This window comes from Sciurus vulgaris (genome assembly GCF_902686455.1).
Source record: "Sciurus vulgaris genome assembly, chromosome: 5".
Lineage (NCBI taxonomy): Eukaryota > Metazoa > Chordata > Mammalia > Rodentia > Sciuridae > Sciurus > Sciurus vulgaris.
The window spans coordinates 107,350,592-107,926,197 of record NC_136465.1 but is presented as its reverse complement, the minus strand read 5'-3'; the positions used below and the strand labels follow the sequence as shown (position 1 = coordinate 107,926,197).

The following is a 575,606-nucleotide window of genomic DNA, read 5'->3' as shown; positions in this document are numbered from 1 at the left end:
CATTTACCTGGGAAGGAATGGTGGCAGTGTAGTGAAGTTTCCATGGCAGCAAGAGGGACTGGGTAAAGAGTCACAGGGGTAACAGGTGCCCTTTCTTGGGAGGAGAGAGTTCTTCTTCCACAGACTTGGACTTGTGTAGAACAGGGCAGGTACCAGGCCCTTTATAGGGAGAGGGTGAGAAGAAGAGTCTCTCTGCTTGTGGTTTCTGAGTGAAGCATGAAGCTGAGAGTGAAGGGTAAAGGCTGAGGAAGGGTATGGTGGGGTGGACATTAGAAGACAAAGAGGAGAAAATGAGGGTGGGAAACTGAGTCCCTTAGAAAAACAGAGTAAGATTTCTGGGTTTTATTTGTGGACTATGATACAAATTTAAAGTTAAAAAAGTATATAATATATATATACACATTTATATATATGATTATATATACATTTATATATGTGTATATATATATATGATCATATATATATGTGATAAATGTATATAAGTGTATATATATATATATATATATATATGATTTTCCTCTACCAATGTTCAGATACCAGTAAATCTTTGAGGAAGGCAGATTAACAGTTGCAGTTTTGCTGGGAGAATAGTACAGAAGGATAAAGAGAAAGGGAGCTGGGGGATCTTTGGAAAGAGTGTCACCATAACTGTGGATTGTGGGATGTAGTGCAGACAAGGAAAGAGGTGATGCAGGTAGGGGCCATTGTTAGAAAGGAGAGCGGTCAATGCAGTGGGAGTCCTGGAGAAAGGAAAGGGTTTTAGCTATGTGAATACATGAACAAGTGATCTGGAAGATAAAAAGTGCAATGTATTAAATTAATATTTCATTTTTATTTTGAGACAGGGTCTTGCTAAGTTGCCCAAACTGGGCCTGAACCTTTACTCCTCCTGCCTCAGTCTCTCACATAACTGGGATTATACATGTGTGTCTCAATGCTTATCTTGAAATTAGGATTTTAAAAGTAATGCAGCGTTTAGTGTTGTTGGAGTGTAGAATGGGTGGCTAATATGGCAGAGAAGAAGGTCTTTGATGATACAGAGGTCACAGAACTGGGAGACTTCCCATTCTTTTATAATGAAGTTTAAATTATCTACTAGAGCCTATTCAGATCTTTATAAATCGTCTACACTTAATTCCTAATACAACTTCATCATTCACCACCATCTCCTCAGCACATCTTGCTCTTCATACTGTCTCAACTGCCTTCAGGTTTTGGGCAATGTTTTAAAATTCTGTGCAGAACTTCTGACACCTCTGGCTTCCTTGCACCCAACCTCAGTAGAGGTCTTGTAGATATCCAGGGGAGGAGAATTTCAGGCAGAGTAAATAACTAGTGCAAAGACTAAGAGGGAAGATGGTAAACAGATGCAGGTGTTGGTCAGCAGGAGTGTGTGTGGTATACTCAGTACAAAAGACGGCAGGGAACCGCAGGGGTGTGAGTAACAAGGAGTGTGGCAAGAGATGAGGTCAGATAATAAGGGAGTAGGTCTTTGGATTTTACTCTGAGAAATGGAGAACAGAGATGTGACGTGGTGTGTTTACAATTTTAAAAGGTCACTGAGGCTCTTGTGTTTAGAATAGACTAAAAAGGTAAGGTCAAAAAGGAAGAAGACCAGTTAAGAGGAAAGTACAATGATCCACAGCGAAGATAACCATGACTTCAACCATGGTAGTGACAGTGGAAGCATAGAGAAAAGGATGAATTCTGAATGTATTTTAAAGATAGAGCCATGCCGATTTCCTGACAGGATCATGGTGGTATGAAACAGAGGTGGTATGAGACGGGGATTCAAGGATGATTCCAAGGTTTTGCCTGGTTTAATTAGAGGGACACGTTAATTGGGACAGAGAAATTTGTGGGTGAGTTTTCACAGGAGTGATAGAAATTTAAGTCTTAAGTCTACTCTTTTCCTTCCCTCCCTCCCTTCCTTCCTTCCTTCCTTCCTTCCTTCCTTCCTTCCTTCCTTCCTTCCTTCCTTCCTTCCTTCCTTCCTTCCTTCCTTCCTTCCCTCCCTCCCTCCCTCCCTTCCTTCCTTCCTTCCTTCCTTCTTTCCTTTCTTTCCCTGAGGATCAAATCCAGAGTCTCATGCATGCTAAGCAAGCATTCTACCACTGAGTTGCATCCCCAGTCCAGAGGATTTAGACATGTTGGATTTGTGATGTCACTAAGCTATTCAAGTGAAGGTGTTGAGCCCGTAATTGTATTTAAACTTGGACTTCAGGAGAGGATCCTGGGCTGGAGATAGACTTTTGGAAGTCATTAGCATGAGTATGACATTTAAGTCCTGAGACTAGATGAAGTTGCCAAGGGAATGGATATGGGAAGAGAAGAGAATAGGATCAGTGACAGAGACCTGATTCTCTCCAATGTTAAGAGGTCCAAGAAGAAACAATAAACCAGTGAGAGACTGAGAAAAATCAGCTTTGGAAATGAGAGGAAATTCAAGGTTGGTGTACCAGAAACCAATGAAGAAAATGAATAAAGAAGAAGAGAGTGATCAACTGGGTCAATGTTTACAATCATATAGCAAGATGGGAACTCAGAAATAACTATCAGATCTAGCAATGTATAGAACTTGACAAGAATAGTTTCAGTGGATTTGTGGTTATGAAAGTTCAACTATACTAGATTTGAGAGTATAAGAATGGAGATGTTGGCAGACAGCATGTAGTTTTACTAGAAAACTTGTTAAGCCAAGGGGAGCAGAGAAAAAAGTTTTAAAGACATACATATGTTGGAATATACTTAGTAGTATTGCAAAATCCACACTTATTAATTTGGAGTTGATTTGATCCAGGTACTGAGACAGTTATGACAAAATCTCATTGTAATAGAGGATTTGTTAAGTTGCTTGTATAGTTCTGTCAAATGTTTGTTCACATATTTTGAAGTTACTTTATTAGCTTTATGTAAATTTAGATTTATTTTTTATTTCCAGTGGGTGAAGCCTTTTGTCACCACAAAAAAAAACTCTTTAACTTTGGTGATGCTATTATGCTTAAAGTCCCCTTACTGCATAACTTTTCTCTTGGGTAATATTTCATACTTGTGCTTTTAACTTTTTTATGTTATTATATTTTAGGATGTCACTTGTAAACAGTATGTAGCTGAACTGTTTTGTTTAATCAAATCTGGCAATTACTGTCCTGTATTTGTCATAATTCCTGATGTATTTTGGGTTATTTCTTATGTGTTGTGTAGTTATCTGTATGGTGTGAAATTTTTTCCTTTTTTTTCTACTTGCTTACACTTCTTTAACATCCTGGAAATGTTTGGGTCAATGTCCAGTCTTATGAGCCCTGCCTCTCTAAGGAAGAAACTAGAAGACTTGCTTCCCTAGTTTTCATTATGCAACTGGGATGAAGCAATGTTACCTGGACTTTCCTAATTATTTTCAGGCCTGCAAGACATCTGTTGCTCCAGTTTCTGCAGAAGGAGTGAAAATAATCCGTTTTGTTTCTGAGGATGAAGACATAAGAATCTGACTTCAAGATGGCTGCAGGTGCATGATAACTTCTTTGCATGCTTATGAAGATGCATGGTGTCTTCTTCACATCAGACCATTCTGGTGGATCTGTCAAAAGAATAGGAGCTTTGTTTATTCTGGGTCTCTTATTCTTCCAAATGAATTTCATGATTGTTTTCTCTATTTCTATGAAGTACGTCATTGGGATTTTAATAGGAATTGCATTGAATCTTTACAGCACTTTTAGTAGCATGGCCATTTTGACAATATAAATTCTGCCTATCAAAGAACATGGGAGATCTTTCCACGTTCTAAGGTTTTCTTTAATTTCTTTTTTTTTCTTTAATTTCTTTCTTTAGTGTTCTGTAGTTTTCATTGCAGAGGTTTTTCACCACTTTTCTTAGATTTATTACCAAGTTTTTTTTTTTTTTTTTTTTTTTTTTGAGGCTATTGTGAATGGAGTAGTTTTCCTAATTTCTCTTTCAGAGGATTCATCATTTATGAATAAATACATTAGATTTATGCATGTTGACTTTATATCCTGATATTTTGCTGAATTCATTTATTAATTCTAGAAGTTTTCTGGTGGAGTTTTTTGGATCCTCTAAATATAGAATCATGTCATCTGCAAATAGTGATAGTTTGAGTTCTTCTTTTCCTATTTGTATCTCTTTAATTTCTTTGATTTGTCTAATTGCTGTGGCTAATGTTTCAAGGATGAGGTTGAATGGAAGTAGTGAAAGAAAGCATCCCTGCCCTGTTCCAGTTTTTAGATGGAATACTTTCAGTTCTTTGCCATTCAAAATGATGTTGGCCATGAGCTTAGCATAAATAGCCTTTACAATTTTGAGATATGTTCCTACTATCCCTATTTTTTCTAGTGTTTTGAGCATGAAGTGGTGCTGTATTTCATCAAATGTTTTTCTGCATCTTTTGAAATGATCATATGATTCTTAACTTTAAGTTTATGTGATTCATTACATTTATTGATTTCCAGATGTTGAACCAACCTTTCATTCCTGGCATGAACCCCACTTGATCATGGTGCACTATCTTTTTAATATGTTTTTGTATGCGATTTGCTAAAATTTTGTTGAGGATTTTTGCTTAGATGTTCGTTAAGGATATTGGTCTGAAATTTTCTTTCCTTGATTTGTCTCTGTCTGGTTTAGGTATCAGGGTAATACTGATACCACCGTTTACCAGTGACGAGTTCTGCTCCCTCTAATGTTGAAGTTTGAACACTAAAGAAGCACGTCAAGGCAAGCATATTAAGCAGGTTTTATTTAAAAGTAATAATACAGACTTCTCCCGGCAGGAAGAAGGGGGCCATGGCTGATGTTCTAAAGTCCCAAGAAGTGAGTGCACTCTATATCTTTTATAGGTTAAAGTCTCTTTTGTTCTCCAGTTCTCTCCCCCCTTATCTGCCTTCCTGCATAAGTGACTAGGCCTGGTTTTGCATAAAGTGAGAAGCCATGGGCAGGGGGAGGGCCAAGGTGATTCAGCCAGGAAAGGGCCCAGGGGGCATTAATTAGCAGCTCCATGCTTGCAGTCCTTGATAAAGGCAGGTAAATTTGGTAATCAATAGGCTCTGGAGATCCTTGACATTCCCTTCTTCCAGGAACAATCTCCAACTTCCAGAGGCAGATGGCTTCATGGCTTCATTTACTAGATTTGACGGGATCCCCTATTTCTACAATAACTACCTGTCCTTAATCCTGGCTTCAATATTGGTTTCATAGAATGAGTTTGGGAGGGTTCCCTCCTCTTCTATTTCATGGAATACTTTGAGAAGTATTGGAATGAGCTCTTCTTTAAAGGTTTTAGAACTTGGCTGAGAACCCAACTGGTCCTGGACTTTTCTTTGTTGGTAGGCTTTTGATGACCTCTTCTATTTCATTAATTGAAATTGGTCTATTTAAATTGTGTATGTCTTCCTCGTTCAGTTTAGGCAATTCATATGTCTCTAGAAACTTGTTGATGTCTTCGAGATTTTCTGATTTGTTGGAGTATAGATTTTCAAAGTAGCTTCTAATTATGTTTTGTATTTCAATCGTGTCTGTTGTGATATTTCCTTTTTCATTCCGAATTTTAGTGATTTGGGTTTTCTCTTGTCTTCTTTTTGTTAGTGTGGCTAAGGGTTTATCAATTTTGTTTATTTTTTTGAAGAACCAACTATTTATTTTGTCAATTTTTTGTATTGTTTCTTTTGTTTCAATTTCGTTGATTTCAGCTCTGAGTTTAACTATTTCCTGTCTTCTACTACTTTCGGTGTTGGTCTGTTCTTCTTTTTCTAGGGCTTTGAGCTGTAGTGTTAGGTCGTTTATTTGTTGAGTTTTACCTCTTTTATTGAATGCGCTCCATGAAATAAATTTCCCTCTAAGTACTGCTTTCATAGTGTCCCAGAGATTTTGATATGATGTTTCTTGGTTCTCATTTACCTCTAAGAATTTTTAAATTTCCTTTCTAATATCTTCTGTTATCCATTCATCATATAATAGCATATTGTTTAATCTCCAGGTGTTGGAGTAGTTTCTGTTTTTTACTCTTTCATTTATTTCTAATTTCAGTCCATTATGATCTGACAGAATACAAGGTAGTATCTCTATCTTCTTGTATTTGCTAACATTAGCTTTGTGGCATAATATTTGGTCTATTTTAGAGAAGGATCCATGTGCTGCTGAGAAGAAAGTGTATTCGCTCTTGGTTGGATGGTATATTCTATAAATGTCTGTTAAGTCTAAATTATTGATTGTGTTATTGAGATCTATGGTTTCTTTGTTCAATTTTTGTTTTGAAGATCTGTCCAGTGGTGAGAGAGGTGTGTTAAAATCACCTAGTATTATTGTGTTATGGTCTATTTGGTTTCTGAAATTGAGAAGGATTTGTTTGACATACATGGATGAGCCACTGTTTGGGCATAGATGTTTATAATTGTTATGTCTTGTTGATTTATGCTTCCCTTAAGCAGTATGAAATGTCCTTCTTTATCCCTTCTGACTAACTTTGGCTTGAAGTCCACATTATGTGAAATGTGGATGGATACCCCAGCTTTTTTGCTGAGTCCATGTGCATGGTATGTTTTTCCCCATCCTTTCACCTTTAGTCTATGGGTATCTTTTTCTATGAGGTGAGTCTCTTGCAGGCAACATATTGTTGGATCTTTCTTTTTAATCCAATTTGCCAGTCTATGTCTTTTGATTGATGAGTTCAGGCCATTAACATTCAAGGTTATTATTGAGATATGATTTGTATTCCCGGTTTTGGCTCATTTTTTAAAATTTAATTAATTTATTTTTTTGACACAACTTGGTTCCTCCTTTACTTGACATTTCCTTTAGGATAATTCCTCCCTTTGCTGATTTGCTTCTTTGTTTTTCATCTCTTCCTCAAGGAATATTTTGCTGAGAATATTCTGTAATGACGGCTTTCTTTTTGTAAATTCTTTTAGCTTTTGTTTATCATCGAAGGATATTATTTCATTGTCAAATTTGAAGGTAAGTTTTGCTGGGTATAAGATTCTTGGTTGGCATCCATTTTCTTTCAGGGCTTGATATATGTTGTTCCAGGCCCTCTAGCTTTTAGGGTCTGGATTGAAAAATCTGCTGATATGCGTATTGGTTTCCCCCTGAATGTAATTTGGTTCTTTTCTCTCATAGCCTTTAAAATTCTGTCTTTATTTTGTATGTTAGGTATTTTCATTATAATGTGCCTTGGTGTGGGTCTGTTGTAATTTTGTATATTTGGAGTCCTATAAGCCTCTTGTACTTGGTTTTCCATTTCATTCTTCATATTTGGGAAATTTTCTGATATTATTTCATTGACTAGATTGTTCATTCCTTTGGTTTGTTTCTCTAAGCCTTCCTCAATCTCAATAATTCTTAAATTTGGCCTTTTCATAATATCCCATAGTTCTGGAGATTCTGTTCATGATTTCTTACCATCTTTTCTGTTTGGTCAACTTTGTTTTCAAGGTTAAATATTTTGTCTTCAATATCTGAGGTTCTGTCTTCCAGGTGTGCTATCCTATTGGTTATGCTTTCTGTGGAGTTCTTAATTTGGTTTATTGTTTCCTTCATTTCAAGGATTTCTGTTTGTTTTTTTTCACTATCTCTAACTCTTCATTGAAATGATCTTTTGATTCCTGTACTTGCTCTTTTAACTGTTGATTGGTGCGATCATTCAATGCCTGCATTTGCTCTTTCATCTCTTCCTTCAATGCCTGCATTTGCTCTTTCATCTCATCGTTTGCTTCCCTGATCATTTTAATTATGTACATTCTGAACTCCCTTTCTGTCATTTCTTCTGCCATGCTGTCATTGGATTTTATTGATGTAACATCTAGATTTCTTTGGGGCATTTTCTTCCCTATGTTTCCCTATGTTCCCTAAATATGTTTTCTCATATTGTTCAGGTATCAGTGGACCGCTGAGATATTGCAGGTTTCCTCTATTGACTTATAATGTCCCTGAAGATTTCTAGTATATCCCCTCTTAGCCTTCAGTAGCCTGAAGTCTTGGAGGAAGTTGATAATGCGGTGTTCCACTGAAATCTGCCTCTCTAGGGGTGGTGGCCTTCAGGTGGGGTATATTCCCTGCTAGTGGGCAGAGGTGCCTCCACTTGTTGACCAATGGTCATCCAAAGGGGAACTAGGCTGTGGGCTGAGGCAAGGCCTCTTTGGGCCTGTGTCTCTGGTTTTACCGTCCTTGTGGGAAAACCTCAACCTGCAGGGAAGACTCACCCCGTGGGGAGGTCTCACTGGTCAGTTCCCTTCCTAGAGGTTCTCCTCAATTCACAACTACCACCTGGGCTGGGCAGCCTTCCTCTGCAACATTCCCAGGGGCCCGGAACTACCTCCTGGGCCTGGGTGCCTCGCCCTTCGCAGTTGAGTCTCCTTAGGCTCCCCCTCCTCAGAGAAGCTACCCGCAGTCCTGGAACCTTCACTTTACCCCTCAGCTTGTCTCTGTGCGGCTCTTCCACCATGAAGCTGCCTAGGTCCTGGGACCCTGCTCTGCACCTAATCACCTGGCTATGTGGCCTCCCCTCTGAGCAGCCACCTGGAGCCCCGTACAGTAGTCCCAGTCCCAGCGACCTGCCTCACGCTTCTTCCTCAGGGCAGCTGCCCGGTGTTCCATGCGGTCACTCGAGTCCAAGTGACCTGCTGCACACCTCCTCCTCCTCCAGGCAGCCACCCAGAGTTCTGGTGCGGTCGCTATGAGTCCAAGCGACTCACTGTGCACCTCCTCCTCCTGAAAGCCGCCCGTAACCCTGGTGCAGTCCCTCCAATTCCATTCCACTTGCCATGCTTCTCCTCCTCCTTTGGGCAGCCCCCCGAGTGTTCAGGAGCAGTCGCTCTGAGTCCAAACAACTCACCACGCACCTCCTCCTCTGGGCAGCCACCTGGAGCCCCTGGGTTGCTTCAAGTCCAAGCGCTGTGCTGAGCGGCCTCCTCTCCAATGCTCCCAGTTGTCCGAGTTCACTGCTCCAGCGGGGGAAGGGGTGTCTCATTGGGCAACTCTACTTCACAAATTACCTGCGTTCCGGGACTACCACCCCATCTGGGATGCTTCCCCAATGGGAGAGACTCACCGGGCGGCTTTGAGTTGGTCCCAAGTCTCTCAATATCTCCTCTTCTTGAATCCTGAGTCCTGGAGCAACATGAAATGCAGCCACCCTCTAGTCCGCCATCTTGAAAACTTCCGGCTTCTTGTATTTCATTGCTTGAAATTGATCTGTTTAAATTGTGTGTGTCCTCCTGATTTGGGAAGATCACATATCTCTAGAAATTTATCACTTTTTTCAAAATTTCCTATTTTGTTTGAGTATAGATTTTCAAAATATCTTCTCATAGTAGACAAAGATGCCAAAAACATACAATGGAGAAAAGATAGCCTCTTCAAAAAATGGTGCTGGAAAAACTGGAAATCCATATGCACTAAAATGAAATTAAACCCCTATTTCTCACGCTACACAAAACTCATCCGAAAATGGATAAATGATCTAGGAATTAGACCAGAGACCCTGCAACAACTAGAAGAAAAAGAAGGCTTCATCATGTTGGCTTAGGACTCTCAGAGCTCAAGAAATGAAAGAAGAATCAATAAACGGAATGGACTCAAACTAAAAAACTTTTTCTCAGCAAAGGAAACAATAATGTGAAAAGAGAACCTACAGAGGGGGAGAAAATCTTTTCTACACACACTTCAGACAGAGCATTAATCTCCAAAATTTATAAAGAACTTACAAAACTTTACACCAAAAATACTAAGAACCCAGTTAATAAATGGGCCAAGGAACTGGGCAACCACTTCACAGAAGATATATAAGCAATCAAGAAATACATGAGAAAGTGTTCAACGTCTCTAGTAATTAGAGAAATGCAAATCAAAACCACTCTAAGATTTTATTTTACTAAATCAGAATGGCTATTATCAAGAACGCAAGCAATAATAAGTGTTGGTGAGGATGCGGGGGGAAAAAGGCACACTTATTCATTGCTGGTGGAGTTGCAAATTGGTGTAATCACTCTGGTAAGCAGTATGGAGATAACTTAGAAAACTTGGGGTGAATCCACCATTTGATCCAGTTATTCCACTCCTAGGTTTATACCCAAAGGACTTAAAATCAGCATACTACAGTAACACAGTCACATCAATGTTTATAGCAGCTCAATTCACAATAACTTGATTGTGGAACCAATGTAAATGCCTTTCAATAGATGAATGGATAAAGAAACTGTGGTATATATCCACAATGGAATACTTTTCAATCATAAAGAAGAATACAATTATGGCACTTGCAGGTAAATGGGTGAAGTTGAAGAATATCATGCTAAGTGAAATAAGCCAATCCAAAAAAAAACAAAGGCTGAATGTTTTCCCTGATAAGTGGATGATGATATATAACAGGGAGAGGCAGTAAGGGAAGAATGGAGGCATGTTGGATTGTGTTGAATTGAGGGGTGGGGGTAAGGAAAGATAATGAAATGAGAGAAACATCATTATCCTATGTACATGTATGATTTCACAAATGGTGTGACTCTACATTGTGTACAACCAGAAAAATGAAAACTTGTGTACAATGAATTTTAAAAAATTAAATTAAATTAAAAAAGAAAACTTCATCATATATTTAGATATTAATCATTTGCCAGAGTAATAAAAAGCCAAAAATTTAAAAAAAGGAATAGGAGCTATCTGAAATCCTTGATACTGCTAACTGTTCCCCGAAATTCATGTTCTCCTCTGGCTTCTGGGGATGCAACTAGGCAGCATTTTCTTGTCAGCCTTGCAGTTTGTATGCCACGAGACTGAGTTCTACCCAGGGGAACGTGTGTCGTTTCCCAGTTGATCTACCAACACCTCCTACACATGCTTCTCTGTGTGCTTCCTTCTGACAGAATGGATAGTAATACTCTTGGCAATCTTGAAAGTCCCATTTTACAGATTCTAGTATCTCTGCCAGTCTGGGTTCTTGAATGAAGGACTGTGGAAAAGACTACTTTTCCCCCTCCCTCTTTAGGGATTTAAGATGTTCAGATTGGCTTATTTGGTCCTTTCATCTGGGCAGGGCCCTAGAATATTTACTTTTGAAATTTTCCAGATGATTGTGATTCTTTCACAGGAACAGTCCAACATTTGGTAGCCACAGATCTACATAAGGGCAGGAGTAAAAAAGAAAGATCTAAGACTGGTAAGTTCCATTTATATAAATAAAAATGAGAAAAACCAGTAAAGCTTCCAGTTAACATTTTACAAAGAGGTGAGAAAATATAGACTAGTTAGAAAATTGTGAGATGTTTATAAGAGTATAACTTAATATCTCTCCTCATTAAGTTCTTTAAACACTTAGATTGAAAAACACATTTATCTTTCTGTGGAGCAGGCAAGAAAGTTGTGTGGTGCTTGGTAGAAGAAGGGTGCTGGAGAGTCCATATCCCACTTCAGAATTAGATTTGAAAAAGAACATCAGATAAAGTGGGTGTTGGTAGCAGTTTTAGGGAGAGAAGTTTTATTGTTCATCAGAAAGATGAGAGCATGGCAGCTACCAAGGGAGATGATAATATCCATCTTACACAGCTTCTGGAATAACTTATCTGCACATGGGACCAAACCTGCACCGAGCACAGATGGAATCTTCTACCAGAGAATCCAAGTTAATGGCATAGAATGGGCTCACAGGACTCTGTTCTCCCTAGGGTGAATCTATGAAGCTATAGGTTTAGAGTAAGTAGAGAGAATCAAAACTTTGGGAAGAACAATGACCTTGTTCCTATGAATCTTTTAATTAAGAATAAATACTCACATATGCCATGGGTTTCAAAATTCACTTAACCAAATAGTACTTTGATTTGATGAGTCAGGCTCTGAGTTGAATAATGGGGAATCAAACCAAGATGAACAAAATAGGAACCCTAACTTCAACCAATGTTGGAGGTTTATAAGGCTTCTCCTCCTCCTCCTTCTTCTTCTTCCTCTTTCTTGTCTGGGAATTGATCCCAAAGGCACTTCACCACTGAGCTGCATCCTGTGTCCTTTTTATTTTTTATTTTGAGATGGAATCACTTAATTGCTAAGGCTGTTTTATGAACTTGAGATCCTCCTACCTCAGCCTCTGGAGTTCTGGGATTACAGGTGTGCCCCGTTGTGCCAGACGCTTCTTTAAACATTGTCCTGAGACTTTCTGAAGCCATATGGCAACTGGAGGATCTGAGACAAAGAAACTGAACTTTAGAGGATACGCTTCTCAAGATGAAAGGTGAGGATGGGAGGAACCCATCTCTCTTCCTGATGTGAGAGTACTAGTAATACATTTCATTTTAGGTAAAACCTAGGCAAATCCCCAAAAGCCAGATTGGTACACTTATCTCTGGATCCCAGTAGATAGATAATTAGTTCTCTTGTTTATATTCAGAAGCAGTTACTCTTGACCTGTGTGGAAATCTGATAAAAAATCTGGATGTTCTTTCTAGATCAGTAGTTCTCTAGGGACATTTGTAATGTTTGGAGACATTTTTGATAGTCATAATTGGGGCTGTATTGGAACATGTGTTCTTTTCTGTATGAGAGATGCAGAAGAGGACACATGCCCTGGTCTGACTAATTACGGCATCCAAGTCCCCTGGTCCTAGTGCTTAGTTCAGAAGAGTTGTTCTTGGTAATGGCTCATAATGGCTTCTACTGGGTAGAGGCTGAGGATGATGCTAAATATTCTTTTACTGGACAACATCCACTCCAAACAAGGAATTACCTGCCCCCAAAGTTTCAGTAGTGCTAAGGTTAAGAAATGCTCCTGTAGATAAAGGCATGTCTGCAAGACACCTAAAACTTTGAATGCAGTTTCAGGGAATTTACAGACTTTTTGAGGCCTGTTAATAGACCCACTCTGAGTCAGTTGGTCCCAGTTCAAGACTCTCCACTGACAAGCTGTATCTAGTCTTAGAAAGATTTCTTTTAGTCTTATTTCAAACAACAAATTAAATTTTAGAAGAGTACCAAAAATGTGTTTAATGGTTTAGTTTCTTTGAAACAAAGCACACATCTTTAAAACAACTTTCCACTTTATTTTCAAATCAATGTATATTTTAAGCCAACCATGAGAACAGATGCTTTTCATTCATGTACTAATACATCAAGATGTTATTTTGAATGGGTCATTTGATGTCAGCAAAGTTGGATAAGCTTCTTTTTTAGTAAGTCTCAAAAGGGTTATTTAATTTTTAATGGTAGGAGGTTGTATTTTTCCATTAGGAAATTTACTAACACGGATTCAAGCCATGTTCATATGCACAGTCCATCAAGATTTGGTGAAAACATGTAAGCTGGTCCTTATTTTATCATGCTTATTCAATATGCAAATGCTTGAGGGATGACTTAAGTGATGGTTAAATGGATCTTTGGTCTATTAAATTGCTAATAAAGCAAAATTGTAACTGGTGCCTCATTAAAGCAGTTTTAAATTCCAGGATATGTTGTAAAGTTCTTAGGTGAACAAGTGTGCTAATAATATTCATAAAAATCTCACTAATTTGGAATTTATAAAACTTTCTTCTGTGGTCTGGGGACTCATTAAGGAACTGATGATATCAGTGCTGTGTATATGTTAAAAGACACATTTTATTGATCACTCAATATGTGCTCCGACTTCAGAAATGTTTTATTAAATGCATACTATTTTCTATTTATTGTTCTGAGGTTGAAAAGAAGACAGCTTTAAGACAAATGCACTCCAATTCATTGAGCAATCTTTGTATTTTACTGCCATTGAACAATAAATATCAATCCTTATGCTTTTAACTTTGCTTTGCATGTGTTTTTGATTGAACATGATGGTGTGTAATTGGCATCCCCCCCCCCCTTTTTTTTTTCCTTGCGATGCTGGGGATAGAAGCCAGAGCTTCACCCATGCTATACAGGTGCTCTACCACTGAGCTACACCCCTAGCCCTTTATATTTTGAGACAGGGTTGTACTAGATTGCGTAGGCTGATCTTGGACTTGTTGTCTTCCTTCTGCTGACTCCCCAATAGTTTAGGCTACAAACATGCACCACCATGCCCAGCTATTTGTACCCTGTTTCCCCCTTCTAATTAGGGATCTTATACCCTAGAGATTATAATTATGATTGGCATCAAAATGTTCATTAATGACTATATTTACCACTTAAGAAGTGAAAATAGAGTACTGAGGCAATTGTTTGGGTTTTTAATCCATTCAGCCATTCATTCAACAAGTACTTCAAGTGTGTTCAACAAGTTCTAGGTTATGAACCAGGAATTTGGGATGAGAAGAAATGAATTAATCATAGAGATCCAAGATGGCAGACTAAAGGGAGGACTGCATTCCTTGTCACTCTGTAACTTGGGTTTCAAGCAGAGGAAAATCTGTTTCTCTGTGAGGCAGTCTTTGCTGCTCATCAATTCTCTGCTGCTCATGCCATTTGTCCACCTTGATCTCCCAAAGTCTGCCAGCATATCAATTACTTTTTGAGTGCTGATCACTCACTGACTGCCACCTATCATCTGCCATTTGCCCATTTGCCTGCCTCTTGCCTGTCCGTTGTCTGCCTTTCACCTACTCATCACCCACTGCCCAAGGCCCACCTGCCATTCTTCTGCCAGTAGCCTGCAGACTGCCCACAGGCCACCAGTGGATCACCAGCTGCCTGCTGTTTCCTGGAAGTCCATTGTCAAGGTACCCACAGGTTTTGATACACATGGCTGCCACCATTTTGGGACAATAGCTAGGACCTAAAGGACCCCTGGCCCAACCAACCACATCCCACACAGACTTGGCACCCATGCCCCACACTGCAGCTCCCCATCTGCCAACACATTTGGAAGACAGAGCAGCCATCTTAGATTTATCCTCGAAGTGGTAGCTCTCATCTTTAGGTGGGGCAAATTCCATTCTGAGATGCCTGCTGGAAATTGGAAGCTCATTGTCAGGTACCTCTCATGCATCAGGCTACTGAAGACTGAGAGGTTTGAATAGTATATGACTGTTATAGTACAGAGTTTTTTCCTCTCCTTTTTGAAAATTTTTAAGTTTTTATTTCTTTATTTTTCTTGCTCTCTATTTTCCTTTTGTTTATCTGTTTCCTCAGAGTCCCTTTCTCCCTTTTCTCATGATAAAAAACAACTTCTTTTGATTACACTTTCACTCTTCCTATGATCTAGAACTTCTATAAACACTTTTCTTATCCCATTAGCAGTATATCCAACACCCCTCCCCATCCTCTTTGTCTTCCATTAGAAACTGAAGACCTCATTGAAAATCCATTTGTTATACTGTAGATAATAATAAAACTCTGAAAGAACAAGGTTGCCAACCAAGAATCTTATACCCAGCAAAACGAACCTTCAGATTTGAAGACAAAATAAAATCCTTCTATGACAAACAAAAGTTAATAGAATTTACACATAGAAAACCTGCACTACAGAACATTCTCAGCAAAATATTCCATGAGGAGGAAATGAAAAACAACAATGTAGGTCAACAAAGGGAGGAACAACCTTAAAGGAAAAGTCAATCAAAGGAGAAACCAAGTCAAATTAAAAACCAAAAATAAACTCAAATGACTGTGAATACAAATCATATCTCAATAATAACTGCAAATATTAATGGCCTAAACTCATCAATCAAAAGACTTAGACTGGCAGATTGGATTAAAAAGAAAGACCCAAAAATATGCTGCCTGCAAGAGACTCATCTCATAGGAAAGGATATTCACAGACTAAACATAAAAGGATGAGAAAAAACCTACCATGCACATGGACTCAGTAAAAAAGCAGGGATTTCCATCCTCATATCAGATAAAGTGGACTTCAAGCCAAAGTTAGTCAGAAGGGATAAAGAAGGTCATTTCATACTGCTTAAGGAACTATAAATCAGGAAGACATAACAATCATAAATATTTATGCCCCAAACAATGATACATCCATGTACATCAAACAAATCCTTCTCAATTCCAGGAATGAAATAGAACACAACACAATAATTCTAGGTGACTTTAACACACTGTTGTCACCACTGGATAGATCTTCCAAACAAAAACTAAACCAAGAAACCATAGAACTCAATAAAACAATCAATAGCTTAGACTTAACACACATATATAGAATATGCCATCCATCAATAAATGAATGCATTTTCTTCTCAGCACAATATGAATCCTTCTCTAAAATAGACCATATGTTATGCCAGAAAGCAGCCCTTAGTAAATACAAAAAAAGAGAAACTACCTTGTATTCTATCAGATCATAATGGAATGAATTATAAATCAATGACAAAATAAAAACTACCCCAACACCTGGAGACTAAATAATATGCTATTGAATGAAGCATGGATAACAGAAAACATCAGGGAGGAGACTAAAAATTCTTAGAGGTAAATGAGAATGACAATACAACATATCAAATTCTCTGGGACACTATGAATGCAGTACTATGAGGAAAATTCATTGCATGGAGCACATTCAAGAAAAGAATAAAAAGTCAACAACTAATTGACCTAACATTACATCTCAATACTCTAGAAAAAAGAAGAACAGAACAACACCAAAAATAGTAGAAGAGAGGAAATAATTAACATCAGAGCTGAAATCAATGAAATTGAAACAAAAGAATTCAAAAAATTGACAAAACAAAAAGTTGGTTCTTTGAAAAAGAAAACAAAATTGATAAACCTTTAGCCACACTAACAAAAAGAAGGAGAAAACTCAAATTACTAAAATTCATGATGAAAATGGAACTATCATAGTAGACACCATTGAAATATATAGCACAATTAGAAGCTACTTTGAAAATCTATACTGCAACAAAATAGAAAATCTTGAAGATGTTGGCAAATTTCTAGAGACATATGATCTTCCCAAACTGAACCAGGAGGACATACACATTTTAAACAGATCAATTTCAAGCAATGACATACAAGATGCCATCAAGAGCCTACCAACCAAGAAAAGCCCAGGACCAGAAAGATTCTCAACTGAGTTCTACAAGACCTTCAAAGAAGAACTAACACCAATACTCCTCAAAGTATTTCATGAAATAGAAAAGGAGGGAACCCTTTCAAACTCATTCTATGAAACTAGTATCACTCTGATACCAAAAGTAGATAAAGACACATCATGGAATGAAAACTTTAGACTGATATCTCTCATGAATATAGACCCAAAAATCCTTAACAAAATTCTGGCAAATGGCATACAAAAACATATTAAGAAGATAGTGCACCACGATCAAGTGGAGTTCATCCAAGGGATGGAGGTTGGCTCAATATCTGGAAATTAATAAATGTAATCCATCACATCAATAGACTTAAGATTAAGAATCATGTGATTATTTGAATAGATGCAGAGAAATCTTCTGACAAAATTCAATAGCCCTTTATTTTCAAAACATTAGAAAAATAGGGATAGTAGGAACATACATCAACATTGTAAAGGCTATCTATGCTAAGCCCACAGCCAACACCATTTTTAATGGAGAAAACTGAAAACATTCCCTTTAGAAACTGAAACAAGACAGGAATGACCTCTTTTACTACTTCTTTTCAACATCATGCAATGATGCAATTAGACAGATCAAAGAAATTAAAGGAATATGAATAGGAAAAGAAGAACACAAGCTCACACTATTTGCTGATGACATGATTCTATGTTTACAGAATCCAAAAAGCTCCACCAGAAAACTTCCACACCTAATAAGTGAACTCAGCAAAATATCAGAATATAAAATCAACAAAAATCTAATGAGTTTTTATTCATAAGCAACGAAGCATCTGAAAGGGAAATGAGGAAAACAACTCCATTCACAATAGCCTCAGGGGAAAAAAAAATGATATACTTGGGAATCAATCTAAGAAAAGAGGTGAAAGACCTCTACAATGAAAACTACAGAACACTAAAGAAATAAAAAAAAAAAAAAAAAAACTTAGAATATGGAAAGATCTCCCATGTTCTTGGGTAGGCAGAATTCATATTGTCAAAATGGTCATGCTGCAAAAAGCGCTATACAGATTCAATGCAATTCCAATTAAAATCCCAATGACTTTCCTCATAGAAATAGAGAAAGCAATCATGAAATTCATCAGGAAGAACAAAAGACCCAGAATAGCCAAAGCAATCCTGGGCAGGAAGGTGTCACAATACCAGACTTTAAACTCTACTACAGAGCAATAGTAACAAAAATGGCACAGTATTGGCACCAAAATAGACAGGTAGACCAATGGTACAGGACAGAAGACACGGAGACATACCCACATACGTACAATTTTCTCACACTAGACAAAGATGCCAAAAACATACACTGGAGAAAAGATAACATCTTCAACAAATGGTGCTGGCAAAACTGGATATCCATTTGCACTAAAATGAAATTAAACCCCTATCAATCACTCTGCACGAAACTCAACTCAAATTATATCAAGGATCTAGGAATTAGGCCTCAAACCCTTCACCAAATAAAAGAAAAACTAGGACCGAATCTCCATCACGTTGGCTTAGGACCACACTTCCTTAATAAGACCTCCATAGCCCAAGAAATAAAAGCAAGAATCAATAAATGGGAGGGATTCAAACTAAAAAGTTTTTCTCAGCAAAGGAAACAATCAATAATGTGAAAAGGGAGCCTACAGAGTGGAAGAAAATCTTTTCCACACACAGTTCAGACAGAGCACTAACCTCCAAAGCTTATAAAGAACAAAATCTTTACACCCAAAATACAAAGAACCCAATCAATAAATGGGTTAAGGAACTGGGCAGCCACTTCACAGAAGAAGGTATACAGATGATCAACAAATATATGAAAAAGAACTCATCATCTCTAGTAATTAGAAAAATGTAAATTAAAACCAACCTAATATTTCATCTTACTCCAATTAGAATGGCTATTATGAAGAACATAAGCAATAATAAATGTTGGTGTGGATGTGGGGAAAAAGGCACACTCATACATTGCTGGTGGAGTTGGTGCAACCACTCTGGAAAGCAGTATGGAGATTCCTCAAAAAACTTGGAATGGACCTACCAGTTATCCCACCCCTTGGTTTATATTCAAAGGACTTGAAGTCAGCATACTACAGTGATGTAGCTACATCAATGTTTGTAGTTGCTCAATTCACAATAGCTAGATTGTGGAACCAACCTAGATGACCTTCAATTGAAGAATGGATACAGAATCTATGGTATATATACACAATCTGTGGTATATATACACAATGGAATATTACTCAGTCATAAAGAAGAATAAAATTATGGCATTTGCTGGTAAATGAATGGTGTTAGAGAACATCATGCTAAATAAAATAAATCAAGCCCAAAAAACCAAAGGCCGAATATTTTCTCTGATAAGTTAATGATGATACATATGGGGGAGGGGTGACAGGGGGCAAGAAAAGAATGGAGGAACTTTGGATGGTGTAGAGGAAAATGGGGCAGAAGGGATTTGGGCAGAGGAAAGATAATAGACTGAGACAACAGTATTATCTTATGTACATGTATGATTATATGAATGGCATGAATCTATATTGTGTACAACCATAGAAATGAAAAGTTGTACCCCATTTGTGTACAATGAATCAAAATACAGTCTGTAAAAATAAAAAAAGAAATTATATATATGCATATATATGTAAAACTTATAAATTAATTTTAAAAAAGAATGAATCAAAGAGAATTAATCAAAGAGAATCCTCAATGAGTCAACAATTTGGGGTAGAAGATAAGGCTGACCACTTCTTACACATACCTATTGAGCTTTTTATTATGTTACAGGCACATTTCTGGGCTCTGGGGATCCATCAGTAGGAAGAAAGAAAGTACTGGAAGATTTGACAAGGGAATAATGGGAAGAAGGTTATTTCTGCACAGGAAACATATGAGCACTAGTAGTAATGACAGATTTTTCACTTGTTGAGTATCTACTGTGTTCCAGATACTGTGATAGGCTAATTTAATTATCCAATATCCACTGAAGTAGGTATTACATTTTAATTTCACATCTCCCAGGTGCAGGGACACATGCCCCAGATCTGACTAATTAGAGCATCCCAGTTCCTGGTCCTAGTATTAGGTTCACAAAGAGTTTTCTCATAATTGTCTGCCAGAACTAATGGGGAAGCTTCTTTCTTTTGGAAAGGTTATTAAGATAACATGGTATGGGTGTTGCAGGATGCAACTATTCTTTGTGTCCAAAAGAGCTAATTGTCCAAGAAAGGAAGAGTGAGAGCCATTTATGAGACACAGATTCTGCTCTTCCCAAAGCTTGAAACTCATGAATTTTTTATTTACTTAAGCTAATAAAGTCTCTATTTTGCTCAAGTTGGTTTAAGATGGGGTTTTCTCACTGGACAATGAAAGACTCCTAATAGAATTGATCGGGACACTAATTTTCATTATTCACTGTGCTTTGGTCACAAAATACTGTTATAGAGCCCAAGACTTTTAAAAAATTCAAACAACTAGAAAAACATAGACAAAAATGTGAGAATACATGATATTCATAAGGCTTGGATAATTATCTTAGTTATTTCATATTTCAACCACCACAAACATTTCCCAGTGATGCAGAATATGGTAGAATTTTTGCTTTTAAATGGAAGGCTGCACCCATGTTTACAGCAGTGCAATTCACCTTAGCATGTTTTAGAACCAGCATAGGTGTCCATCAGCGGCCCAATGGATAAAGAAAATGTGCTATAAATACACAATAAAGTTTTACTTTACTCAGCCATAAAATGAATGAATTATGTCATTTGTATGAAAATAGATGGAATTTGAGAACACCATGCTAAGTGAAATAAACCAGACTTAAAAAGTCATAAGTCAGATGTTCTCTTTCACATGTGGAAGCTGGAAAGATGCGTAAATCAGCTTTTCCTTGCTATGACCAAAGCACTTGATGAGAACAATTTAGAGAAAGAAAAGTTTATTTTTAGCTTACAGTTTCAGAGGGTTATTCCATGGTCAGCTGACACCATTGCTCTGAGTCCAAGACAAGACAGAACATTATGCAATAAGCTCATGACAGAAAAAAGCAGCTCAGCTCATGGCAGATGGGAAGCTGAGAAAGTGAGAGAGGAGCCAGGGACAATAGGTGGCCTAAAATCACACCCCAGTTACTTACTTCCTCTAGCCATTCCCTGACTGCCTATGGTTGCCACCAGTAGTTCATTCAAATTAGAAATCCATCAAGTTGATTAATGCACTCATGAGATTACAGTTCTCAGAATCGAACAATTTCACCTCTGAACATTCCTGAATTGCCTAAGATATGAGCTTTTAGGGGAGGCATTAAAGGTCCCAACCATAATAAGAGAAAAAGGGGAGGAAAAGTGATCTCATGGAAATAGAAGGGAGACCAGTAAAGCAGAGGAAAGGGCCAGGGGGAGGGAGGAGGGAGGAGAAAAGGGAGGTGCTGAGGAATGAAATTGAAAAATTATGTTATGTGCATGTATATTATAACAAATCCCACTATTATGTCTAATTATAATGCATCAATAAGACATTTCTAAAAATAAATAAAATGGTGGTATTTGGTGTTTGAGGGTACTATATAATACTTTCCAAGGGACATTCATCATGCCAGCTATATTAGAAGCTTGATGGAGATAGTAGAAACTAGTTTTATTAGAAACAGTTTAGTGTTCAGGTCTTGAATCATGGAACATAATTTCTTTCAAGGTGGAGAGGCAAATAATAGCTAATGAGTCAGAAAGCCTGTGGAGAAACTTCAGAAATCATAGAATCAAAGTAATGGTAATTACAGAGACGGGCACAAAATCTGGTGAGGAATAAGACTGGGGGCTGTATTGATAAATTGATGGGGTACTGAATCAATAAATTGATGACACCGAAATGAAGTAACAGATGGAGACAGCACTGGGAGTTGGGTCATGTTTGCATAAAATTATTGCCCTCTGAGAGAGAAAACTCAAATTACTAAAATTTGTGATGAAAAAGGAAATATCACGACAGACACCACTGAGATACAGAACATAATGAGAAGCTACTTTGAAAATCTGTATTCCAACAAAATAGAAACTACTGAAGACATTGACAAATTTCTAGAGACATATGCTCCTCCCAAACTGAACCAGGAGGACATACACAATTTAAACAGATCAATATCAAGCAATGAAATAGAAGAAGCCATTAAAAATCTACCATCCAAGAAAAGCCCAGGACCAGACAGATTCTCAGCCGAGTTCTACAAGACCTTCAAAGAAGAACTCATTCCAATACTTCTCAAAGTATTCCAGGAAATAGAAAAGGAGGGTACCCTACCGAACTCATTCTATAAAGCTAATATCACCCTCATACCCAAACCAGGAAAAGACACATCAAGGAAAGAAAATTTTAGACCAATATCCTTGATAAATATAGATGCAAAGATCCTTAACAAAATATTGGCAAACCATATCCAAAAACATATTAAGAAAATCATGCACCACGATCAAGTGGGGTTCAACCCTGAAATGCAAGGATAGTTTAACATCCATAAATCAATAAACATAATCCATCATGTCAATAGACCTAAGGATAAGAATCATATGGTTATTTCAATTGACACAGAAAAAGCATGTGACAAAATGCAACACCCCTTCATGCTGAAAACACTAGAAAAAATAGGGATAGTAGGAACATACCTGAACATTGTAAAGGCTATTTATGCTAAGCCCATGGCCAACATCATTCTTAATGGAGAAAAACTGAAAGCATTCCCTTTAAAAACCGGAACAAGACAGGGATGTCCTCTTTCACTACTTCTATTCAACATTGTCCTCGAAACTCTAGCCAGAGCAATTAGGCGGACTAACGAAATTAAAGGGATACGAATAGGAAAAGAGGAACTTGTCACTATTTGCGGATGACATGATTCTATATTTAGAGGATCCAAAAACCTCCTCCAGAAAACTTCTAGATCTCATCAATGAATTCAGCAAGATAGCAGGCTATAAAATCAACACGCATAAATCTAAAGCATTTTTATACGCAAGCAACGAAACAGCTGAAAGGGAAATGAGGAAAACAACCTCATTTTCAATAGCCTCAAAAAAAAAAATACTTGAGAATCAATCTAACAAAAGAGGTAAAAGATCTCTACAATGAAAACTTCAAAACTTTGAAGAAAGAAATTGAGGAAGACCTTAGAAAATGGAAAGATCTCCCATGTTCTTGGATAGGCAGAATTAATATTATCAAAATGGCCATACTACCAAAAGTGCTATACAGATTCAATGCAATTCCAATTAAAATCCCAATGATGTACTTTACAGAAATAGAGCAAGCAATCATGAAATTCATCTGGAAGAACAAGAAACCCAGAATAGCTCAAGCAATCCAATCCTTAGCAGGAAGAATGAAACAGGGGGTGTCACAATACCAGAACTTCAAATATACTACACAGCAATAGTAACAAAAACAGCATGGTATTGGTAACAAAATAGGAAGATCAATGGTACAGAATAGAGGACAGGACACAAACCCAAATAAATATAATTTTCTCATACTAGACAAAGGGGCCAAAAATATGCAATGGAGAAAAGATAGCCTCTTCAACAAATGGTGCTGGGAAAACAGGAAATCCATATGCAACAGAATGAAACTAAAACCCTATCTCTCACCCTGCACAAAACTCAACTCAAAATGGATCAAGGACCTCGGAATCAGACGAGAGACCCTGCATCTTACAGAAGAAAAAGTAGGTCCAGATCTTGAACATGTCGGCTTAGGATCAGACTTCCTTAACAGGACTCCCATAACACAAGAAATAAAAGCAAGAATCAATAACTGGGATAGATTCAAACTAAAAAGCTTTCTCTCAGCAAAGGAAACTATCAGCAATGTGAAGAGAGAGCCTACAGAGTGGGAGAAAATCTTTGCCACTCGTACTTCAGATATGGCACTCATTTCCAGAATCTATAAAGAACTCAAAAAACTCTACACCAAGAATACAAATAATCCAATCAACAAATGGGCTAAGAAAATGAACAGACACTTCACAGAAGAAGATGTACAAGCAATCAACAGATATATGAAAAAATGTTCGACATCTCTAGTAATAAGGGAAATGCAAATCAAAATTACCCTAAGATTCCATCTCACCCCAATTAGAATGGCAATTATCAAGACTATAAGCAACAATAGGTGTTGGTGAGGATGTGGGGAAAAAGGTACACTTATACATTGCTGGTGGGATTGCAAATTAGTGCAGCCACTCTGGAAAGCAGTGTGGAGATTCCTTAGAAAACTTGGAATGGACCCACCATTTGACCCAGCTATCCTACTCCTTGGCCTATACCCAAAGGACTTAAAATCAGAATACTACAGAGATACAGCTACATCAATGTTTGTAGCTGCTCAATTCACAATAGCCAGACTGTGGAACCCACCTAGATGTCCTTCAATTGATGAATGGATAAAGAAACTGTGAGATATATATATATATATACACAAAATGGAATATTATTCAACCATAAAGAATGATAAAATTATGGCATTTGCAGGCAAATGGATAAAATTAGAGAATATCATGCTAAGTGAGATGAGCCAATCTCAAAAAAAACAAAGGACGAATGATCTCACTGATAAGTGGGTGATGACACGTAATGGTGGGTGAGAGGGGGCAAGAATGGAGGAAGGAGGGACTGTATAGAGGGAAAAGAGGGGTGGGAGGGGTGGGGGGGAAGGGAAAAATAACAGAATGAATCAAACATCATTACCCTATGTAAATGTATGATTACGCAAATGGTATGCTGTTATTCCATGTGCAAACAGAAACAACATGTATCCCATTTGTCTACAATAAAAATAAATTAAAATAAAAAAATTATTGCCTTCTGATATGCACAGAATAATAAGCATTGGGTAAAACATGTTTGTTAATTTTCATTTGTGTGTTTGATTTCATGCCTGTTATACTTGTGTGCTAAAAAAAAAGTACTTAGAGAACTGTTGCTATACAGGTCCAAGGAATTAAACAAAATGTATGAGGATCTTCATAGGAGTGAACAATCTCTACAAGGAGGCTGAAGAATGTTTCCATGTAGTCAGAGAGCAAGTCTTTGTAGCTTGGTAGCCAGTGGAATGTACTTTCACCTTCCTGGAAAAAGAGCAACAGTTTACTCCACTTGATAGCTAAGTAGTTGGCAACATTCACTTAGTACTAATTATGTGCATCCTAGTTTGTTTCTCTCTTTTATTCCACCCCCCAACCCATGCCAATGATGAATTATTTTTCTTAAAATAATCATGATGCTATTACATTATTGAGTCTTCATTGGCAGTGGACACTTTGTTAGAAGTTTACATGTTTTCTGATCCCCACATTAACCCTGAAAAATTGATATTATTGTAAAAGTTTTATAGATGAGACATCCAAAGTTTAAACATATTAAGAAAGTTCTCCTAAATTCCATGACTATAAAATTGCAGAGCCTGAATTTAAAATAGGACTGTTTGACTCCAAAGTTCATGATTTCGTTTTGTTACCCCCTGCATAAAATTTTGATAACATTCCCTTGATTTAAGATAAATGAAATTCATACAAAATATAACAAACTTCCTAGATAAGGTACTCAAGACTTATAATCTGATTCCACTTTTCTTCCTTAACAGAAATATTTTACTGGTATGCTCAGTTTTGAAGATAGAACCTACTCGTTCCTGTTGTATGCTTAAAAGACTTTAAAAGCTTTCTCCATCTCTGCTTCAAATTCGATAGAACTATTAGCAACCTTTCTCTGAGAACTGCCTTCTCACAACATTTATTTCACATTTTAATTCTAGACTCTCTATCTTTTGCCACCCCATCACCTAACAATATTGGCTATTATCATGGTTTTTTCAGATACCTCAGAGTTTGGGTTACAGGTAGGAGTTTTCAGTGAGGGTGTTAAATAAAAGACCTGATATTCCATTTCTACATTCAGCCAGATAATCCAGGATCTAAGATTGTCCATTACCTATAGTTTAATTTTTTAAAATATAATTTGACAGTTTTGTTGAAGATGATTGACATGTATACAGTAGAATACACAAATTTAAATTGTGTAAGTTTTGCATTTTATACACCTATGAAAATGGAACCATAATTAATGAAAATATTTCACTCTCAAAAGTTTCTTCATTCCAGAGAGGAAGATGGTGGGCTAGAGGAAGGTGCGCATCCCAGCAGCACCTCAACGCTGGCCTTAAAGGCAGGACGATGGCTTCTCAGTAAGGTGGGTAACTGGAGGATCTCACTGAAACTTAATACTGAACTGTAAAAAAGAGAAATCCATAGGGTTACAAAAGTCATAAATGCAAATCTGAGAAATGATTCGTTAGAGAAGCACCAGCTTGGGTGCCAGGGTGGCTGCCAGCAGCTGTAGGGAAGGGGAGGGGCAGCACAGACAAACAGAACTGCATGGCCTGCAGATAAACAAGTTAAAAAATAAAGAATTGACTTGGGGTAACCTGTGGATTACAGAGGAAAGCTGAATTTAAGAGTCACAGAGACAGTAGGGAAAGCAAATCCAAAAATAACTCCCACAGGAGGGGAAGCGTTCTGGGCAGGGAAAACCACTGCGAAGCGTTCTTCCCTGGTCCCCACTGCTAACGAAAGCACACGCGCTCGCTACCAGGGAAGGCCGCCACCCACTGCAATAGCATTGCCGGAGAAAGTGACCGCTTTCCACAGTGGTTCTGAAGCACACACTTGTGTGGCCCTCACCACCCCACCACACTCCCACTACCTGCAACCCTCTTGCAGCCTGGAGACAGGAGATGGGGAACCCTGCAGCTAACCAAAATTTTCTAGAAGGCACATGAACAGAGAGACTGAAGTAGGCACAAAGAAAAGTTTCCCTGGACGGGTCAGGCTCCGGATCCCAAGCGAGAAATCTCCCACTGTTGCTGGTGATTCAGCATCTGCACTCCAGGGCAGACACCCGGTATATCATATTCATAGTGGTAAGAGGGAAACCTGTAGAGGTTTGGTCCCTACGTCCTAAAAGGGGATTTTACCAGAGACACTACAGTTCCAGATATCCTTCGGAGACAGACATCCCCTCTCCAAAGAGTGTGGGTTGAGCAATTCTCAAACACATACCTACAGAGTTCGAAAGTTTTATCTAGACTAAACCCTAAAGTTTTATCTAGACAATTGCTGGAATCTTCAAATTAGAACTCTGTAACACCCCCACCACAGAAGCACACCATCTGTCAACTCCCCATTGTGCTACCCCACTGTATACTGGGAGACTGGAACCTGAGATCCACTACAACCAGCAGTGCTTCCTACTCACAAGGGCTGGAAGCTAAGAGAGGAACCCAAAGGTGCACGGAGGTGTTGCACTTAATAATTCCCAATCCTCAACCCAAGGGTTACAAAGCCCAAAACAAATTTTGATCACCTCATGGATATAAGTCCTTTATTTCTCAGCAAGAGTTTTTATTTTTTATTCTTTATTTTTTCCCTCATTTCTTTTTTCTATCCTTTATACTTATATTTTTAATTATTTTTATTCTTTTTTTTTAAATTTAGCTATTTAAAAATTTTTTTTCAAATGTCACTTCATCATATTGTATTGCTCTTTACTTGTTTTCCAGTACATATAATTTTGTGTGTATAGGGGGTATACATACATAGTGAGTACATGTAGTGTATGAACTATGTGAATAGATTTTAAAAAAGTATACTCATATCATTTTAATATAATTTTACTTTGACATTAATTGCTTCCTTCTGAACCTGTTTATTATTTAGCCAGTTTTGTCTCAAATGGGGTTCAATTATGTGTGGTTTTGACCTGGTTTGATCTTACAATTGTTGGTTTGTCCATACCTCTGCTCTTGTCCCTCTTATGTTCCCTTTATCACTCTCTTCCCCCATAAACAACCAAATTGTTCTATTCCACATTTTGTCTTTCTTTTTTTATTACTTCCTATAAATCTTTTATTCCTTCTTCTTCACAGCCAACCTCTTCTAATTACCACCTGCCTCTCCTTTGATCATTTTTTTTAAATATTGCAAACTTTTACTTTCCCACCCTACTTTCTCTGTGCTTAAGAAATTGTAATTCTGCTAAATAATAGAATTATATAGTTTATGTAATTTATACCCCATTCATGTTGTGGTGGTTATTAATACAGTGAATGAAATAATAGACGCCTGATGTGGAATACCTGATGTAGTCCACAGTTGTATATTGCTGGTGCTGCTGTTAAATGCTGACCACACCATTTCTATATATGTGACAATTATTATTATAGATGTCAAAGTAGACAATGGAAATTATGTCAAAACTGGACATCTGTGGCTGATTTTAGTGCAACTCCTGGCTCCTCCCTCCAAGAGGGGTTGGAAAGAGATTGGCACATTTCAAGACCACGGAGTACAGATCCTGCTGTCAAGAAATACTCACAAATCACTGTAAAAAGTTAAAAGCTAAATAATAATAATAATAATAATAATAATAAAAGAAATACTCACAAATCAGCTAAGCAACAGTGAATCTTGCCCACACATGATCTAGACACACATGAGCCTAAATATTACTTCATATCTTTGAATTATGGAGACAAACACTCCAAACCAAAAACCAGACCCAAGGAAAAACAACTAGAGGGGAACTTTGGGTCCAACCCCTCAACATCTACTACTATTTCAAAAATAGAAATACATCCTAGAATAAAAAAGAACTAGAAATGTAAGGATGCACATATAAAAGAGGAAGAGGAATCCATCTCAATTGATGCACAGTTCAGGACATCCAAAAAACAGGAGGAAACAGGGAAATAAATCTTCCCCTCAAATTCAAAATCCCCCAACAAAGGATCACACAGATATGAAAGAGGATGAAATTCCAGGGGAAAATTATAAAAAAAAAAAACAAAAACTAATCATTAAAATGTTCAATGGACTAAAAGAAGATCTAAGGGATGAATTAAGAGAGCAAATACAGGAGATGAAAAAGCGATTCAATGAAGAAATAGAAATATTAAAAAGAAACCAATGAGAACTCCTGAAAATGAAAGACACATTTAATGGAATTAAGAATTCACTTGAAAGTATCACCAACAGATTAGCTTGCATAGAAAATAAAACTTCAGTTCTTGAAGACAGAACCTCAGGCCTTGAAGACAGGATCAGTGAATTTGAGTGCACAGAATGCAATAAAGGCAAAAAAAAAAAAAAAAAAAAAAAAAAGAACATGAGCAGAATGTACAAAAACTCTGGGGCAACATCAAGAGACCAAACTTGAAAATCACTGGGATAGAAGAGAACATGGAGATAACAAGCTAAAGACATTAAGAACATTATCAATGAGATAGCAACAAAAAAATTTTCCCCATATCAGAAAGAGATATCCACATATAGGTGGGGTACAAGACTCCATATAGACCTAACCAGAGAAGTTTTCCAAGACACATCATAATCAAACAAGGAGAGAATATTATCAAAAACTGCAAGAAAGAAATAACAGGTCACATTTAGAGGCAAACCAATAAGGCTTACATCTGATTTCTAAACTCAAACACTAAAAGTAAGAAGGGCCTGGCATGAAATATTTCTAGCTCTAAAAGTAAACAATTTTACTTTATAAAGGTATAGCTTTGTTATACACAGCAAAGCTTTTCTTCATATTCGATAAGGAAATAAAACTTCCTGTGACAAAGTAAACTAAAAGAATTCACAACCAAGCTAGCACTACAACAGATTCTCAAAGATAAACTGCAAACAGAGGAAGGAAAAAAAAAAAAAAAACACAAAAAACAAAGTTCCCAAATAGATGAAGTTCAATCAGAGACTAATCATTTAAACAAGAATCAAGACAGAGTTAAATATAACAAAAAAACAAGATGGCGGTAAATCACAAATGCATACCTATAATAACACAATTTAAAAGACAGATTAGCAGAATGGATCAAAAAACAAAATCTAACTACATAATGTCTGCAAGAGATTCATCCCACAGGTAAAGACATTCACAGAATTGTTTTTCACAGAACTAGAAAAAGAAGTCCTTTCATTCATTTGAAAGAATAAGAGACCCAGAATAGACAAAGAAATGTTGAATAAGAAGAGTGTTGAAGGAGGCATCACAATACCCAATCTCAAATTATAATACAGAGCCGTAGTAACAAAAATGGCATGGTATTGGCATCAAAATACATGAAGTCTAAAGGAACAGAATGGAAGATCAGAACAGAATGGAAGTCATATGATATTGAACAAAGGATTCAAAAGTATATGTTGGAGAAAAGATAGCCTTTCAAACAAACAGTGCTAGGAAAACTGGGTATCTATGTGTAGAAAAATGAAATTAGATTCCTATATTTTACCTTGCACAAAAGTCATATCAAAATGGATTAAAGTCTTAGGAATTAGACCAGAACCATTCCACCTGCTAGAAGAAAACAGGACCAAAACTCCATCATGGAGGTGCAGGCACTGACTTCCTCAACAAGACCTCTAATGCTCAAAAAATAAAACCAAGAATCGACACATGGGATACCATCAAATTAAATCTCCTACACAGCAAAGAAAATCACTAAGGGAGTGAAGAGAGAGCTTTCAAAATGAGAGAAAATCTTTGCCAGCTACTCCTCTGACAGGTGGTTAATATCTAGACTATGTAAAGAACTTAAAAAATTTCATTCCAAAAATACTCCACATAACTCAATCAATAATAGACAAAAGAACTAAACAGAAATTTATCAAAAAAGAAACACAGGGGGATCTAAGATGGCGGACTAGATGGTGACTGCATCTCCTAGCGCTCCAGAACTCAGGATTCTAGAAAGGGAGGTATTGAGACTCGGACCAACATAGAGCCGCATGGTGAGTCTCTCCCACCGGGTGAAGCTCGGCCCGGGCGGCAGGCCCGGACAGGGGCAGCTTCTCGGAGCAGGGCAGGGCAGCAAGAGTCTTCCCCAAGCAGTCCTGCTCCCTCCGGTGGCAGGCTTGATCCACAGCCAGCAGCTCAGAGCAGGCCTACCCAGTGAGAGCTTTCCCGCACAGAGCCGACCTCAAGCCCCAGACCCAGCGGAGGGCCCCGGCCCACAGGCGGCTTCTGGGACCCAAGCAGCCTGGCTCCCTCAGGTGGGGCAGGCCCTGTCTATAGCCAGCTTCTAGGAGCAGGACCGCCCAGTGAGAGGATTTCCACACAGAACCAGACCCCAGCCCTGGACCCAGTAGCGGGCTAGGGGAAACTTTCTTTGGAAGCACTGCATTATCAAGTTCCTCCAAGACTTCAGGCTACTGAAGGCTGGGAGGTGATATACTGGAAATCTACAGGGACACTATAAGCCAATAGAGGAAATCTGCAATATTTCAGAGTCCCACTGATATCTGACCAATATGAAAAAACAATGGAAAAAAATGTCCCAAACAAACCTAGGTACTATATCAATAAAACTCAATGACAGCACAGCAGAAAGATATGTCAGAAAGGGAGTTCAGAATGTACATAATTAAAACAATCAGGGAAACAAATGAGGAGATAAAAGAGCAAATGCAGGCATTAAATGATCGCACCAATCAACAGTTAAAAGAGCAAATATGGGAAGCAAGAGATCATTTCAATAAAGAGTTAGAGATACTGAAAAAAAAAAAAAGAAATCCTTGAAATGAAGGAAACAATAAACCAAGTTAAAAACTCTATAGAAAGCATAATCAATAACAGAGAACACCTGAAAGACAGAAACTAAGACATTGAAGACAAAATGTTTAATCTTGAAAACTAAGTTGACCAAACAGAAAAGATGGTAAAAAATCATGAACAGAATCTACAAGAATTATGGGATATCATGAAAAGACAAAATTTAAGAATTATTGGGATTGAGGAAGGCTTAGAGAGACAAACCAAAGGAATAAACAATCTAGTCAATGAAATAATATCAGAAAATTTCCCAAATCTGACGAATGAAATGGAAAATCAGGTACAAGAGGCTTATAGGACTCCAAATATACAAAATTACAACAGACCCACATCAAGGCACATTATTACGAAAATACCTAACATACAAAATAAGACAGAATTTTAAAGGCTGTGAGAGAAAAGAATCAAATTACATTCAGGGGGAAACCAATATCAGCAGATTTTTCAATCCAGACCCTAAAAGCTAGAAGGGCCTGGAACAATATTTATCAAGCCCTGAAAGAAAATGGATGCCAACCAAGAATCTTATACCCAGCAAAACTTACTTTCAGATTTGATGACAAAATAAAATCCTTCCATGATAAACAAAAGCTAAAAGAATTTACAAAAAGAAAGCCAGCATTACAGAACATTCTCAGCAAAATAATCCATGAGGAAGAGATGAAAAACAATGATGCAAATCAGCAATGAGAGGAACTAGCCTAAAGGAATAGTCAAATAAAGGAGAAACCAAATCATGTAAAAAAAAAAAAAAATGAGCCAAATGACCGGGAATACAAATCATATCTCAATAATAACCCTGAATGTTAATGGCCTGAACTCATCAATCAAAAGACATAGACTGGCAGATTGGATTAAAAAGAAAAATCCAACAATATGCTGCCTGCAAGAGACTCATCTCATAGAAAGAGATACCCACAGACTAAAGGTGAAAGGATGGGAAAAACATACCATGCACATGGACACAGCAAAAAAGCTGGAGTATCCATCCTCATTTCAGATAATGTGGACTTCAAGTCAAAACTAGTCAGGAGGGATAAAGAAGGACATTACATACTGCTTAAGGGAAGCATAAATCAGCAAGACATAACAATCATAAATATCTATGCCCTGAGCATTGGCTCATCCATGTATGTCAGACAAGTCCTTCTTAATTACAGAAATCAAATAGACCACAACACAATACTTCGAGGCGATTTTAACACACCTCTCTCACCACTGGATAGATCTTCCAAACAAAAATTGAATAAAGAAACCATAGGTCTCAATAACACAATCAACAATTTAGACTTAAGGCACATACACAGAATATACCATCCAACAAAGAACGAATACACTTTCTTCTCAGCAGCACATGGAACCTTCTCTAAAATAGACCATGTTTTATGCCACAAACCTAGTGTTAGCAAATACAAGAAGATAGAGATACTACCTTGTACTCTATCAGATCATAATGGATTGAAATTAGAAATAAATGACAGAATAAAAAACAGAAACTTCTCCAATACCTGGAGGTTAAATAATACTCTATTATATGATGAATGGATAACAGAAGACGTCAAGAGCGAAATAAAAAAAATTCTTAGAGGTAAATGAGAACAAAGAAACATCATATCAAAATCTCTGGGACACTATGAAAGCAGTACTTAGAGGAAGATTTATTTCATGGGGTGCATTCAACAAAAGAAGTAGAAATCAACAAATAAACGACTTAACACTACAGCTCGCTTGTATTCTTGATAATTGGCATTCTGACTAAAGGGAGATGAAATCTAATAGTATTTTTTATTTGCATTTCTCTCATTGCTAGAGTTGTTGCATATTTTTTCATGTATTTGTTGATCAATTGTGTATCTTCTGTGCAGTGTCTGTTTAGTTCCTTAGCCCATTTATTGATTAGGTTATTTAGTTTTTTGATGTTAAGTTTTTTGAGTTCTTTATATATCCTGGAGATTAGTGCTCTGTCTGATGTACATGTGGTAAAGATTTTCTCCCATGCTGTAGTCTCTCTCTTCATGTTCTTGATTATTTCCTTTGCTGAGAGAAAGCTTTTTAATTTGAGAGTCCATCCCACTCATTGATTCTTGATTTTATTTCTTGCACTTTAGAAGTCTTGTTATGGAAGTCAGGTCCTAAGCTGACACGATGAAGATTTGGGCCTACTTTTTCTTCTATTTGGCATAGGGTCTCTGGTATAATTCCTAGGTTCTCACTTTGAGTTGAGTTTTGTGAAGGGGGAAAGATAGGGGTTTAATTTCATTTTCATACATATGAATTTCCAGTTTTCCCAGCACCATTTGTTGAATAGGCTACCTTTTCTCCAATGTATGTTTTTGGTACCTTTGTCTAATATGAAATAACTAGATAGGTGGGTTTGTCTCTGTGTCTTCTATTCTGTACCATTGGTCTACATGTCTATTTTGGTGCCAATACCATGCCAGTTTTTTGTTTTGTTTTGTTTTGCTTCACCTCTTTTTTTTTTTTTAACTATTGCTCTGTAGTATAGCTTAAGGTGTGATATTGTGATGCTTTTGCTTCACTCTTGTTTCTAAGGATTACTTTGGCTATTCTGGGTATCTTATTTTTCCAAACAAATTTCACGATTGCTTTTTATAGTTCTATGAGAAATGTCATTGGGATTTTAATTGAAATTGCATTAAATCTGTATAACACTTTTGGTAGTATGGCCATTTCGACAATATTAATTCTGCCTACCCAAGAACAGTTCTTTCTTTAGTGTTCTGAAGTTTTCCTTGTAGAGGTCTTACACCTCTTTTGTGAGATTGAGTAATCATGTTTTATAAGCCCTGGTTTGCTGCTATATCCAGCTCTTTTTAAATTTCCTGTGTTTTCTTAAAATTACCACTCATTAGTGGAGATAGTCTGACTGTATGTCTATTTCTTACAACTTGATACAACTTGGAAATTGGTCCCAAAGTAGATCTAACCAGAATCAAATTGATAATGAAGACAATAGATGAGCACATTCTCCATGGAACCAGGTTACCGCAATTTTAAGAAGATTAAGGAATGTGAGTGGGAAGTCACCTCCTCAAAAACGTTAAGCATGCGGACAGAACTTTAAGGATTTGAAAGACCTTAAACAATCTTATCAGCCAGCTTAAATTATTTGACGTTTATAGGATACTCTCTGCAGCAACACATTCTTTACAAGTGCACATGAAACATTACCCAGATAGACCATACTCTATTCTTTAAAACAGTTCTCAAAAACTGAAAAAGATTCAAGTCATATAAGATAGTTCTCTGACCATACTTGAATTAAATTAGAAAAAAAAAAAGCAATAAAAATCTCTGGAAAATCCACAACTATTTGGAAATAAATAACATTTTTCAATAACCCATCAGTGAAAGAAAAATGCAAAGGGAAATTGTATTTTAAATTGAATGAAATGAAAACATAGCCTATCTAAATTCATCATATGCTATAAAATAAATAGTGAAAAGGAAGTTGATTTCTTATATTAGAAAAGAAAGGTCTCAAGTCAATGAACTCAGTTTCCACCTAAAGAAATCAAGAAAAAAATACGCATAGTAAACCCCAAGTACATAGAATGGAGCAAATAGTGAAGACTCAAACAGATGTTTTAAAAATAAAATATAAAATGGAAAACTAGAATATTTTGAAAAAATTAAAAAACTTCCCTACAAAGATCAATACAATTCATACATTTCTAGTCACATCAATCAAGATAAGAGAGAGAAGACACAAATGGCCAATATTAGGAATGAAAGAGGTGACACCAGTGCAGATTATAAGGACAATAAAGAAATATGAGCAATATCATTCTAATAAATTTAAAAACTAGATTAAATAGATTCATTTATTTAATGACAAGTACTTGGGTACACACACACACACACACACACCAAAAAAAAAAAAAAAAAAAAAAAAAAAAAAAACCAAATAGCCCTATATTTATTAAAGCATTTGAATTGATAACTTAAAAACTTTCCCACTGAGAGAATTTGGGAGAGTCACAAATAGATTCACTGGTGAAGTCTACCAAATATTTAAAGAACTAATAACTTTCTACACAAACTTCCAAAAAATTGAAGGGTAGGTAATTTTTGCTACATTATTGCAGAAAGCACTAACATAGAAAACAACTGACCAATATTTCTCATTCACAAAGATGCATGCATTCAAAAAAATGTAGCAAATTAAATCCATCAATATATTTAAAAGATGCATCATGGCCAAATAAGATTTATCCCTATAATGTAAGTTAGGTTTAATATTATTTGAAAATCAAATCAATTGATGTAACTCAGCATATTAAAAACTCAAAAAAATTATGTCAACAAATGCATGGAAAGCATTGCCAGAAACAAATATTCATTGCTGATTCCAAAGTTTCAGCCAAGTAAGAATAGAAAGAGATTGCCTCAAGCTAATGAAAAGCATCTCTGAAAAAATACAGCTAACATTACATTTAATGGAGCAAGACTAAATGCTTTCTTCATAAGATTAGGAACCAGATAAAGATGTTCCCCCAGAGCACTTCTGTTCAACATTGATTGTACTTAAGATTTTACCTTGTGTAACATAGCAAGGGGGAAAAAAGCAGACACTGGAAAGAAAGAAGTAAAACTGCCTTTATTTGAAGAAGACATGACCATCTATACACAAAATTCAGTGGCTCTATAAAAATCTATTAGAACTAGTCAGTTATGTAAGTTTTTGGCATGCAAAATCAATATTCTCATAATAGATCATACTTACATATGCTAGCATCAGAAATTGAAGTTAAAATACTTTTTTTTTGTTTAGCTTTTAATTTTTTACAGACTGCATTTTGATTTATTGTACACAAATGGGGTACATAATTTCGTTTCTATGGTTGTACACAATGTAGATTCATACCATTTGTGTAATCATACATGTACATAGGGTAATGATGTCTGTCTCATTCCACCATTTTTCATACCCCTCCCTCTCATTTTCTTCTACATAGTCTAAAGTTCCCCCATTAAATACTATTTTAATAATATCCATAAATACTAAATACTTAGGGAAAATCTGGTGAGATACATGAAAGATCTATATACTGAAGACTGAAAAACATTATTGAGATTAATGAAATAACACCTCAATTAATGGGAAGATAGACCCCCATTCATGGTCAAAAGACGTAAATTCAACCCAAATTGACTTTTAGATTCCATGCAATTTCAATTAAAATACCAACAGGTTTTTTAGAAATTGACAAGCTGATTCTAAACTCATATAGAAAAGCAAAGGACCTAGAATGGAAAAATATTTCTGGAATATAAAGTTAAAAGGTAAACTCTAAATAATTTGAAGACTCATAAAACTAGAAAAATCAAGAGAATGTGTAATAGATAGAAAAGTAGACCAATGGAAAATAATAAAATCCAGAAATAGACACACACATATACACAACTTAATCTTTACAAGCTTGCAAAAACAATCAAAAGGAGAAAGGATAGTGTTTTCAATAAATTGTATTTGAACAATTGGAAATCCACACACAAAAAATAAAATGGGAGATAAATTAGACTCCATCAAAACAAAAATTTTTGCTCCTTAAAAGACATTGTTAAAACAATGAAAAGATAAACCAAATATTGGGAGAAAATAATTGGAATGCACATATCTTGTGCTTATCATGTGTCCTGGAGTTTTAGACTTGAGTGTGAGTCTAACTCCCTTGTTAAAAACAGTGTATTCCATGGTTTAGTTTTGCTCCACATGCCTACAGTTCCTCCAGTGACTTGACGGGCAGAGGTGGTTGATTAAGGGCAGTATTTATGTGTCTGGAACTAGTTCTAAGACCATCAACCTCCCCCAGTGTAAGTATCTAGTGATACCCTATTTTGATGCAATTTACAGTGGCAAGTCAGTTTATGGAAATCCCCCATATGTAAGTATAATTTAGAATATTACTTCTGTCAGAAGTGTTTTCTCAACATTGGAATATACACCTAATATCATTTATTAGCTTTATTTATTTATTTATTTATTATCATTTATTTATTTATTTATTATCATTTATTTATTTATTTATTAGCTAATATCATTTATTAGCTTTCTTTGCAACAGAAGACAAGATATTCTAAATTAGAATAACTTCAAAGTTTCTGTGAATTGGGAACAAAAGGAAATTTTGTCTCTGATGATTGAGGGACTTAAGGTCTGAACCTCTCCTCACCTCATAAATGAAGTATATAGATAGTTACAATTCAAGGGATACTAAAACAAAGATACTTATATCCCCTTAAATCCAAATATGTTTATGTACATGCACCTTACATATGCTTTTACATACATATTTGCAAATAAGTTTCTATATATCTATATAAACTCATAGAATTATGATCATACTATATAATACCTTTTTAAAAATAAGAATTCTAAGTTTGAGATACAGTCATCAATAGTGTGGCACTTTCTGGACTTTGGTTTCTTTTATATAAATGCATCGTGGATTAAATGCCCTTGGAGATTAATTCCAATTCCAGCTGTAAAATTCTGCAATTCTAGTGAACTCAGGGGCGTACAAAGTAAATGGGATATGGTCCCTTCCTAAAGATGATTTCACTGAAATCAGGGTGCCAGCAAGGTAGAAATAGCTTACATTTTCATAGGGTAAACTGTTTCTTAATTAATTCATAGTGTGGTCAATTCCAACTAAGGATTTTAACACTTCAATTCTTCAAAACTGTCCTTCATTCTTTCAAACATCATTTCCTTCATAATTTTTTTCATACAACCCAAGGTTGGACTAATGTCTTCATAAATACACTTTCAGATTTTATGCATATCTTTTTTACACATGTACAATACTTTATTGAAATATTTTCACATTTCCCTTTTTATTGGTTCTTTTTAGTTGTACATGACAGTAGAATCCATTTTGATATAATTATACAGGTGTGGGATATGTCTTATTCTGATTAGGATCCCAATCTTGTGGATGTACATGATAGTAAGACTCACTGTGGTATATTTACATATGTACATAGGAAAGATATGTCAGATCATTGCACTGTCTTTCCTTTTCCTATCCCCTCTCCTTTCCCTTAATTTCCCTTTGCCTAATCCACTGAACTTCTATTCTTCCCCTGCCCCCTTATTGTGGGCTAACAGATAGGATGTTAATTTCCAGGATATATAAAGAACACAAAAAATGTAACACCAAAAAATTTGAATAACCCCCATATTTCTCTTACACATGAAATGCTAAGTTCTTTGAGGGTAGGGACCATGTGCTATTTATCTTTGTATTATTCCCAGGGCATACCATATTCTCTGGCACATAAAAAGTCCTTAATATGTGCTTATTGGTTTAAATTATAAAGAAAATTTGGTATATATACACAATGGAATATTATTTGGCCTTAAAGAAGAATGAAATTATGGCATTTGCAGGTAAATGGGTGGAGCTGGAGACCCGTGCTAAGCAAAGTAAACCAAACCCCCCCCCCCAAAAAAAAAAAAAAGGCTGAATGTTTTCTCTGATAAGCAAATACTGATCCACATTGGGGGGATATAGGGAAGAATGCAGGAACTTTGGATTGGGCAGAGGGGAATGAAGGAGTACAGGGGCAGGAAGAATGGTAGAATGAGGTAGATGTTATTACCCTGTATACATGCATCATTACACTACTGGTGTGACTCTGTACCATGTACAGCCAGAGGAATGAGAAGTTCTGCTCTGTTTGTGTACAATGTGTCAAAATGCATTCTACTGTCATGTATAACTAATTAGAACAAATAAAAATAAGCAGATAAGTAGAATTGGAAGACTCCACTTTCTGGTGAGGGAGGACTCCCTATTAAGTGAAAGATGATGGATTTTCAAGTCAATAAAGTAAAATTAATTATATAGAGAGGTTAATTAACTACCTTTTAAAAGGAGGTTTCAGATAACAGTAGTGAACTGAATCCAATGTGACTGGCTGGCTTATCTATCTATAGGACCATTCTCAGGAAAACTACCTTTTTTTGGCAAAAAAGTGGTTGCAGCCAGCCTTTTATATTTTAAAAAAATGCACTTTTCTTTGTTGCATGTGATTCTAACACTTTGGCTTTAGATGATAAATCCAGGGATCAATGCCTGACCTGGAGTCAAATAGATAGTGCATAAAGCACCTGTATATTAATTAACTGCTCAGTGGATGTTCAATCAGATCTTTCTTCTTAGGGAAGTCAATGAAAGTATGCAATATTTTATCTCAACCTATTACTTGAGTTCTAACCCTTCTTTTCTTGAAGTTACTCCATCCTTACTAGATGCAGAAAAGATTAAAGAAGCTGTTCACCAAATGTGAGACCTAAGTTTCCAAGACTTGCACAAAGAACCTTTTTTTTTTCTTTTTCTGCTTTGAAAGATTAGGTCTGGAAAGGGGAAGAATGGAAGAGGAATCAAGGTGATGACTGGGAGAAAAGAGGAACACAGGACAGAGTGAATTTCTCCAATGAACAGGAAAAGAAAGCTTGCTCGAGGAGTGGAGAGTAAAGTGGAGGAGACTCCAGTCATGCTGCCCTTGAATATGGACCACTCAAGGTTCAAGAATCTTGGGCACTTGTTAGCCTTGCAGAACTTGGGGGCTCATACTTCTTGCATGTGTTTGGGGCACATTATGATGGAACTGAAGCAAGCAGTTGGGAATTTCCCCAAGAGCTGGGACAATGGTGGACCCATTGTCATGTTACAGAATTGGTGACATTGCAGGGATGCTAGAAGAGAGATGGAGTGTGAATAAGTTCAGCTAATGTAAGATGACTCAAACTTATGTTTCATTGGCCAAGGCATGTCATAAGGTCACATGTATCTGCAAACAGGCCCAGAGGGCATCCCGTTAGGGCCCCTGGAGTATAACTTGAAACATTCTGTGGGCAGCACCAATGATGACTGGAGATATGAAAAGGGAATTTAGATGAAATAGGCTTTCTCTGCTTTTAAATCAACAGGATATTATCATCTTGAGTACTTATTTACAAATGTACACCATCTATGCTGCAGTTTGGAGATCTTTTTGTCAGTCATTATTGTCCTTGAAATAGTACTTGTATTAGGATGATATTTTCAAGGAAATTTATGACTAAACCTCCTCAAATGACATACCATTCCAAAGGGACCAAGGAACCTTTGCAGAAAAACCATTAACATGTGGTCATGGTCTACTTTCTTAGTACAGAGACATGTATGATTGATTTTAAGTTAGTACTTGATGTTCTTTAGGTTTGGAAACCTCAGTACAGTAGCTACCACCATGAGATGTGGTCAGAAAGAAACACATATTCAAAGGAAATATGGTTAAGCAAACTTTTCTTCCTAACCAATCTAACCAAGCACTTAGTAAGTTACATCTTGACACATGGTTAGGTCACTCTAGATTTAAGCAGGTAATTGATAGAAATATCACATATTTAAACATTTTGAAAAATGTTCCTATAATGAAAAGATCTATAGAAATTATTATAAATTCATATATATCAGAGGAAACTAGCTTTCATAATATTTTGAAGTCACACACTAAAGTAGGAGTTCAGTAATGATTCCAAGAATTCCAGTGTAGGGAGAAAAAGAAGTTTTTTTTTTTTTTTTTTGTCATTTCCATTGTTTGAAGTACTTAATGATAAAGATCTGAAATTATGTGTCCCTATCTCTAAAATGAATTGATCATTAAGAGAAATTATGATTTAAGTATCAAAGATTTATGCCTTGACATCTTACATTTTTAGCAGACCTTCTGTATTTTCATTTCTCTTTCCTGAGTGTGCCAGATGTTGTCTGGATGTGTAAGCCACACTGGCATCATAATGTTTTCTAGTAAAAAATTCTTGGCACAACCTCAGTCCTTTCTTGTGCAGGAGAGCTGTAGGGAGAAAATAACAGAAGTGAATTTCTACAGTATATAATTCTTCAAGATTTTCTGCTTAATGATTTTTATACAAATTTTCCCCTCCCACCTCATTCTTACAAAGATTACTTTTAAAAAAAGTCATTTTTAAAATAACTTTAATCCTTGTAACAGGCCACAAGAATATTATGGTTAAACATTTCAAAGCTCTTCCATTAATGCAGGAAACTATTAGGGCGCTTTGAACATTTGCTGCTTAGTTTCCTAATTATTTCAGCTTGAAATTTTAACGGAGGTTTACTTCTGCTTTGAAAGTTCACACAAATGTTAAAGAACATGAGTTGCCTCAAGATTTATAAAAGCCAGTGATGGTGCTGGATATTTTTATATGGTTTTCAAGAACTTTCCATGTTGATGATAATTTAGCAAGTGAATATTTGTTAGTGTGTAAATCCATTTACGCTTTAAAAGTTTTTTGATACAGGTTTGAAAGGACTCACTGCTTGTCTAAGATGATGATAATTTAACTTCTTATTTTGAAAAATGTTGAAGTTGATAGAAGTAATATCTGTATAACATCAAGTAGGTGCATCGTTTGTTACTTTTCCTTTCTTACACATCAGATATATTTTATATATGTATTCAGAATTACTTGAAGATAAGTTGCAAGCACCATGCTACCACTTTCCTTGGCATTTCAGCATCTCTCAAGAACCAGGACTTTTCTATGTTGATACAATAATATTATTTAATGTAGAGTCAATATCCAAATTCCCTCAATTGTCTCAATAATGTTCCTTACATCATGTTTTTAAAAGATCAGGGTGCAATCAATGAAATGATGTATATAAAGGGACATAGTAAACAATTAATAAATCCTTATAAAAGATAAGCTATTAATAAATCATAAATCACCATGCAGACTTCTTATCATTGCTAGTCTGAAATACCTAGTCTTCAGCCTGAACTTTGGTGAGCTCCACATAGCTGCTTGACCTCTGCCCACTGCTTGACTCCCACTATTTCCATCTATTCTCTCTCTCTCTCTTTCTGTCTCTCTCTCTCTCTCTCCTTGACACATAGCAAGAACTCTGTATAGGTAGAATTAGTGAGTAAATGCATTGATTTTTCACCCTCGTTTATTTACTCTTGTTGCCCAAAATGGGCTTTTGCCTTTTTGGTCTCTAAGAAATCATTAACAGATCCAAACTACAGTCAAGTGGTGTTGCACAGTCCTATGCTATATACTTAAGGGAATGACAAGGTTCATCAGATGCAAATCCTTCCCTTTCTACTCTTCATGAGATCACAGTCTGGTGATGGGGTACATTCCCAAATGTAATGCAACGACAAAAGTGATATGCTATGAGACAGATACAGAGAAAGTGCTGAGAAAGTTAAGGAGAGGAAAATAGTATTTTGTGCTGGTGGTGGTCCTTGAAATATTAAGCTTTGGAACTGGTTTAGACACTGAACAGGGTCGTTGGGAATGAATCTTCCACATGCTACCCAGAAGACCCATCAGGATGAATAAAAGAACAGAGGGGGAACACAAGTGGCTTAATTCACTTGGAACAGATTTCATGACGTGGGCAATGGAACAAGCAAATGGAAAGGCTGACTGGGGGCCTCTCCTGCTTGACTGTGCCTAGTGGCTTTAACCCTAACTGTCCATAAAGGTAGGGAAGTAATGGAGGAAGCGAGGGCAGGAGAGAGGGAGGCAAAACTAAATAGTTATTGAATTGAACTAAATGAATAAAATTCCCCTTTATTTCAAACCAAATCTGTGTAGTTAAATTTGCTTCCATTCTTTTATACCACTTACTATGATGAACTATACCTCTGTAAAGCACCTTATGTGCTTGGTGTGAAAAAATGTAAACAAGGCTCTCACAAGCCAACAAATTAAATTATTTTCCTGCTTACATTTCTCATAAAATGATTGGTTATAAACACAGATATGCAGGCAATATACATTTGTTTTGATCTTTTAGAAAATACAACTTGCCCCTCTTGTATCTGTTATCAGAAGGTAGATAAAAAGGCCTGAAGGACAGAACATTAACTATTCATAAATTTAATGGTTACTCATTTCAAAGAGTTCAACTTTAGCGTGGGAAATGATACATTTAAAATATAAAGTGGATACAGTAGCCTCAAGGCATAACATGTAAAAAGTGTTGAAGGAATATGCAAAAAAAAAAAAAATTACTGTGGGTTAAATCTAAAAAATTGCATACATAGGTTAATTCTTACCCAAATCAATCTGTCATGGTAATACTGTGGGAATGTTATGTAGCTACATTTTTTTTAGATGGGGGGGTCTCACTGTGTTGCCCAGGTTGCCCTTGAATGCAGGGCTGCAGAGATCTTGCCTCAGCCTCTCTAGTAGTTGGGACTATAAAGTGTGCACAACACCCAGCTGTATATATACTGTCTTAGTCAGTTTTTCATTTCTGTTACAAATACCTGAGAAAAACAATTTAAAAGAGGAAAGATTTATTTCAATTCATGGTTTCAGAGGTTTCAGTCCATGGTCAGCTGACTCCATTGCTTTGAGGTGGAGTATCGCTGCTGGAAGAGTGTGACAGAAGAAAGCTGCGCTGCCTCGACTGGTGGGGGTGGTAAGGTGGGGGAGGAAGCAGCTGGGGACAAGAAATATCCTTTGAGGGTCCTCCCCTGTGACCTACATCCTCCAACCTTGCCCCACTGCCTGTAGTTTCCATCACTGTCCAGTAGTTCATTCAGTTATCAATAGATTAGTCTACTGGTTCAGAGTCTCATGATCCAATAATTTCCCAAAAGCACCACCTCTGAACAGTGCTGTATTGGAGACCAAGCCTTCAACACATGAGTTTTTTGGGGAATATCCAGATCCAAACCATGAAATGTTACCAATTATCGAGTGCCTATATTGTGCTAGGAATTGAAAATACATATTTATTCTTTACAGTGACCCTTTAATAGCTCCATTTCCAAGACAAGTAAGCAGAAGTGGATAAGAATAACCTACCATGGTCCTATGACTAGTAAATAAATAAGCAGGGATTTCAGGTAGGCTCTGCCAGGTTTGCATTTATTCCGGCAACTTGCACTGTGCTTTTGGAATCTTTCATCCCCACAGAGCTTCCCATCCTGAGGCATCTAGTATTCTAAGCTGGAGTGTTCCAAGTATTCTCAATTGCAAAGGTCTCAGCAGAATACACGCCAGGTGCATTCTGATTTCTGTTCTTTGTTCCTTTGTTAGAGTTGTCAATCTTATCCCCAAATGGTTTTATTTCTGTTTTTATTTCCCAGTTTCAGAGGTTTTATGATCTGTTTGGTGACCTGCTGAGATAATCCAGATAGCATTTTATTTGTAAGGAGGTTGAGAAACTTTTTGGAACTGTCTGAACCAGTGTGCCTACTTGAAAAGTTTGAAATACATAAGAGAGAGAATTCCATTTCTCCTGTGAGAAAAGAATTCCTAAAGGGGAAAACAATAGTAATTTCTTATATCACAGGAGAGAGAAGATATACAGAAAATAGCCTAGTGACTGTTCCTTAAATCACTGTTATGAATCACCAGTTACTTTTATTGCTCGTTGATATTACTCATTGACTCAGTCTCTGGACCTGTGTCTGGGCCTCTGTACTTAGTGTTCTCACAGCCAATATGCTTTTCTCCTCTGCCAAAACTGTGAGCACTTGGAACTATGGAAACCAAGTTCAAGGAAACTCACTATTGGTCTTTGTCTTATTGAATAATAAACTGCTATGAAACCAATAAAACAAAGCATTGTGTATAACTGTGTACTGAATGCCTTGTATTATTTTTATTTTAAAAAATTGGCATCATGTTTTATTACAAATGGGAGTTTTGTGCAGAGAACTTTTAGGATATAAATATTTTTTCAATATTTTGAAAAACAACCTATTTTTTCCTTTCATTTTGTTTTTAAGTAAAAACAAAATACATACTTGTGGTGAAATCATTTGACATATATATATGCAGAAGAGAGAAAATAAAAATGGCACAATCTTACTAGGGAAACAAAACCGATTGCTTTAGCCAGCTTTTGTGTTACTGTGACCAAATACCCACAAGAACAACTTAGAAGGGGGAAAGTTTGTTTGGGGCTCATGGTTTCAGAGCTCTCAGTTTGCAGATGGTCGATTCCATTGCTCTGGGCCCAAAGTGAGGCAGCATATCCTGGGGGAAGGACCCAGTGGAGGAAAGCTGCTCAGCGCATGGTGAGGTCAGGAAGCAGGGAGAGAGTTGGCGGAGGAGGAAGGACCACAGAGAAGATACTCACCTCTTCCAGTGACCCATCTCTTCCAGTCACTGTCCAGTCAGTCTATTCAAACAAGGATGAACTAATTAGGTTGCAGCTCTCAAAATGTAATCATTTCACCTCAAAACATTCCTGAATTAATGGGAACTTTTGGGGGACAACATATTCAAACTATGACACTGATGTTAATTTCTTGGTGTATTTTTACAATCTAATCCCTTTTGGTGGTTCTTTTACATGTAGTTAATATACTACATGTATATGTATACATATAAATGTATATAAAAGACAGTTTTCATCCAGTTTTGTACTTTTATTTTTCTTTTTTTGGTACTAGAGATTTTACCCAGGGGCACTTTACCACTGAGCCACAACTCCAGTTCTTTTTATTTTTTTATTTTGACATAGGGTCTTACTAAGTTTCCGAGGCTCTTCCTAAGATGATGAGGATGGCCTGGAACTTATGAACCTCCTGCCTTAGCCTCCCAGTTGCTGAGATTACAGGATTACACCACTGTTTCCAGTTTGTACATATATTTTTATAGTTGTTATAAGGACAGGTAGAAATGAAAAATAAGAAGCACAATCCTTCCTGTTGGAAATAAGGGAGGAGAATTCTCTCCACTCCATTTTTTTAGAGCATATACTATACAACAGTTTTAAGTACTTTCTCCTCTCTTTTAAAGGTATATAAACCCTTTTGGAAACTAGATAGAGCTCTTGTTAACTTTGTGACCCAGGAATGCCTCTCTCAAAGACCTTGGAGTTATCTCTTTGAATGCAGGCACCCAGGGAGATCATGCCCCACAATCCCCTGTGGGAGGGGACGAGCTTAACTTGAGTGTGCGTGTTGCTCCAAGTTGCAAAAGTTCTAACCTCTTGTTAGAAAGATATGAGAGGTTTCTTTTTCCTCAGAACAAAGGCAATTAGCTAATGCAGATGGTCACTTCAATTACCAGGTAAATTCAGGGCCAATTTTATGGGATAGATGATATTGTCAAATTCTCTTATTTGAAGATTATTGCATTCCTAAAAAAAAAAAATAATAATGCACGTAATGGGATATGTCTGTTTAGTTATGTAATATGGTAACATTTTGTTCTGTTTTGATAACACCTTAGCAGATTACCTTTGATGCACATCACATTCTGGATTAACACTTATTTAATAAGAGTTTTCTTTCTCTACTATATTGGTGGAGAAAATTTCTGTTGGGGGAGAAGTTTAGTTTTTAAAATATTTCCCCAAGATTGTACATATATATATCCATGGTGTATATACATCAAACATAATAAAATAGGATACTCTCAAGTCTTAGATGAAAGATAATCTGAACAGGGATTTGGTAAATATTTTTCTTATATTTCACATTAATATTTTCTAATTAACAAATACTCAGATTATTCATTTTTAAAGATACCTAAAATAATTATTTGCATTCCTTGACATAAAATAATAGTTATTTCACACATTTCAAGGACTGTCTCTTGATTGACCTGACATTGTTTCTTAGAAACAGAATATAGTTCAAACCAGCTTAAATACCGATTAATTTTTCCATATGAAATAAAGAAAATTAATTGGTTTCACTAGATTAAAGAAGTTCGTTCTAACATCTTTCTGTATGTGCACATGCATGCATTCCCTACTGTACTAATATAACAAGCACTTAGCTGGTACACACCTGTAATCCCTGTGACTTGGGAGACTGAGGTAGGAGCATTGCAAGTTCAAGGCCAGCCTGAGTAACTTAGCAAGATCCTGTCTCAAAATAAAGATAAAAGAACTGAGAATGTGACCCCTTGTGTTCAATTCTTGATACAAAAAAATTTGCCTATGAAATAAAAAAGTCATAGAAAATGTCTAATTGAATGTAAATGTCATCAACATATAGCTATCTTATTTTTGTCCATTTGCAGAATATTGCATTCAAGGTCATTGTCATGCTTGTTGATGTTTTAGACTCAGTGTTATTTAATATTGCATTGTCACATTTTTTCTGATGTTTTAAACTAGGGTGGAAAGGGACAAATGTCAGTGACTGTTTTTTCTTTAAACAGGGTTTATAATTTCTATTTCACTAATATCCCTTACAAATTCTCTGGATGTCTTACTGTGGGGTTAATTGACACATGTCACAATTTCACTTAAGTTTAGCATATTCTAACTCTTTAGATCAGGTGACTTCAAGTTACTCATGTAGGTCACTATTGTACTCTGATGGTCTAGGAGGCTGGTGATTGGGAAACTGTCTTGCTTCTGTCTTTCCAATGTTACTTTTTCATCTTATTTCTGCATTTTAAAAATTATTTTGTGAAGAAAGAGTATTTCACAGGCTGCGACAGCAGTAGGTACTAAAAGTCAGAAGTCTGGTACTTTTTCATTTAAGTATAAAAATGTCAAATGCACATTTACTAAATTTGGACAATACCACAAACAGAAAGTAGAACATAGAAAATAGTCACACATTGTCTCATCTAGAAAAACACTAATACTATATATGTGTTCTCTGAAGTCCTCCACCATGTCCATAAATAACACCGAACTCTGCATTACTGAAGGCATTTAGAACACTTAATTTTATATCTTCTGAAACTTGGTATTTGAAAAATTTGCAATCATGTATTTTCTAAAACATTGTTGATTTAACAAACACAATTCAGTTATTTTGGACAAGAGATGTTAGTTCATTGCTTGACCTAAGAATAAAGTAATTTCACAGGTATTGGTATTTCAGGCCCCACAGCAATTTAAAGTAGGTGCTGAATATTACCCTTAGAGTTTAGTTATTGCTACTTCATTGAACTGGCAATAATAATGTTGATTAGATTTGAGAAAAGAAGTAAAAAATTGAGTTGAATAAAAAGATCAAGTTAAATAATGTGGACTATTAGCTCCTAAACTCCTTTTAAATCTCCTTCTTGTCTATTTTATGTTTTTTTTTTTTTTTTTTTTTTTTCTTTCTGTGTTTCCTTCTGTCCCTCTGTTGGTAGTGAAGAACACAAACACTCTATCTTGCTTCAAGGAGGCAAGTGCCATCATTAAGTCTTTAAATTTTTTTTTTTTTTTCCTGAGATGGAGAGTATTTAAGGACTAACAGTCATGAAATCTAACACTTGGATTTGTACAATTGGCTTTTCTAAGTAGTTTGGAATCTTGCTTATGCTGATAGATAGACATGTTGTGAAATGAGCCTGAACTGATTTGGAGATGAACCCAGGGATGCAGCCTCTACTGAACACAGCGATATCCCTGTACTGGACCCCTATGCAGAGTAACCATATACTGAAGAGGACACACGGGCCTTGGACTCAGGATAATCCAAATTCTGCTTACTCTTTGATAAGGTATTTAGACCTTATCAAAGGTCTCACCTATGCCTCACCTTACTTATTTGTAAAATGAGGGGAGGCATACACACTTACTTAGGAGGCCCTCCCAGGAGACCAGTTTTCAATTGATGCTGCGGGTTTCTCTTTCATCCCTCAGTCTGCCACATACTCTCCGTGGCACAGCTTCTAATGCTATGGTCTCCAAAGCCTAAGAAATCCACCCTGATGACCAATTACCCAGTGATTTATTTATTCGTACATTGATCTGGTTGATATATGATAGGAGGCTAAAAGGTGATGCCTGAGCTCTGGAATTCCCAACTCACAAAGAAGCAGCATATCACCTCATTATGTCTCTTTCCATGTGATGTGGCATGATTGATCTCTGCCTGATCTTTCTAAGCAGCAGCCCAACCCAGAAGTTTGTCTTTGTCATGAGTGCCAAGATGTCTATATTTTATTGCCCTTTGTCTTACAGTTTATCAATGGAAGAATACTAAAAATAAGGCACATAGATTTGATTTTCCATCTGAAAATATCAACTCCTACAAGTCAGTGGCTGACATGCAAAGGTCACCATTGAAATATTTTTATTAGACATCTGAATCCTGCAACACCATTTACTAGTTTGGGAACTTGGGAAAGTAATTTAAACTAGATTAGACTCAGTTTCCCTCTGAAGGAGGTGTGAGGAGTTAAATACAACCCAGTTTCTTCCTGTATACATCCCCGACTCTATTAAGGGAAAATTCTCTGTTAACATGCTAATACTTTTGATTTGCTAGTTCCAAAGTTCTAACTAGGCATCATGTTTTAGAGCTAATGAATTTCTCAGAGCCATTTATTAGGAGGCAATGTTACATAGTGGTTAAGAGCATCAGGCTTTATCTCTATACATATTACCTATTTAATTACTTCTTTCCATTCCATGGCTACTCTCATGTTTACTACTGCCATAATCTCCAACTAATCTGTTCTCACCTTTTCCTGAGTCTTTCCATTATCTAGGCTTCATAGGAGCCAGAGCAGTTTAAAAAGTTAATAAAAAAGAGGCCAATATGGTAATTTTAATGATCATTTATTTTTCTGATAGTTCAATTTTTTTGACAAAGCCGATTCCCCCCTAATATTTCTTCTTTTATTGTCACTCATATTCAAGCAGATGATAGTTTTGTATTCTCTGGCTCAGAGAAGGGATATAGCAGGAAGGAAAGAAAAATTCTTACAAGTGTGATTTTCAAAAGTTCATTATTATAAAGGAAATTGTTCTAGTTGCCACAAACAACAAGAAAGAGAGTGAAGAAGCATAAGGCAGAGAAGGGATTTCTCTCCCTTTTAGAAATAAATATCTGGGCTAGGAAGGGTATATACCAGGAAGACCTATTAAGATCAGAGATCTCAGTGTATCCTGTCTCCCATTTTACATGCCATAACCCTAGCCTTATGAATAAGATGGAATAGTTAATGTGTACTAATTAAGATTTTCTTTCAATATAAAGGCCACTCCATGATGTTAACCTGTAGAGATATTTCAAACATTCCAGCCAACTCTTTTGTCTCAAGGTGATGGGAATGGGGAGACACAGTAGACCCGAGTACAGCTGCAGACTCAAGGGATAACCAGGAGCCTTAACACCTTTCCAACACCTGTTTAACACAGATTTTGATCACTATTCTTGGCATTTTTGTGTAAAAGATGGATTTTGTTCAATGCCCCTACCAGGAAATTCTATAAGCCCTTAAACGAGTACATTTAGGTTATAACCTGCTATCAGGTCTCCTCTTGGCTATTGAGAGCTCTAATTCTTTTTAATACTCAAAATAATCCCATTCCTTTCACTCTTGCCTTCTGTTGTTGTCTGTGGATTTCATTTGAATTTGTGAGACAAGAACCCAGAAAGAAGTTGGCAGTGAGCTGCTAGGGTCTGCCATTAAGAGCTGCAACCTGCCACCCAAGAGTAGTGGAGAAGAATTGGACTTCGCTGGCTTCGACCTTTGGAGCTGATGCTGGCAGGCATGTCCTGCCATGATTATCTGCTAACACTGAAAGGGGCTATCTCAGCTGCAGAGGCCTGCAACTTATGCATACCCTGCTCACCAGCAGAAGCAGAGAAACTAGTTTCATCTCAAACTCTGATTTCACTTATACCTCAAAGAAACAAGATGTTCACCAATCCAGGTAGCTATTCTTGTGTCCTAGCCTAGTACACAATGGTCAAAAGTTGCTATTTCCTTATGCATGGCATAAAATTAGCAGACTCCCTATACTGGTAGGGCTCATGTAGACAGGAATAAGGAGAATGACATGGCAGAAATTTCCTTTAGGGATAACTCTGGGAAAGGGAAAATGAGGATGGTGATGATTGAAACAGTCAAGATTCATTGAAATTAATTTCTCATATCTGAGGAAAGGAGTTGAGTCTTTTTCTACTTTTTTATTATAATAATTCTCCATAATTTTTTTTAACTAGTAACAAGAATATTGAGAGTTACCGTGTGTAAGTATTGTAACAAGGACTTTAAGTACATTCTCTCATTTAATCCTCACAAAAACCCTAAAAGGTAGACATTACCACCATCTCCACCTTATATACCTAGAGACGTTAGGACACTTGACCTTCTTATGAGATCATAGATTTCCAGGGCAGAGATCAGAATACAACTTTGCATCCTCCCTGATATATAGGAACATTCAATCAATTATGACAAGAAGATGATTTTTTTTTTTAAAGAATCATGTAAACCCACTAATTCTTGGTAGGAAAAGGCAACAAAGTTTAAAGATCATTGATCTTTAGGTCCAGCTGTCTGAGTCTTGGGACAAAAGGAGGATGGGGGTGATCAGTTGTGTGGGGGCAGGGAACCCATATATGTTGAGCTGAAGAAACAGTTGCAGAAAGTTTGTTCAGACCCAGGATCTTTATCTACAAAGCAATGCTACATATTTTGGTAATCTCTGTGAGGTCATAGAAGCCATCACTCAGAAAAGAAAGCTGTGCTTGCTAAATCCAGGTCTGAATGGCAACTGGTAGTCCCAGGAACTTGGTGAGAGGCAGGACTTAGTCTCTCATATCACTGATAAGAATGCAGAGGCTCAGAGAGACTAGACTGGTCACAGTGCTGGGAGTGGCATACCAGCTCAGCACACCTGTTTTTTGAAACATGCTTCCTGCCTCCTTTCCTCTTGCTATGATCCCTTCCTTGACTGCAAACTAAGTGGAGGCTAGTAACCTGAACAGGAGATGCCAGACTCTTGAGGTGGCTGAGCTTACTCCATTCTCTTTTACTCAGTGGGGCTGCTCTGCCCCAGGCAGGCAGAGTACTAATCCTGGACAGTCATAGGTCTCAGCTATTTATGGCAGGTTGAATAAATGGACATTTCTTGAGTTTGGAGGAGCCTTGTGCCTTGTTCCCTCTGTATGAATGTTGACATCTAGCTGTTGGAGTTTCTTTAAAAAATTTTTTTTTCTTATCTCCAAACCCCCTTATTGTGGGTTAGCCACCACATATCAGAGAAAACATTCAACCTTTGGGTTTTTTTGGAAGTAGCTTATTTCACTATGCAGGATATTCTCCAGATCCATCCATTTATCAGCAAATGTCATAAAAGTCATTCTTCTTGATGGCTGAGTAAAACTCTGTTGTGTGCATATGCCACATTTTCTTGATCCATTTTTATATTGATGACATCTGGGTTGATTCCATAATTTGTCTATTGTAAATTGTGCTGCTATAAACACTGAGGTGGCTGTGTCACTGTAGTATGTTGATTTAAAACCCTTTGGATATATACTGAGGAATATATCCAATAGCTGGGTCAAATGGTGGTTCCATCCTAGTTTTTGAGGAATCCCCATACTGCTTTCCAACGTGTTTTCACCAATTTGTGGTCTCACCAACAATGTATGAGTGTACCCTTTTCCAAACACATCCTTGCCACCTGGAGACTAAATAATACACTTTTGAATAATGAATGGATAGCAGAAGAAATCAGGGGAAAAATAAAAAAAAAATACTTAGAGGTAAATGAGAATAGTGATACAACATATCAAAATCTCTGGGACACAATAAAGGTGGTTCTAAGAGGAAAGTTCATAGCATTGAGCTCATATATTAAAAGAATAGAAAGATACCAAATAAATCATCTAACATTACATCTCAAGGTCCTAGAGAAAGAAGAACAAACCAACACCAAAATCAGAAGATAGGAGTTGTGTTTCTACTCAAGCAAATCATATTATTTTCTCTTTTCTTTTAATTCCAATACTTAATCCACAGATGCCCACTAAAACCCTTTCTTTTAGCTATTTCTCTTTCCCTCCTCATTTGCATAATTAAAAAAAATAATTTTAAGTGTATGATTTGATGAGCACCAATAAATATATACACCAGGGGAACACTAGCATAATTAAGATATAGCACATATCCTTTATTCCAAAATATTCCCTTATGCCCCTTCCCAATGAACTTCCACTTCTTACTCCTGACTCCAAGCAACTACTTGACTGTTTGCTATTTATGTAGAGTTTCATATTGCTTCATCCCATCTTTTGTGTCTGATTTCCTTGACTCATCTATATGAAATTTCAGGACTCACTCATGTTATTGAATGTATTAGGAATTTTCTTTTATTGCTGAGCAGTAAGTTATTGAATGCTACAATTTGTTTATCTGTTCATCTTTTAATGACACCCAGGTAGTTTCCAACTTGGGCCATTTAAGAATGATGTTGTTATAAACATCTATATATAAAATTTTGCCTAGATAAATGTTTCCATACTTCTTTATTAAACCCTTGGGAGTGGGTTTTGTTGAATCATATCTGAAGCATGCATTCAACTTTATAGGAAACTGAAAAATTATTTTCCAAATGAACATGAATCTGTGATAGTGTTAGGTCTGAGGCTAGAATGGATCTTCCCATTCTGTTTCTCCTATAGTGAAAGTTAAATCTGATTTATCTCCTAGACCCAGATGGAGAAGCCATACTTTACATTTCCACCAGGAAGGCATAAGAATCTTAGTTGCTCCATTTGCAACACTAGGACTTTGAACAAGTTATTGAATCCTGTAAGTATTCTTTTTGTCTTCTGTAAAATGGGGGTAATCACAACAGCCCTATCAGGCATATATGCATTTGCATATATGAATATAAATAATAATATGCTCAATTGAAAATTTGAGACAATAGGATAAAACTGATTTTGCATACTGAAGTGAAGGGCCGCATTAAATGCAGATTTTGAAAGCATCCAAACAAAACCCAGCTTTTATCTCTCCTTTTTCCAGAGATAGGGTTACCAACTGTCCCACCTTGCCTGGGATTGAGGGATTTGCTGGGATATAAGAGTTTCATTGCTAAAACTGGGAGAGTCCTGGACAAACTGGGAAGGTTCATTATCCTATTAACAACATAAAGGGTAGAAAGAGTGAAAACAGAGTATTTGTTAAAAGGTTTCCTCGAAGAGAAATTCTATCCGGTTGGTTGTTGTTTCACTACTTCCCTTTTGAAGAGGCTGGTTAGGGGTTTTAGCACATTTATCTCAAGCCTAGAAAGCAAGGCTTAGTAGGACTATTCCAAGACAGCTTGAGCTGTCTTCTGAACTTTGGGAGACAAAGGAACTGGGGTCTGATTGCTATCCAAGAGATCCTGAGTAGAGCAGAGGCCACCATGAGCTACTTTGTGGGAGAGTGAGCACTGGTTGCTATGTCTTGGGAGTATGTGCACTCCTCTCCAGCTGTGGATTAGATGTGTGGGTGTTTCTGCAGGCTAGATATGGTTCACAGAGTAGAAAGCCACTGAAATGTCTAGAGTCATTTGAAGTCCAAGTGCATTTCCAGGATGGGACTGCATGGAGCACAGCAAAGCCAGGGACTACAAGGAAAGGGGTCAGAGAAAGGAGGTATTTCCCCCTTTACTGAAGCTATAGCCTGAGGGGTATGGCTGAGGACATTCTGATGATATTATTTGAACCTTCAATAGCATCCATAAGTAGCAGAGTCATTTATAAATATTTGTCTTGTGCAGAAAAGTGAAACCATCTCACATCAGATATGTTCAAAAATACAGATTTCTATCTTTAATTCCCTGTAGTGATGGAATATTACTCAGCCATAAAGAATGATAAAATTATGGCATTTGCAGGCAAATGGATGAAATTGGAGAATATCATGCTAAGTGAGATAAGCCAATCTCAAAAAGCCAAAGGACGAATGATATCGCTGATAAGTGGAGGATGACACATAATGCGGGGGAGGGAAGGGTTAGTGTTAGGGTTAGAGTTAGGGTTAGGGAGGGGGGCAAGTATGGAGGAAGGAAGGACTGTATAGAGGGTAAAGAGGGGTGGGGGGAAGGGAAAAAATAACAGAATGAATCAAACAACATTACTCTATGTAAATTTATGATTACACAAATGGTATGCCTTTATGCCATGTACAAACAGAGAAACAACATGTATCCCATTTGTTTACAATAAAAAAAAAAATTCCCTGTGGTGGGAAAGTATAGGGCTGAACTGAGCAAGAGGCAGGTAGTCCTATGAAGGGACCAGCATGAAAAGGGACCATCACCAAAGAGAGTATTGGGAGGTAGGGAAATAAAACTAGGACTCACACATGGAAGGAAGGTACTGCCAGAGAAGGCACAAAGACAGTAAAATAAACTTGACTTGCTCCTTCTTTTACCCTCTTATTTAATGAATTGATTATTCAATACTTACTGGGCCTTCTCACAGTGACATGAACTATGTTGGGTGCTGAGAACACAGCACTGAAACTAGAGAGTTCATAATTCAATGTAATGTATGTAAAATTAGAATCCAGTATACTGCATTCACAAACCTGAAAGACTATTTCATTTCTTCCATTTACGTATGAAGTGAATCAGGATTTATGTTTATAAGACAAACCAACCATTCCCCAAGGACATGAATCTGTGATAGTGTTAGGTCTGAGGCTAGAATGGATCTTCCCATTCTGTTTCTCCTATAGTGAAAGTTCAACTGATTTATCTCCTAGACCCAGATGGAAAAGCCATACTGTTAGTTTAGTTTAGCTATGGAATGTTTCCCAAAGGCTCAGATGTTGAAGGCTTGATCCCACAATGCAACAATTTCTAGGGCTGGGACTTTTGGGAAGTGATGGGATCGTGAGAGTGTTAACTTCATCAATGGATTAATCCACTGATGCATTCATAATTTGAATGGACTATTCGTAGGTGATAGAAACTGTAGGAAATGAGGTTTAGTTGGAGAAAGTGATCTTTGGAGGCATGCCCTGTGAAGCATATCTTGTTTTCTACCCTTTCCTCCCTGCTCCCTCTCTGTTTCTTGGCTGCCAAGAGTGAGCAGTTTTCTGTCATACCCTTCTGTCACAATGTTCTGTCTTGCCTCAGGCCCAAATTACTGAAGGTAGCCAATCATGGACTGAAACCTCTGAAACCATGAGCCAATTTTTTCATTCTCTAATTTGTTTTTCTCAGCTATTTTATCACAGTGACTCAAAGCTAACTAATATAGACACATTGTGCTATTCTATTTACTTAAGGCTAAGGTAAGGTATTTGACACATCAACCCAATTTCAATTCATAATAAGTTCATATTTAAGGTCCTATATATTTATATTTTTGGCTAAGGTTATCATAACTTTTTTTCTGCACAGTTTTTTTTTCTGCACATTTGCCACCAAATAAGGAATACATAAAAATTTGGTGTTTTGATATCAACATAAATGAAGTGATAATCTGCTTTAAATGTGTGACAGAAAAGGTGGGTGACCTGCAGCAAGAAAGCTGATTAAATAGACCTAAGGAAGAAGGGCCCAGAAAGTGAAGCCAAACTAAAGGTAGACCTGAAGAGCTTATTTCTTAAAAACTGTAGCTTTAAAATCATATGAGAGGGGATGCTTATTATTTTCTCATAGCTGCAGTAATAATTTTCACAAACTTGGTGGCTTAAAACAAGACAAAATTACTATCTCAAAGTTCTGATAAGTCTTTCTGGGCTAAAAGCAAGATATCAGTGTGCCTGTGCTCCTTTCTGGAGTCCCTTGTAGAGAAAAAATTGCCTTGCCTATTCCAGCCTCCTGAGGTAATCTATATTCCTTGACTTGTGGTTCCCTTCATCTATCTTCAAAGCTCTCAAAGACAAGTCTAGCTTTTACATTGCCATCTCATTGGTTTTTTGATAACAACTTTTTGTAAGACCCATGTGATTACATTGAAGCCACTGGATAACCCAGAAAAATCTCCCCATTTCAAACCTAAGCCTTAATAATATCTGCAAATTCTCCTTTTTTATGTAATGCAACATAATCACAGCCTGTGGAGATTAGTGGGGACTAGAAGCTATGTTCTGAATATTGGTCCCCTTACCTCCACAATTCAGATGTTAAAATCCCAAAGTGGGCATCCAAGAGGTGATTGTCATGAGAACTCCACCCTCCTGAGTGAGATTAGTACCCTTTAGAACGACTTGTCCTTTTCTCTTATTGGTACATGTAGAGATGCCACGTATGAGGAGCAGGCTCTTACAGACACAGAATTTGTTGGTGCCTTGATTTTGGACTTCTCAGCCTTCTGAACTATGAGCAATAAGTGTATGCTGTTTATAAATTACCCAATTTCTAAGGTATTTGTTATAGGAGCCCAAATGGATAGAGATAGTCATCTTTGGGAAGCCGTTGTTCTGCTTACTATAGGATGACAACATTTATGTTCAGGGTGTTTGCTAAAATTAAATGAGAAGAACTTAATGGAAGTTGTGACCCTTGAGAGACTGTAAGGAAATTTGGTTGAAATGGAAAATCCTGAGTTAAAAGGAAGCACAGACTACCCAGGAGACTTTGGGAAAGTGATGACATCACCCATCCTTCACAATGGAAATGTAATATTGCTAATATTAACTAACAATTATTAAATGTTTGCTATGTGTTCAGCCTGTTCCAAGTGAATTGTCTGATTTAATATTCATAATGATTTTTGAGGTATGCACAATTGTTACATTTCACACTTGATAAATCAGGGTCAGAGAGTTTAAGTAACTGTCTCATCACACAATTAGCAAGGGAAGAGCAGGGACTCAAACCCAAAGACTCAAGGATGTATGCTTTAAAGCTTGAATTCTCAACTTTTAGAAACTTTTCTTCTATATTTTGAAACTGTCATTAAAAACATAGTCCTTTACAGAGGTGACTTTTTTTTTTTTCAATGTCCTTTGAAATCCAGAAGAACTAGTGATTTATGTCACTATTGATAGAACCAGTCACTTGGAGTCATCACATGACCATATTTTCAAACTAGTCATTAAAAAATAGGGATTGTACATTAATTAGAATGTAATAAGCTCATTTCTCCATCTAGAAACCTAAATGTTTAAAAGATGAGTCTACTGTAATTTCAGAAAAAAATTGTCTACTGAGTGTTACTGGATGCATGCCATCAATTCTTCAAGAAATGGAAAGAAGGCAAAAAATGTGGAAAGTAATCTAGCTTGTTAAGGTTTGAGTCTGCATGATTAAAGTAAAATTTTACTAATTTTTTCTGTGCCGAAATAAAAACCCAATACTTTTATTTTTGCAAAAAGTTGTTAAAACTAAGAACATTGATACAGAAAAACTGAGACATTTAGTTATTAGACACTTGACCTTTCATAAAAGGAAATATGCAAATACACAATTTAATTTTGTTTTGATTAATTTCCAAGTCCCTCACTGGTTCACCCTTAATAAGTGCACTTGGTATCTGACCTCTTCTCACTATCCTGTCAGTGTCATTCTGATCCAAACCACCTTTATCTCTCCTTGCATTGCTAAAATAACTCCTGGCTTGTTTCCAGCTTCTACCTCTTACCCACTGAGTCTGCTCACAGCAGCTAGGTCACCCATTTAAAATTAAGTCAGGTCATGACTCCCCTTCTTAAAGCCCTGAAACGTTCTCCCGAAACTCATGTCTCATCTTTTTCAAGTGTGAATTATAGGCTCCCTCTCTGAGCTCATCACTTTCCCCCTTTTCTCCACACTCACGGAGTTCCAGCACTCATGCTTCCCCAGACCACACCAAGCCCACTTTAAGATCAGAATTTTCAATGCATTTATTTCCTGCTATGTGTAGTGCCTATAACAGTGCCTGAAACATGGTAGGTGCTCAAAAAATATCAGTTACATAAAGGAACGTTATTTCTTCTGAAAACAAAACTAATGTTTATTGTAAAGTATGGAAAAAACACAGAAAGATATAAACAAAGAACATGCATTCCCCAAAGAGATAGCTATTGTTAGCATTTTATTAGATTCTTCCAGGTTTTCTCAAGAATATACATTTTCTTTTTGTGAAATGAAGATTATTCTTTATATAAAGTTTACATGCAGTTTTAAAATACAATATTATATTATATGAAAATGCATGCTTTTTAGTTTAATATTTTCCAGGCAAGTTGTAAAATTTGGGGACCAAAACTGTATCTCAGTGGCAGGATGCTTGCCTACCTGCCTTAGGACCTGGTTTTCATCCCAGTACCACGAAAACAAACAACCAAAAAAGTTATAAAATTTTTAGTTCTGTTATGTGTTTCCCAGTCATTTGTGTGATTAATAAGTTGATCATATGAAGAAGTGTTATCATTTCACATAAAATGATATAATTGTATGTGCTCATTTATGTCTAAAGAGTATGTGATTGACATCATTTTAAGAATTTTAACATTAAAATAGAAATTCCATTCATAGAGTATTAAATTCTAAAAGTATTAAAAAAAGAAATCTGTGGTGGCTGACATAACTTCCTGAAGAAATAGTTTTCCAAACTAAGCTTACCATGCTGGCATGTCAATATTTCAGTTTGTTCTAGGACACTTGAAAATTGCTTTATATCCAGTCCAGAGGATATTGAAATAGCAACATGCTTTTGGTTACCTAGAAAAATGTATGTCATTAAAATACTCTTTATATTCAACCCTGGGAACATATCCCATGCATAATGTATTCATAAAAAGTTCATTTTATTTACAGCTTGTCACATAATATGGCGTAAGGAAGCACAGTTCTGATATACTTCAATTGAATTATGCTTTTCTTTTTGACATAGTGGGGAAATATATTTGTAAAAATGAATAAACACACCTTGAACTGCCTAATTTTTTGAGACGGAGTCAGAGACAAACACATTAACATTATTCCGTTATTAAAACATCTATGGCAATAGAGGTTTTGGACGTTTAATAGCTGTTTGTTTTCTAAATTGGGTGCTTGAAATACTTTATACCAAAACTTCATGACAATGATTTTAGAAAGCAGCAAAGTCCTAGAAAAAATATTGTTAAGAGTTGCAGTTTTATAATATGGGTATGGAAAAAAAAAAACTCGTTGCCTTTTCTAGCAGTCTTTTGATGTTTAATGCAAAGTAATATGGGAATTAATTTTCATAATTGACAAGTGTGGCACATTTTCTGTTATTGTAGATTGGATGGAGACATTGTTTTGTGGGACAGAAAGTACCAGTATTGCATTTGTACATTTTTTCATAGGAATATTAGATAAAAATCAAGTCAACCACATTAATTTTTCCTTCTCAACTAATTGTTAATTTCTCAATCAGTAAGAATAGTAAGCTAGAATGTTGCAACTGGAGAGTAAATGAGAAGTACTCTATAACTTTTCAATATGAATATAGTATTCAGCCTGTCACAACACACTTTTGGTAAAGTCTAAATTCTAGTGTAATGTCTGAATGAACCATTTAGTGTTCCTTGCAATTTGGGGGCCACAGATTTATTTCTGTGCCACTTCCTCCAATGTTGCAATATGGAAATCTGTGCCCTTCGTCATAACAGGTTTTGGGGGAGAAAATGAATGGATAAGTGGAAATCTATCATTGATACAGGGGGAACATACCAAAACATAAACGAAACTGAAGCAAAACAATCACAAAAACACCAAACCAAATGCAAACCTTCAAGTACATACTATGTCACAAAGAGACAAAAGCTATATCATATTAGTTAAAATTTTTACATGAGTTAACTTCTTAATTAAAGGATGAGAAACTCTTTTAATAGTCAATAGTCATTTCTGTATGTTTTAATGAAAATATTAATTATAAAAAACAACTAATGGAATTAATTGATTCTATCTCTATAGTCATTTCTCTGTTAAGAATCTGACTTTTAGTGCAGTGACTCCAGACAATAATTCTAGATCTCATTCTTTTTATATATAAAAAAGAATCAATAACTAACTGGTCTTTTGAGAGCTTTCAAGATATGAAGGTGGGATATTTGTCAGCAAGGGCTGGGGAAAATTAACTCTAATGAGATCCAAAGTTTAAAACCTAAACTGAGAATGTAACAGTTTTATTATGGGCCAAAGCCAGTATTCAAGGAACTAATTCAAAGACAGTGGGAAAGGAGAACCTTCTGGATGAGCATCAAGGCGGATTAAAATCATTACACAGGGAGCTGGATGTGATTGACAGGATGTTTAACAGGTGGATCCTGAGGAGGGTAGACTAAACCCTCCAGCAATACCAGGGAAAGAAACTGGAACGGGTTAGTTGGGTAGATTACTCCCTGCAATATTATTGCCTCTGCTCCCCACTCTGCTGATTCTGGCAACTTCAATCTAGGAAAAAGCTCTTGGCATCTTGGAGAACCAAAGAAGCCAGATATGCAAAAGGAAGTTCCATTTAGAATATTGGCTATACTTGTTAGGGGTTTAGGTAGGAAGGCTACAGACTAAAGTTCTTCAGAACAATTAAAAATCTATGCCTATAATACAAAACAAAGCAGGTTTGGAAGCAGTAGACTTTTCTGGGGCATCTTGTGTCTCACTACATCTAGCTCTTGGTCTGGGTAGATCTTGACAGAGATCCCAGATTTTATTAAAGGTAGCTGGAGATAGCACTGAGTGATACCACTTAGAGACTCAGTGATTGAAACTGTATTAGGTTAGATGAAAATAACAAAACCAAGTATAAAACTTCCTTTTATTTGAATACATTCTAATTTTGAAGCACCTCCAGATCCTAAGTACTTTGTAATTTCCAGATAAGAAAACTGAAATTTAGAGGGATTAAATAGAGTTAGTTTTCTGTATCTGCAGGTTTCACATTCAGGGATTCAACCAACCAGGGATTGAAAATATTTGAAAAAAAAAAATTGTGTCTGTATTGAACATGTATAGACATACTTTCTTGTTGTTATTCCCTAACAATACAACAATTCTTACATGGCATTTTATATCGTATTAGGTAATACTATTAACCTAGAGATGGTTTAGAATATATCATCTCATGCTAATAAATGACAACATTGGAATCTGAATACTAGTTTATTTGGCCTTAAGCCTGTATATTAACCATTATTTTCTTGTTCTGACATACAAATTTTCATCATACTTCTTTGGATATGTGTGAAATGCTAGAAATGCATGTAGAAGGTCACCTACTACTAAGCACACCAGACGTCAGTGACCCAGATAGCCTCACCATCTAGCTCCAAATACCTGAGATTCATTCCCTACATTCAAAAGTTATTTCCCTTAGCCTCAGAGCTCATGGGCGTTCAAGTACTTTTCGTCACATCACCTAACCGGTTCCTTCCTACCGCCCCCAGAAGGCATCCTGTAGCAAAGAGCCTCTTGAGCCCTCTAGTGGTCGTTAGGAGGCTCCACCCTTCCCTAGCGGATCTCCGTTTCCAGGAACATTCTCCAAGCCCCGCAGATGTTGCCCAGGGAAGCAAGGCGGTGTGACACCACCTAGAGTCGCCCTCATGGCTTCCCTTTAGGTGCTACTGGGGCATGTCCACTAACACTGCCCCAGCTCAAGATGACTTCTCCAGCCTGCCAAGTGTACACTTTTGGATGCTACGGGGTAGATTCTGTCACAAAATTTCAGGAAGAGTCAAATACAGGTATCTAGAGGATGTGGCAGCAAGTTCAAAATTTATTTTTGTTTGGTCCTCAAAATGCACAGGGTGGCTTATATAAATTGACTCCCAGAAGCAGCTTTGGATATCTTATATTTCCCCAAGGTAAATATTTAAATAACTCTAGTCACAATCCTAGGTTACATGGGGTAGTATATTTATGATTCTCTGAGATGTTGTTGATTATGTTTATAAGATATATTTAAATAACACTGGGATGCTTTACATAGTCTAATATAGGAATACTATCAGTATTTACATGAGTTTAATATAATCACGATGACATATTAATCATTTCCTTGTTACTAATTTAACTTAACAACTAGATTCTTCTTCTTATTATTTTTTGTACCAGCAATTGAACCCAGTAGTGCTTAACCACTGAGCCACATCCCCAGCCCTTTTTTAAATTTTGAGATCTGATCTCACCTATAGCCTTATTAAATTGTGGAATCTGTCCTCAGACTTGTGATCCTCCTGCCTCAGCCTCACAAGTTTCTGGGATTACAGGCATGTGCTACAATGTCCAACTTATTCTTACTATTTTTAAAACATGAACAAGTCTGTATTTAAATATGCATATATTTTAAGATGTATATTTTGGTTATTAAGCACACATACCAAGTATATATTTATTTCATTGTCTCCTGGAGTTTACTGATATTATTTATTATTGTACTTAATATAAACCAATATATTTTGAAAACATTGCTGTTGTTTTTAAATAATTGCAATGGAAAGACTTTATCAGTATAGCTTCTTAGAAAATGATATAGATTTTAGTAAAATAGGAAATAACATTTTCTTTAGGCATATCTGTTAAACACCACTATTATCCACTTAATTATTATAAACAAATTGAAGCAAATTTGATATGTTGAGAAAATATTCACAGGGTAATGCAGTACTGTGTTAAGTGCTGTATAATAGAGAAATGGAATTATGACATGATTCTTATCCTCAAAGTTCAGGAGAGAAGTTAAGGAAAAGACCTAAATAAAAATTTAAAAGGACATAACAGTGAAATCCCATCATCTCAGCAAAGCACAGGCAAACTAATGTCTCAAAAGACAGAAAAGTTGCAATTCAAATAGTATTGACAACACTGTCCATCATTTCTTTCAATAATTGCCTGGAGTAACCATGACAGGGCAGACATGAATCTGTGATTACCTGGGCTTATCACTGTTCTGGGGACCTCTCAAATGCAAGCATATCACTGAGCTGAGTGTGATTCTAATTTTAAAGATATGCATATATGCATTTTTCATATAAAATGGACCCTAAAAGCAAGCCAACTACTTCATCTGGTACTCAACCAAAGAAAACGGGAATCTGTTCCAATGCTGGAGAAAAAACTGGCTGTGATGAACCACCTCATGGTCTCCAGTGGAATGCCTATCGAAGGACATTTCCAAGGTAATTTTGATGATTCATGATTTTCTCGTTTCTGAGTTTAGAATCCAGTTATCTTGACTGTGTTGTAAGTTAAGTATCAACAGGGAAATATAAGCATCCTGGAGGGGTTTGGGTGCCAGGTTAGGTAGTTTGACTTTATTTTGCTATCCAATAAAAGATAGCTAAAAGTTTCTGAATAAAGGATGTCATAAAAACTGGATATTGAAAGATTAATTTGGCAATAATGTTCTGAATGGACTGAACTATGGAAAAACTAGAGGCAATTAAGGAATCATTGATTGCAGAGGTGAATAAGAGGCAATGATTATCAGACCTAGGCTGGAGGTAGAAAAAGTCAACCTTTCTCACTGACTAGGGTGGATTCAAAACAGAGTTTTAAGTTTGGATGACCATGAAATTGGTGGCATCTTTAGCCAGATTTAGGGAAGTTAAGAGAACAATTAGTTTGAGGACTGAAAATGAGTGTGACTTTTGATTGATTATGAAGTCAATGTAGGACACACAGATGGAGATGTTCAGCAATGGATTAAAACTGCAGGTAAGAATTCTATCAACATTTGGCTTGAAGGTACATTCTGTTTAGGAATAGCCCTTGAAAGCATGAGAATAAATAGCATGAGTAATGGAAATCAATCTTGTAGAAAGAAGGGAGAAGTTCAAATGTAAATTTTTGAGGATTGACCTTTGATACCTTATTAACTTTTCTTCTTCTAGACTTCAAAAAACAATAGAAAATAATGAACTAATTTTAGAGGCAGAAGGAAGAAAAAAATAGTAGGAGAAGGAAAGAAACATTATTTTAAAAGGAACAAGAGTGAGAGATTTTCACAGAAAAGGGATAGCCAAGTATTTTAAATGTTGCTAAAATTTCAAGGCAGCCTGGAAACTGAGTTAAGGGAAATGGGAGTTGCAACCTGAAATCATGATGTGTAGTTTATTGAAGGATTTTTTCCTGATCTGTAAGCTAGCATAGGACTAATAATTGTATGAAAATCAGCTCATATGTAGTTACATAGTTTATTCTGTACATGCTCAAAATAATAAAAGTTTTGGAAACTGGGATTTTTCTCAAAAATGACTATCCAGTCATTCAGCCTAAGAGTGTGAGCCAAAGTCTGATTGTAAGACAAAGAGTAAATTGGACTTGAGAAATATAGACTTTGCTTTTGAGAAGTTTAGTGGTGACAGCAAGGACAGAGAATTTGTGGTTAAAATGTAGGAAAGGCTTGAAAGACAGTTTGAACCAGCAGCAACTTCAGAATTATTTTATAGTTAATCTATTGTGTATTCTTTCAGTCTTTTTTGCATATGTTATTTCGAGGTCACTTAATATGTCCCAAATTTTGTATATGTAGTTTTTTAAAAATGGAAATGAACATTTAGCATTTGCTGCATATGAAAGTGGAAATACACAGAAACTACATTTAGTGCATAATCTGAGTGAAGGGTTCATGCAAGAGTTCACCAAGAAGATGTTTTTTATGATTCTGTAAATACTTCTAAAGTATCTTTATGGTTTCTCCTGTCTATGAAAAACTATGATTCTCCATACTCTAGGCCCTGAACTCTTGGAAATAGTGGAGTGGGAAATGGGGACACTTCTGTGGAAGAGATTTCTCATTATAGGGTGATGCTGCAGTACCCGTCTTTTCCTGAGCAAGACTGGGACTTTTCAGGCACTTAAAATATCTCTTGACCATAGAGAATTAGCAATAGCTTTAGAGCAAATTACCTATAAGGTGATCATTACCTTTAAGGAATCAAAGTAACCCAAAATGGGAGGAAAATTTTCTTGGAACTATTTGCCTCAGGTCCATCAGACAACGTAAGCAAAGCATTTCATTTTGAGATGAGAAATTACAAAGATAGTAATTGTAACTACCACATGATAAGTTTTAAAATTAAAGCCTCATAATATCAATATCACATAGGACCTGGAAATAAACTGGCATCATCTTTTATTATTTCATCCAGAAAATATCTCATTTATCCTCTTCTCTCAAAAATCCCTTCCTTGTTCATGGAGGCCTAGGTTGTAGCATACCAGGAAAGTTCTTGGTAAACTGGGCAGAGTTGGAACCCTTATTTGGAGCATACTCATCCTTCTATCCTGCAATAATTAATCCTTGCCAATTTTTTCATTTTGTTGAAGATTTTAACATCAGGCTTACTTCTTTCTTTTTATAGCTGCCCCTGTACAGGTATATAATCCACCTACCCCTTATTTTCAGTTCCTTGGCCTTTTCCATTTCAATCTTCTTTTTTACCCTGTCTTGACCTTAGCTGCCAATTCTCATAATCAAATCAGACTTTGCTATTATGTACCATAATAAGTGTACCATCCTCAAAATATCAATTTCTGACACCTTGTCTCCAGTATGTCAACACTACTCTTTTCAGCTGTCACCACATTTTTCAGCCACTCTGGGACTTCCAATCCATTGACTATCACCATTTTTAGTGCCTACCACCCTTAGTTCCTGTTTTCACTTCCCTTCATCTTAGATTCCATTGTCCAATTACTTGCAAATAACTCTAGCTTTCTAGCCTGACTCTGTTACACTCAAATGGCAGAACACCAACACTGGTTAATCGCAATGATTTACATAAATGTAGTATAGTTTAGTGATTAAGAGTGTAGTCTCTGGGCCCACAATCCTTGAACCCTGTGTCCAACATTTACGAACTTTATGAAAGACCTTGGTAAAGGTAGGTTTCTTAATAGTTCTGTACTTCACTTTTCACATGTATGTATCTCGTGGAGTTGTTATGTGCTTGAAAGTATTGATAAAAGTGAAGTCTTAAGAACAGTGCTTGACACGTAATAATTTCCCAAGCCTTCAGCTGATGGTTGGAGAAAAAACATTTAATTAAGTTGACTGATTTCTTTTTGTAATGTTCATGATTGTCCTTCTCAACTGGAGAAATGCCTGAAATTCAATTGACTATAGTTACCATTTTCTTATTGATTTATTTTTTCTTTCACAGAGATTTCTATGTCACATCTTTTTCTTTCTTCTCAAATTTCCAAATCCTGCTCCCTGGTCCTCATTCTCAGTTGATGAGAATCATATCTTTGCTGAGAAAACAGGGACAATGTTGTTTGGTGGGAGATGGTGCCATTTTCCAACCAGCTTCTCACAACTGTATCCTTCTATTACAATGGGAGTGTCTCTGTCCCAAATTTAATCCTTTTACTTGTGCAGTGGGTTCAACTTCTTTTTACTTTATCAATGACTTTGCTGACATAATTATCTTTTCCTGTCTTGTATCATTATTACATGTTTCTTTTCCTCTTTGCCACAGTGTGCTAAAAATTAAACAGGGTAGAAGAGAGACTTCCCTTTTTTCTAAGCCTCCTATAGTATCACTTTTTTTTTTTTTAAAGATTTGAATTTAGAGGATTTGGAGACCACATTTTTGTCAACTGATCTTTTTTAAAATATTTTTTTAGATGTTGATTGAACTTTATTTTATTCATTTATTTATATGTGGTGCTGAGAATCAAACCCACTGCCTCACACATGCTAGGTAAGTGCTCTACCACTGAGCCACAACCCCAGCCCTAGTATCACTTTATTTAACATCTTTTGCCATAAACCTTAATGTTTCCATAGTCAACTCTCATTCTCAAGACAAATCCAATCAGACTTTCATCTCGATTGGATTCTTCTCTGGATCTTTAAATATTGACTCTGTGTGTGTGTGTGTGTGTGTGTGTGTGTGTGTGTGTGTGTGTATGCTTTGCTGGGAATTGAACCCAGGCCTTTCACATGCTAGGCAAGTGTTCTATCACTGAGTCGGATCCCCAGTCCTAAATATTGACTTTTAAATAATGACATCCTCCAGAGTCAGACTTGGCATTCTTGGGCTTGCTGAAGTGATTGGAGTGACTGAATCCAGAAGAAATTAATTTCATAGGTTTATAAGAGGCCATTAGAACTATGTTGCAAAGGGATAGCATAGTTTGTAGGAATGAGAAAAATAAATAATTTATGATCATTTTATACTGAATTCTACTTAATGTTAGATAATTTAATGGAAGCAGTTTTACTGTAATAAATTGAGTTCCATGAATGTTTTCTGGTCACTGGCCTTGGAAAGAGGAGGGGCAATCCAAAAGTGAAGTCAATGAGTTCATGATGACATGGTCCTGAAATTAGTCAGTTTATCCTAATTTAACTAGTGGAAAATCAAGAACAAAATCAGTACTAGAAGTAGAACCCAAATTCTTGATGTTTTCAGGTCTTTGATTAAGTTATTTGCTTTCCATATTGAAATACAGTAAAGAAAAATGAAAAAAAGGGATAGGGGATAGGAATATTAAAGACAGTGGAATGATTCTGACACAACTTTCCTATACATGCAAGAATATATCACAGTGAATCTCCACATCATGCGCAATCCACAGGACTGAGATTCCAATTAAAATAAGATATACTCCATGTTTGTATGAATATGTCAAAATATACTCTACTGTCTGTATATCTAAAAAAATAAATAAAAAGGCTATTCAAGTACAAAATTGCTGGAAAGGGTGATAAGATAGCAACACAAAAATACAGTTTTCCTTAGTATTTTCAGTTTAACTATGTGAGAGCTGCTGAAGAATCTCTTATTGCCATTTCAACAAGATCTCAGATTTTTTTCTCCCATTACTAGAATTTTTATATTGGTGAAGTTAGGTTTTCTTTTTGGAAACTGATTTATGATGAAGAATGAACTGAATATAATTACAATTTATTATTAAGAACCAAAAGCTGACACTTTCTGCAAACTCATGATTTAAAAGTATCATCATAATAAAATTGTTTAACTATCCTAGCAGTTTTCTATCACGTAACACCAACAAGAACTAAGCACAGTTTGTCTATGTAGATTTGAGTTTTGATGAATATTATAAAAGAAGACTGAATGTGGAGTTTATATCAAACCACTCTAAAATAAATAATAGTGATAATAATGATAGCTACTTTCTATCAGTAACTACTTATGATCAACTAATTATATCTTTTATATATTTTATTCCTTGTAATTATTTTTGAGATAGTGTTATCATCCTTCACAGGGAGAAACTGAGATTCAGGAAAGTTTGGCAAATTTTTTTCATAGGAATCACTAGCATGCTCACAATCCTTTTACTTTCAAAGGGAAAGGTTAAGGAAATAATGAAATGCTGAATACTATGCCTGAAACTTTTGTGTGATCATATTGTTTAATCAAAAACAGGAGTTAAGATATTGAGGGTAATATAAACTTCATGCTTAGTACTTTGTATCACATGAATATAAATATGAATGGCATTTTAAATTAGAGAGATTTGCAATGTGTTATAATGACTTCCTCGTTTCAGCAAAGCATTTTATATGCGATGCTTAAATTCTTGACCCTACAAAGAACTAAAAGAATTATTTCACATCCAGCTTTTTCCTCTTATTTAATGACTGGTAAGGCATTTCTTCTTTACAAACCAGTTTAAGAAACTGTTGATCTTCAACTAAAAAATAGTTACTGGGAATTAGGTCCTTAATCTGTACGCATATGGCAAAATCATATTGAAACCTCTATTTCAGCATCCAAGAAGACAAGTGTAGGATGTTTTGATTGTTTTATTTAGCAGTGGTTTCTTTAGAATTCTTAATGTCAATTTGTTTGTTAAAAGTTGGCAAATGATTACTTCTTTTGGCAGTCAAGCATATTGATGTAAATATATCAAGATGAGTGCTTACATATGGTCCCCAAAATCCACCCAAAAGACAAAAGTAAAAATTATGTTTTTGACTCTTTTGTCTAGTATGAGGTAGCTGTATTTTTGTGAGTTTTTCTCTGTATCTTCCATTCTGTATTCCATTCTGCCTGTCTATTTTGTTGCCAATACCATGCCGTTTTTAGTTGCTATTGCTCTGTAGTGTAGTTTAAGGTCTGGTATTATACAATGGAGAAAAGATAGCCTGTTCAACAAATAGTGCTGGGAAAACTGGAAATCCATATGCAGTAAAATGAAATTAAACCTGTATCTCTCACCCTGCACAAAGCTCATCTCAAAATGGATCAAGGACCTAGGAATTAGGCCAGAGACCCTGCACCAAATAGAAGGAAACATAGGCCCAAATCTTCATCATGTTGGCTTAGGATCAGACTTCTTTAACAAGACTCCCAAGGCACAAGAAATCAAAGCAAGAATCAATAAATGGGATGGACTCAAACTAAAAAGCTTTTTCTCAGCAAAGCATACAATCAATGGGAGAAGAGAGCCTACAGAGTGGGAGAAAATCTTTTCCACACACACTTCAGATAGAGCACTAATCTCCAAAATTTATAAAGAATTTACAAAACTTTACACAAAAAATACAAAGAACCCAATCAATAAATGGACCAAGGAACTAGACAGACACTTCACAGAAGAAGATATACAGGCAATTAATGAATATATGAAAGTGTTCAACATCTCTAGTAATTAGAGAAATGCAAGTTAAAACACTCTAAGATTTCATCTTACTCCAATTAGAATGGCTTTTATCAAGAACACAAACAATAATAGATGTTGGTGTGGATGTGGGGGAAAAAGACACACTTACATTGCTGGTGGAGTTGCAAATTGGTGCAGCCACTCCGGAAAGCAGTGAGGAGATTCCTCAGAACACTTGGAATGGACCCACCTTTTGACCCAGGTATCCTACTCCTCAGTTTATATCCAAAGAACTTAAAACTAGCATACTACAGTAACACAGCCACATCAATGTTTATAGCAGCTCAATTCACAATAGCTAGATTGTGGAACCAACCTAGGTGCCCTTCAACAGATGAATGGGTAAATAAACTGTTGTATATATACACAATGGAATATTATTCAGTCATAAAGAAGAATAATATTATGGCATTTGCAGATAAATGGATGGAATTGGAGAATATCATGCTAAGTGAAATAAGTCAACCCCAAAAACCAAAGGCTGAATATTTTCCCTGATAAGTAGATGATGATACATAATGGGGGTAGGGGGCTGGGGGCTAAGAGAACAATGGAGGAACTTTAGATTATGTACAGGGAAATGAGAGGGAGAAGGGGGCAGGGGTATGAAAGATGGTGGAATGAGACAGACATCATTACCCTATGTACACATATGATTACATGAATGATATGAATCTACATCATGCACAACCACAGAAATGAAAAGTTGTACCTCATTTGTGTACAATGAATCAAAATGCAGTCTGTAAAACTAAAAAAAAATAAATAAATAAAAAAATAAAAAGTAAAAATTAGTCAAATACAATGGAAATTGGATTTCAAATTGTTTTTTGTTAATGATTTATAACAAGATTTCCTTTCATACATGATAAATCTTTTGTAATCAGCTGTTAGCCTTTTAGATAAAAAATAACATCTGTGCAGAAGGGTGAGTGGGACCTAAGAGTTTCAAGAAGACAAGGGTAAAGAGGAGGGAATTGAGAACAAACGTATCATACTGGAGGATTTACATCATCTTGGTAATTATTACTTTTTCTTGGTTTATATTTTTTAGTTCTTTGTCATGTAAGCAATCTGCTTCTTTTTGTAAAGAAAGAACGTTTTAGAAAATAATCACTCCAAATCCCCATCCCCAGACAAAAACATAGATGTAAGATAGATTCAACTTTTATTTTATTTACTGACCTTGCTTGGTCAGAAGATGGAGTTATAAAGTTAGTTTCAGGACTGGAGACATCAGAACCAGAGGTTGATAAATGACAACTTTGGAAATTGGTAGCGCTTGTGTTCCATGCTGGTCTGGGCACCTTAAGGAAGGGCCTGTGGTTCTTAACTCAGGAGGTTATCACTTTGGCCAAACAAAAATACTACTATAAAGTATAATTAATTCAATTCAACAAATGTGTCGTGTAGCTATGAAAGAATGAGTAAGATGGTCTTGATTTTCAAAGAGATCATAGTCCTTTAGGAGAAACAGGTAAATAATTATTAATAATGATACATAGGAAGCTAATTCCTTATTAGATTATGAACAAAATGCTAACGGAGCACAGATGGAAGAGAAAATGTTTAATTCTACACAATGGTTATTATGCACTCCAATTTTTATTTCAATTTTTATGAGATACACACAGTAATATGAAAAGTACTTCCAAAAGTATCTTAGAGTATAGGGTCATACAAGATTTCACCATTTGTATCCATTCACAGATTTGGAAGAATGAGAGAAAAATATTCTTTCTATTCTCTCATCCCTCAAAGGTCTGTCCTGCAGATACCATGAACTCACAGACTAATCTAGGGGCATCCCTGGCTTCTCTGAGATTTCTTACAGTTCAGCGTTTCTTTGGGCACTTCTTGGGTTTTAAAGAGTCTTTGGAGTTATATAATATATTCTATCTCTATCTATCTATCTATCTATCTATCTATCTATCTATCTATCTATCTATCTATCTATCTAAAATCTATTTTATTCTTAAGCTACCAAGTATTTGGCATATTGTAGCCTCTCAGTAAGTTGTATTTAGTTGAACTGAGAAGTTCCACTTCTTCTAAATGCTCTACTGATCTCACCTATTTAAATTTGTTTCTCCCCACACTTCCTTGACCTATTCTCTTCTTTCTGATTGTGGATTTTAAAGGATGTGCATCCTTAATGAGCTTTTCAGGAACTTTAACCATGTTAAGGGTTTCCTTTCAATTTTAAAAGAATGATGGAAGAGCCAAGACCTTCATCTTGATTCCTCTCCTATTCCTCATGCTTGCATAGATTCTTTCTTTGGTTCCAAGGCAACCTCAAATAAAGATACTATCCTTGTATTTTTCTTTATATATAAAAGATGTAAATCACTTAACCTCTGTATTATACACTGTATTATATATGCTACTGCTGTATGGTGATAGTTCCATTCACCATTTGATAGATGTTCCAGACTAAAGTATTTTAGAGTAATGGATCACTAAATGAAGCTAGAATTGATGGCCAAGAAATTCAATCATTGTCTTTTCTAATGGAATCAAAGTATTTCACTAATTAGATCTTTCATTCCACAAGATGGCGCTGTAGTTCTTCTGATTATTTGGAATCTGGCAGCCCAGGGTTGTACTTTACTTTTAAAAGTATCTCCTTTCCCCCCTTTCTTTATATACAAAAGGGACATAAAAGAAAGAATGTAAGAAGTCTGTCTTTTCACTATGGGCCATATTTAGTGCATAATAGGCATAGAATTGTTTATACAGGAATTAGTACACAACAAAAAATATACAGAAATGAGATTATTTTTGTACTACTTTTTATTTGAATAATTGTTTATTAAGAGAAATAAACATTTCAAACATGGTTTAAGTTAAAAATTATTTAGGAGTCATTTATGAATGGTCTAGTATTGTAGTTTTGGTGTTCAAAATGAGCAAATCACCGATTGGTTTTTGAAGTCTATAACAAGATTGTAATAATGATTGTTGTAGTAATTTCCATAACTCTCACCTAGGCCTCAGTTCATTATTTTTTCAAATTGAGTTCTCACTGGCTTCTCAGGTTGTACTTGAACTCAACATCTTCCTGCTTCATTCTTCCAAGTACCTGAGACTACAAATATGTGTCCTGGTGCCAGTGTCTCAGTTCATTTCTTATCATAGTCCAGTAAAGCCAGAGTTACTTATGTCTATCTGATCTCACAACAAAGTCTTCAGAATGTTTAGTGGTAAAAAGAAAAGCACAATTCCTTTAGTTATATGTAGAAAAACATATTTAATATAGGACTGACTTTTAAAACTAAATATTTTAATGTTTCATTGTTTCCTCACTTTTGTTCTAAATATTTTTAGTTTCATTATTCAAGTTTTAATATTTAAATATTTTAGTTTCATTTTTATTGTTTCCAAATAAATTTGATTAAATCAATTTGTAGTAATGATTTTGAACCTTTTAATGTTCAAAAAACAGTTTCAATATAATCTATCAAAGAGAATAAAATTTAATTATTACTTTCTTATGATCTACTAAATCTGAAAAATAATTTAAAAACACTTTGCTTAAAATATGTCCAGAAGACTTGGTTTTCAAATTTAGGAGTGAATTATATTTTTTTCCATTTTTTATTGGTGCATTATAATTGTACATATTGATGTGTTTTGTTGTTACATATCCACATGTGCACTCAATAAAACATTACAATATGAACAATATCATTCCTCAGCACTTCCCCCTCCCTCTCTGTCTTCTACCCCTTAGGCCTTGGAGTGAATTCTTTTTGAGATTCACTTTAACTATACTGGGTTCATTTAATGAAAATTATACATTGACCCAAAATACTAAAGATTTTAATTATTGTTCTCATGTAGTCCCTTATTAGTTAGACATTTAGTAAATAAGAAAGTCCAAGCAACAAGAGAAAACGAATAAATTAGTGTGTGTTAGTCTTAATTATATCTAATTACATTGAGTTTGTAATGCATTCACATTTATAAAATCACTTAAGTTATCAATGTCTGAGACAACAGTTTATGTTTATGACTTGCACATTTGTAAGGAGTGAATTAGTTAATGTGCTAATTAGAAAACTCTTGCAAAAGAGAAGACAGGTTGTGGTTCACTTTTATTCTTTTCTATTTGAATCTTATAGTGGTGAGTGGGTGGAAAAGTCATGGTTTAGTTTAAAACATTTGAATGCACATTAGCAGACATGTTCACACTTTTAGTTGGTGCTTGAAATATTTAATCCATTTACACTCTCATTACCCCTACTACTAATTACATTTTTGAAGGCCTACTATGTGCCAGGTATTTAAGTCATACAATAATGTTATGGAGCTGGTACCATTACTCTGCTTTCACAAATGAAGACACTGAGGCTTAGGGAAGTGAGATAATTTACTAAAGGTCAGGCAACTGGTGAGTGGAAGCTGGATCTGAAGGCCAATTCCTGTTATTCCAGAACCTTTTTTTAAACCTTTCACCTATATTGTGTGTATCACTGCCATGTCTGGTAACTTTTAATAAAATCTATCAATTTATTATGGAATTATGTGTTTTTAATATTAGGAATAACTTAGGCTTTTGAATTTTGATGTCTACTTAAAGCACAGGAAGGACCTTTGCAAAGGGGATTTGTTAAGTTATCATGATTTAGACAGCAACCAGGTCATTTCAAGGGCTTACTAGATATTCATGGGAAAAAATGGGAGTATGGCATTTGAGAAGATGTAAGTTCTTGTTTTATTTCCTTCTTTTCCTTCTTCTCTTATTCTAATTTCCCCATCTCAGTTTTTCAGTGCAAGCATATAAGCTAATGCAAACTCTTTTAAAGTATTTTAAAAATACTCGAAATCCACCAAACTTATTACTGTGCAACACACTTAGTCAAAAGATGAAATCTATTCCAAAATGCTGTTAAATTCTTAAAATAAAAGAGATTTTATTTTTTTTATACTCACTTATATTTCAACTGAAGGACTTTATGTGCTCTTTATTAGGGAAGATTTTCTGCATAGTCTTGTTTAAGCATCTAAAAATTATTAAAAGAATCACAATTGTGAATTTCTTTAAAAAGTGGGTAGTTAATCCTGGTGATGTAGGTTTGGATGAAGTGAAGTTTATCATAAAGTAATCAAATTCTTAAGGCTTATTTCAACCCCAAATGCATCCCAATTCTAAGATTTTTGACTTCCAGAATGATGCCAGAAAGATACACTGGGCTATGCTTGAAATTGCACAAAGCATGGTTTCAGGTATAAAATGGAACAGCAATAGAACCTGGTAATAGAAGTTTTTGTGAATTGGGTGGGTTGATTGGATCACTGTTTCCTTCATTCATTCATCCATTTTTCCAACTGCCATTTGATGGTTACATAGTACTTGTAGCATATTTAATTCAGTATCTATCAATTCCTTTGTTATAGGCACTTTGTACTACCAAGTCTTAACTTATTCATAAAATTAAATGATCAATTCAAGTATTTGCCTCCATATATGATTATGTATTTTACAATACTGCTGACTGAACCGTTTTGGGATTCAGTCCTTGTTTTTTATGGTCAGCTAATTTTGAGCAAGTGATAATCTGTCAATTGATAAAGAATTGGTGAGATTTAGGTTGAGTGACAGAGTTGATCTAATTGCTTGGTGATTAAAGAATCTGATTTTTTTTAGACATAATCACATATTTAGTAAATGAAGTGCTTTGATACATCCACATAGTCGTCTAGTAGAGTGGTTATAGTAATCATAGTAATAACTTTTATAATACTAATTCTAATAAAGTTAGTAAATTTTGCTCTATTGGTGGGAAGCAACTGTCCTGTTAGTGCTTTAAATATTCAACTGAAGTTCTGATTTAGCAACTTCATTTTTAGAAATGCAATAAAAACATGTTATCTCAGGAAACTCACTATTTTCTCTGTTCCTTAGTTCCTTCCTATGTAAGACAAAGAAGCTACAGTTGAAGGGCTCTAAGTTCATGATTGACACCAAAGTTTTATAATTTTAGGATCTGTGTTTCCCCTATTTTAGGAATTTGAAGAATTCATCATTTAGTAATTATTCATCAAGCATCAACCTTGTGCTAGACACTAATTTGCATGCTTGTAGGTCTAGCTATAAATTGGATTAAGGTCCTTCTTCATGTAGTTTACAACCTAATGAGAAAAGATGGATACTAAACTAGATTTTTAGATAGTAACAAGTTTCCTACAGGATGGTGAAGGAAGGCTACTCTGCTGTGTCAATATCAAGGGTAAGAATATTCTAGAGACTGGGAAAAGCTAAAGCAAAGATCTTGCTTTGGATAGAACTTGTCATTTTCAAGGGACACAGAGGCAGTGAATGGGGAAGTAGTCTGAGGTGAAGATGGAATTGAATGCTTTTGAGTTGGTGTTGGGTAAAACCTTAGTAAGGTGTGAGGATTTTATTCCATTTGCAATGGAAATCTAAGAGAGTCTTAAGTATTTACCTAATTATCCTGTTACATAAATGTATAACCTCGAATTGTGGATCCTAAGGCCTACTTAGCCAAATATTGGTGGTATGCTATTACTTTGTCTTTGAAACTCATTTGTAAAATTACTTCATTAAAATAAGAATATCTTTCCTGTTCATAAGTTAAAATTTGCAATTTTTCCAAAGTTCACATTGAGAATTGAGAAACAAATATGTTAAACTCTAAGAGGAGAAGAAAAAGGTATTTGTATTCTATTTAGAAATTCAGCATTCACAAACCCTTTTTATTCAGTAAGATTTCTGGAAGAGTGGGAACCAAATTTCTATTTTGTGATAAGGAGTTATGGGTTTATGATTTCCCCTTAGTATGCTTGATATCATGAATTAAGGAAGAGCACAGATAGACTCATCAGAGAAATGATGATTTTTATATTACTCTGGGGTAAAGGAATATTCTAAATATGACCTCATATGGTGATAAAGAGAAGGAAAGCTTGGAACCGAAGTATACTGATATTCTTTTATAAGATCTTTAGTATGTAATAAGGTATGCCAGTACCCTTTGAAAGATAATTGGGAAGTTGATTAATGTCCATTAAAGTGAAGCTAACTTACAGCAGGGTAAAATGTGTGTATGGTGATAGACAATGTCTAGCTTCACAGAGATTTCCCTCCAAAATATGAAAATCTTTTATTGTATATAAATGGTGGTCTACTGGTTTGAACTAAAGTAAGATTAAGTCATATAGTTTACTATATTAGTATGTATTTGGGGGGATGTTATTTAATGTATTTGAACTTCTGTTTCCTCAGCTATGAAAAGAGATATGAACCAAGTGAATTCTGAAGACTTTTGTTTCAAATTTTCTCTAATTCTATATGATTAACACAAATAATTTTATTTGTAAATAATAAGAAAAATGGAAGAGAGAGAGAGAGTATAACTTAGGATCAATTGTTGAATTAGGGATCCTGGAAGGGACAAAATAAGTAAATTTTAAGAAGCAAGACTCTTCAAAGATTGGTTGGTTAGAAATAAACTTTTGTTTTGCCATAATATAGAGGCATCTTAAAATTTGCAGTTCTTCCTCTGTATTGAGTATTGGATTTCATAAACATTTTCTTAATGTTGGCTATTTCAAAGTCAGTTTCTGGAAAGAAAACTGTATGTGTTATTGCCTCCTGTGTGTGTTTTCACACTCCTGTGACCTGAAGTTAGTTCTGTGAATTAGTCATGGCATTAAGTCATTGCTGTTTCTTGCCTCTCTTTCAGTTTCAAAAATCCAAAAGCAAATCAGAAAAATGAAAGGCCAGTTCAAAGACAATGAGGGTTCAATCTTGTGACAGTAACTTTTGTGGATTGTATGTAGCTATTTATATAATAACCTTGAATATTATGAAGCAAGTTGGGTTCTTGTATGGGGATTATTTATCTAAAGCTTACTTGGAGTTGAAAAATGTCCCGTGATTTAATTGCTCTAAGTTTGTCATTGATAGATACGTCTAAGACATTAAATTTAGTAATCCTCATTAAGTTAAATTTAGGATCTCAAAAAATTCAGAAGATTTGGTGTTTTTCAGTGTGTGTTTGATAACAACTAGGCAATGGATAAGTTAAAGTCAGGAAAATAAAAATTAAAAAACTGCCTAGATTGTAATGAAATTAAGGTTATACCCAAGTATTTTAGTTTCTCAAGACACAGTACAAGACTGTTTTCTCTCCTCCCTAAATACTTTCTTCAGTGCCAGGGGTTTCAATTACCACCTGTGGGTCTAAGTTTCCTTGCATCCATGTTTCTAAACCAGGAGTCTCTGCCAAGATTCGGACTGTTTAGTTCCTGCAGGTGGTGTCTCAATGAACTCTTAACTCAACATGGTTAAAACATGGTTACCCATCCCCCACACCTGATTCCCTTCCAATTTCTCATCAGAAGAAAGGATCACCCAACAGCATTAACCAGAGGCCTTGTCCCTATCTTCAGTTTTCCACTGCAATCTGTCACAATCACAATCTTCTGTTCTTTAAATTTTTTCTTTTTTTAGCCACAACCTTTGAGTTTGTCCATTTCTTCCTAGCTCCTTCTCTCCTCTGAGCCACTCTCACCTCTCATCTAGACTGCTGCCATAGCCACTAACTTATGCCTTCATATTTACTCTTGCCTGTTTCCAATATTTATTCAAGAACCAAAAAGAACTTATTAAAAGGCAAATATGATCATTACCTCTCCTTTTGAAAACTCTGCAAAGATTTCTCATTATCCACTAGAATAAGGTGCAAACATTAATGCAGTCCAAGCCCAGTAAGATCCAGCCCCTACCTTCTTTCCCAGATTCACCTTGATGTAGCCTCCCCTTCACTCTGTGGACACCATCCACTTGACATATGGGCTTCTTAAATATGCCTTTTTTCCCTATATAGGACCTTCATAGTACTATTTTCTTTGCTTAAAATATTCTTCCATGTCTACTCTTTTAGCCCCTAGTGATCAGTTAACTCCTATTCATTACTCTGCTGAAACATCATTCTCCATTTTGATCTTTTAGTAAAGGTCACATCTCCTTAGTCAATGCTGTCTCATCACCCTGTACCCTTTCTTTTTTCATTCATTCACTGAATAGCTGCAGTTTAGAAGTCTACATGCTATGCACTCTTCTAAAAGCTGGGGATGGAATGAGAGATAAACCACATCATAGAACAAAATAGAATAATTACAGATGGGAACAAATATTATAAATATACTATTGTGTTAGAGAATGATTTGAGAGAGTTACTTGAGTTAGGATGTTTGTAATTGCAATTAAATAATGATGATATTTTTGTCTTCTCTGTAAAAATGTAAGCTCCCAAGAACAGGAACTTTGTTGTGCTTGCTCACACAGTACCCAAGCAAGTTCTAGTATGCAGCAGCTAGCCAACTCAGTATTACCAAATGAATGAATTGGGCAACTGTATTAGTTTCTGAGAGCTGCTGTAACAAAGGACAACAAACCAGGTGCCTTAAAACAATATAAATTTATTATATCGTGGTTTTGGAGGGTAGAAATCTGAAGTAAAGGTGTCAGCAGTGCCATTCATCCTATGAAGTCTCTGGAAAGACTCCTTTCTGACCTTCTTCTCTACATTATGGTGTTTGCTGGCAATCCTTGACTTTCCTTGATTTGCAACTACGTGATTCCTTCATTGTCACTTGACCTTCTTCTCTGTATGTTGGTCTCCTCTCTCTGTGTCTGAATATTCCTTTAAACAAAATAATAAGGATATCAGTCATGTGATACCACCCTAATCTAGTATGACCTCATCTTAAAGTGGTTACATCTGCAAAGAACTTATTTCCAAATAAGATCAGATATGGAGTAGGGGTGTGTATTGTGGTTTGATTCTTAAATGTCCCTCAAAAGCTCAAGTACTGAAAGCTTGGTCCCCAAGTGATGGCACTAGTGATGGCACTAGGAAGTGGACCCTAGTTGGAGGAAGTAGGTCACTGGGTGTATGCCTTTGAAGTCTATATTTTGTCAACAGTTCCTGGATTTCTCTCTCTGCTTCCTGGCTGTTATAAAGTGAGCAGCTTAGCTCTGTCTTGGCCATGATGTTCTGCCTCATGATGGGTCCAGTATAAACAGAGCCAAGAAACCAAAAACAAACTTCTGAAACTATGAACCAAAAAAATTCTTTCCTCCTTTAAGTTGGTTTTTTCTGGTATTTTGTCAGAGCGATGAAAAGTTGACTGACAGGATGTTTTGTTAGGACTTTATTATATTTTTGGGGGACACATTTAAAAACTCAACTCATATGCATACTTCTCTCAGTAAAAGGAAATCTAAAAAGTTCATATTAAAAATTTATACAGTTGAGGTTATAGCTCAGTGGTAGATTGCTTGCCTAACACAAGTGAGGCACTGGGTTTCATCCTCAGCACCACATATAAATAAATAAAACAAAGGTATTGGGTCTACCCAGAAATAAAAACAAATTAAAAATGTGTGTAGTGTGCTTTTTTAAATGATTTATTTTTAGGTAAACTGTATATAAAGTTGGGTATGTATGATGCATTGTTTTGATTTGTTTTAGACTATTTGGTTGAGCTTAATATGATCAATATCCATACCATTCTAAAGTATCATATGATATGAACCAGATTTATCTCATGTTCTCTATTCCTCTAACATATGAGAGCTTGCTTCTTCATATATTAAAAATAAATGAATGTGGAAGGATATTCATGACACTCACATCATAAAAATTCACCCTGACATTTTTGCAAAGACTGTGTGTGGGATGTTGACATATTTTTGTTAAAAAATGACAGTTTTAGTGCAAGTTGTTCTCATTGTGACCAAGGAGAATGAGCAAACAAAAGGGGAAGAATAAGTTACAGTACTATTCACATGTGACATGAACCTGCCAAGCAACAGAATAGCAGAAGTACTCTCTGAAAAGGTGGAAAAGTCCTTTTGTGTCTGATGTGTGGGGTGGGGTAGGAGGTTATTAATATTTTCTGCTTCATGCTCTTTGTTTTAGAAAAGTCATTCTTGATTTTTTCCATCATATGCCATCTTGTATCCTTTGAACTCTGTTAGCACATTTTCCCATTTTCATAAATGATCCTTATATTGTATTTATTGCTTGTATGGTTCCAAGTGTTTGCATGTACTGACTCAATTAGTCTTTGTAATATCCCATTCCTATTGCACAGTTGAGGGGCGGAGTCACAGGGATGTTACATAACTTGTAAGCTGGCCACAATTCAACCCCCCCAATCTAATTGTGAGTTCATGCTCTTCTTCATCATGCTGTGCTGCCTGAGATAATGAGTTTTAAACTTGTTTCCTACCTCTGCCAAACTGTAAGCTTCTGAGAACTTGGCCACCGTGTCCTTACATTTGTATATCCCATAAAACCAATGTTTATAAATGAATGGACATTAGATCATGGTTTCACATTGCTATCCAGTGTTTAGGTCTCTGACTTCTATTTCATGATTTGAATAAAAAGATGTTTATATAAAAAAATAGAATCCTGAATAGATATAAATAACAGAGGGAAACTGACAAATGTCAATTTGGGCACTAGAAATCTCCCTCCTGAAGTCCCCAACTGTGAATTATAATTTGCACTTAGGCCGGGTTCTCAAAAATGTTGTCACTAAGAGTAACTTAAAGTGTTAACTCCTTCAATAACATTTGTCTTTTCACAGGAATTAATTTATCATTTCAGCTATCAGTCAATAAATGGGGGAGATATTTGAGCAGTGAGCTATACCTGAGTTGCAGAATTATGTTCATTTTTATGTAAAATATGTCATTTAATAGCCCTATTGGTAACTTTTCCACTTGTTTGCACTCTATGTATAAATATAAGATTAATTAAAAGCAAATAGCTTTAATCTTCAATTTAAAATCTGGTGATCCTGAAATAAAGTTGGCATGTTGGTATTCATTTGCTTGTAGGAAATTCTGCTACATAAGAATTGAAATTTAATTTTACCTTTTTATTATGTGATATGTGCATCACAAGCCTGTGGGCAATAGAAGAGATTTAATAACGCTAAAAATAAATAAAATGGGAATGTTAATAAACCTTGTAGCTTATTAAACATTTGGATTCACTGTGTATATATCTATTAATTTTAGATGAGACTACATTAGAAAACCTTTGTTACATGAAGGTTGTAATTAAGTGAATAATATATTCAAATTTAATACAAAACATCTTACACATCTTTTTACTGGCAATTCTTTACTGGAAAATTTTAAGGGACTAAGAAGACCTAAAAAGTAATGATTAAATATGCAAATATAACAATTTACAGTACTTTCTAAAGAATTAAAATTGAAAAGATATGTCTAAATGTATTCTCTTCTCACATCTTATTATCTTCTTAATCTACTTTAACATTTGTGATTTTACCATTTTATTAAGAAAATGTACTTGTCTCTTAATCTTCTTCATTATTCTGCTTCATTTCTATATTTAAAAATTCTGTTAGATTTTTGTTTCCTCATTCTATTAAAATATATTGTATAATTTCAAATTATTCTTTTTTCTTTGTGTGTGACTATTCCTCTTTCTTTTAAAATGCTCTCTAGTTTCTAACCATAAAATCCATGTGTAATGACTTTATTTCTTTATTTTGAGAATCAGATTTCTTGTGTGGCCATTAAATATCCATGAAAATAAACACCAGCTTATAAATGTATGACTATGGAAAAAGTGAACCCTCATTTTCTGAGTTTTCTAGGCCTGCCATGGCAAGGGACCACAAACAGGAGTCTTAAAACACATAAATATATCATCCCATAGTTTGGAGTCTAAAAATCTGAGATCAAAGTGCTGGCAGAATTGGTCTTTTAAAGGCTGTAAAGAAGAATCTGTTCCAGGCCTCTTCCCTGGCTTCTGGATATTTGCAGACAATCTTTGGTGTTGGTTAGGAAGTACTTCACCTGATTTCTGTTTTCTTGTTCACACTGTATTCTCCCTGTGCTCATGTTTCTGTGTCCAGGTTTCCCCCCTTTTAAAGGATATATTCATATTGAATTAGTTCTCACTCTAATGACCATGTCTTAACTTGATCATCTGCAGACTGGATTTTCATATAAGGTCATGGTTACACGTAATTGGGGTTAGGACTTAACAACTCTTGAGGGACACTATTCAACCCATAACAATGCAGTTACATTCAATATATAGTTATTGTGTATCCATGTAATTTTGTATTACATTACCATTATTTTATGTTAATATTAAAAGCAATAGTTTATTTATACTGCATATTTAATATATGCTGGACACTAATATAATGTAAATGTAGTATAATGTAAATTCATTATGTCATTGAATTTCCACAATATTCTTTTTTTTTTTAATATCAGCCCCACTTTATTTTTCCTTGTGTGTGTACCACTACATCTCTGTACATCAATGTTCTTGCCGAATTCCCACTCAAACTTTTTCAGGTAAGCAAGGGTACAATATTCCTATCTGTTATACTATGCTGTAAGTGAAGTGGAATATTTAAGAAAACATCTCAGAGCATTTTTTTTTTCTGTTTTTTTTTGTCTTTTTTTCCCCCCCACCCCTCCCACCCGTCTTTTCTCTCTATACAGTACTTCCTTCCTCCATACTTGCCCCCCTGCCTAACCCTAACACTAACCCTTCCCTCCCCCCCATTATGTGTCATCATCCACTTATTAGCGATATCATTTGTCCTTTGGCTTTTTGAGATTGGCTTATCTCACTTAGCATGATATTCTCCAATTTCATCCATTTGCCTGCAAATGCCATCATTTTATCATTCTTTATGGCTGAGTAATATTCCATTGTATAAATATACCACAGTTTCTTTATCCACTCATCAATTGAAGGGCATCTAGGTTGGTTCCACAGTCTGGCTATTGTGAATTGAGCAGCTATGAACATTGATGTGGCTGTATCTCTGTAGTATGCTGATTTTAAGTCCTTTGGGTATAGTCCAAGGAGTGGGATAGCTGGGTCAAATGGTGGTTCTATTCCAAGTTTTCTAAGGAATCTCCACACTGCTTTCCAGAGTGGCTGCACTAATTTGCAGCCCTACCAGCAATGTATGAGTGTACCTTTCTCCCCACATCCTCGCCAACACCTGTTGTTGCTTGTATTCTTGATAATCACCATTCTGATTGGGGTGAGATGGAATCTTCGGTGGTTTTGATTTGCATTTCTCTTATTACTAGAGATGTTGAACATTTTTCCATATGTTTGTTGATTGCTTGTAGATCTTCTTCTGTGAAGTGTCTATTCATTTCCTTAGCCCATTTGTCGACTGGATTATTTCTATTCTTGGAGTAGAGTTTTTTTGAGTTCTTTATAGATTCTGGAGATTAGTGCTCTATCTGAAGTATGATTGGCAAAGATATTCTCCCACGCTGTAGGCTCTTTCTTCACATTGCTGATAGTTTCCTTTGCTGAGAGAAAGCTTTTTAGTTTGAATCTATCCCAGTTATTGATTCTTGCTTTTATTTCTTGTGCTATGGGAGTCCTGTTAAGGAAGTCTGGTCCTAAGCCAACATGTTGAAGATCTGGACCTACTTTTTCTTCTATAATCTGCAGGGTCTCTGGTCTGATTCTGAGGTCCTTAATCCATTTTGAGTTTAGTTTCGTGCATGGTGAGAGATATGGGTTTAGTTTCATTCTGTTGCATATGGATTTCCAGTTCTCCCAGCACCATTTGTTGAAGAGGCTATCTTTTCTCCAATGCATATTTTTGGCACCATTGTCTAGTATGAGAAAATTGTATTTATTTGGGTTTGTGTCCGTGCAGTCTATTCTGTACCATTGATCTACCTTTCTATTTTGGTACCAATACCATGCCGTTTTTTCGTATCCCTTTAATTTCTTTGGTTTGTCTAATAGCTCTGGCTAGAGTCTCAAGAACGATGTTGAATAGAAGTGGTGAAAGAGGGCATCCCTGCTTGTTCCAGTTTTTAGGGGGAATGCTTTCAGTTTTTCACCATTTAGAATGATATTAGCCATGGGCTTAGCATAAATGGCCTTTACAATGTTAAGGAATGTTCCCACTATCCCTATTTTTTCTAGTGTTTTGAGCATGAAGGGGTGCTGTATTTTATCAAATGCTTTTTCTGCATCTATTGAAATAATCATGTGATTCTTGACTGTAAGTCTATTAATATGGTGAATTATGTTTATTGATTTCCTGATGTTGAACCAACCTTGCATTCCTGGGATGAAACCCACTTGATCATGGTGCACTATCTTTTTAATATGTTTTTGTATGCGATTTGCTAAAATTTTGTTGAGAATTTTTGCGTCGATGTTCATTAAGGATATTGGTCTGAAATTTTCTTTCCTTGATGAGTCTCTGTCTGGTTTAGGTATCAGTGTGATATTGGCTTCATAGAATGAGTTTGGGAGGGTTCCCTCCTCTTCTATTTTATGGAATACTTTGAGAAGTATTGGAATGAGCTCTTCTTTAAAGGTTTTGTAGAACTCTGCTGAGAACCCATCTGGTCCCGGACTTTTCTTTGTTGGTAGGCTTTTGATGACTTCTTCTATTTCATTACTTGAAATTGGTCTATTTAAATTGTGTATGTCCTCCTCGTTCAGTTTAGGCAATTCATATGTCTCTAGAAACCTGTTGATGTCTTCGAAATTTTCTATTTTGTTGGAGTATAGATTTTCAAAATAACTTCTAATTATGTTTTGTATTTCAATCCTGTCTGTTGTGATATTTCCTTGTTCACTCCAAATTTTAGTGATTTGGGTTTTCTCTCGTCTTCTCTTTGTTAGTGTGGCTAAAGGTTTATCAATTTTGTTTATTTTTTCGAAGAACCAACTATTTATTTTGTCAATTTTTTGTATTGTTTCTTTTGTTTCAATTTCATTGATTTCAGCTCTGAGTTTAACTATTTCCTGTCTTCTACTACTTTTGGTGCTGTTCTGTTCTTCTTTTTCTAGGGCTTTGAGCTGTAGTGTTAGGTCGTTTATTTGTTGAGTTTTACTTCTTTTATTAAATGCGCTCCATGAAATAAATTTCCCTCTAAGTACTGCTTTCATAGTGTCCCAGAGATTTTGATATGATGTTTCTTTTTTCTCATTTACCTCTAAGAATTTTTTAATTTCCTTCCTAATATTTTCTGTCATCCATTCATCATATAATAGCATATTGTTTAATCTCCAGATGTTGGAATAGTTTCTGTGTTTTACTCTTTCATTCATTTCTAACTTCAATCCATTATGATCTGATAGAATACATGGTAGTGTCTCTATCTTCTTATATTTGCTAACATTAGCTTTGTGGCATAATATATGGTCTATTTTAGAGAAGGATCCATGTGCTGTTGAGAAGAAAGTGTATTCGCTCTTGGTTGGATGGTATATTCTATAAATGTCCGTTAAGTCTAAATTATTGATTGTGTTACTGAGATCTATGGTTTCTTTGTTCAATTTTTGTCTGGAAGATCTGTCCAGTGGTGAGAGAGGCATGTTAAAATCACCTAGTATTATTGTGTTATGGTCTATTTGGTTTCTGAAATTGAGAAGGATTTGTTTGACATACATGGATGAGCCACTGTTTGGGGCATAGATGTTTATGATTGTTATATCTTGCTGATTTATGCTTCCCTTAAGCAGTATGAAATGACCTTCTTTATCCCTTCTGACTAACTTTGGCTTGAAGTCCACATTATCTGAAAGGAGGATGGATACTCCAGCTTTTTTGCTGAGTTCATGTGCATGGTATGTTTTTCCCCATCCTTTCACCTTTAGTCTATGGGTATCTTTTTCTATGAGGTGAGTCTCTTGCAGGCAACATATTGTTGGATCTTTCTTTTTAATCCAATCTGCCAGTCTATGTCTTTTGATTGATGAGTTCAGGCCATTAACATTCAGGGTTATTATTGAGATATGATTTGGTTTCCCAGTCATTTGGTTCATTTTTTAAATTTTGCTTATTTGTTTGACACAACTTGGCTCCTCCTTTATTTGACAATTCCTTTAGGTTAATTCCTCTCTTTGCTGATTTGCTTCTTTGTTTTTCATCTCTTCCTCATGGAATATTTTGCTGAGAATGTTCTGTAATGCTGGCTTTCTTTTTGTAAATTCTTTTAGCTTTTGTTTATCATGGAAGGATTTTATTTCATCGTCAAATTTGAAGGTAAGTTTTGCTGGGTATAAGATTCTTGGTTGGCATCCATTTTCTTTCAGGGCTTGATATGTGTTGTTCCAGGCCCTTCTAGCTTTTAGGGTCTGGACTGAAAAATCTGCTTATATCTGTATTGGTTTCCCCCTGAATGTAATTTGGTTCTTTTCTCTCACAGCCTTTAAAATTCTGTCTTTATTTTGTATGTTAGGTATTTTCATTATAATGTGCCTTGGTGTGGGTCTGTTGTAATTCTGTGTATTTGGAGTCCTATAAGCCTCTTGAACTTGATTTTCCATTTCATTCTTCTGATTTGGGAAATTTTCTGATATTATTTCGTTGAATAGATTGTTCATTCCTTTGATTTGTTTCTCTAGGCCTTCCTCAATCCCAATAATTCTTAAATTTGGCCTTTTCATGATATCCCATAGTTCTTGTAGATTCTGTTCATGATTTCTTACCATCTTCTCTGTTTGTTTAACTTTGTTTTCAAGGTTAAATATTTTGTCTTCAATGTCTGAGGTTCTGTCTTCCAGGTGTTCTATCCTACTGGATATGCTTTCTATGGAGTTCTTAATTTGGTTTATTGTTTCCTTCATGTCAGAAATTTCTGTTTGTTTTTTTTTTCAATATGTCTAACTCTTTATTGAAATGATCTTTTGCTTCCTGTATTTGCTCTTTTAACTGTCGATTGGTGTGATCATGCAATGCCTGCATTTGCTCTTTCATCTCATCGTTTGCTTCCCTGATCATTTTAATTATGTACCTTCTGAACTCCTTTTCTGTCATTTCTTCTGCCATGCTGTCATTGGGTTTTATTGATGTAACATCTAGATTTGTTTGCAGCATTTTCTTTCCTGTTTTCTCATATTGTTCAGGTATCAGTGGACCGCTGAGATATTGCAGATTTCCTCTATTGACTTACAATGTCCCTGAAGATTTCTATATATATCCCCTCTTAGCCTTCAGTAGGCTGAAGTCTTGGAGGAAGTTGATAGTGCGGTGCTCCACAAGGAAGCTGCCTCTCTAGGAGTGGTGGCCTTCAGGTGGGGTATATTCCCTGCTAGTGGGCAGAGGTGCCTCTACTTGTTGACCAATGGTCATCCAAAGGGGAACTAGGCTGCGGGCTGAGGCAAGGCCTGTTTGGGCCTGAGTCTCTGGTTTTACCGTCCTTGTAGGGAAACCTCACCCAGCAGGGAAGACTCACCCAGTGGGGAGGTCTTGCTGGTCAGTTCCCTCCTAGAGGTTCCCCTCAATTTACAGCTACCACCTGGGCTGGGCTGCCTTCCTCTGCAAAGTTCCCAGGAGCCTGGCCCTATCTCCTGGGCCTGGGAGCCTCACCCTTCGCAGATGAATCTCCTTAGGCTGCCCCTCCTCAGAGAATCTGCCCGCAGTCCTGGAACCTTCGCTCTGCCCTACGCCTGTCTCTGTGGGGCTCTTCCACCCAGAAGCCTCCTAGATCCTGGGACCCTGTTCTGCACCTAATCGCCTGGCTGCGTGGCCCCTCCTCTGAGCAGCCACCTGTGGCCCCGAACAATCGCTCTGAGTCCCAGAGACCCGCCACACGCCTCTTCCTCCCGACAGACGCCCAGTATTCCGGTGCATTCACTAGGAATCCAAGCAACTCACTGCGTGCCTCCTCCTCCCACCAACCACCCGTAGCCCGGGGTAATCAATCACTCCGAGTCTAAGTGACCCGCCCTGTTCCTCCTCCTCCTCCAGGTATCCCCCTGGTTGTTCAGGAGCGGTCGCTCTGAGTGGCTCTGAATCCACGTGACCCGCTGCACGCGTCCTCTGGGCAACCGCCCGGAGCTCTGGTGCGGCCACTCGAGACCAAGCGACCCACCACACTTCTACTCCAGGCAGCCCCCCTGTGTTCAGGAGCGGTCACTTTAAGTCCAAACAACTCACCACTCGCCTTCTCCTCTGAGCAGCCGCCTGGAGCTCTAATGCAGTCACCGCGAGTCCAAACGACCCGCCGCGCTCCTCCTCCTCCTCCTCCTCCTCTCCGGGCAGGCCCCGGTGTTCAGAAGTGGTCTGAGTCCAAACAGCTCACCGCGCCGCTTCTCCTCTGGCAACCGCCTGCAGCTCTGGTGCAGTCACTCCGAATCCAAGCAGTCGCGCTTCTCCTCCTCCTCCTCAGGGCAGGCCCCGGTGTTCTGAGTCCACACCGCTCTCCTCGCCGCTCCTCCCCTGGGCAGCCACCAGAGCCCCAGTGGTTGCTCTGAGTCCCAGCGCTGTGCTGAGCGGCCTCCTCTACGACGCTCCCAGTTGTCCGAGTTCACTGCTCCAGCGGGGGGAGGGCCACAATATTCTTGAGATACAATTATTTTCTCCTTTTTTTTTTTTGGCCACAAAAATGAACGTGGCTGTATCTTCTTCAGCAACATGGGTGGAACTAGTGGACATTATGTCAAGTGAAATATGTCAGAACCAGAAAGACAGATACCATGTATTCTCTCTTGTATATGAATGCTTAGCCAGTCTGAGTGTACAGTAGTGATTACTAGAGCGTGGGAAGGGCAGTGGGCAGGAGAGATAGAAGGAGAATGGGTAATGGATACCTATATGGTCGTAAGAGTTTCTACATTGGAAAACAGGGACTGCATGCAGGGGGGAAAGAATCAATGGATGACTTAGGTAGTATCTGTCAAAGGAGGGGTATGGTTAATCTCTTCTGCTACCACTTTACAAAGGATAATTAAAAGGCTTCCTCTGTAAATTAAAAATAGACAATGTATGTAGTCTGAGAAAATGATTAGTGAGCAATGATGGAAGAGTGAGGCTTTATGATGTCTTTGGATATGAATTGGTTAATGTACTTTGCCTGTGCAAATATGGAAAGAGAAATACTAAAGTTCTAAGGTTTTTCAGATTGATAAGAGAATCTATGCACATTCATGCCTGAGAATATAAATATGCCAAGTTAACAAAAGACTAGTGAGGTCACTATTGCAACTCAAATATTAATACAAATTGTAATTCATTAATATATACTGCAGTAGAAATATTTATGACTTTATGAAACTTTCTAAAATATACTTTGCAAGCTTTGAAGTTAATACAAACTTCAGATTGGATGGGTTATATTCTAGATGAATAAAGAGAAACTCATTAGCAAAACAATTTGATAATAATGGAGTCCTTTTTTCTTTCTTCTAAATGCCAGGGCGACATAATAGAATGGATCTGTACCTTAGGGTAAAAGCAGGATATAGCGAAATTGATTGTAAATATTATGTTTTTCATTAAATTTCTATCACTACCACCACCCTAGAGGTAGTATCCTTTGATGCTTTCTGCCTGAATACATTTTTTCTTTTTTTATATATTTTTTATTTGTTCTTATTAGTTATACGTGAGAATGTATTTTGACATGTTATATAAATATGAAGTATAACTTCCATTTTTCTGGTTTTACATTGGTTGGGTAATCATATATGCACATGGGATAGTAATGTCCAATTCATTCTACTGTCTTTCCTATTCCTGTCCGCACTTCTTTTCCTTCATTCCCCTTTGTCTAATCCAAAGTTTACATTTTACTGTGGCATATACTTTGTAAGTCATACCTTGAAATAAATTTGGCACAGTTGGAGGTGTTTGGGGTACAGTGACCAGGCAAGCCCTTTCAAAATCCTTTTCATGAGGAAAGGACTTAAAACATTCAAACAAAAAAAAAAGTGATGTTTAAGAGTTTTGGTTTTTTGTTTTGTTTTGTTTTGTTGTACCGGGATGTGAACGCAGGAGCTTTTTCACTAAGCTACATGCCCAGTGCTCCCCTTTCTTAAAACTTTTTTTTTTTTTTTTATTGTAAACAAATGGGATACATGTTGTTTCTCTGTTTGTACATGGCGTAAAGGCATACCATTTGTGTAATCATAAATTTACATAGAGCTATGTTGTTTGATTCATTCTGTTATTTTTTTCCCTTCCCCCCACCCCTCCCACCCCTCTTTACCCTCTATACAGTAGTTCCTTCCTCCATACTTGCCCCCCTCCCTAACCCTAACTCTAACCCTTCCCTCCCTCCCATTATGTGTCAACCTCCACTTATTAGCGATATCATTCGTCCTTTGGCTTTTTGAGATTGGCTTATCTCACTTAGCATGATATTCTCCAATTTCATCCATTTGCCTGCAAATGTCATAATTTTATCATTCTTTATGGCTGAGTAATATTCCATAGTATATATATACCACATTTTCTTTATCCACTCATCAATTGAAGGGCATCTAGGTTGGTTCCACAGTCTGGCTATTGTGAATTGAGCAGCTATGAACATTGATGTGGCTGTATTTCTGTAGTATGCAGATTTTAAGTCCTTTGGGTATAGGCCAAGGAGTGGGATAGCTGGGTCAAATGGTGGTTCCATTCCAAGTTTTCTAAGGAATCTCCACACTGCTTTCCAGAGTGGCTGCACTAATTTGCAGTCCCACCAGCAGTGTATGAGTGTACCTTTCTCCCCACATCCTCGCCAACACCTGTTGTTGCTCGTATTCTTGATAATCGCCATTCTAATTGGGGTGAGATGGAATCTTAGGGTGGTTTTGATTTGCATTTCTCTTATTACTAGAGATGTTGAACATTTTTCCATATGTTTGTTGATTGCTTGTAGATCTTCTTCTGTGAAGTGTCTATTCATTTCCTTAGCCCATTTGTTGACTGGACTGTTTGAATTCTTGGAGTAGAGTTTTTTGAGTTCTTTATAGATTCTGGAGATTAGTGCTCTATCTGAAGTATGATTGGCAAAGATATTCTCCCACTCTGTAGGCTCTTTCTTCGCATTGCTGATAGTTTCCTTTGCTGAGAGAAAGCTTTTTAGTTTGAATCTATCCCAGTGGTTGATTCTAGCTTTTATTTCTTGTGCTATGGGAGTCCTGTTAAGGAAGTCTGGTCCTAGACCAACAAGGTGAAGATTTGGACCTACTTTTTCTTCTATAATCTGCAGGGTCTCTGGTCTGATTCCGAGGTCCTTAATCCATTTTGAGTTTAGTTTCGTGCATGGTGAGAGATATGGGTTTAGTTTCATTCTGTTGCATATGGATTTCCAATTCTCCCAGCACCATTTGTTGAAGAGGCTATCTTTTCTCCATTGCATATTTTTGGCCCCTTTGTCTAGTATGAGAAAATTGTATTTATTTGGGTTTGTGTCCGTGTCCTCTATTCTGTACCATTGATCTACCTTTCTATTTTGGTACCAATACCATGCCGTTTTTGTTACTATTGCTTTGTAGTAGAGTTGAAGATCTGGTATTGCAATACCCCCTGTTTCACTCTTCCTGCTAAGGATTGCTTTAGCTATTCTGGGTTTCTTATTCTTCCAGATGAATTTCATAATTGCCTGCTCTATTTCTGTAAGGTACGTCATTGGGATTTTAATTGGAATTGCATTGAATTTGTATAGCACTTTAGGTAGTATGGCCATTTTGACAATATTAATTCTTCCTATCCAAGAACATGGAAGATCTTTCCATCTTCTAAGGTGTTCTTTAATTTCTTTCTTTAGTGTTGTATAGTTCTCATTGTAGAGGTCTTTCACCTCTTTTGTGAGATTGATTCCCAAGTATTTTATTTTTTTCGAGGCTATTGTGAATGGGGTAGTTTTCCTAATTTCTCTTTCTGAAGATTCATCACTTATGTATAAAAATGCGTTGGATTTATGAGCATTGATCTTGTAACCTGCTACTTTACTGAAATCACTTATGAGTTCTAAGAGTTTTCTGGTGGGATTTCCAGGTTCCTCTAAATATATAATCATGTCATCAGCGAACAGGGATAGTTTGAGTTCTTCTTTTCCAATTCGTATCCCTTTAATTTCTTTGGTTTGTCTAATTGCTCTGGCCAGAGTCTCAAGAACGATGTTGAATAGAAGTGGTGAAAGAGGGCATTCCTGCCTTGTTCCAGTTTTTAGGGGGAATGCTTTCAGTTTTTCACCATTTAGAATGCTATTAGCCATGGGCTTAGCATAAATGGCCTTTACAATATTAAGGAATGTTCCCACTATCCCTATTTTTTCTAGTGTTTTGAGCATGAAGGGGTGCTGTATTTTATCAAATGCTTTTTCTGCATCTATTGAAATAATCATGTGATTCTTGACTGTAAGTCTATTAATATGGTGAATTACGTTTATTGATTTCCTGATGTTGAACCAACCTTGCATCCCTGGGATGAAACCCACTTGATCATGGTGCACTATCTTTTTAATATGTTTTTGTATGCGATTTGCTAAAATTTTGTTGAGAATTTTTGCGTCGATGTTCATTAAGGATATTGGTGTGAAATTTTCTTTCCTTGATGAGTCTCTGTCTGGTTTAGGTATCAGTGTGATATTGGCTTCATAGAATGAGTTTGGGAGGGTTCCCTCCTCTTCTATTTTATGGAATACTTTGAGAAGTATTGGAATGAGCTCTTCCTTAAAGGTTTTGTAGAACTCGGCTGAGAACCCATCTGGTCCCGGACTTTTCTTTGTTGGTAGGCTTTTGATGACTTCTTCTATTTCAGTACTTGAAATTGGTCTATTTAAATTGTTTATGTCCTCCTCATTCAGTTTAGGCAATTCATATGTCTCTAGAAACCTGTTGATGTCTTCGAAATTTTCTATTTTGTTGGAGTATAGATTTTCAAAATAGCTTCTAATTATGTTTTGTATTTCCATCCTGTCTGTTGTGATATTTCCTTGTTCATTCCGAATTTTAGTGATTTGGGTTTTCTCTCGTCTCCTCTTTGTTAGTGTGGCTAAAGGTTTATCAATTTTGTTTATTTTTTCGAAGAACCAACTATTTATTTTGTCAATTTTTTGTATTGTTTCTTTTGTTTCAATTTCATTGATTTCAGCTCTGAGTTTAACTATTTCCTGTCTTCTACTACTTTTGGTGCTGTTCTGTTCTTCTTTTTCTAGGGCTTTGAGCTGTAGTGTTAGGTTGTTTATTTGTTGAGTTTTACTTCTTTTATTAAATGCGCTCCATGAAATAAATTTCCCTCTAAGTACTGCTTTCATAGTGTCCCAGAGATTTTGATATGATGTTTCTTTTTTCTCATTTACCTCTAAGAATTTTTTAATTTCCTTCCTAATATCTTCTGTTATCCATTCATCATATAATAGCATATTGTTTAATCTCCAGATGTTGGAATAGTTTCTGTGTTTTACTCTTTCATTTATTTCTAACTTCAATCCATTATGATCTGATAGAATACATGCTAGTGTCTCTATCTTCTTGTATTTGCTAACATTAGCTTTGTGGCATAATATATGGTCTATTTTAGAGAAGGATCCATGTGCTGCTGAGAAGAAAGTGTATTCACTCTTGGTTGGATGGAATATTCTATAAATGTCCGTTAAGTCTAAATTATTGATTGTGTTGTTGAGATCTATGGTTTCTTTGCTCAATTTTTGTCTGGAAGATCTGTCCAGTGGTGAGAGCGGCGTGTTAAAATCACCTAGTATTATTGTGTTGTGGTCTATTTGGTTTCTGAAATTGAGAAGGATTTGTTTGACATACATAGATGAGCCACTGTTTGGGGCATAGATGTTTATGATTGTTATATCTTGCTGATTTATGCTTCCCTTAAGCAGTATGAAATGACCTTCTTTATCCCTTCTGACTAACTTTGGCTTGAAGTCCACATTATCGGAAATGAGGATGGATACTCCAGCTTTTTTGCTGAGTCCATGTGCATGGTATGTTTTTCCCCATCCTTTCACCTTTAATCTATGGGTATCTTTTTCTATGAGGTGAGTCTCTTGCAGGCAACATATTGTTGGATCTTTCTTTTTAATCCAATCTGCCAGTCTATGTCTTTTGATTGATGAATTCAGGCCATTAACATTCAGGGTTATTATAGAGAAATGATTTGGTTTCCCGGTCATTTGGTTCATTTTTAAAATTTTGTTTATTTATTTGTTTGACACAACTTGTTTCCTCCTTTATTTGACAATTCCTTTAGGATAATTCCTCCCTTTGCTGATTTGCTTCTTTGTTTTTCATCTCTTCCTCATGGAATATTTTGTTGAGAATGTTCTGTAATGCTGGCTTTCTTTTTGTAAATTCTTTTAGCTTTTGTTTATCATGGAAGGATTTTATTTCATCGTCAAATTTGAAGGTAAGTTTTGCTGGGTATAAGATTCTTGGTTGGCATCCATTTTCTTTCAGTGCTTGAAAAATGTTGTTCCAGGACCTTCTAGCTTTTAGGGTCTGGATTGAAAAATCTACTGATATGCGTATTGGTTTCCCCCTGAATGTAATTTGGTTCTTTTCTCTCACAGCCTTTAAAATTCTGTCTTTATTTTGTATGTTAGGTATTTTCATTATAATGTGCCTTGGTGTGGGTCTGTTGTAATTTTGTGTATTTGGAGTCCTGTAAGCCTCTTGAACTTGATTTTCCATTTCATTCTTCAGATTTGGGAAATTTTCTGATATTATTTCATTGAATAGGTTGTTCATTCCTTTGGCTTGTTTCTCTAGGCCTTCCTCAATCCCAATAATTCTTAAATTTGGCCTTTTCATGATATCCCATAGTTCTTGTAGATTCTGTTCATGATTTCTTACCATCTTCTCTGTTTGTTCAGCTTTGTTTTCAAGGTTAAATATTTTGTCTTCAATGTCTGAGGTTCTGTCTTCCAGGTGTTCTATCCTATTGGATATGCTTTCTATGGAGTTCTTAATTTGGTTTATTGTTTCCTTCATGTCAAGGATTTCTGTTTGGTTTTTTTTCAATATCTCTAACTCTTTATTGAAATGATCTTTTGCTTCCTGTATTTGCTCTTTTAACTGTCGATTGGTGCGATCAATCAATGCTTGCATTTGCTCTTTCATCTCATCATTCAATGCTTGCATTTGCTCTTTCATCTCCTCGTTTGCTTCTCTGATCATTTTAATTATGTACATTCTGAACTCCTTTTCTGTCATTTCTTCTGCCATGCTGTCATTGGGTTTTATTGATGTAACATCTAGATTTGTTTGCAGCATTTTCTTTCCTTGTTTTCTCATGTTGTTCAGATATCAGTGGACCGCTGAGATGTTGCAGATTTCCTCTGCTGATTTACAATGACCCTGAAGATTTCTATATATATCCCCTCTTAGCCTTCAGTAGGCTGAAGTCTTGGAGGAGGTTGATAATGCGGTGCTCCACAAGGAAGCTGCCTCTCTAAGAGTGGTGGCCTCCAGGTGGGGTATATTCCCTGCTAGTGGGCAGAGGTGCCTCCACTTGTTGACCAATGGTCATCCAAAGGGGACCTAGGCTGTGGGCTGAGGCAAGGCCTGTTTGGGCCTAAGTCTCTGTTTTTACCGTCCTTGTGGGAAACCTCACCCAGCAGGGAAGACTCACCCGGTGGGGAGGTCTCGCTGGTCATTTTCCTCCTAGAGGTTCCCCTCAATTTACAGCTACTGCCTGGGCTGGGCTGCCTTCCTCTGCAAAGTTTCCAGGGGCCCGGCCCTACCTCCTGGGCCTGGGAGCCTCACCCTTTGCAGATGAATCTCCTTAGCCTGCCCCTCCTCAGAGAATTTGCCCATAGGCCTGGAACCTTCGCTCCGCCCTAAGCCTGTCTCTGTGCGGCTCTTCCACCCAGAAGCCTCCTAGATCCTGGGACCCTGTTCTGCACCTAATCGCCTGGCTGCGTGGCCCCTCCTCTGAGCAGCCACCTGTGGCCCCGAACAATCGCTCTGAGTCCCAGAGACCCGCCACAAGCCTCTTCCTCCAGACAGCCGCCCAGTATGCCGGTGCGGTCACTAGGAGTCCAAGAAACTCACTTCGTGCCTCCTCCTCCCACCAACCACCCGTAGCCCGGGGCAATCAATCACTCCGAGTCGAAGTGACCCTGCCCGTTCCTCCTCCTTCTCCAGCTAACCCCCCGGGTGTTCAGGAGCAGTCCCTCTGAGTGGCTCTGAATCCACGTGACCCGCTGCACGGGTCCTCTGGGCAACCGCCCGGAGCTCTGGTGTGGTCCCTCAAGACCAAGCGTCCCACCACGCTTCTCCTCCAGGCAGCCCCCCTGTGTTCAGGAGCTGTTACTTTAAGTCCAAACAACTCACCACTCGCCTTCTCCTCTGAGCAGCCGCCTGGAGCGCTAATGCAGTCACTGCGAGTCCAAAGGACCCGCCGCGCTCCTTCTCCTCCTTCTCCTACTCCTCCGGGCAGGCCCCGAATCCAAGCGGCCGCTCCTCTTCCTCCTTGTCCTCAGGGCAGGCCCCGGTGTTCAGAAGCGTCGTTCTGATTCCAAACAGCTCGCCGCGGGGCTTCTCCTCTGGCAACCGCCTGCAGCTCTGGCGCAGTCTCTCCGAATCCAAGTGGCCACGCTCCTCTCCTCCTCCTCAGGGCAGGCCCCGGTGTCCTGAGTCCACACAGTTCTCCCCGCCTCTCCTCCCCCGGGCAGCCGCCGGAGCCCCAGTGGCTGCTCCGAGTCCCAGCGCTGTGCCGAGCGGCCTCCTCTATGGCGCTCCAGCGGGGGGAGGGGCGTCTCGCCGGCAGTTCTACTTCACAAAGTTTCCTGCGTTCCGGGACCCCCGTCCCATCCGGGATGCCCCCCCAGGGGGTGAGAGTCACCCGGCTACTTTGAGTTGGTTCCAAGCGTCTCAATATCTCCTCTCTTGAATCCTGAGTTCTGGAGCAACACGTAATGCAGCCACCCTCTAGGCCGCCATCTTCGGGCTCCTTCCTTAAAACTTTTGAAACAGTTCTCCCTAAGTTGCCCACAATGGCTTCTAACTTGTGATCCTTCTGCCTCACACTCCTGAATTGCTGGAATTACAGGTGGTGCCACATTAGTCTTCTGCTGCCAACAAAATGGCCTCAAGTTTAGTGACTAAAATAATTTACATTATCTCTTTGTGACTCAGGAGTCTGTGTACAACTTAACTGGGATATTCTGCCCAGGGTCTTACAGGTTGTATTTACAGTTTCATCTAGAGATTTTCAGAGAAGAGCTGTTTCCAAATCATTCAGGATGCTGGCTCATTTTATTTCTTTTCCTTTGTGGCTGAGAGCTGTTTTTTTTTTCCTGACTTGACCAGAAGCTACCTTCGGGTCCTTGAAGCCACCTGTAATTCCTAGTTACTTGCCATCCACAGTTACTTTCCAAGGGACTTCTATAACATGACCTTTTTGTTGCCGCCTGCAGCAACAATCCCGCGGTAATTTGTCAGAGGTGGACTGGAACTGAACTACTTCTATTATCTTTATCTGGGCTACTTCCTAGCTTGTTTGCTTGTTCGCTAGTTTATAGAGGAAGAAAGGCTTTGCTTACTTTTAGTTTTAGAGGAAGAGAGGCTTTGAGAGGAAGAAAGACTTTGCTTAGAGGAAGAGAGACTTTGCTTAGAGGAAAAGAGACTTTGCTTAATTTTAGAGGTGCTACTCTTTCAGAGAGGCTACGCTTATCAAAGGTCTACTGCTTCTTAAAGGTGGGTCACTTCTTGGAGGTGCACTGTGCGGCATGCGGCCTATGTCCTACAACCTGCGACTCGCGATCTAGAGGTGTGTTCTTAGTTCCCCGTCCTGCGATCTGCGACCTAGAGTTGTCTACTTAGTCCTGCGTTCTGTGATCTGCGATCTGCAACCCGCGATCTCCTCCCAGGTGAAGAGAATGTCTTAAATACCCTAAGGCAGCCAATCAGTTTAGGATTAAGTAGCACGGTTGGAGCATGCGCTACGGTACCAATCAAGAAAAAAATGAGGAATATCTGTTGACCACTAGCACAAAGGAGACATTAACTAATCAGGCAAAAGAAGATCACACCATGTTAACACTAACTGTGCGCCACCTCTTGGCTCAATGCCAGCCGCCATCCTAGGGCTACCCAAACATGTCTCTGCACCTCTTACTCTTACTTCTATAACATTACCATTTACTCTTCAACCCCACAGAAGAATCTCTCATACTGGGAGTCTTGGGCTTCTGTGAGGGCTCAGTTGCTCTTTTAAGATGTTTGCCTGATTAAGTCAGGCCCACCTAGGATCACCTTTGTTATGCTTAGCAATTTGAAATCAACTAATTTGGATCTTACTTGCTTTTGCAAAGTCACTTCGTTTTTAATCACATTCTAATGGTTAGAAGCAAATCACTGGCCCCACATAATGGAGGCTTCTTGTCTCAAGGGAAGGGGATTGTATTGGAAATGAACATCAAGGGGTGGGAATCATGGAGCCACTCCAGAGTCTGCCCAACACATTTACCTTTTGAAGGTTTGGGAGGACATGATATCACTTGCTGGCCAAGTGGAATGTTGTTGCCTTTTAATGGGTTATTTTTATCCTCCTTTTATAATTGTGGAAACTAAGACTCAAGACAGATTGATACCTTACTGAGATCCCTCACTTAGGAAGTAGGTGGGCCAGGTCTCTCTGAATTCAAATCTTGTACTTTCTCTGTATTATAAAGTTGCTTGTTCTTTTGTATAATCATCAATGGAGATTAGTGTGTAAAAGTTTTTTAGAGAGATGGATCCTCTGATATTTTCTATAGCAGTGACTATACCATGGTGTGTACTGAGCCCAGTTTAGTGTGATGTCTCTTAATCCTGGTGCATATTAGAATCACTTGGAGATCTTTAAAAATACACTAATTCTCACTGATGTGCCAATCAGATAACAAAGTGGTTTCTATGGGGTAGGATAGTCATGATGGTGTTTTTATTTTCTTGTCAGTAACTATCTTGGGTAAATCGTTCAGTTTCAGTAGCAATAAGAATTGAATAAATAATGGATCAGAGGAATGTTTGAAGGTGAAATGGGACATTTTGGAGAATGATGGATTCTCTGTCAATCCACATGTCTCTAGCTGCTTGAAGGAAAGGTTAGAGGAACTTTGAGAATGAAAACTTGGTTGGACTAGAGGACCTTTAACATGTCTTCTGACTTTTAGTCTGTGATTCTGTGGTACTGGTATTCAATCAATGTTAAATATGACTTATAATAGTTTGACTTGAAGGTTTTCAAATTTTGTTATTTTCTCAACTTTCAGACACTCTACAAATCTCTTCCAGGAAAAATCATTCTGCTGAGTTAAGGAAGGTGGGATTTATGGTTATAATTCTGAGTGCAATGAGGACTGCAAGGGAGGTGTGCTGGAGTAATAAAGGTCCTAGATATTTTATTGCAAAGGAGACTAAGAAAAATTCACAGCGATGACCTATTTAATATTGGTTTCTACCATATTCCAGAAATTCTCTTGCTTCCTCTACTACTACCTCATTTGTCATAATTTTCTTTTAAAAAATGCAGACCCAGTGTGAGTGATTAATACCAACTTATTTTTAGTTTTGTCAGATCCTGAGCCCAGTTTGTTTGCCTTGCTTACTGCTTCTACTTACTGTTTAGGCTGATTTTATACGTTCAGCTTTCTTGCCTTTATACTTTTTCTTATTTGATTCCCCTTGTCTATTTCCTTTACAAAAATTTTAAATTCGTTCTCACCTTCTTTATAACTTCAAACCTGCAGTTATTTGCAGTTTTCATAGAACTAAGGTTGGCCTGTTGATTGCATATCATTTGCTGAGTCAGCACCCTCTAATACATGTCATTTGTTAAATTATGTAGACTTTTCCAATACTTTAGCTTTGATTTAAACATACTTGAAATATATAATGTAGATTTTAGAAATTTAAATATAGTAAGTGGCGAAATATGACATTTTGGAAAGTGATGGCTGTGAATATGCTTTAAAGGTGTTTGAAGAAGCTTTCAGATTACTCTGAAGCTAGGTATTGTCCAACCCAGCTGTGTTTTCATTATGATGAAACAAATTGTAGCAATTGATTAGCAGTGTCATTTAAGAAGTACAATGGGTGACAACTTCATACATACAATTAACACAAATTACTAAGTAGTGGTGGTGGTTATTTTATAATACTTTCCCCACTTTCACATCTGTTCTGCAGATAGCTGAGTCTTTGAGAAGATTGTTCTGCATTCTAATGGCTGATTCTCAGTAAAGTGTTGTCTGACCTTGGGCTCTGCATTTATTATTTTCTTTGAAGATGCTTCAGAATAAGTTTTAAATTATTGGAGAGAGAATTGTAATCTCCATTTACTTCCAAGTATATTACTTTCAATTCCCACATGTCCTGCCAGTCACCAGTACAATCAAATGGTCACAGAAGATGAAGAATAGAGATGGGAATTCATTAGGAAAAACACCTTGCTTGTGTTTCAGTTCCTTATTAGTGTTCTGTAGTGGTTGTTCAGATCAGATGGTGAACAGAAGGATGAGAAGTCTCTCATGTTCTTCATTTACTAAGAAGAGAAGATAACCTTGAATATGAAACAAAGCAAAATGCAATTAGAAGTAAATAAAAAATTATTGATTCAGACTTCTGAAATTAGTTGCATATTGAATCTTTTAATACCTTCATTTTTGTAAATTTTGCTAGTTTAAAGTTTATGAAAATGAATTATTTTATCACTGTACTTTTTCATCGACTTTTTCATCGAAATGCGATTATTTTTATCATTGTGCTTTTCCAACAAATATTGTGAGACTAAGTTTGGAACATTTTGATTTTACTGAATCTAGTCTCTTTTTTTTAAAGCCATCTTCTTTGGTAATTGATAAAATTATATCTCCCATCCAGGACCCTCCAAATTCCAGAGTGTATAACTAATAGTATGCTCAAAATTTTCACTTTTGTTTAATATTCATAAATATTTATTGAGTAACTAGTATGTACTAAGCACTGGTATGGGCTCTGGGAATACATCCAGCAAGAAAAGAGAAAAATTCCTCCTGCAGATTTCCTTTTACTGAGGAAGTAGGATGGAATAAATAAGGAATATTAGATGATATTAAATACTGTGTAGAAAAAATTCTGAGAAGGGTTGTAGGAAATATGTGAATGGGGTACTTTGAAATTTTGAAAGAGGGGTGTTAGGGAAAATATTGACATGTTGACATTAGAGCAAAGTACCGAGGAGGTGAGGGAGTAAGTCATGTGAACACTTGCAGAAATGACTGCTCTGCCTAGAGCATTCTTGGCAGAAAGAGGAGCAAGTGTAAAGACTTGAGTGCTTGTTCTGGAAACAGAAAGGAGGCCACAGAAACTTAAATGGAATCATGGATGAAGAGTGAGACCAGAGGGGTAACATCGACCTGCTCATGGGACACTTGGCAAGGACTTCAGCTTTTACTTCAGTTAAGATGGAGAATTGCTGAGGGTTTAGAGCAGAGGAATGACAGGACCTGAATTATATTTTAAAGGGATCACTAATTTTAAGCATACACTGAAGGAAAGGAGGACAGTAGCAGGGAGATCAATTAAGATGGTGGCTTGGCCTTATGTGGTTGTGGATAGAGGTGTTAAGTGGCCAGATTCTAGATGCATATTGAGGAGTAGCAGACAGGACATTCTCAGTGATTGAATGTGGGATGCGAGAGAAATGACTGCAAGCTTTTTGGCATGAATAATCAGAAGGATCCATCTAGCATTTACTGAAATGAGGAATATGCTTTTATTCAATCTGGAAGGGGTAAAAACCTTTTATTATTATAGAATATCTGTAAGATTTCTTTCCTATTTTTTTTTTTTTTTCAATTTTTGCACCAGGGATTGAACTCAGGGACACTTGACCACTGAGCCACATCCCCAGCCCTATTTTGTATTTCATTTAGAGACGGGGTCTCACTGAATTGCTTAGCCAAACTGCTTTTGCAGAGGTTGGCTTTGAACTCGAGATCCTCCTGCCTTAGCCTCTGGAGCCACAGGGATTCCAGGCTTGTGCCACTGTACCTTGCAAGTTTTTTTTTTTTTTTTTTTTTTTTTTTTTTTTTTTTTGCGGTGCTGAGGATAGAACCCATGGCCTTGTGCTTGCATTCTGTACTGACTGAGCTATATTCCCAGCCCTTGATTTCTCGTTTTTAATCCTCAAAATATGAGTTCTTAAATTCTCTCAAATCATTTTAATTTTAAGATAACTCTGAATGCTATTTACAACAATTCTTTGAAGAAGGTACAGTGACTTGAATTTTCAAAGAGCTGTGATTTCAATGTGAATCATATTGTTTTTGTTTAAAATATATTCATGTTCATAAATTTTGTAGTATATTAAGATGTTTGAAATTTCTTTGGCAAATTCACAACAATTTCTAATTTGAAACAATGTTGAATACTACCTTGACCTCCAAATTATTTCTGGTTATTTGAGAGAAAAACAGAGTTAATATACTCTACTGTTTTTATAACCCTAGTTTGAAGTCTGAATTTTTAAATAACAATTATTTTTCCTAAATACAAAACTAAGACTTATCTGTGGTGGTTTAAATGTCTGTGCCTTCCAAAACGTGTATGTTTAATGGCCATTGTAATAGTATTAAGATGTAAGCCTAAGGGGAGGTGTCTCAGATCCTGAGAGCTCCACTCATGAATGGATTTATGCTATTACCATGAGATTGGGTTTGTAACCACAGGAGAGATACAGTTCGCTCTTCTGTATGCACTCTGGCACATGTGGTGCCCTCTGCCATGTTATGCAGCAAGAAGGTCCTCACTAGATGTGGCCCCTGGATCTCGGACTACCCAGCATTCACAACTGTAAAAATGAAATCTCTGCTCCATATAATTCACCTAGCCCTTGGTATTCTGTTATATAAGCAGAAAATTAACTAAGACAGAAAATTGGTACCAAGAGTGTTATTGTTTCTGTGACGAATTTCTTGAAAATGTGCAAGTAGCTCTGGCATAGGGAAATGGGTAGAAGCTGGAAGAATTTGGGAGACCAGGCCTACATTTCTGTGAATATAGTGTTAACGGTGATTCTGGTGAGAACTCAGAAGAAGAAAAGACTAGGGAAAGTCTGGAACTTTTAAGAGATTACTTAAATGGTCACCATTGGAATTTTGCTAGAAATATGGATAATGGATAATAAAGGCCGTTCAGATGAGATCTCAGATGGAAAGGAAGACAAAGTTACTGGAAACTGGAATAAAGTTCACCTTATAATGCAGTTACACATAATTTGTATTATGTCCATGACCTAGGCTTTTTGGAAGATGGTTCTTTTTTTTTTTTTTTAATAAGTTGCTGAGGGTCTCACTAAGTTGCCCAGTCTGGCCTCAAACTTGTGTTTTTCCTGCTTCAGCCTCCTGAGTCAGTAGGACTACAGGGATGTGCCACCACACCCAGCAAAAGATGTAATTTAATAGTGAGAAATTAGAATATCTGAGCAGCAAAACATTCTGGCTGTGGTGTGGCTGCTTTTAACTGCTTATAGTGAAATGAATGAGCAAAGAGATGACTTAAAGATGGAATTTATAATTAAAAGAGAAGCAGAGAAGAAAGATTTGGAAGACTCTTTGGCCATCTAAGGAATCAAAAAGCATGTATGGGAGTGAATACTAACGGTGCGGCCAAATAACTGTTGGCTGAAGAGATATGCATGGATAGAAGGAAACTAGGCTCTACTAATGAAGACAATGGGAGAAAGACCCCAAAGGGATTTCAGTGTATCTGAGGCCTGCCTCTCCTATTGTAGATCCAGAGCTCTAGGAGGGCAGAATGATTTCAGGGGACTGGACTAGGGTACCCTCCACTAGCTCAAAGCCATCATGTTATGACTTTTGCTCTTGACTTCCCAGCACCCCTAACTGTGAAAAATATATTTCCTTATAAATTACCCAGTCTAATTTATTCTGCCTTAACAACAGAAAGTGGACAGAGACAGTATCCAGAGTGGAAAATTTGAAACTCAGAAAAAGTATAAAGCAGAATTTAGAAACCAACTTTATTCCTTCATCCTACTGTTATATTTTTAGATCCTAAAATTTTCAATCAAGTGTGTGGAGAAAATAATGAGAGCTAGGAGACCATGTCTCACCACCTAGGGTAAAGATGGATGTTTCAGTAAAGCATTCTACTTAAGGAAAGATCCCAAATGCCCTTGTGTTATCTCATTTTCACCAATATCTAAAGAGGCTACTGATTTATTGCAAAAATTTCCCGGAGTAAGTGTGCAATAAACTACTTTGGAAAAGGAAATATAAGCATTACAGATGTAATGATTAGTGATTCTGGCCCTTTCATTTAAATCATTCTCTAACTTTAAAGTGTACTGAAAATTTGATTGTATTTATAGCATAACATTTTGGTGAAGTCATTCAGGGAATCTAACCTCTTTCCATGATTTTTAAAAAATTTTTTAATCTTCACAGACCTCAGAGTTTTCTTTTGGATATTTTTACATTTATTATTTAATTTGCTATCTTTATAAATTAGTGATCCAAAAAGAGTGCTAAACCGTGTGCGGTGGCACATGCCTGTAATCTCAGTGGCTCCGGAGGCTGAGGCAGGAGGATCACAAATTAAAACCAGCTTCAGGAAAAAGCGAGGTGCAAAGCAACTCAGTGAGACCCTGTCTCTAAGTAAAATACAAAAATTGGGTGGGGGTTATGGCTCAGTGATTGAGTGCCCCTGAGTTCAATCCCCAGTATCCCCACCCAAAAAAACAAAAACAAAACAAAACAAAACAACAACAACAAAAATCCCAAAACAAAAAGAGTCCTTGACATTAGATAGATTTGCGTTGAGTGATCCTGGCCAAATATATTCTTTGACTAGATTTTGAAGATGTTGTCGTAACAGAAGAAAACGCTTTTATACTCTACATATAATTTCATGTTAACCTTCATTAGAAAACTATTCTGTGGTTTCTGAGAATGTTATGACCAGATTCTGCACTGTGTTCAGTGATCTGGCAACTCTGACAGGTGTTCTACCAACCCCAGAGGGTGATTATTACTCTGGGTCATCTTGTTAAATTTGAGAGGCATCAGAGCTTGTTTTTTTATTGTTTGTTCTATTCAGTTATACATGACAGAAGAATGCATTTTGATTAATTGTACACAAAGGGAGGACAACTTTTCATTTCTCTGGTTGTACACAATGTAGAGGGAAATGAGGGGAGGGGAAGGACCAGGGTATAGAAAAGATGGTGGAATGAAGCAGTGCTTCTTTTTAACATTCTGACTTCATCAGCATTGTATAGATGAGTCTTTTTAAGAAAACATGTCAATAATACAGTTTTTTTTTTCCCCAAACAAGAGCAAAGGGCACTTTAGAGTTTCTCTTTTTTAAATTGCTTGTTTCCTTTTTTGTTTGTTTTTGCAATGCTGGGGATTGAACCCAAAGCCTTGGGTTTGTGAGGCAAGCACTGTACCAACTGAGCTATATCCCCAGCCCCTAATTTGTTCCTTTTTGATTCAGTCACTCCTCTGCTTAAAAACCTTCAATGGTTTCCTACTGTTTTAAAATAAAGCCCAGGATCTCTGTAGCTTTCAAAGTATGGAGCCACCCTTGGCTGCCCATCCTTATTTGCTGTTTTCTTCACCTTATGTCTAAACTAGACTTTCATTTGTTACACAGGGAGTGAACTTTTGCTTCTGTTGTGCCATCCATCTGAAATATTCCTCATTTGCCCTTTAAAATTATTTATTTTAAAACTTCCTATTTTTATCCTCTGAAAACTCCTCTGGTCTTTATTAATCTATTATCTTTGTTGTCTGTGTTCTTCTATTACTTGGATAATATTTTTCTTATAGAATCAATTACATATTGCTTTGCCAATAAATATCTTATGTATTCATATATCTCTCCTTGGCCAGCCTGTACCGTTTTTAGAAGCATAGACCTTTAGAAATAAAAACCATTGTAGCTTTCATCACTCTTGTACACACCTTTAACTAAAATTCTAAAATTATGTTAATTTATGTCACTTATTAATAAAAGGTCACTTAACTAAGAGTTAAAAATGTTAGAAATTTCCTCAGTTTATTTAAGGAAGCCTATAAAGCTAACCTCAGCTAGATATTTTGAACTAAAAAATGCATTTTCTTCTCTTTTTAAACTTCGCTGTGTATTTCATATTAGCTTACACTAGCATATATATTTAGTAACCATCAAGAATTGCTGAGTTGGATTATTTTTGTGAAATAGTAAAACTTTTAGCTTTTAATAAATGACATCTTCTTGCTTTCTAATTTATTGAACCAGAGATCTATACTAATAGTTCCTCTTCCTATCTTTCTGAATGGTCACTATTTAAACTACTTTGACCCAAAAGGAAATCATAAGTTCTTTTGTGTTTATTTTTCTTCCTTCCTAAAACACTAAATGTTTTATTTTTTCTACTCTAAATAATTAGACTATTGCACTTTATAAGACTTAAATAATGAAAAAAATTTGAATTTATAATGCATATAATTATGACTTATCAATTGATGAATTGAGAGTTTATTAGTGTAGACATGTTAGGTGATAATGTAAGCTGGTTGTTTACTCCATCTCTGTTTTTGTTGATAATATGATGCCACTAAAGAAAAATTGAAGAATTTCTTTCAACTATGGATCTTAAAGTGGAAGAATGTGTCTTGTGGTGGTGGTGGTATCAAATGAAAGGGGGAGACATGATATATGATTTCATAATTTAAATTACAGAAAATAAATATCAGAAAAGATCTTATTGCATTATATGTATGTATATCTTAATCTCCTTGGGTATGTTTATTAAAGGAACATAGATTTAAAAGTAGGTTTTGGGCCTTCTAATTCAGCTCCATGGGATGGTCACATTCTCATGACCGTGATTTGTGTTTATAATGCAGACTTAGATCAAAGTGATTTTTTTCATTTATCTAAAAAATTTCGTATTTAATCATCAGTATGGATACTACTCTATTATATAAATAGATGCAGAAAAAGAAAAAAATGATTTTAAGAAAGACTAAGATAAATATAATCTTGGTTGCAAATTAGGATTTCCTTTTGCATTTCAACAGTTTCTCTTTGTTCCTTTTAACTGAACTAATGGGTCTCATAGTACCCTTTGACCCAAGTTATCATTCACTCACCCCAATAAGTGCTCTTCCAGTACTACAGCAAGAAATCAAACTTGTTCTCTAAATCAAAATGGTCTCTAAATACCATGGGAAAGGCTGCAGGGGAAGACTTCCTTCCTCCATAGGGTTGCTTTCTGCATTCTCTACTTCTTGTTCTCTACTGGCCAGCTCCAGCCAATCAAATGGAAGAACAAAATGTGAGAATAAATGTCACCCTTTTCCTGTTACCTACTTTGTGATTCATACTTTTGATACATATGTCTACTGCTCATTATATCTTTCAGCTTCCTTTAATTTTTTAACCAGGATTTTGTATCTGCTGTCATAGCTTCTATCTGAGGTTCCAGCTAGAATTTTTTTTTGGTAAAGTGATTAAAACTTCTCTTCTTTATTCTCCCTCCTCACAATGTCTTTGAGTGTTATAAAAACAAGTAGTATCAGTAATTGAAAATCCAGTAGGCAATTTAGTCACTTTCCCCTTCTCCATCATGCTACAATGCTATTTTATAAACCAGAATGTAATTGAGCTCAAATTTTTAAAAATTGAAGCTTTTTGTATAAAGATGAACTGAAACATTTATTTTACCTGTGATCACTACATGGCTTTAAATGAATAGGATTTATAAATTATGATATAATTACTTTTCATCACATTACCCATTTTAAAGATTGCACACACAGTTGAAGACTTTAAATGTCAAATCTGAAGTTCTGCAGAAGTGGCAGTAATGCAAATACTAATGGTAATAAATCTGGTCCAAATAAATATATTCCCTTAGACTACTGTGAAATTATGTTATATAGTTAAGATAAACTGCCAATAATGTGTAATTAACAAATCCAGAAATCAGTATCTTCTTTATTACATTAGATAGAATAGAATTTATCTCTATGCTTCAGAAAATTGTGAATAAAAATAGTCTATAAGATGTGAAAAAATATTTACCTATTTAGTCAGATTTAGAAGATGTCTTAAAATAGAAAAATCTGATATAGTTTTTTTGCAGTTATTTATACTGATTAAAGGCAGAACTCTAAATTTGAACACTGAGAAATATGAAAAGACATTCCAAATCACAGAGTGTTTTATCATCTGAAGGCACAGCATTTGGGAACTCATATCATGAAAAGACTGACAAATTATGAGTCCATTCTTTGATTGAGAAGCCAAAAGAATGGATCAGTAAATATGCAGGACCTGGTGGTTTAGATGACACTTTTTTTTCCTGCCTGTTTCTATTCTATATGTTTTTATTCTTGTTCTGATAGTGACAGCACAGTTTTCTATTTTCTCATTAGCTTAGTTCTCTATCTTGTTTCCAGAACAAAGCACAACATCCTTCCTTAATGTAGCTTCTCACTAAGAGATTGTTGAAAAAAATACATGAATAAGAACAAAGATACTCAATTGGAGAGTATCCAGAAAAGATAAAATTTTATAGGATATTAAGTGTTTTGTGAAATAACTCAAAATGATCTCTCGTGACTTTTTTTAATCTATCCCACATCTCTGTCTTCATTTCCTTCACCCTTAAAGAGTTCGTTTTACTGCCATTTGTTCTAATATCCAACCCTCACACCATATAGGATCCTTTCTTTTTGCCCTTTGCTACTCCCCTAACCTCTGATGCCCTGTCTCACCTTACTGACTCCTTGTGGCTATGAAAATAGACATAAGCCATGATCAACCATTATATTAGTAAATGTACATTGAAATTACAGTTGGTGCTATTGTCTGAATGTGTCCCTCTCTAAGTTAATATTCTGAAATCTAATCCTCAGTATGGGAATATTAAGAGGAAGAGTCTTTAGAAACTGATAGATCCTGAGGACAGAACCCTCAGGAATGAGATTAGTTCCCTTATGCTAGAAACTCAAGGAAGCTTATTAACCTCTTTTATCCCATGAGAATATTGATAGAAGGTGCCATTTATAAGGAGAGAGTGAGCCCTCACCAGATATCAAGTCCTACAGTCCTTTGATCCTCCAGAACTGGGAACAATATAAATCTGTTTATAAAATTACTCAGTCTTATGTTGTTTTAGTGACCTAAAAAGACTAAAACACTGAATTAGGCAGGAAGCTAGATTCTCGTACCTCAAAGGTGAAAAAAAAAATACCACTTAAGGAAGATACAGTCTAGGTAGAGAAAAGATAGACAAGTAAACAACTTTGTAACAATGTCTGAGATGTGCTACAATATAGGTGGACAAAGAGTGCTGTAGATTTGAAGACTACAGTAGAGAGAGGGAGCATCCAGCTGGTGCTCTGTGTGTATATGTGCCCACATGTGTTTGTGTGTTAATTTGTGTGAGGGATGTAATAACCATGTGAGTCTTGAAGGATGAATGGAAGCTCATCAAGAGAGGACTGGGGTGAGAGTGGAAGACTATTCTAGGTAGAGTAAGTGGCACAATACAGAAAAATTAGCAGCTTTTATACTGCTGATCCAACTTGGCTTCCTTCTTCATTTATTTCTACTGTTCTCCCATTCTCTCTCACTCCACTTTTCCTTTACTCCTTTTCTTTTTCTTCCTTCCAAAGGCTTCAGATCTAAATAATTTTTAAAAGGAGACTAGTAACCGGTGTGACTCTGTACCATGTACAGCTGGAGGAGTGAGAAGTTGTACTCCATTTGTGTACAGTGTGTTAAAATGCATTCTCCCGTCATGTATAACTAATTAGAACAAAATTAAAAAATAAAAGAAAAAAGAAAAAAATTTAAAAAAGAAAAAGGAGACTAGTATTATCAAAGAGAAGAGTCATTTTCACTTTTTGCTACCCAATGAGTCTTAAAATGTTATTTTACATTTTTCACTAAAGATATGAGACTTTTATTGTGGCTGATACTGTAAAGAGTCAGTTCAGTGAATACTGACAACTTTGATGTTCCTGGAATTGGTAATTTGATGATAAACAAATGTAGAGAAGGATTCTGTCATTATTGTAGTTACATTCTTGAAGAGAATACAGATATTAAGCAAATAGTTATAAGGACAAGTTCTAATAAGAAAATATAGGGCCTGAAGAAGGAGAGAACATGGTGTATTTATATGTGACCAGAGAAAAAAGAGGAAGGAGGGAATGGCATGTGATGAGTCTGAAAAGCTGGGTAAGGGATGGATTCTGTAGAGTCTTGCAGACCAACGTTACTCAAAGTGTGACACCAGTTTAAAAACTCTGTATAATGAATTCATGTGAGAGAAATGAGCAAGTATTTTGAAATTCTTAGGACATTTTGATATTACCACAATTTTAAGCATGTGATCATTGGCAGCAACTGTGGTAGGAGTATCAGCTAATGGTGCAACTACAATTATAGGAAAACATTGTGGAATAATACCCAGAGTAAGAAGCTTGTGTCAGAGTGTCATTTAAAGAAACTATTTCCTTCACTGAGAATGTTTTGTTCTGAGAAAAAAGGCAGCTGAATTAAATAGTGTGCTTAGTGACATAGTAAAAACCATGTTATGTAAAGGCTAATATGTTAAATTTTACAGTATTCTCTTGTTATGTGATGATATGGATGATATAAAAACTGATCATAAGCAATTTATGCATACTGAATTATGATGGTTATAGACAAAATGTTCTGCTGGCAATGTTTGAACTACAAAACAACCTATGTTGGTCTACATTTCATTGTTATAACAAAATATCTGAGGCTGGATAATGTATTAAGAAGCAAGGTTTATCTTGCTCACAGTTTTTGGAGGCTGAAAGTCTAAGATTGAGTGGCCTCACTTGTAAGACTTCTGGAGAGGGCCTCATAGTGAATGGCATCATGGTGGGAGCACATGTGAGAGGGATGACATGGCAAGATAAGAAATCAAAGACAGTTTCAGGGTTCAGGCTCACTCTTTCATAACAACTTGCTCTCATGTGAACTAAATGGGTCCCAGGAGAACTGTCTTAATCCTGTCCAAGTGCAGTGCCCCCAGTGACCTAATTACCTTGCACTAAGTTACACCTCTTAAAGGCCCACTGCCTCTCAACACTGCCACCTTGAGGGTTTTGCTTCCAACATATGAACCCTTGGCACTCAAATCATATGCAAACAATAACAGAAATTCTCAGTCTTTATAGAAAACATAAAATCAGTTTCATCCCTCTTGTTTAAAACTATAAACTGTATAGCATAGGTTTATTTATAAATCTGACATCTTTGATGCTTTCAATGATCTTAATATCTTGATACAAGGAAGGGATGCACAATATTTTTCAATAATAGGTAAAACTGAAGGATAATATTGAGAGTTGGAAGCTTGAAAAAACAATGCCTGAAGAGTGTTAATTATAACAAATTTAACAAATTTATTGTTGAGGTCCTTGATGATCTTGATATTGCATATCTGTGAGACATATCCAAAGTGTTTGGAATTTTTCTTTCCATCTAAATAGATACACACATGAAAAAAAATAGTGGATCCATCATCCCTTTCAATTCTTGAAAGATTATCTGTAGGATAAGTTATTGTAATTATTTACTGATAAAGAATTAAAGAAGGATTTTGAATATACAGCATCACTTATCCTACTTTAAATAGAAATAAAAAATAAATAAATATCCTGAGTTTACTGTTATTTCTTTGTTTCCATTCCAGTCAATTTACTTTTGTGAGACTGATTTCTGTATTATAAATGTTAATAAAACAGGACATAGGTGTATGTTATTCACTGAGAGTAGCATTGTCATCATTCCAACCTGAATAACTTCAAAAGCAGAAACCAAGCTCAATAGTTGATATACATGATGTTCATTCAAAGTGTGTGTAAATGCAATTTAATATTGGGAATTGCTATTTCCTTTATAACTTTCTGTTTTTATGATAGTGAATGAGAAAAGTTATGAGCATAATCAGGAGTTCTCCATTTTATTCTCCTAAAGGCACACATTTGATAAACATTGTATATTATTTCTCTAATTTTCTTATTGTTTGTTCTGATTAGATTTATTGCAATGTAATTTCAGGTCAGTTGAATTTGTATGTCTTTTTTCATTTATTTTTTCTAAAAACTTATACTTTACAAACAAAAATATAACATTTTCTAATCTATTGATTTATAATGGAAGAGATTTTAAAAGCATTAGTTTGTCTCTACAGATAGTTTGAGAAGCACATTTGAGGCCAAGTTTAGGATTTTGGACACTGTCCTAAGGACAGGAAGACTTTTCAGTGATATCTCCTATTCTCATTTAGGATGCTGGGTGGTCATTCACAGTTAGGAGGCTTTAGGGACCCCAGCTGTCATGCTTATTCCTGGGAACAACTAACCTCAAATCCTTTACACTATTTTAAGACCATATGATTGCCTACTCTGCTATGATGTGTAATAGGAAAACCATGAAATTTTTCTATATCATCTCTGAGCAGTAAAGAGTTATCAGTCTATTCCAAAAGTACTTTAATTGCAATAAATAATGTTAATAATTATTGTTTAAGTGAGAGCTGACCATTGATGCTTAATTTTTATTGTGACTATTTGATTTTGTATTATTACTAAATATGTGAAAGATTAATTTGGCTATGTTTTACTTAAAGTAATAGAATATTAGAGCTGAAAAGATTTGATGTTTTCAACTTAATCTCTGATAGAGAAAATTGAGGCTCAGAGGGGTTTGACAGAAGTGATTCACAGGTTCTGTCTTGGAATCAGACATTGTAGTATGCTGCAACAGACCAAGTAACACCTGGGGTAACCAGAAGCAAAAAGAGTCAAGTAAGAATCCTCCTCTAAAGGCTTCAGAGGGAGCATGGCCATGACAATACCTTGATTTCAGATTTCTAACTTCTTGAACTGTAAGAAAATAATTTCTGTTGTTTAAGTCACTCACTTTTTGGTTATTTGTCATGGCAGCCCTAGGAAAATAATACATGGATGGATAGCATATTGTGAATAACAATTTCTTTGATGTGTGAATTTCCAGATGAGTTTAAATAACATCCTCTCTGGATATTGATGCTTTAAAAATAGTTTGGGTCTGAGAATCACATTGTTACAATACATGCAAAGCTCAATTGTGTAACTTACTACTGTTGGTGTTGTTTTGGTTTCATCAGTAATAGTTTGAAAATAATAATAGTATTTGCATTAGAGGGCTATTTGTAATGATTGATTAACTGAAATAATTCACAAAGCCTTTTAAATACAGTTTCTGGAAACTAATAGGTGCTTCATATGTGTTAGATATTATTATAATTATATTGATGATAGAGGCCTGGTGGTAGTGAGGAAGATAATCCTTTGACCTGTCCAATTGGAGACTGGAAAAATTATAAGTAGAATCCTGGATACTGTCAATCTGATGATGTTTTTACCTCTATTCTAGTCTTTCCAGTAAACTCTTACTCATGTGCCTTCACAGATTCATCTTCATACACAGATTCCTTTTTCAAATACTCAAATCTTGAAAAAGATGTAAGGAAAACTTCCTCCTGACTCTGCCTTTATTTTCTCAACTTTGTGGCAGTCTTACAGCTTTGCTAGATGTCTCACCCTGTGATGAACAATCTCCCAGGAAACCCAGGCATTGTGCATATATTGTTAGAATGGGCTTGTTCCATTACTGAGATGTATTTGAAAGCAAATTTCAGTCTTGAAATTATAGTGTAGTTTACTGATGTATTTGATAAATGTATCTATCTAATTAGTAAAACATACTCTTCTGAGATCCTCTCAAGGCAGGGAATGGAACCATATTCTATGCATTGTATAAGAAAAAAGAGAGAGAGGAAATTGCATTTCAGTGTGATTAAAGAAATATGTATTCATTAATCTCTGACTGTCTGCATGACATTATATTGGGCCCTTAATCTTATGAATAGAAAAGGCATAAGCTCTCTTGTTAGAGAACTTTCAGTCTAGTGGGAAAAGTGAGAAAAAGTTTTTTTTCTATATAGAATCATAACCCAAAGGAGGTAAAAGATTAGTCATAGAAATAAAAAGAAAACATTTAAAGAAAAAAACGTGTAACCTCTTTAAAAAGTAAGAATGAACAAAAAATCAACGATAAAAGAATAACAACAACAATAATATAAAAGACCTTCCTATGAGCCTGAGCTCCCATAGTGGCCGTGACCAAGGCAAGAGCAGAGGACCCTTTATAGGACTATCCTGCAGGAGAACTAGAAGAACAACACCTTTTGTAGGGAGTGGAGGGCACACTGCATATGGATCTGCCAGAAATGAGGGCATGAAAATTTTAGCATGACTTCCTCCCATGGTTTTAATTTCCATCTCTGGGCTAGCCCCAAGCCTCTCTTCTTGGTGCCAGTCTATTTGACATTGTTATATGGATATTTGGCAGGTCCATCAAACTCAGAAAACTGTGACCATATTGGCAGAGCACAGGGAACAAGTTTGGTGTCCTCTGAGTGAGGAACACCCCAGAAGGGGCAAATGACCAAAGTATAAGGAAAAAGTTGGACACCAGTAGCATACCCTAGTCTGGAGGGTTAAATATGGGAATGATGTTTTCTCCACTTCTGCCTTGATGAAATATATGCATGCTTGGAGGCAGTGATATGGAGGGGGAGAAATATGAACTTAAGTTAAACTGGAAGTAAGCTGAGAAGACAGAGAAGTGATTGAATAAGCCTGAGAATCACTAGATTAAAATTTCTAGCAACTTTAAAAAGAGGTAACTATAGTGGAGTGGTTTTGAGGATCAACTCTGTAGTCATACCACCTGTGTTTGAATCCTATTCCTGTCACTATCAGCTGTAAGACTCTGGGGAAGATATTTAACCTCTCTTACCTCACTCTCCTCATCTTTATTTAAAGAATGTGTATCTGGTGAAACAATCATGAGAATTAAAGAGTTAAGGCTCTTTGATCGTCTGACACATAATAAATACTCAATGAAACATAGAGAACAAAGTCACACTTTTACCCACTAGAGTTTTGACAATTAAAATAGCATATGCTCTACCGAAGGAAACTGGAAAATTGTAGTCAAACCAAAGGGAAAAAAAAATAAATTGATGTGTGGATAAATGGAGCAGAAAAGCAAAAGTTTGAAAAATGTACCTATAATGTTTGTGAAATAGTTGTCAGTCACATTGATATAATTTGCTGTGGGAAAGGGAGGGAACCAAAGGAAATGAAAAGAATGTGTTTATCCTAAGTTGGAGGTATTTTGAGGAACATTTTTGTGTACAATCAATAAGAACCTGAAATACTGAGATAAATAACAAGTGAAAATAAGTTGTCAATTTATTTTCATTGTTGAAAAATTGTTACAGAACTGCTGCAAATATTACACAGGAGGTTTTGCTCAGAAACTTAGACCTCCATCAAAAATCATTTGTTGAACCCATTTTGAATGTAGAGTAGTGATTTAGAGATGAAAGAAGCAAGCTTTTGCCATATCTTAGCAACTAGATAGAATGTTGTGAAGAAGTTAAAACAGATACTTCACACACCCTGGAGGATGCCCTCTTGATCAATAGCACACAAACTTTCACTGTAGTAAATTCTAAATAACAATAGCTACCACTTTTGAATGCCTTCTACATGCCATATACATATTAGGTGCATTTATATACATTATTCTTGCATTCAGCCAGTGTGTCTAATGTACATGTGTAATGTATAAAGCAGTGAACAAAATCATCAAAAATGGAGCTTATATCCTAGAATAGGGGGATACAGACATATATATGTATATATATACATATATATGCACACATATATAATAAAATATATAAATAAGTAATGAGTAAAATATATAATGAGTAAAATATATAATAAGTATGAGGAAAGCAGATAGGGAGTGCTAGGTATATGACTCCAATTTCAATTTTAAGTAGTCATTTGAGAAGGCTTCACTGAAAAGGTGACATTTGGAAAAAAGTGAAGGAACAAGCCACCTGGCTGTGATGTGCAAAGTTCCTGGGGCAGAAGTGTGATGAATGTTTCAAGGAACAGCAGAGTGCGTAGGAGAAACAGTGAAATCTTTGGTCAGGGAGGTGTCCATGGGGCCTAAGTAACTCTTCATGTAGGTGGTCAGGGAAGTCTGTTGGGGTGGTGCATCATTTCTTTTGAAGATCTAGTAGTTATATTTTTTAATGAGTCTATGACCCTTCAGAAGGGCTCTTTGATCTAAGTGGTGCCAGAACCTTGTTTGAGATTTTGTAATTTGAAACATGAAGCACCATAATCACCACATATAATTGGACCTCCACAAATACCTGTTGAAATAATGAATAAATTAGGAAAACAGGTATGAAGAACTAACCTTGAATTAGTTGCACTATGATTTTGGACAGACTGCTTGATTTGTCTGAGACTTAGTTTGCAAACTGAGAATTTTTCACATTTCTATTATATGATTATGAAAAATGACCATTATTCCCATAAATTTCTTCCTTTACATCATGAATCCCAAGAGTCAGCTTGCATAGGAAAAGGATAAGGATGACTTGGACACCCCAGTACTACTCCCCCACTTGTCTACCTGCTCATTCAGCAGCTCTGTCTACCTTTTCAGATTCTTAGTTCTAGGCTTTGGTCAAGATAGTTAAGCTAGAGATAGAGGTGGCTCTGGCAGTGTGACAAACTCTTAGGGCACTTCTTCTGTCAGAGGATTGGATGATATGTGTGAACGGACACTTTGGCAGAGATAATGCTGAATCTGGGTCCCTTCCAGCCTTTTAAGGTACTAACATAAACTTATCTTGTTCCCAAGCCATGAATTTGGGAAACCTGGCCTGGGCTTTTCATCTAGCAACTGCATATTCATCAAAATGAAGATTCTAATGACAGTAGTTAAGCACTAGCAAGAATTCTATGATGAGTCAGAAAGGATTTTGAATTATTGTGTCTTTAGGCCTGAACTAAATACATTTTCTTTAAGGCGAGGGCAACATATAGCCTTAGAAAAGAAATTCTTTTTGGTGATAGCAGAGAGAATCAAATAAAAACCTTTCTTTGAAAATGGAATTGTTCATCACTTTTCTAGTTACCATTTCTGGAGTGTTTATAGGATGAAGGGAGAAATCTCACATAAGCAAAACTGATTTCTGGGTATCACTAAGAATACTCTTGTCTTTAGCCCTTCAGAGGTGGGCTACTTGTTTCCTAATGTTAGGCAAAACCCTATCTTTTAGTAGAAAATCTAAAACAAGGCCAGAAGCCAGCAGACCAGCTGGGTCCATGTGGATGCTTCATTCTATTCAGATGAACATTAAGTACTGAAATGTACTCGCAAAAGCAGCCAATGCTCACTATGTTTGACTGTTGGCAGTTAAAAATAAGGGCTGCATGGTGGGATAAGCTTTTGAACCGATGACTCACAGCTCTTGGAGACTGATACATTTGATAAGCCAGTTAGTTCTATGCTCAGAATGCTATATATGTATTTTTAACCAGCAGTGCACTAGCTAATTGTGCTGTTTAGTTAACATTATTCACATTTCTAGTTCTCTTTCCTGTGCCTATTCCTGTGGACCAACTTTACCATGATTTTACTTTGTGATAACTGAATCACAAAGGGGAGTGATAGAAGTAGGTCAGTACTGATGTGGCATGGTTGGATGTGATAACAGCAGAAAGAACAAGCATTCATATACTGCATGGCAATACAGACGACCCCCAGCAGCCCTGAGATAGATAGGCATTAATGATCATGCTATCCTGATAACAGGTGCAGGGAGATTGTGTCTGGCCCTGGAAAGAGAGGACAAGGAACTTGACCTGAAAGATCCTAATCAAGTTCCAAGCTTGTTTCTTTTTGTCATGATGCCTCTAGATGTTTGAAGAAATACTTTTTTTTTTTTTTTTTTTTTTAGAAAGAGAGAGAGCTTTAGTTGACTCATGTGAATAGTTTGAGGTGTGTGGTGAATTCAAAGAATGTTGACTGAAACCTAATCTCCTCCCACATTCTCCAGCTAGGCATCTTTTTTACTTTCTATTGTCAACAAATGAGAGTGTGCTTTGGGAGGAAAGCCATCTTTGCTTCACAAATTTTCTTCTCCTATTTACCATTTTGGTCTATATTATATTTAATCATTCTGCTTCTTTAATCTTTTTTTCTCTTATAGTTTTTCTTCTCACTGTTTTATTTCTTTGATCTCCTTTGATCTATTTGTGCATTCTTTCTAATTCTATTCCAAAATCATTCTGTTATTAGATGTGGTCCCCAAAGTCTTAAAGTGTCAGGCCCCTTTGAACCACATGTGGAGTAAGGGAAATGTCAGAGTGTGTGGTTGGTGAAATAAGCCAGAGCCATTTTGTCTTGTACCCTGAAATAGAAACTGAGATACTCTGATTATTTTACATATACTGAGGGGAATACACACACACGCGCGTGCACACACACACACACACACACACATCAGAATCACACTATAGCCATCCCAGATTTTGTGAAGGGTAACAGCATGTGAGAGAAGCATGATGTTCCATGTATTAGTAGTTAGTTGCTTTTCAATGCTGGGTAGTATTCCAGGGTATGAATTTACTATACTTTGTTTATTCATATATGAGTTGGTGGATATTTGGGCTGTTTCTAGTATTTGGTCAAAATGAATAAAATTGCTGTAAACACTCAGCAATGGGCATATGTGAGGAAATATATTTTCATTTATTTAGGGTAAATATGTAGGAGTGAGCATGTTATTGTATAAGGAGCTTCCAGGCAGTTTTCCAAAAGTCTTGTATCTTTTGATTCCCACTAGCAAAGAATGAACTCTTTGGTCACATTACATCTTGTCAGCACTTGGAATTGTCAGCCTTTGTTTTTAGCCACTCTAATAAAGTATATATCATACTGTGATTTTAATTTGGATTTCCCAAGTAACTACTGATGTTGAAACTTTTTCATGTACTTTTTTTGTTTGCCATCTGTACATCATTTTTGGTAAAGAGTATATTTAAGTACCTTGCCTGGTATTTTTAGTTGTAATTTTTTGGATTCACTGAATTAAAATAGCTTTTTATATAATCTGAATAGAATTTCTGTATTAGATATATTTTGGCAAATATTTTTTCTTATTCTGTAGTTTGACTTTTAATGACAATGATATTTTCAAAAAACTGTAAGGTTTAAGCCAGGCATGGTGGCTTATACTGCTTCATAATCACACTAAGTGGACTTGTCTCATACCACACTGTGTTGATAAGAGTTGCTTTGTAATGTTGTTCTGAAGTCAGTGCAAATCCTCCATTTTTTTTCCAAACATATTTTTGAATTTTCTGTTTGCTTTTATTTTACATATAGATTTTATAAACAGTTTATCAATTGCTACAAAAGAGCTTCCTAGAATTTTGATTGGGATTGTCTTAAATCTTTAAGATGATATGAAGATAAGTGATCCCTTAGTAATATTAAATCTTATCTGTGAGCATGGTAGATCTTTTCATTGATTTATGTCTTCTAAATTCCACTTAGCAATGTTCTGTAGTTTTCAGTGTAAAATCTGGCTATATTTTGTTAGATTTTCCCACATGTATTTTATTTTATTTTTTAAAAATAAATGTTCCTTTTTTTTTTTTTTTTTTTCAGTACTGGAGATTGAACCTGGGGCCTCACCCATACAAGTGCTTTACCCTCAACCCTTTTTATTTTATTTTGAGACAGTGTCTCAATAAGTTGCCAAGACTGCCCTTGAATTTGCAATCCTCCTGCCTCAGCCTCCCTAGTTCCTGAGAGTATAGGCATGCTCCACTGCACCCAGCATTATTTTGTGTTTTTAATGCTATTGTGAATAATATTTTTAACTTTTTAATTTTCAATTATTCACTGCTTGTATATAAAAGTATGATTGGTTGATTTAAGTTCATATTGTATTCTGCAGCCTTTCAAACTGACTTACTAAGTCTGACAACTTTTTCATAGATGCTTTGGGAATCTTTAAATGAGATAACCATATCCTCTAGGGAAAACTTTATTTCTTCCTAATGTGAATGAATTTTATTTCTTTTACTTGCCTGACTTTCAATACAATGTTGTCTTGTTAGAATAGCTGTAGGATCTTTTTAGTTGTGCATATTAAATTGAAGAAATTCCCTTCTATTTTTACTCTGGAGCAAGTTATTTAATTATGACTAGCTGTTGAATTTTATCAAATGCTTTTCTTGCATCATTTGATATGATCACTATCTTCCATAAATTATAAATATGGTAGATTGTGTTGATTAATTTTAAATTGTTTAATCAACTTTGCCCCTACTTGGTTGGGGTTTATTATTCCTTTTACACATTGCCATATATAATTTACCAATATTTTGTTGAGATGTGTGTGTGTGTGTGTGTGTGTGTGTTCCCAGGAGTGTGTTTCAGACATTTTTGTTGTTGGTTTTGTTTTTGTATTGTCTTTGTCCAGTTTTGACATAAGAGTTGGGAACTATTCCCTTTTACTTTCTGGAAGAATTGTGTATAAATGATGTTATTTCTTCTTTGAATATTTGGCAGACTTTGGCCTTGAAACTACATGGAAGTGGATTTTTGTTGATTATGAGAAAGGAATGTGGGAGTTTTCAAATATAATTGTGAATTTGTCTATTTATTCCTTTAGTTTTCTCACTATTTCTCTAGGCAAATGTTTCATATATTTTGATACTTTGTTGTTAGGTTCATTCATATGTAGGATTGTTATGTCTTTGTGAATTTATTCTTTTATTGTTATATAATGTACCTCTTTAGTCCTGATAATTTTCTTTGCTCCAAAGTTTACTTTTTCTGATAACTATATAGCAACTCCAATTTTCTTTTAATTTATATTTGCATAGGATGTATTTTATTCTTCACCTTATTATGTTTTCTTTTTAACAACACATAGTTGGATTTTGTTTTTGAAATCTGTTCTGACAATCTCCTTTTCATTGTTGTGTTTAGATCACTTGCATTGAGTACAGTTATTAACATTCTTGGATTTTGGTGTGTCATTTTCTTTTGTCTTTAGTCCATCCTTTTTTCTGCCCCTCTTCTAACACTTTTTTTCTTTTTTCAAGTTATTTGGGAATAACTCACCTTACATAGCAAAGGATGTTTGGAAATATGATGAGAATTAAGGGCCTTCAGAAACAATGATTATACACTGAATTATCAAGTGGCCCCAATATAATCATATAAATCCTTAACAGCGGGGATTTCCAAACTGTAGTCAGAGAACCAGTGTGTACCATGAGAAGGATTTAGTCTACTGCTGCCAGCTTTGAAAATAGAGGGGCAATGAGACAAGGAATGCAGACACCTGCTAGAAGTTGAAAAAGGCATGGGAATGAATCTCCTCTAAAACTTTCAGAATGGAGTAAAGCCTTTCAACACTTGGATTTTAGCTTGGGGCGTCTGGTGGAATTGCAAGATTATAAATTTGTATTGTTTTTAAGCCACTAAATTTGTGGTAATTTGTTATAGCAGGAACAGAAAAGCTAATACAATCATTAAAACTAATACAACCATCTTCCTGTCTCCAGTACCTCTTTTTCTAGCATGTAGAGATTTTCTCTCCTTATCAATTATTTATGAATGAAATATATTGGACATTTTATTTAGTTTTGATTTATGTTTATGGTAAGAGGGGATCCCTTCAAAGTCAGTGGAATTAACCACTTTGAATGAACTTCTCACTTTGTGGTTAATATTTTAGTTTTCTATGCATAAATGACAAAATGCCATGAATTTAGTGGATTAAAACAACACACAAATTTATTATCTTACATTTCTGATTCAAAAGTATAAAATGAGTCTCGCTGGCCTAAAATCAAGATATTGACACTACTGTATTTTTCTGTGGAGTTTCTAGGGGAGATCCTTTGTTTATTTTCATTCTTTTTGCCCTTTCCAAGTTTTAGAAGTTTCTCAAATTCTGTAACTTGTAGCCTGTCTATATTCTTCCATCTTCACTTGCAGCAATAGCAAGTCAAATTCTTCTGGTATTATATTACTTCGATCTCCTCTTCTGCCTCCCTCTTCCAACATCCTTGTGATTATATTTGGTATACCAAAATAATCCAGAAGAATCTCATTATTTTTAGGTCTTGAGATCAGCAATCTTAATTTCCTTTGTAACTTGGAATCCCCTTTGCCATGTAAGTCAGCATCCACAGGTTCCAGGGATTAGAACATGGAAAATTTTTGCAGGGGGATAGGTAGGGGTGTTTTGCCTGCCACAGTGCTTGTAAGCAAAAAATTTTAACATTGTCTAAAATGAGTTTCAGTGTATATTGATACAATAAGAAGACAATCACAGCCTAAAGAGGTGAGGATACACTATATATTGGTAATGTTACTATATTCCACTTGAAATGGTAACATACAACTCTAGGTAGAGAGCAAAAAGTTAAAGTCAGCATATTGTATTCTCTAGGATATGAATTTTAAAAACTGCAAAAGAAGACATAGTCAAAAGACATACAGATAAAGTTTGTTACAGCAGCAACAACTGTAATTAAATGGACAAAATGAAATCCTGAAAATACTGTCATCTTGTGGGTAGAGATTAGGAATACTACCAATCATTCTATAAATCACAAAACAGTCAAAAACATGTCAGTAGCTCTAAGGTTGAGAATCCCTGCCCTAAATAATATTGTGACTCACCTTTATTATAGATTTCCAAATTTTACCCTTTGATTTTATTAAAGCAAGTTTCTGCCCCTGTCTGTACTCCTATTTTAATAATTTCCATAATATTTAATTAGGTCAGATAGTTGAAGTAGCAGGTTCAGCTGGAATAATTTGGGGTAGATAATATCACTCTTCTGGAGGAAGTGTAAGTGTGCAAGGGGTAGTGGAGACAAGTCATCAACTTTTAGCATGTCATAAGTGAGAGTCAAAGAATTTGGAGAATATTGCTGATTTTATGATTTGATTGAGTACAACTAAGTTAGGAGAACTTCTACATGTAATTATGTGTATATACATATATTTATATTCTCTCATTTTCTCTTCCAATAACATTTTAAATAATGGCATTATTGTAACTTTTGCAGGTATGTATTACAGTGTCACATTTTGTATGTACTTCCATAGAATAGTTTTTAATTCCTTGAAGAATTATTTCCTTTGAATTAGTTAATATAATTAAATTAACTTTATTTGGTGTAGTTTTAAAAATTTGGGAAGTTTTATAACAATCAACTTCATCACATATAAGTACTGGAATATTTCTCAAAGTTTACAAAATTATAATTAAGTGGATTATTTTTCATAAGCAGAGAGTACTAACAATTAATTTGGGAAAAAACCTCTCAAATTATGATTTCTTTCTCTTAAAACATCCAAGACCAGAGCTAAAAAGTCCCACCCTCACTACACTGTTATACTGTGTGTAAATATAATATACTGTATGTAAATATATATACATGTACATACACATATAGAGAATGTATATTAAGCATATTATAAACATTTGTCATAATATCCTGCCCTGTAGGAACCTCAGATTACTCAGTAAGCATTTTAAAACAAGCTGTGTCAGAACCAGTTGGAGAAGTCAGAATTCATGTGTTTGAATGGAAGATTAAGAAACACAACCTGCCCTTGTTCTGATTAACATTCGAATCCTTTTGAAATCGTTAACTTTTCCGAAGTGGAAAAGTTACATTTCCTAAAAAAGTACATTTCCTAAAAATGTACCTCAAAGTTTTAGGTCTTTGTTGAAAAGTATTATGTGCCATTGACTCTGAATGTACTTTTTGCCTGCTGAGAAGTAGAGCACGATTGACCTCACTTTTATGGTCCAGAGGATGCATGGTGAAGGTTGGGTAGAGCCTGCTTGAGTGTAGTCGATAATGTGGTGTTTCTTCTCTCTCTTCTTTCTCACCCGGACTCTTTTTTTTTTTTTTTTTTTTTCCCCTTCCTTCCTCCCTTCCTTCCTCCCTTCCTCCCTCCCTCCCTCCCTTCCTTCCTTCCTCCCTCCCTCCCTCCCTTCCTTCCTCCCTCCCTCCCTCCCTCCCTTCCTTCCTTCCTTCCTTCCTATCTACCGATCGTCAGTTTATCCATTCACTACCTACCTAGCTATCATCTGTCCACTGTTTCCGGACCGCATTAGGCATCCTGGTTCGGTCGCCTGGACTCCTGCCAACTGTGTGCTTGGTGAACTAGAGTCTAAGGCTCTCCACTTTGGCTTTGGCAGGGGGCGCGCGAGGTCCCGGAGCTGTCCAGCAGCTCCTAAGTTTTTCTCCGACTCTGCAAGCCTCGGAAGCTCTTCAGCGCCCCGCCCCAGACTGGGAACATCTCCAGTAGGGCTCCCAGGATGTCCCAGGCTCGCCACCCGTCTGCACCAGTCTCGCGCCTTCCTCTGAGTTCATTAAGCTCTGGTGGCTTTCTCCCTGCGCCCGGTGCTGCTCCCGAGCCCTGTGCACGAGTGTACTCTGGCTTCACCCCTTTGCCTTAAGAGTGCCTCTCGTTCTAGCCTAGCCTCCAGCAGCTGGGTGGTCCTTTCTCTCTCTGTCTTTCGAGACGCGCCCGAAATCAAGGGGTGAGAGCAAAGGCCACCCATCAACTTAGCACCTTGATTTTAGATCTTTCAATCCCGAAAGGAGATTGGCGTTGACTGTCACAGAGAGAGAGAGAGAGAGAGAGAGAGAGAGAGAGAGAGAGAGAGAGAGAGAGAGAGAGAGAGAGAGAGAGAGAGAGAGAGAGAGAGAGAGAGAGAGAGAGAGAAAGAGAAAGAGAGAGAGAGAGAAAGGAGGGCGGAGGCTGCAGTGGCTCAGGGGCTCGCCAGACCCGGCTTGCAACCCGGGAGCCCAGGCGGGAGAGGGATACTGAGCTGCGGCCTCGCCCTGGCAGCCCCTCCTTCCTCCTCCTCTCCCCGCCTCCGGGCCCGCCCCTCCCTCCCGGAGGAGCAGTCTCTCCTCCGCGCGTCTCCCGAAGCTCTCTCCATTGTCTCTGCCTTTACAACAGGTTCGGGCGGCGGGGAAGACGGGCGGGTGCGGGGCCGCCCCAGCCCCGGCTTTCTTGGGGCTGCCTTCCTTCCTCAGGGTGTGCACGTCTTCGGCTGTATTTATTCTGCTCGGGAGCTAATTCCCTGGCGTAGCAGGTCCTGGGCGAGCCCAACCCCTCCCTCCGGACCCCCTCCCAGCCCGCGCCGCCGCCTGGGCTCTGCGTGTGGGAATGATGAGCGCATTGGAGGCTCTAAGTTCTTCACGCGTCTCCGGGGGCCACCCTTTTCTTTCTTAGGCAACCAAATCGTGTTAATCCTACTAATCAGTAAATCCGAGGCAGCCGGAGGAGAGGCACACGCTATTTTCTCGCTTGATTCCAAGAACCTCTTCGATTTTTATTTTTATTTTTAAAGAGGGAGACGATGGACTGAGCAGATCCACACCATGGAGTCTCGGGTCTTACTGAGAACATTCTGTTTGATCTTCGGTCTCGGGGCAGGTGAGTGGTCAAAGAGCCGGTGCGGGGAAAGGGATGGCTCCCGCCACGGGAATGCCTCTTTTTTCCTGGACCCGAAGTAGGTCTGGAGTGGGAAGCTTGGAGTGGGGGGGGCGGGTTTGGATTTAGAATTTTGTGTGTGTGTGTGTGTGTGTGTGTGTGTGTGTGCTTGCCTTGGAGACAGCGAGGCGGGTCACGCCCCTGGTCAGGTTTGAGGGCTAAGGGGGAACTTCCTACAGAGAGGGGCTTAAAGTAGGTCATGGAAATGGGACTGGGTGCCCCGCTATTTAAAGCTTGGCTGCTGATCTCAGGTAAGGCTCTTGTTGGTGGAGGAGGGAGTCGCCTCTTGTCATCACTTCCCAATATTGTCGTGAAGACGCGGTTCTTTGCTGCCCTGGAGTAAGAGGCTTGCATTTTAATGGAGCTTTTTCTTTCTTTCCTCCTCCTACCCACTCCACCAGTTTGGGGGCTTGGGATAGACCCCTCCCTGCAGATCGACGTCTTAACAGAGTTAGAACTTGGAGAGTCCACAGCTGGAGTGCGCCAGGTCCCGGGGCTGCATAATGGGACGAAAGCCTTTCTCTTTCAAGGTATGATCCTGTGCAGTAAGTCCTCAGTGTGGTTTCAGTTGCGATAGCCTTGGGAGGAGTTGGCCTGGCCTCTCCTAACTTTGTGTTTCTTCATGGATGACAGTATCTGAGCTGAGGGTTGAGTGTAAGACACATTACCCGATCTCTTTTCAAGTGGCTTGGGTTTTCTCCACTCCTGCACCCTCCTCCTCACTTTGTACTCTTGCCAGTCTAATGGAGAGTCCCTTAATTACAGATCCGAAACCCCGATGGCAGATGGTTGATTTTGGAGTCTGGGGAACAATGAATTATAACACAAACGCTTCATTTGGGTGAAATTGATTTAGATAGGAAACAAGATAGCTTAATCTTAGTTAAGACATTGATCTCTGAAAGTTTCAGGTATGGTGGTACCTTACTGGGAAGCATTTCTTTGTGTGGGTAGTTTCCCGGAAAAATGTACACCTTTTATTAGTATTTTTTTCTACTGTATATCACAAGTACACTATAATTGAGGCAAGATTCATTATGGAAAGATCATCGTTCCTCCTTCTCCACCAATGACAAGAGAAAGGGAATAATATTCTCTTAAAATATTTTGAAAATATTTCAAGTAAACAATCTTAATGTCCTCTACTGCCATTAATTGTATGCTTAGGATTTTAAAACTTTTTGAAGTCAATGGACATTGGCTATGCACAAATGATTACTTTTCAAATTATATTTAAATATGTGGTACAATCACAATCCAGTGCAATAAGCCTTTAATTTTAATTTAGTAAAGTTTTTGAAAATTACTTGGTTTGTGGAAAGATGCTGTAATCTGAGCTTCTAAAAGGTACTAAATATATACAGAAAGACTAGAGTTACACAGGGTGAAGAATAGATGCAGGCAAAAAAGAAATGGAGTATGATTCAACATATCTGATGGAGTAAGGTATCTTTCCCCATGCCACCTAGGTTTTTCTTTGGCCATTTTGGGACCATGTCTTCATTAGAAGTGCAGCTCATAATTACTAAGGGGTTGAATGTGCAAAATACATCCACTCCAGCAGATCTTCCACCAAGAAATTGCAACCACATAAACTTGAGTGTTTCTCTAGTGGTGTCATTGCCTGTTATAACCAGTATGTGTCACCATGGACATTAACACCAAAGCTCACAGTTGAGAAAGGAGGAAATTGACATGTGTTGCATTTATTTAAAAGAAGTTTTGCTCTTACTGGAAATTAAAGTGTAATTTTCATTTTAAAAACTGTCATTTTGATTTTATTTTTAAATTAGTGTTTTTATTGTGACAGATATTTAAGATAATATCTTATATCCTTAAAGACCTTGTTTTGTTTGGAGGGTGGGGCTTAGATATTGAATCTTTTAAAAACAATACACTAATAAAGGAAGTAAGCCACAGCTATCAGCAAAATTGTGGAGTTTAATAAACATGTTATCAAGGCTAAGCTTTTGTTTTTTGTTGTGTATTGTTTTATCTCTGATTTTCAGTTTCTGTGAAATGGAAAACAAGTTATTTCATGACTGCCAATTCCAGTAACTGGAAAACTTTACAGAATCTAAAGCTTCTAATAAAAAAATGATATTGAAGTGCTCTTAATATTTCCAAGTGCCTTTAAATTTTATTAGTGTTCTTCCTGGCTCCATATGAAGACTGCCTGAACTGTCACATATAGGAACCCTCAGGATTGTACATTTTATATGAGACAATTGGAAAACTAGATATTAGACAGTTTCTTAGAAAAAGTCTAAGGAACTAATATTTTTTCCTGGTTAATTTCTTTTTAAAAAATGAATGTTTACCACTTATTTTTATTAAATTGCCAACTTCTTTAAGGTAGCCATTATGTTCCAAATAGCAAGGCACATAAAATATGTTTTCTTTGAATCATTCTCAGTAACTAGATATCTATGTACATTGATGATTTGGTTATTTTTGTTTCATAATTGATGCCAAGTCCAATATTTAGACAGAGTAAATGCCTTAGAAATATAGTTTATGAAATTTGAAGATGTGATTTCATTTCCTGCCAAATTATGAACTTTATTTCATGTAGCCAATCATTCAGTAATGCTGTATTCTCAGTAGGCATATATTACTGATATATTGATTATGCTTTAGTGATTTCTCTTTTTCTAAAATTGGGATTCCAAAATTGACAACAAGTGAACCTTTGACTCTGCATGTAGTTCTGCATTGCCTTATAAAGGTAATGCTTTTAGGATGTGGAAGGTTTTGTTAAGAAGTCGGTTCTGAGTCTTGCTGCTTCATTGTATTCTATGGGCTTAGAGAAACAAAAGCATTGGGACTCTGGAGATTTTATAGATCCATTTATAGTGAATTGAAGGTGCTGCAGATATTTTATATGGTGTGTAAAATGTCACAGCAGGAATAGTAACAAATTACAAAATCTGTGAGATGCTTTTAGATTTCATGAATCTATCATACAAGTTTCTTTGTGCTATTAGATGTGTTCTAAATAGACAGAAGAGATTTTAAATTGTCAGATTTCTCCTGCAATAATAAAACTATCTTCTCTTAGCTTTAAAATAAATAAATAAATTTCTCTCTCTCTCTCTCTCTCTATATATATATATTTGTCCAGTGATTTTTTTACTTATTTAATATTAATTTTTCCTTTTGGCTAGTTTATTTTTGTCTTTAGTGATTTTTGAGATGCAATTCAGTACTTTTTGAAACTATAAATAATCTTTGTAAATTAGTATGAAGCATGAATATATTATTAACACTTTATTATATGTTTATAATCACATGGGAATATATTTCAAAGTCATACCTTTTTATTGTAATAGCAATAATGGTATCACTAAAATGGTTTTATTGTTGCTGAAATTTAATTTATGGCTGCTTTATAAATTTAGGTACTAAGATGCTAAATTAGATCATCACTTACTAAATGTGGCTTTCAGTTGGTCCCTATTACATTAGATTTCCTAAGAAAAAAGTGTCCAGGCAGTAGTATAGAATTACTTTAGAATCTTCTAGTGACTTCAAGCTTTAGTCTTTCTCATAGCCACAAAAATACACTTATTATTATTTAAAAAAAAAAGAAGAGTGAATTCTGACAGTGAGGAAAAGCTGTGAATGGTTATAGAGAGTCCTGAAATCTTAAGGACTAGTGCAGTTATACATAGAATTTTGCCTACCTTGTTTTAAAGTCTAGGAAGTATTTTCCAAGTTAATGATCATAGCAATGTTCTTTTCTCTGTGTACATAAGAAATCAGGGATGAGAGTGCACAGAAGCAAAGTTTTAGGCCTTTTTAGAAAAGTTAGCATGATTTTTAGATCTTTGATTTTTTAACAATTCATCTGTCCAGGTTCCAAATATAGATAGTTTTATCTGTTGGCTTAAGAAAATTTCTTCTGAAGTGTTCATAGATTTTATAATCTCACTAATCCCCCCAAAGTAGATAAAATCAAAGTATATTTTTTCCTGAGCTGATAATTTCAAAATGTTTAGTAATTATTTTTAAAGGACTTTAAGATTTAAAAAGAAAAAAAACTGTTCACAAATCTAATCTTGGAAATAGAATGAAATAAGGACATTGTCTTAGTAGACCAAGGTAACTGCATTAAGGAAAGCAAGGCGTCAATGAGTACTTGTATGATAGTTAATGGGCCTGTCTAAACTTAGGGATGCTGGTTATTGATGCCCCAGTGAAGTAGAATAACACAGTAATTAAGAAATGAACTTAGAAACCAAATAGACTAGTTACATTACTATGGTGAAGGCCCTTTATTTTTCTGAGCTTCAGTATCCTTGATTATAAAATGATCAATGTTATGAAGATTAAACAAGTTACGTTCATTCATCCAAACGAATCATTCCTATGTGTTACTAGGTGTATGGTAAAGAAGTAGAACTTTCCTTTGTCATCATAGTGCCTTAAAAACAGCCATTAAATAATTACACAGATAACTTAATCACAATTGAGATAAACTATATGAAAAACTGTGGGTGTAATGGGAATCTGTATTCTAGTTTGGGGAATCAAAAGGTCAGGAAAATTGTCTTTGAGGAAGAGTCATTTATGATGATAGCTGAAGGATACATAAGAGGAATCTCGAGAAGAAAGGCTGAAGGAATTCAGGGAGGAAAAATAACACAGGCAAGGGGAGTGGTATGAACAAAGGTCCTGAGCCTAGAATGAGCATGGTGCATTGAGTAAACAGAAGAAGTCGAGAGGAGTGGAGACACAGGGGTTCTAATATGAAATGAAGCAAATAAGTATAGTAAGGACCAGGTTACATTGTAGATCACACTAATATAACAGAATTGAAAAGCTATCATTATATAAACATGTATTGGTAGGCAGAATAATAGACCCCTAAAGATGTTCATGTTCTAGTTCTTGGAACTGAGAATTTTATGTATATTATATGATAAGGTTGCTAATCTGCTGGTCAGAGAATAAGGAGCTGTCAGGGATTATCTGGGTGGGCCCTATGTAATCACAAATCCTTTAAATATGTAAGAGGCAGGTAGAAGAGTCAGTATCAGGATTCTTTGATCACAGTCAGTATCAGAGTTCTGTGATGTGAGAAAGACTAGACCAGCAGTTGCTAGCTTTCATGATGGAAGAGGTCCCAGAATCAAGAAATCTACGAAGTCTTTAGAAGCTGGAAAAATCAAAAAAGTTTTATCCCTTAGAGTCTTCAGAAAGAACACAGCATTGTTGACACCTAGATTTTTGTCCAGTTAGGCTAATTTTAGATTTCTGCCCTTCAGAATTGTGATGTAGTAAATTTATATTGATTGAAGTGATTAAGTTTGTTGTGATTGGTTTTTAGCAGCAATTGGAAACTAATATATGTTTTGATATATGGAAGTGGGGTGCTCTGTAAGAAATACCTAAAAGTGTGGAAGTAGCTTTGGAGTTGGCAATAAGCAGATAGAATTTTGAGAACATACTAGAGAAGGTCTTAATTGCTCTGAATATGATTTTAATTGAAATATGGATGTTGCTGACTATTAGGGAGGATTCAGAAGAAAGTGAAGAGCATGGTAGAGAATCTAAATCTCCTGAAACAAAGTCATCATGAACAGACAGTTGGTAGAAATATAAACATTAAAGACACTTCCAAAGAGGACTCAGATGGAAATGAGAAACTTGTTATTATAAACTAGAGGAAACAGTATCCTTGTTTGTGTTGTGGTAGGAAACTTAACTGAATTGTGTCCTTCCATTATGTGGAAAACAACACTTTTAACCAGTGAACTTGGATATTAAGCTGTAGTGATTTGTAAGAAAAATGTTGAAAGTGCACTCTGGCTTTTCTTGCTTCTTATAGTAAAATATGAAATGAAAGAGAGAGTTTGGGGAGAATTGTTTAGCAAAAAAGTCCAGAACTTGATATTTGAGAAATCCTCTGCCCATCTATATTATAAAAAGAAAAAATTTAAATAGGAGATTCACTGTTCAGGAATGGCTGTTCTAGAGAGAAAACCAACAGTATGGCTGGAAAATCTTTTGGTAGTGTCTCAGAAATATAAAAGGTCATATTGCAGTTAGGGCTCTTTGAAGGACATACAATTCATGGATCCCCTTAATTATTTCAGCAGAGGTCAGGAGTTTTTTTTAAAAACATTTCTTTTTATTTTACCTTTTTTTTTCCCACTCTTACTTTGCAGTACTAGGATAGAACTCAGAGGTGGTCTCCCACTAAGCTACATACCAAGTCTTTTTTTGTTTGTTTTGAGGTAGGGTCTTGCTAAATTGCTCTGGTTGGTTTCAAACTTGTGATCCTCCTCCCTTGACCTCCTGAGTTGCTGGAATCACAGGTGTGATCCACTACACCTAGCTGGAGAAATGGAATTATTCAGGAAATATCTGTGGAGTTATCTTTTTATCTGAGGAATATCTATTTCTCCCACTATGGCTGAATCTCCATGATATATAAAATGGGAGACCTATAAGGTTCTTAAGAACACTGTACCAGGAAAAATGCTGCTGCTGGTTTTGCCTGAGTCAGAGGATAAAATTAAAGAAGGTCATGAGATCCTAAAATTTCTAAAAGCAAGAAACAGACTGATAAACCTACTTCGTTGTGAAGTTGGGTCACCTTTCATGAAAAAAAGGTTTAATCAAAGGTTAGAACTGAGATGCCAGCAGATAGAGTTAAGAATCATAAAGGATTATTCTCAAAACTTGATACCATGTGGTTTTCCTGGCTGGATTACAACATTGCTTATGTCTGGTGACCAGCCTCTTTTTACTTCTATTATTGTGCCTAAGAATGCGTTATGCCTGGAGCCTCATTCATACCTGATTTAGGTAAGATTTAAGACTTTTATTATTCTTAATCTATTTTTTTAATGACAAATATAAGTTGTAACATTTGTCAGGTACAATGTGTTTTCACTATGTACATTGTGGAATATCCAAATAAAGCTGATCAACATGTTCATTTCATCACATCTTTGCAAATTTTTGATGAGGACACTTAAAATTTAGTGTCTTAGAGATTTTTGAAAGTACAATACATTGTTTTTAAAATATTTTTTGTTGGAGCATTATAAGTTTATATAATGGTAGATAGAATTCATTATTTTGTATACATACATACAGTATAACAATGTAATTTGGCCAATATTATTCCCCAGTATTCCCTCTTTCCCTCCCCTTCTTTCTCTCCCTGGTCTCTTTTCCTCTACTCTGTTGATCTCCCTTTGATTTTCATGAGCTCTATCCCTACTTTTATTTTCCTCTCTAGAATTACAGTTACCATATAGTGCAGAAGACTTTTTGAACTTATTTCTCCATCTAACTGAAACTTTATATCCTTTCACCAACATCTCCTTGACGATCTTCTCCTGCACTCAGCTCCTGGTAACTACTGTTCTTCTCTCTACTTGTATGAGTTCCTTTTCAGATTCCACATATAGGTTAGATCATGTGGTATTTGTGTTTCTGTGCCTGTCTTATTTCACTTACGCTAATGGCTTCAGGTCTATCTATGTCATCCCCAGTGACAGAATTTTCTTCCTTAATGTGAGTCAGTATTCCCTTGTGTATATATACACCACGTTTTATTTATTAATTCATCTGTGGATGGATACTTAGGTTGATTCTTTATTTTGGCCATTGTAAATAATTCTGCAATGAAGGAAGGACTCCATATATCTCTTTGACATACTAATTTAATTTCCTTTGAATTTATACCCAGAAGTGGGATTACTGGATCATATGGTAATTCTGTTTTTAACTTTTTGTTTGTACTTCCCACACTGTTTTCAATAATGTAAAGGATGAGCCAATTTATATTCCTACTAGCAGTATGCACAGGTTTCCTTTTCTGCACATCCATGGCAATGTTTGTTATTTTTCCTTTTTTTTTGATAAGATTTATTCTATTCTAAAAGGTTTAGGTGATATCTCATTGTGGATTTAATTGGGATTTTAATGATAATTAGTGATGGTAAACATTTTTTTTCATATTCCTGCTAGCCTATTGTAAATGTTCTTTTGAAAAATGTATATTTAGCTGTGTTTTTAAAAATTGGTTTACTTGTTTAATTGCTATTAAGTTGTTTAGTTTCTTATGTATTTTGGATATTAACCCCTTGTCAAGTGTATGGTTTGCAAATATTTTCTTTTAATTAGTAGAATATTTTTTCACTTGTTGCTTCTTTTGCTACGCAGAAGCATTTTAGTTTACTATAATCCTTATCTGTTTTTGCTTTTGTTGTATTTGGTATGATATTCAAACTATTGTTGTCCAGAAAAACACCCTTGAGGTTTTCCCCCTTCTTTTTTTAGTAGTTTTATGGTTTTGGGTCTTACATTGAAGTCTGTAATCCATTTTGAGATTGTTTGTGTATATGGTTTGAGGTAAGGGTATAATTGCTCTGACTAGAACTTTTAACAGTTCTGTTTCAATTAGGATTGGCAAGCTTGGGCATCTTTTTCTTGTTCCTGCTTTTAGATGAAAAGCTTTCAACTTTTTTTTAACATTGAGTATAATGTTAGCAGTAGTTTAATCATACATGCGCTATATTGTGTTGAAATACATTTCTTCTAAGTTGTTGGTTTTCAGCATTAAAGATGCCTTTTTTGGTTTATAGATATGATCATATGGTATTTGTCCTTAATTACTTTAATTTGGTGTTATACATTTATAGATTTTTGTATGTGGAACCATTTTTGCATCCTTGGCATAATTCCTACTTGATCATGGTAAATAAATGATCCTTTTACTGTTGTTGAATTTGATTTGCTGGTATTTTGTTGAGGATTTTTGAATCTTAATTCATCAGTTTATTGGCTTATAATATCTTTATAGTATTGTTGTCTGCTTTTGATATCATGGTAATTCTGACCTCATGAAGTAAGTTTGAGAATATTGTACATTTTTTGGAAGAGTTTGAAAAATATTGGTGTTAGTTATACTTTAAATTCTGGTAGAATTCAAAAGTGAAGCCATCAGTTCATAGGCTTTTCTTTGACAGGAAGCTATTTATGATTAAATCTTCTTACTTTTTACTGGTCTGATCATATTTTCTGTTTCTTCATGATTTAGTTTTGATAGGTTTATGTGTCTAGGAACTTATCCATTTCTTATGGGTTATTCAGTTTGTTGGCATATAATTGTTCATAGTAGCCTCATAATCTTTTGCATTTTTGTGGGAGAAGATTTAATGTCTCTTTAATTTCTGATTTTATTTCTTTGAGTCTTCTCTCTTATTTGCTTATTCTAATTAAAGTTATATCAATTTTGTTTAACTTTACCAAAAATCAACTCAGTTTGTTTTATCTTTTTTATCAATTTTTATTCTCTCTTTTCTATCATTTTTTAATTCTCTTGTTTATTTCTGCTCTGATCTTTATTATTTCATTCCTTCTACTAACTATAGGCTTAGTTTGTTGTTTTCTCTGTTGTATTGATGTGTAACATTAGGATGTTTGTTTGAAATCTTTCTTCTTTTTATTGTAGGCATTTATTCCCATAAATTTCCATTTTTAAAACTTTTCACTGCATCTCAAAAGTTTTGGCATGTTGCATATGTATACTCATTTATCACAAGATATTTTAAAATTTCCTCTTAATTTCTTCCTTGACCAATTGGTTGCTTGTGATCATGTTGTTCAATTTCCATATTTTGAATTCACTGATTTTTTTTCCTCTCATTCATTTCAAGATTCATATCTGCCCTAGTTTGGTTGCTAAAACAAAATACCTTACACTGAATTATTTATAAATAATTGAGGTTTCGTCATCACAGTTCTGCTGTCTAGGAAACTAAAATCAGGACACTAGCAGAATCTGTGTCTGGTGACAGCTGTTTCTCATAGGTGGTGTCTTTTAATGTATTCTCATATGACAGGAGGACAAAAGGGTCTTGGGTGCTCCATTTGGCTTCTTTTATAAGAGCATTAGTTTCATTCATGAAGGTGGAACACTTATTACTTAATTACTTTTCCAAGGGCTACACCACAATACCATCACATTTGGTATTAGGTCCCAAGATATGAATTTTTGAGGGACATATATATTTAAACCATAGCAATACCATGATTGTTGGAAAAGATATTTGATTTCAGTCTTTGTAAATCTGTTGAATCATTTTTTTAGACTAACAAATGATCTGTTCTGGAGTGTGTTCCATGAGTGCTTGATAAAGTGTATTTTTCTGTTATTGGATAGAATGTTTTATACATATCTATTAGGTCTATTTAATCTTAAGTGTAGTTTAAGTCCAATGTTTCCTAATTGATTTTCTGTCTCGATGATATGTGCATTGCTGAAAGTGGGTTATTGGAGTTCCATACCATTATTGGTTTATAGTTTATTTCTCCTTTCACATCTATTAATATTTGCTTTATATATTTAGTTACTCTGGTTTGGATGCATTTATATTTACAATTGTTAGATACACTTGATGAATTAAGTCCATAGTTTATATGACAGTTTTTCTTTTTACAGGTTTTACATTGAAGTCTAAGTATACCTACTTCAGCTTTTTTGTTTTGTTTTTCATTTGCATAGAATATCTTTTCCCATCCCTTCACTTTCATCCTCCACGTGTCTTAAAGGTGAAGTGAGTCTCTTCTAGGCAGCATATAGTTGATTCTTTTCTTTATAGGAAACCCATTTAGCAACACTTGTCTGTTGATTGGAGAATTTTATCCATTTAGAGTCAAAGTAATTATTGCTAGATAAGGACTTACCACTGTTATTTTGTCAATTCCATTTTGGTTTTGTAGATTCTTACTTCCTTTTTCTCTGGCAGTTTTCCTTTGTTATTAGATGATTTTCTCTGGTGATATGCTTTGACTCCTTACTTTTTATCCTTTGTGTCTTTGTTAGATTTTTTTCCTTTGTGGTTACAATGAGACTGACACAAAACATCTTGTATAATAACATGCTGTTTTAAACTGATAACAAGTTAAATTTGATCATACAAAAAAAAAAAAAAACCTCTGCACTTTACCTTACCTACACACATTTTATGTTCCCAATGTCAATGTTTACATATTTTTATATGTGTATTTGTTAACAAATAATTGTAACTTTTATCATTTAATACTGTGTTCTTTTATCTTTCATATTTAAGATAAAAGTGATTTACACAACACTGTTACAGTATGACTATTGCAAATTTGATTTTGTACTTATTTTTACCAGTAAGTATTATACTATTACATTTTCATGTTACTCCTTTTTGTCCTTGTCATTTAACTTGACAAACTCCTTTTACCCTTTGTTTTAAGACATGTCTAGTGTTGATTGACTTTCTCAGCTTTTGTTTGCCTAGAAAAATCTTTCTTCTACTTTATTTTTATAGAACATTTTTGCCAATTACAGTGTTCTTGGTTGGTAGGTTTTTTTGCTCCAGAATTTTGTATTATTCCATTTTCTGCTGACCTTTAAGATTTCTTCTGAGAAATTTTTTGTTAGCCTTTTTGGAACTTCTTTACATGGGATTTTTTTTTCTTCCTGCTTTTAGGATCCTCTTTTGTTTTTGAATTTTGACAGCTCGATGATATTTTGTGCCAGTATTGTTAGTATTGAATATGTTTGGAGAACTTTGACTTTTCTGTACCTTGTATATTTGTATATTTTTCTAGATTTGGAAAGTTTTCTGCTATTATTTCTTCAAGATTTCTACCTTCTTTTTTTTTTCTTAAACTCTCATAATTTTGAAATTTGCTGTTTTGATGTCAATTGTCCTGTAAATCCCACAGTTTCTTTATTCCTTTTCATTCTCTTTCCCCTCTGATTGTGTATTGTCACATAACTTGTCTTGAAGTTCATCTAGTCTTTCACTGTTTGATCAGTTCTGCTGATATTGCTATCATGTTTTTCATTTCTTTCACTGTATTTTTCAGCTCTATAATTTCTATTTGAGTTTCAAAGAATAATTCCAGTTACCTCATTAAATTTATCATATTGGTTTTGTTTTCCCCTAATTTTATTGTATTATTTCCAGTATCTTCTTAAAGCTTGCTGACTTCTTCAAGGCATTTATTTTTTAATTATTTGATATGCAGGTCATTCATTTTCATTTCTTTGGGGCCAACTAGTAGGACATTATTGTGTTCTTTTGATAGTGCGGTGTCTCTGGTTTTTCATGTTTCTTGTTGCCTTGTATTAATGTCTCTACATTTGAAAAAGTAGAAACTTTTTCTAGTCTTTGTAGCCTGGCTTTGTCTGGGAAAGCCCTTCATCAGTCATTGTATCCAGAGATTCTCTGCAGGGCTATCTATTGTGTTCTGTAGGTGGGCTCATTGCTGAAGTTCTTGGGCATGCTTTCTTAGCAGTGTTGGTGCTTTCTTAGCAGGTGATCAGAACTGTTGCCTGGATTCAGTGGTATGGATCTATTGATTGAATCTGTGTATCAGGTCTGGAGCCTATATTCATGGGGGACTGATCTGTACCCTGAGTCCACAGGGATTGACCGGTGCTGATATTGGCCTGTAACCTCTATTTTCTGGGATGAATCTAGTGAGTAGGACTGTTGGGGATAGCTTGGTGTTGAGGTAGGCTTGAAGTCTGGGACTGTGGGGCCCTGACTGGTACTGGGACTGGCCTAGAGCCTGGCCTGACTGTGGGGTGGCCTGCAACCTGAGACAGTGAAGGCCAGCCTCATGTTGGGGCTACTCTGATACTTAGTGTAGTTGGAGTTTTCCTGGAAGTGGGTGAGTTTAAAGACAGAGTCTTCACATTAGTCCTGAGCCTTGGTCTGCATGATCTGATATGGCACTAGAGTGGTCTCTAAGCTCTGTCTGGGGGTACTGTCTTGGAACCTGGGGCCATGGAGGCCTGCCTAACGGTGTACTTCACTGGGGAAAGTCTATTTTGGAGGTCTGATACAAAGACTGGTGTTGACTTCTCTTTTCTTCTCCCAAGTACAGAGCATGTCTCCCCAAGCTATGCTGCCTGTGGTTTGGGGAGGGATGACATGGATAATATAAAACTTTCCTTTCTCCCCTCTTCAATCTGTCTTTTCTTACTTCTGTACTATATCCAGGTGCTGTAATATCACATCTGGTTTCCTTAGCTCTTGTTATGGTATTTTTATGTGTGGATAGTTGTTCAAATTGATGTTTGTCACAGAGGATGATCCCCTAAAAGTCCTACTTTGCCAAGATATTGTCAATGTCTTGTTTATAAGGCTTTTGAATTGATAAAGATTTAGATGAGATTTTGTGGGTATTTTGGGTTGGCATGAATGTATTTGTATGTCAGATGGATGTGACTCTTTGGTGATCAGGGAATAGACTGTGGTAGGCTGAATGATAATCTTCCAAATGTCTACATATGAATCCCCAGAACCTATGAATGTGTTATGATACATGGAAAAGAGGAATTTAATTTGGAGATGTAATTAAGATTGTTAAGCTAGTCAGCTATCTTTAAGATAAGGAGATTATCCTGGATTATCTGTTCATCCCCATGCAATCAAAAGGGTTTTTAAAAGGTGGTATAGAAAGATATTTGAGCTAGTGTCAGTGTGATACATTGTGAGATTCAACTGACCATAGCTGTCTTTGAGGCTAGAGGACAGACATAGGCCATAGTCTGTAGAAGCTATAAAAAGGAAGAAAGTAAGTTTCCCCTTAGAGCCTGCAAAAGGAACACAGCCTTGCTATACCTTGATTTTAGTTTAGCCATTTTGAACTTCTAACCTCTAAGTCTGTGAGATAATATGTCTTGATATAACCATTAAGTGTATGGTAATTTGTTATAACAGCAAGAGGAAACTAAGATATCTCTTGAACATTAGCATTCATTTAATTTTAATTCAATTAATTTTCTTTTGAGCCCTCACCAAACTCCAAACTATGAATAAAAATGTGTTTATGGGGTGATTGGAAAATTGATCTTGACAGTAAAAATGTCTTAGTCATTTGGTTTTAAAATAGTGTTTTATGGTAAATGTTTTCTTTAAAGGATTCTCCCCATCATTTAACTGTGAGCTAATTCTCAGAAAAAATAATAAAATAAGGTGTCAGGTTTTCAGGTATAGTCTTAAAAAAAAAAAAAACAAACAAAGCATGCTTTCTCCTCAAAAGGTTAATAGAGAGAGTAAAATTAGGAAGCATGAATCTTTTGGCAATAGAATGGACTGAATGTAGCATGCTCTTTGACACTCACTGAGTATAGGAGCTACATTTATTGACAAGGGCAAGCATAACCAGTCTCCTATGAAAAAGTGCCAGGGATATCTGAGGGTTTTTAAGTAAATTTGATTTGAGTAAAATACTGGAGTCATCTTGGAAAGACTCTGGCCAGTCAATGGCTTAGGATAACATGGTTAAATCTTACCCCAAGAAACAAAAGTAAGAACAGTTTTCTTTTGGCTTTTTCTGAATATCCTTTTCCTGCTGGTTTCAAGACCCATTCTTTCAGGCACCTACTCTTTCTCCTGTTTAAGTAAAATAGATTAGAGATGGTGCTGTTGGGAAAGAAATGTGTGGAATACAGCTTCCATCTCTTTCATTTGACCTTATGCCAGGAACTGAGCAATTAAATATGTACTTTCTGATCTGTTCTTGATGGCATCTCTGCTGATGGCCTTCATTCTGGGGAAGAAATGAGGAACCAAGACAACCAAGTATCTGTTTCTACAAAGGAAAGATGCAGAATGACAACAAATTGCTACTTCAGAAGGTCACATTCAACGTATTTAGACAAAGGGAAGAAATGATGGATGTAATTATGAGTTCATGCTGATGTGCAGTAGTATTTAGGAGCATGGGCTCTGGAAGTAGCTAATTTGGGCTCTAGTCTTGGCTCCTTCATTAACTACTTATGTGGACTTGATCTGGGTACTTATCCCTGCTTCTTAGGATTGAGATGTATGTTAAAGGAATAAAACCATGCCTGACACTAAGCATTCAATAAATGTTAACTGTTATTTTTATTTTTTAGTTCACTCAGCAGCAGGTCTTACTCTGGTGGATTTTTGGGGTCTCCTAGGTGGAAGTTCTAGGTTTTGTGGAGGACTAAGGAAAGAAGACTTTTCATATGATAAGGTGGAGAACAGATGAAGGTAATCCAGGCTAGGGTAAAACTGGCCCTGAAGTGTTTACTGTTTTCTTTCTGCTGTTTTTTCTTATAGGAGAAAAGAAGATATGGAGATTTGAGTAGAGGGGATGAGAACAGATGGGAAATTAGTATAGGAATGAGTATATTCTGCTTTGTTGAACCACTAGAAGCATAGAAATAACCAACAGAAGGTTCACGGTGTAGCTCCTTTCTATAGTTACACCAACATACAATACTTTTCAAGCATAATCAAAGTTTAGTTGAGGTTTTCTCCTATTTTCCTATTGAGAACATAAGTTTCCTAGAGAAAGAATTATTCCCTATATTTCAATTTCCATTAACAAGTCTGTGCTAATTTTCTATCCTGGATTGTTCTTGTTTTGTTTCTGTTGAACTTGTACCACTCAGGTAAGTTGTCACTTTGGCTGCACATCATTCTTTTGGGGGATTTATTGTTCCTTTTTCTGTACTCTTTCAACATCTTCTGTTAAAATAAGCACCACATTGTGTCATAGCTAGTTTTTTAAAATGTAAAAAATACCAATACTTCCCTTTTACTTCCTCACCTTTCTGGTCCAAGCTGCCACCTTCTCTCATCTGGATTACTGTGATAGCTATATAAGTGGTATCTCTGCTTACATTCTTAGTCCCCTGAAGTCTATTCTCAACGTAGTTGTTAAGAGTGATCCTTTTTGTTACTATTGCTCTGTAGTATAGTTTAATATCTGGTATTGTGATACCTCCTGTTTCCCTTTTTCTACTCAGGATTGTTTTGCCTATTTGAGTTCTCTTATTCTTCCAGATGAAGTTCATGATTGGTTTCTCTATTTCTATGAGGAATATCATTGAGATTTTAATTGGAATTGCATTGATCTGTATAGTGCCTTTGGTAGAATGGCCATTTTGACAGTGTTAATTCTGCCTATCCAAGAACATGGGAGATGTTTCCATTTTCTAAGGTCTTCTTCAATTTCTTTCTTTAATGTTCTGTAATTTTCATTGTAGAGGTCTTTCACCTCTTTTGTTAGATTAATTCCCAAGTGTTTTATTTTTTTTTTGAGGCTATTGTGAATGGAGTGGTTTTCCTAATTTCTCTTTCAGAGGATTCATCACTTATGAATAGAAATGCATTAGATTTATACATATTGATTTTATATCCTGCTACTTTGCCGAATTCATTTATTAGTTCTAGAAGTTTTCTAGTAGAGATTTTTGGATCTATACTACAGAGCAGTAGTAACAAAAATGGCTTAGCACTGGCACCAAAATAGACAGACAGACCAATGGTACAGAATAGAAGACACAGAGACAAAACCACATAAATACAGTCACCTCATACTAGACAAAGGAGCCAAAAACATACTAGCCTATTCAACAAATGGTGCTGGGAAAACTGGAAATCCATATGCAGTAAAATGAAATTAAACCTGCATCTCTCACCCTGCACAAAACTCAACTCAAAATGGATCAAGGACATAGGAATTAGACCAGAGACCCTACACCTAATAGAAGACAAAGTAGGCCCGAATCTTCATCATGTTGGCTTAGGATCAGACTTCCTCAACAAGACTCCCAAAGCATAAGAAATCAAAGCAAGAATCAGTAAATGGAATGAACTCAAACTAAAAAGCTTTTTCTCGGCAAAGCATACAATGAACGTGAAGAGAGAGCCTACAGAGTGGAAGAAAATCTTTTCCACACACACTTCAGGTACAACACTTATCTCCAAAATTTATAAAGAACTTACAAAACTTTACAACAAAAATACAAAGAACCCAATCAATAAATGGGCCAAAGAATTGGACAGACACTTTACAGAAGAAGACATATAGGCAATTAATAAACATATGAAAAAGTGTTCAGCATCTCTAGTAATTAGAGAAATGCAAATTGAAATAGCTCTTACTCCAATTAGAATGGCTGTTATCAAGAACACAAACACTAGTAGATGTTGGCATGGATGTGGGGAAAAAGGCACACTTTTACATTACTGGGGGAGTTGAAAATTGATGCAGCCACTCTGGAAAGCAGTGTGGAGAATCCTCAGAAAACTTGGAATGGATCCACCTTTGACCCAGTTCTCTGACTCCTGGGTTTATACCCAAAGGACTTAAAATCAGCATGCTACAATAACACAGCCACATCAATGTTTATAGCAGCTCAGTTCACAATAGCTACATTGTGAAACCAACCTAGATGCCCTTCAACAGATGAATGGATAAAGAAACTCTGGTATATATACACAATGGAATATTATTCAGCCACAAAGAAAAATAATATTATGGCATTTGCAGATAAATGGATGGAATTGGAGAATATCATGCTAAATGAGATAAGCCAATCCCAAAAAACCAAAGGCCGAATGTTTTCCCTGATAAGTGGAGAATGACATATAATCGGGGTGGGGGTGTGGGTAGAGAGAGAAGAATGGGGAAACTTCGGATTATGTAGAAGGAAATGAGAGGGAGGCGGGTATGAAAAATGGTGGAATGAGACAGACATCATTACCCTATGTACATGTATGATTACACGAATGGTATGAATCTACATTGTGTACAACCATAGAAATGAAATGATGTACCCCATTTGTGTACAATGAATCAAAATGCAGTCTGTAAAAAATTAAAAAATAAATAATTAAAAAAAGAGTGATCCTTTTAAAACATTTTTTTAAAACATTAGAAAATCTCTGCTCTTATGGAACTTATTTTCTAGTTAGAAAGACAGAAAATACATATACATAGTACATATCTTTTCACTGCTTAGCCCCATACCTTTAGTGGTTCCCCATTTTGCTCACAATAAAAGATACAATTTTTAGATCTATGGAGTCCTACATGAACACTCTCAACCCCACCTCATTGCTTTTCTGATTTGGTTGCTTATCTCTCGTTGATTTGCTTCAGCTCCACTGGCCTTTTGCTTTTCCTCAAATAGACCAGGTAATTTTCTGCTGTAGGACCTTTGCACTGACTGTTCACTCTGCCTGGAATGCTCTTTCTCCACATATCTGTATGTTTGCCCCTTGCCTTCTTTAAATGCTTTTTCAGTTATCAATTTTTAATGAGGATTTCTATGATTATTATTGTGGTTTGAATTTGAGATATCTCCCTTTTATAGTTTGAATATGAATTGTCCCCCAAAAAATCTTATATTAATGCAGGAATATTTGAAGGAAATAATTGGATTGTAGGAGTTGTAACCTAATCAGTTCATGCTAGATTGAATGGACTGACTGATAACTGTAGGCAGGTGGAGCATGGATAGAAAAAATGGGTCACCAGCAGGGTAGTCCCTAGAAAGATGCTTCTTTCCTGAAGTCCCTTGTCTCTTTCCCACTCTTTTGCTGCTTTCTGACCCCACCATGAGTTGAGCAGTTTTCCTTTGCTGGGCCCTTGCCCAATGATGTGTTGCCTCACCTTGGGGACAAAGCAATGGAGTTCACTCTCTATGGACTGAGACTTCTGAAACTGTGAATCTCAAATTTCTGTCCTCTAAGTTGTTATTTTCAGGTGTTTTGTTCACAGTGATACAAAAACTGACTAAAACAGAAATTGGTTCTAGGAGTGAGGCCATTCCTATGACTAATCTGATTGTGGTTCAGAAGTTTTTGGAGCTGGATTGCAGGAGGAAGTTTGAAAAGTTTAGAGATGAAAGCTGGAAAAGCTTTAGAATATTGGAAGGGGAACTTAATGGGCAATTCTGGTGGGAGCTCAGAAGACCATAAAGGCAATAGGAATGTGGACTGTGCTCATGAGGTTTCAAAGGGAAATGAGGACTCTACTGGGAACTGGACTAGAAATCCCTCTTGTTATATTCTGGCAAAGAACTTGGTGACGTTTTGCCCATGGTGTGAGATTTTGTATGAGGCTGAATTTAAAAGTGATGAACTAATTAATCCGTTGGAAAAAATTTCAAGGCAGCACAGCGTTCAGTCAGTGGCATAGATATTGCTGGCAGATTTTAGCTAAGTTTACTGTGAGGAATGCGAGTAGAAAACAGAAAAAGCTCATGTGTTAGTTAATGCAGGAATGTTCAAAGGTGAAATACTTAGATTTTGAGGACTGTAACTTAATCAGTGAATTATCCATGTGATGAATTAATAATTTAATTTGAATGGATTACTGGTGGTAAACCGTAGGCAGGTGGGACATGGTTGGAAGAATTAGTTATTGGGTGTACCCTTGCCAGTTATGTTTTGCCCCTACCTCCTGGCTCTCTCTCCTGCTGCTTCCTGGATGCCATGAGCAAAGCACCTTTCCCCCACCTTGCCTTTCTTCCATGATGTTCTGCTTTCCTCAGGCCCAGAGGGATGGAATCGGTCAACAGTAGACTGAACCTCTAAAACCATGAGCCCAAAATAAACTTTTCCTCCTCTATGTTGGTCTTGTCAGGCTTTTTGGTCCTAGTGGAAAAAACAAAACAAAACAAAACAAAAAACTGACTAACATACTCACCAATTGAAATCTCAACTTGTCTTCTCCATAAATATTCTTGACACCCCTTACTCTCATCTCTTAGTTTCTCTAACATTTATCATCTAACATACTGTATCATTCTCTCATTTACCATTTGAATTGTTTACTGTCTGTCTCTCCTTGTAGAAAGCAAGCTTCATAAGGGCAGTGATTTTTTTGGGGGACGGTGCTGGGGATTGAACTCAGGGGCACTTGACCACTGAGCCACATCCCCAGAAGGGCAATGATTTTTGAGTATTTTATTCACTCATATGTATACCAAATGTCTTGTATGTATTAAAAACCCCATAAATATATGATAGATGAATATACTGACTAAATTGTTACCTTCTTGTTCTTTGTGGTGGTCTCCTACCCTACCATATGGTACTCTTAATGTGTTCAGTAAGCCTCCAGTGAATAAATACTTGTGGAATCAAATTTAGTTCATTTATTCATGGCAAATCTTATTTTTTTTTTCTGGTGGCATTATTATGTTATATATATATATATATATATTTATCTGTAAAAAAGGTTGAATAGCCCTTCTTTTAAATCAAAATACTTTCTTTTCTAGTCATAGAAAAGGTAAGAGAGTTGAAAAACATGTAAAAAGATTAGTTTTGCTTAACCTAGTGCTCTGAATTACTATAAGAATTCTCTTTCCTAGCCCACAATGAGTTATACAGCTTTTTGAAGAACCTGGACATCCCAAATTCTTCTTAATTATGACAGTTTAAAATTTTAGTTTGAAAAGTTGTGAATTCAAAGTTTAGCAAAGACACTAATTCATATATAAGTACTGAGAAACATTTCAAAGACAGATAAGGATTAATTTGTATTATTTATGCTGTGGTACTTCTCCATTATTGCAAATAAGCCAAACAGACTGGAGCAAATCCAGAGAAGAGCAACTGGGGAGCTGAAAGGTTTAGAAACCATGCCAGATGAGGAATGGTTGAAAGAGCTTGGAAATTTAGTCTGGAGAATAAAAGACAGTGATGTGGCAATTTCTTTTAGTTTTTGGAAGGACAGTCATGTGTAAGAGGACTGAGATTGAGTTTGTGTTGGTGTAACAATAGTGATTCCCAAATGTCAACTTAATGTGGTTTATTGACTGCCATATTAAAAAGACTCCCTTGCCCTCCTAAACCTATTGAACCTGAACTTGGATGAATCCCAGGAATCTATATTTTGAAAATGTTTCCTGAGATTCTGTTTGTTCATATTTGTGAACTACTATTCCAAACTGAGCTATCCAATATGGTGGCCTCTGATCACAGGTGGCTATTGAGTAGTTGATATATGCCTAGTATAAATTGAGATCCAATGTAAGTATAAAATTACAGGGTGAATTCTAAAGACTTAGTAAAAAAAACTATAAAATAACACTAATACTTTTATATTGATTATATGTTGAAATACTGTTTTGGATATAGTGTGTCAAAAATATGTTGTTAAAATATAAATATCTTTCTTTTTACTTTTTAATATAACTGCTAGAAATTTAAAATATTTATATGACTCACTTTTATGGCTCTCTTACTTTTACCAGCACTGTTGTAAGTGGCAAAAGTAGGATTTATAAAGTCAGAAAGTGTCAGATTTTGAGTCAATTTGACAAAAATGCTTCTCACAAAGTCCCCCCAAGTCTGGTGGCTTGTTTTAAGGAATATCTATTCATCCATCCAGCCAGCATATTTCCAATATACTCAAGAAGAGGTTAGGTGAACAGGGGGAAATATTGAAATGGATAAATATGAATGGGAGTTAGAATAAATGATTTCTACGGTCACTTGATTTTCAACCAAAAGATTTTTTTCTCGTCTTTTTAAATTAACTGTTCTTTTTATTGTCCTCTCTGATGTCTAGAACATCCTATTCTTCCATCTATCTTACAGTCCTTAACACTGTCAAAGCAATACTTTCTCAAAAGCCTTTTGAATTGTTCTAGCACTCTGAAGTTTGCTACTTAGAGATAACCTTTTACCAGTGTGCTATGTACTACATATCTGTTTTGTAAATAATCATTTGTAATGGTAGTGATCTACTTTATTTCTTCTATGCACTGATGTTTTAGTGTTTAATCTATTTTGCTTATCTATTTAAATTGAGAATCCCCTAGGCAAGCACTGTGTCTAATTCTGTGTTCATACATTCTAAAACATTGTACTGATGGACCATTAAATGTTACAGAAAAAGTGCCAAATAGATTAATTATTTCAGAGTGGAACAAAATCTATATTTTTAGAACTTATTTAAATTTCCAGCAGTAATTGGTAGCTGACTATCCTCACCATGAATTGTGTTTGTTGACATGTACTTGTAACTGAGCAGAGTTCTTCCTGGGGAATGACAGATTGTTAAAAAGAAAACTAAAAAGGCATATAAAAATGTTTGCTCTAGGCTACCTAAGAGATGCTGCACTTGTAGTAACTGAACGCTGAACCTGGTTGTTTCCTGCAATCTTGTCGACTTTCTTTGAAGGAGGATATGTCATTTGATGATATATTCTTACTATATTTCATCAAATTACTAATTGTATTATAAATACAGATTTATTTAAAGTGAGTACTTTAGAGAGGCAACTTATTTTATGATACTATCCTTCATATGTTTGTTATTCCTTGTGAGACTGATTTTCAAAAGTTCCAGTGTACTGTATTAGTATTATTGCTGTTAATACTTTCTATTCCCTAATGTTCAGAGTGAACTTATATAGAATACTTAATAGATAATTTAATTTAGGCAACTTAGAAAATCATCATGACTCTAGGTTTTATGTTTTTGGAGGGCTGGGGAGAGGGGAGATAGCTCAGTTTAGGTAGAGTGCTTGCCTCACAAGCGCAAGGCACTGAGTTCGATCCCCAGTACGGCAAAAAAAAAAAAAAAAAAAAAGAAGGTTTTTTGTTTTTGCCTTTCAAAGTAAAATAGGAAAAGAAGCATTCCCCAAATAAAGGGAAGAAATGTTTTAAAATGCTTCAAGGGGGAAGGACCATTGAGTCCAAATTTGAATCCAAAAACTTTGGATTTGCGTTTGCTGTGAGTTTAATACACTTAGTGTTTGACTGTTATTCTGAAGAAAATACATAGATGACTTTACTAAATTCCTTGAATTTAAAATTCAAGGATTAGAAACTAGGACTCATTTTAACTGGACTTTTAACATCCCTAAATCAAATTTGAGTTGTTCTGACTCAATCCTTCCGAAAGTTCATCATTAATTTTTTGATTAAATTTTAACCCTGAAGATATAGGACACTATTTCAGCATACATTTTATAAGACCTACTAATGTTATGGGTTAAAAGTAAGAGTGATTTGAAGTTGAAATGAAGTGAATATAAGAATTTGACTTGGGATATGAAGTTGGAGCATAATTTGTGAATTTTGGAAATTCACAAAAAAAAATGAGGACTTTAAAGGGAAAGAAAGAGAATAGAATAGATATGTTTTTATTACCACTCACCTTGAAGACACTAAGACTCTGACATAGAAGTCAATTTTTGAAGAGTTGCTACAAAATTTTTATTATCCTTATCATAGATGCCTCTCCACAACAGCAAAGCATCTCATAGAGCCTTTTTATCCCTTTGCTGCCATGGTTTCAATTTTTAATAATTAGGTTGCATTTCCAATGACAGTAGTGTAATTTAAACTGTTCTTTGATAACATACTTTCAAATTACAACATGTTTCAAAGACTAATGGAAAAGAATGGGTGTTCACTCTGTGAATCCTTGACCAGGCAGAAAACTGTTGAGTGGGGAGAACTCACCTACTTAATGGATGATTACTTTTTGGTTATTTTGGTCAGTAAAGTAGTGAATTCTGAGGGTGGTGTTGGGATAAGGGCAGTTAGCTTGTAGATTGTAAGACTCAGTCCTATTTCAAAGATGTTCTGTGATTGGTGTTAATTACACAGATATCAGACAAGCAAGAGAAGGGCTTAAAAAATACTTTCTTAGTTGCCTTAAGAAGAAACTAGAAGGAATATTTAAACTGTAACCATCTGTGTAATGAAATTTTTCTCACATGAGAAAAACATGAATAGAGATACAAATGCATGCTACCTCATTTTAGGCTCTCTGGAAATTATAATATAGCTGCTCAAAAATATATGTTACTGGAAAATTTTCTTTTCCACACTATCTTAATAGAAGAGGTAGGTAAGGAAAAATAATTTTTTTTTAAAAACTGTATTTTCAAATATGAATCAATAGAAAGAAATCTTATTATTATTAAATTGAAATCAAGAATTCCAGCAAAAGATTCTTTGTTCTAAAAAAAGAATAAATCAAATGTTCTGTTGATATTGACAGTGAGTACATTTATATTTTAGTGGGTTAAATAACAGGATTCATTCAAAATAAATTGGAAATAAAAACAAGGGATATGGGAGGTGTGAAGTAAGTTTTCTAAGTTCTTTCTGCAGACACATTTATTTATAACTATAGAAGGTAGAATGAAATGTGCTTATAAACAAAAGATCAAATGTTTTTAAATGACAAAATCTGTTCTTGTGGCATTGTAGGTACTTAGGGAAGAACAAGTTATGGCATAAGATTTCATAAAACAGATTCAGCTGTCAGTATGTGATGAATGAATAGAGCTGGACACTGCTGGCTCTGGAACCAAGTCTCTGTGTTACAGATGCCTGCCAATCCTGGAAAAAATAGGTCATTTTGTGCATGGCACATCATTCCTCTATAGGATGAATGGGATTTATAAGTGTTAGTCAGTTAGCCATTCAGTTAGTTAGTTAGCCATTCTTCCCTTTTCAGATAGACCTGCTAAGCATTTTTGCAGTTTGATTTGAAGCTCTCATGTTGGGAGCTATAGTTTAATTCTATCTTTAGCTCTAGCTGTATATACACAAATTACTGGCAAGAAGTGAAAATAACAACGTGGCCTTGTGCAGGATGTATCTATATCACTATTTTTCACACTGCCATGTATATTTTGCAGTGACTCTGAGAAAGTCCAGTTTCATGAATGTACATAATTCAGTGAGCCCTACTCAATAGCTTTGTTTGTATGCTTCTGATATTAACATTTTATAGAATAAAAATTACTATTACTGTTTGTATTGATTCCCTCATTGATAAATGAAATTTCAACTCTAATTGAATGTAATTTTCATATATTAAACTATAACAAATAATCTTTAAGTAACAATTTGTTAACAAAACCATTAATCTGTTGTGGTTTTACAACAAATCAAAATATTTTCAATATATTATTTTTTAAATTTATTTTTATTGTAAACAAATGGGAGATACATCTTGTTTCTCTGTTTGTACATGAAGTAGAGGTATACCATTTGTGTAAACATACATTTAACTAGGATAATAGGTTTTGATTCATTCTGTTATTTTTTTCCCTCAACCCCACCCCTCCCACCCCTCTTTTCCCTCTATAGAGTCCCTCCTTCCTCCATTCTTGCCCCCCTCCTACCCCCCACATTATGTGTCTTTATCCACTTATCAGTGAGATCATTCATCCTTTGGGTTTTTAGGATTGGCTATTCTCATTTAGCATGATATTCTCCAGTTTCATCCATTTGCCTGCAAATGCCATAGTTTTATTATTCTTTATTCTTTATGGCTGAGTAATATTCCATTATATACATATATATATATATATATATAATGGAATATATATATATATATATATATATATATATATATATCACAGTTTCTTTATCCATTCATCAATTGAAGGGCATCTAGGTTGGTTTCACAATCTGGCTATTGTGAATTGAGCAGCTATGAACATTGATGTGGCTGCATCTCTGTAGTATGCTGATTTTAAGTCCTTTGGGTATAGGCCAAGGAGTGGGATAGCTGGGTCAAATGGTGGTTCCATTCCAAGTTTTCTAAGGAATCTCCACACTGCTTTTCAGAGTGGCTACAATAATTTGCAACCCCACCAGCAATGTATGAGTGTACCTTTTTCCCCACACCCTTGCCAACACCTATTGTTGCTTATATTCTTGATAATTGCCATTCAAATTGGGGTGAGATGGAATCTTAGGGTAGTTTTGATTTGCATTTCTTTTATTACTAGAGATGTCGAACATTTTTTCATATATCTGTTGATTGCTTGTAGATCTTCTTCTGTGAAGTGTCTGTTCATTTCCTTAGACCTTTTGTTGATTGGGTTATTTGTATTCTTGGTGTAGAGTTTTTTGAGTTCTTTATATATTCTGGAGATTAGTGCTCTATCTGAAGTATGAGTGGCAAAGATTTTCTTCCACTCTGTAGGCTCTCTCTTCACGTTGCTGATAGTTTCCTTTGCTGAGAGAAAGCTTTTTAGTTTGAATCTATCCCAGTTATTGGTTCTTGCTTTTATTTCTTGTGCTTTGGGAGTCCTGTTAAGGAAGTCTGATCCTAAGCTGACATGTTGAAGATTTGGACCTACATTTTCTACTAATAGATGCAGCGTTTATGGCCTGATTCCAAGGCCCTTGATCCATTTTGAGTTGAGTTTTGTGCAGATGAGAGATAGGGGTTTAGTTTCATTTTGCTGCATATGGATTTCCAGTTTTCCCAGCACCATTTGTGGGAGAGGCTATCTTTTCTCCATTGCATGTTTTTGGCACCTTCGTCTAGTATGAGAAAACTGTATTTATTTGCGTTTGTCTCTGTGTCCTCTTTTCTGTACCATTGAACTACCTGTCTATTTTGGTGCCCGTACCCTGCCGTTTTTGTTACTATTGCTTTGTAGTAGAGTTGAAGTTCTGGTATTGCAATACCCACTGCTTCACTCTTCCTGCTAAGGATTGCTTTAGCTATTCTGGGTTTCTTATTCTTCCAGATGAATTTCATGATTGCTTGCTCTATTTCTGTGAATTACATCATTGAAATTTTAATCGGAATTGCATTGAATCTGTATAACACTTTTGGTAGTATGACCATTTTGACAATATTAATTCTGCCTATCCAAGAACATGGGAGATCTTTCCATCTTCTAAGGTTTTCTTTAATTTCTTTCTTTAGTGTTCTGTAGTTCTCATTGTAGAGGTCTTTCACCTCTTTTGTTATATTGATTCCCAAATATTTAATTTTTTTCGAGGCTTGTGAATGGGGTAGATTTCCTAACTTCTCTCTGAGGATTCATCACTTAAGTATAAAAATGCATTAGATTTATGAGCATTGATCTTATATCCTGCTACTTTACTGAATTCACTTATGAGTTCTAAAACTTTTCTGGTGGAATTTCCCAGTTCCTCTAAATATATAATCATGTCATCAGCAAATAGGGATAGTTTGAGTTCTTCTTTTCCTAGTTGTATCCATTTATTTTCCTTGGTCTGTCTAATTGCTCTGGGTGGAGTTTCACAGATGAAGTTGAATAGAAGTAGTGAAAGAGGGTATCCCTGCCTTGTTCCAGTTTTTAGGGGGAATGCTTTCAGTTTTTCACCATTTGGAATGATATTGGCCATGGGCTTAGCATAGATGGCCTTTACAATGTTAAGGAATGTTCCCACTATCCCTGTTTTTTCTAGTGTTTTGAGCATGAAGAGATGCCGTATTTTATCAAATGCTTTCTGTGCATCTATTGAAATAACCGTGTAATTCTTGACTTTAAGTATGTTGATATGATTAATTACATTTATTGATTTCCAAATGTTGAACCAACTTTGCATCCCTGGGATAAAACCCACTTGATCTTGGAGCACTGTTTTTTTAATATATTTTTGTATGCAATTTGCTAAGATTTTGTTGAGAATTTTTGTATCAATGTTCATTAAGGATATTGTCTGAAGTTTTCTTTCCTCGATGTGTCTCTGTCTGGTTTAGGTATCAGGGTGATACTGGTTTCATAGAATGAGTTTGGGAGGGTTCCATCCTCTTCTATTTCATGGAATAGTTTGAGGACAATTGGAATGAGCTCTTCTTTAATGGTTTTGTAGAACTCGACTGAGAACCCATCTGGTCCTGGACTTTTCTTTGTTGGTAGACTTTTGATGACTTCTTCTATTTCATTAGTTGAAATTCATGTATTTAAATTGTGTATGTCCTCCTGGTTCAGTTTAGTTAATTCATATGTCTCTAGAAATTTGTTGATGTCTTCGAGATTTTCTATTTTGTTGGAGTATAGATTTTCAAAATAGCCTCTAATCATGTTTTGTATTTCACTCGTGTCTGTCATGATGTTTCCTTGTTCATTCCAAATTTTAGTAAGGGTTTATCAATTTTGTTTATTTTTTCAAAGAACCAACTATTTATTTTGTCAATTTTTTTGGTTATTTCTTTTGTTTCAATTTCGTTGATTTCAGCTCTGATTTTAATATTTCCTGTCTTCTACCACTTTTGGTGTTGCTCTGTTCTTCTTTTTCTAGGGCTTTGAGTGTAGTGTTAGGTCACTTATTTGCTGATTTTTTCTTTTTTTTTTGAATGCGCTCCGTGAAATAAATTTTCCTGTAAGTACTGCTTTCATAGTGTCCCATAGATTTTAATATGATGTATTTTTGTTCTAATTTACCTCTAAGATTTTTTTAAATTTCCCTCCTCATATCTTCTGTTATCCATTCATCATACAATATGTATTATTTAATCTCCAGGTGTTGGAGTAGTTTCTGTTTTTTACTCTGGCATTTATTTCTAATTTCAATCCATTATGATCTGATGGAATACAAGGTAGTATCTCTATCTTCTTGTATTTGCTAACAGTAGCTTTGTGGCATAAAATATGGTCTATTTTAGAGGATCCATGTGCTGCAGAGAAGAAAGTGTATTCACTCTTGGTTGGATGGTATATTCTATATATGTCCCTTAAGTCTAAATTATTGATTGTGTTATTGAGATCTATGGTTTCTTTTTTCAATTTTTGTTTGGACAATCTGTTCAGTGGTGAGAGAGGTGTGTTAAAATAAACTAGAATTAATGTGTTGTGGTGTATTTGATTTCTGGAATTGAGAAGGGTTTGTTTGGCATATATGGATGAGACAATGTTTAGGGCATAAATATTTATGATTGTTATGTCTTGCTGATTTATGCTTCCCTTAAGCAGTATGAAATGTCCTTCTTTATCCCTCTGACTACCTTTTGCTTGAAGTCCACATTATCTAATATGAGGATGGATACTCCGGCTTTTTTGCTGAGTCCATGTGCATGGTATGTTTTTTCCGATCCTTTCACCTTTAGTCTGTGGGTATCTCTTTCTATGAGATGAGTGTCTTGCAGGCAGCATATTGTTGTATCTTTCTTTTTAATCCCATCTGCCAGTCTATGTTTTTTGATTGATGAGTTCAGGCCATTAACATTCAGGGTTATTATTGAGATATTATTTGTATTCCCGGTCATTTGGCTTATTTTTTTTTTTCGACACAACTTGGTTTCTCCTTTATTTGGCTGTTCCTTTAGGGTAGTTCCTCTCTTTGCTGATTTACATTGTTTTTTTTCATCTCTTCCTCATGGAATATTTTGCTGAGAATGTTCTGTAGTGCTGGCTTTCTTTTTGTAAATTCTTTTAGCTTTTGTTTATCATGGAAGGATTTTATTTTGTTGTCCAATCTGAAGGTAAGTTTTGCTGGGTATAAGATTCTTGGTTGGCATCCATTTTCTTTCAGGGCTTGAAAAATGTTGTTCCAGGCCCTTCTAGCTTTTAGGGTATGGATTGAAAACTCTGCTGATATCCGTGAAGGTTTTCCCCTGAATGTAATTTCATTATTTTTCTTGCAGCCCTTAAAATTCTGTCTTTATTTTGTATGTTTGACATTTTCATAATACTGTTCCTTGGTGTGGGTCTATTGTAATTTTGTATATTTGGAGTCCTATAAGTCTCTTGTATTTGATTTTCTATTTCATTATTCAGGTTTTGGAAATTTGCTGATATTATTTCATTGAATAGAATGTTCATTCCTTTGGTTTATTTCTCTGTGCCTTCCTTAATCCCAATAATTCTTGAATTTTGTCTTTTCATGATATCCCATAATTCTTGTAGATTCTGTTCATGATTTCTTACCATCTTTTCTGTTTGGTTAACTTTGTTTTCAAGGTTAAATATTTTGTCTTCAGTGTCTGAGGTTCTGTCTTCCAGGTGTTCTATCCTATTGATTATGCTATCTATGAAGTTTTTAATTTGGTTTATTGTTTCCTTCATTTCAAGAATTTCTGTCTGGTTTTTTTCTTCAGTATCTCCTACTCTTTATTGAAATGATCTTTTGCTTCCTACATTTGCTCTTTTAACTGTTGAGTGGTGTGATCATTCACAGCCTGCATTTGCTCTTTCATCTCATCGTTTGCTTCTCTGATCATTTTACTTGTGTACATTCTGAACTCCCTTTCAGACATTTCTTCTGCCATGCTGCCATTGGATTTTATTGCTGTAGTATCTAGGATTGTTTGGGACATATTCTTCCCTTGTTTTCTCATATTGCTCAGGTATCTATTCTTCTAGTAGTGCAACTCTGAGATATTGCAGAATCCTCTATTGATTACTATTGTCCCTATAGATTTCCAGTAACTCACCTCCTAGCCTTCAGTAGCCTGAAGTCTTGGAGGAACTTGATAATGCAGTGCTCCACAAGGAAGCTGCCCCTCTAGGGGTGATGGCCTTCAGGTGGGGTTTATTCCCTGTGAGTGGGCAGAGGTGCCTCCACTTGTTGACTGATGTTCAGCCAAAGGGGGACTAGACTACAGACTTGGGCACGTCTGGTCTGGGTGTGTGTCTCTGGTTCTACTGCCCTGGTGGGAAAGCCTAACCCAGTGGGGAAGACTCACCCCATGGGGAAGTTTCACTGGGCAGCTCTCCTACAAGAAGTTCCCTTTGGTTTAGAACTACCGTCTGGACTGGGCAGCCCTCCTCTGTGACGTTCCCAGGGGTCTGGACCTACCGTCTGGGCCAGGGAGCCTCACCCTGCACCGAAGTCTCTTGCTGTGTGGCCCTCCTCCACGAATCTGCCTGTGGTCTGGTCCTGCCGCGTGGGCCTGGGACCCTCACTCTGCATCAAAGCCTCTCACTGTGCAGCCTTCCTCTGCAGTGCTTCTGGTTGACTGGATTCATGGCTCCAGTGGGGGAGTCTCCCTGGGCCACTCTACTCCACAAGGTTCCCTGCATTTTGGGACTACTGCCCCATCCGGGGAGCCCGCCCAGTGGGTGAGACTCACCTGGTGGCTCTGAGTTGGTCCCGAGTCTCTCATTACCTCCTCTTCTTGACTCCTGGGTCTTGTCAAAGGTCCTCTAGTCTCCTGTAGGTGTCTCAGAAAGGGAGCTGCCCTTCCATTGATTATGGCTATGCCCTCAGGAATAATTCAAAATGCCTGCACCAGCCTATAAAGAAGCTGGGGAGTCTCAGGGAGGGTATGCTGAGTCAGCATGGAGGCAATTGCAGTGTCCCTCAGCAGTAGGGGGGGCAGGCAGGCAGGCTCAGCAATGGCATCTGACTTTGGTGTGGGGGTCAGGCAGGGTCGCTCAGTGAAGGTGTCCAACCTCGGTGTGGGGTTGGGTGGGCTGGCTCACCATTCAGCTCTCTCCATGATGGCGACCGACCAGATGTTGGGATCAGGCGGGCTGGCTCGTGTGCTGGCTTGCTCTGCGAAGCAGGTGGGCTGACTAGCCTGCTTAGTTCTGAGATGGCAAACAACCTCGGTGTGGTGGTCGGGCAGGGTTCTCAATATACTTCTTATGATAACTTTTTAAAAATAATTACCAAAAAATACATGGAATAGACATCCTTGACACTTCCATCTCTAACACTATCCCATTTATAGGAATTTCATTTCTACTTAATTCATTTACATATGGTTGGAATTTTTTGTAAGTTTGCATTACTTTTATTATCTTTAAAAATAACAATTAAAAAATCTTTTTCAGGACTACTAAATTAGTAGTTCCCTTATAATTATCATTAATCCTGTAAATTACTTCTCTGCTTTTTATTTTTATCTATTTTTGTTAAAGCCTAATTAATATGTAATTTAATGAACAATTCAGGAGTACTTATTTTGGTGAGCTTTGATAATTGTATATAATCAGGTCACCACCTCCAAGCTAAGATCCAGAGCATTACCATTACCCCCAGAGAATTCCCTGTTCCCCTTTGCAGTCAGTTTTCCACCCCATTTCCCACAACTACTTTCTGATTTCTCACAGGATACAGTAGTTTTTTCTGTTTGGATTTTACATAAGTAAAATCAAGTAGTATGTATTCTTTTGTGTCTGACTTTTTTCACTTAACAAAATGTCTTTTTATCCATGTTACATGTATCATTAATACTTTTCTTTTCATTACTAATATTACTTTCTTGTATGACTATACCATAAATTGATAATTCACTTTTCTACTGATAAACATTGAGTTATTTCTAGTGGTTGGCATAGTCTGCCATAAATATTCTGAATGTCTCTTTTGGATATATGCTTTTTTTCTCCTTGCATAAATGCCCAGGGAGGAACTTCTTGGAAGATGTTTATTTAACTTTGTAAGAAACTATTAAACAGTTCTCCAAAGTAGTTTATAATTTTATATTAATAAAGAAATGTTAGAGAGTTCCAAGTGCTCTGAATCTTCATGAACATTTGTTTCTTGAAGTTTTTTTGCTTTTATCCAATTTAGTCGTTGCGAAGTGCTATCTCATTTTGGATTTAATTTGCATTTCCCTGATGTCTTATACTATACTCACTGACTGTCATATATTTTCTGTTTGTGAAATGTCTGTGCAGTTGTCCTGAATGTGTGTTTTTCATATTTTTATGTTGATATATAGTTGTTTTTAAGCATATTCAGCTACAAATAATTTGTTGGATACCTGTTTTGTGAATATTTTGCCCAAGTGGAACTTGTCCCATCATTTTCTTTTCTTGGTTTTTTTTTTGTTTGTTTGTTTGTTTTTGTTTTTATACCAGGGATTGAACCCAGGGGCACTTAATCACTGAATCACATCCCCAACCTTCTTTTGTTTTTTTATCAGAGACAAACAAGGTCTTGCTGAATTGCTTAGGGTCTTGCTAAGTTGGTGAGGCTGACTTTGAACTGGTGATCCTCTGAGTCAGCCTCATGAGCTGCTGGTATTACAGGCTTGTGCCATGGCACCTGACTCCAATCATTTTCTTAATAGAATCTTTTGATAAGCAGGTATATTTAGTTTTGATGAGGTGTCCACTTTATCATTTTGTTTTCATTCATGGTTTGTGTATTTTGTGTTGTCCAAGAAATTTGGTATCCTATTACTTACACAAAACTTGTAACTTGAAAGTTCTTTTTTTTCCCAATCATGCTAATACAACAAAAAGAAACAGACCTAAATAATTTTAATTTTGAAGTGGTCTGACCTCATATTTTTGCTTACATAGTCTAGGCAAATAAAAAAATGGGTTCACTGAACCTGAATGAGTTATAAGAAGTAGTGAGATCATTGGGTAAGTGCAAAGTTCAGGCTTAACTTGGAACCATTTTCATTAAAATGTACTTGTATGAAGATGGATGACACAGTTGGGGTTTATTGGCTTGTGATCTCTGCCTTAAGAAATTGGTGGACTGTGTTCTTAGTAAATGATATTTGTCCAGTGACCACTGCTTAAAGTATGAGTTCTTTGTGGATGGAAAATAATGACCAGTCTATTGATTAAAACAGAACAAAAATCCAGTTTGTTAGATAGTGTTTCCTTTCCTGCTTTTTTCTAAAATAATGATGGATCATGAGGAGAAGGGTTATGGCTTTGGTGACCTTATACCTGAAGGAAAGTTTGGAGACTTTTGGGAGGAGTGTCTTATGGCTTTTACATGGTGTTGGGGGAAGATGAGGGCCAATGTCCTATGTCTTTTTCCTGCTGCTTTATGCTTGTCCTCCTGTTACTACCTGTTCTGATGTTTGAGGCCCAGGTATATGGCTGCTGTCACTTGTACATTGGCCTGTTGTTCACTTGGTCAGAACTCAGTTGTATCTCCTGGATGACTGCCATGTCCTGGTTCCTGTTGTGTTCTGAAACCTTTTGTCATCTGGTTTTAATCCTGTTTGAGCCTGGTCTGACTGACTAGCTCCTCTGTATCACTCTTTATAATGCCATCTCATTGCTTCTCTGATGCCCTTTCTGGCAAGGTGTCCATCCCGACCTTGGGAAGGATAAATTTCAGAACATTCCTTCTCTGTAACCAGCTGTACTTCTGAGTTTACCTTGATGTAGTCATGCCCATAGTTGATGCATTGCAGCCCCCAAAGCCATCATTTACTTGAGTTCAAACAGGGAGTGAGCATGAGTCTTTCTCTGCCCCATTGTTTAAAAGCCCAAGAGAGGAAGATCTTTTCTCTTTGCTCCTCTTTATTTTCTTCTCAACTCATCCAGTTTTGCAAGGAGTGGGATTTTTAGAAACTATTATTATTTTATCTTCTTGCTTCTGTCTTGTGCCTTCTCATTCATGGAAAGGGTATATTTAATACACTACTAAGGAAATCTTTGAGTCACATTCAACATGCCTAGCCCTTGACATATGCAAGGAAGGAATTGTGAAATTTATAAAATCTTCTGTAGAGATAGTAGCTGGCTTGCAAGGCTATAGTCTTTCTGCAAAATCCTATTTTTGAATTATAGAAGTTGAATATTACCTAGGCTTTTTTTTCCTTTACATTCTTCTGTACTGGGCCAAAATCTTCCTCCCAGGCAGAAGGATGCTTAAGCTAGCTGAGGTGAGTGCATTCAGAAAGGCACATTCATTATTTATAAAATATTATCCCTGTTACACATAAGAAAATAGAAATAAATCCACTGTGTTAAATCTACTGTATTAGTCTCCATGGAGTTAAACAGTGAATTGTAATAGGCTATGTGATCATAATACTTAAGGAACCTTTGCCTTAATTTGGAAGATAGGATTAATATATGTAAAACACACACATAAGTAATAAAATAATCTAATATGCCTAATTCATAAAGAAAGAGAATTCAAATATTTAGTTTTTAACCCTCATTGCATCCATATTGCACTGATGTTCTTAGCATAGGGTGAGTTACTGCCCTGCCAATGGTAATAATGGTGATGGTGGTGACTATATGAGCTGGGAGCCCATTATTGTAGTCCTTTGTCCTGATCTGTTAGCCCCGGAGCTATCAGAAGCATAGAATGTTATATAATACTCTAAGCTCTGGTATCAGGCATTGTATAATATGGGAGAAAACTTTGCCTGGCAATAAGCAGCTGCTCTAGCACTTCCATAAGATATTCTTGCATTAAAAAGGCATTCTCAAAAGACCTATGGCTGACACTGACTTTAGAACATTGTTTATGAAGTGTCAGATGCCATGGTATATAGATGAATGTTTTTTAATTCTGGATGGTGTTATAATTTAAAAAATCCAAGTAATATTTGTTTGTATCATTTATATGGAGCTTAAATGGAAATTGAAAGATTATTTGAACAATGTAAAAAATTGTGAGTTATAAATATATACTTGCATAATGAAACACAGATGCCACTGGTCTTGGAAAAACTAGAAAAAATGTTTTAGGATTTATTTTGTTTTGATTGTTTTAAATGAGTTCCATTGCTTACAATAAGATATCATAAAGCTTTAGCATATTGGCTTAGGGGAAAATATGGAAGAAAAATTAGAAATTTTTTTCACCTGGAACCTAGACTACTACACTGTTGCAGCAACTTAAAAATGCCGTGGATTGCAGTAGCAATAATATTGACATGACAAATGATAATGGTTCCAGAGGAGTTGTGCTGATCAATATTGCTAGTGATCCATAAACTGAGAACTCTCTTAGCAGGTTTTGATATGATTGGACCACAGTGGCACTAAAGAAGCCATTCCCATCTGCAGTGTCAAGAGTCTTCATAAAAACAGAATGTCCATGTTGATGCTGACACCATAAACTTCCAGGCAATGCTGGAATTTTTCCTTAATGCAAATACATTGTTAACTACGATGGCTTCAAAGGAACTTTTGCGGTCTTTGGAGGTCAATAATCTCTAAATACATCCTTGCATAATGAACCACAGATGCTATAAGAGCACTTTTGCAGACATCTGGCCTTTAAGTTGTCCCTTAGATGGACTTAAACCGTGTACATGGTCAAGTAACTTGAAGGGATCTACTCCAATCATTAGTCCATATGGTTATTAGTGCTCATGGTGTGAATGTTCCAAGTCCCTTTCATTATATTAGCATTTTTATAAGTTCAGAATAATAATAATTCTGCCTTAATATGGAGCTCAAGTAATTTTCTAATCTAAGATCTTGAGTTTTAAAAGCTTTCAGGATTAAACTCTGACATAGAGACTAACCAAATGAGTCAGAGAAGTACATGTTGGCTTAAAGATTTTCCCCAGAAGTGGAGGCAAATTGAATTATCCTGCTTTAAGCTCTTTAGGGTGGTAACTTTTATATGACGGGAGAGGAGGCAAGATAATGAAATGGGTGGATCTTTAGTTTTTGCCTTAAGGCTGTGTGTGTGTGTGAGAGAGAGAGAGAGAGAGAGAGAGAGAGAGAGAGAGAGAGAGAGAGAGAAAGAAGAAGAAGAAGGAGGAGGAGGAGGAGGAGGAGGAGAAAGAGGAGGGGAGAGAGAGGGGAGAGAGAGAGAGAGAGAGATAGAGATAGAGAGAGAAGAAGGAGGAGGAGGAAAGGAGAGGGGGGAGAGAGAGAGAGAGAGAGAGAGAGAGAGAGAGAGAGAGAGAGAGAGAGAGCGCACGAGTGAGTGCGTGAGCACGCATACAAGTATTTATGAAGACTCTTTGGCTCACAAAGTTCCAAATCTTAATCTTTAGCTTTGGGTCATTTCCTTCACTTTAGAACACTGAGTTTCCATTAAATTTAAAATGTAGGGTTTCCTTTAGGAATTTCTTCTGCCCTCAGCTCTTTATCTAAATCAGAGCTGTCCCATAGAATGAGGTGATGGATATCCAGTACAACATAGTAACCATTAGCCACGTGTTCAGCATTTGAAATATGGTGAGTGTGAATATGGAGCTGAATTTAAAATTTTTATTTAATTTTAATGATTTGGCCTTATGTGGCCAGTGTACTGATTTAGCCATGGAATACTGCACTATATATCACACTGAACTGTTGTGAACAGCAGAACTCTAAATGCTGTCTGCCATTCCCGTCCCTCCTCCATGTGCTTAGTGAACTTTTGGTCAGATATTATAATACTTGAAAAAGAGGAGCCTCAGTTAAAGGTTCCTATCTTTTTATATATGTGCTTGTTTGTTATGGGGAAAGTTTCATTTGACCTGTATAAAAATAAATTAGTAATGATGGCTTTTTAGAATAAAATTTGGAGCTTGTATTTTTTAATCACAATTTTCCTTAAGTTATGAAGTGGTTGATGACTGAATTTTTCTAGTTTACAAAGGAACATGGCTTACCCCAGATTAAGAAAACTTTACTGGAACTTTGAGACTTTCATTATTTCCATTTTTGAGTAGAAAATATCAAGGATTAAGAGGATAAATATTCAATAAGTGACAAGTTTACCTGGAAGGTTATAGATTTTCAGAATTTATATAGTATAATAGCTACTAATTGTAATCGTAAAAAGTAGATACCTTTTATGTCCATTGTACACAATGATAAACTCTTCTAGGGTGTTATTCTTCACTAACGTAAAGAAAGGAAAAAGAGGTTTGCTGTGCTCAGATCTTTAGAAATGAATACTGCCTAATACATTTGTGACTTATTTAAGATTTTGAACTGTATTTCAAAATTGAGTGGATTTATATTTATGTTTATCTTTAAAAATATTAATTTGTTTACCGAGAAATGTGCAAACACTACATGCACAACTCAAACCTGTGTATGCTATATCTTCTCACTCTAGGATCTCGCAGTATTTCCTGTATACAATTTTCAAGCATCCTTATGACTTTTCCAGGTGATCCTTGCCAATACTCCTTCCCTACTCTCCATCTTTGAGGAAAACTTATTTCTTTAACAGTAGCTTAGTTTTGTCTGTTGGAGGAATGGAATCATATAGTGCATCATTTTTTTCGTGTGCCTAGATTTCTTTGTTCCCCCATATTTTTGTAGTTTATCCATATTGAGATATATTTGAACTTTGTCCTTTTTTGTTGCTGGGTAATATGCTATTGTATAAACTTAACATGATTTATTTTTTCTTTCTTTTGTTGCTACATGGTTGCGTGTTTCCCTTTGGGGGTTATTGTGAACATTCCTGTATGAGTTTTTTGGGGACACATGCTTTCATTTTTCTTGGTGAATACCTAAGCATGAGATTGCTGGCTCCTAGGCTAGTTGTACATTTAGCTTAGTAAGAAGGCACCAAACTCTTTTCCTAAGTGGTTATACTATTTTATATTCCTACCTGCAATGTCAGAGATCCAGTTGTTCCATGTTTCCCCCTTACATTTAGTGTGGTAAGGTTCTTTATTTTTAGGGTTTCCAATGAAACTTTTGATGTAGCTGCTCTGACTTTAACTTGTATTCCTCTAATGACAAATAATATGCTTTTTGATGTGCTTATTTTCCATTTCTTTAAGAAGTTACTGATCAGTTCTAATTAGTTTTTCTTTGCTATTGTTGAGTTTTAAGAGTTCTTTACGTATGCTCCTTACAAATTCCTGAAATTTTTTTCTTGCATTTATAACTTTCTGATATTTATTTCCTTAATGAAGTTTTTTGTTGTTGTTGATAAGCAGACATTTTAGTTTCCTAGGACTGAAGTAGCAAATTACATATACTTAATAGTGTAAACCAGCAGAAATTTATTATCTCACAGTTCTGAAGTTCAGAAGTCTGAAATCAAGGTGTTGGTAAGGCTCCCCTGAATTCTTCCTTGCCGCTTTGTAGCTTTTGATCATTCTTGGCAATCACTCTTTGACCATCCCTGCTCTTAACTCCATCATTCCAATTTCTACTTCCATTCTTGTTTGATGAACAGAAACTTTTCATTTTGATGAAAACTAAGTTATCTATTTTTATCTTGTAGCTGATTCTTTTTATACTTTATCTGATAAATATTTATTTATTCCAAGTTCTCAAAGATATTCTTCCATGCCTTCTTCTAGATAGTTTATATATTTTACCTTTTATATTGAGGTCTATAATGCATTTTAAATTTATTTCTGTTTGTATAGTGTGAGACGGAAATCAAGGGTGATTTTTTAATATAGATATCCAGTTTTCCACCATTATTTATTGAGGACATCATTTTTGAATTTCTTTGACTCTATTGTCAAAATCTGTTAAGCATATAAATATACCTCTGTTCTGAGACTCTCTGAGCTGTTCCAATACCTCACTGCCCTAATTCCTGTGGATTTAGAGTAAATGTTGAAGCCAGGTAGTATGGTTCCTCCAACTAACCAGCCTCCCGACTTCCCTCCCTCCTTTTCTTCCTTCCCAAGCTGGGATTTGGTTACTGTAGGCCTTCTGCATTTTATTGAATTTTGTTATCGTCTTTTAGATTTATTTTCTGACAGGCAATTACTTTATCGGAAGGTTATCATTATTCTGTTCAGGCTTGATTTTACAATTTGCTCAGGTGGCTGGAAAAGCTAGAGTATCTTCATTCCTGACATGAGGTCTTTCTGGGATCGAGATCTCTGAGGGTTCAAAGAGTTTGCTTCATTTTGGATGGTCATAGTTCAGAGTCTTCCAGTGCTGCAAGATTTCTGGAATCTCTATTCCGCTAGGAGTTATTTACTGCCAGTTGATTAGAGTCTTGCCTCATGTGCACACAACTCTCATTGGCCAAATTTGGGAAATTCATGGAATGCTTTGGGGACTCTGTGGCAGAGCTCTTCCTTTCTTTGGTCATTGTCCAATAAAGAATGCTGCTCTGTCTTTGAGCTCCAGGCATTTTCCTGTACCTCAGTTTGCAAGATTCCCCTAGGCAGAAAGCCAGAGTTCATTTAAGAATCACAGCTGTGCTGTCTGTTGTCAAATGCCTAAAAATAGTTACTTTCTGTATTTTGCAAAGTGTTATTATTTGATATGATGGAAAGTCAGTCTGATAACATTACTGAAATTTGACTGGGACAGAAAATCTGGACTTTCCTTTTGGAAGAAAAATGTAAATAGGATTACAGTCAATTAGATTCTTGATGGTATCAGATGTTTAAGGATTTGATCTATAGAAAGTTGAGACAAAGTATATGGTATAAAATAAGGAATGTGAAAAAGACCACAGGGTGCATTTTAAGAAGTTCAATTACTTCTGGTAATCAGGATATTGCAGCAATTTTGAAATGTCATACTATATAGCCTGCCAATTTCTGTTCTCTTCCATCCACTGTGCTTTCAGCTAATAGATTTCTGAGGCATTGCCCAGTGCATGAGTGTGCATTGGTCTATTGAGTTTTAAACTGTTGAATTTTAATAAAATTATTATGGCTTTCCCCCAACTGGTCATTATACTATCAAAGAACACAGTTTTTAGAATATTAAAAATATCGAGTTTGGGGGACTGCTTGCCATACTGTTCTGGGAATCGTTAAATTCAGTTACATAAACAACTGCCATAGAAAAACATCTTCAGCATTTTAAAAGTTCTGTCTTTTCTCCATGTATTTGACCTATTCCTATCTTAGAAAAATGGGAAAGAAGATGAATTGCTGCATGTTCTTTAGCACTTTTGACTTACTCATAGCACACTTCATTTTAGGCTAGAGGTCTGTTAATAAATGGTTGCATTTTCTGTTGGTCAGGGAATGTGTTTGATTCATTGCTTACTTAGGATTTATTAAGAACCATTATGGTATGTATTATGACATTTCAAAAGAAGAAAAGAGCCATGCTTAGGAAAATATGAGCCAATTTCAAAGCAGTAGATATATGCAGGTTGTATCTACTCTGGGCCAGTTTGGATTTTGACTTTCTAGTTATAAAGCAACATTTACTACTTTAAAAAGGGTCATTATATGGAATGTCTGGGATGGCATACTTAGTATTTCTAAATCAAGTGTATTGTATAAACCTTATTTAATGGTAAAAATTTATTGTTGATACCCATTACGTACCTAAATTATGTGTACCATATTGTTCTTTACCTTCCTATTACCACAGTATAGATTACTTGGGATAATAACATAATACTTGTAAATTAAAAGAAAATTTACAATTTTAGGATAAGAAGACTGTCAATAGATTTTAAAAATATTAGTTTAATACATTGGATAATATTTTCTTGATAAGGTTTTGTTTATTTATTTATTTTTTCATTTATTTATATGTGGTGCTGAGGATTGAACCCAGGGCCTCATACATGCCAGGCAAGCGCTCTACCACTGAGCCACAACCCCAGCTCCACATTGGATAATGTTTTGCTGGAACACAAATTGCTGTTTACAGCATATTTGATGCCTACCATGCTGGCTTTTTTGAACATAATTTATGTACTGCTGGATGACTCAGAGATGCCATTTCTAATACTACAAAACTTTTCTTCTTAAAATATTCAGTGATGTGACTTGCCCATCTCTTGGCCTAAAACAATCACTTATATGTATTATTTACATGTATCTTTTCATATTTTTCTGTTACAATTAAAATACTACTTCTGGGGTCAATGAAATGATAAACAGGAGAGGCAGGTGGTAGAATTTTATGACAGTTCTCCATTAGGAAGAAGGTGATTTTCCAAATGTTTGAGAATATATTAATACTGATATTTTAAAAATTGCTATCTTAATAAGTTATAGAATGGTATAATTCTTTTAGCTGAACTTCAGACTCTTGGGAATGTATTTATGCATGTACAATTTAATAAACAGTCTTGTAGATTGGAATTAAAGAAGCAAAGATTGGAGGCATGGAGACCAGGAGAGTATTGTAATTGGCCAGAAGTGGTGTTGAGAGTTTGAACTAGAGTGGAAGTCGTGGGAATGGAAAAGAGAATCCATGGGTGGTGACTGATCGCTAGCCTCAACATTCCAGAAATATTTTACTCATCATTCAGTCGTTTTCTCATTTTGTGCATTTACCACTGGAGAGATGATCTAAAGGTGTCTAAAAATCTAATTTCTATCATTTACCATTTCCGCAAGGGATTATTGAATGAGATTAAAAATATAATCTTACTTCATGATGAGATCCTGGAAAATGGAGGATATTATTCATCTATTCACATTAATTGAGTTTTAAATTACTCCAGCAATTGGACTAATTTGGGGTAGATAAGTATTGTCCTAAGTACTGTCCTCAAGGAACTCAGATTAGATGAGACTGCAGTAAAATCAAGTAAATGCCCTGCAATACAGTGCCATAATTTTGTAGTGGAGGCAGGTCCCAGTGAATTGACCTTATGGAATGAATCTTCAACTCAACTAACTCTAATGGGGTCTTCAGGACTACCTTTTCAATTAAGCACAGTGCTTTATTGAGTTGGAATTTGGAAAGCATTTAAATGCTAGTTTGACAGACCAATGAAGTAAAGAAGGACATTTCAGTCACAGGCACAGCATTTGCAGAGGTGGGGTGTTCAAAAGATCTTGGCACATTTGAAGGCTTGTAAGGTGGTGTGGTATGGATAGAATGCAGCAGGCATGTGAGAAAGTGGTCCAGGATGAAGTTGAAAGGACATCAAGAATTAGACAACACTAAATTCTGAGAATTAGAATGGAAACCTGACCTTAGGCATCTGCCTTGGAAGTGTGTGCCATTGGCCATGGCAAAAACTGAGAAATGTCTGAGTGTCTGGTTAAGCAACACAACCAAGCCCAACTGCTAGAAAAACAATCCAAAACTCTTCTCAGATGTCAGGGAAATTGTGTTTGGGGTGTGAAAAGCAAAATTTTAAGGTATTTTTAGTAATGTCATTTTGAAAACTTTTCATGGTGATTGGAGCCTTGAAAGCCAACTTGGGGGAATGGTAGTGCCCAAGTAAAAACTTTGCTGAGTAAGTTGTGCTAGAAGTTGAAAAACATTCTGATAGAGGGCAGAACTTAGGTTATTATACATACGTATTTCAGATTATTATTTCTGCATAAAACTCAAAACATCATCATGTACATCCACATAAATGGGGGCCTAACTAGAATATGATATGTTCCATGCTTGTATAATTATATCAAATGGATTCTATTGCCATATATAACTAAAAGAACCAATTAAAAAAAAAACAACCCAAGGACCCATTTTGAAAAACATTTTGGTGATACTATTCTTTGGATAGCACAGTTTTCCTGGTTTCACATGTTAATGCTTATGTTCTTAATATTAATGAAAAGAAATATTATAGCTGCTTAAAACATTGATCTGGATCATTGTTACAACTATTTTTTTCATGAGGGCCGTTGCATATAATTTATATTATATGGGTCAATTTTGGGTCTTCTAATATAGTTTTGTTTTTCTTTACTGCCATTGTTGTAAGCAATACAGAAACACAAATTTAGACAGACTTTTTTCAATAATGACCATAATGTATTAATTTTTAAAAAAATTTTGTTTCGGGTTACCAGGGTTACCAAAGAGATGTGTAAAATATTCTGCAGAAGAATAATTAGTACAGTGGTAGAGAATAGTCCTTCACAGATGGTATAAAGAAATGAGGAAAATTTTACAAAGAACATAATGAGAACAGGAAATTGTATAATATAAATTCACTCGTGTGGCACAGATTGAAGTATGCGTGGGGAGATGTGGGAGATGCACAAAATTAAAACCCCCTCATCACACTCTGTAAATTGCCATCTTGCAGTCGTCAGGTCCTCCTCCTTCTCAGATGTTGAAGTTATGTTCCCAGATCGGCGGAAGAAAATTTCTTAGTTCAACATATTCCCACTTAGTTGATGAGCTAATTTACAATTATGGTTATTAAAAGCTGATGATATGCATGTTGAAATGACTGTTCATATTCATATGTATTAAAAAAGTTTTCTATTCTTCCTGTGATCTTTCTGTCACTCATAGCATGTAATAAATACATAAGTATTGTAGTTCTGTTAGAATAACTATAGACATATCCATTACCTGACATCAGTAGTTGGCTATTTATTTATATCCACACAGTAATAACATATCAATTCAAACTGGATGTGTTGATGTACACTCTAATCTCAGTGATTTAAGGAAGTCAGCCTAGGCAACTTAAGGAGACCCTGTCTGAAAATAAAAAATAAAAAAGGGGTAAGGATACTGCTCAGTGGGAGAACACCCCTGAGTTTAAGCCTTACCAAAACCAAAACCAAAACAAAACAAAATAAGAAAGCTAAAAAAACCCCAGACTATCCAAATACAGATTATCAAAATGTGTGTGTGTGTGTATACTTGCATAAGTGCCTGTGTGTGATATATTAATTGAATATTGTTATGCTCCAGGCACTGTCCTAAGTGTTTTATTTACATTAGTCTTGAAAATGATCCAATGTACCTTTATTATTCTCATTTTGTAGATGGGAACAAAGGCAACCAAGTAACAAAGAGATTAAATAACTTGCTTAAGGTAGAAAATGATAGAAATGGCATAGAAATTAAATATATGCTGACTGTGTTGTATACACACTTATTAAAAAGTGCTTATTAACAGTACAATAACTATAGAAGACAATATTGTATATATATGCTATAAGGAAGGAATTTCAATATCTTTTCCATAATGAAATAATCATATTTTGTGGAACTACATGTTTATCTTGACTTCAACATTATACAATGTATACATGTATTGAAACGTCACTATGGCACCTCATAAATATGTAAGAATTTTATGTTTGAGTTAAAATAAAGATAAAAGAGTGATTATTCAAAATGTAGATACTTTATACAGTAAGGATTGATACTTACAGCATGTATACCATCTAAGTGATTCATATTGCCATAATTTACAAAAACCATTTTTCACCACTGTTACACATGAGTGGTATTACCGATTTTCTCAATATAGTCAATAACATATGCTTTTACTGACCTTTTAAGGTATTCTCTGCTGCCATAATTTCAGGCATACTTTTTGTGCTTTGGGGAGTGGCATGATAACAAATTCTGGTACTATATATTTTAGTAGAGTTCATTACTTCTAATAAAGAATATTTTCACATTGCATCATCTAAATACTAAAGCAAAGATTTAAAATGGAACTCCTTGGACTTCAGTTTCTAGAGAAATTTGAAAGGTGAGAGAGGTAAGCTCTATGGATTGTAGTTTGCTCGTGTTCTTATAAAGACTCAGGCTTCTCAGCATTACAATCAAGCAGCCCCTCACACAGGTTTTTCAAAGGCCATTTTACCCATAGAACTTGCATCTTTAGAAAGCTGTATTCCAGTGATTTTTATTTCTACTTTAGGTTGATTTTAGAATATTATAATGCAACTCGCACAATCTAAGTCCTTAATGCTGCATAGAAATCAGAAATGATTTAATGTGGACAATTTAATCCATTTTTCATTTTTGTAAGGAGCATTATTGCTGTTACCAAAAAAGGGACAGAGAAGTCAGGGCCTTAGCAATCAGGAAATCAAAATGTAGTTCTGAGAACTGCAAAAATATTTGGAAAATTATGTCACTTATGAACCAACTTGTTAAGGAAAAAACTGTTCTTCTACAATGTTTGGTTTCAAAGGTAGCTATCTACATGCACAGCTATGATGATAAATAATGAGATGATATGGAAGGCACTCAGCATGGGTCATAGTAAGCAACTGCTAAATGCTGTCACACACTCATCTGGCAGCTGGAGTATAGAGGTGAAGAACACAGTGTCTGGAGTGGATGTCAGAACTCAAATCCTGGTATGCCTATCAGCTGGAAAGCTTAAGAATTAGTTCTCAATCAGTGGCAGTTTTGTTGCCCAGGGAACATTTGGCAATATCTAGAGACATTTTAATTGTCACCTTTAGGAGTGGTGTCCTCCTGAAGGCCAGGGTACTGTTAAACATCACGTAATAGGTAGAGTAGTCTCCCTCTCAAAGTGTTATCTGATCCAAAATGTGAGTAGTGCTAAGGTTGAGGAATTTTGACCTATAAGAAGTAACCAGATCTCTATATAAAATAAAGATAATAATAGCACCTATTTAGCTAATACAAAGACAGCATGTAGAAAGTGCATCATGTGGTAAGAGCTTAGTAAATGGAAACCCTTGTTACTTATTCAACAACTACTTATAGAACTCTTACTGTGTGCCAGGCACTACCCTAGACATCAGGTATTCACTAGAAACAAAATAGGCCTGGATCCTGTCCTTGAAGAGCTTAGTTTTTATGACTTCAGAATTTGTTGCAAAGGTACCCTCTGCTTTGTAGGAATAACAGCATCTTTCACTGTTACACACCCTCATGTTCTATATACCTCCCTCCCTTCTAAGTATAATGATTCTTCTTCATTTTTTCAAACCTTTCTTCTAAACCTTGAAGAATCCACTGATATTTCATAAGAACAATGTTAGTGCTGACTTTACTAACATACTCATCCATACCTCAGGGTCACAAACCCCTCACCCTCACACATGTGCTGATACAGCTGGTGTCTTTGAGAATACTTTGGAGAGTTCTCTTACATGCTTGCTCTAACTGAAGAACCACCTCTATTCCAGGACTTCCTTTCTTCCCCCACTGGCTGTGGATATCCTAGTTTTTCTTGATTATTTCTGGGTCCCTGAGTTTCTTCTATAATCTTTTCCCCTTATTCCTTCAAAACTGTCAGGAGCATCTCAGGTTGCTGCTCTTGCTCCTATATCCTAATGTGGCCTGTATTTCTTTTGCAGGTTCTTTCGAGGGGAGACATTTTCAGGGGTTCTAAGTGGGAAGTTTCCATTTATAGCTGGAAACCAAGCTATAAATGGTGGACTGTCTGCAGTTTTAGGCTTGGGTAACCAAGGCACTGAGTGCCAAACATTCCCAATTCCTGAACCAGTTCTGATCAGGACAGGGAACACATTGGGACTTCACCCCACTAGTGTGGGGATAGAACTAATTGTAATTCATTGTGCTAATGACTGGTGTCTGGTGTTCCTAAGAAAAGCCCTGTGTTTCTGCATTCTGACTTAGTCATAGCTCTCCCTTATGCTCCACTCTGTTTGCCCAGTTCATATGACTGGGCTTCTGTTTTGATTTCCTCTTAGCTCTGCATTTCTATGAGTAACACAGTATCTCTGAAAAGCATGATCCCAAAACTATGATCTGTTCCTAACCACCTGTTTATACTTTTCCACTACCCCACTCCCTCACTCCCACAATCCCTTATGTTCTGGCAATGTGAAATACCGGTAGCTTCATGGGTATGTCATCTCATTTCCTTACATATACTATTTCCTCTTCCTGGATTTCCCAATTTGATGTTGGGCTGCTGGCTTCCTTCTTCAGTATTTAGCCTGTAGCTTTTTCAGTTATCTTATACTGTCTTCCAGGTTTCTCCACTGCACACCAAGGGGCCCAGTTTTGTGGAGTTCAGCCTACTGGATTCATCCAACAGAATCTGTTCGATTTAAATCAGTCACATCAAGCCTTAATTCAGAGACATAAATGTGGTATTATGGTAAAATACCCATTTTATCTTCCAAACACTGGAAAGAAAAGAATTTTGTACAAGTGAAATGAACCAAAGAGGAAAACTTGTGACTTAGAATAGGGTTCAGATAGGAAATGCTGGGAAGGGAGAAAGCAGCTTGTTTTAAACTCCATTCAGATGTTAAAGTTTCAAAAGAATTTTCAGTTAACAACTTTTCCTAGCCTGGAGTAGAGAGATGAACCTGGTAATTAGTGTGGGTTATATCTCCCAGGACCTCTCCATAAACTTTTGTGCAGGATGAACTGTTTGTTTTTTAGGTTATAGATCCTTGTTAGAGCTGTATAGTGAGCCAGGGTGTTTCACCTTGCTTCAGTGGAGAATTAAGAGGAATGGAAGTGACTTACCCTTATATAGCTAAGGTGGGCATGTTGTTCATTTTATCTTCCAAACCTTGGGAATAAAAATTTCCAAGTTCAGTTCTATTTAACAAATATTTATTGAACTCTTCTCTCTATCCTGGGCTTTAGTGACTGGTAGTTTTTGTGGTAAAAGAGAAGTTTAATATAGAGTTCTTGCCTTAAAGGAGGTTAAAATTGGTCTGAGGATGTAAGACTGTCCTCTAAAGCAATTAGATAAGAAACAGAAAGATATAAGGCAGAACAAAGTGCTAGACTAAAAAATAATGAAAATGTACAGGAAATCATCAGAGATGTGGACTGTCCTAAAAAGAGAGAACTGTCAATGAAAATGAAATGGAAATGTTAAATTCTGATTGCAGTATAATTTCAGGATTATTTTGATGCCCAGTTCTCTGTTTGAAAGTGTCTAAAATATAGAAAAGAAATTATCTTTATGGTTATTTCAAAGAACACCCAACTTTTTGCCTGAATTTAAAAGAAAAATTGTATCTGATACAGCAAAAACAGCAAAGGCAGAAAAATTTGTCAAGTATTCTGATTGTTCTGTGTAGGTCAACTCACAATTACCCTAGCACTGAGAGTGAACCTGAGAGAAGAAAAGTCTAGTGTTTACACTGGGCTCTGGAAGATGTTTCTGATCATTTAAATAGAAATTAATTTCTTTGATATTCTGGAAATTTATAATGTTTATAAGAAAATAATCAAGTGACACTATAGTCATTTGAGAGGAATGTTTGAACGTGACATTAATTTAGGCCCTCTTTTGTTCTTCTAGAAATATGCTCATCTTAGAAAGCTAAGTTTTTTTCATTAATATAGGATCGTCACATAAATCATCAGTTTATATCTTCTAAGGAAAAGGACAGAGTCTTTCAACCTTAATCGATACGAATATAAAACATTATTATAAGATTTTTTTTGTGTTCTAGTTTAGTATATTGGGTTTATCATCTACTTGTGTTTTAAACAATATTAAAGTAGGTGGCAGTGCCAAGAAATTTTGAGGGCAGAATAAATATATAACCTTTGCTTGGTTATTTGGACAAACTATAATCTATGTTATGAAAAAGCATAGAAGTAGGTGGCAAAGTCATCAATGAATAAGAAAGTAATTCACACATCATTTTCTGCATGCAGAACATTGTACAAAAAGGGAGAATAATAAAATTGATCTCTGTGGTTGGAAAACTTGTCACATGATTAGGGAAGACAGAGTATATTCTCAAATATGCATATCAACATTACTGATGGAAATAACATATTGTTTATCTTCTTACTTATTTGCTTATACAGTATCTAGTAATTTCTCTAACTGAACCTCTTATCACATGTTTTGATTTTCCTTCCTAGATATAAGCATAACTAAGTAAATACATAAAATATTTCTCTTTATCTAGGGAAAATATTTGTCTACATATATTGCATCCTGAGGGCAGTAAACTCTGGCACCATGGGCCAAATTTGGGGTGTATTTATCTAAAAAAGAAAGAAAAAAAGAATATGTAGCAGAGATGTGTATAGCCTGCAAGGTTTAAAATATTTACTATTTGGCCTTATACAGAAAAAGATTGCTGATCCTTGTTTTAAAGAATGACACCCCAGGGGAACATCTTTAGTGAGTCATAGGAAAGGTGGGGAGATGTATTGCTTAGGGAATGGGCTAAGTTCCTGTCACAGAGACCCAAAATGAAGTGCTCAAATGAAAAAGAAGTTTTACTTCTCTCTCACATAATAATTTGGAGGCAGGCATTTAGTTCAAGGCTAATGGGAAACTCTGCAACCTGAGTTATTCTAAGACCCAGTTTTTGTCTGTCTTCTCCATAATACTGTTATCCTTGTTGAAGAAGTTGACTCATTCTCATCATATTCCTAAGGGAAAGGAAGAGTGGAAGGCAATGAGTTTTCTTTCTAATCAAGAAAGCATGGTCATAGCACCTATTACTTTTGTTCATATCTTCTTGGTCATGAATGAAGACACCTGGTCATTTAAGCTGTAGAGGACACTGGGCAAAGGATACTGGTTGCTTCCCCTGTGCCCACATAAAAGTAGAGTATTATTGCAAAAATAGGAAGCTATTACCATGGGAGAACAACTAGCAGTCTGTGACAGTGAGATTACTGATCTTAATTGCAAAATTCTCAATATGATTGTGATCATTGTGTAGTATATATTTGTTCAATTAGCTAAAGTTAATAGAAAATTCGGCTAGGATCCTTAGTCTAGGATGACACTTAAGCTGAAATCTCTTTTTGAAATGGGACAGACACAAGCATGCTGGGCTCAGATATGAGGCTTCTGGGAATGGAAAAATCATCGCTGGTGATTATATAGCTTCTAGCAAGGTGAAGTTCAGAATTTAGACAATGAGTAAATTTTCTGTGTTTTCTGCAGGCGTAGGCATTTAAATAGTGAATTTCATTTAGGAAAACTGAGTGATGGGAAAACATCAAGAAGTTGGTATGATAGGACTATGGGTAGCATGTGGAATTGAGAGGGAGTTGGGTGAGGCATCCAATCTTGTGAATGGGGTCAAACCCAGCAGTCCCCACAGTTCAATCTGGCAGGCATCATTTGAGAGATTTAGCATTCTGACACTTTTAAGAAAGATTTATCCATTCCTAAAGGGCAGCAAAGAAAGAGATTTGGCAAGATCCTGACACAGTGTTAAATCTTTAACCAAGCAGATGGATGTGCAGGACAGAGTGTAGAAGTTCAGGCTGAAAAACTGAAGCAGAAGCTCAGCTTCATAGACTGGGCCAATGTGGTGAGGCTGGGACCCAATTTATTTTAGTTCCAGAGATCTTTTTTATTGAATCTCTGAGCAGCAAACATTAATTCTAACCCCCACCTCTCATTTTCTGGCACCATGATCTTAACTGGCTAGGAAACCAAAGGGAGGCAAATGTTGGCCCTGGGGAAACAAGGACAGAAACTAATGAGGGCTAGTATCTGAAACTCTGCATTTAGAGGTTGATTGCAATGTGCTCCTTGTCTTTCGGTACTTTATAATGCTCACAGAAAAATAATCATAGTAGAAAAGTGAAACTCAATTTTGGTAGGGTGATTAATCATGATAACTGATATTTTCATATATTGTTATTCTGAATAATTTGATTATTATAATTAAAGAAGAATAAAAGCAGAACAAACTCTCGAATTGATGTCTCAGGACAAATTGGCCTATTAGGAGGAAGATAAAATTTGGTATTTCAGCATTTCACCTCTGCATTATTGATGAAGCACTAGATACTACCCCTTTGACTGTTCAGCAAAGTTTGTTAGAACCTGCTTGTGCAGTCTGTGGTTTCACAATCCATAACCTTCACATTTTATGGATATAAAACTATGTATAGATCATATTCATTATTCCTATGTATTAATAGGTACCAATAAAATGTTAAAGGCAAATAATGGAAATCCTGCTTTGATCCTGTTATATTTTTTCTTCTTTTTATACTAGTTATTCTATGAGAGACACATCAAAACAGTTGCATGTGTATAGATAAAAAGATAACCAGCTTTTTGAAAGGACTTTTTTATTCACTCTTAGAAACTGTAGGAATATTTGATCAGATCTCAAAGAAAATAAAGAAATTACTTACAATTCAGTTTCACTTAGAAAAATTAGTTTAAGTATATTTCTCTTTTACATTTATAATTAATTCTCTTAATAGATGAACACTTTACAAACAGTAATATATGTATATTTTGGATATAGCTAGATACATTATATGGCTCTTTAAAAAGTGATCTAATTAATGAATTTATAAACTTTAATATTAAGGTGGATAATTTGTTAAAACTTTACCATGCATACCAGTAGCTATTGTCAGTATATGAAGGTGCAGTTGAGCCTTTTCATGTACTTTTAAGGGCAAGATCAGTGAAAACTCAAGTGGTTCTTTTGTTCTTTTAAGGAATTCAAGCATTTCAATTATTCAAGGTTTCAATGGCTTTAGTCAGTGATGTTTTGGAAATTATGAGAGCCATGAATTTAATTTTCCTTATGTTTTTAAACAAAATATGATTCATGATATAAACTGACAAATTGTGGGCATTAAGTTTGGGTTTAATTTGATAAAATCTTTTAGATTGGTTTCATTAAAAATTTAGCAAATTACCAAATCTTAAATCAGCTACATATGTTTGAATGATGTTGTTGAGACCACTGTTTCCAGGTAGAGGAAGGATGGACAGGGAACATAAATAATGTATTAAAATTCTGGATATCATCATCATCATCATCATCATCATCATCATCAATCATCATTATCTCTTATTTGCTTAATGTATGTGCATATTTGATCTTATTCTTGAGGAGTATTGTAATTGGAAGAAGAAATGATAGAAGTAGGCTGTTTTGGCTGATTTACTCTCAATTTTGCTTATCAAAACAGCTGGTAATATCACTGATGAGATTTTGAGGAACGGCTTTCCACTAGCCAAAAGCATTAATCTGATTATAAACCCAAGTGCCAATTTTAATTTTAATGCATAATGAGAATTGTAACAGTGAACTAAGCCAGAATACTCATGGTGGTAGATCAGTATTCCTCTTTCTGAAGGAATAGCATGGAAGTCACATTTTTATGAAAAGCTTATTTGTTGGTAAGGAGTCTAAAGAAATAAAATGGAATAATCTTAATAACTTATATCTGTTACATATAAAATTTTAAACTTTAATTCTATGGTGCAAATTATAAAGCTATTTTATTTTTTATAACCCCCTTGTAGCCTGATTATATTTTGTTCTGTTTTATTTATGAAAATTTCAACATGGGAGTCAAATGATTTGATTATAGTCAACCAGTTAGTTGCTGGATGCAGGAGTAGAAAGTGAAATTTGTTTTTGTTTTATTGGTTGGTTAATGCTTGTGCTTCTGATTTCTGATTATATTACTCTATATATGTTCTTATGTGTCTAGATAGTCACAACATTAAACTCATAATACATTTTTTAAATTACACATGGAGATACATGTTTATTTCACATCAAAACAAATTATAGTTAGTTTCATATTTAAAAAAACTTTTGAGGTTTCTGTGGGATTTAATAGGATTAAGAAAATACAACAGGAATGTCTGGGTCAGCTTTCTTAAAGATATGATACCTTATACTGTCTTAGCCTAGTCATGGAAAGAGCAATCAATTTCTGAAGGGTGAGGTTGTGGTATCATTAGATGTGAGTTGGTGTCATAAAAAAGTTGCAAATTGCTCATATGTTGTTCCCAATAACTTTTTTAAGAATAATTATTTGAAAATAGTATTTTTAAAAAGTTTTTTGTTTTTTGGGGTTTTTTTGACAGTTTTTTTGACATTATTCATTTTGATAGACCATATATAAATGGAGTGTAATCTCTCATTTTTCTGATTATACATGTTGTAGGATCATATTGGTCATGCAGTAGTATACATACATGAGGTAATGATGTTTGTTTCATACATTCCTACCTCCATACCCCTTCCCCTTCCCTTCACTTCCCTCTGTCTAATATAAAGTAACTCAGTTCTTCCATATCCACCCCCACCCCCTTATTGTAAATTAGTATCCACATGTCAGAGAAAATATTTGGCCTTTGGTTTTCTGGGTCTGGCTTATTTCATTTAGCATCATATTCTCTAACTCTATCCATTTACCAGCAAATGCCAGAATTTCATTCTGGCTGAGTAATATTCCATTTCTGTGTGTGTATATATGTATACATATATATATATATATATACATATATATATATATATATGATTTTCTTTATTCATTCATCTGTTGAAGGGCATCTAGGTTACTCCCATATTTTAGCTATGGTGATTTGAGCTGCTATAAATAAGGTATCTCATACTAGACAAAGGTACCAAAAACATTCACTGGAGAAAAGATAGCATATTCAACAAATGGTGCCAGGAAAAATGGAAAGCCACATTTAACAAAATGAATTAAACCTTTATCTCTCACCCTGCACAAAACTCAGCTCATGGTGGATCAAAGACTTAAGCACTAAAACAGAGACCCTGTGATTACTGGAAGAAAAAGTAGGCCCAGATCTTCACCATTTCAGCCTAAAATCTGACTTCCTTAACAAGACCCCTAAAGCACAAGAAGTTAAATCAAGAATCAGTAAATAGGATGGACTCAAACTGAAAAGCTTCTTCTTAGCAAAACAATCAATAATGTGAAGAGAGAGCCTACAGACTGGGAGAAAATCTTTACCACATGCACCTCAGATAAAGCATTAATCTCTAGAATATATAAAGAACTCAAAAAACTTAACACCAAAAAAAAAAAAAAAAACCCAATCAATAAATTAACTAAGGAACTGAACAGATATTTCACACACACAAAAAAATGCAATCAACAAATATATGAAAAAATGTTTAGCATCTCTAGCAATTAGAGAAATGCAAATCAAAACTAAGATTTCATCTTACTCCAATCAGAATGGCAAGTATCAAGAATAGAAACAACAATAAATGTTGGCGAGGACATGGGGAAAATGTACACTTATACATTGCTGGTAGGAATGCAAAATGGTGCAACCTTATAGAAAGCAGTATGGAGATTCCCCCATAAAGAAAACTTGGAATAGAACCACCACTTGACCCAGTTATCTCACTCTTTGGTTTATACCCAAGGGACTTAAAATCAAAAAAGCTTTTTGTTTTAAACTTGTAGTTCACATCTCAGTAGATTAGAGTATATAGCTGAAAGATTATATGATAGGAATAATCCTGTGGATTTGAAAGCCTAATTAATCAAAAGATCAAAATAAATTTATTTTTACAATATGCTTTTATGAAAAGTTAGTTTAAAAATTAATTTAAAATAAAAAGTTTACTCTCTGGAATATGGATCACTGTAGTGCTGTAGGACTTTTATAAAAATAGGAAACCATTCATCTGGGTTAGGTTCTTGATGCTTTCCCTTGGATTTGGTGTATTTATTTCTATATACTGCCAGAATTGCTTTTGGTATTTCCCAATATAGTAGATTCATAGAAATGAGCTGTGATAGGAACCAGTTATGGTGATGATACCCAAAAGCCTTGGCTTCTCTGTGCATTTTCTTCCAGTCTACAATTTCTTTTATAATGGAGCCAATAATTCATTTAATAAAAGTTTTTATAAGATTTAAATGAGATTGTTCATGTTTAAAGACTTTACAAACTTTATACATAATGTTGATCAAATTTTAATGGCTTTTAGAATTGTTACTATTAATTTTCCTTGAAAGTTTGCACTATAAATGCATGGACATATTGAAGGGAAAGTAAGAGTAATGGACAGAAACTATAATAATAGTACTAATTTCATGTGTTTCTAAACAGAATTTTGTAGGTAAAAACATTTTGTAGTTAAAGATTGAAAAAATATAGAATGGTAATTTGGTGAGTTTTGGAACAATTTAAGTCAAATGTTCTATATCTGAGATTAGATAGACTTTATAATTGAATTTACATATGGTATTTTCATTAGTTCACTTATGTAGGGAAGTATCTATTCAAGCCTTTACACAGTGCAGTGCATGGAAATTCATTTGATTCTTGATGGCAATTGTAGTGATACTTCTTGTTATGATTTGGATATGAGGTATCCCCCAAAAGCTCACATGTGAGACAGTGCCTGAAAGTTCAGAGGAGAAATGATTAGGTTGTGAGAGTCTTAACCCAATCAGTGATTTAATCTCCTGAAAGGAATTAACTAAGTGCTAACCAAAATGGTAGGGTATGGCTGGAGGAGGAGGGAATTGGGGCATGACTTTGGGTATATATTTGTATTTGGCAAGCAGAGTCACTCTCTGCTTCCTGATAACCATGATGTCAACTGCTTCCCTCCACCACCCTCTCCCACCATGATGTCCAGTCTTACCTCGAGCCCTGAGGAATGAAGCTGGCCTGCTATGGACTAAGACTTCTGAAATTGTGAGCCCTCACATAAACTTTTCCTCCTTTAAAATTGTTCTGATCAGATCTTTTAGTCACAGTAGTGAAAAAAGCTGACTAAAACACTTCTCAACTGCAAAATAAGAAAATAATACTTTAATTTTTGTTATTAGAAGTTGGACAAATCCCTTCTCCTTACCTTTTTTTAAATTATTGACATACTTAAAATACTTAAAGACTTCTACATGCTAATAATGAACTATCTGAAAGAGAAATTAAAATAATCTGATTGACAGTAGCCACAAAAATACTTAGGTACTAACTTAACCAAAGAAGTGAATGACTATACAGTGAAAACTAAAAAACATTGCTGAAAGAAATTGAAGAAGACAGAAATAAATGGAAGATATCTTTATTTATATATTAAAGAATTAATATTGTTAAAATGTTCATACTATCCCAAGTAATATACAGATTCAATGCAATCCTTATCAAAATTCCATTGACATTTTTCACAAAGATAGAAAAAAATTCTAAAAATTTATAAGAAACACAAAAAGCTCCATATAGTCAAACCATCTTGAGCGAAAGAAACAAGGCAGAGGTTTCGCACTACTTGACTTCAATGCAGAGCTATAATAATCAATCAACATAGTATTTGCATAAAGCAGACACATAGATCAATGGAACAGAATAGAAAGCCAAGAAATAAATCCACCCACTTCTAGTCAACAAATGTGCCAAAAACATACTAGGGAAAGGATAGTCTCTTCAATAAATGGTGTTGGGAGAACACATGCAGAAGAATAAAATCAAATCCTTACCTTCTACCATATACAAAAATTTAATTCAAAATGATTAAAAACTTAAATGTAATACTTGAAAGTGTACAACTACTAAAAGAAAACTTGGAGAAAAATATTTTTGATGTTGGTTTGGGCCACAGTTTTTTGAATTTGACTCTAAAGGCACAAACAACAAATGCAAAATAGACAGATGGGATTATATCAAACACTTAAGTTTCTGCACAGAAAAAAAAAAACAATCAACAATGTGAAAATATAGTCTACAGAATGGAATAAATGTTTGTAAGCCATACATTTGATAAGAGTTTAGCATATAAAATGTATAAGAATTTATGCAACTCAATAGTTAGAAAGCAAATAACCCAATTAAAAAATGGGCAAAGGCCTGGAAAATATTTCTTAAAAAAATGGCACAAATTGTCAGCAAGTATATGAAAATATACTAGCATCACTAGTCATTGAGGAAATGAAATTAAAACCACAATGAGACATCACTTCATACCTGTCAGAATGACTGTTATCAAAAAGACAAATGATAACAAGTATCTATGAGGATATAGATAAAAGGGAACCCCTTACACTGTTGCTGAGAATGTAAATTGGTACCATCATTATGGAAAACACTATGGAACTTTTTAATAAAATTAAAAGTAGAATCACCACCTCTCTAGCAATCTCAGCTCTTGGTATAAATCTAAAGGAGATTAAATCAGTAGCCTGTAGTGAAATGTGTATCCCCATGTTCATTGCAGCATTGCCCACAGTAACCAAACTATGACAAGAGCCTAAATGTCTGCCAGTGGATGAGTGGATAAAGAAAATATGGTATGTACCAACAATGGAATGCTATTTAACCTTAAACAAAAGAAAAAAATGCAATCATTTGCAACAACATGGAAAAATCTAACAGTGCTGAGTGAAATAAGCCAGACATAGAGAGACAAATACTGTATTATCTCACTTACATATAGCATTTAGGTTCAGATAGTTGAACTCAGAAGTAGATAGTAGAATGGTAGTTTCCATCAGCTAGAGAATGTAGGAAATGGGGAAATATTGGTCAAAGTAACCAACTTTCATTTATACAGGATTAATGAATTCTGTATATTTTATGTACAGAATGATGAGTATAGTTATTAGGACTATAGTGCATATTTGAAATTTGTTGAGAACAAATCTTAAGTTTCCCGGCCATGAAGAAAAAAAATGACAATTATATTAGGTGATAGATATGTTACCTGGATTGTGATAATCCTTTCACAATATGTATGTATGTCAAAGCATCATGTTGCATACTATACATACACACACACGTATATATAATTTATATTTGTCAGTTATACCTCATTAAAAAGAGCTATTTGTAATAAGAAAGCAAAACAAAACATTGAAACAGCACAATAGAAAGAGAAATAATACATAACAAACTCTAATCTCACTCTGTATTTCAGCAAACACCTATATTTGTGTACATAGCTGCATTAATTATCCTTTATTTTAGAAATAAGTCAGCTTCTCTCTCTCTCTCTCCAGATATATATATATATATATCTCAAAGAAGGGAAAAGGCGATTGTCAGGGGCTAGGTAGGGAAAATAGGGGTGGCTAATCAGTCAGCACACAATTTCATTTAACAAGATAAAAAATATGTAGAACCCAGTCAGTGTACAGTATTGTGCCTATGAATAATGCTGCTAAATTGCACACATGAAAATCTGTAAAGATAGCCAGGTATGTATGCATAGGAGACTGAGATATATATATTTGCTGAGAACAAAAAAAATGACAATTATATTATATATATATATAGGGAATAAAGAATACACATTCAAATCCCTAGAAATTGTTACTGCATCAACATGTAAACTCATCATTCCATCCCAGTAATTCCATGACTAAAAACAAGTATTTTGTTGTTATTGCTTCTGAGCTGCTTCATTATTTATTAATCATTGCTTTGAAAATGCTACTAGTCATTTTATTAGTGATTTTTTTTAGGCTCTGCACACAATAGAAATAAAAAACTTTGAATAAATTTTGTATTTAAATTCAATCAGTTCTCCAGCTAAAAAGATTCAAAGCAGCATGGGCATGTTGACAGGTTTTCAGAGCTTGGTATAGCCTTTCAAGACTCCTTTTCTTAATTTATTTTTTCCTTAGTAGTCAATTCATGTGAAATTTGTCTGACATGCTTTGAAAAGAATTTCATTTTACATTGATCTTTGTCCCAAAAAGAATGAACATTCATAGTCTTCTAGAAGTAGAGTGATGGACAAGATTGTGCATGAAACCAAGTGCCAATCAACAGGTGGATGGATAAAGAAAATGTGGTGTATCTACACAATGAGGTTTTACTCAGCTATAAAAAGGAGTGATGATATGGCATCTTCTGGTAGATGAATTAAACTGGATAACTTCATGCTGAATGAAATAAGCTAGACTCAGAAATTCAAGGGTTGAATGTTTTCTCTCATATGTGAATACTAGAGCAAAATCAAGATTAAAAGTGGTGGAGATCCCATGAAAATAGAAGAGAGTTTAGTGGAGTAGAGTAAGGGGATTATGGGGGAGAAAGGAGGAACAGGAAAAGGGAAGAACTGTGTAATGAAATTGACCACATTATTATGCTATGTAAATATATGAATACACCACAGTGAATTTCACCTTTGTGTATATGTATAAAGCACCAATTAAAAAAATAAACAAGTAGAAGGAAGACCAGTAGAGTAGACGAAGGGGAATAGTGGAAGGGAGGAATGGAGGAAATAATGAAGTACTGGGGACATAAAACAAAACAAAATAAAGCAAAACAAAAAGACATCTTCCAGATGTCTCTACTGTCTCTGTTACAGTATAGCACCTCTTAGTATGCTCTAGACTGTGGGTTCAATCTCAGCATTACAGAAAAGAAACAAACCTGGAAACATCCCAAATATACCATCAATAAGTAAATGAATAAAAAATGAATCAAAAGTAAAATAGGAAAATGGGATATTATTAAATAACAGAAAGGAATGAGTTCTTGGTACATACAGAAAAAAAGAGATAATTTGAATGCTAAAATTCTTTATTGTCAGTCTCAAAACTGATTTTTTGTCTGAGTTCGGGATGCTTATAATGAAAGTCAATTCAGAAAATCACCAGAAAGATGTTATATGACTTGGTAGTTTTAGTGGTTTTAGTCTCATGCAAGGGTGAGATAAGTATAAAATGCTAATAGCAAACTCATAGTGTTTCACTACATGCCTAAAGCAACTAATAAGGTTGGTAATTTTTGGAAACTTGTTCTTCTGGCTTCTAAATTTGTTTTTGGAATCACTATACTTTATTTTCATGTATTTTATTAGTGACAGGAGGCCTTGTTAGAAAAAAATTGAAGACATTTCTGAATAAAATTTTTAATCTGAAACTTTAAGGTCAACAAAATAAAAATAATTCTTATATGTTGGTTTCTATGACTTTGATTTTCTGATCAGTACCAAAATTGCATTTTGTAGTAATGATCACAGGAACTCAGATGTCTCTCTTAACATTACATAATCCATGAGATGAAAATAGAAGACAGGAATTCTAATTTTACAAATTGGGAAACAGAAATGCAAATGTGTAAAGTGACCTTTCTTAAAAATCACTACTAAGTGAGTTACTTAAGGAACTAAAAATGCTAACTTATATAACTACCTTTTTTCAGTAGGTACTCTTATTTGAATCTGTTTGTGACAGTAAAGCATCAATAAAGATGCCATGTGCAGGAGGCACTACAGTTTAGTGGAAAGAATATTGATCCAAAAATTGTTATTCTATTATAATTTCCTTAGTGTATTTGGATGGACACAGGATTGTTTCATAACTTTCAGTTCATTGAAAATGGAAACAGTGATTGTTGCTGCTGTCATGTTTCCAGAGCTTTGTGAGAACAAAGTGGAATGTGGGTTCAAAGGTGAAAAATATATTATTGTGCAGTTTTGAAAGATAAAAGTTGTATATTATTATATGTGCAGCATCATATATGTGTATCACATATGTATGTGTACATGTATACACACATGTGAATACATACATGTCTCTGTGTGTGTGTAGCTTATATATGATATCCCTGCTGTACCACTGATCTAGTGTTTTTATGGGTCCATCCTTTTATTCTCCTCTTGCTTTCATGATTCCTATGATTTACTAAGGCACCCTCATGACTTTAGATACCACATTATAATAACTTCTAAATCTAGATTTCCAATTTCAACGTTTGGTAAGATCAAATTCTGAAGTGCCAGCTTCCTACTGGACACTTCCAGGAGCATGTCCTGCAACACTTGATAATTATCACTTCTGAAACTGAGTGGGTACCATAATGCTCTTATTGCATTTAGTTTCATTCAGTCTGTCAGCCTAGAAACATTGGATTTAATTGTATTCACTTGTCTCCCTTTGCTTTACCTTTTGCATGTGGTTTATTAGTGACCAAATTCTTTAGGTTCTACTTTCCAAATAGCCCCTGAACCTTACACCTCCTGTCTATTCTAATGCCTCTCACAGAGCTCTGAGATTCCTATCAAGTTCTTCTTGGACTCAGACATAATGGATTTTTGAAAACATGTTTGGAAGGGGAAAAGAAATTTAAATATTTTTAGAGTATTGTAAGGATTGGTGGCAGATGGTGTTCTATGGATGAAGAACTGATTCTTATTGTGAAATCATGACTTCTACTTCCCGTAGGTGCTTTCTTTGTCACATCCAGGAAACTTAAAAATTTTCACCTGTGTATCCTGGGCACCTCGGGGCTTGTGGGTCAGGTGAGGAGAGCATACTGAGGCCATGATGTGTGTCAGGTCGGTTTTTTTCTCTCTCCCATTGCTTTCCATCCTGCCTATTACTCCAACACAGTTGGAAGCTCATGCAAGCCTTAGTTTTTAAACACCTATGTAATGAACTTGGCCAATTGGGATTGAAGAAAATATACATTATCTTTCTTATCACTACAGTATGAGTTGAACAGGGATTCTGGTGTCTCGTCTCCTTTCTGTAAGTCACTCTACTTCATAAGCAGCAACAGAAGAGGAAGTAAATGGGTTGGGTGGAGTGGTTGGATTGGTTAAGTGATTCTCTCTTGAATTGTGACCTGGTATGGAGTAAGCTTCAAGAATAAGCTAGTTGCAGGACTCATAGGACCTCACTACCACCCTGATGGGTCAATGATGGGTCTACTCTGCACATTGCTTCAGCATTTTCTAAAGCATCTCAGTGCAAAGCATCTCTGTTATGTTGGTGCTCACTTGACTCTTCTTTCCCATCCACATGCCTGACAAGCAATTCAAGGACCAGTGGCTCCATGTCACTGTAAACAATCAAAGTAAAAAATATCAACTTGATTGGGGAAAGGTAGTTTACAGATGCCAAAATAATTTTTTTAAGATACGTGAAATAAAACATAAATGTCCATGATCACCCAAATTAGATAATTTCTGAAACTGGGTAACATAATGCCCTTACTGTATTTACTTTTATTTAGTCCCTCAAGCTAAAAAATTTAGATTCAATTGAATCTCTCTTCCTCACTCTAACCCCTTGCTTTTTAGAAAAACCTTCCTCAAGTGTCTTCTGTGTTTCCATTCCTTGTCTTTCTTCAAATAACCTTCCATGTGGCCACCAGAGAAATTTTTTCAAAATGTAGATTGATCAGTATTTGTCTTATTTGCATCCCCATCTATCATCCTGCTTTGCAAGAAAAAGGATGCTGCTCAAATTCTACCTTCCTGAAAAGAGGAGAAGCATATTAAATATTTATAATTTAATTTTAAATTACTTTTATCTATCAAATTAAACTGAAACAATGAAAGTTGTGAATGATTCACTTCTATATACATTTGAGTGGAATAAAAATTAACATTAGGTGAATCATTCTAACAGAATTATATTTTGGATGATCCTTGAGTAGGTGTTGTATGGAATCCTTTTAGGAGCTATTGTATGGAATCCCTTCTACAACTTTTCTTAATCCTTTTGGAGCCTGGGGAGAAACTAATTTATGACAGAAATTTTAGATTATTGCTATGCTTTTGAGTTGTGACTATTGAGTGTAATTGTGGAAGTTTAAAAGAAAAGCTACTTTTTCCTAAAAGTGTGTGTGTATATTTTTTCCCCAGTAGTGGGAATTCAACTGAAGGGTGCCCTGACACTGAACTACATCCTCAGTTCTTTTTATTTTCTTTTGAGTCAGGATTTTGGTAAGTTGTCTAGGCTGGCCTTGAACTTGTTATTCTCTTCTCAGCCTCCTGAGTAGCTAGGAATATAGCTGTGCACCACTGCACCTGGCATTTCCTAAAACTTTGAACAAAAAGCCCTGGGTCTAGCTTTATTGCTTGGATTAGGTACCTATTCCTGGGCCAATTTATTGTGGAGAAGGATAGATATTGCTTTGATTGGCTAGAATGTGTCATATGACTGAATATAGCACAGAGGAGTCATGAGTTCAGGTAGGGAGGGATTATTTCTCAATGGCAAATTAAAGTTTTTTGTTTTCCCAGAGGGAAATTTGTGAATGGTGATGGCATTGCAGGCATCCATTATATTAGTCTACAGACTCCTGCCTCATCCCATCCAGCTTTCCTTTTCAGCCTTATCAGCAATGGCTATTCTTCACCCATTCCAGCTATGTCATGACTGCTCATACCTCTGTGCTTTTTCATAAGCTATTCTCAGGACTGGAATGCTTTTCCTTCCTTTCTCTACCTGGTAATCCTCTGATCAAATTCCATCTATTTATTAGTCTTCCCTACAGAGGCTGTTGGCTACTTTTTCCAAGTCAGTGATGTGTCACTTCGGTTTTACCTGTATGACAGCATTTCTTTCATTATATTGGATTATTTGTTCCTTCCTCTGTTTTATGGGTATCTCAAGGGCTTCTTCATGCTTGTGTATTCCTGGTGATGGACATGGACCAGGTGATTGCATTTTTATTCATGAATTTGTGGACTTAAAAATTAGGAAACTGTGAATTTATCTTATAGTGTCTATTTCAGCAAGATTTTTGACCCTCAACCAGGTTTCTGATGCACTATATCCAGGGAATGTTGGAAACATGTGGGAATACCTAGAGTGGTTGCAGTGACCAAGGGTAGGGAGCCACAGGCATTCTTTGAGCAGGAATGCTGGATGTTCTGCAGTACATAGGAGATGGGTGGGATACAACTAAATGTATAGGACTCCAAATGCTACTTCTTCTATTGAGAGCTACTTACCTGGCTGAAGCGTAGAAGAGAATAATTTTTTCACAACACAATTTCTGATTCTCATTGATCTTTCATACATACACTGTAAATAGTAGAATATTGTACTTAAAACTAGTGGGGTTTTTTGAATAGTAGAGTTTTCCTGTCCACCAAATTCATTTCTATAACTATCTGCTTCATCCACATCTTCTGGGTCCTGAGGTTGGAGTGTAAGACTAAGCTGTGTAAAATGGCAGAGTAAAAGTTTGCCCTTTTCCAGGCAAGCCTTCCTTGGCTATAATTTCTCTGAGCCCAAGGAGAAGGGGATGGGAATTAAGTTCTATGTAATTCTTTCAACAAATATGGTGAGATAATTCAATCTTAATGCTTCATTCACTGCACAGAAGGCTGAGAGTGACTAATTTCACTGATCTTTTGACAAATATATTTATAGCAAACCTCTGGCTAAAGACACCAGTGTGTAAAGTGGCACATAGACTTAAATCCAGTTTTCTCTTAGGAGGTGTCAGAAAAGCTAAATGGTTCTAGCATGGTCGTTTAGGTTCTATTCTAGGAAGTTCATGCTCTTGCTCTTTGTTGATAGATGTGGCTCTGGGATCTAAGATAAAGGAAATGTAGAAGGAGAAACGTTGGAAGCACACTTCTTCAAATAAGACTATTTGATTCTTTGCCTCAAAGATGACATTTTTGAAGAAAGAGTCCTAAAAAAAAGTTCAATATTTCTTGTCATTTTACTCTGCTCTGTTTTTATATAGCATAAAGTCTTATTGAAAGAATTTGTAGAGACTTTAAAATTTGGGATTTATCAGTTATTGACAAAGGTTTTTTTTTTTTGAAAGATATTGCATGTAAAAAGTACTTTATAAAACCAAATTCTAGTCTATTCCTACTATATGTTTATTTATTTATTTTTAGATACTCCCAGAAGCATAAAAGCATCCACTGCTACTGCTGAGCAATTTTTTCAAAAGCTGAGAAATAAGCATGAATTTACTGTTTTGGTGACCCTGAAACAGACCCACTTAAATTCAGGAGTTATTCTCTCAATTCACCACTTGGATCACAGGTAAGTGTGGCTGCTGTGGTTTTCCATGTTTTTATTTATGGTTTAATGAACATGTTAAAGAGAACTAAACAAAAGCCAGCTAAAATATGTACTTGATGGGTTTGAAACAGAGTGATTTTACTACCTTATGTAAAATCACAGACAGAATTGATATCTGCCTAAAAACAGAGGGAGCCACTGCTTTTCAGGGTGCTAAGAGCACACACAAGTCACTTTTCCTAAAACAAATTTGTTAATTCCTAAATTATTCAAGATATTCCTCAGTGTTTCAGTCAAATATCCTTCTTAATTCATTAATCATTACCCACAAAAATACCATATTCTCTCTCTTTGGGATATTGGTTAGGTTTAGAGTTCAATAGTCTTATAGATTTAGTCACTGACAGACAACTTTTTTTTTCTACATAGACTGCAGCAGTTACAGCTGTATTCCTGGACATATGGTTAATAAAAATGTCATCTAATATCATCTACTGGCTCTCCTATGTAGAAGCATCATTAGGTGGGAATAAAAGGGTGTGGGATAAGAAGGAAAAAGAAATTCATTCATGACACTTGGCATACATATAAGTACACACACACACACACACACACACACACACAAATACCAAATAGCTTTTAAAAACACTTCCTTTCTTTTGAATGAATGACCACAGTTCTGACAATGAAATTTTCTCTGTTTGTATTTTGAATACCTTCTCTACCCCTTACTATCTGTGGACCTTGGAAAAGTCACATAAACTGTGTCTCAAATTTTCTCTTCTATGAAACTGGAATAATAGTAATATCTGACTTCATAGGTTGTTGTGAAGAATAAAGAGTCTATATTAAATGGCTTTAATAATCTTATGCAGATATCAGCAGAAACCTTTATATTTGGTTTTCCTTATCAGAAATGAGGCAACCTGGAACTTTGAAAATCTTTGTTAAATACTAAAAGGAAAACACAAGTAAATATATGAGAAGAACAAAATAGAGCAAATCTCACTTCCTTTAGCTGCAAAGGATAACTTTCCTCACTTTTCACTTTACTTTCTTTCCTCCAGTTTCTATTCTATGTTAGAGGGGAATATGTCATACTAATACTAATACTAATCTGGTAACTGGCTTGGGAACTTCATGGGTGAGTGAGAAAGGGAGATGTTCCATTTCTAAGGGGTGATAGGACTTTCCCCTTGGTGAATTCCTGGTCCTAGGCCTCATCTTCAGGTGCTTGATACCAAGGGAGATCTGTGCTTATAGTACTGGGCCTCTGCCCAAGTCAGTAGGTCTTTTGGGTAACACAAGTTATGTATAATAAAGGAACACTGTTTGTTTGCAGAGCAACCTGACTTATTGTTGCATACCTCTACTGATTAGGAATATATCCTTTTTATTTGGATGCTAGATTTTTCTTCCTTGTAATTTTCTGTCACTGCCTTGTTTGTAGAGACGTGGAACTCAACCAGTATTTTTCCAGATGACATTACTTACATACATGATGGCCACTGCCACTTCCCTTCTGATCCCTTCTTTCTCTATACAGACGAGATCCGTATACTCCATCTGCTCCAGTGGGTCTGTTGCCCCAGTCTGTACAAGTCCCATATGGTTAATGTTTTTATTGGTTCCCAGAGTTGAACACATTAACTGCACACATGTCTGATCGGCACGGACCTCATCTAATCTGCAAAGTTTCTATCTAATATTTATCAAAATAGTTTGAAATTTTTCTTAGAAACTTAGTCATTTTAAAAATATGGGCTAGGGAATACCTGACATTCATCAGAAGACTTGCTGTTCAGGAGATCTTTTCTTACTCTTCCTTTGAAGTAGATTTGTTAATGTTATATGTCTTTATATTGACTTATTTTAATTGAAAATATAATAGTTTTCTTAAGTATTATAGCAACATAGTGCTACTATGGAAAATTTATAGAAGAACTTGAGAAACTATAACAATTTATGTTACAAAAAAGAGACTTGCTGGGCGAGACTTCCCCACTGGGGAGGTAGGGTCAGAGAGCTGGGCCCAGACAAACCAGGCCCAGGCCCACAGTCTAGTGCCCCTGTGGTTGACCATCTGTCAACACGTGGAGATGCCTCTGCCCACTAGCAGAGAATATACCTCACTTGGAGGACACTATCCCTAGAAGAGCAGCATTGTTTTTGTGTCACAGCATTATCAAGTTCCTCCAAGACTTCAGGCTACTGAAGACTAGGAGATGAGTTATCGGAAACCTGAAGGGACACTATAAATCTATAGGAGGGAAACTGCAATATGTCAGATTTGCACCCCTAGAGGGGAAGATACATGAGTAATATGAAAAAAACAAGGGAAGAAAGTATCCCAAACAAACCTAGATGCTACATCAAAAAAATCCAATGACAGCATGGCAGAAGAAATGTCTGAAAGGGAGTTCAGAATGTACATAATTAAACTGATCAGAGAAGCAAACAATGAGATAAGAGAGCAAATGCAGGCATTGAATGATCACATTGATGAGTTAAAAGAGCAAATGTGGGAAGCAAAGGATCATTTCAATAAAGAGATAGGGATTCTGAAAAAAAAAAAAATTCTTGAAGGAAACAATAAACCAAATTAAAAACTCCATAGAAAGCATAACTAATAGAAAACCCGGAAGACAGAACCTCAGACATTGAAGACAAAATATTTAATCTTGAAAATAAAGTTGACCAAACAGAAAGGATGGTAAGAAATCTTGAACAGAATCTACAAGAATTATGGGATACCGTGAAAAGACTAAATTTAAGAATTACTGGGATTGAGGAAGGCACAGAGAAATAAACCAAAGGAATGAACAATCTATTCAATGAAATAATATCAGAAAATTTCCCAAAACTGAAGAATGAAATGGAAAATCAAATACAAGAGGCTTATTGGACACCAAATGTACAAAATTACAACAGACCCACATCAAGGTACATTATAAAACACCTACCATACAAAATAAAGACAGAATTTTAAAGACTGAGAGAGAAAAAAATCAAATTACATTCAGGGGGAAACCCATAGGATATCAGCACATTTTTCAACCCAGACCCTAAAAGCTAGCAGGGCCTGGAACAGCATTTCTCAAACTCTGAAAGAAAATGGATGCCAACCAAGAATCTTAAACCCCTTCAGACTTGACAACAAAATAAAATCATTCCATGCAAACAAAAGCTAAAAGAATTTACAAATAGAAAGTTGGCACTAGAGAATATTCTTAGCAAAATATTCCATGAGGAAGAAATGAAAAACAAAGATGTAAATCAGCAAAGGGAGGAACTGCCCTAAAGGAATAGCCAAATAAAGAAGAAACCAAGTCAAGTTAAAAACCAAAAATAAACCAAAATGACCGGAAATACAAATCATATCTCAATAATAACCCTGAATGTTAGTGGCCTGAACTCATCAATCAAAAGACATAGACTGGCAGATTGGATTAAAAAGAAAGAGCCAACAATAAGCTGCCTTTAAGAGACTCATCTCATAGAAAATGACATCCACAGACTAGAGGTGAAAGGATGGGAAAAAAACATAACCATGCAGATGGACCCAGTAAGAAAGCAGAGGTCTCCATCCTCATCAGATGAAGTGGATTCAAGCCAAAGTTAGTCAGAGGGGATAAAGAAGGACATTTCATACTGCTTATGGGAAGCATAAATCAGCAAGACGTAACAATCATAAATATTTATGCCCCAAACAATGTTTCATCCATGTACTCAAACAAATCCTTCTCAATTCCAGGAACCAAATAGACCACAACACAGTAATACTAGGTGACTTTAACACACCTATGTCACCACTGGACAGATCTTCCAAACAAAAATTGAACAAAGAGACCATAAATCTTAATAACACAATTGATAATTTAGACTTAATGGACATATATAGAATATACCATCCAACAAAGAGTGAATACACTTTCTTCTCAGCAGCACATGAATCCTTCTCTAAAATAGACCATATTTTATGCCACAAAGCTACTGTTAGCAAATACAAGAAGATAGAGATAATACCTTGTATTCTATCAGATCATAATGGATTGAAATTAGAAATAAATGACAGAATAAAAAACAGAAACTTCTCCAATACCTGGAGATTAAATAATATGCTATTATATGATGAATGGATAACAGAAGACATCAGGAGGGAAACAAAACAATTCTTAGAAGTAAACAACAACAAAGAGAGATCATATCAAACTCTCTGGGACACTATGAAAGCAGTACTTAGAGGAAGATTTATTTCATGGAGCACATTCAACAAAAGAAGTAAAAATCAACAAATAAATGACTTAACACTATAGCTCAAAGCCCTAGAAAAAGAACAGATCAACACCAAAATTAGTAGAAGACAGGAAACAGTTAAAATCAGAGCTGAAATCAATGAAATTGAAACAAAAGAAACAATAAAACAAATGACAAAATAACAAGTTGTTTCTTTGAAAAAATAAACAGAATTGATAAACCCTTAGCCACACTAACAAAGAGAAGGAGAGAGAAAACTCTAATTACTAAAATTTGGGATGAAACAGGAAATATCATGACAGACAGGAGTGAAATACAAAACATAATTAGAAGCTATTTTGAAAATCTATACTCCAACAAAATAGAAAATCTCGAAGATTTCAACAGGTTTCTAGAGACATATGATCCACTCAAACTGAATCAGGAGGACATGCATAATATAAATAGATCAATTTCAAGCTATGAAACAGAAGAAATCATCAAAAGCCTACCAACAAAATCAAGTCCAGGACCAGATGGATTCTCCGCCGATTTCTACAAGACCTTCAAAGGAGAGTTCATTCCAATACTCCTCAAAGTATTCAATGAAATAGAGGAGGAGGGAACCCTTCCAAAACTCATTCTATAAAGCTGATATCACCCTGATACCAAAACCAGACAGAGACACATCGATGAAAAAAAATTTCAGATCATTATCCCTAATGAACATAGATGCAAAAATTCTTCACAAAATTTTAGCAAATCACATACAAAAACATTAAAAAGATAGTGCCCCATGTTCAAGTGAGTTTTATCCCAGGGATGCAAGGTTGTTTCAACATCTGGAAATCAATAAATGTAATTCACCATATCAACACACTTAAAGTTAAGAATCACATGATTATTTCAATAGATCCAGAAAAAGCACTTGATAAAATACAGCACCACTTCATGCTCAAAACTCTAGAAAAAATAGGGATACTAGGAACATTCCTTAACATTGTGAAGGCTATCTATGCTATGCCCATGGCCAGTATTATTCTAAATGGAGAAAAACTGAAAGCATTCCTCCTAAAAACTGAAATAAGACAGGGATGCCCTCTTTCACCACTTTTATTCAACATTGTACTTGAAACTCTATCCACAGCAATTAGACAGACCAAAGAAATTAAAGGGATACGAATAGGAAAAAAAGAACTCAAACTATCCCTACATGGCGATGACTTGATTCAATATTTAGAGGAACTGGGAAATTCCACCAGAAAACTTCTAGAAGTCATAAATTCAGTAAAGTAGTAGGATATAAAATCAATGCTCCTAAATCCAAAGCATTTTTATTCATTAATTATGAATTTAGGAAAACTACCCCATTCAAAATAGCTTCAAAAAAGTCAAATACTTGGAAATCAATCTAACAAAAGAGGTGAACGACCTCTACAATGAGAACTACAGAAAACTAAAGAAAGAAATTTAAGAAAACCTTAGAAGATGGAAAGATCTCCCATATTCTTGGACAGGCAGAATTAATATTGTCAAAATGGCCATACTACCTAAAGTGCTATACAGATTCAATGCAATTCCAAATAAAATCCCAATGATGTACCTCATAGAAATAGAGCAAGCAATCATAAAATTCGTTTGGAAAAATAAGACCCAGAATAGCTAAAGCAATCCTTAGCAGGAAGAGTGAAGCAGGGGGTATAGCAATACCAGAACTTCAACTACTCAACAGAGTAGTAGTAACAAAAACGGCATGGTATTGGCACAGAAATACACAGATAGATTTTTCTTTTTTTGTTTTTAGAAATCAAGAAATTCTTTTTATTACTTTAAAATTTTTATTGGTTCTTTTGAGTTATACATGATAATAGAATTAATTTTTATATAATTATACAAGCATGGAATATATGTTATTCTAATTATTACCCCATTCTTAGGGATATAAACAAATGTAGGATTAACCGTGGAATTTTTTTTATTTAGCTTTTAGTTTTTTACAGACTGCATTTTGATTCATTGTACAGAAATGGGGTACACAATTTTGTTTCTATGGTTGTACACAATGCGGATTCATACCATTCATGTAATTATACATGTATGTAGGGCAATGATGTCTGTCTCATTCCACCATTTTTCATACCCCCTCCCTCTCATTTTCTTCTACATATTCTAAAGTTCCTGCATTATTCTCTCATTCCCCACCCCCATCCCCATTATATATCATTCTTCACTTATCAGGGAAAATATTCAGCCTTTGATTTTTTGGGTTTAGCTTATTTCACTTAGCATGATATTCTCCTATTCCATCCATTAATTTGCAAATGCCATAATATTATTCTTCTTTATGGCTGATTAATATTCCATTGTGTATATATACCAGAGTTTCATTATCTGTTCATCTGTTGAAGGGCATCTAGGTTGGTTCCACAATCTAGCTATTGTGAACTGAGCTGCTATAAACATTGATGCGGCTATGTTACTGTAGTTTGCTGATTTTAGGTCCTTTGGGTATAAACTGAGGAGTGGGATAACTGGGTCAAAAGGTGGATCCATTCCAAGTGTCTTAGGATTCTCCATACTGCTTTCCAGAGTGGCTGCCCCAATTTTCAACTCCCCCAGCAATGTAAAAGTGTGCCTTTTTCCCCACATCCATGCCGACATCCATTATTGATTGTGTTCTTGATAACAGCCATTCTAATTGGAGTAAGATGAAATCTTAGAACTGTTTTAATTTCCGTTTCTCTAATTGCTAGAGATTTTGAACACTTTTTCATATATTTATTAATTGCCTGTATGTCTTCTTATATAAAGTGTCCAGGTCCTTGACCCATTTATTGATTGGGTTCTTTGTATTTTTGTTGTAAAGTTTTGTAAGTTCTTTATAAATTTTGGAGATAAATGCTCTATCTGAAATGTGTGTGGAAAAGATTTTCTCCCACTCTGTAGGCTCTCTTTTCACATTCTTGATTGTATGCTTTGCTGAGAAGAAGTTATTTAGTTTGAGTCCATCCCATTTATTGTTTCTTGCTTTGATTTCTTGTGTGGGAGTCTTATTGAGGAAGTCTGATCATAAGCCAACATGATGAAGATTTGGGCCTACTTTGTCTTCTATTAGGTGCAGGGTCTCTGGTCTAATTCCTATGTCCTTAATCCATTTTGAGGTGAGTTTTGTGCAGGGTAAGAGGTAGAGGTTTAATTTCATTTTACTGCATATGGATTTCCTGTTTTTCCAGCACCATTTGTTGAACAGGCTATCTTTTCTCCATTGTATGTTTTTGGCTCCTTTGTCTAGTATGAGGTGACTGTATTTATGTGTTTTTATCTCCGTGTCTTCTAGTCTGTACCATTGGTCTGCCTGTCTATTTTGGTGCCAATACCATGCTGTTTTTGTTACAATTGCTCTGTAGTATAGTTTATTGTCTGGTATTGTGATACCTCCTGTTTCACTTTTCCCATTCAGGATTGTTTTGGCTATTCGAGGTCTCTTGTTCTTCCAGATGAAGTTCATAATTGCTTTCTCTATTTCTATGAGGAATGTCATTGAGATTTTAATTGGAATTGCATTGAATCTGTATAGTGCCTTTGGTAGAATGGCCATTTTGTCAATGTTAATTCTGCCTATCCAAGAACTTGGGAGATTTCCATCTTCTAAGGTTTTCTTCAATTTCTTTCTTTAATGTTCTGTAGCTTTCATTGTAGAGGTCTTTCACTTCTTTTGTTGGATTAATTCCCAAGTATTTTATTTTGTTTGATGCTACCGTGAATGGAGTGGTTTTCCTAATTTCTCTTTCAGAGGATTCATCACTTATGAATAGAAATGCATTAGACTTACGTGTATTGATTTTATATCCTGTTACTTTGCTGAATTCATTTATTAGTTCTAGAAGTTTCTAGTGGAGTTTTTTGGATCTTCTAAATATAGGATCATGTCATCAGCAAATAGTGACAGCTATAGTTCTTCTTTTCCTATTTGTATCCCTTTAATTTCTTTGGTCTGTCTAATTGCTCTAGCAAGTGTTTCAAGGATGATGTTGAATAGAAGTGGTGAAAGAGGGCATCCCTGTCTTGTTCCAGTTTTTAGAGGAAATGCTTTCAGTTTTTCTCCATTAAGAATGATGTTGGCTGTGGGCTAAGCATAGATAGCCTTTACAATGTTGAGATATGTTCCTACTATTCCTATTTTTTCTAGTGTTTTAAGCATGAAGGGGTGCCGTATTTTATCAAATGCTTTCTTAGCATCTATTGAAATGATCATATGATTCTTTACTTTAAGTCTATTGATGTGGTGAATTACATTTATTCATTTCTGGATGTTGAACCAACCTTGCATCCCTGGGATAAACCCCACTTGATCTTGGTGCACTATCTTTTTAATATGCGATTTTTGTATGCTATTTGCCAGTATTTTGTTAAAGGATTTTTGCATCTATGTTCATCAGGGATATTGGTCTAAAGTTTTCTTTCTTTGATGTGTCTTTGTCTGGTTTTGGTATAAGAGTGATACTAGCCTCACAGAATGAATTTGGAAGGGTTCCCTCCTTTTCTATTTCTCAAAATACTTTGAGGAGTATTGGTATCAGTACTTCTTTAAAGGTCTTGTAGAATTCAGCTGACAATCCATCTGGTCCTAGGCTTTTATCTTGGTTGGTAGGCTTTTGATGACTTCTTCTATTTCAGTGCTTGAAATTGATCTGTTTAGATCCTGATTCAGTTTGGGAGGATCATATGTCTCTAAAAATTTGTCAATGTCTTTGATATTTTCTATTTTGTTGAAGTATAGATTTTCAAAGTAACTTCTAATTATGTTATGTATTTCAATGGTGTCTGTCATGATCTTTCCATTTTCATCATGAATTCTAGTAATTTGAGTTTTTTCTCTCCTTTTCTTTGTTAGTGTGGCTAGGGGTTTATCAATTTTGTTTACTTTTTCAAAGAACCAACTTTTTGTTTTGTCAATTTTTTGAATTGTTCTCTTGTTTCAATTTCATTGATTTCAGCTCTGATTTTAATTATTTCCTGTCTTCTACTATTTTTGGTGTTGATCTGTTCTTCTTTTTCTAAGGCTTTGAGGTGTAATGTTAGGTCATTTAGTTGTTGGACTTTTTATCTTTTTAATGTATGAGGTCAATGCAATGAACTTTACTCCAGGTACAGCTTTCATAGTGTCCTAGAGGTTTTGATATGTTGTGTTATTGTTCTCATTTAGTTCTAAGATTATTTTTAATTTCTTCCGTGATGTCTTCTGTTATCATTTCATCATTCAGTAGCATATTATTTAGTCTCCAGGTATATGAGTAGTTTTTGTTTGTTATTTTATCATTCATTTCTAATTGCATTCCATTATGGTCTGATAGGATACCGGGTAGGATCTCTATTTTTTTGTATTTACTAATGGCTTTTTTGTGGCATAGCATATGGTCTATTTTGGAGAAGGATCCATGAGCTGCTGAGAAGAAAGTATATTTGTTCGATGATGGATGAAATGCTCTGAAATATCCATTAAGTCTATATCATTGATTGTATTATTTAGTTCTATAGTTTCTTTGTTCAGTTTTAGTTTGGAGGATCTATCCAGGGGTGAGAGTGGTGTGTTTTAAGTCCCCCACTATTAATGTGTTTTGGTATATTTGATTCTTAAAATTGAGAAGGGTTTGTTTGATATACGTAGATACTCCATTGTTTGGGGCATAAATATTTAAAAGTTTTATATCTTGCTGTTTTATGCTTCCCTTAAGCAGTATGAAATGTCCTTCTTTATCCCTTCTGACTAACTTAGATTTGAAGTCCACTTTATCTGAAATAAGGATGGAGATCCCTGCTTTTTTACTGGGTCCATGTTCATGGTATATTTTTCCCATCCTTTCACCTTAATCTGTGGATGTCTTTTTCTGTGAGATGGGTCTCTTGAAGGCAGCATATTGTTGGGTCTTTCTTTTTTATCCAATCTGCTAGTCTATGTCTTTTGATTATTGAATTTAGGCCATTGACATTCAAGGTAATTATTGAGATATGATTTGTATTCCTGCTCATGTTGGCTTATTTTTGTTTTTTTTACTTGTCCTTTGATTGGCTTTTCCTTTAGGTAGTTCCTCCCTTTGCTGACATGTATTGTTGTTTTTCACTTCCTCCTCCAGAAATATTTTGCTGAGAATGTTTGTAGAGCAGTCTTTCTATTTGTAAATTCTTTTAACTTTTGTTTATCATGGAAAGATTTTATTTCATTGTCAAATCTGAAGGTTAGTTTTGCTGGGTATAGTATTCTTGGTTGGCATCTGTGTTCTTTCAGAGCTTGAAATATATCATTCCAGGCCCTTCTAGCTTTTAGAGTCTGGGCTGAGAAATCTGTTGATGTCCATATTGGTTTCTCCTTATATGTAATCTGACGCTTTTCTCTAGCAGCCTCTAAAATCCTATCTTAATTTTGAATGTATGGTATTTTCATTATAATGTGTCTTGGTGTGGATCTGTTGTAGTTTTGTGCACCTGGTGTTCTGTATGCGTCTTGTATTTGATTTTGCATTTCATTTTCAGGTTTGGGAAATTTTCTGATATTATTTCATTGAACAGGTTGTTCATGCCTTTGGTTTGTTTCTCTATGCCTTCCTCAATCCCAATAATTCTTAGATTTAGTCTTTTCATGATATCCCATAATTCTTGGAGGTTCCATTCATGACTTCTTAACGTCTTCTCTGTTTGTTAAGTTTTATTTTCAAGATTGAATATTTTGTCTTCATTGTCTGAGATTTTGTCTTCCATGAGGTCTATTCTATTGATGATGCTTTCTGTTGAGTTTTTAATTTGGTTTATCATTTCTTTCATTTCAAGTATTTCTATTTGTTTTTTTTTTTTCCAGAATCTCAATCTCTTTATTGAAGTGTTCTTTTGCTTCTTGCGTTTTCTTTTTTAACTGTCTACAGGAATGGTCTTGCATTGCCTGCATTTACTCTCTTATCTCGTCTTTTGCTTCTCATATCATTTTAATCATGCATATTCTAAACTCTTTTTCTGTCATTTCTACTACCATGCTGTCATTGGAGTGTATCACAATAGCATCTTGGTTTGTTAGGGACACTTTATTCCCCTGTTTTTTCATATTGTTTCTGTATATTCCCCTCTAGCAGTGAAGATCAGAGATACTGAAGTTTGCCCCTGCAGGCTTATTATGACCCTGCAGTTTTCCACTACCTCTCCTTTGAAGGGGAGATCAATACCAGTAGCACTCAATACAGAGAAAATGCAGCCCTGAACCAGATAGCCCCTATAAAGACTTTAACATTTTAAAAATAAAGAGAATCAGTTCAATTACTATTTACAATATTTCTAGTTGTGAACAAGAGGATGGGGAAAGGGTGTAGGATATAAGTGAGTAAATAGGGGTACCTATCGAAGAGCCTCCAGTCTCCTGTAGGTGTCTCAGGAAGGGAGCTGCCCTTCCAATGATGATTGCCACGCCCTCAGGAATAATTCACAGTGCCTGCACCAACCGCCAAAGGAGCTGGCGAGCCCCAGCAAGGATGCACTGAGTCAGCACAGAGGCAGGTGCAGTGTCCCTCAGCAGTAGGGAGGCAGGCGGGCAGGCAGGCTCAGGGCTGAACCTACTTCAGTGTGAGGGGCGGGCTCAGTGATGTCCAACCTCGGTGTGGGGGTCGGGCTCAGGGACAGATAGATTAATGGTACAGAAGAGAGGACACAGAGAAAAACCCCAATAAATACAGTTTTCTCATACTAGACAAAGATGCCAAAAACATGCAATGGAAAAAAGACAGCCTGTTCAACAAATGGTGCTGGGTAACTAGAAATCCATATGCAGCAGAATGAAATTAAACCCCTATCTCTCACTCTGCACAAAACTCAACTCAGAATGGATCAAGGACCTTGGAATCAGACTAGAGACCCTGCACCTTATAGAAGACAAAGTAGGTCCAAATCTTCAATATGTCGGCTTAGGATCAGACTTCCTTAACAGGACTCCCAAAGCACAAGAAAAAAAGCAGGAATCAATAACTGGGATAGATTCAAAGTAAAAGCTTTTTCTCAGCAAAAGAAACTGTCAGAATGTGAAGAGAAAGCCTACAGAGTGGGAGAAAATCTTTGCCACTCATACTTCAGATAGAGCACTAATCTCCAGAATCTATAAAGAACTCAAAAACACTACACCAAGAATACAAACAACCCAATCAACAAATGGGCTAAGGAAATGAACAGACACTTCACAGAAGATCTACAAGCAATCAACAGACATGAGAAAAAATGTTCAACATCTCTAGTAATAAGAGAAATGCAAATCAAAACTACACTAAGATTCCATCTCACCCCAGTTAAAATGGCGATTATCAGGAATACAAGCAACAATAGGTGTTGGAGAGGATGTGGGGAAAAAGTTACACTCATACATTGCTGGTGGGGCTGCAAATTAGTGCAGCCACTCTGGAAAGCAGTGTGGAGATTCCTTAGAAAACTTGGAATGGAACCACCATTGGACCCAGCTATCCCACTCCTTGGCCTAGACCCAAAGGACTTAAAATCAGCATACTACAGTAATGCAGCTACATCAATGTTCATAGCTGCTCAATTCACAATAGCCAGATTGTGGAATCAACCTAGATTTCCTTCAATTGATGAATGGATAAAGAAACTGGTGTATATATACATAATGGAATATTACTCAGCCACAAAGAATAATAAAATTATGGCATTTGCAGGTGAATGGATGAAGTTGGAGAATATCAAGCTACGTTTGATAAGCCAATCCATAAAATCCAAAGGCATAATGATATTTCTGAGGAGTGGATGATGATACATAAAGAGGGGTGGGAGAAAGGCAAGAATGGAGGAAGGATGGATTGTATAGAGGAAAAAGAGGGGTAGGAGGGTTGGGGGATAGGAAAAATAAATGAATGAGACAATCACCATTACCCGATGTACATGTATGATTACACAAATGGTATGAGTCTACTTCATGTACAGAGAAACAAGTTGTACCCCATTTGTTTACAATGATCAAAATAAATAAAGTATTAAAAAGAGACTAACAATGAAATTCTGTGTAATTTGATCCTTTTTTCTGAGTGTAGACATGTCATATTTGTTTAATATCTTAGTCATGAATATTTAATTCATTTTCTTTTTAACTACAACAAATACTATGATGATAAGTGTAATTTTATATAAATCTTTGTGATTAGCTTTTATATTTGCTAAGTATAATTTAAAATTTAATCTATACTTTTTTGTTTTCCTTTTCATCTTACCTTTGTATCATCTACAAATTTGATAAAATTTATCTAAAAAATACCACATTCGGGATACAGTATGTTTTTTCATTATATAAAAATTATTTAATATTATGAAGTACTTTAGTTTACTTTAGAAATGTTTTGTTTATGAATTATATTTATAAGTAATAGTGAGATCATTATTAAATATTCTGTACATGAACTTAACATAATTTGGTCAGTTTCTTTTCCTACTATATTCCCTGTCCCTTTCCTTCTCCCTCCCCCCGATCTCTACTCTTTACTATACTGGTTTCCTATTTTTATATTACCCCTCCCTTTTTTTTTTCTCTGTATCTTTCACACATAAGAGAAAAACATGTGACTCTTGACTTTCTGAGGCTGTCTTATCTCACTTAACATGGTACTCTCCTGTTCCATTCACTTTCCTGAAAATGACATAATTTCATTCTTCTCTAGGTTAAATAAAACTGTGTTGTGTATGTATATCACGTTTTCTTTACCCATTTATCTCTTGAAAGACATATAGTTGATTTCATAACTTTTCTATTATGAATTGCACTGTTAAAAACATGAGCATGAATGTATCACTATAGATTGCTTTTCAGTTCTTTTGGATAAATACAGAGGAGTGGTATGGCTGGGTCATAAGATGATTCCATTCTTAGTATTTTGAGGAATGTCTGTAATAATTTCCATAGTTGTACTAATTTACAATCTTACAGTGTGTAAGTGTTCTTTTTTTCCCAGCATCCTTGCCAGTGTTTATCATCATGTGTATTCTTGATTGACATCTTTTATTGGAATAGGAGGAAATATCAATGTAGTTTTGTTTTGTGTTTCCCTGATGGCTACAGATGATGAACATTTTTTCAAAACAACAAATATGTTTGTCATTTCTTTTTATTCCTTTAAGAAATATCCATTTAGTTCCTTTCCACTTACTGATTAGGTTATTTATTTTTTGGTGTTAAGTTTTTTGAGTTATATATATTACAGAGTTTGATCCTCTGTCAGAAAAGTAGCTAGCAAAGATTTTCTCCCTTTTCATAGGCTCTCTTCATCTCTCCCTTTGCTGTGCAAAGGAAACCTTCCATTTATTATTATTTATTCTGAACTTCAGGAGTCACATCAAGGAAACCCTTTGCTTACATGTGGGAGCGTTGACCCTATGTTTTCTTCTAGCAGTTGCAGATTTTCTGGTATCATTTGTAGGTATTTGATCCATTTTAAATTGTTCAGGGTGATATTGGGAATCTGGTTTCTTCAACACATGAATATCAAGTTTTCCCAGCACTATTTGTTAAAAGGCTGTCTTTTTCCCAACATGTTTTTGGTGACTTGGTCGAGGATTAGGTTACTGTATGTGTGGGTTTAACTCTGTGTCTACCATTCTGTTGCACTATTCTACATGTCAATTTTTATATCAGTACCATCTGTATTTGCTACTATAGCTCTATAGTATTTTTGAAATTGGGTATTGTGATGTTTCCAGACTTGATCTCTTTGTTCAAAAATGCTTTGGCTATTGTGGGTCTTTTGTTCTTTTGCATGAATTTTAGGACTGTTTTTTTTCTAGTTTAAAGAAAATATCATGGATATTTTCATAGGGATTGCATTAAATCTTTGTAACACTTTTGATAATTTGGCCAGTTTAACAGTATTAATACTGCCCATCTAGTAATGGAAGGACTTTCCATCTTCTAATTTTTTTCTTCAATTTCTTTCTTTAGTGTTCCTTAATTTTCATTATAGAGGTTTTTCACCTCCTTGATTATATTTATTCCTAGGGTTTTTTTTGAGGTAATTGTGAATGGAATTGTTTTCCTGATTTTTTTCACTAGATTCATTATTCATGTATAGAAAAGCTACTTTGATTTTTATATGCTGATTTTGTATCTTACTACTTTGCTGAATTTGTTTATTAGCTCTTCTAATCTTCTGGTAGAGCTTTTTGCATCTTGTAAGTATAGGATGATATCATCTGTGAACAGTGATAATTTGACATCTTTTTTTCCTATTTATATCCCTTTATTTCCTTCTCATGCTTACTTGCTTATTTAAAATTTCAATTAATATATTGAATAGAAGTGGTGAGAGTGGACCCTTAATTTGCTCCTGATTTCAGAGGGAATGCTTTCAGTTTCCCCCATTCAGTATAATATTGATTTTAGGTTTGTAGTAGATAGCCTTTATGATGGAGAGGTAAATTCTGACTATTCCTACATTCTGCATTATTTTTATTGTGAATGGATGTTGAGTTTTGTCAAAGACTTTTACTATATTAAGATGATTATGTTATTTTTGTCCTTGTTTCTATCTATGTGGTGAATTTCATTTATTGATTTGCATATGTTGAATGATCTTTGCACCCTTGGAATGAAACTAACTTGCTCATGTCATACAATATTCTTAATGTATTTCTGAAAATGATTTTCTAAAGTTTTATTGAGGACATTTTCATAAGTTCATCAAGGACATTGGGCTATTGTTTCTTTTCTTGATGTTTCCTAATCTGGTTTTGGTATCATGGTGATATTGACTTCATAAAACGAATTTAAATGTGTCTCCTCTCCTTTCTATTTTATGAAATAATTTGAGAAACACTGACATCCATTGTTCTTCAAAGGTATGGTAGAATTCAGTTTAGCATATATCTAGTCATGAACTTTTCTTTGTTGGAAGAAGTTTTTTTTTTGTTTATTTGTTTTTGTTTTGTTACTACTTCAGTCTCATTGCTTGTTCTTTGTCTTTTTTTATTTTTCTATACACCTAGAATTTCAGCCGTTTCCAACTTTTTGGGATGTAAGTTTTCCAAACAGTCCCTAATGATCCTCTGGATATCAGTGATGTATGCAGGGATATCTCAGTTTACTTTTCTACTTTTATTAATTTGAACCTTCTCTCTCTCTCTTCTGGTTAGTTTGACTAAGGATGTGTCATTCTTGTTTATCTTTTTAATGAGCCAATTCTTTGTTACATTAAATTTTTTATTCATTCTGTTATTTTTCATTCTCCCTAACCCTCCCACCCCTCTTTTTCCTCTATACAATCCATCTGTCCTCCATTCTTGCCTCTCTCCCACCCCTCATTATGTATCATCATCCACTCCTCAGAAATATCATTATGCCTTTGGATTTTGGGGATTGGCTTATCTCACTTAGCATGATATTCTCCAACTTCATCCATTCACCAGCAAATGCCATAATTTTATTATTCTTTGTGGCTGAGTAATATTCCATTATGTATATATACCACAGTTTCTTTATCCATTTATCAATTGAAGGACATCTAGGTTGATTCCACAATCTGGCTATTGTGAATTGAGCAGCTATGAACATTGATGTAGCTGCATTACTGTAGTATGCTGATTTTAAGTCCTTTGGGTCTAGGCCAAGGAGTGGGATAGCTGGGTCCAATGGTGGTTCCATTCCAAGTTTTCTAAGGAATCTCCACACTGCTTTCCAGAGTGGCTGCACTAATTTGCAGCCCCACCAGCAATGTATGAGTGTAACTTTTTCCCCACATCCTCTCCAACACCTATTGTTGCTTGTATTCCTGATAATCGCCATTTTAACTGGGGTGAGATGAAATCTTAGGGTAGTTTTGATTTGCATTTCTCTTATTACTAGAGATGTTGAACATTTTTTCATATATCTGTTGATTGCTTGTACATCTTCTTCTGTGAAGTGTCTGTTCATTTCCTTAGCCCATTTGTTGATTGGGTTGTTTGTATTCTTGGTGTAGTGTTTTTGAGTTCTTTATAGATTCTGGAGATTAGTGCTCTATCTGAAGTATGAGTGGCAAAGATTTTCTCCCACTCTGTAGGCTCTCTCTTCACATTACTGATAGTTTCCTTTGCTGAGAGAAAGGTTTTTAGTTTGAATCTATCCCAGTTACTCATTCTTGCTTTTATTTCTTGTGCTTTGGGAGTCCTGTTAAGGAAGTCTGATCCTAAGCCGACATATTGAAGATTTGGACCTACTTTGTCTTCTATAAGGTGCAGGGTCTCTAGTCTGATTCCAAGGTCCTTGATCCATTCTGAGTTGAGTTTTGTGCAGAGTGAGAGATAGGGGTTTAATTTCATTCTGCTGCATATGGATTTCTAGTTACCCAGCACCATTTGTTGAACAGGCTGTCTTTTTTCCATTGCATGTTTTTGGCACCTTTGTCTAGTATGAAAAAACTGTATTTATTTGGGTTTGTTTCTGTGTCCTCTCTTCTGTACCATTGATCTTCCTGTCTATTTTGGTGCCAATACCATGCCGTTTTTGTTATTATTGCTTTGAAGTATAGTTGAAGTTCTGGTATTGTGATACCCCCAGCTTCACTCTTCCTGCTAAGGATTGCTTTAGCTCTTCTGGGTTTCTTATTCTTCCAGATGAATTTCATGATTGCTTGCTCTATTTCTATGAGGTACATCATTGGAATTTTAATTGGAATTGCATTGAATCTGTATAGCACTTTTGGTAGTATGGCCATTTTGACAATATTAATTTTGCCTATCCAAGAACATGGGAGATCTTTCCATCTTCTAAGGTTTTCTTTAATTTCTTTCTTTAGTTTTCTGTAGTTCTTATTGTAGAGGTTTTTCACCTCTTTTGTTAGATTGATTCCTAAATATTTTATTTTTTTCGAGGCTATTTTGAATGGGGTAGTTTTCCTAAATTTTCTTTCTGAGGTTTCATCACTTATAAATAAAAATGCATTGGATTTATGAGCATTGATTTTATATCCTTCTACTTTACTTAATTCATTTATGAATTCTACAAGTTTTTGGTAAATTTTCCAGTTCCTCTAAATATATAATCATGTCATCAGCAAATAGGGAGATTTTGAGTTCTTCTTTTCCTATTCATATCCTTTAATTTCTTTGGTCTGTCTAATTGCTGTGGCTAGAGTTTCAAGGACAATTTTGAATAGAAATGGTGAAAGAGGGCATCCCTGCCTTATTCCAGTTTTTAGGGGGAATGCTTTCAGTTTTTCCCCATTTAGAATGATATTGACCATGGGCTTATCATAGATAGCCTTTACAATGTTAAGGAATGTTTCTACTATCCCTATTTTTTCTAGAGTTTTGAGCATGAAGGGGTTCTGTATTTTACATAATGCTTTTTCTGCATCTAGTGAAATAATCATGTGATTCTTGACTTTAAGTCTGTTGATATAGTGAATTACATTTAAATTACATTTATTGATTTCTGGATGTTGACCAAACCTTGCATCCCTGGGATAAAATAGAAGAGGAGAGAATCTTTTTGTATTTTTAAAAATTCTCTACTTCATTAATTCTGGCCCTTATCTTATTTCCTTACTTCTATTGGCATTGGAATTGACTTGTTTTTGTTTTTTTAGATACTCAAGATGCATCCTTATATTGTTAATATAGGTTTTTATTTTTTTTTTAATATAGGCACTCCTCTTAGAACCACTTTCATAATGTTCCATAGATTATGGTATGTTTATCTTTATTCTTGTTTGATTTTAAGAATTTTTAAATTTCTCCACTGATTTCTTCTATTATTCCTTCAAAACCATATTGTTTAACCTCTATGCTTTTATGTAGTTTTTCCTGTTTTGTTTCTAATTTAATTCCTTTATTATCTGATATGATGCTTGAAATTACATTAATTTTTTTTTTTTTTATTGGTTGAGGCTTATTTTGTGACCTAAAGTATGGTCAACTTTGGGAAAAGTTCCATGAACAGCTGAGAAGAAAATGAATTAATCTCTTGTTGGATGAATATTCTATAGATTTTTTTAGATCCACTTGATTTATAGTTTTTTTAAGATCTCGTCTAATGACCTCCCTACTTATTAGAGGTATGTTGAAATCACACAGTATTATTGTATTTGAGCATTTATGTTAAGTAGTGCTTGTTTTATATTATTATGTGAACTGACATTGAAGCTAAACATTTACTATCATTATATCTTCTTGATGAATTGTACTCTTTCCATTATAAAATGACCTTCTTCATCTATTCTGATTAATTTTGATATGAAGTTTATTTTTTCAGAATTGAGAGTAGCAACTACTGCTTGCTTTTGAGCTCCATTTTTATGGAATATTATTTTCCATCCTTCACTTTGATACTGTTGATATCTTTACCTGAGAGTTATATCTGTTGTAGATCACATATATTTGGTTCTTGTTTTTCTTTCACGACTGGATTTTATGATTTCTTTAAAAATCAGATATTAGACTTATTGATTTACCTCTAAATGTAGCCTGAAATTAATCTCTTGTGATTTTTGAAATTTTGTATTTATTCTGTATGTTTGTCATTTTAATTATGATGTATCATGGAGAGGTTCTTTTAAAATGTTTTTATTAGTGCTGTATAGTTTACACATAATAGTGGTTCATCTTGAGATATTCAAATATGAATGAAATATAATCTTTTCCATTTCAATCCCCAGTACTTGCACTCTCACTTTCTCCCTTCCTTCCCCTATTTCCCTTTCTCTATTCTATTTGTTTTCCTTTTATTTGTTTATTGTGTTTTAATTGGTGCTTTATAAATGTACATAAAGATGGAATTCATTGTGGTATATTCATACACATGCATACCTTAATTTGGTCAATTTCATTCTGCAGAGAAGTTCTATTTGGGGTTCTGAATTTCTCTTGTATGTCTATTTTATTCCCAAGGTTTGGAAAATTTTCTGCTTTTATTTCCCTAAAAAGGTTATCAATACTATTAACAGGTATTTTTATTCCCTTTTCAATTCAAGTAATTCTTAAGTTTGGTCTCAGTGTTATCTCAGGATTCTTGTATATTATGATCATGGTTTCTTCTTATTTTCTTTCTTTATGGCCAACTAAGTGCTCAAATTCATATAATTTGTCTTTGCAGGCTTAAACTTTCTTCTGCATGATCTAATCTATTGTTCAACTTTCAATTGAATTTTTTGTTTTAGCCATTCAGTCTTTAATTTCCAGGATTTCTATTTAATTATCTCTCAGAATCTCTTTACTGAAATGTTTTTTTCACATCCATTATACATATTTTTTTTAGTTCATTCTTTAAATCTTTTAGTTCATTGATTATTGTAACAGTAAGCTCTTTGGCTTCTTTGTTTGGGATTTCATCCATTTCAATATCTGTGTATTCAGTTTTTGGATGGTCATAAACTTTTGGTTTCACTGATGTTGGGTTTCTTTGTTTCTAAGGTCGTGTATTTGTGCATCTGTTGAGATGGGTTCCTTTTTCTCTTTTATGTCGGAGTCCTTTTGTGAGTAGCTATCTTTTTATAATAAACATTTGATCATCACATTTGATCAGCATAAATGGTCAACCACTACTACCACGTTGAGAGGAGAGAGTAACTGCTAGTAACAATAGTAATATAAGAGCAAATCATACATCAACATATGGGGAAGTGAGAAAAATATAGGTCAGGTGAAAAGTTTAAGCTTCAATGATAGTATACTAAATTGTATTTGAAAAAGGGATAAAAAATTAAGAAAAATAGAATACAGGAAAATAAAAATAAGGGAAAAAAGGAATTGGGAGGGAAGAAGTCAGATGATAAAGTGACAGAAATAAGGATAATGGTGAGGAGAAGGGAATGGACATGAGAGAGAAGAAAAGAGTTATCAAGAGAGATTACAATTAATTGACAAATTATATAAAATTAGATAAAACTGAAAAAAACAGAAAATGTGTGGGGACACTAGGAATCAGCTTACATTAAGTATAAAGCAAAAATTGTCATATAGAGATTTGGCTTTCTTTTGGGTAAGGTTTTTAAAATGAAGATCCTCCAGGGTTTTAATTTTAGAATTTCCCAGCCATGAGGAAGTTTGTGTGACATAATTTGCGTGCTGTTTGTCCTTAACTCTGACCCAAACCAGCAAACTTACTAGGGAGTCTGTATACCAAGCTCAGCCCACTCCTTATCTTGAGGCATCTGTTGGGGGAGCATTGTGTGATTCAGAGCTGACTTCACCCTCACAGTGGTTTTGCTGTTGTGACCAGGGGTGTGAGTATTCCTCTGGCAGGACTGTTGGCCAGCCCTCTCACCTGCACTGACCGTAGACCAATGAGGGATCTGGGTTGTGTTGTACCCCTTCTTTCTGAGAGCTTTAGTCTGTGTGCTGGAGTTGGGGGAGGTGTGAGGGACATGTCAGCTTATTCTGAAGACCTGTGAGTGAGGAAAGTAATTCAGGCCCAGAGGAAGGTGGTTGCAGGGTCACCACTTTCCACCCAGCTCTGGTCCAATCCACTTCCACCATCTTCTGTCAACCATGCTCCTTATCCATTTGTCAGATAATCAATTCCTTTCCTTTCCCTTCCCTTCTCTTCCCTTCCTTTTCTTCATTTCTCCCTCCTTCCCTCCTTTCTCTCCTTCCTTCCTTCCTCTCCTTCCTTCCTTCCTTCCTTCCTTCCTTCCTTCCTTCCTTCCTTCCTTCCTTCCTTCCTTCCTTCCTTCCTTCCTTCCTTCCTTCCTTCCTTCCTTCCTCTCTCTCTCTTTTAGACAGGGATTGAACCTAGGAGTGTTTACCAGTTAACCACATCCCCAGCCCTTTTTATTTTTTATTTTTTGAGACAGGGTCTCACTAACTTCCTTAGGGTCTTGCTAAGTTGCTGAGGCTGGCCTCAAACTTGTAATCCTCTTCTGGAGTCACTGGGATTATAGCTGTGTGCCACCATGCCTGGCTCCAGACTACCAATTTCAAATGAAAGCACCATTTATTGTTCTTCACTCCAAAGACTGATAGGTTAGCAGCCATGGGTTCTGTGCTCAGAATGACTCATAGCATGGAGTATGGGCACCGGTTGATCCAGTGAAAAGTAAAAAATTAGGTGACTGCTTTGTCTTGGGTATTCAAAAAGCAAGTATTCTATGTTTAAGATATAAATGAAAAAAAAAAAAATAGAAAGCAGCATATGAAAAGGCAAACTGCAGGAATTTCTAGTCTCCCTCCAGGATGTCCAAACAAAGAGAGTCCTTTTAAGCGATTGTTGCTTCCCTGCTTTCATTATCTCCGCTGGAGGGGGCCAGGACTTTTTCCAGTGCTGGCTCAGCTTGCTATATCTGAGCTTAGTTCCTGTTCACTTTACTAATTTGTTGGACAATTGTGCCTGTTTATCTTAAACTCAGTGGGAGAATTTTTGGGGGCTACTTGGAAGCGTGCATCCCTCTTCCTCACTACTGAGCCTCACTGAACCGCTTCACTCCTGGCATCTATTCCTTTGATTAATTCTCTTTCTATCCTTGAAACCTATAGTTTTAGTTTTTACCTGATTGCTAGCTCTCTCAGTTGTCTACCAGCATTTTCCCACAGTCTTCATACCTCCATATGCTGCTGCAGAACTGTTGTCTTAATTCTATCCTGGTGAGCTGCTCTAGTATTATGGGTTCCACTGATCTGACATTTCTCCCTCCCTCCTTCATTTACTTAGTAAGCTAAAAATAATAATAAGGCTTACTATGTGCCTGGCGCTGGACCTACATTAGTTCATTTTATCATCCATATTCTGTAGTGGTGAAAAGTGCAGACTGGAGACAGACCATGTGTGTTTCAGTCATAGCTCTACCACTTATTGGTTTTTTAATGTTATGCAAATTACTCCATTCTTCTGTACCTCAGCTTCCTGTTTTGTAAATCTATATAAAGTGCTTGACAGTACTAGTGAAAAAAAATCCACAGAAGTTCCATAATTGCAGAAGGTGAGTTCTTGTTCTTATTTTATAGAAGCAAAAAATAAGCCTCAATGATGTTATTAAAAGTTCCATAAGAGTACGTGGTCATGGAATTTAAACTCAGCTTATATGTTTACTGAGCCAGCCTGCCTCACCTTTGTGCTTTGCATCTCTCAGGGTATATGGGAGATTGCTAGACTAGGTTCTTTCTGCTCATTTCCCCTTTGACCCCACAATATCACCTAGCTAGTTAATGATAGAGTTAGGACTTAAACCCACTGCATCTGCTTCTTGATTCTAATGTTTCTACCTGTTTACTGTGACATCTACTAACCCACTATCACTTGACAGATATTGTCTTATGGTTTGTATTTTTCTTCTTCCTATTATTACTGTTAAAGTTATCTTTCTTCCTTAGTTATCTTTTTTTATTCTCACTCATATCTTTAGTTTCATCATTTAGTGTAAGTTTATTTTATTTTTTCTTGCTTTCACAAAAAGTTTAATGTGGTTTATAGAGATATCTGTGGAATGACAAGATAAAATAAAAGGAAGCATGCACATCAGGGCAGAGGAAAAAATATAGAAACCCAGTTAAAAGATCACGTGAATGCTGCTATTCTTGGTGTGACTGAAAGCTCAGTCCTTGTCCCTGATGCCAGTTCATGCCAATTTAATATTGAGGACAAGGTTTTGAGAAAAAGGAAAAAGAAGGGTTATTGCTTTGTTAGCAAAGGAGAAGCACAGCAGACTCCTGACCCAGGAGCTTTGCTTCTACCCATCAGCGAAAATAGAGGGCGTTAAAGAAGTTCTTCAAAGGCCTACATTCCAGATGTGCTCTGACCAGAATTCCTAGGTGCTGCCCAGAAAATGTACTGAAGTTTACTTGTTAATTTGGGAGATAGTCACTTCCTAGATCTTCTGATGGCATCTCGTTCCTGTGCAGCACAGGTAATTCAAGGTAATCTTGTCTGCCACCCCACCACAGGGAGGGGGAGAGGGAGAAGAGGAAAAGAAAAACATGTCCCTTTTAAAATAAGCAGCAAGAGCTATATTCAAAAGGTGATGTGGACCACTATTACATTGGTACTGAGACCAGAGTCATATTTCTCCTATGGCCTTTTATCACAAAAGGTAGTCGAGTGTTCTTGGAAAAAAAATGTTCAGAGGGCTTCATTTCAGCTGGTAGCATCATTCCACAAATCACTTCAGAAAAAGCAAATCTACAGTGATGCCAATATACGCAGTCTGGTGTGAAGGTAGTGCACCACTTGGAGGCTCTGACTTGTTACATTAATGTGTGGGATGTCCTGTGCAACCAAGTTTTCCTGATCAATATGCCAGTAGCCTCTTCTATATGAAGGCTTGGATATTCCATATAAATTGCTCTTCTCCATGTAATCTGATCACTTCTTACTTTGGAAGTGATATGTGCAGGTTCAACTCTCCATGAGTACCTTTTTAGTTCATAATTGTAAGAGCTGTTCTATATGCCATGTCAAAGAATACTCATTATCCTAATTTTGGAGGGAAGTGGGGTGGAATGACAGTGGGGTCAAGTTACACTGCTTGTTCTAAGCTCATGTTCTTGACAACTTGGTAAAAAATTCCAGAGCAAAATCCGTGATTTGAGGCTCTGTCGGTTAGAACACACAGTGTCTGCAAGAGAACAAACACTAAGTAAACACTGATATTATTATTGGAGAGGTGTGAGGTTGTTTCTCTCCTCTTCTACCAGTTTCTACTCTTATCCCCACTTGGGCTAACTGCAGGGAGCCCTGCCTCCGGTTTAGCCTGATCTCAAGCCTAAGTAAGCAGGGAGAAGGTAAGAAGCCATAGAGACTATGGAAAATTCCGCTTCAGCACTTGTAGTGGTGGAGTAAAGTGATGTTGTTCAGTGGGAGTATACATATCAGGCACAGTGGCCAGTCTGTTCATCATCTGTGTGTTACCCTTTTCTTTTTTTCCTGCTTGTCCAAGTCCTGCTCATATTTTAAAACTCTGCACATATCTCCATGAAGCTACTACCAGCTTTTCAAGTTGTTTATTCATTTCTTCTTCTGTTAGCATCCAATGAATTTTTAAAAGTTGTGTCCCTCCTTCTGGTATTCTAACATCTTTTTATTTTCTTTATTGTAAACAAATGGGATACATGTTGTTTCTCTGTTTGTACATGGCGTAAAGGCATACCATTTGTGCAATCATAAATTTACATAATGTTGTTTGATTCATTCTGTTATTTTTTCCCTTCCCCTCACCCCTCCCATCCCTCTTTACCCTCTATACAGTAGTTCCTTCCTCCATACTTGCCCCCCTCCCTAACCCTAACTCTAACCCTAACACTAACCCTTCCCTCCCCCCCATTATGTGTCATCCTCTACTTATCAGCGATATCATTCGTCCTTTGGCTTTTTGAGATTGGCTTATCTCACTTAGCATTATATTCTCCAATTTCATCCATTTGCCTGCAAATGCCATAATTTTATTATTCTTTATGGCTGAGTAATATTCCATTGTATATATATATATACCACAGTTTCTTTATCCACTCATCAATTGAAGGGCATCTAGGTTGGTTCCACAGTCTGGCTATTGTGAATTGAGCAGCTATGAACATTGATGTGGATGTATCTCTGTAGTATGCTGATTTTAAGTCCTTTGGGTATAGGCCAAGGAGTGAGATAGCTGGGTCAAATGAAGGATCCATTCCAAGTTTTCTAAGGAATCTCCACACTGCTTTCCAGAGTGGCTGCACTAATTTGCAGCCCCACCAGCAATGTATGAGTCTACCTTTCTCCCCACATCCTCGCCAACACCTGTTGTGGCTCATATTCTTGATAATCGCCATTCTAATTGGGGTGAGATGGAATCTTAGGGTGGTTTTGATTTGCATTTCTCTTATTACTAGAGATGTTGAACATTTTTCCATATGTTTGTTGATTGCTTGTAGATCTTCTTCTGTGAAGTGTCTATTCATTTCCTTAGCCCATTTGTCGACTGGATTATTTGAATTCTTGGAGTAGAGTTTTTTGACTTCTTTATAGATTCTGGAGATTAGTGCTCTATCTGAAGTATGATTGGCAAAGTTATTCTCCCACTCTGTAGGCTCTTTCTTCACATTGCTGATAGTTTCCTTTGCTGAGAGAAAGCTTTTTAGTTTGAATCTATCCCAGTTATTGATTCTTGCTTTTATTTCTTGTGCTATGGGAGTCCTGTTAAGGAAGTCTGGTCCTAAGCCGACATGTTGAAGATCTGGACCTACTTTTTCTTCTATAATCTGCAGGGTCTCTGGTCTGATTCCGAGGTCCTTAATCCATTTTGAGTTTAGTTTCGTGCATGGTGAGAGATATGGGTTTAGTTTCATTCTGTTGCATATGGATTTCCAGTTCTCCCAGCACCATTTGTTGAAGAGGCTATCTTTTCTCCATTGCATATTTTTGGCCCCTTTGTCTAGTATGAGAAAATTGTATTTATTTGGGTTTGTGTCCGTGTCATCTATTCTGTACCATTGATCTACCTTTCTATTTTGGTACCAATACCATGCCGTTTTTGTTACTATTGCTTTGTAGTAGAGTTGAAGATCTGGTATTGCAATACCCCCTGTTTCACTCTTCTGGCTAAGGATTGCTTTAGCTATTCTGGGTTTCTTATTCTTCCAGATGAATTTCATAATTGCTTGCTCTATTTCTGTAAGGTACATCATTGGGATTTTAATTGGAATTGCATTGAATTTGTATAGCACTTTAGGTAGTATGGCCATTTTGACAATATTAATTCTTCCTATCAAAGATCATGGAAGATCTTTCCATCTTCTAAGGTGTTCTTTAATTTCTTTCTTTAGTGTTGTATAGTTCTCATTGTAGAGGTCTTTCACCTCTTTTGTGAGATTGATTCCCAAGTATTTTATTTTTTTCGAGGCTATTGTGAATGGGGTAGTTTTCCTAATTTCTCTTTCTGAAGATTCATCACTTATGTATAAAAATGCATTGGATTTATGGGCATTGATCTTGTAACCTGCTACTTTACTGAATTCACTTATGAGTTCTAAGAGTTTTCTGGTGGAATTTCCAGGTTCCTCTAAATATATAATCATGTCATCAGCGAACAGGGATAGTTTGAGTTCTTCTTTTCCAATTCGTATCCCTTTAATTTCTTTGGTTTGTCTAATTGCTCTGGCCAGAGTCTCAAGAACGATGTTGAATAGAAGTGGTGAAAGAGGGCATCCCTGCCTTGTTCCAGTTTTTAGGGGGAATGCTTTCAGTTTTTCACCATTTAGAATGATATTAGCCATGGGCTTAGCATAAATGGCCTTTACAATGTTAAGGAATGTTCCCACTATCCCTATTTTTTCTAGTGTTTTGAGCATGAAGGGGTGCTGTATTTTATCAAATGCTTTTTCTGCATCTATTGAAATAATCATGTGATTCTTGACTTTAAGTCTATTAATATGGTGAATTACGTTTATTGATTTCCTGATGTTGAACCAACCTTGCATCCCTGGGATGAAACCCACTTGATCATGGTGCACTATCTTTTTAATATATTTTTGTATGCGATTTGCTAAAATTTTGTTGAGAATTTTTGCGTCAATGTTCATTAAGGATATTGGTCTGAAATTTTCTTTCCTTGATGAGTCTCTGTCTGGTTTAGGTATCAGTGTGATATTGGCTTCATAGAATGAGTTTGGGAGGGTTCCCTCCTATTCTATTTTATGGAATACTTTGAGAGGTATTGGAATGAGCTCTTCTTTAAAGGTTTTGTAGAACTCGGCTGAGAACCCATCTGGTCCCGGACTTTTCTTTGTTGGTAGGCTTTTGATGACTTCTTCTATTTCAGTACTTGAAATTGGTCTATTTAAATTATTTATGTCCTCCTCGTTCAGTTTAGGCAATTCATATGTCTCTAGAAACCTGTTGATGTCTTCGAAATTTTCTATTTTGTTGGAGTATAGATTTTCAAAATAGCTTCTAATTATCTTTTGTATTTCAATCCTGTCTGTTGTGATATTTCCTTGTTCCTTCTGAATTTTAGTGATTTGGGTATTCTCTAGTCTTCTCTTAGTGTGGCTAAAGGTTTATCAATTTTGTTTATTTTTTTGAAGAACCAACCATTTATTTTGTCAATTTTTTGTATTGTTTCTTTTGTTTCAATTTCATTGATTTCAGCTCTGAGTTTAACTATTTCCTGTCTTCTACTACTTTTGGTGCTCTTCTGTTCTTTTTCTAGGGCTTTGAGCTGTAGTGTTAGGTCGTTTATTTTTTGAGTTTTACTTCTTTTATTAAATGCGCTCCATGAAATAAATTTCCCTCTAAGTACTGCTTTCATAGTGTCCCAGAGATTTTGATATGATGTTTCTTTGTTCTCATTTACCTCTAAGAATTTTTTAATTTCCTTCCTAATATCTTCTGTTATCCATTCATCATATAATAGCATATTGTTTAATCTCCAGATGTTGGAATAGTTTCTGTGTTTTACTCTTTCATTCATTTCTAACTTCAATCCATTATGATCTGATAGAATACATGGTAGTGTCACTATCTTCTTGTATTTGCTAACATTAGCTTTGTGGCATAATATATGGTCTATTTTAGAGAAGGATCCATGTGCAGCTGAGAAGAAAGTGTATTCACTCTTGGTTGGATGGTATATTCTATAAATGTCCGTTAAGTGTAAATTATTGATTGTGTTATTGAGATCTATGGTTTCTGTTCAATTTTTGTCTAGAAGTTCTGTCCAGTAGTGAGAGAGGCGTGTTAAAATCACCTAGTATTATTGTGTTATGGTCTATTTGGTTTCTGAAATTGAGAAGGATTTGTTTGACATACATGGATGAGCCATTGTTTGGGGCATAGATGTTTATGATTGTTATATCTTGCTGATTTATGCTTCCCTTAAGCAGTATGAAATGACCTTCTTTATCCCTTCTGACTGACTTTGGCTTGAAGTCCACATTATCGGAAATGAGGATCGATACTCCAGCTTTTTTGCTGAGTCCATGTGCATGGTATGTTTTTCCCCATCCTTTCACCTTTGTCTATGGGTATCTTTTTCTATGAGGTGAGTCTCTTGTAGGCAACATATTGTTGGGTCTTTCTTTTTAATCCAATCTGCCAGTCTATGTCTTTTGATTGATGAATTCAGGCCATTAACATTCAGGGTTATTATAGAGAAATGATTTGGTTTCCTGGTCATTTGGTTCATTTTTAAAATTTTATTTATTTATTTGTTTGACACAACTTGTTTCCTCCTTTATTTGACAATTCCTTTAGGATAATTCCTCCCTTTGCTGATTTGCTTCTTTTTTTCTCATCTCTTCCTCATGGAATATTTTGCTGAGAATGTTCTGTAATGCTGGCTTTCTTTTTATAAATTCTTTTAGCTTTTGTTTATCATGGAAGGATTTTATTTCATCGTCAAATTTGAAGGTAAGTTTTGCTGGGTATAAGATTCTTGGTTGGCATCCATTTTCTTTCAGGGCTTGATATGTGTTGTTCCAGGCCCTTCTAGCTTTTAGGGTCTGGACTGAAAAATCTGCTTATATCTGTATTGGTTTCCCCCTGAATGTAATTTGGTTCTTTTCTCTCACAGCCTTTAAAATTCTGTCTTTATTTTGTATGTTAGGTATTTTCATTATAATGTGCCTTGGTGTGGGTCTGTTGTAATTTTGTGTATTTGGAGTCCTATAAGCCTCTTGAACTTGATTTTCCATTTCATTCTTCAGATTTGGGAAATTTTCTGATATTATTTCATTGAATAAATTGTTCATTCCTTTGGCTTGTTTCTCTAGGCCTTCCTCAATCCCAATAATTCTTAAATTTGGCCTTTTCATGATATCCCATAGTTCTTGTAGATTCTGTTCATGATTTCTTACCATCTTCTCTGTTTGTTCAACTTTGTTTTCAAGGTTAAATATTTTGTCTTCAACGTCTATACATATGCATTACTTACACTTGAGAAATTAAGTTATCATTTACTCCTTTTGATCACATTATAATAAATATTTACTGAGATATATTAAGATTTGAATTATAATTTTTTTTAACCATTCCGAGGTTTAAAACTTAAAAAACACAACAGGACATCGAGAAAAATTCTACTTCCGTCCTTGTTGCCTGCCATCCAGTGTTTATCCTTTGGGACAAATCATTATTATTATTGAAGATATTTTGAAAATAAGAAAATTATAAAAAGAAAAATAAAGCTTCCTAATCAGTGATGTGTTAGAGGTACTCACATACTAGCTTACAAGAGTTGAAACATTGTGAGTTGGTTGACATTAATTTGAAAGAGTGAAAATAGACCATGTTATGGAAATCAACAAAATATGAAAATTGTAAATGCTACAAAGCAGAGCTTTAAAATATATAGTATTTCTAAATGAGCTTTCATTATTTTCATATTTCTCTTCTATAATATTTCCTATATCAGTGAGTAAATGAACCAGTGTCTTAGGATTACTTCTCTGGAGAAAAGATAGCTAATTATTAAAAATTTGCCTGCACACCACTGCCTGTAATCCTGAAATCTAGAAATAACTACCAATATTAGCACTCTGAGATATAGCTTCCAATCCTTTTCTTAGGTGAACTTGTTTGGGTAAAATTTTATATAATTGACAACAGATTTTTTTAATTAATTAATTAATTTATTTTTCCATTTGCATATTCATATATTTAAATAGAGTAATGATGTTTGATTCATTCCATTATTTTTTTAATTCCCCCCACCCCTCCCACCGCTCTTTTTCCTCTATACAGTCCCTCCTTCCTCCATTCTTGTCCCCCTTTCAACCTCCATTAAGTGTCATCATCCGCTTATCAGTGAGATCATTACTCTTTTGGATTTTTGAGATTGGCTTATCTCACTTAACATGATATTCTCCAATTTCATGCATTTGCCTGCTATGCCATAATTTTATTATTCTTTATAGCTGAGTAATATTCCATTGTATATATATACCACAGTTTCTTTATCCATTCATCAATTGAAGGGCATCTAGGTTGGTTCCATAGTCTGGCTATTGTGAATTGAGCCGCTATGAACATTGATGTGGCTGTATCTCTGTAGTGTGCTGATTTTAAGTCCTTTGGGTATAGGCCGAGGAGTGGGATAGCTGGGTCAAATGGTAGGTCCATTCCAAGTTTTCTAAGGAATCTCCACACTGCTTTCCAGAGTGGCTGCATTAATTTGCAGTCCCACCAGCAATGTATGAGTATACCTTTTTGCGCACATCCTCTCCAACACCTATTGTTGCTTGTATTCTTGATAATCGCCATTTTAATTGGGGTGAGGTGGAATCTTAGTGTAGTTTTGATTTGCATTTCTCTTATTACTAAAGATGTTGAACATTTTTTCATATATCTGTTGATTGCTTGTATATCTTCTTCTGTGAAGTATCTGTTCATTTCCTTAGCCCTTTTGTTGATTGGGTTATTCGTATTCTTGGTGTAGAGTTATTTGAGTTCTTTATATATTCTGGAAATTAGTGCTCTATCTGAAGTATGAATGGCAAAGATTTTCTCCCACGCTGTAGGCTCTCTCTTCACATTGCTGATAGTTTCCTTTGCTGAGAGAAAGGTTTTTAGTTTGAATCTATCCCAGTTATTGATTCTTGCTTTTATTTCTTGTGCTATGAGAGTCCTGTTAAGGAAGTCTGATCCTAAGCCAACAAGGTGAAGATTTGGACCTACTTTTTCTTCTATAATCTGCAGGGTCTCTGGTCTGATTTCAAGGTCCTTGATCCATTTTGAGTTGAGTTTTGTGCAGGGTGAAAGATAGGGGTTTAGTTTCATTCTGTTGCATATGGATTTCCAGTTTTCCCAGCACCATTTGTTGAAGAGGCTATCTTTTCTCCATTGTATATTTTTGGCACCTTTGTCTAGTATGAGAAAATTGTATTTATTTGGGTTTGTGTCCATTTTGTCTATTCTGTACCATTGATCTACCTTTCTATTTTGGTGCCAATACCATGCTGTTTTTGTTACTATTGCTTTGTAGTATAGTTGAAGTTCTGGTATTGCAATACTCCATTTCATTCTTCCTGCTAAGGATTGCTTTAGCTATTCTGGGATTTTATTCTTCCAGATGAATTTCATGATTGCTTGCTCTATTTCTGTGTGGTACATCATTGGGATTTTAATTGGAATTGCATTAAACCTGTATAGCACTTTTGGTAGTATGGCCATTTTGACAATATTAATTCTGCCTATCAAAGAACATGGGAGATCTTTCCATCTTCTAAGGTCTTCCTTAATTTCTTTCTTCAGTGTTCTGTAGTTTTCATTGTAGAGATCTTTTACCTCTTTGGTTAGATTGATACACAAGTATTTTATTTTATTTTATTTTTTTGAGGCTATTGCATATGGAGTTGTTTTCCTCATTTCCCTTTCAGCTGTTTCATCGCTTGCGTATAAAAATGCTGTAGATTTATGCGTGTTGATTTTATAGCCTACTATTTTGCTGAATTCATTGATGAGGTCTAGAAGTTTTCTGGAGGAGGTTTTTGGATCCTCTAAATATAGAATCATGTCATCCGCACATAGTGACAGCTTAAGTTCCTCTTTTCCTATTCGTATCCATTTAATTTCTTTAGTCTGCCTAATTGCTCTGGCTAGAGTTTCAAGGACATTGTTGAATAGGAGTGGTGAAAGAGGACATCCCTGTCTTGTTCCCGTTTTTAAAGGGAATGATTTCAATTTTTCTCCATTAAGAATAATGTTGGCCATGGGCTTAGCATAAATAGCCTTTACAATGTTCAGGTATGTTCCTACTATCCCTATTTTTTCTAGTGTTTTCAGCATGAAGGGTTGTTGTATATTTTCAAATGCTTTTTCTGCGTCAGTTGAAATAACCATGATTCTTGTCTTTAAGTCTATTGATATGATGGATTACGTTTATTGATTTACGAATGTTGAACCATACTTGCATTCGAGGAATGAACCCCACTTGTCCATGGTGCACAATTTTTTAAATATGTTTTTGGATACGGTTTGCCATTATTTTGTTAAGGATCTTTGCATCTATATTCATCAAGGATATTGGTCTAAAATTTTCTTTCGTTGATGTGTCTTTTCCTGGTTTGGGTATGAGGGTGATATTAGCTTCATAGAATGAGTTCGGTAGGCTACCCTCTTTTTCTATTTCCTGGAATACTGTGAGAAGTATTGGAATGAGTTCTTCTTTGAAGGTCTTGTAGAACTCGGCTGAGAATCCGTCTGGTTCTTGGCTTTTCTAGGATGGTAGATTTTTAATGGCTTCTTCTATTTCATTGCTTGATATTGATCTGTTTAAATTGTGTATGTCCTCCTGGTTCAGTTTGGGAGGAGCATATGTCTCTAGAAATTTGTCAATGTCTTCGGTACTTTCTATTTTGTTGGAATACAGATTTTCAAAATAGCTTCTCATTATGTTCTGTATCTCAGTGGTGTCTGTTGTGATATTTCCTTTTGCATCATGTATTTTAGTAATTTGAGTCTTCTCTCTCCTTCTCTTTGTTAATGTGGCTAAGGGTTTATCTATTTTGTTTACTTTCTCAAAGATCCGACTTTTTGTTTTGTCAATTTTTTGAATAGTTTCTTTTGTTTCAATTTCATTGATTTCAGCTCTGATTTTAATTATTTCCTGTCTTCTACTACTTTTGCTGTTATTCTGTTCTTCTTTTTCTAGGGCTTTGAGCTGTAATGTTAGGTCATTTTATTCTTTACTGGAATGCGCTCCATGCAATGAATTTTCCTCTTAGTACAGCTTTCATAGTGTCCCAGAGATTTTGATATGTTGTATCATCATTCTCATTGAACTCTTAAGAATTTTTTAATCTCCTCCCTGACATTTTTTTGTTATCCATATTTCATTCAATAGCATATTATTTATTTCTACTCTCAGTCCATTATGATCTGATAGAACACAAGGCACTATCTCTATTTTTTTGCATTTCCTAAGGGCTGCTTTGTGGCATAACATAAGGTCTATTTTTGAGAAGGTTCCATGTGCTGCTGAGAAGAAAGTGTATCCGCTTGTTGATGGATGGAATATTCTATATTTGACTATTAAGTCTAGGTTATTGATTGTGTTATTGAGTTCTATGGTTTCTTTGGTTGTATTTTGTTTGGAAGATCTATATAGTGGTGACAGTGGTGCATTAAAGTGGTCCAGAATTATTGTGTTTTGGTCTATGTGATTCTTGAAATTGAGAAGGATTTGTTTGATGTACAAGGATGCACCATTTTTTGGGGCATAAATTTACTATCGTTACTTCTTCCTGATTTATGGTTCCCTTAAGCAGTATGAAATGTCCTTCTTTATCCCTTCTGACTAACTTTGGCTTGAAGTCCACTTTATCTGATATAAGGATGGCACCCCCCGCTTTTTTAGTGAGTCCATGTGCGTGGTAGGTTTTTTCCGATCCTTTCACCTTTAGTCTGTGGATGTCTTTTCTATGAGATGAGTCTCTTGCAGGCAGCATATTGTTGGGTCTTTCTTGTTAATCCATTCTGCCAGTCTATGTCTTTTGATTGATGAGTTTAGGCCATTAACGTTCAGGGTTATTATTGAGAAATGATTTGTATTCCCAGTCATTTGGCTTATTTTTGGTTTTTAAGTTGGCTTGGTTTCTCCTTTGAGTGGTTTTTCTCTAAGGTAGTTCCTCCCTTTGCTGACCTCCATTGTTGTTTTTCATTTCCTCCTCATGGAATATTTTGTTGAGAACATTCTTCAGTGCAGGCTTTCTATTTGTAAATTCTTTTAACTTTTGTTTATCATGAAAGGATTTTATTTCATCTTGAAATCTGAAAGTTAGTTTTGCTGGGTATAGGATTCTTGGTTGGCAACCATGTTCTTTCAGAGCTTGAAATATGTTGGTCCAGGCCCTTCTAGCTTTAAGAGTCTGGGTTGAGAAGTCGGCTGCTATCCGTATTGGTGTCCCCCTATATGTAATCTGATGCTTTTCTCTCGCGGCCTTCAAAATCCTATCTTTATTTTGAATGTTAGGCATTTTCATTATAATGTGCCTTGGTGTGGACCTGTTGTGATTCTGTGCATTTGGTGTTCTGTAATCCTCTTGTATTTGGTTTTCCATTTCATTCTTCAGGTTTGGGAAATTTTCTGATATTATTTCATTGAATAGGTTGTTCATTCCTTTGGTTTGTATCTCTGTGCCTTCCTCAATCCCAATAATCTTTTTTTGATGTCCCATAGTTCTTAGAGATTCTGTTCATGATTTCTTACCATATTCTCTGTTTGGGCGACTTTATTTTCAAGATTAAATATTTTGTCTTCATTGTCTGAGGTGCTGTGTTCCAAGTGGTCTAATCTGTTGATGATGCTTTCCATTGAGTTTTTTATTTGGTTTATTGTCTCCTTCATTTCAAGGATTTCCTTTTGGTTTTTTCTGAGAATCTCTATGTCTTTGTTGAAATGATCTTTTGCTTCCTGCAGGTGTTCTTTCAGCTTATTGGTATTATCATTCATTGCCTGCATTTGCTCTCTTATTGCATCCTTTGCTTCGCGAATCATCTTAATCATGTATAATCTGAAGTCCTTTTCTGACATTTCTTCTAACATACTGTCATTGGATTCTATTAATATAGAATCTAGGTTTTTTTGGATCATTTTCTTCCCTTGTTTTTTCATGTTGTTCATGTATCTTCCCCTCTAGCAGTGCAGATCTAGGGTATTGCAGATTTCCCCCTATAGGCTTATAGTGGCCCTATAGGTTTCCAAAACCCTTTCTTTAAGGGGAGATCAATATTAGCAGTGCCCAAATCAGACACTATGGAATCCTAGACCAAATAGCCCCTATGGGGACAATAACAAAATTGTCATAATAAACAAAATGTGTTCAAATGTTATCTTCGGTAAAACAAACAGGTTTATAATATTGACTGCAGTTTCTAATGAAGGACAAAGAGGATGCAGAGGGATGAAGAATATGGCTGTTAATGGGATAATAAAAGAATATACAGAAGTTCTAGGAAATAGAAAGGGTGAGAGTGTAATCAAAAGAAATCGGATGTTACCATGTAAATAAAGGAGAAAGCGACTCTGAGGGACCAGGTAAACAGAAGGAAAAGAAAGCAAGAAACGTAAAGAAATGAAAACTTAATTTTTTTTTTAAAAAGGAGAAAAAAGAAAATCTACTGTTTAACAGTCATATACTAATGAAACCTCCCAGTGTTCAGTAGCCTGATGTATGAGAGGTACCTGACAATGAGCTTCAAGCCTCCAGCAGGCGTCTCAAGATGGGATTGGCCCCACCCGAAGATCGGAGCTACACCTTCCAGGATTATCCAAGATGGCTGCTCTAGCTTCCAAATGTGTTGGCAAATGGGGAGTTGCAGCTCAGGGGTGAATGTGGTCAGCTGGAGATCCTGGAGACAGGATGCAGTTGGTCCAGCAGTGGTCCTGGAGGTCGGATGTGTTTGGTGTGGTTGTGGGATCCAGGAGGCTGGGTGCAATCAGTTGGTCTGGGTTCCCAATGTTAGGGCACAGTCAGATGGTCTGGGGGTCCTGGCGGCAGGGAGCAGTCAGCTGATGTGAGGGCCCCAGAGGCAGGGAGTGATCTGTCGGTCTGAGGGATTCTGGAGACAGGACTCAGTCAGTCCGGCCAGGGGTCCTACAGGGCCTGGCTATTGTCTCAAAATGGCAGCAGCCACGTGTAATCAAAGCTGCAGGTACTGTAACAGTGAACTTCCAGGCAGCAGCAGGCAGCTGGTTCTCCACTGGCGGTCTGCGATCAACCTGCTGGCAGCTGTTGGACAATCGGGAGGTGAACCTCGAGCATTGGGTGATGGATAGGTGTAAGGCAGGCGATGGACAGGTGAGAGGCAGGCAAATGGCGGATGTTAGACGCCTGACAGTGAGCAATCTGCTCTCAAAAAAGCGTCGATATGCTGGCAGATTGCAGGTGATCACAGCAGACAAATGGGGTAAAGAGAAGGGGATTGATAAGCAGCAAAAACTGCCTCACCGAGAAACAGATATCCTCTGCTTGAATCCGGCATTGTGGAGCGACAAGGAACGCAGCCTCCCTCTAGACCACCATCTTGGATCACCCTCGACAACAGATTTTTGTTAGATTTTAAGATTTTGTCTGTCGAGGATGTGCATTAGGTGATCGATCCAAGATGGCGGACTAGAGGGTGACTGCATTTCCAGTCGCTCCAAACCCAGGATTCAAGAAGGGGAGGCATTGAGAGACTCGGACTAAAATAGAACCACGGGGTGAGTCTCCCCCACCCAGTAAAGCTCAGCTGGGCGGCAGGCCCGGATTCAAGCGGCTTATTAGAGTAGGACAGGGCAGATAGAGTCTCCCCTAGGCAGCTCTGAGCACTCTGGCAGTTGGTTCCTCCCACAGGGCCAGATTCTCCAGCGTCGCGGAGCAGGCCCCCCAGTGAGAGCCTTTCTGCACAGAAGCAGCGTGGCCAGCTCCGGCCCGCCCCGCTGCCTGCTCCGGCCCACCCGCAGGTTGCTTCAGTGACCAGCACAGGACGTCAGGGACTTCCCCAAGCAGCCCAGCCCCCTCCGGCGGGAAGCAACTTTCTAGGCTAGATTCTCGGGGCAGATCTCCCAGTAAGAGCCTTTTGACGCAGAGCCAGCCACAAATCCCCAAACCAGGGGAGACCACCAACCCGCAAGCAGCTTCTGGGACCTGGGCTGGGCAGCCAGAGACCTCTCCAGGCAGCCTTGCCCCCCTCCAACTGCAGGCTTTTTCCACGGGACGATCCAAGATGGTGGACTAGAGGGTGACTGCATCTCCAGCCGCTCCAGAACCCAGGATTCAAGAAGGGAGGCATTGAGAGACTCGGACTAAAATAGAACCACGGGGTGAGTCTCCCCCACCCAGTGAAGCTCAGCTGGGCAGCAGCCCAGGATTCGGGCGGCATATTAGAGTAGGACAGGGCAGATAGAGTTTCCCCCAGGCAGCTCTGAGCACTCTGGTGGTGGGCTCCTCCCACAGGGCCAGATTCTCCAGCCTTATGGAGCAGGCCTCCCAGTGAGAGCCTTTCTGCACAGAAACAGCGCGGGGCCAGCTCCGGCCCACCCCACTGCCAGCTCTGGCCCGCCCCGCAGGTTGCTTCAGAGACCAGCACAGGGCAGCCAGGGATTTCCCCAAGCAGCCCAGCCCCCTTTGGCTTGAAGTGTCTTTCTAGGCTAGCTTCTCAGGGCAGACCGCCCAGTGAGACCCTGTCTACACAGAGCCAGCTACAAGTCCCCAAGCCAGTGGAGACCTCTGACCTGCAAGCAGACTCTCGGACCAGGGCTGGGCAGCAAAAGACCTCTCCAGGTCTCTCTCCCTGGAACCAATAGCGGGCTAGAGGCAGCGTTCTTCAGAAGCACTACATTATCAAGTTAATCCAAGACTTAAGGCTACTGAAGGCTGGTAGGTGATACACTGGAAATCTACAGGGACACTATAAGCCAATAGAGGAAATCTACAATATCACAGAGTCCCACTGACATCTGACCAATATGAGAAAACAAGGGAAGAAAATGTCCAAAACAAACCTAGATACTATATCAACAAAACCCAATGACAGCACAGCAGACGAAATGTCAGAAAGGGAGTTCAGAATGTACATAATTAAAACAATCAGGGAAGCAAACGAGGAGATGAAAGAACAAATGCAGGCATTAAATGATCGCACCAATCAACAGTTAAAAGAGCAAATACGGGAAGCAAAAGAGCATTTCAATAAAGAGTTAGAGATACTGAAAAAAAAAACAAACAGAAATCCTTGAAATGAAGGAAACAATGAACCAAGTTGAAAACTCCATAGAAAGCATAACCAATAGGATAGATCACCTCGAAGACAGAACCTCAGATATTGAAGACAAAATATTTAATCTTGAAAACAAGGTTAACCAAACAGAAAAGATGGTAAGAAATCATGAACAGAATCTGCAAGAATTATGGGATACCATGAAGAGGCCAAATTTAAGAATTATTGGGATTGAGGAAGGCTTAGAGAAACAAACCAAAGGAATGAACAATCTATTCAATGAAATAATATCAGAAAATTTCCCAAATCTCAAGAATGAAATGGAAATCCAAGTACAAGAGGCTTATAGGACTCCAAATATGCAAAATTACAACAGACCTATACCAAGGCACATTATTATGAAAATACCTAACATACAAAATAAAGACAGAATTTTAAAGGCCACGAGAGAAAAGAATCAAATTACATTCAGGGGGAAACCAATAAGAATATCAGCAGATTTTTCAATCCAGACCCTAAAAGCAGAAAGGGCCTGGAACAACATTTACCAAGCCCTGAAAGAAAATGGATGCCAACCAAGAATTTTATACCCAGCAAAACTTACTTTCAGATTTGACGATGAAATAAGATCCTTCCATGATAAACAAAGCCAAAGGAATTTACAAAAAGAAAGCCGGCATTACAGAACATTCTCAGCAAAATATTCCATGAGGAAGAGATGAAAAACAAAAATGTAAATCAGCAATGGGAGGATCTAGCCTAAAAGAATAGGCAAATAAAGGAGAAACCAAATCATGTCAAAAAACAAAAATGAGTCCAATGACTAGGAATACAAATCATATGACAATAATAACCCTGAATGTTAATGGCCTGAACTCATCAATCAAAAGACATAGACTGGCAGATTGGATTAAAAAGAAAAATCCAACAGTATGCTGCCTGCAAGAGACTCATCTCATAGAAAGAGATACCCATAGAATAAAGGTGAAAGGATGGGGGAAAACATACCATGCACACGGACACAGCAAAAAAAGCTGGAGTATCCATCCTCATTTCAGATAATGTGGACTTCAAGCCAAAACTAGTCAGAAGGGATAAAGAAGGACATTACATACTGCTTAAGGGAAGCATAAATCAGCAAGACATAGCAATCATAAATATCTATGCCCTGAACATTGGCTCATCCATGTACGTCAAACAAATCCTTGTCAATTCCAGAAATCAAATAGACCACAACACAATAATACTAGGTGATTTTAACACACCTCTCTCACCGCTGGATAGATGGTCCAAACAAAATTGAATAAAGAAACCATAGATCTCAATAACACAATCAACAATTTAGACTTAACTGACTTATATAGAATATACCATCCAACAAAGAACGGATACACTTTCTTCTCAGGAGCCCATGGATCCTTCTCTATGCCACGAAGCTACTGTTAACAAATACATGAAGATAGAGATACTACCCTGTACTCTATCAGATCATAATGGATTGAAATTAGAAATAAATGACAGAATAAAAAACAGAAACTTCTCCAATACCTGGAGGTTAAATAATACACTATTATATGACGAATGGATAACAGAAGATGTCAAGAGGGAAATAAAAAAAAAATCTTAGAGGTAAATGAAGACAAAGAAACATCATATCAAAATCTTTGGGACACTATGAAAGCAGTACTTAGAAGAAGATGTATTTCATGGGGCGCATTCAACAAAAGAAATAGAAATCAACAAATAAATGACTTAACATTACAGCTCAAAGTCCTAGAAAAAGAAGAGCAGACCAACACCAAAAGTAGTAGAAGACAGGAAATAGTTAAAATCAGAGCCGAAATCAACGAAATTGAAACAAAAGAAACAATTGGAAAAATTAACAAAATAAATAGTTGGTTCTTTGAAAAAATAAACAAAATTGATAAACCCTTAGCCACACTACCAAAGAGAAAGAGGGAGAAAACTCAAATTACTAAAATTCGGAATGAACAAGGAAATATCACAACAGACATGAGTGAAATACAAAACATAATTAGAAGCTATTTTGAAAATCTATACTCCAACAAAACAGAAACCCTCGAAGACATCAACAAGTTTCTAGAGACATATGAATTACCTAAACTGAACGAGGAGGATATACACAACTTAAATAAATCAATTTCAAGCAATGAAATAGAAGAGGTCATCAAAAGCCTACCAACAAAGAAAAGTCCGGGACCAGATGGGTTCTCAGCCGAGTTCTACAAAACCTTTAAAGAAGAGCTCATTCCAATACCTCTCAAAGTATTTCATAAAATAGAATAGGAGAGAACTCTCCCAAACTCATTTTATGAAGCCAATATCACCCTGATACCTAAACCAGACAGAGACACATCGAGGAAAGAAAATTTCAGACCAATATCCTTAATGAACATCGATGCAAAAATTCTCAACAAAATTTTAGCAAATCGCATCCAAAAATATATTAAAAAGATAGTGCACCACGATCAAGGGGGTTTTATCCCAGGGATGCAAGGTTGGTTCAACATCTGGAAATCAATAAATGTCATTCACAATATCAACAGACTAAAAGTTAAGAATCACATGATTATTTTAATAGATGCAGAAAAAGCATTCGATAAATTACAGCATCCCTTCATGCTCAAAACAGTAGAAAAAATTGTGGTAGTGGCCTTAACATTGTGAAGGCCATCTGCGCTAAGCCCATTGCCAATATCATTCTAAATGGTAAAAAAAACTGAACGCATTCCCCCTAAAAACTGGAACAAGGCAGGGATGCCTTCTTTCACCACTTCTATTCAACTTTGTTCTTGAGACTCTAGCCAGAGCAATTAGACAAACCAAAGAAATTAAAGGGATACGAATTGGAAAAGAAGAACTCAAACTATCCCTGTTCGCTGATGACATGATTATATATTTAGAGGAACCTGGAAATTCCACCAGAAAATTCTTAGAACTCATAAGTGAATTCAGTAAAGTAGCAGGTCACAAGATCAATGCTCATAAAACCAATGCATTTTTATACATAAGTGATGAATCTTCAGAAAGAGAAATTAGGAAAACTACCCCATTCACAATAGCATCAGAAAAAATAAAATAAAATACTTGGGAATCATTCTCACAAAAGAGGTGAAAGACCTCTACAATGAGAACTACAGAACACTAAAGAAAGAAATTAAAGAAAACCTTAGAAGATGGAAAGATCTCCCATGTTTTTGGATAGGCCGAATTAATATTGTCAAAATGGCCATACTACCAAAAGTGCTATACAAATTCAATGCAATTCCAATTAAAATCCCAATGATGTACCTTACAGAAATAGAGCAAGCAATTATGAAATTCATCTGGAAGAATTAGAAACCCAGAATAGCTAAAGCAATCCTCAGTAGAAAGAGCGAAGGAGGGGGTATCACAATACCAGATCTTCAACTCTATTACAAAGCAATAGTAACAAAAATGTCATGGTATTGGTACCAAAATAGACAGGTAGATCAATGGTACAGAATAGAGGACATGGACACAAACCCAAATAAATACAATTTTCTCATACTAGACAAAGGTGCCAAAAATATGCAATGGAGAAAAGATAGCCTCTTCAACAAATGGTGCTGGGAAAACTGGAAATCCATATGCAACAGAATGAAACTAAACCCCTATCTCACCCTGCACAAAACTCAACTCAAAATGGATCAAGGACCTCGGAATCAGACCAGAGACCCTGCAGATTATGGAAGAAAAAGTAGGTCCAGACCTTCAACTTGTTGGCTTAGGATCAGACTTCCTTAACAGGACTCCCATAGCACAAGAAATAAAAGCAAGAATCAATAACTGGGATAGATTCAAACTAAAAAGCTTTCTCTCAGCAAAGGAAACTATCAATAATGTGAAGAGAGAGCCTACAGAGTGGGAGAATATCTTTGCCACTCATACTTCAGATAGAGTACTAATATCCAGAATCTATAAAGAACTCAAAAAACTCTACACCAAGAATGCAAATAATCCAGTCAATAAATGGGCTAAGGAAATGAATAGACACTTCACAGAAGAAGATGTACAAGCAATCAACAGATATGTGAAAAAATGTTCAACATCCCTAGTAATAAGAGAAATGCAAATCAAAATTACCCTAAGATTTCATCTCATCCCAATTAGAATGTCGATTATCAAGAACACAAGCAACAATAGGTGTTGGAGAGGATGTGGGGAAAAAGGTACACTCATACATTGCTGGTGGGGTTGCAAATTAGTGTAGCCACTCTGAAAAGCAGTATGGAGATTCCTCAGAAAGCTTGGAACCACCTTTTGACCCAGCTATCCCACTCCTTGGCCTATACCCAAAGGACTTAAAATCAGCATACTACAGAGATACAGCCATATCAATGTTCATAGCTGCTGAATTCACCACAGCCAGAGTGTGGAACCAACCTAGATGGCCTTCAGTTGATGAATGGATATAGAAACTGTGGCATATATATATAATGGAATATTAGTCTGCCATGAAGAACGATTAAAATTATGGCATTTGCAGGCAAATGGATGAAATTGTAGGTATCATGCTAAGTGAGATAAGCCAATCTCAAAAATCTAAAGGACGAATGATCTTGCTGATAAACAGATGAGGACATATATTGAGGAGTAGGAGGGGTTAGCGTTAGGGCTAGGGTTAGGTTTAGGGTTAGGGATAAGGAGGGTGGTAATAATGGAGGAAGGAAGGACTGTATAGAGGGAAAGAGGGGTGGGAAGGGTCGGGGGAAGGGAAAAAATAACAGAATGAATCAAACAACATTGCCCTATGTAAATTTATGATTTTTAATAAAAAAATGGAAAAAAAAAGAAAAATAGAATTCCCATCTGAGGACTAGTCTTGTTTGCATTTTTTTCAAAAGCTAATTCACGTTTGATAAAAGCTATTGTTTTGGGGGCTGGGGTTGTGGCCCAGTGCAAAGCGCTAGCCTAACACGTGTGAGGCACTGGATTTCATCCTCAGAACCACATAAAAACAAATAAATAAGGATATTGTGTCCATCTACAACTAAAAAATACATATTTTTAAATGCTATTGTTTTGGGGGGGAAGGAAAAAAAATAACAGAATGAATCAAACAACATTACCCTATGTAAATTTATGATTACACAAATGGTATGCCTTGACTCCATGTACAAACAGAGAAACAGCATGTATCCCATTTATTACAATAAAAAATATTTTTAAACATTATGGAATACTGCAAAAGAAGCTATTGTTTTAATGGAAATGTTTATTTCTGAGTAAGAAGAGTATGTTTCTAAAATAAATAATAATTTGTTGAGAGTTGGGGTTGTGGTTCAGTGACAGAGTGATTGCCTATCATGTTTGAGGCACTGAGTTTGATCCTCGGTGCCCCATTAAAATTGAATAAACAAAATAAAGGCATTGTGTTCATCTACAAAAAAAAAAAAAAAGATGTGCATTAAATTTGTAAATTTCATTATATTTATCCTGTTTGCATACCCAGTTAGGTGCTAAGTAAATATATGATGGATGAGAAAATGAGTGAAAGATGAGAGAAAGATCATAATTGTACCAGGCATCATAAAGAGCACCACACAGTTTTCATCAGTGTAGACAAAAGGATCTAGAGTGTTCAGATTGCTATAATGATGCAGTGTGCCAAATCTATCCTGAAATGTCATTAGCTCCAGCATGAGGAATTCACTAACTGGCAGCCACTGCCTTGATACAGGTATAAGTCAAGTTCTTAGAAAATAATGACACCTGTAATGAGCTATACAGCAATATCTCAGCCACTGTGTTAAAGCTGGAAACCTAATCACACAACTTTGTTGGTTTGGACACATGAGACTAATAGGCATACTCTGGATTCCAGGGTATCTGACGTGAGCTAAGAGCAAGACAGAATCAGGGAGTGTAGACTATCACAGAATCTCAAAATTGAAAGAGGGCATAACTCAAACTTTGGCATTGAAATACAGCTTCAAATAAAGTGGCATAATTATAAAACTACTGAGGACCTCATAAGCATGCCACGCCCGGTGTGCTATGAGCAAAGGCTCATTTGGCCTCCAATCTGAGATGCTAGTTTCAAATAATGTTTTACAAGTAGAGGTGTTATTAAAAAAGTAAATCACAAACTCTGAGGGAGAACAGTGTAAGAAGGCTATCATTTCTTCAGTCCTTTTGATATATGTTTAACCATCATTATCATTACCTAAAAAAAAAGAGACAGTATCATATAGCACTTGTCTGAAAGATCTAGACCCTCAGGCCACTCAAAGTTCTTCTGCTGTTACACTTCTCTGACTACTGTGTTTTGAAAGAGAAAGAAGAGAAAATAGGGAAATAATTTTAAGATACTCATTCACTTATCCATTCATAGAGCAAACATAAAAGAAGATAAATATAAGAAAAATATTCAATGAAAAAAGCAAAAGTATATTTATTAGTAAAAATAAGTGAAAAATTTCTCCCTAATTTCAAGGACCTCTTTCAATTAGTTCTCTCTGGGTTGTTCTTAGAATTTTCCCAATATCTATGCATTATTTATGCTTCTAACTTTGAAATCTTTGCAAATAGCATGCATGGAAATAATTTGTGGCAATAGCTTTGCAGATAAATATAAAACTTATAATTTGCCATCGTCTTCTGTATTAATACACTTCAGGTGAAATAAATGAGATTTTTTTGTACACTGTCTTAATTATTGATACATTCTGGGTAAGTAAGAATATCATCATTGTGTATGAGGTTGATAAACTATGTCTTCATATTTGCGAGTGCTTGTCATGTATTAAACCATTTTTCTTTCTTGACATTAGTAAGTAAAAATTAAACTTGCTGGCAATATTTACTTGGCTTAATGGTTCTGAACTAAAAGATGACTTTGTTTATTATGGGTGAAATTAGCAGACTGACATAAAAGCTACTGTACTCTTTACTTTGGGGTTGTACTTTAATAAATAACATTAAAGATAATAGGATTTATAAGTCGAATATTCAAACTCTAAATTCTACATAATTATAAAAACTTTACTTAGACTTTTCCTCTTAAAGTGTATGTATGTCTTTATTTGTCTCTAACAAAATTGCATCTCTAATGTATATTTTAAAGCCTCTCTTATTATTAGGAAAGTTACCATATGTATTCTAATGTGGTTAAGCATACATACATCATTACCAAGCAGGCATGGGGAAGTGCTGCTCATCGAAGAGACTGAATTAAAGTTAAGACTCAGTAAACAAATGTGATTTGTTATATTTTTTATATGTACCAAATTTGTATGTAGTGGAATCAATGGAAAGAAATCCATATTTTGACACAGAGGGGTTATCTCCTGGAGAAAAAGGTTCCCTCTCTTTCATGTTGAAGAAGGGAGCCATTCCCTTTTCTTCCTCCCTGCCTTTCACTCTTTCTGAAGGGACCAAGAAGGAATCAATTGATTGCTTCTACTGCATCTCACAGACTAACCTACCCAGATCCACTCCTATCACACATTTCATGTACTTACCTCCCTGAACAGGGGTGCAGAGAATCAGGTTTGGTTCCACACCACTGTCCTATTTTGACCATGTGCAGTTGTCAGGTTCCACATATCTTAGATCATAATAAGACACTTCAACTTTATCCTTCTTGCAGCTCCTTCATGTCTGTTCTCACTGCAGGTAACAGAGTGCTAGTGTCCTAGCAGTCGTGTAGGCAGCTGTTGTTAAGGAAGAAGCCCCCCATATTTTAGGAAATGAACTTGGTGTCCCTGCTGGAATATTTTTTGCTTCTCATTTTCATGTTGCCGTGCCATTTCTTTATAGACGATTGTTAATGTGAATTGTTCATTATAAATAATTGACTCACTTGGCTCTGAATGATTAGTCCATTACTTTTTTCTTTTTGACAGCTTTAACAGTTATTTCTAATGATCTAGGACATTTTATAAATACTTTTTCTTCACTTGGGAATGGAAATTTTGAGGCTGTTATGTTTTCTTTTTTTTTTTTTTTTTTAACATTGTTAAGGTCTTGCAACTTTACTATTTGCCCCTTTTACCTTATTGATTTATTTAAGCTCCATTTAGTAAAGATATTAACTCATTGTAATCTGTATTTTTCATTTTCTTTAAAATGTCTGTGATGTTTTATGGTATTTTAAATTTTTTATTGGATGACTATACTTATATACAATAGGGGGATTCATTGTTGCCTATTTGTACACAATATAATGATGCAACTTAGTTATTTTCATTCCACAATACTTTCCCTTACCTTATCGGTTGTGCTACTTATGATGAGACCTTTATTTTTGTGTTATGTTTTCTAATTTTTAAAAGACTTTTAAGTTACCATGTTTTTAGAAAAAATGTATTTTATCAAAAGTAACATATTCCATAATACTAATTTGTTTTCTCTTTTGTGTCTGTGACAAACTTGGAGTGTTTGGATGCAATCAATCTCAGAATATAATAACAAAATTTTCAATGTATTGTCAAAGTTTCATTCTTTTATTAATCTGTTTTATGCTTTGACATTTCAGTAATCTCTTCCAAGATGAATAATGAATAATTGTTGTACTGTACTTTAATTCTTTGGTATTAAAATACTTTTCCTTTTTAGTCTTCTGATATAAAATTTAACCTTCTCAAATATTCTTTAGGCCCTTGATAACTGGCTTAAAATGATTTTAAAAGGGCTCATTAAAAAGTTTTAATAAACTTTCTACAGTTTATCATCAAGAAAATACTATTCAGCTTATGTTTAACTAATTTTCTTTATTTGATGAAATGTGTACCTTTTAAAAAGTCTAGGTGTCATATTATTTATTTTGAAGTCTTTCTTTATAATGGGGTTCATGTTATCTCCATTGCTTAACAAATCTTATTTCCTTTCATGTGTACATTTGGATGCCATTGATTTTGGAGAAGAGTTTTTTTTTTTTTTTCGTGGTTGAAACTAGGTATTAATTTATATCATAAAGCTGAATAAAAGCCATTCATATTTTGCCTGTCTTTTCAGTGACTTCATTCATTGAGCATTTTGAAAGATGATGATTGGCATACTGTCATCTTTCCTTTATACTTTAGTCTCTGGTTATTTAAAACTCTTGGTGTTGTAAAACTTATGTTTGATTTTGGTTTGGAGCATTCTTGAAAATATTGAATGGCCTTTAGGATACATGGATGACTGAATATTTTACCTTCAACCCATTTAATTTGGCTGTTAAAATGCCCTGAACACACAAAAAGGGAAGTAAGATGTGTTTTGAGTTAACTACAAGGAATAATTTACTTTGCAAATGACTTTACAGAAAAGTTGAAAGTAACGGGCCTAACTTTTTGGTATTTCCATAATAGCTAGAATTTAAGGTCATGTGCTTTTATTTCCTTTAGTTAAGTGATGTCCTATACCCATTTCAGTTGGCAGCTCTTGAAGTAATACACTCACTAAGAGCAAAAAGTCTCCTCAGTGGGTGGCTCATGAATCCTGTTTTTCCTTCTTTCTTGACCCTTGTTTACATTGAATGGTAGGAGAGACACCATGACCCCTGAAGCATGTCAGAAAACAGATGCTGCAATGTTGACAGCTTACTCTGTCCCTCGTGGCTGATTCCTTTCTTTCAAACACAGTGTTCGTGACACTTCTGGCTATCCTGCATCCATCAGTGCATTTCTTTTATTGTGTGCCCCATAGTTTCAGAATGTTACCTATAAAGCTGCTAAAAATTCCTACACAGGACAAGCTTTATTAGACTAAGGATTTCTATTGATTTTTAGGACCTTAGGAAAGCAAATTGCTAACTTAAGAGGAAAGTTTGAAACCAGATAAAATGCTGCATAGAATCTTAGGGCATTGGAGGTCTTGATCACTCCAGGTGGATGTATACCTAAAGCATCACAGATCATTTTTCAGGTGAAGGTGAAGATGAAAAGCTACCATTTTTGGAATATCATTTTCTAACTAAAAAAAAAAAAAAATTGTTCTGTGAGAGTGAAATTGCATGCACACCTTAGTAGGCCTGTAAAACCACTTAGATATGTGAAAATTGAAGAGAACTTTGGTATATTCTCTCAGGAACACACATACACTTACAATCTCAATGCACCCCAAACTATAAAAATATTGAATTTATTTGAGGCTGATCCTTAAGAGATCACCAAATTTTTACCTTTTAACTTTAGGAAGAACTGCTTTAAACTCCTCTAACAACTAAAACTACATCCAGAAAAAGGTGTTTTATTTTATTATTTATTTATTTTTTCACAAAATTGAAAATTGATTTTAGTAACCAAATTAAGAAATTAAAAATTACATATTAACTCTATTTTAGAATAAAATTAAGTACATAGTATCTTGTATATTACATGAATGTGTAATTTAGTGATTCTTCAATGAGCATGTTATTCCTGTGTGGGTTATGAATCTACCAATATATCTTTCTATATTTCTAGGTCTTTTCATATCATGGTGGATGGATATATTAACTCATAAGGGTGGATGGGTATATTAACTCATATTGAACTCATAAGGTTCAATATGTTTGAACATTCCTTGAGCACTAAAACATATCACAGATGTACAGATCACTGTACTTCCTCTCTGTAGAGAAGTTGAATAACATTTGTATTTACTGGGAAAAAAAGTTTCTATTTTGTGCTAGTCTTTTCAAATAACTCTTGAGTAGGAGTTCCATCCTTAAACATAAACACTTATACACACATACGTGCGCGCGCACGCGCACACACACACACACACACACACACACACACACACACATATTTATTATTTTTTGGTCCCAGGGATTAAGCCCAGGGACACTTAACCACTGAGCCACATCTCCAGCCCTTTTTGTTTTAAAATCTTATTTTGATGTGGGGGTCTCATTAAGTTGCTTAGGGCCTAGCTAAACTGCTGAGGCTGGCCTCAAATTTACAATCCTCCTGTCTCAGACTCTTGAGTCACTGGGATTACAGGCACGTACGTACTTGTACAGTACCATACTCAGCTAATGTTTACATTTTAATAATTAAATGCTTCTAATTTTCTTCTCTACTACTTGGGTGGATGGTATAATCAAGGTTATACATTTTTTTTCCTTTCACATATCATTAACATTTCTTGAGTTGGAGCAGGGACTAGAGGCACAGAATAATTTGGGAGTTGCCATCAGGACTGGGGTCCAATGAATCCAATCTCCAAATTGCCATGAGTTTTCAGGAAGGGGATTTCAGGAAGCGGAATCTTACTAATCACTGAGCCACATCCTCAACCCTTTTTATTTTTATTTTTATTTTTTATTTTGAGACAGAATCTTACCAAGTTTCTTAGGGCCTCAGTACATTGCTGAGTTGGCCTCAGCCTCCAGAGTTCTTAGAATATATTATAGGCATGATCCACCACACCTAGCTCATTATTCTATTTTTTAAAAATTCATGAGCTAACACTGCACAGTTTTAGTTACTGTGATTGCATAATAATTTTAGATGTGGTAGTTTAGTTTCTTCAAATTTTATTATTCTTCAGGATTATCTTTGATATATTTTCCACATATTGTTGTACTTTTAGAATCAAATTGAATTTTGATTGAGATTACATTAAATCTGTACATAAATTTGGAGGATGAATTACATATTTAATGAGCAATTATTAAATTATTCTCATTGTCTAATAAGATTTTTTGTACAGTTATTGCATAATTTCTGTCAAACTTACTCTTGGAAAGGTGATGTTTGATATTATTATAGTTGGCATACTTTAAAATTTCATTCTCTATTTGTTAGTGGTACAAAAAAGCTGAGTTTTTCACATTGATTCTTTGACCAGCAAACTTGTTAATCTTATTCATTAATTCTAACAGTTTATTTGTAGATTTTATTCCATGCACACAGTCATATTATCTACCAATAAACCATGATATTTCTTTGTTTCCAATTCTTATACTTTTAAAGTTCTATTGTACTAGGCCCTCTATTTCAAGGTAGAATGGAAATTTGCTTGCTAACATTGATATTTTCACAATCTCAAGGGAAAGCTTTTGATATTCCACTATCAAGTATGATAAGTAAGTATCATAGTTATCATTATTTCTGTTTGGTTTTATGCACATTTTTAATACTTTGAAGAACAAACTTCAAATAAATTTCTCAGTATTTACAAAATTATGATTGGATAGTTAATTCAAATATTTTCTGCAATAACTAAAATGATCATTTAGTTTTACTCCTTTATTTTTTTCATTTGGTGAGTTATGCTGAATGAATTTCAAATGAAAAACTTAATTGTCTACAATAAATCCCACTTGGTTATATTTTTATCTATCACTAGATTGCATCTGATAATGTTTGATTAGATCATTTTTTACAATTTTTTTATTTTTACAGACTGCATTTTGATTCACTGTACACAAATGGGGTACAACTTTTTGTTTCTATGGTTGTACATGATGTAGATTCATACCATTCATGTAATCATACATGTACATAGGGTAATGATGTCTGTTTCTTTCCACTACTTTTCCTACCCCCACCCTCTCCACCTCTCATTTCCCTCTACACAATCTGAAGTTCCTCCATTCTTCCTTTACTATTTTTTCCTTAAGTTTTTAAGAGAATATGTGAATTTATCCGAGACCAGGGTAATGTTTATGAGAATATTTTAATTATACATTCAAACTTTAAAATACCTGTTTATTTTTTACTCATGTTTGTCAGTTTTTCAAAGAATTGTGTACTTTTTAAAGAATGTGAATTATTCAGATTTTTTCTATTTATTTCTGTGTAGTTCTCCAGGAATTGCTTATTTAAAAAATGTTTCAAATTTGAGAGTTTTTTTTTTCTTTTGTCCCTTTATACTGACTTAGTTACATAAACAAGGTAACAGCATAAAAACTGGCACATAAAAATAATAGCATATATCAGCTATTTTTTAATTTTTTCAGTTGAGATATACATGGCAGTACAGTATATTTTGATATATTATACATACATGGAGTATAATTTATTCTAATCAGGATCCCATTCTTGTGGTTGTACATCATGTGGAGTTTCACTGCTTGTGTATTCACATATGAACATAGGAAATTTAATGTCTGATTCATTCTACTGTCTTTCCTATTTCCATTTCCCCTCCCTTCCCTTCATTCCCCTTTGTCTAATCCAATGAATTTCTATTCGTCCCTTCCCTGCCCTCCCTTGTTATGGGTTAGCATCCACGTGTCAGAGAGAACATTTGGCCTTTGGATTTTGGGGATTGGTTTATTACACATAGCATGATATTCTCCAGTTCCATACATTTAGCAGCAAATGCCATAATTTCAATCTTCTTTATTGCTGTGTAATATTCCATTGTGTATATATAGCACATTTTTTTTTTTATCCATTCATCTGTTGAAGGGCACCTAGGTTGGTTCCATAGCTTGGTTGTTGTGAATTGAGCTGCTATAAATATTGATATGGCTGTATCACTGTAGTATTCTGATTTAAAACCCTATGGGTATATACTGAGGAGTGGTTCCATTCCAAGTTTTTTACGGACTCTCCATACTTCTTTCCAGAGTGGTTTCACCAAATTGCAGTCACACCAGTAGTGTTTCAACCTTTTCCCCAATATCTTCCCCAACATTTATTGTTATTTGTATTATTTATAATTGCCATTCTTATCTGACTGGAGAGAGATGGAATTTCAGTGTAGTTTTAATTTGCATTTCCCTAGTTGCTAGAGATGTTGAACATGTATTCATATATTTTTTGACCATGCATATTTCTTCTGTGAAATGCCTGTTCAGTGCCTTTGCCAATTTATTGATTGAGTTATTTGTGGTTTTTTTTTTTTTTTTTTTTGGTGTTAAGTTTTTAGAGTCCTTTGTATATCCTGGAGATTGATGCTCTGTCTGAGGTACAGATGGTAAAAAGATTTTCTCCCATTCTCTAGGCTCTCTGTTTACATTCTTGATTATTTACTTTGCTGTGAAGAAGCTTTTTATTTTGATATCTTCTATTTATTGATTCTACATTTTACTACTTTCACTTTAGAAGTCATATTAAGAAAGTTGATTCCTGAAGCAACATGTTGGAGAGTGTGCCGACCTTTTCTTCTAGTAGGCACAGGGTCTGTGGCCTACTGTCTTGGTCCTTGATCAACCTTGAGTTGAGTTTTGTGCAGGGTGAGAGATAGGGGTTCACTTTCATTCTACTACATATGAATTTCCTGTTTTCTAGCACCATTTGTTGAACAGGCTATCTTTTCTCTGATGTATGTTCATGGCTCCTTTATCTAGTATGAGATAACTGTATTTATGTGGGTATGTCTCTGAGTCTTTCTTTCTGGTTCCATTGGTCTTCATGTCCATTTCTGTGCCAATACCATGCCATTTTTGTTAGTATAACTTGGTAGTATAGTTTAAGGTCTGGTATTGTGATTCCCTCTGCATTGCTTTTTTTTTTTTTTTTGCTAAGGATTGCTTTGGCTATTTTGGGCCCTTATTTTTCCAAATGAATTTTATGATTGCTTTTTATATTTCTATGAAGAACCTCCTTGGAGTTTTAATAGGAATTGCTTTAAATATGTATAGCACATTTGGTAGTATGGCCATTTTGACAGTATTTATACTCAGAGAACATGGTAGAGTTTTTCATCTTCTAAGGTTTACTTCAATTTCTTTCTTTAATGTACTATAGTTTTCATTGTACAGGCCTTTTACCTCTTTTGTTAGGTTGATTCCCAAGTATTTTATTTTATATATATTTGAGGCTATTGTGAATGGAAGCGTTTTCCTGATTCTTCTTTCACCTGACTTGTCTTTGGTGTATAGGAAAGCAATTTATTTATGGGTGTTAATTTTATATCCTGCTGCTTCATTAAATTTTGTTTATGAGTTCAAGAAGCTTTCTGGTGGAGTTTTGAGTTCTTTTTTTCCTATTCCTATTCCTTTAATTTCTTTCTTTTGTTTAATTACTCTGGCTAGGTTTTCAAGGACTATGTTGAATAGGAGTGGTGGAAAGAGGCCATCACTGTCTTGTTCTAGTTTTTAGAGGAAATGCTTTCAAGTTTCCTCCATTGAGAATGATGTTGGCCTTAGGTTTAGCATCTATAGCTTTTACAATGTTGAGGTATATGCCTACTATCTCTAGTTTTTCTAGTGTTTTGAGCATGAATGAGTACCTTATTTTGTCAAGTGCTTTTTCTTCATCTATCAAGATCATCATGAGATTCTTGTCTTTAAGTATTTTGATATGATGAATTATGTCTATTGATTTCTGTATATTAAACCTGCTTGCATCCCTGGAATGAACCCCACTTGATCATGGTCACTCTTTTTAATATGTTTTTATAATGCAATTTGACAGTATCTTGTTAAGGATTTTTGCATCTATGTTCTTCATGGATTTGGTATGAAGTTTTCTTGATGTGTTTTTATCTGGTTTTCATATCAGGGTGATACTAGCTCATAGAATGAGTTTGGAATGGTTCACTTCTTTTCTATTGGAATAATTTGAAGAGTTTTGTTGTAAATTCTTCTTGGTAAGCTTTTGATGGCATCTTCAAATTCATTGCTTGAAATTGATCTGTTTAAATTTCCTGTGTCCTCCTGATTCAATTTGAGTAGGTCATATGTCTCTAGGAATTTGTATATGTCTTCATGATTTTCTATTTCATTGGAATATAGATTTTCAAAGGTGTTTCTGATTATCGTCTGAATATCAGTAGTGTCCATGGTGATATTGCCTTTTTTATCATGAATGTCAGTAATTTGAATTTTCTTTGTTTTTGTTCATTAGTTTGGCTAACTTTTTATTAATTTTATTTATTTTTTTTCAAAGAACCAACTTTTTGTTTCCTCAATTTTTTGAAGTGTCTTTTTTTTTGTTTCAATTTCATTAATTTTGGCTCTGATTTTAATTATTTCCTGTCTTCTACTGCTTTTGGTGTTGTTCTTCTTTTTCTAGGGCTTTGAGATTTAATGTTAGGTCATTTATTTGTTGATTTTCTATTCTTTTAGTGAATGAGCTCAATGCAATGAACTTTCCTCTTAGAACTGCTTTCATAGCATCCCAGAGATTTTGATATGTTGTGTCGCTATTCTCATTTAGCTCTAAGTATTTTTATTTCATCCCTGATTTCTTCAGCAATCCATTGGTCATTTAATAGAATATTATTTAGTTTCCAGATGTTAGAGTGGCTTCTGCTTTTATTTTATTGTTGATTTCTAATTTCATTCCATTACAATCAGATAAAATGGCAAGGTATTATCTCTATTATTTTTTATTTTCTAAGAGTTGCTGTGTGGCCTAAGATATGGTCTATTTTAGAGAAGGATCCATGTGCTGCTGAGAAGAAAGTATATATATTCATCAATAGATAAAATAATCTATACATATCTGTTAAGTCTAAATTATTATGTTTTTTTATTTCTGTAGCTTCTTTATTTAGTTTTTGTTTGGAAGATCCATTGAGTGGTAAGAGGTGTGTTAAATTAACCCAATATTACTGTGTCGAGAGCTATCTGATTCTTGAAATTTTGTAGGGTTTGTTTCATGTATGTAGATGCTCTATTGTTTGGGTCATAAATATTAAAAATTGTTATGTCTTGTTGATGTATATTTCTCTCGAGCAATATGAAATGGCCTTCTTTGTCTCTTCTGCTTAATTTTGACCTGAAGTCCAGTTTATCTGATATGAGAATGGAAACCCCTGCTTCTTTCACAAGATCCATGTGAATTTTATGTTCTTTCCATCCTTTTACCTTCAGTCTGTGGATGTCTTTGCCTCTGAGGTGAGTCTCTTGGAGACAGCATATTGTTGGGTCTTGTTTTTTAATACAATCTTCCTGTCTATGTCTTTTGATTGATGGTTTAGTTCATTTACATTCAATGCTATTATTGAGAAATGATTTTTATTACCTGTCCTTTTGATTTATTACTTATTTTTAATTTGAATGAGTTTCTCCTTTGATTGAATATTCTATTGTAGTTCCTCCCTTTGCTGGTTTTCAATTTTATTTTTCTTTTCTTCTTGGTGAAATATTTTATTGAGTATGTTTTGTAGTAGAGGCTTTCTAGTTGTTAATTTTTTAACTTTTGTTTATCATGGAAGGTTTTTATTTCATCTTCAATTCCGAGTTGTAATTTTGCAGGGTATAGTATTCTAGGTTGGGAATTATTTTCTTTTAGAGCTTGGTATATATTATTTCAACACCCCCTAGCTTTAACCGTCTGGGTTGAAAAAAAAATCAGCTGAGATTCAGAGTGGTTTCCCTCCTACTGTGACTGGCCATTTTTCTCTGACGATCTTTAGAATAATATCATTATTCTGTATGTTGGGCATTTTATTAATAATGTGCCTTGGTGTGGGTCTGTTGTAATTTTGTATATTTGGAGTCCTGTCTGCCTCCTGTGTTTGATTTTTCATTTCATTCTTAAAGTTGGGAAAGTCAGATATTATTTCATTGAACATATTGTCCTTTCCTTTGGTTTGTGTCTTCCAGCTTTCACCTAGCTCAATAATTCTTAAGTTTGGTCTTTTCATTTTATCCCATATTTCTTGGAAGTTCTGTTCATGGTACCTTTACATCTCTTCTCCATGGTCACCTTTATTTTCACAATTATGTATTTTGTCTTCATTGCCTGAAATTCTCTTCCAAGTGGTCTATTTTGTCTTTATTGACTAAAATTCTCTTTTCCAAGCAGTCTAGTCTGCTGATGATGCTTTCCAATGAATTTTTAATTTGGTTTAGTGATTCTTTTATTTTGAGGATTTCTCCTGTTTTTTTTTTTTTTTTATAACAGAATCTCTCTCTCTTTATTGTAACGATCTTATGTTTCCTGTATTTTCTCCTTTAAATCATTCTTTGCCTCACAGATAAATTTAACTATGAACTTTCTAAACTCCTTCTCTGAATTTTCTTCCAATGTGGTGTTGATGCGTTCTGTTATTGAAGTACTTTTGTTTGGGGTGGTTTGTTCCCATGTTGTTTCTGTCTACCAATGAATGTGACAGTTGGTTTTGTGGCAGTGGAGTTACAACCCTATGGATTCATAGTGTCCCTGAAAGTTTCCCATACTTCAGTTTAGGGGGAGACAGATAATAACAACAACCAATGCAAACAGTTTACAGCATTAAACCAACCAAATAATTCTTGCTATGAAATCTACAATGTTGATAGTCACAAGAATCAGAAATCATATGATCATTTACTGCCCATGATAAAATCAATAAGTTTATAACAGGGTTTACAATTTCAAGTGTTGAACAGGATAGAACAGAAATGATGTAGGATGATTATGAGGGAGGAAGTGAGAAAACAGAAGTAATAAATTAAAGGAAGAGTGAAGAAGAGATCAATAGAGATTAGCTATTAGCACAGGAAAGTAAAGAGTCAAGACAAACAAGTAAGAGAAAAAAAGGTCTAAAATAATAATTTAAAAGTAAAAAAAGAAATAAAAGAGTATAAGAACAAAATCAATACTAATCAAACATCTTAGTCCTTGAAATATTGAGCCATAAAAATAAATGCCTTCAAACAATATTAGAAATGAGAAAAAATAAACAGATATTAATTGTATAACTATACATTAGTGTTCATTATGAGGAAAGAGAGAGATGGGGGCTAGAAAAGAGTTTGTAGATTCAAGAGCTGACTAGGGCAAATGCAGAGGTGATGTAACATGGGTTTGTGAGTGGGAAGAAAAAATAGAAGGAAAAGAATTAATGGAATTGTGAAAGAAAAAACAATAGAGTTTGTTAGCAAGAAGAAAGAGAGAAGTAGAAACAAATGAAAACAGAGTTTTGAGACAGACAACAGATAATCAGTCCAAAATACACTAATCAAAACCCTACCCCTTGGTCTGGGTTTGTAGCTCCGTGGTAAAGTGCTTACCTTGTACATGTGAGGTACTGGGTTCAATCCCCAGCACCACGTATGAATAAACAAATCAGCAAGAATATTGTGTCCATCTATGACTAAAAAACATTTTTAAAAAACCAAACCCTACCCCTCAAAAAAGAGAGAATGGAAAAATAGCTACCTTTAAGAAATGTTAAAAATGAAAAGAGCAGAAATAAATATGTATATGTACAAATGTATAAATGTCCATCATGTATCAATGAATACACATTCGAAAAATAAAACAAAATAAAGAAAAAATAACAGATTAGTCAATGAGAGTATATTCCCCCTGTCTTAGCCAAACTGTCTTTGTTTCTCAGTTTCCCTTCTCAGAAGAATGGTGTGAGGTGCTGTGGAGAATACTTCTGGCTTCTGATTCTGGGTATATTTTCCACTGAGTTCTATGAGCTGAGTTTCTACAAGTGAAGCTCCCAGGGGCAGGAGTTTGGTCTGGTAATGACCCAGGTGTTTATTGCATGAGGAGTTTTTGGGTGTCAATGAATCTACAATGCACTTGTAGGACTGTACCCCACTATTGTCCCCAGGGCACCATTTGTGGCAACAGGGAGTTGGTTTTGTTGCTTTGCTGTTTGGGGATACTGCTCTTTCTGCCCTCTCAAGGACTGTTTCTGAGCACTGACCTTAGTCACTTTGTCCGTTTGGATTCTCCCTGCCACTGGCCCTGTACTTCTGGGTTCAAGGGCATGGGGGATTGTGGCTTCCTCTGATCTATATTGCCCCCAGGCAAAATGGTCTCCATGCCAGAAATTCCATATGCCAGAGATTATCCTGGTCTGCTAGGCTCAATTTAGATCCTGAGGTTAGCATCTGCCGGATTCATGTATTGGAATCAGCCCCGAACTCACATATATAAATTCTCAGTCTGAGTTCACACTGTTGTCACATGAAGGTATTAAAATGTCTCCAGTTTGGGCTCCCCATGCATGTCAGGCAGACTGACTTTCCTGCACCACTTTAATGAGCTGAATAGCCTCTGGGTCAGCCCAGGGCAGGCTGTCCCTCCCATCCTGGGATTCCCTAAGCCAAGAGTTTCCTAGCACTTTTCCGTCTTTTCTGACCTTGTGCATTAATTTTGTCCCCTCTTGCCAGGAGCTCAGCTCCAATTCTGTTCTTTAGCCTTGTGTGATGTACCCCAGATTTCCCAGTCTTCAAGGCTCTCTGTCCAATTTTGAGATCAGTGGAGTGGTTTTGTTTTGTTTTGTTTTTCTTCACTCACCTCCTAGAGAAGTATTTTTCTCCCTATTTGAGTCCCAAGTCACAGAACTGTGAGAAAAGCCACTTCCCTCTATCTGCCATCTTGTCTCTGCCTTGAGAGATTTCTAATAATATTGTCTTTTTTCAATACCTATGGAATCTGTAGTGCTGTCCCCTTTTAAATTACATTTTTTTCAAGATTTTGAAAAGAAACAAAATAGAATGAGAACACATAAACAATCAATACCAGGGTTCCTTTTAGAAGGTTTGACTTTCTGGTGAAAAGACAATATGCACAGATAAGGTTAAAATATGTTAATATAAAAATCTAGATTTCAACTCCTTACAAGGGCCACATCTAAAAAAGAGGATTTTAATAAAGTAAAAGAAGAAAATAAAGAAAATTCAAGTAAAAAGAAAATATGATTTGCAATGTTTACATCAAAAATAATTCCAGATAAAATTCATTGAATTGGAACTATGGTTACTATGCCTTAATAACAATTTTGTTCTCTAAAAATGGCAAAAGCAATATGGGACCAAAATCTAAATCAAAAGTGGTTAAGACATAAGGAGAAATTGGGTAAGGTAGAATTATGGTTGGAGATTTAACAAAACTCTCAGTCCTTAATAATTCTACTAGAAAGTTATGAATATACATATAGGATTATGATAAAACAATTGATGTTGCTTAATAGCTATATATGTAAATTAGAAATATAAAATGTACATTCTAAATAATAGTCAATAATATTTACAAAAGTGTTAATGTACTAGTACATAAACACACACACACATCCCTCAAAAGATTTTGCAAAGTACTTTTATAGAGTTTATATTCAACTTTAATACAATAAAATAAAATGTTACTAGGAAACAATTTACAAATAAAATCAAGTGATAAAACTAAAACAATTCTTATGACAATGATTATGAGAATATTATATATAAAGTTCAACAAGGTGCTACTAAAACTATATTTATTCTTTAATAATAAATAATGAAGACACAAGATAAACATATTAACCTCTATATTCAAGATTGGAAGTAAAAAATAAAATAAGATGATTATTTTAAAAGTATTAATAAAGAAACAAATTAAAACACGATTTAAATAACAGAACTAAGAGCTGTTTCCTTGGAAAAGCCAATTCAATAAAAAATACTGATTAAGACAAGGAGTAACCAGATTTTAAATCTTAACTTAGGGACACAAGAAATACGAAGAAAAAAAAAAGGTAGTATGACACCTCTTAAAGAACATCTCTCTACTAATAGATTAAAAATATATCAAAGTAGATAAAATGCCTGATATAGGAGTAAAAAAAAGATTTTGAAAAATCTCAGTTAGATTCAAGAAAATACAGATGAAAAGTTAAATAAAATTAAGAAGACAATGCTAGATATGAATGAGAAATTTAGCGGAGATAGAGATTTTGGTAAAGAACTAATAAGAATTCTTGGAAATGAAGAGCTCAGAAGTCAGATAAAAATTTTAATTGAAAGTCTCGACACAAGACTTGATCAAATGGAAGAAAGAATATCAGAGCTCAAAGACAGATCTTTAGAAATACCACCTCTGACAAAAAGGAAAAGAAAAATGAAAAAGAGAAAGAATGAAAAGAGTATCCCAGATTTTTGGGACGCTATTAAAAGATCAAATGTCTGCATCACTGGCATATCTAAAATGGACAAAACAAAGTTTAAGTACAATATAAAACTTACTCAGTGAAAAAGCAGCCCCAAACTTATCTAATATTGGGAACAAAATTGTCATTCAGGTATAGAGGGTTTATAAAACCCAAACAGATATGACCTGAAAAGATCCTCACCATGTTTTAGTCAGCTTTTTAATTGCTAACTAGACCTGACAAAAACAATTTTAGAGGTGGAAAATTTTATTTGGGGTCTCATGGTTTCAGAGGTCTCAGTTCATAGATGACCAACTTCATTGCTTTGGACCTGAGATGAGGTCAAACATCTTGGTGGAATGGTGTGTTGGAGAAAGGCAGCTCAGGACATGGAATCAGGAAGCAGAGAGAGTGAGACTTTTTGCACCAGGCACAAAATATACACCCAAAAGACACCCCTGCCCAATGACCCACCTCCTTCATAATCCAATCATTTCACCTCTAAACCCTTTTGCATTGTTTCACTGATGAATTTTCACAGGACATCTCATACCTAAACTATACCACCACAACATGATAGTCAAACTATCAAAAATATAGGACAAAGAAAGAGTTTGGAAATCTGCAAGAAAAAAGCCCCAAGTCACATTTACAGGCCATAGTATTAGAATAACAACAGATTTCTTAGAAGAAACTCTACAAGTCAAGAGGCATGGAAACAATATATTTCAAGTCCTGAAAGAAAATAACTATCAACCAAGATTACTATGCCCAGCAAGGCTATCTTTAAAAACAGACACGTAAACCAATGAAATAGAACAGATAGTGACAAACTTTCATGCCTCAGTTATCTGAATCTTGACAAAGGTGCTAAAACCTATGTTAGAGAAAAGACAGCCTCTTTAAGAAATGGTTCTGAGAAAACTAGATATCCATATATAGAGCAACAGTGGTATATCACTCTTATACCTGTACAAAAGTCAACTCAAAATGGATTAAAGACTTAAGTATAAGATCAGAAACTTTACATCTTTTAGAAGAAAACTTGGGGTGACACTTCAACGTATAGGTTCAGACAAAGACTTCCTGAGTAGGACTGCTGTTGCTCAGGCAATAAGAGCAAGAATCAATAAATGGGATACCATTAAATTAAGAAGCATCTGTACAGCAAAGGAAACATAATGAAGAGACAGTCTACTGAAATGGGAGGTAATTTTGTCACCTACTCTTCCAACAGAAGATTAATATCCATAATATATAAAACTAAAATAGTCCCTCAGATAACCCAGTCAATAAATGGGCAAATGAACTGAACAGACACTCCTCAAAAGAAAATATATCAATGGCCAAAAATTATAGGAAAAAATGTTCAATATCTTTAGTCATTAGGAAAATGGAAATCAAAACTACATTGAGATTCCATCTCACTTCACTGATCATGGCAGTGAAGAACACAAATAACAAATGTTGGTGAGGATACAGAGTAAAAGGAACTCTTATATAATATTAGTAGGAATATAAAGTGGTATAGCCATAATGGAAATCAGTATAGAGGTTCCTCAAAATGCTAAAAATAGTACTACCATATGACTCAATTATACCCATTCCTTGGTATTTATCCAAAAGAATTAAAGTTAGAATACTTTAGAGAGATATGCATATCCATGTTTACTGTTACATGATACTTATGTTTTACCACAAACAAAAATAAACTCAGAATGGATTGTAGACTTAAATGTAAGACCTCAAGCTATGACACCACTAGAAGAAAATATAGAAGAAAAGCTGCATTATATTGATCTGATCAATAATATTTTGGAGAACAGCTTAAAAGCACATGAAACAGAATTAAGAATAGGAAAATGGGGTTAAATAAAACTAATAAAATCAGCAGAGTGAAGAAAACAATCATCATAGTGAAGAGACAACCTACAGAAAGGTAGAAGATATTTTTGAACTATACATCTGACAGACGGTTAATATAAAATATATAAGTATCCTAAACAACTCAATAGCAAGACAATAAATAACTTGAATTTAAAATGGACAAAAGACCTGAATGACATTTCATAAAAGACATACAAATGTCCCAGAATTATATAAAAGTACCTATCACCACTAAGCATCAAGAAAACACATATCAAAACCATAGGAACACTCATATACTCTTGGGATTGTAAATTAGCACAACCACTATAGAATCAGTATAGAGATACCTCAGAACCCTAAGAATGGAACTACTATATAACCCAGCTATACCACTCCTTGGTATCTATCCTAGAGAATTTAAGACAGCATGCTATAGCAATATATGCCTACTGATGTTTATAGTTGCACAGTTCACAATAGCCAAGTTATGAAACCAGTCTAGGTGTCTTTCAACAGATGAATGGATAAAAAAAGTGTGATATGTATGCACAATGGAATTTTATTCTGCCATAAAAAGAAAATTATGTAACTTTGCAAGAAAATGGGTGGAGCTTGAGAGCATTTTGTTAAGCAAAATTAGACTCTAAGGGTCAATGGTTGTATGTTTTCTGTAATATGTGTAAGCTTGAGAGAAAAAAAGGAAAGGAGATGAATAGCATTTCAAAAAAATAGGAGGGAAACTAAGAGAGTAACCACAGGGGACCAGGAAGAGGGAGGAGGGGAAGGAAATGGGAGGTACTGAGGAATGAAATTGACCAAATTATATTGTTATATTGTGTGCATGTATAAATATGTAACAGTGAATTCCACTATTATGTATAATTGTAATGCACTAATAAAGTAAAGTGAAAAAAAGAAAGTCAAAGGGAAACTCTTTGGGTATAGGAATGGTATTAGCAGGAGGAATGGGGGTAGGGGAAATATTGGAAAATGAAGCAGATCAAATTTTTATGTACTTATGAATATGCGACAGTAAAATGCATTATTCTGCATAATAATTTGAATCTTTAAAATATATAAAAAGTAAATCAAAGGAGAAATAAAGACTTTCCAAGATAAGCAAAAACTAAGGGAATTCCTTATCACCAGATAACCCTTATGAAAGATGCTTAAGGTAGTCCTACACCTAGTATTGGAAGAAAGGCTATAAATTCCACTATAAAAGTAGATACAAAAATGAGAAATAGAATAGAATTAAGCATTGTCAATGTGTTATCAATATATCATCAAAGCAAAAAAGAACCAATGAGAGATGAAGAAATGAGCAATGAATATCCAAATCAACTGGAAGAAAATCAACAAAATGACAGGCATAAGTCCAATACCTTTTGTTTTATGGTTTGGATATGAGGTGTTCCCCCGGAAGCCCATGTGTGAGACAATGCAAGAAGGTTCAGAGGAGAAAAGATTGGGTTGTGAGAATATTAACCTAATCAGTGAATTAATCCCTAATGGGATTAACTGAGTGGTAACTGGAGGCAGATGGGATGTGACTGGAGGAAGTGGTTAATTGCTATATATTTTGTATCTGGAAAGTGGAGTCTTTCTGCTCCCTGATCAAAATGTGAGCTGTTTCCCTCAGCCACACTCTTCTATCATGATGTAAGCCTCACCTGAAGCCAGGAGGAATGGAGCTGGCCTTCAATGGACTAAGATCTCTGAAACTGAGCCCTCAAATAAACTTTTCCTCCTTTAAAATTGTTCTGGTTGGATCTTTTAGTCACACCAGTGAAATTGCTGATTAAAATAACTTTCAGTAATAATTCTGAATACAAATGGTCTTAATTTTCCAATTGAAAGTTGCAGATTGGGTGAATGATTTAAGAAAGAAGATCCAACAATATTCTATCTATAAGAAACTCATGTTACTAGTAAAAACACACAAAGACTGAAAGTGAATGGATATAAAATGGCATTCCAAGCAAATGGAATCTAAAAGCAAATAGGAGATGCCTGACATATATCTGACGAAACAGAAGTTAGGACAAAAACAGAAGAGACAAATATAAAGATCACTATATAAAGATCACTATATAAAGGTCACTATATAAAGATCAAGGGATCAGTTCATCAAGAAGATATAACAATTATAAAGCTATTTGCATGTATTGTCAGAGCACCCAATTTTATAAAACAAAGACTTGTAGCCTGAGAGAGACTGACATCAATATAATAATATTTGGGATTTAAGTACCCTGCTCTATCAATGGATAGATAATGCAGAAGAAACAAACAACAAAGAAACATCAGAGTTAAATGACAGTATAATTCAAAATGCCTTAGCAGACATTAAGAGCATTTCATTTGCAAGCTGAAGAATACACATTTTTCATCAGTACCTGGAACTTTCTTTAGTGTAGACCACATATTGTCCCAAACAACAAGTCTTAAAAAATTAAAAAAAAAGAAATGATATCTTATATGTTTTCTAATCACAAAATGGAAAGAAACTAGAAAGCAACAGCTGGAGAAACTTTAGAAATTATACAAATACATGGAGTTTGAGCAACAAATTTTTTTGAACAAATGGTGAGTCACTGAGGAATTCGGGGGAGAAATTTAAATTTTACTTGAAACAAATGAAAATGGAAATACAGCTTACCAAAATCTGTGGAATAAAACAAAAGCAGTACTAAGAAGGAAGTATATAGCACTGAGTGCCTACATAATTTAAATAGAAAGAGTTTATTTAAATAACATATTGATACATCTTGAGGTCTTAGATAAGCAGGAATAAACCAAACTCAAAATTAGTAGAGGAAATAAATAATAAAGATCAAAGCAGAAGCAAATGAAATAAAATCTAATAGAATAATACTTGGGAGCAACAAAGACAGAGTTGCTTCTTAGAAAAGATAAAGAAAACTTACAAACTCTACACTAACAAAGAGAGAGAAAAGATCCAAATAAAATAAAATTTTTGATGTAAAAAGGATACTTTATAATCAATACAGTAGCAATTCAAAGGACTATTAGGAATTATTTTGAAAAACATATATATGCTCAACAAACAAGAAAATATAAAAGAAATGGTTAAATTTCTGGATGCATGCAACCTACCAATATTGAACCAAGAGGATATAAAAAAATAGAGAAATAAAAGTGATACAATGGCATCAATAAGAAAAAATTCCCAAGCAAAGAAGTGCCCAGGACCAGATGGCTTCACTGCTGAATTCTACTAAACTTTTAAAGAAGAATTAATACCAGGTCTTCTCAAACTATCATGTAGAATTGAGAGGGAAACTTTCCAAACTCATTTTGTGAGGCCAGCACTACCCTGTTATCAAAACCTGACAAGCTGACAAGTAGACACACACACACACACACACACACACACACACACACACGCACATACTATCCATGATGAACCCTGGTGCAAAAATTCTCAAAAAAATACTAGCAAACCAAATTCAACAACACATCAAAAGATCATATACATGATAAAGTTGATATCATTCCAGAGATGCAAGGATTGTCCAACATACACAAATCAATTAAGGTCTTCATAATGTAAAAATAATGAAAAATAAAAATCACATGATTTTAATTGAAAAAAATCACTTGATAAATTTCAACATTTTGTGATAAAATTCTTCAAGTAGATATAAAAGGATCATACCTCAATCTAATAAAGGCATATGACAAACCCATAGTTAACACGTCAGGAGCAAGATGAAGGTGTCTTGTCTCGGCATCTTATTCATTATGTTACTGGAAATTTTGGCCAAGGCAATCAGGTAAGGGAAAGAAATAAAAGGCTTACCAATAGGAAAGGATGAAGTCAAATTATTCCTATATGCATATGATATGATTCTATACATGGAAAACCCTAAGGACTTTACCAAAAGACTATTAGAACTGGCAAATCAATTAAAGGATACAAAATTAACATACAAAAATCGTTAATTTTCCTATATACTAAAAATGAATTTATTGTGAAAGAAATCATGAAAGCAATCCTATTTACAATAAACAAACACACACATGCTTATGCATGCACATGAAACACTAACTGAAGAAGCGAAAGATCTCTACAGTGAAAATTATAAAACACTGAAGAAATTGAAAAAGACACCTAGAGGTGGAAGGACTCCACATTTATGGATTTGAACAATTAATGTAGTTACAGTGTCCATATTACCTAAATTAATTTACAGATTCAGTGAAATCTACACCACAATGCCAATTTCATTCTTCATAGAGCTAGAAAAACCAATCTTAAAATTACTGTGGAATTATAAAGACCCTTAAATAGTGAAAGCAAAAAAGAGCAATGCTGGAGGAATCACACTAGCTGTTTCCAAACATAACACAGAACATAGTAACCCAAACAGCATGGCATTGGCATAAAAAACAGACACACAGACCAATGGAACAGAGTACAAAACCCAGAATAAATACTGTATTAAACCTTACAGCCATTTTCAGCAATGGTATCCAAAACATACATTGGAGAAAGGACAGCCTCTTTAATAAATGATACTGGAGTAAACTGAATATTCACATGCAGAAGATTGTAACTTGAATCTTATCTTTTACCTTATACAGAAATCATCAACCCCCAAAAGAATGAAGAACCTTAGTGTAAAATCTGAAACACTAGAGGAAGACATAGGGAATGCTATTGGTACAGTGATTTTATGCATAGAGAATTTGTATGTGTGTGTGTGTGCGTGTGCACGTGTGTGAACGTGTGTATACAGAAAAGCAGTGATACCCATCATGAATTAAATGTGTGGGTAAATCAGTCATCAGTTGTACTGTTGGTGTACAGTGACTTTAGCAATCAGTTTGGCAGCAAAATCTCCTACATTGGTATACAACCTATTATCTGGTGATTCTAGCACCTTTTCACTGTCCCTTACCCACATACTTTTTTTACGCACATCTTTTGTCCTTTTCCAGTTTAAATTGTAGTCCATCTTTAGTATCTCTCTCACATAGAGATGGTCATCTTTCTTATTTTCTCTTATTTTAGCCCTTGCTTGGCAAAACCAAAACCCTGTTAACTTCATCTTCCTGCCTCAGTTGTACTCTTGTATCTGAACTTGGCTGTGGAAGAACACAACTAGGCTGTCTGATCTCATCCTAAAGGCATCATTACTGATTTCAAATATATTCCAATGCTGGCATATTTCTTAGACCCTTTACTCTAGCATTTTGCTAAATAACAGTTTTATTATACTTTGACACCTCCATGTCTAAAACCTTCACCCTCATCCTCACTTAGCAGATGTCCTTGTGTCCTAAAAATCAATCAGAAGAGAGCTTCCAAAGCGCCCCCCCCCATTACTCATACCGCCATCTGCTGGTTCTTTGCTGATGTTTTTTCTTCTTTAAGTTTTGTGTCCATGATCTTCACAAAGGCCAGTCACACAGCTGTGTATTAAATTCTACTCCCTTGAAGGATACTGCTTTAGGAATTCACATCTCCTCTTGCCTTATTTCTTTTCCATTCTCTGTTGGATCTTTTTAAGCAACCAAATAGAGTATGCTATTTATGATCTCAAAGATACCAAAAAACCTTCCATTGACCTCACTTACCCATTCAGTTATTGTACTTCTTTGTTTTTCTTTAGCTGTCTCCAATTTCCTTCTTCTTACTATTTATTGAACCCACTCCAAAGAGGCTTTGCTCTCTCTATTTCACTAAAAATTACCTTGTCAAAGCCACCACTTATGTCCATGTTGGTCAATCTGTTCTTCAATTGAGTGTTCATCCTGTTGAACTTTGTGCACCATTCCACCAGGTTGATTACTCCCTCCTTCCAAACATTTTCATCATCTGGCATTCACAACACACACTCTTCTGGTATTATCCCTCAGACCTCCAACTGGTTCCTTCTCACTTTTCTGATATCTGAATATAGGACTAAGGCTTGTCGAACATACCTCTTCACTATATCCATTGTCTCAGTGATCTCATTCTGTCAATTAGCTATAAATTACATATCTTTGAAACAGCAACTTCCTAATTTTTCTCTAGTCTTGACCATTGCCCTTAGACTCCAAGTGAACACATTGAGGGACCCACCTGTGTCTTTGGATGTATGATTGAACTGTGCACATCAGAAACTAAGCTCATCATTCTCTTTCTCAGACTTCCTCTGATTCTTCAAACTTGAGTCTTTCCCATCTCAGTAACTGGCAACTACTTTCTTGCAGTTGCTTAGGTTAAATACCTTGAAGTTTTTCTTCGATTCCTGTTATTTTTCACCTGCACATTAATCCTCCTCCTCCCAAATATTTATTGCTCTCTCTTTGAAACATCTCCAGAATTTGACTACCTTCCTTGGTCAAAGCAACCCCTAGAAATAACTTCCTAATTCATTTTCTTGTAACTCCTCATGCTTCCTAAAGTATAGTTTTGACATGGCAACCAACTTGATCATCTAGAACTCCAAGAACCATCTTGTGTCCTTCTACATCCAGTCATCAACAGTCATCCTAATTAGACTACATACCCCTTCATGACCTGCCTCCCTGCTTCTGCTACCTTTCTGCCTTAACTTCCTACTATCTTGCCCCTTGCCCATTCCTTCATAGACACATAGGCTTAATTGATACTCCTGGAAATTGTGAGGCAGGCTACTGCCCCAGGATCATTGTTCTCCTTCAGGTGACTAGCTGTCAGTTTCTCGACAAGGCTTTCCCTGATGTCTATGTTAAATATCACCTGTACTCCTTATTCTGCTTCCCTACTTTGTTTTTATAGATATTTTATCACCACATAACCTACTTATTTCATAAATTTTACTTATTTATTTTAAAATAACTAAATAAGGGTTGGCATTTTTTTCTCTGTAGTTTACATCTATATTCCTAGCACCTAGAATGCAGCCTTGAACAAAGTACAATAAAAAATTATTGAATGAATAAATTGGTGAATGAACATAGAAAAGTTCATGAAATGTATATGGCATGTGAAATAGCAATTTCATTTCTAATAATTTAGAAAGAATTATAAAGATTTAAAAAGATATTTAAAAGGTATTGAAGCATTTTTGTGAAGAATGAAAAACTAATAACAGTGATAGGAAATTGGTATTAAATTATGATACAATTACACTGTGAAATACTACATGTATATTTAAAAAGGATGTGACTGACTTTTATTGACAAGAAAAGACAATGTAAAGTACAAATTATGTCAAAGGATATATAGAGAATATTTTAATATTGATCATCTTTTTGCTAGCAAAACCATTAGAAATCATAATTTTCTTCCTCATGCTATTGTATATTTTCTAAGGATTTGTCTATTTATAACCTAATATATACATACATAACACACCCAAACCCAAACACATACACACACAAATATGACTAAGCTGTCAAGTCTTTGCAACAAGCCATGTAGCTTCCCTCCTTCTGCTTTTTTCCAATAAGGCAGGGATACTTAGCTTGGAGTCCATCAATGGATTTGTGAAACTGTGAACCCCTTTATAGTTTGTATGTCAAATTTTATGCACACTTGAAAATGTGAGTTTTCAGATCATCCAAAAAGTCTATATTCTCTAGTGGGTCTTCCCCAATCTTACAATCATATGGTTTTGTCTTCATCCTTGATAAAAAGGGGAATACTTGTCTTCCTTGAACATGTCACTTCTTTGAACCCTTTTTCTCCATGTATCTTTATAATTTCTATCTGCTTGGTCTCAGTTACAAGTGAGTTGAGATAATGAGTGGGCCTAACATTAAGTAGGTATTACTTTTTATACAACAGCTATTTTAACTCCTCAATTTTCATGGATATCCCTGTGCTATGGAGTATTTCACTTATTATTAGTGCCTTATGATATCTATTCTTTCTCAATCCTTCCATAAAACTTTTCTCAAATTGATATTCTAAAAATACACACAATGCCAGATAATTTCCTTTATTTCCAGGATCATAGCTCAAAGTGATGTTTCATAGAACTTCATTGTGTCTTGCTAGCCTCATCATTAATAGTAATAAATTACCTTCATTTTATGAGTGACCGTTTTTCCTGTTATTTTATTTTAACTCAGTTATGTAGGGTAATATGATGGAAAGGTTGTTATTCAGGCCATCATGTTGAATGCCAGGGCTTCAATCATGAATTAATTCTACTTGCTACTGATCTTTTCCCTTGGTGATATAATTTTGGCTCTTAGCTATATTATTCATGAAGAAGCTTTGTTATCCTCACTGATCTGGCTATATTCCTCTTCTTGCAGCAACATTTTATAGTGGTGTTCTTATTAGTTTTGAAATGCCTAAACCTACTAATGTGTTTATCATTGAGGATCTCTAAACTTCAGTGTAGTTTGGCTTGTTCAATGCCATATTCTCAGTACCTGTACTAAAGATGTGCTAGAAGAACTGAACTAATAAATCATTGTTTAAAAACTCCTCTTCCTGTATGCTTTAATAAGAGAGATCATTTTCCTTCATAAAAGTGGAATGGTTTGCCTCAGAAAGTTGTGAATTGTTAGTCACTGGATATAATCAGATGAACTGGATGACTACTTTGACAGGCATGTCATCAATAACAGTTAAGCATCATTATTTGGTAAGATTTTATTACTAAAATACTTTCTGCTCCTGAAATGCATGCTTGTTTAAAGTAAGATCCAGTATAAAATTGCTAATGTTTAAATGGAATACATAATTATGTCACTGGAAATTTAAATCATAATAATGACACGTATGGAGTGCTTGCCATTTCCTAGGAACTATACGAAGGTAAGGACTTACATCTCTTATTTCATTTAATTCTTACAACAATCATATAAGGTTGGAACTCTTGCCCACCCTATTTGACAGCAAAGGAAAGTGTGGCTTAGGAAGAATTTTAATTTGCCCATTATTACAGTAAACTGTAGAGACAGAATTAAGAGACTGTTGCTTCTTAAACTTCTGCATTATATTGTGTTGCTGATGATCAAATAGCATTGAAAACAAGTTAACACAAATAGCATCAGTATTGTTTTAATAAGGGGTACCAAAAAGTGTATGTTTTTCTTTATGTTCTCCCATGTTCTGTAGTATCTGAAGAAATAACTGGAATAGACAAGATGAAATATTTACCTATAACAAATGAAAATGTGTTATGACCACAATAATTTTGGTCCTCTACTGGAATTCACTTTTTATATTTTGATGGTTATGTTATCAATGACTGGTGCTGTCAACTGGTTTCTTTGTGAGTGTATTAATCTGTTTTTGCCTCTAACTTCTGCCACCTGGTTTCTGTATTCTTCCATTTAAAAATGTATTCAAATTGCTTTTTATTTTCAAAATCAGCTTTAAGAAACTTTATAAATGATGTTTTATTGGAACTATTGACATAATAAGAATGTTGCTATTTATTGAGTGCATTCTGTTTTGGGCATTTTGCTTTAAATGGAGTATTATTTTGAATTCTCATTATATAGATAAGGCAACAGAGGCAGTGAGAGGCCATATACTCTACCCAGGTCATAGGCAGTAGTAAGAGGCTAAGCAGTGTTTTATTTTTAAACATAACTGCAATAATTTAGTAAAGCTGCTTTATCATCATTATAAAATAGAGTGGTGATTCTTTTCTTTTTTCTTTTTACAATGATTCAATCACAGTGGAAATGTACAAAACATACAGATCAGCATATACAACAATTTCATCTTCATATAATCAGCAACAGAGACTGCTCAATGAGACATACTGTCCTTGAATCCCTCTACATTTCCACCCTGGTCTGACAGGTAAACAGAAATAGTGTCATCAGGCTCATTCCCTCACTAGAGGAGCGAAGGTGTTAGCCTTTTGCACCTAATACCTTAGCATTCAAATACCGTGAGGAGGTATTTGTTGCTGAATTTCTAGCTCCTGCTAGTCTATGAGCAGGGTTTTCAATTCCAAGGCCTGTACATGTTAACTACTTTGTAGCTGTGCTTTCTGTGAGCTACACTAATGATATATTTGGCACTAAAAGTAGATGTGGATTTTCTTTGGGTAACTAATTTACAACTGGGTGGTACCTTAATGTACTGAGATGATCTGATCATTTTTCTATTAGGGTTTAATTTAAGGCAGTGGAAAATTTCTCATTTCATGTTGTGTGCAACCTTTTTGTCAAATGAGATGTGACCTTATTTTTATCCTTTAATCTTGAGTTATGAAGGAGGTTGTTAAGATGAATGATGTCCTGCCACTGTTGCCTATTTCTCTGAAGCCTAATCTTAAATTAGTTTATATTTCTGCCAAATGCAAAGGATATTTGAATAACAAGGGCATAAATTATAACAAAGGGTGAACTTTATTTCTGATTCTACCTACCTCTCAAAATTATGAATAACAAATCAGGGAGACATGATATGTTCAAGTGTAATAAATTATCTCCTTGGGATTTAAAATGCAGTTTTTAATTTAAGGTAGTTTATGCTTATTAAAGGTAAAAGAGAAAATAAAGGATCATAGAGAGAAGGTTGGAAATTACTCATGGCTCTATCACTCAAACAATGCCTTTAGAAATGTTGGTACATTTTGTTCCAACTATATATATATATTCCCCATGATCACAATTTTAATGTATCATTTAGGTCTCTGAAAGGTTATAAGGTGATTTTTGAAGTTGCTGGGTTGGAGGGCAATTTACAGAACAGATGGGTGGCTGGGGTAAAAGAATTTGGAACAAAAATATCACCAAAAGTTGCCCTTGTGGCCAGCAATCAGGAAGCAAGATGCATAGTTCTTGCTTCTTCACAAAGTTTCCTCGGATGCTGCTGCCACTACAAAAAGAAATACTCCTGTCCCTTCCTTCCTAGCTGTGCTCTGTCAATGTTTGGAGTCTCAGGAAAGAGTATGCATTGTAGGGGTATATCATGGGCTTGCCCCTTGCTGTACCACAGGAAGGAAGAGGGAGGACTTGATCTCTTTCTTTTTGAAATGAATATGATAGCTAATGTTCGCTATCCTTACCAAATGTTTGTTTCTGCTGAGTATTCTTAATTTAAAACTCAATCAAATCCTCACTAAATTTCTGAGAAAATTATTAGTATCTGTTTTATAGTGTGGTAACAACATCACCATTACCAAGAAGGGTACCTGGATGTGAACCCAGCCATCTGACTTTTGAGTTTGGATATTTAGGCTCTCTGTCATGCTAAGCCTTGGTATAGTGGCAGGAAGATTGGAGAGCAAGAGTGTTCTCCTGAGAATCCATACAGTGAGGAAAAGTGAATATTCTGACATTTTTCTTGATCAAAATGTGTCCTATGTTCATTATATATACTTTTAAACTTCTAATTATGTAGTAATCGTATTTCCATGTAGATTTGTGTATTCATATGGTCTTGTATGTCTTTGTAGAGACTGGTTTCAAAAACATTCTATTTCAAAAATTTCTTAATCAATTTTGAATTGACTCTTTTGAACTATCTTCCAGTCTATTAATGAAAGCTATTATTTATCAAGTACTAACCATATGCTAGGCACATTTCTAAATGTTTTAGACCATTTATTTTTCTCGATACAATTTTTTCTGTATTACATTTCTATTTCATTAAAAAACAGTGATGCTACTAATGAAAATACAACTTTTGATAAAATACTTATCTTCTTAAAGGAGTTGTTCTTGTTAGCAGGGCATAGTATTTTCCTCATTGTTCTTAAGTTACCATTGTTATCAGGTTTAGGAATTCATTATAAATGTCATTTCTAATAGTATCTAGAGGGGGATAGCAACAATAGGATTCTTACCTTAGTATGTTAAGAATTACAAGAATGTAGCAATAGGGTGGTGTGTTTGAGGATATAATTTTTTAAAAGAACTAATGCTTCTCTATCATTATAGAACTTTCTAGTTGAATTGATAAGAATACTTATTATTAAATAATAAGACAAAATGTACTCATAAAAATTTTCTCAGAAATGTTTACCATCACTAATTATCAGGGAAATGCAAATCACAACTTCAGTGAGGTATCATCTCACCACAATTAGAGTAGTTCTTTTCTTTTTTTCTTTTTGATGCTAGAATACATGTATTCATTTTGATAGAACATACATAAATGGAGTGTAATCCCTCATTTTTCTGATTATACATGTTGTAGGATCACATGGGTCATGCAGTCATATATGTACCTGATGTAATAATATCTGTTTCACTCTACTATCATTCCTGGTCTCATACCATTTTCCCTCCCTTCACTCCCTTTTACTTAATATAAAGTAACTCTATTCTTCCCTATCCCCCATATTGGGAATTAGCATCTGCATATTAGAGAAAACATTCAACCTTTGGTTTTTTGGTTTTGGCCTTCTTAGCATGATATTGCCTAACTCTGTCCATTTATTAGCAAATGACAGAATTTTATTCCTCTTTAAAGCTGACTAATATTCCATTGTGTGACATAACACACAATGTTATGTCAATTGAATATAAAATTTTAAAAATGTTCTTTGGTGGTAGCTGTTGGATAAAATCCAAACAATTTGGTGTTTTATTTATTCTTTATAATTTATGGATATGATTTAAATTTTTGATTACTTAGTTTATCTTTTTCTTTGTATCTTAAAAAAGAATTTTACTGTATACCTGCACATGAATATATACACATTAATAGGTGTATGTATATGAACTTTTACTATGTATATATAAGCATATAGATATATATATATATATATATCTCACATTTTCTTTATCCATTCATCTTCTGAAAGGCATCTAGGTTGGTTCCATATTTTAGCTATGGTGAATTGAACTGCTATAAACATTGATGTGGCTGTGTTACTGTAGTATGCTGATTTTAAGTCCTTTGAGTATAAACCAAAGAATGGGAAAACTGGGTCAAATGGTGGTTCTATTCCAAGCTTTCTGAGGAATCTCCATACTGCTTTCCAGAGTGGCTGCACTAATTTGCAGCCCCACCAGCAATGTATGAGTGTACCTTTTTCCCCACATCCTCGCCAACACCTATTGTTGCTTGTGTTCTTGATAATAGCCATTCTGATTGGAGCGAGATGAAATCTTAGACTAGTTTTGATTTGCATTTCTCTAATTTCTAGAGATGTTGAACATTTTTTCATATGGAATGGCTATTTTCAAAAAAGAAAATAAGGAATGCTGAGGAAGATGTGGAGAAAGGGGAACTCATGCAACCTTGGTAAGAATGCAAATTAGTATAGCTGTTATGGAAAACAGAATGGAAGTACCTCAAAAAACAAAGATTAACAACCATATGATCCAGTGATATTACTGTTGGCTAAATATCCAAAGAAAGGAAATCAGTATGTCTTCACTCTGTGTTTACTGAAGTATTATTCACAATAGTCAAGGTATAAAATCAACCTGAGTTTGCATTGATGGATGAATGGATATATATCTACAATGGAATATTATTGATCCATAAAAAGAACAAAATTCTATCATTTGTACCAACGTTGATGAATGTGGAGGATGTTACATCAAGTGAAATAAGGCCAAGCACAGAAAGACAAGTATTGTTTGATCTTTCTCAAATATGGAACCTAAAAAATTGATATACTAGAAGTAAAAAGTAGAATAGTGGTTACCAGAGGCTGGGTGTTGGGAAGGGAAGAGGGAGAGACATTGGTTAACAGGTAGAAAATTATGGTTAGATAGGAAGAATAAATTCTAGCCTTTGCAGGGTGACTATAGTTATTAACAATTCAATGTTTATTTTAAAAGCATTAGAAGAGAGGATTTTGAATATTCTCACACAAAGAAATGATAAATATTTGAAATGATGGATATGCTAACTATTCAGATTTATTACACATGGCATGCATGGATTGAATTACCATATTGTATCCCATAAATATGTACAGTTATGTCAATTGAATATAAAATTTTAAAAATGTTCTATGGTTGGTAACTTGGATAAAATCCAAACAACTTGGTGTTTTATTTATTCTTTATAATTTATGGATATGATTTAATTTTTGATTACTTATTCTTTTTCTTTATATCTTAACAAAGAATTTTACTGTATACCTGCACATGAATATATACACATTAATAGGTGTATGTATATGAACTTTTACTATGTATATATAAGCATATGGCTAGGTACATATACATATATGTGTGATGCTTTCTTATATCATTTCCCTTTGTTTGTACTTCCCTGAAGTATTACTGTTAATATTTTGGCATTATTCATCTTGAATTTTTTTTTCTCCAAATAGACAGGTGTGCACAAGGTTTTTCCAAACAAAATGGGGTTATATAGAGCTTTTTTGTTTACTTACTAGTACATTGTGATATTGTTTCATTTCAAAATCTTGTTATTTTGTAGAGCAATATACTATTACAGAATACAGATGCATAATAGTTCCGTTAAGAATGAATAATTGGTATTTTCTGTTTTTAAATAATTTAAAAATATTTTTAAAATTTTTATTTTAACCAAAAGCCCAAAGTTCTTTCTGATGTGTGGATGCTAACACACAATAAAAGGGGGTGGGGAGAATAGACATTCATTTTATTAGATAAAGAGGAATGAAGGGAAGGAATGGGGATTGGAATGGGAAAGACAGTAGTATGGATTGGACATAACTTTCCTATGTTCATGAATACATGACCAGTGAAACTCCACATCATGTAAAACCACACCTAATTAGAATAAGTTTTGCTCCATGTATGTATAATATGACAGAATACACTCGACACTCATATATATCTAAAAAGAACAAATAAAAAAATTTTTATTTTAAAATAGTTCCTAGTTATTTCCTCTGGATTTCAGGAATATTTGAGAATTCTCAGAAAACTTGGAATGGTCCCATATTTTGACCCAGTTATCCCACGCCTGGGTTTATACCCAAAGGATTTAAATTTAGCATACTACATTAATGCAGTCACATCAATGTTTATAGCAGCTCAATTCACAATAGCTAGGTTGTGGTAACAACCAAGATGCCCTTCAACAGATGAGTGGATAAAGAAACTGTGGTATATATACACAATGGAATATTATTCAGCCATAAAGAATAATAATATAGCATTTGCAGATAAATGAATGGAATTGGAAGAATAACATGCTAAGTGAAATAAGCCAATCCCAAAAAACCAAAGGCTAAATATTTTCCCTGATAAGTGGGTGATGATTTATAATGGGGGGGGTGCAAAATGAGAGAAAAATGAAAGAACTTTAGATTACATAGAGGGAAAAGAGAGGGAGTGAGGGATAAGAAAAATGGTGGAATGATACAGACATCATTACCTTATGTACATGTATGATTACACGAATGATATGAATCTGCATCATGCACAACCATAGAAATGAAAAGATGTACCCCATTTGTGTACAATGAATCAAAATGCAGTCTGTAAAAATAAAATAATAATAACAAAAAAATAGTTCCTAGTTATTTCCTCTGGATTTCCGAAATATCTGTATTGATATTTCTAAGTTTGTTTTTTCAGGTCTTCTCTCTTATTTCTTTTGGTTAGTTTGGCTAAAGGTTTATCAATCTTGTTTATCTTTTCAGAGAACCAAATCTTTGTTACATTGATATTTGTATTTTTTTATTCTCAAATTGTTGGCTCTGATTTTAATTTCCTGTCTTCTACGTCTCTTATTGATTTTGCAGTTAGTTCTTGCTTTTCTAGGGCCTTGAAGTATAACACTAGATTATTTATTTGGAATCTTTCTGTTATTTATTTTTATGTAGCTATTCAATTCAAGCTTTCCTTTTAGAATTGCTTTCATCATTCCTTGAGATTTTGATATGTTGCATCTTTGTTCTCATTTGTTTTTAAGATTTTTTTTTATTTCTCCCCTGATTTTGTCTATGACCCATTCCTTATTCAAGCTATTTAGTCAATTTCCATGGTATTACAATGGTTTCTATTTTTTAACTTGTTATCAGTTTCTAATTTCATTCCATTATGATTTGATAGGATGCAAGGAATTATCTGGACTTCCTTTTCTTTCTCTCTTTTTTTCATATTTACTAAGACTTGCTTTGTATCCTAAAATATAGTATATTTTGGAAAAAATTTCCATATGCAGTTAAGAGAAAGCACAGTTTTTTTGATGAATGAAATATTCTGTAGATGTCTATTAGATCCATTTGATTAATTATATATTTTTTTAGTTCTGAAGAAACTTTGCTTAGTTTATGTCTAGATGACCTATCTATTGGTGAAAGAGGTATGTTGAAATCACTCAATATTATTGTTTTGGGGTCTGAGTCTTTGTATAAAGTAAAGTTTAAGTAAGTAGGTGACTGACATTTGGGGAATAAATATATTCAATCATTATATCTTATTGAATGATTACCTTAACCAATATTGATTGATCTTCTTTGTCACATTTGATTTTTTTTTTGCTTAAAATCTGCACTTTTTAAAGTTTTATTTCAGATTTTAAATAAATCCTCCATGAGCATCTTCTGAATATATCATTTCTTATTTGTGCTATTTTTATAGTAGGGTAGATTTTTAGATTTGGAAGTGCTAGTTTAAAAACTATACACATTTAATATTGGATACTTTTCCAAACTACCTTTCAAGATGCTTCTGTTGGTTGATGAACAAATCATGAATCATAGTGTTGTTTCACCACATTTTATTCATAATGGACCTTATTATTCTTTTAATTTTCGCTAATCTAATTGGCAAATCCATTAAGTTACTTTTTCTTACTGACTTACAGGTATACTTCATGTATTGTGAACATCAGCATGTAATATATTAAATATTTCATCGTGTCCTATAGAATGCCACTTGCTGTCTAATTTTATTTAAACTATTTTTTTCCATTGAGAAAACTTTATTTTTTATATAGTTAAAATGTAATTAAACTGTTTTACTTTGTGGCTTCTGTTTTATTCCAATGTCTTCTTTCTTTCAATTATGCCTTATTTCCTTCTTCTACAGATTATTCCCAGCAGCATACACACATGCATAGTATTTCTCAACAATAAATTTAAAGAAAAATCTCCCTTTACTACATGTCTGTTAGAATCTACTTTCCTATTGCTCCCAAAGTGTCTGTTCATTTTCTCTTTGCCCATTCTCTCTTGCACCTATTCAATCAGACTTTTCATCTAATAAGTATTCCCAAATAGCATTAGGACCATCAGATACCCATCCACAGGTTGTCTTCATCTTACTTGACCTGTTAGTGACATTTGGCGCAGAGGATCATTCCCTTTTCTTGAGGCATGCTCTTCATCACTAAACCTTTGGGATTCCCATCTCATTTTTCTCTCCTCTAATCTCACTGACCAAATTTACTGATTTCCTTTGCTGATTACTCCTCAAAATGGTGAGTGTCCTTCTTCTATTCATGTTAATTCCCTGGCAATCCCTATGTCTTCATGGCTATCAATATGATCTATGTGCCTGTGACTCTCACATTGCTTTGTCCATGATCATCCTCTTCATTTCACATTTACAAATTTAGCTCTCCCCACCCATATATCCTCTTCAGTGTTATTAGGAACACATACTATAAACACAATATGAGTTTATTGTAGTTTTAAAAATTTTTATTTTTTAATTTAAATTAAATTTATTTTTAACATATAAAAACACAGAATTGCCCATATTAATGGGAGTCCTTTTGGTATTTCAGTACATGTACACATTATGTAATGTTTAATTCAGGCTAAACATGTCTGTTGCTTCAAATACTTACCATTTCTTTTTGATGAAATCTTTCCAAATTTTCTTCCTGTTTTTCAAAATGTATAGTACATTATTGTTATCTATAATCACCTCACTGTGCAGAAGCACACCAGAAGACCTTGCTTCTTTCTAACTCTAACTTAGTACTCATTGAGCAAACTTTTTCCTCTCCACTACTTTCCCCAGCCTTCGGTACCCATCATTCTGTTCTGAACTTTTATGAGATCAACTTTTCTGTATTCCATATATGAGTGAGATAATTTTTTAATTATATGTTTAAAATTTTTACAGACTGCATTTTGATTCATTGTACAAGAATGGGGCACATCTTTTCATTTCTATGGTTGTGCATGATGTACATTCATACCATTCATGTAATCATACATGTACATAGGGTAATGATATCTGTCTCATTCCATCATTTTTCATACCTCCGCCCCCTCCTCTTTCTCATTTCTCTCTATGTAATCTAAAGGTCCTCCATTCTTCCCTCTCCCCTACTTCCCTCTCCCTCATTATATATCATCATCCACTAATCAGGGAAAACATTCAGCCTTTGGTTCTTTGGGATTGGCTTATTTCACTTAGCATGATATTCTCCAGTTTCATCCATTTATCTGCAAATGCCATAATATTCTTCTTCTTTATGACTGAATAATATTCCATATATAATATATAATAATTACACAATATATATTCTATATATATAATAATATATTATATATATCTCACAGTTTCTTTATCCATTCATCTGTTGAAGGGCTTCTAGGTTGGTTCCACAATCTTGCAGTACTTTTCTTTTTGTGTTTGACTTTTTTAACTGGTTCCATTTATATTGTTGCATATGACCGAATTTCATTCTTTATTATGGATGACTAGTATTCTGTTCTGTGTATTTACCATATTTTCTGTTTGTCAGTTGATGGACACTTTGTATTTATTTCTGGGCTGCTGTGACTACTGTTGCTATGAACATGGGAGTCTGTTCCACATATTGATTTCATTTCCTTTGGAGATATACATATACATACATAAATGAACATACACACACACATCTAGTGGAGATTTCTGGATTATATGACAGTTCTATTTTTTAATTATCTGAAGCACCTTCATACTGTTTTCCATAATGCTGTACTAATCGTACTCATTTCCATACCTGTGCAAGAATTCCTTTTTCTCTACTTGTTGATTTCATTTTTCTTAAACTTGTTCCTCCCCCAGTGTCCATATCAATATATGGTACTTCTTATTTTTCACTTGTTCATGTTTAACATATTGAAGTAAAAAATCCAGTCTCCGCCAAATTGTTTTTTTGTCAACACTGCACCATCAGCAAATTCTGACAGCTCAATTTTCCATATATATGTAAAATAGAAACTTTCTACAGTATCTACCACAACTACCCCTAAGACACCACTCCTATGGATTATTACAGTAGCTCCAAAGTAACTTTCCTGCTTTAGTCCCCTTCCCAACCCTTATTTAGTCATTCTTTCTTATTGCTGAACAGTATTCCTTGTACTATTATATCACAGTTTGTTCAGCCATTCACCCTTTGAAAAACTTCTGGATTGTTTATAGTTTCTTTATCCTTTGGTTAGAGAGAGAAGTTTTTTGATAAGGATTCTTTTGGTCTGCATTTTTTAGTATTTCCAGAACGTGGGCTTCTTCGTCTGCAAGTCTGAATAAATTGGGCAAAAAAAAAAAAAAAAAAAAAAAAAAAAAAAAAAAAAAAAAAAAAAAGCAAACCCAGTGAACTCACTACCATATTGTTTTTGGGCTTGAGGTCCCTAACTGGTTTTCTCTGTTTTCTCCATCTTTATTCTCTTCTTTTTTTTTCCTGCTCTGTCTTAACAATTATATATATATATATTTATGGGGTATCATGTGATGTTTCAGTACATATGCACATTGTGTAGTGTTTTAAACTCTTATACTTGTTTTATATATACTGTCTAGTTGTACTTAATGGGAGGAATGGGACATCAGTCTATTCTGAATAGAGGTCACCTGAGTCATTTCTGAACTTAATTTTTAATGCATCTCTTTTGGCTCTTCTCTCTGCAGGTATCTGGAACTAGAAAGCAGTGGCCATCGGAATGAAGTTAGACTGCATTACCGCTCAGGCAGTCATCGTCCTCACACAGAAGTGTTTCCTTACATTTTGGCTGATGACAAGTGGCATAAGCTCTCCTTAGCCATCAGTGCCTCCCATTTGATTTTACACATTGACTGTAATAAGTAAGTGAAATGTTCTCACTTCAGAAAATGGAAGATTCTAAGAAATGACTCTCCATTTATATTCCTCTCTGATTTTTCTTTTTGCAGAATTTATGAAAGAGTGGTGGAAAAGCCCTCTACAGACTTGCCTGTAGGCACAACATTTTGGTTGGGACAGAGAAATAATGCACATGGATACTTCAAGGTATCATTTGGCTAGAGTTTGAGCATAAACTGTAAAAGTTTTCTAATGAGTTTGGACAAGTTTGTTTCACTTTTTATGATGTGGAACAAAAATAAGAAAGGCGTACTTTTAATTTGTATCTATTTCTATTTTCCATTCTTTTTCCTTTTCCACTGGTCTTTTATTTAACTGGCAAAATGTCTCTTCAGTGAATTTGGTCCTTAATCCTTAAAGAGATGATCATAATTGGGACAGTTAACATGTTATTTTTAAAATTAAGCATTAAAAGCAATAAAAATCTAAAATGTTGACATACAGATCACTGAAGTATAACCTTTGGTGATACTTTTACAGGGATGTTAATAATAAACAATTTGAAGCTTTTTAAAAAATATTCATTATTTCTGGTCCCCTCAAACTCCAGAAAGTAAGAATACATATATGTGCACAAATGTGCCCTAATAGAAAGCAGTCATAAGTTATATCTTTTTTTAAATGTGTACTTAGAACCACTTCACAGAATTTTATGATTGGAGAGGATCAAACGATTTAATTTTTAAATTTTAAGGATGGAGAAATAAAGACCAGAGACTGCTTGGCTCCAAGCCTACAGTGCAGCCATTTTCTCCGAGTGACTGTGACAGTGCCTGCATGCAGCAGTGGCTTAATGACTGTTTGTTAAAGAATGATAGGTGATGTGTACAACTCACGGATTTTATGGTAGAGGTATCAGTAAGTTTAAAATTGTGTTCTGAGAAAAGCATATAGTTTTACAAAGGTAATTTGTTTTAAAACTTATTTAAACATTATTGCCTGGAATCCAGGTGCTTTGAATGCAGTATTCAAACTTATCCATAGCCTTGCTAGTGTTAATGCATGGTCTTTTCTTATATACATATGCATAAACCTGTTCAGAGAGGTTAAGTGAGTTGCCCAAACCCAGGCAGCTAGTAAGTGGCACGTGGAAAATTGATTCCATGCTTACAATTCCTAAAAATCAATGCTCTTGTCCCATGTAGGGAGTGGAAGATGCATGCTGTGTGTTCCAAATTTCTCCTCAATTGAATTATGAAAGTCTTTTCCAGGGAGCCCAGATGTGACTTTACAGTCCTTACACGTCAATTATGTGTACAACTCTGTGGGTAATCGTCTGTATTATAGTCAGTGAATGGTATCCATTAGAATTGTACAGTACATAACCTAAGTAACTATATGTGTAGCTTTTTGTAACATTGCTGCTTTTAAGTGATAGAAGTTTGTGCAGGAGTTGACTCCTTAATTCAAACTCAAACAAACAACAAATCCAGTCATTGCCACACAGTATACCAAAATGTTTATCATTCCTAGTGACACCTGTTATTAATCAGATTACCCATGTGAAAGATAAACACATGATAAATCTCTATAGGTACATCCAGAATTGCCTTCATAACATGTTGGAACTTTTACCCATGCTATTAGACATTTTGCCTGTCTTTTTCAAAGGAATAAAGGGAAATATCAATTAAAGGGAAAAAAAGTTGATGAAGGAAGGGAGGGGGTGGTGGATGAAAGGGACAGCTGGAGTGTGTCTGATGAGATCATTTCTGAGTTACCATTGGCCTTTGCTTTAAGAGCTCAGCAAGCTGGAAACTAATTATACCTTAATGACTAAGGATGCATGTAAATTTTTCCTATAAACATGTGATGAAGCCTTCTGTGTAAAACGGGTCATTTCTAGCTGGCATTTAAAAAAAAAAATTCATGCTAAACTTTCTGCTCTTAGGATTCACCAGTAAGTCTTGCTGCAGCTGTTTAATAAATCTATTGTCCTTTTTGAATTAAGAAATTAGTTTTAAAATATCCCACTAAAAAAGAAGAAATGCTCAAATGAGCATTGCTTTCAAGATTCAGTTTTTCTATTTTTTTCATTTTGATGATTAAAGTTAATTCAAAATTGATAACAATTTCAGGGGTGCTAAAGCTGGAAGTGGTTTTTAGGTTAATTTTTAAAGGTCATTTTCAAACCCTACTTCGGTGGCTAACTAAAAATAACTTCTCCTAACAACCTATTGCCACTTAATTATATCTTGACATTTAATCTTAAGGCTTTAAAAATATTATCAGTAAGAGGCTACATGGGTAATAATCTGTTTTGCCTGATGAGTTTCTTCCCCTTGGTATAAAGTAGAAGGAATATATTAAAAAAGACTCTTTACTCAGGGATTTTGGTGAGTCTGTTCTTTAATGTTTTCTTCATGAACTTGGCTGTTGAGCATAATTTGGGCAAACGAAAACAATATTTCTTTTTCTTTATTTTTCACACACAGGGCATAATGCAAGATGTGCAATTACTAGTCATGCCCCAAGGATTTATTGCTCAGTGCCCAGATCTTAATCGCAGTAAGTATTTGTCCTTCTACTGTGTGATGTGATAAAAAGTGTGCTTCTTGCTTAATTTTGTCTAGAATGTCAGTTTGAAATTGGAGTTCACATCTAATGGATGTCAGCATAGACTTAATCAGATTGAGCCCCCTATAAATACAATTTGACCAACGTTGTGTTTGTAATTCCAGCCTGTCCAACTTGCAATGACTTCCATGGACTTGTGCAGAAAATCATGGAGCTGCAGGATATTCTAGCCAAAACATCAGCCAAGGTAAAAGCTTCTTAAAAATATAGTGAGGGAACTAAGAAATCCTTGAGGTTTCAAATAGTTCCTTTTATAACCATTGATTTTCTCCTTTGAGATATTCCTTATACCACACTATTTGGAAGTACTGAATCTAAATCCTTGCTCAAGGAAAAGGCTTATAAATATTCAGATCCCAGCCATCTGTATAACAAATGATTCAGTAAATCAGGAATAAAGCAGATTACCTTTTATCCATTGCTTATCACACATCAAGATTTATTTTTAGTTTAAGTTTTCATTATTAGTTATTACTATTTAGCTTTTTGTTATAAGCCAGAGGAAGCAAGACAATGTAAAGAATATGTATAGTATAATTTTATCAAGGAAATGGTTTCACAAATGCTTTCTACCACTATGTTGCAGTAGTAGGTTTATTCACTAATGTCTTAAGTATATATCAGGTTTTCTGACAATTTCACCAGATTTTTAAATTTTGCGCAGTAGTTATAAATTACCTGAAAGTTGTATTGTACAGTGACTTGTTATTTATATAACTCCTAAATTTACTTTTTCACTTGAGTAAACTATTAATGAAGCAACATTTAAAAAAATAGAAAATGTTTTTCTGCATTGAGTGATGCATATTGAATTAGCCATCGATTTGTGTTTCATAAATTGTACTTTTTGTTTTAAAGTCAAGGAACAAATTTTTCACAAAAAGTAAAGAAAGCCCCTTCCTTTTAAAAGAAAGACTTGATTTTTTTAATAACTAAGTGTTTGATGTGCACAGCTATCATTATTGCTGTATACTTAAAAAAATTAGATGCCTGCTGGAATGTTTTGCATTTCTGCATTGCTGGGTTGGTGAACAATGTGAACCCTTCCTTTGTGTCACAGCTGTCTCGAGCTGAACAGAGAATGAATAGACTGGATCAATGCTATTGTGAGAGGACTTGCACCATGAAGGGAACCACCTACCGAGAATTCGAGTCCTGGACAGACGGTTGTAAAAACTGCACATGCCTGGTATGGCTTCTATTTGTGTTCAGAGGACAGGAACTCAGATGTTCCCACTTCTTTAAAAATTTATTAAAACAATGTAATCATGAAAATTTCAAGACCCATTTCCTCAAGACACAACACTAAAGTGCCAGAAAACCTGGTCACATCTAAGGAGCCTTGTGTTACATTATTAAAAACACTTTCTAGTCTGTAAAGATGATTGTGGTTTAGGAATGCTATAAAGTTTAAGTTTATTGGTACACACATGAAGTTAGCAATTTAAATTAGCATAGTAAGGTGATTCTTAAAGGATTCTCCTATATTCCTCATTAGCATTTCCATGGATTTTGACCCTCTTTGTTTTATTAATGCATTTTAGTAAAACTAAATTATATATAACATTAAATATCATGTTCAAATTGAGCAATGTAAACAAATTATGGAGTTTAAAAAATAAGATTATCTTAAATAGTTTACTAATACAGTGGAATACAAACTATAGGGTTTAAATGAACATGATTTTTGTCTAATTGCTCACTAATAAAATAGACTTTTAATGTATTATTTCATAACAGTATATTCATTTTCAAAGAAAAGTTCAAAATGAGCTTGGTTTTGAACTTTTAAATTCCACATTGAACTCATCTGATAAAAAGTAATCTTTCTGGAGAGAAGTCAGAGATCCATATTAATTAACCATTAAATTTCCCCATGGTCATCTCGTTTATTCAAAAGCAGACTGTCATACAAATAAAAACATAGTTCAGAAATAACTGTGTGTAAGAGAAAAAGAGAGAAAGAGAGAGAAAAGAGAGGGCTTTTATTCAGTAACATAACATGTTCCTGCCAAAATTATAACACTTTATAAATACAGTATAACCTTATCAGTCTTGTAAATGGGGACCAAAAAATATAATTGAGTAAAATCTAAATCTAGGCTGTGTTATGGTGAAGTCAATAAAATGACTAGGAAAGCCTAAGTAGCCAACCACCTGGGACCTCTGGATGACCTTAAGGAATCAAATTCCTTGTGGGCCTGTTTGCAGTTTGGGGCATCCTGTGGTGATTGTCAGCACGAGCTTGCTTTGTGGGGGCAGCCTGTCCAATCTTACATATCCATTAGAGATTCTGATTCTTGAAACTGGGACTTCCAGGATGGTAGCAGCTATTCCAGAAATTGCCTGGTTTGTTGATGTTCATTTGGTGAGTAATCTAGGAATAATTAGGTGCTCCAGCCCTACTCCGAGGTTGCTATTCCCCTTGTTGGGGTGTGCCCTTCCATGTACCTGTGTTCTTATCCACTTCTATACAGAAGATGAGGACTATAGTTTATTTAAGATCAGTTGCTTGACAAAAGATTGGGAACAATCACCAAATATGTTATGACTTAACTTGTATTGCTATGGGTCACTGTATTAGGGATGCTACTGTATAATAGCTAAAGGAAATAAAGATATTTATGTAAAGAGTTTGAAGCTTTAGAAATGGATCAAAAAGACCTTGGAGACTATTAAATTCCTTCCTGGAAATTCTTTAAATATTGTTTGCTTTTCAGAATGGAACCATCCAGTGTGAAACTTTGATCTGCCCAGTTCCTGAATGCCCAATTAAATCAGCTCCTGCGTATGTGGATGGCAAATGCTGTAAGGAATGCAAATGTGAGCATACATTTTATGATGAATACTTTCTCTAGAAAAAATAAAACTTTGTATTAATAAATGTTTAACCCACTGGTTAATCTGAGCAAGCTAAGTAGCTTTTGGAAATGATGGAATATTTATATATTTTGGTTGATTTGTTCTTTTCCATTTTGAAATGCTATTCTCTTTTCTAGCAGGATATTGTTTTCCTTGGAAGAATCTACTCTGTATAGTGATGGTGACAGGAAAGATGTGTGAGAACCTTATTGGAAGGCATTTGACCTATTGCATTGCTTAATATAAGTACCTCCAATATAGATAAAGAGTAGTTCACATTCAGCCACAATAACCAAGGAAATCCATGATATAATTGACCTTCAACATCAGGAGATATACTGCTACATTAGCCCAAATAACAGAAGTCCACATTATTGTAGAATCATCCAGTGGGTACGGGCATGGCCCCAATTCAGAAAAAAATGTCTCACACAGTGTCTGAGGCAGCTTTTCTACATTTTAGCACACATTGTATGAGCTCCGTTCTATAGCTATCCTCAAAGGAGTGCTAGGTCATTCATTAGTAAGAAAAATCAGTCCATCCATATTACTTATAATTTTTTTTTATTGTAAACAATGGGATACATGTTGTTTTTCTGTTTGTACATGGAGTAAGGCATACCATTTGTGTAATCATAAATTTACATAGGGTAATGTTGTTTGATTCATTCTGTTATTTTTTCCCTTTCCCCCACCCCTCCCACCCCTCTTTTCCCTCTATACAGTCCTTCCTTCCTCCATTCTTGCCCCCCTCCCTAACCGTAACTCTAACCCTAACACTGACCCCTCCCACTCTCCATTATGTGTCATCATCCACTTATCAGCAAGATCATTTGTCCTTTGGTTTTTGGAGATTGGCTTATCTCACTTAACATGATATTCTCCAATTTCATCTATTTGCCTGCAAATGCCATAATTTTATCATTCTTTATGGCTGAGTAATATTCCATTGTATATATACCACAGTTTCTTTATCCATTCATCAATTGAAGGGCATCTAGGTTGGTTCCACAATCTGGCTATAGTGAATTGAGCAGCTATGAACATTGATGTGGCTGTATCTCTGTAGTATGCTGATTTTAAGTCCTTTGGGTATAGTCCAAGGAGTGGGATAGCTGGGTCAAATGGTGGTTCTATTCCAAGTTTTCTAAGGAATCTCCACACTGCTTTCCAGAGTGGCTGCACTAATTTGCAGCCCCACCAGCAATGTATGAGTGTACCTTTCTCCCCACATCCTCGCCAACACCTGATGTTGCTTGTATTCTTGATAATCGCTATTCTAATTATGGTGAGATGGAATCTTAGGGTGGTTTTGATTTGCATTTCTCTTATTATTAGAGATGTTGAACATTTTTTCATATGTTTGTTGATTTTTTGTAGATCTTCTTCTGTGAAGTGTCTGTTCATTTCCTTAGCCCATTTGTTGATTGGGTTATTTGTATTCTTGGTGTAGAGTTTTTTGAGTTCTTTATAGATTCTGGAGATTAGTGCTCTATCTGAAGTATGAGTGGCAAAGATTTTCTCCCACTCTGTAGGCTCTTTCTTCGCATTGCTGATAGTTCCCTTTGCTGAGAGAAAGCTTTTTAGTTTGAATCTATCCCAGTTATTAATTCTTGCTTTTATTTCTTGTGCTATGGGAGTCCTGTTAAGGAAGTCTGATCCTAAGCCGACATGTTGAAGATCTGGACCTACTTTTTCTTCTATAAGATGCAGGGTCTCTGGTCTGATTCTGAGGTCCTTAATCCATTCTGAGTTGAGTTTCATGCACAGTGAGAGATATGGGTTAGTTTCATTCTGTTGCATATGGATTTCCAATTCTTCCAGCACCATTTGTTGAAGAGACTGTCTTTTCTCCATTGCATGTTTTTGGCACCTTTGTCTAGTATGAGAAAATTGTATTTATTTGGGTGTGTCCATGTCCTCTATTCTGTACCATTGATCTACCTTTCTATTTTGGTACCAATACCATGCCGTTTTTTTTACTATTGCTTTGTAGTAGAGTTGAAGATCTGGTATTGTGATACCCCCTGCTTCACTCTTTCTGCTAAAGATTGCTTTAGCTATTCTGGGTTTCTTATTCTTCCAGATGAATTTCATAATTGCTTGCTCTATTTCTGTAAGGTACGTCGTTGGTATTTTAATTGGAATTGCATTGAATCTGTATAGCACTTTTGGTAGTATGGCCATTTTGACAATATTAGTTCTGCCTATCCAAGAACATGGAAGATCTTTCCATCTTCCAATAATCTCTTTAATTTCTTTCTTTAGTGTTGTATAGTTCTCATTGTAGAGGTCTTTTACCTCTTTTGTGAGATTGATTCCCAAGTATTTTATTTTTTTCAAGGCTATTGTGAATGGGATAGTTTTCCTAATTATTCTTTCCAAAGATTCATCACTTATGTATAAAAATGCATCATGTTACTTATAATTTTAAACATCTTTTCCTTTATCCTTGTTAAAAGAATTTCTCATTTTACTATTTGTTTTTTGTAATGGAGAAACATGTATGAACACTGAGTTATTATAAAGTTTGTAGAGTATATAAAGTTGTTTAAGTCCAAGTGTATTCAAATGTATGCATTTAAGGTAGTAGGAGAAAGGGAAGGATGGGGGGCAAAAAGAGAAATGTGATGGAGAAAGAGGGAGAGGGAATTACTAGTGACTTTTACTGGGGTTTTATGTGTACCTCACTCCTTTACCTTTGTCGTATCTTACTTTTGGCTACACAGTGAGCCTGTGCTGCTGTTGGTGAGACTGACATTATCAGAGAAAAATCAGGAAGTTGCTTTGTAGTCCATTGATTTCATTCCCTCAGGGGCTCATTTATTTTTAATTTTATTAGGCTTTACATTAAAGCCAGTTCATTTCATGAGAGTGTAGAAGCCTAGTCAAGTAGATTTGAAGGAACTAAGAGGGATTGAATACAATTGTTTTAACACATGTCACTAACTAATTTCCTTGGTGAGAAGTAAATTGAGTTTTCCTTGGACATCTCTTAATAACTAGAAGCTGTGGTGATGTTCTGTGATTTTCTTTGTGTAGCTATTTGAAGCTAGGAGGAAGGCAGATTAAATATAGGGCTTCCTAATTATAAAACAACAATAACTGGAATCATACTTTCTATTCAACTTTTATCCTTTCCTCCCATATTCTATGTTCTTATCAGTGAACAGGACAGATTTGCATTAAGCAAGGTCAATTTATTAGATATAGGCTGATTGAAATAAAGGCTATTGTGATGGGTACATTAGTAAGAAGTGGTGAATTTCAGTTTTGATATTACCAGTTGTCTCTGTAACCAACCATAAGCTGCCTTATTAAATCACACTAATTCTTGAAATCTTCCCAACAAGTATGTAAGCACAATGAAATGGTAAAATATTGTGAGATTCATTAATGCATACTGTTTCTGTCAGACTTTGGTCCTAATGATGGAGAACTGACTATTTTCCTCATATCTAAACTAGTGAAAAATGAAATTAATCCGTGCACAAGTCACAGCATTCTTGGGGAAAAAAAAAAAAGCCAAACAATTAAGTTGACTCTCTCATTTTATGTGGCTAAAAAGTCACAAGGATGAAGTGACTTTGTCTTTCTGGTAATATCTGATGATATCAGATAAATGCCATGGGATATAGAGGGCTTATATCTATATTTGTTTGTTATTTAAAAGATTTGAACTTCTAGTTTTAATGAATTCTGCATTTTACTAAAGCTAGCAAGACAATACCATAAACAGGCATAGATTTTTTCCTCCTAAGGGAAATAAATATTTAGTTCATATGGATATCGTTAAAGATTATTTAGGAAGACGTCTCAACAAGGCACAATTTTAAAACAAGTCACTAAGAATATTTTAGAAAATGTGCTTCTGGAAAGTTTCATATTAGACATATACTACTGAAAATGAGTTTAACAATCATCTGACTTTTTTAGAAAGTACAGATTTCTATATATGTTCTTACAGTGGGAGAAACAAAAATAGTTACACATATCAGTAATTTTTTAATGTATGTATGTGTATGTTATCTTACTGAAACATGAGGAGAAAGTCTCATCTACTTATGTTAATTTTAACAATACTACTTTATAAATTATGAGAACTTAATTTTATTGGAGTATACATTAATTTCCAAGGTTTTTACTCTTTGAAACACATAAGCCCTCCTAGACCTCTGCACCTACCCTATCTTTGAGATGCTTTTGATCAATTTCCTTAAAAAAAAAAGTTCTAGTTATATATGACAGTAGAATGCACTTTGACACATTCTACCTAAATGCAGTATTACTTCTCATTCTCCTGGTTGTACATGATGTAGATTCACACTGGTTATGTAGTCAGATATGCACATAGGGTAATAATGTCTGATTTATTCTACTATCCTCACCCCCATACTCCTTCCCCTCCCTTCACTCCCTTCTCCCCAATCCAAATAACTCTGTTTTTCCCCCTAGCCACTCCACCCCCCATTGTGAATTAGCATCCACATATCAGAGAAAACGTTCAGCCTTTGATTTTTTGGGACAGGCTTATTTCACTGAGCATATTCTCCAGCTCCATTTGTTTACTGGCAAATGCCATCATTTCATTCTTCTTTGAGGCTGAGTAATATTCCAGTGTGTGTGTGTGTGTGTGTGTGTGTGTGTGTACACAATTTAAATGTGGTATGGATATATATATTTTCTTTATACGAAAACGGCCGCTTCTTTGCCCGGCTGCTCCAAGCGGCTCCGTAGCCACTTCTCTTATGGCCCAACCAGCGGGACGAAAGACACGTGCACTTCAGAGGTTCATGAAGCAGCTTCCCGTTTATTCAGATAACACACCCTCAATATATAAGCAGTCTCATGCATAAGCAATTGTAACCAGATATGTCCATCCAATCCTGTTAAAGGTCAAGTGATCACTCGCTCGGAGCGTACATGTAAAGTATATCTGTCCGCCCTAGGTGGCTGAACTGATTATCATACAGCCAATTGTAAATGCTTCCTGCCTTTCTCCAGGCATAATCAGGAGGCCGTTTGCTCTCTGCCAGTCACCATCTTTAGATGCACGTGGCGTAACCCTGGGCCCCAGGTTTCGCCGGCCACACTTTATCCATTCACCTATTGAAGGACACCTAGGTTGGTTCCATAGTAAACAGGTATTGTGAGTTGAGCTGCTATAAACATTGATGTAGTCCCATCATTGTGGTATGTTAATTTTAAGTTCTTTGGGTACATACTGAGGAGTGGGATAACTAGGTCAATGGTGGTTCCATTCCAAGTTTTCTGAGGAATCTCCATATTGCTTTCCATAGTAGTTGCATCAATTTGCAACCCCACCAGCAATGTATGAGTGTATTTTTTCCCCCACATCCTCACCAACACATATTATTGCTTGTATTCTTGATAATTGCCATTCTGACTAGAGTGAGATGAAATCTTAGAGTGATTTTGATTTGCATTTCTCTACTTGCTAGAGATGTTGAAATTTTATATATTTATTGCTTTGTATATCTTCCTCTGTGAAGTATCTGTTCAGTTCCTTAGCCCATTTATTGATTGGGTTATTTGTTTTTTTGGTGTTAAGTTTTTTGAGTTCTTTATGTTTCCTGGAGATTAATGATATATCTGAGGTACATGTGGTAAAGATTTTGTCCCATTCCAATTGCCTTTTTAGTGACATAAAAATCAATAGAATATATTCTTCAGTGCAAACTGTTAAAGGAGATAAATCATTTATCATTCCCGAAGTTCTTCCTAACTGCTCAATGTTACTTTGCCAAGATTGAAATGAATAAAACCATGCAGTAGCCAGTCACTATTTGGTGTTCTCAATTTAATGCTTTCAGTCTTGATTCATTAGAGTTGTTTGCACTATTCTGAGCATTCCTGTTTGGTAACCCACTGCCTTTTTTTTTTTTTTTTTTTAACTCAGTAACTTCAGCTCCAACCCTTTATCTGAATATAAACAGTGATGAATAGCAATAAGGTGATTGTTCTGGGAATGAAGTCAGAGAGAAGCAAGCCTTCCTTTTTGAATATACATGAGGAAAATTGTGGGAGGAATTGCTTAACTTTTCTTGCCTCTACCATTGAGCTACTGTGGTGGAGTTAAATCGGTTAACATTCAAAGTCAGGAATGCAAATGCCAGATCATTAAGGTAATGGTAATCACAAATATAATGAAGTCATTCTCACTTTTTCAGCTTAGAAGGCGCATTCTTTGTCCCTCATTTTATCTGTACATATCAAATAAGGGCCAAAGAATGTTGCCTCCATCTTCCTAACAAGAATATTGCATTATTTGTCCAGAATACATGATTAGTTAGTGGTCCCAGAGAAATTCCACTGGACAGTGCTGTGCTTTGTAGGTCTACTTCCATTTTAAAAATTATCGACTATAATTAATCCAAGTGATTCACTTTTATCAACTGGTTAAACTTGCTAGAGGTGTTCCAGAGTTCTAGTTGAGGGGGGACAGAATTGTAAAGTAAGCAGAGTTTGCTTTTGTCATTCATCTTCTCCACTTTCAGGCACCATCTTCATGTCCTTTAACTCAATATCAGGCTCCCAAATAACAAATAGCAAGATTTAGTAGCAAATTCAAGATAGCCCTAGACAACGTAATGAATCAATATGTCAGGTGACATTAACTCTGAATGAGGTAGAAATAATTATAGTATATAAAATCTTGACTCTTTAAAAAATAAAGAATTTCAGAATATAATTGACTAAGTTCTAGGACACAGAAAGTTTCTGAAAGTCACAGAAATTGGAAAACATTTGAAAGTATCAGTACTTTACTTATTTTCTTTCAGTGGATTGTATATTCAAGCTTGTACAAAAAAGGTAGTTCAGGAAGTTAGGGCATCAGAATTAATTCTGACTGATGCTAGAACGTCTTTTACAGAAGAGACTATGTTTAAAAATAAGAAGGCAGCAAATTTCCTCTCCATTACTTGAGGAATATTAAGTATGGAAATGTGAATGTAATCCTCAAAATTGGTTGGTGCTTGCTTAGTAGCAGTAGTACATAGTGTTTTCTCAGAGGCTAGTTTTATATGAATAAATTAAAATTATTTTTCTTTTGATTGAGCAACATCAGAGTTTCAGTACATTATATAGACTATATTTTAATATGCTTTGTGCTGATTAGACATCAGATTATATTAATTAAAAAGTTCTTGTTTAGATAAAATAGACTTACTATAATGTGTTTGCATATTGAGTAATTAGGTCTGTGGGTTACAAGTCCAATATTCTGAGTATGAATTCTGGCTCTACAAATTATTTGCTGTGTATTTTGATCAAATCACTTGACTTCTCATAGTCTCAGTTTCCTCATCTGTAATGTGGAGGAGCAATTATATTTGCTACTTGAGTTTGTATGAGGTTAAAATGATTAAAACAATGTTAGCTACTATTATTATTTATATTAAAAGAATAATTCATATCTTATTGATTAAAAATACAAAGTAGCTAAATGATCTCCTTGGAGCATATATCTTATAGCTTCCTGGGACCTCAAGATATTTAAGATATCTTTGAAAGAACCATTTGCTTCTGGGGAGATAAAATTTCATTATTTCCATTTTACAGAGGAATAGTGTAGCCAAATAAAGGGATGTTACTAAGATCATATGTAATATGAGGTAATTTTTTTCTTCTTGAATTGTGTTCTGATATATGGTACTACTTTCCCCAAACCATTATCTTCCTCAATATTTTGGGTATATCTTGATCCAGATTAACACATGGAACTAATTTATGTACTGTTTTTTGTGTCTGGTTTCTTTCACTCAGAATCATGTTTTTCAAATTCATTCATATTTTTGATGCAGATCATGTTTATAGATGCAGATCTATCACATTATTTTTGTTGTAGATACAGATGACTAATATTTGTTACTGCATATATATTATTTAGGGTAAGGTTACACATTTCAGTCACTTGTTGAAGGACAATTAAGTGGTTTCTGGATTTTGACCACATGAATAGTACATCTGTATATAATTTTATATAGTTTGGGGTCTAATATATGCATGTATTTCTGATGCGTATATACCTAACAGTGGAATTGTTAGGTTATAGGTTAAAGCTGTCTTACTCTGAGACAAAACCTGATTGCCAAACAGTTCTCCAAAATATAGTTTATTGTCTCACCAACAACATAAAGAATGTTCAAAGTTGTTCCACATGCTCATTCACACTTGAAATTTTTAATTTTAGCCCTTTTGATAAACAATGACGTTGGTACATGGTATTGCATGGTAGTTTAAATTTGTATTCCCCAATGACCAATTAAGATGAACACCTTTTCATGTACAGTCATGGGACATGTTCTGAGAAATGCATCATGAGGTGATTTTGTCTTTGTTTGAATGTTAGAGTGTATACTCAGACAGATCTAGATGATGTAGCCTACTTTATGTCTAGGCCATGTGGCATATAAATATGATATAGCTTATTCCTGGAGCCAAGGTGAACAGAACAACACAAGATTCAATCAAGTACATGAGAAAATCATGCAATCAAGAGATGGGGTAGTCATCAGATATATGAGGCTGCTGCTGTATAATACAATATACTGTTTTACAAAAACCTTTCTAATGTATATAAATAAGAAGTTCACTCTAAAATGGTGTTAGAAGCATAGTGTAGTGAATACACAAACCAGTAACATAGTCATTATCAAGTATTAGGCACTTGTACATGATTATGTGTGTTTCACTTTTATATCATGGGCAATATAGTAGGTTTGTTTACATCAGCATCACCACAAATATATAAGTAACACATTATATTATTATGTTATCATAATTGCATTGTCAGTAAGTGATGGGAACTTTTCAGCTCCCTTATACAAGGATCACCATCATATATGTGGTCTATCATTGACCTAAATTTATGTAGCACATGGCTGTATTTATAGACTGCTTTCATTAATTTTCAGTAACAGAAAATAAATGATTTTATTTTTTCAAAGAGAAATTTTCTTGCTTTTAAAAAGAGGTGATAATTTGGAAGTTTAATTCTTTTATTTGTACATATATGTGGATGTTTCTGCCAGATAAAATAAATAGTAATCTGGGGGGGATTAAAAGACTGCCATTCAAAAATTTGTAGATTTTTAACAAGGGCATTATAACCTTATAAAACTGATTTGTGGAGGCCTTTGAACATGTATTCATGACTTTTAAACAAAAATCAATGGTATATAATTCATCAAGAATATATAATTTACCAAGAATCTCCTTATTCTTCAAAAAGGAGGGAAACACAATTTAATGATTTATTTAGGTTATATTTAAAAAGGAAATAATTTTGGAGCAAAATAACCAAAAAACATAGCTGTCTCTGTAGTAATGCTGGAAGCCTAGGAAGTATTCATGTTGTGTTGAGCTTCTCATGTATGAATACAATTACAAATTAGTTGGCATTATAGAGACACAAGGGACCCTGCAACCAGAATGCCAATACTTGGAGAGGGGAATTACACAATAATGAAAAAGGTAGAAATAGTAATAAAGAAGTATGTTTTCTAACATACTAGATGTAGTATTTTTAGAATATTTCTTGAAAATTCATTGTTATTAAAGATTATTATGTCATAAGAAACAATTGAGTGAATTGAAAGGTAATGGTAATTACGTGTACAGAGTTGTCTGGCGTTAGCCTTTTCTCACTAAAAGCAGCATAATTTAGTATTTAAAATAATATGTAATAACTCATAGAATTAGGACACTTTTCTAATTCTATAAATAAGTGTTAAAAAGTGGGCCAGTTCATTTGTGTATTACCTTGTTAAGATAATGAACCTACGATAGGGAGTACTTTACTAAAAACAAATAGCTAAGTTTTATTAAAGAGAGATTTCATCAAGATAATCCTGTGGTTTCCCAAATACTTCCATTAATTTTGTGCTGATATTTTTTAATAAACTCTTCAAAAAAATTTGGCATACTGCTACCTTTTATATATAACACAAACTGATAAATGCCAGATCAGTGGAAAAATACTCAACTGGCAATATATTAATAAATAAGAATAATTATAATGAACATTATAATCTTCAGATCAATTACTATGAGGAACCACATTATACATTGCAATGATCTTTAGAAAAATATAAATCTAACGTTAATTAGTCAGCTTAAAGCTGAGCTGGGATGCCAGGAAAAGTTAGTATAGAATCACAGGGTGATGATCATGTCACAGTGACTTAGCTGCTCTGTTTTTTATATCAGTTCTGAATACTAAAAGCTGTTTAACTCTATTGTTCTTTCTTACTAATACTGGCATAGTATTTTAACATTTAAATTAAAAAGAATGCTTGCATATAATTCACTTTCAAACCATGCACATAGATGTAAATAAGATAGAAGAGTCTCCTTTATTCTCCCTCCCTCAGACTTCTAGACCTTTATTGCATCCTTTGTCATATGACTGGGCAGGCTTTTTATGTGTTTTAATGATCTCATGCCTTTCCTGGTTTTTCACTTTTATTATTTATATATGTATATATTTGTATCAATGAAAATCACTTTATATTATTCCATTGTATAGTTTATAATTTTATTTCTTGTCTCTCAAGGAATATTTGGTTGCTTCCAATTTGTTTTATTTTCCTCATGAGAAGTAATACTTTAGGATGTCACTCATACATAATCTTCAAGGACCTTTATACAGTTTTGTCTATAGGGTGAATTGCTAAGTGTGAAGTTGCTGGGTCAAAGCCTATGACACTTTAAATGTTGCCAGTTCTTTCCAAATTACTCCACTAGGGTCCCAGATGTTTTTTAATCTTTAGTGAGGGAGCGCTAGGTGGCAGTGCTGAGGGAAACCTGAGAACAATACTTTTGTCTGTTTCACTGAATCTTTAGAAAGGGAATTAGAAGGACTTTTTCTTCTTTTCCAAGCAACCTTGACAAGATAATGCCGATTCATGGGAAATCCTGTAATGAAAGATAGTCCATGAAAGCCTAAAGATTCTTCTTTTACCACAAACATTGTCGTCTGGTGTGCTCATGGGAAATTATTGTTCAAATTAATTGCTGTTCCGCATCTTTGGAAAATTCCGTAGATGGCATAAGAATTTGTTGAATTCATGTTTTTTGAAATGAAAGTAGTTTTCCAGAAGATGTAGCATCGAATACTACTCCGTGATTCTGAGGCATTGTGCTGTGCCTATTTAATCATGTTTTATTTTAATAGGAAGCACTCAGCTTCTAGTTCTTCACTCTGAATTATAATTTCTCTTCATTATTAAAATCCTTGAATAAATGTATTTTGGGGACTTTATTATTTTTCATGCCCCATTACATTTTCTCAAAAGAACTTCTCTGCCCATATAATGACATTGCTTAAATGGCTTAAAACTCTTCAGAAGAAAGCTTTATGCAAATCTGTCTGTAATAATAATTAAGTCAAACTGCCTAGCACAGTTCTAGAGAACTAAAAACGGGATTCTTTAGGTGATCAGAGGGTTAGTCCTTTTTCGTAGTGTAAGATTTTGAAACAAGTGTGAGGGTTTTAGATTTGTACCAAACCAGAGTGATAATCTAGACATCATTCATATGAGACTCAATTTAAGATGGAAGAAAAACACTTAGGTAAAATGCAGCTTCTTATCTGCAGTGTTTTTAGGTAATTGTTTTAAAAATGAACTTATTTTCTTCTCAAAAGCAATTGCACAAAATGGCATTTTGAAATCAGAATAGGGAAAGTAAGATATGTGCAATTTAAAGAATTTTAGAAGTTGATTTTGGCAATTATGTGGAAAGCAGAAACTTAGGAAGACCAACTACATAATAAAATGGACATCAAAGTTCCCTTTGGAGAATCAGGTGACAGCAGCCCCCATCCTCAACTAACAGTGCAGCTGCCCTGGACTCTCCACTGGATATCTTAAAGACTATATGTGGTCTTTGTCTTTCTGTGCATATTATAGATCTTATAAAATTACTATAGATTTAGAATGAAATGAGGAAAGCATAATGATATAGTAGTAGTTCAACATAAGGAAGGGACAGAAAAAAATTCTCTTTTTCAGTTTAGAGATGGTTGCAGTGAGGTACAATTTGGACACATTTCTTTTTATGTGAAAGTTGGTCCCAACTCCTAAGTGTTTAACCATTAAAAATGCATATGAAAGAACATGAAATTACTTTGAAAAGTTGTTACTTGGAGTTGATTGTGTTAAGAATGGAGCTGCATCCATTTCAAAAGTGTTAAGTTGGTAAAATTTCTTTTCATCAGAATGGCTGATGCAGTCCCACTTCAAGGTCACATTATATGTTCCACCCATGTTATATATATTTATAGGTAGATTTTGCTCCTAAATGGCATCAGCTTCTGTCCACATCCTCTTTACCTCAGTTGCTTTAATGTCTCTATTAGGAACCTCACTATGTGGTCTCTGAAGTGTGGGCAGATATAGGACTACACTAGGTTTTAGGATTTGAGGCTCATACCTTGGGGGTTTTAGTTGTTTTATACTTTAGTTACATTACAGGTATATAATAATTTTAGGTTTGCCTTCGTAATGGCCCTCACTTATAAATATTCTTTCGAGTGATTAAGAAATATTTTATGAACACCATGCAACAAACTCAGGAACTCAGGAAGGGGAATTTTAAGTCCATATAGCACGATAAATAATATACAGATATACTATTTATGACTTTAACTGTTGGCAAGTGACATCAGTGATCCATGACACATACATTGGTAATTTTGCTGAGACCTGAATTTTTATCAGACAAGATATAAAGTCTGTATGCAGAAACACATTATTTAACTTAGTGATTCTCAAATTTTAATGGGAATGTGAATCACCTAGGGATCTTGTTAAAATCAAAATTCTCATTCAGTGCTTCTGGGGTGGAGCCCAGGAGTTTGCATTTCTAACCAGCTCCCAGGTGATGCCAATACTGCTGGTTCATGTAATGCACTTTGATTAGCTAAAACTTAGCTAGTGTGTGTGCTTTCTGACCATCTGTAATCTCAAGGTAGCTTTTCCCCTGCTTTCTTTTTAGCTTCAAACCTGCAGTAATGTTTTAGGATATATATCTTAGGATATATGCTTTGAACTGACATTTTAAAATTTTTAATTGTTTTAATTAGTTATGCATGACAGTAGAATGCACTGATACATCATATATAATGGTTTCTTCTGATTATACATGATGTAGAATCCCACAGGTCATATAGTTATATATGTACATGGGGTAATAATGTCTGATTCATTCTGCTATTCTTCCTACCCCCATACCCCCTTCCCTCCCTTTACTTCCCTCTACCTAAACTAAAGTAGCTCTATTCTTCCCTAGGCCCTCCCCACGTTGTGAATTAGCATCCCCAGATCAGAGAAAACATTCGACTTTTGGTTTTTGGGAATTGGCTTATTTCACTTACCATTTACTGGCAAATGCCATCATTTCATTCTTCTTTAAGGCTAAGTAATAATCCGTCATATATATATATATATATATATATGTTTTATATATTTGTTTTATTCATTCATCTGTTGAAGGGCACCTAGGATGGTTCCATAGTTTAGCTATTATAAATTGAGCTGTTATAAATATTGATGTGGTTGCATTATTTTCTGAGTATGAGAACTTAACATGAATTATCCCTCTTGCCTCAATAATAGCTCCCAAATTATTTTTGGAAAAACTGAAGCTAACTTTCTTTGCTCAAGATTACCTAGCTAGTAAAATGGTAGCACCACAATTTAAACATATGAGGTGTTTCTTGTATACTAACTCATATGATATATAACATATTTCATTAGTGAAAACAGAATATCTGTTGGAATGGAGAAACAAAGGTTTGAGATGTTTTGAAGGCTGCAAGGGTAGTATGGTCTGAACATGTTGTGTCCCTCTGAAACTCAGGTTGGAGTTTAATCCCCACTGTGAAATATTAAGAGGTTAGAAACTGAATTCCATAATGTTGTTTAGAGGTGAGGCCTTTGGAATGTGATTAGGATTACATAAGGTCATTAAGGTGGAGCCCCCAGGGTTGAATACTACTAGCTTTATAAGAGAGACTAGAAGACATATGTGTGCTCTCTGACTCTTCTCTTGTGATATTCTGTGCCATCGTTGGACTGTGCATCAAAAAGGCCATAACTGGTGTGGGACACAGACCTGTAATCCCAGAGGCTTGAAAGGCTGAGGCAGGGGGATCACAAGGGCAAGGCAAGGTCAGCCTCAGCAATTTAGTCAGGCCCTAAGCAAAAAAAAAAAAAAAAAAAAGGATTGGGGGTGTTGCTCAGTGGTTAAGCACCTCTGAGTTCAGTCTCTAGTAACTAAATAAATAAAGAAGAAGAAGGCATAACCAGATGTGGTCCCTTGACTTTGGACTTTCAGAACTGTGAACCCAAACCTCTTTTTTGTTAAAACTCACCCACTCTGTGGTATTATTAGAAACAGAAAACAAATTAATACAAGTACTTAGGAAATATAACTTCATAATACTCATTTCTACATGATGTATATGAAAGGATAGAAAAATCAAATGTAGACCCCACGGTATTCATTATTAAAATGAAGTACTTATGTCTATTATAGGAAGTACAGCTTTTCATTAATTTGTAGTTCTTCATGTATGGAAATAGAAACTAATTCTGCTAGTTCAGGAAAATAATTTTCAAAGGAAATGTCCTCTGGCTGGATTCTGTTTGTTTTTGGTAATGAAAGGACAAGGAAAACAGACTAAATTAAAAATTAAAAGTGTTAAAATAAAATGTTCAGCTCTACATGGATTATTAATAGGAATCTTGGAAAATCAGTGATCATGAATTCATCTTTGGTTCCAAAATCATTTAACTTTTTTTGTTTGTATTTTTTATTAGGTGATATTTCTTTCTAAATACTTACAGAATAATGTTACATTGTCCGATTTTTCTGGACATTTATTGGCTTACTATTCTTGCATAGAATAAATAATTTTAATTTGTTGGTTGGTTCTGCAAGACAGATCGTGCTGTTTCATTATTAAATTAAACTATTATCATCCACCTTGTAACTATTAGTGCCCTATATACATTGAGATTTTGTGTTTTTATCATAGGCCTTGTAAGAATAAAATTAATTAAATTGAACCAGTATGAGGAAACTAGATAACAATGAGTTTTCCACAAGCTAAAGTTCCCTTGTTTCTTTTCCAAAAAATTCTTGCATTCATTCATGCTCCTAGAATGGTGCTCTGTGTCCTTCATAGTCTTGGGGTCATTTTAGAGATAGTTATCAAGGAACAGTTAGGGAGCCTGCTCAAATGTACCTTGTGATGCTAAAGCAGTGTGGGCAGATGGTCCTGGGTAGTCAATTGATTTTTATTCAGTCTATTCAGGTCTTTTAAACTGGTTTCAGGCCTTCATAGTTTATTGTGGAATCATTTGTAAGAAAAATGAACCATGAGCCTTCTTTTTTTTTCCCCCTGAGTTCTCATTGTTAGCTTTGGGAAGCTAATTCTTCATTATGCTTGAATGAAGAGGAAAAACTGCAATGGGCACCACATTCTTTTCACAGTATTTCATGAGTATGCATCAGATTTTTAAACCAATAAAAAAACTGAACTTTTCTTATTACAAAATTAGGACATCTCAGAGTAGTAATAAGAATTTCTCATTTATATTTATGCTGCAGTGCAATTCTGTGTTTCTCAGGCCCTCATTCTCAGTAAGGTCACTTTTATTTGTTGGTTGGGAAGAACAGAGGGAGTGGGCTAGTATAGAACAAGATGGACATTGTACTTGTTCACTGATTTATTTAATCTATTAATTTTCTTTTAGACCACAGATCCTAAAAGCTTAGGGACTTAGAGCCGGGGGAGACAATCCATAGAATGTGAAGTGGGATGTTAAGAATTGGATTAACTGTCTTGACTAAGGTTTCCATATGCCCAGGAATGAATTTAGGAGTTGGGGGAGAGCTTGGACTCATTCTAGAAATAAGTGTTGAATGATAAAAGTAAAATCGAGTGTCTTACCATTGTGTCTCTTGTCTATAATTTTCTTTCATTTGAAAAATAGCTACTAAGCATTTCTTATGAATTGGGCTCCATTAGCTACTGAGAATACAGTGGTAATCAAAGCAAAGAGTTTTGGCATGTTATTGACACATTATTCTTTTTTTCTTTTTTCATTTTTACTTATTTGTGTTTTTCATTTTTTTGTTCTTTTTAGATGTACATGATATTACAATGTATTTTGACATATTATACACATGTGGAGTATAGCTTTTTCTAATTAGGATCCCTTTCCTGTGTTTGAGCATGATGTGAAGTTTCACTGGTCGTGTATTCATACATGAACACAGGAAAGTTATATATATCCATTCTATTGTCTCCTATTACCATCCCCTGTCCCATCCCTTCTTTCCCCTTTGTCTAATTTAATGAACTACCATTCCCATCACCTCCCTTCTTGTGTATTAGCATCCACATATCAGAGAGAACATTCTGCCTTTGGTTTTTTGGGGTTGGCTTATTTTACTTTGCATGATAGTCTCTAGCTCCATCCATTTACAGCAAATGCCATCATTTCATTCTTCTTTATGGCTGAGTAATATCCCATTGTGCATATATACCATATTTTCTTTATCCATTCGTCTGTTAAAGGGCATCTAGATTGGTTCCAGAGCTTAGCTATTGTGAATTGAACTGCTATAAACATTGATGTGTCTGCATCACTGAAGTATGCTGATTTTAAATACTTTTGGTATATGCCTAGGAGTGGGATAACTGGTGTTTTACCTGGTATTATATAACTAGTGTTATATCACTCCTAGGCATATACTCAAAGGAATGGTGTTTCCATTCCAGATTTTTGAGTAATCTCTATACTGCTTTCCAGAGTAGTTGCACCAATTTGTAGTCCCACCAACAATGTATGAGTGTCCCTTTTCCCCACATCCTTGCCAACATTTATTATTACTTATATTCTTGATATTTGCTGTTCTGCTGGAGTGAGTTGCGGTGTAGTTTTTTTTTTTTTTTCTTTGTATCAGAGATTGAATCCAGGGACACTTAACCACTGAGCCATGTTCTCAGCCCTTTTTAATATTTTATTTAGAGACAGGGTCTCACTGAGTTGCTTAGGGCATCTCTAAGTTGCTGAGGCTGGCTTTGAACTTGTAATCCTCTTGCCTCAGTCTCATCAGCTGCTGAGATCACTGGTGTACACCACTACACCTGGCTTCAGTGTGGTTTTAATTTGCATTTTTCTAATTGCTAGAGATGTGGAACATTTCTTTTTTCTTTTGTTGATGATTTGTACTTTTCCTTTGTTTAAGTGCCAGTTCAGTTCCTTTGCCCATTATTGAACGGGTTATTTGTCTTTTTGGTGTTACATTTTTTGAGTTCTTTATATATCCTAGAGATTAATGTCCTATCTGAGGTGAAGGTGGCAAAGATTCTGTCGTGTTCTATACATTCTTTCTTCACATTCTTGATTATTTCCTTTGCTGTGAAGAAGTTTTTCAGTTTGATCCATTTATTGATTCTTGATTTTACTTCTTACACTTTAACAGTAGCATTGAGGAAGTTGGTTCCTGATCCAACATGATGGAGGGTTGGGCTTACTTTTTCTTCTAGTAGGTGCAGGGTCTCTGGTCTAATGCCTAGGTCCTTGATCCACTTTGAGTTGAGTTTTTGCAGAGTGAAACTTAAGGGTTCAATTTCAATCTACTGCATATGGTTTTCCTTTTTTTCTCAGCACCAATAGACATAAAGACAAGTACCACATGATTATCTCAATAGAGGTTAAAAAAAAGCATTTGACAAAATTCAGCATCCATTCATGCTCAAAACATTAGAAAAACTAGGGATAATAGGAACATACCTCAACATTGTAAAAGCTGTCTGTGCTAAACCCAAGGACACCATCATTGTAAATGGAGAAAATTTGAAAGCATTACCTGTAAAAACCAGAAAAGGACAGGCCCTCTTTCACCACTTCTATTGAGCATAGACCCTGAAACCCTAGCCAGAGCAATTAGACCAAAGAAAGCAATTAAAGGCATCTGAAGGAAAAGAAGAACTCAAACTATCCTTATTTGCCAATAACATGATTCTATATTTAGAAAACCAAAAACTCCACCAAAAGCTTCTCAAACTCATAAACGAATTCAGCAAAGTAGCAGGTTATAAAATTAACACCCATAAATTTCTTTTCTATACACCATAGACAAGTCAGGTGAAAAAAGAATCAGGAAAACTATCACATTCACCATAGCCTCAAATATCTATAAAATAAAATACTTGGGAATCAATCTAAAAAAAGAGGTGAAAGACCTCTACAATAAAAACTATAGAACACTAAAGAAAGAAACTGAAGAAGACCTTAGAAAATGGAAAGTTCTCTCATGTTCTCAGAGAGACAGAATTAATATTGTCAAAATGGCCATACTAACCAAATGTACTATACATATTTAATGCAATTCCTATTAAAATTCCAATGAGGTTCTTCATAGAAATATAAAAAAGCAGTCATAAAATTCATTTTGGAAAAATAAGAGTCCCAGAATAGGCAAAACAATCCTTAGAATAGTGATGCAGGATTCATCATAATACCAAATCTTAAACTATGTTTCTGAACTATAGTAACAAAAATGGCATGGTATTGTCACAAAAACAGACATGAAGTCCAGTGGAACAGAGTAGAAGACACAGAGACATACCCACATAAATACCATTATCTCGTACTAGACGAAAGTGCCATCAACATACAATAGAGAAAAAAAAAAGACAGCCTTTTCTTTAAACTTTTGATAGAACTAGGCTGAAAATACATCTTATTGGGGGTTTTCTTTTATGGAAGACTTTTACTTGCTCTTAAATCTCATTGCTTGATATTGGTCTATGTTTTCTATTGCCTCATAGTTCAATTTTCATAGTTTTTATGTGTTTAGAAATTTGTGAATATCTTCTAACATATCTGGTTTATCAGAGTATAAATTTTCAAGAATACTTTCTAATGATCCACTTTTGGGAGTATCTGTGTTGATATTTCCTTTTTCACTTCTAATTTTATTAATTTTGGTCTTCTTTCTCTTCCTTTTGGTTAGCTGGGTTATGGTTTATCAGTCCTCTTTATCTCCTCAAAGAACTAACACTGGCTGCATTTATCATTGTATGGTTTTATTATTCTCAATTTTCTTAATTGTGGCTCTAATTGTAATTAATTCATGTGTTCTACTGATTTTGGAATTAGTTTCTTCTGACTTTTCTGTGGCCTCGACACATAACATTAGATTATTTATTTGATTTTTATATGTAGGTACTCATTTGTATAAGTTTTCCTCTTAGAACTACCTACCCTCATAGTTTCCAGACATTTCAATTTGTTGAATTGCTATTCTCATTTGTATCTGAGAATTTTTTTTATTTCTTTCCTGATCTCTTTTATAACCCTTTCCTCATGCAAAACTTACTATTCAATCTCCACATATTAAAATATTTTCTGTTTTTTATCTTGTTATTGAGTTCTAATTTCATATCATTAAGATCTGGTGATATGCAAGGAATTATCTCTCTTTTGTATTTACTAAGACTTACTTTGTGTTCTAAAATATGATCTATTTTAGAGAAGGTTCCCTGTGCAGCTGAGAATAATGCAAATTTGATTGTTGATGGGTGAAATATTCTCTAGTTGTTTGTTAGTACATTTGATTAATAGGTTGTTCATCTGAATAGTCTTTACTTAGTTTATATCTGCATGACCTATCTATTGATGGGAGAGGTGTATTGAAATCACCCAGTATATTGTATTGGGGTCTATTTGATTATTCAAATATTATTATATAAATATATTTGAGTAGAGTTTATGTATGTAGGTGCACTGATGTTTGGGGGCATAAATATTTACAATCATTCTATCTTGTTACTGGGTGATTTCCTTAATCATTATGAAATGACCTTTATTCCTTCTGATGTAGTTTGAAATCTACTTTGTTTGATATGAGAGTAGTTTTTCCTGCTTGCTATTGGTCTCATTTTGCATGAAATGTCTTTTTCTATCCTTTCATCTTCAACCTGTGGATGTCTTTGCCTGTGAGTCTCTTGTAAACAACATATGCTTAGATCTTGTTTATTAATTCATTTGGCCAATCTATGTCTTTGGAGGATTTAGATTATTTATTTTCAGAATTACAGAGAGATGATTTTTATTTCCTGCCATTTTGATTTATTTCTAATATTTAATTCAGACTTGATTCTCCTTGAGTATTCTTCTAGTGATATTTATTCATATGCTGGCTCTGATATTTAATTTTAATTTCTTTTGTGTGAAATATTTCATTTGGTATGTTTTGTAGTGCTGACTTAGTGTTTATGAATTCTTTCAGGTTCTGCTTATCATGGAAGGTTTTTATTTCATCTCAGTTCTGCTTCATTTAGCAATCATGCTTGGCACCTGTTATCCTTCAGAGTTTGGTATTTATTATTATAGCTTCTCCTGGACTAAGAAATCAGTAGAAATTCTAATTGACTTACCTCTAAATGTGATCTGCCATATTTTTTCTTGCAGCTTCTTCATTTATATCATTGTTCTGCATATTAGCCTTTTTCATTATGTGTCTTAGGATCCTTTTTGATATTTCCTATTTAGGATTTTTTTTCCATTAAGTAAAAATTATTTTTATTGTTTTTATTTTTTCTTAATCCCTCTTATATTTGGATTTCCATCTTGTTCCTGAAGGTTGGAATTTTTTCTGATATTATTTCATTGAAAAGTTTGCACATTCCTTTATCTTGTATTTTGGTGCCTTCTGGTCATGATCTTTTCATGTCTTTTTCTTTACTGTCAAATTTATTTTCAAGGTTGTTTGTTTTTGTGACCTGAGAATCTGTTTTCTATATGGTCCATTGTTTCAACTAAATTTTTAATTTGAATTATTTATTCCTTCATTTCTAGTATTTCTATTTGATTCTTTTTCAAAATCACTTTCTCTTATTGAAATGATCTTTTACTTCCTGTATTTTCTTAGCTGATTCCTTACATCTTATTTTAGTTCATTGAACATTTCGACTACAAACTTTCTATATTTTTTTTATCAGATATTTCCTGCACTCTGTGATCAGTTGTTGAAACATTTTGGGTTGTTTGGGGTGGCTTGTTTTGAAGCATTTTCACATTATTTCTATGCCTTTCCATCTGCTGGGATGGTAATCTCATCTACTTTTTTTGCAAGGGACTACTTAGCGAGCTTGTTTTATTTAAGTGCCTCAAGGTGGGTGAATACCCAAGTTTCGATACTCCCACTCAGGTGTACTCTCTACTATGTCTCGTATTCGCACTGCTTTGAGAGAAAATACTAAATCCTATTAACTGCAATCATTTCAGAGCAGTGAGATGTACTAATAAACCTTAGGGGGAGCATGGGGAATCTTATTGAAAACGTTCCCCACTCTTTTTGTAATCCACATGTAAAATCGTAGTAATGATCTTGAACAGGTTGAAAAATTGGTTATTAAAGAGTAAAATTACTATTACATTAGGAGTTGAAAAGGGGAGGAGAGCAATAAGTGGAAAGACAAAAGAAAAAAAAAGAAAGAAAAGAGAAAAAAATACACACCAAGATAGAAGAACAAATGGGGGCTGTTGAAGTAGGAGTAGACAATGCAAAAGAAAAAAGAGAAATTAAGAGAAACAAGTATAAAACTTAGCTAGGAAAGCAAATACAGAATGACTCCAGTCAATTCTTTAAAACATCAGAAGAAATATAATCAATTGAATTGAGGTCTACAGTATAAAATAATAAACATGTATCAATTCAATATGAAAAGCAATATCTATAAGATTAAAAACAACAGTAGAGCTATTTATGCTATTCAGTGCCAAAGTGTGGAGATTTCTTGCTGAGTCTTGCTGATTTGGATTTCATCAGAATTTGGGGGCTTTAGAAGATACCCACCACTCTAATCTTTACTTCTAAGTTTCCCTGGGTGTAGAGGTAGTGATTGCACCAACTCACCTCTGATACAATTCTTGGAGTCTCCTCCAATCTTTGGTATATACTTGTACCTACTAGTTTTCTGGTGGGCTGGAGGAGATGGTCTCTATTTATTCATGACTTAGCAGCCAGTTTACTTCCTGTTAGGGGGGCAGGGTTTTTTGTGCCCTTCTGAAGAAAAGCTCCATGTATTTAGCATTGTCCAATCCAGTGTGGGCTCCCCTAAGTGTATTTCATAGTATGTAGGGCATAGCAGTATAAGTTACAGGTATTGTAGTTTGGTTGATGTAGCACTGGGTGGCCTGTGGGAGAGGTAGGACTGTTACCTCCACCCTTTGTGGAGTGCATATGTGAGTGGGCTTGTGTCTGGGTATGCTGGGCAGTGCTGGTGTATGTAGGATGTACATCTGTAAGCCACTTGACTTTTGTGTATGTGTGAGGTTTTCTGATGACTGCTTGTGTTTATCCTCACGAAATGCCTTCTGTGGGTCTGTGCATTTGAGTGAGAATTGAGTTGAGTGGCAACTCTGAGACTCACAGATGTGGATTCCTCCTAGAGCTGCTGGGACACAGGAGCTACTTCCCTGGTTTCTATGATTTTCTCTCTAGCCAATGCTTATTAGTTAGACCAGAGGGTCAAGTGTGAGTGTTTGGATGGTGCTTCTAGCTACTTCTGTTGGGTTTAGGGTTTAGGACTGTTGATGACTTCTATGGAATGCTGAGTGCTAGCTCCCCTCTGCTGGGACTTCTTTGTAGTGGCCCTGTCTAAGGGCTGGGTAGCTATCTGCAACTGTGGATCCTGGAAATACAGGCTCTCTGTGGGCAGTCTGTGGCACAGAAGTCTCCACCCTAGGTGCTGCTGATGGCCAGGATTTTACCCATCCGCATGACTGAGGTAGGGTGTCAGTTGGCCTGCCTTCTTCTGAGCTACTGCAGCTGGTGACTGTGAATCACTGAACACCTGTTCCCCTCTGCTAGGGCTTCTTTGTAGGGACCCTATGTAAGCTCTTGGTGGTCATCTGCAACCGTGGGGCCTGTGGGTGCAGGTTCTGTGTGGCAGTGAGAAACTGTATTGATTTAATTTCTTGAGAGCCTAACTAGCCATGGACGCTACAAAATGACTGCCCTGCCCAGCACAGCTTTCTGCCCACAGTTTGGACTGTACTATCTGATTTTTTTCATTATCTTTGTTGTTCCTGTCTCATTTTAACTTGGTCTGCTTTTCTTTCCAACTATTGTTAAGGAAGTACGCTTATGGGATTTTTCTTACTCTCTTTTTACCCATCTCCTTGAATCCACCCTATTCAGGGTTCAGGGTCAAGGAATTCTTTCCTCGTTTTTTTGTTCTTATAACCAAATTTCAGTTCCATCCAAGTCTCAAGCTGACCAATAGTGAGTTTTAGAGTGCTTATTCTGTCGCCCACCTCTCTGGTCAGTTGTTCTTTCACCGCTCTGTCTCTGGGCTGTAGAGACAAAGTCTAGAATTGCTACCTCGCATCCCTCTGCCATTTTATGTGACTCATGAACTAGTTTCTGTAACTCTAGATGGATAACACTTTGAAAGAGGGAAATTTGGCCTAGAAATTTCATGTCAAAGGAATAGCATGAAATCAAAATTTATTCATTAGGACTTTTTATTCATTAGGAATAAATCTAAAAGAAATATTCATTAGGAATAAATTAGATACAGATACTATACTAATGACATTTAAATCCCTCAACCTGGGACGGAAAACTGCCAACAAGCAAGCCTTTGTAATACTAGATAGCTTATATTTACTGAATATTTGAATATACCAGCTCTTGTATCAACCCCTTTATATATACTTTCCATATATATTATATTATTCAATCCCTAAAACAGTCCGAGAAGTAAAAATTATTACCATTTCTGAGGAAACAGTGTGAACATTTTAAGTAGTGTATGCAAGGTCAGCACAGGCAAGTTTCAGTCATTATTCGTAGTGCATTTTGCCAACCTATTCACTGTTTCCTAAATTGCTTTATAGTTTATCTACTCTGTGTTTTGTTTTGGTGCTCTTTGAACTACACTGACAATATCACAAATAATAAAAGCACAGAAGGAAAAGATATTAGGTAGAAAACAGTATCTATCCCACTGTCCATTCATCCATTCATTGTACAAATAGTATTGTGCCTCTGTGTTCCACGCAGCAGTCCAAGGACAGGGGACAAGGTAGGGAATAAAAGTGATAGAAATCTTCTAAGTCTCTGCCCTGAGTAGTTTCTGTCTGTAGGGGAGACAGCAATAAACACTAATTAAATTATAATCCTGTCAAGTTGAAAGTAGCATTAAGGAAAAGAATCAGAGAAGGATGTGGAGGTAACATTTGAAGTGAGATCTGAACTAAGTAACAGAACCATCCATATGTCTGTTTGGGGGACAGTGAATGCAAAGGCTCTAGAGAAAGCATGTGCTTGATTCCAAGTGCAGTATATACTGCAAGAAGTTTAGGGCAGCTGGTTGGTCAGACAGAGAGATCTGGTAAAAGGTGACATGGGAAAGGAGCTATGATAAGGATTTAGGAGTTTATTCTCAGCCCGTTTACAGTGCTTTAGAAGATAATACACTCTGGCTGTGGCTGTGAGTGTGGTGCTGCTCTGGCAGTTCATGACTTGGTGTACTCAGTGCCTGAGTACCGTTTGAAGAAGTCAGTGTGGCCAACATTTTCAGCTGAGGTACATGTGAGCTTGATGATACTATGGAGAGAAGAGATTTTTTTTTTTTTTTTCCTAGAGAAAAGCATTCAGTTTGAAGGTAAGAAGTTGGAGAACACATATATTTTTGGAAAGGGAAGGAAAAGTTGAGATAGAGATATGGCAGGGAAACTAAATGCTGAATCCTGGACCGTGTCTTTGGGTTTTTCCAAGACTTTCAGAATTGAAATGTTACATTTGTTTAAAAGCAAAAGCTGTAGCAAGGTGGTAACTGCAGTTTGATCTGAATTGAGCTCTAGTTTCCATTACATGAGCATTTGGTGAACCTTGTCTCATCTTTATGCTTATCTTGATTTCATTGTTTCTTGTGTATTTGTTCTGAACTTAAATGAGATATTGTAAGTCAACCATAATGCTGGAGCAAAATAAGTCTTAAATGGTGCTATTGTGATAATAAGTACTGCTTTTTATATAATGCATATGGGAGAACTTTATGAGTTTGAGAATTAGGCATGAGATATTTGCTATTGATAAAAATGAATTTTTAGGAGTTTTGTATTATTTTCTAACTGTGGTAACTCTTGGGCTAAATTTCATAATTTAAGACAATTCTTTAGTGGTCAGTGGTTTATAGAAATGTATGTAAAGCAGAATGGTATATAAACTTTTTCAAAAAAGAGTTCAAATTGAAGCTTTAGATAAGGTACTGATCAAAGTTCAGAAAAATCAATTTTTGTAGTTTCGTACCAAAATTACAAGTTTATATATTTCAGATTTTGGTGGACTCATTATTTTTACTTCAAATTTCAGGAAATTAAGAAAGAACTATTTAAGTAAATTAAGTAATAATGTTTTATATTGTTTATAATTTTAGAATTATAAACTCAAAAGGAGACAGGAAAAATATGAAATGTTTTCTTGCTATTCATACATATAGATACTTAATCTAATTATCAGTTCATGCTTTTGTGTTTTGCAATTTGCTTCCTGAGAATTAAGTTGATATGAAATATGTGCACAAATTGTATAGCTCAATAGTTGATTGTAATGATTATTTTAATAAGGAAGATAAAGTATGCTTCAAATTTCTGATGAAATGTATGTGAAATTTATGTGAAATATCTACAGGCTCAGATGTTTTCAGCTTCTGCTGTCATTCCCTTGAAGCCATCAGGATCTCTATCTAAAACAGAATATAAAAAATAAAATATAATTGAGTGGAATGAATCTCAATTAGTCCTTTAATGACTTTACAGAAAAAAAAAATGACTTGTCTCAAGCCCAAACAATATCTATTAATATGTCTCCTATTTCTTCCTTTCCCCTTTCACTTACTCATTAATTATATTTTAGCTTCTATTAGCCTGTCTCTCATCCCTTAATGACCCCAATTTTCTGATTGGTCTTCTTTGACTTACACAGTAGCATGCTTAAGCATTCAGTGAATTCTTTGTAAAATTCTGTAGTCATTTACTCTTTTCTGGGAGTCTCTTTTTGGAGCTGTGTTCTGCTTTCTAATATTTGGACTAAAGTTCGTTGCCAAATCCTGTTATTTTTCCCTTGTCGATAGTTGTTTAGGGAGAACCCAAATTCCTTCCTAAATATTGTCTACTCTTTTATAATTGTTATAATTGTATTTTGATATTGAATCACTTTTAGGGATGTGGAATCTCAATTAAGTTAACTGACTTAACTGCATTAATAATCTGTTATCTTCCTTTTTGCATTTAAAATGTTTTAGTGGCTTGCTCTCAAGTCAACCCTCTCTGAATGTGTGTGGTGTATTCAAGCCTGGTTGTATAGAAACATAATAGATGTAGGTTTGCCTGAAAGCTTTGGTTAGCCCTGTAGTCTTTGGCTATATGGCACCTAGTGGGTGGCACTTGAGAAAAGAATGATTCCTTTACAGTGACCAATGGTCACCTCAGTCTAGTGAAATTTTTCGTAATGTCATTTTCTGATTATTCTGTCTTCTGTTAATGCAGTTTAGCCTTGGTAATCTACTCATCTTTATAGAATAAACTGTCTTTAAGAGTTGCTGGATGTTGCTTGTTTTATGCAGTATGAAATATGAAAGCATACAAGCTTAAAAAACCCCTAGAACTTCTTGATTCCTATCAGTGAATCCTTCAGCATTAATGTATTAGGATATAGCTAAAATAGCTACCTTCTTATAAAAGTCTTAAAATAATTTGTCCTAACATGTAATAAAAATTTTTCCTTTCTTATCTATAGATATTGCTAGGTAATTATGGGCTTCTCAGAACACCATTGACTTTAGAGACCGTAAATATATTTCCCCTTTTAATTTGACCTTTAACAGTGTGTATGTTAACTGTATTTTATTTTTTAAAAATGTAAAAGGAAAACACAACCTCTGCTAGGTGACTTTACCTTTAAAAAATGAACCAACCTCCTGTATAGAGAGGACTTTCCTGAACTGCACGTTGCACAGAGCTTGATATATATGTTCTCTGAAGATTCATATGTTCTCCATCTGTCTGTGTATGCCTGGGTTTTGTACTCTCAGTAATTTATCATTCTTTTCTCCCTTCCATTTTCTGGTCTTTATGGTTAACATAGTTCCTTTATCCCCTTTTGCAGTGCTAATCTTGTTGCTTAAGAACATTTTTTACCATTTCTGTGCCTTGTACACTCACCTGTTGAGTGGTTTGATGTGGTAGGCAAGAGAGTGTTCTTGCATAGTGGTCATGTCTTTTTTTTTTTTTTTTTTTTGGCACTATTTACCCTCCTCCATATTCTATTTGGATGATGGCATTGCCTCTCCTTGTCTCAGGTCACAGTGTGCTGTTGATTTAAGAATGCCCTCCTTACACCCCTCGTCTTTCCTGCTTTGATGGGTACTCATCTTATTATTTGTGTTAGCTAAGCATAATGGCATCTTGAAAGTACATATAATAATCTCCAAATGACAGAGATTCTTACTTTCTCTTCTGAGGAGGTGAAGCAGTAGTTTCATCCATGGGAGATAGAAATGGTGAAAGAAATAGCATGTATGAACAAGAAGAGGTGTCATCTGACACTTGCTTTAGCACTGCAGTACTTTTTGATGTGTGCTTTATATATGTTCAGGCTGAGAAAAGTCAGGAAGAAAGCAAAATGGCAAAAGTATATCCAAATTGAATCAGAAAAAAATAGTAGGGCAATTTATATTCTTTTTCTGTATATAAGTACACTTCAGAAAAATAAGGAAATATAGAGGGAAATGGTGATAACATTGAAAAATATTGAATGTGTGTGGTAAATAATTTTTAAAGGAGCCGACAACACATTATTTATTTTCTCACCAGTATAGTAGCTCCTTCTGAGTAGAATTCCCCAGGGAAATGTTTTGCTATTTGCCTTTAGTTAAACCTGTTGGGAGAAATTGAACTGAAGGTATAAGCAGCTTTAAGAGGGTCATTACCTGCCAATCTTTGATTCAAACCCTTGTTTGTAGTAACAAAATATCAGATGTAGTTCTTTTGGAGTCATCTTTTTGTTGAATGAAATGATTTCATCATGCAAGGGTAATGTAGCTTGAGTAATATTAATTTAATGTCAATATCTCTGTCCTTATTTGAACCATTTTGCCTTTTATTGCTTCTAAATTATTTATGAGTATGTGAAAATTTACCATAATACAATTCCCCAAAAGAGTAGTAATATTAACTTTAATTGTTGTTTTGGTCTCTTCCTCTGTCTTTGCTAGTCTTTAATATTCCCACTTTGGCATTTGATTTTATAGCTGAATACTTAATTTGGAATGTTGATCTTAAATTCTGACTGTTTTAATTTGGTAGATGGATAGGCCTTTCCAGTGCTTTTATACTGTCCAAGTTTGAAGAATTTGGTCTGTGTAAGCCAAAGCTGCCTGGCAGTTTCCAATCTTATTCAGCAAGCAAAGTATGCTTGATTTAACTAAGGTGCCATGGAAACAAAGCATCTCTCAGCACTCAGTCTTTTATATGATTCCCTTTTAAGCAACATTATAGATCTATTAGTGATAAAAATGCCAACACTGATTCATTTAGGTTTGGTTCTTTTGCATGAGTAATAATTAGTGTTTTTTTTTTTTTATATGACTATCATTTTTTTTAATTTTTAATTTTAATTAAAAATCATAAATTTACATAGGGCAATGTTGTTTGATTCATTTTGTTATTTTTTTCCCTTCCCCCCTCCCACCCCTCTTTTCCCTCTATACATTCCATTCTTCCTCATTCTTACCACCCTCCTTATCCCTAACCCTAAACCTAACCCTAACCCTAACAATAACCCCTCCTACCCCCCACCCCCGTATGTCCTCATCCGCTTATCAGCGAGATCATTCGTCCTTTAGTTTTTTGAGATTGGCTTATCTCACTTAGCATGATACCCTCCAATTTCATCCATTTGCCTGCAAATGACATAATTTTGTCATTCCTCATGGCGGAGTAATATTCCATTGTATATATATGCCACAGTTTCTTTATCCATTCATCAACTGAAGGGCATCTGGGTTGGTTCCACAATCTGGCTATAGTGAATTGAGCAGCTATGAACATTGATGTGGCTGTGTCTCTGTAGTATGCTGATTTTAAGTCCTTTGGGTATAGGCCAAGGAGTGGGATAGCTGGGTCAAATGGTGGTTCCATTCCAAACTTTCTGAGGAATCTCCAAACTGCTTTACAGAGTGGCTGCACTAGTTTGCAACCCCACCACCAATGTATGAGTGTACCTTTTTCCCCACATCCTCGCCAACACCTATTGTTGCTTATGTTCTTGATAATCACCATTCTAATTGGGGTGAGATGAAATCTTAGGGTAGTTTTGATTTGCATTTCTCTTATTACTAGAGATGTTGAACATTTTTTCATATATCTGTTGATTGCTTGTACATCTTCTTCTGTGAAGTGTCTGTTCATTTCCTTAGCCCATTTGTTGATTGGATTATTTGTATTCTTGGTGTAGAGTTTTTTGAGTTCTTTATAGATTCGGGATATTAGCGCTCTATCTGAAGTATGATTGGCAAAGATATTCTCCCACTCTGTAGGCTCTCTCTTCACATTACTGATTGTTTCCTTTGCTGAGAGAAAGCTTTTTAGTTTGAATCTATCCCAGTTGTTGATTCTTGCTTTTATTTCTTGGGCTATGGGAGTCCTGTTAAGGAAGTCTGCTCCTAAGCCAACAAGTTGAAGGTTTGGGCCTACTTTTTCTTCTATAAGATGCAGGGTCTCTGGTCTGATTCCGAGTTCCTTGATCCATTGTGAGTTGAGTTTTGTGCAGGGTGAGAGATAAGGGTTTAATTTCATTCTGTTGCATATGGTTTTTACAGTTTTCCCAGCACCATTTGTTGAAGAGGCTATCTTTTCTCCATTGCATATTTTTGGCCCCTTTGTGTAGTATGAGAAAATTGTATTTATTTGGGTTTGTGTCCGTGTCCTCTATTCTGTACCATTGATCTACCTGTCTATTTTGGTACCAATACCATGCTGTTTTTGTTACTATTGCTTTGTAGTAGAGTTGAAAATCTGGTATTGCGATACCACCTGCTTCGCTCTTTCTACTGAGGATTGCTTTAGCTATTCTGGGTTTCTTATTCTTCCAGATGAATTTCATAATTGCTTGCTCTATTTCTGTAAGGTACATCATTGGTATTTTAATTGGAATTGCATTGAATCTATATAGCACTTTTGGTAGTATGGCCATTTTGACAATATTAATTCTTCCTATCCATGAACATGGAAGATCTTTCCATCTTCTAAGGTGTTCTTTAATTTCTTTCTTTAGTGTTCTGTAGTTCTCATTGTAGAGGTCTTTCACCTCTCTTGTGAGATTGATTCCCAAGTATTTTATTTTTTTTGATGCTATTGTGAATGGGGTAGTTTTCCTAATTTCTCTTTCTGAAGATTCATCACTTATGTATACAAATGCATTGGATTTATGAGCATTGATCTTGTAACCTGCTACTTTACTGAATTCACTTATGAGTTCTAAGAGTTTTCTGGTGGAATTTCCAGGTTCCTCTAAATATATAATCATGTCATCAGTGAACAGGGATTGTTTGAGTTCCTCTTTTCCAATTCGTATCCCTTTAATTTCTTTGGTTTGTCTAATTGCTCTGGCTAGAGTCTCAAGAACAATGTTGAATAGAAATGGTGAAAGAGGGCATCCATGCCTTGTTCCAGTTTTTAGGGGGAATGCTTTCAGTTTTTCACCATTTAGAATGATATTGGCTATGGGCTTCGCATAGATAGCCTTTACAATGTTAAGGAATGTTCCCACTATCCCTGTTTTTTCTAGAGTTTTGAGCATGAATTGATGCTGAAATTTATCAAATGCTTTTTCTGCATCTATTGAAATAATCATGTGATTCTTTAATTTTGTTGATATGGGGAATTACATTTATTGATTTCCGGATGTTGAACCAACATTGCATCCCTGGGATAAAACACACTTGATCGTGATGCACTATCTTTTTAATATATTTTTGTATGCGATTTGCTAAAATTTTGTTGAGAATTTTTGCGTCGATGTTCATTAAGGATATTGGTCTGAAATTTTCTTTCCTCGATGTATCTCTGTCTGGTTTAGGTATCAGGGTGATATTGGCTTCATAGAATGAGTTTGGGAGGGTTACCTCCTCTTCTATTTTATGGAATACTTTGAGAAGTATTGGAATGAGCTCTTCTTTAAAGGTTTTGTAGAACTCGGCTGAGAACCCATCTGGTCCCGGACTTTTCTTTGTTGGTAGGCTTTTGATGACCTCTTCTATTTCATTGCTTGAAATTGATTTATTTAAGTTGTGTATGTCTTCCTCGTTCAGTTTAAGGAATTCATATGTCTCTAGAAACTTGTTGATGTCTTCGAGGTTTTCTGTTTTGTTGGAGTATAGATTTTCAAAATAGCTTCTAATTATGTTTTGTATTTCACTCGTGTCTGTTGTGATATTTCCTTGTTCATCCCAAATTTTAGTAATTTGAGTTTTCTCCCTTTTTCTCTTTGTTAGCGTGGCTAAGGGTTTATCAATTTTGTTTATTTTTTCAAAGAACCAACTATTTATTTTGTTAATTTTTCCGATTGTTTCTTTTGTTTCAATTTCGTTGATTTCAGCTCTGATTTTAACTATTTCCTGTCTTCTACTACTTTTGGTGTTGGACTCCAAATATGCAAAATTACAACAGACCTATACCAAGGCACATTATTATGAAAATACCTAACATTCAAAATAAAGACAGAATTTTAAAGGCCGCGAGAGAAAAGAATCAGATTACATTCACTGGGAAACCAATAAGAATATCAGCAGATTTTTCAGTCCAGACCCTAAAAGCTAGAAGGGCCTGGAACAACATTTACCAAGCCCTGAAAGAAAATGGATGCCAACCAATAATTTTATACCCAGCAAAACTTACTTTCAGATTTGATGATGAGATAAAATCCTTCCACGATAAAGAAAAGCTAAAGGAATTTACTAAAAGAAAGCCGGCATTACAGAACATTCTCAGCAAAATATTCCATGAGGAAGAGATGAAAAACAACGATGTAAATCAGCAATGGGAGGAACTAGCCTAAAGGAATAGCCAAATAAAGGAGAAACCAAATCATGTCAAAAAACAAAAATGAGTCCAATGAATGGGAATACAAATCATATCACAATAATAACTGTGAATGTTAATGGCCTGAACTCATCAATCAAAAGACATAGACTGGCAGATTGGATTAAAAAGAAAAATCCAACAATATGCTGCCTGCAAGAGACCCATCTCATAGAAAGAGATACCCATAGACTGAAGGTGAAAGGATGGGAAAAAACATACCATGCACACGGACACAGCAAAAAAGCTGGAGTATCCATCCTCATTTCAGATAATGTGGGCTTTAAGCCAAAACTAGTCAGAAGGGATAAAGAAGGACATTACATACTGCTTAAGGGAAGCATAAATCAGCAAGACATAACAATCATAAATATCTATGCCCCGAACATTGGCTCATCCATGTACGTCAAACAAATCCTTCTCAAATCCAGAAATCAAATAGACCACAACACAATAATACTAGGCGATTTTAACACACCTCTCTCACCGCTGGATAGATCGTCCAAACAAAAATTGAATAAAGAAACCATAGATCTCAATAACACAATCAACAATTTAGACTTAACCGACTTATATAGAATATACCATCCAACAAAGAACGAATACACTTTTTTCTCAGCAGCACATGGATCCTTCTCTAAAATAGACCATGTTTTATGCCACAAAGCTACTGTTAGCAAATACAAGAAGATAGAGATACTACCTTGTACTCTATCAGATCATAATGGACTGAAACTAGAAATAAATGACAGAATAAAAAACAGAAACTTCTCCAATACTTGGAGATTAAATAACACACTATTATATGATGAATGGATAACAGAAGACATCAGGAGGGAAATTAAAAAATTCTTAGAAGTAAATGAGAACAAAGACACATCATATCAAAATCTCTGGGACACTATGAAAGCAGTACTGAGAGGAAGATTTATTTCATGGGGCGCATTCAACAAAAGAAGTAGAAATCAACAAATAAACGACTTAACACTACAGCTCAAAGCCCATAATTAGTGTTTTATTTTATTTTTTATTGGTTCTTTTTAGTTATACATGACAGTAGAATTTATTTTGACATAATTATAAAAGCATGGAATCTTTCTTGTTCTAACTTAGTCCCCAGTACCTCTACTTCCCCTTCCTTCCCCCATATTTAGTGTTTTAAGTATTCAAGAATTCATAATAGAGTTTGTTGAATACATTTTATGGGATCTTTAATTTTTAACCTCTATTCTCAGCAAATTTCAAGTAGTAGACCTTGTTTTTAAACCATCGTCATTGCTTACAATATATCTCAAAAAACTTATTCATTTTTTAACTGAAAGTTTGTAGGCTTTGACCTACATTCTCCCACTTCTCCCCTTCCTCCTGACCAAAGTTCTTGATAAACACTCTTCTACTGTCTGAGTTTGATGCTTTGACTCCACATACAAGTGAGATCATGTAGTAATTCTGTCTCTGGCTTATTTCACTTAACATATTGTCCTCCAGGTATGACCATGTTGTTTCAAATGACAGAATTTCTATCTTTTTAAAGGCTGGATAATATTTCATCATGTGTGTGTGTGTGTGTGTGTGTGTGTGTGTCCATATGTAATCTTATTTTCTTTATCCATTCACCTATTGATAGACACTCAGATTATTTTCATATCTTGGCTGTCATGAATAATGCTTCAATAAACATGGGAGTGCAGGTATCTTTGAGATGCTGGTTTCATTTTTAAAATACATATCCAGACATAGTATTGCAAGATCCTATGTTCTGAAATCACTTTGAACAAATTGAACAAACCTTCAAGTTCCAGGTACTTGGTTGGATGCTGTGATATGAGCACAATAATAGTCCTTCTTCTTAATAAGTTTACAGTGTACAAAGGACAGTAGATTACAGTGTAATGTCCTGGGTCCTATGTTAGAGATACATTAAAAAATGCTGTATATTCACAGAGCAGAGGAAACCTTCGTTCATTTGTGAGAATCAGGGAGGGCTTCTCAAAGGAGTCATATTAGAATACATTGAGCTTAATTTGTCTACTATATAATCATAACTTGACTAGTACTAACTGGTTCCTATGACTTCATCATTGACATAACAGTGCATCTGTAATTTTATCTTGTTAATTTGTTGTTGGTCATGTATTTCTTTGTAGCTATTCTTCTGTCGTTTTTGTTCTTATTTTAATTAAATTTGAGGTCCTTGAGAGCAAGAATTCGCTCTTGGTTGGATACATAAAGAAGGAGTATAGAAATGCAGAGGAACACTTAAGTTAATAATTAAATGACAATACAGAATTAATGAAGATCAAAATTCATGTATAATAGCCAGCAAAAGAGAGGAACCATGATTTTCTGTAGGCCAGTATTCCTTTATTGGGGGCAGAGGGTTGATCACAATTGTTATGCCGCCAGGCAACAATACTCTAAGGGCTGGACTTATGTGTTTATCACAGAGCAACAGGAAATATGTGCCAAAATTAATCATAGGAAAAGAAGTGATTTGAAATTAAAATAAAAGTAACAATATCCTTAGGGACATCTTGCATGAAAAACTGAAAAAAGGATATGCGAGTAGTGGTCAAATATAGAATCTGTCTGTTAAAGGGGCTAATTTTATTAATAAAAGAAAAAACAGGTGTTTCGTTATTGTAATAAATCATTGTCAGCTAAATGTGTGCTGGTTGACACTCTTAGTCCTACTAATTACAGTGACCAGCACTGCTGTATTCTCAGCAGTGTACCAAGAAAATGGATATTTTAGCAGCTACACAGGGGGAAAATAAAGGACTCAAAAATTAGGCATTTTATGTTAAACTGAAAACATTACTCTGAATGTTTAAAAAAGTTGAGGTATCTATTTCAATTTTTCATGTGTAATTTTTACAGAAGAGATAAAGTACTATTATAGATATTTTGATGAAAGTTATGTTGGGCATGATGGCTCATACCTGGAATCCTAGCAATCAGGAAGCTGAGTGTTATGGTTTGGATGTGAGGTGTCCCCCAAGAACTCACATGTGAGACAATGCAAGAGGGTTCAGAGGAGAAATGATTGGGATGTGAGAGTCTTAACCCAATCAGTAGATTAATCCCCTAAGGGATGAACTGAGCAGTTACTGAAGCAGTAGAGTGTGGCTGGAGGAGGTGGGAATTGGGGGTGTAGCTTTGGGGTATATATTTGTATCTGGCAAGTGGAAACAATTCTCTTTGCTTTCTGATCAACATGTGATCCCCTTTCCTCTGCCACACTCTTCTGCCATGATGTTCAGCCTCGCTTTAAGCCCCAAGTAATGGAACCACTGTCTATGGATTGAGACCTCTGAAACCGCGAAGCCTCAAATAAACTTTTCCTCCCCTAAAATTGTTCTGGTCATGTCCTTTAGTCACAGCACTGAAAAAAGCTGACTAGATTACTGAGGCAGGAGGATCTTGAGTTCAAGGCCAGTCTCAGCAACATAGTGAGGTAGTAAGTAATTTAAAGAGACCATGTCTCAAAATTAAAAAAAAAAAAAAAAAAAAAGAGCATTGCATATGTAGCTGAGTGGTTAAGCACCCCTCAGACCCTGGTAACCACCCCCCACCAAATAATTATTTTCCTTGATACTGTGGGTTGAGCCTAGGGTCCCTTAACCACTGAGCCACGTATGTCTTCAGCCCTTCTTTATTGTTTATTTTGAGACGGTCTCACTAAGTTGCTTAGGGCCTTGCTGAGTTGGTGAAGCTGGCATTGAACCTTCTGCCTTAGCCTCCCAAGCCTTGGGGATTACAGGGAGGGATTACAGGCATGTACCACCTTTTCAGGCATTATGTTTTTCTGTGATTAATTATAGCATTATAAAGAAAATGTTGGTAAATCTGGTCAATGGATAAGTAGATATGAAAATATTTATATTTTGACAGTTACTTAAAACATTAGTTTATAAAATAAATTAGGAAATCCTCATTAGTTTTAATAAAAATTAAATTTATGCTTACAGTTATGTTTGAAGGCAGTATTACAGTATGTAAAATTTTTCTTTCCATGTTATTAAGGGGACTAGGTGTAGATCAGACATTTCCTGATTCTCAAACTTAAATTTTTATATAAAATCATTATTTTCAAATATCTAATATTATATAATATTAATAGAATAGTTAATTTATTTTAACGTAAAATGACAATCTTGGCTGATTTTCAATAGTAGACATTTAGGAGTAACTATTCTGGTCTTTTTCAGTATATTGTTGAATTTTTCAGACACGAATGTTAGCAAAATGTGACAATAAAGACAGTATGAGATTCTGATATTTACTCATGATAACCTGTCATTTTTTTTTAATTAAACACATGTGATCTGGTATATGCCTGATACTGTTCACTTTTAATATCCTTGTATTGTCTGAGGGACAATCAGGGTATTGTTCTTAGAGTTATTGACTAAACTTAGTTTTTTATTAGTTAAGGATATCAAGTAAGGATGTGGGGAAAAAGGTACACTCATATATTGCTGGTGGGAATGCAAATTGGTGCAAGCACTATGGAAAGCAATATGGGCATCCCTCAGAAAGCTTGAAATGGAACTATCATTTGACCCAGTTATCCCACTCTTCGGTTTATACCCAAAGGACTTAAAATCAGCTATTACAGTGATACAACCACAACATTGTTTATAGGAGCTCAACTCAAAATAGCTAAACTATGAATCAACCTAGGTGCCCTTCAAAAAAATGAATGGATAAAGAAAATATGGTATGTATACTCAATGGAATATTACTCAGCCTTAATGAAGAATTAAATTATGGCATTTGCTGGTAAATGAATGGAACTGGAGAATATATGCTGAGAGAAATAAGCCAATCCCAAAGAACTTAAGGCCAAATGTTTTCTCTGATATGTGGATGCTAATTCACAATAAGTGGGGGAAATGCTAGGGAAGAATAGAGTTACTTTAGTTTAGGTAGAGCATTGTGAAGGCAGGAGAAGTGTTATGGGGGTAGGAAGGATAGTAGAATGAAACAGATAATATTAACTCATGTACATATATGACTGCATGCTCAATGTGATCCTACAAAATGTACAATCAGAAAAGTGAGAAATTATACTGAAGTTTTGTATGTTTTATCAAAATGCATAAATGCACTCTACTGTTATGTATAACAAATTAGAACAAACAAAAAATTAATTAAACAAATAGGTACTATACATAGGGGAAAATGAAATTCAGAAAAGATAATCTCAGAGAAATAAAAGGATAAAGAGAGTTAAAGAAAAAGCAGAAAATAAGGTACTAGACAAAAATTAGATATATCAGTTGTCACTTTGATTATAAATGGTTCAATTTAAACATAAATATTTTGAAAATGACTTAATAAAACTCAGTTCTGTTAACAAGTATTAATCTAAAATATAATACAGGAAGATTGAGCATGAAAGAACAATAAAATATTGACCATGCAAATTAAAATTAGTCCTGAAAAATATCAAAATAAACTGTAAAATCATTTGACAAAATACAGCACTCCTTCATGTTCAAAACACTAGAAAAACTAGGGATAGTAGAAACATACCTCAACATTGTAAAAAACTATATATGCTAAACCCAAGGTCAACCTCATTCTAAATAGAGAAAAATTGAAAGCATTCCATGTAAGAACTGGAACAAGACAAGGATGTTCTCTTTAACCACTTTTATTCAACATTGTCCTTAAAACTCTAACCAGAGCAATTAGACAGAGATAAGAATAGGAAAAGAAGAACTCAAACTTACTATTTGCTGACAACATGGTTCTGTATTTAGGAGATCCAAAAAATTCTGCCAAAAAACTTCTAGAGCTAATAAATGAATTCAGCAATGTATCACGATATAAAGTTAATACCCATATCCAGTTTTCTCAGCACCATTTGTTGAAGAGACTGCCCTCTTCATCATGTATTTTACACAATGGCAAAGTCATTTGACCATAGACATGCAATTTTATTTCTGAGTTCTCTATTCTGTTCCATTGGTTGAGATGAGTCTTTTTTATATGCCAATATCATACTGTTTCATAAGCTGTAGTTCTATAATATAAGTGGTGAGGTGTGAGGCCTCTAGCTTTGTGCTTCTTTCTCAAGATTATATTGGCAACTTGAGATTTTATTGTGGTTCTTGTCAATTTCATTTTTTCCTTTTCTTAAAGAGATATTGGTATTTTTATAGGGATTGCAATGAATTTGTAGACTGCTTTGGATAGTATGGATCTTAGAACATTCTGTAAATAATGAATGTTATTTATTTATTTATTTATTGTCTTCTTTAATTGTTTTTAGTGGTGTTTTATAGAGTTTGGTGTCTTTTGCCTCATTGGTCAACTTTCTACCTGAGTACTTTATTCTTTTTTTTTAATTGTAAACAAATGGGGTACAACTTGTTTTTCTGTTTGTACATGAAGTAGAGGCATACCTTTTGTGTAATCATACATTTACATAGGGTATTGTTGTTTGATTCATTCTGTTATTTTTCCCTTCCCCCACCCCTCACACCCCTCTTTTCCCTCTATACAGTACCTCCTTCCTCCATTCTTGCCTCCCTCCCAGCCCGCATTATATATCATCATCCATTTATCAGTGAGATCATTCCTCCTTTGGTTTTTTTGAGATTGGTTTATCTCACTTAGCTTGGTATTATCCAAATTCATCCATTTGCCTGCAAATGGCATAATTTTATTATTCCATTGTGTATATATATATATATATTTATATATATTAAATTGTGTATATATATAAATTCCACATATATATTCCATTGTGTATATATACATACATATATATTCCATTGTGTGTGTGTGTATATATATATATTATATATTATTATATATTATAATATATAATATAATATAATATATATATATATAATCTCACAGTTTCCTTATCCATTCATCATTTGAAGGACATCTAGGATATATATATATATATATATATATATATATAATCTCACAGTTTCCTTATCCATTCATCATTTGAAGGACATCTAGGTTGGTTTCACAATCTGGCTATTGTGAATTGAGCAGCTACAAACATTGATGTGGCTGCATCTCTGTAGTATGCTGATTTTAAATCCTTTGGGTATAGTTCAAGGAGTGGGATAGCTGGGTCCAATGGTGGTTCCATTTCAAGTTTTCTAAGAAATCTCTACACTGCTTTCCAGAGTGGCTGCACTAATTTTCAACCCCACCAACAATGTATGAGTGTACTTTTCCCCCACATCCTTGCCAACACCTATTGTTGCTTGTATTCTTGATAATCTCCATTCTAATTGGGATGAGATGAAATCTTAGGGTAGTTTTGATTTCCATTTCTCTTATTACTAGAGATGTTGAACATTTTTTCATATGCCTGTTGATTTCTTGTAGATCTTCTTCTGTGAAGTGTCTGTTCATTTCCTTAGCCCGTTGGTTGATTGGGTTATTTGTATTCCTGGTGTAGTTTTTTGAGTTCTTTATATATTCTGGAAATTAGTGCTCTATCTGATGTATGAGTGGCCAAGATATTCTCCCACTCTGTAGGCTCTCTCTTCACATTGCTGATAGTTTCCTTTGCTGAGAGAAAGCTTTTAGTTTGAATCTATCCCAGTTCTTGATTCTTGCTTTTATTTTTTGTGCTATGGAAGTCCTGTTAAGCACGCCTGATTCTAAGCTGACATGTTGAAGATTTGGACCTACATTTTCTTCTTTAAGGTGCTGGTTCTCTAATCTGATTCCAAGTTCCTTGATCCATTCTGATATGAGTTTTATGCAGAGTGAGAGGTACGGGTTAATTTCATTCTGCTGCATATGAATTTCCAGTTTTCCCAGCACCATTTGTTGAAGAGATGAATTTGTATAGCACTTTTGGTAGTATGGCCATTTTGACAATATTAGTTTTGCCTATCCAAGAACATGGGAGATCTTTCTATCTTCTAAGGTTTTCTTTAATTTCTTTTTTAGTGTTCTGTAGTTCTCATTGTAGAGGTCTTTCACCTCTTTTGTTAGATTGATTCCAAAGTATTTTATTTTTTTCAAGGCTATTGTGAATGGGGTAGTTTTCCTAACTTCTCTTTCTGAGGACACATCACTTATGTATAAAAATGCATTGAATTTATGAGCATTGATTTTATATCCTGCTGCTTTATTGAATTCATTTATGAGTTCTAGAAGTTTTTGATGGAATTTCCCAGCTCCTCTAAATATAGAATCATGTCATTAGCATATAGGGATAGTTTGAGTTCTTTTCCTATTAGTATCCCTTTAATTTCTTTTATTTGTCTAATTGCTCTGGCTAGAGTTTCAAGGAAATGTTGAATAGAAGTGGTGAAAGAGGGCATCCGTGCCTTGTTCCAGTTTTTAGGGGGAATGCTTTCAGTTTTTCACCATTTAGAATGATATTGGCTATGGGCTTAGCATAGATAGCCTTTACAATGTTAAGGAATGTTCCCACTATCCCTGTTTTTTCTAGAGTTTTGAGCGTGAATTGATGCTGAAATTTATCAAATGCTTTTTCTGCATCTATTGAAATAATCATGTGATTCTTTAATTTTGTTGATATGGGGAATTACATTTATTGATTTCCGGATGTTGAACCAACCTTGCATCCCTGGGATAAAACCCACTTGATCGTGGTGCACTATCTTTTTAATACATTTTTGTATGTGATTTGCTAAAATTTTGTTGAGAATTTTTGGGGCAATGTTCATTAAGGATATTGGTCTGAAATTTTCTTTTCTCAATGTGTCTGTATCTGGTTTAGGTATCTGGGTGATATTGGCTTCATAGAATGAGTTTGGAAGGGTTCCCTCCTCTTCTATTGCATGGAATACTTTGAGAAGTATTGGAATGAGCTCTGCTTTAAAGGTTTTGTAGAACTCACCTGAGAACCCATCTGGTTCTGGACTTTTCTTTGTTGGTTGGCGTTTGATGACTTCTATTTCATTAGTTGAAATTGATCTATTTAAATTGTGTATGTCCTAGTGGTTCAGTTTAGGTAATTCATATGTCTCTAGAAACCTGTTGATGTCTTCAAGATTTTCTGTTTTGTTGGAGTATAGATTTTCAAAATAGCTTCTAATTATGCTTTGTATTTCACTCATGTCTGTTGTGATATTTCCTTGTTCATTCCAAATTTTAGTTATTTGAGTTTTCTTTCTTCTTCTCTTTGTTAGTGTGGCTGTGTGTTTATCAATTCTATTTATGTTTTCAAAGAACCAACTATTTATTTTGTCAATAACTTCGATTGTTTCTTTTGTTTAAATTTCATTGATTTCAGCTCTGATTTTAACTATTTCCTGTCTTCTACTACTTTTGGTGTTGCTCAGTTCTTCTTTTTCTAGGGCTTTGAGCTATAGTGTTAGGTCATTTATTTGTTGATTTTTTTTTCTTCTTTTGTTGAATGTGCTCCATGAAATAAATTTTCCTCTAAGTACTACTTTCAAGGTGTCCCAGAGATTTTGATATGATGTGCCTTTGTTGTCGTTTACTTCTAAGAATTTTTTTTTATTTCCCCCCTGATGTCTTCTGTTATCCATTCATCATTCAATAGCATATTATTTAGTCTCCAGGTGTTGGAGTAGTTTCTGTTTTTTATTCTGTCATTTATTTCTAATTTCAATATATGTGATCTGATAGAATACAAGGTAGTATCTCTATCTTCTTGTATTTCCTAACAGTAGCTTTGTGGCATAAAATATGGTCTATTTTAGAGAAGGATCCATGTGCTGCTGAGAAGAAAGCATATCTGCTCTTTGTTGGATGGTATATTCTATATATGTCCATTAAGTCAAAATTATTGATTGTGTTATTGAGATCTATGGTTTCTTTATTCAATTTTTGTTTGGAAGATCTGTCCAGTGGTGAGAAAGATGTGTTAAAATCACCTAGTATTATTATGTTGTGGTATATTTGATTTCTGGAATTGAGAAGGAGTTGTTTGACGTACATGGATGATCCACTGTTTGGGGCATAGATATTTATGATTGTTATGTCTTGCTGATTTATTCTTCCCTTAAGCAGTATGAAATGTCCTTCTTCATCCCTTCTAACTTTGACTTGAAGTTCACATTATCTGAAATGAGGATGGATACTCCAGCTTTTTTGCTGAGTCCATGTGCATGGTATGTTTTTTCCCATCCTTTCACCTTTAGTCTGTGGGTATCTCTTTCTATGAGATGGGTCTCTTGCAGGCAGCATATTGTTGGATCTTTCTTTTTAGTCCATTCTGCCAGTCTATATCTTTTGATTGATGAGTTCAGGCCACTAACATTCAGGGTGTTTATTGAGGTATGATTTGTATTCCCAGTCATTTGGCTCTGTTGTTTTTTGGCATGACTTGGTTTCTCCTTTATTTGGCTATTCCTTTAGGGTAGTTCCTCCCTTTGCTGATTTACATCATTGTTTTTCATCTCTTCCTCATGGAATATTTTGCTGAGAATGTTCTGTAATGCTGACTTTCTTTTTGAAAATTCTTTTAGCTTTTGTTTATCATGGTTGGATTTTATTTCACCATCCAATCTGAAGGTAAGTTTTGCTGGGTATAAGATTCTTGGTTGGCATCCATTTTCTTTCAGAGCTTGAAAAATGTTGTTCTAGGCCCTTCTAGCTTTTAGTGTCTGGGTTGAAAAATCTGTTGATATCCATGTTGGTTTTCCCCTGAATGTAATTTGATTCTTTTCTCTCGCGGCCTTTAAAATTCTGTCTTTATTCTGTATGTTAGGTATTTTCATTATAATTTGCCTTGGTGTGGGTCTGTTTTAGTTTTGTATATTTGGTGTCCAATAAGCCTCTTGTACTTGATTTTCCATTTCATTTTTCAGATTTGGGAAATTGTCTGATATTATTTCATTGAATAGATTATTCATTCCTTTGGTTTATTTCTCTGTGCCTTCCTCAATCCCAATAATTCTAAATTTGTTCTTTTCATGATATCCCATAATTCTTGTAGATTCTGTTCATGATTTCTTACCACCTTCTTTGTTTGGTCAACTTTGTTTTCCAGATTAAATATTTTGTCTTCAATGTCTGAGGTTCTGTCTTCCAGGTGTCCTATCCTACTGGTTATGCTTTCTATGGAGTTTTTAATTTGGCTTGTTTCCTTCAAGAATTTCTGTTCGGATTTTTTTTTGCAATCTCTCTCTTTATTGAAATGATCCTTTGTTTCCTACATTTGCTCTTTTAACTGTTAATTTGTGTGGTCATTCAATGCCTGCATTTGCTCTTTCATCTCATCATTTTCTTCCCTAACCATTTTAATTATGTACATTCTGAACTCCCTTTCTGACATTTCTTCTGCCATGCTGTCATTGGATTTTATTGATGTAGCATCTAGGTGTGTTTGGAACATTTTCTTCCCTTGTTTTCTCATATTGGTCAGGTATCTATCCCTCTAGTAGTGAAACTTTGAGATATTGCAGCTTTCCTCTGTTGACTTATAGATTTCCAGTAACTGTAGATTTCCAATAACTCACCTCCTAGCCTTCAGTAGCCTGAAGTCTTGGAGGAACTTGATAATGTGGTGCTCCACTGGGAAGCTGCCCCTCTACGGGTGGTGGCCTTCACGTGGGCCACTCTGGTAATGGGCAGAGGTACCTCCACTTTTTGACCGATGTTCAGCCAAAGGGGGACTAGACTGCGAGCTGGGGCATGGCTGGTCTGGTCCTGTGTCTCTGGTCTACCGCTGCCCTGGTGGGAATGCCTCACGGGGGCGGGGGTGTGTGGGGGGACTCACCTGGTGGGGAAGTCTCTCTGTACTACTCTCCTCCATGAAGTTCCCTGGGTCCAGAACTACCACCTAGGCTGGGCAGCCCTACTCTGCAATGTTCCCAGGGGTCCAGACCTACTTCCTGGGCTGGGGAGCCTGGCATTGGGAGGGATTCTCTTGCTGAGTGGCCCTCTTCTTCAGTGTTCCCTGGGGACCCGATCTGCTGCCTGGGATAGGGAGCCTTGCCTTGTGCTGAAGTCTCTCGCTGGGTGGCCCTCCTCTACAATGCTCCCGGTTGTCTGGTTCACCACTCCAGTGGGGAAGTCTCACTGGGCCACAAAGTTCCCTGCATTCTGGGACTACTGCCCCGTCCAGGGAGCCCATCCAGGGAGCCCGCCCAGTGAGAGAGACTCAGCCAGTGGCTCTGAGTTGGTCCCAAATCTCTCAATATTTCCTCTTCTTGAATCCTGAGTCCTGGAGTGACATGAAACACAATCTCCCTCTAGTCCGCCTCTTGAAAACCCCTTCTTTTATTCTTGATATTACTGTAAATTTTACTTTCTTTATTATGTTTCACAATGTTTCTTGTATAAAAACAGCTGATTTTTGTATGTTTATTATGTGTCCTGTAACTCAGCTATATTTGTGTATGAATTTTAACAGGTATTTTGTGGAATCCTTAGGGTCTCTGTATGTAGGTTAATGATATCTACTAACAAAGGTAATTTTATCTATTCCTTTTTTATTTGGATGCCTTTTATTTCTTTTTTCTTACCAAATTCCTCTAATTAGGATTTCTAGTACTGAGCTGGAGAGAACTGTTAAAATTCTGCAGTGAAGTCATTGTCCTGGGATTTTTACTGGAGATTTTTAATAAATGAATCAATATCCTTATCAGTTGTACATCTGCTTGCTTTGTGTGTGTGGGGGGGGTTGTATCAGGGAGTAAACCCTGGTCTTGCACATGCTCGGCAAGTGCTCTTCCAGTGATAACATCCCCAAACCATTTTGAAACTTTATTTTGAGAAGTGGGAGGAATCATTAAATTGCACAAGCCAGTTTGGAACTTGGGGTTTTCTTGCCTTGCCTTCAGAATAGTTGGGATTATAGGTGTAGAGCACCATGCCAGGCTTCCATTCATACTTTTAAATTTTTCATGACTCCATCTTGACAAGTTGTACATTTCTAGAACATGTTCATTTTTTTTAGGTTATCCAGTTTGTTTGCATATAAGTGTTCATAGTAGTCTCTTGTGACCTATTTTATTTCTGTGATACTGGTTATAATATGTCCACTTTCATTTCTGGTTTTATTTTAATTCTCTCTTTCCAAAGGCTCATCGGTTTTCCTGATTGTTCTTTCAAAAAAATCAGCTCTGACTTTTATGGATTCTTTTCTATGAAGGTTTTTTAATCATATTTTTTCAATTCTAATCTTTATTATTTTCTTCCTTCTGCTAATTTTGAAATTAAATTTTCCATTTTCGAGTTCCTTGAAATGGAAAATTATATTTTTTAAGGTAGTTCTTTTTTCTCTCCATTTCTTTCTTCTTTCCATCCCTTCTTGCTTTCTTTCTTTCATTTCTTGTGGTACTTGCTATTTTTAAACTTCTCATGAGCAATGCTCTTGCTGCATCTGATAACCTTTATTATGTTATATTTTCTCTTTCATTAGTCTCAAGAAGTGGGGAGAGTGGCACTCTTGCCTTTTTTCCTGATCCTAGGGGAAAAGCTTTGTGTTTTTCACTATTGAATATGAATTCTACCAAATATTTAAAGTGTAATTTATACCAGTCCTTCCCATGTTCTTCCAAATATGTTTTTAAGAAAGTGGAACACTTCCAAATTCAATTTGTGAGACCAATATTAATTATACTGTTATCAAAGTCAGACAAAGACATCACAGATTAATGTGATGACATTAATCTGTTATCAAGTCAGACAAAGACATTACAGGACACTATCTCCGATAAATATATATACAAAAATCCTCAACAAAACAATAGCAACATAAATTCAACAACATATTGAAAGGATTATAAGCTATAACAAAGTATTTTCCCTGGGATGCAACAGTAGCTCACCATATGAAAATTAATCACTGTGATAGATTACATCCACAAAACTAAGGATAGAAATCTTGATTATTTCAATATATATGGATAAATCATCAACAAAATTTAACATCTTTTAATGACAAGAAACACCCAATATACTAGGAACAGAAAGTTCTGTACCATTGGTTTTTGTATCTGTTCTGTGAATACCATGCTGTTTTTGTTACTATGACTCTGTAGTATAGTTTAAGGCCTGGTATTGTGATGCCTCCTGCTTCACTTTTCTTTCTAAGGATTGCTTTGGCTATTCTGGGTCTCTTATTTTTTCAAATGATTTTTATGATTGATTTTTCTATTTGTATGTAGGATGTGATTGGGATTAGTGTCAGGATATTTTTTGTTTTCCTCTTTCTCTTTTTCTCTTTCTTCCTTCCCTCTTTCTTTCCTTCCTTCCTTCCTTCCTTGCTTGCTTCTCTCCTCTCCTGTATTCAACCAAAAGATTCACATATGCTAGGCACATGCTCTACCACTGACCTATGTCCATCACCCTCAAGATATTTTCTAATTTCCTTTTTGATTTCTTCTTTGATTCAGTTTACTCAAGAGTTTGTTAATATTCATAAAACAGGATTTTCCAGTTTTTCTACTGCTACTGACTTCTAGTTGTGGTTGGAGAATATATTGCAATCTTTTAAAATTTCTTAAGATGTGTTTTGTCATCTACCATGATCTATCTTGGAGAATGTTCATTGTGTACTTAAGAAGAATATATATTCTGCAATTGTTATGTATAATGTTCTGTATTTGTCTATTATTAGGTTTAGAGTATTCTTCAAGTCCACTCTTTCTGTACTGATTTATTGACTGAATGTTCCATATGTTATTGAAAATGGTATATTGATATCTCTTACTGTTGTTTTGCCACCATCTATTTTTCCCTTTAGTTCTGTCAATGTTTGCTTTTTATATTTAAGTGCCCACTGTTAGGGGTATACATACATATATACATATATATATGTATATATGTATATATGTGTGTGTGTGTGTATACATACACACATATATACAAACACACACATTTATATATATCACCCTCTTCACTTGTGATTACCATTTACATTGAATATCTTTTACCTTCACTTTTCTTTCAACCTATTTGTGTCTTTAAATCTAAGATAAGTCTCTTGTTTAGAGCATGTAGTTGGATAATTTTTGTTTTTTCAATCCATTCATCTATTCATTATCTTTTGATTTGGGAGTTTAATTCATTGACATTTAAAGCAGTTACTATAGCTGTCAAAATTTTTACTTAAAGAGAAAAGTCACTTGAAAAGAAGAAAAAGTGATGCATTTCAGCAAATATTTTGTTCCAAAGAACAAATGCAGGTGTATTTAATGACACTTAATATTTAGTGCTACAACTTATACATAGATTTCTGTTTCTATCTCCTCTCTGTGTTTTTTCTCTGCCACCTTCTTTCTGACTTTCCTTTCATCTTTCCTTCTCCCTCTCCATCTCTCACCTCTTCTCCATTTCTACCTACTTCCATTAGTTTTATTACTATTTTGGAGTTATAAACATAAATAAATCATTTAAAAGTTGAGAAACCTTTGGAATGTTAGTACCATCTGGTGAATTTCTGGGGTTATCTGGGATTGAGATTCATACTAAAAGATCTCTAAATTGATTGTTGGATTAGTTTATTTCAGTGATCTTTAACATTGGTTGAACATTAGAATAACTCAGATGCTCTTAAGAGCTACTGGTACCTGTCCAGTACTGGTACTGAGCCTGTCCCCTTGAGATTCTAATATAATCAATCTGGGTTTCATACATTAGTGCTTTCAACCATTTCCATATGTGCAGGTTTATGTTAAAGTTAATAATACTGATATATAACCTTTCTACTTAAGGTATGATCAGTGAAACAGTCACATCAGTATCAACTGCAGCTAGTTAAACATGCAGAATCTCAGATTCTGTTCTAGATCTACTACATCAATATCTGCTTTTAAATGAGATCTCTAAGTGATTTGAGGAACACTCATCTATAGTTTCCACTGGCTCTGTTAAAAAATAAGTATTATCTGAGCTTGAGGCTAAGCTTGGCATTTATGTTCCTATGACATGATTTCATGCTAACCGGGGGCAGGGGTTTGTTTCCAATCCTGCTTATGTCAGTTGTATTTATGTTATAATTGTAACATTATTATACTCTTATAAATATATACATAATATGTAAACCAATGAAATATGAATGGGAAAGGAAATATTTTTTTAAAAAAATGCAGTTGAATTATTTGGGAAAAAATGGATAAACTCACATTGCTTTAAATAACTTAGTCTTATATTATGTAATAAAAGTATAAAATATTATGGGATCAAACAGGATTACAAATATCTCTCTTCAGATTTCTGGGGAAGTATGTATCTTGCTCCACTTAAGAAATCAAGACAAAACAAAAACTTGTACTAGAAATTTTATGCTAGGTTTCACATATGCTAGGCAAATGCTGTACCACTGACCTGTATCCATAACTCTTAAGATGTTTCCTAATTTCCTTTATGATTCTTCATTGACTTGGTTTACTCAAGAGTTTTATAAGCTTCATTTATACATTCAAGACTACAATGAAACACGATTAAAACTGAATACTACAGAAAGGTATTTCATATATAGTTAATCAAATTGACCCAACAGTATGGGAAACCTGAACAAATACAAGTAACAAGTTCGAAATAGTAAAAAAAGTTTCCCAACAAAGAAGATCTGAGTCAGATGGCTTCACTGTTGAATTCTAGCAATCTTAAAACGGAGCAAGCACCATTACTTCTCAAACTATTCCAAAAACTTGAAAAGTGGAAAAATCATTCCAAGCTTGTTTTACAAGACCACTTTTCTAAGACGGTTCTTCTATATTGTCATAATTGTTTATGACTGTACACATTTTTTCCCATACTAGGCTGGATGCTTCTTGAAGGCAGGGAACATGACTCCTACTACAGAGACTGGGGACAGGAAGTTCTCAATAAACATTTTTCATTTCTATGTGTGGCTAGTCTTGCTGCATATCTTTATGAAATTTCTTTGCTTCTCTTGTTTCTCATTTTGTTGCTTTCTGATTTTCTTTATCCTGCTCCATCTCAAGTCTACTTTGAATTCTTCTGTCCCTGGCTGCTGGCTGTGCTATTTCCGCCTCATGGTACTGTCCCTTTTGCTTGTCTTGTTCTACACATATCTTTCTCCCTTTATTTAAACTTGTGTTTCTTCTCTTCCCTTGACTCATGTTGTTTGCATAATGGAAGAGCTTTTTAATATACCTCTCAGGAAACTGCTCTGAAAAATGTCCTCCTTACGGATTTATCCCCCCAGTGGTTTCCCTCTTCTTGTTTTGCCTGCACACCAGAGGCTGTTCTGAAACAGCACAGTCACATTTTCAGGATATTTATGCATGATCTCTTAATTGAGTACTAATGTGTGTTTATAGCAAAAAGTATCATGCTTTACAATTCACAAAGCATTTTACATTCAGCATCTTCACTTTAACATCAAAGCAACATGTGGCTAGAAGTTGCCAGTTTTGGAAAAAAATGTTTCACAAAGTTAAACCAAAAATTAGTTCTTGTTTTGACGGAATTCACTGGGTTTTTAGTGGTAAGAAAAGATACACAGAAGGACTGTCAGATGGATTCTAGTCTTGGCTTTGAAACTGACAATGTGTAAACTTTTCCTTATTATATTATATATTATATTTTCTTTAGAAAGTGATAATGAAACCTATCACCTCATGTGTGTTTATCTTCTGTCACTTTAGTAGTATTTAGGTACTGACACAAATACTGTATTTTCCTCACAATCTTTACCTTCACTCATTACATTTATTTTTCTTATCCTCAGGGAACTAAATGAATTGATCATATATTTTTAAGACTCCATTCTTTGATATATGAGCCAGGATCAAGAATAAGACTAGTGGGAGAAAGGTAGCTAAATCAAAGGAATTTCAGAATATATTTTAGGTTGCAATTATAAGACATAAAATCAAGTTAGAATCAACAGCACTGAATCCCTCCTGCCAGTAGTAAACTTATTCTCTTTGTGTTGATATTCTCTAAATATTTAATTTTTGTTTTCCCAGTGTATAGGCCCTTTAACTCAAAGGCTGATCTGGACTGGATATTTGAATTTTTCCTCTTGTTCTATTCAGAAATTTATTTTTTTCCTCCTTTGCCTCTTAACTTCTCACTACTGCTAGATTTATGATATTTCCTGGCCTGTTCTTTTCTTGGAAGAATAGACTACTGGCCTAAATTAAAGCCCCCTAGGAAAATCACTCTTTGGTTCTCTAGAAGCCCAAGGACATTATATATATATATATATATATATATATATATTATATATATATATATAAAATATATGTTTATGTATACATATATATATAAAGGGAGAGTTGTACAACTACACTTGCGATCTCATTTCCTGACCTCTAATATTAGTTTTGCAAACAACTAAATTACCAAACAATTAATGAGATTTAGTTGAAGGAAGCAATCATGTATATTTAATGAATTTGTGAATTATTTAAGCACTCTGAACTTCTGTTCATTTTAAATAGTGTTCGCTCACAAAAATTGGTGCTACTGAGAGGAAGAAAGGAAAACATTTTGTCATCAAGTTGTCCAAGCAGACTTCCTTTGAGCATGTTAACTTGTACTATTTATATTAATAAGCTACTACTATGACACTAACCAGCTGTTTTCTTATTCTTAGACAAACCTGCTCCTGTTTCAGATGTTTTGATCATTTGATAGAAAGGACAGAATCTTTCTGAGAGATCTAATCTGTAGAACCTTTATCATAAGATGCAAAATCCAGAGTTGGGGTTGTGACTGAGTGGTAGAGGGCTTGCCTAGCATGCATGAGGCCCTGGGTTCCATCCTCAGCACCACATAAAAATAAAATCAAGGTATCGTATTCACCTACAACTAAAACAAAAATTTTTTTAAAAAAATGCAAAATCCAAAGATGTGGCTAGATGTAAAGGGAAAAGTGAGGTTTAAAGAGGATGTGTTAACTTATTTTAATTTTTCATCAAACAGGAATCTGAATGAGAATTTAACAAAAATAACTGAAAAATCCTTGAGAATTTATTATGCAGGGCCAATGCTGGGTGCTGAATCATTAAAAAGATAAACAAGACACTGGACCTGTCTCAGGGAAGTTAAAAAATACATACATCTAGCTAAAGAAAGCATGTTCAGTGTTGTAATAGAGATTTACGTATTACAGAGGAGAGAGATTAATTTGTATGAGTTAGTTCTCAAGACTTTTATTACAGCCATATTGTTAAACACTGACTCCAAATGAATCCAGATTACAAAGAATAAATTCTGGGTTAGATGAATGCAGCATAGCTGATCAGAGTCCTTTAAGAATATTTCAACACTGGGATTTTTTGTTTGAATTTCAGTCTCATGCCTGCATGTATTGTACATTCATTTTTAAAAAAAAAACTATACCCAAATACAAATGTACATAATTATAGTTAATGAGATATTTTCTTGTCCAAAGACTTCCATTTACATATCACCTACAAATAGCTATCATGTATGCTCAAAATAAAAAAAAAAAACTGCTCTTATACATGGAATTCGAAAGAACCCTTTCAAAGTCAATGAAGATTTCAAAAAACATCATATAAAACTCTGACCTTAACAGACAACTTAATTAATCCAAAGATCACTGACACTTGGTGTTTTCAAAAAGAATTTTAAAGAAACTGTAAGTCTTACTGAAGTGATTTGCTGGTTTTCTTTTCAGTACCCATAATTTTTAATTATGTGTTGACTCATTTTTAAAGGTGTTGATACCCATTGGGAAATTTAAAGTAGACGCATATATTTTTGATCTACTAATAAAAAGGAAAGACTGAATGTGGATTGAGTGATGAAAAGTTTAGAAGTGAATATATGCCTTTTTGCTTATATATTCTAAAATATTTTCAGATGATTATGGATAATTCTTTCTATATGGGTCTACAGAAGTTGACCCATTTAAATGTCAGAGGAAGTTGTTACTGTTAGCTCTTACAGTAATCCCGTAAATCAGGATTTTAATGTATAGTTTAGAATTTTCAGTTGTACTTGTTTCTTTCACTTATCTTCATTGTAGGATGCAAAATCCAAAGATGAGGCCAGATGTAAAAGGAAAAGTGAAGTTTAAAGAGGATTTGTTATCTTATTTTAATTTTTCATCAAACAGGAATCTGGGTGAGAATTTACCAAAAACAACTGAACAAACCTTGAGAGTTTGAGATTATTTTTTTAAATTTCAGTTGTCAGAATCTGTGTTTCTCAATCTGTTATAAATTACTTTTCACTTTTTAACACATAACTTTCAAATTTGTATCCACACCATCTCCTGTCTTCCAATTTGCTTTTAATTATATTTTTAAACTATTTAAAAATTGCTATTTGTTTTTAAAATGGGGGAAAATAAAGTGAAAATAATTCATATTAGTTGTTTCTGCTGATACTAATATAATTATGGTATTAGTAACTATGCAATTTTCAGTGCTTAACATAGCTTTGGAAAGACACACCAATTACTATATTATTCTATTAAATTTCCCCAAATCCTTATGAATGCTTGAACAGGCTGTGCACTGGAAAGTTTTGGGTGACATAATTCACATAAACCATGATGCAAATAGTATCCCATGGAGTTATGCAACAACAACATCTATCAGTCATAGTAAATAAGCATTTGACGCTGGTTAAAAGTAACAACTGAAGAGTTGTGTAGTGTTGTGGATTAATCTGATTTTATAGAAGTCTAGCTCATTAGTCACCAAAGTAAAAAGCCTATATGAATGGATTAATACATCTCCCTTGAAACTTCGTACCTTAAAATATATAATAAAGCTTCTCTCCATACAATAAAATAGAAGTAACTTAGTCAATCAATTGCTCTACATAGGTTTTTGAAAATATAACCAAATTGATAAAATTCTGTTTTAAGCTGGCAAATAGTTTGAGGCATAGGAATCCAGATTAGGTCACAGGAACTTAATGTTATGTATACACACACTTGTCCACTTATGGACACACAACAAAATTAGGAAATTATGAACATATGAATATAATTACAGAAGAACTCAATACAGTAAAAATGATTATTCCTTCCCTGTTTTGTTGAAGAAGTGACTTCTTTTACTTACGCTTTACTGGAAAAGTAAGCAGGCAAAAATTTTTTCAATTGGGGAATTCTAGAGATGGTTCCACAGTTATTATGATAGCCACAGTGATCGTTCTTTTCTCTAAGACTTTGACTCTGATACCTGCATGGGCAGTCCTTGGTTGAAATCAGGACATAGAATTTGTCAGCTTTCCCTTCTATGTTTAGACACTTGATCTTCCAGGACATTCCCTAATTTTACCCAGTGAATGCCTGTGAGCCTTATTTCGATAAGCATCCTGGGTTTTTCCTTGAAGTAAACTTACATTTTAATCTCTCTCTCTCTCTCTCTCTCTCTCTCTCTCTCTCTCTCTCTCTCTCTCTCTCTCTTTCTCTCTCTCTCTCTCCAAATCTTGTTTGTTCTGTGTTCCACTCTCTTATGGACCTTCTCAGCAATGTATTCTTATAAAGGAGACCCATTAACAGCCTATAGTGAGTTATTTTTCCTGCGGGCACCATGATCTCAATTTCATTCTCTCTCCTGTTTTGTGCTCCAGGAGCCTGATTTCTGCAGACTGCATCTCTCTGGTTTCCTTGACAGGTAGGAGGTTTGGTGTAGGTTTTGCCAATGGGAGACACTGGCAAGAAATTGAAAGACAGGAGAGAGAGGGGCACCCATCTTTCTTCCTGTTCTCTGTGCCAGTTTGTATCTCTGCCAGTAGCTGTGCTGTCATGATTGCAGCTTTCTCTAGGCAGCCTCTCCTGCATAATTGTGGCTCACCTTGGGCTCTAGTAAAACCAATTCTTCCTCCTGTTCCTTAGTCCTAGGGTGCTGACAACTTCCTGTTGTTACCAGAGTTGGGGTCCTTGACCAGCCCTTGTTTGTTTCCATAACCTTGATCCAACTGTTCCCAGAAGTTCACCACAGATTTTCCTTTGCTTCTCTGTAACCTATGAATTCTTTAATAGAATTTCAGTTTAGCTCTTTTGTAGTTAGTTGTTAGTGAGTCTGCCCTATTAAATAGTGAGGTTGCGAATATGTCTCATTCATTTTATAACCTCAGTACCTAGCAGAGTATCTGGCATGTAGATGGAGTTCAGTCCATATTTATTAAATGTATGAATAGAGTAATATGACTATTGCTCTCTCATTTTTCTTTTTGAAAAGTCCCACAGTCATTCTAATGGTATTTTCATTATTCCTTGCAGTACTTTCAGGACTCATTACAGCTTTTCTGTTTCTCTTCACATTTTCCCCCATAGAGCCTAGGAAAACATATTTTACTGTCATTACTGAATATTCCATGTAAACCTTAGAATTATGGAGAATCACAACAACTGATCAAAGAAAGAAATGAGACAAAATATACTCACTTTGGGTTTACCTAAACTGGGTTCACCACTTATGAACATTGTTTGAAAGGGAATGAAATTCATGATCTCATTCATTTTTGTGCTTTCTCCCTCTCTGTCAAGCTCCATTTGGTGCCTATTGTCTCATGAGTTGCATATTTTGAATTAAGAGTTTAGAACAGAAGTTCCATCTGTTCTGAATGAATATTAAATTATCATAGGCTTTGTATAAGGAGAATTTACCCTTGTGTTTTGTATGTGTTTTCTTTCCCCTTTGAGTAAGAAAGACTTAGAGCATCAGTTTTCGTCTTCGTGGTTATCAAGTCATTTAATAGGCTTAGAAACCTTTGAATGGCAGGTGCTGACTAGACATAAGAAAGACTTTATTTATTTTCATTATCTTATAAAATGCAGTATTATTAAGTATAATTAAACGTGGAATGTCAGAACTTGATATTTTGAGTTTACTGGGTTTCATGAGAAAAAAAGAGCACATTCTAAATTACATATTGAAGAGATATACTTTGCAATCAATTGAGGTCATTAAGTAAATGCACATATTATTTTAATTCATAATATGATAGATAGTATGCAACTGACATATCTATAGTTTCCTTTTGAATATTCATGAGTGAACAAATTTCAGTCAGCCTTTAAGTAATATAATTTAGGCAAGTAAGTTATATTCTTTTCCAGCAAGCTCCAAAAAATTTAAAATCAGGTGGCTGGTAGATATGTATTTTGTAGTCAAATTTGTTAATAATAAGCTGAATAAGGAAATCAGTTGAGAGATGACTCTTTAAAATATATGCATGGTTTCCATTATTTTAATGTGTAGCTTTAAATAATCAGTTATTCTTTCAGTGAAGATGAAAGTTGGGTTGTATTGTGGATATTAGTATTTGTACATTAATATATTTATACTAATAAAAATGTTTCTACATTGCCAATTATTATTGGTAGGTTGATGCTTTTAAAGAAAAATGCGTAATATAAATTCCAAAGAGTGAAAGAATTATTTCTTAATATAAATTCCAAAGAGTGAAAGAATTATTTCTATTTACATAATAAAATTAAATGGAAATGCACATATTTACTTTGTGAAATCTGTATGGTTAAAATAAAAGTTGAATTTAGTGAATATGGAGAATGAAGAGTCAAAATCTATTTGCATCAGATGATGACTTCCACTGAAGTAATTAATTATTTTGGGTTGATCACATAATCACTTTTTTGAAGTAGCTATCTTGGGATGGATCTAGATGTTATGGGGAACTGAAACATCTACAATTTTGGGTGCCCTTCAAATAATATAAAATTCTAAAAGTGAAAGTTAGTTTTGAATCTTAGAAGGGGCCTAAGGCAGAGAAAGATCTTGAAGGTTAGGTTTCATTAGTTTCAAGTTAAACCTTTCCTCGGTTTAAGTGAATTGACATGGGAATTGTGAAATACTCACTTCAAAATAACCAGTTTCTGTTGGCTAAATAATAGTTTTCATGAATTGTACATATTTTGAAAGTTTAAGAAAGAAATTGTTTGATGTGTTATGCACTTTAGGTAAAACATGTTTTTCCACTGATACTGTGTTTTAAATATCTATATCTTTGGGATATAAGCAAGGCAGGTCCAGATTTAAGTTATCTCAGCATCCTCATGTGAACTCATATTTACACATAAATAATAATAAATTATAAAACATAAAGCTTGCATGTACTTACTGCAATTAAAATAACTTCTAATTTTCTATTTTTAAAGTCCAAAAGTGTATATAAAAAAAAGATCCTTTTTCATATTGTGTTGCCAGTGATTTGTTGCCATACTAAGTGCTATCTAATATGTGGTAAGTGGGGCTTTATCTCTCAGGCAAATAATGGGCTGTAAGCCTGATTTTTGACACTTCTTTTTCAGAATTTTATTCTAACTTGCCATCACTTCTTTTTTGTACCTTATTTTACTCTCTCAACTTAATTAGCAAGATTCTAATTGATGTTTACATATACCTTATGGTAGACTGAACTTAGGTTTGTAATCATTCAGATACCTAGAAAAGGTGTAAGAACACATGAAATACTGTTGCAAAATGATTTGAGTACCTCTAAGCCATTTTTCCTAATAAAACATCAATATATGTATTTTTTATTTCAAAGCGATATGCCAATTTCAAGGAAGAACCTACTTTGAAGGAGAGCGAAATACGGTCTATTCCTCTTCTGGAGTGTGTGTTCTCTATGAGTGTAAGGTAAGGAGATCCATTAGTCTTTCAGAATTTTTACATAATTTTTACATAATTTAAAATTATGTAAATACAGTAAGCATTTCTTTAAAAGCTCACCCTTGTAATACCATGGGTTAGTCAACTTCTTATTACTGTGACCAACATGTCTGACAAGAGCAGCTTAGAGGAGGAAAGACTTATTTTGGATTATGATTTCAGAGGATTCAGTTCATTTTTGGTCAGCTCCTTTTCTTTGGGTATGAGGTGAGGCAGAACATCATGGCAAGATGGTATGGCAAGGGAAAGCCACTCAACTTATGACAGCTGGGAAGCAGAAAGAGAGTGGCGGGGGTACTGGGGATAAGATAGACCTTTCCTGGGCATGTCCCCAGAGACCTACTTCTTCTAACTGGGTCCATTTAGCTGTCAGTGGATTAATCCACTGATGAAATCAGACCCCTTATGATCCAGTCATTACTTAAAAGCCCTAACTCTGAACCTTGCTTCATCCAGTACCATGATTCAACACATGATCTTTAGGGGAACATTCAAACCATAGTATACCATTTTTAAATTATACTGCAAAAAGAAAATTCAAAATGTCATATATACTTCTTTTCTTTTCCTTTCTGGTACCAGGGATTGAACCCAGAGGTGCTTACTGGGTGAAGCCACATTCCAAACTCTTTTTATTTTTTGCTTAGTGTCTTGCTAATTTTCTGAGGCTGGCTTTGAACTTGTTATCCTCCTGCCTCAGCCTCCTGAGTCACTTGGATTACAGGTGTGTACCACCACACCTGGCAATTATATTTCAAATAAAGTCATTTCCATCATCTTTTTTAAAGATATAGATTAATAGTTATAAAGTATTCTTCACAATAAATTAAAATACTGTTCTGCCAAATTCAATTTAAGTCCTTATTTTCTGTTGTGAAAACAATGTAGTTTGCTGTCTTTTGTGATTTTCACTCAGGCAAGAAATTTGACTCAGTTCAATTAAAAACAAAATAAGAAATTACCTAAAAAAATTTAACTGTTAAAAGGACATGTAATTGATATTGATGTTAATGTCCTGACAAGAGTAGTTCAAATTATGTCAAGGGGAATTTTCTTACAATATTATTTATTATGGCTTCTTGAAATACATTTTTGAAGCCAATGTATTTCTTTTGAACTTTGCTCTTTGACTTACTATTTGAAAGCTAAATATATAAAATGAACCTTTCTAATATAATGCTGCCAGTGATTTGTTGCAGCCCTAGGTGTGAGCTATCATGTATCAGGCAAGTAATTGGCTACGAGTCTGCTTTGTGCCAATGCTTTTTCAGAGTCTTATTCGGATTTAATATTGCCTATTTTTCATATTTGCTTTTTATAAACTACACTGTTATATTTCTTGACCAAAGTATATATTTCAAGTCATATTTTATCAGAAGTAAATCTATATATGAAGTATCTGCTTTAGATTTACATCACATTCAACCTTTCATTTTTCTTTTTAAATACTTCTTGTACCTGGATTTAGGGGATGGTTTAGTATGTGGAGATTATGTAGGGAATAAAATAAATTATTTTCTCTTCTGACAATACCAATATACTGTGATCACCTTTATGATTATGAAGAGTTGGGGAAAGGAAAATCCTAAAAATTTTGGCAAACCTGAAAGAAGATCCACTTTATGCATCTTAATTTGAAAATCCTTTGAGATAGGCAAGGAAGAGATGTGAAGAAGCAGAACTGTGACAGATTTCATTTTTAGAACATGAAAGCTAGGGTTTCTTCATGTCCATTATAAAGTACTAAAGCCGCTTCTTTTGGTTTTAAATTGGCTTTCCTATGATGTTGGTTACATCTAAAGATAACAGAACTGAAGCATAGGAACATTAAAATAAATTACTGAACCTGTATTTCAAGACGGAATTTTCTCTATCAGCATCTCTACACCAGTGCTGTTTCAAGTGGAGTGAGTCCATCTCACTATAGATATAAGGATTGGAAGACTTAGCGTAAGATCTAGTAACTCCAAAATGAGAAAGGGAATTAGAGAAAAAGTTATTTCAAGGAGGTAGAAAACTTGTCAGCTGCTTTTTAATGATAATCTCTGACTTTGAAACATCAGCTCTAAATTTAATAATCTTGAGAGCACTTGAAATTTCCCTGTTTATTGTGAGTATAAATCTTTTCATTTGACCAGAATGTGTTGTAAACAGTAATAATTATGGTGTCGAAATTTACTGGGATAGTTGCTTATTTGATTTTAAATATGCTATAAAATTATTTGATTTTAAACTAGTTTAGAGGTCCATATATAGGCAACATTGCAGGTGTTGTGTTAGTTAGCTTTTCATTGCTATGACCCAAAAACCTGAGAACAACTTAAAGTAGAGAAAGTTTATTTTGACTCATAGTTTTAGGGGCTCAGTCTGTGGTTGGCACATTGTTCTGGGCCCCAACTGAGTAGAACATCATGGTGGAAGGGCATGGCAGAGAAAAACAACCCAGAACATGGCAACCAGGAAGAAAAGGGTGGGGGAGAGATAAAAATAGAGGGGGACGGGATTAGGGGCTGAAGGAAGAACAGCTTTTCCAGGGCAGTCCCCAGTGCTCCACCTTCTCTAGCCATGCCCCAACTGCTTACAGATTAGATGGGATAACTAGGATACCTCATTAGGTTACAGCTATCATAGTTTAATCATCTTACCTCTGAATATTCCTGCATTAACAGGAACTTTGGAGCTCCTCATATCCAAATGATAACAGGTGTTCAATAAATATTAAATGAATGTTATCTTTTATTTGTTCAAACAAAAGCACTATTTCCTCCTTTCAGAACACTGTGCTGTTCAATAGAAATATGATGCAAATCACAAATACAATTTTTATTGATGCAAATTTTCTATATTTAACTCATATATCTAAAACATTATCACTGCAATGTGAAATCAATATAAAATTATGAATGAAATATTTTACATTGCTTTGTCATATTCCATCTTCAAAAATCTTGTCTGTGTTTTACAATTACAGTGTTCAAGACCCTCATATAGCTTGTGGCAATTGATTGGTGGCACAGCTCTATCAGATCATCATAAGCTTTTGACATTCTTGACTGAATTCTTGACATTAAAGATTTTCATTGTTTTTTCCCCTCCCTTCACTCCCTCTCAGCTCCTGTATTTACAATTTCAGATAATTGACAGATCTCTCATGCTTCCATTTTCTGGGCTGTCAATTCCAGTCCCTATTTGTTCTTTTATTATCAGTTTTGTGACCTCGAAAATATGTAATAGGGATGATTTTAATAGTAATGCAGAACAACATTGTGGTTTATGATTACCAGAATCCTTTTTACTGTCAAAGCAAACACTGAGTAGAATTCGACTCCAGGGTATATACATGTCTTCTTCTGCCTTCTTAATAACAGATTAGGATTTGGATTAGGATTAGGATTGCATAAATAAGCCAGGAAAGGCAGATATTGAAATGCATACTTCTTCCATGAATGAATACTTATAGAAATGGTATCTAAAAGTTGAATCTATTGAGCAGTAGTTAAAATGGAAGGCTTCAAGTTCTGAGAGTTGGTTTATTGCTTCTATAATGGTAAGCATAATGTAACTTTTAATGACCCTTGTTCTTAAGAGTTTGGCAATTGACAGTTTAGAAATCAATGTTTGTTTTTAGGGCAGGGCTATTACACGTGGTCAGAAAAGTGGTTTCTATTTTGATTTCTCCTTGAGAAGGATTTAATTTGTTTTGTTATCTAGAACTATGATTTTATGTCAGTGTATTCATTCATTCAAGAAAAAATTTTGAGTGCCAACAATGGGCCAGAAAATGTACTAGAAATTCATTTATGAGAAACATTAATTCCTGCCTTCATTTTCCTTATAGTTTTGTGGAAGAGCTCTGACATTCCTTACTGGAATCATCTGTGACAATCTCTGTGTAACAGAACTTTATAAGAAAACTGAAATGACTGTGTTTAAGAAGCTCAGTTTTATTTAATTTTTTTTTCGAAGTAAGCTACTGATATGACTCAAATTGTATCTTAGCCACAGTTGTTATCAGATTTGCAAATGTGTTGTAAAACCAACAAAATATTTCAGGAATATCCTAGGTGTTTGGCAAATTATATTCTTGGTTGCAGTATGCTGAGCTATGATTCCTAGAACTGCTTGTTCATTCTGAAGGCTTACCAGTTGATATGTAATATTATTTCTGAAGTGGACCCATGACCTGTGTAGAAGTTCTCAGGATGAAAATTTCACCAGCATGTTAAAAGATGCTAGATCTGTGAACTTCTTAGTTAAGTATTAGTTATGAAATTCAAGGTATTTCTTTTCTGTTGTCTAATAGGACCAGACCATGAAACTTGTTGAAAGTTCAGGCTGTCCAGCTTTGGATTGTCCAGAGTCACATCAGATTACCTTGTCTCACAGCTGCTGCAAAGTTTGTAAAGGTGGGACTTTTTTTTTTTTTTAAATAAAGTATGACATGCAATAACATAGAACTTGAAAACATTATGTTAAGTTACATAAGTCAGGGACACAAAGACAAATGTCACATGTTTGCACTTACATGGGGAAGCTAAAAAGTTGATCTCAAAGAATTAGAGAATAGAATGGTGGTTATCAGAGTCCAGGAAGTATCTGAAGGAGGTCAGAAGGGAGAGAGGATGGTTAATGGGTGCAGGAGTACAGTTGGATTGGAGGAACAAATTCTAATGTTTTATAGCACAGTAGTATAACAATGGTTGACATCAATGAATTGAATATTTCAAAATAGCTATAGAGGATTTTGGATGTTCCCAGCATAAATAAATGATTTATGTGTGAGGTAATAGATAAATTCCAGTTTTTCTGACATGATTATTTTAGTCAACTTTTTCACCACTGTGACTGAAAGACCTGACAAGAACAATTCTAGTAGAGAAAAAGTATTTGGGAGTGCACAGTTTCAGAGGTCTCAATTCATAGACAGCAGACTCTATTTCTAAGGGCTCATGGTGAGGCAGAACATTATGGTGGAAGAATGTGGTGGAGAAAAGCTACTCACATGAGTATCAGGAGGCAGAGACAGACTACACTCTACAGATACAAAATATATAACCCAAAGACACACCTCCAATGCCCCACCGACAACAGCCACACTCTATCCACCTTTAGTTACCATTCAGTTAATCCTGTCAGGGTATTAATTCACTGATTGGTTTAAGGCTGTCATAACCCAATCATTTCTCCTCTGAACCTTCTTGCATTGTCTCACACATGCGCACTTGGGGGACACCTCACCTCCAATGATCATTACACATTGTATCTATCTGCTGAAATGTCACACTGTACCCCATGAATGTGTACAATTATTATGCATCAGTTAAAAATTTAAAAAAAATTTAAAATATATGTATGATAGTCATCATAGGAAGCTAGTACAATTGATATGAAATAGAAATTTTTATAAAGAAATTATTACCAAAATCTAAATGCTTTCTACAGATACACAGTAGGTAGTCATGGCATACTAGCTGAAGTGAATTAAAATCAGGATGTTCCCAGGCATTTCTGCTGTGTCTATACCTGTCTGAAGCTCTAAATTCCTAAATCTGTGTGTACTTGGTCTGAATTAACACAACCCACGTGTTGAAATTTATACAGCAATGTTGAATTAGTTATCTTATTGACAGTTATTATTGCCTGACAACTAGTTTTTTTCCATTGTTTGTTTTTGGATTTTCATTTCTGTTCACTTTGTTTCTGTAATTGACCTCAAATACTTTCCATATGACAGTTTCAATTTGAGTCTGCACTTGAAGGCTTTCAAACTACAGAGAAGACAGAGACCATCAACAGATATACTTTGCTGGTTGTGCTGCCTCTGAGATGACAGGTCTAGAACCTATAAGTAGAAGGGACATAGAGTTATAGTCCAAAAGAATACCAAAATTCAAAGCTATTAAGAAATGGAATGAGTTGATTCAGGAGGCGGGGAGTTCCCTTCACTAATGGTTCTTAAACTTAACACCTTATTATAGATTCAAATAGTGAACTAAGGACTAATTGCATGAAAACTCTTTAAAATCCCTGCCAATCATGAAATTATATGCATCTCCCTGTATTGTGTTGAAATTATATATTTGTGACTATCTCCTATAGTAGACTATGCACTCTGGGGGCAGCTGGGTCATTATATTGATTTCCACATCTTAATACCTTGTATGACACCTAGGATGTAGTTGGTGCTCATGATAGAAGCAGTTCAAACTGCAAACTGCATTCTCCAAATAAACGACTAGGACTTGTTTGAATAATGACTTTTATGCAGATACAAAGTACAGCTTCATTAGAAAAAAGTAAAACCAAGAAATTTTATAATACTTAAAATATTTTGTTTCTTTTTAACCTAATCTATTAATAGTAGACATAAAATCCCCACTCCCATTTTTAGCAGTGTGGTACATTTTATTTTTGTTTTATTTTGTTTTTTTTAAAACTCCTTTTCCATTCATTCAATGAAGAATTTTAAATTACTATTCTGCATTAGGCTCTTTGAGAATTACAAAGTGATTTAAGACTTGGTTTTCTCTTTAGGAAGTTTCTAGGATAGCTCTTAGGAACTAAGGAACACTTCCAAAAAGAGTAACTGTCAAGTAGAAATATAATGAGGGTCATTAGAGTTTTCATGCTCATAATGTCTGATCCAGTGCCTTGCACAGAGCTTTGTAGAATTTGATATGAATCAAGAATGCTCATTTCAGACATTTGATATAGGACTTCCAATTTGCAACTTGACTAGAGTTTCTTGTGACCAAAAGTAAGCTATAGCAGTGATTCTCAAATTTGTATATGTATACAGATAACTTAGAAATCTTATTAATATAAAGATCCTGATTCAGTAAGTCTGGGCTCAGATCTGAGAATCTGCAGTTCTGATATGGTGTCCTGTGATGCAGATGCTAATGTTAAGCAGAACATCCCTTTGAGTGCTTATCTATTGCATAACAAACTGCCCCTAAAATCAGTGGTTTAAAACAGCAACTATTTTATTAATGGATCTCAATATTGTGGGTCAGCAATTCAAACAGGACTTGAGTTGGTTCTGCTGCTTCATTTGATGTTAACTGGGGTCACTCCATGCTGTTTACTTGGAAACTGGGCAGAGCTGGGAGGTTCAAGGTAGTCTGTATGCTTGGCATCTTGGTAATATCTGGGATGCTGGACATAGCCAGAACTGCTTCATTCTATACATGCTCTCAGAAATTTTCCCTAGGTTCTCTCTAGTAGGATAGTAGTTAGAATTCTTAAATGGTGGCTTGGGACTTCTGAAGATGATAAAGTCTAGAACTGGCACATACTCCATTGTTGAAAGCAGCCATGAGCCAGCCCAGATTCAAAAAGAGGTTAAATAAACTCCACCTTAAATAGAGTTTGGTAAAAAATTGAGAAGTGTCTGGGTCCCAACAGAGATTAGATACATGAATAGCATTGAAGTTAGCCAAGGTTGGGTAGGGCAAGATTTGATTAAGAAACTAAGATAGGGCCTTTGAGCTGTCAAGAGAAGCCCTTTGAACATCCATTTCCTTTTTAAAAGAGTCCTAATATATTACAAAAGAAAATTAAGAATGGAAAAACTAGCTATAAAAATTGTTTTATATTTCTTTGCAGTTTTAAAAATTAGTGTTTACATGGTACACTTGAAAACAGAATGACAAAACATACTGTAACTTATGTCTCTACAGTCAGAGGTTCTAAAATAATTGATATGAGAAGGGACCTTGGTATCACATCTTTAAAAATTCCATGATAAATTATTTTTCTCCAGCCAAGATTGTGAACCCTTGCCTTAGATAATACTCAAATGAAAATTGAACAAGTTGGTCCTTCCTGATATATTTAATACCATTTGTAAAAGAGATTGCATCTCTTTCTGTCTTCAAATATGCAGAATACATAAATGAGTTCTTCTGGCATCTGATGACTTTCAAACTAAAAAGAGTCCAGTTCTTAAATCTTAAATTTTGAGTCAACTTCTACACATATGTTGTGACTAATTCATTCTTAATAAAATTTGTCTCCAGTTTCTATGCCTGTCTGCCTAATGATAAAGATGCTGTGTTCATATCTAAAACAGTAAGTTGTTCAACAATAGTTAGAATATTCTCTGAGGGCAGAACATGAGATGAAAGTGTTGACTTTCCCACCAGAAGTTTGGTCCGTGGTCAGAAACCAAGCTGTGCACTGAAATAAGGCTCCAAATTGCTAGGCACTAAGCTGAATCCCACCAAGACTGTTTTCTAGGTACCCTGCAGCTGGCTCTCCTCTCCTGTAACAAGTCAGAAGAAATGAGGCCAGGAAGTTTCTTCACTTTTTTCATATTTGAGAGCCCTTTCAAGGAAGCTTATAACAAATTACATAACAGATATTCAGTGATACTGAGAGGACTCTTAGAATCAGAAATAATATACATGGCTTTATATCTATATTCCTTCCCTTTCATTTTCTTCTTCCTTGGCACCCCCATTCTCTAATTTTAGGACTAAGTCCTATTCACTGCATGTCTCACTTTAATTTAGTATTTACTTCAATATACCTCATAATTATAAGAGAGCATGGACATGGAGAAGGCTGAGTTGGTATACATTGTTCTCCTTCATTTCTGCATAATCCAGTTTTCCAATTATTCAGTTATCACCTTCATCATTCTTGATATCTGTGTATTAATAATAACATGATTTCTAAGAAGATTTTTAGTTTCATTATTAAGCAATGGTATCTTGAAATAAGGCAGTTATTTGCTAGATTTATATATTTATAGATATATATATTTGCTAGATTTATATATTTATATATTATTTATATGTGGATTAAAAGAAACTCATTGCTATGAATACTTCCTTTTCATGTTCATCATGTACATGAGCTACACTTTGGAAAACACTAGGATAATCCATTATCTTGCAAACAACATGTAAATATATTAGTATTCTTTTATGAGTGAGTGATAGAACACACAATTCTATTGACTAAGTCAAAAATAAATAAATAAATGAATGGAATATATGGGCCCTAATAAGCAGAGGGTAAATTGACCTCAGGTGCAACTTGATTTTGAAAACAAATTCTGCCCCTTTGTCTAGATGCATGTCTGTTTGTCTCCTTTGTGTTGACTGATTTCAGAATGTATGTGTTCCCAAGTAGATCCCTGACATTTTTTTTTTTTTTTTTTTTTTTTTTGCGGTACTGGGGATCGAACTCAGGGCCTTGTGCTTGCGAGGCAAGTACTCTACCAGCTGAGCTATCTCCCCAGCCTAGATCCCTGACATTCTTGTTCTGATGTTATGATACTCAGATACATGGAAGAAAAGTCTAATATCCTCATGAGTTGGATAAAAGTGCAAGAGCCAAGTTTCAATGGTTTTCATTAGCTTGAACTAAACAAATTATTGTATCTAAGTCAATGAAATGCACTGATTGATGTAGCTTTATAATTAATGTAGCTTAAAATGGGTAGAGTCCATTTTCTAGTACCTGGGTTGACATAGGGTTGAGTGGTTCATTCAAGTATTACTAGGTTTCTTTCCCTTCCCAGCACAAACTTAAGGAATAGATGCCTATCGACAAAACCAATAAATACTCACCATGAAATTATTGTAATTTCTTTCTCCTGATAATCTGTTACTGTTATGCATTCCATCATATTTTTTGTACAACGTTTATTTCTCCCGTTATGTAGAAATGTAAGTTAATATTTGTTAGAAAAGTCTGTATTTAATAAAAGAAAACAGAACTTTATGTAAAGCTTACAAAGGGAATAAAGAATTTGGTATCCTTGAGTTTAAAATCTAAAAGAAGAAATTTTAAAAAGGCTAGATTGTGCTGGATATGTGGTCCATTCATCTGTCTATAGAAGATATTTGAATTTTCTTCTGTGACATGAATCTTGACATATTTGGTTTTAGCTTATTAGTATTACTCTAATAGCTTTAGTTATTAATAAATACTACACTATTATGCTTATATAGATGATCTCATTAGAACCTGACATTTTTATAAGGTAGATATTATTCTAATTTTACAGGTGAAAAAAAACTGAAGCCTTAGAAGGGTTAATTAACTTACATAGCTAGTAATTTACACAGACAGTTTAAGAAGCAGAGTTTGGATTTGAACTCCAGTTTGCCAACTCCAAAAGCAAAGCACATATGAATTAAGATGCAACAAGGAAGACAATAGACTATGTCTTATCAAACTGTACTCTGATTTTTGGAAGGTTTTCCCTGTAGAAACAACCTCCTTCAATTGATTCTAAATTTCCACCCATGAGTAGTAGTTAGCCTTTTGACCCTGACATTTTTTATCTAAATGGTAAAATATCTAGTGCATTCAATTAACTTCATTGATGAAAGAATAAATCAGAATATGTTTGAATGAAATATTTAGTTTTCAAGTCTTTGAGTTAATAAAATCTATCTAACTCTGAGCTAAAACAGTGAAAGTAAAATCACATTGTCACCTTGCAGTTGGGAAATTCTTTTCAGCAATTAATCACTGCATTGTGTATGTATGCATGTTGTCTGAAGCTGAGATAAGATATCTCAACATTACTGAGGCAGGGATGAAAATGGATTGTAATAGATGTGGCATATCAGATGGCATAGATAATATCAGGTGTATTTTTTTTTTTTAATAGTAGATTCCTTAGAATTCCACTCCTATCCCAGCTATCCCACTCCTTGGCCTATACCCAAAGGACTCAAAATCAGCATACTACAGTGATGCAGCCATATCAATGTTCATAGCTGCTTAATTCACAATAGCTAGATTGTGGAACCAACCTAGATGCTCTTCAATTGATGAATGGATAAAGAAACTGAAGTATATATACACAATGGAACATTACTCAGTCATAAAGGAGAATGAAATTATGGCATTTGCAGGCCAATGGATGAAGTTGGAGAATATCAAGCTAAATGAGATAAGCCAATTCCCAAAACCAAAGGATGAATGATCTCTCTGACAAGCAAATGATGATACATAATGGGGGATGGGAGGGAGGCAAGAATGGAGGAAGGATGGATTGTATAGAGGAAAGCGGGATGGAAGGGGTGGGGAAGGAAAAATAACAGATTGAGACAAACATCATTTTCCTATGTACATGTATGATTACACAAATGGTATGACTCTACTTCATGTACAACCAGAGAAATAAGTTTTACCTCATTTATGTATAATCAATCAAAATAAATAATTTTAAAAAATAGTAGAAGACAGATGTCAGAAAAATGAAAAATTGATAGTTGTGAAAAAGTATGAACCTAAGAAAGAAAGATAAAAATGCAACAGAAATGATATACAGATCTCTAAAGTTGTTTCAAATGTTATAAGTAGAATAGAACAGAATTTTAGCACTCTGTTAGAACTTGATCTATTGTGTTTTCAAAATTAACTTTATTTTAATTTAGAATAAATATGAAGTGACTTTTTTAAGCTTTTAAATTTTAGTTTGGTGATGTGCTGAGCTGTTGGGATAGATAGTGAAGAGGGCTTTTTATCTGAAATTGTTTTCACTCAGGCTTTGTACAAAGACAATGGAATACGTTTTTAAGAAATATAGTCTCAATTTAGCTATTAAAAAAAGGAAATACAAAGACTCTAGGACAAGCTATTTTTATCTTTTCCTCTTCTTAAGAATTTTACTCCTAATATTCAGCCTGAATCCTGAGAATTTAGATTATGAAGAATCTTGTCAAGACATGTTGCCAAGTGATTTTAGTAGTATTTTACTATATGTCATGGTTGATTTCATGGGGGATATATATTTTAATTCTAGAAGAATATTCAAAATGTATAGCCAGTCAATTAGAATGGACATCAATTTCATCACAAATAAGATGGACCCATTTAGAACCTCCATCTTCATGATTTTCTCAAGTAAAAGTTTTTTTTTCTTGTTATGCATATATGAGTTTATTCTAAGCTACATGAAACATACTATTCTCATCCTCTTTTATACATGGGCTGAAGTAATAATCCATTACACAATGAAAACTAGGAAGATAACTTATGCATTAGGCAATTTAAAATTTTGTTGAATGATGTATAATCATGTAATTTCCATTAAATATGAGTTCTAGTGTTCAAGCTTTTCATTTCAGCCTCTTAGTGTTCTTTGAACAAGGGATTCAGACAGGAGAAAGAAATCCTGAGAAATTGCACATGATTGGTGTCACTGTTTATAAAAGTTCCATTTTTCTTTTCTCTTATAAAGACTCTAGGATCTTTGAAATTTCTGCAATTCATAAAATTTTTCTTCATTTTTGGGCAACCATACTTTACCTTGCAGATAGCCAGAGGAAATTAGATTAAAGTGATGCAATTTTCATTTTTAACACATTATGGAATTTTTAAAAAAGATGCTAAGCTGTCTGTTTCATTACTCACATATACAGTGAGCACATTTCATCTGACTTGTTCAGTATTACCCATAGGTCATACTATTTCCTCATTGTGCTAACATCTTTATTATAATGTTTTTCATTGCAGACTGAAAGAATAATTCTTTGGTTCAGATATATGGAGAGCTATAATTAGATATTAGAGACTAGATAGCATTTATAAAGTCAATAAACAAGAAATATATGGAATTAGCTAGAGTAATAAATAATTGGTCAATCATAAAGAAGAGTTTTTTGGCACTTATAGCATGTGATCCTCTGATAAACTTTGATAAAGATTAATTTTTAAAAGGTAGTTGAGGGAAAATAATTTAAAGAAAATATTAAGTAGATGAGGACTATTTGTTTTATTATAGTTTTATTTATTTTAATGGATTTTTTTTCTTACAGGTTATGACTTTTGTTCTGAGAGGCACAACTGCATGGAGAATTCTGTCTGCAGAAATCTGAATGACAGGGCCGTGTGCAGCTGTCGAGATGGTTTTAGGGCTCTTCGAGAGGACAATGCCTACTGTGAAGGTAATCCTTATAATGATGTGTAGCTCAGCTGTATAAATTTCCTAGGATTACTGCATGCAAAATTTATTAATTTCCCAGGTTGTCAAGTTGATGGGCCCATTAAAAGTAGTGAATTTAATTTGAAGCATATTAATCAGCTAAAAATAATTATCTTTCAAATTAAAGTTTTTCAGCTATCTGCTATATGTCAGACTAATAAGTTAATATTGCTGGTTTCTTGAATTAGAATAATATTTCCACTGTGAAATAGCCTTATTTTTTTCATAATTAGATATTCAGATAGCTCACATATTGACATGATTACTGTGGCTTGCAGTTAGAATTGTAGTCAGATTTTTCCAGACAATGTTGTGTAACAAAGGCAATCAATTAACAGGAAGATAAAATGCCTACTGCTATTTTTTTTGCTTCCATAAATTATCTCAGTGATTTTATTCATGCTCTGTGCTATTTAGTAAATAGCTCTGATGTAGTAAATCATTTCCTAGTTATTTAAAAATTTTAACTAATATCCAAGATAGTTTATTCTCGCATGGAAACAGTATGGAGTGAATAGGCTTGTGGTTTTTATTGTTGCAGAAGATCCACATAGTGCCTGAGATGTAGTCATTTATCACTTCCTAGAGGCATAGATTTAAATCATTCCTATTAATTTTGTGACTGGCCACTGGGTCCTGCAAGTACGAACACTATTTGGAGGTATTTGGGGGTGTTTTGGAGGATTTGTAGGGATCTAGACTTACCTCTTCCAAATACTAAGCATGTACTATAGTTCCTTGGAGATAGTGAATTTCAGTAAACATGCAACCTCTGTTTACCTACAGGAAGATTTGTTGCCCCTTGGGAGACTAAGTTCTATTGTTTCCTGACTGGAATAGATTTTCCTCTGCCTTATAAATTGCTATTCATTTTTAAAATTGACCTTTACTTCAGAGTGTTTGTTTAGTGAATTTTGATGTTGTCCTAAAGGGATCATTCCATTTTTACTGAAAGGAGGACACATAACTTTCTCCCCGCATTTATGATGCAGATTCATTTAAAATTCCTCATTTTAAAAGATTTTTGCATAAGAAATGAACTTTGCATCATGATTTTTATTCTTACATAACTTAGAGGTGAACTTGCTAAAATAATGTACTTTCATTATATTTGAGATCTCATATATAATAAGTTTCATTGTTATTATTAATGTTTTTATGAAAACCACATCATACATATTCAAATAAATGCTTTTGAATCTTAATTTCATGGTCATTATTTTTATTGTGAAGTGCTTCTTTTGTTGTTACTATTGGATATGTTCACTTATATAACACATATTTAGTGAGGATCTACTGTGTACCAAGCAGTTTTCTAGGTGCAGGACAGTAACTGGTGAACAAGACTAATAAGTTCCTGTATATAGTCTCAGCAACTAAGGAGGCTGATGTAGGAGGATCATAAATTCAAGGCCAGCCTCAGCAAGTTAGCAAGACTCTCTCAAAATAAAAGGACTGGGGGTTATATCTCAGTTGTAAAGCACCCCTGGATTCAATATCCAGGACCAAATAATAATAATAATAATAATTGTTATTATCATTATTATTATTCATCCAAGTGTTCAGGAGGTTTGCATTCTAGGGGAGAAACAGATAAGAGGGTAACCATAGGAATACAGAAGATAATTGCAGGTAGTGAAAACTAACAGGAAAAAATGAAATAAGATGGTGCACTACTTTGTACATTGTGATTAATTTAGATTGAGCAGTCAGCTTTTGGGGAGGGAGATCAAGTGAGGGTGGTGGTTAATCTGAGACTTGATGATAAGGAAGAAGTCATAGAAGATTCTGGGACAAACCATTCCAACCCAAAGGAATAGCAGGTGTAAAGGCCCTGTGTGGGAACAGTCTTAGGATGTTCTGGGAACTAAAAGGGCAATGTGATAGAGACGTTAACTTACAAGATTCAGATGGAGAATTAGGTTGAGGCCAAGCTGGTAAGGGAGGCTTTTAAGAATTTCAGAGTTTTGTTTCAAGTAGAGGAGTGACTTGCTTGTACTTGTCTGGGAATGGGTACCTTTGGCTGTGGTATGGTAAATGAACTATAGGGTTGGGTGTTTGGGGGAGAACAAGAGTATAAACCAGAGAGGCAAGTTGGAAGGCTATATAAAGGAATAGTGCAGGCAAAGATGGTGGTATGGAATTAGGAAAGTGATAGAGAAGGAGAAGAGGAGAGGCATATTTATGGTATGTTTTGAAAGTGGAAATCAACTTACTTGCAGATAATATATACTTGTGGAGAATTGAGGAGATCAAGGGGATCCAAGGTGGGGAGTGTGAGCAATATATGACTGATTTTGCCATTTATTGAAACAGAAAGTTTTTTAAAAGACTTAGTTACTCAGTTTTTATATGCAAGTTTATTTATAGATACATTGAAAGCTGTTTTCCAATTTGAATGTATCATACTGAAAAATATTTCCAGCTTTATGCTCATTATTATTTGTCATGTAAATATATTTAAATAGTCTTCAAAACTTTAGAAAGTGATCGAAGGACTTATTGGATTATTATAGAACTTTTGAATTTTTATATATAAGAACTTCTAATATTAGTGTTTTGTGTTTTTCATACCACATTACACAGGTTTTACAGTATTCCTATGAAATTTAGTTACTCTTTTTACCCTACAATTGTTGCTAACCTTGAGGATGTTTTGTCTTCTTAGAAGTTATACCTTTTTAAAGTACTTATGCAATGTTATATACCACTTATTAGCCTTCCTCCATATAGAGCTCTGGTCCTATAAAAATTTAGACTTCTTATCAGACATGAAAAATAAGCAAGTGACAGTTTGTAAGTAACATAAATTTTCTTAGCTAAATCTATTGGGATGCTTTAATGACACAGCTGTAATTGAGACTTGATTTTTACTATGGTTTGGTTGATCAGGGTTGTACAGCATTGATAAATGCTGGAGTTCATTTATTTGTTTGATAAATATTTATTGAGTACCTACTTTGTACAAAGCTAATGCTAGGGGTAAAGTAGTAAATGGAGATGGACATGATTGATATTCTCTCAGGTCATAAAAATAGATAATAAACTGATCATTAAATTAAAGAATATTTAATTGCAAATGTGGCAAGTACCTGGAAAGAGATATATGTTAACAGGGGGTCTGATTTGGGTAGGTTGTAGGGATAGGGAAATTTTTGCTTCAGAAAAGAGCTTAATTCTGAAATCTGAATGATAGATAAGAATCATCTAGGCTTAGAAGAAAGAATAGGAAAGAAGGGACTCTCCAAGGCATAGAAATAAGCATGCCTAAAGAATTCTCGGTAGAAAGAGTAGATTCTGATAACTGAAGGAAGGCCAGTAACTAAAGGCAGAGAGAAAGGGAGAGGTGCTTGATGAGACCTAAGATGGAAAGCAAGGCTTTGAAGGTCACACTAAATATTGAAGCTTTCATAATAAGAATAAGGGGAAGCTAAAGAAAGGTTTTAAGTGGAGCAATATCATGATCATGTGTATGTTTTAAATAGATCACTTTAACTCTAGGATATGTGTGGGTAAGACAGGATGCAAGAAAACTAGTGCATGATAGACAGTGGTGAGTTACCTTAAAAATAGATGTGGAGTTGTGGATACATTTGAGAGCATTCGTGAGGTAAAACTAGCCAGCTCCAATGTTTTAACCACTCCTAGTAGAGAATGAGGGAACTTTGGAGGTGGATTCCCTAGTTCTAGCCTAAAAAATAGGCAAATATTGATGCTGTTCACTTAAGGAATAGACTGGATGAAAAAATGTTGGTATCGGAAGTTTTTAAATCTGAAGCCATCCCACTTATCAATTCTTGGTTTTTTGTCTTGAGCTTTAGGAATCTCATTGAGGAAGTCGATGCCTGTGCTGATATGTTGGAGTGTTGAACCTATGTTTTCTTCTAGCATTTTCTGGTCTAATTCCTAGGTCTTTGATCCATGTTGAGTTGATTTTTGTGCAGGGTGAGAAACAAGAATCTAGTTTCATTCTTCTACCTGTGGGTATCTAATTTTCCCAGCATCATTTGTTAAAAAGGATATATTTTCTCTGACATATTTCTTTGGCACCTTTGCCAAGGATCAGATGACTGTGTCTATGTTTTTTGACCCTGTGTCTTCTATTTTATTCCATAGTCTTCATGCCTGTTTTTATGTAAGTACCATGATAGTCAACTTTTCAGTTAATATGACTAGAATACCCCACAAGAACCAATTAGAGGCGGAAAAGTTTATTTTATCTAACCATTTCAAAGGGTCAGTCCATGGTCAATCAATTCCATGTCACTAGGGCTGAGATGAGACTGACTAGAGTGTGCAGTGTATTGAAACTGCTCAGATCACAGTTACCAGAAAGAAGAGAGAGGAGAAATGACTGCAGAAAAGATGTAGTATTTTTTACTATTCTGGGTCTTTTATTCTTTCATATTTTTTAGGATTTTTTTTTTCTATTTTGGTGAAGAATCATATTGGTAATTTGAAGGGAATCATATTGAATCCTTAGTTTGCTTTTGGTGACATGGCCATTTCAACAATATTAATTCTGCCTATCCAAGAACAAGGGAAGTCTCTCTATCTTCTAAGGTCTTCAGTGTTCCTTGCAGAGATCTTCCACCTCCCTGAATAGATTTAGTCTGAATTATTTTATGTCATTTTTGAGACTATTGTGCATGGAATTATTTTTCCTAATTTCTTTTTCAGCAGATTCAGTATTGAAATTTAGAAGAGCTACTGAGTTTTCTATATTAATCTTGTATTGTGCTACTTTTTGGATTGGTTCCACAGCTCTAGAAGTCTTATGGTGGAGTTTTTGTGGGTCTTATAAGTATAGGATCATGTTGTCAGCAAGCACAAATAATTTGACTTCTTCTTTTCCTATTTGTATCCTTTTACTTTCTTTCTCTTGCCAGATTGCTCTGGCTAGAGTCTCAAGAAGTATATTGAATAGAAGTAGTCAGGATGGATATCTTATCTTATTCCTGATTTTGAGGAAATATTTTCCACTTTTCTCCATTCAGTATGATGTTGGCTTTGGGGTTTTTGTATATATCCCTTAAAATGTTGAAATAAGTTCATTATATCCCTACATAAATGGATGTTGGATTTTGTCAAAAGTGTTTTCTCCATCTATTGAGTTGATCATGTGATTTTTGTCCTTACTTCTACTTTATTGATGAATTACATTTATTGATTTATATATGTTGAACCATCCTTGCATTCCTGGAATGATACCAACTTGATCGTAGAATCTTAATGTGTTTTTAAATGTGGATGGCTAAGTGAAATAAGCCAACCCCAAAAAACCAAAGGCCAAATATTTTCCCTGATAAGTGGATGATGATAAAAAGTGGGGGTGCATGGGTGGGGATGAGAGAATAATGGAGGAAATTTAGATTACATAGAGGGAAATGAGAGGGAGGAGGGGGTGGGGGTATAAAGGATGGTGGAATGAGACAGACATCATTACCCTATGTACATGTATGATTACACAAATGGTATGAATCTACATGGTGCACAATCATAGAAACAAAAGCAATAATAAAAGAAATAAATTTTAAAAATAAATAAAATTAAAAATTAAAATTAAAAAAAAGTGGATGGCTAAGCTTTTATTAATGATTTTTGTGTTTATGTTCATCAGAGCTTTTAGTCTGTAGTTTTCTTTCCTTGATGTGTCTTTGTCTGGTTTTGGTGTCAGGATGATACTGGCTTCATAGAATGAATTGGGAGTTTTCCTTCACTTTCTATTTCATCGACCAATTTGAAGAAGGCTGACATTAGTTCCTCTTTAACGGTCTTGTAGATCTAACCTGAGAATCTATTTGGTCCAGGTTTTTTATCTGTCAGGAGACTTTATGTTACTGATTCAGTCTTGTTGCTTGATATCAGACTATTTAGGTTTTCTGTATGTTTTTGGTTCAACATGAGTAGGTCATGTGTCAATATCTTCTAGACTCTCCAATTGATCAGCATATAAGTTTTCCCAGTAATTCCTAATGATCTTCGGGTTTTCAGATATATTTGTGGGAATACCTCCTTTTTCTTCTCTAATTTTGTTGATTTTGGTTGAGTGTGAAAAGATAACCTAGAAATAGGAGAAAATATTTCCAGCTATTCTTCCAATAGGGGATTATCTCGACTATATAAAGAAGTCAAAAAGCAACACCAAAAGAAAACAGAAACAAATCAATAAATCAGCAGATGATCTAAACAGACATTATTCAAAATAAAAAATACCAATGGTCAACAAATATATGCTAAAAAGCTTCACCAGTCTTAGCAATCAGAGAAATGGAAATCACAACTACACTGAGATTTCACCTCACTCAAATTTAAATGGCAATTAAAAACATTAAGAACAATAATTGCTGGCAAGAATGTCAGGGGAAAGGTGTACTCATAAAATTTTGCTAGGGATGCAAATTATTATAACCACTATGGAAAGTAATATGGAGATTCCTTAAAAGACTAGAAATGGAACCACCATATGAACCAGCTATCCCACTCCTTGGGGTTTATCCAGAAGAACTAAAATTAGTCTGCTGTAGTGATACATGCATACCAATGTTTATAGCAGGACAACTCCCAGTAGCCAACTTGTGCAATCAACTCAGGTGCCTATCAACAGATGACAGAATAAATAAAAGATGGTATATATACACAATTAAGTTTTACTCTGCCATAAAGAAGAATGGAATCATGGCAATTGCTGGTAAATGAGTGGAACTAGAGAACATCCTGGTAAGTGAAATAAGCCAGAAATAAGTCAAGCATCAAATGTTTTCTCTCAAATACAGAAGCTAAGAGAAATAAGGAATTAAAAAAGCAGATCTCATGAAAATAGAAAGGATATCATGCATTAGAGAAAGGGGAATGAGGGGGAGGAAAAAGGAATGGGAATGGGGAGGAAATGCAGAATGAAATTGACCAAATCATGTCTATGTGCATGCATACATATATCAAAATTAATTCCAATTTTAAGTGTAATTATAATGCACCAATTAATAAAACTATAAATGAAGGAAGTAGAGTAGAGCAAGGGGTTTAGGGGAGGGAGAAGTGAGGTAAAAAGGAAGTGCTGGAGATTTATTGGAGCAGATTATGTTATATGCATATATGACTATGTTAAAATGAACCCCACTATTATGTATAACTAAAATGCACTTAAAATATAAAAATAGATTCTGGAGATTCGGGCTCTATCTGAAGTATGAGTGGCAAAGATTTTCTCCCACTCTGTAGGCTCTCACATTGCTGATACTTTCCTTTGCTGAGAGAAAGCTTTTTAGTTTGAATCTATCCCAGTTATTGATTCTTGCTTTTATTTCTTGTGCTGTGGGAGTCCTGTTGAGGAAGTCTGATCCTGGGCCAACATGTTGAAGATTTGGACCTACTTTTTCTTCTATAAGATAAAGGGTGTCTGGTCTGATTCCGAGGTCCTTGATCCATTTTGAGTTGAGTTTTGTGCAGGGTGAGAGATAGAGGTTTAGTTTCATTCTGTTGCATATGGATTTCCAGTTTTCCCAGCACCATTTGTTGAAGAGGCTATCTTTTCTCCATTGCATATTTTTGGCCCCTTTGTCTAGTATGAGAAAATTGTATTTATTTGGGTTTGTGTCCGTGTCCTCTATTCTGTACCATTGATCTACCTGTCTGTTTTGGTGCCAACACCATGCTGTTTTTGTTACTATTGCTTTGAATTATAGTTGAAGATCTGGTATTGCGATACCCCCTGCTTCGCTCTTTCTGCTAAGGATTGCTTTAGCTATTCTGGGTTTCTTATTCTTTCAGGTGAATTTCATGATTGCTTGTTCTATTTCTGTAAGGTAAGTCATTGGGATTTTAATTGGAATTGCATTGAATCTGTATAGCACTTTTGGTAGTATGGCCATTTTGACAATATGAATTCTTCCTATCCAAGAACATGGGAGATCTTTCCATCTTCTAAGGTTTTCTTTAATTTCTTTCTTTAGTGTTCTGTAGTTCTCATTATAGAGGTTTGTCACCTCTTTTGTTAGATTAATTTCCAAGTTTTTTATTTTTTTCAAGGCTATTGTGAATGGGGTAGTTTTCCTAAACTCTACACCAATAATACAAATAATCCAGTCAACAAATGGGCTAAGGAAATGAACAGACACTTCACAGAAGAATATCTACAAGCAATCAACAGACATATGAAAAAATGTTCAACTTCTCTAGTATTAAGAGAAATGCAAATCAAAACTACCATAAGATTCCATCTCACCCCAATTAGAATGGCGATTATCAAGAATACAAGCAACAATAGGTGTTGGTGAGGATGTGGGGGAAAAGATACACTCATAAATTGCTGTTGGGGTTGCAAATTAGTGCAGCCACTCTGGAAAGCAGTGTGGAGATTCCTCAGAAAGCTTGGATTGGAACCACCATTTGACCCAGCTATCCCACTCCTTGGCCTATACCCAAAGGACTTAGAATCAGCATATTACAAAGATGCAGCCACATCAATATTCATAGCTGCTCAATTCACAATAGCCAGATTTTGGAACCAACCTAGATGCCCTTCAACTGATGAATGGATAAAGAAACTGTGGTATATTTATACAATGGAATATTACTCAGCCATAAAGAATAACAAAATTATGGCATTGCAGGCAAATGGATGAAATTGGAGAATATCATGCTAAGTGAGATAAGCCAATCTCAAAAATCCAAAGGAAGAATGATCTTGCTGATAAGTGGATGATGACACATAATGGAGGGGGAGGGGGAAAGAATAGAGGAAGGAGGGACTGTATAGAGGGGAAAGAGGGTTGGAAGAGGTGGCGGGGAAGGGAAAAATAACAGAATGAATCAAACAACATTACCCTATGTAAATGTATGATTACACACATACATGTACAAATAGAGAACATGTATCCCATTTGTTTACAATAAAAATAAATTTTAAAAAACATAAAATAATATGAACCATATTGGGTTTATAGTGCATATGAGACATTTAATGAAATATACATTGAATATATGTGGCATTGAGATAAGTTTAAATTGAAATTAAAATTTGAGATTCTTTGGTATGTAAATGTGCCTTAAAAAGTTATTATGTGTTGAAAGTTTGGTCCCCAATTGATGATGCTATTGGCATGTGGTAGAAACTTTAAGTTATGGGGTCTTGTTGGAGGGAGTCCACATTCCTTGAAGAGCATATCTGTCCCAGTTCCTTCCTCTTTTTCTGTCTCTGCTTCCTGTCCACCATAAGGTGAGCCACTTTATGCCACTAAATGCTCCTCACTATGGTGTTCTACCTCACCATCTGCCCAGAAACAATGGAGCCAGATGATTTTGAACTGAAATTTCTCAAACCATAAGCCTGAAGAAATCTTTCTTCATCTATGTTGATCTCAGGCAATTTTTCACAACTGAAAGCTTACTAACACAAAGAATTAGAGATAACCTAATTCAGTTTTGAGCAACATATAAACATTTTGCACAAAAAAAGAATCAGAGACAGATAGCAATGTTATAAAAGAAATGTATGAAGAAAAAGAGGAGAAACTGCCATAGAAACCCAAGAAAAGAGAATATCAAGAAAAAAAAAGTACTGTGCTTATCTTGGTCCAGTTTTTTTTACTATAAAAATAATCCCCCGAGAACAGGTAATTTATAAAGAATAGAAATTTATTTGGCTTGTGTTTCTGAGGACTGAGAATTCCAAGAGTATGGCACTGAGATCTGCTCAGTATCTGGTAAATGCCCTTACAGTTCATTTACTTTTCTTATAAAACCACTAATACATCACCCTCATAATCTCATCTAACCCCATTACCTTCCAAAGACTCCACCTCCAAATATCATTAACATGAATTTTGGCACTAAATTTTAAACACGAGAACTTTGGGGGGACATCTTCAATCCATATCAGCTTCTGAGAAATCAAAAAACACAAAAACAGAAAGATGCCCTTTGCATTGATCTCACAACTGACAATGAAGGCATCAGCAGTGCTGAGTTTGATACAAAATCTACAGATGACAATGAGGATATTAGCAACTGCAGTTGCTGATACAAAGTTGATTACAAAAGCCAGTTTGCAGTGCACTGAAGATGGTATGGGAGGAAGTGCATCTGAAGAAGAGAGAGAAGTACTTTCAGATGTTCAACTATGAAGGGAAGGGGAGCAAGCAGTGGCTTAAAGAGAAGTGGAGTCACAGCAAGGTTTTTCACTTTTATCTCCCTTTTTCTTTTTAATTTATATTTCTTCCTTCATCTGCCCAGTTCTTCAGTCACATGGATAATAACTTCTTGTTCTTGAATGAGTTTTGCAGTTCTCAAATATTTGTAAACACCATTTATTATTAGGATGTTATTATTGCATGGCTTGTCCAGCTTTTAGATATGAAATGTCTAAAATATTTGAAAATATTGACCTACCTTAGTGAACAGGTTAACCACATTGCTTTCTTTGAAATTATATATTCATCTCCATCCATTCTGTGTCTCTCATGTAATTTCTTACTTTTTAAAAAAATTCTTTACCTTTCATTTTGTCTCTTATCAGTACATGTAATATATGAAAGTTGTAAAAAATTAGTTGGACACGTATTCAGAGTGACCTTTTGCTACATGTCTTTAAACTGAAAATTGTGGACGCTTTTGATGTTCTGATTCTATCTTCTTTCTTTGTCTCCCACTATTCAATATTTTGTTAAGAGTTATCTTGGCATTCTATCTTAGTGTATTTAGAAGTCATTGGTTTCTTAATTTCTTTCTTCAGTAGGTAGTAGTTTCTTGAAATTACAGCCCTGTGAGTGCATTATAATGAAGAATTTCTGATTCTTTAAACTCCTAAAATCACTGATGGTTTTGCTCTCAAAGTCTTTATTAATTACACTAAGAATAGGAAGGTTATTTTACATAAATAAATCATTTATATAATTGCATGTCACACATACCTACAAAAATTGGTAATTGATGCCTTATTAATAAATTTTAAAGTAAGTTTGACACATTTTCTCAAATTAACAAAAATGTGAGAAAGAGTTTGGTATAGTGTGAATCATTCTACCCCAGTAATTCCTCATTGATAAAACTGTTTCTCTTAGATTCATTCAATCTCTTTCATTGTGATTCTACTGGATGTCATTTTACACTTCATGTCACCTTGTCTTTAGTCACTCTGTCCCCATTGTCTCTCTATTCTGCTCAGCTAGGAACCATTCTCCAGATTAATATTCACAAAATATCATTAATTCTACTGGAAAGCCTGTGGTACCTTGTTGCTGATCACCACATAAAGCTTACACTCCTTTGCATTGTTTCCAGGTTTGTATGTCATCTCTTCCTACATAGCTATTCATCCTCTAGTCCTTGGCAGGTCCCCCTCAGCTGTGTGATTGTTTCTTTTGTGCACGATGATTCCTCTGTATTGTGGGTTGAATTATGTCTCCCCAAAATTCAAATGTTAAAATTAATCTTGATTACCTCAGAATGTGATCTTATTTGGAAATAGGAATATTTAAGATATAATATTTTAAGGAAAGAGGAAGTCATAGGGCTTCCTCTTGCACTATGCTTGCTATTTTTACAAGAAGAGTGAATTTTAACATAGGTATACAGGGAGAGTGTTATGTGAACTTGCAGGCAGAGGTTGGGGTCATATATCTGCAAGCCAAAGAACACCAGATCTTGACAATAGTGTACCAACAGCAAGATCAAGGTCATAGAGCAAATTATCTTTCACAGCCCTCAGAAAAAATCAACTATGCCAACCTGTTGATTTCAGTCTTTTGGTTTCCAGAATTTTGAGATAATAAATTTCTATTGGTTAAGCCACCAATTTATGGAACTATATTATGGCACCCCTAGCAAATTAACACAATTTGACTGAGATATCTTTGCTTTTTTGTCCAACAAGCTATGATCTAAACATCCTTCTAGGCTCCACTTTATTTTTATCTCCTCTATAAAGGTTTTCCTGATGAATTAAGTGCACAGAGATTTAATTTCTCAAATCTTACTTTATTTTTATCTCACTGAACAAATAGTACCTTATTCTGTACTGGTTTATAGCCAATTGTCCAATTGCAGGATACTTTATTATATACTATGCTATTTATTAAGGGATTTAGACATGTGTTTCTGTGTGTTTCTTCCAAGTATAATGTGTCTGTCTTCTAGTAATAGACTATTCATTTTATCTGAATTCTCCTAAACTTCCAAAATAGAAGCAATACTGAGATGAAGAAATACTTGTTTATTGATGGTGTGAAGTACTTAGATATGCTGAACCTTTAGGCTACCTTATCACTAAAGAATAATTCAAGATTAGCATTGAATTTATTGAGTTGTGTTTATATCATACCTAAGAAAGTCTAATTGTGATATTAATTTTTGTAGCCAAAAGGGGATTTCATTTATTTTAAATTACTATGCATGGAACTTTAAAAATTATCCAGGTAGTTCAAGAAAATAAATTTATTTGTTCAAAATATTTATTCTTTATTAAAGTATATTTGTACTGATAAATGTCATACATATTGAAAGAACCCCAATTCCTAGAAGTTTTCCCATCTCCACCATTGCTTTTAGTGAATATTCTAAATTTTTACCCCAAATTCTAATTCTAGCTACAATTTATAAACCAACACTTGAGCAGGAAAGGTCTAGCTTGCAGAAACTGCTTAGTAAATGCCAGTTAAATCTGGATTGGAATCTTAAACATTTGTTTAGCACCTGCTATGGGCCAGACATGCCAAACTTTCAAACATAAACTCTAAATTATTATATTACACATCTAATTCAAGTACTTATTTTCATTTTTTTTCCCTCTTCTTAAAACAAAAACAAAACAACAACAACAAAAACTAAAACATTGTCTCTTCCTTCCCCATTTCTGTCTTTTAAGACTATCCTTTGGCTAAATGATGCCCTTCTATATTCTTTCCTGTTCTACATTTTGGGGGAATTCCAGCCTATGTGCAAAGTAATATGAACATAATTCAATGGAAAATAAGTAATTGCTACATTCTTTTCTGCAGTTTGTCAGTATGTTTATAATAAAAAGCAATACCAATTGCTAATAACTGTATGGTTCGTTGGAGACATTTAAATGCCTTCTCATGTATTAATTTTATTTTATTCAACAAACCTCTGATATAGGCATTGTAATATTCTATTGTTTTATATTTGAGAAAACTGAAAAACTTGAAAATTAAATGATATTTCCAAAATCATTTACCCAAACATCAAATAGTAACTGATGGTGCAATTTAAGTCTTCTGTCTTCAAATTTTGCTTGTTTCATTCTACCCCTTTTAACTTACTTTCTATATTCCTTACCTAATTTTTTAATAAGCAAGAGTATCTGCTCTCTTCCTCTGACTTCCTTTCTTTCACACTTCTCTTATCCTTTCTTCTTGCTCTACCCTGTTCTCTTTCTTTCCCAATTATTTACCACCCCACAAATAATTAATTTAGCCATGAATTCCTGATATAACTAATATCTGCATATTGTTAACTTTGAAATGCAGAGGCAATCTGAGAGTGATATTCTCATAAAGTTGCTCGAGGTTATATGAAGAGAAAGTTGTAGAATGAGCTGAAATCATTGATTGCAAACCCAACATATGAGTCACCACTAGAGCTAATGCTAACAGCTGAGATAAATAACCTAGAGAACTGAGCCCTATGGGATTAATTAGAGAATTCTGGCAGACAGTATAGCTTTAAGAAATATAGTTAATGATGCACTCTTTGTGGTGTGTTGTGCTAGTTTCTTAAATAAAAAAAATTCTAAGCATATGAGTAGTGAGAATTCTTCTGAGAAACAGAATCAATATGATTTATTATTATAAGAAATTGGCTTACATGATTGTGGAGATTAAGAATTCCCATGATCTGCCTTGGCAAGTTGAAAATTAGGGGAGCCAATAGTGTGGTTTAAGCCTGATTCAAAAGATCTGAGAACCAGTGGTTCTGAGGACCAAAAAAGATTGGTGCCCTAAGTCAGGCAGTCAAGTTTCCCTTTACTTAAAAAAAAAAAAAAAAGTTTTCCTTTACTGAATTGGTTCTATTCTGTTGTTCAGTTGTTTGACTGAGGTCCATCTGCATCAGGGAGAGTGATTATCTTTATTTAGTCTACAGACTGAAACTTTAATCTTATCCAAACACACTCTCACAGACACACCCAGAATAATGTTGGACCAAATGTCTGGTCATTCATGGCCCAAATTGTCACATAAAATTAACTGTCACAGTTATGATTTTAAAACGAGAGAGAGAAGCAAATGCATGTCTGATGTTTTCAAATATATGAATTTGCCTTTTAATGCTATCATTTCTGCCCAACCAAGTGAAAAAATTGCCCCATAAGATAGTTTTCAGGATTAAGATATGGAAATATTAAAATATGTTTAGGCCTTTAGGAACATGTTTACAATGCAAGGAAAACAGTGGATTATTTTTTTAACTGAAACTCTTTCCTTATCCAATTAACTTTTTTGGTTCAGAAGCTGTGAAAATCCCCTCCAAGTGACCCAACTGAATTTGAACTTGCTTTAGCAGTTCTTCTGTGCTTATCATTCACTCTCTGATAGTTAACTTCAGTTTTCTCTGACTCAAAAGCACATTCTACACATTTGTAAACTTGAATACCAGTAAGATGTTCAAATCAAAAAGGGACTTTTTTTTAAAAATTCAAAGCAAGAATATCCTCTGATATAAAGGAAGACTTTGACATTTTAAAATCAAAGCCAATAAAGATGAAACTTTTCTAAATTTCTTCATAGACATGGTTTCTCATGGGAAACAAATTGGAGAAACAGTCAGTGCTACCCTCATACCATTCTTTTTAAACAACACACCGTAGTTGTGTGACTTTCATTGTCAGCTCATATGTACCCCCCAAGAATGTCTCTCACTCTAAAATACTCGTATTGAAGTGTATTGGACTTCATGATTACTTTGGATGTCTGGTCATTCATGGCCCAGTCAAATAATAATAATAATTTCTATCATCAATTAGTTATATATCTATATGTTAAAAAACACATTATTCTCTCTGTGGTTGATCTGTAGTCTCTTAGAAACTTAATTTATGATTGACTTTTATCATTGGACTTTGTCCAGCATACATTTAATCACAGTATCGGGTTTTGTTTTTGTTTTTTTGAGCACACGCTATATGGCAGGCATATATTTAGTGGGTGCTAACCATATAGCCCTGAGCAAAACCCTACTAAGTCCCTGCTCTCATGTAACTAATTGTTTATTTGACATAACATTTAAAATCTGTGCCCATTTTCCAGGTGCAGATTGAAATGAGAATTGTGATAAACAGTTCTGTTTTGGCAGTTTCTCTTTTGGCAGTTTTTAATTTATTTTTACCTTTTTTTTTTTTTTTTTTTTTTTTTAACCTTAGTGCTCACTGTGTGGTCCAAGGGACAGCAGTGTGATCCAGTACCTGGGAACTTGTTAGAAATGCAGAATCCTACACTTTATCTCAGACCTACTGAATCAGAATCTGCATGTTAACAAGATCTCCAGATGATTCTCATGCATACAAAATTTTGAAGAGTGTTGAATTAAGGCATAGAGTTTATTAATATATCATTCTAATAATTTGATAACTAACATTTTTCAGCCATGTGCTCAACTGGAGAGGAATTTTTGGTTCAGATTCTCAGTTTATTTTCATCAGTATACAATTTGGTTTCTTAACATTGCTTTTTAGAGTGTAGTTCAAGTGACATTTCTTTGTAGTGTGATAGAGTGAAGGAAGACTTATGATCGTAGAAGGGCTGCCTGGTCCTTGGGTCTAGTTTGAACATTCTGTTGTGGAGGAGACAATGTGATGATGAAGAGGTACAATTTACATTTATTGAGAAGCTTATTAAAATGCATATTCCTTGGCAGCCATCAAGAATACAAATAATAATAAATGCTGGAGAGGATATGGAGGAAAAGGTGATACTTTTACACTGTTTGTGGGATTCTAAATTATAAATCTATATGGGGGTTCCTCAAAAGACTAGGCATAGAACTGCCACATAAACCCACTATACCACTCCTTGGTTTCTATCCTAAAGAATTAAGGTCGTCATATTATAGTGACACATGCATACCCATGTTTATAGCAGCACAATTCCAAATAGCAAAACTATGGAACCAAAACTATGGGACCATCCTAGGTGTCCATCAGTGGATGAATGAATAAATAAAATGTGATACACACACACACACACACACACACACACATACACACACACAAACATAAATAATCTCCCCAATGGAGTTTTATTCAGCCCTAAAGAAAGGTGGAGTTGTCATTCTCAGGAAAATGGGTGGAACTAGAGACAATTATGTTAAATGAAATAAGCCAAATTCAGAAGGTCAAGGGTTATATGTTTTCTCTCATATGTAGAAGCTAGAGAGTAAAAGGAAAAGAAAGGGGTGAATCTCATGAAAATCAGAGAGAGATCAGTAGAGGAAAGAAACCAAGGGAGTAGGAGGTAGATGGGAGGTGGGGAAGTGCAGAGAAGTGATATTGGACAAATTATATTGTTATAGTATGCGTGTGTATGAATATGTAACAACAAATCTCATCATTATGTATAACTATAATGCAACAATAAAAATGTGAAAAAATACACATTCCTGGACCCAGCATTTTCCTTATTAAGTTAGTCAGGATTGGATTTCAAAATTTTTACAGGCTTCCTAATTTTTTTTTATTCTCATTAAATTTTGAAAAGGACTATTCTATGTTAGTTCTATATTGATTTCCTTCTAAGGATGAATTTTAAAATATCATTATTTTTGAGTCGTTAGTTGATACACTGTTGCCTAGAAAGCTGAATTATTCAGCCTGTGCTCATATATGCCTGTGTGTCAGAGTGGTTTTAGTTCAAATGAGGGTTTCTCACACTTGCACTATTGCCATTTTGGAACAGGAAATTCTTTGTTGTAGAAGGCTGTTCTTTACGTTGTAGGATATTTAACATTATCTCTGTGCCAGTAACATACCTGTGCTCATCTGTACTCCCAGTTGTGATAACCAAAAATGTCTTCAAACATTGCCACAATTTCCCCCTGGAGGGAAAATGTGCTCCTAGTTGAGAATCATGGATTTAAACTATGTAAGGAAAAGGATTATGGTTTTATATATGTTCCCTGCTTCTGCTGTCTATATTATTTGACTTTCTTGAGGGCTTTTGGTTTTTTGCCAAAAATGAAAGAAGGCTGAGGTGTAATCATGGAAGTGCTGCCTGGTCCTTGGGTCAAATTTGAATGTTCTATGATGGAGGAGACATAATGGGATGATGAAGAGGGAAAACTTACATTCATTAGGAAAAAAGATTACTTTTGGACTTTTGGTTCAAAGAACAAAACAAAATTAGGTAGAAGATTTTTGGAATAACTCTGAACATGCCTGTGAAGGTTAAAGATGCTTATGGTGTCTCCAGGGTTTTGTAGCTTTGGGTATGACAGTTTCTTTCAAAGGGGCAAAGTAGACATTTAGGAACATGTATTGGTTTTGGAAAAGACTTTGAGGACATGGAAATGGTTCAGAGAATGCTCAGGGATATGGTGATAGACAGTGATTATGTGTGTTGATTTATTCCTAAACTCATAGGAACACTCAGGGTTTACTTAGAAGTAACTGGGAAGATGTTGAAGGGAGGTATCAGATTTCCCTAGTTACTGCTGAGTAACTAGGGAAATTTGCCTACAGAGCCTATAACATTTTTAAATTTCTGGTATGATTTTTGAGTTTTACCTGGTCCACCATTCTCACCAGAGTGCTTACCTTTGCATTTCTTTGTAGTATTATAGAAGCATTTACCACCTATTAATATTAAACAAATATTTATAATCATCACCCTTTTACTGGTCAATTGTATTACTACTGAAGATTAAACCAGATGAAATAACTTATTTTATATATACTCCTTTTGCATAAAAAGTCATTCTAGTAGCAGTACGGGTACATTGAAGATTTATATATGGAACCATGTGTAATTATATTTTAAAAATATGTCAGAAGAAATTTGGGATTTAATAGACAAATGAGGAAAAGTGTCCATATAAATTGAATAAAAATTTCTTTATTTTTGACAAATGTACACAGTCCTGATATTATAAAAAGAACTTTGAGCAAAAAGACTTGGATATTTTTATTTTGTTTTATTGTAAAGAAAGTTTATTTTCATCATGAGAAGCACACTGACTATATATAATATGCACCAACAGAAGAAAAAAATGCATTATGCATTCTTCTGCAAATTCACAATATAAAAAATACTGCCTTTTAAATATATAACAAAAAAGAGATATAATTAAAATCATTGTTATAACACAACACACAAGGAACCCACCATCAGCTTCTGAAAAACCACAGATTAACTCTTCAGGTAGAGTTCCTAAGGGAGGACCTGCACCTACATTTTGTTGCAAAAAAGTTTAGAACACTAATAGAGAAGAAAAATAGGGTGACTAGATGATAATAAAACCTCTATTAAACAAGGGTACAACTGTGTGATGGGGATGGGTGAGATGTTGTGGTTCAGAGCAACTTGGCCTGAGCCACCCCCTAAATGGTTGGCACACCAAACTGCTTTCTTTCATGGGCTACTGTGGGATGCAGCAGTGGCCAAGGCTGGCCTGTCCTACAGGAACTACCAGTGCTGTTCCTAGCAAGGCTTCTTGGAGTTGCTGTGAACACATAGTGTCAAAATGAATAGCAGAATAAACACAAGTATGGCCTAGGACAAGGATTTGTATTTAATTCTTACCTCTGCTCTCTACTAACTGTGGGAACTTGTGTAGATCACTTCACATTTCTGAGACTTGGTCTCTTTCTTTGTTGATGAGGAGAATTAGTCTCATGAGGTTGTTAGGCAAGCAACATTAAATAGGATTAAGGGTATAAAATGCCTTCCAGAAAAAATAAATCTTTGGTAAAAGCTTGTCATTATACTTATGTTTTCACATATATTTATACTGCCATTGTGTCTGTCAGCTTATGCAATATAATTTTATATTTGGAACTAAAATATTATAATATTGGTTTTTTGAAATTTCAGGCACAGTATTCTTAGATTTCATGTAGTAATATTGTCTTATATCTGAAGGCAATTTTAATAAGATTTTGAGTACTTAGTAACTATGTTACCATGGATTATTTCCAGAACCAAACTACTTTTTGCCAAATTCCATTCTGTTCTAAATAATATTCTAACCAGTTCTTGTATACAGAGAATGTATAATTTGTTCTCATGTTGAAAATTATATGATGTCTTTAAATGTAACCATGGGAATTCATGTTTCTTTGTATAAATGAATAGCAGGTTCAAATGCTTGATAATTACCTGTGCATGCATTTGTTTATTAAAATTAAAGAGAAAATGTCTTGGTAGAATTAAGCTATTTATTTTAACCAGATCATTTGCAGGTGTCTTATGTGAGGCAGTCACTCATTGTCATTTTTCCATTAGAGAAAAATTAGAGAAATTTTTCCTGGAAAGGAGTCCATTTGAAATGAAATCTAAGACATCATATAATTAACATTTTTTAAAAATAGGAAAAGTAGTTTTGCAACTCTGTTAAGTTTAATATCAGATATACAGAGAGATTAACTTATAAATACCTGCTTTATCTTTCCTCCACAAAATCCAAGTCACATATTTTAGTTATCTTTGCTAAAAGCACTGAAGTTAATTAACAATAGTTGTTTGAAATGAAACACAACTATTAGTATTATTTTTACAATTCTTCCTCTCTTCACCTGTTCATTAATTTCAAAAAATAGAATAAACTCTAATATGTAGAAAGATTGTCATATGCATCAAGACACCTGAAAAAAATGTTTGAAGCTAGGAGATGAAAATCGGTGTGGTTAATGAAAGGAAAATAGTGTAGTTAGAAATATGCAAGGATTGCACAAATAAAACAAATATTACTTTGATTCAATGGTCCTGAGATTATGTTTCATAAAAGATTATTATCTTTTAGAAAAACCTGTGATGCTGTAAAGAAAAATTAAATGACCTGGTCAAAGCAACAGACATTGGAGTAAATGTTCTGTCATTGTTAATGTAATAAATAGAAATAAGAACACATTTTTAAGAGACAAGGATAACAGTGGATTGTGGGGAGCAAATATAAGTTAGAGGAATGTGACAGATAAGAATGGGAAATTTGAGTCATGTGCTGGAAAAGGACCTTGCTTTTGTGGGCAAATAATTATCCCATAGCAAAAACAGCCCTATGTGTTTTGACACAAGGGCAGTCATGAAATCAGTGCTGCTCTTAATGAACACGAAGTGTTGTTGAAGAGACAAGGACATGGTGGTTCTAAATTGCATCTCTTATTTATTGTGTATGAAATAAAAATATATCTCTGGGATTTTAATAATACATAAGAAGATATTCATTTTTAGTTTAAATTCAAAACCAGCTTTCATTGCATTTTAAGTATCCTTCAAGTAATTTTTCTTCGATATAAAGAATGTGCTCCCAAAATCTTATTTTTTAAGTTGTGCATACCTTAAATAGAAATATGATAGTGAAAAAATGGTCTTGGAATTGTAGAAAATACATGCTTTTGTATAGCAAGTTGTGAAGTCAGACTTCCTAATCAACATTAAACATTAATTAAGATTGTCAAATTTAGCAATGCAATTTCATCTGTGATTTATGTAGAAACAAGCAATTGGGAATTGGAGTGGCCCCACATTTTTCATGAAAGCGCTGACATAATGTTTAGATTAATCTCATAACTCTGAGTGGGTAGCAATTTGGATAGCCTTATGACTGAAATCCTTGTTTTCTGACAAAATAAATTTTATTTCTGTTAAATTAGTTTTTAATATTTAAAAATAATAATCTGCCTTCTTGGAAAGAATGCTATTCAACTTGATGAATTTTCAAATTCAACATGACAAGGCAGTATTTCAAATGAACCTGTCTGTTCCTTAATTTTGAACAAGGTGGAGTCAGCCAAGACTGCTACTATCCAGCCCTGAATAAGCACAGACCAAAAGTGCTGAAGTAGAGACAGATGGGCTCCCTATGAATAAAAAGGGTAGGGAAGCTACTATAGAAGAACTGGGCATTCATCTCGGCCTTGAAATGTGAATCCAATTTAGATTGGCAAAAAAGAGTAAACAGAGGGAATGAATGAAATGTACTTTGAAGTTTTTCTGGGGCAGGAGGAGGTTTTTGTCCAGGAGTGTTAATAGATGAAGCTGAAAGAAAGGGGCCAGATTGTGTAGGAATGGTGGATAATCATGAGTGATTCTACTCTCGATTTACCAATCATTAGCTTATAAATGACATTTGAGAAAACTATTTGTTCTCCCTAGCTCAGAGGGTTATTAGGTGTGTTAAAATATAATGATTTTAGCATGCACTATAAAAAAGCAAAATGTTGTAAACATGTCAGTTGGTGGTCCACACAAGTGTACTACATACTGTCTTACCCAGGCAGGATTCTAAACTCAGTGTGGTAATTTTATTGTACATTCCAGCTCAGTTTCACCTTATTTCCTACCATGATCACTGCAAAACTTTACCATACTCAGAGAACCTTTGACTCTACCCATTGTCTTACATTCAGCAGATAACTTCTTTACCAACAAAACAGAAATGATAATAACTTCCTCAATCTCCTGCTCCCATTTCATAAATCCACTTCCTCAATCTCCTGCTCCCATTTCATAAATTCACATTATTTACTTGCACCTGTGGAGTATAAACCCCCACTGCCATGAGTGATGGTCTCATCTGTACCAAACCTCATCTCTTCGTTTCTTCAGAAGAAACTTGCTCTATCCATTATCCCTTTAAAACTCAGTTTTCAACTTCTCTTTTCTCTTTCCTATCAACATTTAAATATGCTTCGTTTCTTCATTAATCCCACAAAATTTCTATCTTTTCATATTGCTCCTCCTCCACTTTATAGCTGAAATTTGTAAAGTTATGATCTATTCTGTCTCCATTTCTTCATATCAGACACTCGACCTGCTTCAGGCTAGATTTTTCATCTCATATCTCTTCCCAAATATGCTCAGCTGTGTCCTTGATAATTTACATATTGTTAGTCAAGATACCGTTCAGTCTGTATCTTGTTGATCTCTAGGCAGCAGTTAATTTTATTGATTACTCCCTCCTTCAAATATTTACTTACCTTTTCTTGATAACACTATAGTCTATAGATCTGAGTTCTGAGTTTCAAAGGATCAAGTTCCTTTTGATAATTTAAACATAATAGGAACATGTTGGAGAAGGTTAGGTAGCTTACAATGTAAGTAGGAGGAGAACTTTAGATGATATTTGGCAACACCAATACCTATCACATCTGCTCTTTGTGTCAATACTAAAATTCACAAAGGTGTTTTGGTCTGTCCTCTGATGACATCCAGGGCTAGACTCCAGAATCTGCTGCTACCTCTCTAAGTGGTAGATGCCTTCTCCACCATTTTTACAAGAAAACATCACAACCTTGCCTAGTCATTTAGTTCTCTTCTGAATTAAATTTCTGCTAAGTGTCCCTAGTTAGCAGTCCTAGGTCACAGTCCAGATTCTAAAGAAACGAAATATTTGAGTTGAAACTTTTATCTTGGGGAGACAGGGATTTTTCCAACTATAGAAATTGTATTCCAATTGTATTGGCCCTTATTTTGGCATTCATCTTTCTCTAGCACTCATAGTTTTGGTGTTACCTCTCTTAATAATCTTTCTCACTCTCTTTTCTTTATTTGCTCCTTGATGTTCAGGTTCCCCAGGACTCTATTTTAGTTTTTTCTCCTCACTTTTTGCCCTCTCTATGAGTAGTACTATATAATACCATGGTTTTAGTCACTTTTCTTATAATTCCCAAATCTTGGTCATCAGTGCACTTCTGTCCCTTGAGTGAGCTCTGGATCCTTGTCTTACAGGCTCTTGAGCATGTCTACTTAAAAATGTCATAAACCCCTTAAAATTCACAATACTGGATACCTACTTTTCTCTAATCCAGATATATTCCCCCAGTTCCCTCTAGTACAGACCCCTCAGTTGTTTAAGTGAAAAAGGATAATGTCATCCTTCAGAACCTCTCTCCCTAATCTGCAAGCATCCAATAAGCTATAAAGTACGAGAAATTTTATATTCCATGTATTATTTTTAATCTGCCATACTCCTTCCATGTTATATTGTCAAGTGAACTTCTCCTAGCTTTCCACATTTACTCCTCTCTAATCCATTCTCTACCCTGCAGGTAAAAAGTTTAGCAATTCATATCTTATTCCCCTCCCAAACACCTTTCAGAGGAAAAGCGCATACCCACATCTCTATGCATATGCTCCTAAAGACACAGATTGTATGTGGAAGGTTGCACAAGAAATTGATAATGGTGGTTGTCCCAGGGATTAAGAGTGGGAGAACTAAGCTAGAATCAGATTTACTTTCCTTGCACAGTCTATTGAATCTTTTAAATTTTATTTTGTGTTAAGATGATACTATATACTAAAAATCAAGCTAGGGATATAGCTCAGTTGGTAGAATGCATGCCTCGTATGACAAGGTCCGTGGTTTAATCCCACACACACACACACAGACACACACAAAATCAGTTAGTAAAACTTCAGTGGATCACCACTGGTTAAAGGATCATATCAGATTCCCACATAGTTTGAAAGACCTCTGCACAAAATAGCTCCTTCTTACTTCATTACTCACATTTAATATTTTGTTCTCCTTCAAACTTACCAAATTCTCTCAGTTTTCAGCATTTGCAAATAATTCCCCTGTTTGAAATATTATCTTTTCTCCTATCCCACCTGGATAACTCTTCTTTTCCTTAGTACTTAGATACATAGATACCACATTTTATTGCCTGCCAGAATTTCTTATCCTTAATCAAATTCCCATTACCATTTTTTATTATTATTTGTTAGTTTTGTCAGAAAGACCAAGTAACAGCAAGTTCAGAAACTGCATTTGTCATATTCAAGACTATTCTGCTGATAACTAAGGTAGTACTTGGACATAATGGGATTCAAGAAATATTATAAGAATAAACAACACACACATTTCTTCTCTCGCTTTAATATTTCAAGTTCTCTCATCTTTCTCCATCAGTATTATTTTATGATTAACCATCTTCAAATTTTCCTATTGGTTGTCTCTGGGTTTTTTTTTTTTTGTTTTTGTTTTTGTTTTTGTCGTCATTCAGGAGTGCCAAAGTTAAGAATAATATATTCAATATATTCTATTAGGAGTAACAAGAAAGGTAATATAATGCCATAGCTTTCACTCTTCTGAATATGAAAAATGAATGAAGCAAATTTGTGATCATTATTTTGAAATGTCAGAGGAAAACCATGTGTTTCAATCATACATTTCAATCATCCATTCAGGTGGATATAATTTTTAATACATAAAAATTAATCTTTGGTAAACAAACATTAATTTACTGACTTTAAAACATGATTGCAGGCAATTCCTTTCAATGTTAGCTTATTTGTAAATGCATTTTAATTTATTCTTTACTGATTTTCACTGAGTAGCCTACTTATAATTGCAGATTTTTTTAATTTAAAAAATACACTTATCTTTCCAAATAAATGTTACTCTCAAATCTCTTTCCAGAATTACATTTCTCAGAACTTAGCTTATTTCCTGTTTGTGAATTAAGTTATTGATCTCTTTGCCAACTATGCCCAGTCAGTATTTCACAGCTAGTGAGCCAAGACTTTTAGCAATAACCCACACTGATCTATATTATTCTTCAATATGTGGAGTCCTAGCAGTTGAGCTGCATGACTTCAAATTTTTATTGGCTAAGCAAAAAGGCATTAATGTTCATTAACATGCTAATATAATCCTTTTACAGGGTAAAATTGAGATAAATACTGTAACCTAAGGAATATACTATGCTTAAAAAAAAATAACATTAGTGACCTCCAAAGTATAAGGTTGGGCTAGCTTGGTGGTGTGGCAGAAGAACACAAAACAGTGGGCGTTATGTCTGAGTAACCCATGCCTTTGAGTTTAGGCGATAGATGAGTTCATAGGCCAAAAGGAACATTAATTTTGGACCTGTGGTCTGGAAATATTGTTCTTGTTACAACTGCCACTCATTAACTGCCTGAGCTTGTGCTAGAAGTCTCTTCCAAAAACACAGATGCTATGCAATTAATCCGCTCTTAAAAACCTCTCCCATTTCACATAGGATAAATTCCAAATTCTTTAATATGGTTCACAAATGTGGTGTGCTCTGATCCCTGCCACTTCTTTAATTTGTCTCTGGCTTCTCTGTGCCTCTGTCTCTTCATTTGTAAATTATTCGGATTAGGTTAGATAATTGCTAAAGTTCCTCTCAGATCTAAAAATCTGTAATTCAGAATAATTACAGAGCCAGCCTCAGCTTTCAGATAGGATAAAAGGGAATTTGTAAATTCTTGTTTTTAAAATAGACCAGCTTGAAGTCCCCGGGGCAAGAATTGTTGTTCTAGTATAAGAAACACAGTTCATTTCTGCTTTTTTAGTTTGGTGGAATATGCTATGTATTTCACAAAATTCTGAAGAATCAGAAACCACTGCAAGTATTTAGATAATGTTCTCTTTGTTAGAAGTGTGAAGTTTGAGGGCTGGTATTGACTTTAAAAGTGTTTTTTGGTGATAAAATTAAGGTCCAGAGAGTTGAAATGCCTATCAGACTTGTAATAGAAACAGAACCAGAATCTGGGCTTCTTTATCCACCCCCTCACCCCCATACTGCAGTGTTCCTTACAGTTTCACCCAGTGGGCTTACGCTTGCTGTCTGTACAAAAAGTCCATGTCTAGATAAATGTCCAGGCAATATACTCGGAAGGTAGTGGGATCATGGCCAAGTTGAGCTTCAGGCCAGAGCAGCATGAATGGTTCTTTCTCCTTAGTCCTTTCAGAGGAGGATCCATGAAAAGATTCATTGATTCATTTAACAGACATTTAACCAGGGCCAGTTGTTTTTCTGGACAGATCCTATACCTTCCTGTATCTTATATTCCAAGGGAATAAATGGCTGATATATTACCACTTAATAGATACTGATAGGAAATATGGAAATATGGAAAAATGTGTTGGGAAAGTTACTTTAGGTTTAGTAATCACTGAAAACTCAGCCTTTTATTCATGAAATGTCTTCTCACCTTGGTAGAACCTCTCTTACCAACTCTTCAGTTGCTCCATGTTACCACCTTCTTTATGATGTATTTGTCAACACCACCCTCCCAAATGCTTTAATGTCTTCATATCATTGCAAAGAAAGTGCCTTTTTTATAGTTGTTGAATATTTAAGTATATTCACATTATGTCTCCTATGCCATAACTATTTCCTTTGTTTTCCTACAGAAGCTTCATAGATCATATCTTGTTCTTCATTTTTTTTTTTTTTCTCTGCTGTGACTGCTGCCTTCAGTAGACTTGAATCTTTAAAATATGTAGTTCATTTTTGAACACCACAGACAGGAAATTCTTCTCTGGTAGTCCCTCCAATAGTGTACAAGTCTTTCACTTTAAGCCTACCTGTTCTTCAAAATTCACCTCGAGCCCAGTCCCACTGGTGAAATTTCCATGTTTGTTTCCACTCTTAGCCATCAGCCTTCCTCTGAATATCAGTTCTTGTAGGATTGACTGATCATATATTTTTGATTTCTGACACTTAGCATAGAGTACTCATGTTGCTATTCCTGTAAATAAGTCCTGGCTTCTTTATTTCTGTATCAGCTTTTCAAATTGGGAGTATAAAATTATTTGTATTACCAAATATAAATTCTTAAATATGTTCTACGTTGATAGGTGCTTAGGCATTGTATTATATTGTTTGCATGTATGAGAATGTAACAGATCAAGCTATTATGTATAATTATCATATACCAATAAATATTTATAAATACAAATTAAAAAATAGGTGCTCAGAACAAACGAGCACTGTTTTTTTAAAAAAAGAGAGTCATTGCTCCCTATTCAATGCACCTTGGGTATATTTCTGTTAAATAGTGTGCATCACTTCATAACATTGTCATTTATGTATTCTTTTCTCCAGCTAGAATTTGTCTGTGTTGCTTAATGCAACAAAGCACCTTTGGAACATAGCACATTTTCATTATACACTAATAAATGAATTAATATTAAAAAATAAGTAGATGTGTGAAAGCTTGTGATTTGCTGATATACACTGTGAATTTTTAGAAGAGGAAAAGAGAACACCATAGAATGGGATCATTCATTTCTTGGACTCTAAGCCTATCCAAGGCAGAGTCTATGCCTGAACTCTCTTTATACTAAGTTTTGGAGGTGACATTTGCCCATATGGCCTAGCAATGCACTCTTTGCTTGATCTATAATACTGACCTTATTTTTTATGCTTCCATTTGGCAGCCCATTCCAACTTCGTGTGGCTCTTTCTGTTTAGTAGAAAGTTACCGTGTTAGCTTTTCATCTTTGTGGCCAAACTACCCAATAAGAACAACTCAGAGGAGGAAGAGTTCACTTTGTCTCATGGTTTATAGGGATTTAGTCCATGGTGGGCCTACTTCATTGTTTTGGACCAGGGTGAGGCCTCTGCTCACTTCATGATGGACAGGAAATTAAAAGAGCAAGTGGAAGAGATTAAAGGGAAAATAAACCCTTCCAGGGCATGGCCTCAGTGACCCACCTCCTCCAACCACACCCCACTTGCCTACAATTACTACCAATCAGTCTAGTCAAACGGATATGGACTAATTGGATTATAGTTCTCATGATCCAATCATTTTACCTCTGAATATTCCTGCATTAACTGGTCTTTTTAAGACTCCACATATGAATGAGGTATCCACCAATGGTTGTTGTTCTACCTCATAGGATCATTGACATATGAGTAAATATTCAATAAAGTGCTTTATAACATAGAAAATATTCAATAAATATGCATGGGATTGAACTGAATTGTGAAATTGTGAGAATTTGATTCATTTATGTTTTTAAATTTTGACTTGGAACTAAAATATATTTGAGACTAAATTTAAACATAATTTTCCACAAGATAACATTTTACTCATGACATTTTTGTGTGTATATGTACATGGAAATGGAAATTACATTTATGTAACTTTGCAATTTTAGTACATAGTTGCAGCTCTTTGGGAGTTCTTCCTTTGAAGGTAGGGCATGAGAAATCAAACAAGGCAACTGAGATTAGTATACAGTGTTTGATGGTTTATTTTTTTTGTTGTTGTTGTTGTTATTTCACTTTCTTTTCCCTCATAAAACCATTCCAATTGGTAAGTGGTCTCTTTATATCTATTGGTAATAATTCCAATCTATGAGTTCTAAATTATTGAAGTTCCTGAAAGCTTTCATATTAAACAGGCTCCTTGTTGTGAATTTATGACTATACATTGAGTTTAATCTGACCATATGATACTTAAAAGGGAAGCATCTACAAAAGAATATTGTACAGGTGTCTCCCATTCCTATGGGATGTAGATGAAGCAGTGAACAATGGGAAGAAATGATATTTAGAAGACCAAATTATCCAACAACTGTGACTATAAATGGGTCACATTAAGAAAAGTAAGACTAATTCATAGTCTCTTTACCCTGCTTCCTCCTGTAGGATTTTAGTACCACCAAAGTTCCTAACCCTTAAGTATTCTTGGAAAGGATCTGGGGTGTTTCGCATGTAAGTTTGATATGCCAGGTTTGATAGCTACTCCTGCTGGAGCAGGCTTCTTCTATAGAATTTGGTTTTGTCTGTGGAGAGGGCTGTAATTAATGTTTGCTTCAGCTGGGATTCCCAATCCTGCTCTGGCCTCTGAAGTTGCTTCCCTGTCTCTATTTGGAACTATTGGCTATAACCAAGAACTACTCTTATTTGTAGGAATGTCATGGTTTGCTCAGAAGACTTCCTCCCTCTGATAACCAAGATGTTTTCACTGAGTTATGTTTCTTATTCTTAGCTCTTTCTTTCCTCAAATTAAATTCTTCTATCTTGGTGCAGGTAGACTCCTTGATGGCCATCTTTCTAGTTCACACTCTTAAGCCCAGGGGACTTCTTCTATGGATTTCCAATAACTTTCACTTCTCTGCAGCACCCTCTTCAGAGGGGCTGGGTTCAAGTCACCCATTGAATGAGCTAAGTTATTAAAAATCCCTTGTGATTCCAATTATGATATTAAAACCCAGCAAATGAATCTTCATCATACTTTTCCAGAGTGCTTGTAGTTTGATTTTTAGGGTATAATTAAATGTGTTAATTTTCTTGCAGACCAGTGCAAACATTTAGCAGTAGTATGGCACCATGAGATGAGTATTATTTACAAATCAGAAAATCTGAGACCCATTCTTAAGTCTTCATAAACTAGCCTTGAAGAATGTATTTACTCATTCTGTAGCATTTATGGCCCCATAATGCCCTAGACATCCTATGAGTTATTGTTGATACAGAAATGAGTGATGTACTCAGTGATTCTTAACTATGGTTATGCATTAGATCAAGAGTCTTCAAATTATGGCATATGAGACAATGTTGTTTACTACCCAATTTTGTAAATAAAATTTTATTAGAACACTTCTAAATTCATTAATTTATGTATTGCCTATGATATTCAAAGCCCAAAATATTTACCAATCTGGTTCTTAACAGAAAAATGAATAAGAATCATGAAAATTTAAAAACAAACAAAAATATTTGCTGATGACATGATCTATATATAGAGGATCCAAAAACCTCCTCTAGAAAACTTCTAGACCTCATAAATGAATTCAGCAAAATAGCAGGCTATAAAATCAACACACAAAAATCTAACGCATTTTTATACGCAAGTGACGAAACAGCTGAAAGGAAAATGAGGAAAATAACTCCATTTGCAATAGCCTCAAAAAAATAAAATACTTGGGAATCAATCTAACCAAAGAGGTAAAAGATTTCTACAATGAAAACTACAAAACATTGAAGAAAGAAATTGAGGAAGACCTTAGAAGATGGAAAGAACTCCCATGTTTTTGGATAGACAGAATTCATATTGTCAAATGGCCATACTACCAAAAGTGCTATACAGATTCAATGCAATTCCAATTAAAATTGCAATGACATACATCATAGAAATAGAGCAAGCAATCATGAAATTCATCTGGAAGAATAAGAAACCCAGAATAGCTAAAGCAATCCTTAGCAGGAAGAATGAAACAGGGGGTATCACAATACCAGGACTTCAACTATACTACAAAGCAATAGTAACAAAAATGGCATGGTATTGGCACCAAAATAGACAGGTAGATCAATGGTATAGAATAGAGGACACGGACACAAACCCAAATAAATACAATTTTCTCATACTAGACAAAGGTGCCAAAAATATGCAATGGAGAAAAGATAGCCTCTTCAACAAATGGTGCTGGGAAAACTGGAAAACCATATGCAACAGAATGAAACTAAACCCCTATCTCTCACCCTGCACAAAACTCAACTCAAAATGGATCAAGGACCTCAGAATCAGACCAGAGACCCTGCATCTTATAGAAGAAAAAGTAGGTCCAAACCTTCAACTTGTTGGCTTAGGATCAGACTTCCTTAACAGGACTCCCATAGCACAAGAAATAAAAGCAAGAACCAACAACTGGGATAGATTCAAACTAAATAGCTTTCTCTCAGCAAAGGAAACTATCAGTAATTGAAGAGAGAGCCTACAGAGTGGGAGAATATCTTTGCCACTCATACTTCAGATAGAGCACTAATATCCAGAATCTATAAAGAACTCAAAAAACTCTACACCAAGAATACAAATAACCCAATCAACAAATGGGCTAAGGAAATGAACAGACACTTCACAGAAGAAGATGTACAAGCAATCAACAGATATATGAAAAAATGTTCAACATCTCTAGTAATAAGAGAAATGCAAATCAAAAGTACACTAAGATTTCATCTCACCCCAATTAGAATGCGATTATCAAGAACACAAGCAACAATAGGTGTTGGAGAGGATGTGGGGAAAAAGGTACACTCATACATTGCTGGTGGGGTTGCAAATTAGTGCAGCCACTCTGGAAAGCAGTGTGGAGATTCCTTAGAAAACTTGGAATGGAACCACCATTTGACCCAGCTATCGCACTCCTTGGCCTATACCCAAAGGACTTAAAATCAGCATACTACAGAGATACAGCCACATCAATGTTCATAGCTGCTCAATTCACAATAACCAGACTGTGGAACCAACCTAGATGTCCTTCAATTGATGAATGTATAAAGAAACTGTGGCATATATATATATATATATATATACACAATGGAATATTACTACGCCATGAAGAATGAGAAAATTATGACATTTGCAGGCAAATGGATGAAATTGGAGAATACCATGCTAAGTGAGATAAGCCAATCTCAAAAATCCAAAAGACGAATGATCTCACTGATAAGCGGATGATGATACATAATGGGGGGTGGGAGGGGGGCAAAAATGGAGGAAGGAGGGTCTGTATAGAGGGGAAAGAGGAATGAGAGGGGTGGGGGGGGAAGGAAAAAATAACAGAATGCATCAAACATTACCCTATGTAAATGTATGATTACACAAATGGTATGCTGTTACTCCATGTACAAACAGAAACAACATATATCCCATTTGTTTACAATTTAAAAAAAAGAAACAAACAAACAAAAAAACAACAACATTGCTTGTATTTCATCAGAGACGATTAAATCAAACTTTGGAGTTTAGAGTTGGATTTTGCCTCAAGAACCAGCTTTTTAAAAAAAAATGAATTAACTTGACTGGGTATAGTGGTGCTCTCGTGTAATCTCAGGACTTGGGTGTAAGGCCAACATCAGCTATTTAGTGAGGCCCTAAGCAACTTAATGAGACTCTGCCTTGCCTTAAAAAAAAAAAAAAAAAAAAAAAAGGCTGGGGATGTGGCTCACTGGTTAAGAACCCCTGGGTTCAATCCCTGGCACCGAAATAAATCACTAACTGATACATAAAAACATAAACATTATACATATTAATGGGTAACAAATAATGTTTTGATACATGCATGATGTTCAAATTACGATAAACATCTTGCCAAACATTTATTGTATTTTAGGGTAAAAGCTTTCAAAATCTTTTCTTTTAGCAGTTTTTTTGTACCAGGGGTTGAGCCAATGGTGCTTAACCACTGAGCCACATCCCCCTCCCTTTGTTATATTTTATTTAGAGACAGGGTCTCTCTGAGTTGCTTTAGGACCTCACTAAGTTGCAGAGGCTGGCTTTGAACTCAAGATCCTCCTGCCTCCACGTTCTGAACCTTTGGGATTACAGGTGTGCACCACCATGCCTGAGTTCTTATAGCTTTTTGGAATGTACTGAACATTATTTTTATCTGAAGTAACAGCATACCAGAACTTGCTGTTCCTGGGTAACTAACTTAGTACTTGTTTCAGTTTGGATCTGAAATGTTCCCCCAAAGACTTATGAATTAAAGACCTAGTCTCCAGCTGGTGGTTCTTTTGGGAAACTGTAGGAGGTAGGGCCTAGTTGGAAGAGGTAGGTTTCTGGGGCATGCTTTGGCAGTATATTTTGTCCCCATTCCTAGCTTGCTCTTCTTGTTTTCCAGCTGTCATGACATGTTCTGCCACATGCTCCTTGCAATATTCTGTCTCACCACATGCCCATAGTGATGGGGCCAAGCAATCATACACTGAAACCTCAGAAACTATGAACCAAAATAAATCATTTCTTCTTCAATTGGTTTTCTCAGGTATTTTGTCATAGCACCACGAAGTGGACTAACAGGACTAACACAGTACCCGTTGATAAACTTTTCCTTACTTCACTGCACCCACTCTTCCCTGCTTTTGATAACCACCATTTTACTCTCAACTTCTTTGACATCAGCTTTTTAAGACTCCACATATGAATGAGATCATACAGTACTTGTTTTCATGTGCTTGGCTATTTTACTTAATATACTGATCTCTAGTTCCATTCACTTTGCTGCAAATAATGGGGTTTCAGCCTTTTATGGAAGAATTATATTTAATTTTATATAAATACCATATTTTCCTTATCTGTTCATCAGTTGATGAACAATTAAATTGATTTATTTTTCTTGGACATTCTGAATAATGTTTCATTAACTTGGGAGTGAGGATATCTCTTCAACATTACTGATTTGATTTCCTTTGTATATATACTATGAATGGGATAGCTGGATCTTATGGTAGTTCTATTTTTAATTTTTTGAGAATACTCCATATAGTTTTCTACAAAATGGCTTTACTGATTATATTTCCACCAGTGTGCAGGAGTTCCCTTTTCTCCATATTCTTCCTGCACTTGTTATCTTTAGTCTCTTTGATAATAACCATTCTTACTAGGGCGAAGTAATATGATAATGTTGCACATTTTTTTCCATTTACCTGTGGGCCATTTGTCTTCCTTCAAGAATTGTTTATTTAAATCTATTGCATATTTTTGAAATAAGGTTATTTGGAGTTTTTAAAATTCATTTGTTTCTTATGCTATTGAACTTTTATATTTCTTATGTATTTTGGATATCAACCCCTTGTTAGCTGAAGACTGCAAATACTTTCCCTTTATCTAGGTTGTTTCTGCACTCTATTGTTTTTTTCCTTTGCTGTTTAGAAGCTTTTAGTTTGATGTAATTCTAGTTTTCTATTTTCATTTCTGCTTCCCATGCTTTTGGGGTCTTTGTAGAAAAAAATTCTTCCTGATTCCAATGTCGTGAAGCATTTCCCCCTTTTTTTCTTCTTCTAGTTTCAGATCTTAGCTTTAATTATTTAATCAATTTTAATTGTATTTTTAGAAATGGTGAGAGATATGGGTCTAGTTTCATTCTGTATGAGAAAAAATACCCAGGTTCCTTGGCACAATTTATTTTAAAAACTTTCCTTTTCCAAAAGTGTTTGTTAGTAGCATTGTTGACAATTGGCTAAAGACACGTGGGGTTAGCATCAAAACTTTCTATTTTGTTTCATTGACTATGTGTCTGTTTTTATACAAATACTGTGCTACTTTGATTACTAGAATGTTGTCCTGTGGTTTTTTTTTTTTTTTTTTTTTTTTTTCTGGAAGTATCTTTACTCTTGGAATAATTTATTATATAATTTATTTTGGAGAAATTGCTTTGCCAATTTCTAATACATTCCTTTTTTTTTTTTTTTTGAAGTTTTTCTTTTTATATCTTAAATTTTTTCTTTTTATTAAAAATCATAAATTTACATAAGGCAATGTTGTTTGATTCATTCTGTTATTATTTTCACTTCTACCCCCCTCTATTCAGTTCTTCCTTCCTCCATTCTTACCACCCTCCTTATCCCTAACCCTACACCTAACCCTAACCCTAACGCTAACCCCTCCTACCCCCCATTATATGTCCTCATCCGCTTATCAGAGAGATCATTCATCCTTTAGTTTTTTGAGATTGGCTTATCTCACTTAGCATGAAATTCTCCAATTTCATCCATTTGCCTGCAAATGCCATAATTTTCTCATTCTTCATGGTGTAGTAATATTCCATTGTATATATATATGCCACAGTTTCTTTATCCTTTCATCAACTGAAGGGCATCTAGGTTGGTTCCACAATCTAGCTATGGTGAATTGAGCAGCTATGAACATTGATGTGGCTGTATTTCTATAGTATGCTGATTTTAAGTCCTTTGGGTATAGGCCAAGGAGTGGGATAGCTGGGTCAAATGGTGGTTCCATTCCACGCTTTCTAAGGAATCTCCATACTGCTTTCCAGAGTGGCTGCACTAATTTGCAACCCCACCAGCAATGTATGAGTGTACCTTTTTCCGCACATCCTCTCCAACACCTATTGTTGCTTGTGTTCTTGATAATCGCATTCTAATTGGGGTGAGATGAAATCTTAGTGTACTTTTGATTTGCATTTCTCTTATTACTAGAGATGTTGAACATTTTTTCATATATCTGTTGATTGCTTGTACATCTTCTTCTGTGAAGTGTCTGTTCATTTCCTTAGCCCATTTGTTGATTGGGTTATTTGTATTCTTGGTGTAGAGTTTTTTGAGTTCTTTATAGATTCTGGATATTAGTGCTCTATCTGAAGTATGAGTGGCAAAGATATTCTCCCACTCTGTAGGCTCTCTCTTCAATTACTGATAGTTTCCTTTGCTGAGAGAAAGCTATTTAGTTTGAATCTATCCCAGTTGTTGGTTCTTGCTTTTATTTCTTGTGCTATGGGAGTCCTGTTAAGGAAGTCTGATCCTAAGCCAACAAGTTGAAGGTCTGAACCTACTTTTTATTCTATAAGAAAATGGGTCTCTGGTCTGATTCCAAGGTCCTTGATCCATTTTGAGTTGAGTTTTGTGCAGGGTGAGAGATAGGGGTTTAATTTCATTCTGTTGCATATGGGTTTCCAGTTTTCCCAGCACCATTTGTTGAAGAGGCTATCTTTTCTCCATTGCATATTTTTGGCACCTTTGTCTAGTATGAGAAAATTGTATTTATTTGGGTTTGTGTCCATATCCTCTATTTTATACCATTGATCTACCTGTCTATTTTGGTACCAATACCGTGCCGTTTTTGTTTCTATTGCTTTGTAATAGAGTTGAAGATCTGATACTGCGATACCCCCTGCTTCGCTCTTTCTACTCAGGATTGCTTTAGTTATTCTGGGTTTCTTATTCTTCCAGATGAATTTCATAATTGCTTGCTCTATTTCTGTAAGGTACATCTTTGGGATTTTCATTGGAATTGCGTTGAATCTGTACAGCACTTTTGGTAGTATGGCCATTTTGACAATATTAATTCTGCCTATCAAAGAACATGGGAGATCTTTCCATCTTCTAAGCTTTTCTTTAATTTCTTTCTTTAATGTTCTGTAGTTCTCATTGTAGAGGTCTTTCACCTCCTTTGTGAGATTTATTCCCAAGTATTTTATTTTTTTTTCGAGGCTCTTCTGAATGGGGTAATTTTCCTAATTTCTCTTTTTGAAGATTCATCATTTATGTATAAAAATGCATTGGTTTTATGAGCATTGATCTTGTAACCTGCTACTTTACTGAATTCACTTATGAGTTCTAAAAGTTTTCTGGTGGAATTTCCAGGTTCCTCTAAATATATAATCATATCATCAGCAAACAGGGATAGTTTGATTTCTTCTTTTCCTATTTGTATCCCTTTAATTTCTTTGGTTTGTCTAATTGCTCTGGCTACAGTCTCAAGAACGATGTTGAATAGAAGTGGTGAAAGAGGGCATCCCTGCCTTGTTCCAGATTTTAGGGGGAATGCTTCCAGTGTTTCACCATTTAGAATGATATTGGCCATGGGCTTAGCGTAGATGGCCCTTACAATATTAAGGAATGTTCCCACTCTCACCATTTTTTTTAGTGTTTTGAGCGTGAAAGGATGCTGTATTTTATCGAATGCTTTTTTTGCATCTATCAAAATAATAATGTGATTCTTAACTTTAATCTGTTGATATGGTGAATGACATTTATTGATTTCCAGATGTTGAACCAACCTTGCATCCCTTGGATAAAACCCCCTTGATCGTGGTGCACTATCTTTTCAGTATATTTTTGGATGCAATTTGCTAAAATTTTGTTGAGAATTTTTGCATCAATGTTCATTAAGGATATTGGTCTGAAATTTTCTTTCCTCGATATGTCTCTGTCTGGTTTAGGTATCAGGGTGATAATGGCTTCATAGAATGAGTTTGGAAGGGTTCCCTCCTCTTCTATTTTATGGAATACTTTGAGAAGTATTGGAATGAGCTCTTCTTTAAAGGTTTTGTAGAACTCGGCTGAGAACCCATCTGGTCCCCGACTTTTCTTTGTTGGTAGGCTTTTGATGATCTCTTCTATTTCATTGCTTGAAATTGATTTATTTAAGTTGTGTATGTCCTCCTCGTTCAGTTTAGGTAATTCATATGTCTCTAGAAAGTTGTTGATATCTTCGAGCTTTTCTGTTTTGTTTGAGTATAGATTTTCAAAATAGCTTCTAATTATATTTTGTATTTCACTCGTGTCTGTTGTGGTATTTCCTTGTTCATTCTGAATTTTAGTGATTTGGGTTTTCTATCGTCTTCTCTTTGTAGTGTGGCTAAGGGTTTATCAATTTTGTTTATTTTTTCAAAGAACCAACTATTTATTTTGTTAATTTTTCCAGTTGTTTCTTTTGTTTCAATTTCCTTTATTTCGGCTCTGTTTTAACTATTTCCTGTCTTCTACTACTTTTGGTGTTGGTCTGCTCTTCTTTGTCTAGGGCTTTGAGCTGTAGTGTTAAGTTGTTTATTTGTTGATTTCTACTTCTTTTGTTGAATGCGCCCCATGAAATAAATCTTCCTCTACGTACTGCTTTCACATTGGAGAAGTTTCTGTTTTTTATTCTGTCATTTATTTCTAATTTCAATCCATTATGATCTGATAGAGTTCAAGGTAGTATCTCTATCTTCTTGTATTTGCTCACAGTAGCTTTGTGACATAAAACATGGTCTATTTTAGAGAAGGATCCATGTGCTGCTGAGAAGAAAGTGTATTAGTTCTTTGTTGGGTGGTACATTCTATATAAGTTGGTTAAGTCTAAATTGTTGATTGTGTTATTGAGATCTATGGTTTCTTTATTCAACTTTTGTTTGGACGATGTATCCAGCGTTGAGAGGGTTGTGTTAAAATCGCTTAGTATTATTGTGTTGTGGTCTATTTGACTTCTGGAATTGAGAAGAATTTGTTTGACGTACATGGGTGAGCCAATATTTGGGGCATAGATATTTATGATTGTTATGTCTTGCTGATTTATGCTTCCCTTAAGCTGTATGTAATGTCCTTCTTTATCCCTTCTGACTAGTTTTGGCTTGAAGTCCACATTATCTGAAATGAGGATGGATACTCCAGCTTTTTTGCCATGTTCGTGTTCATGATATGTTTTTCCCCATCCTTTCACCTTTAGTATATGGGTATCTCTTTCTATGAGATGAGTCTCTTGCAGGCAGCATATTGTTGGATTTTTCTTTTTAATCCAATCTGCCAGTCTATGTCTTTTGATTGATGAGTTCAGGCCATTAACATTCAGGGTTATTATTGTGATATGATTTGTATTCCCAGTCATTTGACTCATTTTAGTTTTTTGACATGATTTGGTTTCCCCTTTATTTGGCTATTCCTTAGGTTAGTTCCTCCTGTTGCTGATTTGCATTGTTGTTTTTCTTCTCTTCCTCATGAAATATTTTGCTGAGAATGTTCTGTAATGCCGGCTTTCTTTTTGTAAATTCCTTTAGCTTTTGTTTATCATGGAAGGATCTTATTTAGTCGTCAAATCTGAAAGTAAGTTTTGCTGGGTATAAGATTCTTGGTTTGCATCTGTTTTCTTTCATGGCTTGGTAAATGTTGTTCCAGGCCCTTCTAGCTCTTAGGGTTTAGATTAAAAAATCTGCTGATATTCTTATTGGTTTCCCCCTGAATGTAATTTGATTCTTTTCTCTCGTAGCCTTTAAAATTCTGTCTTTATTTTGTATGTTAGGTATTTTCATAATAATGTGCCTTGGTGTGGGTCTGTTGTAGTTTTGTATATTTGGAGTCCTATAAGCCTCTTGTACTTGGTTTTCCATTTCATTCTTCAGATTTGGGAAATTTACTGATATTAATTCATTGAATAGATTTTTCATTCCTTTGGTTTGTTTCTCTAAGCCTTCCTCAATCCAAATAATTCTTAAATTTGGCCTTTTTATGATATCCCATAATTCTTGTAGATTCTGTTCATGATTTCTTACCATCTTTTCTGTTTGGTCAAATTTGTTTTCAAGATTAAATATTTTGTCTTCCATATCTGAGGTTCTGTCTTCCAGGTTTTCTTTCCTATTGGTTATGCTTTCTTTGGAGTTTTTAACTTGTTTTATTGTTTCCTTCATTTCAAGGATTTCTGTGTGCTTTATTTCTTTTGTTTTTTTTCTTTTTTTTTTTATTGTAAACAAATGGGATACATGTTGTTTCTCTGTTTGTACATGGCACAAAGGCATACCATTTGTGTAATCATAAATTTACATAGAGTAATGTTGTTTGATTCATTCTGTTATTTTTTCCCTTCCCCCCACCCCTCTCACCCCTCTTTACCCTCTATACAGTCCTTCCTTCCTCTATACTTGCCCCCCTCCCTAACCCTAACTCTAACCCTAACACTAACCCTTCCCTCCCCCCCATTATGTGTCATCCTCCACTTATTAGCGATATCATTCGTCCCTTGACTTTTTGAGATTGGCTTATCTCACTTAGCATGATATTCTCCAATTTCATCCATTTGCCTGCGAATGCCATAAATTTATCATTCTTTATGGCTGAGTAATATTCCATTGTATATATATACCACAGTTTCTTTATCCACTCATCAATTGAAGGGCATCTAGGTTGGTTCCACAGTCTGGCTATTGTGAATTGAGCAGCTATGAACATTGATGTGGCTGTGTCTCTGTAGTATGCTGATTTTAAGTCCTCTGGGTATAGGCCAAGGAGTGGGATAGCTGGGTCAAATGGAGGGTCCATTCCGAGTTTTCTAAGGAATCTCCACACTGCTTTCCAGAGTGGCTGCACTAATTTGCAACCCCACCAGCAATGTAAGAGTGTACCTTTCTCCCCACATCCTCGCCAACACCTGTTGTTGCTCGTATTCTTGATAATCGCCATTCTAATTGGGGTGAGATGGAATCTTAGGGTAGTTTTGATTTGCATTTCTCTTATCACTAGAGATGTTGAACATTTTTCCATATGTTTGTTGATTGCCTGTAGATCTTCTTCTGTGAAGTGTCTATTCATTTCCTTATCCCATTTGTTGATCGGGTATTTGTATTCTTGGTGTAGAGTTTTTTGAGTTCTTTATAGATTCTGGAGATTAGCGCTCTATCTGAAGTATGATTGGCAAAGATATTCTCCCACTCTGTAGGCTCTTTCTTCGCATTGCTGATAGTTTTCTTTGCTGAGAGAAAGCTTTTTAGTTTGAATCATTCCCAGTGGTTGATTCTAGCTTTTATTTCTTGTGCTATGGGAGTCCTGTTAAGGAAGTCTGATCCTAGACCAACAAGGTGAAGATTTGGACCTGCTTTTTCTTCTATAAGATGCAGGGTCTCTGGTCTGATTCCGAGGTCCTTAATCCATTCTGAGTTTAGTTTCGTGCATGGTGAGAGATATGGGTTTAGTTTCATTCTGTTGCATATGTATTTCCAATTCTCCCAGCACCATTTGTTGAAGAGGCTATCTTTTCTCCATTGCATATTTTTGGCCCCTTTGTCTAGTATGAGAAAATTGTATTTATTTGGGTTTGTGTCCGTGTCCTCTATTCTGTACCATTGATCTACCTTTCTATTTTGGTACCAATACCATGCCGTTTTTGTTACTATTGCTTTGTAGTAGAGTTGAAGATCTGGTATTGCAATACCCCCTGTTTCACTCTTCCTGCTAAGGATTGCTTTAGCTATTCTGGGTTTCTTATTCTTCCAGATGAATTTCATGATTGCTTGCTCTATTTCTGTAAGGTACGTCATTGGGATTTTAATTGGAATTGCATTGAATTTGTATAGCACTTTAGGTAGTATGGCCATTTTGATAATATTAATTCTTCCTATCCAAGAACATGGAAGATCTTTCCATCTTCTAAGGTGTTCTTTAATTTCTTTCTTTAGTGTTGTATAGTTCTCATTGTAGAGGTCTTTCACCTCTTTTGTGAGATTGATTCCCAAGTATTTTATTTTTTTCGAGGCTATAGTGAATGGGGTAGTTTTCCTAATTTCTCTTTCCGAAGATTCATCACTTATGTATAAAAATGCGTTGAATTTATGGGCATTGATCTTGTAACCTGCTACTTTACTGAATTCACTTATGAGTTCTAAGAGTTTTCTGGTGGAATTTCCAGGTTCCTCTAAATATATAATCATGTCATCAGCGAACAGGGATAGTTTGAGTTCTTCTTTCCCAATTCGTATCCCTTTAATTTCTTTGGTTTGTCTAATTGCTCTGGCCAGAGTCTCAAGAACGATGTTGAATAGAAGTGGTGAAAGAGGGCATCCCTGCCTTGTTCCAGTTTTTAGGGGGAATGCTTTCAGTTTTTCACCATTTAGAATGATATTAGCCATGGGCTTAGCATAAATGGCCTTTACAATGTTAAGGAATGTTCCCACTATCCCTATTTTTTCTAGTGTTTTGAGCATGAAGGGGTGCTGTATTTTATCAAATGCTTTTTCTGCATCTATTGAAATAATCATGTGATTCTTGACTTTAAGTCTATTAATATGGTGAATTACGTTTATTGATTTCCTGATGTTGAACCAGCCTTGCATACCTGGGATGAAGCCCACTTGATCATGGTGCACTATCTTTTTAATATGTTTTTGTATGCGATTTGCTAAAATTTTGTTGAGAATTTTTGCGTCGATGTTCATTAAGGATATTGGTCTGAAATTTTCTTTCCTTGATGCGTCTCTGTCTGGTTTAGGTATCAGTGTGATATTGGCTTCATAGAATGAGTTTGGGAGGGTTCCCTCCTCTTCTATTTTATGGAATACTTTGAGAAGTATTGGAATGAGCTCTTCTTTAAAGGTTTTGTAGAACTCGGCTGAGAACCCATCTGGTCCCGGACTTTTCTTTGTTGGAAGGCTTTTGATGACTTCTTCTATTTCAGTACTTGAAATTGGTCTATTTAAATTGTTTATGTCCTCCTCGTTCAGTTTAGGCAATTCATATGTCTCTAGAAACCTGTTGATGTCTTCGAAATTTTCTATTTTGTTGGAGTATAGATTTTCAAAATAGCTTCTAATTATGTTTTGTATTTCAATCCTGTCTGTTGTGATATTTCCTTGTTCATTCCGAATTTTAGTGATTTGGGTTTTCTCTTGTCTTCTCTTTGTTAGTGTGGCTAAAGTTTTATCCATTTTGTTTATTTTTTCGAAGAACCAACTATTTATTTTGTCAATTTTTTGTATTGTTTCTTTTGTTTCAATTTCATTGATTTCAGCTCTGAGTTTAACTATTTCCTGTCTTCTACTACTTTTGGTGTTGGTCTGTTCTTCTTTTTCTAGGGCTTTGAGCTGTAGCGTTAGGTCGTTTATTTGTTGAGTTTTACTTCTTTTATTAAATGCGCTCCATGAAATAAATTTCCCTCTAAGTACTGCTTTCATAGTGTCCCAGAGATTTTGATATGATGTGTCTTTGTTCTCATTTACCTCTAAGAATTTTTTAATTTCCTTCCTAATATCTTCTGTCATCCATTCATCATATAATAGCATATTGTTTAATCTCCAGATGTTGGAATAGTTTCTGTGTTTTACTCTTTCATTTATTTCTAACTTCAATCCATTATGATCTGATAGAATACATGCTAGTGTCTCTACCTTCTTGTATTTGCTAACATTAGCTTTGTGGCATAATATATGGTCTATTTTAGAGAAGGATCCATGTGCTGCTGAGAAGAAAGTGTATTCGCTCTTGGTTGGATGGTATATTCTATAAATGTCCGTTAAGTCTAAATTATTGATTGTGTTATTGAGATCTATGGTTTCTTTGTTCAATTTTTGTCTGGAAGATCTGTCCAGTGGTGAGAGAGGCGTGTTAAAATCACCTAGTATTATTGTGTTATGGTCTATTTGGTTTCTGAAATTGAGAAGGATTTGTTTGACGTACATGGATGAGCCACTGTTTGGGGCATAGATGTTTATGATTGTTATATCTTGCTGATTCATGCTTCCCTTAAGCGGTATGAAATGACCTTCTTTATCCCTTCTGACTAACTTTGGCTTGAAGTCCACACTATCGGAAATGAGGATGGATACTCCAGCTTTTTTGCTGAGTCCATGTGCATGGTATGTTTTTCCCCATCCTTTCACCTTTAATCTATGGGTATCTTTTTCTATGAGGTGAGTCTCTTGCAGGCAACATATTGTTGGGTCTTTCTTTTTAATCCAATCTGCCAGTCTATGTCTTTTGATTGATGAATTCAGGCCATTAACATTCAGGGTTATTATAGAGATATGATTTGGTTTCCAGGTCATTTGGTTCTTTTTTTAAATTTTATTTATTTATTTCTTTGACACAACTTGTTTCCTCCTTTATTTGACAATTCCTTTAGGATAATTCCTCCCTTTGCTGATTTGCTGCTTTGTTTTTCATCTCTTCCTCATGGAATATTTTGCTGAGAATGTTCTGTAATGCTGGCTTTCTTTTTGTAAATTCTTTTAGCTTTTGTTTATCATGGAAGGATTTTATTTCATCGTCAAATTTGAAGGTAAGTTTTGCTGGGTATAAGATTCTTGGTTGGCATCCATTTTCTTTCAGGGCTTGAAAAATGTTGTTCCAGGCCCTTCTAGCTTTTAGGGTCTGGATTGAAAAGTCTGCTGATATCCGTGTTGGTTTCCCCCTGAATGTAATTTGGTTCTTTTCTCTCACAGCTTTTAAAATTCTGTCTTTATTTTGTATGTTAGGTATTTTCATTATAATCTGCCTTGGTGTGGGTCTGTTGTAATTTTGTGTATTTGGAGTCCTGTAAGCCTCTTGAACTTGATTTTCCATTTCATTCTTCAGATTTGGGAAATTTTCTGATATTATTTCATTGAATAAATTGTTCATTCCTTTGGCTTGTTTCTCTAGGCCTTCCTCAATCCCAATAATTCTTAAATTTGGCCTTTTCATGATATCCCATAGTTCTTGGAGATTCTGTTCATGATTTCTTACCATCTTCTCTGTTTGTTCAACTTTGTTTTCAAGGTTAAATATTTTGTCTTCAATGTCTGAGGTTCTGTCTTCCAGGTGTTCTATCCTATTGGATATGCTTTCTATGGAGTTCTTAATTTGGTTTATTGTTTCTTTCATGTCAAGGATTTCTGTTTGGTTTTTTTTCAATATCTCTAACTCTTTATTGAAATGATCTTTTGCTTCCTGTATTTGCTCTTTTAACTGTCGATTGGTGCAATCATTCAATGCTTGCATTTGCTCTTTCATCTCATCGTTTGCTTCTCTGATCATTTTAATTATGTACATTCTGAACTCCTTTTCTGTCATTTCTTCTGCCATGCTGTCATTGGGTTTTATTGATGTAACATCTAGATTTGTTTGCAGCATTTTCTTTCCTTGTTTTCTCATATTGTTCAGGTATCAGTTGACCGCTGAGATATTGCAGATTTCCTCTATTGACTTACAATGTCCCTGAAGATTTCTATATATATCCCCCCTTAGCCTTCAGTAGGCTGAAGTCTTGGAGGAAGTTGATAATGCGGAGCTCCACAAGGAAGCTGCCTCTCTAGGAGTGGTGGCCTTCAGGTGGGGTATAATCCCTGCTAGTGGGCAGAGGTGCCTCCACTTGTTGACCAATGGTCATCCAAAGGGGACCTAGGCTGCGGGCTGAGGCAAGGCCTGTTTGGGCCTGAGTCTCTGGTTTTACCGTCCTTGTGGGGAAACCTCACCCGGCAGGGAAGACTCACCCGGTGGGGAGGTCTCCCTGGTCAGTACCCTCCTAGAGGTTCCCCTCAATTACAGCTACCGCCTGGGCTGGGCTGCCTTCCTCTGCAAAGTTCTCAGGGGCCCGGCCCTACCTCCTGGGCCTGGGAGCCTCACCCTTCGCAGATGAATCTCCTTAGGCTGCCCCTCCTCAGAGAATATGCCCGCAGGCCTGGAACCTTCGCTCCGCCCTAAGCCTGTCTCTGTGCGGCTCTTCCACCCAGAAGCCTCCTAGATCCTGGGACCCTGCTCTGCCCCTTATTGCTTGGCTATGCGGTCCCTCCTCTGAGCAGCCACCTGGGGCCCCGTACAATCTCTCTGAGTCCCAGAGACCCGCCACAGGCCTCTTCCTCCAGACAGCCGCCTAGTATTCCGGTGCGGTCACTAGGAGTCCAAGAAACTCACTGCATGCCTCCTCCTCCCACCAACCACCCGTAGCCCTGGGCAATCAATCACTCCGAGTCGAAGTGACCCTCCCCGTTCCTCCTCCTTCTCCAGATAACCCCCGGGGTGTTCAGAAGCGGTCGCTCTGAGTGGCTCTGAGTCCACTTGACCCGCAGCACGGGTCCTATGGGCAACCGCCCGGAGCTCTTGGTGCGGCCACTCAAGACCAAGCGACCCACCACGCTCCTCCTCCAGGCAGCCCCCCTGTGTTCAGGCGCTGCCACTTTAAGTCCAAACAACTCACCACTCGCCTTCTCCTCTGAGCAGCCGCCTGGAGCGCTAATGCAGTCACTGCGAGTCCAAAGGACCCGCCGCGCTTCTCCTCCTCCTCCGGGCAGGCCCCGGGGTTCAGAAGTGGTCTGAGTCCAAACAGCTCGCCACGCAGCCTCTCCTCTGGCAACCGCCTGAAGCTCTGGTGTAGTCACCCCGAATCCAAGTGGCCGCGTTCCTCTTCCTCGTCCTCGTCCTCAGGGCAGGCCCCGGGGTTCAGAAGCGTCGTTCTGAGTCCAAACAGCTCGCCACGGAGCTTCTCTTCTGGCAACCGCCTGTAGCTCTGGTGCATTCACTCCGAATCCAAGTGGCCACGCTCCTCCTCCTCTTCCTCAGGGCAGGCCCCGGTGTCCTGAGTCCACACAGCTCTCCTCACCACTCCTCCCCTGGGCAGCCGCCGGAGCCCCAGTGGTTGCTCCGAGTCCCAGTGCTGTGCCGAGCGGCCTCCTTTTCGGCGCACCTAGTTGTCCGAGTTCACTGCTCCAGTGGGGGGAGGGGCGTCTCACCGGCAGCTCTACTTCACAAAGTTTCCTGCGTTCCGGGACCACCGTCCCATCCGGGACGCCTCCCCAATGGGAGAGACTCACCCGGCTGCTTTGAGTTGGTCCCAAGTGTCTCAATATCTCCTCTTTTGAATCCTGAGTCCTGGAGCAACATGAAATGCAGCCACCCTCTAGGCCGCCATCTTGAAACTCCTTCTGTGTGCTTTATTTCAGTATGTCTAACTCTTTTGAAGTTATCTCTTGCTTCCCGTATTTGCTCTTTTAATTGTCGATTGGTGTGATCATTTAATGCCTGCATTTGCTGTTTCATCTCCTCCTTCAATGCCTGCATTTGCTCTTTCATCTCCTCGTTTGCTTCCCTGATTGTTTTAATTATGTACATTCTGAATTTCCTTTCTGACATTTCTTCTGCTGTACTGTCATTGGGTTTTATTGATATACTATCTAGGTTTGTTTGGGACATTTTCTTCCCTTGTTTTCTCATATTGGTCAGATGTAAGTGGGACTCTGTGATATTGCAGATTTCCTCTATTTGCTTATAGTGTCCCTGTAGATCTCTAGTGTATCACCTTCCAGCCTTCAGTAGTCTGAAGTCTTGGAGTAACTTTATAATGCAGTGCTTCCGAAGAAAGCTGCCCCTAGCCCGCTACTGGTACCATAGAGAGAGACCTGGAGAGATCTCTGGCTGCCCTGACCTGGTCCCAGAGACTGCTTGTGGGTCGGAGGTCTCTGCTGGCTTGGGGACTTGTGGCTGGCTCTGTGTAGAAAGGCTCTCACTGGGCGGTCAGCTCCGAGAAGCTAGCCTAGAAAGGCGCTTCCTGCAGGAGGTATCCGGGCTGCTTGGGGAAGTCCCTGGCTGCCCTTCCTGGTCTCTGAAGCAACCTGTGGGCGGGTGGAGCTCGCCTCGCACAGGCTCAGGGACTTGAAGCTGGTTCTGTGCACAAGGGCTCTCACTGGGGGGCCTGCTCTGCAAAGCTGGAGAATCTGGCCCTGTGGGAGGAGCCCACTGCCAGAGTGCTCAGGGCTGCCTGGGGGAGACTCTATCTGTCCTGCCCTACTCTAATAAGCCGCCCTATTCCGGGCCTGCCGCTGGGCCAAACTTCACCGGGTGGGGGAGACTCACCCCGTGGCTCTATTTTAGTCCGAGTCTCTCAATGCCTTCCCTTTTTGAATCCTGGGTTCTGGAGCGACTGGAGATGCAGTCACCCTCTAGTCTGCCATCTTGGATCGCCCAGTGGAAAAAGCCTGCGGCCAGAGAGGGGCAGGGCCGCCTGCAGAGGTCTCTGGCTGCCCTGCCCTGGTCCCAGAGGCTGCTTGCAGGTTGGAGGTCTCCGCTGGCTTGGGGACTTTTGGCTGGCTCTGTGTAGAAAGGCTCTTATTGGGCGGTCTGCTCCGAGAAGCTAGCTTAGAAAGGCGCTTCCCGCAGGAGGGAGCTGGGCTGCTTAGGAAAGTCCTGTCCTGTGTTTTGACATCAGATAATGTAATGCTTTCAGCATTGTTCTTTTTGCTTAAGATGGCATTGACTATCCAGGAATTTTTGTGGTTTCATATAAATTTTATAATTGTTTTTCTACTTAAGAAACAATGTTTTTAAAAAGCATCTTCTGACAGAAGATTAATATCTATAATATATAAAGAGCTCAAAAACTACACCAAAAAAATCAAATAACCCAATTGATAAATGGGCAAATGAACTAAACAGTCACTTCTTTAAAAAAAAAAAAAATACAAATGGACAACAGATTAGGGAAATGCAAATCAAAACTAAACAGTCACTTCTTTAAAAAAAAAATTACAAATGGACAACAGATTAGGGAAATGCAAATCAAACTACAAATCAAAACTGTTCATCTTACACCAGTCAAAATGGCTATTATCAAGGATACAAATAATAATAAATGTTGAAGAGGATGTGGGGAAAAGTGAAGGTGAGACTGTAAATTAGTACTACCACTATGTAAATCAGTATGGAGGTTCCTCAAAAGACTAGGAGTGGAACCACCATATGACCTAGCTATACCACTTTTCAGTATTTACCCTGAAGAATTGAAATTATCTTACTGCAGTGGCATACATATGCAGGTTTATAGCAGCACATTTCACAGCAGCCAAACTCTAGAACCGCCTATGTGTCCATGATGGATGAATGGATAAAGAGAACTTGGTATATATACAGAATGGAGCTTTATTCAGCCATAAAGAAAAGTGAAATTATGACACTTACAGAAAATGGATAGAGCTACAGATCATCATATTAATCAAAATAAGTCAAACTCAGATGGTTAAGGGTCCTGTGTTTTCACTCATATGTAGAAACTAGAGAGGAAAAAAGAAAAGAAATGTGAGGCTGAAGCTCCTAAAAATCAAAGGGAGATTAGTAGAGAAAAGGGACCAAGGGGTGGAAGGCAAGGAGGGAGCAGGGAAATGCTGGGGAGTGATACTGGGCAAATTATATTGTTATATTGTGTGCATTTTGGAATATGTTAATAACAAATCCCATCAATATGTAGAACTATAATGCAACAATAAAAAATGTGGAAAAAAAGAGCTAATGTTTTTAAAAAGCATCCCAGATGAATGAACTAGATAGTCAAAATTAAAAACAGAAATAAGAAATCCAGTATTAGGTAATTCCTACCCTTGAAGAATACACCTTAAAAATTGATCAAATATAATTGAAGCATCTATAATGGAAGCATGACGTTCCCAAAGAGAACCACATAGGGAGCATTGTAATTCACTAGTGATATTTTCATAAGAGGGATGCTGAAGTAGAAAAAAAGGTGAATTCAGATCTCCTGGAGTAGTGTCAGGGAGAGAAAAGCACAGAGAACAGCATATGCAAAAGTATGCATGAAAGGTATGAAGTAGCATGACCAGAGAATGATAAGAAGAACAGTGTGGCCAGAATACCAAGAAAAAAGAAAGGAAAGGCATAGGATATAAAGCTGGAAAAGCAGAGGCCAATCTGCAGAGAGCTCTGTATGAGAAGATAAAGTTTGGAATTTATTATATTGACTGTGGGATTTGAATGGAAAAATTGAGTTTCTCTAGGCCTCAGTTTTTCCATTTCTAAAATAATTAGCACAGATGACTACAAAGAAGTCTGTAGTCTAAAATATAGATTACTGCCAGTGTGTCAATTACTTCCTTTAGCACTCTCAAGACTGGGAATATAGTGGGGATTATAGGAATAATATGACCCCTATAGTGGTGGGTTCCCCCATAGTTGTTCAATTTTTTGGTGTACAAATGAGGTTAATTCTACATTGTGGATTTATCACAAGAATTTGAGAAAGTCTCCTTTTAGAGGAGAATTATATTGTGTGGTCAGTCCATTAAAACCCTTCATAAAGAGTATTATATGATGAAAAAATATCTGCAAACTGCTTTATGTTCCATGTAGAGAGGTGCTCTAAAATTGGGACAGTTTATTGTCAAAACTGGCATTCTTCAATTAGTACTACTGTATATTATAGCTTAGAATCTGTAAATTTTAATACTCAAAACTTGGTGTGTGAATTACTATTAGTCTTCAATATCCTATCTTATTTTTACTATAATTTCTCATCTATATTATATCTGTTTATTATAGTTTCATCTCTGTTCCAAAACTCACTATAGTAGCTATAAATACCTCCTTGTATCTCTGAATAAACTACATGTTACTGACTTCATATCTTTAAGTGAATTCATTAAATTTCCATTGTGTAGGGTGAATGATTTACCTCTTTCATGGTGTCCCTAAGTGTACAGAATAGCCAGTGAATCAAAAATAATACATGGTGGATTCAATGATTGAAAATTCTAAGGTACCCCAACTATACTACCTGATTCATTTTTATCAAACACATGTAAATAATTGCACTCAAATTTTCAAAAGATATTTAGAATGATGCAAGTTGAAATAGACCTATTTGAAACTGCAGCAGGAGCTGTCAGAAAAATTCATATGGTCTCTGCCATTGGAACATCCAATATTTTCATTAAAGAAGATATTTTGAATGCTTTTTAAAAATGCTATCCAATTAGTAACAGTTTCTCTCCTCATCAAAGAAAATCTTAGCGAAATCCTACAATATTAGCCACTGTTGACTCTGCCCAACTTTTTCTTCACAGACATTGATGAGTGTGCTGAAGGGCGCCACTATTGTCGTGAGAATACCATGTGTGTCAACACCCCAGGTTCTTTCATGTGCATCTGCAAAACTGGATATATCAGAATTGATGATTATTCATGTACAGGTAAATGGTGGCTATTTAGGAAATAAAATATTTCTGTACCTTTGGTTTATTTTTAAAAGATTCTTTTAATTTTAAGTTTTTGGTAGATATGCCATAAATACTAAGGAAAATCATATGTTCATGGTTTAGTGGTTGATTCTGAATCTGTTTGAAAGACAGGAATACCTGCTTGCTCTAGATAAGTTTTAGATTCCTTATTAGACTAACTAAAGAACCAAATCAATATTATACTAAATTTATATCTAAATAGTATTTAGGTTCAAATTTTGGATGAGTTACTAAGGCCAATCTGAGAATCAACACTTAAATGATACTTTCCTTTATATTACAGTAGTTTCTTAGGGTTGTATTTATTTTCTTGAAGTGCTGGGGCTCAAACCTGTGGCCTGTACATGCTAGGCAAGTATTCTACAACTGAACTCCATCTCCATCTCGCCCTCTGATTTTTAAATAAAGGATTATAATGTTTTTCAGAAATAGATGCTTGGATTTCTAGGAAATGGGGTTATGGAAGACATTTGAGCTTCTTTACACTTGAAGAAGTGCAGTTGAGCACTGCATTGAAGAAGTTTTCCTTATTTTTGTTTCATGAAATACCACTCCATTTAGTGCCATCCAGAGTGCTCAGGCATATCCTGAGTATTAATAATGTGTAAAACTGGTTCTAGGATAATACCCATTCTCTTCATATTCCATGGGTTATTATGTGTAGAAAATGAAAACAAATTGTGTTAGAAAACCAGCTTGACAACTATAGGATTTGAGAAAATGTGGGTATGAAATAGGACATTCCTTTGGATTTTCTACTTTTGAAGTAGAAGAATCATAAAATTAATATATAAGATGCATAGGATCATAAAACTGGAAAGAACCTTAAATGTTATTCTTGCCATTTTTTGTTCTATTTCCAATTTTATAATCTTTATCAGATGGCTGTTATAAAATAATTCCTAGAGTTTCCAAGAGAATCTTTAAACAACTCCCTAGTAAAAATATAAATTTAAAGTAAAGCATCACTTTTTGTGTTTTTATTAGCTGTGATTTCTATGTCTTCATTATAATGTTGATAATATATACTAATTAATATTGTCCTTATCAGAGCAAGAAGAAGGATATTCCTTCAAATTCAAAAATAGTCTTTATATAAAAACAAAATGATAGAAATAAAAAATAATGAGAAGAGACTTACCAATCTATGAGGCAATACAACAATATCTTACAGGTAGAAAATATTTTTATAGTGATGTAAATCAATTTATAAATTCCTACTTTTGGGCCAGTTCATTCCAAAGATTTGGAACAATTTCACACTTATTATTTGGACAAAATTTAATAACAATGAGTGGCATACTATCTTGAAAGAGGACTAGAGAGATGGTTTTCAACATAAGAGTAAAATTTTTAAAAATGTCAGAATAAATACATGGAGGATATAATGCACAATTTATTGTAATATTGATAATATTGAAAAGTCTGAGTTACAATTTAATGGTTAACAAGAAACTAAGATAAAACTGCTGTATATGGTAGAAAGTGATATTTCAAGATGTGCTTGTTAAAAATAAGAGAGCACATTTCTAAGAAGTCTACTGATTTTTTGGCATTACAGACTTGAAAAGCCTTGTACATATTTATACTTCCTAGTGATTCTTGTTGCTTTTCTTGTACTCTTAAAAGATTATTCAAGATTTTAAGTAAGAAGAAGATGTATCACATAATTTGGCTTTGTGTTGAATGGAGAGTGTTTCTCCAGGGCAGAATATTTTTAAGAGGTTCATTTTTATTCTGAGTCTATCTGTTGGATGTAAATCCAATTATAGTAAATTCAACAGTTTAACTTTAGTACATGACAGAGAATCTTTTTGAACTTTGGGTTTTGCCTCTCTCATCACATCCCCTTCCAAATAAAATCCCACCAATTGCTGTTTTTGACTACTTAGGGTGAATTTCCCTGTAGGATTTCAAGGTATCTAACAATATAAATGAAGTATTCTTTGGTAGGAATGCAGAGGAAGGCTAAAATAATTTCAAGAAAAGCTATTCAGACTGTAGTTTTTGTGCCTTAGGAGCCAGAGCCAAGGATTTCAAAATCTGGCAGATGATGGGGAATGTTTTTCCTTAATGAGGCACTAGCATTTCCAACTAGCACCATTATTTCTATGCCTCCCCTTAAAGAGGAGAGTTCCCTTGCTCTTAAATTTCATATCTATACACCAAAGTTGAATTTCCTAGGGAATATGTTTGTGTTTTATTTTATTGCAGAGTCAGGTGAGCATTGTCAAAATTTTTCTTTGTTAGGTGAGTCCTCCACCTCCATCCTCCCACACATTGTTAGAGCCTGTCTATACCAAAGAGTCAAAGACTTGGCTCCTCAGATGGGGGTTTGCCTTGCGCCTGATGGCACCTAGGCTTTTCCTTTTAAGGGCTCCCGTAAGGCCAAAGTCACACTTCATTTCTCTAATAAAAATTGAGATTTTTTTTTTCTAAATTTTAGTAACAATATCCATATATTACATACTTGCAGCAAAAGACAGTCCAAAATAAATGTCAAGACACCACTGTACAAGCATTCCCTGTTGTTTGTGGTCGAATTCTGAATTTTTCCTATCTTTTATTTTATTGTTGCTTGGAGCTATAGATGCATTTCATTTCTGTATTCCTGTCCCTCTTTCCTGTCGAAGAGTCTTCTACCATAACACAACTGACACTCTCAACAGTATACCCTCTAGATTCTCAAAGTTGCTTATCCCAAATGAAAATTAATCATAGATGTTTTAACTTAAAGAAATGTATAAAACCAACACAATAATTAATAGTTAGGATCTTTGATCAATAAAAAGTCTTTTTTTCCTTGCTTTTATAACCTTATAGTGCTGGTGTATAAATGATATATGATGCAGAGTAATTACCTTCCATAGTTGGTAAAATTGCACCTTTTTCTTTATTTGAGATCATTTAGATTTGTTTTTCTCAATGATCATAAGATTTGGGAGAGAAGAATTCTTAAAACTCTAGTCTAATCCCTAACTTACATTAGGATATTGAACCTCAGGGAGATTTACCCATATTCGTACAGTTAGTAAGAGGTGAAGTGGGCCTGCACATATATCTTCTTAGTCTTAGCTTTTACAATTATCACCATTTGTCTAATTGGCATTCATACAAAAATAAATAAAGGGAAAAGACTCATATTTTAGGTAGAAATACATTATTCAATTTATAAGCTTCAGTAATTAAGCTGCCTTTCTTATAGATCATTGCAACTCCTTGAGGAATTTTTCCCCTGCAGATCTCATAATAACAATCCTAAATCAGAAGTTAGTAGAAGAAATATGCTGCATCATATTCTGAGCTTCTAATTATTACAAAGTTACAGCATTAACTCAGTTATACCATTTGCACAAAGGGTGTGGCAGTTTATACTTTTCATAAAGCCATTAACATAATTTCCTTCTAATGAGGTTACTATTATTTTTTCTAATTAACATTTCATGTTTTCTCTCCTTCTCACATCCTTTCCTGATCTTAAGAAGAAAGACTGAGTGTACCTACAAGGAAAGGGAGAGAGATAGAGAGAGAGAGACAGAGAAAGAGAGAGAGAGAGCGAGAGAGAGAGAGAGAGAGAGAGAGAAATGAGGGAAGGAAAAGAAGGAAGTGGGGGAAAGAGGAGAGAAAAGACAAAGGAAATGTTAGAGGGGGGAAGATTTGGTTTACATGAGCTCAGGCATTTTAAATCCATTCTTTAGGATCTTTGCAATAATAACTTAATTATGCTAGGAACATTTCTTGATTACTTATCTAATAATGGCTTTCTTGGTTCACTTACATAAACATTAATCAAATTGATTAAATCTTCTTGAGTCCTATTGGTCATATCTTCCTGGAACTGGTCTTATGTAATGGACAATGAATAAAACATCTCAGGAAACAAAGATGGAATAAAAACTCCTGGAATTACCAAAGAATAAACATTTGAGCAAAGGCAGTCATTTCAGATCTTCCTGATACCTCTTTCTGTTCTGATTATTACAAAAAAAACAACAAAAAAAGAAGTTGTTCTGATTCTTCCTTTGTGCTGCCTTGCTTGTCATCTTCCTACTGTTGTGCAGTTCTTTAGAGTAGTGACAGGAGAATAGGAATGAGGTCTGGGTAAAAGAGATGGGAAATAATTCCACCTAGTTCAGTATGTAAATTAGACTTTTAGGGCAATGATGGTCAAACAGAATGATTTTGCCTCCTCACTTGCCAGAATTTCTGTGACAATGTCTGGAGACAATTTTGTTCATCACAATAGTTGTTGTTGTTGTGAGGGGTGGGTTACTCCTGGCCTCTGGTAAGTAGAGGTCAGTGATGCTGCTAAACGTCCTGTAATATTTTTCTTCACCTGTCCTTTCTAGGGAATGACTTATTTCCCTGGGACCCTTCCAAATAGGAAGTTTCCTCTGATTGTTTTTCGAATGAGTCAGTAATCTTCATCTTATATAGGAGAGCCCCCACAACAAAGAATTACATTACCCAGAATGTACAGTATCAGAGTTGAGAAATCCTACTTTAGAGTTGCCCAATCAAAATTGTATGATGTACACATTATTTTTGAATATCTCTGGTCTCAGACAAATTAGCTTTATCTGAATAGGGATTAATATCTTCTCTCACTCCTTATGGTACCCAGTATTGTTTTATTGTCCTTTGGTCACAAATAAGGTCCTTCTCAACAAGCCCAACTCCCCAATAAATTCTCCCCTCCTCTTTTTCCTAGCAGAAACCTCATCCTAGCATCATGTGGGAGAGTGGTTCTCAAGTGGTGAAATTGCAGGACTCAGCAGGGGCACAGAAGATTTCTTAGAATTCCCTCAAATTATGCTTTCCAGATGCTTCCTCATAATGCTTTTGCTGACTTTTGGTACTTGGTTATACCAGTGCCTTCTGATGCTATCTTTGGTCTATGTCACATATCAGAGGAAGTTCATAAAGTGTCTAAGCACAAGGAATTCTACTAGATACTTGATTTTTTTTTTTTATTGTTAAAAGAAGAACCTCCTCCAGTGTTACCCAAGGAGTTTTATTTCTGAAAGTACTTAACATTTTATAGCATCGAATACGCCTAATACTTACATTTTATTATCTTATTGTGGTCACTTCATTTTCTCTAATGTGGTCAGTATAACTGATATTTTTAAAATTTTTCATTAGCATTCTGTTTGTCAGACTTGTTTAATTTGCTGAGTATATAGAGAGAATGATGAATTTTATGATGATATAAAGTTTTCCTCACTTTGCTTTATTACTGTTGACATTCTAGCATCTGTAAGAGTCTTGGATGCTATTCTCAGGTACAGAAAGTTACAGAAATGATTTACTGTTGGGAAACTGGAGCAAAGATTTTAAGCCAGTTGTAAGCCATGCATGTACCTTCCTCAAATAGCTGTGGTGTGTTTCTTTAAAGTCTGTTATCAAATGCTAGAGAACTTTAATGTTTACAGTGTTTAAAGAAATACTACTTTTGAGAGACATTAAAGTATTTAAATGCTTTGAAGAAATAATATTTTGGAAAGGCAGAAATAACATTATTTTTATTCTGCCTTCTTCCAAAAATGATTTATATTTATGTTAGCAATTTTTTTATGAATGGACAATAACTTTATTATCAGCTATTTAAAAATAACTCTTGAGGGATCTAAGTCACAAGTACAAAAGAAGACAAATAATTCACTGTGTGTGTACCATGATAATTACTGATATACAAATGGTAAAGGAAGTGAGAATACTGGAGGCAAGGACACAGAGGACAGGGAGCCACAAGAAGGAACACAGATATAGAGAACAATAATAAAGAGCAGGAAGTGAAAATAATAGGATATCACCTTTCACAATATGTTGAAAATATACAAGGTTATTTCAGTTGTAAATGCCTTGGGTACTCTATCGTTTATAAAATTCCTAGCACAGAAGAAATGTTTAATAAATGTTAGCTACCTTTATTATCATTGGTACTCTTGTGATTAGATAAGCTATCCTCTTTAAGAAATGCCTTGTATTTCTGGGATCCTTCCAGCTGGGTACTTTCTCTGGTTACTTTTAAATTGAATCATTAATTTTCATAAAATAGATAGCTTTCTTGGAGCAATGGTTTCAACTGTTGTTTATCCAACTGTAGTTACTGCATACCTGTGAATAGGGCTTAATAAAAGAAAGGGAAATATTGGTGTGACAGAATAGCACTTCTCCCAAAGGGAGAAAAATGTATTCCTCAGCAGGGTTTGTTTTACTTCCTGGGACAGAGAGTTTCCCATTGTTCTTTAGGATGAGCTTTAGATTTAAAATGCTGGGACTGGATGCATGTGTTCAGGGCCCTACTGCAGATATTGTGGTACATCTAGGCAGCTACTGAGATACTAATCTGCCACAGTAGAGAATAGGACCTCTCAAGAATCAGGGCCTCTTGTCAGTTCTCAAGCAGGGCAGCTTTTATGAGCCCAGCTTCTTTTATGTAGATATTTTTTCTAAGGAATCCCAGTCAACAATCAGACAATCCTGCCATCTGTTCACTAGTTGCCATGACTATCAGGAAGGACTTATATTTTTGTGAACAACTACTTTACATTTATTCTCTGGAATCAGCATTGTAAACTGTAATAAAATGGTGGTATATGTCAGCCTTTATAGAAAATGTGAATATCAGACTTTAGCTTTCATAATTCAGAGTATACCCCTTAAAGCTAAAAGATATCTCAGCCATCTCCTGTAATTACATTTTATTACACTGTGTAGTATTATTGAGTAATTTGAAAATATAAACATGATCACAAAAGTAAATGAAATGCCAAGCCTCAGTACTCAAAGAATTAATGATGAAAAGCTATTTCTAAAAAAAATAATATGAGATACATTTCTAGAAGAGTGTGTGCTGTAGTTACCACGAAGGGTTAATGTTTAGGGAACTTCAGGCCACATTTAGAAAACTTGCAGAGAACAGAAGTGAGATGTGTCTGCACAGCTAGTGAGAAGGCCAAGGCAATGTGCTTATCTCCTTTCTGAAACACATATGTGCATGCATACAATTAACAGCAAGCTCAAAAAGGAACAGGCTCAAAGGCTTAGGGAGGCGAATTGCCTTTTGAAAGATGAAAAGCTTGGAAAGGAGTCTGTGCTCTCTAAATCTGTCAGTGAGTGGGGGGAGCACAGCAGCTCCAATGTAGCAGTTCCCAGGCTTGTCAGAGCCTTTATGCAGCATGGCAGTGCAGCTGTTGTATCCAGGTTCGACCTCTAGCCCCTCTGGTCATAGTTTGATCTTTAGAGCACCAAGCGTTATGAGGTCACAATGGCCCAACTCTATGCAAGCTCACCTTCACACTGAGAGCATGGGAGCTGCCTCATTAGCAAACCTCACCTACTTGACTTGGTTAGTCAGTAAACCCTAATTCACCTTTGTCCCAAATGGATGTATTATTTGAGTTTTATTTTGAGATTTTTATGTGAAAAGCATAGAAATGAAATCTCACATAGGGGAATAAAAAGATTATACATGCCAGGAGTATAATAATAGCGGTGTCTTAGCAACAGACACCTGTGGAGGACAGGATTGCTGAAGTCGAAGCTCAACAGATGCCTTTCATTTCCTTTCTTGATTGTTGGCTTTGACATATCAACTGGATGAAGATTTGACCTACCTTGTGCCTTCTCACTGTTCTGTGCTCCATGTAATAGGGTACATCTTCCTGTTCTGTTGCTGATCTAATCTTGCAGAGATGTGTAACCTCCTGGTGACATTGCCTGTCTTACTGCTCTCCTTTCCTTTCTAGCCCAAGTGCCTCTGCAATGGCATATCCATGACAGATCATGGTTTTGGAATCTGAGGCTGTTTTTCTCCCAAGTCAGGAGCCTTGTCTCTCCTGTGTGCTTTTACTGGCAAGAGGCAGAGCCCCACTGACAACTTGGATAGTGCTTTTGCTGACTGTTTGTTGCCTCTTATTTTAATGATTGATACTTTCTTCATATAATTTTTGATACTATTTAAAAGGTTTCCTACTGCTTCAGTAAAGTTATTTCATCAAAGGGAATATCATTATAATAGTTATCTACTGCTGCATAACAAATATACCTGACATAGCAACTTAAAATGAAAAGCATTTATTAGCTTTCAAAATGTCCATGGGTTGAAATCTGGGCATGGCATAGTGGGGGTGTTCAGCTTTAGGGTTCTTCATGAGGTTGTAATCATGGGGTTGCTAGGACCAGAGAAGGATTTATTTCCAAATTCACCTGTGTGACTGTTGACTGATGTAGTTGCTTACTGTCAGTTGACAGTAGATTGCTTTTATCACCTTGCCATGGGGCCTTTCTAATATGGCATGTTGCTTCATCACAGGGATGAAGAGAGACAGCATGCTAGCAGGGTGGAAATTGCCATCTTTTGTAATCTAACCACAGAACTCACGTCCTATTACCTTTGCTATGTCTGTTGATTAGAAGCAAATCTAACTAACATTAAAGGGTAGGGGTATACACAAAGTCAGGAATATCAGGAGATAGAGATCAATAAGGACCATCTGAAAGGCAGACTTCTAAAAACATGGACTATTATAGGAATATTATATATAGATAAATAACCCAGTTCAACCAAGTGTGAATAAGCAGCACCAAATTGAAGAGTAAGAGAGTAGTAAAAATATATTTTAATAAAACAATAAATTTAAAAAAATACGTTATGTAAACACTGCGAGAATGACTGTAGAATACACATAAGAAACTTCTTTCACTTTTCTTTATACTAGAGCTTTGATATGGGTGAGCATGTTAGGGTTATTATACTACTTAATAGGTAGAGATAACGTAAATGATTACAGTACAATGGGGTGTAATCTGTAACAAAGACACTTGCAGAGAGTTGTGGGGAACCCAGAGCGGGCAGTAAGTGAATTGGCTGCATCCTGGATAGACATTACCAACTAAATGACATTGAAATTAAGGTTTTTAAAGATGAACAGATATTTTAGAACTGGATGAAGTGAAAGAAGTGAAAGAAAGCAGTTTAAGAAATAGGAGGGGTAGGTACAAAAGTATGGGTTATATAATAACAAGTTTATTGTGAGTAGAATTGTAAGAGATAAAGCCAGAAATTCTCGTGGAAAATCTTAAGACATATTTTATGGTTTCTAAAACATTAGTCTGCACATTCTAAAATTAAGACGTGCATATAGAAGTGTTAATGCTTTATTTTTTTTTTTGTCTTTTGTTCTTTTATTCTTTGTTGCTGAAAGTTGTTTATGAACTCGAGGAGACTTCTAACAATCAATACAGGCCTAGAATCAAGGTGATAGGGTATTTTATTTCAAAGAAGACAGAACACTTTGTTGTTATTCTTGGAGCTCTGTGAAAACAAATTTTCAGTGTGGCTTAATGAGAACTGATTTTAGAATTTTTCTAGAACAAAGTCATAATCATTAAATTACTACCTCAGGCATTTAAAGAAATAAATTTGCATGTACATGTCCATTAAATGTGGTAGAATACAACGACAGCTAAAAACCAAGGCAGGAAATGGCTAAAAGGCCCATAGAGCCTCTCATTAGTTCATCCAAATCAAAGTATAACCTCCTTTCTGGCCCATTTTCTCCATGAGAATTTTGTGACATTTTAGCTCATGGGTAATATAGCTTACTCAGGCTTCTTAGATTTGTCTTTGCTCTACTATGTACTATATGTGATCTTGAGCAATTTAAGTAATCCCTTAGCCTCAGATCCCTCATTTTTAGAATGAAGTATTATATACATTTTATGTTGTTTGTACAATTAAATGAGATGAAGCATGCCAAGTAATTAGCAAGACAGCTGGGATATAAAAAGCATTCAGTAAGTTAATAATTGTTATTATTGTTGCTATTTGTGGTAGGAAGAATATGTCCCTCCAAAGATGTTTAAATTCTAATTCCTTGTGATAGAGAACCTATGAATCTATGACCTTACATGGCAAAAGGGAGTTTTCAGATCTGATTGAGATTAAGACCTTTGAAATGACAGATTATCTGGAGGGATTATCCAGGTGAGCCCTGTATAATCACATGAGTCCTTAAAAGGGAAGAACATTTTCTGACTGTTGTCAGAGGGATATATGACTATGGAAGAGCCATCAGAGGAAAGCAGCATTAGTGGCTTTGAAGATGACAAGGGGGCAAAAAGCAAAAAATATAAACAAAGCAAGGAAGCAGACTCATTCCTGGAATCTCTAGGAAGGAAAGCAGCCCTGTGGACACCAGAGGCCTGGTAGATCAATGTCAGATTTTAGAACTCTGGAACTGTAGGACAATGTATGTTGTTTCAATATACTGAACTTAGAATAATTTATGACCCCAGTAGCCAACTTATATACTATTATTATAAGATAGCACTGCTGAATGACCCAAATTCTGTTTAAAAATGATTTTCAGTTCTCATTTATTTTCTAATTATTAAGGAAAACCAGTAATTCTGGAATAAGTTGGATGTTTTAGGGAGAGTTAGAGGGAACAATCTCTTAAAGAGAGGGAGACATAATTTATATTTATTCTCAAATTTTTCACTTTAATGATTAAGTTGATTTTTTTATATTTGGTTTTGCTGTAAAAGTTAGGGTGCTAATTATTTAAAACATTTTACTGGTCTGCTTCTGGTAAACATCAAGAATACAAAAATCACATAGAAATAGACTATACCTCTACCCTAAACATAGGAAATTATATTATGATGTAGTATTGTTCTTATAGGTCCCATTTTAACTAAGATTTTGAACTTAATAACATGAAGGGTATTGACAGACAATAATCTGAAACTACTATAAAAATTTGTGCAGTTATTTTTTATTGGGGGCTCATTGCTGTCATGTTGGGTTGTTGAGAATTATCTTTTGATTCAGGAAGGCCACAAGTCAGCAAAGCTGTATCTAAGCCACAAGTTATTGACCCATGGGCACAATTGGCTCTAGTTGGGGATTTATTTGGCTTTTGGGGTATTTTAATGAATCAAAACTTACATGTTCAAAAGATTTTATCAGACTGTTCTCTATTATTTCTGGTTCTGCACTGCTATACTTCAGCTATTAAGAAAAGCTGATGTAGTAACAGCATTCTAAAAGAAGTTTTCTCAGTTTACCACAGTCCCCATTTCCAGCCACTGATGCTGAGCAAGTCCAGAAAGGTAAGGTTCAAATAAATACCTGAATTCTTATAGCAGTTTTCATCTACTACTTTATCTCTGTGTTACATGAATTGGAGCATTTTTAGTTTGTAACCTACGGTTTGTACTATTAAGTGATTATTAATAATATCCTCTTAAGCCATGGCAATTTTAATATGGAAACATCAGAGGTTTGGCTTGTCTATGAGTCATGCCCTTAATAAATCCCCAAGTCCTGTTGAAATGAACCCCAGAAGAATCAACAGACACTTTAACAAATTTTGAATTCATCCTTATTAGTTTTTCTTGCAAATACAAAAGTTACACACAGAATGTATATGCCATTATATCGTAGTATCTGTTAGTTGGTCAATTTTTAAAACTCCTAGAAATTTAATTCTTTTCCAAGTTTATGGCAGGGCAAATTATTTAGACCAAGAAACACATAAAAGTTGTTATAAACTAGAAAAGATCTATGAAAGTGAAACTATTGAATACTGGATATTTTGTTTTTTAATGATCAGTATATTAGTTTGGGCTATCATAACAAAATACCAATGACAAGTTTATTTTCATACTTATCTGGAGACTAGAAGTCCAAGATCAATGTTTTGGCTGATTTGATTTTGATGAGGACTCTCTTCCTGACTTGCAAATAAATGCCTTCTCCCTGTCTCTTCACATAGCCTTTCTTTGGTGGGTGAACACAAAGAGGAAGAGAGGGAGAGAGAGAAAGAATGCATTCCCTGGTGTCTCTTTTATAAGGACACCATAATGATGGATCAGGGCTCCACTCTTATGACTTCTTTTAACCTTAATTACTTCTTCAAATGCTTTATCTCCAAATACACCATATTGGGAGGTAGGGCTTCAACATATACATTGAGGGTTGAGGGGAGGCTCACAAACCTCCAGTCTATAACAGCCACTCTGTTCTTTGAGAAATATAAGATAGATAAAATATCTTTCAAAAGGAAGTAGCAGTCATGGCTTGTAAGGAGAATCAAGTTATTACAAGAAACTGAAAATAATCATTCAAAGGACTACATGATCTAGATTCAGTTTGAAAGATTTCACTGTGAGTTAATCAGTGAAAGATGATATATTACTGTTTGTAAGTCCTTTGCAAGTGGAGTTAAGCCTGGGGCTTTGGGCTTTAGTTTGGCAATATTAATGATGCTTTCGATTTTATTCAGTTTCTCTTTGTACATTTTGTGCCTTTAGCAGTTACTCTTTCCACATTTCTATGCAGAATTTGATGCGTCCAATCATAAGCAACTGATACCAAAGTGGAAACAGCCCTGTATACAGGCCTCCAACTGCCTTTGTGATTACAGGCAACTCTCAGTCTCTGTGAATCTGTTTCTTATTATCAAACAGAGGGAAATATAATTTGTTTGTTTGTATATATATAATCAAAGCTTTTAGTTGCAAATAATAAGGAAACTCTGGCTGCCTTAAGCTTAAAGAGATTTCCTGAAAAGATGTAGGTGGCTCAAAGAATACACACAAAATTTGAGAAAATGTACAAAGACGAAAGCATATCTGCAGACTTTGAAGCTCTAACAATCTTCTCAGGATGGGGAAATCATAGAGCATGTCAGATGCTGCCACTGGGGGCCACTAGAGGAAGCTGTTTGGGGGCTCACATAATGAAAATGAATTCCAAAGGTCTCATTTGTCTTCCAGTCATCCACTTGACATTCAAAAGTCCTGGGAAGAATTCGTAATTGTCTTAATTTATGTTGCAAGGCCATGTATTTGCCAAGTGGAAGAAGAGAAACTAATTTGCCTCTCTTCGCTTCCATAGTGGGAGGGGCACCTGATAATGCTTTCTAAACAGAGCGATGATTCAGATGCAGGAGATGGAAGAAAGGAAGGAAGGAAGGAAATGAGAAAGAAATAAAGGGAGGACAAGGAAGAACAACAGAAGAGAAGAGAAGAGAAAGAAGAAAAGAGAAGAGAAGAGACGAGAAGAGGAGAGAAGAGAAGAGAAGAGAAGAGAAGAGAAGAGAAGAGAAGAGAAGAGAAGGAAGGCAGGAATGTTGGTGTGAGGTTCTGTGGTAAAAATATATCTAAAGAATGCTGGCTGAACATCTTTCAAAGCATTATGAAATTATAAGATTGCATTATTATTATTCTCATTGCCACTATCTCAGTTCAAATCTTCATTGCTTTCTATCTAGGCAATTTGGTTATTCTACTATCAAATAATCTATAATTTTTACCTCTTCGTTATGATCTCAACTGCATCACTGGGTTTATCTTCTTATGCGGCATAGTCATTTCCCTCTCTAGAAACTTAAGTGACTTTTCCTTGCTTACAGAATAAAACTCACACACCTTAGAGAAGTTTGGATTTCTAGTTTCTTGTCTTTCTACAGCTTCTGTGTCCTTCTACAAACCACAATCTTCTGCTTTGGAAGACTATTATATTAGAACTTGATAAAGTACCATGTTGTAATGCAAATGGTTATGTAACTGTCTGTAGCCCCCATTCTGAAATTGGGGTGAACTAAATGACTTAGCTTTGGATGGATTCAGGGGAGTAGGAAGTGACTGGATCATGATCTGTTGATACTTTAGTAGTTAAATTCAAAGCATCTTAATTTGCAGGGATTCAAGAGAAGGCAGAACCAGAAGTCTTCTAGTAGGAAAAGTTTTCAATGTTCTAATTTGTCAACCACGTTTATCCCTAGAACCTCCCCATCTTGCTTCTGCCCACTTCTTCCAAAGAATGTGGTCATGCTTTGCAGAAGATATACAATTGATCAACAAATGTATGAAAAATTGTTCAACATCTCTAGTAATAAGAGAAATGCAAATCAAAACTACCCTAAGATTTCATCTCGCTCCAATTAGAATGGCTATTATCAAGAATAAAAAAAAGAATACAAGCAGTAATAGCTGTTGGTGAGGATGTGGGGGAAAAAGTACACTCATACATTGCTGATGGGGTTGCAGATTGGTGTAGCCACTCTGGAAAGCAGCATGGAGATTCCTTAGAAAACTGGGAATGGACCCACCATTTGACCCAGCTATCCCACTCCTTGGCCTATACCCAAAGGACTTAAAATCAGCATACTACAGTAACTGTTTTAGTCAGCTTTTTCACTGCTATGATTAAAAATCTGACCAAAGCAATTTTAAAGGAAGAAAAGTTTATTTAAGGACTCACAGTTTCAGAGATCTTAGTCCATAGAAGGCCAGCTCTGTTCCTCGGGGATTGAGGTAAGGCAGAACATCATGGCAGAAGAGCGTGACAGAGGGAAGCAGCTTGCATCATCAGAAAGCAGAGAGAGAGAGAGAGAGAGAGAGAGAGAGAGAGAAAGAGAGAGAGACACTCCGAGTCTCCACTCTACAGATACAAAATATATACCCCAAAGCTAATCTCCTCCAGCCATACCCTACCTCTTCACTTACCACTCAATTAATTCCTATCAGGGATTAGATCACTGATTGAGTTAAGACTTACAACGCAATCATTTCTCCTCTGAACCTTCTTGGCATTGTCTCACATGTGAGCTCTTGGAGTATACCTCATATCCAAACCATAACATTCTGCCCCTGGCCCCCCAAAACTCAGACTCATCTGACAATACAAAATATATTTAGTCCATTTCTTACAGTCCCCATAATTTCAACAGTTCCAAATTCCTCAAAGTTCAAGTCCAAAGTCTTTGAAGCTCAAGGCAATCTCGCACTGTGAACTCCTGAAAAATTAAAAGGAATTTACAAATATCCAACATATAAAGGTACTGAGTAAACATTTTTATTTATAAAAATAGAGGCATAGAAAGAAGGGATGAGACCCAAACAATACTGAAATCCAGCTGAACAAACAGGTCCTATAGCTCCATGTCCAGCATTTGGGACACATGACATTGTGATGTTCTCTCCAAAGGGCTGTGTAGCTCTGCCTCTGTGGCCTTGTTGTTCATAGCCCAAGTGGCCTTCCTTTTGGCTTGTCTCTGCAGGATTCCTGCAGCTTTCCTAGGACAATGTCCCACATTACTGCCATTTCTTAATCTCGAAGTTTCTACTGCAGCTTCAGCTTCCTCCTTACATCTTCACACTTTGGCTTCTCAGGGGGCAACCGCAGGGATTCCAACCCAGCTGCATTTTGCCTGGCTTCCAAGGCCTTCTTTTGAAATCTTGATGGAATCTTCCATGATCCCCTAACTCTAGCCTCCTGCATTCCTGCATACTCAGCACCATGTGATTCATGACAAGGTCTGCCACCATCTCAAACAGTTGCCAGACCTCTAGGAACCCTTGCTACAAGCAGCCTCTGAGGGTCTGGGTGGCTGACTATGTTGAAACACCTTCCTAGACCCCCTTATGTAGGAAGGGTGACCCACTGGTCCCTTCTCAAGAGAATTTTCACCTTTATTCCCTTGAACTGGAGATGGGTGTGGTCTTGCCAGCTCCAGAGATGCCCTCAAGCCATCTCATTGTCTCTAGGCATAGTCTTTAGTATTCCTTTAGTGGCAGTAACTTCCTCAACCCTATTTTTATTCCTGCCTTTCAAATCCACATATTTAAAATCTGTATGCTCTGCCTTCTGCTTCTGATTATCACAATAAATTTGGCTAAAAGCCACTAAGAATATCCATGCCACTGTCTGAATGCTTTGCTGCCTAGACATTTCTTCCTCCAGATTAAGAAGTCCATTGCTTCTAAAATCAGTCTCACGGAAAGTCTCAGGACATGGGCAAAATTCAGACAGCTTCTCAACCAGAATATAACATGAATGGCCCCTACTCCAAATTCCAGTGAAATCCTCCTTTTCTGAACCCCCTTGAATTGGGTCTTCACTAATCATTGTCCTGTCACCATCCTGGTTTTCTGAGCTCCCACCACAACTGACCATTAATCTCTGCTTACAGCAATATAAAACATTTTCAGATTGCACTGCTATACATCTCAAAATTCTTCCCACCAATTCCAAAAAGCTCCAAAATCATCTGAAGCACATGGTCAGGTTAGTCACAGCCAGATCCCACTTCTAGGTACCTATTTCTGTTTTAGTCAGCTATTTTCCTGCTGTAATTAAAAATCTGACCAGAAGAATTGAGGCAGAACATCATGGCAGAAGGGCATGGCAGAGGGAAGCAGCTTGCATCATCAGGAAGCAGAGAGAAAGAGAGAGTCTCCACTCTACAGATGCACAATATATACCCCAAACCCATGCCCTAATTCCAATCTCCTCCAGCCACACCCTGCGTCTTCAGTCACCATTCAGTTAATCCCTATCAGGGGATTAAATTCCTTATTGGATTAAGACTCTTAAAACCCAATCATTTCTCCTCTGAACCTTCTTGCATTTTCTCACTTGTGAGCTTTTGGGGTATACCTAGTATCCAAACCATAACAGTAACACAATCACATCGATGTTTATAGCAGCTCAATTCAAAATAGCTAGATTGTGGAACCAACTTAGATGCCCTTCAATAGGTGAATGGATAAAGAAACTGGTGTGTTTCTTTAAATACACAATGGAATATAACTCAGTAATAAAGAAGAATAAAACTGTGGCATTTGCAGGCAAATGGAAGGAGTTGGAGAATATCATACTAAGCGAGATAAGCCAATCTCAAAAACCAAAGGCCAAATGTTTTCTCTGATAAGTGAATACTGATACATAATGGGGGAAGGAGGATGGGAGGGATTAAGGGAAGAATGGAGGGACTTTGGGATTGTATAGAGGGAAATGAGGGGAAGGGAGGGAGCAGGGGTAGGAAAGATGGTAGAATGAGACATACATCATTATCCTATGTACATGATGATTACCCAAATGGTGTGACTCTACGTCATGTACAATCAGAGAAATGAAAAGCTGTACTCCATTTGTATACTATGAATCAAAATGCATTCTGCTGTCTTATATAACAAATATAAGGGGGAAAAAACGAATGTGGTCACTTCCAGTCATGTAGTAGTCTTCCCTGCTCCCCTCCAGTCTCAGTGAAGAAAACTGAATAGTGATATTGCCTAAACTGTCCCCTTGCCTTCCAACCATATAATGTGTCACATAGTAACTGGAGAGCCAACTGAAAGAGTTTCTTTAACCTTAGAACATCGCTATCTTTATTTTAATCAACTGGGTTTTTAGACCTCAGTTAATCCATTATGGCAGGTTTTACTATATCCTTCTTGGGAATGTTTTTGCTAATTTGGTTTTCAATTACCAGACAACTTTCTCTACCTTTCTCCTCACTTACTGAAATACTCCTCACCTCCATGGCTTAGTAAAAATGTTCCCACCTATATGAAATATCTTTAGATCTTCACATTAGAAAGTGCAAGTTAATTCAGCAGCCAATGAAAAAAGTGCATGTAGTATTCATCCTGATAGTCACAGGGTGGCATTTTGATAGATTTCTTCATCTGCATTTCTTTGGTTCTTAATTAAATATTTGAATTGTTGTTTACACATCTGTCTTCCCCCATTAAATTATGTTATTTGAAGACAGGATTTATGTCTTTTTCATCATCATGAAACAAATATCTCTGTTGAATAAATGAAAAAGCTGAGTCTCTGAGATGTTGAGTAACTTGCCTAAGTTCTCAGATTGTATAAGTGGAGGATCCCTTATTCAAACAAAGAGAGGAAAGAACATTTCACTACTCTCTTCTTCATGTATTTTAGGTGATGCAAAACCATCCCTAGAATGTAGTCATGATCATAGACTCTTGAGTCTCAACATCCTCAAGTTCACGTCCATTAGGCTATATATCAGTGCCAGTCCTAGATATAATTGTGTAAGGGACCCTGCTGCCCACTCTGGCATTTCTCTCTATTGTTCTTTGTTTCTGTCTGCCTTGAATTCCTTCTAGGGGACTAGAATGACGATGTACTCTTGCACTTTGGTATGTCCTCTTCACCAGAATTCTTGAAGCCAAGCACTCATTAAATATTGAATTCTTGTGCACTTTAATATAAGACACCATGCTAATAAAAGAGCTGAGTTGTTCATGCTTACTATGTCTTGGACACAATGTAAACCCTTTATTTTTACTTTCTCATTTTATCTTATTAACTCTCCTTTTAATCAGTACTATTATTATTGCAAATTCACATATGAAGGAACTGAAGCTTTAAAAGTTTATGTAACATCACAGATTTGTAAATTTTGACCTGATTTTGAATTCTGCCTATGCAACTTATTAGCTGTATGACCTTTGGCAAGTTGCTTAACTCAGTGCCTCCATGTCTTCTTCTATAAAATAGAAATGGAAATAAAAATAATTACTTCATATTCTGTGTAAGGATTAGATGAGTTTTTATATATACACATATATAGTATATATATACACACACACATGTATATATATACACAAACATGCACAATTTACTGCAGTGTCTATTAAGGGGTTTTTAAAAATGTTTGTAAAATGGTATTTGAAAGACATATGCTTGATGTTAGGGATGATACAAATATAAATAAGAGCTAAAGCTTTGGGAATTCATTCATTAAGTGAAATAGAAATATATTAAGTTATCATTCCACTAAAATTAATACAAGACAAAATGAACTGATTACCAAACAGAATTGTAAGCAATGTTCTGTGGTCATTTGCTTTTTAAAATATAAATGATGGATGTAAAATAAGGGCAAAAAAGAGTATGAAATGCTGAATATACATTGGCCAGGAGTTAGGAAGTGCAGGGTATGTAAGCATACATAATCCTTACTAACTGGAAAACTCATTCAGTTACTAAACTGCTCTGAGACTCTCCTTTGGTAAAATGGAGAAATTATACCCACTTTACAGCTGTTTGTAAGGATTATAAGTATTAGGTGTTTGAAGTGCCACAACAATGGCTGTAAAATAGCTTAAGGTTAGCCAGATATCCATGAAATTCTATTATTGAACTATAAAAGGGATTATTATACCCAAGGAGAAAATTGGAATTCACAATAAGAAAACATTTTACTTCCAATCTTACTCATTTTTGCATTATCTACCACCCATTTGCTGAAGCCACAGGCATTGAGGTCATCCTTTATCCTTCACCCCACCTCACACACTCAGTGCATCTAGTTATGCTTTTAGTTATCAAAATAAAGAGCTCAAATCCAGACCCTGATTTCAGTCTCCTTCTTGTTATACAACACTAAGTCACCATATTTTTGTCACATTTGGCTATTGCTATTTCCAGTCTGCTCTGTACTCAGCAACAAGAGTCATAATTTAAAGGCAGACATTGCCTTTAAGTCCATGTTATTCCCTTGTTTATTCCCATTTAGTGACTCCCCTTTACAAACCTGTAATGTATTTCCTTCCTATCTCTCCTCCACCTTGCCTCATTCCACTGTTTTGCTTCTTGTATTTGGTCTCCCTAGCTACTCATTTCCAGAAGAATTCTCAAACCTCTTCTTTCTCAGGAATTTCCCATATTCTGTGCCTTTTACTTGAAAAGGAGAGTTCCTCCTGCTTTTGTGTAGTTAACTATTTTCCATCCTTTATGTTTTTACTTAAAGATTGCCTTTCCTGCTCATTCTATCTACATAGCTTCTTCTTCACACACTTAGTCTACTATGTTTCCTTCAAAAACACAAAACTTCCTTTTGTTTTAGTTGTGTTTTGTTTGTTTTTTCTCATTGCCTGTCTTTCCCTAGCTCCTGTATACTCCACAAGAGCAGCAGGAATGAAGTCTATTGTTTCTGCTTTATCCATCGCTGGATATCCAGAATGGTTCCTGAGGTTGTTTGATAAATGAGTATCAGCAGGCATTTAGATTCACTAATTCATTCAACAAATATCAGCTACTGAGAGCATGAAAGCACATCAGAGTTTTAGAGAATAAAACAATGTGTTGAGGAGAGTATAGTGGTATGTATGTACACATTTTTCTAATATAGGATTAGTATATTTATTTCTTGTTTACTAGTTCCTTCAGAAAATTAACAAATAGCTGTTCACAAGAAAGCCAAAACTTCATTAAGTGAAGATGATCCCTACTTTGCCATATCCACTTGCAATACTTGCCTATTCTATTTGAGGACAAGTTTAGAAGGTTAGGGTACCTTTTCAATACTAGGTTGTGGTTGCCACAGCTCTTCTTCATTTCTTAGTTACTTTGCTTAGAATTTATCTAAGATATGTTATACAGAATTAAACTCAGTTACGTGTCACACAAGGAGCTGCCAGCTTCTTACTCATGTTTATTGATCTGTAAAAAACCAAGCCAATTTTACTTTGGTTTTTCTTTTACTTTAACAAAATGACCCAAATGTGTTATTCCAAGATTGTCTCAACAAAGAATTAGAATGATATTGTTAATCTTCTTGCACTGGCCTCTTTGTTCATAACCAAATCTTCTCTTGTAATAATAGTAAATGTAAGTTTGAGGTTTTTCCAACTGAAATGTCCTTCCAGTTTTATCCTTTTCTAGTTTGTCTTGTCCTATCAAACAAACATCTCCCTGCTCAGATTAGGTTTTCATGGATGAATTAATTGATATTACTCCATATAGAAACTCTTATTTATGTTTGTAATTCTTCTTTTCAGGGTCTTTAAAAGGTGCTTTAAATCATCTTTAAATCATACTTTAAAAAGTATAACAAGCTTTTTCTTCCCACAAAATCTAAGTATTGTGCATGTAATATAATCATTTTAGAAGAATGAATTTGAATTATATTTACCAATAAAGATCCTACTGAAACTTAGGAGAAAACAAACACATATTTTGAAAAGTCTAACATTAGTTAATTTAACCACAGCACATTTACATGAAACCTTAAATTTGCCCTTCATATTACTGCATGTATTTTTGTTGTTGTTGTTTGGTGGGGTTTTTTTGTTTTTTGTTTTGTTTTTTTGGTGTGTGTGTGTGTGTTTGTTTGGTGAGGAGGGTACTAGGGATTGAACCTAGGGATACTTAACCACTGAGCCACATCCCCAGCCCTTTTTATTTTTTTATTTTGAAACAGGGTCTTGCAGAGTTGTTTAGGTCCTTGCTAAGTTGCTGAGGCTGATCTTGAACTTGAAATCTTCCTGCCTCAGCCTCCCAAGCTGCTGGGATATCAGGTGTGCACCACCAAGCTCAGCTCTACATGTTTTCTTTAAATGTAAATTATTTATTTCTGATACAGATGTGATAAATTCACCCAGTACAATAAATACAGAAAAGCTCAAAGAAGGAAATTAAAATCCCCATATTAACTAATCTTCTTGAGTTCCTGCTGTTGATGTTGGAAATGACGCGTATTTTACCAATGTTTGCAACACTTGTGTACCTTTTTGAGTTAAAATGGAGTCCCATGATCATTTTTTAAGTTCTTATTGAAATGATCAATTTAATAGTAATATTATATTATTAATATTTCATATCATAACAGCATGGCATGGCAGCATTCTGTAAAATAGGTAATCTGGAATTTTTAAGTCAGTCACATGTGATTGGAATGCTAAGAAAATTTTACTCATTCAAAATATGTGATGCAGAAATTTTTGTAATCCTCTGATACTTCCCTTAGGATACATCTCTACAGGAAGAATTGTTAGACTCCAAATCTACACGCTATTTATTTAATACTTCAAATGCATGTTATCAAATTGTCCTCTGAAAGTTTGTGCCAATTTCACTTTCATGAGAAGTGTATGAGAATGCTGATTCACTGAACTCTTGTATGCATTGGAGCTGTTTTTATTTTATCTGTCAAATTTATAGGTTTAGATGGAACAGTTGATTGATATTGGTGCTTTCCATGTTTTTTATGTAAATTGTGGTAAGAGCACTTAGCATGAGATCTAATCTCTTAAATATCTAAGTGCACAAAATAACATGTATTGTTATCTGGAGACACCATCTTGAACAGTGGATCACTAGAACTTATTCTTCCTTCATAACTGAAACTTTATACCCAGTAAACAGCAACTCCCATTTTTCCATCTTCCAGCCCATGGGAACCACCATTCTAATCTTTGCTTCCATAAGTTTGACTGTGTAATGCATCACTTAAGTGTAACCTACGCACATTGTTTTATAGCATTGTGTTATAGCATCACCCTTTGTAGAATTGCTTTTTCATGTTCTTTGACCCTTTTGTCTATTTTGGCTGTTCATGTTTTTCTTACTGATTTTTAATGAATTATATGTATTTTCAATGTCTTTTTCAGTTTGTATAGTTAGCAGGCTAAGAATCATGTAAGGACCTTTACCTACCTGATAGATTAGCCGATCATTCTACCCTCCCACATATAATCCTTGGAGACTCAAAGTGTATTGGGGGACAGTTCAAGAGACCCCACTGATAAATCTTCTATAGCTTTGTAAAAATTTGTGAAGTAGGCAAGAAATTTAATGTTATGGCTGTTTCATATCAGAGAAAATTGTAACTCTAGAAATTAAGAAACTGGTTCAAAGCCTCACAATTTTTAAATATGGCCATGACTAGGCTTTTAGATGCCAAATCTTGGCTTTCAACTTGTCACCTTACTCCTAATTTTCTTTTTTTTTTTTTTTCGGACTTTTAATTAATTTTTTCTTCAGTACTTTTTTTTAATATACAACACATCAGTACTAAGAGGAATATTTTAATCAACATAGTTTAGGTTCCTCTGCCATTTTCTGGGAAGATTGGCTTTATGTCAGACATGGGTCAGTACTGGATGCCTTGTAAAGAGTGAATCATCTCATTGTTTTTCTAAATTCATTTTTATCATGGATCAAATTTGATTTAATTGTATGGTTAATTTTATTCATTCTAAAAATACAACATTTTGACAAATAAGCTGAGGGAAAGGAAATATGATTTAGCACACAAAGCACTGAGATTCTCTTTGCATTATTTCTGGTACATTTATGCTTTTGGATATGTATTATATTCTTACATATTTCCCATTAACAGAATGCCACTGATTTATTTTTTCATATGAGATGACAGTATCAGGGGCTGGGGTTGTAGCTCAGTGGTAGAGCTCTTGCCTAGCATGTGTGAGGCACTGGGTTCAATCTTTAGCACCACATAAAAATAAGTAAATAAATAAAATATAGGTATAAGAAATATAGTAACATAAAAAAGGGTGATAGTATTAAAATCACAATTTTTCACATATATACTATTCTTTTTTTTACTAATAGTGATGGCTTTGTATGGAGCTAGCCATATCTTCCTTCTCAGTTATCTCTGGTTCCAAGAAAATGTAACTGTGAGAATTCTGGATAGGATTTGGTATCTGTGGAACAGTTTTTCCCCCTTCGTAAAGTAAACAGTTTTCTCCATCCTATTGCTCTTAACTGATTTACTTCTAATGTTTAACATCCTAAGTTCCATGTTGTCATCCCCAAAACATATTGTATTCCACATATAGGCAATTACAAAAAGAGCTATTCAGAAATGTCAGTGCTCCTAAACAGGAAAGCATCCATCTAATTGTTATGTGTTATTGGAAGTTTATGCTTTATGGTATCTTGTAACAAATTTGCCCACCTTATCCTCAGCTTATTCTATATCAATAATATGTTGACCATATTGTAAAAATAAAAAACAATATGATCTGGGTAATCATTCTGTCTAATAATGCTTGTTCCTATGCAACTACATTCCCAGAATAGTAACTGAAGCAGTGCAATGTCAGCATAAGATTACTAAACAATATGGAATATGGAAAGTGATCACACATGCACTGGTTTTACAGATTTTGAATTGTTAACATAGTTGTTTATCAAAGCTAGAGAAAAATTAAGTACTTAATCCAAAGATTTGGGAGATTCAAGGATACATGTTACTTAATTATTTGTGGAGATAGGCACATTAAGTTTCAAATCCCAGCTCTATTTTTTAATTGCTGAGTAACAGAGGGCAAAATGTTTATCCCTAAGTTTTAGTTTTATCATCATTATTACAGCTGAGATACTAGCATCTACCTTGTGGGATTGCTGTAAAAACTAAATAGGAGACTCAGGGAAAAATGTTCTACATAATTCCTGGTGCATAGTGTGTTATAAGTTTAAGTTGTGAAGACATGACACCAATGATAGTTTGAAAAATGTTGAAAGCCTTTATTAACCCTTCAAGACAATGATCCTGATTAGTAGTGGACATAGTGTGGTGAGTCATGACAGGACGTGTGTGCCATAACAAACATTTGGCCAGTGTCCTTGCCTGAATATGGAGGTCAGTTTTACACAAAGGATAGCTATTCATCCTTTGAGGAGCATCATGGGGGTATCTGCAAAACATCCCATAGCTCTGCCAATTTTTTTCTATTTTGTTCCTTGTTCTCCTTAAAAGATTTAAGTTTTTTCCCTTAAGGTTGGTGTGGTAGATTTTGCCTGTGCATTTTCCCTGATCAGTTCTTTCCACTTAAAATTATATATTGTGCATTTTACCAAAATTAGGCAGATAGTGCTCCAGTGCTAACCATCAAAGAAAATGCTAATAATTTAAAAACTTAAAACCTGTGTTCATCTTTAAGTCCTGAAAAGATCATTTAGCCTTCAACTGTACCTATGATATGATGACATTTGTTAGTGGATTCCATAACAGCTTTATAGGAGATTCAAGTGAGTGATTATTGTGCATGTAAAAATGCCAAAAGAGTTTGTGAATCTGTTCAAGATAGAGTAAGTCTAAAATTCACCTCTGTTTCTTTGGTTAAGGAAGACTATGTAAAGAGGAAGTGATTTCAGGAATTGTTAAATGGATAGAGTTTGTTAATTGAGGGTATGTGAGGGAAAAGATGTTTCTAGGTATTTGTAGAGCAGGAGAAGTCTGTAGAGTGAGAATGAATAAATACTAGGAAGTAGAAAAGGAATGAAGTGAGCACAGAGGATGAGGGAAACTTTCAAAGGGTTTTGGTGATAAGTCTTTGGAATTTCTAGTCCATACTATTATCTAATGATTGCATTGAAAGAGGTTGGAGCAGTGAGTGAGGATGGAGCAGTGGGCAGAGAGGAACACTGTCCTAGTAATTTTTAAAGTTAGCTGGACAAGACTAGTAGCACAGAGGTGAGTCTCATGAGGATGTGTTTCAAGTCTATATATAATTTTTTTTCTCTTGGAAATGCATTTTAATTTTATGCATGCTTCTTTCTGAAATGTTAAGTTTTTAAAATATCAAGTTTTATCCGAACTAAGTTTTGTGCATTTGGTTCCTCTGCCTAGTTTCACTGGAGACACAGCTTTCCTTCACTTCTCAGACACATGAGGCTCTTTCCTGCATTCAGATTTTTATGCACCCTGTTGCTTCTGCTTCAACAATTCATTCTCCAGTTTTAGCTGGACTAATTGAAACTCATCTTTTAGATCATAAGGTTTTCTAGGGCCACCCAATTTAATATTGGTATCTCTACTATTCTCTCAAAAACTCTACAACCTTTTCTTTCACAATTCTTACTGAGGCATATACCCACTTGTTTAATTTCTGTTTTTCTTATTATTTGGGAGCCCTGAATGTGCAGAAAACATGCTTGTGTTTTCATTTCTTTATAATAAAAGTCTGCCAACTATCTGGTATAGATGGTTAACAAAGAGTTGTTGGATAAAAAGAAAGGATTAAAAATTGAATGCAAGATGATGTAATTATTTCTTGCATTTAATGATAAAGTCTTTGCTTTTTATTTATTATTATTATATTTTCCAGAGTATTTCATGTACATTTTCTGTTTTTAAAATCATTCTTATTATTTTGAATAAAGTACTTTGTGTTTCTCAAATTTTCATACGTGTGATAATAGAAAATCAGGCAGGATTAAGACCATCTCAAAAGATTGCCTCTAGAACTACTAGTTTGTGGAGATACACACACACACACACACACACACACACACACACACACGCACACGTATACACAAATATATATGTATATGAGGAGAATATTAAAAATCATCTTAAGTCCAGTTCCATGTTCTCATTTTGAAAAACCAAACCTCAGTGACCTCTACATTTTTTAAAATTTAAATTAGTTCACCATGTTATATAATAGAAGGAATTGAATCAATGTCAGATATATATATATATATATATATATATATATATATATATATATGAGAAATGTGGTCAATTAAAAGTTTATTTTAAGATAGAACTTTCCAGCTGGCAACCTTTAATTAATGTTGGAATTAATATTCTCCCATAGGGTAGAGAATTTTAGAAGCAGTTGAATATAATAAAAGGTAGCAAATTTCACCATATTGTATAATCTCTTTAACCAACCATAATTTGTCTTACCCAACAGATAAACTGATATTGATCAAAAGTGTTATTTTATTAAAATAAAAATAAGTTAGAGCTGGGCATGGTGGTGTACACCTATAATCTGCAGCTTGGGAGGCTAAAGCAGAAGGATTTGAGTTCAAAGCCAGCCTCAGCAATTAGTGAGTCCATAAGCAATTTAGCCTCACCCTGTCTCAAAATAAAATATTAAAAGGGCTGGGGATGTGGCTTAGTGGTTAAACTCCCCTGGGTTCAATCCCCAGTACCTAAATAAATAAATAAATAGATAAATAAAAGTTAGTTATACTCTATATGAGAAACTTGTTGTGGTCAAGTCACTAAAAAATGTGTTATCAGATTCAATGTTGGTAAGAAAGCAGTAAAATATTGGGAAAAAATACTAGTCTTCATTCAGATTATTCTGCAAGTGTTTTTGATTTCTCTTTCTCTTTAAATAAATTAAAGCCAGAATTCCTACAGAATCATACTGGGTGATTTATAAAAGCATAACTTTTAACTCAGAGCAAAAGACTTGGCCCTCCATTAGAGACCAATGAGTGAATATTCATTTATATATTTTAAATTAGAGTATTTAAGATTTGTGCATATTACTTTCTATGATTTCATTCTCTATCACACTTCTCTAAGTCATACTAGGGTTAAGAGTATCTTTGGATTTGACCTTTTGTAGAAGAGAGAGGACCTCACTGTAGCTACCATCCTAATTACCACAAAAACATGAAGAGCTTGATTGGATATGCCATGCTTCTCCACAGCCTCTCCCGTAATTCACCTCTTTTAAACTGATGTCTTTCTCTTTTCTAAATTTACTCATGAAGATCATTAATGACTCCCTAAATACCTACTATACCTACTTCTATCTTCTGTGTCTCTTTGTACCCTGTTTTCAAAGAACTTAGTATATTTGAGAGATAATAAAAACTTAGTATATTTGAGAGATAATAAAAACAAAAAATCAGAACAGGCCAGTATAATAGGCCTTAGAGTTCTAAGGATGAGAAATTTATTTTGAAAGTAATGAAATGTGAATTACGTGTTCCAGGAAAAATATAATTTGGTGGGAAAGGATAAAGAAAGGGGATTTTAGGTAAGGAAGATATCATGGATTAAACACTATATTCTTTGTTCACTGGATAGGCCTTATTTTACTTCCTGGAGCACTAGAAAATAAGTCTAATCTTTGCTCCAGATAACAGAACTAAAAATAATGATCAAAAAAATTACCGTATCTTTAGTGTTCTGTAGTTCTCATTGTAGAGATCTTTCACCTCTTTTATTAGATTGATTCCCAAGTACTTTATTTTTTTCCAGGCTATTGTGAATAGGGTAGTTTTCCTGACTTCTCTTTCTGAAGATTCATCACTTATGTGTAAAAATGCATTGGATTTATGAGCATTGAGCTTATAACCTGCTACTTTACTGAATTCACTTATGAGTTCTAAAAATTTTCTGGTGGAATTTCCCGGTTCCTCTAAATATATAATCATGTCATCAGCAAATAGGGATAGTTTGAGTTCTTCTTTTCCTGTTCATATCCCTTTGATTTCTTTGGTCTGTCTAATTGCTCTGGCTAGAGTTTCAAGGACGATGTTGAATAGAAGTGGTGAAAGAGGGCATCCCTGCCTTGTTCCAGTTTTTAGGGGGAATGCTTTCAGTGTTTCACCATTTAGAATGATATTGGCCATGGGCTTAGTGTAGATGGCCTTTACAATGTTAAGGAATGTTCCCACTCTCCCTATTTTTTCTAGCGTTTTGAGCATGAAGGGATGCTGTATTTTATCAAATGCTTTTTCTGCATCTATTGCAATAATCATGTGATTCTTGATTTTAAGTCTGTTGATATGGTGAATTACATTTATTGATTTCTGAATGTTGAACCAACTTTGCATCCCTGGGACAAAACCCACTTGATCGTGGTGCACTATCTTTTTAATGTATTTTTGTATGTGATTTGCTAAGATTTTGTTGAGAATTTTTGCATCAACGTTTATTAAGGATATTGGTCTGAAATTTTCTTTCCTCGATGTGTCTCTGTCTGGTTTTGGTATCAGAGTGATGCTTCCTGCCAACTTATTCAGTGTCCCTGAATAGTATACATCCCGCTTCAAAAACAAGCTAACTCATCCTTTTGTTTATGCCCACTTTTCCATAAGCAATAGGCATCAGGGATTGCAATCAGGTTAACCATTAGATGTAAACAGGTATTTGATCTTAATATCAGAAGACATATAGCCTTTGGAGCGGTAAAATAACAACATAGGAAGATGAACTCTAACTTTTTTATTCTCCCCTCTCATTTCACTACATGCCTTCTCACACCTCTGCTTCCTCCCCTGGCGTCCCAACTGCAAGCTTCCCTTACATCATCTCTAATTTACTCATTCTACTTTTTAAAAAAGTCTTCCACAGTGTCAATTAAAAACTTTTAAAAAATTGTAAATTGTAATCTCCCTAACTGCAGGTGAACATTTTAATTACAACCAGCAAGGTTCTGCTCTGGGGAAACCACCTGCTCTTTGTATTCACCACTCTTGTTCCACCTTCTGATTGCACTTGGCATCTTCCTCATCACTGCCTTCTTTCCTCCACCTTCTGTCTCTGGGGACCCAGATCTAGTGTCACTGGCACGTATATTTAAAGGCTCTCTCTTTTTGTGCTGTTTAAACATGTTCCATCTTTCTTCCCACAAATGAAAAATCCATTCACTCATTCAGAGTGCCACTTAAACATAAAGTGAGATGAAAGAATGTGGGCAAGAGTAAAGCAGGGGTATCATAAGAGCAGAAATTCAACTCTACTACAAAGCAATAGTAACAAAAATGGCATGGTATTGGCACCAAAATAGACAGGTAGATCAATGGTACAAAATAGAAGACACGGACACAAACCCAAATAAATACAATTTTCTCATACTAGGCAAAGGTGCCAAAAATATGCAATGGAGAAAAGATAGCCTCTTCAACAAATGGTGCTGGGAGAATTGGAAATCCATATGCAACAGAATGAAACTAAACCCCTATCTATCACCCTGCACAAAACTCAACTCAAAATGGATCAAGGACCTCGGGATCAGACCAGAGACCCTGCATCTTATAGAAGAAAAAGTAGGTCCAGATCTTCAACTTGTTGGCTTAGGATCAGTCTTCCTTAACAGGACTCCCGTAGCACAAGAAATAAAAGGGAGAATCAAGAACTGGAATAAATTCAAACTAAATAGCTTTCTCTCAGCAAAGGAAACTATCAGCAATGTGAAGAGAGAGCCTACAGAGTGAGAGAAAATCTTTGTCACTCATACTTCAGATAGAGCACTAATTTCCAGAATATATATAGAACTCAAAAAACTCTACACCAAGAATACAAATAACCCAATCAACAAATGGATTAAGGAAATGAACAGACACTTCACAGAAAAAGATGTACAAGCAATCAACAGATATATGAAAAAATGTTCAACATCTCTAGTAATAAGAGAAATGCAAATCAAAAATACACTAAGATTCCATCTCACCCCAAATAGAATGGTGATTATGAAGAATACAAGCAACAATAGGTGTTAGTGAGGATGTGGATAAAAAGGTACACTCATACATTGCTGGTGGGGTTGCAAATTAGTGCAGCCACTCTGGAAAGCAGTGTGGAGATTCCTTAGAAAACTTGGAATGGAACCACCATTTGACCCAGCTATCCCAGTCCTCGGCCTATACCCAAAGGCCTTAAAATGAGCATACTACTGTGATGCAGCCACATCAATGTTCATAGCTGCTCAATACACAATAGCTCCATTGTGTAAACAACCTAGATGCCCTTCGATGATGAATGGATAAAGAAAGTGTGGTATATATACACAATGGAATATTACTCAGCCATAAAGAAGAATGAAATTATGGCATTTGAATGTAAATGGATGCAGTTGGAGAATATCATGCTAAGTGAGATAAGCCAGTCTCAAAAAAACAAAGGATGAGTGATCTTGCTGATAAGCGGATGATGACACATAATGGGGAGTGGGAGGGAGGCAAGAATGGAGGAAGCAGGGACTGTATAGATGGAAAAGGGGGGGTGGGAGGGGTGGAGGAAAAAAAATTAACAGAATGAATTAAAAACTATTACCCTAGATAAATGTATGATTATACAAATGGTATACCTCTACTTCATGTATAGAGAAACAGGATATATCCCATTTGTTTACAATACAAATAAATTTTAAAAGAAAGAATCAAACCAAAAAAAATTACCATGTCTCTGAATTTTTTTTGTTGTTAGTGTTATTTCATGCTTTCCCAAGTTATTATTGCTAATGTGTCATTATAATTGCTATTGATGTGTTTTAGTTAAGCAACTTAAAGTGGGGCCCTTACAAGAGGATATGACTATTGATTTCTTAAAGGATAATTCCCAGAGCAAAACTCATAAGAAGCACCAACTGACTACACTGTGTTGGTCATGTGCCTGGAGTTGATCTATAGACTGTTTAACAGGAAACATATTTACTTTTCATACAATGTAAGATTTTAAATTAAGAAGATCAATTAGTTCAATTAGATCTTTTAAAACTAATTTTAGCATTTAAGAGTTCAGATTTTGAATTCGGAAGATCTAACTTTGAATCCTAGCTCCTCTACTTAAAATTCTCTGAAAGGTTTATTAATTTCTTCATGCCTCACTTCCTTCACCTATAAAATGGGAATGATAATCCTTATTTCACAGGGTTTCTGTGAATATCAGATCAAAGAACAGAGTAAATCATATGTTACAATACTTGTCACATTGTAAGTGCTCAAAAAATAGTAGCTACAACTTAGCTTGAATATAAATGTCAGTTCAGTGATGAGGCATTCTCCTGTTCACATTAACTCTACCTGATTATACAAGTACAAATTATATACCTCCAAAGTGTAGAAGGTTAAATATGCAAAATATGCATATAGGTATTACTTCTCTTTGGATAATGAAACACCTTGACTTGATTAATGGTGCTATTAGTAACTTAGAACAAAGTAATAGTGCTTCACTACTTATTATCATATGTAACCAGCAGGTCTGTTCTTTTGAAAGGTACCCTTTTCTTAGTAGAATTAGTGCTATTTATGGGAATCATTTCAGGAGGACAAAGGCAAATTAGAAAAGAAATTTCTTGAGAAAAATTATATTCTGAAACCTTTCAAGTACAGTTCTAGATTAGAAAGTAATGGTAGTATAGCTGGAAATTATGACAGCGTCTACAAATATATGTTACAGTGCAAACCAGTTTCTGGAATTGGTGACCATTCCTTCACAAAGTGATGTGATAATAAATATTTTCATTCTTCATTTGAGTCAATTACCATGTTGTTCACAAAAATGATTTTTGGAAAATAATATTTTAACCCAGAAATACCAGAGAAAGTTATCAAAAAATTCTTTCATTATATGTGCTAGAACCATCTCCTAAATACAAAGTCCATTTATAAAGACTTCATGTTAGATCTGGCAGCCTAGACATTTCTAACTAGTCTGCTGCTGACATTTTTGTGATGCTTTTGCTACTGATTCATTACTGCAGGGACCACACAACTCTGTGTCCTGCTTCTAACACAATATAATCTTGTCAGTAGGAAAATGTTCTCAATGAGCTTTAATTTTTTTTAATTCCTCCTGAAATGATTTCCACATGATTTTTTGAAAAAAAAAATCAAACTCCTCTAACCTGATATTCCTCCTTTATAGTGGACTCTGTTATAATGCTGAAACTGAAATTATACCCTTTCATGTTTCTGTTTGAAAGTGACTACTTAGACCATTTATATTGAAATAGTTCTCAGTTAAAATTAATACAGTAGAATGAAATTATATTATTGGGTCCTTTGTACCCAAATTTAGATACACTTTATATAATATCATGTCTCTTGAAATGTAATTGCCTTTAAATAAAAGCCTAATATTATACAGTTATTCTACACTGAACAGAGAAGCTATTATTCCTATTCATCAGCTATATATTCACTAATCTTCAAACCCTCAGAATTTCAAATTTAGAGTTATGAGGTGTAAAAAAAAAAAGGCAGATTGGGAAAAGTCCTTAATCTGAAGAATGCATTTGTCTATCAAGGGCCTGCCTTAGGCTGGGTGTAGTGCTGGCCCTGCCCTTCATGCTCTCATTGACTTTACCATCTGCGAGGAGGGGACAGACAGGTAGATTAGTAAACAAGCAGGTGAATGAATAGTATCAAATGCTGAGTAGATGCTATGAAGAAAAGCCATCAAGAGCAGCACTGGGGACCTTCTTAGGTTGTGTGTTCAGAGAAAGGCTCATTTGGAGTTCTGAGGGATGCAGAACCTGGGGTCAAACATTACAAAGTAAAGAAATAAGCCGGTCTAAAACCCCTTCCCAAAAAAGCTGACAAATAACAAGACTGGGGAAGTTCTGTGGAACCCAGTGGGTTTGAAGACTGGATGAACAGACTTAATAACCTCAGTTAATTGGAGCTTCCATGACATCACATATTTGCTTGAGTTGTGTTGTCGTGCAGCAGCTAAGTGTTCTCTGTGGGGGTGAGCATGCTACAATATTTTTGGCAACCACTGAATAATTACCAAGGCTAAGAAATCTAAAGAGGTAAAGAGGGGTGGGAGGGGTGGGGGGAAGGGAAAAAATAACAGAATGAATCAAACAACATTACTCTATGTAAATTTATGATTACACAAATGGTATGCCTTTACGCCATGTACAAACAGAGAAACAACATGTATCCCATTTGTTTACAATAAAAAAAAAAAGAAATCTAAAGAGGATTTACTGATTTTCTATCAGTACAATCCCCATTGTGTTATTAACTCACACTTCATTATACTTTAAAATGTAAAATTTAATCCTTTCAATACATAAAGTTATAAGATGTGTGTGATAATTTGTACCTCTATCTTTACTCTCCTTGATGTTCATATAACATTTCCATCTTGATTTTTGGATTACACTGATTTGCTCTAATTTTGTTACCAGGAATTGTAAATTAAAGAGTCAATATGATTCAATTCTTTTGTATCATTATAGAATAAGGAACTGTGTGTCAATTTATTATGTTTTGTATCTGGAATGTTCCCCAAAAACAGGTATGAAAGTTTGCTCCCTAAAGCAGCAGTTCTCAGATGTGGAGGTTTGGGGAGTGATTGGATCATGAGGGCTCTGACCTTATCAGTGGCGTAATCCATCGATTGTTCAATTAAACTATTGGAAAGCAGTAGAAATGGTAAGAGGTAGGACACTGTTGAAGGAGAGGGTCCTTGGGGAAATTCCTTTGGATGTTATGTCTTGTCCTCAGCCCCTTCCCCTTTCTCCTGGCTACTAACAAGTGGCCAGCTTTCTTCCACCACTCCCTTCCACCATGATGTTCTGCCTCATCTCAGGCCCAAAGCAATGAAACCAGCCAACCATGGACTGATAATTCTGAAACAATGAGCCAAGTAAATCTTTCCTCCTTGAAGTTGTTTTTATCAGGCATTTTGTTCACAGCAATGAAAAGCTAACTCACACACAAATCACAGTGTAGTTGAATTCCACATTAGCCACCTTTTCTCATCTGTGCATTTCACTGGTGTGCACATTCAGCACTGATTATGAAACACATGTCCTTTATTTTTGACCTCCTCACCCTTTTATTCATTGGTTCTTGCTGATGATGCCAAACTGTGTTAGAACATGTGAACTCAATAAGGAAATGATTAGTTCCATTTAATGATAATCAGCCTTCTGGTATGATTTCCAGGAATGCATTGCATCATTAAAGCAGGAACCAGTTATTTGCAAAATCAAAATCAAGTGGTTACTAATATACTTCTAATAACATAATGGTGTTATCCATGGGGGGAAAAAGTGTGTTCATTGAATATACTTGCAAAAGAGTTGTACTATTTTCTCAAAAGTAGGCTTCTTTTAATACCCTGTTTAAACTATTTAATCTGCTAATCCCAGACTTTGGGAATTTAGTAATTATACTATTTTTAAAGAATAGGGAAACAAGTTATAAATCTGAAAGAAAATATGTCCCTGTGCCTTTTTATTTTTCACTCTGTCAGCCTACCTCTAACTTTTGAAGGATTTGGCTGTCAGCCAAACTCAGAGCATTCAGCTATTACAATTGTTTGTATCTGTATATATTCTCAAGTGTCTTTATAGTTGAAATAAAACAAGTAACAAGTTTGGTGTACAACAGACCACTATAGACAAGAGATTTTTGGCAGATGCTCTATTTATTCAGTCCTCCTGATTTTTATCTTTTCGGTGCACCTGCTTTTTATTTATTTATTTATTTATTTTTAGGTATTCCATGCATCTTTATAACTAGTGAGACTTTATTCTTGATTTGAAGCAAAACTTTATTAGAAATATTTCCATTTCAATTCACAAAATTACATTTAAACAGAATATACATACAAAATACTTAGATTACACTAAGAAATAAATGTCCACTTAGATTTGGGGTGTAATTTTTAAATGTTTATTTAGCCAAATACTGTCCAAGATATGTGGGCAAAGGTTTTGATTGAATTGACAAGAAAAGCAGTTCTGAATTTCATAAAGCTTTCACCAGGGAGACTGGATTGTCAGCAGCAGTAATTACAGCAGGTAATTGTGTCATTTACCCTGTTACAGACCACTGAATGTGACGAGCAAGGGACATACCAGCTGTCACACCCTGTTAGCTTTCACATTCTGGGATCTGCAAAATCACACTAGGGCTCCCTCTTAGTGAGTGAAAGGAAAACAAAAATAAACCAAGATTAAAAACTATTACTATTCTAAAAAACAAAAAAGTTACATTTTTGCAAGGTTGAAATTCAGTGTGGGTATCCTTTGCTTCATGTTTGTTTCTTTATAATCAAAAGCTGTTGGCTGAAAGTAAAGATAAATAAGATCCAATTTTTCCACTTTATTAATTGGTACCTTGGATAAATCATTTAATCTACCTGAGCCTCCATTTCTTCATGTGGTCAGTAAGAATTATGATAAGAGATATAACTTCATAAGGTCTAATTTCTTTTTTAAACTTCTCTATATTTTTTACTGTGCATAAATTCTCTTAGGTGTTATAGAAATAGCAGAAAACAAATTAAGGTCACTGCCCTCATAGTGCTTCATTTTAATTAAGAAGATGGACAATAAATATATAAACAAATAATTTTGTATAATATAATACAATATTAGATATGAACAAGTGCTGTAAAGAAAGGAAGCGATATGAGAAACAGCTTCTTTGTGGAATGTGCCCTCTGAGTAGAGTCCTGAGTGGATTATAGGCATTAAAAATGCCTTTTTATTTCAAGGAACACCAGCCAGAGGGACTGGGAGGAGAGGTGAAGGATCACTTCCTTGAGAGGGCATATTGTAGCCAAGGCAAACACTCTGAGTTTTATCCCAAAGAAGTCTGGGAAGAGAAGAAAGTAGAAGTATCATGATCAGCTTCATGTTTTGAAATGCTCATTCTGTGTATTTATATGAAATAAGAAAGCTGCAGATGGGTATGTTTGCTTATTATCAGAATACCTTCAAATATATTGGTATATGTATGATTGCTTTTAAAAATTATTTAATTTTAAACTTATAGGGAAAAAATTTATAGAGATGATGTTAGAGAAGAATATTGATTAAAATTGAGTTTGTAATGATACCTCTTTTTCATTTACCTTGTAAGTTTCATTTTACCTTAGTTTATGTAGAATTGTCAGGAATAATTATAAAGGTGTTAACTTCATTTGTGTTGGCAAGCTTGAGTATTTCAGCACAATTCAGATAAGATTTTGAGATATGGTAATGTGTTGGCAGATTTGATTGACCACACAATAATCAATGTTTTCTAGATTTTTTTCCTCTAGGATAGTTGAATGGAGAGAGAGTCCAGGAATATAAATCCAGTTTAAAGTCTTCTGTTGCAAGTGTTCAGCATTCAGACCAGGACCTTCTTAAAACAACCTAGATGGATTGGTGCATTTTGAAAATCAGGGAATAAAAACGGACAAAGCACTGAATTTCAATCAGACCCTCTGCCAGATACTCAGTGTATGCCATATACAACGAGTATATGGCAGTGAAGCATATAGTGAGTATATGCTCGCTTCTTGAAGCTGCATTTACACATCAAATATGTATACCATTTTTACTTAGATGTAGAGAGGTGGCTCATAGAGTTGACTGTTGCTCATTCTGGCAGGGATAACTATTCTTTAACCTCCCTTGTCATGTTAATTGGGGCATAAAAACAAAGCACATCTGCCTTGTAATTGGGAGTTCATAACCTAGAAACAAAGATTGGTAGGTAATACTTGCAATCTAGGTTGTTCTATGTTGTGATAGAGGAAAGCATAACAGGCTAAGACAACAGTGGAGACAGAGGCTGTTATGAAAGCCATGAGAACTGGCATTTCAAGAAAGAGAACCTCCCTACTCCCCAAATAAACTTATGACCTCAATAGTGTACCTTCCCTAACATTTAGTGATTCTGAAATACATGCAGCTGAATGATTTTAATCTTCTCTTTCAGATAATTGTATTTCTCAAAAGTCTCAAATGATAATCCCAACAGTCTGTTTTTCCCAGAATTTTAAGAATGTTTATGTCTCACTTTAAAAATAATCATTATGATTTAGTCTGTCATTTCATCTTGGGGTACAATGGGTTGGGAAGGGTGGGTGAAGAATATGGAGGCCAGGTTGGAAGACAGAAAAGAAGGAACATAACAGAGTCCTGGTCAACTTGATCTGTCATAGAGGCCCAGGAAGCTACTGGAACCAGCTGTTCTTTGGAACTGCAAATCTTTTCAGTTTGCCTTCTTGCCTTCTTGCCCGCATTCTTTCATCTCACTTTGCGTTTAAGTGGCACTCTGAGTGAATGGATTTTTCATTTGTGGGAAGAAAGATGGAACATGTTTAAACAGCACAAAAAGAAAGAGCCTTTAAATATATGTGCTTGCCAGTGACACTAGATCTGGGTCCCCAGAGACAGAAGGTGGAGGAAAGAAGGCAGTGATGAGGAAGATGCCAGGTGCAATCAGAAGGTGGAACAAGAGTGGTGAATACAAAGAGCAGGTGGTTTCCCCAGAGCAGAACCTTGCTGGTTGTAATTAAAATGTTCACCTGCAGTTAGGGAGATTACAATTTACAATTTTTTAAAAGTTTTTAATTGACACTGTGGAAGACTTTTTAAAAAGTAGAATGAGTAAATTAGAGATGATGTAAGGGAAGCTTGCAGTTGGGACGCCAGGGGAGGAAGCAGAGGTGTGAGAAGGCATGTAGTGAAATGAGAGGGGAGAATAAAAAAGTTAGAGTTCATCTTCCTATGTTGTTATTTTACCGCTCCAAAGGCTACATGTCTTCTGGTATTAAGATCAAATACCTGTTTACATCTAATGGTTAACCTGATTGCAATCCCTGATGCCTATTGCTTATGGAAAAGTGGGCATAAACAAAAGGATGAGTTAGCTTGTTTTTGAAGCGGGATGTATACTATTCAGGGACACTGAATAAGTTGGCAGGTTAAAGCATTTCTCAAGTTCCTCTGAAAACTTTCAGTGGTTCCTGGGGGCAAGAGCTCCACTCTGTGCAGAAAAGTGAGAAAAGAATTACTGCATTTGAAGGAACCTCATCAAGTAAAATCGAGTGGTTCAGAATGAGGTTTAGAATAAAAGCCATTTCAAAATCTTGGGAAAAAAAAATGAAGAGGCACTCTAACCGTATTATCAAAAAAGAAAATCCTTTTTGGATTTTAAAAATGTGACTTTCAAAGTAAGAGAAAAAAGAGTTCACTATATACCTAAATTGATTCTTGCCACTCAACAACAGAACAAAACACAGGTGCAAATTAGGTACCAACTTGCTACTTAACATCTATCTATTACTAGTGAAGGTAAATTATATATACACACACATATGCACAAACACACATATAATGCATTCACACATACACACATGGACACACTTAAAGAGACATTACATGCATTATTTTATGAGGCGGTAACATCTATAAATGTCTTGGAGGGATTCCTCCTTATTTATCTTGTCATAAGTAAACTCTTACTTACACATTAAAGACCTTAACACATATTTGTAGCATCAACATCATTGCAGATAATATTGACAATATTAAAGAACATTAAGATATATTAGATTTAAAAGTCAGAGATGATTAGATGCTCCAAAACATAGTATACACAGAAATATGAAATAAAAGTGCACAAAAGATATTTTTATATGTATCTTATCAAGTACACTGAAGAACATACATGTAATCCTTTAGAATAGAAACTCATAGTGTTTCTTGAATTGTTCTGTGGTAGAGACTCAAATAACATTTGTTAGTAAAAATGAACTTTATGATGAAGATCATTTTAAAATTAAGTCCTTGAGTGGAAATATTGATGGATCTTTTTGCCCCATAGTCTCATTTCTTTAAAATCTAAGGAATTATTCTATGTTCTACAATTGGATGATTGAAGGTCAGAATTTATTATCTGTTCCAAGTGTGGAAATATTCTAAGATTTAAAATGCATTGGAAGGACTGTCTGGGTCAGTGTACTGTGGTTGTTTACTGTAGATGATAAAAGGGAATTTCAAAAGTTCCCTTTTATATTGAATTTTGTTTTAAGATACATTTTTTCTGGTATGGTTTGTTGGAAATACTCTCTAATCTTATTTATTTGTAGATATTAAAAGCAGAGCAAGCCTTAGAACTTTCAATAAAAGAATAGATCATGTGAGGTTAGGCAAGGGTGATATTTTTTCTCCAGCAGTGATTTTTCACTAGTTTAGTGAAAATCTTTCCTTTCTTTCAAATGCCAATAAATGGAAAAACACTCATTTTACCAAATTTAGGAGGAGCAATGGCATGGAAACATAGGAGTAATAAGCTTGAACTTCAGCCTTGGCGAAGTTCAGCATCATGATCTCTTAACCAGCACATAGATGCTGTTACAAATGTTTAATCTCAAACATATTATGTGGACTTAGAGTGAATACAGTGAACTCCAGATGTCGGGCATGGAGAATTTGAAAAATGTTGATTTTGTATATTAGAACCTGACCATCATTTATTCATCCACATTTATCAAGTGCTTAATATGTATTAGATGTTACAGTTAGAGTGAGGATTCAAAGATCTATGGTAAAAATGTCCTGTCTTCAGGAATATGCCGAAATTATGGGACAGGTAAGGAGATCCACAATCCTTACTAGTTTAACTACTTCATGAAGCACTGCTTATGCCCGGATCATTCTCAGTGCTTTCCATACATCACCTCATTTGATCCTCAACCCTATGAAGAGCATATCTAGCCATGAACTCTTATTCATAATTCTGAAATTCCCCCAAATTTTTATTTCTAAAATTCTCTTGCCAGCAAAATTCAATGATGTGAGGCTATTTCTTATCTTTATTGATCCCATTTGGTATGAATAGACACATTTTTACTGCAAAAATGTTTGGTTGATTACTGATTACTGACCTACATCCTGCTGGGGATTTTACAGAGTAGGAAACTGTGGACAAGACAGATTAAGTAACTTGATGGCTGGTGAAAAACATTGTGGTGTCACTAAAAACAAAAAGGAGAGGAAAAGAGAATTGGGATAAGGGAGAGAGGAGATCAGATTCATGAAAAGTCATTCAGACTGTGGTCTGGAGATGGATCAAAGTGGAGGCAGTGCTGTCGTCATGAGACCATTGCCCAAATCCAAACAAGAGAGATTTAGTGTCCAAAATTTGGCAGCTGTTTACCATTGTTCATAAAAATAGGGGATGGGAATTAGAACTACTAGGGAAGTAGAATCTAAGTGACTTGGTCTCTAGGATGTGGAGGGTGAGAAGAAACAAGAGAGAAGTTCATGGTGAATGCCAGATTCCTGGTTTTGGAGGTAGAAAGGCTTAAGGATAGATTTAGCTGCAGATTTCTATGGATGAGAAATTCTTGTGACCTGGACATTTTCCTATGAAGTCCTTGGAGGTGTCATGTGCTGAGAGTGAGGGCAAAGAGAGGGGGCAAGCATTTGAAGAGAAAACAGAGATGACAGGATTGCTACCCTCAAATACCTTGACCAGTCTGCATTAGCAGGTCTCTAACTGCTGCACGTATTAGAGACACATTTCATGGTGATTGATGCACTCTTTAACATATATTCATTGCAGATCAATTTTGTGTTGGACGTTAAGGTGATTAATAAATTAGACCCAACAGCTTACCACCTAAGTGTTTGTCTCACAGATTTTGTATAGGGAGTGTTTACTTATTTTTTTAGCATCATCAATAGAATAAATTCAGTTTTCTAATATGGTCCTTACTTTTGTACTTTGACTTCTTAATTCTGTTTTCTTCTATGCCCTACAAACAAAAAAAATAAAAAATAAAAAAATAAACAAGAACAAGAATAGCAAAATCCCTAAAGGTAAGAAGCTCTCTTATTTCTATTCATCTTGACACCATCTTGCCAGGCATCCTGATTCACAGCCTGAGTTATCTAATGTCTTTCTTTCTCTAGGCACAGATATTGATTCACTTTGGTACCTCTGAGTTCTATGTCTAAATCTGCCCCTTTCTTCATTACTTTGTCCATTTAATACAGTTTAGTTCCACAGAAGCACAGAGGCTGGAATGTCTGCAGTAAGAAAGATATGTCTACTGCGTGCAGTGTGTATGTTACATGTATACATTGCCCAGCCCAGTGCTTGGCAGGTAATAAGCACCTGCTTTCTTTTTATTTATTCATTTTTTCATTGCTGCCTTTCTCTTCCTCTTCCTTTTAATGTTATACGACTCCTGATTAAACTCTTGGGAATAATCTGACTCAAAAGGATTAAATAAAAAGAAAAAAAAGAAGGGTTGAAAAAAAGAAAGAGCAATGCTGTATTTCTAACATGGGAAACCAAGTTTGTCAAGGAAGTTAGTGCCTCCTCATTTACACATTGCTATTAGATTAATTTTCGTAAAAATTATCTCTAATTTTGGCATGCCATCTTTTCTTTCTTAGCTGACAGTCACTATTGCTTTATTGACAACCAGATAAAATCATGTTGTGTTCTGGATCCTACCAATACTTTTATTCCTTACTATATCTTTCAATCATCAGCATCTGCCACCTCTATCACTTAATGGCTTGCTCATGCTCCATGCTCTTATTTTCTCCATTCATATTCTCTTCCTGTGAATGCTCTTTCCCATTTTTACCCTTTTCTGCTAACCTCCCACCCATATTTCAAGACCCACCTATTTGCCTATTTCTTTATGCTTTCCAGACTCTTCAGTTAGTCCTCATCTCTGAGCTCCTTAAGTCTCATGAGATTTTTGTTTGTTGGTTGCAGTTTTTAAAGTATTGAAGGTGATTCCTGATTATGTCACTTTCTGGCTAAATGCTGTTGGACAAGGTACATAATTGCTTTAAGAAAGTTCTGGTTCTCTAGGCTCTGGCCTAAGTCACAGCAACATGGATAAACACACTAAGTAGTTCGGAATTGTTGGTAAATCGTTGGCAAACAGTACTTCCCTCCAGAAAATGGTGAAGAAAATTGAAATCAGCCAGCACACCAAGTACGCTTGCTCCTTCTGTGGCAAAACCAAGATGAAGAGATGGGCTATGGGGTTCTGGCACTGTGGTTCCTGCATGAGAACAGTGGCTGGCGGTGCCTGGACCTACAACACCCTTCTGCTGTCACTGTCAAGTCTGCAATCAGAAGACTGAAGGAATTGAAAGACCAACAGAAGTTCTGCCATTTGAGACATCCCTGACCTATAATACATTGGTTAATTTATATAACAACAACAACCACAAAAGAAAGTTCTATATTCCCATTTGTAATGAAGAATAATAGTAGTACTTACCTGAAAAGTCTTTTGTGAAGACTAAAAGGTATAGTGTATGTAAAAAACTTTACACAGTTCTTTATAGCATGTAGTAAAGACTAAAGAATTAGCTATTGTCCCTAGTTACTATTATTTTTTCTCACAGCACTAATCAACTTCTACAACGTACCACCGTTAGTTACCTGTTCATATCACCAGTCTCCTAACAGTTTAAAAGTTCCTTGAGGTAAAAAAATCTCAAATCATCCATATTTTCATCCTCAGAACACTGGAACTACACAGAAGAAACTTCAATAAAATTTTGAGAGAACAGATGTAAATTATCTGGTGATAGTTATAAGATGTGGTTGCCCTTCAGTGTATTCAGATAAAGCTTACTCCATGAAACACAATTGAGACAAAACAAGTTTTTGCCATAAAACCAGAATTTGGATTATGTTGTGAAATTACTAAAGGAAAGGGAGGAAATTTGAGTGTATTAGATTCTTGATCAAATAAGGATTAGGGAAGGAGGCTGAGCATACAAGTGAAAAGACTAGGAGAAAATAAACCAAGCATGACAGAAGGAGGAAGTCTGAAAAAAATTTCTAGTTGCCAAGCAAACTGAAGAATAACAAGAAGTCAGTATTGAATTGGTATGGTCAGTGAACAGGAAACTTGAATAGTGAACAAAAAATGCTTGGAAGTTAAAAATGAGTTTGAGAGAGTTTGCTGCCAGTGTGAGCATTAAACATGTTTACAGTAGGATTTCTTGAAGTTATTTTAATGATAATAAAAGCAGATTTCTGTTAAAACAATATGGTAGGAAATATTTTTTTCTGTAATATGAAGTGAATAAATAAGATAATCACAAGAATAAAACAGAACACCTTTCATCAGTATGACAGCAGGCATTTCCCCCTTGATGTCACCTTTGAGAAAGTGGCATTCTAGAATCAGAAAATATCCAAAATGCACTTTATTTCAGAAAGAATTATAAAAAGAACATACTCTGTGGAACATTTAGATCTTCTCTATAGAATTAAAATGGAAAAGATAGGACATGATCTAATGAAGGCAAAAAAATTAATTTTCCACTGAAATAAATAGCTGACAATTATTGTGTTTGTTCTTTGCTAGGGTCTTTAATTCATCATTGAAATTTATTCTTTACAGTATCTCTCTAATAAACATCTCAACTTTCTTACTTAACCTAAAAGGATTGGCTTTTTCAGGGCTACCTAACTACAATAAAATGACATCTAAAATCAAACCTGTCTGGAAATCAAGGGTGCACTGTATCACGTTACCTCCCTGCTGTTGCCATTAAAATAGCTCATAATTTTCTCATTTTTCTTCTTTATCCCACATATTTAGTTATGGTCTTAGTATATTTAGTACAGTTGATTGAGGACATTTTAAATCATCTAATGAATTGTAACAATGTTCCTCAAAACTCAATAATCATTGGGGCATAAATGTTTTGAATACAGAAATTTGTGTTGATGGTGGTGGCAAACTCAATGTCTCCATATGCCAGACCACTAAGTATCTTTGAAGAGGAAGGAAGGAAGGGAGGAACAAGTTCCAGTTCTTTCTTATAGACCCCAAAGCCCCTGGAAATTGTTGAATTGTAATACAGAACATTCTTTAAACATAGTCTGTACTTATTTTGAAAAGATACACAGTATGATAATTATCTTGTGATAGTAATAATTAGCTATGGGCAAGTTCAAATGCTTAGTTTGATAGAATAGAGATGATGTCTTTTATCTGAATGCTCACGGTTGTTACCCATCTTTTTAGAGTAAAATGAAGTCTCAGTATTACTGATCTGTGGGCTGTGCTGTTCTGATGCTTTTCACAGGCCAGTGCAGATAACTGTGTATTTATTTTGACAGGAACACATGAGTAACACTTATGGATGAGCTTCTGCAAAATCTATTGATATTTTAAAGCAAGCAATCTGATCTACGGAAGTAAGAGGAAAATAACTATGCAGCTATACATTTTTTAGATAAACCATCACTCTGAACATGTAGTTGATGCTACTATTTATTAAAAGCATCTCATGAATAATGCACACTTCTATGTGCTTCCTTGCTTAAGACTTATTTGGTCTTAAACCTATGGAACTTCTTCTTAGGTTTAAAATAAATAATAGTTAAAACCAGAAGGTAGGTTGTCACTGTTTAGGATAGTGTCTTGCTACAATCTAAGAGACAGTTTACTGTGAAGTTGATATTCCAGGAAACACCTCGGTCAGGGAAAGTGAAGAAGCTTTTGGATTTTTTTTTAGCTGTTGTTTCCCCAACATTTTTAGATTTGGACAGAAAAGTAAAAGAGTCAACATAGATAATATATTTCTGTGACTGAAGGAATCCATCAGAGGAGAAAATAATTTCTCTGAGGGTAGTAGATCAGCTGTGAATCTATATTGTATTATGTTACCAGAAGGACAGAATATAGAGTATAAAGGTGTTAGCTAGAGGTTCAAGGATACTACTGGGACTTGTGAAGTGGAATTTTCTGAAAGCAGTGTACAGTGTGACTAGGACCACTGGGGCTCTCAGACATTGGAGCTGTCTGTTTGCCTGTTTTAATGCTGAGCCTCAAGAGATTTTTAAATTGGGGGAATTAAAGCTGGTATAGTAAGTTCTTTGACTAAGTTACTTTGTTTTGCAAGGGTTTTTACTTTACCATATTTGGTATCTTACTTTTTAAAAGTTCCTCTCAACCGTGTGAAAATGAGGATTTCAGTATGAAGAGAAAGCTCCCTCAATCCTTTGCCCTATGAAGTTCTATTACTCTAAAGATTCTTATTGGACAGGGTTAAATTCTGGGAGAAAATGCAATAAATAAATGATAATTTCCTAATTGTGAAGCAATGGAAGACTACATGCAATAGAAAGACATTAAACTGTGTGAACAACTAAAAACCTATGGATATTTACAAACAATACAAAGATAAAAGATTGGGGGAAACACAGCATTAAATACATTGGGCAACTATTGCTTAGTGATCAATAATCTAGTTTTTAAAGTCAGCTGTTGTGATTCACAATTCTCACACTTATTAGTTCTGTAATCTTCAGCAAATTAGCCTTGCAAACCAAGTTGAATTTTCTGTGAAATAATGTTTTCTAATTGATAAAATGTATTTTGCAAATTATGTGGTATATAGAAGCAATAAAACACAGCTACAATTATAATAAATCATTCAGATTCATTCAGACTTTAAGGGCCTTACTACCCCAAAAACAAAAGAATCAAAGCACATGAATAGTCATTTATTTTGAAATCTGTGCCTCCTCCCCGCAACATAGTAAAAAATATTAGGGTCAAATATTCTATTCTACAAGGAGCTATTCCTGGATTCCTACCTGACCCAACCAGAAAGGACTTCTTTTTCCCTTGGTCTCTTGCAACCCCACAGTTCACTTCTTTACATGTTTCTCATAATGTAGGCCATGTATTCAAGGTATTTATTTCTGTCTTACCTACCCAGCTAAACTTAGATTTTTGAGATAGCTACTCTTTTCATCCTAAGCAGACCCTAATACAAAACAGACTTTGGAAAAAAAAAAAGTGTATTTAATAAATTTAAACGTAGACATATTTCAATAAGAGCTTTTCACTCTTATTTTTGCAGTATTTGCATTTTATATCTTACTGAAATTCTTGAACAGAACATGTGCTCTTGTATTGCATATATGTTGAAGTCATAGGCAAGAAAACTATGTGAATTTTAGAATGTCTGTTTTTCCTCTAGATAACAACTCAATGTGAATACTAAATATAAAACAACTTATGTCCAGCTATATATTATTACATGATTGATGACATCTTTGGATGTGGAGTCTTAAAATTATTTTGGATACATTAATGTTCCCAAGTTAGGAGTAAATCAGTGAAAACAAACTATTAGTGTTATATGTACCATCTCCTTTTGGAGAATCCAGTTACATACATTAGTACTACTTTTTGAATTTTGTGTGTGTGTGTCTGCATGTGTGTGGTGCTGGGGATCAAGTCCAGGCCTTGCCTATGGTAGGCAAGTGTTCTACTACTGTGCTACTCGCCCTTCAGACTGATTATTACTATTTTTTCCTATGGAGAAATTTTACTACATTGAGCCTGTCACTGGTATGAAATTGTTTTTTTTTTTTTTTTTTTTTTAATGTAGAGATGGAGAGCCAAGAAATTATGGTACACAGAACAAATCATTTTCAAATACTTCTATAAGATTACAGGTTTTATAGATACTATACTATATTGACTGACACCCAAATTTCTTCTTCTTGATATTGTTGACTGATGGTGTTTTCTTTCCATATATTTATTTTTTTCTCATTTTGTTTAAATTTCCAATTCCTAGATTCAATGAATGATTCCATTTTGATTAAAATAACATGTGCTATTATTTGTAATGCAGAAGAGTTAGAGATGCATTTCATTACAATCTCAGCTGTCACTTGGATTATCACATCACATGAACAATGAAATCTTCACTGAGGATTTGAAAATCGTATTGAAGCATGTGGATTGTATATTCTGAACATCATAGCTGAATATCTGCCTTTCAACATATGTGAAATAAACCATGGAATCCATTCAATGTTACATCCTGACTTGCTTTTCTCAAACACTGGAATATAATATTGATTAAAATTTCATCTTTGAGTTTTCTTCCTTAATTTTGTTTACTATACTTTAAATCTGTTAGAGGAAGTTTCAAAATCAAGGTATGAACTTGATGGGTTGATAATGTAGTCCTCAGGGAATCAGAAATTGATATTTGACCAAAAAATATGGAATGGCAATGATGAACTATTTATCGTGATAACGTTACAGAATAATTGCTTGTTGCTTTGCTTTGCTTGTATTCTGTTTGGGGAAGGACTGTCAAATATTTTACTATGGAAAACATAGTAGCTCCTAATTTTGTCAAAGGAGGAGATCTAGGTATTTTCACAAATAACAAAATATTTTTGTGTAATCATTGAAGACGGTTAGTGTTTTCCAAAAGAACCTGGGGGAAAGAACATTACAGACAAAGGGAGCAGTAGGTGTAAAGACATGGGTGCATGTCAGAACCTGAACTGTCTCTACCTTGAACTGTTTGGGAGCAGTAACTGTAACATAGCAAACCAGGTCTTAGGTTGATTAGTTATTTAACATTTTTCATCCTGGTTACTAAACCAAATCTTTTTAGGCCCTCCCCATGCCCAGTGAGTATGGCCTGATTCAGAACACAGCCAAGGCAGGGATGAAAGCAGCATCTAATGATTCAACAGCTGTCCTTAAAGGGCTACAGTTGTCCATATAGAGTTTTATAGATGAACTGCGGCACTTTGAATTGCACTGGGAAGAAAATTGGCAGCAGGTACAAACTTCAGAATGTAGATTTATTTTGCTTCAGGCCACAGAATCCAAAGGAAGGTAGGCTGACCATTTTGGTCTCTCTGAAATGTTTTATGGCCCTTCGAGTATAATTCCAACTATGAAACTCATGTGTAATCCATATATTTTTTTCCCTAAGCTTCCAATAGTAAGCAGGAATTTATTAAAAACCATGAAGTGTTCTGATACTAGTAAGGGTGTAATTTTGTGTAATTTTGAGTAATTCAACCAGGAATTTGGAAAATAAGATATCCGGTCATATGATTCTAAAATCTCAGTGTTTGAAATGTCTCATACTTCTGATGGATTCTTGGGAATGATCTCTAAGAATTTTATTACAGGACTGTGATTTAAAAATATAATAACTGTGACCACTTATAGCATGAGACATAAAATATCATAATGAAATGTTAATTTTTATTTTAGAAAAGCACAGTACATTCTATTTTATTAGTTGTGGTGAATTATTCTGATCTAATCTCAACTGGTTGTGCCAAAGGCAGTTTTTTCAAAGTTACAGGTACATTACCATTAATAATGTCACAAGTACAAAGAAGAGTTATAGAATGAAAATCTAGCATTCCTTATATCTTCCTCATAACTTATATCATATGGATCAATCAATGTAAAATATTAAAATGTGTATTTAATTTTAGCTCTAAATAATATTTCTGTAAAATACTAGTAAGTAGTGCCTTGCAGGGATTTTAACAGGATAATCTGTGTGTGCATTTACTTACATACTTCATTTTATATTCATCCTGACTCTGATGTTATGTCTGTTTTCCTTTTCATATTCACTATATTTATTTTTAACATTTACATTTTTAATGAATGCTAGAATTCTAAAGCTACCTAATATTCCTGTGAACTTGTGCACAATATATAAACACTTTGAGCTGCTACTGACTTCTCTTTAAAATGATGATAGATATTTGTTCTGCCTTTCTTACTTGGGTGCTGGAAAGATCAAACAATCCAGTGCTTTCAAAAGTTTCAAATTTTAAGCAAAGGAGTCATCATATTGGTTGTTTGTTTGTAAGTTTATATTTATACATTTTATAAAATCAAGTTTGTCTTATTTAATAGATATGTGATACTTTGTAGAAAAAGAAAGGAATTTACTAAGAAGGTCAGATATTCCCCAAGAGTTTGCATAAGTATCTTTATGCCTACAAGTGTGGGTGCAGGTGTTAACCACAGGCACCTAGATCCCAGAACTACAACTCCATTATAGTGCAGGTCATGACTCATGGAGTAATACACTTTCACATCCTTCCCTGTCACAGCAAACACTTAAGTGGCAGATTTATTTCACAAGAATAACTCCCCAAATATTAACCACAGAGAGTATACACAGCTGGCTTTGGAATCCACTTCTGAGAATTAATCCCCATCCTTACCTCCCCTGTCCTTCTGTTCCATCCTACTGTTGATGGGCCTCTTCTCCAAATCCTTTTGTATTTAATGTTTGTGGAAATGTAAACGAAGTGTACACTTCCAGAGGAGTATATAGTACTTCAAAATCTGAGGTCATCTTTAGTTTGGGATTTGCATATGTCTGTGGTTAGAAGTGTCATGTTATAAACAAGATGTAAGTACAGTTTAAAATATAGTGTCTTCAAAATATGTCTTTGAGTAACAAAATTTTATTCCTCATTTCAGAACATGACGAGTGCATTACAAATCAGCACAACTGTGATGAAAATGCTTTATGCTTCAACACCGTTGGAGGACACAACTGTGTTTGCAAGCCTGGCTATACAGGGAATGGCACCACATGCAAAGGTAAAGGGTTAAATGCCAAGCCCTCTTCCATTATGTGTAATACAGCATCTCTACCTTCCCCTGTCCCTTACCATCACCATTCTGTATCTTCTGGACACCTTGCATGATAACCGAGGGCTTTGGTGTGGGATTCATAGCCTTCCTCTCAGGTCACTTCAGTGTTTAAGTGGCCAAATAGTTCAGTTCCTTTGCCCTAATGTTCCTTGACCTCAGCCATGGTGATTTACCTCTCTTTCCCCATCTACACACCACATCTATGACCATATCCTAGGCATTTTTGTCCAGAACTGCTCCATCTTTGGACTCCTAAACTTCAACATTTTATTTAGCTATCATTGATACATGATACTAACCCTAGGTTCCTCTCCTTCTAATTTGATTGTTCTGTTCCATCTATAACTCCTGACTTCCAGTTTCTTTGAAACTTTCTTTTCATTTAGTTTACCAGTATCACAGTATAAACATGAAAGTATCATGATAGCTATATAAACCAGGGTAATGTTTTGGCCCATCCACATCTGACCTCACCATCAGCCCACTTATTACACTACCATAATCTTTTGTGAAATATCTCCCTTTTGGGTCAGTCTGACAGTTTTTTTCTAGGCTCTTTCTCATCAACTTCTACCCCTGTACAATATTAGTGAACTGTGTCTGTTGGTCTCTGCATGTCACAGTTTCCTGTTTTAGCTGATTTGTCACTGCCAATTGATAACTCTTATAAAATATCTTTTTGAGCTCAAATTTTCATTCCCACCAGCAGATACTTGAGTTGTAGTTCACCACCATCCATGAATTCACATTTTCATCACTATTGTCTTTTACTTCATCGAACAAGTTTGCCTCCTTCTTTGCAAGGAAATAGAGGTCTATTTTGGAAACTTTACAAAATTCCATAATACAAAGTTCATATTCCATATTATGTCATGTTATTTGTCTAATTTAGACATTTTAAGTTTCAAACTGCCCATTCATCAAACATGCTGCATCCTTTATCTTGAAGTTTACTAAAGTCAATATACCGTGAAACTATATATCTGAGAGGTAGGAAAGACCAAGGAATAAAGTTGATGCAGTGGTTCATAAGCTTGGGTCTTAAGGCCTGGTCTGAAATAGATTGGAACCAGATGATGGTGGGCCAAAACATTATCCTGGTTTATAAAACTGTTGAAATCTTTAGTATAGATCATTGTGAAGAAGGTCCACTCCCTTTGGGGTCCAAATACCACAAAGCTTTGCTTAGAAAAAGTAAACAGAGTCTAAATAAACCCAGAGTGCTTGCTTCAAACATCTGGATGTTCTGAGAGTTTGTTGGGGATTAAGATTTCATCTGTGAGCCCCAAATCTTCTTTCTCTTATTTCTTCCTGATTCTGATTTCTGTTTGATATGAAGAGTAAAGTTTATAACATAAAGAACTCTTGAAATTATAAGCAGATGCAGACATAATTCCTATATTTAAAAAAGGAGAACTTTAGAGAATCTATAAATTTCTTCTGAAAACTGCTTGAATAATGACTCCCAAGTTCCTGTATCTCTGTTGGATATGGGAAAATAGGCTGAGATATAAGTAATTTAGATGTAGAATCTGAATCATTGAGTTCTGTGCTTTATCAACAGGCTGCAACCTTGCAAATTACTCCAAAGAAAATGTGCAAATGGTCTGGCAGATGTATTCTTTATTATTTATAAAGTTTACATTTTAAATCCATTTGAGAATCCTTGATGAGCCAAGTATTCTTTTTGCCCAGAATGGAGACAGACTTAGGACTGAGGACCAACAGAGGCACTTGGCTTCTTTGAGTCTATTGCTTTAACTCAGCACCACAATTTCAGTTTCTACATTTTATTACCCTAAGAAAGCATATCCTAGCTAACTAGAAGACACATATGCTAGAAAACTAGACAAAACTTTAGCCCCAGTGCCTGAAAGAAACTGGTCTAGTTCATTCATAAGAGACTGTTAGTCTGAGAAAGCAGTCTCTGGGTCTACAGAGCCAAAAGCATAAAGTGAAGTGGAAACAAAAGCTTTGAAGGAAGCTCAGTCTCTCCCATCTTGATTCTTATCACTTTTTTTGTTTGTTTGTTTTTTCTCACCTGCCTTTTTCCTCCCCCCACCTCAATTTCTTTGAAGATAGCACATCCCAAAAGATGACCCTTATAGTGATTCAGACCTCAGCTCCTTGTCCTGCTCCCAGAAGAAGTTTCCCTTCATTCTCAAACTCTTTTTAATACATCAGGCTTTACAATGTCTTTGCCCTTGATCCCCATATCTTGACCTATCATTAGCTGAGGAGTGCCAAACTCTTCCCAAAGATCACTAAAGAAGTCTTCTTACTATTGAGTAATTCTAAGTTGCCAGGACTGACTTAGAACTTTTCAAACGATGGGGTATCGCCATAATATTCTGGCACTTTGGTCAGTGTGTAGAATGGTCACAGCCCCATGGGGTCCAAATCCCCTCCTATTTCCCTGTGTCAGTATCTAGATGGTGGTTTGCTCTATCTAGGAGAGTTACCATGTTTTCAGGTTTATTTTCAAATGGAATTGTTACAGTGAGATGCAATCTGAATTTTAATGTGCTTCTTATTAAGTTACTGCTTTTGTTAAGGTTCCGTATTTTGTTTCACTGGTAAAATATATCTTTCCATTGGAAATAGTAGTTTTACAAATTGTGTTGAAATTTCTTACATGGACGGAAACTATTAGTATGAAATTATAATAGCTTTTATGATTTGATGTTCATACCTCTAAGGGAATGAAAAAAAGTTGGACTTAGAGATTACTGAAATATTTCTAAAGACTAAAGTCATGTACCTGACTTCTTATATCTTCTTTATTTATGTATCTGAATTACTTTAGCATTTTGCAAAGATGGCTGCAGAAACGGAGGAGCCTGTATTGCTGCGAATGTGTGTGCCTGCCCACAAGGCTTCACTGGGTCCAGCTGTGAAACGGGTAAGAATATCATTTCATCTTCTGGAAAATGAATTTTTACACCAATGCATAAAGTAATCCATGAGGAAAATAATGTTTCAGGTTTCAAGTGGGCTCTCAAAGCATGGAACTATTAATAAGGAAGTGCTAGGAGGAAAGAGGTGGGAAGTTTCAGTGATGCATATTCACTGGGCGATTCCCCAAAGTCATGCTAAGGAGGTTTTGCAGCTATTTTAACTAGATGCATATTGAACTTTTTCAGAAGGATGAGTGGGATTGCCCAGGATTTCATGGCTTCATAATTCTTATTACTCACTGGGAACCTATTTTTACTGAAATTTATGATTTTTTTAAAATATAGAGTTCAAGCTTATGGTCAACTCTGTTCCTAGGATACTATGCCTTCTACATCTACATGTGAGCATTTCTAATAAATTTTTTTATCTGACCCATTCAGTATTTTTTAATTTTCATTTATTTAGGAAACATTTGAAGTTTTATATTCCCTAATTATTCCTCAGTCAAGGCATTCTGAACTTATTCTTTCTGATAGAAACTGATATTAGAAATGTTAAAAATTATTTCTAAAACAATATTGCAAAAAGCCCAAAAGCAGGACAGTGGCTGGTATCCAGGAACAGGGTGAGGAAGGAAGGAGGCCAGTTCAGGAAAAGAGGCTGAGAAGAAAGCCTACAAGTGAGATCACCTGGAGCTTTGAAGGCTGTGGTATGATTTTGGAATTCAAACAAGATGGAAAGCCACTGAAAAATTTCAAGCAGGGAGTACACGATTTGATTTGTTTTATAAAGGTCATTTTGGCTGCTGTGTAGAGAGTGCACTCAACGGGGAAATCCCAGGTACAGGCTGCAGCAGAGTGATTGGAAATTGGAAAGAGGAACTTTCGTTTTTCTCTATTTTTCTGTGAATACCATATAGTACCCTGAGGTCAGGGAAATTTTTCAATCTGTTTTAGTATAAATATCTGCAATGTTTATTTTGCTACAATAAAATTACACTGTGAACATCAAAAAAAATAGTTTGTTATTAGCTTATGACAACAAAGTAACATACTTCATCACATGAAAGACATGCCTTTGAGATTTAAAAAAATGTGTTTAGTGTATTAACTCCTGATTAAAATTATACCAATTGTATTTTGGTTGTCATTGTTTAAGTAGTTCAAGTAGCAGATGACTTCAGAGAGGCTCATTGTTCTCCCTAAATCTGCCACCACTGATGATGGACAGTTGTCATGTCATATTGCTTTTCCTAAATCTTAGTGCAATCGATGTAGCACATGCTCTACCTCTATTATACCTGCCGTCATGTGGTTTAATAAAAACACTGACTGATTGAAATATGAGACAGAAAACGTTCTGCTGTACTTGGAAGGGAAAATTTTATGGAAGAGACACTGCCACTGTGCACAGAAGTATATCACAAAAGGTCTTATATCACTAGATCATCTCTCTACAAGTACCTCTAAGTGACGTTTTTCAAACTTCATTGACTAATTTCAGATCCTCAATATGAAAACACCTAATGACTACTTTTAATGTATAGGACTCTTTTTAAGGGTATCATATCCTAAATCAAGAGTTCCCCAAACTTATTATGCATGTGAATAACTTAAATAGCTTGGCAGCATGTGAAAATACATTTTTATAATTAGTTGTAGACTTTGCCATAAATCAGACACCTCTAATGCAATGGCCCTCCAATATTTCTATCACAGAATTTCCACCAATATACTATACTCGCACATATCAAAGTACACTTTGGACTTCTGTATATTGACACTTAGGAAAACAAGTTTCCTGAGTACAGTGTTTTGTGCTACTCTGACACAGAGTCTGGTACTGACGTACTGGCTTTTTCAGAACCTTTCAATGGTGTGGAATTTTGAATAAAGGCTGTCTTGAAAATCTTGGATGAATAATGGCCATGCCCAATCCTACATTATCAGTCTTCCACTAGAAAATAAATCATATGATGAAATTGTAAAAATCTAGAATGGTCTAAAATTAATTTTAGCAATGCAATATTTAAGACTGGTGTAAAAATATCCTACCAGAATATTCAGCTCTCTCTGTTTAATTATCCTTGAACTTTTTGTGAAGACAATCCCCAAATTGACTGTATGTAACAGTCTGTAGCAGCCAAGGGCCTTGAGAAGAATAGATGTGGGCTCAAAAATCTAATTCTACTGTTTACTTGTTTTGTGACCTTGGGCAAATTACTTAACTTCTCAGTGCTTGTGACCTCTATATATCACCTTACTGTTCTGTTCACCACTTTCTTCCAAGGAGCTATTATTTCCATTTATATACAAAAATATTGGGTTCACAATAATTTAAAAAAATTTTTTTCACTACTATGGTAGTTCAGGGATCTCAATTTGCCTCTCTCCATTCCAATTCCCACAGAATATCAGAACACAAATCTAAACATATTATCCCATAGGGAAGCAAAAACCCTCCTTTGATGTTCCCCATTGCATTTTTACTCATGAGATATAATGCCCTTCAAGCTGCATATTCGCCCAGCTTCACTATCTTCTCTCTCCATCTCCTCACCTTATTTCCATTTTCAGACACTGAACTTTGAGAGGGTACAAGGTGCACTGTGTTCACTTTGCATCCTTGAGACACAGTATAAGACCCATACCTTAGTAGGTGTTCAGTAAATACTTGGTGAATAAATAAATGTGCACATGAGTGAACAATTAAATGAGGAGAGAAAAACTGGTGCAGTAGCTTCCATATAAGCTGGACTTCTTTGAATGTTAGTTTAAAGACCCTTCAGGGTCATATGGTCCTATTCTTATATAGCAGAAGAGGACTTGAGGCACAAAGAGGTGAAGTAACTTACGAAAGTTATCTCACTGTAGATCCCGTATCTGTAATCTGGAACTCATTCTTAGTCCTATGTTTTACTCCTCCTATTTTTTCCTTTTCCATTTTATCCTATGCCGTGCTGTTCACACAGAAATTCATCATACTATCATCTTTTACCAGGTCTGTACTTTTTGTTATGCCCACACTTTCAATTACAGGATAATCCTAGTGTCTTTAACACTGAAAACTGTGGCAATTTTTCCTCACAAAATAAGAAAAGCATTAGGATTGTCACAATTTGCAAGTATCAGAAGGACCTACTTTGGCCTGCAGGAATCGGATGCTGTCTGATAACCTGTAAAGGAGATTAATTTATAGTCTCAGTAGCCATCTGTTTGAGCCTTTGTAATAGAATCACTGGTGAAGAAATAACAGGATATGCCTGTTTTTTTTTTTAACTATCTTAATGCTCATGACATTTACCAATTCTTGTTACTTTAGTAAAAATGGTCTCTGTATTCTCTCCCCTTATTCATTTAGTCTATGTCTGTATCTTGGTAGAAATAGTTGAATTAATTTACTAACTTCACAAAAGAGATAAGTGTATACTTTATGGTGAGTGGAATTAATATTTCATGGACTTCTTTTTTAGCCACTGTACAAAATCACCCACATAACTTCATATTTAATTAAACATCCTAATATTCCATCAGGTATTTAACTTGGATTTAGTAGGGTGATTATTTCTTGAATAACTCAGTAAAATGCATTAGAAATCTGTGTGCTGAAATTTAATAGCTCTATCATTGCCATTCTGTATTTATTATACTGTTGCTAAATCTCAGCAAACATGTTTCTGATGATCTCATTAATATGCAAAGTTGTTTTATACTAAAAGTGAAGCTTTCAGAAATGATTTAAGGCATAACACTTAAAGAGTTGATAGTTCCCTATGAACAGCCTGTGACTTATATCAAAATAAAATGATTATAACTGGGAAGAAGTTGGTATCAAAGGGTAAAGTTAAAAAAAAGTTCTGCAATATCAAAGAAGAGATAACACATTTTGGTGACAAATGACTTCTTTTTTTCCCCTTGTGTATAAAATAATGTTTCTTAGCCACAGATAAAATAAGTTTAATTAATTTTAATGAATATTTAACATAAATTGAAGTTGTATTCCTGTTTTTATATTTTAATATATGAAGTTGCAAAATAAAATGAAGGACGAGGGATATATGAGAGTTGCTTTGCCTCAAAAATAACTTCAAATGGATTGACACAGGTTGATTTTAAAAGATTGTAATATTTTATATACACATATATACATATATATTATATATTCTAGTACAAGTAGTAAAAATCTTTTTTTTTTTACTTAAAATGTGGATTTTTTGCTAGTGGTATATATAGTTAATATTCATTAATAAAAAACTATTAAGTTCCCTGATATGATTGAGTTGCACATTTTTCATCATGAAATGTACATATTGATTTAATTGCATCATCATATAGCTTTCTTTAAGACATGTTTTTATTTTTTTAATAGTATACTTACTTTAACCCATTGGGATGAACACTGAGGAGCAGTATAGCTGGGTCACATGATGGTTCCATTCCTAGTTAAGCATATTTTTCAAAACGTACATCAATTTATATAATTTGACATAGGAAGACAAAAACAAATTCACAAGTTAGAGAAAATTCTTAAAACATTTCTGATGTAGCATACCTTTTATTGTCAATAAATGACAAGTGAAATTCCATTCCCAAAATATATATCTTTTCATGGGGGAACAGTAGAATTTGAGTAAAATATTTGAGATAACATGATAAATATAATTTAAAAATGGAAGAAATACTTTAGAAACCTCGCTTAACCAACGGGATTACCTTAAGTATTACTTTAAATTTATATCTGCTCTGGCCTAATCAACACAAACTTCATATAAAAGAATCATTAAATACACCTTATTGGTGTAAAGGAAATTCAGGATGGAGAAACCTCTGATTCTGGTCCTTCCCTGTCTGTTAAAGTCACTTGTCTGGATCTAAATTTCTCAAAGAAAGATAGAGCAAGTCATTTGGTGGCTTTTGATGGGATAATCTGTTAATCTGCCTAGGAAGAAATCTCTATTCATACTTGCTGAGACCAATCCAATTTTGAAACCTGGACTCTAATGATAAAATGATTAAATGACATTTGATGGATGTATGTGTATGAATTAATTTTTTATGAATTATGGATTTAGATCCCAAAGAAACTTTTACTATTAGGGATGGAAAAAAATGAAAAGAAACAGAACACTCTAAATTTTTTCTCCTATTCTTTTTAGTTATACCTAACAGGATTCATTTTGACATAATTATAAAAGCATGAAATATAATTTGCTCTAATTCAGTTCCTAGTACTTCCCCTTTCTCTCCCTTCTTTCCTCCCCTATTCCCTTCCCCCTATACTACTGATATTTCTGTTATTTTCTTAGAGGTTGTTTTTTCTACCTAGTGCCTATGAATATATATAATGGTGAGATTCAGTGTTTTCTATATTCATGTATGTACATAGGAAAATTAGGTCAGATTCATTCCACTGTTCTTCCCTTATTCCATTCCTCCTCGCCCTCAATCCCCTTCACCTACTCCACTGATCTTTCTTCTATTTTGATGGAATCCTTCCCACCCCCATTTCTTTTCTACTTTTTCCCCTATTTTGAACTAACTTCAGCTTATCAGAGAAAATATTTCACCTTTGACTTTTTGGGTTTGGCTTATTTTACTTAATATGATAGTCTTCAGTTTCCTTCATTTATTGGAAAATGCCATAATTTCATTTTCCCTGACGGCTAAGTAATACAAGGGAAATGCAAATCAAAAACTACATTGAAATTTTATCTTATCCCAGTCAGAAGAATACAAATAATAATAAGTGTTGACAAGGATGTGGTGGTAAAGGTATATTTACACATTGTTGGTGGGACTGCAAATTAGTTCATCTACGCTGGAAAATAGTATGGAGATTTCTCAAAAAATTAGGAATAGAGCCACCATATGACCCAGTTATCCAACTCTTTGTCTATATTGAAAAGATCCTAAAATCAGTTTACTATCAATGTTTATACCAACACAGTTCACAGTAGCCAAGCTTATGGAACCAACCTACATACCATTCAACCATGAGCGAATAAAGAAAATGTGATATATACAATGGAGTATTACAAAGGGCTTTTTAACCTTACCCTTCATATTGGTACATATCTTCTCTGTATTTGGTGATCCATATTTTTTTTTAAAATTAGACTTAAATTGTGTAATATTGTGCCAAACTCTGGTCCTCCCTGAGGCATGTAACATAGTGGTCAGGAACATAAAAGTTGAATTTAGAGAGACATCAAACTGATTTCTAGCTTATTGCTCCACATGTATAAGGTGAAGATGATAGTAATGTAATCCACATAGGTTTATCTTGGAGATTAAACAAAGTAAGCAAGGCAGACAGTATGATGTTTAGGGTTAGGGTTTGGTAAATAGGTTGATAAATAATATTGAATATGACTATATCTCAAATTCTTAGTTAAATTTTAAATATAGAACTAATTGAGGATTGGGATATTCTTGAGTTATAAAAGTTACAATCGTGATTCTTACAAATGATTATACTATTCTTGATTCATTTATAAACCAGTTTTAAGTACAGTTTTAGTGCGCTTTAAGAGTTTAAAATATTTAATTCAGAAATTTACATTCTTTACATTGACTTAAAAATTGCTGTTGTTTTTTTTTTTTTTTTTTTTTTTCTCAAGATTGGTTTGACTATTCTGTATTCTGGGTCATTTTTTTTTCCATATGAATTTTTAAACAATTTTCTTTATCTGTAAAGAATGCCATTGGTGTTTTGATGGGAATTGCTCTGAATCTGTATTTTTTTTTGGTAATATGGTCATTTTAACAATATTGATCTGCCCCTCCATGAACAAAGGAGGTCTTTCCCTTTGACTTCTTTTTTCAGTGTTTTGTAATTTTCATTGTAGAGATCTTTCATGTCTTTGGATAGATGTATTCTTACTTTTTCTTTTCTCAGACTTAGTAAAGGGAATTATTTTCCTGATTTATTTTGTCAAAACTTTCATTTTTTTAATTGGTGTATAGAAAAGCTACTGATTTTTGTATGTTGATTTTGTATCCAGCTAACCTTGCTAGAAGTCTTCTTACAGAGCTTTTGGAATATTCTCATTTTGAAACACGATATCTACAAACATTGATAATTAAACTTCTTTCTCTGTTCATATCCCTTTTCATTCCTTCTTTTGCCTATTGGCTCTGGCTGAAATTTCAAGTACTATATTGAAAAGAGGAGGTGAGAGTAAATATCCTTGTCTTGTTCCTGATTTTAGAGCAAATGCTTTCATTTTTCCCCATTCAGTATAATCTTGGCCTTGGGTTTATCATACATCATGTTGGGGTAAGTTTCTTCCATCCCTAGTTTCTCCAGTATTTTTATCATGAATAGGTGTGGAATTTTGTCCAAGACCTTTTCTGCCTATATTGACATTATCATGTGATTTTTCTCCTTGTTCTATTTATGTGACATATAACATTTATCGATTTGCATATATTGAACCATTCTTGCTTCCATGAAATAAACCAACTTGATCAAGGTGTATTATTTGTGCAATGTGTTCTTGGATTTGATTTGCTAATATTTTATTTTTAAAAATTTTTACATCTACATTTATCAATGACATTTATTAATAGTTTTTCTTCCTTGATGTGTCCTAAATTGGGTGGGAATATCAATTAGTAGAGCCACTGGGAAAGTCAGTATGGAGGTTCCTCCAAAGATTAGGAATAGAACCACCATATGATCTAGCTATGCCCCTTTCCAATGTCTGTCCTAAAGAATGAAAGTCAGCATACTACAGGGATACGTGCATATCTATGTTTATGGCAGTACAATGCATAATTGTCAAATAATGAAGCCTTCCTAGGTGACTGTCCACAAATGAGTGGATAAAGAACATGCAGGTATAGATACAACGGAGTTTCTTTCAGCCATAAAGAATGGAATTATACCATTTGTAGGAAAGCAGATGGAACTAGAAACATCACGTTAAGTGGGATAAGGCAGACTGAGAAATTCAAGGGTCCGTGTTTTCTTTTATGTGTGAAAGCTATAGAGAAAAAATTGGGGGGAACAGTATCTCACGAAAATGAAAGAGAGACCAGTAGGGTAGAGGAAGGAGATGAGGGGAATTGGGGACCACCAAGGGGAAGGCAAAGGGAAATACTTGGAAATGAAATTTACCAAATTACGCTATTTTCATGTGTGAATGTGTCAGATGCCATTATTATGTGTAACTATCATGCACCAATAAAACATTAAATAAAGAAAACCAAAATATCCATTACAAAATATTTGGTGCTATTTTAGTTCCAATGCAAATCTTTAAAAAAATAGTTTCATGGAAATTTAAGTCTTTGTACTATTCAAAAAGTAGTTAAAAGTTCTCAGTATTAAATCTCAAAGTCATTCTTGCAAGTTCTTCAGGTTAATTGGAAAAAATTCTTACTCACCCTTTCCATGTATCAGTCATGTATAATAGATAGCAACTATGATGGGGAAATTTTTCAGACTCTTTATTGTAAGGCTTACCTAATTAACACTGAAAATGAGGACACATCATGGAGCAGTATAAGGGAAAAATACATTTTCAAGCTGTTAGAGAGCAGGTCTCCAAGGAAAGAGGACAAGTGGAAACATTTGAGAATTTGGCAAAAAATTTTACTCTTGCTTTAAAAATACTGATAATTTTCTCTGTGTATTTTGTATAACTTGTGTTAGGTCTTTGGATTCTTAGAATTTATATCTCCTGTTTTTTTTTTTTTTTATTCTAAGCAAACTGAATGAAGTCACTATACATTTTTAAAAGTTTTTTTTCAAAAATAACTGAATACATCATTAATATTTTGAATAAGCAGTATGTGTGCACATTATAAAATTTGAACATTATAAAATTTGAAGAATATATAAGGAAAAGTAAATCTCCTTTATACCCTTTTCCAATAATTGGTATTTCCCCTTTATAATATATCATGGAAATCATGCCGTGTCCTCCTTAGAATGGTTCAAATAGGAAAGCCTGTTACAGAGATCCACTGCCATTCATCTTGTAAACTTTTAGTTTGTAAAGGTCTGTTGTTAACAGGGGAAATTCTTATCTTAGGGACATGATCATTCTCTTCCTTTGGGTATCCCCATACATTGAGCTGGAATGTTCCACAATTTTTCATTCATAAATCATAAACATTATTTTTACATAGATGAACTGATTAACTTGTGTTTGTTGAAACTATGATGGAAGACGGTAAAAATGATATCCTAAAGAGATATTAGAAAGAAAGACATGAACAACTATCTGGGACTTAGGATTCTCTAACTAAAAATATATCCATGATGCAACATTTTTATTTATACTCAAATTAGTTTTGCTTCTTGCATTTTATTCCTTGTATGTTTTTTTTTTTCTTTTTTTTTTTTTTTTTTTTTCTGAAGGACATACTTTGGTACTTGGCTTAGAACCAGATATATTAGTAGCAAAGTGAATATGGTCTGAGAATGGTTTTGACATTATTGCTCTTAGGTTAGTTAGGCATAGAATTCTAAGTTTTCTTTAAGCACTGTAGAGGAATTATTCCCTTATTTTGAGGGCCTCTATGGTTGTTTTTGAAAGGTCTGCTTGCAATTCAGTTGTAATCCATATGAAAATGCTGTTTGTTTGTTTGTTTTTTCAACTCTAATTTCTTGTAAGATCCCCTTTCCATTTAAGATCCCCTTTTCCTTGGGGTAGATGGTTTCAAACTATTATGTCTGGGTATGCATATGATTTCATTTAATTGACATGGGTCTCCTTTAGATGTTAGAATCTTAGCAGTCAACTCATCAGTCCTGGGAAGGAGTCGTCTTTACCTCCTTCAGCATTGCTTTTTAACTATACCCTTTTTTTTCTTTTCCTTCTTTATTCTGTGCTTGATATATGTTGTTCTTTATCTTTCCTGTTTCATCACTTTCTTTTGTATCTCCATCTCTTCATTTCTCACTCTTGTTCCTTTTGTACTTTTTTTTTAATCAATTATCTCCTCAGCTTTGTCTAGTTCTCTGTTTGCCTTACCCACTGACTTTTTTTAAAAATTCAATTATTGTCCTTCTAGTTTCTGGAAGTTCTTTTTCGAGTCTTTTGTTTTGTTTTTTCCTTAGTTCTTTTTCTTTTCTTATGGCTTTGATTTCTTCTTTTAAGTCTTCAATAATTTTAAATATACTTACATTATAATCTTTATCATATCTCTCTATTATCTGAATTTCAAGAGGATCTAAGACTTCTTTTGATTGTGTTGTTGTATTCTTGCCTGTGATATAGTGTTTCTTCATGTTTTGTACTTTTGATGTCTTGCCCAATTATTTTCATTAAAGCTTTACCTCTGAAGTCTGAAGTCTTTTCCACTGAGAGAATTTTTGCTTTTCCTTCTGCAGGCCTACTAGGAGTATTGCAATCCATATTTGTATTAATTTCTTTGCCAAGTGGTATGCCCCACAAGTCCTATAAATTTTAACTTCAAAACTTTCTAAGGGAAATCATTATTTTCTTATCAAAGTTTGTATATAAACACTGTCTGCTCCTGTGTGCTGGTGGATGTTGCCTGTGTGTGTGTGCACACTCTCATGGGAGTGTGTGCATGTGTTTCTGCTTCTATCCTACACCCAAACTGAGGGGTAGAACTTAAACCATCCTGCTTTGTTGAAGTCTTAGACCTTCTGTAGGATGAAGTCCTCTCTGCTCTCATTCATATCAGCCTTAGAATCCAAATCTGAGATTCAACTTCTCTCATACCATATAGGAATTTCCATATCTTAATGAGCTCAGTTAGGAATTTGATATTTTATGTTTAAGTTATGTGTTTGTAGAAAAAATCTTCAGGTTGTGCAGTTCTCAGTATTGCTTGAACTTATGGTGGGGGGAATCACCTATTTTAGATGTAAAAATAATTTTGCTGATGCTCAGTAAATTCTAAGAGTGATGAACTCTGCTCATTAATAAATCTTCAGACTGTGAGTTGAAACTCATAGTGGTAGAATGAAAATGGGGTGCAATGTAGGAAAAAACAATAGTGATATGAACTTCATGAAATTTACTAGGAATTGAGATAGAGATTTGACTATTCCTGTCACCAAATTTTTAATTTGCCTGAACACAGTCTGAACTTCTAGAGGGTTCTTGGTTAGTTTCTATTATTTATTCATTTAATTCTGTCATAAATTTATGGAAGAAGCCACTGAGTCTTAGGTGTAAAAAAAAAAAAAAAACATAGCAGTCAGCTTTTCCCAACTTTAATACTCACTATTTTTTGAATAATAAATTATATTCCAGGTAAAATTTTCTAGATTTAGACTAAAATGTGTTACATTAGGATCCAGTTAAATAGTAACTATTGGGCTTGGGTCAGTTCAAAGAAGATCATTAAAGTTTGTGAATGACATAGATTGGGGATAGTAGCTAACATGAGAAAAAATGGAATCAGGATTCAGAGTAATTTAAATCATAGGACATAGAACCTCATAACATGATGACCTTTGACAGATATTTAAACATGTCTCCTCTTGATCTGATTACAGTTCTTAAATAAGTCACACTGTTTCTACTGATGTTTTTCTTATTCTGATCTCTTCCATCTTTGGCCCACACTCTGTGTCCTTCTCTCCTCATTTGCCTTTTCCTGTTCCCTCCCACTGGAGTGTGGTTCATTGGAAAGGTAAAGCCTACAATCTTGTGTTTTACGTGGGGCTTGCCATCGTGCTTTGCATAAAGTAAGAAGTCAATAAATATTAATAAAATGTAAATTCACTCTTGTATTTAGATTAGGAAATCACAGAATAAAGGAAATCAAATTTAACATTTTTATGCTTCACTTGATGACTGATTCCAAGTTAAATATGAACCAGAAAAACATATTGTGCTAGCTCTCAAAGAAAATGCAAACTTAGGTTAGGTTAACATAATGCCATGTAAAACAGTACATGTACTAGTCTCCCCAAATTCTGCATCACTTATTCTATAGTTATGTATTGTTTTCATTTTGATTCAATAGTTTTTAAGAGGTTATTGGCAAATGGGAGGGTGAACAAGGAAAAGTTTTCCCAGAGATGAAATCCTGGCAGAAATGAAGATGGCAATTGAATAAATCCTTGATGTTTAATCAGGAAATGAAAAAAAATAAGAAAATTGAAATGTGATGTGTGAAAGCTATTCTTAAATACATGGAAAGCTAAAATAGTATGTGGATTTTGGATTTGATTATTCTATTGCAGTTCCTGGGAGCAAAACTAGTAGTTTTACCAGAAGGCAAATTTCAGCTCCAAATAAGAAATGTACTAATAACATGAACAGTATGAACAAGGGATGGGCCAGCCTGCATGTTTAAGCAGTGTTAGGGACACTAGAGATTTCCATACTATGACTAGATGCCTTTGGTTTTTTGGGAGACACTCCCAAAAACTGTCATAAACTGTCACTGGGGCTTTTCTCATTATAATTCTTCATAAAAGTAACTAATTCAAACTGTGTGTCCGAGGGCACATCCTTTAAAACTAAAGAGGCAGTGTAGCTTGATGGTTAAGAATTGTGAGCAGGCTTGGTGAATGGATGGTTCTTTGGGTCCAGATTCATGCCCTGCCAATAACTACATGTGTAAGTGGAGAAAATTACTTAATTTTTCTGTGTCTTTATCTGTGTCTTGATTTCCTTGTTTTAAAATGGAATAATAGTAATAATGCCTACTTTATTGTTGATAAGATTACCTAATGCTTGTAAACTGTTCAGCAGTGGCTTAGTAAATATTAACTATTATTATGACCTTATTCTTAATCCCTACAATAACATTTTTAAGAAGTTATTATTGCCAGATGAGGAAGCTGAGTTTGAAAAGATTGAGCACTTTGCTCTGATCTGCAAAGTCAGTTAAGTGGGGAAGTAAGGACTTGTGCCCAGGGCTGTTGGATTAAAATAATACGTGCTCTTTTTGCTCTGACATTTAGCTTCCTGCTACACCATAAGATGATGAAATGCCTTTGAAATGGCAGCAAGCTTTGCAGAATATAGGTGCCAAATTATCTACATTAAACATTTATTAAGCTCCTATGCATGCACAGCACAACGTGATGTATGAAGATACAGAAAGTTGCATGCACTTCTTTTCTCATAGGATTTTACATCTCTAACTGTAAAGTACAGGGGAGCATTGCAGCTAAATGACAGAGAACAAGTGGGTACAAAAATAATACTACTGCCTTTTAAATGACTGTTAACTACAAATCTTATCTGGTTTGGTAACCCCAGAAGAAATTGCTCTCAAGAAGGATGAATTCTGAGCTGTAATACCAGCGGTGGTAATTTAGAGGGGAAGGCTTCAGGATAAACTGCTAGTGGGACCTAGAAGGCAAGCAAATAGCTGATTAAATGTGCGAAAAGTGCACACTCAAGTGTTGAGTTTCCATTGCCGAACTTCTCAACATTCGTGTCTGAAGATAATTATAAGGATGAATAAGGATGAACTTGGACTTCTAGTTTAATCAAAAGCCTAAACAAACAGGTTAAAAGAACTCTTTGATATTCTTGGTCTTTTAAGTTGTGGAACTCTTCCTTATATTTCTTACATAAGCTATGTTTTCATTTACCCTGCATATACTTTAAAATACAAATTACTCTCTCATTCAAGGATGCTTTTTCCTTTCAGATTTTAGAAGATTGAACTTAAAATGAACCTTGCCTTGTTCTTTTTTTATAAAGCCACTTTTTTCTACTTATCATTTTCTTAAATAATGTTTAATTCAAGGAAAATAAATAGTGGATTGCAAATGTTTGTGTTTGTGCTTGAAAACCAGTCTAACGTACTTAGTAAAAATTATTATTTATTATTTTTATGATCCTCCTGGTTTTGATCATTTATAACAAAAATGGATTAGTTATAGCACAGATGCCTATAAGTGGTTGCAAGTGGGCAAGAATCAAAAGTATGTTGCATATTATAGGATGCCAAAGCCTTTACTCTGTGAGTGATTGAAAAAGGACTCTTTCCATAAATTATAAAACTTAATTACAAACTAGAGTACTGAATCTGTTATGCAGATAATTTTGTCTCATACACCAAGTAAGAATCAATTTTTAGTGTCTAAAATAAGGTAAATTAGAATAAATCAGCCAATATTAGCTTATGTAGGAGCAGAAAGAGGGAAATGGTTAGGTTTTTGGATTGTTAATATGCATACTTTATTATCTGGAATCAAATCTTTATCAAGGACTTTACATTCTTTTTTTATTGTAAACAAATGGGGTACAACTTGTTTTTCTATTTGTACATGAAGTAGAGGCATACCATTTGTGTAGTCATACACTTATGTAGGGTAATGGTTTCTGATTCATTCTGTTATTTTTCCCTTCTCTCCCAACCCTCCCACCCCTCTTTTCCCTCTATACAGTCCCTCCTTCCTCCATTCTTGCCTCCCTCCCACCCACCATTATGTGTCATCATCCGCTTATCAGCAAGATCATTCGTCCTTTGGTTTTTTGTTTTTTTTTTTTTTGAGATTGGCTTATCTCACTTAATATGATATTCTCCAATTTCATCCATTTGCCTGCAAATGCCATAATTTTATTAGTCTTTATGGCTGAGTAATATTCCATTGCATATATATATACCATGGTTTCTTTATCCATTCATCAATTGAAGGACATCTAGGTTGGTTCCACAGTCTGGCTATTGCGAATTGAGCAGCTATGAACATTGATGTGGCTGTATCTCTGTAGTATGCTGATTTTAAGTCCTGTGGGTATAGGCCGAGGACTGGGGTAGCTGGGTCAAATGGTGGTTCCATTCCAAGTTTTCTAAGGAATCTCCACACTGCTTTCCAGAGTGGCTACACTAATTTGCAACCCCACCAGCAATGTATGAGTGTACCTTTTTCCCCACATCCTTACCAACACCTATTGTTGCTTGTATTCTTGATAATCGCCATTCTAAATAGGATGTAGAAATTTGTCTGCACAAAAGTGCCCTACATTTGCAGTGATCCTTTGCTTCAGACCACACCCTTCCCTTGGAATGATTGTTTTTTAAATCAAATATAACTGCTCACTCACTAATTCCAAAATATTCAAATTTCTAACAACCCCCTTTCCTTTGTTTCCTTGGCCTGACATTTTCTCCAGACTAGTATTGCAGCCATCTTATATGGTTGCTGTTTTCATTCACAGTTTTGGAGAAAAAGAATAGGAACTAAGTGAATTGACCAGGGTTACTTAACTGTCCCATTGAAGAGCTGGAATTAAGCACAGGACTGTGTAAGTCTAAAGCTCATATGTAGAATATATCCTCAACATGGAAAAACTATGTACATATGTACTCTTCTTTAAAATTTTATATTTTTTAATAATTACACATATTTATGGAGTATGGTATGATAATTCAATACATATATACCATGTGTAATAATCATGTCAGAGTAATTAGCATATCACTGTCCTCAAACATTTATCATTTCTGTGCATTGAAAATCCCTGGACTTCTCTAATTATCTTGAAATACATAATAAATGGGTAGACTGCCATTACCCTGCTGTGCTATACAACACTAGAACTAATTCCTGCATCTACCTATGTTTTGGCACCCATCATCTGATCTCTCCCCCTCCTCCACCCCTCCTCCCCTTCCTGTCCCCTAGTGACCACTATTCTACTCTCTGCCTCCATGAAATCAACTTTTGGAATTTCTTCATGTGAGTGAGAACATGTGTATCTGTCTTTCTGTATGTGGCTTATTTGTGAGTTCTTTCTGCTGTTACTCCCCTACTTATCTTTTTTTTTTTTTACATTTTTTTTCTTCTTATCATATACTGAATGTGGAAATTTTACAAAAGTGCACAACTGTCATCTCTTTTTTTTTTTTTTTTCTTAAAACACTGTCTCCTTTGTGGAGTGCAACTACTATCATGTCTTCAAAAGGAGTCATCCTAACCAGACACTTCTCCAAAGTTTCACTCCACATCCCAAGGGACATGTCTGTTTCCACCTGGACATTGTGCACTACACTTTGGCCTTTTGTTACCTACATCTTGAAAGCTTTCCTCTCTTCACGTGTAACCACCTAAGCCAGATAGACCACCTATTACCCTTCATTTCTTTCATTCCCCTCAAAGCAACTAGTACAGATAGTATACAGCATAATTTATCCAAAATTTTGAGGATAATAGAGAAGGGCTAATGAGGAGCAAAGCAAAAACAGAGTAACAAAAAAGAAATCGAAAAATCAAGATCCTAAACTTGCTTTGACTATTCTATGCTGTGGAGTGAGAGGTGGTTTTTCCATTAAGCTAATGAAGCCTGTTTCTGCTCTCTTCACTTGACTGGGCTTCTTTCCAGACCTTGAGAGGAGCACTAGCAATATATTCACCTGGTCATATATTTTTATAAAATTTGCAGTAGTAATATGTTTGTAACCACTTTTTCTTGAGAGTCCCTCAAAATATATTAGCTTCTGGCCTCATAGCCCAACCCCCTGCACAGAACTAATTCTTACAAGTGAGATATCTCTCACCTGGAAGCCCTTTTTCTCTATAGACTTTCTGTTATTGCTGAGACCTTTCTGCTTTCTTTGTGACTCACACGCTTTACATTCTAACACCCCCCCCTTCTGTCTGTCTGTCTCTATCTAGAGGAAGCACCACTTTCATATCCAAGGAAAGCATCCAGATGTTTTCCTAAACCAAGATTTTTCCTGTCATGACATGTGCCACTCTCCCAGATTGTCATTATTATTTTGAAGTACCCTAGCACCATATGCCCACCATGGTGCTCATTGCCTTACATTCATTAAACCATTTTAATCATAACAATCTTCTTAAAGAAGTATAATTACTTCCATGAACACTTTAAAAGCCAATGCTTTGTAAGGTTAAATAATGTGCCCAAAGTCACACACAGACATGTGGTAGACTCTTGAATAGTTAAACTTGGTCTTCAACGTGCTCATTACCCCTTTTCCACTTCATCATCCAGATACTAGATATTCCTCTGTGAACCTCTTCTTGATTTTTCCAGTCACAAGTGCTCTTGCCATCCTCTCCACTCTGTTCTTCTTCCCTCAAATTATCTTGTGTCATTTTTAATCTTAAGGCATGAGAGTATTATCTTAAACCCTATGGAGTTTGATACAGTGCTTCATGAGAGTCCATCTGGTAATTTATAGAATGATTTTTGTGGCTATAATAAAATAAGGGTTATATCTAGATAAAGGAAATTACATGAAATTCATAAAGAGGCTACTTTTTAAAGTTTTGTTGAATGGTATAAGCATTTAGTATCTTTAACAGGATTTTGCCCATTTTTTCTTGATCTCTTAAGTGAAGAACCTCAGTGGCATTAGGGAAAATATATACAAGCGGCATTCACAAGAAAATGAAGTGCAGTGTGTTATCTTTTTCTAATGGGTGATGTTGACTCTAACAACCATGAAGTTGCTGTTGGAAGGAATCAGGTATTCTTAACTGTCAGGAGAAAAAACTATATGCTAGTTAATGACTTACAATAATGACTCACCCAATTCTTAGAAATATGTCTACTGGGATATATGCAAAAAAAATCAGAACTTATGCACTGTATTGTAGTGAGTATATTATAAACAATGACATAGGAGTTGATGGGGATGGGCATTAACTTGACTTAATGAAGGAAGTGTGAATAAGAAGAGGAAGGACAGGGAGATTTTCTCAAATGCACTGAGCCTAAGTGAGACTAAAACTGGCCCACCAGTGATTCAAGAACAGAGATAAACATTTACAAAACATGGTACTCAGTGAGTTGAAAGAAGCACATGATTTCTAAAATAAGAAGGGGTCTATGCAGAGTTTCTGTCAGGACAACTTAAACAGGCACCCTAGCAAGAAATTTTTGTTTTCTTTTGCTTTTACAAACAAAATTGAGACTACTGCTTAATAGCAACCTTAAAGGATGTAATTTTAGCAAGCATTGCTCAAGAGTAGTGCCTCTTTTTGCTTAAAAAGATTGCCTGAAGCAAACTTTTTATTCTTCTTTTTGAATTCAGATGCCCTAAAAGGAGTGTTTTGGTGCCTACGAGTTCTTTTTGTTCAGTAGACTGACTGAGAGAAATGAGTATAAACTTTAATGTGAGTTAGAACTCAGAAAGAGTTTACAAAACATAGGCAAACCAGGATTATGGGACAAAGCACGAGCTTTGGAGTCAGGCTGCTGGAGATCACTTTCTCAGCTTCATCACATAAAGCTGTGTAATACTGAGCAAGTGACTCCATCTTTCCTAATTGGTTTCTTCCTCTGTGAAAGCAGTTAATAATATCACTCTTATGATAAATATGAGTAGTAGATGAGCTTATTCTTATAAAGCACTTAGCACAGAAGCTGATACATACTAGGTGCTACTTAAAATTTAAATAATATTATTAAAACTAGCTGAAAGAAATAGAGACAGAAAATCAATTAGATATTACCAGGGGTAGGGGCTGGATGAGGAGTTGTTGCATAATGAGTACAGTTTCTGTTCAAGGTTATAAAACATTTTAGAAAGGATTGGGATGACAAGTATGCAATGTTGTGAACGTAGTGAATAACAGTGAATTGTATACTTAAATATTGTTGAGATGGCACTTTATACGATCTTACCACAATAAAAAAAAGAGAGAGAGAACATATAAATGGTGGCTATCTCTCAACTTCAGACCTGTCTCATATACTCTTTCTTCTGGTTTTCTTTAATGCAAGGAAACATATATACATACTTTCAGATCTAACACACATACTATTTTCAATGTCCTGTTTCATAAAATGGAAGATTCCTGAGGAAGAATACTATGACAGTGTCCCTTATGTCCAGTAGAATGCATTAGACAGTCTAAGGGCACCTAGGGTACAGAATCAGGAGAGACCCATCATCCTCTTCAACAGATCCCTGCAGTCTCAGCAGCTAAGCATGGCTAAGCATCCCCAGTGTTCCAGGATGCCCCAGGGAGGAGGCAGAGGCCTGGGTGTTATGAAGCTAACTCAGTCATGTACTTACCAGGCAACCCCAGATGTGCCTTCATGTGTTACTTTCTACTCCATTTAGGTCAAACAGTCCAACACAGAGACTCAAATTTAAACCAACCCTCACAGCATTATAAGAATTACTTATCATTTTCAATGAAAAGGCTTCACTAAATAAATACTGGACTGGTTACCACCAGAGTAGTTCACAAAAACCAAGGAAAACTAGGCCCAGGCAGGACTTTTGTTCCCCAAAATTCATTCCAACTACTTGATGGATTTTAGAAAATCTAGGATTCTTAATTCTATGAAGGTCTTTTCTTTTTTTTTTTTTAATTTTTAATTTTAATTAAAAATCATAAATTTACATAGGACAATGTTGTTTGATTCATTTTGTTATTTTTTCCCCTTCCTCCCTCCCCTCCCGCCCCACTTTTCCCTCTATACATTCCTTTCTTCCTCATTCTTACCACCCTCCTTATCCCTAACCCTAAATCTAACCCTAACCCTAACCCCTCCTACCCCCCACCCCCGTATGTCCTCATCCGCATATCAGCGAGATCATTCGTCCTTTAGTTTTTTGAGATTGGCTTATCTCACCTAGCATGATACCCTCCAATTTCATCCATTTGCCTGCGAATGTCATAATTTTGTCATTCCTCATGGCGGAGTAATATTCCATTGTATATATATGCCACAGTTTCTTTATCCATTCATCAACTGAAGGGCATCTGGGTTGGTTCCACAATCTGGCTATAGTGAATTGAGCAGCTATGAACATTGATGTGGCTGTATCTCTGTAGTATGCTGATTTTAAGTCCTTTGGGTATAGGCCAAGGAGTGGGATAGCTGGGTCAAATGGTGGGTCCATTCCAAGCTTTCTGAGAAATCTCCATACTGCTTTCCAGAGTGGCTGCACTAGTTTGCAACCCCACCAGCAATGTATGAGTATACCTTTTTCCCCACATCCTCGCCAACACCTATTGTTGCTTATGTTCTTGATAATCGCCATTCTAATTGGGGTGAGATGAAATCTTAGTGTAGTTTTGATTTGCATTTCTCTTATTACTAGAGATGTTGAATATTTTTTCATATATCTGTTGATTGCTTGTACATCTTCTTCTGTGAAGTGTCTGTTCATTTCCTTAGCCCATTTGTTGATTGGATTATTTGTATTCTTGGTGTAGAGTTTTTTGAGTTCTTTATAGATTTGGGATATTAGCTCTCTATCTGAAGTATGATTGGCAAAGATATTCTCCCATTCTGTAGGCTCTCTCTTCACATTACTGATTGTTTCCTTTGCTGAGAGAAAACTTTTTAGTTTGAATCTATCCCAGTTGTTGATTCTTGCTTTTATTTCTTGGGCTATGGGAGTCCTGTTAAGGAAGTCTGCTCCTAAGCCAACAAGTTGAAGGTTTGGGCCTACTTTTTCTTCTATAAGATGCAGGGTCTCTGGTCTGATTTCGAGTTCCTTGATCCATTGTGAGTTGAGTTTTGTGCAGGGTGAGAGATAAGGGTTTAATTTCATTCTGTTGCATATGGTTTTTCCAGTTTTCCCAGCACCATTTGTTGAAGAGGCTATCTTTTCTCCATTGCATATTTTTAGCCCCTTTGTCTAGTATGAAAAAATTGTATTTATTTGGGTTTGTGTCCGTGTCCTCTATTCTGTACCATTGATCTACCTGTCTATTTTGGTACCAATACCATGCCATTTTTGTTACTATTGCTTTGTAATAGAGTTGAAGATCTGGTATTGCAATACCCCCTGCTTCGCTCTTTCTACTGAGGATTGCTTTAGCTATTCAGAGTTTCTTATTCTTCCAGATGAATTTCATAATTGCTTGCTCTATTTCTGTAAGGTACACAATTGGGATTTTAATTGGAATTGCATGGCCATTTTGACAATATTAATTCTTCCTATCCATGAACATGGGAGATCTTTCCATCTTCTAAGGTTTTCTTTAATTTCTTTCTTTAGTGTTCTGTAGTTCTCATTGTAGAGGTCTTTCACCACTTTTGTGAGATTGATTCCCAAGTATTTTATATTTTTTGATGCTATTGTGAATGGGGTAGTTTTCCTAATTTCTCGTTCTGAAGATTCATCACTTATGTATAAAAATGCATTGGATTTATGAGCATTGATCTTGTAACCTGCTACTTTACTGAATTCACTTATGAGTTCTAAGAGTTTTCTGGTGGAATTTCCAGGTTCCTCTAAATATATAATCATATCATCAGCAAACAGGGATAGTTTGAGTTCCTCTTTTCCAATTCGTATCCCTTTAATTTCTTTGGTTTGTCTAATTGCTCTGGCTAGAGTCTCAAGAACAATGTTGAATAGAAGTGGTGAAAGAGGGCATCCCTGCCTTGTTCCAGTTTTTAGGGGGAATGCTTTCAGTTTTTCACCATTTAGAATGATATTGGCCATGGGCTTAGCATAGATGGCCTTCACTATGTTAAGGAATGATCCCACTAGCCCAATTTTTTCTAGTGTTTTGAGCATGAAGGGATGCTGTATTTTATCGAATGCTTTTTCTGCCTCTATTGAAATAATCATGTGATTCTTAACTTTTAGTCTCTTGATAGGGTGAATGACATTTATTGATTTCCGGATGTTGAACCAACCTTGCATCCCTGGGATAAAACCCACTTGATCGTGATGCACTATCTTTTTAATATATTTTTGTATGCGATTTGCTAAAATTTTGTTGAGAATTTTGGGGTCGATGTTCATTAAGGATATTGGTCTGAAATTTTCTTTCCTCCATGTATCTCTGTCTGGTTTAGGTATCAGGGTGATATTGACTTCATAGAATGAGTTTGGGAGGGTTCCCTCCTCTTCTATTTTATGGAATACTTTGAGAAGTATTGGAATGAGCTCTTCTTTAAAGGTTTTGTAGAACTCGGCTGAGAACCCATCTGGTCCCGGACTTTTCTTTGTTGGTAGGCTTTTGATGACCTCTTCTATTTCATTGCTTGAAATTGATTTATTTAAGTTGTGTACATCTTCCTGGTTCAGTTTATGCAATTCATATGTCTCTAGAAACTTGTTGATGTCTTAGAGGTTTTCTGTTTTGTTGGAGTATAGATTTTCAAAATAGCTTCTAATTATGTTTTGTATTTCACTTGTGTCTGTTGCGATATTTCCTTGTTCATTCCAAATTTTAGTAATTTGAGTTTTCTCCCTTTTTCTCTTTGTTAGCATGGCTAAGGGTTTATCAATTTTGTTTATTTTTTCAAATAACCAACTATTTATTTTGTTAATTTTTCCGATTGTTTCTTTTGTTTCAATTTCGTTGATTTCAGCTCTGATTTTAACTATTTCCTGTCTTCTACTACGTTTGGTGTTGGTCTGCTCTTCTTTTTCTAGGGCTTTGAGCTGTAGTGTTAAGTTGTTTATTTGTTGATTTCTACTTCTTTTGTTGAATGCGCCCCATGAAATAAATCTTCCTCTCAGTACTGCTTTCATAGTGTCCCAGAGATTTTGATATGATGTGTCTTTGTTCTCATTTACTTCTAAGAATTTTTTAATTTTCCTCCTGATGTCTTCTGTTATCCATTCATCGTATAATAGTGTGTTATTTAATCTCCAAGTATTGGACAAGTTTCTGTTTTTTATTCTGTCATTTATTTCTAGTTTCAGTCCATTATGATCTGATAGAGTACAAGGTAGTATCTCTATCTTCTTGTATTTGCTAACAGTAGCTTTGTGGCATAAATCATGGTCTATTTTAGAGAAGGATCCATGTGCTGCTGAGAAGAAATTGTATTCGTTCTTTGTTGAATGGTATATTCTATATAAGTCGGTTAAGGCTAAATTGTTGATTGTGTTATTGAGATCTATGGTTTCTTTATTCAATTTTTGTTTGGACGATCTATCCAGCGGTGAGAGAGGTGTGTTAAAATCGCCTAGTATTATTGTGTTGTGGTCTATTTGATTTCTGGATTTGAGAAGGATTTGTTTGACGTACATGGATGAGCCAATGTTCGGGGCATAGATATTTATGATTGTTATGTCTTGCTGATTTATGCTTCCCTTAAGCAGTATGTAATGTCCTTCTTTATCCCTTCTGACTAGTTTTGGCTTAAAGTCCACATTATCTGAAATGAGGATGGATACTCCAGCTTTTTTGCTGTGTCCGTGTGCATGGTATGATTTTTCCCATCCTTTCACCTTCAGTCTATGGGTATCTCTTTCTATGAGATGGGTCTCTTGCAGGCAGCATATTGTTGGATTTTTCTTTTTAATCCAATCTGCCAGTCTATGTCTTTTGATTGATGAGTTCAGGCCATTAACATTCACAGTTATTATTGTGATATGATTTGTATTCCTATTCATTGGACTCATTTTTGTTTTTTGACATGATTTGGTTTCTCCTTTATTTGGCTATTCCTCTAGGCTAGTTCCTCCCATTGCTGATTTACATCGTTGTTTTTCATCTCTTCCTCATGGAATATTTTGCTGAGAATGTTCTGTAATGCCGGCTTTCTTTTAGTAAATTCCTTTAACTTTTCTTTATCGTGGAAGGATTTTATCTCATTGTCAAATCTGAAAGTAAGTTTTGCTGGGTATAAAATTCTTGGTTGGCATCCATTTTCTTTCAGGGCTTGGTAAGTGTTGTTCCAGGCCCTTCTAGCTTTTAGGGTCTGGACTGAAAAATCTGCTGATATTCTTATTGGTTTTCCTCTGAATGTAATCTGATTCTTTTCTCTCGCGTCCTTTAAAATTCTGTCTTTATTTTGAATGTTAGGTATTTTCATAATAATGTGCCTTGGTGTAGGTCTGTTGTAATTTTGCATATTTGGAGTCCTATAAGCCTCTTGTACTTGGTTTTCCATTTCATTCTTGAGATTTGGGAAATTTTCTGATATTATTTCATTGAATAGATTGTTCATTCCTTTGGTTTGTTTCTCTAAGCCTTCCTCAATCCCAATTATTCTTAAATTTGGCCTCTTCATGATATCCCATAATTCTTGTAGATTCTGTTCATGATTTCTTACCATCTTCTCTGTTTGGTCAACCTTGTTTTCAAGATTAAGTATTTTGTCTTCAATATCTGAAGTTCTGTCTTCCAGGTGATCTATCCTATTGTTTATGCTTTCTATGGCGTTTTTAACTTGGTTTATTGTTTCCTTCATTTCAAGGATTTCCGTTTGGTTTTTTTTCAGTATCTCTAACTCTTTATTGAAATGCTCTTTTGCTTCTGTTATTTGCTCTTTTAACTGTTGATTAGTGCATTCATTTAATGCCTGCATTTGTTCTTTCATCTTCTCGTTTGCTTCCCTGATTGTTTTAATTATGTACATTCTGAACTCCCTTTCGGACATTTCTTCTGCTGTGCTGTCATTGGGTTTTATTGATATAGTATCTAGGTTTGTTTCGGACATTTTCTTCCCTTGTTTTCTCATATTGGTCAGATGTCAATGGGACTCTGTGATATTGTAGATTTCCTCTATTGGCTTATAGTGACCCTGTAGATTTCCAGTGTATCACCTACCAGCCTTCAGTAGCCAGAAGTCTTGGATTAATTTGATAATACAGTGTTTCCAAAGAATGCTGCCCCTAGCCTGCTACCAGTTCCAGGGAGAGAGACCTGGAGAGGTCTCTTGTTGCACAGCCCTGGTTCCAGAGGCTGGTTGTAGGTTGGAGGTCTCCACTGGCTTGGGTACTTTGGCTGGCTCTGTGTAGACAGGCTCTCACTGGGTGATTTGCCCCGAGAAGCTAGCCTAGAGAGGCGCTTCCTGCTGGAGGGGGGCTGGGCTGCTTGGGGAAGTCCCTGGCGCCCTGTGCTGGTCACTGAAGCAACCTGTGGGTGGGCTGTAGCTGGCAGTGGGGCGGGCTGGAGCTGGCTGGGGCGGGCCGGAGCTGGCTGCGCTGCTTCTGTGCAGAAGGGCTCTCACTGGGGGGCCTGTTCCGAGAGGCTGGAGGATCTGTCCCTGTGGGCGGAGTCCACTGACAGACTTCACCGAGCTGCCTGGGGGAGACGCTATCTGCCCTGTCCCACTCTACTAAGCCACTCGAATCCGGGCCTGCCGCCCAGCTGAGCTTCGCTGGGTGGGGGAGACTCACCCCGTGGTTCTATCTTAGTCCGAGTCTCTCAATGCCTCCCCTTCTTGAATCCTGAGTTCTGGGGCGACTGGAGATGCAATCACCCTCTAGTCCACCATCTTGGATCGCCCCGTGGAAAAAGCCTGCAGCTGGAGGGGGACAATGCTGCCTGGAGAGGTCTCTGGCTGCCCAGCCCTGGTCCCAGAAGCCGCTTGCATGTCGAATATCTCCACTGGCTTGGGGACTTGTGGCTGGCTCTGGGTCGAGAGGTTCTCACTGGGCGGTCTGCCCCGGGAAGCTAGCCTAGAGAGGCGCTTCCCGCCGGAGGGGGCTGGGCTGCTTGGGGGAGTCCCTGGCGCCCTGTGCTGGTCACTGAAGCAACCTCCGGGCAGGCCAGAGCTGGCAGCAGGGCGGGCCGGAGCTGGCCGCGCTGCTTCTGTGCAGAAGGGCTCTCACTGGGGGGCCTGTTCCGAGAGGCTGGAGGATCTGTCCCTGTGGGCGGAGTCCACTGCCAGACTGCACCGAGCTGCCTAGGGGAGACGCTATCTGCCCTGTCCCACTCTACTAAGCCACTTGAATCCGGGCCTGCCGCCCAGCTGAGCTTCGCTGGGTGGGGGAGACTCACCCCGTGGTTCTATCTTAGTCCGAGTCTCTCAATGCCTCCCCTTCTTGAATCCTGAGTTCTGGGGCGACTGGAGATGCAGTCACCCTCTAGTCCGCCATCTTGGATCCCGAAGGTCTTTTCTACATTGGAGTTATTTAAGAATAAAATCTGCTCTCTATCCCTGCCCTGTTTGAAACATGGAATTAGGCTGTGTGACTCCAGAAGTTCTTTCTGGCTCTGTGATTCTGTGAATCATATCCACCCAACATTATTAGGCATGAAAAGAAATAACACACCATCTCAAAGAATTACCTTTATTAAGCTATAAGAATACATTTAAAATATTACGTGTTAACACTTTTGTAATATGATATGCATTTAATGGATTTATTTTTTTTTATCTTTGTAATTCTTTTATTTTTTAATTTTTTAATTTGTTCTAATTAGTTGTATATGACAGTAGAATGCATCTATACATTTTGATAGATCATACATAAATGGAGTGTAATCTCATTTTTCTGATTATATATATTGTAGGATCACATTGGTCATGCAGTCATGTATGTACATGAGGTAGTAATGTCTGTTTCACTCTACTATCATTCCTACCCCCACACCCCTTCCCCTCCCTTCACTCCTCTCTACCTATTATAATGTAACTCTATTCTTCCCTATCCCCACTTATTGTGAATTAGCATCCACTTATCAGAGAAAACATTCAGCCTTTGGTTTTTTTTTGGGTTTGGCTTATTTCAATTAGTATATTCTCTGACTCCATCCATTTACCAACAAATGCCATAATTTCAACTGAGTAATATTCCATCATGTGTGTGTGCATGCACATGTGGTAGAGATTTTCTTGGAATCTGTAGGCTCTCTCTTTATATTATTGACTGTATCTTTTGCTGAGAAGAAGCTTTTTAGTTTGAGTTCATCCTATTTATTGATTTTTTATTTAATTTCTTGTGCTTTAGGGGTCTTGTTAAAATCAGATCTGAAGTCAGATTGGAAACCAACATGGTGAAGATTTGGGCCTACTTTTTCTTCTAGTAGTTGCAGGGTTTTCGTTCTAGTGCCTAAGTCTTTGATCCACTTTGAGCACCTCAGATAAAGCATTAATCTCTAGGATATATAAAGAACTCCAAAAACACCAAAAAAACAATTAGCCCAATAAATAAGTGGGCTAAAGAACTAAACAGACTTCACAGAAGATATACAATCGATCATGCAGGGTGAGAGATAAAGGTTTAATTTTATTTTGTTCCATGAGGACTTCCCATTTTTCCCAGCACCATTTATTAAATAGGCTATCTTGTCTGCAGTGAACGTTTTTGGCACCTTTGTCTAGGATGAGATACTTGTATTTGTGTGGGTTTGTCTCTGTGTTTTCTATTCTGTACTATTGGTCTACATGTCTGTTTTGATGCCAATTCCAAGGCTGTTTTTATTTACTATGGCTCTGGAGAATAGTTTGAGTTCTGGTATTGTGATGCCTCCTGCTTCACTTTTCTTGCTAAGAATTGCTTTGGCTATTCTGGGTCTCTTATTTTTCCAAATGGATTTCATGATTGCTTTTTCTAGTTCTATGAAAAAATGTCACTGGGATTTTAGTAGGAATTGCATTAAACCAGTATAACACTTTTGGTAGTATGACCATTTTGACAATATTGATTCTGCCTATCCAGTAGCATAGGAGATCTTTCCATCTTATAAGATCTTCTTCAATTTCCTTTTTTTAGGTTTCCATGGTTTATATTGTAGAGGTCTTTCACCTCTTTAGTTAGATTGATTCCCAAGTTTTTTTTTTTTTTTTTTTGAGGCAATTATGAATGGGGTAGTGTTCTTTATTTTTCTTTCAGTGGATTCATTACTGTTGCATAGGAATGTGTTTGATTTATGGGTATTGATTTTATTTCCTGCTACTTTGCTGAATTCATTTATTAATTCTAGAAGTTTTTTGGTGTAACTTTTTAGATCTTCTAAATATAGAATCATATCATTGGAAAATAATGATAGTTTGAGTTCTTCTTTACCTATTTATATACCTTTAATTTCTGTCTTCTTTCTAATTGCTCTGGCTAGTTTCAAGGACAATGTTGGATAAAAGTGGTGAAAAAGGGCATCCTTTTCTTGTTCCAGTTCTTAAAGGGATTGCTTTCAATTTTTCTCCTCTTAGAATTATGATGGCCTTGGGTTTAGCATATATGGCTTTTACGATATTGAGTTATGTTCCTACTATCCCTAGTTTTTCTAGTGATTTGAACATGAAGGCGTGCTGTATTTTGTCAGATTCTTTTTTCTGCATCTATTGAGATGATAATATGATTCTTATTTTTAATTCTATTGATATGATGAATTATGTTTATTGATTTCCATATGTTGAACCAACCCTGTGTCCCTGTGATGAACCCCACTTGATTGTGGTGCACCATCTTTTTAATGTTTTGTATGCAATTTGCCAGAATTTTATTGAGAATTTTTGCATCTATGTTTATCAGGAATATTGGTCTAAAGTTTTCTTCCCTTAATGTGTCTTTGTCTAGTTTTGGTATCAGGGTTATATTAGCATCATAGAATGTATTTGGAAGAGTTCCCTCCTTTTCTATTTCATGGAATAATTTGAGAAGTATTGGTGTTAATTCTCCTTTGAAATTCTTGTAGAACTTGGCTGAGAATCCATCTGGTCCTGGGCTTTTCTTAATTAGTAGGATTTTATTGGTATTTTCTATTTCATTACTTGAAATTGTTCTGGTTTAAATCTTGTATGACCTCCTGATTCAGTTTAGGTAGGTTATATGTCTCTAGAAATTTGTTAATGTCTCAATATTTTCTATTTTATTGAAGCATAAATTTTCAAAATAGTTTCTAATTATCTTCTGTATTTCAGTTGTGTCCATTGTGATATTTCCTTTTTTATCACGTATTTTAGTAATTTGGGTTTTTTTTTTCTCTTCGTTAGTGTGGGTGGGGGATTATTAATTTTATTGATTATTTCACAGAACCAACTTTTTGTTTTGTCAATTTTTTTCAATTGTTTCTTTTGTTTCAATTTCATTGATTTCAGCTCTAGTTTTAATTATTTCCTGTCTTCTACTGTTTTTGGTGTTGATTTGTTCTTCTTTTTCTATGGATACAAGATGTAATATTTCATTGATGGATGAAATAGTCTAAATGTGTCAGGTTAGTCTAAATTATTGATTTATTATTTAGTTCTATAGTTTCTTTGTTTAGTTTTTGTTTAGAAGATCTGTCCAATAGTGACAGAAGTGCATTAAAGTCACCTAGTATTATCATTTTGTGGTCTTTTTGATTCTTGAAATTGAGAAAGGTTGGTTTGATGTACATAGATGCTTCATTGTTTGGGGAATAAACATTTACAATTGTTATGTCTTGCTGATGTATAATTCCCTTCAGTGGAATGAAGTGAACTTCTTTGTCCCTTCTGAATAACTTTGGCTTTGAAGTATACTTTATCTCATATGAGGATGGAAACCTGTGTTTGTTTGTGCAATCCATATGAGTGATTTTTTTCCCATCAGTTCACCTTCAATCTGTGGATGCCTTTGCCTATGAGGTGAGTCTCTTGGAGACAGCAGTTGTTGTGTCTTGTTTTTTGATCTAATGTGCAAGTCTTTTTATTTTGATTGATGAGCTTAGGGCATTAATATTCAAGGTTATTGCTGAGATATGACTTGTATTCCCAGTCATTTTGGTTTATTTCTGGCTTTTAATTTAATTTAGTTTCTCCTTTGATTATTCCTTTAGTGTAGGTTCTCCCTTTGCTGGTTTCCATTTTTTTTTTTTTTTCCACTTCATACTCATGGAATATTTTTTTAAAGAATGTTCTGTAGTACAAGCTTTCTAATTGTGAATTTTTTTAACTTTTGTTTAATACACAAGGTTTTTATTTCATCTTCAAACCTGAAACTTTATGTCTTGCTGATGTATAATTCCCTTCAGTGGAATAGAGTGACCTTCTTTGTCCCTTCTGGATGTAAAATTCTTGGTTAGCATCCATTTTCTTTCAGAGCTTGAAATGTGTTGTTCCATGACCTCCTAGCTTTGATGATCTGAGTTGAGAAATCAGTTGAGATCCAAATTGGTTTTCCCTTAGACATAATTTGCTGTTTTTTTTTTTCATCTCATGGCCTTTAAGACTTTATCTCTATTCTGTATTTTAGTCATTTTCATTATAATGTGTCTTGATGTGGGTCTACTATAATTTTGTACATTAAGGGTCCTATAAGCTTCCTGTATTTGATTTTCCATTTCTTTCTTTAGATTTGGAAAATTTTCTGATATTATGTCATTGAAAAGATTGTGAATTCCTTTTGTTTGTACCTCTGCTCCTTCATCTATCTCAATAATTCTTAAATTTGATCTTTTCATGGTATCTCATAATTCTTTGAAGTTCTGTTCATGGATTCTTACCATCTTTTTTGCATAGTCAACTTTATTTTCATTATTAAATATTTCATCTTCATCATCTGAGGTTTGGTCTTCCATATGGTCTAGTCTGTTGGTGATGCTTTGCATTGAATTTATAATTTGATTTATTGATTCCTTCATTTCAAGGATTTCTGCTTGTTTTTATTTTTTCACAATCTCTCTTTATTGAAGTGATCTCTCACTGCCTGTATTTTCTCTTTGATTTCACTCTTTACACCATCCTTTACTTCACAGATCAGATTAGCTATGTATATTCTAAACTCCTTCTTGGACATTTCTTCTACCCTGTTGTCAGTGGATTCCCTTATTGGGGCATCTTGGTTTGTAGCATTTTGTTCCCTTATTTTTTCATGTTGCTTGTGTGTTTTCCCATATAGTTGTATGGATCTGAGACAGTACAAATTCTATTCAGTAGACCTATATTGTATCTGAAGATTTCCAGTATCCCACCTTTAAGAGGGAGACCAATATCAACAGCACCCAGTGCAAGCAATATACAACCTCAAATCTATAGCTCCCACCAAGGTGTCCACTGCCCTCTCACTATAAACAGCAATGATGAGTTCAATCACTGTCCACATTAAAAACAAAAAACTTGCCAAACAAATTTACAATCTCAAAAAGTGGACAAAGAACAGAAACAGTGCAGGACATGGTGTTCATGAGGGAGAAAGAGAGAAGCCAGAAGCAAAAATCCACAGGAAGAGTAGAAGAGGAACCAACAGGTATTGGCTATTAGGTGGAAAAAAGGTAGAAAAGAAATCCAGGAAGCAGACAGGCAAGAGGAAGAATACACACAAAGAGAAAAATAAATTAAAACTATGAGAATATACAGCAGAACTTCGAAACACCATTGATATATCACCCTCTTCAACAAACTGATGCATAAAAACACCTGGCTCCAAATTTGGTGGACAGAGCTTCCAGAGAAGAAAAAAATAAAAATGAAATAAATCCTAGTGGAAAATTGAACAACTGTTTTCTGCCAGGGTCCAAAAGCTTCTCAGCCCTGTCTTTGATTTTCCACAAGACTGCCTAGCCCAGACAGGCCCTGGCAGACACAGTCAGTATGTCATCAATCTGGGCTTCAGATGTCCTGGGTTCTTCCATGTTGCAGTCTCAAGGTCTCAATGTCACTGGAATTTGGAGAGAGACCACCAGGGATGAGCAATCCTGAGAGACAGTAGCTAGATGGTGGCAAACTACACCCCCAGGAGGAAGACCCCAGGTACAACCAAACATGTAGCACCTGGACACTGAACTTCCAGGTCCTAGTGAGTGTCCCCAGACATGGGCAACTGCGCCCAAGATGGCAGTGGCAGCACCCCCACCTGCACCCCAAACAAACCCCAGACTCTGGCTAGTGTCTCCAAATGGATGTGGCCATGTGCAAACAGACCTGGAGTTCTCCTGTCAGCTGACTTCTGGGCAGTGGTGGAAGTGGTAGTAGCAGGAGTCCGTGGCAGCAGGGAGGGTGTCAACAGCAGCTGCAGTCATCAGTGGCTTTGGCAGCAGGTGGGGGTCTGCAGCAACATTGGCAGCCGAGGAGGCCGTGGCTGCAGCTCCAGTGGCATCCAGAGAGAAGACCTCCTGGTGACCTCTGGGGGCGCAGTGACTTTGGTGGCAATGGTGTGGGTGGCAGTGGCAGCAGAATAGATGACAGCCGCACCCAGAGAAAAGATCTCAGGGCGTCCAAGGTAGTGACAAGGGTGGCAGACCTTGGGGCAACTGCAGCAGTATCAACAGCAGCAGCAGCGCCCAGAAAAAAGACTTCCAGGCACCTGTGGCAGAGACGTCAGGAGCAGCTGTGCCCCAAGAGGATACCTCTGGGTGATGACAGCAGCGCCTGGAGAAAACACCTTTGGGCATTCATGGCAGCGTGGGCAGCAGCAGCAACTGGAGAATAGACTCCAGGCTTCTGCAGTGGCGGCCTTAGGGGCCGCTGCACCCCGCACCCTAGAAAAACCTCCAGGTGAAGGCAGCAGCATCTGCAGCAGCCCATTTCATGGATTTAAATGATTATTAAACTTGGTAGTTATTTTGAAACTGCTATAGTTCATCAGTAATAATCATGATAATTATTTTTATTTCATTCTGAATACTAAAATTATGTGAATAACTTCACAAAGTGCATATATATGTGTCCAAATGTATACCCTCTATACATATGTGTGTATGTGTGTGTATGTATATGTATATGTACATATATATATACATATAAACGATAATATCTCACTCGACAACTGGTGTTAGATGAGAGATGATTGACAGTTTGTGTTGCATGTAAGTCATCAAGCTTTTAACTATTTCAAACTTATGTGTACAGCACCAGCTTTGTGAGGGACACAGATCTAGGCACTGGAAACAAGGCAGAAAGAAATTGAACAGCACCTTTGTTTTTGCCTCCCTAAATATAACCCTTATATCTTAATAATTTAAATTCTAATATGCTGTAGAGCCAAATAATTAAAAGTGAGCAACTTCACTATGTTGACTATTGTACTTAGCCTGGCAACCCTGTTAAAATTTTTTATTATCCCTATTACATAAGCGAGGAAATTGCTTTAAAATACTTTCAAAACAGGTTAATACTATAGAGTTTCTAATCATAGTAGTCATTTAGTACGTTCTATATAATTATTTTAAATGTTTTAACGGAAACTTGAGAATTACATAGGTAGATAGATATTACTAATCTGAGCAGAGCCCATGAGAATAGCAATTCATTTTTTAGAAAATTAACAGCAGTAAGAGAAATCCTTGCTCTATGAAAGGGTATGCATATGTGACATATACGAGTGTGTATATATATATATATATATTTATATAAAACAACTGCATATATAGTCATTCTTCAGAATCCATTGCTTCTGCTCACATCTCACAAGAACAGTGACTTTCAGTTGAAGGTGAGTTTGCCCTGACAGAACATATGCAATGTCTGGAGACATTCTTGGTGTCATAATCAGGGAGAGGGAGGGAATGCAAGTGGTATAGAGTGGTTAGATGTGAGGGAGTCTGCTAATCATGCTGTAATGCTCAGACCACAGCAAAGAGATACTAGGTCCCATTTTAGCAAAACTGGAACACTGCATTAGTAGTAACCACTATTAACTGTTAACTATTGGATGAGTAAACTTACAGGTCTTTTTCAACATACTTATACACCCATGCAACATACACACCCACAAGTTGTGTCAATGGGACAGTATTGGGCATATTATCCTATGACTTGCTATTTCTACTTTATTACAAGTTAAAAGTCTTTCAGTTAATACATTTCGTTTTATATCATTCTTAAGAACTGTATAGCATTTTCTATGTGGATGCATCATAACCTAATTCTTCTCATACTAAGGGACATTTAGGTTGTTTTCAATTTTTATATCAAATGGTGGTAATGAATATCATTTTATGTATATCTTTGTGCAAATGTGAAAGCATTTCTGTAAGACTATTTCATAGAAGTAGAATTACAAAATCAAACTTTAAAAATAAATAAATAAATAAAATTATATGAACATTGGATACTGCCAAGATCTCCAGAGAGGATGTATACAAATTTTATCCCAACCAACTGTCTATGAGAATGACAGGAACGTTTTAAACTTTGAAAATGTGATTTAATAAATTAAAAAAAAGAATTTAACATAGGTAAACAAAATTCTTCTTGATTTTGGGAATGGTTAGACAAAGTCACAAAAGTCTACCAATCTATATCAAAGAACATAATAATAGTCACTAGAAAACAAAATATGATGATCGTGGAAAATCATTTTGCTCTACAAGCATTAACACAGAGGATTAACCCTGGTGAAGGTATATCCATTGCTGACATTGTATGGGGAATTTACCAGATAGTTAATTTATTCTGGCTGCCTTATTAATGTGATCCACAGCATCATTTTCCCTCCTCTAACTGTATAGAAAACTAAATAGCAATTGTCCACAAGATTCATAGGGTCATGGCTTTTCAGTAAAGCAGAGGAAAAATAAATCAGAAAAAAAAGGTTGTCCCCTAAGATCATTGGAAAAGGAATCATGAATAGATTAATTCTTAGAGATGTGTTTGGTAAGAACTGGAATTGATAAAGCATGAATTAAATATTTCCTTTTTTCCTGATTTTTCCTGGAGGAAGCAACTATATAAATAAGACCTAGATATAGAATATAGGAACACTACTTAACCTGTAGCATTTTCATGTGAATGAAAGAGCTAGTAATAAATTGTGATGGAGCCGTTGATAGGAAGAGTGTCTGTAATGCGAGATCCCAAATTGCATGATGGTTTTATCATCAAATCTTACGGAAATTACTATTATTTACATGACATTTCTTGAACTCTACTCTGTCCGTGAGCATCTGGCTCTCAGACAGACCAGTCTGACTAGTCATACAGTGTTGGAAAAGGCAAAAGCTTTCTCTCCTCATGCAGCTTCCATTTTAGAAGGAAAAACACACTTAAAATCAGCAATAATTATATAACTACTTTTGTGACAAGAATTGAAATAATATCTGACTTCTCTGTGGAGTTCTGGGAAAGGTATCCTCCAAGAAGTGACATTTGAGTCAAGATGGGAGAACTGTATTACTTATACTTCTGAACACTTAACAGCATTTTGAATCACATGTAGGGACCAGTTCATGTTTTCTAGTATTCTTTGGAATTAAGCTTCCCTATAGCCTGGAAGTTTCAGGAAGGAAGGTAATAATATTCTAAATCTTTGTGTATTCATTAATAATTAGCAGTTTATGAGGTAGGTGGCTAATAAGTAATTCAATGTGTTTATTCATTTGCCTGCTAATTTACCAGTGCCTAAGAAATGAGCATTACTATTGTAAGACCCTAAGATACAGTATTGACTCAGATGACAAGATGTCTGCTCTTGTGAGGTTTACATTCTGGGTTGAGGGGAGCAAGTGTAGACAATACTTATCTAAATAAATAATATATATAGTTGACATACTACATATAGAAAATAAAATAGACAATTCTAATATTCTACTAGCATTAGTACTTAGAAAAAAATTTTTTAAATGAAAGAGGTTTAAGTTTTGAATCTTATCCCATAAAATTCTGCCCTTCAGTCTTCCTCATTCATCCTTTAATTCATTGCAGATTTCTACATTTGATTGACTATATTCTTTCACCATACCCTCCTTGACCTTTCAGTAGGCACATGGATAATCTAGTCAATACCCTGACTTTTAATTTCTTAAATTTCATATCCTGCTTTCTACCTGTCACACACTCTATGGCTGTAATCTTAATATTGCCATTGCCTATAAGTCCATCAGTCCCTGAATCCATCTTGCATACACTAGTATCTTTACTCCATCATTGCTTAATTTAATTAAAAATATTAATCCTTTTAGCCAAACATTTTTCTAATAGCCAAATGATTCCATGGTTCAATAGTGATACCACCATGATTGGTTCATCAGTCTAAGCACTTCTTTATGAATACCTTTAACTTCTTGCTCTTTCTTCATATATCATATTGCCCAGAATAACCCAGCCCTTGTCAAATAGTCATTGGCCTCTTCCATTCTACTTCTGAGTAGTTGACTGAGGCTGGAGAATAACATGAAATTGTTCTGATTGACCACTCTTTAAATTCATGATCATAAACCTCAAAAGGGAATACAGAGCTGTGCTTCCTTAGAATGCTCTTTCTCAATCTCCAGAATAACTGTTTCAGGCCCACTTCTGTCTCATTAAGGTCCATCAACTTTCTCTGTCAAACTACCCACTCCCATCCTTCATCTTCTACCTCTTTGGGACCTAAATGAAAAAGAATTGTGCTGGAAAATATTTGGATAAAATTGAAGAAGAATGCAACTATTTGGTATTTTTTTTCCACATTCCTCTCAAAACTCATGCTATACCATTGGGTTAATTTGTCATGAGCTTACAATCTTTCTTGAATTAAATGCTTAAAATTCAAGCCATCATCGGTTATCTTTTCTTTTCAATATCAACATGTTTTAGGCCCTATTTTGATCTTGTTTTTTCCATTGCCCACACTCAAACTTCTAATATATTTCTAAGATCTCTATATTTGAGTTGAGATCATATTTTCAACCATATTTTTCAATAGACTTTCATTGCCTTATTGTAATTTCTCAAGAAGAAAGGTTTCAAGACACTTCAAATCCTTTTACTTCCAAAATAACTCTTAATTTTTAAAGCATACATATCTTATTCTTTCAATAAATTTATACAAAGACAAGTAGTTAAATTGAGCCATTAAAAATGGCTTTTACACATAATAGTTTTAAGTGTTAGTATTTTCAAATTATCTTGTAGCTAAGACTCATTTTTCCTTCAAAAGATGTGTTGGTTAACAGTGTTTAAATAACCATATAGGAAAATGTTTGAGATATTTAGAACAGTGTTGTGCAATAAAAGCTTTAACAAACAGATCACTTCTCAGTTACGACTCGAGTGATAAACCCTCATTACTTTATTCTGTTTTCCATTTATCAAGTAGGCAATGTAGATTGTAAACTGGAATTGATTTTTTGCTTTTAAATTAAATTTCTGTGGAACGAAGAGTCCTAACTACTTTTCCTGTAGAGTAGTTGTCCATTAGCGCAATTGGTAAGTAAAAACTGATGGCTTTAAATATAGGCTTTACTCTAAAACTATGAAAAACTTATATTAATTTACTGATAAACCTTAGATCATATGCATGTGAAATCACCTAAAATAGTAATGAAATCTCTGATATAATTGATTATAGCCTTAGGAAGTTGCAATATAAATTGCTCAATGAAGGTTTTAAAAAAATGTTTTTCCCAAAATGATGTTACCATGTAAATATTTTACTTCATTAACCATTTTGCAATCAGATTCTTTCCCACTGACTTGTAAATATTACAACAATTTAAAGTTTGAGCTCAAGCTCTTTCTACTTCTAAAGGTATTTGAGAAATTTCTATTTGTTATAAAAAATGAACGGAAATATACAGCTCACAAACAGTAAAACATACCGAACTTTCCTTTGAATGATGTCTAGAATGTAAAGTTCATTTCCAGAAATTTACCAAACCCACACCTTCTGGGTTTTTTTCCCCAAATTAGTGTATTGATATATCTTATAAGAATTTATATTTTATAAATGGATTGTAATTTCAAATGATGAAGAAGGCTTAAGGAAATAAATTGTTATGATCTAAAAGTTAATTGTTTTTTCATATTATCTATAGAGAATTAAAACACATCAGAGGAGCCAGGTGTGTTGGCTCAGGCCTATAATCACAGTGACTCAGGAGGCTGAGGCAGGAGAATCACAAGTTCATGGCCAGCCTCAGCAAGTTAGTGAGGTCTTGAGAAACTTAGCAAGACCCTCTCTCAAAATAAAATAATAAAGGGCTTGGCTTGACTTGGTTCAATTCTCAATATAAAAAGTAAAAATAAAAAACATAAAAAATAAAATGCATCAGAGGAATAAATTAATGCATCAGTATCATTATGCTATCAGTAATTTGATAACAAATTGTATTGGTGCATATTAATTATACACACTAGTGGGTTTCATTGTGGCATATCCATACATGCACATAACATAATTTGATCAATTTAGTTCTCCAGTGCCTCCTCTTTCCCTCCCCTCCTGGTTCCCCTGACTCCTTCCTATACCTACTGATCTCCCTTATATTTTCATGAGATTACTTTTTTCTGTTTTACACATATTAAATAAAACACATGATCCTTGACTCTTTGAGTTTGACTTATATTTCTTAATAATGCTCTCCAGTTCCATCCATTTTCCTATAAACAGTATAATTTAATTATTCTTTGTGGCTAAATAAAACTACATTGTTTATAGATACCACATCTTCTTTATCATTCATCCATTAATTGACAGCTAGCCTGGCTTTATAACTTGTCTGTTGTGAATTGTGCTCCAATGAACATTGGTATTCTGACTTTAATTCTTTTGGACAAATACCTGGGAGTTTTATAGCTGGGTCCTATAGTGATTCCATTCTAGTGTTTTGAGGAACCTCATATTAATTTCCATAGTGGCTCTATTAATTGATATTTATTTTACAGGAAATAAAAGTTCCTTTCTCCCATATCCTTATCAGCATTTATTTTTATTGGTATTCTTGATGATTGCCATTCTACCTGAACTGAGATGAGATCTCAGTGTGGTTTTGATTTGCAATTCCCTAACAACTAAAGTAGTAGAACCCTTTTTCATATGTTTGCTATCTGTTTGCATTTCTTCTTTCAAAAATGCCTGTTTAATTCATTTGTCCATTTATTGATTGGGTTATTTGGGTTTCTTGGTGTTCAGTTTTTTGAGTTCCCTATATATTCTGGCTATTACTCCTTTATCTTTTGTCAGAGGAGTTGCTGGCAGAGATATTCTCCCAATTTTTAGGCTCTCTCTTCACATTCTTAATTTTTTTCCTTTGCTGTTCAGAAGCCTTTATTTTGATGCCTTCCCATCAATTTATTCTTAGTATTATTTCCTGGATTTAGGAGTCCTATTGAGGAAGTTGTTGACTGCACCTCTGTTAGAGTGTTTCCCCTATGTTACCTTCTAGCGGTTGCAAAGTATATCTGCTCCTTTCCTAAGTCTTTGGCCCATTTCGAGTTTATTTTTATGCAAGGTGAGAGAGCAGAATTAAGTTTCATTCTTCTGCATATGAATGTCCAGTTTTCCCAGCACTGTTTGTTAAAAAGGTTGTCTTTCTTTCCACATATATTTTGATGCCTTTGTCAAGGATCAGATGACTGTATCTGTGTCAGTTTCTCTCAATTGACACATGATTTTAAAGTCATTTATACACTTAAATATATATATAGCCATCATATCTTATTGCCACTGATATTAAAAAAAGTTGAATGTGGAGTGTTTTTTGAGTATTGGCTGACCATCCATGAGGTTGACTCTACTTTGCATTCTTGAGATAAGCAAACTTCTATAGAACTTCAAAAGATAAGTGAGAAGCCAGGCACAGTGGCCCACGCCTGTAATTCCAGAGGCTTGGGAGGCTAAGGCAGGAGGATGGAGAGTTCAAAGCCAGCCTCAGCAATGGTGAGGCACTAAGCAACTCAGTGAGACCCTGTCTCTAAATAAAATACAAAATAGGGCTGGGAATGTGTTTCAGTGGTTAAGTGCTCCTGAGTTCAATCCCTGGCACCAAAGTAAAAGAAAAAAAGAAAAAGAAAAATTAAGTAAGAGGCCACTTTTTCTGTGGGAAAGGTCCATGTAAGGAAAGGAAGATTTAGAGAGCATCTCAGGTTCATGAGATGATATCTTTCCTACATCTCTACCCTTAGAGTACTTGGTACAATTTATGTGAAGTGCAGTTCTATGAGTTGAAGCAATGAAGGTAGCTGGCTGCCCCTTCCTACTGATTTCTTCTCTATGGACACCTTTTTTCTCTTTGAATCACTGTGAAATTTCACATAACTATTCTCTATTCTGATGAACACATTTAAAAAGAATGACACTATACACTTACGAAGGCTATGTCAGAGTATGAGGCTCTACGACTTAAGCTTATCACGACATGGGTACAGAGTCTACTCAAACTCAGTGTTGGAGAGGCTTCCTTTCCCCACATGGACCATAGAAGCACATTTTCAAAATCGGTTTTTCTATCCCAAGAACCTTACCAAGAACTTATTTTTTGTTTCCAAAAAGCCTTCAGGATAGCTTATATATATATATATATATATAAATAACTCCATAAAAATAACATTATTGTAAGTATTTGAATATGGTTTAATGATCTCATAGAGTTATAGCATACGTTATATCATTTGACCTTGTCAGGAAGTCTTGAGATATGTATGACAGATTCATCCTCTTTTAGGAACTTAAAACTTAATACTTGAAACTTAAAAGTGTTAACAGATTTTATTTTCTGGTCTCACACAACCAGAAAGTAGCAGGACTAGGAGTTAAAGTCTTGCCTTCAGAAGCCAAATGTAACTTGAAAAACAACTGACCCTGTTGATTTAATACAGTGAAAAAGAAGAGTTTAATGGTGTTAAACTAAATGGTGTTAAAACTAAGCTTATTTAGCAGGCATTCTTCAACTTTAAGGGGCATTCTTTAGGCATTCTTCACCTAAATCATTCTGTAGTATGTAGTAAGGACTCTGAAAAGTTAGGATATACATTATGGAATTAGCATCCTATAGGACCCATCGTAAAATGGTTCCATTCAAAATGTGTCTTCTTTACCTGTTTTGAGGCTTCCTGATGGACTGATGTAAGGCCAGGAAGAAAGCATTCCACCTGTTTCAGCACACACGTTATGTTTATTCCTCTTGGCCAGAAAGCTAGGGTCTAAGGTAAATACTTGTTCATACACTTGGCCAGATTCAAATCTGATTTTTGAAAGAAACATCCAGTCTTTTCTATAAGTAACCCCATGGTATACTTGCAGGGATAAATAAGCTATAAATTAATTCAGACTTCTGATTTTTACTGAAACTTGTCAATGTGCCTGCCTGTGTGTTTGAATCTAAAGTGATATATTTTCTCCTTAATTAATAAAACAAAATAAAAGTTCAGGGACTAATCATAAAATCCAAATTGTAAACAACTTTGATCTACTACTTTGCCAAAAACTGGCTTAAAATTTCTGACGTTTTAAAAAATGAAAATCAAAAGGACATATCAAAATCTATTCCCCTAGAGTTCTCTGTGCTCCAAACCTGTATTGAAGAAAGTAATAACAAACAAACAAAGGAATACCTCTGAGAAATGCCTTAAAGAAAAAAATTAAGTTATGATTGAACCTGGGAGAGACAGAGGAGTAAGTTTTGAAAACTTTTTATGTTTCTTGCAAAACAATAATAAAATATTGACCATCACCTTAAGACATTTCTTGTATATGTACTCTTAGAATTGAAACCAGGGGGTATATTTTCTTTAGGAAAACTTGTATGCACCATTTTGTTGGATGTTAAAAATTTCTCCATAATTTCCTTCTTGACTTTGTTGTTAGGTGGCTCTCTTTTCCAGCTCCCGGTGCATCTTTCTCCCAAAGGTGCTGGTACCTTAAAGAAAAGTCATAATATAATCTCATTGGGGAATATGCAAGATAAAAACTTTGTTTAAACAGACACACATTTAAGTCTTAACTCTATGTTCATATCCTTAGGCCTTTTCCACTTTAATCAATTTATTTACTCCAAATTTCTTTTCAGAATTAAAATTTTGTGGGTTTTTTTTTCTGTTACCTATGTGTGAAATACACTGTGATGGAATGAGGTGTTTATTTGTTTCTACATATTTAAAATCAGATATGGCATATTTTAAAAATATTATATATATTATTTATAAAAGGAAATATATATAAACATATATATATAACATATATAGCATAATATAATATATAGTTATAACATATCATATATATGTGTGTGTGTGTGTGTATATATATATATATATATATATATATATTATTCATAAAGGGAAAGGCATAGCTCCTTGAAGAAAGTCATTTAAAAAAATTACTGGTTAAAGTAGAAGCTTAGAGGAAAGATTTTTCAGAACAGTCCACAACAGAATCAGAGAAACTATGGATTCAGGCAACAATTCAATTCAGTAGATATTTAATGAACATGTATATTTAAGGGATAATATTTGATACTTCAGAATATTTAAAATTAAGTCCATTTCAGCTCTTATCTCTAAGGACTTAAATTTCTGTAGAGGGAATTGAAATTACACAAATTACTAGAGCACATGGGAACTTCACAAGCTCAAAGAATAGAAATTGCCTCCAGTTGGTTAGATCTGCACAGAATTCACAAATGCATGTTAGATTTGATTTGTTCAGGTCATACACTAATGGTCCAGGGAATTGGGATTACTATTCTATGAATTCCATAAGCAAAGGTGTGTTAATTCATTTGGAACTGGCTTTACCATCAAGCTCTAGAGGTAAATGATAAGAGGGTATCTACCTGGGAATGAGATGGCACCAGTGATGACAACAATGGGAATAGTGATGACTGGATGCATTCAATTTTCAATACAAGTCTGCTATTAGGCTAGCACTGGGAAAGCACTGGGATTAATCAAGAGAAAGATTCACCATCTGCCCTCAAGGACCTCACGGTTTAGTGAGGAAGGAGGCCTAACCAGACAGTTCCACTGATAATTTGCAGGTGTGATTCTGCTAAGTACTAAGGAAGAGTCAGGGCCCCTGAATAGCACAGCTACAAAAACTGCCATCAGCATTGTCCCTAGGGATGGGGAGTGGGACTTGACCTACCCAAGAATGTGAAAAACATTTCACTGAGGTAACTGGGTTGAACTGGGATCTAAAGGAAGAGTAGGAGTTCAATAAGTGAAGTAGAGGGGAAGAGTGTTCTGTGTGGAAGCAACATCGTGTGCAAAGAGCCTGTGATGGGGAGAGGATGGCACATTTGAGGAACGGAAAGAAGACCATTGTACCTGATACAGAGGCCAGGGGAGCCTGATTTGTTGTAAGACTTTAGAGGCAGGTAGGGGACAAACTATAAAGTCTTGTATGTCTTTGACATTTTAGTATTTATCCTCCAACCGAAAATAAACTATTGAGGCCGGGGTGGTAGCTCAGTGGTAGAGTGCTTGCCTTGCATGTGTGAGGCACTGGGTTCGATCCTCAGCATCACATAAAATTAAATAAATAAAGATGTATGTGTCTCATACAACTAAATATATATTAAAAAAAAAAAAAAAAGAAAGAAACTATTCAATGTAAGTATGCCAGGATTTGAGTTACCTAAAGAACATTTGGCATGGGTATGGTGAGAGATTGGAAGGCTGTTAGTGAAAAAGGAAGAAGAGTTAGGAGGTCCACTCAAGGGGAGAGTTAATGAGAAATGGTGACAATGGACAGAATTTAAATGTATGGAGCTCTCACTGTATACGGGTACTGTGCTCAGAGCTTTACTGCATTATTGAGAATATGCCTGGAAATTGCCATGCCTTGTCAAAGTAAGTTCACATTTCCATTCCCCTGAGTCCCACTACATTCAACCAGCAAAATGCAGTTCTGCTACGATGTTATATCCCAAGATATAAGAACCAACTGTGTGTCCAAAAGCCATGGCTGTAGAACAAGATTTCATTTGCCACATTTCCTCTTAAATTATTATTTTACTTATATCTCTTTTTGATGCCACATATAGGCAAATGTCAGTGCTTTGTAGAAAAGATACAGCTAATCAAGAAGTTCAGATTCATCTAAGCCTCTACTAACCAAACCTTCAGGGATTTTGTAGAATTACCTTTCTGCAAAAACCTGACTGAAATGAATCCTCAAAGTTCAGTTGTTATTCACAATAGCCTCGAAAAAAATAAAATACTTGGGAATCAATCTCACAAAAGAGGTGAAAGACCTCTACAATGAGAACTATACAACACTAAAGAAAGAAATTAAAGAACACCTTAGAAGATGGAAAGATCTTCCATGTTCTTGGATAGGAAGAATTAATATTGTCAAAATGGCCATACTACCTAAAGTGCTATACAAATTCAATGCAATTCCAATTAAAATCCCAATGATGTACCTTACAGAAATAGAGCAAGCAATTATGAAATTCATCTGGAAGAATAAGAAACCCAGAATAGCTAAAGCAATACTTAGCAGGAAGAGTGAAACAGGGGGTATTGCAATACCAGATCTTCAACTCTACTACAAAGCAATAGTAACAAAAACGGCGTGGTACTGGTACCAAAATAGAAAGGTAGATCAATGGTATAGAATAGAGGACACGGACACAAACCCAAATAAATACAATTTTCTCATACTAGACAAAGGGGCCAAAAATATGCAATGGAGAAAAGATAGCCTCTTCAACAAATGGTGCTGGGAGAATTGGAAATCCATATGCAACAGAATGAAACTAAACCCATATCTCTCACCATGCACGAAACTAAACTCAAAATGGATTAAGGACCTCGGAATCAGACCAGAGACCCTGCAGATTATAGAAGAAAAAGTAGGTCCAAATCTTCACCTTGTTGGTCTAGGATCAGACTTCCTTAACAGGACTCCCATAGCACAAGAAATAAAAGCTAGAATCAACCACTGGGATAGATTCAAACTAAAAAGCTTTCTCTCAGCAAAGGAAACTATCAGCAATGCGAAGAAAGAGCCTACAGAATGGGAGAATGTCTTTGCCAATCATACTTCAGATAGAGCACTAATCTCCAGAATCTATAAAGAACTCAAAAAACTTTACTCCAAGAATTCAAATAATCCAGTCGACAAATGGGCTAAGGAAATGAATAGACACTTCACAGAAGAAGATCTACAAGCAATCAACAAACATATGGAAAAATGTTCAACATCTCTAGTAATAAGAGAAATGCAAATCAAAACCACCCTAAGATTCCATCTCACCCCAATTAGAATGGCGATTATCAAGAATACAAGCAACAACAGGTGTTGGCGAGGATGTGGGGAGAAAGGTACACTCATACATTGCTGGTGGGGCTGCAAATTAGTGCAGCCACTCTGGAAAGCAGTGTGGAGATTCCTTAGAAAACTTGGAATGGACCCGCCATTTGACCCAGCTATCCCACTCCTTGGCCTATACCCAAAGGACTTAAAATCAGCATACTACAGAGACACAGCCACATCAATGTTCATAGCTGCTCAATTCACAATAGCCAGACTGTGGAACCAACCTAGATGCCCTTCAATTGATGAGTGGATAAAGAAACTGTGGTATATATATATATACAATGGAATATTACTCAGCTATAAAGAATGATAAAATTATGGCATTTGCAGGCAAATGGATGAAATTGGAGAATATCATGCTAAGTGAGATAAGCCAATCTCAAAAAGCCAAAGGACGAATGATATCGCTAATAAGTGGAGGATGACACATATTGGGGGGGAGGGAAGGGTTAGTGTTAGGGTTAGAGTTAGGGTTAGGGAGGGGGGCAAGTATGGAGGAAGGAAGTACTGTATAGAGGGTAAAGAGGGGTGGGAGGGGTGGGGGGAAGGGAAAAATAACAGAATGAATCAAACAACATTACTCTATGTAAATTTATGATTACACAAATGGTATGCCTTTACGCCATGTACAAACAGAGAAACAACATGTATCCCATTTGTTTACAATAAAAAAAAAAAAGTTCAGTTGTTGTGGATTTTCTGTTTACTTAAAACTTTGATGTTTTAAGTAAGCTAAAAAGGATTACAAATGGTAGCTAAAATGATACTCAATTGTGCATACTAATTACTTTTTCTTGAATCATTTGTTCATTAAACGAAAATTCCCTTTACTGACTCGTATGTACCAGACACTAGGCTGGACTCTGCAGATACAGTAAAATGGATGAAATAACTAAGAATTCCTATCTACATAGAACTTACATTGTCAGAAGGAAAGGGAGACCATGAACAAGATACATAAGTAAAATATATAGTAGGTCAGATAAGATATACATAACAAACAGGATGCATCTTATACTTTTCACCAAATGTATACCATAATATAGTATGGATAATAGACTAAGGCATCCAAGATGCCAGCATGCATATATCTCTGTGAAGTGTCTCTGTGTTGAGCATTTTGCATCTGTGTGAGAAAACTAATCAGAGAAGAGGTAATATTAAGAATAGATGCATTTGAGGATTGCAATTTTAGATGTCTATGAATAGCCTCTCTGAGTCAGTGGCATTATCATATATTTCTAAAGGATATAAGCACAAGCCATGTAAATATTTGAGGCAAGAATATTCTTGGCAGAAGGAACATAAGTGCAAAACCTGTAAAGCACTAATGTCTCTTAATTCAAATGGTACTTTCTTCCTATCGATTTACAATCAAATTTGAAATTATATTTAACATAAATATCATTTCACATTGTTGCAAAATAAGATTAGGTGGCTTTTCTTCATAACCATAATTTGCATAGACTTTTCATATGGTGCATGTAAGATGAAGACAAAACAAAATATAAAACCTTGATGATATGAAAGCAAATGGCTGGGGTTGGGACCTCTTAGATTGTATGGCCCAGAAAGAATTCTTAGTAATTCCTCCTTGCCAAAGAAGCCAGCCATGCATAGCTCTCAGTGGACAATACTCCATGTTGACCATTCTGTATCAAAGATGCTAGAAGATGGTATGATCTTTCTGTGTATAATTAAAGTCATTTTTGTATTGTGGGCAGTTCTCATATGGGCTATTTTTAAACTTAAACTTTTTAAACTAAAGTTGTTTTTTTTTTTTTTTTCTTTAAGCCATTGTATCATGCCCCATTGTTTGTGATGATTTCTGATGCATTTACTAGAATCTGTGCTATTGTTCATTATGCTAAAGCAACTATAGATCTCATATTATCTTTGATATTCTACCTTTTTCTTTTACATATATACAAACAGACTCAAAACCAAACCACATTGAAACACTGTTATCCAGAAAATATCTTAAAATGGGTGGGGAGTAAAACTTTCTGTATTTTCTAAAATCAATGCCTTGTATGTTTATTCATCGGCTATGCTTTGTGTTTATCATATTTCTTAAGAAAATCAAATCAAAATTATTTTTTTAAAAATAACATGCATTTGATTCACTTGGTATTAAAATATTATGTACAAATAAAGCATACTGATGGACAACAGAATAAAAGAATTTCTTTGAAAGGAGGCGGGAAATAAGAAGTGAGCTTTATAAACCATTCAGAGTTATTTCCTTCTGAGCTGTGTGCTGATTTGCCAGTAAGTAAAGAGTCATATCATTTTGTTATGATCTCACTGTCCTCTTCATATTCTTTTTTTAACAGATGCATTTTGATTGATTATACACAAATGGGGTACATCTTTTCATTTCTTTGGTTGTACACGATGTAGATTCATACCATTCGTGTTTTTGTTTGTTTTTTATGTATGTATGTAGCTGTAAACTATGTACCCTGCGTATGGAATATTTGTGGCTAATATTGAGTCACAAGTTCCAGCTAAAACAAAGTTAAAACCTTGGAAACTATTTTAGACCTGAGTCAAGAGAAATGATATCCCATAATCAACTCTGTGTACAATTTATCTTCTATCATGGGACCCCAAGAGATGATCTTCCTGAGGTTAAGAGTAAGAACATTTCATACTGCATGTATGATGCTGCAATGCTTCAAATCTCATTTTGGCATTTAAGTAAAGATATATACTAAATATGGAAGTATCAACATTGTGCATAAAATTAACTCATTCATTCATCTGCTAAATATTTACTAAATGCCTCCATGTGATAGAAACTCTCCTAAAGATGCTCTGATGAAAAAGGTAAAAACATTTCCATTACAGAACTTCTGGTTTGATTTAAGGAGATAAAAAATAAGCATGTGGGAAAAAAATTATTACTTAATTGGATTCTTAGAAAGCATTCTCATATTTAACCATTTACCATTTTTACTCAGTCCTTGCTTATCTGAGATCTGAGACTATGTTAGTGCAGGCTAATTGCTGACTCCTGCCTGAATTCTGTGCTCTGAGTGACAGACCCATTCACACTCTGTTAAGCCCAGAAGGCATCACTATGCATAAAAATGCATAAAGAGGACAAAATGAATAGGTGAAGCTCCAAAGATTACCCCATTTGCTACTACACCATCTGAAGAGAGGAATAGCAAGGACAATTTAAAGGCTGACCTCCATGGTAGATTTTCCTCTTGCTTCTAAAGTAGCTTTTGTTCACACACCTGTTTTCAGAAATGTCTTTATATTCTACCTTGCTTTTTTCTTTTAATACAGGAGTATGTTCTATGCTTTGAGCCTATTAATAAAGCACAATAGAATTTCTCTGACCTTGATTCCTTATAGAAGAACCCCGATAGGATTGTCAGCGCAGCTTCAATAGCTGGCTTGAAATATTATCTGTCTCTACAAGGCAAGAAAATGGTACCGTATGTTTTGCTAAATTTGTTCGGGACATAATGCATTTCTGTCCAATTCTTCAGACCACGTATGCAAGCATTCACTAATTGAAAACCATATTTGCAGTAACAGTTTTTTCCAAGTCTGAGATGTGGAAAATGAAGCAATTTAAGTTTCAAGGACAAATTGGCAGAGATGAATAGATCACTATCTTTTAAAAGAGATAATCTTTATAAAAAGCAGAAAATCAGGATATAACTCTTTGAGCCAGTACTCAAAAGTTTAATTATTTTAAACAATTATTATAATTTTTTTAGTTTAAATTTTAATTGGCATTGACATATTCCATGGCAATGATACCAACAGGAAAACACATTGCACACAAGCCTGAAGAAAAAAAAAAAAGAGTGAAGCATACATTCAATTCATCATGCCTAATTAAGTGTACTGAATTATCAGCTTCCATTGTTATAAGTGTCATCTCCTTTGATAATATTGGTCACATAATAGGAGACTGCCACAATCCCAGTTGTCTGCGGGTCTGTGATTGATCAATTTTTGACAACAAAGAAATGTTAACAGGGCTTCATGGTGAAGCAGTCACTGGAAATCCCTTTCACGATGTTTTACCTAATTGTGGAGCACCACCATCACCACACATGATGTAGCAATGAGATTAAATTTCCTTTTGCTCACATTTAGTGGGACCTATGGGGGTGTGCAGAAATCAATGGGGGATCAGGAGCCTGGAAAATTACATACTTGAAGAATTAATGAACTATAATTCCGTATTACATTCTCAATCACATCGTGCTTCCTTTTCATTAATAGAACTAAATTGGTTTTCCATAGACAGGGTACTTTTAAAAATGCAATCATGCTCTTGCTCAGATTTTTAAAAAAATGTTAACCTGCTTTTCAGAGGGGGTCTTGTTTTATCATGAAACATGTCAGTAGGAAATTTATAGAGAAGAACTTATCTACTATGTTAACTCAACCTGTTGAAGTGCCTTGAAATCAGCCTTTAAATCCCTGGCTAGAAATTGTAACTAATTTCCCAGTCCTTGTTCTTTTTAAGGAGAAAAAATGTTTTTGAATTAGAGAGTGTTCTCTAGTTGAGTGACAATTAAAGTGTTCTCTGAATAGAATGGGTATCTTCTCATAGAAATTTCACATATTGGGAATTTATTTAATATTAAAAATGCTTTTGATATCCTAATAAGTATTTCAATTGCTTCGTATTATTTCCAGGACCTATTGTCTAAAAGTCTTTGGACATAGTGTGCATGCTTTAAAAAAATGAAAGTCTAAACTTGAAAAATCTTTAAGGAAGTCTAAAACAGAATGATTTATAAACTCAAATTAAGATTTTAATTTATTTGGCAAGGATTAGTGTAACTAAAGAAAGTAGTTCATCATCCTAGGCATTTTGGAGATATTGTCTTATAATTAATGGGGTATGGTACAGCATGCTGTGTGTGTATTATACATTTGTGATACATATATAATGTGTATATCTATGCACATATATACTCTATTTCAAATGCATAATCAGCATGTGGCAGTATAGCTTTGTAAAACTGAATTCTACCAGAATTCATATGTCAGAAACAATTTCATTAATTTTTGATAATATTATATATACATCTCTCATATTCTAGTCTTTAAAAATAAGGTCACATTATATTTTAAGTTATTCTCTTTTAAATCTTATAGTGACAAGATGATAAACTGTAAAAGTGCAGAATATTATACCTTCTTGTAGATTAATCAAATCCAAAGACTTTTATGCTTTTATGCTCTTGCTATTGTGTTTTATTTCCATGATATTAAATCTAAAATCAAAATTCAGTCTGAATACAACTATTGCATCTCAAATAACAGAATTACATAAAAGCCAATACACAGTTTTTTATATTAAGTAACCATAATTTGGAAATAAATTATTTAAGGTTGGTCTCTCTGAATGTGATCTTGTACTTTCTTTCATGAAATTATAATAACTTGTTAGATTTAAGCTTCCCCCTTATACAAACTGAATTCTATTTCTTGCCACCAACCCACTTTTCATTTTATTTCTTTTAAAATTTTATATCAAGCTTTCTTTTTTATTTAATGTATTTTTATTTAATTTTTTTTTTATTTTTACAGACTGTATTTTGATTAATTGTACACAAATGGGGTATAACTTTTCATTCCTATGGTTATACACAATGTAGATTCAAGTAATCTTACATATACATGGTGTAATACTGTCTGTCTCATTCTATTATCTTTCCTTCCCCCACCCCTTCCCACCCCATTTTCCTCTACACCATCCAAAGTTCCTTCATTCTCTTCTTCCTCCTTCCTGCCCACCCCCTATCATTATGCATCATCATCCATACTTATCAGAGAAAACATTTGGTCTTTGGTTTTCTGGGCTTGGCCTATTTCACTTAGCATGATATTTTCTTTTTCAACCTTCCTTTCATCACTAAGGATTTTAATGACAACCAGATTAACAGCACCCAATACATTTTCCATTTTATTTCTATAGCTATTTATTATTCAATTTTTGAATTATTTTTCAGTTATTGTGACTTTTATGGGCTGCATTTATGAATGTTACTTTGGTTTATCTTGGTGCTCTTTTCAACTTTAAAATTTCACAAACATAAATACATTTTGAAGGAATTCCCACCTTTCCTTATCAAATGACTTCAGGTTATGGAAAAGTCCTCATCTGTCAGGAAAAGTGACTATACCCCACATGATATTGTAAGATCATCATCTGAATCAGGGAAAATGTATATAGATTTTTCAGGCCAATTCAAACATAAGAACTTAGAAATGATATTTCAACACCCAAAATAATGATGTTAGGGTGAGATTCTCCATTCTGGTTTAGGGTAGAAAATTAAGAAAAACAAAGCCTAACAATAAATGCAATATGAACAGTGTTATGAAATAATGAAAATGCATTCTCTTTTTGTCTTTCTTCATATTTCTATGTTCAAGTACATGCCTTGGTCATCAACTCTTTGGTCCTTTCTTTTGGTCTTCTTTCCAATACTGTTTCCTCTCTAATTCATTTTATCCTTATCCTAGGTTACTTAGAAAAATCCTAAATTGATTGTAGTGCAGAAGTTATTCAACTCTAAATCCTATTTCAAGAAAAAAAAATCTTAGATACTGATTTTTAAACCCCCCCCCCCACACACACACACACCAGAATCTGACCCTGACCCCAAAGTAGGTAAAGTATTTGTATTTCCTATTTGCTCATATATTTTTTTAAAGAATTCCATTAGCATTGCATCGAACTGACTGAGGTATCCAATAACCCAGCAGAAAGATACCAGAATTCCTCATTAAGGCGATGAGTATTGGTCAGTGAAGGTCAGATTAAATTTTAAAGCTAAAAATAATTTAAGGACTTTTTATCTCGTCTCATGGGAAAATACAGTTTTCATGTTTTGCTGAAGGTGTGAAACTACATATCAGACAAACATGCATGTAATATAGTAAGCACAGCAATTCACAATTTACAAAATATAGTCACAGATACACTACCACTACAAAATAAATACTATTGTTCATATTTTTACAGATGATGAAACAGCTCTAGGTCAAAGTTATCAAAACAGATGATAACTATTGCTGAGTTTTGAAATCAGATTTTTCCGAATCCAACTACAGAACAACCCCTTGCTATTGATATATGTCAAGTTATTGTAGTCCATATTGCTATTGCTTGTGCAGGGGAATGGGGTGGTAATCTACTTGAGTACATTCCATAAAAGACACATTAACTTGTGATTAACATCTTACTTTCTTTTTCTAATTAACATGAACCGCCAAAATATGCATCTTCTCATTAATTATGCACACTGAAAATCACAGAAATGTCCTTAGCTTCTCCTAATCATTCATTCACTACATCAGATCAGACATAAAGTTATGTAATTTTGCCTCCTAAATAGCTTTTGAATCTATCAAGGAAACTTTTCTTAGTGTCCACTCTGACCACCATTGCTTTTATCATCTCTCACTTAAACTATTGCCAGAGCTTCCTCAGTGTTCTCCCTGTCTCTGTGGTCTCTCCCTTCAAATCCATTGTCCAAACAGACACCAGAAAATTGGTCTAAAACGCAAATCAGACCAATCACTAACCTGCTTTTATTGAGTTCTTATCAACTAAAAATCAATTCTAAGCTTCTTAGGGATATGCAACCATCTAAATCCTATCACCACTTGCCACTCCAGCTGTATGCTCTTCCACTTTCCATTCCCTCTCCACTAAACTATTCCCTTTAGCAATCATAATAATAATCTATAATTGAAAATTTTGTTTGCTAATGTGCTCAACATTTTATTTGTATTCTAAGACTTAAAGTTTATAAACATTTCAAGAAAATGTAAAATTCTGTTTTGTAATTAAGAAGACAGTAGCCCAGGCACATTAAAAATTAGGTTGGCCCAATGCCATTCAGTTGATAAGTGTCAGGGCAAATATTGGTAGTCAAGGTATCTGATTTTAGAACTCTTCTCTAGGCCAGGCTATAAGTTTCTTATACCTGTGTCTTTGCCCCGCTCTTCCCTCTGTCCAAAAGGGAAGGGCTTCCAAGAAAATTTGTGTTTATTTCCCAAGATGTTTTTTATTTTGACAACCCTTTCACAAAAGAGTTAAACTTCTGTGAGAATGTCAATAGACCATCCTTCATCAATTCTAAGACTCACATACTTCACATTTTAGCTTTCCAGAATCATGATGTGTCTTACAATCAAGCCACAATGTGTCATTGTTTATTTATCAGCATTTCTCATTTTAGTGATACATAAAATTATTTGTAACTTAGAATTAAAGAGTAAGATTGGATGAAATATGGCAATTGTTAGAGTTGCACATCAATTTTAACACTAAGCCCCTTGAAAGCTAAAACGAAACAGTGAGCATATGTTTCACAGACCTGAGGAAGAACCTTCAGAAGGGGATACATCTGAGGGGAGAACATTCATAGTTCCTAGAACTTTCTAGTTCAAGACACACATAGATCACCTAAGGAGGATGAGAAAATGTAGATCATGAGACTTCTTTACCTGGGGTTCTGATTTCATAGGTTTTGGGCAGAGATCAAAAAAAATCCTCATTTTTATCAAGCATCTGCGGGTTTCTGATTCAGGTGGTCCACACTTGAAGACCTGCTGTCTTCAGGAACACAAAGGCATTTTTAGTATTTAGTTCTCAAATGGAGATTAAAAATTGGTAAGGATTGACCTATGTGATAATACCAATAATGCCCTCATTCTATAGCAAATGCAAAGGAGTGACATTCACAGGCTCTTTTGTGTAGCATGTGTTGAAAGGAAAAGTGAGGGCATAATCTGAAAACATATCTCAACATGGGTCTAAGAAAACCAAAATAATACAGCCTTAACATACCATTTGGGTCTAAAATAATAGACATGAGAATAGAATAGGTTACTAACAAGCTATATGTCCTTCAGTCAGCCTTGTCAGACATTTTTTTTTTACATATGCATGTATTTAATGTGTATTTCCCATGTGTGTGTATTTTATTAAACTGCGTCTAGTAGGGCACAGACTCTGCCTTTATACCCTCGGGGTCTAGCCCAGTGCGTGGCATACTGTAGATGCCCACACTGTCTTTCACACAGAGAGTTTCATAATAAATGCTGTACTTCCTAAAGTACACTGTTTAAACACTGAGAGCTGAAGTAATCAGGCCTGAGGACTGTTAAAATATTTACATAATTTAGCTTTTCCTTTGATAATGCCATTCCTAAGTCATATTCAATATTTCTCTTCTGTGTTATTTTCTTCAGTAATGAATCTCTTCAATGTAGTTTGTACCATTATAAAAATATGCATTTTTGCTTCCTAGTACTTTCTTCTGTGGGGGCAACTTACTCAGATGTATTAATAGTATTTCCCTGACTTGAATTTATTTTTAGCTCGCTAACAACTTCAAGTACAAATTTTGTACTTGTTAAGCCAACTCTGTCATTTTCTTTCATTATTGAAGCAACATAGCTGGAAGAATAAGAAAAGGGAAACATGTCATCATATGTTATCACAAAGTAGTTCATTAAATCATGGAAATTTGTTATCTCAATTATGTACTTACCCATGAATATAGGATCAATGAATGCTATATGCTTAATCCACAGTAAATTTATTAAGATAAGATTATTGATAATCAGGTAGGAAGTTTTCAACTAAAAATAATCATAACATTTTGGGGACCTAAAGCTAACTGGAAATTCTCTCCATTTTATAATATCTGTGACACTAACCTTTTCTCTCTTCTACTCTGTCAACTTATTTAGAAAGTCAAAAAATAGAAGAGGCATTTCTACCAAAAGGCATCAATGAACTGATAGTATTTTTGATAGTCTCAGTGCACTGTAATGTTCTTTCAAACCAGGCAAGAAAATTTGAGTTATAGTCAACATAGTTTTAATAGTTTTCTTTTAATTTTTCAGCAGTGTTCCCTTAAGTAGTATAGATGATGATGTACTTCACTAGACTCACTCCTCAGCTATGGAGGGCCATCCTTTCCCAAAACAGTATGGGTGAATGATCACTTACTTGGATTAATATTGGTACATTTAAGCATTTTTAAATAACATATCATCTTTAAAGCAGTGACCTCTGCTTTAAATTCAGGACTTAGGGTTTTGCTGATAGCAGAGGCAGGATAATAATAATCATTAAAAAACTCACCTATAATTTCCCTGTCCTTTTAAGGTCTCATTTTTAAAATTCTATCATGTTATATCATGAACATCAGAGAACAAAGTAATTTAGTTTATGGACTATTTTTCATACAGCCAGAAATAGTAAAATGGAGTTAAAACTCAATCAATTTTCCATTTTGTATTTTGTATCATCAGTATACTTAGGCTGTAAATAGTCTCAAGTTTTATTACCTGTAAAAGTTCCTTGAGTTATTGCTTCACTTTTCTCTCAAAAATAACAACACACCCTTCTCCTTTCCTTAATAGTAAAACTTTGTTAAATGAAATTCATATTCACTTCCTTTATTTCCTTGACCATTCGTTCACTTTTCAATTTATACTCTTCCTGCTCACATCTAAATGACTATATCTAGTATTCTCTCTTCTATTTTTATTCAACTGGGCCAGTTTGACACTGTTGACAGTTCTCTCCTTGTTGAAGTTCAGTATGCTCTCCAGGATACCTTCATCCTTTAATTTCTCTTTCTCAGTATTATTTCTTCTCTTGAATATTCTCTTCTAGCAATTGCATTCTCTCTTCCATTTTAGTGACTTCATTTCCATCAGTATATACCAGACTATTCAAATGTGTACTTTATTACCAACTTTTCTTGCATCTCAGATCTGAATTCAATGGGTAATTAGACATCTTTATCTAAATGTCTTATAAGCACTGAAAGCTCAATATGTTCCAAAGTAATAGTCCAGTGATATACTAGTGTTTTCTTTGCTTACCCTCAATGGGAAATTAGTCACCAAGTCTTATAGATTCCACCTCCTGAGTTTCTTTGCATCAATCTCTGCAACAATCATAAATATCTCCATTTAACTCCAGTGATCCTCCTTCCTCTAATACAGCCTTTTTCCTAATGGCTACTTTCCTAAGATCTACCCTTCTAAATTACCTACAAATCATGTAAAGCATCTTTGCCCTTTATTAATAAGCATCTTTCCAGAGGCTAGGACCACACAAAGAACACTAGTGCTTTTTGTTTCTATTTAGCCATGTTGTTTTTCGCAATTAGTAGAAGTAGTGTTGTGAAGTACCAGACCAGTTTGGTAAATGATCTGTAATCCAAAAAGAACTAGGCAAAATGGTGCAGTGAAGGGATAATCTCCCCAAAGTAGAGGCTGGGAGCCTGATTTCAATACTGGGACTAGGACATTTTCTGAGATTAAGCAAACATTGGTAGGAGCTTATTTTCTGCTTTTTATAGCTATTAATATACTGCAAAATTTTTACTAGATAACTCATGAATGGATAACTCATAAAAGTTTTTTGTCTCTACATTGCTTTCAGAATAAATTCTAAAACTCCAGGTCCAGTAAGCAAGTTCCATCACCATCTGGCCCCAACTACTATATATATATATATATATATATACTATATATATATATATATATATATATCCAGTCTTATCTTTTGCCATTTTCCTTCACATAAATATGCATCTACATGTTAGTCACCTTTCCATCACTGTGATAAAATACTTGAGATTAACAAAAGAAGAGTACTTATTTTTGGCTCAGGGTTTTAGTTCTGTTATTTTGGGCCTGTGGCTGTACAGTACATGATGGTGAGAGCACATGTCAGAGGACTGTTCACTTCATGGAAGATAGGAAGCCAAGAGAGAAAAGAGAAGACAGATGTTGCAGTATCTCTTCCAAGGGCACAACTCTAATGATCCAACTTCCTTCCACTATGTCCCACCTCCCAAATGTTCTACTACCTCCCAAGAGCTTAACATGCTGGCATTCAAGCCTTTCACTTATGGGTCTTCAGGACATATTCCATATCCAAATTATAGAAACCTGCCATCACTCATTTTCTACCATTGTCTTCCTTCTATGTTGTGTTAGTCAGCCTTTTGTTGATAAGACTAAAATACCTTACAATAATAGTTTAGAAAAGAAAAAAACTTTAGTTGGGGCTCATGGTTTTAAAGTTTCAATACATGGTCAGCCAACTCACTCTGGGCCTGAAGTGAGGCAGAACTTCATGGTAGAAGGATGTGGTGGAGGAAATCTGCTCAGTTCATAGCACCCAGAAAGCAGAAAGAGAAAAGGAGCCAGGGGCAAGATATTTTCCCCAAAGGAATGTACCAAGTGAACTACTTCCTTCTACAGTTACCACCCAGTAATCCACTAAAATTTTTATCCATCAAATGGATTAATCCATTGATGAGGTTCTAACTCTCATAATTGAATTACTTTGAACATTCTTGCATTGCCTAACACAAACTTTTTTTTTTGGGGGGGGGTACCTCATATCCAGACAATAACACATGTTATGCACAGGCTGATGTTTCTGTTTGGAATTCCTTCATCAGCTTATCTGTCCAATAATAAAAATCACATGTCTTTTCTGGTGTATTATATCCCTCTGTTATGCAAGTTTATTTCTAGTGATTTGTTAACATGTTTGTACCACTGAATTAGCTTCTGAAGAGCTGCATTAGGCCCAGATGTTATAGAAGTGCTGGTGTAGTTTCTTTAAATAGAAGTATTCCTCCAGATTAATTATCACTTCCTTTGCTTCCTCAGTTTCAACTCTTATATCTGGTTTCTCATCCTATTCCTACCCCTTTGGGCTCTTGTCCTACTAAAGCTGTCTGCCAGATGCAGGGTTTAGTGTTTGTTTCATCCTTACATGCTGTTCATAAATCTTGGTCTCATACATTCTCCTCCCCTAAGGACAAACTCTGACTATCTTTCCGTACAAGTTGGGATTTTCAGGTCAGTCCCTCTGTGTAAACACATGCTTTACTAGGATGAGGAGTCCACAATACCCAACTCTGTTGCTAAATACATAGTGCCCAACTTGGTGTTTGAAATTTTTTGTACTTCAATAATGTTTGTCTGGTCAAATTAGATAGAAAATCCCTGAAGTAAACTGCAGAGACTTTATTCCCTCTTATTTGACAGCTATGCAGGACTAGTAGCATCAGATTAGAGGCTATTCACCTCCCCCTTCTCATGTGTTATAGAGATAAAAAAAAAGATCAAGAGTGTATTTTGGTAACATCAATAGTGCAAATTGTTGCTTTCTAACTACTATGCATGACGGAGTGGACCTGAAAGCAGCATGCACCTTGGGTATGTGTGTACCTGAATCCTGAGAGCCTTAACAGCTTAACCCCCCAAATCCCCAGTGACTGGTGCCTAGATATCCTCTCTTTAATCAGTTTATTATTTATTGAAAGATAAATATTATGTTATCCGTCCCCAGGCAGAGTTGCTGCTGGATTTACCTCCTGCTTAGATGGCCTGCTCAGAAACTCAGTCATGTTGAATCATATAGCAGGCAAGCCCAAGGAGCTTTCTGATTGGGAGATTGACTTCACATTTCTTGGCTTCTTGTTATATGGTCCTCTGCAACTTTTAAAAAAGTGAAACTGAGATTTATCACAGCTTGAAATGTTATTGTGATTCAATTCTGATATTCTAATATCCACTCTTCACTTCGATGGATTTGGCAGCTGATTCCTTTTGTAACAGAGAGTCTTGGAAATAGATGATGATGTCAGCTGCTAATGAGGGCTAGTGAAGTTTAGGAGCATACACTGTGTTAGAAAGCTTTTTGTTGCTGTGGCACATAGCAGACAAAAACAACTTGGGAGGAAAGATGATTTTGGCCCACAGTTTCAGTCCATGGTTGACTGGCTCCATTATGTTGGGCCTGATGTAAGTCAGAGCATTATGGTGGAAGGGCATAGTAGAGGAAAGATGGTCAGCTCATAATATCCTTGAAGGAGAGAGGAGCGGGGGTGGGACCTGGCACAAGAAATACCCTTTCAGAGAACAACTCCAGTGATCTACTTCCTCCAACTGAACCCTACCTCCTCAAGTATCCTTCACCTCACTATAATGCCATCAGATTATTAATCCATCAGAAGATTAATTCACTTTGAAACCTCATGATTCAATCACTTCCCAAAAGTCTCAATCTGAACTTTTCTGATGGCAAATAAGCCTTTATCAGATGAGCCTTTGGGGAACATTCTATATCTAAAACATAATGTTCATTAACACTAATTTTATTTATTTGCTCAACTTTTTAATCAGTAACATAAGGAATCAAAGATTCTTAAGATTTGGGCCTACTTTGTCTTCTATTTGGTGCAGGGTCTCTGGTCTAACTCCTAAGTCCTTGATCCATTTTGAGGTGAGTTTTGTGCAGGGTGAGAGATGGAGCTTTAATTTCATTTTACTGCATTTGGATTTCCAGTTTTCCCAGCACCATTTGTTGAACAGGCTATCTTCTCTATTGTATGTTTCACTCCTTTGTCTAGTATTAGGTACTGTATTTATATGGGTTTGTCTCTGTGTCTTCTATTTTGTACCATTGGTCTGCCTGTCTATTTTGTTGCCATAACATGCCATTTTTGTTACTATTGCTCTGTAGTATAGTTTAATATCTGGTATTGTGATACCTCCTGCTTCACTTTTCCTGCTCAGGATTGTTTTGGCTCTTCGAGGTCTCTTATTCTTCCAGATGAAGTTCATGATTGCTTTCTCTAATCATATGAGGAATAGATGAATGGATAAAGAAACTGTGGTATATATATACACGATGGAATATTATTCAGCCATAAAGAAGAATAATATCATGGCATTTGCAGATAAGTGAATGTAATTGGAGAGTATCATACTAAGTGAAATAAGCCAATTCCAAAAAACCAAAGACTGAATGTTTTCCCTGATAAGTAGATAATGATATATAATGGGGCTGGGGGCGGGTAGGGGGTAAGAGAAGAATGGAGAAACTTTAGATTACAGAGAGGAAATGAGAAGGAGGAGGAGTATGGAAAATGGTGGAATGAGACACATCATTACCGTATGTACATGTATGATTAGACAAATGGTATGAATCTACATCATGTACAACCATAGAAATGAAATGATGTAGCCCATTTGTGTACAATGAATCAAAATGCAGTCTGTAAAAAATAAAAAATATAAAAAATTTTTAAGAAATGTTTCCCACTCTACGAACATGAATGAACTGAAAATTATAGTTGGAGTTGGTAAGATGTATGTTAAAATAACTCTAAAGCAAGTCACTTATGTTAGGAAACATGACAAGCCAGTAAATGTGATACAAATTCTGAAGGGAAAGGGATTCCATTTCCAGCTGGGTCTGACCTTCCAGCCCACACCAACTCTACTTCCTACCACTAGGTTCATTGATTTACAAATAGGTCGAGCAGCCTGCTACTCACCAACCTCTTGTCTGAACCAAACCAGTTCTGGCTCAGCTGCCATAAACTCCATGTGGTTATCTGTGCCTATAGTGATATCTCTTTAGAACTATCCCAAGACTGCCTGCTGAGTTCAGTTATTCAGAGTTGTACTATTTCTTTCTCCATCAAATGGTCTCCCTATTCTGAAAAGGATTCCACACAGCCTATATTCCTAAACCTGTGTTGTTTCAAAATTGTTGTTTTCTTAATGTGTGGCTACAACAGTGTGCCCCCATTGTAACACACCCAGTTTCATTTCACATGAATTCCCCCTCCTTTATTCCTCTCAGTTTCTTATAACCAAAAGCTGTTTTGGAGTCCCTTTTGAAGGACTATTTGTTAACTTGGGTATTTGGAAAGTATTTTAGTTGTCAACAGTCATGCACCAGTAAATAATTAGAAACCAATTTCAGACCACTGAATTAAATATGTGTGTCAAGCCAAGAATGCATATTACTTTTTATTGTAAAAATTTTAATAGCTTTACTGAGTTAAAATTGACCTATACTAAATTGCACATATCTAACGTATAAAATTGATAAATTTTATATGTAATGATATAAATACCTATGAAGTAGTCATCACAATTCAAATTTTCTTTGTGCCCCTTTATAGCTTTCTCTCCAGCTTCCTTCCTACAAGAAGCCACTGATTTGCTTTCTGTCACTATGTTAAAAGCTTTTTTAGTCAGCTTTTTCACCTCTTTGACCAAAAGACCCGACAAGAACAATTTTAGAGGAGGAAATTTACGTTTGAGGCCCACGGTCTCAGAGGTATCAGTCCATTGATGGCTAACTCCATTGCTCTGGGCCTAAGGTTAGGCAAGACATCATGGCAAAAGAGTGTGGCAAAGGAAAGTGCCTCAGGACATAGCTACTAGGAAGCAGAAAAAGAGCTCTGCTCACTATGAACAAAATATATATCCCAAAGGCACACCCCCAAGGACCCACCTCCTCCAGCCACACCCTACCCACCTACAGATACCACCCAGTTAATTCCTATCAGGGAATTGATGCACTTATTAAGTTAAAACTGTCACAACTAATAATTTAACTTAAACAAACTTTCTTGCATTGCCTCATACATGAGCTTTTGGGAGATACCTCATATCTGAACCATAACATATGCATTCCCTTGAATTTTTCTTAAATAGAATCATACCATATGCAATATATTGTTTTCCTTTTTATATTTGATTTATTCCCATTGTGATTTTTATTATTAATTGTCATACCTTGGGCTGGTTAGGGAGAAATGTACAGGTACTCTGGCTTCATCTGTGGGTCTTACACCTGTGCACAAATAGCATTCATTCAAAATCTTGCCATTCTTTTATTAAAATTTCTCTAATCTGAATGTGATATTGTTTTATAGCTCAAGTTTGGAGTCCATCCTGAAGGTTACCTATAATAAGATGGTAACATGACTTTAGCAACCACCAGCATGACGTAGTTTCCTGTGCTTCTTTCAGGATATCTGCAATCTAAAGTCTGTTCTGTTTTGTTAGTTGCCTGTATTATATCAGAAACTAGATAAACCAGGACACATTTTATTCCTGACTACATCATATTTGAGTAGAACTAGCATGTGTAAACTATCTGAGATGTTCAGGTATTAGATTCCAGAAGAAAACAAATGTGTGTGTGTGTGGAATAGTGTATGGAAATTAACTCTGTCTCTAGTTTGGAACACTTAAACTTTCTATTCTCACAATGTTTACTTTATTGTTCTCCATAGTCTTTATAATTTACTTTCTAAAATGAGTTACTTATTATATGTCTTCACAGTGTGTAGGACACTATATATTTACTTTTATCAACTACATTGTACTTACATAAATAGTTGTTTTAATGCTTCTTTTTTAGCTGTTTTATTTTGAAGATAAGGAAGAACATTTTATATATATACTGAGGTAGAAATTCTTGGATATATTTAATAGGGTTTCTCAGCTGTACTTATGAAATCAAACAGCAGTCTAAAACCAGCAGAGTTATTCTCTTAGAAATCTACCTTCTTGGGGTCAAAGGTTATATTAGGTCATGAATCAGCCTGGGAGATAGAGGTGAAGAGACTCATTTACAGGAAATGTTCACCTTTAACCAATCCTCTATGGCCCAATTGAAATGGAGAGATAAATAGAGTAGATAATAGAAGCTGACCAAATAAATTCTCAGCGATGAGAATCCCAAATTATAGGTCATATTTTATGGCACTGTTGGGATTTTTGGCCTATGGCAAAATAAAATTTGAAAGTCATAGCAATAACTTTAAGACAGTGAGAGAGAAATAGAGTAAGCGGGTGAGAGAGAAAGTATACTGTTATCAATGTGAGAATTTGGGGATAGTTTCCTCAAAATATAAAAATAAATAACTGGTTCTTCTTTATCCTTTTTGCACATTTTCATATAGTCTTGACATTTTGCACTAAAAATCATTTGGTAAGTATCCTCTTTGTGGAGAATTTTGTATAATTGAAGAGAACTTGCAGTAGTAGCAGTAGTAGTAATAGGAATAGGAATAATAATAATAATAACAGTGAAATACTGTTATCCATCTTTTCCCCCCTTAAAGCCAGGAAAAAGAAAAAAATCACATGTAAAATTTGGGAACAATTATCTTCATTGCAAGGAACCTATAATTGAAGTTTTCTGTGAAGTTTTCTGTGAAATTCAAGAGATACAGTGAATCTGAGTAGAGAAAATATTTGAACCAATCAAAAATATACGTATTTTTTAAAGCAAAATATGTGAACGTTTCAGCACTTTGAAGGAATTTCCTAAGAGAGGATTATAGTACTTTAATTTTAATATAATTTTTAAAAATCACAGGCCATAAGGGATATTATTTATCTACATCATATTGAAAAATGAAGAAACATGGAAAAGCAACTCAAAGTTACAAATTAACCATTTGGTAACACTGATATTTTAGAAAATTTTATATTTTTTCTAACTAAAAATATTGTCAAATTATATGCAATGCAAAACCTTTCTAAATATTCTAATTAATTGACTTAAAGGTAATTTTTAAAAATTGCATAACTTTGTGTCCTAGACATCACAAATCTGATAATAGCAATAATATCCCAAATCTCTGCACTTTGACCTGCTCATGTAAGCAACCAAACCAGTTGATTTCTGGTACTGGTCTCCCAAATGTTTATCCAAGGATAATTACATATATAACTTATATGTCCCTGTGCCCCTTGAATTTGTGTGCCCAGAATAATTTCATTTTATCTGAGGAGATTCTGGTAGGTCATGTTACAGGAAGGTCCTTTATCTTATGAATAATCAAAGCTTTGCTTTCATCGATTTTGTAACTATTACCTGGTGATTAAAAACTAGTCACTATGGGCTCCTTCAATCCAAGTTGGACAATAGTTCCTATTTCTACCATCTTCAGACAGTCTTCTGGATGTTTCCCCAGGGTTAGCATCATCTCCTTATCAAACTGTTACCTGATTTTTACAGATACAATTCACATTGTATCTATTTAGGTTTATTTCCTTGAGTTTTCCAGTCTTTGCCATTGCTTCATAGCAGGTGACTCAGTTTTCTGTATGTGAGATGGGGACAGGTATTGAAGGAGAGTGAGAAGTCTCTTGGGAGAGAAGAAGGTTATAGATAGAAGAGAAAGGGAAATAAATAGGAGCACACATATTGATACAACAAGTTACATTTCTTCTTCACAGATCAGTGTCTGTTAGTTTTGCAGTCAGGATTTATATTCTTTTCAGTCATGTATTTCCCAAGATCTAATAAATAGCAAGTTCTTCAATTTGTTCAGTGAATGAATGAATGAACACAAATGTGAACACAGGTCACTTTAGTATATTGCATATATTTTTAGAAAAATAACATCCTTGTTCAAGGGGGAAGAAGTCAGAAAATGGGGTTCACAACAAATGATACTTGAATTTACCAAGCTTTGTATAGATGAAAAAATAGGTTTCAGTTAGTTTATATAGGGTATAGTATTGAATTACTTAGGGAATATTTTTAAATTTCATCACCAAAGTAAGCTTGTTATATTCTTAAAAAGCTGTGCATGCTTTAATGTATACATCTTGAGGAGCTCATAGATAAGTATTCGCCTGTGAACCATCACCTCTATCAAGAACATAAACATATCCATCACCCGCCAAAGTTTCTTCTTGCCCCTTTATTATTTTGATTGTTTTGTTTTGAGGTTTTGGTAAGAATACGTAACAAAGATTTATCCTCTTAGCCATTTGTAGTGGTGTACAATATAGTTAAATACAGATACTGTTTTGTATAGTAAATCTCCAGACCTTATTTTTCTTATACAACTGCAAATTTGTATCCTTTAATCATCATCTTCCCATTTTCCCCTGTCCCCAGTCTCTGGCCACCACTATTCTATTTTGCTATGAATTTGACTATGTTAAATTTTATGAGTGAAATCATACAGTATTTGTCTTTGTGTCTGGTTTATTTCACTTAATGTAATGCCCTCCCAGGCCATATATGTTGTCCCAAAGATCTTTTTCTTTTTAAAGGTTGGATAGTATTGCATTGTGCATATGTCCTACAAGTCTATCTATTCATCTGTTGGTGAACATTTATGTTATTTCAGTAGCTCGTTTGTGAAATAGTGCTTCAATGAACATGGGAATGCAGAGATCTCTGGCATATTTTGATTTCAAGTCCTTTGGCTATGTGCCCAGACATGGGATTACTGGATCATATGGTAGTTCTATTTTTATTTTTTTGAAGAAGTTCTGTACTATTTTCCATGATGGCTACAGCAATTTATAGTCCCACCAACAATATAAAAGAGTTTGGTTTTTTTCCACATCCTGCTAACACTTGTTACCTTTTGCTTTTTAAAATAATTGCCATCCTAACAAGTATGAGGTGATATCTCATTGGGGTTTTGATATTCATTCCCATAATGATTAATGATACAAGCACCTTTTCTCCTAACTGACTTTGGAATAAAGAGCATTAATTCGTTCATGGGGGCAGAGCCCTCCTGACCTAATCACCTCTTAAAGTCCCAACTTTCAACACTATTGTGTTGGGAATTACGTTTTCAACACATGACCTTGAGAGGGGGAACATTCATACCATACCAGGAATATTAGCAGCAATAACATATTGAATCAAACTACATTCTGACTTAAATATAATAAACGTTAATTTTTTGTATAACTATTCAAACTGTTTCCTATTGGAAGAAAATTGGGGAACTTATATCCTTAAGTTTTGCCTACCCCTTCCTTTCCTGTATTCTCTGTGACCTCCTTAACTGTGTCCAGGCACAGAATGGGAAAAAGGGATAGAAGTAGCACACCTGATTCCTAAAAGCCTGGCCACTCATATTCCACTGACAAACTCGTACAGTTTAGCTGTGTCCCAATGAAGAAGAAAATGATTTCTGTGAACTGTTAGCAAGAAATCTCTGCCACAACTAGTATACTATACTAGTTTTTACTAGTTATACTATGTTTTTATTCTTTCCAGGAATGTAGTATCTTATTAGCAGGTGCTATTATTCTGTTTCCTGCAAAATAACAAGAAATGAAATGTGTGTAAAAAAAATGTATAGCCAATAAGATAAAATTCATCATTTTATTTTGCTTTCCTACCTAGTAGATTTCACTTTTCTAACTACCGAATCTCTTTTTTTCCCCCTAGGCACAGGAGACAGTAGGGTGGGAAGATTTACAGGGGACATCTCTGTGATTTAGGGAGATATAACACTGGGGCATAAGTGAAGGTGATTAAACAGAAGGTTTTTCCATTTTAAATCATCCTCCCTAAGAAGTTAAAAGTAAAGAATGATTACTTTTGTAGTTGTACATTATAACTATTTTGTGTATTGCATTTGAAAGTTTCAGTAAAATGAAATTTATTTTTAAATCTCAGATTTAAATTTCAAAGCAGTTATTATTACTGTAGTTCTGAAACAAAGTGAAAATAATATGACATGTATCAATGTACATCATTTTCTCTGAACCTCTACCACCATAATAAAGGGAGGCTGTAAGCTTAGTCTTTTCAGAGGCTGCCCCTGTTGTTTTCTCTTTGATTTTAAATCCAAAGATCCTTCTTGTTTTTATGCTAGCTACTGTGGGCCAATGTTTAAAGGACCAACACATGTATTTTTAAAGTCCACTACAGAATTATTTCCTTTGAAGAAATGCAGTTGCTTACATAAGTTCTTTTCATTAATGCTTTTTCATTTGCATTGAAAACTCAATCCAAATGCATAACACTCATGATACTCCTATATATTAAGGACAACTCCTTTGAGTTCAACAAGTATTTATTGAATTCTACGGTGCACCAGGTTGTATCCCAGAAACAGAGGAACTGAAAGATGAATAATGCAAGAGCTAGACCCTCTAAAGCCTCACATTTTGTTTTGGTAAAATGAATAGGCATTCAGCACACTGGTGGTTCAAGAGTAAGTGCAGCAGGACAATTAGAACCCAGAGAATTTCGATAAGTAAGACCCATGAAAACCCGTGAAACATGATTCTGATGAGTCCAAGTCAGTGAATGTGTATTCCATAAAGAGGGACCCTTGCAGGCAAAAGGCATAGAGAGGGGAAAATCCTTCCATAGGCAGGGGACAGGAGGGCCAGTACAGCTCTCTGAGCACAGGATATGTGGAAACAGTATAGTGGGAGATGAGACGGACAAGATGACCTTGACCGCCTTCTTGAGAGATTATGTAAGGGCTACATATGAGCTACTCTTTGAATTTCCATTCTGATTTTACTCATGAAATTCTAATATCTTTTGGTAAATCTTTTAAATTATTGAAGCACCATAAATTTAATTTTAGAAAATCTGCAAAATGAAGAAAACTGTACAAAATAAGATAAAAATCATCTCTGATATTACCAACTGAATATAACTGTTATTCATGAATATAGCACATTTATAATACTGGGATGATATTTTGTTCACAATTTTGATCCTAGTTTTTTACACATTTATTATAAGCATTTTTCCATGTCATTAGGAATTTTCAAAAGCATAATTTTAAGAGAGTATATAGCATTACATTTTATATATGTGCATAATTTATTTAATCACCATCTCATCACTGTATGATTAGAACCTTTCCTCTGCCTTAGCAGCTTAATACTAGGCAGTATAGACTCTAAATGATTCACACTGTTGACCTGTGCTGTGAAGTTACTAGAATACTAGAGGACAAACTTCTTACAAACCTCTTTGCAGTGTTAGAACATGCCTTTGAGCAGAAGCAGGATAAATTCCTGTTAAATACATGTGCTGCCACAGAAAACTTCAAGTAGCTTATGGCAGCTCTGTTCATATAGGGGCGATTTTTCCTTTTGGTCCCTTCATATTATTTCTTCTATCACTATACAAACACAATAAAGAAAGAAAAGAAGTGTATATGTGTGTGTCTGTGTGTGTGTAAATAATAAAATGGAAATTAGATGCAGAAGATAGATAAAATACTTAGTAGTTAGTAGCCAAACAACTGTCAGTTGCCTTCCCTCTGTAATTCCTTTGACTTTTATCAGATAATCACAAAAATGTGAATGAAAGGATTTTTTTTTTTTCCTTTTTAAGATACATTACCTAAAGTACAGAATTAGGCTGAATCTGTAAGATCAAACACTCAGAACTGGAAACCCTTTGATCTATCATTTGGGGTTGCCTTCACAGTGAAATTGGATTGTACAACTGATTTGATTGATCATGAAGAAATAGGCTGTTAAAGTGAACACAAAATATAATTAGTCTGGAAAGTGTTTGATTAAGTGACCTCGTATTGACAGGACCAGAGAGTTGCTATCAGTCTGTGTGGTTAAGAGGTTTTAGAGCACCATTAAAGAGCAAACCTGTCTTTAAGAAACCTATAGGCTGTTTCACTTAATTGTAATTGGAAGGAGTTATTGGTTTGCTCGATTGCTCTCTTTTTGCTATTTTTTCCCTTCAATTATCTATGTGGGAGAGATAGGATGTTTTGTTACTTGCTGAAGAACCCACATCAAGTTAATGGATGTTTCAGCAGAGATGGAAGTGGTTGTTATAATAAAATGGTCTGAATGTAGACAGTCTGTCAGATGTATGACATTGCTCAAAGCCAATAGAAGCCATTCATCAGTACATTTCATGGTTAGACCCACTCAAAAGCTGTATCCAACAACTTCTTATTCAGATATATGTAAACTGTAGTATTGCATTTCTTTGTTTATTGGCATCTATGATCCCATTTCACTCAAATGCAGTATTTCTTGTGATACAGGTCTGTCAGTTAGTTTGCAAATAAATACAGAATAGCTATTTTGACTGTCATCTTACCATTCCTGGCATGCCATTCAAAGCTCATTTACCTGAATACCAGTAAGTGAATACATCAAATGCATAAAATTTCTTTCAGCACTATATTAATAATTAGAAATCTTACAATATGTTATTATACAAAACCCTCTATCCCTCTTATTCCTGCTGGATAGTTTGATAGTTTGAGAAAATCAACTTCTTTCTTCCCCTGGAAAGTAATCTTAAGTAGATCAAGTAGACAGTCTACTCCTTGCTATTAGAAAAAGACTGGGAAACAGGAATTTGGGCTTTTCTGTTTTCACCTCGATTGAGAGCAGTCTATTTATTATTGTAGGGCTAGTAGATGCTTCATTTTCATTTACTCTTGGGGGCCTAAATATCATATCATCTCACAATATAATAAACGAATAAGTGTTTTAAGTAATTTGCCAGCATTGTAGGAATCAAACTGAAAGTTTCTGTTGAGCCATATTTTACTTCATTGGTCAAACTTTCATTGAACTGGTCAGAGTTTCAGAGTGAAGTAATATCTCTTTCCCAAATTCATGTATTTCTTAATCTCTAGATCTTACAATATCTCCTTCTATCTGAGTTATTATGTTCATGCATTATTTTTAATAAAACTGTGAACTCTGGAACATACTCTCATACTGTTTATTACATGTTTTATATGATAAGCATTTAATAGATGAATGAGTGAAACTGTTCTGTGTATACATTGTCTACGTTGTGGAAGTATAGAAGCCATAGAAGCCATTTTCTATCCCTGTGTTCTCCCTCTCTATCCCTTTCATCTACTTCACTGATCTTTCTTCTGTTTTGATGGTGCTCCTTTTATTTTTTTCCTCATTTTGCTCTAGCTTCCACATATGAGAGAAAACAATCAACCCTTGATTTTCTGAGTCTGGCTTACTTCATTTACCATGATGTCCTCAAGTTCCATTCATTTGCCAGCAAATGCAATAACTTCTTTGTGGCTGAGTAAAACTCCATTGTGTATGTATACCACATTCTTTACCCATTCATCAGTTTATGGATACCTTGGTTGGTTCCATAATGTGGCCCCTGTGAATTGTGCTGCCATAAACATTCATGTGACTATATTACTATGTATGCTGATTTGAGTTGTTTTGGATAAATACCAAGAAGTATGATAGCTAGGTTATATGGTGGTTCTATTCCTAGACTTTTGAGGAAACTCCATGTTGCTTTCCAAAGTGGAAAACATATCTTCACCAGCATTTCATACTCCAACACACTGGTGCAGGTACTAACTTCCTTAATAAGACCTCTAAAACTCTAGAAATAAATTCAAGAATCATTAAGTGTGATGGCATCAAATTAAAAAGTTTCTGCACTCAAAGGAAACAACTGAGACTATGAAAATAGAGCCTACAGAACAGAAGATCTGTGCCACCTTCTCCTCTAGATAGTGGATTAATAGCCAGAATATTTAAAGAACTCCAGAACACTTAACACCAAAAAATCAAATAACCCAATCAATAAATAAATAGGCAGCTACTTCTCAAAGAAGAAATACAAATGGTCAACAAATATATTCAAAAATGTTCAACAACTCTAGCAATCAAAGAAATGCAAATCAAAACTACCTTGAGATTTCATCTCACTTCAGAATTCCTTTTTTTTTTTAATGCTTTGTTCAAATTGTTGCTCATATATTAGAGGGAGTTTTATTTCTGTGTTAAACCAGAAATATCTGTTTTCAAATATACATGGAGGCACTTCAGAATGCCCGTTGGCATTGTTGATAGCCCTCTCTTCTTTGACACTCTCCTCTCCTGTGTTCCCTGTGTCAGACTCTGATATTCCCATCTCTCTACTAACAATCACTCCTTTTCTTCTTCTTCCTTTTCCATTCCCCACAGTTTCCCCCGGAGCATCTGTGTTTCTTTCCTCTCTCTATAATCTGTAGTTTCATTTAGTCTTGTCCCATTTTATAGCATCTCACAATAGCAATTCTGATTAGTTTTCCTTTAGGGTACTTCTGGCTCTGCTATTCTCATTTTTTCTCTACCATCTGCACATCATGATTAACTAAATCACCATCTTCTCATATATAACATTTCTATAATGGCATTTATTAGTGTTTTTAAAAATATATCTTAAAGGAAAGAGACACATGGTCCAGGTGTGGTGGTGCACGCTTATAATCCCAGCAGCTAGGGAGGCTAAGACAGGAGGATCACAATCTCAAAGCCATCCTCAGCAAAAGCAAGGTGCTAAGTGCTAAGCAACTCAGTGAGTTCCTGTCTCTAAATAAAATACAATATAGGGCTGTGGATGTGGCTCATTGGTGGATTGCCCCTGAGTTCAGTCCCTGGTAGTCCCCACACACACACAAAAAAGAGAGAGGTGTGGTTAAAATATATCAGACAACATAGGAGAACTTAGAATGTAAAGCAACAGTCCCTGACTCACTGCCTGCTCACTTCCTGGCAGTCTTTCTCAAAAGGAGTTCTCACAAATGAAAATGAGAAAATGCCATGAGGGATTATTTTCTCATCTCCCAAAGATGGCATATGACTAGCACCATACCAGATACACAGTAGAGAAATTAATTGATGACTTACACAGATGCCTTAGGACATTAGGCTTAATTTTCTCTTGGAACCTCAGGAGACATGCAGCTAGGAGGAACTACTTTTAATTCTTTTAAGATGTATATACTATGCTTTGTTTAATTAGTCAATTTTAAACATTATCATTAGACTACTAGCTGTGGAAGATGGAGATTGTCATACTTATATTGTCACCCTTCCATATACCCTTTATTCTAATATAGCTTTGTCACTAGTTTCAGTTTCTCTATTGATTACCCTTTAAGTCCTCCACCATGTATGTGACATATAAATTGTTTTACATAGATATATAGATGTAGATATATAAAAATATATAGATTTCTCTCTTTATTTCTCATTTTATCAACTATAGAGTTTTTTACTCCCCACTATGTAAGATAAATGTATTGGTTCTACTTCTTACCTCCATCTCCTCTTCTGTCTTCTGTCATCTCCCAATTTCTCTCACATTCATCTTCTAACTTCTGTCTTCCATGCTTTTACATTACTAAGGTTGATACTTAAATTATATTCAGTAACTACAATAGAATATTTCATGCTTTCACTAGGAATTGAATTTAATATTTAAACATCCATAGTGTTTACCCCTTTATGATCACGGAAATGTTATCTACTAGAGAGGCAGGTAGTATACACATAGCAGTTCATTTCTTTGAATCATTTTGTTAACTCTAAAGTTTCTAATTGATAATTATTTTTCTGGTACTCATTGTCACACATTCATTATTTAAAATCAACTCTCCGTTTTCTAGTCTATATACTCTTCTGTATCAGTGTATAATCCATCAGTGAGATGCAGTCACTCTGTCATAGGAGTAAGGTGATTTATCTAGAAACTAGACCTTGCAGACAGATATGGAAGGAGCTGGGAGAGTGAAGGTCTTTACAGTCAAAGGATTTGTGATTCATTCACTAATCACCTCAGATTCATGCAGTTGAACTGGTGGAGAAGCCAGAGCTTATAAGAACCCCTGACACCCCTGTGACTTCTCAAGAACGATGGCTTCTGCATAACCCATCTCTGGTAAATCTCAAAATGTTCTCATGTTTCAGCCAACACAGAATCACATTTAGGGAAAGGATTTCTGGGAAATGTAGTCCTCAGCCTTAGAACTAAAAAAGTTGTTATTAATAACATACATCCTCCACAATGTTTTCCCAAGATACTTCCTTCACAAAATTCTCTGTAAGTAGATATATAACACAATCTGTCATGTATTTTATAAGGATCATCTGGCTTCTGTGGATTCTGAATGCACTATAGCAGGGAAAGGGAGCCAAGCAGATGAATTAAGCTGTCATATTAACTCAGGTGAGAGATGATAGTGACATGGACTGGAGTAGTAAAGCATGAAGATGTTTGCAAGTCATTATTAGATTCTTGATTATTTGAAAGGTGTTGCTGATAGAATTTGCTTATGGATTTAATACGGTGTGTGAAAGACCAAAATTAAGAATTAATTGAAGGGTTTTTTTGTTTTGTTTTGTCTTGATTTTTATTTCTACAGACTGCATTTTGATTCACTGTACACAAATGGAGTTCACTTTTTCATTTCTATGGCTGTGCACCATGTAGATTCATGTCATTCATGTAGTCATTCATATATATAGGGTAATACTGTCTTTCTCAGTCAACTCTCTTTCCTTCCCCCATGCCCTCCCTCACCATTTTCCTCTACACCATCCAAAGCTCCTCCATTCTTCTCTACTCCCCTGCCAGTGCCTCCCTGTTATGTATCATCATCTACTTATAAGAGAAATCATTCAGCCTTTGGATTTTTGGGCTTGGCTTATTTCACTTAGCATGATATAGCATGTTATTCTCCAACTCTGTTCATTTACCAGCAAATGCCATGATTTCATTTTTTTTTACGACTGAATAATATTCCATTGTGTTTATATATATATACATATATATACACACATATGTATGTATACACATACATATATGTATGTATGTGTATATGTACATATATATATATATATATATATATATATATATATTTATCACAGTTTCTTTATCCATTCATCAATTGAAGGGCATCTAGGTTGGTTCCACAACCTAGCTATTGTGAATTGAGCAGCTACAAAGAGCACAGTCAATCAATGAGCTAAGGAACTAGGCAGACACTTCACAGAAGAAGATATACAGGTGATCAACAAATATGTGAAAAAGTGCTCATCATCTCTAGTAATTAAGAAATGCAAATTAAAACCACCCTAAGATTTCATCTGACTCCAATTAAAATGGCTGTTATCGAGAACACCAGCAATAATAAGTGTTGGTGTGGATTTGGGGAAAAGGCACACTCATACATTTCTGGTGGAGTTGCAAATTGGTGAAGCCACTCTGGAAAGCAGTATGGAGATTCCTCAAAAACATGGAATAGACCCACCATTTGACCCAGCTATCCCACTCCTCGGTTTATGCCCAAAAGACTTAAAATTGGCATACTAGAGTGATACAGCCACATCAATGTTTATAGCTGCTCAATTGTTTTGTTTTTTTTAATTTTTTGTTTGTTCTAATTAGCTATACAGGACATTACAACAAATTTGTGCATTTTGATAAATCATATATAAATGTAGTATAATTTCTCATTTTTTTTATTGTACATGTTGTAGGATCACATCAGTCATGCAGTCATATAGGTACATAAGGTGATAACATCTGTTTCACTCTACTATCCTTTCTACCCCTACACCCCTTCCCCTCCTTTCACTCCCCTCTACCTAATCTAAAGTAACTATTCTTCCCTACTCTCTCCCATTAGGGATCAGAATCTGCTTATCAGAGAAAACATTCAACCTTTGGTTTGGGGGGATTGCTTATTTTGCTTAGCATGACATTCTGCAGCTCCATCTATTTACCAGTAAATGCCATAATTTCATTCCTCTTTAAAGTTGAGTAATATTCCAGTGTGTGTGTGTGTGTGTGTGTGTGTGTGTGTATACACACATCACATTTATATATATTATACATATTTATATATGTATATACCATATATTTATACACATATATATACATATATATATCACATTTTCTTTTCCATTCATCTGTTGAAGGACACCTAGGTTGATTCTGTAGTTTGGTACATTATAATGACACATATTAGTGGAATTCATTGTGATATATTCATTCATGCATATAACATAATTTGGTAAGTTTCACTCCACAGTACCTCCATTTCTTTTCCCATCTCTATCCCTTTGAATCCCTTCCTTAACTCTACTGGCCTCCCTTCTGTTTTCATGAGACTGCCCAACCTCTTTTTCCTTTTTTCTCTCTAGCTTCCACATATGAGAAAAAACATATGACTTGACTTGAGTCTGACGTATTTCACAGAATATAATGCTCTCAAGTTCCATCCATTTTTCTGCAAATGACATGATTTTGTTCTTACTTATGGCTGAATATAATTCCTTTGTATATACATACCACATTTTCTTTATCCATTCATCTGCTAACAAAGAAACTTGTTCCATAATGTGGCTATTGTGAATTGTACTGCTATAAACATGGGTATGCCTGTATCACTATATTATGTTGAATTTTTAATTCTTTAGGATAAATACATAGGAGTAGTATAACTGGGACATATGATGGTTCCATTACTAGCATTTTGAAGAACCTTCATATTGATTTCCATATTTGTACTAATTTACGGTCCCACCAACATTACATTAATGTTCCTGTGGTCTTGATAAGTTTTTCCCTGGTGCTTTGTGATGATGAACAATTTTATATGAATTTCTGGGTCATTTGTATGTCTTCTTTTGCCCCCATTTTTAAAATTTTTTATTTCTTTATTTGTTCTAATTAGTTATCCATGACAGTAAAATGCATTTACGCAATTGTTTTCTTGTTATTGATTTGTTTGAGTTCCTTATATATTTTGGACATTAACCTTTTATCAGATGTACAATTTGAAAATATCTTCTACCATTCTCTAGGTTGACTCTTCACTCTGTTGTTTCCTTTGCTCTGTAGAAGATTTTTAGTTTGATTTAATCCCATTTGTCTATTTTTGCTTCTATTTCCTATGCTCTTGAGATAATATAAAAAATATCATTGCCTAGACCAATGTCAAGGAGCTTTTATCTGTTTTCTCCTAGCAGTTTCATAGTTTGGAGGTTATTTATGTGTACATATGAAACCTATTCTCAGTTGATATGTGTATGTGATATGAGAGGAGTGTCTAGTTTAATTTTCTATATTAGATATTCAGTTTTAACAACACCGTTTATTGACCAGACTGTCTTTTCAGGTTGTGTATTTTGGCAATATCTTTGAAAATTGGTTTATTTCTAAGCTCATTATCATTTTGTTGCATTGATTTGTGAGTTTGTTTTTTATGTCAGTACTTTGCTATTTTGGTTAGTATAGCTTTGTAGTATATTTGATTCTTTTTGCTCAAGACTACTTCAGCTATTCAGTGATTTTGTGGTTCCATATAAATTTTAAGATGGTTTATTATGTGTCTGCCCTCTTTTCTTTTGAAGACACCAGTCCTTGGATTTAGTGGCCTCCCTAAATCAGGATGTTTTCATCTTGAGATTCTTACCTAATTTAACTGCAAAGATTCTGTTTTTAAATAAGATCATATTTTTATATGCTTACTAGTCATGATAGTTTAGGGGATGCTATTTTACTCACTACATGTATTTTTCAGTATATTGGTGGCATTTGGTTACTTAAAACCCTGGTATGAGGGGAAATCACTAAGAATTTAGCATAATTTTTAAAAAAATTTTGTGATAGGTGCAATAAAAACAAAGTACAAGGAAAATATGGGATGAAGTATGAAAACCTGTGAGTAATAGGAAATCTAACATAACTTTTGAGTCAGTGAAAGCTTCCCCAAGGAAATTAATATTACTGTGACACACAGATGGATGAGAAGTTGTTAACTAACCAGGTGAGAGGATGAGGGAGAGAGAGGATTGTAAGCAATAGAGACAGTATATGCAAAGACCCTGAGGAGAAAAAAAGAATGATAGAAAAATAAGACACTAAGAAAGAACAAAAGACACATTGTCCCAATCTTTTTTCTTCCTGTGGCATATTCCACAAACATGTGGGATGTGAACTTGAGCAGCCTGATATCAGGGCAGGGCAAATGAGAGGGGCCTGTACAATAATTGAAGATGAGCATTTGATAATATAAGCTCCTTTATCCTTATTTCTACTATTTCCCCTAATTCAAATGTTTGTGATATTTTCCTGAGATAATGAAAACAACCTCACAAGGCATTTACACCTATTATAAGCCCAGTACTTCTTATCCTGTGAGACCTGTATGTAACAACCAGTTAGTAAAGAAAAGAGCCCTACCTTAATTCAAAACCAGAGATCTCAGACATTTAGTAGCATATTCAGGTCACATAACTAACAAGGTAAAGAGCTGAAATTCACTCACATTGAGATATACACTGAGTTAGTCTAACTAATAGACTGTTTCTTGTTGGTCAAGTGTTGGCTTTTAGAAGCACCATATTGTAGGGAAAGAGAACTGGACTTAGAGATGGAGTTCTGCTCTGTCCTGTGGCCTTGGGCTATGCATTTGCTATCACCATGTCCTTTTCATTGACATAGACATAAGAATACTTCACATGGTTGTTGTAAGAGCTAAAATAATGTGATGAATGACATCCATGCATTTGGGGGGTGTAGTGTGCCAGGGATTGAACCCAGGGCTGCTTAACCACTGAGCCACATCCTCAACCCTTTTTTATATTTCATTTTTTTAGAGAGAGCATCTTCCTGAGTTGCCTAGTGCCTCACTAAGTTGCTGAGGCTGACTTTGAACTTGTGATCCCCCTGCCTCAACCTTCAAGTTGCTGGGATTACAGGCGTGCACCACCACGCCCAGCACATCTATGTATTTTTAATACCAGTCATTAATTTACTAGTTTTGAGCTATAAAGTAATGAAAATAATTTTCACTAAATATGAAATATTATCACCTAAGTTCTGTAAAGAATTTTAGGTTTCTCAAGTCTATTTGCATATATTGTCATATTTTATTTTTGAAAAGGACTTATAGGAGAAAATTAGTCTTCTTATATGAAATATTAGACAATATTTTATGCCCAAATCTAACTTAGCTCTTAAAACTAATGATTCTCAGATGCATTTGTATTACTTGAGCACTCACACCTAAAAGTTATAAGCACATCCCCAGAAGCTCAACAAAAGACAGAGGGAAATGACCTTGTAATTAAAAAAAAAAGTGCTGCAGATAATCTGGAGAGCAAATAGCCCACATGTGAGTAATCAAGAGTTGATTGATTGTTTTGAGGCTTTTTAATTGCCTGCTGTTTATCAATATAATTTAACTACCAGTGTCTGGGATAGTGATATAAATAAAACAAGCACTATTTATGAGAAATTATATCATATTTCTAATAACAAATAGTATGAAAGGCTGTACTCACATTATATGACTTTTCTACCAAAAAATAGTGTCCTCATCTTAATAAAGAGTTGTATGTCCTTTTTTATGTATACAATATAGGCATAGCAATTTATCAGTTTTTCTCTTAGTTTAAAAGGAGATGGTGAAAATAATTATTAAATTCCATTTTAGGATAGATAGTTTTAAACACTTGAAGATTTTTTTATTATTTGTAATTATACTAGAAATAACTGTTATTATACATAAGAAAAACTTTATTACTCAAGTGTAACATTCTATAACTACATTTAATTTTGTAAGAAAATAATTTCTCATTTTCTAAAATGACCCCTTAAATGCTGACAGAAAAAGCCATTTTTAGGTGATTACCTCTGTAGCCACTGGTCTGTGCCAAGTCTTGTGCTGCCTGACTTCAGGGAGAAAAAGAAAACAAGACACATATATAAGCTTTTTAAAAATTTATACATTTTTTTCTTGATTTTTTTTTACCTGTTTTTAAATTACTGTTTCAAAACATTGGTACTTTCTAGAAAACCTTTCTTCAGCAGTGCCTTCTACTTTTATTATCTAAGTTGATTTTTATTCCCAGATGTATGACTGCTGACTGTCATTTGATGGTTAAACATCTTTCAGAATATAGATCATCTGTGCTTTGGCACAGCATCATAATATCATAGCTAGCTGACTAGCTATGGATATTGAAAAAATTCTAATTGTCCTAAGGAATTAAGAAACAAGTTCCTTTCTAAGACAGAATATGTAATGTAATAATAGTTTTTTTATCATCTTTTTTTTTAAGTTTTCTATATACTACATCAACGGAATCCAAAAGGAAGGTCTTTCTAAGACTAAATCATATGATCGTATATAAGCTGTACTAACACTTTCTAGCACCCTCTTTCAGTTTGGAAAGTAATTTGTTCAAATTTGGTAGTTCTTATATGTAATAAAATAACAACGTAGTTTGTCCCCCAGGTTTGCTGTTTTCTGTGTACATAATTCAACTGGATAAAGTAAAATTAGGTTTAAACTTACCTGAAGAAAGTATCCAAGAAATAGATTGAGATGTTTTATTATTTTCTTTCATGATACAGTATTTAAAGCACACTGTGTGCACATGTGAAGAACAATGTATGCATTTATATAACTTGTACTAATTGCCTAATTCATATATAGACAAAATATATTCAACTTAAAATTTGTGGATCAGATATCTCTATTTATTAAATATTTACAGAGTTTATAAGAGATGCATATCATCAAATAGCTTATACATAAAGTTGTTTGTTTTATTATATCTTTGTCTTTAATTAGAGCTGTGAACCACTTCTGGTGTGAAGGACACACTTTGGTAATTGAAGCAAATTTTCATTCTAGAGTTTACTGACTTCAAACCAAGTAGAAAATTTTGCACAAACTAGTCAAATTAGCAGGACAAGAGATGGGTGGAACAAAATAGCAGAATAGGATCCTCCATTGATTATGGTTCTCCTACCCCACCCATAAACACATCAATTTAAACAAGTAACCATGCAGAAAAATACCTTCACAGAAACTAAGAAAATTAGGTGAAAAATGACTGTATCTGGTTATACAATAATAAGAAGTAAAGACGTATTGAAGAAGGTAGGAAGGACAATTTTACTTTTCCCACATCATCCCTCTCCCAATTCAGGCAGCACAGTGTGGAGAGACATATTGTCCACTTAGGAGAAAAAGAGGGAAGTGATCATAGGTGTTTGTCTTGCTGTCTAATACCAGGCCCACTAGTAAAATCTAGCACCAGGCCCACAGAATGAGTCTTCTGAGCTTCCCTGGTAGCAGGCAGGGAACCATAGCCTCTGCAAAATGAACCATCGCTGGCCTGCATCACTGCCAGCTCACTAAAGTAGCCTTATGGTCTGGAAAATCATCAACTATTCAGCAGCTGAGCATTTCAGATGCTCCCAAGCTCTTCACTATCCTTAGTGGCCACTGGATTCCACCTAACACTACCAACCATGACAGTCCTGAGTTTAGGATATGTCCTAGTACTACAATGGCTGTGGCTACATAAGCCTTGGCTTAGGGACAATACTAGATGACCTATACAGAATTTCTGTGCAGGTTTACTGATAAAAGAAATACCCGGGCAAAGCCACACTGTGAAGACAAGAATAAATGTCTACTTCTTCAATGTATGAAAATTGACACATAACGATAAGGATCAAGAACATTCAGGAAAATATGACTTCACCAAATGGACAAAACAAAGTGAAGTGAGCAACCCTAAAGATATAGAAATGTATGAACTTCCTGATAAAGAATTTAAAATTGTTTTAAAGAAGTTCAGTTAACTTCACAAAAGACAGAGAAATAATGCAATCATTAAAGGATTTTAAAAACATGTAGGAAACACCAAAATGGCAATAGTAAGTACTTACCTATCAATAATCACCTTGAATGTAAATGGGTTAAATTCTCTAGTCAAAAGACACAGAGTGAATCAATGAGTAGAAAAACAAGACCCAATTACATACTACCTATAACAGACTCACTTCATCTATAAAAACAACACATAGACTAAAAATGAAAGTATAGGAAATTATATTCCATACAAACCAAAAAGAGCAGGAATAACTTTTTTTCAAGAAAAAATTAGATTTTAAGTCAAAAACTGTAAACAGATAAAAAAGATCATTAGATCATTATATGATCATGATAGGGTAAATTCATCAAGAGGATATAATAATTATAATTATATATGCATATGCACTCAATGTTGGAGTTCCTAAATATTAAGAGATCTGAAGTGAGAGATATACTGTAATAAAATAATAGGTGAGAACATCAAGATCCCACTTTTCATTAAAGAGCAGATCATCCAGACATAAAGTCAACAAGGAAACATTGGGCTTAGGATACATTTTAGAACAAATGAAACTAGCTGTCATGTTCACAGCATTCTATCCAACAACTGCAGAATAAATATTCTCCAAAGCACATGGAACATTCTCCAGGATAGATCTCATATGTAGATCATGAAACAAGTCTTAACAAATTTAATAAGATTTAAATCATATCGTGCATTTTTTTTATCATAATGGTTTAAAACTAGAAATAAATAACAGAAGGAACTTCAGAAAATTAACAAATACATGAAAATTAAACAGCATACTCCTAAATAGCCAATATGTCAATGAAGTAATAAAAATGGAAAGGAAAAAAAATCTCAACATGCAACTGAATTCACAGCATACCGAAATCCATGGAATACGGCAAAATTAGTTCTAAGAGGAAAGTTTATAGCAATAAATACTTACGTAAGAAAGAAGAAAGATCTCAAACAACCTAATATTGTACCTCAAGAAATTAGAAAAATAAGAACAAGACTGGTAATGGTGCCACACACCTGTAATCCCAGAGACTTGTGAGGATGAAGCAGGAAGATCACCAAGTCCAATGCTAGCCTCAGCAACTTAGTGGTAAAGCACCCCTGGGTTCATTCCACAGTATCAAAAACAACAGTTGTACCCCATTTGTGTACAATGAATCAAAATAAATACATTTTCTAAAAAGTAAAAAATAAATAAATGAAATTAAAAAAAATTAAAAATGAAGGCTAGAGCAGAAATAAATGAGTCCAGAACAATAGAAAATATCAGCAAAAGCAAAATGTGGGATGTTTTTGAAAAGATAAACAGACTATTTTAGTAGGGCTAAGAAAAAAAAGAAAAGACTCTAAAGTCAGAGATGAAAAGGAGACATGACTACTAATGGTACAGAAGTAGAAAATGGTCATGGGAGACTTATGAACACTTACATGCCAACAAACTGGGCAACCTATAAGAAATTGATAAATTCCTGGATAAATACAACCTACCAAGGTTTGAATCAATAAGAAATAGAGAATCTGGAATGGAACAAAAATGAGTAAAAAATGAAATCATTTATTTTAAAAAGTCTCACATCAAAAAAAAAAAAAAAAAAAAAATCCCAGGACTAGATGACTCACTGTTGAAGTCCAGCAAACATTTGAAGACCTAACACCAATTCTTCTCAAAGTCTTCCAAAAAACAGAAGAGGAAGAAATACTTCCAAACATATTTTACCAGACTAGCAAAAACTAGAGAAAGACACAATTTAAAAAAAAGGAAAACTATGGGTCAATATTCTTGATAAGCATAGATGTAAAATTCCTCAAAACTATAGTAGTACACTGAAAAACAGTGCTTTAAACCAATCGTTCTCCATAATCACATGTGATTTATCCCAGGGATGCCAGTGTGGTTCAACATAAGCAAATTAATAAATGTGATATATCACATTTAACAGATTGAAGGACAAAACTCTATGATCATTTCTATAGATGTAGAAAGAACACTTAACAAAATTTAACCTTCCTTTATGATAAAAACTGAACAAATTAGATGTACAAAAAATGTACCTCAGCATAATAAGCTACACATGACAAACCCATAGTTAATATCGTACTGAATGAGGAAAAGTTGAAAACTTTACTTTTAAAATCTAGATAAGGGCACCTACTCTGGCCACTTCTGTTCAACATAGTAGTCACTGGAAGTTTTTAGGCAGACCAATTAGGCAATAGAAAGACGTAAAATGTATCCAAATCAGAAAGGAACTTCAATTGTCCCTATTTTGCAAGCACATATCCTGTAGATAGAATATCATGAAGATTCCACCAAAAAATTTTAGAACTAATAAAAGAATTTAGTTATGTTGCAGGATACAAAATCAATTTAGGAATATAAGTAGTATTATTTTACAATAACTGTGAACTAACTGAAATATAAGTAAAGCAATACTATTTACAATAGTTACAAAAATAAAATATTAGCAAAAAATTTAACCAAGGAACTAAGGACCTATATACTTAGAGAACTATAAAACTTTGGTGAGAGAAATTAAACCCAAATAAATAGAAGATATCCTGTTTTCATAGGTTAGAAGAATATTGTTAAAATGTTGATACTATCAAAAGTGATCTCCAAATACAATGCACTCCCTGTCAAAATATCAAAGATATTCACATAACTTGAAAAAATGAATCCTAAAATTTATATTCAGCCACAAAAACCCTGAATAGCCAAAGCAATCTTGAAGAAAAGGAACCAAAATAGAGGCATCATACTACATGACTTCAAAAGGTAATTTTGTTACAAAGCTATAGTAACCAATCAACAGTATTGACTTGAAAACTGGCATATAGACTAAGGAACAGAACAAAGAACCCAGAAACATACCCATTGATTTATAGCTAACTGATTTTCAATAAAGGTGCCAAAAATACACACTGGGAAAGGCAGTCTTTTCAATAAATTGTGTGTGTACAACTGGATGTCCATATATAGAAAATGAAATTAGATTGTCATCTCATACTTCATGCAAAAATCAACTCAAAATGGGTGACAGAGTTACATGTAAGACCCGCAAACTAGAAGAAAAGTTCCATGACATTAGTTTAGGTGATGGTATCTTTGAATATCACCTCAAAATTTCAGGAAAGGAAGCAAAACAAGACCAATGGGGTTAAATCCAACTAAAAAAGCTTCTGCAGAGCAAAGGAAACAATCAACAGGGTGAAGAGTCAACCTGGAGAATATTAGAAGATATTTTCAAACTATACATCTGATAAGAGGTTAATGTCCAAAATATATAGGGAGCAAACAATAGTAAATCTACTTGCATTAATAAATGAACCAAAAGACTTGGATAGACATTTCTCAAAAGAATACCTACAAATTGGCTGAGAAGTATTTATCAAAACCCTTATCATCACCAAAAATCAGGGAAATGAATACCAAAATCATGATGAAATACCATCTCACTACTGTCAGAATGACTATAATCAAAAAGACAAAAGGGGGCTGGGGCTCAGTGGTAGAGCACTTGCCTCACACATGCAGGGCACTGGGTTCAATCCTCAGTACCACATACAAAAATAAATAAAGGTATTGTGCCCATCCGCAACTAAAAAGATATTTAAAAACAAAAAGAGAAAAGGTAGCAAGTGTTGGCAAGGATGTAGAAAAAAGGAAGTCTTTGTACCCTGTGGGTAGGAATGTGAATTATTAGTGCTGTTATGTAAAACAGTGTGAAGTTTCTTCCCAAACTAAAAATAGAACTACCATATTTTCCATCAATCCAACTTCTGGGTATATATTTGAAAGAAAATGAAATCAATATCTTAAAGATACATATGCACTCCTGTGTTTATATTTATTCACAGTACCAATGATAAGGATTCGAATGAATAGATAAAAGAAATGTGGTATATTTGCCCAATGGAGGACTGTCCAGCCATAAAGAAGGGAAAACTCCTGTCATTTGTGGCACTGTGGTTAAATCTGGAGGACATTATGTTAAGTGAAAAAGCTAGATTCACACAAATATTCTTGCAGTTACTCATACGTAGAATCTCATGAAGTTGGGAGAGCAGTGGTTACAGAATCTGGTGGAGAGGGAGTTGGGAAGATGTTGGTCCATGGCTACACATACATAATTCAGTAGGAGGAATAAGTTCAAGAGATCTGTTGTACATCAGGTTAATTGTAGTTAATAATTTTTTGTATTCTTGAAAAATTTAAGAGTGGATGTTAAGTGTTCTCACAACAAAAATAATAACTAGGTGAGATAATGCATTTATTAATGAGGTAATTTACCTAAAGTATGTATACATACTTTAAAACATCATATTGTACACAAAAAATACATACATACAATTTTATATGTCAATTGAAAAATAAGCAAATTTCAAAAAAAGTAGCTCAATGCTAGTAACAACTCAGATATCCTACAGTGGATGAGCAGTTAAACAAACTGTGATTCATCTATGCTATGGTATACTGGTTAGCAATTACATAATTTAAAAAAAAAAACTATTGGTTACCTAAATATCTATATGAATCCCTAGAAAATTACATTGAATGTGGAAAAAGGTAATCCCAAAAGGTTACACATTGCTTAATTCCATTCATATACCAATCTCAGGCACTTAAATTGTACAAATGGGGAACATATTAGTGATTGGCAGGTTTTAAGGAGTGCTGAGGGCAATAGAGGATTGGGTACGACTATGAAAAGGCAACATGAGACATCCTCGAGGTGAGAATGCTGTTTAGAATCTTGACTATGTCAATGTCAATATCAATATCCTGGGAATGATTTTGTGCTATGGTTTTGCAAGATATTACCACTGGGGGGAACTGAATAAAAGTAAATGGGGATATTTTTGTATTATTCTTAAAATCACATGTGCATATAGAGATATCTCAATATAAAAAGCTGAAATAAAACAGTGAAACAACCAAAAAAACTCAAACCAAAACAAAAAAATTAGCAGAACAATAAATGTATAAAATGCAGTTACATATTTAGTTAGTTCTTCAATAAATGTATAAAATGCAATTACTTATTTAGTTAGTTCTTCTTACCTACCCTAAATGGTAGAAAGTATAAATACATGAGCCATGACATATATGTTTTTAATAAATTGAAGCTCATTTTAGATGAATTAAGCCATTTTACTACATAACGAATTGCTCAAAAATTCTCTTGAAATATGAATAATTGCCCTAAACTGCATATTGATATTTTCAAATTTTCATAATTGTCACCATATTCTTTTACCATATAGAGCAGTATTTACTTGATATTGTTCAATAATTCTTTTCCCTTTTTTAACTTTTTTTTGGGGGGTTACTAGTATTGAACCCAGGGGTATTTTAACTCTGAGCTATATATCTCTGATCCTTTTTATTTTTATTTTTTGAGAAAAAATTTTAGGGTCTCACTAAATTGCTGAGGTCCTCACTAGTTTGCTGAAGCTGGCCTCAAACTTGCAATCCTCCTGCCTCAGCCTCCCCAGTCACAGGGATACACAGGGATGCACCACCATGTCTTTGGCTTACTTTCAAAATTGAAATTCTATCTCATTACTGTACTATGAGTTATAATTGCTGTAAAAGGAAATAATTCAGAAAAATAAATATATAACCATTAAAATAAAATATTTGGCCACCATAACCTATATACCATACCACTAGTGGAAGATATATACTGGAAAACACTGTTCTAAATGATTGTAAATTCAGATTTCATACATAGCTTTTTCTGAATATAAAATGCAATTTAAATGTTTGATAAACTTGAAACTGTTCCTGTCTGTGTTGTACAACCTTTTCTCTCCAGCACTTAACAGGCATTCAATAAATATTGAATGCTAAATTAATGAATGAAACATATTTTTATATCCATCCCCTAAAATGCTACCTATTAATAATTAAAAATAAAACGATGTTCAAACTAAGTAATAAAATACATTATGACAGGCATATGTGTGTAACTCCAGTCCTTAAAACCCTATTAAACTTTAAAGAGTGTGTTTGTAGATCAGAAGTGTCATAATGTAAATAAAGTGAGGTGGGTGTAAAGTAATATAGGAGAAAATCAGGTGATTGGAAAAGGAGTAATGAGAGAGAAAAGAAGTGGAGAAGTAACACTTCAAATATATGTCTATTTCATAGGAACTGAGAAAGAAGGGTCTAAATTGAAGACTAAATATAGAAGGGAAAATTGTGTCAATGGAGAATATTCTATTAATACTTATTTCCAAATAATCAACTGGGAACTAATTTTTTTAGATGACTATCAACATTACCCTCCTGGCCTTTTTCCAATGAAATGCAATTCTAAAGCTTAAATCTCAACCTATTTTCTTTTGTCCATGCATTTAAGAAATGACATGATCAATTTTCTGCATCATTTGGGTTAGAAGAAAAGACCAACCATATAAAGCTGAAATGAGAATAACATTCTGGACCTATTTATAATCAGAAGTTCATAGTTAGTAAGGCCCCTGAAGTACAAATAGGTTGTTTCATAAAAACCTATGAGGCCTATGAGTATATGGATGAAATCCCCAGTAGCTATATGTCAGGGAGTAGATGGTTAGCTGATTTGACCACTTACAATTATTTTGTCAATAGGAATCACTGGCAGTAGTAGCTGACTCTTTGGGAAAGGAAGCCAAACACTTTCATAGTATAGAAATAACGTTAAAATGTTATAGTGATATAATATGTTTAATTTTTGTCTTATTATGTAATATTGTTGATCTAAGAGACTGTTTTACATGCCATTTTATTGGAGGAACTATTAAAAAGTAGATGAGTATTGGCTTATTTCCCTGATAATTTTTGCTTATTTATCTGTGTATTCATTAACTTATCTCTTTCAAAATAGAGTATCAGAAAAGAAGAACTTTTAAAAGAAAAACAAAAGAAATATGTGCTTCAATGAGTTTGGAGTTAGAAGAAATGCAAAGGAGTAGATTCTACCAAATAGAATGGACTATAGAAGGGAAAAGGACTCTAAAATACAGCTGGTCTTACCTTCAATATTTGGCACATCATCATCCCTGATCACTGTAGTGGGGAATGTGGTGCAGGAAGGAGCACAAATGAAAGGCCACCCTTCCTTGGCAGATGAAACCTTCTGTCATAGTGTGAAGCTGTCAAGATGGGAGTGGTACATGTAGATATTTTTGTCAGCCGTAATCATGCAGAGTCTCGGTCAAGCCACTGGACTCAAAATTACATAATTTCCTTTTGCTTCATTTTTTTCACAAGCTCAATATGCTGTCTCCATGGCAAGATTTTCCTAAGGGTTAATTGGCATAGTCTATGTAAAACATAGTAAAAAGTGATTGAAATGATATGCATTCTTGAAAATACACTAATGCACAAATGCTGCCGCTGCATATCTTGAAGGCAACTGCTGTATTAGGTTAGGATAGGATATGCTGATAGTAATAAGAGACCCGAAAAACTCAGTGGCTTAAAGCAACAGAGGTTGATTTTTTTGCTCATACTATAGTCCATCCCAGGTAGCTATGGAATGTGACCCATGTCATCCTCCCTCAGGAACTTAGGTTGGTATTTACACCTTCTGAAAAATCACTAATCATTCTGTCTGATGAGGAAGGGTTCATGTAAAACATAAACTGCATTTTAAAGTCCCTGCCTAGAAGCAACACCTATCATCTATCCCCTAATTGGCTTAAGGAAGTCACACGTCCATACCTAACCTGATAGGACTGCAAAATGCAATCTTGGACTGTGTCCAGAATATTGGTAATATTTGTCGAGAAGCTCTTATAACCATCACAGATGGTTTTCAATTTTTCCAGTTGAATGACTTTTGTAAATCAGAGACACCTTTTAGATGTTTCGCCTGTTACTAATACCACTACATTGTTTCACACAGCTTTAACAACCGAGATACTTTATTGATTTTATAGTTTCTGTTTCAAGGATTTCCTGGTGTTAAAAATTATTGTAGCCTTGTAACAGGATATTCTAGTTTCTTTAAGAGAAAAGAAACAATTGTATGAAATCCCACTTTTGTTTTCTTTGTCAAACAGACATTGATGAATGCTCTGATGGCTTTGTTCAGTGTGACAGTCGTGCTAACTGCATTAACCTGCCTGGATGGTACCACTGTGAGTGCAGAGATGGCTATCATGACAATGGAATGTTTTCACCAAGTGGGGAATCATGTGAAGGTCAGTACAAGGAGAACACCTACAGTTCAATAACCTTTCTTAATTTGAAGAACATACAGTAAGACATAAACAGTAGACACTGATTTCATATTTAGCTCATTGGTTGTTTTTGCTATTTATCCAACAGTGATTAGAAATATATCAATATCTAACTTTGGCTTGCCAATTCGGCAATTTATTTTTAGACAAAGTTTGCAGCCCTATCTTTACAGATACTTGCAACTATTGAAAAAATGTTTTAGAATGAAAATCCTATAATACGTAAACTTTTGAAAACACAGCCTGCAAAAATCCTTCCCAAGAGAAAAATAGATGGGGAAAGCTGGAGAGAGGGAAAATGGGGATAAAAGGAACATGGTGGTGATATGGAAATGGTAGTACACAGAGTACATGCTATTCTGGGGGATTCCTAACATATCGCCTGCCTGGTAGAATAAGAGCTATTTAGTGAATGTAGAATGTTGGAAACAAAAGATGTGATCCCTGCTTCCAAGAAGTTTTTAATCTAGTAGGAATAGAAAGTTCAACCACATTATATTCAATTAGTTACCATTAATTTTGAATTATTTTCAGTGAGTTGACAAGCACCTCTGCTCTTTCATATCCTGTAGTAAGGGGTATAATATTTAGAAACCAGGCAAAACCAGCAGACTCCAGTGAATAATTACCAGGGAAACAACCAGTGCAGTAAGAATTTACCATCAGAATTCTTGGCAGAAAAATGAAAAAAACAAAGCAAAACTCATTGTTTTCTCCGTTGGTATCTACGCCTTCATAGAGCAACAGCCTGAGAGAACAATGGGTTTAAGATGACACAGTCAGTGAAAACCTTTGAGAATCTAATGTAAGGGTACTTAATATCTAAATGTTAAAAAGTCTTTAATCCTTGAGCCTGAAAGGGTTTTCACACAAAGGAAGTAAAACAGACTGGAATGATGGATGCCAAGGTTTCCAGCATGCTTTGCCAATTGCAGCAGAAGGAGAGCTCTGGACCCTGAGCAGAGGGTTCATCAGGATTTGCACAAAGGAATGGGAATGTTGTTGTCTTACCCAAAGTTAAAACCTGGCATTTGCAAATCATCACTTAGCTGTGGTCTGAGGGCTTTACCTTGCACTTGTGAATGTCCCAGGGTGAATATCTCCAGCCCTGTAGAGAATGCCAGGAACCACAGATTGCAGTTCATAGGCAGATCAAACAGTCATTTTTGCTCTTCCCTAGTAAGCTGCTTTGCTTATATTCTATAAAATTGTATTAAGATTGACTTCTTAAAAATTATGTACAGAAAGAATGAATATAACTTACTAGAAATAATGTAAATCATACAGAAGCATATAGATTAAAGCTGAAAATGCATCCTTACTTTTTCTCACTTCCTCAAATTCTTTCTACTTATCCTCTAGGGATAACCTGTGTTTAATTTTCTTTTCTGTGCATTTGGATGTGAATAGGAAAAATAATGGACCTCTTTTGACTTCTTTACTTTAAATTTGTAATAGCACTCACTATCTTTTAAATATATGACCACAATCTGAAGTTAGCTGTATTAGTTATCTATTGATGCATAACAGATTATGCCAAAAGCTCAGAAGCTGGAAAAAAAAAAAAATAGTACCTTATCATTTCTGTAGTGAGAGAAGTCTGTACAGTTTAGCTAGGTGTCGCTGGTTCAAGGTCTCTCATGGAATTGCAATCAAGGTCAGGCCTGTGGTCTTATTTTGAGACTTATCTGAAGGGACAATGGGGAGATCACTCATGTGGCTTTGGGTAGGCCTTGGCACCTTAACATATGAGCATCTCTGAAGGCTGCCTTAAGACATGGGAGCAAGTCTTAGTTCCTATAGTAAGCAATGCAAAAGAGAGCAAATGACCAAAATGGAAGGCACAGGTTTTTTTTTTAATAACCCAAAATCATATGGGTTATAAAAATAACTTCTCTCATATTTGATTTGTTAGAAGCAAGTCAGTACATCCAGCACACAGTCAAGGGAAGGCATTTTCCTTGAATGCATGAATACGAAGTGACAAGGATCATCGACATCTGTCTCAGAAGCTGTCTACCGTAAGGACTGACAGCAATGGCCAGCATTCCTACTTCATTTCCTAGTTACTTTTCCCTCTATGATCCAATAACTTGATAACTTCTTCCATTTTCTTATACTTTGGACACTGTTTCCTTTCTCTTCATTCTCTATCACTGTCCTGTCTAACAGAGAAATCAGAAGTTGTCAAAGGAACCTACTTCACTTTTCCGTGAGCCATATTAATTTGCTCCCTTCTGTCTGCATCTGCTACTGCCCCTCCCTTCTATTTTATTAGATGAAATAGCCATTCTCCCGTCAGAAATCAAAGCTGCCATTGTACCTTGAATGTCATCTTCCCTCACCTACTTGAGCACTCTGCCTTTCATATATCTATTTTCTCCTCAATTTTAATTCTATCATCTTTTTCTATGACATCATATTCTCTTCAGCGTACAAACAAAGCAAAGAGTAACTTCTTTGGACATCATCTGACTCTCCAAACATATCCCCTATTTTTTGCTCTCTTTAGAACAGAACTCTTTGAAACAGTTTCTTATACTTGTTATCTCTTTCTTAGTGTCCAGTGAGGCTTTAGTTCCACTGCTCCAGCTGTTGTTTTCCTTCTAAGATTACCAACAATTTCTTGCCAAATTCAATGGTCATTACTGTCTCTTTCCTTGACAGCTCAGGGCTTTGACCCAATTGATCATTCCTTTCTATCAAAACATAACTTTCTCCCCGTGGGTTGGGGAACAATACTCACTCCTGGCTTTTTGTCACCCTACAGGATTCTTCTTTCATTCTGCAAAGAACAAAATGTTCAAGTGCCCCAGGGCTCAGGACTTTTCAGTTATCTCTGCACATTCTCAATCTCTGCCATCAATCAGTCATAGCTTCAGAGATCATCTGTATATGTTTATTCAGATCTCTTCCCGAGCTGCTGATTCCTATATCTAGTGGTCTATGAGGTATCTCAACTTGAATTTCTAGTGGACAACTGAGAACTAATAGAACTAAAATATGACTCTTGATTTACTTTCCAAATTGTATAGGTCCCTAAATATAGTTACTCAGATAATCTTGGGTTCTTTTCCTGACATCTCACATCTAATAGATAAACAAACCTCACTACTTTATCTTTCACAATATATTCCCAGTCTGAACACTAGTCATCACCTCTACTGTTATCACCTTCATGTAAGGCACCATTCTCTTTTGTCTGGACCACTACATTCCTACTGGTATCCCTACTTCCACTTCTGTGTTCTTAAAAGCTCTTTTCAGAACGATCCTTCTAAAATTGAAATCAGAGCGTGTTACTTCTCTTTTCACCTTCCTAGAACCTTTCCATCTCTTAGAGGAAAACCCAAACTTTGACCATGGTTTCAAGGGCCTACATAATATATATCCTTGACCTTCTGGCCATTTCTTGAACATACCAAACATATTCCTTTTCATGGGCTGTTCCGTTTGTGTGGAATATCCTTCCCCAGATTTTTCATGATATTTCTTTCATTTAATTCATTTAATCTCTCAAATAAGCTTCTCTTAGTTTGCCAGTTTGAAATGGGCTCTGACTTCTGACACTATTCAGTTACCCTGCCTCACTTTCTTTGTGGAAATGATAAATTCTTCTAAAATTATAGTGTTCATTTGTTTACTTGCATTATTATCCACTTTAGATTGTAAGCTTCAGAAGTCATGGATCTTTCTGCTTGTCAGTTACCATATCTCCAATTCTTAAAAGAGTGCCTAGCACATAGTGGATGGTAAGTTTATTTGTCTAATGAAAACAACTGAGGTGGAAGTTAGATTGGTAAATCTTTAAATCAGAAGTATGTTATGCATATAACCTATGTTAGAATTAGATATTAGTATGAAATATACTGGCTATATCTATAATATATTTAAAGTGGATATATAGTAATGTTCAGGATAAAACATAATTAGTACACTCTGAGTATTCAGTCCAAAAAGTAACAAACTAAACATTAAAATAATACACGATAAATGTAAGACAGCAAAGAAAAAGCTTGTATGAGACACCTACACAGAAAAGTCTTTTCAAGGAAATTCCATAAACAGAATTTTTTATTTTTATAAGACTACTATTCTGGAATATGATTCTATTATTATATGCCAATAGAGTTTATTAAAATCATCAGAAAAATCTACTACTGCTGTTAGAAGACAACATGCTCTGAAGGAGTCTTTTCAAAGAAACTACCTACATTATTTACCAAAAAAAGACAAAGACTAAACAACTAACCATTTAGTATAATTTCAGTGATTTGTAGATTTGTAATATTAGTACTTAGAAGGATTAAGTTTTAAGAGTATGATTATATCTGGGAAGCTGATATTTTTCTGTTGCTTTAAAAAGAAAAAAAAGCATTTCAAAATGGACAAAGCCACAACAGTGGACTCACAATTACTCTGAAGCATAGGATTTATACTTAAAGATATGAGTAAATAGCTGTACCGTTTCATTACCTTTCTGGCTACAGTTGTGTGATCTACCAAATATATGTTTATAAGCTGCATATATACAAATTGCATGCTATTTTGCTCATTCACTTATCTTAGAGATTTAGACATTTAATCCCCAAGATGTCAGAGTGTTGTTTTTTCAGTCCATACCATCATTTCTACTGTGCCTGGAATTTTTTGCTTGTCAGTTACCATATCACTATGGGACACAGCCCTGTATTTTTTCCCATATAAGTGTATTTTATTCTATTTCCATTTTCCTTTCTTTCTTTAATTTCTTGATGATCTTTAAGTTTGATAAAGTTCTTCAAATTTATGATGACAAAAAATGTTCACAGGATACTTTCTCTTGTAAGTATTTTGTTTAAGACGAATATTGCGATTTTTTTAACCTGACCAAGAGAAAGGGACACAATTAAATGAATCCAATTCAACTAAACAAGTAGTTAACTGAATATATATGTGTAGGCATATCGATGTATTTTGCTGCATACAAATATTAAGTAGAAATGGTCACTGTCCTCAGGTTGTAGCAAAGATAAGTTCAATAATAACTGTCATGCAAGATAGCATATTGTGAGTTTATTAACAGATGAGCAAATTATTGAGAAAATCATTTGATTTGGGGGAAAACTACATGCTGTGAATGTTGTACTATGTATGAGGAAACAGGGAAAAATTGTTTCCTCTTGGGCATCAAGGAAGTTTTCTCAAGGTACCTAGCATTTGTTTTAGAAGTATATTAAGCATGGTGATATTATTGGCAAATTGAGAAAAAGGAGACAAGCAGAAAACCTAACTCTACATTCCTTACATGAGGTTCAAACTTGAGTCGAAAGGACTATTTTTGAAAAGGGAATGATGAAAACATATCTGACCAAAATTATATTTTGATCTGGTCCTTTTTTCTGAGGTCCAGACCTATCTAGCAAACTACTTAATGGACAATTCCACTTGGAAGCCCAGAGAAAAATGCATTTCAAGGTGCTGTAACTGGGCACATGTCTGCTTTCATCCCTGCCGCTCTCCAGCAAGGTCTTTCTCTTCTATGTATATCATCAATCAAAATTTCCAAGGTGGAAATCTGCACATCATTCTTGATCATTCTCTCATTTTAATATTCAAATCCAATAAGCCACTTAATCACATTGATTCTCTCTGCATAGTCTCTTCATATGCATCACCAAGTCTGACACTCAATACTACAGGTTATTTAAGAGTACAAACTTGGCTCCTATATCTTATTGACTGTGATATTGGGAAAGTTATGCAATATTTCTATGACTCATTTTCCTAATTTACAAAATTAGGAATTCCTTGTACCTTAATTTAAAAGTACCCAAAATTCGGTACACAGCAACTAGTATGTGAATCTGCTTTTATTGTATGATCATCTCTTGCCTGGACTACTGAAACACCCTACTCACTGATGTTCTGGCTTCAAATTCTAGTCCACTGAAATCCTTTTCCAAAAGGAAGTCAAAGGAATCTTCCTAAAATGAAAATCTATTTTTTTCCTTTCCCTACAATGACATTTTACTGCCTTTATAATAAAGTTCAAATGTCTTAATATGACCTTTACGTGGGTCTGGGTACCTCTTCATCTCTATGACTGCCAACTCTCCTCTCTCAGTGGACATTTAAGTCACCACTTTTTCTGTTCCTCGAACAATCTTGATAGCTCTAAACTTTAGACCTTCAAACAGACTCTTGCCTCAAAACACATTAAACCACTCTTTATCTTCTCTGTGCAATGGATAAATCTTATTCATAATATAATTGCCAAAACTAGGGAATGTATAGATAGGAGAAAGATCCAGAAGAAGCTATCGATGTATTAAGAACAAATAAGAAAAAACTATCAAGGAGAGAAAGTAAACTGTGCCAGATGCTGCTGCTAGATCAAGCTAAATGAAAACTGAGACTCAACCAATGGGTTTGGTACCATTATTTCTTCAATAGTCACTCCACTAAATAAATTATAAATATTTGTAAAATTGGAATTTTCACATGTCCTCATATGTTTTCAAAGTAGAATATAAGCCCTTTAGGTGTGAAAGTGCCTAAATTCAATACCACTTATCAATTTGGGATATTTTCTACCTTGTGAAACCCAGTTTAGATAACAAGTGGAAAAAGCAAGTTGTGTTCAAACTGATTCAAATCCCATTGCAGAGCAGAAGTTCAGAAAATAGTCATGGTGTTTCTGCCTATACACTTTTCCAGATTTGAAACCACATGCCAACCCTCGCAAGCAACATTTTACTCTATTTCTTTATTATAAATGTGCTTAAGAACACACATTCTTTGTGTGCCTGGACATCTCTTCTTTGTCTTTTGCAGCAAACTCAAGGTCTCTTAACTGCCTTTAAGAAAAAAAAAAAAATAAGCACACTATATTACTTTGTCTCAGAGCTTTTAATTTTTTAAACATCAAGCAAAATGAAATGACTGCAAAAATTCAGCCACTGTCATTAGTGGAATAACATTTTTATTGTGAATATTAAAAGGGTTATGCAGTAAGATGTAACTGTAGAGTTTGTGGTCAAAGAGGTCAAATTATTATAGTTAATGTTTTTTCTGCTTACTATAGCTTCTAATTCTATGAATATCAAATTGAGACAAAAACCAAGTCATCAAATATACCAGATCATTCTGCGTAGATCAAATACAGAGCTTATTTATAAAATTTCATTTTCATTACAAAGAGAACATTTTCTCTGATCTAAAAAAATATATATTATACTTAATTATACTTAATTTTTTTAAAGTATGTATACATGCTGGCTAGCAGTTCTCTTTTTGATCATTGTCTGTGGTCACAGTGCTATCCTTGACAAATCAAGTTATTGTGAACCTTACTGTATTAATAGCAACATTTTCAACCTTTGTCCCAATGTGTTGGTTTTGTTGAGATAGAAACTAATAAAAAATCAGGGCAAATACAGAGAAAATATATCCTGTGGCTTATTTTCAGGAACAGATTTATAACAGAACTTCAATTTTTAAGAATTTAAATGTGATCAAGATATAATCTTGACTGGTCCAAGTCTTCAATTAATGTTGAAATCAAATCATTTAAAAAAGATAGTTACTAAATTCTCTTTAAAATCTTCATGGAAAATCAGTGTTTGGTTTCCCTACTTAAATATATACCTTTCATCTTCTCCTAACCTGCTTCTCCTACCATGATTTAATTCTTTCTCTCTTGACCTTTACCTAGAAGAAACTGATGAAATGGGAAATCACTGCTTACTGCCACTCATACAGTCTCTCTGAAATGTATTTTGGCTTGTGACCTTTAAATTGTGGGGTAAATAATATGAATCACATCTCCTCTTATAGACCTGATCTGTGGGTCGAGATATGTTTGCTTTTCATCTGTATGAAAATGCTCTAGCCTGTGATTGCCGTGGAGCAGGTGAGGTCGGGTGAGGAATGGGCAGTTGCCAATTGAGTCAGGCAGGGGATAAAGTGGTAATATGAAATGTAAAGTTAAGAGGGAGTGGATTCTTTTGAAGGAGATGGTAATTGCTGATGGCCACTTGCCTTTCATGGGTAAGTAGAAGGGTCTACAGACAGCATGAGAATACCTGGTCTATAAAGGAAGAACACCCAGGCAGAACACTGGAAAGAGCTTACATTAGGGTGGTATAGCTGTGAGAATAGAATTTGAAATTGAATAAAATGCCTCAGGGGTCCTATGACATTTCTCTCCAAATAAGGGACGTCTGTGAGCACCAGTTTAACACTGGGGATGATATCCCTTTTAGAATTTCTACTATCAAGCTGTTTTGTGTGATAAATTGAGTTATATTATTACTTTCAAAAATATTAATGTTTCATAAAGCCTAATGGTATTTACAGAGATATAAGAGTTGACGTTTTAGCCAAGTTTATCTGTTTTTTAAAATCAAATGTTGATAATATTTTCCTGGGAAATCCCCAGGTCATTCATAATGCTTTAGTCAGCATTTAATAGGAGATGCATACCAGTAAGGTGAAAACTGATTTACAGTTAAATGCTTTATGTCAGGAGGTAACTTGCCTGATTGAAATTATTTGAAACAGCATAGTCTAAGCATACTGCATGCTGCTTTTTTTGGCTATAGATATAGATGAATGTGGGACTGGAAGGCACAGCTGTGCCAATGATACCATTTGCTTCAACTTGGATGGGGGATATGATTGTCGGTGTCCTCATGGAAAGAATTGCACTGGGGACTGCATCCATGATGGAAAAGTCAAACACAATGGTCAGATCTGGGTGTTGGAAAATGACCGGTGCTCTGTGTGTTCATGTCAGGTTAGTATAAATAAAAATTTTAATTGAGTGGTAATTTGCATATATTTTAATTGTACAGCTCAATGAGTTTTAATAAATTAATACATCTATTTAACCACCATCACAATTAATATTATTGAACATTTCCAGTAACCCAAATGTTGCCTGTGTCCTTTCCTTGTTAATCCTATACCCGTAGACAAAGGCAAACTCAGGCTTCTATTTCTTATAGATAAAATTAATACTTTCTAAAGCCCCATATAGATGGAACCACAAGGTATATTCTCTTTGCCTCTGGCTTCTTTCACCATTATGTTCTTTGAGATTCATTTAATTATTACATATATCTCTTCCATTATATTGCCGTACAGAAAGAAGTCCATTGTATCATCCTACTACAATGTGTTACTCTCTTCACATACTGATAAAATTTTATTACTATGTTCATTTTTCCATAGTCAAAATATCATGTTTGTGTGACTACATAAATGAAACCAAAATAGACAATCCAAGGGTGAAAAATATCTATTTGGACTATATTTCAGTTTTACAAAGACATTCTGTTATATGTACCAGTTAATAATAGAGATTTAAATTATAGTTAAATGAATAATACTATGTACTAGAGGCTCAATTAACATGAAGGAAATTCATGTGTGTACAAAAACAATAAGGAGGTGTAAAATATTGCAGAAATTTAGCAATATGCGAAACCTACTGAGTAATTATCAAATACTAATATACTTGCCTTCACACAAAATTTAGACAGTACTCAAATTACTATCCTAATATACAAATATGTGAATATTTATATGTCTTTACACACACACACACACACACACATACTTATATATATATATATATATATATATATATATATATATATATATATGGACCATACAGGGATTATCATTCTAATCATTTCTGGAAAATTTCTTTCTGATTAAGTCATGTGAGGAGTAATATGTAGAAAGGAAATTGGAAGTCCTCTAGCTTGGGTAGTTTCAACATGTTAGCTACAAGATGGAATTCTAAAGAAACTATATTGTGTTTGGTAAACAGTGTGAATTATTTCTTCCTCCAGATGATGTTAGTGCACTGAGAAATGGAGTGTTTGTTATGCTTTCTTTCCCTTCCCATACAGAATGGGTTTGTTATGTGTAGACGGATGGTTTGTGACTGTGAGAACCCCACAGTTGATCTTTTCTGCTGCCCTGAATGTGACCCAAGGCTTAGCAGTCAGTGCCTCCATCAAAATGGGGAAACCTTATACAACAGTGGTGATACCTGGGTCCAAAATTGCCAACAGTGTCGCTGCCTGGTAAGTTTATCTACTTGAAATAGAGGGAAAGTGTAGGCCTGGAAGCTAAATAGAAGAGCAACCTTGCTCTTCCCATCCACCATCAGCCAGATCAGCCAGTGCCTGGCCACAGTATTGGCAGTTTCTGAAGAATGTTTTTGGTAGATGTGGTACATTATGTTGTGCATTCCTTTTCTGAGAGCGATGTCTCTTTCAGGAGTATTTCCATGCCTCAAAGAAAAAAAAGACTCCTGCTTCCTTCATCCCATCCAGTTTATGTTTACTTAAAGACAAATATGGGTAGAACAATAGCATTTATGAAATAAATCATTCTTTTTCCAAACAGAAATTTTGTTAATCCATTTCTATCCATTCCTCACGCTTAAAAAGCAAAAACAAAAATAGGCATTCTTTTCTTTATGAAGTTTGTTGCTGTCAGTGCTATTCTGGTGGGTATCTTGTTTTGTACATGCTATGAATATTAAACAAATACATAAGAGAATTGAATTTTTAAATAAAGTTTGTGAAACTTTTCCTGGAAACAGTAAGTAAAGAGGAAAGTAAAGACTTAATAAAGAAAGCACTGCCTTTTTTGTTGTTCAGTTGACTAAATGTTTTGTTTCTTTTTCTAATTGTGTAAAAGAAAATAAAAATTAGTCTACATGTCTTTGTAGCAGAAAGTTTCCTAGAAGAGGCTACTTTTAAACTCTGGCTAATTTCCTCTCTATTTGTGTGAGGATATTTTTAAGGCAATGATTTTTTGTTACTTCCTTTTTTATAATCTCAACCCAAAAATCAATTGAAAGAGCAAGGGCAGTTTCTGTGCCTGAAGGCTGCTTTCATTCAGAATGCCATGAGATTCAGAATTATGAAGAAAATAGGAAACAGGTGGGAGCTATGTTTTTAAAAAGATCCAATTTACACAGTTTTCCCACATGGAATAAAAAAGACCGAAATCAGTTCCTGTGTTTTGAGGGTTTTCATGTTGTTTTTTGTTTTGGTTTGTGGGGTTTTTGTGTAAGGGGGAGGGTGACTCAAAACCTTACACTAAGAAACACATAAATTAATATAAAAATTTTCAAATTCCTTTCATCTTTCCATTTATTTTATTGTAATGGACAAAGCTTTCTCTATGAGAAAGGGATAAATGAGAAGTTAGAAGAAGAAAACATCAAAAGAATAAAAATGTTACCGCATGATCAGAAAGTTAAATGGAAACCTTCTTCCACATTAAATAACTTTTCTTTGTCAGGGGAAAGAAAGGGGCATGCAAATTTTATTGTTTTAAGAGAAATGGTTGTTGCTATTGTTTTATTGTCCTTCTTTTTTAGTCCTTGAAAAGTGCTTATAAACCTAGCTGCAATATAGATCTCATCACTCTGATAGGGCTTTTGTAGATTCCTTGCAAGATTCATGGGCTTTAAAGGTCTAAATATAAATATCAATCAAATAAATTGACTATTCAGTAAACATTGTGTTCCCCTCCTCATTCTCTGCTTCCTTCCATTTTCTCCGTTCCTCTCCATCTTGTCCCGGCTCATCTGTTTTCCTTATAGCAGGGGGAAGTTGACTGTTGGCCCCTGCCTTGCCCAGATGTGGAGTGTGAATTCAGTGTCCTCCCAGAGAATGAGTGCTGCCCACGCTGTGTCACCGACCCTTGCCAGGCTGACACTGTCCGCAATGACATCACCAAAACTTGCCTGGACGAGATGAATGTGGTTCGCTTCACTGGGTCCTCGTGGATCAAACATGGCACTGAGTGTACTCTCTGCCAGTGCAAGGTAAAGCCCATTAAGTTCAGGTACTGAGAGCACTTTGCCAGCAGCACCCAGGACTCAGAGGTACTAGTGTGCTTAACCTGGACAATAGGAAGCATTTTCCCCCATTTGTTCTTCAAACGAGGTAGGAGTACCTCACAGGTTTATTGGCACCAAGGCTGACTTTCTTGTATATCCTCCAATGTATATTCAAGGAGAAGGAGAGTGAATGTACTGGAACCAGAATGATCAGTAGAAACCGACTACTTATATTGCCCTAATGTATCTACTGTACACATCTTTAAAACAATGATAAGAACAAACTTCATATTTGTTCTGTCACATTAGAAGACAACATTATATTGATTTCTATCTAGTTTTTTTTTATGAGGTCTGTAAAATATATTGACAAAGTAGATACATTGCATTTTCTAAAGCAGAAATCAATATGGCAAAAATGGGCATGTTTCTTGGTTTGTTGTGGCCAATTAAATTGAATTGAAGAATTTAAGATCTGTGTTTACCATATTCCTTCAGTTGGTGAGAAATCAGTATAGAGATTTTTCTCTTTCTTCTCATAGGAAAATAGAACATTATACCTTTTACCTCAATGAAAGCAAAAAGTAGATAACATAGGCAAAGTAGAGGAGTTCATGGATAGTGACCAAGTTGAAAGCATTTTGATGGTTATTCCTATAAAATTTAATTTAATAGTTTTGTACTTCGTATTTATAATTTTGGGAATAACACAAAAACTAAATAATATAAAGACTTAACAACAACCAAAAAGCAAAAACATCAGATTTTTTTCAACATTGCATATCTATATCTGCTCTGATTTGTTTTAAGTGACAATTTTCATTTTGTAAAGTTTTTTTTCAATACAGTGATTTAATTCAAATTTACTTAGTGTAAATTCTTATTAAAGTGACTTGCTGTAATGGAACCAAGAAATATAAAATGTTTTAGACCTTGAGATACCTTTTTTATCTCTTTCATACCCAAATTTCCAGCTCCTTCAATCAGTGCAATTTGTCAGTCAAGTTTTTTGAGTGATCATTTACTGCTGTTTTCTGAAAGCGCACAGCAAACTTGGAAGTACCTAGTACTACAAGTTACTAGTAATGTATCTGCAGTGTCTCTTTAATATATGTTTAGCATGAATGTACTTAACAGTACATATCTCAAAACTTCAGTGCTAATGGCCAAACAGGGAAATTCTTTCTGACATTTAATTACTGAATAAAATTGAGTCCTTTTTCACTCTTATCTAACTGTTAGAGTACTGTTCCAAGCAGTGACAACAAAAATATATGCCAGGTGATAGGATGAGAAGTATACCAAATATAACTCAGAAGGGTACGTTCAGTAAGTAAAATACATTCACATAACAGGCAGGAAACATTAGTGTATTTTCCAGGGTAAAGAGCATGAATAAGCTTGTCATTCATTGCCTTATAAACAACTGCTAGAAACTTTTGACTCTTGGTAGGAATGTGTTCCAGAAAATGTATTTTGATGTTAAAGTAATTTCTTCTTGTCAGATAAGTGAGGTCAAGATCACAATCTGAAAAGCAGAGTACCTGGAGTCAAAGCATGGTCAACCATGTCAATTATATGACTTCAGGAGACCTGCTTCAATTTCTCTATGGCCAAGCTTGCTCACCTGAAAAATGTGAATAATAGTAGTACCTGGGAAGTGTAATAGTATCTACTTGAGATGGCTGCTATAATTATTAAGTGAATAATCCACACAAGAAATTTGAGAGTAAGTATTCAATAAATGTTGGTTGCTATGTGAAGTAAATGGATATTCATAAAGTTGTGACACAGATGAAGATGACATTACAACTGTGATAGAAGCTCCGTAGGAAAGATGTACTGTGCTAAGAGGCTGTACAGTTAGAAGGAGTAAATATCTCTTCAGTAAGGCAAGATCAGGAGTTGCCTGTGGAAAACAGGGTAAGATTTTCCCTTTCACCTTTTTGAAGGTTTTTTTCAAATAGAATTTGCTAAGGTTAAAAAAAAAAAAAAATGCATTCTCCACTCAGAAGTTGAACTCCTGAGTCAAAAATAATTAATAAGTTTACCTTTCTTAAATCTCATAGAGAAGCATCCTTATAATAGGCCATAGAGTTTTGAGCTTCAGACAACAAAAAGGATTATCCAGGTGAGAAATAAGAGGGAGATATTAGAGGTCCTTTCCTTTAACAAATCTGATGATTTATTAAATTGGAAACCAGGGGTGTCTTTAACTCCCAAGGAGGCTATGATATAAGGCTGAAACAAGTGAGGTATGGAAGAAAATGAAGTGTAGTAAGAATAAAGTTCCGGACTTCCTAAATGTTACCTTTATGTATCAAAAACTGCAAACTTGAAATTGTGAAAGTGGATCTCTGTACTGACATTAGATTAGATAACTAGATCTATGAACAAATTTCCATAGACAGGAAAAATTATAATAAACTTTTCATATATGATCAATTTTGAAAAGATTACTTCACAAATATTGGAATGACTAGATAACAATTTATTGGAAATAATTTTATATAATATATTATATAAAAACAAAATCCATGCATAAAGTATTAAGTTATTAAGAAGTAAACAAATAAAATAATTTTATATTTAATTTCTAAAAGACAGATGCCTTTTCCAACTTTGATGTGATAAAATACACCTCAAAGAAGAACTTAGAGCTTCTATAGCAATCAACATTTAGCAAAGAAAAATAACTAGAGGCTGGAAAAATATTTTCAGCAGATTTATTTTCTTTGCTAGACTAAAAATATAAAGATTAATAAAAACACTTATTTCCCTATAAATAAAGTAGGAAAAGATCAATAAACATTTAACTAAAAAAGCTATTAACATAAAGAGGAAATCATTCAACCTTTAATTTACACTTAAATGCAGACTAGCTGAATAAATCATTATGTTCATATCTTATAGTAAAAACAAAAGTAGACCAATAATGTCTAATGCTGACAGAGATATACTTGAATTGTTACTTTATACGCTGTTCTTGTCATTGAAAAGTACATATCAACAGCTATACCCCATCCATTTCAATTCTGGTTTTGAAAATCTAGACTATAAAACAATCTAAAATATAAAACTATATATGCATGGCAATATTAATCTCAACAATATTTGACATGCAAAATCATGCAAAAATTTCAAATAGAAACATGGTTTAATCAATCATAGTAATTCTATATAATACAATTATGATATTATACTCACATAATATATATCAAGTATATTTATTATATAATTATTTTATAATTATATATTTTATAATTATGTGGTACTATGATATTATTTAGCCATCAAAGTAATAATAGTGCATATAATTAAAAACTAAGATAAATATATGATATATAATTACATATGCACTTTGACTATAAGAAGGTTGAAAATAAAGGACTTTGAAACTGGACTCTACTAAAATATTGATAGTAATGGGACTTATATATAATATATAGTGGGACTACTATATGCATAAACTGAAAATATATATAAAGTTTATATATATATAAACTGAAAATTTAAAACTGTCTTCTAAATTTAATTCATAGAGTTTAGTATGAAAAGAGCAACAATGACTTTAACAATAAATATAGACAGAAATAGCAGGGTCTTAAGAAAGCTTATTTTACTGTGTCACTATATAAAAATAGTTACTTTTTAAAATTAGTTTTGATAGTAAGTGATAATATTCCTTGTAGTCAGGCTGCTTTGTGAGTCACATTCTATTTCAGTTTTTATCAAGGTAATATTACAGTGAAATCCATAGTTAAGTATATAATTGATGATTTTGATAAATCAGATATATAATATATTCAACCCTCTAGAGAGTGTCTTTGTGCCCTCTTTTAGGTAATACTTTCAACAGACAACCTCAATTTCATTTCTTAATGATAGATTCATTTTGACTGTTTTAAAATTTCACATAAAAAGATTACATGGTATGTGCCCTTTTATGTCTTATGTTAAATTTATGTTAGCTAATCCCTCTTCTTGACTTGAAATCAATATTTTTGGTATTCATTTAGTGATATAGAATATTGTTTTGATCTGTTCACTTTCAAAATTTGTGTGTGTGTGTGTGTGTGTGTGTACTTGTGTGATGCTGGAGATTGAACCCATGGTGTAGGACATGGTAGGCAAATATTCTACCACTTAGTCATACCACCCCAGTCCCTGGTTTTACACTTAAAGCACATTTTTAATAGATAATGTATAGTTGTCCTTACCTTTCTATCCAATGTATAACAGGTCTTTTAATTGAAATGTTTAATCTACATACATTTAATGTAATTTTTGACACTGATTGATTGAGGGCTACTATTTTGCCATTAGTTTCTATTTGTCAAATCTATTGTTTATGCTTCTACTTGTTCACTCCTGCCTTTCTTTTTAAAAAAAACTTTAATTGTATTCCATTTTAATTGTTCTTTTGAATTTTAAATTATAACACCTTATATTATTATTTTTATTCTAGAAATTACTATATATGTCAACTTATCACATTAAAACTATTTAATATTATACTATTAATATAAAATATAAGAAATGTTCAATAATGTGATTCTTCCCAGCCTTTGTACTACAATAAGAGTACTTTACAACTCTGCATGCTATAATTTTATAATTTCATATTATTATTTTTGTTTTATCATTCATACATCTTTTAAGGAAATTAAGGGAAGAAAATTGTTACATTTTATGCTCATCCACATATTTACCATTTCTGATGCTCTTCATTTTTCTTATATATTGTAGATTTCCATCTACTCATTTCCCTTCAGTTTGAATAAAATTCTTTAGTATTTTCTATATTGTAGGCTAACTGGTAACAAATTCTTTTAAGATTCATTTTTCTGAAAATTTATTTATTTTTGAAACATATTTTTACTGGATATAGAAATCAGAATTTATAGATTTGTTTCCAGCCATTTAGGTGATACTCTATTATAGTTTCCCAGTTCCCACTGTTTTGATTCTGCCATCATTGTATCTTTGTTCCCTTTTATACAATGTCTTTTTTCACCTCTATCTCCTTTCAAAATTCTCTTTTGTTTTTTAGAGTTTGATTATAACACGTTTAGCTGATTTAATTACCCTAAAAGACAAAAAAAACTCTATTTTATTTCTGCTCTGCTCTTTGTCTTATAGATTTGATAATGTCTATGGCCTTATAGATTTGATGTCTATGGTCTTGTCCTCAAATTTACTGACTCTCTTCTGCCATCTCTAATCTGCTGTTGGGAGCATCCAGTGAATTTTTTCACTTCAGATATTCCACTTTTCAGTTCCAGAGTTTCCACTTAATTTCTTTTATAGTGTGCCTGCTGAGATTTATCATCTGTTCAATTATTGTAACCATATTTTTTAACATCTTTGAATGCTTTTATGATAGATAATTACTAATCTTCATCTGCTAATTACATCTTTGAATCATTACAATTCACTACTTTTTCTTTTGATTAGGAACACATTTTTCTTGTTTTCTTCACAGTCTACTAATTTTCATAGTATATGGATATTGTGGAGGATATGTTATATAAATAAGTCCTAGGTTTTGTTGGTCTCCTCTGTTCTAGCTGGTTTTAAATTACTGGTCACTCACATTGTACTAGTAGAGTTTGACTTTATACTTGTTAGGTGCGTCTACTCCAAGTTTACCTTTAGTTTTAGGGTGAATTTATAACTCTTGAGATGTATTACTTCTAATTATAACCCTTTAGGGTTTTCAGTGAAAAACAACTTTTTTATCAGTCCTTTCTAACTTGGTAGGACACAGATTTCAAGCACTGCTACCTATAGTGTGAGCAGCATCTAAAATCTCTGCTTGATTCTTTCAACTTCTCAGCTAGGGCTCTCTTATTGTCTCTTTAGAGTCTCCTCAATAAGCCAGCCAAGAATTTGAAGAAAAGTTACGTGTTGATTTGTTCCTTACTTTGTAGATACTTCTCTCTCAATTTTGTGCCTCTCTACTAGCCCCGAAGCTGTCCCAGGCCTATAAGATTGTGGCTTTATGCTTGAGTTATAGTTCTCAGTCTGCACAGACTAAGGGAGTGTCCTAAGGGAAGGTGCCAAGTAAAAATGACTCTCACTCAGTTCACTTCTCTTTTTTCAAGGTTGAAATCTCTCTAGTGTTTCCTTACCACTCTCCATTGTTTTCAGTTGTATTTTTATATTTTGTCCAGACTTCATAGTCGTTACCTATAGGAGGGTTAGCCTTGCATAAGAAATTATGCCCTTACTGAAACTGAACCACAGTGGACTGTTTTGTTAATCTTTCATGTATGAACTCTGATTGCCTAATTAAGAAAGTGCCGGTGATCTGGATTGTAGAGCATCTGTTCTATAAACAGCAGAACATATTGATAAGGAATAAGAAAAACATTCCTGGAAGTTTTTGGAAAATAAACAGTTCCTTTCAAAAAGCAGGATTTGGGAGCAATACTAATAGCCCTTTTCTCAGTGTTCTAATGCTAGTTTCACATACTCAGTGGCAGAAGGCACCACAAATTCCCTAACTCAATTTCTGCTCAAAAGTTACACAGTTTGAGAAACTGATACTTTCAGGAACTAGGACATTCATCACTTCATTGGCGTAGGAGATTAGGAAAGATCATAAAACTAGGTTTTGTTATAAAATCTATGCCTCTGAACATGATGGTAAAGCTTTTAAATTCTTCTTGTGATCCTTGAGATGGCTGAGTCTTCCTCTTTTGCAGCCAGAATAAGAATTCTGCTTAATAGTAATTTAGAAAAGATGAGGATTAGGTTAAATTGATAATATTCTTCTTGGATAATAGACTGGCATTTCCCCTCACTTGCTGTGCTTCAACAAAGGCTCGAGTATTAAAATTCTTTTTAAAAGACACTTTTGATTTTATCATATTAAAGGATAATATATCTAACACCAATTATCTGAGAAAAGTAAGAATAGAGGATGAATTTTAGAGACAGACTAACCTGGGTTTTAATCCAAGCTCTATCATTTATTAACTGTGTGATTTTGGACATAATATTAAGCTTTCTGATCTTCAGTTCCTGAACTAAAAAGTGTGACTATTAATAATGATCCCACTGGGAATGCTGTGAGATTGAAATTAGATAATGTATTTAAAATGCCTGGCAAAGTGTCTGACACAGAGTACATACTCAGGAAGTGTAAGAATATTATCATCATAGTGTTAATAACCATATCAACATTATTACTATTTAACTAGTAGAGGAAAGAGTGACAAATCAGAGATGAAGATATGGATTTTTTTTTCCTCTTTGTAGTTTTTTATATTATTTTGATACTTTATTATGAAAACAAATTGTGCATATCTGATCTGCCCCTGCCTATTTCCCCCATTTCATTTGTAAACGGTTCTTTTCACCAGCCTAAAATTCTCACTTAGTCCTTTTTTCAGTTTCATTTTTAACTACAACAAAACTTATCATTTCAATGCTTCTCCTTCTGCTGTTCCCTGTGCTCTTGGCCTGTCTTTGTATGCAGCTATCTTCAGATCTTGGCTCAAATATCACCTCTACAAAGAAGTCTACCCTACCCACCAGTTTTAGTATGCAGTCTTTTGTTCATCTCATAAAACTGCCTAATTTATTTCCTTTTGTCTTAGTCAGATTGTGATACTGTAACAGAGTACTTTAGACTGGGTAGCTTGAAAAATATAAATTCATTTCTTTTGTAAAAATTTTAATTTGCTCTTTGTAGTTATACATGACAGCAGAATCTATTTTGATATATTTCTGTATAGCTCATGGTCCCAGGGGCTAAGAAATTCATTTCTCATGGTCCAAGATCAAGGTGCTGGCCAAATTTGGTTTCTGATGAGGACACCCTTCTTGGTTATAGATAGCCATCTTCGCATATCCTCATATAAAGGAGAGAATAGAGAAAAGAAGCAAACTTTCTCAATTTTTTAAATTGGTACACTATAGTCATACATAGCAATTGTATTCATTATGCCATATTTGTATGTGCACATAGCATTTTGATCAGTCTCGTTACCCTGTACCTTCTCTTTCCCCCGATCTGCTTGCTGTACTCTACCATTCTCTCTTCTATTATTTATTACTACTACTACCACTTTACTGATTATAATTATATATATATACATAAATACATATATTATGTATATTCATTATATATTCATGCATGGACATGGCATAATTTAGTAGATTTCTTTTCCAGTATTTGCCCATGCTTTCCCTCCTCTTTCTCTTTTGATCCCCTCTCTCTACTCTATTGGTCTCCCTTCTATTTTAGTGAGGTCCCTTATTTTTTATTCTCCCACTCTCTTTCTTCCCTTGACTTTCTGAATCTGGCTTATTTCAGTTAACACAATGTTCTCAAGTTCCATTTGTTTAGTAGCAAAAGATATTTAGCATAATTAAGCTAAAGATGTTTAGCATACTAATTCATTCTTCTTTACAACCGAGTAAAACTCCATTATTCATATAAACCAAATTTTCTTTATTCATTTTTCTGTTAACAAACATCTGGGCTGGTTCCATAACTTGGCTATTCAGAATTGCATGTGCATCATGTCTTTTTAAAAGGACAATACTGCCATTGACGATGCTCCATCTTATTCCCAAACTAATATCCAAAGGCCTCACCTCCTAATAGTATTATATTGAGGATTAGAATTTCAACATACGAATTTTGAGGAAACACAAACATTCAGACCATAACATTTTTCTAGCACATTTAAATTTTTTATTGTAAGTTTGCTTGATACTTAATAGTTTTCTCCCCCAATGTACTATATGCCCTGCCATATGAAGTTAATAACTAGTTCTGCTTTATTTATCAATATATCTAATACCTATTATACTCAATATTTGTTTTGTGAATAAATAAATAAAAAACAAAAGTGATATAAGTGGATACCTTGGGGTAAGTAAAGCCAGTCTATCCCTTGCCACATAATTCCCTCTTTAATGATTGAGTCATGAAAAGTGATAATTCAATTCTCAGGAGTACATAAATAACAAATCAACTATATAACTGTTTTTTATGTACTCATCAATAAATGAAAATTTACTAATGGCTTAAAAATTAATACTCCACATTTATTTCCACTTTTTTCCCTAGAATGGCCACATCTGTTGCTCAGTGGATCCACAGTGCCTTCAGGAGCTGTGAAGTTGACCGTCTTATGGGGGATTTCTGCTTAAAGAATGTTCTTTCATTAAAGAGACCAAAAAATGTTTAAAAATTGAATGATTTGTGGGCAGCTAAATACAGCTTTGTTAGTAGCAGAGTGAACTTTCAATTATGATGTTTGTGGAGCTTGAGAAAATCACAAAAGGAAAATTCTTGGAGAAAACTAGACCACAATTCTGCCTCTTCTGTACCTGACATCACCTTGTAGAAATGTGTGTGAAATGCACACCATGATGTCCTGACCCCTGTATGGAAGCCTGAGCCCCTTGGATCTGTGAAAGCCTTGGGTTTCTTTGGTGCAGAAAAGTTTCTTCTAGATCAGAATCTTCATGAATCAGTTAGGTTTCTCACTGCAAAAAATAAAATATAAAGCAGTGAATGAATTATATTTTCAGAAACAAAGCAAAGAAGCTATAACATGTCATGTACAGTACACACTCTGAAAAGAAATCTGAAACACGTTATTGTAATGATAAAAAATAATGCACAGGCATGGTTACTTAATATTTTCTAACAGGAAAAGTCATCCCCATTTCCTTGTTTTACTGCACTTATATTATTTGGTTGAATTTGTTCAGTATAAGCTCGTTCTTGTGCAAAATTAAATAAATATTTCTCTTACCTTAGAACGTGTGTGTCTCTCTGGCTTTATGTGTTCTGCTTTTCTCCAGATGTTTCAAAATACAAAGTTCTTTCTAGTTCTGCTGATTTAAATTCCCATTATGTTATTTCCAAATTGAGAGGTGATTTTCATTGAATTATACACCTAAGTAGGGGGTGAGATGGATACCCTCCTTCTGCTTCTCCAAGTCCTTAATTTTACCTTTTCTACCCTGCCCTTGTATCCTGGGGAATCTGACCTACATAGAAAGTATTAATGGGTTCTCTTTCCTCGGGAATCTGGTTTGGTTTCAATTATACTGCAGTGGACACAGGCAGCATATCAGGAGGAAGTAAGATTTGATATTTATGCTGCTGGCTCCCTTCCTGCCCGGTCACCACCATGATTGGCTGTGTCACCTTACTGAAGAATACATCTCCTGGCAGGTGGCCTTCTTTCTCCAACTTCACTCTTCAGGTTGTGATAACTTCTGCTTGCCACTCTGTCCTTGGGGGCGAGGGGATCCCTGCTCTATTTCTTGTTGGTTTCCCTATTTCCAGTCACATCTTTATAAATGGTCCCTTTGTTAAAGTCCTTAATTAGACATCTTAAGTGTGCCATCTGTTCTCTGCCAGAATTCTGACAGATATACATAAGGAGGGGAATGTGTGAAGGTTGGAAATGTCTTCAGGAACTGGTCCTTCACATTGATATATAAATCCTTCTCAAGGTTAGGAGGAATTATTACATTCCATGTTAAATCTTTCCATGCACCAAAATCTCAGATGAAAAACAGGCTATTCCCAATAACAGAAGTTATTCCAGTAGAGCTCGATTCTTATATTTTTGTACTAAGGTGAAAAGGAAGTACAAGTATTGTTAAATTAATTTTTACTTGCGTGGAGGCATTTTTCTTTAAAGAAAAACTGAAATGAAGGGGAGATGACCACTGCAAGCTACAGAAATGGTAAAGTGGCTTTTTTTCCATTGCTATGGAAACAAACTAACATAAGGTGAGCTGGGGAAAATTTATAAATTTTTTAATACTTTGGCGTGTGTGATATTTATTGCATGTGTAAATTCAAGTATCTCTATATTAAATATAATGATTTTTCTGCTGCCTTTTTATATTTAATCTAAAATTTCAGCAGAATATAAGGCTTATTTTTATCAGCAATATTACTATGGTAAATAGCAATTGAGTATCCAAGAGGACTAATTTAAAGATTTTTTCCACACAATTTTTTTCTCTTATGTAGGTTTGAGATTTCATATTAAATTCTCCTGAAAAAAATAAGGTTTACTTGTTTTTATGAGGAGAGTAATAAATTGTGTATGTGTGCATGCTCACACATCTACATCTGAATACATATATATTCTTTATTTAGAAATGTCATGTCTTTCTGGAAAGAAGGGAAAAGCTGGAATTTTATATCCCACATCTTATTCTAAGTTCTTGTAGTGTTTTGAGCATACTGGTCACTTGCAGACTCCTGCTTTCATATACAAATGAAAGAAAGAAAACCCTTAAAATGCTAAGAATAAAAAGGGGAAAAAACAAGACCATGGCTCTTCTTGGTACCATAAATCTGCTCACATTGAACTCCCCACCACCCCTGCCACCCCACACTCAAGGTTTAAACCATCAATATTTTATCCCCAGGAAAATTATTATTTTATCTAAAGACTCCTGCAAAAAGTAATAAATGTTTATTAAGAACCTTGTCTCTTGAAAATGAGGTGTTTAATGCTTTGTATCTCTCTGGTGGTAACAGGCAAAAATGCCAACCTTCTGGGAAAGTGAGAACTAAGAGGCATGAATTTAATTTGAAAGTGCTTGACTCCTTTAAGCCCTTTGGTAGAAATAGTCCTCAGTACATTTCCTATATACCCTTTTCTGAAAAAAAACAAAAAGCATAAGAACATTTAAATATGATTCTTTGGTAAGTAATATATGGTAACCTGTATCATTTATCTCCTTTTTAAAAGACCACTGTATTGCTTTTTTGTTCTGCTTTATATGCTGGTAAAGAGAGTCATGGGTTTGTTCAATTACACTGTAATAGCACAGAACCCCTTTTATCTTCCCAATAACTTGGCTATCTATAGCCAATGTTGAGATGCTCTGTAATTGCCTTTACAAAATGAACGGTATATCAAAGCTCTAAAACAGCAGTCAATACTCTCGAGTGTTGGAATACAGAAGTTATTCAGCTGAACAAAGCTGAAACTACATGTACTGAATAAAAGATGAGCTTCAGTTCACTAAGCATTATCTCATCTATCAAAATTCCACATTGCTGACTAGTTAGGAGTTCTGAAGGTCAGCAGATCCCACTAACATCTGTGTGGTCCCAGTCCCCATGGATCTAGGGCTTAAGCACTGATGATACCAGTTTCTTTTAGAACAAGGCTTTTTGCTTTTTAGTTTCTCAGTGTAGAGTGTTCTTGGTGCAAGAGCAAATTGATCTCAGAGAGTTTCATGCTGAAAGGATCCTTGAAGGCAGTAAGTGCATGCTTAAGCTCTGTGTACGTGCCAGGAACTGTGGCACCTAGATGCTCCCCCTCTGCAGGGGCTGTTGCAGTGAAGTTGGCTCCTTGTGTTCTCACTGACCTTTCATTATTGATGTACTGTTTTCCACCTTAGAATTCAATATTTTCCATAAAGGAATTGTCACCTCTTTGCAGAGTAATTGCCCTTAGTTAATAGACCTGCAGGTAGAAAGGCAAGAGTGCCTTGGACTATAGTGGCTCTAGATCTGTGGCAACATAAATTGGGAAAGAACAGAACCATTGGAGGAGTTTGGAACAGTATAAACTGAGTAACAGGTTTTTTGTTTTTTTTTTTTTTTTAACATTCTTTCTATTTTCCAGGAGGCAAGAACAACTTCTCCAAACCTTTAGTGTCTGTCCTAAGATTAAATCATTTCCACAGACTGTTTGCATAACAGATTCTGAAATTCTTCTTTATTCTGAATGACAGATGACACAACATATTACCGTCACCACCAAAATATTGCATTTAAAACATGTTCTCCTATTTATCTCTAGTGCTAGGTGCTTTAAAAAAAAAAAAAAAAAAGAAGCCTGAAATAAGAGAGTGACTATATGAAAGAGTATAAATTATATTGAGTTTGTTTTTGAATAATTTTCTCTTTTAGAAAACTGCATGTAACCATAAATAAGGAAAAATAGAAAATTTAATTTTCTGAAAAATATAAGGGATCCAGGAAATATCTCTATCAAAAGAGATGTATGACCTTATGGAGAAAATGTAAACCCATACTTAACAAGTCTATTTGAGGACCTATTGATATCCCAGACACTGTACTGGGCACTATGTACAACTTACCTCTTGTACGAAATTCACTGCAACAGAGTCACTACAAAGAGGAAGTTTCCAGGCATCACAATAAACAAAATATGACAGACCATAAGTATTTATTTATTGTTTTCTCATTTAGTACACATTTCAGAGGAAGAAAAAATTAGCAAATAAGTAGATACTATTTTAGGTGGTAATTAAGTGCTATAAAGAAAATTAAACGGGCTTAGGGTAGTAATGAGAACGGGGTGATAGTTTAGATAGAGTGGTAAGAAAGACCTCTAAGGTCAAAAGGCATTGGAGCAAATACTTGAAGTGAGAGAATGTGCCATCTGCATACTGGGAGGGGAGGATTACAAGCAGAGGGACTGTGCTACAGATCTGAGGTGGGAACTTCCTATATGTGTCAGTGGCATGAGCAAGCTGAAGCCTGCTTGTGGACAACAATGCAGACAGAGCAGTCGCTGGTGACTAAGTGAGGTCTTCTGAGACCGTTAGTAGGGTTTTGGAATTTTATTCTCAGTGATATGGGATTCATTAGACAGATTTGAGCAGAGCTACATCATCCTCTGATGGTTGAAATATTTACTCTAGCGATTGTGTGGAAAATAGGGATGGGAGGAAGGGTGTGGGAGGTGGTAAGTAGGAAGCAGGAGGTTCATTTTAACCACAGAATTTCAGACACAATGTGAATAGTTTGGACTAGAATAACTAACTGTGGGAACCAAAAGGACCTCATGCTAAAGAAGATCCAGTTAAAGAAAGAAATGTGTAAGAAGGTTAAATATCATCAGAAAATGCCAATTCTCCCCAGTAATTCTAGCAAGGAAAAAAAAGAAAAAGAAAAAAGAGTTCCTAAAGGTGACCCTGAATTATTAGAAAAAAACAAATGGTCAAGACTATTTTGAAGAATTACATTTAAGAACAAAGGAAGCTATATACCAGGAAGATATAAAGTTGAAGGAATTAAGAGTGACTATGGCAATAAAAAAGAGAAGTCACAGATCAATATAATAGATATATAAAGTAGCAGCAAGACCTCAGAAACCAATCAACCCATGCATATTTAGATACTTGATAAATAATAGATGTTACACTGGACAAGTGGACCTGTGAAGATTGGTTATGGGAAAACCAAATCATAAAGGTCTATCCTTATTTCATACAAGTCAATTCCACATGGGTCAATGGCCTTGATAGGGAAAGTAAAATAAATTTATAAAAATATGTAGAACTTTATTATTCTCGACATAAGTGATGAATCTTCAGAAAGAGAAATTAGGAAAACTACCCCATTCACAATAGCCTCGAAAAAAATAAAATACTTGGGAATCAATCTCACAAAAGAGGTGAAAGACCTCTACAATGAGAACTATACAACACTAAAGAAAGAAATTAAAGAACACCTTAGAAGATGGAAAGATCTTCCATGTTCTTGGATAGGAAGAATTAATATTGTCAAAATGGCCATACTACCTAAAGTGCTATACAAATTCAATGCAATTCCAATTAAAATCCCAATTGTGTACCTTACAGAAATAGAGCAAGCAATTATGAAATTCATCTGGAAGAATAAGAAACCCAGAATAGCTAAAGCAATCCTTAGCAGGAAGAGTGAAACGGGGGTATTGCAATACCAGATCTTCAACTCTACTACAAAGCAATAGTAACAAAAACGGCATGGTATTGGCACCAAAATAGAAAGGTAGATCAATGGTACAGAATAGAGGACACGGACACAAACCCAAATAAATACAATTTTCTCATACTAGACAAAGGGCCAAAAATATGCAATGGAGAAAAGATAGCCTCTTCAACAAATGGTGCTGGGAGAATTGGAAATCCATATGCAACAGAATGAAACTAAACCCATATCTCTCACCATGCACAAAACTAAACTCAAAATGGATTAAGGACCTCGGAATCAGACCAGAGACCCTGCAGATTATAGAAGAAAAAGTGTAGGTCCAAATCTTCACCTTGTTGGTCTAGGATCAGACTTCCTTAACAGGACTCCCATAGCACAAGAAATAAAAGCTAGAATCAACCACTGGGATAGATTCAAACTAAAAAGCTTTCTCTCAGCAAAGGAAACTATCAGCAATGCGAAGAAAGAGCCTACAGAATGGGAGAATATCTTTGCCAATCATACTTCAGATAGAGCACTGATCTCCAGAATCTATAAAGAACTCAAAAAACTCTACTCCAAGAATTCAAATAGTCCAGTCAACAAATGGGCTAAGGAAATGAATAGACACTTCACAGAAGAAGATCTACAAGCAATCAACAAACATATGGAAAAATGTTCAACATCTCTAGTAATAAGAGAAATGCAAATCAAAACCACCCTAAGATTCCATCTCACCTTAATTAGAATGGCGATTATCAAGAATACGAGCAACAACAGGTGTTGGCGAGGATGTGGGGAGAAAGGTACACTCATACACTGCTGGTGGGGCTGCAAATTAGTGCAGCCACTATGGAAAGCAGTGTGGAGGTTCCTTAGAAAACTTGGAATGGAACCACCATTTGACCCAGCTATCCCACTCCTTGGCCTATACCCAAAGGACTTAAAATCTGCATACTACAGAAATACAGCCACATCAATGTTCATAGCTGCTCAATTCACAATAGCCAGACTGTGGAACCAACCTAGATGCCCTTCAATTGATGAGTGGATAAAGAAACTGTGGTCTATATATACAATGGAATATTACTCAGCCATAAAGAATGATAAAATTATGACATTTGCAGGCAAATGGATGAAATTGGAGAATATCATGCTAAGTGAGATAGGCCGATCTCAAAAAGCCAAAGGACGAATGATATCGCTGATAAGTGGAGGATGACACATAATGGGGGGGAGGGAAGGGTTAGAGTTAGGGTTAGGGAGGGGGGCAAGTATGGAGGAAGGAACTACTGTATAGAGGGTAAAGAGGGGTGGGAGGGGTGGGGGGAAGGGAAAAAATAACAGAATGAATCAAACAACATTGCTCTATGTAAATTTATGATTACACAAATGGTATGCCTTTACGCCATGTACAAACAGAGAAACAACATGTATCCCATTTGTTTACAATAAAAAAAAAAAGAAAGAAAATGTAAAAAAAAAAAAAAAGAACTTTATTATTCTCAAAATATTTTAAAACAGACTCAAAAAATCATATACTAAAAGCATAATTAAATTCTCCTATAGTTAATAGATGAAAAGATCAAACACTTGAAAAGATAATGCTATTATGTATGTAATCACAAAAATGTGGTAACTGAAAGGAGCGGGTTGCCCCTACCCAGATCCTCTCTCATCCATCCGCCTGAATCCGACCTAACATTCCAACATTTTTGGTGATACAGGGTGCTGAAGTCCATCTGGCTACTTCCTGCTTATTAGGGGATGTCGTGGGGAAGGGAAGGTTTGGTTGCCAGTTTGATGGGGAGGCAGCTATACAGTGCAGCAGCATCTGGTTGTATGTTACCCTGGCGACTTCACTTACACGGCTCCGGGCCAGGGAGAAATCATTAAGTAAGTCCTATCACTAGTATGGGAGTGAGGATGGGGGTCAGCCATCCTGGCCAAGGGTCATTCGATTGTTGTTGCTTCAGCTTTTCACTCAGATGTCTGAGAGTTTTGACGGTCTTCTCGACCAGACCAGTTTCATTGATGTAGTAGCACCATTCTTCTTTTAGGAACAGACATGTTCCCCCTTTGTCTGCTGTCAGGAAATTCTGCGCTCGGCAGTTCTGTACGGAAACTTGGGCAATAGATGTTATTTGTCTTTGTAGGGAGGCCAGGGAGGCAGCAGATGCCTCTACTACCTCTTGGAGTTGCTGTTCCAGCCTTTGGGTGGCAGTGACTGCATACCAAGTCCTCCTGCTCCAACCCCGAGGCCATGAGTGAGGAAGCTAGGGAGAGTCCAAACACAACCAGTGGGAAAATGGCCTATTTCACCCTAGGGATGGGATTTTGAGCAAGCCAGATTAATTCAGCCCAAAGGAGTCCGTACCCCACTCCCCTCTCATCCATCCGCCTGAATCCAACCTAACATCATCTATATCTATAGATTTTTAAATTCCTAAAGAAGAAGAAAAACATCAAGTATCCCAGAGAAAAATGGACAAAAGACATGTATAGTAAGTATTTCACAAGAAAGGAAACCCAAAATGTCTAATGAACATGTGAAAATTGTTTGATCTCACTAGTAATCAAGTAAATAAGTGTACCTAAAAACCACAACAAAACTTGGAAAAAGTGAAAAAAGAGGAACTCATTTACACAGTTATACATGTCTAAAGCCACTTTGGAGGACAGTTTCACAGTGTGTAAAACTGAGTGTTCGCACCACTCATAACCAAGATATACATCTAAGCATCTGAGTTCACGATCTAGACCTCCACTGTCAATGACCATTGGCCGTCTGTGACTACTACATTTAAATTAAATTAAAGTGAATAAATATTCAGTCCCTTGGTTGCATGATCCACATTTCAAGAACTCAGTTGCCACTCTGTGACTAGTGTCTAGAGATTTACTATTTTAGACAGCACATTATACATTTCTATTCATTGTAGAAAGTTCTATTGAACAGCACTAATGTAAAAAATTTCTTATGCATGTGTACACGAGGACACATAAAAGATATTCAAAATAGTATTAATTATAATGATAAAATATCAGAAACCATGCAAATATCAATCAATAGGCTCACTAATAAAACATAGTATATTTGGAACACTCTACAGCAATGAAAATTAATAAGAATTGCATATAGCAAAATGGATGAGGCTCAGGAACAATGTTAGGAAACTATTAAGATACATGACTGCACCACCAGTGAAACTCCACATCATGTACAGCCTCAAGAATGGGATCCTAATTAGAATAAGTTATACTCCATGCATGTATATGTCAAAATACGCTCTACTGACATGTATATCTAAAAAGAACAATGAAAAAACAAGAATATCAAGAGGCAGAATATAGATACATAACAAGGTATTTATATAATTTTTTTTAAATCTGAAAACTAATTTGTGTTAAGGAATCTATATATGTGTGTGCAAATATTTAAAATGCATGGGAATGATAACCATCAAACTAAGACAGTAGTTATCTTTAAAAGGCAGAAGAAGAGTGCCAGATATATAGGATGTATAACTGTGGTATTAACATTCATATTATTTCAAATATACTATTTCCAAATAATGCTATTTCTAATATTCAGGAACATGAATTTACAAATTGATTAAATGTGTTATTTATTTATTTTTCATTCTAGAAATGTGTGTATATTTGTATTCAAATATATTAAATATAACACACAATTTTATTGTAAACAGATATTTATATTTATACTTTCCAGACTAAACCAGTTAGTTTTTTATATGCATATGGAAATGTTATGTTTACTGAAGCAAATCTTCGAAAAAGTATACACAGTTATGCCTAAAAATTTTTGTTCCTGATTTTTTACTTTAAAGACAAACTATAAAAGAAATACTGATAATCCTGCCACCTTTGTTATTACTTTCACTTTTTGTTCTTTTTTTATTCATCTGTCTAAATACTTAGTTACAGTCATGATATGTATTATTTTTATTTCTACCTTTGCTACAATTTTATCACAAATAATTATTATAATAAAATTATTGCTTTCCCACAAAATTTTAATGACAGGTAATTTTTTTTTGATTTGTTGAAAATACAGTTTATTTCTATTTTCTTTTGCTATTTTAGATGCCTCCGTAACTCATGTAAGTTATTTTCTAAGACAACATCAAGAGTTGATTTAATGAAGCCAGCTCTGAACACCTCTTTATGGTATGATTTAACTTGTGTTATTGCTTGTCTGAAGAATATACCAATGTATAATACCACCAGTGATATATGGAATTAGTTTTAAAACAATATTGCCAGTGTTAGATAGTACCAATTTAATTTTAGTCTTCTACTGTGTTTCTTTTATATACAGTGATACACTTGTTTTATTTTGAATTTCTTTAAATAATTGTAAGGTTAAAGATTTTCAGTGTTTATTCTATCATGTGTGAGCTGTCCACTTATGAAGACATTGTTAATGTGTCCTATGTCCTAGGTTCATGTATCTACTGTGTATTGTTTTATAAATCAGAATGAGATACTCATGTGTGATTGTTAGAAATCTGACACATTTTTTTTTTTTTTTTTTTTTTTTGCCTATGGTTTCCTCAATATGTTAGGTGATTTTATATTTTATTTATTTTTATTTTTATTATGAACAATTTTAATATATCTTCAATGATTTCTATTTTAATCTATTTATTCCTTTAAATTTAGAATTATTATTCTTCCAAATAACTATGTATGCATATTCCAGAAATGGGATTCTTACCACCTCCAGAAACTATCCATTTCATTTTTGGAATCTTCTATTTGAATTCTTGTGAACTTTCACCTAAAATCTGTTTTCCTTAAATTTCAATTAACTTATAGAATGTTGGTCCTAATTTTACTAACTACATCATACTGACAAGCTCTTCTACCAATGTCCTTCCAGAATCCTCTTCAATAGCAAATGCCCTCTGTTCTCACAAAAGATCTCAATTGCTCTTTTCCTCACGTTCTCTAGTTGCTCACTTGCCTGTGTGTACATCATGGCCAGGGCCAAGCACCTAGTCCAGGAATATTTTTAGCAAAAATATACTTGATTAAGAATCTGAGACTAAATTGGGACTCCTTTACTGGACGTCTCTCTCTTACTATGAAGAAAAATATATTTTCCCCCAATACACCAAGTGATCTCTTCTGATATATCTGAAATTCATAAAAATTGTAAAATACTAAATAAGAATACATTTGTATTCAAATTATGCCCTCCCAAGTGTGTTTATGAAATCACCTTTCTAAAAGCATATTCAACACTGTGTAAAATCACTTTCTATTCGGTAATATATAACGATTCCATAAAGAATCCAATACCATGTATTTTCTACTTGAAATTGAATTTTTCTAGTAATTTGGGTTTTTCGTCTATAGTAAACACATTTCTCAGCACAGGATTATACTAAACAGCATTTTTCACAGGTCTTTGTACATTATTTCATCATTTCTAACAGATATTCCAAGGAAAGTTACTTTTGCCTTGCTACAAATAAAATAACTTGATTTTATTTTTGTAGTTTGAAACATTTTAACTGCAAAACAGTGTCAATAGAGATAGAATTATATCACCTTGATTAAATTCTCACTACATAGAATAAGACATTAGTAAGACACTTCACCAAGTGATTAACAATAAAGACAGAACTGTTGCATTGACACATTCAGCCCATATTTTCTACACATTAGTTTTAATTCTATATGTGACATATATTAGCAATTCCAGAGTTTTGTTTTTTATCCAACTGCTTGAAGATTGCTCTCCTTTGAGTTTAATCAGACATGAACAATTTTTATGCACCACTTTATTCATTTTTTAAAATATTACTGCTTCCATAATTTCTTTCCATCCTATCACTCATACTATCTGAGAAGAGTCACTTGTTCATTATTCTGAGGGACAAGATCACCTATGCTGCTGTGCTCTGAACCTTAAAGAAACACCTTTAACACTGTTCTGATGCAAGGACAAAACTGACACTGATGTGCTTGAATAGGAGAGCAAGGAAGACCATGGAAGACTCTTAGCCTCTAACTCATCCCTTCCTCGAAGGATAAAGAATGTTCTTCCTCACATGGGGTCCAGGGAGTTGACCACAGGTAGGTTTGAAGCTAAAGCCACCTTTGCATCCCCTCAACTCTCCACTGTGGGACAAAAGCAGCTGTATTTGAAATGTAAATGAACAAGAGCAGCTGTGTTCCAACCAAACTTTGTTTACAGAAACAGATGGCAGGTCATTCGGGATCTATGGGCCATAGTTTTTTGACCTCTACTCTAAGGGGCAGACACCCTAGGAAACCTGCTACAGCAATGAACATAGCCTACTATTCGACACCAAATTTATTTTTCCATTTTTTATATGGAAACACAGAAGAAATTCATGATTGAACTCTCAAAAGCAGTTTAGGAAATCCAAAGTGAAGGAGACCACATTTTCAGACCATGAATCCAAATGTAGCCATGCTACCCAACCAAATCAATCTTGCCCCCCTCTCCCTTCAGCACTCAAACTCCCTGCTGTTCACCCTGAGCCAATTAACTCTGAAGATCTATGACCACAGTAAGGCCTCTGCCTATCCAATAACCTACCAAGGTTTTAACGTTATAAATGTCAAGACCTCAGAGCTCCAGAAACTGATTCTTAGGATTTTCTAAGCATATGGTTCAGAACAGGCAAACCAGCATCCAGGATTTTCTCTCCTTATTTGAGTATACAAGCAAGGGAGTGTACTTTCCCTGATTCATGGGCAGAATAGAACTGCCAATTTTGAAACCCAGGGAGGCTGACTCAGATATCTTCTAAAGGCTTTGGAGCTTCAAGTGTGCTCATTTATAAAATGGAATTAACAAAATTGCCTACCTCATAGGGCTTTTTTGAGGATTTAATGAAATATTCAGAATCTTCCTAAATATCCTAAAAGATCTGAAAGTTTTTAGAAACGAAGAATGTGTTGAACTTGTGTCTACATTCCTGTTCTGCACTCACTAACTTAAATTCGTTGAGCCTTATGGGTGTATAACTTAACATAAAATATGTTTTGATTAAAAATAATAGCTATAGCTAACATATAAGGTTCAAGAACATTATATTCTTTTATTTCCTTAATTTTATTTAGTTTCTAAGACTAAATAAGACTTAACTTGGAAAATAAAATTCAAAAAGGTTAATCATAGGACAAAATATGCAATGAAGTTTGATATAAATAATTTTGTGAGTTCTAAAATTAAATGAAGGAAATTTAATAGTTATTCCTGAATTTAAAATTATAAAAAACAAATACAATGAAAGACATGATCAATATAAAGAAAGAGTGGAAGAGTAAGATTTTTCCCTGGAACCTGGTCATCTCAGATACCATGCTAGGGAGCCCTTAGGAGGGGAAGTGTAACAGCTACTTAGTGTCTTTTCTCTGCCATGGGCTGGGTCCTATAGCTGAGGCTAATAGGTACCTCTCTGCTGACTGGAGTTTCTGGATCATTACTAGCTATGGAGAGTTCAGGAGATATTTTAAGAGCTCAGTTCTCTAGTAGTTAACTTCAGTGACTCTTGTTCTTCATATGGATCTAACATTTGGTGTAATTTGACTAAGTTTTAATGCTTCTCTAATTTCTCAATTCCTATTTATTCCCTGCAGTACATTCTCAGAAACTTTATGTTTGGAACCTTAAATTGCTCTTTCAAATTCCTTCCCAAAAACTAGAGTCTTAATCACTGTATAGAAAGCTTCTCTGTGAACATCAAATTAGATGAGAAATGAAATTATGTTAAACTACTACAATTTTAAGGTTGCTTTCTACATCACTTAGCCTAACTAATAGCTAAAAATTCCATCAGAAATTAAGGAATCTGCTCTTTCCAGAAGGTTCTGCTGTTCTTCCAGCTCTAGGTATCCAGATCTGCATTGTGTTGCCATGATAGGCCACCATTCTGTGCTTGTGCTTAACCAGAATACAAAGTGTTAATCTGCAAGAAAAGTTCAATCTGGAAACATCAATGCTGCTAAGACTATTGCAGATATTATCTGAACATATGTGGGACCCAAGTCCATGATGAAGATGCTTTTGGACCCAATGGGAGGCATGGTGGTGACCACTTATGGCAATGCCATTCTTCAAGAGATTAAGTTCAACACCCAGAAGCCAAGTCCATGATTGAAATTAGCAGGACCCAGGATGAAGAGGTTGGAGATGGAACCACATCAGAAATTATTCTTGTGGGAGAAATGCTGTCAGTAGCTGAGCACTTCCTAGAGTAGCAGATACACCCAACAGTGGTAATCAGTGCTTACCACAAGACATTGGATGATATAATCAGCACTGTAAAGAATATCAGTATCCCTGTTGACATCAATAAATGTGACATGATGTTGAACAACACAAACAGTTCCATTTACCACCAAAGTAATTAGTTGGTGGTCCTATTTGGCTTGCAACATCACCCTGGATTCTGTTAAGACTGTACAATTTGAAAATGGTTGGAAGGAGACTGACATCAATAAATATGCAAGAGTGGAAAAGATACCTGGGAGCATCATTGAAAACTCATGTGGAGTCATGATTAACAAAGATGTGACCCATCCATGAATGTGGTGTTATATTATGAACCTTCATATTATGCTGCTGGATTCTTCTCTGGAATATAAGAAAGAAGAAAGACAGACTGACATTGAGATTACCTGAGAGGAAGACTTCACCTGAATCCTTCAAATGGAAGAAAAGTATATCAAGCAGCTCTGTGAGGACATTATCCAAGTGAAACCTGATGTGGTCATCACAGAAAAAGACATCTCATGTTTAGCTCATCAGTACCTCATGTGGAACAATGTCACAACCATCTGCAGAGTCCAGAAAACAGACAATAATCACATTGCTACAGCCTGTGGGGCCCAGATAGTCAGCTGACCAGAGGAACTGAGAGAAGATGATCTTGGAATAGGTGCAGGCCTGTTGGAAATCAGGAAAACTGGAGATAAGTACTTTACATTCATCATTGAGTGCAGAGACCCCAAGGCCTGCACTGTTCTCCTCAGGGGAGCCAGCAAAGAAATTCTCTCAGAAGTAGAATGCAACTCCCTGGATGCTATGCATGTGTACCAAAAGGAACTGGGGCCTCTGAGATGGCTGTGGCCCATGCCTTGACAGAAAAATCCAAGGTCCTCACTGGTGTGAAACAATGGCTGTACAGGGTTGTTGCCCAGACTTTCAAGTCATCCCTGGTACCTTGATTCAGAACTGTGGGGCCAGCACTATCTGTCTTCTTATTTCCCTTCAGGTCAAGCACACCCAGGAGAACTGCAAGACCTGGGGTATAAATGGTGAGACAAGAACTTTGGTGGACATGAATGAACTAGGCATATGGGAGCCATTGGCTATGAAGCTGTAAACATAAGACAGCAGTGGAGATGATAGTTCTGCTACTGTGGATTGATGACATCATCTCAGGCCACAAAAAGCTGGTCAGGAGTGAGTGATGGGCAAGACAATTTCAATGCACAAAACCAGCAGTCTCCTCCTTCCTGAGGCAGAGTGCCAGGAACACTGTGGACATCTTTGTTTGAAAGGGATCAAACTGAGGGGCAGCCTCTAATCCCTTTCTGCCCTAAATCAGTTTGCAAAAGACACTGACATACAATTCTTTCTATTGTAAGCTTTCCATTTAGTTTGCTTGTATTAATTAAATATAAGTCATTTGAAAAAAATAGTAAATAAGGGAATCTGATGTATCAGTAGGAAGGTGCACAGAAAACTGAAAATCGGGAAAAGTATGCTACGGAGAAGATATTTGCAATATTGTGTTGCCAGTAGTAATTTGGTAGCTAGATGTACTTCTTGCATAGATCTAGAGGGAGAATTGTAAAATAATGTTAATAGTGTAGATCAGCTAGTACTTGGCAGGGTATGTGAGAAAGAGATTACTTTAGGAAAGAGTTGGTCACTTCGTAAGCAGAAATGAGAGAAAATATAAATGGCTAAATATCTAAGCTATTCAACAGTTGGAAATATCTATTACTATGGCATTAAGATCCCAAACACAAAGTCATCGGATTGAGAAAGACTTTGAGTAACCAAAAAATCTGTGGATCAAAGTGAATAGTCTAGCAAAAATGATCACATTAATATATATTTTAAGCCACCTTAAAATAGCTGAATGGTTTTAGCCATCTTAAATTAAAAGACAAGTTGTCAGTTCTGGAAATAAAATCAAACT

The 575,606-nt window shown here is 35.2% G+C and overlaps 1 protein-coding gene and 1 pseudogene across 3 annotated transcripts; both read left to right on the top strand.

Annotated features, from left to right (window-relative positions):
* Nucleotides 1-126,480: 126,480 nt before the first annotated feature.
* Nucleotides 126,481-560,276, top strand: NELL2 (neural EGFL like 2). 2 transcript variants are annotated; one of them, XM_079139564.1, is made up of 21 exons: nt 126,481-126,619; nt 127,014-127,099; nt 127,558-127,686; nt 191,246-191,396; nt 273,541-273,714; nt 273,802-273,898; nt 276,187-276,259; nt 276,433-276,515; nt 277,389-277,517; nt 279,049-279,151; nt 335,809-335,900; nt 340,237-340,339; nt 348,722-348,850; nt 398,626-398,751; nt 447,960-448,082; nt 450,943-451,038; nt 538,643-538,783; nt 547,408-547,601; nt 548,725-548,901; nt 550,437-550,661; nt 559,765-560,276. In XM_079139564.1, the coding sequence occupies exons 2-21, from the start codon at nt 127,045-127,047 to the stop codon at nt 559,813-559,815; spliced, it is 2,451 nt and encodes an 816-aa protein (XP_078995690.1). In that variant the 5' UTR covers nt 126,481-126,619; nt 127,014-127,044; the 3' UTR covers nt 559,816-560,276. The 2 variants fall into 2 exon arrangements, with proteins under 2 accessions (XP_078995690.1, XP_078995689.1); XM_079139563.1 differs by having other exon boundaries at nt 126,588-126,762.
* A 13,034-nt stretch (nt 560,277-573,310) lies between these two features.
* Nucleotides 573,311-574,869, top strand: LOC306661075 (T-complex protein 1 subunit gamma-like; annotated as a pseudogene). Its single transcript has one exon. The product of its transcript is annotated as a T-complex protein 1 subunit gamma-like (transcript).
* Nucleotides 574,870-575,606: the final 737 nt, after the last annotated feature.

Bases quoted from the DNA above. Each gene is read 5' to 3' on its own strand.
- NELL2 (XM_079139564.1), top strand. From the start codon at position 127,045: ATGGAGTCTCGGGTCTTACTGAGAACATTCTGTTTGATCTTCGGTCTC. The intron at 279,152-335,808 runs GTGAGCATACAT...TTTATTTCAAAG, and splicing joins ATGCTGTAAGGAATGCAAAT to CGATATGCCAATTTCAAGGA. The intron at 451,039-538,642 runs GTAAGAATATCA...TTTGTCAAACAG, and splicing joins TGGGTCCAGCTGTGAAACGG to ACATTGATGAATGCTCTGAT.